Source organism: Balaenoptera musculus, chromosome 17 (assembly GCF_009873245.2).
Source record: "Balaenoptera musculus isolate JJ_BM4_2016_0621 chromosome 17, mBalMus1.pri.v3, whole genome shotgun sequence".
Taxonomy (NCBI): Eukaryota; Metazoa; Chordata; class Mammalia; order Artiodactyla; family Balaenopteridae; genus Balaenoptera; species Balaenoptera musculus.
Genome location: NC_045801.1, coordinates 36,389,883 through 36,877,469, shown reverse-complemented (window position 1 = coordinate 36,877,469; position 487,587 = coordinate 36,389,883). Strand labels below are relative to the sequence as shown.

The following is a 487,587-nucleotide window of genomic DNA, read 5'->3' as shown; positions in this document are numbered from 1 at the left end:
TTCAGGAAAATTGGCATCTTAGAAATATTGAATGTTCCATTCCATGAAAATATAACGCATCTCCATTTATTTAGACTTAATTTTTATTAGCAATGTTTTGCAGTTTTCAATGTACAAGTCTTGCACTTCCTTTGATAAATGGAACATTTAAGTATTTGATTTGTTTTGGTGCTATTGTGAATAGAATGTGTTCATTGTGATCGCTTTTGGTTTCTTTATTGCTAGTATAGGGAAATACAACTGGTTTTGTACATTGATCATGAATTTTGCAACCTTGCTGAACTCATGTATTAGCTATAGTTTTTGTGGATTCCTTAGAATTTTCTACACATAGAATGATGCCATCTACAAATAAAGACAATTTTACTTCTTCCTTTCCAATCTGAATGTATCTTCTTTTTCTTGCCTGATTATACTGGCTAGAATCTCTAGCACAATGATAAAGAGAAGTGGAAAGACTGGAAACTTTTGTCATGGTTCCAATCATAGGGGGAAAGATTTTAGTCTTTCCCCATTAAGTATAATACTAGCTGTATTTCTTTAGTAGATGTTCTTTATTACTTTGAAGAAGTTCCCTTTTATTCCTAATTTGTTGAGAGTTTTTTAGAATGGATGTAGGATTATCCCAAATGTTTTTTGTCTATTGATCATGTGGTTTTTGTCCTTTATTAGTACAGTAAATGATTTTGGATTTTAAACAAATCTTGTATCCAATTTGTTTTTGAGCTTCTTAGATGTGTAGATTAGTGTTTTCTATTAACCGGGGGATTTTTTTGGCCATTATTTCTTTTTTTTTCTTTCTTCTTCTCCTTTTTTTTTTTAATACAGCAGGTCCTTATTAGTCATCAATTTTACACACATCAGTGTATACATGTCAAACCCAATCTCCCAATTCATCACACCCCCAATCCCACCCGCCCACAGCTTTCCCCCCTTGGTGTCCATACGTTTGTTCTCTACATCTGTGTCTCAACTTCTGCCCTGCAAACCGGTTCATCTGTACCATTTTTCTAGGTTCCACATATATGCGTTAACATATGATATTTGTTTTTCTCTTTCTGACTTACTTCACTCTGTATGACAGTCTCTAGATCCATCCATGTCTCAACAAATGACCCAGTTTCATTCCTTTTTAAGGCTGCGTAATATTCCATTGTATATATGTACCACATCTTCTTTATTCATTCGTCTGTCGATGGGCATTTAGGTTGCTTCCATGACCTGGCTATTGTAAATAGTGCTGCAATGAATATTGGAGGGCATGTGTCTTTTTGAATTATAGCTTTCTCTGGGTATATGCCCAGTAGTGGGATTGCTGGATCATATGGTAATTCTATTTTTACTTTTTTAAGGAACCTCCATACTGTTCTCTACAGTGGCTGTATCAGTTTACACTCCCACCAACACTGCAAGAGGGGTCCCTTTAATCCACACCCACTCCAGAATTTGTTGTTTGTAGATTTTCTGATGAAGCCCATTCTAACTGGTGTGAGGTGATACCTCATTGTAGTTGTGATTTGCATTTCTCTAATAATTAGTGATGTTGAGCAGCTTTTCATGTGCTTCTTGGCCATCTGTATGTCTTCTTTGGGGAAATGTCTATTTAGGTCTTCTGCCCATTTTTGGATTGGGTTGTTTGTTTTTCTACTATTGAGCTGCATGAGCTGTTCATATATTTTGGAGATTAATCCTTTGTCCGTTGAATTGTTTGCAAATATTTTCTCCCATTCTGAGGGTTATCTTTTCGTCTTGTTTATGGTTTCCTTTGCTGTGCAAAAGCTTTTAAGTTTCATTAGGTCCCATTTGTTTATTTTTGTTTTTATTTCCATTACTCTAGGAGGTGGATCAAAAAATACATTGCTGTGATTTATGTCAGAGTGTTCTTCCTATGTTTTCCTCTAAGAGTTTTATAGTGTCTGGTCTTACATTTAGATCTCTAATCCATTTTGAGTTCATTTTTGTGTATGGTGTTAGGGAGTGTTCTAATTTCATTCTTTTACATGTAGCTGTCCAGTTTTCCTAGCACCACTTATTGAAAAGACTGTCTTTACTCCATTGTATATCCTTGCCTCCTTTGTCATAGATTAGTTGACCAGAGGTGCGTGGGTTTACCTCTGGGATTTCTATCTTGTTCCATTGATCTATGCTTCTGTTTTTGTGCAAGTACCATATTGTCTTGATTACTGTAGCTTTGTAGTATAGTCTGAAGTCACGGAGTCTGATTCCTCCAGCTCCGTTTTTTTCCCTCAAGACTGCTTTGGCTATTCAGGGTCTTTTGTGTCTCCATACAAATTTTAAGATTTTTCGTTGTAGTTCCGTAAAAAATGCCATTGGTAATTTGATAGGGATTGCATTGAATCTGTAGATTGCTTTCGGTAGTATAGTCATTTTCACAATACTGATTCTTCCAATCCAAGAACATGGTATATCTCTCCATCTGTTGGTATCATCTTTAATTTCTTTCATCAGTGTCTTATAGTTTTCTGCATACAGGGGTTTTGTCTCCCGGGTAGGTTTATTCCTAGGTATTTTATTCTTTTTGATGCAGTGGTAAGTGGGAGTGTTTCCTTAATTTCTCTTTCAGATTTTTCGTTAGTGTATAGGAATGCAAGAGATTTCTGTGCATTTATTTTGTATCATGCAACTTTACCAAATTCATTGATTAGCTCTAGTAGTTTTCTGGTGGCATTTTTAGGATTCTCTATGTATAGTATCATGTCATCTGCAAACAGTGACAGTTTTACTTCTTCTTTTCCAATTTGTATTCCTTTTATTTCTTTTTCTTCTCTGATTGCTGTGGCTAGGACTTTCAAAACTATGTTGAATAATAGTGGTAAGAGTGGACATCCTTGTCTTGTTCCTGATCTTAGAGGATATGCTTTCAGTTTTTCACCATTGAGAATGATGTTTGCTGTGGGTTTGTCGTATATGGCCTTTATTATGTTGAGGTAGGTTCCCTCTATGCCCACTTTCTGGAGAGTTTTTATCATAAATCGGTGTTGAATTTTGTCAAAAGCTTTTTCTGCATCTATTGAGATGATCATATGGTTTTTATTTTTCAATTTGTTAATATGGTGTATCACATTGATTGATTTGCATATATTGAAGAATCCTTGCATCCTTGGGATAAATCCCACTTGATCATGGTGTATGATCCTTTTAATGTGTTGTTGGATTCTGTTTGCTAGTACTTTGTTGAGGATTTTTGCATCTATATTCACCAGTGATATTGGTCTGTAATTTTCTTTTCCTGTAGTATCTTTGTCTGGTTTTGCTATCAGGGTGATGGTGGCCTCATAGAATGAGTTTGAGAGTCTTCCTTCCTCTGCAATATTATGGACGAGTTTGAGAAGGATGGGTGTTAGCTCTTCTCTAAATGTTTGATAGAATTCATCTGTGAAGCCATCTGGTCCTGGACTTTTGTTTGTTGGAAGATGTTCAATCACAGTTTCACTTTCATTACTTGTGACTGGTCTGTTCATATTTTCTATTTCTTCCTGGTTCAGTCTTGGAAGGTTATACCTTTCTAAGAATGTGTCTATTTCTTCCAGGTTGTCCATTTTATTGGCATAGAGTTGCTTGTAGTGGTCTCTTAGGATGCTTTGTATTTCTGCAGTGTCTGTTGTAACTTCTACTTTTTCATTTCTAAGTTTAATTTGAGTCCTCTCCCTCTTTTTCTTGATAAGTCTGGCTAATGGTTTGTCAATTTTGTTTGTCTTCTCAAAGAATCAGCTTTTGGTTTATTGGTCTTTGCTATTGTTTTTTTGTTCCTATTTCATTTATTTCTACTCTGATCTTTATGATTTCTTTCCTTCTGCTAACTTTGGGCTTTATTTGTTCTTCTTTCTCTAGTTCCTTTAGGTGTAAGGTTAGATTGTTTACTTGAGTTTTCTCTTGTTTCTTGAGGTAGGCTTGTATAGCTATACACTTCCCTCTTAGAACTGCTTTTGCTGCATCCCATAGGTTTTGGATCATCGTGTTTTCATTGTCATTTGTCTCTAGGTATTTCTTGATTTCCTCTTTGATTTCTTCAGTGATCTCCTGGTTATTTAGTAACGTATTGTTTATCCTCCATGTGTATGTGTTTTTTACGTTTTTTTTCCCACTAATTGATTTCTAATCTCAAAGTGTTGTTTGCGGTCCGAAAAGATGCTTGATATGATTCCAATTTTCTTAAATTTACTGGTGCTTGATTTTTAACACAAGATGTGATCTATCCTGGAGAATGTTCTGTACGCACTTGAGAAGAAAGTGCAATCGGACAGCAGAGGCAAGAAGAACTACCATCCTGCAGCCTGTGGTACAAACACCACATTCACAGAAAGATAGACAAGATGAAAAGGCAGAGGGCTACATACCAGATGAAGGAACAAGAAAACCCCCCAGAAAAACAACTAAATGAAGTGGAGATAGGCAACCTTCCAGAAAAAGAATTCAGAATAATGATAGTGAAGATGATCCATGACATCGGAAAAACAATGGAGGCAAAGATCGAGAAGATGCAAGAAACGTTTAAAAAAGACCTAGAAGAATTAAAGTACAAACAAACAGAGATGAACAATACAATAACTGAAATGAAAACTACACTAGAAGGCATCAATAGCAGAATAAATCAGGCAGAAGAACGGATAAGTGACCTAGAAGACAGAATGCTGGAATTCACTGCTGCAGAACAGACTAAAGAGAAAAGAATGAAAAGAAATGAAGACAGCCTAAGAGACCTCTGGGACAATGTTAAATGCAACAACATTCACATTATAGGGGTCCCAGTAGGAGAAGAGAGACAGAAAGGACCAGAGAAAATATTTGAAGAGATTATAGTCAAAAACGTCCCTAACATGGGAAAGGAAATAGCCACCCAAGTCCAGGAAGTGCAGAGAGTCCCACACAGGATAAACCCAAGGAGAAACACTCCAGGACACATAGTAATCAAATTGGCAAAAATTAAAGAAAAAGAAAAATTATTGAAAGCAGTGAGGGAAAAACGACAAATAACATACAAGGGAACTCCCATAAGGTTAACAGCTGATTTCTCAGGAGAAACTCTACAAGCCAGAAGGGAGTGGCAGCATATACTTAAAGTGATGAAAGGGAAGAACCTACAACCAAGATTACTCTACCCGGCAAGGATCTCATTCAGATTCGATGGAGAAATCAAAAGCTTTACAGACAAGCAAAAGCTAACAGAATTCAGCACCACCAAATCAGCTCTACAACAAATGCTAAAGGAACTTCTCTAAGTGGGAAACACAAGAGAAGAAAAGGACCTACAAAAACAAACCCCCCAAAATTAAGAAAATGGTCATAGGAAGATACATATCGATAATTACCTTAAACGTGAGTGGATTAAGTGCTCCAACCAAAAGACACAGGCTTGCTGAATGGATACAAAAACAAGACCCATATATATGCTGTCTACAAGAGACCCACTTCAGACCTAGGGAAACATACAGACTGAAAGTGAGGGGATGGAAAAAAATATTCCATGCAAATGGAAATCAAAAGAAAGCTGGAGTAGCAATTCTCATATCAGATAAAATAGACTTTAAAATAAAGAATGTTACAAGAGACAAGGATGGACACTACATAATGATCAAGGGATTGATCCTAGAAGAAGGTATAACAATTATAAATATATATGCATCCAACATAGGAGCACCTCAATACATAAGGCAACTGTTAACAGCTATAAAAGAGGAAATCGACAGTAACACAATAATAGTGGGGGACTTTAACACCTCACTTACACCAATGGACAGATCATCCAAAATGAAAATAAATAAGGAAACAGAAGCTTTAAATGACACAATAGACCAGATAGATTTAATTGATATTTATAAGACATTCTATCCAAAAACAACAGATTACACTTTCTTCTCAAGTGTGCACGGAACATTCTCCAGCATAGATCACATCTTGGCTCACAAATCAAGCCTCAGTAAGTTTAAGAAAACTGAAATCATATCAAGCATCTTTTCTGACCACAATGCTATGAGGTTAGAAATGATTTACAAGGGAAAAAACGTAAAAAACACAAACACAGGGAGGCTAAACAATACGTTACTAAATAACCAAGAGATCACTGAAGAAATCAAAGAGGAAATCAAAAAATACCTAGAGACAAATGACAATGAAAACACGACGAACCTAAACCTATGGGATGCAGCAAAAGCAGTTCTAAGAGGGAAGTTTATAGCTGTACAAACCTACCACAAGAAGCAAGGAAAATCTCAAATAAAGAATCTAACCTTACACCTAAAGGAACTAGAGAAGGAAGAAGAAACAAAGCCCAAAGTTAGCAGAAGGAAAGAAATCATAAAGATCAGAGTAGAAATAAATGAAATAGGAACAAAAAAACAATAGCAAAGACCAATAAACCAAAAGCTGATTCGTTGAGAAGACAAACAAAATTGATAAACCATTAGCCAGACTCATCAAGGAAAAGAGGGAGAGGACTCAAATTAAACTTAGAAATGAAAAAGTAGAAGTTACAATAGACACTGCAGAAATACAAAGCATCCTAAGAGACCACTACAAGCAACTCTATGCCAATAAAATGGACAACCTGGAAGAAATAGACACATTCTTAGAAAGGTATAACCTTCCAAGACTGAACCAGGAAGAAATAGAAAATATGAACAGACCAGTCACAAGTAATGAAAGTGAAACTGTGATTGAACATCTTCCAACAAACAAAAGTCCAGGACCAGATGGCTTCACAGATGAATTCTATCAAACATTTAGAGAAGAGCTAACACCCATCCTTCTCAAACTCGTCCATAATATTGCAGAGGAAGGAAGACTCTCAAACTCATTCTATGAGGCCACCATCACCCTGATAGCAAAACCAGACAAAGATACTACAGGAAAAGAAAATTACAGACCAATATCACTGGTGAATATAGATGCAAAAATCCTCAACAAAGTACTAGCAAACAGAATCCAACAACACATTAAAAGGATCATACACCATGATCAAGTGGGATTTATCCCAAGGATGCAAGGATTCTTCAATATATGCAAATCAATCAATGTGATACACCAGATTAACAAATTAAAAAGAAAAACTATATGATCATCTCAATAGATGCAGAAAAAGCTTTTGACAAAATTCAACACTGATTTATGATAAAAAAAACTCTCCAGAAAGCGGGCATAGTGGGAACCTACCTCAACATAATAAAGGCCATATACGACAAACCCACAGCAAACATCATTCTCAATGGTGAAAAACTGAAAGCATATCCTCTAAGATCAGGAACAAGACAAGGATGTCCACTCTTACCACTATTATTCAACATAGTTTTGAAAGTCCTAGCCACAGCAATCAGAGAAGAAAAAGATATAAAAGGAATACAAATTGGAAAAGAAGAAGTAAAAGTGTTACTGTTTGCAGATGACATGATACTATACATGGAGAATCCTAAAAATGCCACCAGAAAACTACTAGAGCTAATCAATGAATTTGGTAATGTTGCAGAATACAAAATTAATGCACAGAAATGTCTTGCATTCCTATACACTGAAGATGAAAAATCTGAAAGAGAAATTATGGAAACACTCCCATTTACCATTGCAACAAAAAGAATAAAATACCTAGGAATAAACCTACGTACGGAGACAAAAGACCTGTATGCAGAAAAGTATAAGAAACTGATGAAAGAAATTGAAGATGATACCAACAGATGGAGAGATATACCATGTTCTTGGATTGGAAGAATCAGTATTGTGAAAATGACTATACTACCGAAAGCAATCTACAGATTCAATGCAATCCCTATCAAATTACCAATGGCATTTTTTACGGAACGAGAACAAATCATCTTAAAATTTGTATGGAGACACAAAAGACCCCGAATAGCCAAAGTAGTCTTGAAGGAAAAAAACGGAGCTGGAGGAATCAGACTCCCTGACTTCAGAGTATACTACAAAGCTACAGTAATCGACAATGTGGTACTGGCACAAAAACAGAAACATAGATCAATGGAATAAGATAGAAAGCCCAGAGATAAACCTACGCACCTATGGTCAACTAATCTATGACAACGGAGCCCAAGATATACAATGGAGAAAAGACAGTGTCTTCAATAAGTGGTGCTGGGAAAACTGGACAGCTACATGTAAACGAATGAAATTAGAACACTCCCTAACACTATACACAAAAATAAACTAAAAATGGATTAGACCTAAATGTAAGACCAGACACTATAAAACTCTTAGAGGAAAACATAGGAAGAACACTCTTTGACATAAATCACAGCAATGTATTTTTTGATCCACCTCCTAGAGTAATGGAAATAAAAACAAAAATAAACAAATGGGACCTAATGAAACTTGAAAGCTTTTGCACAGCAAAGGAAACCATAAAGAAGACGAAAAGACAACCATCAGAATGGGAGAAAATATTTGCAAACGAATTATCAGAGAAAGGATTAATCTCCAAAATATATAAACAGCTCATGCAGCTCAATATTAAAGAAACAAACAACCCAATCCAAACATAGGCAGAAGACCTAAATAGACATTTCTCCAAAGAAGACGTAGAGATGGCCAAGAAGCACATGAAAAGATGCTCAACATCACTAATTATTAGAGAAATGCAAATCAAAACTACAATGAGATATCACCTCACACCAGTTAGAATGGGCATCATCAGAAAATCTAGAAACAATAAATGCTGGAGAGGGTGTGGAGATAAGGGAGCCCTCTTGCATTGTTGGTGGGAATATAAATTGATACTGTCACTATGGAGAACAGTATGGAGGTTCCTTAAAAAAGTAAAAATAGAATTACTATATGATCCAGCAAACCCACTACTGGGCACATACCCAGAGAAAACCATAATTCAAAAGGACACATGCACCCCAATGTTCATTGCAGCACTATTTACAATAGCCAGGTCATGGAAGCAACCTAAATGCCCATTGACAGACGAATGGATAAAGAAGTTGTGGTACATATATACAATGAAATATTACTCAGCCATAAAAAGGAACGAAATCGAGTCATTTTTTGAGACGTGAATGGATCTAGAGACTGTCATACAGAGTGAAGTAAGTCAGAAAGAGAAAAACAAATATCGTATATTAACGCATGTATGTGGAACCTAGAAAAACGGTACAGATGAACCGGTTTGCAGGGCTGAAGTTGAGACACAGATGTAGAGAACAAACGTATGGACACCAAGGGGGGAAAACCGCGGTGGGGTGGGGATGGTTGTGTGCTGAATTGGGCAATTGGGAATGACATGTATACACTGATGTGTATAAAACTGATGACTAATAAGAACCGGCAGTACAAAAAAACATACAAACAAAAAAACAACTACTACTAAACTTTCTTTGGGTTATTTGTATGGAAATATGTTAATATAAATGTTTCAGACATTACATGAAATTTCTAAAAATGTTATATGTTCTGGTACAATGTTATAAGTCATAATTCTAGTTATTACTTTAAAATGTATATCTCAGAAATAACTAAAAAAAAAAAAAGAAGAAAGTGTAATCTGCTGTTTTTCGATGGAATGTCCTATAAATATCAATTAAATCTATCTGGTCTATTGTGTCATTTAAAGCTTATGTTTCCTCATTAATTTTCTGTTTGGATGATCTGTCCATTGGTGTAAGTGAGGTGTTCAAGTCCCCCACTATTGTGTTACTGTCGATTTCCTCTTTTATAGCTGTTAGCAGATGCCTTATGTATTGAGGTGCTCCTATGTTGGGTGCATATATATTTATAATTGTTATATCTTCTTGGATTGATCCCTTGATCATTATGTAGTATCCTTCTTTGTCTCTTGTAAAATTCTTTATTTTAAAGTCTATTTTTTCTAATATGAGTATTGCTACTCCAGCTTTCTTTTGATTTCCATTTGCATGGAATATCTTTTTCCATCCCCTCACTTTCAGTCTGTATGTGTCCCTAGGTCTGAAGTGGGTCTCTTGTAGACAGCATATATATGGGTCTTGTTTTTGTATCCATTCAGCAAGCCTTTTTCTTTTGGTTGGAGCATTTTATCCATTCACGTTTAAGGTAATTATTGATATCTATGTTCCTATGACCTTTTTCGTAATTGTTCTGGGTTTGTTTTTTTAGGTGCTTTTCTTCTCTTGTTTTTCCCACTTAGAGAAGTTCCTTTAGCATTTGTTGTAGAGCTGGTTTGGTGGTGCTGAATTCTCTTAGCTTTTGCTTGTCTGTAAAGCTTTTGATTTCTCCATCGAATCTGAATGAGATCCTTGCTGGGTAGAGTAATCTTGGTTGTAGGTTCTTCCCTTTCATCACTTTAAGTATATCATGCCACTCCCTTCTGGCTTGTAGAGTTTCTGCTGAGAAATCAGCTGTTAACCTTATGGGAGTTCCCTTGTATGTTTTATAGTAATCTTTTCTTTAAAATTTATTTATTTTTATATTTATTTTTGGCTGTGTTGGGTCTTCGTTTCTGTGCGAGGGCTTTCTCCAGTTGCGGCAAGCGGGGGCCACTCTTCATTGCAGTGCGCGGGCCTCTTCTGTATCGCGGCCTCTCTTGTTGCGGAGCACAGGCTCCAGACGCGCAGGCTCAATAGTTGTGGCTCACAGGCCTAGTTGCTCCGCGGCATGTGGGATCCTCCCAGACCAGGGCTCAAACCCATGTCCCCTGCATTAGCAGGCAGATTCTCAACCACTGCACCACCAGGGAAGCCACCCTTGTATGTTATTTATCGTTTTTCCCTTGCTGCTTTCAATAATTTTTCTTTTTCTTTAATTTTTACCAATTTGATTACTATGTGTGGCAGCGTGTTTCTCCTTGGGTTTATCCTGTATGGGACTCCCTGCGCTTCCTGGACTTGGGTGGCTATTTCCTTTCCCATGTTAGGGAAGTTTTAAATTATAATCTCTTCAAATATTTTCTCGGGTCCTTTCTGTCTCTCTTCTCCTTCTGGGACCCCTATAATGCGAATGTTGTTGCATTTAATGTTGTCCCAGAGGTCTCTTAGGCTGTCTTCATTTCTTTTCATTCTTTTTTCTTTATTCTGTTCCGCAGCAGTGAATTCCACCATTCTCTCTTCCAGGTCACTTATCCGTTCTTCTGCCTCAGTTATTCTGCTCTTGATTCCTTCTAGTGTAGTTTTCATTTCAGTTATTGTACTGTTCTTCTCTGTTGGTTTGTTCCTTAATTCTTCTAGGTCTTTTTTAAGCATGTCTTTCATCTTCTCAATCTTTGCCTCCATTGTTTTCCTGAGGTCCTGCATCATCTTCACTATCATTATTCTGAATTCTTTTTCTGGAAGGTTGCTTATCTCCACTTCATTTAGTTGTTTTTCTGGGGTTTTATCTTTTTCCTTCATCTGGTACATAGCCCTTTGCCTTTTCATCTTGTCTATCTTTCTGTGAATGTGGTTTTTGTTCCACAGGCTGCAGGATTGTTGTTCCTCTTGCTTCTGCTGTCTGCTCTCTGGTGGATGAGGCTATCTAAGGGGCTTGTGCAATTTTCCTGATGGGAGGGACTGGTGGTGGATAGAGGTGGCTGTTGCTCTGGTGGGCAGAGCTCAGTAAAACTTTAATCCGCTTGTCTGCTGATGGGTGGGAATGTGTTCCCTCCTTGTTGGTTGTTTGGCCTGAGGCGACCCACCACGAGCCTACCCGGGCTCTTTGGTGGGGCTAATGGTGGACTCTGGGAGGGCTCGTGCCAAGGAGTACTTCCCAGAGCTTCTGCTGCCAGTGTCCTTGTCATCACAGTGAGGCACAGCCATCCCCCGCCTCTGCAGGAGACCCTCCAACACTAGCAGGTAGGTCTGGTTCAGTCTCTCCTGGGGTCACTGCTCCTTCCCCTGCGTCCCAATGTGCACACTACTTTGTGTGCATCCTCCAAGAGTGGAGTCTCTGTTTCCCCCAGTCCTGTCAAAGTCCTGCAATCAGATCCCGCTAGCCTTCAAAGTCTGATTCTCTAGGAATTCCTCCTCCCATTGCTGGACCCCCAGGTTCAGAAGCCTGAGGTGGGGCTCAGAACCTTCACTTCAGTGGGTGGACTTCTGTGGTATAAGTGTTCTCCAGTTTGTAAGTCACCCACCCTGCAGTTATGGGATTTGATTTTATTGTGATTGCACCCCCCTCCTACCATCTCATTGTGGCTTCTCCTTTGTCTTTGCATGTGGGGTATGTTTTTTGGTGAGTTCCAGTGTCTTCCTGTTGATGATTGTTCAGCAGTTAGTTGTGATTCTGATGTTCTCGCAAGAGGGAGTGAGAGCACGTCCTTCTACTCTGCCATCTTGAACCAATCTCCTCAGTAGGAAAACTTTAAATGGTAATTGATGAATTTCTCAAGGCTCAGTGTAGAATAGCTTGAGAGTTAGAAATCCAAGGGGGCCCTTAGCTTCCATACCCTCCTCCCTGCCCCTCCACCACATTCTTGAATTTTACTTACAGGAGCTCCACCAGGTTCTCATTGTAAAGATCAGAGAAAAATCCCCTCCTGCTTCTGGTATGGGGAAGGATGGAGGAACCATACTGGAATACACCCAGAGTTCTCTGGTCTTCCTAACAAGGCCAGCCCTCAAGGGAAACTATTCTGCCACAGCCTAACAGACTGTGGTTTTTCCATAGCCTAACTGACATGGGAGAAGGGAAATACCCAACTCAGGCTCACTAACGGACTGAGATCTACTCAGGGGACTATAAAACACTTTTTCTCTCACATTCTACTACCACATTAATAGTGCTCCTGTATAATAACAGGGATTACAGATAAAAGAACTGCAAGCCTCAGACCCTATGAAGGAATCTCTAGGAAAACCCAAAACAACAGAGGAGATAAAAAATAAGGACATAGAAGAAATTTCAGCCATTAACACCACAGCTATAGCAAACATTAAATACAGCCTAACTCCTAGCCAGAAAAACATAAAACCTCACACACTAAGTGCCCATATGCCTCAGTTCCTTTTACCTGATGCATCATATGTTACTTTCAACAAAATGTTACAAAGCATGCTAAAAGGCAAAAAAAACACAGTCTGAAGAGACAAAAAGTAAGCATCAGAATCAGACTCAGATATGGCAGAAATTTTGGAATTGTCAGACCAGAAATTTATAATGACTATGATTAATATGCTAACAGATCTAATAAAAAAGTGAACAATATGTAAGAACATCTGAGTAATGTAAGCAGAGAGATGGAAATTCAAACAGAGAATCAAAAGGAAATGCTAGTCATTGAAAACACTGAAACAGAAATGAAGAACGCTTTGGATGGGTTCATCAATAGACTAGATACAGCTGTGGGAAGAATCAGTGAGCTTGAAAAGAGGTCAGTAGAAAATTCCAAAACTGAAATGCAAAGAGGAAAAAAGCAATGAAAAAGACAGAATAGAATATCCAAGAACTATGGGACAATTACAAAAGGTGCAACATATATGTAATAGAAATAGCGGAAGAAAAAAAAGAAAGGAACAGAGGAAGTATTTGAAGTAATAATGACAGAATTTTCCAAAATTTATGACAGACATGAAACTACTGATCCAGAAAGCTCAGAGATCACAAGCAGGACATATACTAAAAAATCTACACCTAGACATATCGCATTTGAATTGTGGAAAATCAAAGATGAAGAGAAAATCTTGAAAGAAGCCGAGGGATAAGAAAAGAATTACATTTGCCTTCTCTTCAGAAAACATGCAAGCAAGAAGAGAGTGAAGTATTTGAAGGGTTGAAAGAAAAAAACCCACTAACCTAGAATTCTTTATCTGGTGAAATTATCCTTCAAAAGTAAAGGAGAAATAAAGATGTTCTAAGGCAAACAACAGACCTTCCTTGAAAGAAATTTTAAAAGAAGTTCTTCAGAGAGAAGGAAAATGGTATGTTAGAAACTCAGATCTACACAAAGAAGGAAAGACCATTAGAGAAGGAATAAATGAAGGTAAAATAATACCTTTTATTTTTCTTATTCTTTATTGACCTAGGAGAATAAATGAAGGTAAAATAATACCTTTTATTTTTCTTATTCTTTATTGACCTAGGAGAAAACAGTTTGCTCAAAATAATAACAGCAATAATGCATTCAGTGATTATAGCTTATGGATAAGTGAATTCATTGACAGCAATATGATAAGGGACAGGAGGGAGAAACTGGAAAATTCTGTTAAAACGTACTTGTATTACCCATGAAGCAGCAGAGTATTATTTGAAAGTGGATTTTTATTAGCTGTAAATGTATATTGCAAACTCTAGGTCAACCAACAAGAAAATTTTAAAAAGAAGTATAACTGATACGCTAAGAGAGAAAATGGAATCACATAAAATGCTCAGTTAAAGTCAAAAGAAGGCAGAAAAGGAATGGAATTAAAAAAAAAAAACAAGGGCAATGAATGGCAAAGAGATACAAACTTCTTGGCCAATATGGGGTATAGAGGAGTATGGGAGCAGAGGAAACTACAGGGTTCCAATGCTTTAAAAAAAGTGTCCAAAAAACCACTGCTTTAGAAGAAAAATGATCTTTGAAGTGTGCCTCCTGATGCTTCCCCCCTTTACAATGTCTAACTCTTTAGAGAATTAGGAATGGTAGTTCCTATTTTGAATATACTTTCTGGGATCATAATAAGGTGAAAGTCTAAGGCTTCCAACCTGCTAAGCCAGGTCACAGTCCTTGGAGCTTCTGAGTCCTGAGGCCAACAGATGGTGAAGGTTCATCCTCCCAGATCATTTATTTCAGATTCTCCTTTCCCTCCAGGAAAGAGGATAGGAGGATGTATGTCTGGGTTCTCTCTGCTATAAGTGTAACTCCAGTTAATAAGAGGGCTTTTGCCTTTTAAAGGTCTTCTCTTGCTACCCTAACAGTTTATCTCAAAGAGTGGTCTGTGGAATGCCCGTATCACAAAGACAACTAGGATGTCCATTAAAGAGGGAGATTCCTGGGTTCTGCTCAAGAACTACTGAATCAGACTCTCAGAGAGTGAGCCCAGGAATCGGCATTGCTAGCAAATGTTACGGTGAGTCTTATGCACACTAAAGTCTGAGAACCACTGCTTTAATACACGGTTTCTTTAGAGTGGGATAGGGATAGGGATAAGGTGGGGAAGGCTCTTCCCTCTATGTTTTGGGTCAATTTATTGCTAGGAATATTAGTCCCCTAACCACTTGCCGAATATATCTGCTAACCAAGTACAGCTAACCCTTGAACAACACTGAGGGTAGGGGTACTGAACCCTTCACAAAGTTGAAAATCTGTGTATAACTTATAGTAGGCCCCTGTATCCACAGTTCCTCTGTATGTGCAGTTCTGCATCTGTGGATTCAACCAACCACAGATCTTGTAGTAATGTAATGTTTACTATTGAAAAATATCTGCGTATAAGTGGATCTGTGCAGTTCAAACCTGTGTCGTGCAAGGGTCAACCGTATAGTGAGTGCTCAAGGAATATTTGTTGAAAGACTACTTGAGGAGCAAAACATAGTTCCTTAACGTGGGCGATAAGCAAAACATTTTGATTCTTCTAACCTAGATAGAAGTCATTTTATCCTAAATAAGTTAAAAATTTTTTTATAGTCTTGTATGTCGTGTGTACAGAAGAGACTTCGTTTTCAAACTGTGGAAGTAAAACAAGCTAAACTTTATTTAGATGATAGGCTTGCTCTAAAGCAGACCGTCAAAAACTCACTTGAGCTTCCATGTTAGTTAAATTTGGTTTAAAGAATTCCTGCAAAAAAAAAAAAAAAGAAGAAGAAGAAGAAATGATTGAAACATAAGCTGCTAGAGAAAATTTAAATCCCAACCAACAAAAACAGAAACGTACAGAGTTGTAAGAAGGATCAAAAAAGTTAACAAATGTGTCAGCACACCCTAAATGTTGGAGGGACTGTGAGGTTGGTCTAAGGGGTGGGGGAACTGACAGAGGGCACAGTGGGTAGGATAAATCAGAAGAGAAAAGAGATGAGCAGGCTAAGAGCATAAAGGCCTGCTCGTCAAACCCTCCCAAGAACCAGAAAACTAAGGATTTTCAGAAACAAAAATCTAAGCTACAAGACGGAAGATAAGAGAAAAGGGGCTTTTACTGGGTTCTTTAAGTATTAGGTCAATGGGTTACACACATTACATTATACTAGTATACTACTTTGTAAGGGCATTGTTAAACTCTAATGCTAGTATCAAAACTGTATAATCACATCAGTATCTGTATGAGAGAAGGACCCCAGCTTGATTTTCAGTTCTTTATTTTCAGTTCCTTCTTATATTCCCATCTTGGGAAAGTGGAACTTAGACAAATTCAGCTTGGGAAACCTTGGGATACTGAGCCCACTCTTCCATAAATGTTCTTTGTGGAAGAGAAGACTAGATAAGGAGTAGACAGAAGGAATAAATTATCATTCCCCAGGGGTCTTCCTATTCAGGAGACTGTGCCATTCAGAAGGGAGGCAAGGTGCTCCTAGCCATCAATTTGCTACTGGACAGTGTAAGTGTATGTGTGTGTGTTTTATGTGTGCACTGTGCAGGTGTGCATGTGCATTAGTGTGTGAGTCAGAGGGACATGGATGGGACTGATCAATTCAGTCTATGACTTATCTTGTACCTATCAGCAGCAGCGTATACACTTCCATGAGTGCTGTCACTCTGGAAGTATAATGTAGTGTTGGGTATATGTCATAGTCTTTCCTCCTCAGCAGAGGAGAAAAAAACAGAGACAGACGGAACACACACACACTCTGAAATTCTCCTAACTTGGGGGTCAGAGCAGTTGGGAAGGAATCAGTCCTCATCCCTTCCTACCCTCTCCAGATGGCCAGGTGAGAGGTAGAGTTCTAACAATAAGGAAGAAAGAACTGAAGACAGACTATCACATGAAACTCACTCTGGATGTTGTGGGAAGATATGGTCTTTTTCAAAGACATAGCGGAAGCAGTAGACTTGAAATTTGTAAAAGATGGTGTGGCTGCACAAAAATAAGAGAAATAAGGGAAACAGTGAAGTAATCATTAACAAAGTCCGTTAATATTAATCTGTAATAGAAGATAACAAAGCAACCCTGTAAGCAAAAAGCAAAAATTACCTGCAAACAACTTTGTTTCTAGTTCTTCTTGAATTTTAAGAAGAATCCTTTCCTGTTCTAAGGCTTCTATGTACTTTGAGTAGCACCAGGTTGGCTAAAAAAACAATTTTCAAAATTAATTTTGGAAATATTTGCCCCAGGAAATAAACTGAAGGTAAGATAGTATCAGCTCCCTCATTTAAACCGTTTACTCTAGAAGAACACATATAAAGTAACATGCACATTTCAAAAATTTATATGAATTTTCACAAACAGAACTTACTGATTTAAACTTTTAACTGGGTACCAAAAATTATTATGGATCTACATTTATGTAGATACATTTATGATGAAGTAAAGGGATTTTTCTATAGCCTTGACCTAAATTTTTAATAATTTAATTTTTCTTCTAGTTTTATTGAGATGTAATTGACATATAGCACTGTTTAAGTTAAAGGTGTACAACAATAATGATTTGACTTACACACATCATGAAATGATCACAAGAGGTTTGGAAAACACCTATCATCTCACATAGACATAACATTAAAGAAATAGAAAAAAGAATTTTTTCCTTATGATGAGAAGTCTTAGGATTTACTCTCTTAACAGCTTTCATTTGTAACATACAGCAGTGTTCATTATTTTTATCATGTTGTACATTACCTACTTAGTACTTATTTATCTTATAACTGAAAATTTGTACTTTAGATTACGTTCATCTAATTCACCCTCCCTCCACTCTCCACCTCTGGTAGCCACAAATCTGATCTCTTTTTCTATGAGTTTGTTTGTTTTGGAAGTATAATTGACCTACAACACCACGCTAGTTCCTGGTGCACAACACAGTGATTCGATATTTCTATACGTTAAAAATGATCACCATGATAAGTCTAGTTGTCGTCTGTCACAATAAAGATATTACATAATTATTGACTATATTCCCACACTATACATTTCATACCTCTGACTCATTTATTTTGTAACTGAAAGTTTGTACCTCTCACTACCACTTACGTATTTCTCTCCTCCTACCAATACCCTCCCCTCTGGCACCTGTTTGTTATCTGTGTCTAAGACTCGGTTTCTGTTTGGTTCCGTTTGTTCATTTGTCTATCTCTGACTTATTTCACTTAGCATAATACCCTATAGGTCCATCATGTTATCACAAATGGCAGGATTTCATTCTTTTTTATGGCTGAGTAATATTCCGGTGTGTGTGTGTGTGTGTGTGTGTGTGTGTGTGTGTGTGTGTGTGTACCACTTCTTCTTTATCCATTCATATATTGATTGGCACTTAGGTTGCTTCCATATCTTGGCTACTGTAAATAGTCTTGCAATGAACATAGGGGTGAATGTATCTTTTAGAATCAGTGTTTTTGTTTTCTTCACAAATACTCAGTAGTGGAACTGCTGGATCTTATGGTAGTTCTAGTTTTAAGTTTTTGAGGACTCTCTGTACTGTTTTCCATAGTGGTTACACCAATTTACATTCCCACCAACAGTGTACAAGTGTTACATTTTCTCCACATCATTGCCAAAACTTATTTGTTGTTTCTTGTTTTGTTTTATTTTTATTTTTATTTACTTATTTTTTAACATCTTTATTGGAGTATAATTGCTTTACAATGGTGTGTTAGTTTCTGCTGTATAACAAAGTGAATCAGCTATATGTATACATATATCCCCATATCTCCTCCCACTTGCGTCTCCCTCCCACCCTCCCTATCCCACCCCTCTAGGGGGACACAAAGCACCTAGCTAATATCCCTGTGCTATGCAGCTGCTTCCCACTAGCTAACTATTTTACATTTGGTAGTGTATATATGTCCATGCCACTCTCTCACTTCGTCCCAGCTTACCCTTCCCCCTCTCCATGTCCTCAAGTCCATTCTCTATTTCTGCGTCTTTATTCCTGTCCTGACCCTAGGTTCTTCAGAACCATTTTTTTTCTTTTCTTTTTTTTTTTAGAATCCATATATATGTGTTAACATATGGTATTTGTATTTCTCATTCTGACTTACTTCCCTCTGTATGACAGTCTCTCGGTCCATCCAACTCACTGCAAATAACTCAATTTCGTTTCGTTTTATGGCTGAGCAATATTCCATTGTATATATGTGCCACATCTTCTTTATCCATTTATTTGTCGATGGACACTTAGGTTGTTTCCACGTCCTGGCTATTGTAAATAGTGCTGCAATGAACATTGTGGTACATGACTCTTTTTGAATTATGGTTTTCTCAGGGTATATGCCCAGTACTGGGATTGCTGCGTTGTATGGTAGTTCTATTTTTAGTTTTTTAAGGAAACTCCATACTGTTCTCCATAGTGGCTGTATCAATTTACATTCCCACCAACAGTGCAAGAGGGTTCCCTTTTCTCCACACCTTCTCCAGCATTTATTGTTTGTAGATTTTTTGATGATGGCCATTCTGCCTGATGTGAGGTGATATCTCATTGTAGTTCTGATTTGCATTTCTCTAATGATTAGTGATGTTGAGCATCCTGTCATGTGTTTGTTGGCAATCTGTATATCTTCTTTGGAGAAATGTTGATTTAGGCCTTCTGCCCATTTTTGGATTGGGTTGGTTTTTTTTTTTTGATATTGAGCTGCGTGAGCTGCTTGTATATTTTGGAGATTAATCCTTTGTCAGTTGCTTGGTTTGCAAATGTTTTCTCCCATTCTGAGGGTTGTCTTTTCATCTTGTTCATGGTTTCCTTTGCTGTGCAAAAGCTTTTAAGTTTCATTAGGTCCCACTTGTTTATTTTTGGTTTTATTTCCATTTCTCTAGGAGGTGGGTCAAAAAGGATCTTGGTGTGATTTATATCATAGAGTGTTCTGCCTATGTTTTCCTCTAAGAGTTTTATAGTGTCTGGCCCTACATTTAGGTCTTCAATCCATTTTGAGTTTATTTTTGTGTATGGTGTTAGGGAGTGTTCTAATATTCTTTTACACTTAGGTGTCCAGTGTTCCCAGTACCACTTACTGAAGAAGCTGTCTTTTCTCCATTGTATATTCTTGCTTCCTTCATCAAAGATAAGGTGACCATATGTGCTTGGGTTTATCTCTGGGCTTTCCATCCTGTTCCATTGATCTATATTTCTGTTTTTGTGCCAGTACCATACTGTCTTGATTACTGTAGCTTTGTAGTAAAGTCTGAAGTCAAGGAGCCTGATTCCTCCAGCTCCGTTTTTCTTTCTCAAGATTGCTTTGGCTATTCGGGGACTTTTGTGTTTCCATACAAATTGTGAACTTTTTTGTTCTAGTTCTGTGAAAAATGCCATTGGTAGTTTGATAAGGATTGCATTGAATCTGTAGATTGTTTGGGTAGTATAGTCATCTTCACAATGTTAGTTCTTCCAATCCAAGAACATGGTATATCTCTCCATCTGTTTCTATCATCTTTAATTTCTTTCATCAATGTCTTATAGTTTTCTGCATACAGGTCTTTGTCTCCTTACGTAGGATTACTCCTAGGTATTTTATTCTTTTTGTTGCAATGGTAAATGGGAGTGTTTACTTAATTTCTCTTTCAGATTTTTCATCATTAGTGTATAGGAATTCAAGAGATTTCTGTGCATTAATTTTGTATCCTGCTACTTTACCAAATTCATTGATTAGCTCTAGTAGTTTTCTGATGGCATCTTTAGGATTCTCTATGTATAGTATCTTGTCATCTGCAAACAAGTGTCAGTTTTACTTCTTCTTTTCTAATTTGTATTCCTTTTATTTCTTTTTCTTCTCTGATTGCTGTGGCTAAAACTTCCAAATCTATGTTGAATAACAGTGGCAAAAGTGGGCAACCTTATCTTATTCCTGATCTCAGTGGAAATAGTTTCAATTATTCACCATTGAGAATGATGCTGGCTCTTGGTTTGTCATATATGGCCTTTATTATGTTGAGGTAAGTTCCCTCTACGCCTACTTTCTGGATGGTTTTTTATCATAAATGGGTGCTGAATTTTCTCTAAAGCTTTTTCTGCATCTATTGAGATGATCATATGGTTTTCATCCTTCAGTTTGCTAATATGGTGCATCACATTGATTGATTTGTGTATATTGATGAATCCTTGCATTTCTGGGATAAACCCTGCTCGATCATGGTGTATGATCCCTTTAATGTGCTGTTGGATTCTCTTTGCTAGTATTTTGTTGAGGATTTTTGCATCTATGTTCATCAGTGATATTGGCCTGTAGTTTTCTTTCTTTGTGACATCTTTGTCTGGTTTTGGTATCAGGGTGATGGTGACCTAATAGAATGAGTTTCAGAGTATTCCTCCCTCTGCTATATTTTGAAAGAGTTTGAGAAGGAGAGGTGTTAGCGCTTCAGTAAATGTTTGATAGAATTCGCCTGTGAAGCCATCTGGTCCTGGGTTTTTGTTTGTTGGAAGATTTTTAATCACAGTTTCAATTTCAGTGCTTGTGATTGGTCTGTTTATATTTTCTATTTCTTCCTGGTTCAGTCTCAGAAGGCTGTGCTTTCTAAGAATTTGTCCATTTCTTCCAGGTTGTCCATTTTATTGGCATATAGTTGCTTGTAGTAATCTCTCATGATCCTTTGTATTTCTGCAGTGTCAGTTGTTACTTCTTTTTCATTTCTAATTCTATTGATTTGAGTCTTCTCCCTTTTTTTCTCGATGAGTCTGGCTAATGGTTTATCAATTTTGTTTATCTTCTCAAAGAACCAGCTTTTAGTTTTATTGATCTTTGCTATTTTTTCCTTCATTTTTCATTTATTTCTGACATGACCTTTATGGTTTCTTTCCTTCTGCAAACTTTGGGGGGTTTTTGTTCTTCTTTCTCTAATCGCTTTAGGTGTAAGGTTAGGTTGTTTATTTGAAATGTTTCTTGTTTCTTAAGGTAGGATTGTATAGCTATAAACTTCCCTCTTAGAACTGCTTTTGCTGCATCCCATAGGTTTTGGGTCGTTGTGGTTTCATTGTCATTTGTTTCTAGGTATTTTTTGATTTCCTCTTTGATTTCTTCAGTGATCTCTTGGTTATTTAGTAGTGTATAGTTTAGCCTCCATGTGTTTGTATTTTTTTACAGATTTTTTCCTGTAATTGATATCTAGTCTCATAGCTTTGTGGACGGAAAAGATACTTGATATGATTTCAATTTTCTTAAATTTACCAAGGCTTGATTTGTGACCCAAGATATCTATCCTGGAGAATGTCCCATGAGCACTTGGGAAAAACAGTGTATTCTGTTGTTTTTGGATGGAATGTCCTATGAATATCAATTAAGCCCCTCTTGTTTAATGTATCATTTAAAGTTTGTGTTTCCTTATTTATTTTCATTTTGGATGATCTGTCCATTGGTGAAAGTGGGGTGTTAAAGTCCTCTACTATGATTGTGTTACTGTCGATTTCCCCTTTTATGGCTGTTAGCATTTGTCTTATGTATTGAGGTGCTCCTATGTTGGGTGCATAAATATTTACAATTGTTATATCTTTTTCTTGGATTGATCCCGTGATCATTATGCAGTGTCCTTCTTTTCTCTTATAATAATCTTTATTTTAAAGTCGATTTTGTCTGATATGAGTATTGCCACTCTGCTTTCTTTTGATTTCCATTTGCATGGGATATCTTTCTCCATCCCCTCACTTTCAGTCTGTATGTGTCCCTAGGTCTGAGGTGGGTCTCTTGTAGACAGCATATATACGGGTCTTGTTTTTGTATCCATTCAGGCAGTCTATGTCTTTTGGTTGGAGCATTTAATCCATTTACATTTAAGGTAGTTATCGATATGTATGTTCCTATTACCATTTTCTAAATTGTTTTGGGTTTGTTATTGTAGGTCTTATCCTTTTCTTGTGTTTCCTGCCTAGAGAAGTTCCTTTAGCATTTGTTGTAAAGGTGGTTTGGTGGTGCTGAATTCTCTTAGCTTTTCCTTGTCTGTAAAGGTTTTGGTTTTCCGTCAAATCTGAATGAGATTCTTGGTGGGTAGAGTAACCTTGGTTGTAGGTTTTTCCCCTTCATCACTTTAAATATGTCCTGCCACTCCCTTCTGACTTGCAGAGTTTCTGCTGAAAGATCAGCTGTTAACCTTATGGGGATTCCCTTGTATGTTATTTGTTGCTTTTTCCTTGCTCCTTTTAATATTTTTTCTTTGTATATAATTTTTGATAGTTTGATTAATATGTGTTTTGGCTTGTTTCTCCTTGGATTTATCCTGTATGGGATTCTTTGTGCTTCCTGGAGTTGATTGACTATTTCCTATTCCATATTAGGGAAGTTTTCATCTATAATCTCTTCGAATATTTTTTTTTCTTCTTCTGGGACCCCTATAATTAGAATGTTGGTGCCTTTAATGTTGTCCCAGAGGTCTCTGAGGCTGTCCTCAATTCTTTTCATTCTTTTTTCTTTATTCTGCTCTGCGGTAGTTATTTCCACTATTTTATCTTCCAGGTCATTTATTCATTCTTCTGTCTCAGTTATTCAGCTATTGATTCCTTCTAGAGAATTTTAAATTTCATTTATTGTGTTGTTCATCATTGTTTGTTTGCTCTTTAGTTCTTCTAGGTCCTTGTTAAATGTTTCTTGTATTTTCTCCACTCTATTTCCAAGATTTTGGATCATCTTTACTATCATTACTCTGAATTCTTTTTCAGGTGGACTGCCTATATCCTCTTCATTTGTTTGGTCTGGTGGGTTTTTACCCTGCTCCTTTGTCTGCTGTGTATTTCTTTGTCTTTTCATTTTGCTTAACTTACTGTGTTTGGTGCCTCCTTTTCGCAGGCTGCAGATTCGTAGTTCCCGTTATTTTTGGTGTCTGCCCCCAGGGGTAAGGTCGGTTCAGTGGGCTCTGTAGGCTTCCTGGTGGAGGGGACTGGTGCCTGTGTTCTGGTGGATGAGGCTGGATCTTGTCTTTCTTGTGGGCAGGACCGCGTCCGGTGGTGTGTTTTGGGGTGTCTGTGAACTTATTATGATTTTAGGCAGCCTCTCTGCTAATGGGTGGGGTTGTGTTCCTGTCTTGCTAGTTGTTTGGCATAGGGTGTCCAGCACTATAGCTTGCTAGTTGTTGACTGGAGCTGGGTCTTAGCATTGAGATGGAGATCTCTGTGAAAGCTTTCACCGTTTGATATTATGTGGGGCTGGGAGGTCTCTGGTGGACCAATATCCTGAACTCGGCTCTCCCACTTCAGAGGCTCAGGCCTGACACCCGGCTGGAGAACAAAGACCCTGTCAGCCACTCGGCTCAGAAGTAAAGGGAGAAAAAAAAAGAAAGAAAGAAACGAAAAAATATAATAAAATAAACAATGTTATTAAAATAAAAATTTTTTTTAAATTATTAAAAATTAAAAATTAATTAAGAAAAAGCAGGAAGAGAACAACCAAACCAAAAAACAAATCCACCAATGATAACAAGCACTAAAAACTATACCAACAAAAAAAGGACAGACAGACCTGTAAGACAAATGGTAAAAGCAAACCTATATAGACAAAATCGTACAAAGAAACATGCACATACATACTCGCAAAAAGAGAAAAAGGAAAAAATATATATATAAAAATAAAAAAGGAAGAGAGCAACCAAATTAATAAACACATCTACCAATGATAATAAGCTCTAAATACTAAACTAAAGTAAACATAAAACCAGAAACAAATTAGATGCAGAAAGCAAACCCCAAGTCTACAGTTGCTCCCAAAGTCAACCGCCTCAATTTTGGGATGATTCGTTGTCCATTCAGGTATTCCACAGATGCAGGGTACATCAAGTTGATTGTGGAGATTTAATCCGCTGCTCCTGAGGCTGCTGCGAGAGATTTCCCTTTCTCTTCTTTGTTCGCACAGCTCCTGGGGTTCACCTTTAGAGTTGGCCCCGGCTCTGCGTGTTGGTCGCCTGAGGGTGTCTATTCCCCACCCAGACAGGACGGGGTTAAAGGACCGGCTGATTAGGGGGCTCTGGCTCACTCAGGCCGGGGGGAGGGAAGGTACGGAATGTGGGGCGAGCCTGTGGTGGCAGAGGCCGGTGTGATGCTGCAACAGCCTGAGGCATGCCATGTGTTGTCCCAGGGAAGTTGTCCCTGGATCACGGGACACTGGCAGTGGCGGGCTCCACAGGTTCCTGGGAGGGGTGGTGTGGATAGTGACCTGCGCTTGCACACAGGCTTCTTGGTGGCTGCAGTAGCAGCCTTAGTGTTTCATGCCCGTCTCTGGTCTGTGCTGATAGCCGTGGCTCATGCCCGTCTCTGGAGATTGTTTAGGCAGTGCTCTGAATCCCCTCTCTTCACGCACTCCGAAACAATGGTCCCTTGCCCCTGAAGCAGTTCCAGCCTTTTTCCTGTACTCCCTCCCGGCTAGCTGTGGTGCACTAGCCCCCTTCAGGCAGTGTTCACACAGTCAACCCCAGTCCTCTCTCTGGGGTCTGACCTCTGAAGCCCGAGCCTCAGCTCCCAGCCCCCACGTGCCCCAGCAAGTGAGCAGACAAGCCTCTCAGGCTGGTGAGTGCTGATTGGCACCAATCCTCTGTGCGGGAATCTCTCCGCTTTGCCCTCTGCACCCCTGTTGCTGCACTCTCCTCGTGGCTCTGAAGCTGTCCCTCCACCCATCCCTGTCTGCCAGTGAAGGGGCTTCCTACTGTGTGGAAACTTTTCCTCCTTCACAGCTCCCTCCCAGAGGAGCAGGTCCTGTCCTTATTCTTTTCTCTGTGTTTTTCCTTTTCTCTTTTGCCCTACCCAGGTACCTGGGGAGTTTCTTGCCTTTTGGGAAGTCTGTGGTCTTCTGCCAGCGTTCAGTAGGTGTTATGTAGGAGTTGTTCCACATGTAGATGTATTTTTGATGTATTTGTGGGAAGGAAGGTGATCTCCACGTCTAACTCCTCTGCCATATTGAAGGTCCCTCATTGTGACTTAGATTTGCATTTTCCAATGGTTAGTGATGTTGAGCATCTTTTCATGTGCCTGTTGGCCACCTGTATGTGTTCTTTGAAAAAATGTCTATTCAGGACCTCTGTCCCATTTTTTTTTAAATTTATTTATTTATCTATGGCTGTGTTGGGTCTTCGTTTCTGTGCGAGGGCTTTCTCTAGTTGCGGCAAGTGGGGGCCACTCTTCATCGCGGTGCACGGGCCTCTCACTATCGCGGCCTCTCTTGTTGCGGAGCACAGGCTCCAGACGCGCAGGCTCAGCAATTGTGGCTCACAGGCCCAGTTGCTCCACGGCATGTGGGATCTTCCCAGACCAGGGCTCGAACCCGTGTGCCCTGCACTGGCAGGCAGATTCTCAACCATAGCACCACCAGGGAAGCCCCCTCTGTCCCATTTTTTACTTGGGTTTTTTGCTTTTTCAATATAGAGTTGTATGAGTTCTTTGTATAGTTTGGATATTAACCCTTTGGATATATTGTTTGCACATATCTTCTCCAATTCAGTGGGTGACGTTTTTGTTTTGTTGATAGTTTCCCTCACTGTGGAAAAGCTTTTTAGTTTGATGTACTGCCATTTGTTTATTTTTGCTTTTGTTTCCTTTGCCTAAGGAGACATATCCAAAAATTTTACTAAGACAGGGGGTAGACCTCAGTGGTAGAGCATTTGACTGCAAAAATTTTACTAAGACAGATGTCAAAGAATGTACTGCTTATGTTTTCTTCTAGAAGTTTTATGGTTTCAGGTCTTATATTTAAGCCTTTAATCTATTTTGAGATTATTTATGTATATGGTGTGAGAAAGTGGTCCAGTTCGATTCTTTTGCATGTAGCTGTTCAGTTTTCCCAACAACATTTAAAAAAAATATTTATTTATTTATTGATTTAGGCTGCACCGGGTCTTAGTTGCAGCATGCAAACTCTTAGTTGTGGCATGCGAACTCTTAGTTGTGGCATGCATGAGGGATCTAGTTCCCCAAAGAGGGATTGAACGTGGGCCCCCTGCATTGGGAGCAGAGTCTTACCCACTGGACCACCAGGGAAGTCCCAGCACAATTTGCTGAAGAGGCTGTCTTTTCCACATTACATATTTTTGCCTCCTTTGTTATAGATTAATTGCCCATATCAGTGTGGAATCATTTCTGGGCTCTTTATTTGGTTCCATTAATATACGTGTCTGATTTTGTGCCAGTACCATACTGTTTTGAAAACTGTAGCTTTGCAGTATAGTTTGAAATGAGGGATGTGTGATATCTCCTGTTTTTGTTCTTTCTTAAAAGTGTTTTGGCTATTCGAGGTCTTCTGTGTTTCTCACAAATTTTAGAATTATTTGTTCTATTTCTGTGATGAATGCCATTGGTATTTTGAGAAGCATTGCACTGAATCTGTAGATTGCCTGGGTATGTGGTCATTTTAACAATATTAATTCTTTCAATCCATGAGCACAGTATATCTTTCCATCTGTTTGTGTCATCTTCAATTACTTTCACAGGTACCTTGTAGTTTTCTGAGTACTGATCTTTTATCTCCTTTGTTAGATTTATTCCGAGATATTTTATTCTTTTGAATGTGACTGTGAATAGGTTTTCATTTCTCTTTCTGGTAGTTTGTTGTTATTGTGCAGAAATGCAACAGATTTCTATAGATTAATTTTGTATCCTGTAACTTTACTGAATTCACTGATGAGTTCTAGTAGTTATTTGGTGGTGTTTATAGGATTTTCTACATATAGTATCATGCCATCTATAAACAGTGACAGTTTTACTTCTTCCTTCCCAATTTGGATTCTATTTAGTTCTTTTTCTTGCCTAATTGTTGTGGCTAGGACTTCCAATACTATATTGAATAAAAGTGACCAGAGTGGGTATATTTGACTTTGTCCTGATCTCAGAGGAAATGCTTTTAGCTTTCCAACACTGAGTATGATATTAGCTGTGCACCTGTTATATATAGCCTTATTATGTTGAGATATGTTCCTTTATACCCACTTTGTTGAGTACTTTTATCGTAAATGTGAATTTTGTTAAAAGCTTTTTCTTCATGTATTGAGATGATTATATGATTTTTACTCTTCAGTTTGTTAATATGGTGTATCACATGGATTGATTTGCAAATACTGAACCATCCTTGTATCAGTGCGGTAAATGCCACATGATCATGGTGTAAGATCCTTTTAATGTATTGTTGAATTTGGTTTCCTAATATTTTGTTGAGGATTTTCACAGCTATGCTCATCAGTAATATTGGCCTGTAATATTTTCATGTGTGATATCTTTGTCCAGTTTTGGTATCAGGGTGATGCTGGCCTCATAGATTGAGTTGGGAAGCATTCCTTCCTCTGCAATTTTTTGAAATGGTTTGAGAAGGATAGGTGTTAACTGTTCTCTAAATGTTTGATAGAATTTAAATGTGAAACCATCTGGTCCTGGAACTTTTTTTTTTTTTAACATCTTTATTGGAGTATAATTGCTTTACAATGGTGTGTTACTTTCTGCTTTATAACAAAGTGAATCAGTTATACATATACATGTGTTCCCATATCTCTTCCCTCTTGCATCTCCCTCCCTCCCGCCCTCCCTATCCCACACCTCTAGGTGGTCACAAAGCACAGAGCTGATCTCCCTGTGCTATGCGGTTGCTTCCCACTAGCTATCTATTTTACATTTGGTAGTGTATATATGTCCATGCCACTCTCTCTCTTTGTCACATCTTACCCTTCCCCCTCATATCCTCAAGTCCATTCTCTAGTAGGTCTGTGTCTTTATTCTCATCTTGCCACTAGGTTCTTCATGACCTTTTTTTTTTCCCTTAGATTCCATATATATGTGTTAGCATACTGTATTTGTTTTTCTCTTTCTGACTTACTTCACTCTGTATGACAGACTCTAACTCCATCTACCTCACTACAAATAACTCCATTTCCTTTCTTTTTATGGCTGAGTAATATTCCATTGTATATATGTGCCACATCTTCTTTATCCGTTCATCCGATGATGGACACTTAGGTTGCTTCCATGTCCTGGCTATTGTAAATAGAGCTGCAATGAACATCTTGGTACATGACTCTTTTTGAATTATGGTTTTCTCAGGGTATATGCCCAGTAGTGGGATCGCTGGGTCATATGGTAGTTCTATTTTTAGTTTTTTAAGGAACCTCCATACTGTTCTCCATAGTGGCTGTATCAATTTACATTCCCACCAACAGTGCAAGAGGGTTCCCTTTTCTCCACACCCTCTCCAGCATTTATTGTTTCTAGATTTTTTGATGATGGCCATTCTGACTGGTGTGAGATGATATCTCATTGTAGTTTTGATTTGCATTTCTCTAATGATTAATGATGTTGAGCATTCTTTCATGTGTTTGTTGGCAATCTGTATATCTTCTTTGTAGAAATGTCGATTTAGGTCTTCTGCCCATTTTTGGATTGGGTTGTTTGTTTTTTTGTTATTGAGCTGCATGAGCTGCTTGTAAATCTTGGAGATTAATCCTTTGTCAGTTGCTTCATTTGCAAATATTTTCTCCCATTCTGAGGGTTGTCTTTTGGTCTTGTTTATGGTTTCCTTTGCTGTGCAAAAGCTTTTAAGTTTCATTAGGTCCCATTTGGTCCTGGAACTGTTTGATTACTGAATCAACTTCTTTACTGTTAATTGGCCTATTCATATTTCCTATTTCTTTCTGATTCGGTCTTGAGAGATTGTACATTTCTAGGAATTTGTCCATTTCATGTGGGTTGTCCATTTTAATGACATATAATTGTTTGTAGTAATCTCTTATACTCCTTTGTATTTCTATGGTGCCAATGTAACTTCTCCTTTTTCATTTCTGATTTTATTGATACGAGCCCTTTCTCATTTTTTCTTGGTGAGTCTTGCTAAAGGTTTATCAATTTTGTTTATCTTTTCAAAAACCAGCATTTGGTTTCATTGATCTTTTATTTACTTTTTTGGTCTCTATCTTATTTATTTCCTCTCTGATCTTTATTATTTCCTTCCTTCTGTGACTTTGGGCTTCATTTGTTCTTCTTTATCTAATTCTGTTACATGATAGGTTAGGTTGTTTATTCGAGATTTTTCTTCTTTCTTGAGGAAGGCCTATATGGCTATAAACTTCCCTCTTAGAATTGCTTTTGCTGCATCCCGTATAGTTTTTAAAAATTGAAGTATAGCTGATTTACAATGCTGTGTTAATTTCTGCTGTACAGCAAAGTGATTCAGTTATATATATATATTATACATATACACACATACATACAATCTTTTAAATATTGTTTTCCAATATGGCTTATTACAAGATATTGAACATAGTTCCCTGTGCTATACAGTAGGACCTTATTGCTTATCCATTCTATATATACTAGTTTGCATTTGCTAGCCCCAAACTTCCACTCCATTCCTCCCCCACCCCCCCTTCCTTGGCAACCACAAGTCTGTTCTCTATGTCTGTGAGTCTGTTTCTCTTTTGTAGATAAGTTCATTTGTGTCATATTTTAGATTCCACACATAAGTGATATCATATGGTATTTGTCTTTCTTCTTCTGACTTACTTCACTTAGTATCATAATCTCTAGGTCTATCCATGTTGCTGCAAATAGCATTATTTCATTCTTTTTTATGGCTGAGTAGTATTACATTGTATATATGTACCACATCTTCTTTACTCAACTGTTGATGGACATTTAGGTTGTTTCCAGGTATTGGCTATTGTAAATAGTACTGCTATGAACATAGAGGTGCATGTATCTTTTTGAATTATTGTCTGCATATATGCCCAGAGGTGGGATTGCTGGATCACATGGCAACTCTATTTTTAGTTTTTTGAGGAAACCCCATACTGTTTTCCATAGTGGTTGTACCAATTTACATTCCCCCCAACAGTGTAGGAGGGTTCCCTTTTCTCCACACCCTCTCCAGCATTTGTTATTTGTAGATTTTTTTAAATGATGGCCATTCTGACTCGTGCGAGGTGGTACCTCATTGCAGTTTTGATTTGCATTTCTCTAATAATTAGAGATGTTGAGCATCTTTTCATGTGCCTGTTGGCCATCTGTATGTCTTCTTTGGAGAAATGTCTGTTTAGGTTTTCTGCCCATTTTTCAATTGGGTTGTTTGTTTTTTTGTTGTTGAGTTGTATGAGCTGTTTGTATATTTTAGAAGTTAAGCCTTTGTTGGTTGCATCATTTGCAAATATTTTCTCCCATTCCATAGGTTGTCTTTTCCTTTTGTTTGTGGTTTCCTTTGCCATACAAAAGCTTGTCAGTTTGATTCACTCCAATTTGTTTATTTTTGCTTTTATTTCTATTGTCTTGGGAGACTGACCTAAGAAAACATTGCTATGATTTATGTCAGAGAATGTTTTGCCTATGATCTCTTCTAGGAGTTTTATGGTTTCTTGTGTTTAAGTCTTTAAGCCATTTTGACTTTATTTTTGTGTATGGTGTGAGGGTGTGTTCTAACTTCATTGGTTCACATGTGACTGTCCAACTTTCCCAACAGCACCTGCTGAAGAGACTGTCTTTTTCCCATTGTATATCCTTGCCTCCTTTGTCAAAGATTAATTGACCATAGGTGTGTGGGTTTATTTCTGAGCTCTCTATTCTGTTCCATCCATCCATATGTCTGTTTTTGTGCCAATACCACGCTGTTTTGATTAATGTGTCTTTGCATCCCATACAGTTTTGAGTGTTGCATTTCCATTTTCATTTATCTGGAGGTATTTTCTAGTTTCCTCTTTGATTTCTTCATTGACCCATTGGTTTTTTAGTAGATTGTTGTTTAGTAGATTGTTGTTTAGTCTCGTTTCATAACATTTGTTGGAGAAAATGCTTGATATAATTTCTATCCTCTTAAATTTGTTGAGACTTGTTTTGTGGCCTAACGTGTGATCTATCCTTGAGAATGTTCCATGTGTGCTCAAAAAGAATGTGTATTCTACTGTTTTAGGATGTAATGTCCTGTAGATATCTATTAAGTCCAACTGGTCTATTGTGTTATTTAAGACCACTTATGCCATACTGATTTTCTTTCTGGATGATCCGTCCATTGATGTAAGTGGACTACTCCTACTATTATTATATTATTGTCAATTTCTCCCTTTAGGTCTGTTAATATTTGCTTTATATATTTAGGTGCTCCTGTATTGGGTGCATATATGTTAACGCATATACTGTTCTCTTCTTGTATTGATTCTTTTATCATTATATAATGCTCTTTCTTTTGTTATAGTCTTTATTTTAAAGTTTATTTTGTCTGAGTATTGTTACTGGAAATTTGTCATTTCCATTTGCATGAAATTTCTTTTTCCATACCCTCACTTTCAATCTGTGTGTCTTGAGCTCTGATATGAACCTCTTGTAAGCAACATGTAGCTGGATTTTTTTGAATCCAATCAGCCACCCTATGACTTTTCATTGGAGTATCTAGTCCATTGACATTTAAAGTGATTATTGATAAGTATGTACTTATTTTGTTACTTGTTTTCTGATTGTTTCTGTAGTTCTTATCTTTTCATTTCTTCTTCTTTTAGTTTATTCTCTTGTGGTTTGATGATTTTCTTTAGTGGTATGCTTGTGTTCCTTTCTCTCCAATTTCTGTGTATCAATTGTGGGTTTTTGATTTGTGGTTTTAATGGGGTTCATATATGTTGATGTAAAACTATATCTATTTGTTTTAAACTGATAGTCATTTAAGTTCAAACATATTCTAAAAGCTCTACATTTTTTACTCCTCTCCCCCACGTTTTGTGTTTTTGATTTCATATTTAACATCTTCATGATTATCCCGTTTATTTAGTTATAGGTGATTTTACAAGTTTTGTCTTCATACTAGCTTATTTAGGTGGTTGATCCACAGCCATTACTATATATTTGACTTTATTAGTGGGATTTTTCCTTTTCTATAAACTCTTCTTGTTGTAGCCTTTTATTTCCTCTTAGAGAAGACCCTTAAACACTCCTTTTAGGGCCAGTTTCGTATTGAGAAACTCTTTCAGTTTTTGTTTGTTTGGTAAGTTCTTTATCTCTCCTTCAGTTCTGAATGATAAACTTTCCGGGCAGATTATCCCAGGTTGTAGGTGTTTCCCTTTCAGCACTTTAAATATATCATGTATTTCCCTTTTGGCCAGCAAACTTCCTGCAGAAAAATTAGTTGATTGCCTTATGGGGTTGTATGTGACGTTTTTTTCTCTTGCTGCCTTTAAAATTTTCTCCTTATCGTTAACTTTTGCCAATTTAATTATGATGTCTTGGTGTGGGTCTCTTGGGGTTCATCTTGTTTGGGACCCTCTGTGTTTCCTATATCTGTATATCTATTTCATTCTTCAGGTTTGGGAAATTTTGAGCCATAATTTCATGAAACACATTTTCAATCCCTCTCTTCTCGTTTTGGGACCCATATAATGTGAATGTTAGTACACTTGATGTTGTCTTAGAGGTCCCTTAAACTGTCCTCATTTAAAAATTGTGGTTTTCTTTTTCTTGTTCTTATTGGGTGATTTTCATTTTTCTCTCTTCCAGGTCACTTATGCATTCTTTTGTATCACATAGTCTCCTGTTAATCACTTCTAGTGTGTTTTTCATTTTAGGCACTGTATTCTTCAGCTCTGACTGGTCCTTTTTTACATTTTCTAGTCCCTTGTTAAAATGTTCACTGTGTTTTCCATTATTTTCACAAGTTCAGTGAACATTCTTATTACTAATGCTATAAACTCTCTAGGTGGTAAATTATTTATCTGTTTCATTTTTTTTTCAGAGTTTTTTCTTGTTCTTTCATTTGAGACAAATTCCTCTGTCTTCTCATTTTAACTTTTTTATATCTCTATGAAATTAGGTGAAACAGTTTACCTATCCTGGTCTTGAAGGTGTGTCCTTTTATGGGAGTGTCCCTCTGCAGTCATCATGTGCCCAGTGGTTTGGTGGGAGAGCTGGATATGAAGTGAGCACAGGTCACGTCTTCCCCCAGGTTGCTGTGGCAGTTATCACCTTTGTGGACTGCAGCCAGCACCAGGTATAAGCAAGGGCCTCTCCTATGCTCAGTGTCCATCACCACCCTATCAGGGGTGGGGGTGGGTCCAAAGTTGCTGGAGCAGAAGCACTGAGGATCAGGTCTGAGCTGGTTCCTTTCCCTCTAAGTGTGCACTCTCCTCCCTCCTGACAATGGCACCTTCACCTTAGAGGGAAAGAGCACCAAACAAAGAGGGGCCAGAGCAGGTTCCTAGTGCAGGCTGGGGCATGTGCTGGGATGGCCATGGGAAACTGGCCAGAGCCCTGGGTAGTTTCAATCTGCTTCCTCCACCTTGTTTTGTGAGTAAGCAAGCATGAGTGGAGTCTAGGTTTCTTACAGCCCTCCAGTAAGTCCTGCTGGTTTTCAAACCAGCTAAGGGGACTTGTCTTCCTGATGTTGGGTCTCAGAGCTGGGGTTCCCAATATGTACGTTGAACCCCTTACTCCCCAGGGAGGATCTCTGAGCCCATGATATCCCCCTCCTCTTCTGTGTCTCCTTCTAGGGGTGCAGGTCCTGACCTGATAGCTTCCCCTCACTTCCTACCTGACTCTGTAGATCTTTTCTTACAGCCTTGGTTGTAGAACTGTCTTTCTGCAAATCTAGTTTGTTCTCACAAGTAGATGTATTTTTGATGTGTTCGTGGGGGACCTGAGTTCAGCATCCTCCTACTCTGCCATCTTGATCTCCCAATCAAAAGTAATTTTTGATTGGTATGTTTTTATTGCCATTGTATTATTTGTTTTGGGGTTGTTTTGTAGTTAATTTTCTTTCCTTTCTTCTTTTGTTCTCTTCCCTTTTTATTTTATGACTACCTTAATGTTATGTTTATATTTCTTTTTCTCTTTGAGTGTGTACCTGTTATAGATTTTTGGTTTGTGGTTACCATGAAGTTTATATATAGCAATCTCTCTCTATATATGTTTATCTTATGTTGCTGATCTCTTAAGATCAAATGCATTTTAATGACCCTTCATTTTTTACTGCTCCCTCCAAATTTACTAGTTATGACTCCATATTTTACATCATTTTGTTTTTTGTATCCCTTAACTACATATTGTGGCTATAGATGATTTTATGACTTTTATTTTTTAACTTTCCTACTAGCTTTATAAGTGGTTAATACACTACCTTTACTATATATTTGCCTTTAACAATGGTATTTTTCCTTTTGTAATTTTCACATTTCTAGCTGTGGCCTTTTCTTTTCCATGTAGAGGAGTCCCTTTAACATTTCTCGTAAGGTTGGTTTCGTGGTGCTAAACTCTTTTAACTTTTGCTTTTCTGTAAAACTTTTGATATCTCCTTCAAATCTGAATGAAAGCCTTGTTGGGTAGGTTGTAGGTTTTCCCTTTCATCACTTTAAATATATCATGCCATTCCCATCTGGCCTGTAGAGTTGCTGCTGAAAAGTCAGCTGATAGCCTAATGCGAGTTCACTTGTACATAACTTGTTGCTTTTTCCTTGATGCTTTTAATAGTCTCTTTTTATGTTTAATTTTTGCCATTTTATTTTATTTTATTTTATTTTATTTTAGGTAAGAAGTGGGTTTATTTAGAGAGAAACACACTCCACAGACAGAATGTGGGCCATCTCAGAAGGTGAGAGTGGCCTTGGGAGAAACACATTCCACAGACAGAGCGCAAGCCATCTCAGAAGGTGGGAAAGGCCTAATTTTTGCCATTTTAAATAGAATGTGTCTTGTTACAGTCCTCTTTGATTTGATCCTGTTTGGGACTCTCTGTGCTTCCCAGACCTGGATGTCTGTTTCCTTTCCCAGGTTGGGAAATTTTCAGCTATTATGTGTTCAAATAAGTTCTCCACCCCTTTCTCTCTCTTTCTTCTCCTTCTGGGACCCCTATAATGTGAATGTTAGTGTGGTTGATGTTGTCCCAGAAGTTTCTTAAACTGTCCTCATTAACACATTTTTTTTCTTTTTTCTTTTCCACTTCAGTGATTTCCACTATTCTGTCTTTCAGTTCACTGATCTGTTCCTCTGTATCATTTTGTTGATTTCTTCTAGAGTATTTTTAATTTCAGTTATTGCATTCTTCAGCTCTGTTTGGTTCATCTTTATATTTTCTAACTCTGTTAAAAACTTCTAACTCTGTTCATCCATTCTTCTCCCAAGTTCTTTGAGCATCTTCATGATCATTATCTTAAACTCTTTATTGAGTAGATTGCTTATCTCCACTAGTTCTTCTTCTGGAGTTTTATCTTATTCCTCTGTTTGGAACATATTTCTTTGTCACCTCATTTTGCCTATTCAGTTTTATTTCTATGCATTTTGTAGGTTGGTTATGTTTCCTGATATTAGAGAAGTGGTCTTATGTAGGAAACATACTATGGGGTCAGAAGTGCACTCCTGTCTGGTCACCAGACCTATATGATTTAGGGATGCTCTCTCTGTGGACTGCCTGGGTCCTTCCGTTGTGGCAGGCTGACTGCTACAGGTGTGCTGGTAGGTGTGGCTGGCCCCGTCTGGTTGGTTGCCAGGACCTGCCTTGTGTAGGGGCTGTCAGCCACTGGTAGGGGGGCTAGGTCCTGGCACAGCTGGCTGCAAGGTCAGGGAAGTCTTGGTCTTGGTCCACCAGTTGGCAGGACTGGGTCATGAGACTGGTTTTGGAGCTAATGTAGGCTTGCTGATTGGTGGGGCTATGACCCAGGGCATCCCAGGATGGTGCTGGTCTACCAGTTGGTGGGTTAGGTCTTACAGCTGGCTGTGGGGCTGCTGTGGTCTTGGGGCTGTCTAGGCCCTTGATGTAAATTTTTAAACTCCCTGGCCCTAGGTTGGTGGGGCAGGGATGTGAGTGTTTTCGTGTACTATTTCTCAGTGAATCAATGTTGAAAAAGTTTTATAGCTTTCTTGACAGCTATTCAGTCACATTTATACATTCAATTTGACTATGAATTTAGGTGCTTAGGAAAGATCCAAGTTTTTTTGGGGGGGGGTAGTTATGCTTTTGGATCAATTACCATTCTTCAGTGTGCAAAATCTACCTGAAACAGATGCATATACAGAGCAGCCACACTTGCAAAATCATAGTGTATTATTATTTTACCAATTACTAGAGTAATTCAACATGTGTACCTTAATAGCAATAATAATAATAATAATTTATATTTATAAAATGCTTTTGGTTTCCAAAAGCTTTTTAGTTTCTTACAAAAGTCTTGAGATATATGACAGGATATCACCATCATCATCATCATCATCATCATCATCATCATCATCATCATTCCTTTCTCTCTCTTTCTCTTTAACAGATAAGGAAACAGGCTCAAAGGAGAAGTGATTTTTTTTTAGGCTTCAAAGTAATACTGACTTGTAAGTGACAGAGTAAAAATTAGAAGCCTAGTATCTCTAATTCCACATCTCCTCCCTTTATTTTTACACAGTGTTTCTGAAACTTAATGCTAGTTGTTTGCTAATAAATGTACTTCCAAATGGCATTATTAGGTATCACACACTTTTAGACATGTCTTTTTCAATATATGGTTCCACAAAATTGGACATTTCTCTTAATAATAGCTTTGTAGTCTATTGGTTATCTTAGCTGGGTAGCCGAACACATTTGACATTCTCAAGTATCAAAAAGATTGTTTCTTAAGCTAGTATTATCCTATGATACAAACAATTTCAATACCAGTCTTTAAAAATGGACATAAACTTATGAAATTACTGGGACATAATATTAATGTATGTTATACATGTAAGTATAAACATAAAAACTCTACATGTGGGCTTCCCTGGTGGCGCAGTGGTTGAGAATCTGCCTGCCAATGCAGGGGACACGGGTTCGAGCCCTGGCCTGGGAAGATCCCACATGCCGCGGAGCAACTGGGCCCATGAGCCACAATTACTGAGCCTGCGCGTCTGGAGCCTGTGCTCCGCAACAAGAGAGGCCACGATAGTGAGGGGCCCACGCACCGCGATGAGGAGTGGCCCCCGCTTGCCACAACTAGAGAAAGCCCTCGCACAGAAACGAAGACCCAACACAGCCATAAAAAAAAACTCTACATGTATTAGTTGATGATGATGTATTAGTCAATTTTATGACCACTTTAAAGATTTAAAAAACTGAAACTAGAATGTGACATGCTTTCTTTTCTTGACCCAAGAAGATATCAACCTATATATATTCTCTTATTCTATATCATTATCTCTTTTCCAATAAGATAGTTATTTCAACTTCTGCCACTAAAATCTTCTTCATATGTATCAAGAAATCATTTCCCCTGATTATGTTGTCCAGGATCAGCTGAAATTTTAATGTTCTCTGAAGGCTAAGAAAATTCTCTTCCAATCTCTCTTGGTGATATAATTTTAGCCTCATTTTCAAACAAACACAACTTTACTACTATAAAATGACTCAGTTATTGCATTCTGCTATCCAGTGCTCTACAGAAGAAGTGATATCTTTCCTGCTTACCTGTCGGCCGTATGCTTGCAGGCCTAAACCTGGGTCACTGATTAAAGTGGCTGTTTTGATAGCAGATCCTGAAGTACTTGGATATTGTTTGATTCCATCCTGTAATTATATTAAATTAAATTATTCCAAAAAAGGGGTAACACTATATTAACATAATCTTACAGTTCAGAAGTCATAACATTATATGAAAAAATATTTTGTGGTAAGCACCACACCACAAGGTTTCATCAAGTCAATGTCATGAATATGACATATTCTATTGTTATGATCTTTAATTTCTTTCATACTAATATAAAAATATTAAAAAATAAATGAGAGAAATTACAAAGTAGAATGTAATCATCACCCCCAAATTCTGGCTTCCAAGAAAAACCACTACAAACATTTTCATGAACATCCATCCAAACTTCTCAGTAGACAAATGCTTAGATATAATCTATAACTTGGATGTTGATTTTTTATTACCTAAATTTCATATAAATGGAATCACACTATACAAGCTCTTTTAAAATCTGCTTTTTCATGAAAAATATCATGAAAACATTTCTCTGAATAAAGAAAGAACAGGAATATAAGGGCAGGGTCTTTGTATCATTCACCAAGTATGCCTACTGCAGAACACAGAGTATATACTTAAATATTTGTTGGATGATGGAATGCATAAATTACAACATCATTTTCACTGGATGAATGGTCTTTTTAAAAAATTTTATTTATTTAATTTTATTTTTGGCTGTGTTGGGTCTTCATTGCTGCGCACGGGCTTTCTCCAGTTGCAGCGAGCGGGGGCTACTCTTCCTTGCTGTGCGCGGGCTTTTCATTGCGGTGGCTTCTCTTGTTGCGGAGCACGGGCTCTAGGCACGCGAGCTTCAGTAGTTGTGGCACGTGGGCTCAGTAGTTGTGGCTCTCGGGCTCTAGAGCGCAGGCTCAGTAGTTGTGGCACACGGGCTTAGTTGCTCCACAGCATGTGGGATCTTCCCGGACCAGGGCTTGAACCAGTGTCCCCTGCATTGGCAGGTGGATTCTTAAGCACTGTGCCACCAGAGAAGCCCTGAATGGTCTTATACACTCAAATATTTGTTGAATGATTAAAGAATAAACTACATTATCAGTTCAACAGGTGAATAATATTCTAGTAAAGGAATGTACCATAGATGATTTAACCAATACCTGAAATTTAAGTCATTTAAAATTTTTACTATTATAAACAATGCTGTATACAAACATCTTTCTGCTTTTTAAAAATTCTCTCCTTTAGAATAAATGTTTAGAAGTCTATCTGCCGGATTAAAAAGAATGAACATTTTAAACAATAAAAGTTGTCAAACTGCCCTTCAGAAACAAAGCACCATTTTACACTTTCTCCAATAACGCATGAATTTGCAGGCCTCTTCCTCATACCCTCAACCAACACTGGATATTTTCTTCTTTGCCAGTCTGCATGTCTTTGGTTACTAGTGAGGTTGAACACCTTTTAATGCTTTTAATCATTTGTATTTCTTTTGAGAATTGCCTGTTGATGCCCTTTGCCCTATTTTTTTGTTAAGAGTATTTATGATTTATTTTTATAACATATCATACACTTTATGTTTTCCCAATTTGTCTTTTAACCTTGTTTTTTGCCATTTAAAATGTAAAAATTTTTATCAATCCTTTGTTAATGAATTTGCCACTGTTCATTTTAAGTACTTGATATTAAACTACATGAAAGTTTTCCATGAGATTGTTTCTCCTGTCATAACTTTCTTCAGATTACCTAGTTTCATTTGATTCCTTTATAAGAATGAGAAATGAAGGATATAATTGATATTAGTATTTTTATTATAAAGAAGGCCAATTACTGCTACAATATTAAAAAGATAATAACTAACATTTACTGTATGACATGTATTATTCCTCACATACTATATTTAATTCTACCCTGTGATGTGAGTTCTATTACTATTTCCATTTTCCTGAAAAAAAAAAATGAGGTTTTGGGAAGTGAAGTGGTTTCCCTGAGATATTAGAACTGATCAATGATAAGGCTAGGATTCAAAACCAGGCAGTCTGACTCTAGAAACTGCACTCCTAATCACTATACTATATTGTCTCAGATCAAATGATACCTTACAATTGTATAGTGAAATACCTTACATGTTCTTTTATTCATATCATTTCAATGAATCCCTTTCAAATCATATGAGATTAATATTATCACCATTAGTTGATAGATGAATTTGAGGTTGAGGGTTACGAGTCATGCCCATGGTTACCTAGGGAAATCCAATGTTTTTCATAGTGAGTGATTTTTTTCAGAGGATACATTTTTTTTTAAAATTAATTAATTAATTTATTTTTTGGGCTGTGTTGGGTCTTCGATTCTGTGCGAGGGCTTTCTCTAGTTGCGGCAAGCGGGGGTCACTCTTCATCGCGGTGCGTGGGCCTCTCACTGTCGCGGCCTCTCCCGTTGCAGAGCACAGGCTCCAGATGCGCAGGCTCAGTAGTTGTGGCTCACGGGATTTAGTTGCTCCGCGGCATGTGGGATCTTCCCAGGCCAGGGCTCGAACCCGTGTCCCCTGCATTGGCAGGCAGATTCTCAACCACTGCGCCACCAGGGAAGCCCAGAGGATACATTCTTACATTACAAAAAAAATTTATGAGTTTCCCATATTCACTTTTTCCAACATTTCCTCATACGTCTTCATTGACAATGAAATCCTGGAACAAATGCCGACTCTACTGGTCTTCCTTAGCTTACACTTTCCGTGTTAAAATAATTGCATGTGCGAAATTTGTAGTTACTAATAAGTGATGGCAATATGTTTATTGTGTAAAATAAGAATATTCAAAAGTAGAATTCCTATGTTTTCTTTAGGATTATTCACCCTACAAAAGGAATGCCAATATTTGTACCTAACCCCGTTAGCAGTTACCAGTTGACAGATATGGACAGATCAGAAGATCACTTAAGGACATTTGCATTTCCATAACTGAAGTATAATATGGACGATATAAACATACATTCTGGATTTTCTGGAGAAGCAGCAATTGCAGATTTTCTCTACCCTCATCACACTGTATGTTTCAACTTTTGTTTCAGACAATATGTTTACCATATATGTAAGCAAACTGAAAATACCTGGGATGACACTTAGAGAGCTGTGAAGTTCTTTATAAGTGTTTAGGATACAGTAAGAGATCTTTATATCCTCCTTACTTCTATATTCTTTATTCAATAAGTATATATTTAGAACCATTTGTTAAAATCCTACTATTTAAGACTAACTCAAATTTACCTTTTCTTTGAGATCATTTACCTTTCCCCCACAAATAATTAATTCCTCATTTTCTGGGATTTCAGTTTTTGTTTATATTCTTTTCAGTTAAGTGTATGTGTGTATCTATCTATCCTTACACTATATATAAATTATATTCATATCCCTAGCATATGTAGTAGGGATCAATATGAATAGATGATCAATAAAACTCTATGTAGTGGATGATCAGTAAAAGTCTGGTGAAAGAAGGAAGAAAAGGATGAGGAGGGGAGGCTGTTTTGAGAGACTATTTAGGCCACATTAGTAGAAAATGCAGCAGACTCACGTGAGACTCATCTGATTGGTGAAGTTATTCATGTGCCACAGGTGGAATCAGAAAAGAGCTCCAAGCATACATGTTAGACAACATTCTATTTTTTCTCCCTATATCAACCCTTCAAATATATTTCCTTCCTGAGCCTACCAACTTAGGATCACATTCATGCAGCTCAGTCAGACATGGACTTGCCTCAAGGGACTGGAGAAGGTAAATGAGAGGATTTTTATTTAGTGAACTCTGTTTTTAGTCAGATTACATAGATTGGGCCAGATGCATAGTTGGTTTGAGGGGGAAATCAGCTTTTGTATTATTTGATCTATCATTTATCGCCTAAACCACTGGAAGGGAAATAATTGCAGAAATTGTTAAAATAAATAATCCAAAAATAATTATATTTAAGTTTAATAACATTTCATTTCCATACATGGGATAGATATGTGTATATATTGGCTCCATGGTTAAATAACTCACAATACATCAACAAAAATATGTGAAGCCACATTGTGAAGAACTGATTCAGTAGAAGCAAGATTTTGCAGACACCTCTTCCTATTTTCTTGCTCTTATGTCTTCCCTGATTCTCATTCCCTGAGGGTACTGGAAATACCCTCAACCTCCAGATGATAGAATACATCAACCAAAGATAAGCTTCTGAAAATGTGATAATTTTTTTGTAGCATCATTCATATGAAAATGTTATTATATATTAAATACTTATAAAAACATTTATAACACTCACATAAGATATGAATAACAACAATACCACCAAAGCTTAAGAAATGCAGTATCACCAGTACCTCTGTTCCCCTTTGTGTCACTCTCCAATCCCATCATCTATCTCCACCCAACCCATGAAGGTAACCGCTATGCTGAATTTTGTATGTTTATCATTCCTTTTTCTTTTCAAACTTTGGGTTTATTTATTTATTTATTTATTTATTTATTTATTTATTTATTTATTTAATTTATTTATTTATGGCTGTGTTGGGTCTTCGTTTCTGTGCGAGGGCTTTCTCTAGTTGCGGCAAGTGGGGGCCACTCTTTTTTTTTTTTTTTAATTTTTATTTATTATTTATTTATTATGTTTATTTTTGGCTGTGTTGGGTCTTCGTTTCTGTGTGAGGGCTTTCTCCAGTTGCGGCGAGTGGGGGCCACTCTTCATCGCGGTGCGCGGGCCTGTCACTATCGCGGCCTCTCTTGTTGCGGAGCAGAGGCTCCAGACGCTCAGGCTCAGTAGTTGTGGCTCACGGGCCCAGTTGCTCCGCGGCATGTGGGATCTTCCCAGACCAGGGCTCGAACCCGTGTCCCCTGCATTGGCAGGCAGATTCTCAACCACTGCGCCACCAGGGAAGCCCGGGGGGGCCACTCTTCATCGTGGTGCATGGGCCTCTCATTATCGCAGCCTCTCTTGTTGCGGAGCACAGGCTCCAGACGTGCAGGCTCAGTAATTGTGGCTCACAGGCCTAGTTGCTCTGCGGCATGTGGGATCTTCCCAGACCAGGGCTCGAACCCGTGTCCCCTGCATTGGCAGGCAGATTCTCAACCACTGTGCCACCAGGGAAGCCCCCTTTTTCTTATTTATAGTGTCCCACATTTGTATTGATTAGTTTTATACGAATTTTAACTTTATATAAGCAGAATTGACTGGTTCTATTCATTTGCAACTTTTTCACTCAACATTATACTCCTGCTATATATCTATGGTTATTATTGTGGTTATAGTTAATTTGTTTTCCATCACAGCACTGTGTTCTACTACATGAATTTGTTTTTCCAATCTCCTGTTAATAGACATTTGAATAGCTTCTGATTTTTTGCTATAGAAAGCATGGGTGCTATAAACCATGTGCATGTCTCCTGATATTTGTGTCCATGAATTATTCTAGGATATATCTCCTGATATTTGTGTCCATGAATTATTCAAGTAGATTTGATAAGTTGAAGGCTAAGTGCATCTTTTAATTTACTGGATAAAGTCAAATTGTTTTCTAAAGTGACTATCAATGTACACTCCCATCCACAGTGTATAAGAGTTCTGACTGCTCCCTATTATTGGTGGTTGATGAAAATATAAGACATTTCAAAATGAGCAGAAAATGGCAGGTTATATGCATATAAAACCATTACAAGAATAAAACAGAAAATGAGAACTCCAATATTTTAGCTGATGACACGACTCTCCAAGAAATCTAATCATGAATCAGAGGAAAACTCTAACATAGGAGCCCAAAGTGGATAAAATATCCCTACACAAACATTTTCATATATGAAATACTCCAAATCATAAATGCAGAAACTCAGAACACCGAATAGCCAAAGCAATCTTTTTTTTTGGACTTTATTTATTTTTAATATATTTATTATTTTTGGCTGAGTTGGGTCTTCATTGCTGTGCGCAGGCTTTCTCTACTTGCAGCAAGTGGTGGCTACTCTTCGTTGCGGTGCATGGGCTTCTCATTGCAGTGGCTTCTCTTGTTGCGGAGCACGGGCTCTAGGCATGCGGGCTTTCAGTAGTTGCGGCTCGTGGGCTTCAGTAGTTGTGGCTCGTGGGCTCTAGAGTGCAGGCTCAGTAGTTGTGGCACACAGGCTTAGCTGCTCTGCGGCATGTGGGATCTTCCCGGACCAGAGCTCAAATCCGTGTCCCCTGCACTGGCAGGTGGATTCTTAACCACCACGCCAGCAGGGAGGCCCCCAAAGCAATCTTGAGAAAGAAAAATGGAGCTGGAGGAATCAGGCTCCCTAACTTCAGGCTATACTACAAAGCTACAGTAATCAAGACAGTATGGTACTGGCACAAAAACAGAAATACAGATCAACAGAACAGGATAGAAAGCCCAGAGATAAACCCATGCACATATGGTCACCTTATCTTTGATAAAGGAGGCAAGAATATACAATGGAGAAAAGACAGCCTCTTCAATAAGTGGTGCTGGGAAAACTGGACAGTTTCATGTGAAAGAATGAAATTAGAACACTCTCTAACACCACACACAAAAATAAACTCAAAATGGATGAAAGACCTAAATGTAAGGCCAGACACTATAAAACTCTTAGAGGAAAACATAGGCAGAACATTCTATGACATAAATCAGAGCAAGATCCTTTTTGATCCACCTCCTAGAGAAATGGAAATAAAACCAAAAATAAACAAATGGGACCTAATGAAACTTAAAAGCTTTTGCACAGCAAAGGAAACCATAAACAGGATGAAAAGACAACCCTCAGAATGGGAGAAAATATTTGCAAATGAAGCAACTGACAAAGGATTAGTCTCCAGAATTTACAAGCAGCTTATGCAGCTCAATATCAAAAAAACCAAACAACCCAATCCAAAAATGGGCAGAAGACCTAAATAGACATTTCTCCAAAGAAGATAATACAGATTGCCAACAAACACATGAAAGGATGTTCAACATCACTAATCCTTAGAGAAATGCAAATCAAAACTACAATGAGGTATCACCTCACAAGGGTCAGAATGGCCATCATCAAAAAATCTACAAACAATAAATGCTGGAGAGGGTGTGGAGAAAAGGGAACCCTCTTGCACTGTTGGTGGGAATGTAAATTGATACAGCCACTATGGAGAACAGTATGGAGGTTCCTTAGAAAACTAAAAGTAGAACTACCATACGACGCAGCAATCCCACTACTGGGCATATACCCTGAGAAAACCATAATTCAAAGAGTCATGTACCACAGTGTTCATTGCAGCTCTATTTACAATAGCCAGGACATGGAAGCAACCTAAGTGTTGATCAACAGATGAATGGATAAAGAAGATGTGGCACATATATACAATGGAATATTACTCAGCCATAAAAAGAAACGAAATTGAGTTACTTGTAGTTAGGTGGATGGACCTAGAGTCTGTCATACAGAGTGAAGTAAGTCAGAAAGAGAAAAACAAATACCATATGCTAAACATATATATGGAATCTAATTAAAGAAAAAAAAAGGGTTCTGAAGGACCTAGGGGCAGGACAGGAATAAAGATGCAGAAGTAGAGAATGGACTTGAGGACACTGGGAGGGGTAAGCTGGGATGAAGTAAGAGAGTGGCATTGACATATATACACTACCAAATGTAAAATAGATAGCTAGTGGGAAGCAGCCACATAGCACAGGGAGATCAGCTCGGTCTTTTGTGACCACCTAGAGGGGTGGGATAGGGAGGGTGGGAGGGAGACACAAGAGGGAGGCGGTATGGGGATATATGTTTATGTATAGCTGATTCGCTTTGTTATAAAGCAGAAATTAACACACCATTGTAAAGCAATATACTCCAATAAAGATGTTAAAAAAAAAGAAACTCAGAACAGAAACATAAAGAAATTTTAAAAGGCAGTGTAAAATGACAGTTTACTGAGCTTAAAAAAAGACTGTAAAAAATAAAAATCTCTCAGAAATGAAGCTATAAGGTACCCAAGCGTTCACGAATATCGATCATAAAGGAAGTGTATATATACATATATACACACATATATATAATATGAATATAAATTCACCTCTTCCAAAGTTGGCAAAAGATATAAACATACAGACTCAAGAACTTGAGTAACGCTCAAACAGAATCAACCCCAAGAAATCTGCACAAGACACATCATAATCAAAATTCTGAAAACTAAAGACAAAGAAAAGAATCTTGAAAGCAGTAAGTGAGAAACAATACCTTACTTACAGGGAAAAAAGAAAGAAGAAAATAATAAATCTTGGAACATCAAAAAGGAAGAAAAATAGCAAGAGCAAAAGTAAGGGTAAATACAGTAGACTTTTCACCTTGAGTTTCCTGATTTACGTTTGATGGTTGAAGCAAAAATTATACAATTGTCTGATGTGGTTCTCAATATATGTTGAGAAATATTTAGGATAATTATAAACAGGTGAGGGGAAAGAGACTTAAAGGGAGGTAGTTTCTAGACTCAAACTGGTAAAATGTCAACACCAATAGACTGCAATAAGTTATGCATGTATAATGTGATATTTAAAGCAACCACTGAAACATCCAAACAGAGATACAGCAAAATGAAATTCTAAGAAATGTTCAAGTAAATCCACAGGAATGCAAGACAAAGGAAACAGAAAAAAAGAAACAGGGAACAAATAAAACAAAAAATAAAATGGCAGATTTCAGAACTAACATATCAATAATTACATTAAAGATACACAGACTAAATACACCAATTAATAAACAGAGATTCGTAGAGTAGACTAAAAACAAAAATCAAACACCACCACGACCCAACTATATGCTGTTTACAGGAAACTTAATTAAAATATAATGATGTAGGCAGTAAAGTAAAGGAATGGAAAAATATACCATGTGAAAATCAAGAGAACAAGATGGTTCTGTAGCTTGGGAGAAGTTTGGCAGTTCCTCAAAAGGAGCCATCAATTCAATTTCTAGGTCCCAAGAAAAATTAAAACATGTCTATACTTAAGGTTGTACAGGATGTTCATAGCAGCATTATTAATAATAGCCAAAAAGTACATTAACTGATGAATGGATAAGCAAGCTGTAGTACAGCCATATAGTGTAATATTAGTCGGCCATAAGAAGAATAAAGTAGTGAAACATGCTACAAAATGGATGAACCTTGAAAATATCATGCTAAGTGAAAGAAGCCAGCCATAAAAGACCACATGCTATATGATTTAATTTACATGAAATGTCCAGATATAGAAAGTAGATTAGTGGCTTCCAGAGGCTGAGAGGGAAGGAGTAAAGGGGAGTGACTGCTAATGGGTACAGAGTTTCTTTTTGAGGTGATGAAAATGTTCTAAAATTAAGTAGTAGTGATGGTTGCACAACTCTGTAAATATACTAAAACCACAAAATTGTACACTTTAACAGTGTGAATTTTATGGTATGTGAATTAAATTTCAATAAAGCTATTATTAAATAAAAGCACTCAAATAAAAGAATAAGAAGAAGGAGGAGAAGGAGGAGAAGAAGAAGGCAAGAGTGACTACATTAGCATTTTATTGTAATAGCCCAAAACAGGAACCAACTCAAATGTCCTCTAATGAGTGAATGGTTAAAATGTGGTACAATGTACCACAGAGCACTACCCAGCAATTAAAGAGGATGAACTATGGATATACACAACAACGTGGATGGATCTCAAGGGTATTTATGTAGAGTGAAAACTGCCAGTCTCAAAGAGTCACATATTGTATGATTCTATTTATATAACATTCTCAAAACGACAAAATTTTCTAAATGGGGAACAGATTCATGGCTAACAGACATTATAATGGGTAACTGGATGGATATGACTTATAGTCATGAGGGACATCTTTGTGGTGCATCTTGAATATAGTGTTGGTTACTTGAATCTACACATGTGACAAAATGGCATAGAACTATACACACACCTTGTATCAATATCAATTTCCTGATTTTACTATTGTATATAGTTAATGTAAGGTGTAGCCACTGGGGAAAACTGGGTGATGGGTACATGGGACTTCTCTACTATCTTTGCAACTTCCTGTGAATGTTAATTATTTCAAAATAAAAATTTTTCTAAAATATAATTTGGAATTTGAAATTTAAAAATATAATAGCAATAGCATTATTTTGAACATGAAATACTTTGGAATAAATTTCACAAAATATACTCAAGACCTGTCATTGAAAATGACAAATCATCGATGAGAGAAATGAAAGAATAACTAAACAGAGATAAACTGTGTTCATGGAGTAGAAGACACAGTATTGTTATGACATCAATTCTCAAACTGACCTATAGGTTCATTACAATCCTGATCAAAATATCCGAATAGTTAACATGTGAAAAGTTGTTCCACCTTACTAATAATTAGGTGAACGTAAATAAATGCATCAGCATGATGACATACCACTTGTCATCAACAGACTGACAAAAATTTCAAAGTCTGAACAAACCAAATGGGGAGAAGTAGGAATATAGATTGACACACGCTCATACTCTCTTACTCAGCCATTCCAAAAACATTTTTATACATGTGAATATGAAGACGTTTACAGGAATGTTGTCTGCAGTGCTGTTTGTAATGGTAAAAATTGAAAAAAATCCAACAATAAAGAAATAGGGACTTCCCTGGTGGTGCAGTGGTTAAGAATCCTCCTGCCAATGCTGGGGACACGGGTTTGATCCCTGGTCCAGTAAGATCCCACATGCCGCGGAGCAACTAAGTCTGTGTGCCACAACTACTGAGCCTGCGTTCGAAAGCCCGCGAGCCACAACTACTGAAGTCCTCGCGCCTAGAGCCCATGCTCGGCAACAAGAGAAGCCACCGCAATGAGAAGCCCGCGCACAGCAAGGAAGAGTAGCCCCCACTCACCACAACTAGAGAAAGGCCGTATGCAGCAATGAAGACCCAACGCAGCCAAAACTTAAAAAAAAAAAAAAAAGAAAGTTAAATAAAAATAGCATATTTATTCATATGATGGAAATGCAGCAATTAAACTGATTAAATGAGATCTAAGTAGAGCAGTGTGGGTAGAATTAAAAGACAAAATTGAATTTAAAATGCAAGATGTAGAAAGCACAATATGTGCTATGGAATGAATTGTGTCTCCCCAAATTCATATGTTGATGTCCTAACTTCCACTGTGTCTGTATCATGAGATAGGGTCTTTAAGAGGTACTTAAGGTTAAATGAGGTCATAAGGGTAGGGTCCTAATCCAAAGGAATTGTGGCTTTATAAGAAGAGGAAGAGAGAGAGAACTCTTTTTCTCCCCAACTTGTGAGGACACAACAAGAAGGTGGCCATTTTCAAGCCAGGAGGAGAGGTCTCACCAAGAATCGTATTAGCTGGCACCTTGATCTGGGACTTCTAGTCTCCAGAACTATGAGGAAATTAATTTCTGTTGTTTAAGCCATCCAGTCTCTGATATTTTGCTATGGTAGCCTGAGAAGACTAATAAAATATGGTACCATTACGTAAGTTAAAATACATACAAAATAGTCCTCTGGATTGTTTATGAATCCATATACCCATATAAAACACTATCTTAAAAAGGAGCTGGGAGAACATACCCCAAACTTAATGGTTGCTCTTGGAGATGGAGAGGGTAATAGAACTCAGGGCTGGAGTTAAGAGAGTTTACTGTTCTGCAGTATTTCACTTCTTAAGGAAAAATGAAAAGCAAATGAGGAAAATGTTAACTGTTTATTTTGACCTGTGCAAATATGGGTGTTATAATTATATTACTTTTATATCTTTAGATTATCTTTTAAATTTTTTTAAAAAAACAGAATAGGGATAAACTTACAAATAAGATGAAATACATTACTTGTTATCCCTTTTCAAGTCAAGGAAAATAGGTAAATATAAAGATAGAGGAATTGATAAATGAATGGACAGACTAAAAGACAAATAGGCAGGCTGGACAATTTATGACTTATATTTGTAAATTTCACAGTCAATATATCATTCTCTAATTTTAATATTGAAAATGCTGCTCCCAGTACATAATATTTTTTCATTCATTCATTCATTCCCATATTTATTTGGTAAACAATAACTTATAATTGAGCATGTGCTGGATAGTGGTAGAAGTGTTTAATAAGACAGATGGTATAATTGAGGATCTCAGTCCAGTGAGAAAGACAGATGCAAAAACTTATTCACAAGACAATATAAAGTGTTCTCCAAGAGAGGTACATAGAAGAGATGACATTTGAGATAAATTTTTTAAAATTCAAAAACAAGTCTGAAACCTCTGAATGAAGGCTTTAAAAACCACTAAAATCTGTATTCTATAACTTCTCTGTATTTTTGCTCAGCCCAAATTCTTCTACATGTATCACATAACTTTTAAAAGTCTGATTAAACCCAAAATGATTCTTGTCTCACCTTTGCAAGTTTTTCGTCTTCTGTGACTACCAATTTTTTTTTCTGCTTACTATATTCTTGTCTTCTCTCCAAAACACTCAAAATTTTTTCATCAGTTAAGTTCTTCCTAAACTCACAAAACTGAGGCCAAAATTTAAACAGAACTCCAAAAATTGTCATCTGTATATAAAACAAAGTATGTCTCAGATTACAGTTTTATACAAATGTACCAATTTAAACTCTAATTCACCATAATAATGGATTAACTATTCTATTCTTTAATATACAGCATGTTTCCTCCAACTTATTGTCTCCAGACATCTTGGTATAGTTTAGTTCAGCACATGCTTATCATCAATGTTTTTTTACTACCAATGAGAAGTCTTTCTTTTAAAAAAAACATACTCTTAAATACAGTTAAAAGTCACTTTATGCTTTATGTTTCCCTATCCAGTTGATTGTATTAATAAAGAATCCATTAGGTCTTTTAAAATAAGAAATTTATGTTTTCTTTGAAAACATATACCAGTTGATCTGCCATACACTCTGCTGTTTTATGCAAGTATTCCAAATATTCAGTTCATCAAGGGGAACTCCTCTCCGGTCCCCTTTCCTTTCTTTTAGAGAAAGGAAATACCATTTTGCCTCTGGAAAAGCTCTTAAACAAAGCTGCAGATCTAAGAATAAATCTTGAGTAACTTTTAAATGATATAATCTCTCTTTTATGTGAGAGCAAGAAAAGTAACATTTAAAAAGCAGAGTGGTATCCTGCACAAATGCTTTCTTAGGACACTCTACATTAAGTGATTAATTGTGATATTTATAGAGATAAGAATTGTTGCTCAAATTCCCATGCCAAGTTTTTCCATTAGTTCCAGAGGCATACATTACTTCCAAGAAGGTAGGACTTGCCACATCAGATCAAGTCCAACGTTTTGTTGCTGGGAATGGCCTATACCTAATGCCCTGGAGAAAAATGAACTATCCCATTAGGCTCTAAGCCAACTCTTCAGGGGGAAAGTGGAATTTTTAAAAAGTAAATGCTGCAGTGATCAACAGCGTCCTGAATTGATATATTTCATGACTCCTCGTTTCTGTACATGAGTATCATTAGTAAAACTATTTACTCCCTTTACAATACTATCTTGTCATTGAATGCTATAGCCTCTTGGGATTGTGAACACAAAAGCTAAACATACTTTATTTGATGAAGTGCAGGCTTTTAAAAAATTTTCATTTACATTTATCTGTCATGCATTTAATTAAGTAATCCCCTTCTCCAAAGTTAAACGATCATGGTAGTTTTTATATGCACTTTTTAAACTTAAATACTCCTCCTCCACCTCTATTTACCAACTATTGACCCTACTTCTCAGTTACCCCTCCAAAACCTAAGTCATTCCCAGCTCTCAAATATATTTATTTTCATCTAGAAGGCTTTCCAGTAAAAGTCACCCTATTAGGACACAATTTTTCAAGGTAGACATAAAATTGCTCTATTTCTAGAAGTTGCAATTAAGGTTAATAACATACATGTTATTCATGAAAATTGTCCTATGCCTCCAAAACCTTAAAAGATAACCAAACTGTGGGTAAGTAAATGTTTTAATAAATACAGAGCTACTTTGCTCACTGCCAGCAGATGGGCAATGCTCTAGTATGAGTGAGAAGGGCCAGTGAAAATATGGCTGGGTGATGAAAACTTTCAAGCTATTAGGAATGCAGGTGGGGGACAGGCAGACGCTATAGTGCAGGGGTCCCCAATCCCCGGGCCACGGACAGGACTGCACAGCAGGAGGTGAGCGGTGGGTGAGCCAGCAAAGCTTCATCTGTATTTACAGCCGCTCCCCATCATTCACAGCACTGCTTGAGCTCCGCCTACTGTCAGATCAGCTGCGTCATTAGATTCTCAAAGGAGCGTGAACCTTACTGTGAACTGCACATGTGAGGGATCTAGGTTGCGTGCTCTTTATGAGAATCTAATGCCTGATGATCTGAGGTGAAGCTTAGGCGGTGATGCTAGCACCGGGGAGCGGCTGCAAATACAGATTATCATTAGCAGAGAGGTTAGACTGCACAGAGACCATAATAAATCAACTGCTTGCAGATTCATATCGAAACCCTATCAGTGAGTGGCAAGTGAAAACAAGCTCAGGGCTCCCACTGATTCTGCACTATAGTGAGTTGTATAATTATTTCATTATATATTACAATGTAATAATAATAGAAATAAATTGCACAATAAATGTAATGCGCTTGAATCATCCCAAAACCATCCACCCACACTCCCGCCCCCAGTCCGTGGAAAAACTGTCTTCCACGAAACCGGTCCCTGGTGCCAAAAAGGTTGGGGACCACTGCTATAGTGAAATAAATACTAAAACAGGCAATTTTTATACTTACTATTCAGCCCTTTTGCTCAACTTTGCTCTCATGTCCAGTTTGATCTATTCCTGTCATGATCCATCTATTCTCACATCATTCATTCATATGTTCAAAAATGTTACTGAGTGTCTATTCTATGCCAGGCACTCAGGCCGCAAAGGCAAATAAGAAACATTCCCTACGCCCAAAGACCTTACAGTCCGATGGGAAAGTGAGGCATGAGAATAGCCATTTTCAGTTCTGTGTGATAAGTGTTCTGACAGGGACAAATACAAGATATCATAGAAGCATAAGAGAGAGAAGATGATACTGTAAAAAGCTCTGGAAGCAAGAAAGTAAGCCCTCTTTATGGAAGTACAAATATTTCAGTAAGACTGGGAGACAGATGGCAGGGAGTGGGAAGACATGTGGTTAGAGAAATATGTAGTAAGGAGCTTGGTCTTCATTCTGAAGACAATGGGGAGTAATTGAAATTGAAAGCAGAGAAATGACATGATCAAATATACTTTTGAAAAGATGGATCTGTCTGCAGTGAGTTAAATGGTTTTGAGAGAGCCTAGAGGCAGGGAATTCTGGTAATCAATGTGAGACATTGCAGATGTGAACTGAGGTAGCAGCATGGAGTTGGAGAAAAGTAGATAGAATAACAGATAAGAAGGAGACAAATGGATACATATAAGTGACTGAAGATCCCCAAAGGTAAGGAATGAAGGATAGGGAAGACATGAAGATGGCAACCAGATCTCTGACTTGTATACCTGGGTAGGAGATATGCCATTCTCTGAGCTTCCTTACAGAAAACAGAAACAACAGATTTGGTGAGGTGAGGCCCCTAAATATTCTCTTGTGTTCTGATACTCCAAAGTCCATATTTAAGATATGTTTGGGACTTTGATTTGGGAAATCAGGTAGGAGGCATAAACTAGAGGACTCCAATAAAGTTCACTGGCTGTAATCCCTGGACAGTGCGGTGGAACCAACCTACGTAAGCAGCTCCAGACATTCACCATCAGACTTGAGGCTAGATGGTCTCCTGGCTATCAGGAGACCTAGGCTAGGCTAAGTGATCTTTTCATTAACAGATGCTACAATTCTGACACCATGTTTTTTCTATTTCTCTCTAGCACATCCTCAATCATTCTTCTTTATTTTTACCTATTTCAATGCATAATTGGATGGTGAGTCTACTTTCAGTTCCTTTTAGGACTTAGAACACAGCTGGCTTGCAAATGAATATTAAGGAATAATGGTCTTTTTCCATGCTCAAGGGCAATCATACCCTAAATCTCTGTTTCATATCACTTAAATAGTGACATGGCCTTCCCTATTACCCCTATTATAATTTATTTTTCTTAATCATTTTTCAGGAACATCACTAAAAGGCTTTTCAAAATGCAAATAAATTATGTTCAGCAACTCACTGTTTTCTATTATTTGTCTTAAAAAGAAGTAACTTGAGCAGGTTAACAGCCATGATTTTCCTTTCATGAGCTTGTGTACTTTATGTTGGTTGGGTACTTAAATCTCCTCTCACTTATTTTATGAGCTATGTGAATATTCCAACCTTTAAAAATACACAAATCTTGGGACACACATACTTTACACATTTTTGTGGTAGCAGATATTTTAAAAGGAAATATGAATGGTGGGAAAGGAAGGAGGAATTAGCTGGAGTTTTATAAGTTAGAAATAAAATGATAACCATGCAAAGTCAAAGTACAGAATTTAAATAATTGTATTTGCTGTATATTATCATCAACAAAATAGTAAGTTACTAGTTTCTATGTTCTGTGGCATACGCAACATTTTTTAAATTAAACAGAATAAATCCCAGGATTAGGAGGATTAGAGCTTTGCCAAATACGAATAATGCAAAAACTTTTAAAGAATATCTAGATTGTTAATCTATTTTAAAGTATGCTTACTACATGCCCTGATTTCTTACCTGTGCCTCTCTAAATACATATGGTCCCAACTCCTTTCTGTGTTCAATAATCTTCTGGGCTTGCTCTAATGGAATGTCAATTTGTAAAGCTGGTGGAATACTGGAATTAATAAAGCAGTTGATAATAGTCATGATCTTCTTGTGGATGAGGGACTCATCACAATGAGAATGGCACAAGTCCTAAACAAGGAGGAAAGATAGAACAATATATGATTAATACATTAATAGAATACTTTATAGAATGTGTCAATATGTCTGTCAGTTAATATATATATATTTTAATTTCAGATCAAGAGGTTACTGGGACATGTTCAAGACTATCTTAAAAAATCATAGCTTTTATTTCTCTTGGGTTTGAAGAACCTAAGAAATTTTTTTCTTTTTTGCTCCTAGCCTGTGTCTTCATATCTATGTGTGTCTCATGGATAGCATCTAGTTCCATGTTTTTCCCACCCATTCTGTCAATCTCTGCCTTTTAAAGGAACCTAAGACTTTGATGCACATACTTTACATAAATACGGGTTTCATTTAATCCTGATTCTTTCTTCTCCTGGCAAAGGAGCAGCTTTAGTGTCTACTTTGACTCATTTAACAAATTCATATTAAGTTCCTGCTACATGCCAGACACTGAGCTGAGCCCCAAGACACAGCACCTGTCCTTTAAAGCCTCAATGTCTACTGGCATCATAAATATCAGATCAGAAATTAATGAAAAAGAAATGAAGGGAACAATAGCAAAGATCAATAAAACTAAAAGCTGGTTCTTTGAGAAGATAAACAAAATTGATAAACCATTAGCCAGACTCATTAAGAAAAAAGGGAGAAGACTCAAATCAATAGAATTAGAAATGAAAAAGGAGAAGTAACAACTGACACTGCAGAAATACAAAGGATCATGAGAGATTACTACAAGCAACTATATGCCAATAAAATGGACAACCTGGAAGAAATGGACAAATTCTTAGAAAAGCACAACCTTCCGAGACTGAACCAGGAAGAAATAGAAAATATGAACAGACCAATCACAAGCACTGAAATTGAAACTGTGATTAAAAATCTTCCAACAAACAAAAGCCCAGTACCAGATGGCTTCACAGGTGAATTCTATCAAACATTTAGAGAAGAGCTAACACCTATCCTTCTCAAACTCTTCCAAAATATAGCAGAGGGAGGAAAACTCCCAAACTCATTCTAGGAGGCCCCTATCACCCTGATACCAAAACCAGACAAAAGATGTCACAAAAAAAGAAAACTACAGGCCAATATCACTGATGAACATAGATGCAAAAATCCTCAACAAAATACCAGCAAACAGAACCCAACAGCACATTAAAAGGATCATACACTATGATCAAGTGGGGTTTATCCCAGGAACGCAAGGATTCTTCAATATACACAAATCAATCAACGTGATACACCGTATCAACAAATTGAAGGATAAAAACCATATGACAATCTCAATAGATGCAGAAAAAGCTTTTGACAAAATTCAACACCCATTTATGATAAAAACCCTCCAGAAAGTAGGCATAGAGGGAACCCACCTCAACATAATAAAGGCCATATATGACAAACCCACGGCCAACATTGTTCTCAATGGTGAAAAACTGAAACCATTTCCTCTAAGATCAGGAACAAGACAAGGTTGCCCACTCTCACCACTATTATTCAACACAGTTTTGGAAGTTTTAGCCACAGCAATCAGAGAAGAAAAAGAAATAAAAGGAATCCAAATCAGAAAAGAAGAAGTAAAGCTGTCACTGTTTGCAGATGACATACTATATATAGAGAATCCTAAAGATGCTACCAGAAAGCTACTAGAGCTACTCAATGAATTTGGTAAAGTAGCAGGATACAAAATTAATGCACAGAAATCTCTTGCATTCCTATACACTAATGATGAAAAATCTGAAAGAGAAATTAAGGAAACACTCCCAATTACCATTACAACAAAAAGAATAAAATAGCTGGAATAAACCTACCTAAGGAGACAAAAGACCTGCATGCACAAAACTATAAGACACTGATGAAAGAAATTAAAGACGATACAAACAGATGGAGAGGTATACCATGTTCTCGGATTGGAAGAACCAACATTGTGAAAATGACCCAAAGCAATCTACAGATTCCAAAAAATCCCTATCAAACTACCAATGGCATTTTTCAAAGAACTAGAACAAAAAATTTCACAATTTGTATGGAAACACAAAAGACCCCGAATAGCCAAAGCATCTTGAGAAAGAAAAACGGAGCTGGAGGAATCAGGCTCCTTGACTTCAGACTTTACTACAAAGCTACAGTAATCAAGACACTACGGTACTGGCACAAAAACAGAAATATAGATCAATGGAACAGGATGGAAAGCCCAGGGATAAACCCAAGCACATATGGTCACCTTATCTTTGATGAAGGAAGCAAGAATATACAATGGAGAAAAGACAGCTTCTTCAGTAAGTGGTACTCGGAAAACTGGACAGCTAAGTGTAAAAGAATATTAGAACACTCCCTAACACCATACACAAAAATAAACTCAAAATGGATTGAAGACCTAAATGTAAGGCTAGACACTATAAAACTCTTAGAGGAAAACATAGGCAGAACACTCTATGACATAAATCACACCAAGATCCTTTTTGACCCACCTCCTAGAGAAATGGAAATAAAACCAAAAATAAACAAGTGGTACCTAATGAAACTTAAAAGCTTTTGCACAGCAAAGGAAACCATGAACAAGATGAAAAGACAACCCTCAAAATGGGAGAAAATATTTGCAAATGAAGCAACTGACAAAGGATTAGTCTCCAAAATACATAAACAGCTCATGCAGTTCAATGTCAAAAAAACAAAGAACCCAATCCAAAAATGGGCAGAAGACCTAAATAAACATTTCTCCAAAGAAGATATACAAATTGCCAACAAACACATGAAAGGATGTTCAACATCACTAATCATTAGAGAAATGCAAATCAAAACTACAATGAGGTATCACCTCACACCAGTCAGAATGGCCATCGTCAAAAAGTCTACAAACAATAAAAGCTGGAGAGGGTGTGGAGAAAAGGGAACCCTCTTGCACTGTTGGTGGGAATGTAAATTGATACAGCCACTATGAAGAACAGTATGGAGGTTCCTTAAAAAACTAAAAATAGAACTACCATACGACGCAGCAATCCCACTACTGGGCATATACCCTGAGAAAACCATAATTCAAAAAGAGTCATGTACCACAATGTTCATTGCAGCTCTATTTACAACAGCCAGGACATGGAAGCAACCTAAGTGTCCATCGACAGATGAATGGTTAAAGAAGATGTGACACATATATACAATGGAATATTACTCAGCCATAAAAAGAAACGAAATTGAGTTACATGTAGTGAGGTGGATGGACCTAGAGTCTGTCATACAGAGTGAAGTAAGTCAGAAAGAGAAAAACAAATACCGTATGCTAACACATATATATGGAATGTAAAAAAAAAGTGGTTCTGACAAACCTAGGGGCAGGACAGGAATAAAGATGCAGACGTAGAGAATGGACTTGAGGACATGGGGAGGGGGATTGGTAAGCTGGGATGAAGTGAGAGAGTAGCAATGACATATATACAAGACCAAATGTAAAATGGATGGCTAGTGGGAAGAAGCAGCATCGCACAGCGAGATCAGCTCGGTGTTTTGTGACCACCTAGAGGTGTGGGATAGGGAGGGTGGGAGGGAGACTCAAGAGGGAGGGCATATGGGGATATATGTATACATATAGCTGATTCACTTTGTTATACAGCAGAAACTAACATACCATTGTAAAGCAATTATACTCCAATAAAGATGTTCAGAAAAATATCTACTGCAAGTGAAGCATGAAAAATGTTTTTCCAATCTGAGATAGTTAATAAGTGGCATGATAAAGGTATAAACAGGGCCCTAGGAGAGCACTGAGAATAGGCACCTTACTCAACTTACAGGTGGATGCAAAAGCTTTTTCTACATAACTGTTTCTACAGCAAGGTGATTTAGGCTCAAAAAGGCTAGCAACACAAGCGGGAATGCTGGTGGTTACAGGTGTATTATTATGCATCTCTTAGGAGCTATATTTTTTCAGATAACCTATTACATTATCATCTTTATAGCTAAAGAATTTAAAAACAGTAATTGTACATTAAAAAGACCCAGTTTTATGTCACAGATGTAAGGCTATCACTTTTTAAAATAAAGAGGTAGCTTAGCTTGAATTATGACATTTTTTATCAAAGACATTGTTCTCTAAATCCCTAGAAAGCACACAGATTTGGAAACTTGTAATTCTAGGCCAGAAATAAGCCAACATTTATTAAGTAGTTACTATATGACAGGCATCGTAATAACTATCTTACAGACAGTATTAAAGAAAGAAAGTTTCTAGTGCTTGCCATATAAAACTTTACATATATAAATTTGGCATTGTTATATGTGAAAAATCTTGATATAAATGTTACACTGAGATAACAGCATTTTTTACTCAATTTAGTATTCCCTCTGAAAATGCCTATTTATAACACATATGTTTGGTATGTTACCAAAAACTAAATTTTTTGCCATTACTAGGGAAATGATCATATATTTGGTAAGCCTGGCTTATTATTATGGAATATAAGGATTATGAAATAAAAACAAATTTGTGAAATTATATGGTTTTAACTTTGAGAGTATATAGATAGAATTTAGATAGAATCAGGATTGGTATTTTTCCTAGTTGTTCTGCCCTATTATACCTGTAGCAGAGTTCACTTTTACCTATCGTTAAGGCCTATGTGTTAAGCACATAGTTGACCCTTGAACAACGTGGGGGTTAGGGGCACCAACCCTGCCTCGCAGTTGGAAATCCACGTATAACTTTACAGTTGGCCGTCTGCATCTGTAGTTCCACATCCTTGGATTCAACCAACAGTGGATTGTGAAGTACTGTAGTCTGAATTTACTGAAAAAAATTCAGGTATAAGCGGACCTTGCAGTTCAAACCTGTGTTGTTCAAGGGTCAACTGTACTGTCCTCTAGTAAACTTTCTGTGTCTCCCCCAGTCCAGGAGATGGACATCCTAGGTACTTCCATTTTACCCTGTGCTTCTCCCACCACTACACTAATCACACTCTTATAATCATCTTATCTATCACTTGTCTGTCCCTCCCCTAACACTGTAAGCCCTGACAGGAAAGACTGTTTTGATCACAGTTGTATCCTCAGGATTTAGCCTGGCCCTTGATAGGTGCTGAAAAAGTATTTCTTGGATGTATATTTCCTTCAGGTCTTTTCTCTGTGGGGATGGACACACACACACACACACACACACACACACACACACACACACACACTTTATATTAAATCATACTGCTTTCTAGTAGCTAGGTTTTAAAAAAATCAGTAAGATGATTATCTTTTCTCATTGATTAATCTCCTAGAGCATAATTTTTAATGGCTGCAGAGTATTCTACTGTATAGATGTATCATAATTAAAATAACCCATGTCCTGTTGTTGTACATCAGGGTTCTTTCCAATTTTTCACAATTCAGAATAATGTTTGACTAAGATCAGTGTAGCCATCTTTTAAATATTACTACAGTCATCACTGGGAGGGAGCATAACTTAGTGATTAAGGGCACAAATTTTAGCAATAGAATGTCTTGGTTCAAATTCCAGCTCTACTACTTAATTAGCTGAAGGATGTCAGAAGTTTCTTAACTTTTCTGTGCCTTAGCTTCTTCATCTGTAAAATGGTGAGAATTAACAGCTTTGACCTAGGATTCTTATAAAGAATAAAGTCGTTATTACATGAAAAGCATTAAGGAAATATCTGACAGATGTAAACACTTAATATGAGTAAGCCATAGAAAAGTGAGCACAGTAAGACTTGCTAGGTGGAATGCTTTCCCCCTGGCAAACTTCTTCAAGACCCAATTCAAGTATCATCACTTCTTTTTTATTTATTTATTTTTAATTAATTAATTTATTTATTTATTTTTGGCTGTTTGGGTCTTCGTTGCTGCGCGTGGGCTTTCTCTAGTTGCAGCGAGCAGGGGCTTCTCTTGTTGCGGAGCACGGGCTCTAGGCACGTGGGCTTTAGGAGTTGTGGCACATGGGCTCAGTAGTTGTGGCTCACGGGCTCTAGAGTGCAGGCTCAGTAGTTGTGGTGCACGGGCTTAACTGCTCCGCGGCATGTGGGATCTTCCCGGACCAGGGCTCAGGCCCGTTTCCCCTGTACTGGCAGGCGGATTCTTAACCACTGCGCCACCAGGGAAGTCCCACTTCTTTTTTATTAAAGTTTTGTTGGAGTATAGTTGATTTACAATGTTGTGTTAGTTTCTGCTGTACAGCGAAGTGAATCAGTTATGCATATACACATAACCACTCTTTTTCAGATTCTTTTCCCATATAGGTCATTACAGAGTATTGAGTAGAGTTCCCTATAAGTATCATCACTTCTGTTGAGATCTCCCTGAGCTACCACCGTCCCTGAATCATTTTCCCCTCTGTGCCCAAATTATAACTAGTTAGAACAGGGATCATAATCAATGTTATTTCATGATATTTTGTTTTCATGGATGAGTCCCTCCTTGAAGGAGGGCAGTGTAGTTTATCCATTTTTTTTATTCCTACAATCTAGCATAATAGTTGGCACATTAGTGATTTAGTAAATGCTTACTGAATAAACAAATTCACCCTTAAAGCATGATTTTTAATAACTACCTAGTATTATATGTCCTCTGTTCTATACCACAGAAAAGATACTTAAATGAAGACCAAGGGAAGTCTTGAAGGAGAAACAGTCACAAAGTTAAGGGTTGACTATGTATGAGTCTATGTTTTCTTAAATGCTTATTTTGCACAGTTTATCTCATTACCTCTTATCCTAGCAGGGTTGGACTTACTCATGTTCATTTTAGCTTAAAGACTGTTCTGCTCACTCATAATAATTTCCTGTTATGGAAAACAGACTCTACCTCCTTTTTAATTTTCAAAAAAATTATCTTAATATTACTTATCTTGTGATAGATTTTTAAAAAACTTATCTCAAAATCCTTTTTTTTTTTTTCCTGAGGAAATTTCTATGTTAACAAAGGTACAAAAACTGGTGATAACAGAAAAGGGTAGAAAACAGTTTCATGGAATGCTGGAGAAAGTCTGGAAATAAGATTGTATTGAGCAACTACTAACTATATAGAATAAATATGCTGCAGAGTATTAGTACTGCATAATATTATACATACGTAGATTGTAGGCCAATTGAAAGCATTATCCTCTTAAATTCCAGCTTTATTTTTACTCCCTATTTTTATAATGGGATTAAATAGGCTGCTTGCAAGGAAATGAGCCTGCTAACCCTGGGAGCAGGGATGCCTACTCTTAGGTATTTCTAGACAACATTCCTGTATTCAAGTCTAGATTACACAACCTAGGAAGTCCTTTCCTCCTCTTCAGTGCAGAGATTCTATATGATTCCATCAAACACTTAAACCTGACAATAAACTGCTTTTGCACCTAATAACTTGTTCTTTCATTTATTTATTTTGTTAAGAATTTGGCCATTCTAATAGTAAAGCCTCTCTCATCTCTGTTGGTTTATTTATCTGTAATCCACTATCTCTTATTACTATTGCTGCAAATATGGTTAGGAGGAATTCTTGTAAACAGGTCTTGGTTAAAGTACTGAATATGAATATCTTCAGCAAAAATGTGTATAGTACATTTATAGATAAGCAATATGCAAAAATATAGTTAAAACTTTTCAGGAAGATTCTTGTTAGATCATAATATACGTGAAACCTTGAAAAACCTAATACTATCATTTCAGGGTTAACTCTTACTTTTCACTGTATAATAATAAATGTTTCTAACACAGAACAATAGATACCTCAATATTTACACATTGGTATGAAAACATCGAAGTTGGGATATCTTATATAAATCTTGCCCAAAAAGTTAGGAAACTGATATGTTAATGCATCTCCTCCTTAAAAAGAGGTGCTTTTCTCCAGCTTCTAATACAATACCTTATATTTTTGTACTTCTTGCCAAAAGAGCACCCCATTTTCCAATAAATCTCCTTTTAGAGCCACAAACCGTTGAAACTGCCTTGCGGTAATTGGATTCAATAATGCTTTACGGAAAGCAATGATTTCACAAGATGACGATATCCACTTACTCTCCACAGGCTGTCCAAATCAGAGAATACAGAAAATTAGCTGTGTTCCAGAAGTTAATAATAAAGTCATTTATTAGGCTAAAAATTACCAACTTCTATCTCCTTTATTTTTGTCTGTTGAAATTTATGGCATGGATAAATAGAATTTGGCAGCTTTCCCCCTCTGTTCTCCCTTTTGTCTCTTTTGTATTTTTATGGCATCAGTTTCTTAAGAGGTGGAGAGAAAAAGAAATGATTGGATGACTTAGAACATATGACTACATTAAGAATGTTAACAATCATTACAGTTTGGGACTATGGTTAAAAACTACACTTTGGTGTACAGTATGAGTTCTGTGCTTAAACAGAACAAAGTAATCATAATGTTATAATTATATATATTATATGTTATATATTAATATATAACTTTCCTGCCTTTTAAAAAGTAAAAACAGTTGAACATTTAAGATATTTTTCAAAAATTTTAGAAAAAATTACCAATTAATCTTATTAATTTAAATAGGAAATTTACTGTGGAGCTTCACTATAATTCTATCCTAGAAAGATCATGTTTTTTTTTTTTTTTTTTGGCCACACTGTGCCGCTTGTGGGATTTTAGTTTCCTAACCAGGGATCGAACCTGGGCCACAGCAGTGAAAGTGCTGAGTCCTAACCACTGGACCGCCACGGAATTCCCGAAAGATCATGTTTTTAGGTGAGACATCTTTATATTATTTTAATAATAAATTACTATTAATAATTAATAACCAGAGGAAATAATTATCAGTGTATATTTTTAATAATAAACTTTCTCTGACCCAGGATTTACTTTATGCAACAAAAAAGCCATGTTGTTTTACTAATGCTTAAAGGTATTACTTATTTTATCTTCACAATTCTGAAGTATATGATGTCTACTTTTTTTACCTTGACCATTTTAGATCACATATTCATCCTCCTTTAGACTCTCAGATTTAAAAAAATAATAGATTTTATAGAATTTACTGAATAGATTTTTTTTCATTTGGTAAATTTATTGAAGTGCCCCAAATCTGAGTTTAGCCTACAACCATGCAAGGAAGCATCACTTTAAAGGCAATATTTTAGATGAACTTAGGAATTATAGTAACAATCAATGACAAATATCCATTGCACATGATAAATATCCATTACTGACAATGCATAAAATAAGTTTCTTGAAACAAATCATATGTGACCAACAATAAAAGTGTTTTAAGAGAGTTATGTAAAAAAGTCTATGGGAATGCAAAGGAAGGAGTAACTAATTCTGCCTGGAGGAGTAAGAGCTTTACAGAGAAGGGCTTTGAGGATGACATCTGAGTTGGAAACTGAAAAGCGAAGGCAACTCCAGGCAGTCTAGACGAATGGTGGTGCCTTTACCCCAGATAAAGTGAATAGATGTCTATCACTATTTTAGTGAGGCACATGTGGTGTTCCAAGGACAAAAAGTTAAGACCATCACCAGATGGTCCATATTAAAATTATAGCCCTATAAATAGGAACAACTATGTATTAGACTGGGATGTTTATTTAAAACCCACTCAACAAATAATGTTTTAAGACCTGCTTCTTAAGATACTAAAACTTAGTAATTTAACTAAAACCCATAATTTAACTAAACAGAAAATAACATAATATATAATGTACGATAATATGACATATAAGCCCATTCTATTTAGTATTTTTAAAAAATACATAGCAAAGGACAAATATAAGAACAGTTTGTTTCCTTTCAAGAGGAAAATACAGGAAAAAAGCATCCTAACAGATACATACGCTCCTCTAACAGTCGAATAGATTTTTATCTTTGTTAGGTTGTAGGGGGTCACCTGGGTCTAGTTTGACATTTTATCAAGACCTATAGAAGGACGAATACACATACATTTGTAGGCTCAAAAAGAAGACTGTGTTTATCATGCTTGTTAAGAAGCAAAATAGGCAATTTCTAGGAAGGTATCATATTGTAGTGGTTTAAATAATCACCAAAATGATAGCTATCTTAATTCTTTTAAAGTTAAAATGTAATTCTAAATAAAGAGGATAATATAAGATAATTTAAGTTGCTGATTTTGCTGCATACTCCTCATTCTTTTTGTGTAATCCACTCCCAATAATAAATAAACTACCATATGCTGGAATGATCAGCCTGTCTCAATAAATTCATCACAAGCAAAACAACTAAAAATACACATTTAAAGTCCAATCGCACACTTCTAGGGTCGAGCAGGTCAAGGAACTCTTTAAGAAGAGGGCTCTAGTACAATCACACTTTCCTGCCGATTCCATCAGCCAATTAAGAACAGTGTCAGCATCTGGTGGCTTAGAAAGCATTATCTACAATGAGGGTCTCTGTACAAGAAGAGGAAGAAAAACAATACTCTGACAGTGGAACTTACAAGAGGAAGAACATAACAAATATTACTTGCCTTCCAGACTCCAATTTTCCTTTCACGCTTCTGTAGTAAAAGCTCTTCAGCTATGTCTTTCATCTGTACCTAGAAGCAAACCAATGATTTTATCCGAGTTATTCAGAATGTCTACAGTATTAAAATCATTTACTGATTTAACAGCTTTAAAAAATGAGGTGAAGGTCAGTGTGAATAAGAGAAAGAACAGGAGGAAGAGGATAAGACTTAGAAACGGAAGCCCTGTCCAGTTCCCCGGGCAAGTCACTCAAATTCTCTTAGCAGTCTCCTCATCTGCAAAATGCAGATAATAGTACCTGAGTGTATTGCCCCAAAGGTAGACAACAGTTTCACTTGGGCCCCATAGAAACTGAAGCTGGAAGGATAATTAGGACTCCCCACATTTTTGTGTATTCTCTAGCCACAACTAACTTGAGAAGAGTACAAAAGTTACTCAACACAGGGAGGTAATACAGTAGATACTTCTTGAGGTTATTGCCTATTCAAAATATTTTCCCTTTTTTGGGAACCACTCCTGCCAAGTCTGTGCTATGTGACTCTACCTCCCTGTCTATAGCAGGTAGATCCAGGAGCTGACCCAGACAGACAGGGACTAGAATCACTGCTGCTGAGTCTTTTGGTAGCCACAGCCTGGAGAAAAGATCTGAGAATTCTTCTTGCTGGGTTCTCAGGGCTGTCCTGGCCCCTGGCCTTTGTAAAGCTTGGGTGTCAACTCTTCCCCTAAATGCGTGAGATGCTCCAGCATCATTTTATTAAAAATTCTTGATCTTCCTTCCCTTTTGTCTTTGGCTTAAGGTTGCCAGAATCAGTGAATATTGTTGGCCACCCAAAGAATTGCTAAGTTAGGAAGGAGCTGTAAATTACAATAAAATTATTGTGGTAAACATAGTGAGAAAACACGGTAAACAATATTAATGAGCCAAATATCTTTTTACTTGGCTTTAGATAGACAATTAGAGTTAGCCTGAAGAAAGGAAATGAGGAAATCTGAGTTGTCCCAAAGCTTACTTCCAGGAACTTTTTGCCTAAAACAAGTCAGGTCTTCTTCCCCATACTATAAGTTCTATGTTCCCAGTTGTACTGTGTTTTCCATAACTTAAGGTGCTAAGAAGACTAAGGATATTTCCAGATAAGTAAGACTCAAAGTGTTTGATAAATTAAATATGGAGGGCAGCTTTTCTACATTCTTCCTGATCAATACTAATGGCATGTGCTTTGCACACTGAAGTCCAAAATTACATGCTCTCTACTCCTTGTGTTCTTTTTGTAAAGATCAGGTTTGCCTGTTTTTAGGTGTGATAATGACTTTAAAATTATTGAAGCAATACATGCTTCTTATAAAATAAAAACTAAACAAAGCAAAACAACAACAACAAAAACCCTACTTTACAAAGTAAAAGTCCTTCACACTCCCCATACCCATTCCCAGGAGGCAGATCTTTTCTTTGATCTTTGTTCATAAACATAAATATAGATAGACAGAGAGGAGAAAGAGAAATGCATAAATAGACAGACATCGAGATATAAGTACATATAACAGGATTATCTTCTATGTATTGTTCTGCATCCTGCTTGTTTCACTCAATAAATAACATCTTTCATTATCAGTATATGTGGAAATCTCATTTTTATAATCTCATTTTATATGGAAAACTGCATAGTTTTCCATAGTATGGAATTCTTATTCATTTAACTATTCCCCTTTGTACATCCTTGCCCATTTATATGAAGACTCAATAATAATAATGTAAAAAATAATAACTATATTAATAGACAGTATGTGAGTGTTTGCTGTGTACCAGGCACCACGCTAAGAAACTACACATATATCATTTCATTTCCTCTTCATAACAATCTTATGAAGCTATTACTCTTACTAACTCTATTTCTTTTCCAAATGAGAAAACTAAGGTTATAAAACTTAGTGTTGTACAATTAATATGTGGCAGTGTTGAGATTAAAACTTGGGAAGTCTGACTTCCTGCTCTTAACCACTATGCCATAGCAATACAATGGCTGAGTCAACAGGCTTTCACATTTGAGGCTTTGAGAGGTGCTGTCCGTTGCTATCCCAAGATTATACTAATTTACATACCTTTATCTTTTGACGTGCTGCAAACTGTTCACTTGCAAGAAACAATGGCAACCACACATTTTCTAGCCTATTTAGGACATGCTTCTGAATTTCAATTAGAACAGCTGCATCAAGCTGCTCATGGAGAATCTTTCCCCAGCCACCACTTAAATGCATTATCTAAGAAAATAAAAATGAAACAGAAACAACAAACTTCTGTTTAGGTAAAGAAATGCTAATCGTCATTCATTTATTCATTCACCCCAAGACTATTTGCTGAGCACCTGATGGGTGCCAGAATTTTCATTTTCTGTAAAATAGCTCCTGGCTTTACTGTGTATAGTAAAGACAGATAACTCCCCTAACATCAAACAGAGAATTGTGGTTTATGTGATGGTTGTTTTAGATGTATGATTTTGCTTATGATAATATATTTCAAAGAACACAGGGATTTCTATCCTGTGTGACAACTGCAATGCCATTTTTTTCTCCATGGCTACAGTTTCTTCGACTGTAAAATAAGGGCATTAGACTTTTAGTTTTCTAAGTTCTCTTCTAGGTCTAATATTCTAGGAATCTCTGATTCTACTCAAATGGACTTGTTTGAGAAGGCATTTTCTTTTGTGTCTGAGAAAAATAAGGCATTAATTAGTTAAGAAACAACCTTGACTCAGACATTATAAATATGCATATTACCAATAAACATTGGGTTGGAGATGGTGGAATGATGGTGGTGGTAGCAATGTAGGGCTGTTCCAACAACTTCAAAGAAGAAAACAGAGATAGCAGGAAGTAGAAAAAGGCCAGGTTATACAGACAATAGTCTCTGACTTGCACAAGTAGCCCTTTTATAAGACAATTTCTCTGTGGCCAAAATCTTCCTTCTATATAATTACTGGCTTCCACGATACTAATGGCCATAAAAAATTAATTAATTAAAAAACAATACTAATGGCCAATCCTACTATAAATCATCCTGTTTCTGTCTATATACCACTCAAAATTGTGAGTTTTTTGTACACAGAAAAAAACTGGGCTCCTCGTTGGAGCCTTAGCTCTCCTTTGATTAATAAGATTACTTAATCCTAATAATAATATTGTTTTATATATAAAAAGAGACTCTCTTAGCCATCCTTTAATAATATTAATCAAATAACATTAACAATAATATGGTTCTATATAAAAATAAGAAGAAAGAGAATAAGAGAAAAGACTACTTTGCTAATCAAACTGCAATTGGCCACACAACTAGGATTAGAACTAGCATGGTCTATATAAAACATAAGGTGATGCAGAAATCCTTAAGTATAAAATATGTAAATAAAAATAAAAGGGGGCTTCCCTGGTGGTGCAGTGTTGAGAATCTGCTTGCCAATGCAGGGGACAACGGGTTTCGAGCCCTGGTCTGGGAAGATCCCACATGCCGCGGAGCAACTAGGCCCGTGAGCCACAACTACTGAGCCTGCGCGTCTGGAGCCTGTGCTCCGCAACAAGAGAGGCCGCGACAGTGAGAGGCCCGCGCACCGCGATGTAGAGTGGCCCCCGCTCGCCGCAAATAGAGAAAGCCCTCCCACAGAAATGAAGACCCAACACAGCCAAAAAATAAAAAAAATTAATAAATTAATAAAAAAAATAAAAAATAAATAAAAGTAAAGACAAAGATGAGGAAGAAGGGTCATTTGGAAAACTCCTCTGTAGTAAGTACAATCATTTGCTATGACAGCAATGGGTGACTTTTTCCACTGAATTTTTAATTCTCAGCAAGTTTTACTATGGAAGGTTCACACAGTAGCATCAGATACCATGAAACCTCACACAATGTAGCACAAGCCAAACAGAAAACAAATGCTTTCCATGTGTTTATTTCATACTTATGCTTATTGAGATACTCCCAGCCACTTTTGCTAATACATCCCAGATTTGTATCTCAGGGAACTAGTGGCAAGACATTTTTGTTAAGGTTGCTTAATTCTAGAATTTCTTCTCCCTCTTACTCCCAAGGACTTTTGTTTATTTCTCCCCCAAGATCTAGATTTTTAATTTGGTATGCCCTACTTGTGAATAGCTCTGAATTTTTCTTTAATTTACTGAATTAATCTGAGATTTGTATTTTACAAATGTATGCCATTAGGGTACACATCCTTTTAAACTACGAAAATAAAGAAATCAAATGCTACACATTTGATCTAGCAAACTTCTAGTATTAGCAAACTTCAGGTTAAATAAATTATAACACTTAATTTTATATTTCAAAGGCATTAAAATTGAGCCATATCTCATGTGATCAGTTACATGAACACTCAAAACCACCGCTGAATCCCAGTCTGACATTTTTGCTGTAAGTAATGACACCATCTAGTTATTAATAAGTTGTGATTAAAGCCATATGATCTTGGCTCAACAAAATGGAAAATCTTTGTTCCTGGTCAATAAAAATTGTTTTGGGAGACAGTACAATGGCAAACAGGATTTTTCAAAGATCAGTTATGTTTGGAGTAATTTCAAGTAAGAGAAGAACAGAAAAGGGGTAGAGATGGGGCTTAATGGCTGGTAATGGCTGTTTTCTGCTTTTGAAAGGTGCAAGGACTTTGTCCTCCTTGTTTACCACTTATCCTGAGCACCTAGAACAGCGTCTGGCATATCACAGGCACCCATATTTGCTGAATGAATGGGTGAGTGGATGAATGAAAGTTATTTTTATTCCATAAATTACTTTAAAAATAACACAGTTTTAATAATATATAATACTTGAGTGAATTTTAAGGCATCTGTAGAGGGACTTCCCTGGTGGTCCAGTGGTTAAAACTCCACGCTCCCAATGCAGGGGGCCAGGGTTCGACCCCTGGTCAGGGAACTACAGCCCACATGCTGCAACTAGGAGTTTGCATGGCTCAACTAAAGATCCCACATGCCGCAACTAAAGACCCCACATGCCGCAACTGAGACTCGGTGCAGCCAAATAAATAAATAAATAAATAATTTAAATTATGGAAAAAAATAAGTAAACAAAGGAAGGCAGCCTTTATTTAAAAAAAAGACATTTGTAGATAATTATGAATACCTAATAAAAAGATATCAAAAGTGTCTAACATATAAGTCATAAAAGCAAAAGAAAAAAAGAAGACGTTCAGATTGTTGGCAAAAAGAAATTACTCGTTTTCATACTTAAATGTAGAAAATATGTCTCCATGTTGATACCTGGTCCTGTTGATATAGAGAAGCTGGACTGTTGGGTCCAAAGAAATATTTTTTATTAAAGTACTTGTTTTTAATGTACATAGATTTTGCCTCCCTTTGCTTTCGATCTCTGTAAGTTATTCTTCGGAACTGTTCAATGTCTGTCCAGCACATAAGGTCCATGCTAAAATGAAAAAGTACAGCCCTTCTTATTTATTTCTTTCAATTCTATTAAACACCAAACAAGTTGCTGTTTTGACAGAATTTAGAAAGTGCTGTATTGAGTAGTTAGTACAACCGATTAAACCACGGAACTAATGAGTACAATATTATTAATATTATTATTAATATTGTCTTATCCTGGCTAAATATATGAATGAATACAAGGAGTGCTGGGATCAGAGAAGAATCTACCACCATACTGGTAGGGTCTCAGAGTTCTTCCATTAATGATGAACTAGTATTATCAATTTCAAATATGGAAAAATTTCCACCTATTGCATGTCTATTTGGCAACCTGCTAAATTTGGAATAATTATCATCACAAAGAAGGGAAACTATATATGTGAAACTTGGCTCCCAGGTCTAACCAGTTTTTGTTAACTTGGGAGAAAATTATTGGAAACAATATGATTAATACTTCAGTTTATATTAGATAAATGTGTCATAAGGTACCAAGATTCTATGCAAAACTATAATGTTTCATTTATGTATTAACTAATGAAAATCACAAAATAGTACAGTAATTTCAATAGCTTAGTGAAATATAAAAGAGACATTCTCAGAAAGAGTCATTAGAGTACCTGTTTAGAAAAATGCAAAAGAAAGAAACATCAGAATAGGCAAAAATAAAACGTACTGGTGTTTTAATTTAGCCAATGGTAAAAGTATCAACAAATATTGTTTGACCACTTAAAATAACATTTTGGAGGCTGCTATTATCAAAATGCAATTCCCAACAAAAAGTTATCCATACAGGTTTCATTAATTTTTACTGAAATGGGTAAAATCTAGCACCAAACCATTTTTATCATATGTTGAATCAAAACAAGTATCTTAAAGAAATAGCAGTTTAGAAAAATATTTTAAGAGAGAAATAAATTTTAAAATGGTTATGTTCCTTACCTTGAAGAATGAGCCTCAAGAAACTGATGGAAATGTTCAAACTCCAGTTTGTTGTTAAGCAGATCATTAAAATTAAAATGCCTATATTCTGCAGGAACATTATTCCAGTATTCTGTTTGTTTAGAGACATGAGGAAGTACTGAAATACCAGATCCAATTTCACAAGTAGTGTCCTAATGAAATAATACTTTTCATAAAAATCTCTTAAATATAACAAATTATTTTCCAAATTTAAAGAGAAACTGAAATAAAAATTAACTATTAGGCCAATGGCATTTATCAGCCCAATGGTAGAACTGGGTAAAGAATCTAGAATCTGGTTCTAACTCACATCAAATTCTGTTCTGTTCCTTTCCATTCCATTCCCTTCTTTTCAGGAACATTAGTAAATATTTACTATACACTTGCTCATAAAATATTAATTTTATTATTTTTGTTGGTACAGAAGTAATATGTCTTTTGTAATAAAAAGAAAACAAAAAGCATACATTGTACTACCATTCAGAGATAACCACCACAAACATTTTTATGTGTATCCTTTTAGTCTTTTTTGTACACACATGTGGTTTATTACAAATGGAAATAGGACTATACAACTATGTATGGTTTTGTAACTTGGTTCTTTTTCTTAACGATATATCATGAACATAAAACATTAGTTTGTGTATAAAAGTTTTTTATGTTATAGAGTAGTACAAGATACTTTAGATGTAATCTCCTTCATATAACAGTTAATTGTCAGGTATTTTTAACACCTCTGATGTTTTGCGAACAGTTTACAAGTCCTTCAGGGCAAAGAGCTAGAGAGGCTTATTCTTCAGAAATCCTTCCTATGTAACTCCCTATATAATTAATTCACCTCCCTATTTGTTTTTGAAAAGCATCAGACCATGAGATAAACTACCTATATTTAAAAAAATCAATTTTTGATAGGTATAAGTATTATGAATAGTATTATAAATTAAAAAAAATTTTAAAGATACAACTTTATGAATTTTTATGTATCCTTTCCAGATATTAATAGAATTTCAAATAAAGAATTTCTGTGTTTATAAGGCAGTAACATGAAGGTTACATTTAAAAAATAGCTTTACTGTTTGTGTAAAACTTTATTGCAAAAGAATAAAGATTTCAGATAGGTACAAAGTAGAAAATTAAAAAATCACCTGAAACCTTACCACTCAGAGCTAACTTTTTAATATTTTGATGAACATTTTTCCAGATAGCCCTCTTTGCATATATGTATACACCTAGGAATGCATGTATAATTTTAGGTGAATAGGATTACACGATACCAGTGTTTTTGTTCCCCACATTTTTATATAATAATATGTCGGGGGCATTTTCCATGTCAACAAGTATGAATCTAAACTGTCATTTTTATGTAGATACGCACATTTAATCTTATGGCCTTATGGATCTATCATGGTTTACGTAGCCAATCACAAATTTGCAAATTTATAAATCAAAATTAACACTTTAATATCCTAGTCAATCCTATGATCTTTTTATTGACTCTGTTAAAGCCTTTCCATATTTTTTCTTTATTATTTTGCTTATTGCTGTCACACAACACTTCCTTTTCTGTTTGGAAAACTCAATTTAATTCTTTTGTGACTTGACAACAAATAGCGCTGCTGCCATACAGAAAATAACCAGTAACATTCAAAGGAATATAATGTGGCTTGAAGGCTCTTAGCTAAGGCAAACGTGTATCTTGGCTCCCTATGCTACTTCATCTGCTTTATTTTTCTGGCTTTGTTGTTAAATGTGTCAATAAAATGTGACACCTGTCAAATGCAGCATGTTGGGCAAAGAAGCAGCAGAAAATGAAACTGCCTGTCCCCTACTTTATCAATACATGATTTCCTCAATATAGGATCCCTACTCCCTCCCCCGCTCCCCCCCAATATATGCAGTGATAATCCTTCCTAGGTTAAAATCTGTGTTTTTCTAAGTAGAGAGTTTCTTACCTCAGCTTTCTTGGAAACTGTCTCTTTATGCAAAGCCTGTAGCTTTCTGAAGTACGTGGAATCTAGCTGTCGAGTTTCCTCCACCAGCTCCACCTATAATAACACAATAATAAAGTTTGTAACATCAAAACAATGTGCATTATGAAAAAGTAGGGAAGGAATGCACCATTTGCCAATAACAGTGGGCTAAAAAATAAATACACTTGACAATAAAGTAAGTTAGTTTGGAGGCAGAAGCAGGAAGACCCACATAGTGAAAAACATTAGCTACAGCAAAGTCAGGCTTCAAATGATAAAAAATGTATACATTTCTATGTAATGATATAATGCCACCAAAGATCATTCCTCCTTTCTGGACACCCCATGTGAACCAGCAGACAATGCAAACATGTTGCGTGGATCACTTTTCCATCTTCTATTCTTTATAACAGGATAATAGTCATGAAGATAGGCACTGTTAGCTTTAGGGACCAAATAATCCACAGTAGAACAAAAAAATGACTGGACTCTATTGTTATCAGTCTGTGAGCAAAGGTTTTACTGCTATAGCAAGAGAGGGGAGAGTCAATCATCAAAGTAAACCTCACAGTAGGACTTAGCCTTCAGAGTGCGTATTGCACTGCTTCATACAGTCAGGAGAACAAGATCATTTTCCATTTCTCTATTGAGAAAAATCAGTTTGTCCGACTGAGAACTCCTGTATTTAATAATTCATTTTGGTTAAATCTTCTTGTTTATCCCGTTTGGGAAAGAGTCTACATAATCCAGTCAGCTGGACTTTTAGAGGAGTCCTCTGGGCTGAACTTAAGAAGTTTATAGAATTAAGAGAAATTTATTTTTCCTCTTATTAAAAAGAGTGTATAATTTGTCCCAGGCATTTCATAAGAATCACTGATAATGCTAAAACTTCTTGGTTTAGGGAAGTCAGTTATAATTCTGAATCTGTTTTGTCATCCTAGGACCATATCTTATATCCATTTTCCTCTGTACCATATACTGTATTTAAAATCATGACTGGGGACTTCCCTGGCTGTCCAGTGCTTAGTACTCTGCGCTTTCACTGCGGGGGCATGGGTTCGATCCCTGGTTGGGTAACTAAGGTCCCGCAAGCTGCGAGGCGTGGCCAAAAAAAATTTAATTAGTTTAAAAAGTAATAAAATCATGACTGGAGAGAATTTTTCTTTTCTTAAAAAAAAAATTATTTATTTATTTGGCTGCATCAGGTCTTAGTTGCGGCACGCAGGATATCTGCTGCCACATGTGGGATCTTCATTGTGGCATGCGGGATCTAGTTCCCTGACGGGATGGAACCTGGGCCCCCTGCACTGGGAGCACAGTGTCTTAACCACTGGACCACCAGGGAAGTCCCTGGAGAGAATTTTTTTTTAATTTCATATAATATCCCAATTTTCCTAGTGTAAAATAAGTATTTTTGTAGTAGAAAGGATACAAATGCTAATTTTTCAGGACAAAACGAAATCAGGACTGAAAAATTCATTAGTTTGGTCAATGAATTTAGTGAGCCGTAGAGTTGTGTTGGTCACTATCCAATAAGGTGACTCTATCCGAGGTGCTTGGTATTAATTTCATCTTAATTACCTCACCCATCCTTTCTGGGCGAAGACATGACCAAGAAGTTGTTCAGGAGATCTGAATGAAGAAGAGCAATACAGAGACAGCAGGGATCCATCTGAAATGACCTCATGTACAGGGTACATGCATTAACTTAATATTAAAAATACCCACAAATGGTTTTAATTTGTGATTCAAAATAAACATTTAAAGAAATTTCCTGCACCCATCAATAAGAATAGTGAAAATATTCAAGCACTGAGACTTAAAATGACCTCTTTTGGAATGAAAAAAGATGTGTTGATACTTTTATCAAATCAAGCAGTCTGACCTGATGAACATCTGAGGGTGCTTTAAGTCAGAGAATGTGCTTTCCACAGTATATATGAAACGTTTATATTTTCCATGGGTGTAATATTTACTGTAATTCATCCAGAATAAAAATAAACAGCCTCCTTCCATTAATCAAAATTAAAGTCACTGCTGAGAAATGGCAAGAAGTGACAAAGCCAGTATATTATCATGGCATATTTTATTGGTTCACAGGAAACCAAAACTCAGATTTTTCTCTGCTGACATATTTGTAGACAGACTTAAAAATGACATCAATTTTAGCCTTTTGTTAGGACACAACAGGGAAACTGGCAAAAACTAAGTTAATAAATACTTTCCCTGCCCCAATTTTGTGTCTGCCCAAATCTTAACTCTGAGTCCCTGGCCCACATGAAATCTTTTCCAGCTTTTCTCTCTTGTGAGTTAACAATGTTGGCCATCATCAGTTTTGGAGTAAACCTGAATTGTTCACACACAATTCATCAGTGCCACAATACCTTTCTGTAAGCAACTTGGTCTGATTTTGCCATCTTTGCCCAAGGCTCAAGAAGGAGGAGAAGGATATATTCTTCTGCTGTGTCGAAAAGGTCTTCAAATGGCGGCTGTATTTTCATATAAATTTCTTTCTTCTTTTCCTGTTGGAGTCCAATGTCAAGAGTGGCTGAAGGAGCAATGTATGTGGCAAAAAGATGCTAAGGGAGAAGGGGGAGAAAGGAGAGGATATTGGAAGAAACCATAATGGTTAGTAGATTCCTCAGCAAAGCCATTTTTAAAAAGTTAAGAGAAGGCAAACAAGCTCAAGTGATTTTTTTTCTTGAAAAGATGTGTAAAACTACTTAAGACAAAGCAATGTGTTTATTCAAAACCTTTGCTTTTCATTTTCTTTTCCTATTTCTTTGTTGGTTATTAGTCAACTAGTCACTGGATCTTGTATAAGTGTACGTGATTTGGGTATTCCATTTTTTCTCAGATTACTACTACGTATTATTATGATTGATTCCAGGTTATACGTCTCTTTTCCTTATGTTCATGACATTTCTAACATATTTGTGTTACTTTCCAAAGTGGTTTGAAATGCCCTTTTGGGAAAAAGAGGCAAGAATTCACCAGGGCTGAAAACTGACTATCAATCTAGAGACCCAACAGACTACCTCCCCTACCCAACTGAGTTCCAGAGTTCTTAAATGTCTCCATCTGGTGTCCAATGCTGTGGAAGAGATACAAGAAGGAAATAAGAGTGGATGGAAAGATGTACATGGAACTTCTAGCTTCCTAGACAAAGCTGCATAAATGTCTCTTCCATTCTACTCATTTGTCTTGTCTCTCAATAACAGCTATTTAAATCTGAGAAGCAATTTAATAACATTTAATTTTTAAAATGTTACATACTGGATATGTCATGCCTTGCACATCACATTTAACTGAAGTTTTTGTTATTGCTTCATACTTAAAATTAATGAATTTTATGGCATGTAAATTAAACCTCAATAAAGCTGTTAAAAATAAAAATTAAAAAAAGAAAGACTATTGGTGATTTCTCCCAAAAGCGACACACTCCTCCGTTTTAAAGATTATCTGATTTCTGTCATAATTTTTTCTTCATTCTGTTCTATTTACATCACTATATCAAAATAAATAGTTATCTAAAAAAAAGAATCTCTAATTAATTGCATTTTATTTCAATTTTATTTTTATACTTAGACTTTGGAACTGATAATGCCTAGATTCGACCCAGGCGATAAGATAGATAGGTAGACGGATAGATAGATATTTGTACCAAATACCGAATAATAGTCCTATGTAAAATAATCTTTTAAAAGTTTTAAAGGGTTCACATTAATAACATAAGCATTTACTGTGTATCCACTACATCTTAGACACTTGGATAGGTGCTACGTATGTAAAGATTAATGAATGCCTGCCCTGAAGGAGCCATTTGGTGTGATATAGAGATGAAAACCAGTGGTTACAACACAGTATGCTAAGTATTACAATAAAGGTATGTATTGAAAATAAGATCTTCAATAATTGTCTTTCTTTTTAAGCTCACCTCCATTAATCACCTTTTAAACTTTACACTCAGATACGCATTTTTCTGTAATTCCCTAAACCTTGATGTTTTGCCATTCTATACCATTGCACATATTGTTCCTTCAATCTTGTATATATGCCCTACCCCATGCACCTTGTCTGCCTGATAAACTCTGATTTATTCTTAAAAACCAATATGGATTTCTCCTCTTCTCGGAGCCCTTCACTCATACCCTCCTCCCAAGATCATGCTTTTTACTACTACACTTATCACACTATAATGCAATCATGTATTTATGTGTCTTCTCTTCTAGAACAAGGATCTTGAGGGCAAATAATGCAGCTTAGTCCTCTCTGATTCTCCAACTCCTAAAAACTGTTTTGGTAGAGAGTAGATGTTATAAATGTTTATTGATTTGTACTGAATCCACAGAAAAGACTCATTTTTGTCTTGGAATGGGGAAGGAAAAGGTTCAGAAACTCTTCCAAGAGAAAGATAAGCTTCTTCCTTAGTCTTTAGTCTGAATCTTTAAAGATGAGTTGGAGTAAGTCAGACAAGAGAGGGGAGTTGATGAGAAGGATAGTCCAAGAAGAAGGAAAACATGGCCCAAGGCATGGAGGCCTAAGGGGGTTTTATAACCTATAGAGAGAGTCTAGGCTCCAAGTAGATAACACTGGCTAAAGGAAAGAGGTAGAATAAGAAAGGAGGATATAAAGGGAGGAAGGCTCCAGAGCATGGATATGATCTGTTTTCCTTTGGTAAGGAATTTGAATTTTTACCTGAAGATATAAAATGGGGAATCTCTGAGGAGTGACATCTTTAGATATGAATTTTAGAAATAAATCACTGTGGCATCATATGGAAGAAACGGTTTGAGCAGATCAAGATTTGAGGCGGTTTGGAAGTTATTTTAATAGCCAGACAAAAAATTACAGGCCACCCTCATCTCTTGTTTGCTTTTTTGCAATAGCCTCCTAACTGGTCTTCTCAGGTTCTTCTTTGCTTCTTCATGGTCTTTTTTTTTTTTTAAACCACAGCAAACAGAGAAATTCTTTTGTGTATTACTCCTCCATTCAAACTCTCCAGTGACTTCCCATCTCACACAGAATAATAGCCAAAGTCCTTATAATTACCTATAATTGGAGTATTTGGACGTTTCTCAGCACTGAGAGGACAAGGATTATAGTTCAGGACCTGCCAGCAGGGAAGCCCCTATAAACCCCAGGCTCTCAAAACACTCTAAGAGCAGGGGTGGACCTGATACAGACTCTTGCCTTGAGTCTTTAAAGGGCCAAAAGAAAATAACTGCTAACCTATAATTCTATACCTGGTAAAAAAAATACTCTTCTAAAATAAAAAGGAAATAAAGATGTCATAAGTCAATAAACAAAACCAGAATTCATCACCAGCAGACCTACACTAAATTAATTAATTAATTAAAGGGAAGCCCTAGACAAAAGCAGGATGGAATATAGAACAATATAAAGCATAAATATGTAGGGAAATATCAATACATATTGATTGTAAAATATAATAATAATGAATAAGGTCAGAGGAAATCGTAAAAGAGCCTAAGAAAAAGAAGTCAGAATTGAAGGTTCAGATTTAAAGTGCAGTTGAAATGACCAACCATGAGGCCCATTATAGGTAGAAAAGCACATGAGGTTACAGTCAGGGTAGTAATACAATAACAAGCAGGGCAGAGTATCAAAGAAGTAGAAGTGAAGATAAAGGAGAAGCCCATGTAGCATAGTTAAAAGGAAGGACTATAAAGTTCAGTGTATAATAGGCACTCAATAAATATTTGCTAAATGAATGAATGGAAGATAGTGGCCTAATCTGAAATTACGATCTGAAAGGGAAATTTCAGAGTTCAAAAATTTTAAGCTGGAGTAGTTCCAAATTATGATGAATTCTGATATATGGCCATCCCTATAGCTAACTTAGGAGAAATGGAGATAAAAGACATTGGAATTGGGTAAATTAAGAAACACTCTAGCACATATGTTATAAGGATTATTAGTTTGGGTATTGAAAAAGCTTCAAGGTGATAAAAAAGAAAAAGTAGGGAGAAATTTCATGAGTCATGTATTGAAATTTTCTAGGAAGATAAAGAGAACTGAAAAGGTCTTTAGATAACATTAGTGAGGTTAAGGAGGGGGGAAAGGAGCAGATGGAGCAGACTCCAGCATTTCTGAAGCTATTAAAAGATGAGTCCTGAACAGCAGCAAAGAACATCTCTTTCTTCCTAAGGGTTGTGAAATACGGGAGAAGGGGCGTATTTAAAAGCCATTCTAGATGTTCTATTTAATTAGATAATCTGCAAGTCTGGAAAGTCCCTTCCCTAAAATATAGGTACATAGTCTGCTGGATTTAATAGTCCAAAGTGAACCATACTCTTACCACATGATTCTAAAATATTTTAAATGAAATTTGCTTCAGACACACATGGCAATTTTTCCTAACCTTGGGAGTTATTTAGAAGAATGACCTAAATCTAACCTGTTTAACAAGCTAAGATTGTATCAGATTAAAATCTACTCTTAAACATTTTCTAAACTGCAAGTTTTAAAAAGTGCACTAATTAAAATAGTGTCTATACTAAGGTAAATTAAGAAACTAAAAACTAACATGATCAAATTAACAACATTAAAAAATGTCTCTAGAATTTGTTTCAGTAATTTCAAATTTACCCCAAAGGAAAGTAAATTTGACCCCCCAAATCACTTAAAATCAGTTCCTATTTAGCAAAAAAGAAAAGAAAAGAAAAAAAAATCAGTATTCAGGTATTATTGGGGCAGGAATATCCTCTAATGGCAAAATAAAGCAACTGTTTTATCACTGAGTCAGCTACATTCAAAACTGTAGTTTAAGGAGACTTGGTGTGCCACATACCAAACTCTTTGTATAGACATCAAGGTGATTCCTTTGATTTAAAAGCATAACAGTGAAGAGGGTAAAGTACAAAAGAAGCTGAAATGGTGACTAGAATAACAGTGATAGAAGTGACTGTCAGCTTCTGGTGGACACCCAAATCTATTCCTTTCCTTTCGACTCCCAGTCTTGCCTTCACTCCCTCATGTCTTTTAAAATCTACTGCTACCCACAGTCTTATGAGACCCTAGATGCCATTTATATACTCCATCATACCTTCTGGAATTTTGCTTTATGATTTTCTTCAGAATGACCTTCACTTCACTTTACCATTTACTATATTAATAGCACAGCTTTCTCGCTCTGACCATTACTCTTCATCTTTTTGTACCTCTCACCAAGCTTTGCTTTACTTTCAGCACAATCTGCGGTTTCTTCCTGTCCTCTAAATAAATCATGCACCACCTACTTTGTCTTACTTTCTCACACAATTTGGACTGAAAACTGCCCATCATTTCAACTACACTCTTAAAACATCCTTAATTCCTCCCACCTCAATCTGCTACCTTGTTGAGGCCAAATTCTGGGTCACCTTAATCATTCGTTCATTTTTCCAATTCTATACTCAAGCTCCCAATAAAAGCTATGATAGTTGGTTCAATTATAAATACTCTTTAAAATACAAACAACGACAAAAAAACAAAAAACAAAAAAAACCCCACCTCAGCTGTGATCACAAAACTTGGCAAGATTTTGCTTATTTCTAAACTTTGCCATGCTCCTTAGAGCTCCCAACTGTACCCTTATGCTTCTCCACATTCAGTGGACTTTATCTTCCACTCAACTGGGAGAAACCACTGGTGTGGATGCCCTCAACTGTCCCCTCAAGAGCTTTCTTCTAAATCTTTCTCTTTCTCTGATGTTTCAAAATTTTCCTTCCCAAGGCTAAATGATTCATGCATGCTGTTGACTCCATTTCCCCAGAAACGTGCAACACCAATTACACCCTTAATCCACCTTTCCTTTGATTTCATCTCCTTTCTAATGCTTCAAAGGTGTTCTAACAAAGCATCTCTCCTATTCTAATTGTCACCATTTTGTCCACAAACTATCACCCTTTCTCTCTTTCCCTTCCCAACAAATCTTCATACTCACTTTTCTATCATTCCTCAATCTATTGCAATCTGGTTCTCATGCCAAAGAAGCTGATGTCGCAGATTACTAAGAACCACGTAATTGCCAATTCAATGGTTTCTCTCCTTAATCTTCATCCTACTTGATTCCTTACGCAGCTTTTTTTGTTTTGTTTTGCTTTTAATTCTTGGCTGCGTTGGGTCTTCATTGCTGCGTGCAGGCCTTCTCTAGTTGTGGTGAGCAGGGGCTACTCTTTGTTGAGGTGCACGGGCTTCTCATTGCGGTGGCTTCTCTTGTTGTGGAGCACGGGCTCTAGGCATGGGGCTTCAGCAGTTGCAGTACGTGGGCTCAGTAGTTGTGGTACACGGGCCCTAGAGCGTGTGGGTTTCAGTAGTTGTGGCACATGGGCTCAGTAGTTGTGGCTCGCGGGCTCTAGAGCGCAGGCTCGGTAGTTGTGGCGCATCGGCTTAGTTGCTCCACAGCATGTGGGATCTTCCCGGACCAGGGCTCGAACCCATGTCCCCTACATTGGCAGGCGGATTCTTAACCACTGCACCACCAGGGAAGTCCCCTTACGCAGCTTTAACACTGTTGACTCTCTCTTCTGCCTTCAACACTTTCTCCTGATTCGCTGCCTATTTCCATTCTTAGGCTCCTTTGTTGATTCCTCTTCCTCCATATCCTCCCCTTAAAGGAAGGCATTCATTAAAGTTCTATGTTCAACTATATTTTCTTCTTAATTCATACTCTTTCAGTTTCACACACATGCCAGGCACTCTCTCACAAGACTTTCACAGTATGTGCTCTATGCCCTCTCTATACTCCACCCTCCTCCTCTTTTCCCCTTTGCTGGGCTTCTATTCATCCTAAAGGACTGAGTCTTCCTTGACTCCTGAAGTCTGGCTTAGGTATCTTTCTTATGTGTGCCCACAGGACCCTGTATTTGTATGTTTCTCCCACTGGACTATAAACTCTATGAAGACAGATTTGGTCTACTTTGTTTATTACTGTATCCCTAGCATCTAGCATAATGATACATTTAGAATGAATGAATGGATGAAGGAATGAATTAAAGACTTCATCCATTCTCAGAGACTTAACAATCAACTATATGTGGAAGAAACACAAATATACACAGCTTTAGACCTGATTTCCTTCCTGAACTGAAAATCTTTGCTTCTAGCTGCCTACTTATTATAGCTACATGGATAGCCTATGGACCCTCCAACTCAATGACTCAGTAATATAACACATTATCTTTTCCTTTTCCAGTTTTCATACGATTCACAGCACAGTCTTTGACTCTTCCTCACTTTCCTTCTTCCTCAAATGCAAGTCCTGTGAATTTAACTCTCTACAATAAAACAAGAAAAAACTGACAAATATAAAAATATGAGGAGGAAATAAGGGGCAGCAGTTCCATCCCAACAAAAACCATAATAAAACACAGTTTTCTCTCCAAGCTAGATCAGACCCTTTCCAGGCTACTCCCTACTTCCTGACCTCACACTCTTACTGTGCTCTATAAAGTCACAGGGCTCCATGTACACTTTTTGCTGTTGTTCGACTATTTTGTTCCAGTTTTTTTTTTTTGTTCCAGTTTTATTGAGATATAATTGACATATAGCACTGTAAAAGTTTAAGGTGTACAGCATAATGATTTGACTTACATACATCATGAAATAATTACCACAACAAGTTAACATCCGTCATCTCATATAGAAACAAAAAGAAAAGACAAAGAATTTTTTCCTTGTGATGAGAGCTATTAGGATCTACTCTCAACTTTCATATATACCATATAGCAATGCTAACTATAGTCATCATGTTGTACATTACATCCCTCGTACTTATTTATCTCGTAACTGGAAGTTTGTACTTTTTGACCACCTTCATCCAATTTTCCCTCCCCACACCGCCCACCTCTGGTAACCACAAATCTGATCTCTTTTTCTCTGAGTCTGTTTTTTTCCACAAATGATTTAACTGCATATCCCATAACCTCAAGGAGCTACAATTAGGGTAGCCATGTGACTTCATTCTGGTTTAAGCCTACCATCCTGGCATAATTATTAATATTTCCCCCTTTATTTTTGAAAGAATCCTGGTTTAGATGATAAATTATATGGTCTCTCTATATTTAACTGCCACCAGTTAGACAAAATGAAAGTTTCTCTAAAACAAGACACCTGGAAGTGCTCGACACATATTTAAAGCTAAAAATAAAGGAAAGAAAGGCAGAGGAACTCCTTTCTAAGGAACACACATTTGTCTAATTTGAAATCATATGAATTGAATACCTGATATCAAAAGCCAAAAATCCCAAAGCAGGAATATTTTATTTAGAACTTGGATTGAAGTTTCACAGACTTCCCTGTTAAGAATAAATGTTCTAAATCAAAATCTTAAAAGAAATTTTAAAATATTTCCTCTCTCTGATTGTACCTAAATGTAGGTATTTGTTCGCCCTCCGACTTTTTTTTTTTTTTTTTGCTTTCTCGAAGCCAGTTTATCAGAACATTGTTCGTTATCACCTAAGTAACTTCTCTTTGTTCAAATATCAACCCCCGCTATGATAACTAGCATAATCCTTAAGAGTAATATACTCCCCTCGCCTTCTTGACTCTTTACCAGTTTTATTATAAAATCACAGAACTGGAAGCATTAGAAAGGGTCTTGAAAGCCCACGTTGTGCGCATTTACTGGCTTCCTTTGAGGCTTGGTCTCTGGTCTCTCCCTCTTCCTCCCCTCTCCAGGAGGGTGGGGACAAAGGTGGTTACAGGGGTAAGGAGGAGAAAACTGATTTACCAATCCTTAATTAGGCCACACAGTAAAATTATAGTATATTCAACTTAATTTTGCCATTACATCTGAGAATGTCTTTCTAATATGTGATTCTAATAATCCAGAGATCATCTTTAAGTGGATAACTGACCAACTGACTATATATAACAAACATAAGGGATGTAATCATATATATGAAACAAAATTAAAAAGCTAAACAACACATTTAAGATCTATATAAAGATGGTGAAAATCATTTGCACGTTGATGTAAATTGACTTTATAATGAAACATAAAGATTATGCTTTATTATAGCTAAGTAATATAGTCTAATCACAGGTTAGAAACATCATTTAAGTATCCTGCATCATTTGCTTTCTTATTGGCCACCCAGTTCTTCCTTTTCAGCCACTGACTAAATAACAATGTAGCTAATGTTGGAGGGGACAATGCTCCCTTCATATCCTAGTCAGCTACTCAGATTCACATTAAAGTGGAGATTCACTCACAAACAGCTGTGGCCGACATGATTCCAGTTTAAACATTAACCTATGATTCTTTAACAACCCAGCAGGGAAGTTTCTGAGAAGGGATACAAGCCTGTCTGTGATCAGACTGCCTGGCACTACACTCAGCATGGCTCTCTCTAAACCCCATCTCTCCTGGAGACACTCAAAGGTTATGTAAGCAGGAAATGCACGATGGGCGGCTTGCCCGGCCCTGCTCTATACCTGTGCCTGTGACTCACTTTCTTGGCATCTGTATCAGATATGCAAATAAAAAGCCATGCCTCCCCCTGAAACATCTCTTACAGTCTTGAAATGCTGGGAGTTAATTTTCTTGTTTAGCTAAACCCTCAAGACTATGAAGAAAAAAAGGTGTAGGATAGATACCTTGGAGACAGGAGGAAGAATGGAACTGGAAAGTGGAATGGAGAAACAAACTGGGAGAAATGAAGACAGAGAGAGAGAGAGAGATTTTGATAAACATTTGCCTTCTAAAGGACAGTAAGATGACAAACAACATTTAATTTAAATTATTTTTAATACACATGACCTTGTTGGAATTATAGGAAAAAATACAAAAATGTGTCTGCTTGCCTTTCAAGGAAATCTCAGATGCTTCATTACTTAGAGCTAATATCCTGAACACAACAACTGTATTGCACTACATAGGAGACGGCTCAAATTAAAATATGATACTTCCCATTGCAATTTATATTTTTTCCAATGCTAAGATACTTTCCATGCAAGGTTTCAGCATTGCCACTTAATAGCTTTCAAATTCACTTTGAAAGTGTATGTGATGAGCATATTCTTGGATGAAAGTGGATACCAATCTCCTTTCAAATATATCATAATGCATTCCAGGCTTGGCTTTCCGACATTTTATTGATTTTCATAGACCCTGAAATGTATTGATGTTTTCTTACTGCATCATAAAGTCTAGATGAACATACCTGAGGAAGGAGAATTTGGGGTTTATTGAGTTTATTCTTGTTTTTAACAGTGTAAAAAGCAAAAAAATAGTGAAATAGCCTCCAAAACTTTCTGTGCTATTTGGGTTTCTCTTTGTACCAAGGACTAAATGATGCCAGCTATGGGGTTAGATTCCAATTATCATGCTGTAGAAGCACCCAACGAAGTACTTTCGCTGTGCCAAAGGTGAGCACAGTCTTTGGGAAAGCATCTTTTCCATAAGTAGGGGCCATTTGATGAGCTGCAGCTTGATACTCATCTGTGTTCCAACGAAAATAAGAACAATTTCTGTGTAGCCTTAAAAGGCAAAGTCAAGAATAACACCAAATGCTGTAGCACATGTGTTGATCTGCTATGTTACATTTCAGCTGTTAGTTATGTTAATGGAACAGTTTCACATAATTTGTCTTGATGTATTTATTTTAATGATCATGTGTATGTATCTTTCTATGATTGCCTGGTAACACTGATTGCATGATGTTCTGCTGTCACCTCCAGGCCAACTGCAGAACTGTATGACGTAAAATGAGTCCCTCAGTAAACTAGGTACGAGATGTGTAAAAACCTATATGCTGTGAGATCTTAATACCGGATTACAGGACAACTAGCAGAGCATATCACCAGGTTAATAAAACTGGGGACATTTAAAAAGAAGATTTTCAAAATAACTTATTAAAGTATTCCAGAGATTAGGAGAAAACATTCATGCTTCAGCATTTGGTGTCTTTAGCAAATCCTTTTTTCTTAGACCCATTACTCCACTGCAATAGTAAAAGAAGTAACTCTAATCATGTAAGGCTACACAAAGATATGTATCTTTCACCATCTTCTAGTAACTGTCCAACATGCCCACCAAGAGCGTAGAGGAAATATAAAGCTGTCTGCTGTTGCTATTTCCTTCTACTTATTGGGAGGTAGCATTAGGGTCCTGCCAGATGGACTGACAGGGTAGTATCAACAAAGACCTCGCTGGCCCCTGAGAAGAAGAAATATCCCATAAAACCCATGACACTATTTCATACACTCGAAAGATAAAAGACGAAAACAACTTTGGCTACTGAAATATACAAAGATTTTTCTTAAACTCCTTTTATTTTCAGTTTATACTAAACAAACTGTGCAGGCTCTGGAGATTCTGGAGCAAAGATAATATGCTTTCTTTGGTAGGTACAAGCGAGGAGTTCATTGGCAGTCTCTAAAGGGTAGAGGAAAAATTTGAAGGTGGAGGGTCAGGATCTCCAGCGATAACATTAGAGAAATATAAGATTGAGAGGATCAGACTGATCCTTTACCCTTGTCATTATCTCTTCCTCCACTGTAAACTGAAGCCAGCTTACAAGAGCTAATTCACGAATTTTCAGGAACTTGGTGAGTGGGTTGTTAAATTCAGTCACTATCAAAAATTATATAAACTTATGGGCTTCCCTGGTGGCGCAGTGGTTGAGAATCTGCCTGCCAATGCAGGGGACACGGGTTCGAGCCCTGGTCTGGGAAGATCCCACATGCCACGGAGCGGCTGGGCCCGTGAGCCACAACTACTGAGCCTGTGCGTCTGGAGCCTGTGCTCCGCAACAAGAGAGGCCGCGATGGTGAGAGGCCCGCGCACCGCGATGAAGAGTGGCCCCCGCTTGCCGCAACTAGAGAAAGCCCTCGCACAGAAACGAAGACTCAACACAGTCATAAATAAATAAATAAATAAATAAATAAAAGAACGTGAATTTCTTAAAAAAATAAAAATAAAAAATTATATAAACTTACAATTAAGCAAATTATATCAAAAACAAAGATGATGAATACTCAAAACCGATTACATCCTAATGATTTTACTGTTTTACGACTGTCCATGCTCTTGAGCTTATTTACCTCTATTCTATCTGTCTGGTGGAAATACTGCATAATGGTGGGCTGCTGCGCCTCTCCTCTCAACTCTGTGCTCAGTAACGCCACGTTGGCAGCTTGTAATCGTCCACGGTGAGAGTATTTACACCCAGAGATCAGCAAAAGCTACAAATCAGGGCTGTTTATCCACCGCCCAGAGAGGTGGTTATTAAACATTTATCATCATACCACTGAGTATAAGGCAAAGATAATTCTCTTTTCCTGTCATGATTACCAAAGAAAGAGAAATAAAGTAGGAAAAAAGCAAATGACACCAACTAATTCATATACTCACTGGAGGCAAAGCCACATACCAGAATAAACTAATTCGGGCCAGAATATGCCAGTTTATAACACAGTTTACTTCAATACTGTTTAACTGGCATCCATTTTTAAAAATACGGCTACAGTAAAGTTCTTTTTAATAGTTAAAGTCAAACTACAGGAGCAGGGCAAGTAAGTTTTTCTTTAAAATTGTTTGTTTACATCCTGAATAGTCTTTATTTGGAAAAGGGCAAAGTTAAACTTCAAATGTTAAATTTAACTTCAGTCGGATTAGGAAACCAGAAGAAGTAAGAGTTTAGTTGGGAAAAGCTTGCTAACTTGTTCTCATGAGAAAGTATAAGGAGAAGCTACGAAGGAGAAACATTAAAGCATCATGAGAAATAAAACTAACTGGTACTAATGGATCTTGATGCAGTGTCTGGACCCCAAAGAGACCAAAATCACTTCACTGATAATCTTGAACACAGCAGAGCAGATGTCCACTACGCTGTAACAACAACAACAAAAACATATTACTGTACTTGAAGGCAAATAGCAAGTAACGTGGGATCTTCTCAACTGAGCTCAATAATTCCATCCTTGGAGTTCATATAAAAAAATGAAATGAAACTGTGCTCCAAAGAGCTAAGGCAAAGAGTCCCTAGAGGAGTTTACAAAAGGAATGTAAATGCCCTGATATGGGATACTTTCAGAAATCACAAAATATTTACTTCAGCAAAAAGAGAAGTCTGTTTTCATAACTTCACAGCTCTAGCAGACATAGAACATCATTATCTGAGTTCATATGAGGAAGAAGAAAAATAATGAGCAAGTTCAAGCAATCCAATGTTGTTGTTTTTTTCTGCAAAAGGAGGAAAAAATGATGATTTTTAACGACCTCTCATACCCCACAAGGAACTCAAAAACTTTACTGAGGAGCTATGCCGAGAGGGAATAAATTACAGATGGAGCTTTCCACAAATGGATTTTCATGTGAAGGACCTTGGGGTTTTTCAAGTAGGAATCTTAAAGATGGGATCTAGAGATTGCAACATCCTGATACTGAGAGGCAAACTACTGCAGAGATCAACACAAGATGGAGTTGCACAAAAAAGATAATGTGATGACAATCAAACAGAGAATTTCTGGCCATTACTCAGATTCTACTAAGCAGAATTCAGTGCAAAAGAGAACCTAAGAAAATGCCAATAGGATAAAAGAGTAAAACAAACTTGAATCATTTTGGACAGAATGAAAAATCAAAAGGGAAAACAACATGTTAAGTAAAGCCAAAAACAAACCACAAACTGAAGGGACAAAACAGACTAGGCTTAAGACTGACTCGGGCCATTGCTTAAGGTATTTTAAGCAAAAATCAACTCAGTATATGATGGAATAAAATTTTTTAAAAAAAGAGTTATTATTAAGCAGTTTAGGCAACCTAAGCAAAAAACAAGGATTTTATTTTTATAATTTTTGGATTCAATTTAAAAAACATTTTAACAGACAAAAGCAAACTATATATTTAAACTAATGGAATTATTTAACCTCTAATAAAAATAATTCCTTGAAAATCAGTGAACAAAGAATAATTCAGTAAGAAAAGCATGACTATATTAACATTTTGGGCCTAAAAAACCTGCCTCACAGAGAAGCTAACCCAGGCCAACAAAGCACAAGAAATTGATACTAAAACCAGGGCGTTGAAGAATTACTTTACAATGAGAAAATCAACCACCAAACAGATGGGATATTTACATTCACCAGCATGGCACCTTGGAAAGCAAGCTCAAATGTAGCAGGTTGCTTGGAGTCAAAATAAGGGAAGTTAACTATGATCCTATGAATGTTCTTTCCTTCCGGATCTATCAGGCTGCCCAGCTGCTCACAGGAGCAGCTGGCTGAGGATAGCGCTTCAAGGGCATGGTCAAGGACTGCCTCTGCAACACCTCTCTTTCTGGATGCTGCTGCTGATCAATGCCTCTTCTTGCCCAGAACACTCTTTTTTTTAGATGTACTGGCATGTTCATTAGAAGTCTTGAGGCCTGTGAAGCCATTCCGTCTCTAGACAACTGCTCATATCCATTCTGAATTATTACACACTGATTTCATAGTTTAAGTTTCAGAAAACAACCTTACTTTTAAGTTCCTTGAGTGAGGTGGGAGGAGACAGGGAGATTTCACTGTTGCTCCAGTGAAGCTTGTAAAGGGCTCCTTACTAAGAGCAATCTTGGACTATAAACACAGTATGTCTGGAAAGACAGAATTTTGATCATTGTTGAAGCTGGGTGACGGTATATGGGGGCTCATGAAGCTATTTTATTTAAAATTTTTTTAACAATTAAAAGCACCCAGCTGGCAGTCATTTATAAATAATCAATTATTATCTATAATTAGGCTTACAATATGTTGCTAAGAATATAAGCATGCCAATGAGTTCATTCAGTCATTCAAAAAATATTACAACACTTTTTATGTGCCAGCTCCAGTTCTGAATATATGAGGTAAACAAAGCAGACTGTCTTCTTGGAACTTATAGTCCAGTGGGGGAAACTATTAAGGGTGAAATTTGATATTCAATGTTCATAAAGATATTTTAAGATACCAAAGTGAAAAATTAAACAAGGTGATAAACAGATACTCCTTTTTTTCTAGAGACAATTAATCAGAAAGCAATGACTTAGAAGTTAAGACTACAGAGTCTGCAGTCAGAATACTTGGTTCTAATTCCAAGCTCGCTAATTGCTAAATGGAAAGTATTGCCTTAGGTAATTACTCAACTTCTCTAAGTCTCAGTTTCCTAATCTGTAAAATGGAGAGGACACCAATATCTGCCTCTTAGAATTGTCAAGAATTAAATAAAATTATCCATGTAAAGTGATTTCCACAGAACCTGACAGATAGTAAACATTAAATAAAGGTCAGGTATAATGATAATTATGGTTTAGAGAAGTTCAGGTGTTGATTTTTCTGGAAACAAAAGGATTAAAAAAGGATCTCTTTTGGTCCAGAATCCTATAATATTCAAAATCTTAGGACTGAACATGGGTAGCTGGTATGAACATCAGGAACAGGGAAAACGAATGAATAACTGTAAGCCAGAGAGCTGGCTGCTACATGTGTTCTTCCTTAGTCCAGTTCACCAGCAAGTGCCACAAAATGGGATGCAGGACAAGAACCCTGTGGATTCCGTGCTCAGTGATTCATAGTGTTCGACAGTCCAAGCCCAATTGGTACTTGAGACACCATCTCTCAGTTAACAAAAATAAATAATGTAACAAAGCCTGAATAATAACAGGCCTGATACTCAGAAACAACCTAATTATGAAGATTCTGAAATTTACCATTAAGCTATAAAGAGGTACATGATTTTCCACATTTAATCATCACCCCAACCTGACCCCTCACCCATGCCCATTCATCTTTTAGGAAACACAGCTTGATTCTTAATACTACTGCTGTATGAAGAAATAATGATCTTTGTTAGTGCACCTGAAAATACACCATCAGCCTAGAGAAGGAGCATTTAGCTCATACCACTTTAATGAAAATGTCAGGACCACCCTGAAGTATTTAAGTCCTGTAAATGCCAAGTAAAGAGAGGAGCTAAACAATTAACGTAATGGATGACAGCAAGCAAAGAAAAAGCTAAGCTGATTATCAAAAAAATCTTCAACACTGCCCCTCTTATGCCATAAAATTTTTTTAAAGGAATTTGTGGTTAACACCCAACGTTTTGGTTACCTAAAATTAGCTCAGACTTCATTGGAAAACATTGTCAGGACAATGCAAATTTCATAGAGAAAGAGCTACATGGTCTCTTCTTTCTCAATCTTTCTAGGACTCTCTGGAAAAGGAGGCAAAAAAAAGAGCATACTCTTTTTTTTATTTAATTTAATTAAATTAATTTATTTATTTATGGCTGTGTTGGGTCTTCGTTTCTGTGCGAGGGCTTTCTCTAGTTGCGGCAAGTGGGGGCCACTCTTCATCGCGATGCGTGGGCATTTCACTATCGCGGCCTCTCTTGTTGCGGAGCACAGGCTCCAGATGCGCAGGCTCAGCAATTGTGGCTCACGGGCCTAGTCGCTCCACGGCATGTGGGATCTTCCCAGACCAGGGCTCGAACCCGTGTCCCCTGCATTGGCAGGCAGATTCTCAACCACTGCGCCACAAGGGAAGCCCAAGAGCATATTCTTGAACTTTGATAGTATTTAGGTGGTAGCACCTGTATGTGCTTTGTTCCTCAAAGTGCTTCCAGCATGGATCAGAGCCTCATGTACTAGATGTTTGATAAATGTTTGTGGAAATATCTGCAACATTTTTAGGCAAGGGCAAATGTGCTTGTAACTGCTGGTCTAAGTGCTACCCAGGTTATGTTTATTTCCTGTTTCTACAGTAATAGAAAATGGAGCAGGAGCAAAGGGGCCAAATACATCGACATTACTGTAGAACCCTGAGGTAGGGCACAACTTGGAATGAACTTCATTTGGATCCACACTGTGCCTAAGATCACCTAATGGAAAATTTAAATGATTTGGGGCCAGAGAGGTTGAGAAGGACAGCAATAAAACATTGTTGAATGAATACATAAATGAATTCTACATTATTATTATATCACAACTTACAGCTTCCTAAAAACACCAAGAGATGGTATAGGCCTGATGACATTAATTGACTTGGTTTTTTAGTTTCCTTTCTCTCTTGTGAAATTTTGCAGATGTAAGAGTAAATCCTATCAAGCCTCACTAAATTTAAGAAAACTGAAATCATATCAAGCATCTATTCCGAACATAACGCTATGAGATTAGAAATAAATTACAGGGAAAAAAACATAAAAAACACAAACACATGGAGCCTAAACAATACGTTACTAAATAACCAAGAGATCACTGAAGAAATCAAAGATGAAATCAAGAAATACCTAGAGACAAATGACAATAAAACACGATGATCCAAAACCTATGGGATGCAGCAAAAGCAGTTCTAAGAGGGAAGTTTATAGCTATACAAGCCTACCTCAAGAAACAAGAAAAATCTCAAGTAAACAATCTAACCTTACACCTAAAGGAACTAGAGAAGGAAGAACAAACAAAACCCAAAGTTAGCAGAAGGAAAGAAATCATAAAGATCAGAGCAGACATAAGTGAAATAGAAACAAAGAAAACAATAGCAAAGATCAATAAAACTAAAAGCTGGTTCTTTGAGAAGATAAACAAAATTGATAAACCATTAGCCAGACTCATCAAGAAAAAGAGGGAGAGGACTCAAATCAATAAAATTAGAAATGAAAAAGGAGAAGTTACAACAGACACTGCAGAAATACAAAGCATCCTAAGAGACTACTACAAGCAACTGTATGCCAATAAAATGGACAACCTGGAAGAAATGGACAGATTCTTAGAAAGGTATAACCTTCCAAGACTGAACCAGGAAGAAATAGAAAATATGAACAGACCAATCACAAGTAATGAAGTTGAAACTGTGACTAAAAATCTTCCAACAAACAAAAGTCCAGTACCAGATGGCTTCGCAGGTGAATTCTATCAAACATTTAGAGAACACCTAACACCCATCCTTCTCAAACTCTTCCAAAAAATTGCAGAGGAAGGAACACTCCGAAACTCATTCTATGAGGCCACCATCACCCTGATACCAAAACCAGACAAAGATAATACAAAGAAAGAAAATTACAGACCAATATCACTGATGAATATAGATGTAAAAATCCTCAACAAAATACTAGCAAACAGAATCCAACAACACATTAAAAGGATCATACACCATGATCAAGTGGGGTTTATCCCAGGAATTCAAGGATTCTTCAATATATGCAAAGCAATCCATGTGATACCTCATATTAACAAATTGAAGAATAAAAACCATATGATCATCTCAATAGAAGCAGAAAAAGCTTTTGACAAAATTCAACACCGATTTAAGATAAAAACTCTCCAGAAAGTGGGCATAGAGGGAACCTACCTCAACATGATAAAGGCCATATACAACAAACCCACAGCAAACACCATTCTCAGTGGTGAAAAACTGAAAGCCTTTCCTCTAAGATCAGGAACAAGACAAGGATGTGGAAGTCCTAGCCACAGCAATCAGAGAGGAAAAAGAAATAAAAGGAATACAAATTGGAAAAGAAGTAAAACTGTCACTGTTTGCAGATGACATGGTACTACACATAGAGAATCCTAAAGATGCCACCAGAAAACTACTAGAGCTAATCAATGAATTTGGTAAAGTTGCAGGATACAAAATTAATGCACAGAAATCTCTTGCATTCCTATACACTAACAGAAAGAGAAATTAAGGAAACAATCCCATCCACCATTGCAACAAAAAGAATAAAATACCTAGGAATAAGCCTAACTAAGGAGGTGAAAGACTCAGAAGACTATAAGATACTGATGAAAGAAATCAAAGATGACACAAACAGATGGAGAGATATACCATGTTTTTGGATTGGAAGAATCAATATTGTGAAAATGACTATACTACCCAAAGCAATCTACAGATTCAATGCAATTCCTATGAAATTACCAATGGCATGTTTTATAGAACCAGAACAAAAAATCTTAAAATTTGTATGGAGACACAAATGACCCCGAAGAGCCAAAGCAATCTTGAGGGAGAAAAACGGAGCTGGAGGAGTCAGACTCCCTGACTTCAGACTATACTACAAAGCTACAGTAATCAAGACAATATGGTACTGGCACAAAAACAGAAATATAAATCAATGGAACAGGATAGAAAGCCCAGAGATAAACTCACGCACCTATGGTCAACTAATCTATGACAAAGGAGGCAAGAATATACAAGGGAGAAAAGACAGTCTCTTCAATAAGTGGTGCTGGGAAAACTGGACAGCTACATGTAAAAGAATGAAATTAGAACACTCCCTAACACCATACACAAAAATAAACTCAAAGTGGATTAAAGACCTAAATGTAAGACCAGACACTATAAAACTCTTAGAGGAAAACACTCTTTGACATAAATCACAGCAAGATCTTTTTTGACCCACCTCCCAGAGTAATGGAAATAAAAACAAAAATAAACAAATGGGACCTAATGAAACTTAAAAGCTTTTGCACAGCAAAGGAAACTCTAAACAAGACAAAAAGACAACCCTCAGAATGGGAGAAAATATTTCCAAACGAATCAACAGACAAAGGATTAATGCCTGATATACATAAACAGCTCATGCAGCTCAATATTAAAAAGCAAACAACACAGTCAAAAAATGGGCAGAAGACCTAAATAGTCATCTCTCCAAAGAAGACATACAGATGACCATGAGGCACATGAAAAGCTGCTCAACATCACTAATTATTAGAGAAATGTAAATCAAAACTACAATGAGGTATCACCTCACACCAGTTAGAATGGGCATCATCAGAAAATCTACAAACAACAAATGCTGGAGAGGGTGTGGAGAAAAGGGAACCCTCTTGCAGTGTTGGTGGGAATGTAAATTGATACAGCCACTATGGAGAACAGTATGGAGGTTCCTTAAAAAACTAAAAATAGGGCTTCTCTGGTGGCGCAGTGGTTGAGAGTCTGCCTGCCAGTGCAGGGGACACGGGTTCGAGCCCTGGTCTGGGAAGATCCCACATGCCACGGAGCGGCTAAGTCCATGTGCCACAGCTACTGAGCCTGCGCGTCTGGAGTCTGTGCTCCGTAACAAGAGAGGCTGCGGCCTGCGCACCGCGATGAGGAGTGGCCCCCGCTTGCTGCAGCTGGAGAAAGCCCTCGCACAGAAACGAAGACCCAGCGCAGCCAAAAATAAATAAATAAATAAATAGTGAAATTCTAGAAGAGAATAGCTGACAATGCTAAATACACATACACATACTGCTATTTAAATAAATAAATAAAAAGAAAACTAAAAATAGAACTACCATATAACCCAGCAATCCCACTACTGGGCATATACCCTGAGAAAACTGTAATTCAAAAAGAGACATGTACCACAATGTTCATTGCAGCACTATTTACAATAGCCAGGTCATGGAAGCAACCTAAATGCCCATTGACAGACGAATGGATAAAGAAGATGTGGTATATACATATACAATGGAACATCACTCAGCCATAAAAAGGAATGAAATTGGGTCATTTGTAGAGACATGGATGGACATAGACTGTCATACAGAGTGAAGTAAATCCGAAAGAGAAAAACAGATATCGTATATTAACACATATATGTGGAATCTAGAAAAACGGTACAGATGAACCCGTTTGCAAGGCAGAAATAGAGACACTGATGTAGAGAACAAACGTATGGACACTAAGCGGGGAAAGCGGGGCGGGGGGGGCAGTTGGTGGTGGGATGAATTGGGAGATTTGGATTGACGTATATACACTAATATGTATAAAATAGATAAGTAATAAGAACCTGCTGTATAAATAAAATAAAGTAAAATAAAATTCCAAAAAAAAAATAGAGTAAACCCTTAGAGATCCTGGGCAAATAGGGGTAATCACTTACACTGACTTATTTGCCATGGGACCCATCAACTGATTTCTTTGTAGGGATATAGATGCACAGGAGTCGCTCACTAGAGCATTAGGTCAGAATATTTACAAGCTGTCAAATTACTGGGTGGAGATGTCAGGAATGGGACTTCCAAATGTCAAGATTTCATCTAGCTAAGATTAAAGACCTAAATCTCAAATGTAAAAGATTTGAGATTTAGTCTAAAGTTGTTGAGATGAATAAAACTGGACGGTATAATATTTTTGTTTGAAGAGTTGTCACCCAGAAGACAGAGATTTATTTTGTATTGCTTCACAGAGCAGGAATAAGACCAAAGGAGAAAAGTTTTTGGCTCAAAAAATGGAAAAAAAAAAAAAAAAAAAAAAAATAGATCTCTCCCTTCTACAGGTATTTGAAAAGAAGTTGATTTAAAAAAAAAAAAAAACGATAACCAACTTTTATCTGCCAGTAAAGGAAGAACTTATTTAATTTCCAGTTAAGATGCTATTATCTGGTTTTATTTTAAATGTGACTGAAGTACCTCCATAATTCTCTCTCTCCCCCACTAGAAAGTGAGCTCTTTAAGCCAAGAACTTTCTCCTAATTATCTTTGCATTCACAGAACATTACTTGGCACATACCAGGCTCTCTGTGAATGTTAATTAAGAAGTGAGTAACAAAATATTATAAAATATAGCTTAAAAGGTTGTAATTATATGAAGCATATTTTGATTTAAGTGGTATTTTTAATCTCAGAATAAGTTATAGTATTGGTTGAATGAATAGCTGTTGGTTTAGGAGTTGCTGCTCTTCTATCCTATTTTCTTCAAATTCCTATCTTCTTTCTCCATTAACCAGGCAATTGATAGAACCTTAAGTATTGACTCTAATAATAATAATACCTACTTATTTCATAGAGTGCCCTACATTAAACTACAAAATATTCCACCTACATTATCTTATGCAGACTTTACAAAGTCCTCTGAGGTAGACGTGATGAACTTTTATACGTAGAGCAGAGAAGGCAAAGTACAGCACTGAAGTAGGTTTTGCACCTCAAGTTTGAGCTTAAGTTTGTTCTCAGCTACGAAACCTTGGCAAAGTTAACATTTCAGAGATCTAGATTCTTTTTTATCTATAAAAAATAGGATAAAAATACCTCCCATTCTTACTATGGGTATTAAATTAGAAAATATATGACTGCTTCTTGCAGAGACACCCTTTTTTGGTACGTTGGCAGGCTAGATTACTTGTACCTTTTTCTCTATAAACTGCCTAGAAGTACTGGATAAAGTATAACTAATATCCTTTTAAATGCATAGCTGTGGTAGTAAGGAAAATTACCATGGGTAAAAATTAAGGAGTGTACTGAAAACCAGGGTGCTAAGCATGAGCTGATGATGACACTACCATGGGGTGAATCAAGGATGTGGGTTATAAGAGCCACAGGGTACAGGAGATAAGGCCTTGGACCCTCACAAAGTGAAAATGTAACACTGAGACCCATACGTACACCATGGTCCTTGAAGGGGTACACACAAAGTGAAACATAGAGTGGGAAAAAATGTACATATATACACCTACCAAACCTAGGACACAAAAAAGAAGCTTGCTTGTCTTGGCTTCTACTCTATGTAAGAGAAAAATATCTCCTGAGGATGCACTATCATGAGTTTACCATCATTTGGGTGTGTTTTTCAAGATTACACTTGGCAAATGAGGAAACCCCAAGATGACAAATTAGCATTAAAAATGTGCCTAACAGAAGCACCACAGATAAAAAATTCACTATAAGAGCTCATAATTCAAAATTACAAAGCACACAAGGAAAGAATCCACCATGTCAGCAGAAATAATAAATAGCAGAATTAGTTCTCCCAAGAACTACAAATCATGGAATTATTGGATACTGTAGCAGCCAGACTCTAGGGTGGCACCCATGAACACTGTCTCCTAGTGTTCATTCCCTTTCATAACCTTCTCCCTCTAAGTGTGGGCATAACGTATGGCTTGCTTCTAACCAACAGAATACAGCAACAGTGATGAGATTTATGTGACTACGTGTACATGATTATGTTACATAAGATGGTAATGCCAGTCTTACTAAGAAACTCCCTCCCTTGCTGGTTTTGGAGAAGCAAGCTGCCATGTTGTGAGCTACCATGTGGAGAGGGCCACATGGCAGAGAGCTGAAGTGGCTGCTAGCTGACAGCTAACAAAAAATGAGTTCTTATTCTGGTGGCCTGCAAGGAACTGAATGCTGCTAACAACCAGGTGAGCACTGAAGCAGACTGTTTTCCAGGTGAGACCCAGATGAGAAACCAGCCCTGGTCAATATCCTGATTTACAGCCTTGTGGAGGACCCAGCAAAGCTGTGCCCAGACTCCTTATCCGTATAAACTGTGAGGTAATAAAGGTGTGTTGTTTAAGCTACAAAGTTATGATAATACCCTTGTGTAGGAATAGATACCTAACACAGCTACAGACTATAAAATATGTTTAAAATGCTTAGAGACATAAAAGGAGAACTAAAAACATGAAGAAAAATAAGACAAAAAGATAAATCACCAAGAAGATTTAAAAAACACAAGTAGAATGTCTAATAATAAAAAAAAGTAATTCCTTAAATGATTTAACTCAATGGATGTGTTAAACAGCAGATTGAAATCTGCTGAAGAAACAAAATATGAACTGGAAAACAGATCAAACAAACTGATCTTGTTCAGTTTTAAAACATATAACACAGATATTACAAGATGGAGAAACTTGAGAGATTAAGAGAGATATGGGATAGACTGAAAAGCACCAACATTGACCAGAGAATCCAGAAAAGAGAAGTAGAAAGACTGAAAGAACTAATGGCTGAGAATTTTCCAGAATTGATGAAAGACATGACTCCTCAGATTCTAGAAGCAACTTAGACCCAAGAAAGATAACTGTAGTAAACACATTGAGGTGACATACAGAACCCCAAAGTCAAAGGGAAGATTGTAAAAGGAATGAGAAAAAACATCCTCCCTCAAGGGAGCAACAGCAGACTCTTCAACAATAGCAATGGAAACCAGAAGACAGTAGAATAATATCTGCAAAGTGCTGAGAGAAAATTGTCCACCTAGAATTCTATATTCAACTGAATGATCAATGAGAGAATAAAATACACATTTTCAGACAAAAAAAATCTGATTTTTACCACTAGTAAATCCTAATGAAAAATCAAACCCAAAGGAAGGAATGTGATGCAAAAACCAATGGTAAGCAAGAAATTTGTGCGTGATATGTATAGCTGATTCACTTTGTTATAAAGCAGAAACTAACACACCACTGTAAAGCAGTTATACTCCAATAAAGATGTTAAATAAATAAATCTACACAGCATTGATGGTAATAAAAAAAATAGTTAAGACTACTTACTGGGTATAAAACAAAATTAATATATACATATTCTGAATCATTTTGCTGTACACCCAAAACATTGTAAATAAACTATACTTCAATTAAAAAATGTGTTACCCTGATGTTCAATTCAATAAGCCAAAAATCTCACACTGCTGCAAGAATATCTTTATATTAAATAGCACTCTGTGGTAAAAGTGCTGTGGATTTACCTAGTAATCCTCTTATTCCTCACTTCCATTTCATTCTTATCTACCCTCTCTACTCATTAATTCCTACATTCTCCACATAATTTTTCTCCTAGGCTCTAATTTATACTCTTCTTTTCTCTCTTCCTCCTTCCCACTGATTTTTTATTTTGAACATGTTTGTGTATACATATGTGTAAACATGTATAATACTTATGCATGTATAATACATTTACTAATTTTTTAAAAATCTCAATGTATATGCTTTGGAGAGTGGTAAATTCTAAATGTGTAGTTTTTGTTGGGATACAGTTTGAAAGATTTCTACAAAGATGGAAGAACTTACAAAAGACTGTGGTACCCAGATCCACTTCATTCTATTGTAATGGTCTATCACTGAAGCAAGTATGTAATGTTAAAAAAACAGTAGGACTATCGGCAGAAATCCTGGTTCCAAATCTTGGCAGTGATAGATGGTCCACTGGCAAGTTGTTGCGAGGATCAAAGACTGTATCTCTGCACTCTGGTGGTGTTTCTCTTCCTCCTTGCCAAGACCATTTCATTTGGTTTCTAACTGAACGATTCCATCTGGAAGCTGTGCAATGAAACCTTCAGGATGTGCCCAAGACTGTCGTTCAAACTCTTGGACCACAGTTAGTCATGCTAAATCACTATCACTGACCTCCCATCTACTCTGACTACAGATATTTCTGCAATACTTCTTGAGGTAGTAAAACTTCAAGGTATGTAATGTGTCGATCAGCATACAGAAAAGCACGTAAGTCTTTTGTAATCAACTCTTGGTCTCCTACCACGCAGCTCATCAGATGTATAAAAACAAAATAAAAATCAAGTTAATGGCAACTTTAACACAGTGCCAGCTGATTATATTCTGCCATTGGCTTGATCAATCCAAAGATCTGTATTGTACATGTACCCTTGAAGGAAGTTATACAGCATTTCTATTATAAAGAAACCAATGGTATTTCATATTGTGAAACAAATCTATAGGATCATGGTATTAGAAGCAATTCTTATATCTGGAGGCAGAAATCTTGGATAATTAAAACCTAAACCAATTTAGACAATTGCTCCATTAACCAAAAAATAAAATAACCACGGATGCAAAAAGCAAGCAAGTCAAAAAGATTACATGATTTGCTCTTTTTATTTCCCCCAGTTAAACTAAAACCAATGTCTCCATCACTCCCCTCCCCCCATACTGTTTTGACTCTTCAAAAGAGAAGCTAGGGAAGGATAAAAAGCTTATAGGCCTCGATAACCCCAAAACAGAATATCTCAGAATAACCAAAACGTGAGTGTATCCTGTTTCACAATCATTTATAGCTAGTTGAATACCATTACAAAGAATTAACATCTGCCAAGCTCAAACAGAATTTCCACTTTTACAAGTGTATGGAAGTATTGTGATTACAACAGCAACAAAAAAACCTACTTAACTGAGTGAGCTGCTGAAGATTTTTAGAGGAGTAAGCCTTGCAGTGGTGAAAACATAATAAAAATAATGGTGGCACTTTAGCAGTCAGAGACAATAGGTTAGGGAAAGAAGGATAAGTAGAGAATTACAGGTAAAGGATTAACAAGCAGAAGAGCCAACTGTGTGGTCTCAGAAAATGGTACTGGCAAATTAGAGATACAGTTTCATGATTTCATGGAGCCAGATCTGGGTTCTGTAGGAACCGAAGCCCTAATTCTCATGGTTAAAAAGTACAAAGCTCTGTCAGCTGATTTATAAAACATAGTTATTAATGCCAAAGTCAGGGTGGTGGAGGTAACAGCAAACACCCGGCAGTACTCTCTGATGTCCTGAATAAGATAATAAACAATATGACGAAGCTAATCTCCTCAGCATTGCTCGAGGAAAGGTCCCCTGGAATGGGGTTATTTCAGATTTATATAAGAACCACTTAAGTGGTCAACAGATATAGAAGTGATTAGCAGTTTTCTAGGCTTGATGACCTCTCTCCATAAAAGATTAGGAGAGCCTAAGAATAAAAACTGAAAAGGTAAGTTAGCTTGAGTCATAATTCTATTCCCTTTCCTTCTCCCCTCAAAAAATGGCTACTCTCTCTTTCTCTTTGCAGAGAATCCTCTGTTCTTCATCCTCTATTTTGCTTTGGAGAGGTCTTAAGATGTTCTTTCCTCCAACTCTGAGTATCTGTCTTGCACAGCAGTAGCACAGAAGGTCAGGTGATGACACAAGGCCTATGCCACACGGAATCAGTCAACATTCTTTCCCCATCTTTAGACAGGCCAACAGCCTAAGTATCTCCAACAGCTGATTGCTGCAGGAAGCTCAGAGAACATCTTTGGTCAATGCCCCTGCTCCCAATCACTTCAATGATTCATTACAAGTCCTCTCTCAGGGTTCTCTTTTAAATTACTCACAACCAAACTAAAAAGGCATAAATTAGAAAAAAAGATAAGATGTCCTTTGTTGGAAAACAATTAATCGGCAGCAAAGAGAAAATAAGGCATACCAAATAAAATAGATAAAAATGAGAACCCACAAATCAGATTATAAAACAATATTCTGCTGACATTTAAATAAAGTAATTCAATGGCAACAATTTACCTGCTGCCTTTTTGCCCACACTCCCAGATTTCTCTTGTTTGAGGTTGGACACAACTTTTCATTTCTGTGTACTTAGTGCTTCACATTGAACCAACATTATTTACTACTTACTTGAGCTTGCTTGCATACTTTAAAAGGGTGAATTGTTTCTTGGTAGAAAAGCTGATGATAAGCTTGTAGGTCAAACCAAAAGTACGCACTGTTCTTCCACAACTGCAGACGGAAAAAGTACATAAATTACTACCACCCAATTATTAAAGCTCTACAAAGCTCTGATTTCAAATAAAAATAATTGTTTAGCTCCTCGGTGTTACTATAAATCAGGTTCAATTTAAGGTGGTTTTATCTTGTATCACAAACTGGCAACATACAAATTATTTATTGGTATTGTCACTGGATCATTATATTTTTGCATATATGTTTCTCACATAATTGGTCATCAAAATAGTAAGTGTTCTAGTTAATAATTAAAAAGTAATCACGCTATCTCTGGCATGAAACCAAAATCTGAAGGTATTTGGATATATATGGGCAAATGTGTGTTATACCAGAAGCAAACACTACTCTAATAATTGAGCTAGTGAAATACTTTTCATTTGAGCAAAATAAAGACTGTTTGTGACAACTAAAAAACAAGCAAACAAAAAACCTAGAAATAAGTTTGTCACTATTCATTGCAACTGTCATTGTTAGACTTATTAAAAATAAAAAGTAAAGGATTGATAGAAATCAGCACTGAAGTTAATATACATTACACTGAAACAAAGTTATATGAAAGTAATCTATTGTTAATAATGCAAGTCAATTCTTGTCTATCTGTATTTTACTTTTCTTTGTAATTTTAGTAGGAAAATGAACCAAAGAGAATTATAATTAAGATATTTAAAATTTTACTAAATATTTAGCATGAGATTTCTTACCAGAGGAGATGGGAATTTTAACATCAAATATGACTACTTGAGCATTAAATTATTTCAATCTCTCATTTTAAATGAAATAAAAGTATAAAATTAGATTTAAAATAATTATCTTCACCTTGTTCCCTGAGTTCTCACAGAATTTAGTAAAGAAGAATCCAGCTCTATTTTCTACATACAAAGATTGCAACAAATTTTCCATGTGAAATCCTCCCAAGGCACCATCTGCCATGGTTTTAATCTAGATAACAAAACAGAAGTACATTATCCACCCAGAAACATTGTTATTTTTTTATGGCATTGTACAACAACAGCGTTTCATAAATTCTACCAAGCTGTCATTTCCCCACTGGACTATTTTATTTTATTTTTGTACCATATATGTAATTAATGCAGTATGTTTGCATCTGCCTGTCGCACAAGATTCATTTATGGAGCCAACTATAGCAGCAGAGTTCATTCTATTATAAACCAATCTGATTTCAAACTTAATATTAAACTGACTTCCCAACCTCAACTATTTTCACATTTCAGGCACCGTGACACCATTTTAGGAGTCTTCCAAATCTCTGTTGGTGGCCTCTTTCCTACGTATTTACTGTTATTTTAGCCTTGAACTGCTGCTATAATAGCTACAAGAGTTATAAAAAGAAATATCTTCAAGGCCTCTCAGTGATGCTCATTAACTTTCCTTATGGGGTCCCTCTTCGGACAGTCTCACTCCATACAGGTCACGGCCTTCAGAGTGTAAATGGCAGTATAAGTTCTCATAAAACTTTGCTATTTATGGGCTTCTCTGCCAACAGTGCTGGCAAGCCTAACACCGTTTCTGAAACACAGAGAGCTGGCTATTTCTCCAAGCACAAGAGTAACTCTAGAATAAGAAAGGGCGTCCACTATTCACATGAGTTCTTTGCTATTTGTTGTGTGGAATTCAGACTTCTTCTTTGTAATCTTAAGATAACTGTGGAATGGACGATTTAGGGTTTAAGTCAGGTTCTTGCTATCTCTGTTATAGTGTCTCTCTGCCTCTCCCTTTATCCCCCTACTAAACAAATTCTGAGGTAAAAATTTAATGTTTTTATGATGTTTAACCATTAGCATTCCAAAGCTAAAAAATCATTATTTGGGTAGGAAATAATACTAAATAGAAGAAAAGGAGAACTGTTTGCTTAGAATAAAATAAATAGTCCAAAATTATATGTAAATGTTCAGCCTATACTAGGACTACGAAGGTTTCTACCTAAAGTATAATTGCTAAAGAATGTGAAATTTTCATTTAGAACTGGTGTATTAAATCCACATTATCAAGGTAACCACACACTGGAAATACTCTGCTTTATAAAAGTTCTAAACATATTTCCAAAACATAACATCGAATATTATGTTTTATAAAATGTTAAAAATTTAATACAAATCCTAGAGGGTTTTATTTTGTGTCTGAGGTGTGACCATACCAAAACAAGAACATAGCTGTTTTTGAAAACAGTAATCAACAGAGTATACAGCAACATGGTACTACAAAAGGAAATAGAAAGTTTTTGCATAAAAATCCTTTTGCAAGGAAAAAATAATTTTTTTGTTCAGTAAAGAAAAAAGTCATTATGGTAAATCAATAAAAATTCTCTAAATTCAGGGGACATTGAATAGGTTAAATGAGGAATCAAATTACTCAGTTCTCAAAATACTTACCACAGGTTCTTCTGTATAAGTATATCTTCTACCCAGCTGGGGCTTCAGACATTCAGAAATGTCAGTAAAAGATGTTAAACGAATAACTTTGCTGCTTTCTGACATGTGCCTTGACCTAAATTATAGGGATGAGAACTAATTGATCAACAAATATTTTGAGCACCTTTGGTATACATTTACCGAATCTTAGGCGTGCTCCTAAGCATTGTGAGAGAATTAGAAAAAAAAGTATCAGCATCAAGTCCAGCCCTCAAGAGGCAGTTGAGAAAATGAGGTACAGTCATACATAAAGACAACTCTCAATAAAATAACTGCTGGTTGAATGAATTCGTGAACATATCACAGATGCCAAGTGTCTGGGACGGATAATAAAACTATGGGCGTGTAAGAATGAGAAGTCCCTTGGAGGTATATTAGTAATTAAAGAAATGAGCTTTTTCCTGAATAATGGGTGGAAGATAAATTCTGTGTGTGTGTGTGGGGGGGGGGTGTTTAGAGGGCTTCTTCAGATGGGGAGAAGAGTGAACAATGTATGAAGGTAAGTAGGCAAAGTCTTGTTTAAAATGCAGCAAGTTAACCAATTTTCTTAGGTCAAGAGAACACTAACAGCTAAACTACATACCAAACATTGTGCCAAATATAATTCATATGATCATATTTAATCCTCACAACAGGTGGGATTCACAAGGGTTTATATGTGGTAGTTTGAGATGAGATGATGGAAGACTCTGGAGTTAGACTAATAACTTTCGACATCATCTTTCTATATTTTCTCATCCAGCTCCCTCTCCCATAGACCACTGCAATTATTCCAAACTTCATTTTCCAGCTCCATAACACACGCCTGTCCCAACTCACCAGCCTTCCTCCACTCCAATCCACCAGCAGATTACTCTGCAGGTTCTTCTCAGACAAAATGTAGGTACAACATGTTTCAGTTTCCCCTGCGCCATGTAGCAGACACTATTAATTGACTGGCTAACTCAACACCCATTTCTGACAACATGATTCTATCACCAGCATCACTAAAATACTAAAAAAGCTGAATATTCACTTATCAAGACTCCAGGTAGGCAGGGGTTGTCATGTAACACAGTTATGATTGAGATATAAAATGAAGTCTGCTAGGGAGCTTCTATGAAAGCCTGCTTTCCTGACTACAGGGAGAGAATTAATGGATATTGCCCCTCCTCCTTCTTTATGATTTGAAAGCCTGATGTCAGGCGCTGTAACACCACTGACTATAAAGGAATGGCCGAGAGCATTACAAAGACTTAGGCCACAATACTCCTGATCTGGTGAACCAATACTGGCAGTTGCCTACATTCAGATTTCTTGTTCTGTGAAAAAAATAATTCCATTTGTCTAGGCCATTGTTAGTCAACTTTTCTGTTATTTGCAGCTGAAAGCATTTCAAATTTATCTATCAACAAATATATTCACCTACACCCATCCTTACGTCCTTCCATCCTGTCTCAGGAAGAAGTGTCCTATTTCCTGTCCAAGGTAGCCTCATTGCCTTGGTTACTGAACCCTTCCCTCTCTTCTCCTTTGAAGGGAAAGGTACAGAGAGTAGATGGGTGGTTACCAGGGGTTGGGGGAGGGAAGAGTGAGGAGTGATTGTTAATGAGATGGAGCTTCTTTTTTGGGTGATGAGTTGTTTTGGAATTATATAGTGGTGATGGTTTTACAACTTCGTGAATATACTAAAAGTCACTGAATCGTATACCTGAACATGATTAAAATAGTGAATTTTATGATAGGTAAATTTTATCTCAATAAAGAAGAATAAAAGTGAAGTAATAAATCCTTAAACAAATAATTATCCACCAGCAGACTCCACACCAAAGTTAACACCAAAGGGTATTTCTTCAGGCTGAAGGAAAATAACTCCGTTTGAAATAAAGAACAATGAAAAGGGTAAATAGGTGGGCAAATCTAAACGAATTTTTAAAATATACTGTATTAAATAAGTACAATATTATTGAGGGTATTTTGAGTTCTCAAGCTTGAGAAATATTACTGAGCAGGGAAAAGAATTGAAGGGCAATCTCAGAGACGTCTTTTGATTGTACAGCTCATGAGAAGCTAGAGATCATAACTACCACATCTTTAAAATTACCAATCTTAGGCGTTCTACAATTAATTAGAGTATGCATGGGAAATACAACCCTCTAATATCTATCCCTGAAATATAATAACTCATGTAAAAAAATAAAAGTATTAGTTTTCAATTTCTATTTAATTTTTATATTCTTCAAAAATCTTACCATTGCAGTTCCAGCCCTGATCCGGGAAGATCCCACATGCCGCGGAGCAACTAAGCCCGTGCACCACAACTACTGAGCCTGAGCTCTGGAGCCCGGGAGCCACAACTACTGAGCCCGCGCACCACAACTACTGAAGCCTGCGCGCCTAGAGCCCGTGCTCCGCAAGAAGAGAAGCCACCGCAGTGAGAAGCCCGCGCACCGCAATGAAGAGTAGCCCCCGCTCGTCCCAACTAGAGGAAAGCCCGCGTGCAGCAACAAAGACCCAACGCAGCCAAAAATAAAAAAGTTAAAAAAAAAAAAAAAATCTTACCATTGCAGAAAAGCACTTGGGACACAAAAAGTTGCACCTACCCTTTCTTAATCACATCATCCTTAGAAGAAACTGGATTCAAAGACTCACTCTTCCAAGGTTTTTGAATTGCTGTTTTTACTCTAGGTGGTTTCTTGGGAGATTTAGAAAGTTGTGATAATCTGGATTCTTCTTTCTAAAAAGCAGTAAGATAATGAACAAAGTGAAAAATGGGCAAAATGGGGAAAAAAGGACAGCGAATAAAGCATAGCTCTCCAAAAATACCTCAAAATTGTTTTGATCATTAGAGGATTTCTTTCCTCACTCTACCACTTACTATGCTATGTTTGAGAAGGAGAATATTTTTTATTCTCCTTCTCAAACTCCGACTTTCATGCAACCAGCAGGCTGAAATCCCTATACCTATTTAGAGTATTAAAAAAACAAGGCCAAAGGCTTTACATTATTATGAAAAAAGACTCTTTCCTGGAGGAAGAACTTTGTAAAAACTTTATTCTGTAACTGAATAAGTTTTAGTGCTCTGTGTGTGTATGTGTATGTGTGTGTGGTGGGGTAGGGAATGCAGGTAGCAGGGCGGGAAAAGATGTGTGGACACCACTGGTCCATAAGAGACTTATATCTTAACAGAACTATTTCCTTCCATTTTTGGACATTTTATTTTCATGGGTATTCTTCTCATTCTTAAATGTTCTTTATGGTAAAAGTTAATTATTTAAATCTAGAGCATGAGATGCTACATACATGAATCAAAAAAATACAAACACCTAAATGTCCAAAGAGAGGAGAAAGAAACAATTATATATACTTATACATGTATTTATATATATATTATATATAAATGTAACATTATATAATACTTAAAAGTAAGGATTATGAAAATTATGGAAAAATACTGATGAAGATGTTAAAAGAAATTACCAGAATCGAAAAATATAAGTATATTACAATTAAAAATTCACAAAAAGCCTAAGAGAAAATAGGTTAATAGTTGTCTACAAGTTGGTGAGATCAGAGTGATTTGTCTCTTCAGTTTCCAAATTTACAGTAGTTTTATTATTTTTATAATTTGAAAAAGAAACAAACTTTTCTTATATGTCAACTTCAATTAGAATGTAATATGTGCTGCTGGAGAGCAAGAAATTTATTTGTGATGCTTTATTATCCAGAACAAACAATAAAATCTTATATACACTCTAGGTGCCTAACAGCTACTAATATTTTTTTAAGAATTCTCTAAACAAAATTAATTACTTAAGTATGTTTCACTTATAACATTCTAGGTATCAGGGCTCACATCCGTTTTAGTAATTTGGAACAAAGCATGACATTAACCAATACTCACTAAATGAGTGGGACCACAGGGGACTGGGCTTATGAAAAGTGTATCATACAGAAGTGGCAAATTCATAGACACAAAGTAGAATGGTGGTTACCAGGGGATGCAGGAGGGGTTGGTTAATGGGTATATAGTTTCAAATTTGCAAGGTAAAATAGTTCTGAAGATCTGTTTCACAGCAATGCAAATATACTTACTACCTCAGTGTACACTTGAAAATGGTTAAGACGGTAAATTTTGTTATGTGCTTTTTACCACAATAAAAAAGTTTTCTTAATATAAAAAAATTTTTTAAGTGTATTATACTTAAAATGAGAGGATGGCCTAAATTAGAATTTTTGAGCTTTCTGGCTTGGGAGAAAGCAAGAAAAGTAGCCAGAAAGAAACTGATAGAGAAAAAACTGACAAAAGGGCACAGTAGAATTGGGGGGTGGGTTAAGGAGCTGCTCTATATCATGATTGTGATGGTAGCTACACAATGTATATATTTGTCAAAAATTACAGAACAGTACACTAAAAAGGGTGAATTTTACTCTACATAAATGATATCTCAACTTTTAAAACAGGAAAAATAAAGAAAATAGAATCGAGTTCCATTCCTTACACTGTTTTCTGCGGGGGAAACAGAATGAGATGAGAATTAGTTATCCAACTAGAAAACACCGATGACCACATATAGTGATGGTACTCAGAAAGCCAAATGTTATCAGATGATGTGCTCCCTACACCACACCTCTAAGATTTGTATTAACTTGGTGACTGGGTCACAAAGCCACATGAGCTAACAAGGAAGCTCAGATTTATCAGCAGAGTGGCATACAAAAAGGCCACAAGTGCAAAGGAGGTCAGAAAAATGTCTAAACAATGGATAAGAAACCATTAGTTCACTACAGTGACACTAACTCAAAGTGTGGTCCCCAGACCAGCAGCAAAAACATCACGTGGGAGGGAGCCTGTTAGATATGCAAATCCTTGGGCCCCATCCCAGACCAACTGAATATTGATCTTTAGGTGCAGCCCTGAAGTCTCTATTCTGACTCAGGTGACTCACGCATGTTGAAGCTTGAGAACCAGCAGCCTGTAGCAATGCTTTGCCTACGCATCACCTAGGAATCTTATTAAAATGTAGGTTCTAAAATGTGATTCTAATGTTCAGGCAGGATGAGAACTTCAATTCTAAGCCAACCTCCTGATTTTACAGTGACTCTCACCCAGTCTATATCAATTAAATCAGACTCTCTGAAGGTGGGACCCAGGCACCAGTATGTTTAAAAGGTCTCTATGTGATTCTAGTATGTATATAGGATTAAGAAACCACTAACAGAAAAACTGTAAGGTATTTCCAGCTCTAAAGCACTACTTGTAGAAGCAGAATTTTAAAAACTGTAATTATACATCTTCCTGACTTTTAAAAATAAGATATCCTGATCATAAAGTAATCTTTTTTTTTGAAGGGCTTGTGTGTGACTATGGCCAATAACACTTAACATTCTGTGACACCTTTAAAGCTAGAAAGATTAATAAGGCTCCTTACTTCTGAAATGCAGGTGTTAGCTACATTTATTATATCTCTATGCCAAAGCATATAGGATTATTTACTTCTTCTCTGTAAAGTTGGTTAACTTTTCTTCTCTTTGTGGACTTTCCCCCCCATCTTTTGTACTATCTTATTCTTCCCCATTGTGAAAAAATGCTCACTATTTCTAATTTTGCTGTTGCTACTTTTCACTCATTTGTTCAGTTTATATTTATTAAGCGCCAGGCACTGTTCTAGGCACTGAGGAAAAGCAGTTAACAAAGAAAAATCCCTTATATTCTAGCAGGAGCGGAAAGACAATAAACATAAATCACGTGGTCTTAAGTACAATAAAGCTCCGATAGTGAGGGAGGGTATCTGTGCTGTCCCACACAAGTGTGCTTACATGGAAGAGTCAAGGATAGCCTCTCTGATTAAGGGATATCTGAGCAGACACCAAAGTGAGTGAGGGGCAACATATCCGGAGGAAGGGTGCTGCAAGTGAAGGGAAGAGCAAGTGCAACCCTCCCAGGTTTTTGCTTGGTGTGTTCCAAGAACAGCAAAGAGGCCAGTGTGGAGTGGTGTAAGCTAGAGAAGAATGCTAGGAAATAAGGTCAGGAAGTTAGCAGGGGTGTGAACAGCTGTGTAAAGACTTTGGCTTGTATTCTGAGTGAGAGAGGAGGCCACTAGAGAGTTCTGAGCAAGTGAGTACATGATCATGCATCTTTAGAAGATCACATTGGCTGATTGGTGGAGAACAAACCATAGGTTTTCTTATTTCCTAATTGTTGCAGAATGTACATTAACAACAACAACAAAAGGTTTATGATGAAACTTAAGTACTAGTGTACAAAACCCAAGCATGGATATTTTATTACAAACTTAAGAGATCAAAGTATCGATGTACATTCTACCTGCATCTCAGGTATCTGTGGAATGCAAGATTTAGGTCTTAATGGCAAGAGGGTTGCCATTTGTGGAAAAGGGTCGACATCCTTCCTTGGTTTCTCTTGACGAAGGTGCCAGAATTTCAGTTCAGCACTAGCATGTTTTGTTGAGGGTGAATGAGTAACACAGAATCTTGGTGCCCTAGTTGGAGGAAAAACAAATTTAAGATTAAACTAGACAATAAGCCTCAAAAATCAAGAGGCTACCAAATGTATAATATCTGTGCTCACAATTATCAGTCTTGCCACATCCCTTTTCTAATAATTTCTTCTTTTTCTGCTGCCTAGCTCCTCCCTCCAATGTTATTCTATGATATATCAACTGCCTGAAATCACATTCACTTATACAATATAAAGAGGCAATATACACGAAGAAAAAATAATTAATAAAATTGCATTCAAATTATTATCTGCTTGATAAGAAAAAGAAACCTATATATCTATTTGATGAAGGAATTTTAAAAAAATAATTTACAGTTTCTAGTAAAACAAAAATAAAATGTACCTGTGATCTGTTTTAAAGCAGTTTACAATTTATCTATAATACCAAATAAAAACTAGTGGATGAAATTAACATTTAAAAATATATAAACATTTTTATAATGCTGAAGTATACTACTAAAGTGGATTATGAATCATATGATCTATTTTCAAGCCTTAAATTTAAAGGTAAGAATTAATTTTATAACAATTTAGATAATAAATGAAAGACCTACACTACTGCCAGAAATTTAGGAAAAAGAATGTTTGGCACAATATCAAGGCCCCACTTAACTGGATGGATATTCCCATACTCAGTCTGTGGGCTAACTCTATATTGCCTATGGGGTTAACTCCAGCAGTCAGGGCCTGTTGTTAATTACTTCTTGGACTAGGTTTTCCCCCTGGTGCCACGGCCCAAAGACTAATTCCCACTTCATATTTCAGGTCCTGGTAGAAAATTGCCTCCCTTTAAAAACAGGAAGATGGTAGATACTTTCCTGATGTAAACACAGGTTAGGAGTGGAAGAGAACCCAAAGTCCATAATTAGTTTAGGATCAGAAAGCACCCTGTAAAGATCTGGGTGGTCATTTTACACCATATTTCAAAACCTTTACTTGCAGACTTGGAAATATCTAAAATTACCTCTTATTTTCATGCCAATTAGTAAGTGGGCATATTTACAAGACCCTTATCAAATAAATCATACATGTGCTGGACAGGAAATCTGGGTATATCAATTTTCTAATTCCCATCATTACAGTATATTCACATGACCCCATTTTAATCTTGCATTCTTATTTAATTCATTGCTTTAAGTTTTTATTAGCCACTACGTGAATTCATCAAATATTGTGGACTACATTTCACAGTCAATCCTAAACAGGTATTGTATTCTTTTTCACGCTTCCATCATACAGGTTCTCATGTACATTGATTGTACACCTCAATCTGAAGCTCTAGAGAGCGGGAGAAGGTATTTGCCACGCAGTCCACCAAAGGAACTGCATCCAATATATGTGTGTGTAAACACGTATATATATGTACATACATGTGTGTGTATGTGAATGTATGTATATCTATCTATATCTATTTATCTATCCATCTATCTATGTATCTCGCAATAGAAAAATGGGCAAGGAAGATAAACAGGCAATTCATGAAAGTTGAAATCCAAATGACCACTCAATATTGAAAAGGTTATCAACCTCACCAATAATCAGGGAAATGTAAGTGAAAAAGCACAAAACACCAATGACATACCAAATACATAGGCAAAAATTTAAGAATCTGACAATATTAAATGTTACCATGGATTTGTAGCAATGGATACTCTCATATTCTGGTTGGTGGGAATGCAAATTGGTACAACTACTTTGGAAAAATGGATATGTGTACAGCATTGCTTGTAATTGTGAAAAGAGAAAATGACACAAATTTTTTAAAACAATAAATAAATTATGGTATATTCATGCACTGGAATACCATATACAACAGTGAAAATTAAAACTCTTAAATACAGTTACAGTCAAATCTTACAAATATATTGTTGATAGAAGACGCAAAGAAGGCATACAACATGATTCCATTTTTATAAAGTTGTAGAATAGGCAGATAAAAATACACGCTTAGGGATTTATTTGCATACATGGTTGGTAAAACTACAAAGAAAAGCAAGGCGATAATCACGAAAGTCAAGATACTGGTTACCCCCAAGTGGGAGTAAGGATGGCATGATCAGGAAGGCAACTTCAGGGGTCTCGGTAATGCTTTATTTCCCAAGCAACATGGTGGTGACATGAATGTTTGTCTGTGTTTAGGTTTGAATTTTAAAGAATATACAGGATTTAGCTAGATCAAGAAAAAAGGTTAAGAAAGAATTCTGGGAAAATGGCAAAGTCAGCAATACTGTTTTTCTACCTCTCAGAATCCCTTCATAAAAACAGACAGCACAGCTAGATGGCAAAACCAAAAACTCACAGACGACATTTAGAACAAAATGTTAATGTGACACGGTATCCCCACAAACCCCAATATACAGGCAGGTGGGTACAAAAGATCAGCCGTAAGACCTGCAAGACATTGGTGTGTCGGTGAGAAGAAGAAGGAAGTGCCTGATGGACCTGAGAACGGAAGAGCACCAAAAGAGCCAGAAAAGCACAGCAGGCCTGTTTGAGGTTAGCAGCTGAGCCTGGAAGGGCTTTTGCCCTCTCCAACACTGAGTGAGTACACACAAATTCAATCACATTTCTACTTACCAACAAAGAACAACTGGAAAGCCCAAATAACAAAATGTATGAACTATGGTACATGCAACAATTGGGATGCATTATGCTTCAGTGGCATTATGCTGACCAACAGAAGTTAATACTGTATAATTATATGACATTCTAAAAAGACAAAACTATAGTGACAAAGAACAGATCAGTGGCTGCCAGGGGTTGGGAGTGGAGGAAGAGTCTAATGACAAAAGGGTGGTGTGAGAGTTTAAGATGATAGAATTGTTTGTTTGTTTGTACACTGATTGTCATGGTGGTTATGTGAATCTATACAGTTTGCTTTCACTGTATATTAATGGAAAACATAGAAAAGAAGGAAAGAGGAAAAACAGTCTTTTCAATAAATGAGGATGAGCAACTGGATATCCATAAGCAAGAAAAAAAACAAACCAAAACTGAACCTTGACCTAAACCTCACACTACATGTAAAAAATAACTCAAAATGGGCCATGGACTTAAATGTAAAACATAAAATTATAAGGTTTTTAGGAAAAACATAGGAGAAAATCTTCAGAATATAGCACTAGGCAAAGAGTTCTCAGGTTTGACACCACAGGTATAATCCATAAAAGGAAGGCCTCATCAGAATTCAAAAATTTTGCTCTATAAAAGACATTTTTTTTGGTTTTTCAGATACGGTTACATTTATTCTTAATAGTAGGTGTATTTGACATAGGAAAGTTTGCATTAGTTGAATAAACTTGGCTCAAGAGGATAACTGCCTCTACTCTAATGAAACATTTGTAGTAACAATTAAGTGGAACCCTTCATTTAGAGAGTCCTCCAATATATTCCCCTCCCCCTCCCAGGGAAAATCCCACACATGTTTAATTTCAGATTTTCCCTTGCAAGTTGTTTTCTTTCTTGTCTGCATGGTCTTCTGTTGTTTGATTTGTCCTGTTTTTTTCAGTGAATTAGTCTTCATAATTAGTATGGTAACATGAGTTTGTGAAAGCTGCATTTTCCATTTGCACCTCTAATTCCAGTTCATCACCACAGGATTCACTCTGTTCTCTTCTATATTTGTAACTCTCTTCCACATTGATGAGAATTCTGGTTCCCATTATCCACAATATTTTTACTTGTTTGCTTAATCTAGATGACTGGCTTACTATAAAAGGATATAACTCAGAAATAGCCAGATGGAAGAGAAGCATAGGGCAAGGGATGTGGGTGCACCTCTACATGTTCACCCATCCAGAAGGTATGAAAGACCTTTTTAAGAAGACTTCAGAAAGCTTGTCTTTAAGAAGACAAGCTAAAGACTGGAAGAAAATATTTGCAAACTATATATCTGACTAATGGCTACTATCTAGAATATAAAAATAACTCTAAAACTCAATAATAAGAAAGAACACAATCAGAAAATGTACAAAACACACAGATATGTCAATGAAGTGTATATGCAAATGACAAATAAGCATATAAAAGACATTCAGCATCATTAACAACGGGAGAGTTTCAAAGTAAAACTACAATGAGATATCACTACACACTTATAAAAATAAGTAAATAAGTATTTACTGGCTAAAATAGAAAACTGTGGCAACATCAAACAATTGCAAGGATGCAGAAAAACTGGATCATTCATACACTGCTGGTGGGAATGTAAAAGGGTACATCAACCCTGGAAAATAGTTTGGCAGTTTCTACTGAAACTAAAAACAGACTATATGACCCACTAATCTCACTCTAGGACATTTATCCCAGAGAAAGGAAGACTTACGTTCATGCAGAAACCTGTACATCAATGTTCATAGCAGCTTTATTAGTAATATCGAAAGACTGGAAACAACCCTAATGTCCTTCAATTAGTGAATGAATGTATAACATCTGTACAACAGAATACTACTCAGCAATGAAAAAGAACAAAACAACTTGGATGGATATCAAAGGAATTATGCTGAATGAAAAAACCAATCCCCGAAGATTACATATTGTATTATTTCATTTATATAACAGATTAGTAGTTTCTAGGAATTATGAGAAAGAGGGAAGGAAAGAGGTAGGTATGGTTATAAGAGAGCAGTACAAAGGGAGGCATGTGGTAATGTAACTGCTCTGTATCTTGACTGTAACAGCAAATGCATGTGATAAAACTATATAGAACTAACTATACACAGAGAAATAAATGCTTGTAAAGCTGGCAAAACATGAAAAAAGATTGGAGAGTTACATCAATGTAAATTTCCTCATTGCAATATTGCACTGCAGTTATGCAAGATGTTACCATTGGAAGAAACTGGGTGAGGTATACAGAATCTCTGTATTATTTCTTACAGCTGCATATGAGTCTACAGTTCTCTTAAAACAAAAAGTTAAATTTAAAAAAGGAAAGCTTCTACTGTATTAGTAATGATTTTTTAAGTTGGGTGGTGTGTACACAGGTGCCTATTATAGTATAATTTACACCTTTCTGCATTTCTTAAATATTTAAGAATAGAAGTTTATAGAGAAAGAGAAAAACAACATTCTCTCTATATATGGAAAAATAAAAAGTTTACAAGTAATCTGGAATACCTAGATGGGAGATAATGCCAGAGACATAGGCAGGGACAAATCATGATAATCTCAGGGTACATGCCCAGTAGTGGGACTGCTGGGTCATATGGTAGTTCTATTTTAGTTTTTAAGGAACCTCATACTGTTCTCCATAGTGGCTGTATCAATTTACATTCCCACCAACAGTGCAAGAGGGTTCTCTTTTCTCCAAACCCTCTCCAGCATTTATTGTTTGTAGATTTTTTGATGATGGCCATTCTGACTGGTGTGAGATGATACCTCATTGTAGTTTTGCTTTGCATTTCTCTAATGATTAGTGATGTTGAGCATTCTTTCATGTGTTTGTTGGCAATCTGTACATCTTCTTTGGAGAAATGTCGATTTAGGTCTTCTGCCCATTTTTGGATTGGATTGTTTGTTTTTTTGATATTGAGCTGCATGAGCTGCTTGTAAATTTTGGAGACTAATTCTTTATCAGTTGCTTCATTTGCAAATACTTTCTCCCATTCTGAGGGTTGCCTTTTCATCTTGTTTATGGTTTCCTTTGTTGTGCAAAAGCTTTTAAGTTTCATTAGGTCCTATTTGTTTATTTTTGTTTTTATTTCCATTTCTCTAGGAGCTGGGTCAAAAAGGATCTTGCTGTGATTTATGTCATAGAGTGTTCTGCTTATGTTTTCGTCTAAGAGTTTGATAGTGTCTGGCCTTACATTTAGGTCTTTAATCCATTTTGAGTTTATTTTTGTGTATGGTGTTAGGGAGTGTTCTAATTTTATTCTTTTATAGGTAGCTGTCCAGTTTTCCCAGCACCACTTATTGAAGAGGCTGTCTTTTCTCCATTGTATATTCTTGCCTCCTTTATCAAAAATAAGGTGACCATATGTGCGTGGATTTATCTCTGGGCTTTCTATCCTGTTCCATTGATCTATATTTCTGTTTTTGTGCCAGTACCATACTGTCTTGATTACTGTAGCTTTGTAGTATAGTCTAAAGTCAGGGAGCCTGATTCCTCCAGTTCCGTTTCTTTTTTTTTTTTTTTTTTTTATTTTTATGGCTGTGTTGGGTCTTCGTTTCTGTGTGAGGGCTTCCTCCAATTGTGGCAAGCGGGGGCCACTCTTCATCGCGGTGCACGGGCCTCTCACCATCGCGGCCTCCCTTGTTGCGGAGCACAGGCTCCAGATGCGCAGGCTCAGTAATTGTGGCTCACGGGCCCAGCCGCTCCGCGGCATGTGGGATCTCCCCAGACCAGGGCTCGAACCCGTGTCCCCTGCATTGGCAGGCAGATTCCCAACCACTGCGCCACCAGGGAAGCCCCAGTTCCGTTTTTCTTTCTCAAGATTGCTATGGCTATTCGGGGTCTTTTGTGTTTCCATACAAATTGTGAAATTTTTTGTTCCAGTTCTGTGAAAAATGCCATTGGTAGTTTGACAGGGATTGCACTGAATCTGTAGATTGCTTTGGGTAGTATAGTCATTTTCACAATGTTGATTCTTCCAATCCAAGAACATGGTATATCTCTCCATCTATTTGTATCATCTTTAATTTCTTTCATCAGTGTCTTATAATTTTGTGCATACAGGTCTTTTGTCTCCTTAGGTAGGTTTATTCCTTCAAAAAGAGTCATGTACCACAATGTTCATTGCAGCTCTATTTACAATAGCCAGGACTTGGAAGCAACCTAAGTGTCCATCAACAGATGAATGGATAAAGAAGATGTGGCACAGATATACAATGGAATATTACTCAGCCATAAAAAGAAACGAAATTGAGTTATTTGTAGCGAGGTGGATGGACCTAGAGTCTGTCATACAGAGTGAAGTAAGTCAGAAAGAGAAAAACAAATACTGTATGCTAACACATACATATGGAATCTAAAAAAAAAAAAAAAGTTCATGAAGAACCTAAGGGCAAGACGGGAATAAAGACACAGATCACTAGAGAATGGACTTGAGGACACGAGGAGGGGGAAGGGTAAGCTGGGACAAAGTGAGAGAGTGGCATGGACATATATACACTACCAAATGTAAAACCGATAGCTAGTGGGAAGCAGCTGCATAGCACAGAGAGATCAGCTCGGTGCTTTGTGACCACCTGGAGGGGTGGGATAGGGAGGGTGGGAGGGAGGGAGACGCAAGAGGGAAGAGATATGGGGATATAAGTATATGTATAACTGATTCACTTTGTTATAAAGCAGAAACTAACATACCATTGTAAAGCAATTATACTCCAATAAAGATGTTAAGAAAAAAAAGGGGGGGATGTGATTGAGCTAATGAAATAAACACATATCGTTGAAAAAAAAATCATGATAATCTTATTTGTTAACTTAAGGAATTTGAACCTTACACTGAAAGCCTTGGGGTAACTAGTTAAAGACTTAAAGCAGAGAAGTAACATGATCAGATCCATCACAGCCACACTGGACAGCTCACTGATCCTCAGAAGGCACACATTTTCTCCACTAGGTCCATTCTCTTTCTCTTGTTTAGAGTCCCTCGAGTCGCAGGTGAAATATTACCTCTTCTCTGTATCCTGTGCATTCACCACACTTTCTTTTATTACACTCATTTTATATGTATGTTCCTCCCACTAGACTAGGATCACTAGACTTGACTGTGTTTTACCCTTGTATCCTTAGCACAACACTTGGCCCATAGAAAGTGCTCATGGAATGTTTATTGAGACAAATCTAACTCAAGCTACATGTACACATGCGCACACATGCACACACACACACACACACACACACATCAATTTCATGAGGTCCTGAGCGTAAAAAGGTCAGGGGTAGAAGGATATGCTCACAAAGTTCAAACGGAGCTTAAGTACTGTCTAGTCTTATTACGGATTTAAAGTCCCTCAAATATCAAAATTATCTAAAGGATAGGTACTTTAGAGAAGGCCAAAGATATAATAATCTTGCCATTTAAAATTTCCATAAATGTTACAGCCTTAAGACAAAAAAGTATAACTTGCAACTAGCTTAAGAAAAGTGAGGGCTTCCCTGGTGGCGCAGTGGTTGAGAGTCTGCCTGCCAATGCAGGGGACACGGGTTCGAGCCCTGGTCTGGGAAGATCCCACATGCCACGGAGCAGCTGGGCCCGTGAGCCGCAATTGCTGAGCCTGCGCGTCTGGAGCCTGTGCTCCGCAACAAGAGAGGCCGCAATAGTGAGAGGCCCGCGCACCGCGATGAAGAGTGGCCTCCGCTTGCCACAACTAGAGAAAGCCCTCGCACAGAAATGAAGACCTAACACAGCCATAAATAAATAAATTAATTAATTAAAAAAAAAAAAAAGTGAAAGCAAATAACTTTGATTCATATTATTTTTTCTTACCAATAAAGAAGTAAGGGTTTTACAACCTCAGTCTGAATATTTTTTAAGTGTTCTTCATTCCACTGAGATCCATCTAGCAGTTTAAATTTTGATAAGATTTCTGCAGAAAGGTAGCAGTCTCCACTGCTCACTAGATAGCATTTTTTCATCTTCTCAATATGTCTGAAATAAAACACATACACAAACATACACACACATTGACACAATATTCAACTAGCCAAATATTTTCACTTCCAAAATGTTTCAGGCAAGTAATGAACTATCTTAAAACCAAAAGTGAGTTACAGGGAGATAAAAATATTTCTCACAGATATGGGAATGGGAAGGGTATTTTTGGTAGGCCAAACAATGGCCTTACAAAGATGTCCATATCCTAATCTCCAGAACCTAAGAATGTTACCTTACATGACAGAAGGCACTATGAAGATGTGATTAGGATTTTGAGGAGATCATCCTGGCTTATCTAGTTGGTGCTAATGTAATCTTAACAGTCCTTCTAAGATGGAGGCAGGAGGGTAATAGTCATAGAGAAAAGAAGTGAGGATAGAAGCAGCGGTCAGAGAGGAGAAAAGATGTCATGCTGCCGGCTTTGGAGATGGAGGAAGGGGGCATAAGCCCAGGAAAGTAGGTGGCCTCAGAAGCTGGAAAAGGCAAGGAAATGGATTTTCCCCTAGAGTGCTCAGAAGGAATGCAGCCCTGCATACCCATTTTAGATTTCTAACCTTTTAACTGTAAGAGAATTAATTCGTGTTGATTTAAGCCACTTAGTTTGTGGTAATTTATTATAGCAACAATAGGAACTAATACAGTATTAATTCTGAAGAATCTATGTAGGTTGCTTGCATATCCCTTCCCTAACATGTCTTGGCAAGTGGTAGTGTCCTTCTACCCTGGGATCAATCAGGTCATGCTTCATAATTAACCATTTGGAATCCCTGCTCTTATAACTGTGTACAACAATGACGTTATGATCATTATGATCAACAACAGTGGCATTATGATCTGAATGCCACTGAGATAACTGGAATAATCCAGTCACTAGTACTTACTCAGTCAAACCTTTAATGGGAACTGCGGTCTGCTATAGCTGATCTGCTTCAGAGTTCAGAGCAGATCAGGAAAACACAAGATAAGGACTTTCCTAAAGCAGGGTCCTCTTAAGGTTCTTAAGACTTATAGTGACCTAAAACATATGGAGCGGCCAAAGACCTGTGCCCCATCAGACTTTTAAGAGGCTCTCTAGAGGATAGCCCGCATCATATCTAGCAGCTATCACATTCAGATATGAATGTCTAAGTGGCACCTGACTAAAGACCATAGAATTTGTTAACTGAGCAGGCTGCTAGGAACAGCCAGCCCCTTACGCTGGCATAAGGTATCTTTTACGTAAATCAATATTATTATAATAAAATAAATCTTATTATTATTCATTCCTCTAAAAGTATAAATTACATTTAAATATTTATTTCAGGCTTTCTGCCGGTGCTTAGATGACCCAAACTAATATTCTATAATTTGGTTTTAAAACTGTTTTGAAAAATAAAAAAGTAGAAATACCTTTGATGTCTTCCACGATCCTTAAGAACTTTTAACCTCTCAATATCCATCCAGAGCCACCAATATCTCTCCCCTAATGTACCTTTTATAAATTTCTTAAATCTTTCAAACTCCTTCCTATTGCCAATGTCATAAGTTTTGTGAGAAATACACCAATTAGCCCTGCTTTCTAGTCCAACGCTCTCAGTTTTTGAAACTGCTTGTGCTAACATGTCTTCTGACTTTTCCTTTAGCGTTTCACTCAGCAAAACATTCTTGCCAGAGGTAGTCCCCAAACACTCATCTAATACCACTTCTGTTACATTTCTGAAATTTATATAATCTGGGCTTTCTCTAAGTGGTGCTCCAAGTATTTGATGAATTGCCACTCTCAAAATAAAGTTTATATAAGATCTTAAAAACTCTTCACATGTTGAGAAATGCAATGTCAGGCTTTCATCAACATCCTGTTGCTTTTCAAGGTATGTCCTCAGAAGAGCTTGAGAAGGAGTGTCTTGTAGAGATACAGGCCCATCTTCTTCAAATTTGGAAATTAACCTAGTGGTTGTAGATGGGCCCTTTTCCGTCCTGGGGTGAACTCCATCATCAAAGATAAAACTCTCTGCATTAAATCATAAAAGGCTATTAGATCAGATATGAATGTAAAAGTTTTCTTTTAATTATTAACTAGATGTTATAGAGCTAGGATGGCAAATGGGTTTATCATCGGTAGTGACTGCAGGGACCAGTGTCATGAGGAGTCTAAGGCTACATTTGGGATCAGTAGAGAAAAAAACTGCCAACAAGGATTAGCCATGTCTTCCCTGGACATGAAAGGGGATATTGGTGGCAGATGAATTAAATTTTTGATATCCTTAATAAAGAGGATCTTCAAAAAGACATTATACACTTTTAAAATGTAATATTCCAGGCTGAAAATGTCAACATACAAAGGCCAAATCTATTAAAGAATTAGAATGTGTACATCAAACAACTGTATGTACTTTAATATTTCATGTGGTATGGTAAAATAAAATTAGCTGCCATAGGTGATGAGATGATAGATGAACAGACCAGAACTGGAGTCATACTAGCAATTTTAAAAATTCACTATTTTATCAGAAAGATTCAATTACTACTATACTTACAACCTATCATTAAAATTACAAAATTGCATAAGGCCCTGGTGAAGACTTACAAATACAAATGGATTGCTTTTACACTTTTTCTAAAGATATAGTCTAGCCCCTATTCTTCTGTCTTTCAGAGATCAGTGAAATATCTGATATCAGTGCTTTATTTCACATGGCAAATCTACCCCTTGCAAAGCCGTGGATCAGGAAAACCCTGATCCATGTGTCCCACTCCCAGTTTTCTCAGTAATAGATTTCAAGTCTCAATGAACTGGAAATGTTTCATTACAATTTTAATTTAAAATAAATATACTAAACTTCCCCAAAATTGAGATTAGACTTTTGTAAACCTGTGAAAGGATACTGGGTATACACTCAACCACACAGACTTGGAGGTAAAGTGCAAGCCTGGCACTTCTGCTCACTGCCTTCCTGCTATCCTTTCTCTTCCTGCTTACTAACGTCACTCTCCAATTTTCTACTTTACTATTTGGGGAAAATAGCAAGAAGTCTATAAATTCAGCAATTTCCAGTTAGGAAGATGATTTCCCCTTTACCTAGATTTGGGTTCAATCCTAGAGAATCCAGACTTATCACCTCCAGAGGTTGCTTATACTTTTCAAAGGAATTATGTAAGAATTGTTAGTGAATTGCTGAGTTCCCCTCCTGAATCACATTGCAAGATTTTTTTTCCCTCTAGCAACATCATATTTAATTACTCCCACTTCTGGAAGGTTCCCTTTATTTATGAAAAGTTTGTATCACCCACAAAAGTTCCCCACAGTAGAAATTTATCTGCTTTTCAAGGTGAGAAACAGTCTGAACTTAAAAACAGAAGGAAAACTCAAGTTCCATAAATCACTATTTACTTTGGGGAGAAGAGAAAGGTTGCACCCACTTCATTTCAAAGGCTTAATAATAAGAATTTGTAAACTGTGACAGGAAATAATGACAAGACAAATATTTATTGACTGTCCATTAGGTACGAAGCACTAAGCATTTTCTATACATTCAGTATGTATGCATCATTAGTCTAATCTTACAGATGACAAAAGCAAAGCTCCCAGAAGTGGAATTATTTGCAGAAGTCACAAACTAATAAGTATCAGAGTTGGGTTCTAAATCCATCCTCTTTTCACTATATCAGGTTGTCTCTTGAAAAACAGTAGAAAGTGGTGTTCCAGGGGAGATAATTTTTTCTCCCCACCCACTAAGTGTTGTACTGTAAGTTTAGAATAACAACAGAAGATGTAAAAAGGAGTTCTGAGGTCATTCTTGTCCTTTTCTGCTTACCAGAAACAGATGAAATAACTGGTGATCCAATTTTGTTGTGGAATACACAAGAAGGTAATGAAAAGGTTGACACTGTTTGCTGATTTTGTTTTGCTAATGCAAACCAATCTTTTGTTTGAGTATAGGAGGCCTAGGAAGAAAGGAGCACAATTGTTTAACATAAGATTAGCAGTATTCTTCCAGTCATGAATCTGGACAAGTCATTATGATAATATTCATTTGCATAGTGCAATATGTAAAGGAAAAATTATGCCGTGAAAGAAAAGAATGTTGTACACAGAAAAACTCATTAACTGAGAATAATGGTAAGGAAATTTCAATTCAGATTATTTTCATATTAGATGATCAAAGGAAAGAAATGAGCTCACTACCCATCAAATTCTTCACTCTTCCACCAGAAGCATGCAATCCTACTTCCTGGATTCACTACAAATTCACACCATCTAACTTTTAACTTGGCAGTCACCAGCGGCTCATCAGTCTTTGGATGCATCTTTTGCCAGCTACTCCCATTCACAACTTTCCCAATTATTTCATGCCCCCAATTCTGTCTGGCCTGGCTCAGTGTTTTTAACAACTCCTCCCTAATATGACAAAAACTTAACTCTCAGTAGCACTGGAAACCTCTCCATGCTCAAATTCCCCTTTACCTTAGATTCAGTTTTCACAACTTTGCTTGGATTGGATGCTTCCTGAAGGCTGATTCCTGACTCACCTGCCCCTGGATGGTGCCTTCAATGTTTCCTTTCTTTTATGTACTCCTGAGCCAGCTGACCCAATTCTCAACCTGACACACAGCTTCTAGAACCCCAGTCCTAAGAAACTCCATCTCAGATTTCCTGGGAAGATTCTTCTTCCTGCTTCTCTTAGTCATGTCCTCACCTACTCTTCTAGGATAATCCAGCTTGTTCAACAGAAGCAGAAAAGGGAGTGTCCAGCATTACTCTCATCTCTCCTTTCTCCAACCTGGTTGGCCCTTAGCCTAAGGAACACTCACAGAGGAGGCAAGGCTCAAATGGAATAGAATTGTTCCCTGACTATTATGCAGAATTAGCAGGGTAAGTCAGGCCACACAATAAGACCAAAAGCAAGAGAAAGAAATATCAGGTGCCATCGGTGTACTCACTGCCCCTCTTAGAAGTAAGGTTTCCTTGGTAGATAAAAGCTTTGAATCTAATTGCCTTTTGTTTCCTCTTTTCCTTCCTCTAAAACCAAGTCATTTATTACTAATTATATGTTCATTCAACATATTTATTGAATGACTACTCTATTTCAAGTAGTATCCTAAGCACTGAGAAGAGACCAAAATAATTAAGGAACTTTCAAGGAATAGAGAGAGACCAACATACAAGAGTCCTTGCTATTTCAACTGCACAAAAAAGAAGAGAGAGTAGAAGATAGGGGAGAAAGAAGTAGTTAGCCAGACATAAAAGCAGTTAACTATACTTTATACTCTTAAAAGATGGGTTAATTGTTTGTGTTTAGATGGTATAACTGAAGACTCAAAGAAATATTACCAATTATATGGATTAATCCCTATCTATAGTCATGGTTTAGTGATTTAAGGGCCCAAAGAAAACTGAATCCTCAAAGTTTAAAGGCTATTAAAAAAATATGTAGTTCAAGTATTACTCAAGTTGACAGAAATGAGCTTTTTCCATCACAGAAAATAGTAAAAGTAAACTAGCTTGGATTTTTATTCTCTTATATTTGATTAAATTTACCTGTAAGGAATCAGAACTTATTCCCCTAGATTGATTCTTTCCTTTGTACGTTTATTGACCCCTACTATCGGTATATTTTTTGACATCCCTAACATTATTATAACATATGGGTTAACATAAAAAATAAATACCTAAAAATAAATATAAGAGAAAAGAAAAATGTGCCTTCAGTACATCCCTGAGCATTATTCAGAGGGAATAATGGGACTGGCATAATTTTTTAACATTTTTGCCAAATATTGCTGATAGAACTGTCAAACTACGAAATTAAATAGGAGCTTACACATGAAAAAAATGTTCACATAAGATAGGATAAGGATATCCATTCCAACAGAGATGGCAAATAGTTTTCCTCTTGTATGACATCTTTGATCACTTGGAAGTGCCTGCCTAGAATGCTGTGTTGAAAAAGAATTTGGAGCCAAGTCCTAGCTCAGCAGGAAAATTGCCATAATTGATTAGCAATCTCCGTCATGAATGCAAACTAGGAGAACAGCAACACATGGGTAACATATTTGCAATTCCTGGTTTTGTAAAGAACTGTGTATTAGAAATGTGTTCCCAGAGAAAAGATATGATAAATAGAGGCTAAAGAGAAGCAGAATACGTGATCCCAAAATATGCCATGGCACTGTGGATTATTGTGAGCTGAAGGAGATCACGACCCAGAAGACTCAAGAAAAACACTTACCTCTCCTTTAACTACCTAAAAGAATTTACATAGGGGACCTGGCTCAGAGACAGCCAGTACCAGAGATAACTTTTATCTGAATGACCGACCTATGTATATGGCAGGTAAACATCTAATTACCAAACATCTGGTCTTCTTATAGTCCTGTGAATTACCCTACTCCACTTTGAAGCCCCAGGCCCCTACCACATTCCTTAGCTCAGGATGGCATATATGCCTCAACTGCCCAACTTGCTCTTGGGTCTTATATTCTTATAGGGGTCCCGTACATACTAAATTAATTTGTTTTTTTCCTGTTACCCTGTCTTATGTCATTTTTTTTTTTAATAGACCAGGCAAAGAACTTAGAAGGGTAGAAGGAAAATTTTTCCGCCCTGGCAAAGGCAAAGATCAAACAACAGTTTTCACTAAACTGTGATTCCCCAAAAGGACATTTGATTCTAGGTTAGATCTCTTCAAACGTACCGATACCACCCAACATTCTCCAATTGTGAAGGGCAAATTTATCTGATAACAGCTAAACAGTTATGCATTTTATTACTCAAGAATAATCTTGACAATAGGGAAGAGAAGGCCCAATTTATTGTTGTTTTGTACAAAAATTACAGATTCCAAATAATAAAAAATTTGGAATGAACAATGAAACCCTTGCTTCCCAGGTGACATTGGGGATGTTCTTCAATTTTGCATTTTTCCTTTGTACACATGAGGATAATAATTCTAATTACATTTCAGATGAAAGAGTGTAGGGCAAATAAGTCAGCATAAATCCAAAAGAATATTTGCTAAATCTACTTTAGAAGTATTTGAAATCATTTTCCTATTCAAGTGGTACAAATGAAATTCATATCCCTAAAATGAGAAGTTTCACTGAAGCGGCAAGACACAAAGAAACACTCACACTTTTACCTCGCCAAGAGAAATGTAGAACTTTTTCATAATTATAGCATCATCTTCTTCAACAGGAGGAGGTGGTGGAGTGGTTGGTTTTTTCAGGACCCAGGGAGAAAAATCTGCACCTAAGGTGATATTCATGCCTGATTCACTCCATCTTACTTGTGAAACCAATCTGGCTAACCTGCATTTCAGAAATCATACAAACTAGAAATAAGTTTCAAATATGGTAGAATTCAGGAAAAAAAAAAAACCTAAAATTTTGTTTTATGTATTCAAATCAATCTCCCGTCCTAACTCTGCAGGATGATTCTCTTAGGATCTGCTAAAATTAATGGCTTATTCATAGAATTACTAATTAATAATTATTCTGTTTTAATTTATTTTATTTTTATTTAAAAAAACAGTTGTTCTAAGCAAAAGTCAAATTTTAGTAAAACTTCAGAATGTTTAGGTACTTCAACTTTAGAAGTCAGGGAGCACAAAAGAAAAACATGGCCCTGCACTACAACATTCTGTCTTTTTTATGACACTCATATTCATTTTTTAACACCCTGAACATAAATACCTTTACAGAAGTAGAAAAAAATTTTAAATATAATGATCAAAGAAGCAGAATTGAAATACATTTATTAGGTACTGTTTCTACAAAATCTCTTTGCAAAAGTTAAGTGATTTTTACCAATGTTCTATCTTATACTATATAGCAAGTGGAATATAAACTCAAATGAGTTTAAAGGTATACGATTTTATTAAGAAAGTACAGAAAAATTATTTTTGGTGAAAAAAATCATTTAAAAATATGTATATTGATGGGATTACAATACCTGTATTCAAAGTAGCAATCACTTTCCAGAAATGCTGGAAGTCTTTCTTTTTTGACCCAGTGAATACCTTGTTCACGATTGAGACACTATTAGAGGACAAGTGAAAAAGAAAAAGTGTGTCAAAGAAATTCACCATTCAGGATAATGATGGCCTAATCACTAGAGCAATATTACCTCTAGCTCTTACAGGGAGGCCTGCCTGTACCTTCTATTTGGACAGGAGAGAGTAAGAACCCTGAGTCACAAGTACTTCTTCAATTCTCTCAACAACCCTATATCAACTATTATCTACGTTTTACGGATTAACAAGCTGAATCCAGAAAATTAAGTAACTTACTGAAAGAGTGACAAAAAATTCAGTCTCAGTATTTTCACAGTCATAAAATGGGTTAAAAATAATCACAAACAGAAAAAGAACTAACCAGAAAACTTGGTAAGACTGCTAGAGTAACTGCAAGCCCTTTGTCCTTCCAATTTTAGGAAATTATGTTAAATATTTAACATCACCAGGCATGATCATCGAGGATACCAAGGTTAACAAGAAAGAGAAGGCCCTTCCTTTAAGGAGTTTGCAGATAATTCAATAAGCAATAATAACAGAGTGCTGTAAGCACCAGAAGTTCAGGATTCTGTGGGAGGCCACATGGGCACGAAAACCAGCAAAGGTTTCCCACAGAACATGACTAGGGGGGCGGGGGCACAGAGTCAACATGGAGGAATAGGAGGATGTGGAGTTCGCCTCTCCCCACAAGTACATCAAGAATACATCTACTGGGCTTCCCTGGTGGCGCAGTGGTTGAGAATCTGCCTGCTAATGCAGGGGACACGGGTTCGCGCCCTGGTCTGGGAAGATCCCACATGCCGTGGAGCAACTAGGCCCGTGAGCCACAACTACTGAGCCTGCGCGTCTGGAGCCTGTGCTCCGCAACAAGAGAGGCCACAATAGTGAGAGGCCCGCGCACCGCGATGAAGAGTAGCCCCCGCTTGCCGCAACTACAGGAAGCCCTAGCACAAAAACGAAGACCCAACATAGCAATCAATCAATCAATAAATAAATCTTAAAAAAAAAAAAAAAAAAAAGAATACATCTACAAATGGAACAATTCTCACAGAGCACCTGCTGAACACTAGCAGAGGACCTTGGACACCTAAAAGGGCAAGAAAAATCCTCACGCAACCGGGTAGGACTTAAGAAAGAAAAAAAGAAGAGGAAACAGGACGGGACCTGCACCCCTGCAGGGGAGCTGAAAGAGAGGAGAGGTTCCCACACTCAGGGAAGCCCTCTCACCGGTGGGGAGACCAGCTGGGACAGAGAGGGAGCTTCAGGGGCTCGGAGGAGAGGGCAGCAAGCAGTCTGTGGCAGACAGGACAGAGTAAGACCTACACGGATGGTCCAGCTGGTCCGTGCCGCAGCCCTGAGCTCCCCAGACCGAGTCCTGTGTCTGCTGGGACGGAGCGGGGCTGCATGCTGGAACATGGGGTTTGGAGAGTGGACTCAGGAAGGGGACAGCTGTTGGCTGTGAAGGGACAGCCTGAAGGGACGGGAGTAAGGAGCTTCACGATTGGGAATGTTCGTGGAAGAAGCCCAGGCCGCCATAGAAGCGGAGTGCCATTGTTGAGTGGCACGCAAGGGGTGAGGCCACCATTGCAGCCCCCTTCCCCATGCACTGGCCCCTGCCTCGGGGGGCACTAGTATGGTCACCTGCCTGAGCAGGCTCGCATGCCCCACCCGTCGCCGCCTCCACCCCCGCCCACCTGGGTGGCTGCATGTGCTCTGGGACAGCCTGAAGAGCAGATGCCAGTGAGAGGAACACATACAGAGGTGGGGCTGAAACCACAGCTGAGCCCCAAGGGCAATGCAACTAAGGAAGAAGAGCTGAAATCTCTCCTCGAGGCTGCAGGAACCACGGATTTACACCCCCGCTGTCGGCATTGTAAACTCAGCAACTGAGGAACGTCCAAATGGACGAGGGCTCCCGTAGCTGAGACGGGTCTAGCTTTAGCAGCTGTGGGCTTTGTGGGCACGTACACACGGGGATTGGACCAGGCCAGAATCTGAGCTGCCTCCACAGCTACCACAGTGGGTCCAGGTACACGACTACTGCAGTCCTGGGATATGACTTCAGTGGATCTGCACTGGTGGCCTGGTGAAAACAACGCCTGAGAGATGCTGGGGCCAATTGCCGGCATACCCACGGTTAAGGGGGCGCTGAGAGCAGTTCCAACAACAGTGTAATTTGTGAGCCAACACAATGGGTGAAAAGTGACACAATAGAGTTCACTCACAGGTGAACAGCTCCAGAGAAGGAAAACTCAGTGGCTTCTCTCCCAGTGGGAGTGCTCCAATCTCACCTACTGCAGATTAGAAACACAGCTCAGAAACAGATCTGAGGGTCTCTACTACAACAAGTAGGGAGCAGACCCTGCCCCTGACAGGGAATTAACGACCACAGAGCAAAGAGGAGGCTGCGCTCAATATCCAGTGCAGGCTTAGGTCACCACAACATCAGTCACACCTCCTATCAAGGGATAACGGCCAGCATACACTGAGGAAAGAGGTAGCAGACATCCATACTAAAAACAGCCCTTGCACCAAAAAATATTAAACACACAGAGACTACATAGGGACATTCCCACATAAAAATAGACCTTCAAGACAGTCTCACGGTCAGGCATTAGGAGGAAGAACCCCTGAGTGCAGGAGCTCCACAGGGCTGGAAGAAACAGACACTCTACTCTTGGAGGGTGCACACAAGACCTCGTGTGCGCTGGGACCGAGCACAAAGCAATACCTCCATAGGAATCACAGCTAGACCTGACTAGGGTCTGAGAGGGTTTCCTGGGGAGGCAGGGATTGGCTGTAACTCACTGTCGGGGCAGGGGCACTGGTGGCGGAGGTGGGGTTTTGTGGGCACCAGAGAATACTGGACCCCAGAGAATACTGATCAGTGTGAGCTCTCCTGGAGGTCCCTATTTTGCACTAAGACCTGGCCACACCCAACAGCCTACAGGCTGCAGAGCTGGAATGCTTCAGACCAAACAACCAGCAGGACAGGAACACAGCCCCACCCATCAGCAGACAGGCTGCCTAAAGTCATACTGAGCTCATAGCTACCTAAAACACACTCCTTGTCACAACCCTGCCCATCAGATGGACAAGGCCCAGCTCTACTCACCAGAGGGCAACACCAGTCCCTCCCACCAGGAAGCCTGCATAAGCCCCTGGACCAACCTCATCCACCAGGGGGCAGACACCAGAAGCAATAAGAACTATGGTCCTGCAGCCTGTGGAAAGGAGACCACAAACACAGAAAGTTCAACAAAATGAGATGACAGAGAAATATGTTGCAAAAAAAGGAACAAGATAAAACCCCACAAGAACAACTAAATGAAGAGGAGATAGGCAATCTACCTGAAAAAGAATTCACAGTAATGATAGTAAAGATGATCCAAGATCTCAGAAAAAGAATGGAAGCACAGATCTAGAAGACACAAGAAATGTTTAACAAGGAGCTAGAAGATATAAAGAACAAACAAACAGATGAACAATACAATAACTAAAATGACAAAGCACACTAGAAGGAATCAGTAGCAGAGTAACTGAGGCAAATGAACGAATAAGTGAGCTGGAACACAGAGTGGTGGAAATCACTGCCACAGAACAGAATAAAGAAAAAAGAATGAAAAGAAATGAGGACAGTCTCAGAGACCTCTGGGACAACATTAAATGCACCAACATTCATTTTATATGGTACCAGAAGGAGAAGAGAAAGAAAAAGGACCTGAGGAAATTTTTGAAGATATTATAGCCAAAAGTTTCCCTAACATGAGAAAGGAAACACTCAAGTCCAGAAAGTGCAGAGAGTCCCATACAGGATGAACCCAAGGAGGAAAATGCCGAGACACATATTAATGAAACTGACAAAAATTAAAGACAAAGAAAAAATATAAAGAGCAACAAGGAAAAAGCAACAAGTAACATACAAGGGAATCTCCATGAGGTTATCAGCTGATTTTTAAGCCAGAAACTCTGCAGGCCAGAAGGGAGTGGCACAATATATTTCAAGTGATGAAAGGGAAAAACCTACAACAAAGAATACTCTACCCAGCAAGCTTCTCTTTCAGATTCAACAAAAAAAAAAAAAAAAAAAAAGCTTTACAGACAAGCAAAAGCTAAGAGAATTCAGCACCACCAAACAAGCTTTACAACAAATGCTAAAGGAACTTCTCTAGGTGGGAAAGAGACCAGCAACTTAAAACAACCTTGTACCTATATAGACTGCTATATCAAAACCTCATGGGAACAGCAAACCCCAAAACTGCAATAGATACACAAACAAAAAAGAAAAGGCAACCCAAACACAATACCAAAGATAGTCATCAAATCACAAGAGAAGAGAACAAAAGAGGAAGGGAAGAAAAAAGACCTACAAGAACAAATCCAAAACAATTAAGAAAATGTCAATAGGAACATACATATCAATAATTATCTTAAATGTAAATGGATTAAATGCTCCAAACAAAAGATACAGACTGGCTGAATGGATACAAAACAAGACCCATATATATGCTGTCTACAAGAAACCCATTTCAGATCTAGGGACACAAACAGACGGAAAGTGAGGGGATAGAAAAAGGTATCCCATGCAAATGGAAACTGAACACTAAGGGATTAGAAATCAATTACAGGAAAAAAAAAACTTTAAAAAACACAAACATGTAGAGACTAAATAATATGTTACTAAACAACCAATGGATCACCAAAGAAATAAAAAATACCTAGAGACAAATGACAATGAAAACACAATGATCCAAAACCTATGGGATGCAGCAAAAGCAGTTCTAAGAGGGAAGTGTATAGCTATACAAGCCTACCTCAAGAAACAAGAAAAACCTAAAAAAAAAAAAAGCCTAACCTTACACCTAAAGCAACTAGAGAAAGAGAACAAATAAAACCCAAAGTTAGCAGAAGGAAAGAAATCATAAAGATAAGAGCAGAAATAAATGAAATAGAGACAAAGAAAACAATAGATAAGATCAATGAAACTACAAGCTGGTTCTTTGAAAAGATAAACAAATTGATAAACCTTTAGCCAAACTCATCAAGAAAAAAAAGGAAGATGGCTCAAATCAATAAAATTAGAAATGAACAAGGAGAAGCTATAACTGACATCACAGAAATACAAAGGATCATAAGAGTCTACTAAAAGCAACTATATGCCAATAAAATGGACAGCCTAGAAGAAATGGACAAATTCTTAGAAAGGTACAACCCTCCAAGACTGAACCAGGAGGAAATAGAAAATATGAACAGACCAATTGCAAGTACTGAAATTGAAATGGTAATTTAAAAACTTCCAACACACAGAGGTCCAGGACTAGATGTCTTCACAGGGGAATTCTATCAAACATTTAGAGAAGAGTTAACACCTATCCTTCTGAAACTCTTCCAAAAAATTGCAGAGGAAGGAACACTCCCAAGGTCATCTATGAGGCCACCATCACCCTGATACCAAAACCAGACAAAGATACAACAATAAGAGAAGATTACAGGCCAATATCACTGATGAACATTGACACAAAAGTCCTCAACAAAATACTAGCAAACCAAATCCAACAACACATTAAAAGGATCATACACCATGATCAAGTGGAATTTATCCCAGGGATGCAAGGATTCTTCAATATATGTAAATCAGTCAATGTGATATACCACATTAACAAACTGAAGAATAAAAACCATACGAGCATCTCAATAGATTCAGAAAAAGCTTTTGACAAAATTCAACACCCATTTATGACAAAAACTCTCCAGAAAATGGGCATAGAAAGAACCTACCTCAACATAATAAGGGCCATATACAACAAACCCACAGTAAACATCATTCTCAATGGTGAAAAACTGAAAGCATCTCCTCTAAGACCAGGAACAAGACAAGGATGTCCACTCTCACCACTTTTATTCAACATAGTTTTGGAAGTCCTGGCCATGGCAATCAGGGAAGAAAAAGAAATTAAAGGAATCCAAATTCGAAAAGAAGTAAAACTGTCACTGTTTGCAGATGACATGATGCTATACATAGAAAATCCTAAAGATGCTACCAGACAACAGCTAGAGCTCATCAATGAATTTGGTAAGTTTCAGGATACAAAATTAATGTGCAGAAACCGCTTGCATTCCTGTACACTAACAACGAAAGATCAGAAAGAGAAATTAAGCAAACAATCCCATTCACCACTGCAACAAAAAGAATAAAATACCTAGGAATAAACCTACGTAAGGAGGTAAAAGACTCAGAAGGACTATAAGACACTGATGAAGAAATCAAAGATGACACAAATAGATGGAGAGATATACCATGTTCTTGGATTGGAAGAATCAATATTATCAAAATGACTATACTACCCAAAGCAATCTACAGATTCAATGCAATCCCTATCAAACTACCAAAGGCATTTTTTCACAGAACTAGAACAAAAAATTTTAAAATTTGTATGGAAACAACAAAAGACCCCAGAGAGCCAAAGCAATCTTGAAAAAGAAAAAAGGAGCTGGAGAACTCAAGTTCCCTGACTTGAGACTATACTATAAAGCTACAGTAATCAAAACAGTATGGTACTGGCACAAAAACTGAAATATAGATCAATGGAACAGGATAGAAAGTCCAGAGATAAACCCACACACCTATGGTCAACTAATCTATGACAAAGTAGGCAAGAATACACAAGGGAGAAAAGACAGTCTCTTCAATAAGTGATGCTGGGAAAACTGGACAGCCACATGTAAAAGAATGAAATTAGAACACTCCCTAACACCACACACAAAAATAAACTCAAAATGGATTAAAGACCTAAATGTAAGGCTGGATACTATAAAACTCTTAGAGGAAAACATAGAACACTCCCTGACATAAATTGCAGAAATATCTTTTTGGATCCACCTCCTAGAGTAATGAAAATAAAAACAAAAATAAACAAATGAACGTAATTAAACTTAAAAGCGTTGCACAGCCAAGAAAAACCATAAATGAGACGAAAAAGACAACCAACAGAGTGGAGAAAATATTTGCAACCTAAGTGACCGACACGGCATTAACCTCCAGAATATACAAACAGCTCACGCAGCTCAATACAAAAACAAACATCCCAGTCAAAAAAATGGGGAGGACATCTAAATAGAAATTTCTCCAAAAAAGACATACAGATGGCCAAAAAAGCACATGAAAAGATGCTGAACATCACTAATTATCAGAGAAATGCAAATCAAAACTACAGTGAGGTATCACCTCACACTGGTCAGAATAGCCATCAACAAAACATCTACAAACAGTAAATGCTGGGGAGGGTGTGGAGAAAAGGGAACCCTTCTACACTGTTGGTGGGAATGAAAATTGGTACAGTCACTATGGAGAACAGTATGGAGTTTCCTTAACAAACTAAAATTAGAGCTACCATACTATCCAGTAATCCCACTCCTGGGCATAAACCCTGAGAAGACCATAATTCAAAAAGATACATGCATCCCAATGTTCACTGCAGCATTATTTACAATATCCAGGACTGGAAGCAACCTAAATGCCCATTGACTGAAGAAGAGATAAAGAAGATGTGGTACATATATGCAATGGAATATTACTCAGCCATTAAAAAAGAATGAAACAATGCCATTTGCAGCCACATGTATGGACCTAGAGATTGTCATACTGAGTGAAGTAAGTCAGACAGAGAAGGACAAACATCATATCACTTATATGTGGAATCTAAAAAAATGGTACAAATGAACTTATTTACAAAACCGAAATAGAGTCATAGACGTAGAAACAGTCTTAGGGTTATGGGGGGAAGGGGGAAAGGATAAACTGAGAGATTGGGATTGACATATACACACTACTATTATATATAAAATAGATAACTAATAAGGACCTACTGCATAGCACAGGGAACTCTACTCAATACTCTGTAATGACCTATATGGGAAAAGAATTTGAAAAAGAATACTTGTATATGTATAACTGAATTACTTTGCTGTACACCTGAAACTAACACAACATTGTTAATCAACTATACTCCAATAAAAATTTTTAAAAACTATAATTGACTGGAAGCATGATTAGCTAGGTTGAAGAGGGAAGCAGGAAAGAAATAAAGATAAGTTTAGTTTAATAAATCACAGGGTAAGATTTGAGAGATGGAGGGAGGAAGGCTGGAGAAGTAGGCAGGGCCCTGATTATGAGTAGTCTTTTAAATAACATTATGGAGTTTAGATTTTACCTTGAGGTTGTGAGGGCCATATGAATTTACGGAAGAGTTACTAAGTTGCTATTCATCCTAAGACATTTATACACTATTGTTTCTATTTTGTCTTATATTCACTTTTCCCAGAATTCTAATCAATGCCAGTACCTTGGACACTAAACAAATGCTAATAATAAGTAAAACAACCAATAAAGTACGCATTTCAGTGAGGCAAATGTGTCTGCACTATGTGGCTTCCACTGACTGTCTGCTAAAGCAAAAATTTTGCTGTGATATTAACGTCAGAGTCAACGCAGACCACTGCTATCTCCTTTGAGGAAATCGCAGGCTCACACAGCAGTGCTGCCACCATCTGAGAAGCTAATGTTCTTGAGGGTGCACCTGTGCTCAGCAATGCTGACATGTGGCACCAAGTCATTAGGCTCCCCAGGACTGGAAAACTGAGCAAACAATGGTTTCCTCCTGTTTAGCCAAAAACACCCACTTGCCTTCACCAAAGACTATCTTCTGGGTACTGAAAGAATAGAGGAAACTTTGGAAACAGCCAGCACCTGAACAGTAGCATCTTGTTGACTGTCTCACTGCTTATCAGTGAGATCTGAAGGATATTTGCATCTTGAGTAAGAAGGATTCCACATATGCTACACACTGACAACCAACCACACAGGAGTCTTGAATTCTCATGAGCAATGCATTCAAGGTATCACAGAAAGATACCAGACCGCACATAAAAATCGACATAAACACTTGAGGAATTCTACAAGGCTGTGGAACTAGTCAGTTCATACAAAATCAGTTTGCATAATATTTACCTAATGAACAGTTCACCTATAACTCTTCCCCTTTTGTATGTTTTGCATCTATTTGATCTAAAAATTAAGTGAAAAGTATAAAACAATAAAATCAAAATTGAAGAAAAGTCTTTAGTCAAACTGCTAAAAAATCCTTTCAAGGTGTTTTTAAGTAACTAAAATATAATGACCAAAGAGATACAAAACAACCCTGCCAACCATAGAAGGATAAATTAATAAATACTATAAGAAACACAAAAATAATTTACCTAAAATAAAATTATTTAATCCTTAAAACTAAAAAAAATGTTAAGAAAGAAAAACAGATAACCAAAAGGTTAGGGGAAACTGGCTGTCGGTAAATCATTCTAGAACTACTTCCAATTAGCCATACACAAGCTCTTTAAACTGTCACCAGGATTAGATTAATAAAAATTATATTTAGATGTACGAGCAACTAAATAAAGCATGGCTATCTGCCAATGGACTAGATTTTCTGTCTAGTCATTTACTGAGGTATAAATTACATAGAGTAAAATCCATCCTTTTTAGTACACAGTGCTACAAGTTTTGACAATTACATACAGTCATGTAACCATGACTACAGTCAAGATGTAGAATAGTTCCAACAGCTCCAAACTTCCTCATGACACTTTGCAGTCAATGACTCCCTCTAACCCCAGGCCCTGGCAACCACTGACAGGTTCTCTATATAGTTTTGCCTTTCCCAGAATGTCATATAAATGGAATCAATATAGTATGTAGCCTTTGATTCTGGCTTCTTTCATTTAGCATAATGCATTTGAGATTGATCTATGTTCTTCCATGGATCACTAGTCCATTCCTCTTCATTGCTGAGTAGTACTCCACTGTACTGATGAACCACATTTTATTTATCCATTCCCAGTAAGGAAATTTGGGTTGTTTCTAGCTTTTGGTGATTATAATAAAACAACTAGAGACATTCACATACAGGTTTTTATGTGAACATAACTATTTCTCTTGGGTTAATATATAGGAATAAGATAGGTAGTATGGTATATGTTTAACTTAGGAAGAACTGCCAAACTGTTTTCCAAAATGTAATTTGCATCAACAATGTAAGAATTCTAGATGCTCTGCATCCTGGCTAGCATTTTGTATTGTCAATATTTATTTGTTGTTTATTTTGTACATCATAACAGGTGTGTAGAAATAGTTCATTGTGATGTGTGTATGTGCGAACACTTTTTTTTAATAACAGCTTTGAGATATAGCTTATGTTTCACACAACTCATCCATTTAAAGTATAAGCCAATGATTTTAGTATATTCAGAAACCATCACCACAAATTTAGAACATTTTCATCACCCTCTCCAAAAAACCCATACCCATTAGCAATCACTCTCCATTCATTCCAACTCCTCCACCTCACCTCCCAATGTTGAATGCACTTCTCTTATGACTAAAGATGTTGAGCATCTTTCATATGTGTATTGGTAATTTTTACATCTTCTTTGGAGAAATATCTATTCAGATCCTTTGTCCATTTTTAAATTGGGTTGTCTCTCTATTGTTGAGTTGTAAGAGCTCTTTACACAGTCTAGATACACAGTCCTTATCAGATATATGACTGGCAAATATTTTCTCCCATTCCGTGAGTTGTCTTTTCACTTTCTTTAGACCATAAACGTTTTAAATTTTTATTTATCTATTTTTTTCTTTTATTGTTTATGCTTTTAGTGTGATATCTAAAATATCAATGCCTATTGATCATGAAGACACATGTAATCATGAAGATTTACATTTGTGTTTTCTTCTAAAACATGCTTCATTATTAGTATTTTTTGCATTGCTAGATTCAGTTTGCTTTTTTTGAACTTTTTTGTGTCTATGTTCATGAGGGATATTAGTTTGTAAGCTCTTCTTTTCTTTGAAATTTCTTTATCTAGTGTTGGTATAAGGATAATGCTGGCATCATAAAATGAGTTGGAAATTGATCCCTCTTCTTTTGTTTTTTTTGGAAGAGTTTTCATAAATTTAGTATTACTTCATCTCTAAAGGTTTGACAGAATTCACCAGTGAAGTCATCTGGACCTAGAGTTTTCTTCGTGGGAATCTTCTTCCCCCTAGACTTATTTTTTTGGAGCAGTTTTAGGTTTACAACAAAATTGAGAAGATAAAGATTTCCTATGTATCTCCTGCATCCACACATGCAGAGCCTCCCCCTTTATCAACATCACTCACAGAATGGTACATTTTTTACCAAGAATGAACCTACATTGACACATCATAATCACCCAAAATCCATTGTTTACCTTAGGGTTCCCTCTTGGTGTTGTACATTCTATGGGTTTGGACACAGGTATAATGATATATATCTATCAGTGTAATATCATACAGAGTATTTTCACTACCCTAAAAATCCTCTATGCTCTGCCTATTCACCTCTGGCCCCTGGAACCCCTAGTAATCACTAATCATTTTTATTTTTTTTTTAATATTTTGACGTGCTTGATTTTATTCTGTATTTTTTTTTGAATTTTATTTTATTTATTTTTTTATACAGCAGGTTCTTATTAGTTATCCATTTTATACAAAACCACTAATCTTTTCATTGTCTACATAGATGTGCCTTTTCCAGAATATTATATAGTTGGAATCATACAGTATGTAGCCTTTTTCAAATTGGCTTCTTTCACTTAGAAATATGTATTTAAGGTCCCTCCATGTATTTTTTGTGGATTGAAAGCTCATTTCTTCTTACCACTCTATAATATCCCATTGTCTGGATGAACACAGTTTAGTTATCCACTCATCTAATGAAGGGCATCTTAGTTGCTTCCAAGTTTTGACAATTATGAATAAAGCTACTATAAACATCCATATGCAGGTTTCTGTGTGGGCATATATTTTCAACTCTTTTGGGTAAATAACCAGGGAGTATGATTGCTGAAATGTATGCTAAGAGTATGTTAGTTTTGTAAGAAACCATCAAAATGTCCTCCAAAGTGGCTGTACCACTTTTGCATTTCCACCAGCAATGTATGTGATTTCCTGTTGCTCCACATCTTAACATTTGGTGTTGTCAGTGTTCTGGATTTTGGCCATTCTAATAGGTGTGTACTAGTATCTTACTGTTGTTTTAATTTGCATTTTCCTGATGACATAGAATGTGGACCATCTTTTATATACTTACTTGCCATTTCTATATCTTCTTTGGCCCATTATAAAATCAGGTTGTTTGTTTTCTTATTGTTAGTTTGGATAACAGTCCTCTATCAGATGTGTCTTTTGCTAATATTTTCTTCAAGTCTTTGGCTAGTCTTTTAATTTTCTCGATAATGTCTTATGCAGAGCAGAAATTTTTAAATTTAATGCAATTCAGCTTAACAATGATTTCTTTCATGGATCATGTCTCTGATATTGTATCTAAAAAGTCACCTTACCAAAGGTTATCTAGGTTTTCTGCTGTATTATCATCTAGCAGTTTTATAGTTTTGTGTTTTGCATTTAGGACTATGATCTACTTTGAGTTAATTTCTGTGAAGGGTGTCAAGTCTGTGTCTAGGTTCATTTCTTTTGCATTGGATATCCAGTTGTTGCTGCACCATTTGTTGAAAGGAGTGCTTTTTGAAATAAACCTGCTTTCACTTAAAAATAAAAAGACTGTTTTGCTCCACTGTATTAACTTTGCTCCTTTGTCAAAGATCAGTTGACTATATTTACGGGAGTCTGTTTTGGGGCTCTCTATTCTGTTCCATTGATCTATTTGTGTTTTCTTTCACTGATACCACACTGTATAGGTTAGTGTAACTTTACAGTAAGTCTTGAAGTAGGGTTAGCATCAGTCCTCCAACTCTTTTGGCTCCCTACAAAAAATTTAGAATCAGTTTGTTAATATCCATTAAAAAATTTGCTGGGATTTTAATTGAGATTGCATTGAATCTATAAATCAAGTTGGGAAAAACTGATATCTTGACAATATCAAGTCTTTCAATCCATGAACATGGAATATCTCTATTTGGTTCCTTAATTTCATTCATCAGAGTTTTATAGTTTTCCTCATATAGATCTTGTACATATTTTGTTAGATTTATACCTAAGTATTTCATTTTGGGGGATGCTAGTGGTATTATGTTTATTATTATGGTAAACGGTATTATTATGATAAATGGTATTGTGGTTTTATTTTAAAATTCCACTTGTTCATTGTTAGTATATAGGAAAGCAATTGTCATTTGTATGTTAACCTTGTATACTGCAATGTTGCTATAATTGCTTATTAGTTCCAGGAGTTTTTCCTTTCAGATTTTCTATATAGATGATCATGTCATCTGTGAACAAAGACAGTTTTATGTCTTTCTTCTCAATCTGTATAACTTGTATTTCCTTTTCTTGCCTTACTGCATTAGCAAGGACTTCCATTACAATGTTGAAAAGGATTGGTGGGAGGAGACATCCTTGCCTTGTGCCTGATCTTAGTGAGAAAACTTGAGTTTCTCACCATTAAGTATGATGTAGGAAGATTTTAAACTATGAATCCAATTTCTTTAATAGATTTAGAACTATTCAGATTACATATATCCTTTTGAGTAAGCACTGGTAATTTGTATCTTTCAAGGAATATGTCTGTTTCATTTAATTACTGAGTTTATGGACATAAAGCTGTTTGTATTCCCTTATCTTCCTTTGAATGTCTGTAGTATCCATACTGCTGTCCCCTCTTTCATTTGAGATACTGATCAGTTATTTCTTCTCATATTTTTTCCTCATCATTCTGGCTAAAAGTTTATCAATTTCATTGATTTTTTTTTTCAAAGAACTAGCCTTTATTTTCATTGATTTTCTCTCTTGTCTTTCTGTTTTCCATTTAACTGATTATGTCATTTACTTATTTAATTTGGGCTTAATTTTCTATTTCTAGTTTCCTAAGGTAGAAGCTTAGATCATTGATTTGTGATCTTTAGTCTTTTCTAACATAAGCACTTAATGCTATAAATTTATCTCTAAAGAATTATTTAGTTGCATCCCACAAATTTTATGTTGCATTTTAATTTTTGATCAATTCCCCATAATTTCTAAATTCCCTTGGGACTTACTCTTTGAGCTATGGGCTATTTAAAAGTCTGTTGTTTAATTACATATTTGGGGATTTTCCAGGTGTCTTTCTGTTACTGACTTATAGCTTAATTTTGTTATGGTCAGAGAACTAATTTTGCACAGTTTCAAATCTTTCAAATTTGTTGAAATTTGTATTACAGCCCAGAATTGGTCTATTTTGGTAAATATTCCAAGTGTACTTGAAAAAGACTGTGTACTCTGCAGTTGTGAGGTGAATTATTCTAGAAACATCAATTAGATTGACTGGATTCCTAATGTTGTTCAGATTTCCTATATCCTTACTGATCTTCTGTCTTTTTTTTATTGGATTACTGGGAGAACAGTGTTTAAGTCTTTAACTATAACTACGGATTGTCTATTTCTCTTTTCAGTGCTATCAGCTTTTATTTCATGTATTCTGAAGCTCTTTTGTAAGGTGCATAATTATGGGTTGTTCTGCTTTCTTGGTGAATTGATCCCTTTATCACTATGTGATGTCTCTTTATATCCACAGCAAGATTCCTTGTTCTGAAGTCTACTTTGATATTAATACAGTCACTCCAGCTTTCTTTAAATTAGTAATTATATGGTATAGCTTTTTCCATTCTTTTACTTTCAACAAAATTTTGTATTATATTTAAGGTGATGTTCGTAAAGACAGAAAATATTGGTGGGTCTTTTTTTTAACCCATCTGAATCTGACTCTTAACTGGGGTGTGTAAGTCATTTAAATTTAATGTAATTATTCATGTATATTATTAAGCTGCTGCTAATTACTGATGTGGTTTGCTCAAAATCTACCATCTTGTTTTCTGCTTGTTCCGTATATCCTTTATTTCTTTTTTCCTCATTTTCTGCCTGTTTTTGGTTTGAGTACTTTCTTATTCCTTTTTGTCTCCACTATTATTATATGATTTATACCTCTTTAAAATATTTTAAAATTGTTGTCCTATTGTTTACAATATGTATATTTAATGAATCACAGTCTACCTCAAATATATGGAGTAAGATCACCTTTCAGATCTTTTTGACAGACTGTGTCAAAATACATAACTCAAGTTAAGAAGCTCCTTGTACACAGATATCGAATCATTATGTTGTACACCTGAAACTAATATAATGTTATATGTCAACTGTACCTCAATAAAAAAATAAGAAGCTCCTAATAAACAGTTTTTAACAGTAAAGAAGTAGGTTATAAAGACTTCCATGAAATAAAAAATTTCTGTTCACTGAAGAAAGTGAATAAACCAATAAATATCACTGTCCCAACTAGGGAAAAAAGTTTTTAACTAAATGTTTATACAGTGCTATACTGTCCATAATAGATTTCCTTGTTTTAAATTCAAAACAATGCTGTAACATAGTTGTTATTACTATTTTTACTTTTGTATTTATAAACATTATTTATAAATACTGTTATTAATATTAATACATTTAATTTGATGAAAGTAAACAAGAAACACAGAAATATATCTGAATTCAGTAAAAGAAGAATTGAAGACCTTCCAGGCTGAAGAAGAGCTATGTTTTAAGTATTAGAGATACGTTAGCTTAAAATGTCCATCAGACATTTTAAATCAAGAGAAAACAGTATTGTTAAACATTATTATTTTCATTTGATTCACACAACAAACCTAAGTAGTAGGTATTGAAGGCATCATTTGACAGATGAGGAAAATGAGGCTCATCAAAATGACCTGTATAGGGGACTTCCCTGGTGGCGCAGTGGTTGAGAGTCTGCCTGCCAATGCAGGGGACATGGGTTCGAGCCCTGGTCTGGGAAGATCCCACATGCCGCAGAGCAGCTAGGCCCGTGAGCCACAACTACTGAGCCTGCGCGTCTGGAGCCTGTGCTCCGCAACAAGAGAGGCCGCAATAGTGAGAGCCCCGCGCACCGCGATGAAGAGTGGCCCCCGCTTGCCGCAGCTAGAGAAAGCCCTCGCACAGAAAACGAAGATCTAACACAGTCAAAAATAAATAAATTAATTAAAAAAAAAAAATGACCTGTATAACAGCACAGTGCTAGTAAGGTGAAGAGCCAGTATTAGAACCCAAATCTTTTTATATCATGCTAGGGAGACGAAACTCAGAAGCTGAGAGAATTTAACGCCAGGAAGTCAGAGCCACACAATGTAATTTCAAGATCAGAAATCTCAACCCCGTGCAGTGCAACCTGGGAATACTCAACCTGCACCCACTCCAGCTACAGTTATCTTGCCAGAGCAGCCCTAGCAAGGCATGCCTTGGGAAACCCTGGAATAGGTCTACTCCAACTCCAACCATCCTACCAAGGCAGCCCCAATGCTGTATGCCCTGGGGACACCCCCCATCCCAGTCCACATCCTCTCCAGCTCCAGCTGGCATTCCAAAGCTGCCTAGCACAAGCACCTTACACAAGGAATACTCCTACACAAGGCCACATCTTCAAAATCAGGAGAGGTAGCTGTTTTGCATAATTCACAGAATCAAATACAGAAAGTCACTGAAGCAAGATGGCGGAATAGAAGGACGTGCACTCACTCCCTCTTGCGAGAACACAGAATCACAACTAGCTGCTGAACAATCATCGACAGGAAGACACTGGAACTCACCAAAAAAGATACCCCACATCCAAAGACAAAGGAGAAGCCACAACGAGATGGTAGGAAGGGAGCAATCACAGTAAAATCAACTCTCATAACTGCTGGGTGGGTGACACACAGACTGGAGAACACTAATCCCACAGAAGTCCACCCACTGGAGTGAAGGTTCTGAGCCTCACGTCAGGCTTCTGAACCTGGGGTTCCGGCAACAGAAGGAGGAATTCCTAGAGAATCAGACTTTGAAGGCTAGCGGGATTTGACTACAGGACTTCGACAGGACCGGGAGAAACAGGGACTCCACTCTTGGAGGGCACACACAAAGTAGTGTGTGCATCGGGACCCAGGGGAAGGAGCAGTGACCCCAGGGGAGACTGAACCAGACCGACCTACTAGTGTTGGAGGGTCTCCTGCAGAGGCGGGGGGTGGCTGTGGCTCACTGTGAGGACAAGGAAACTGGCAGCAGAAGTTCTGGGAAGTACTCCTTGGCGTGAGCTCTCCCAGAGTCTGCCATTAGCCCCACCAAAGAGCCCAGGTAGGTTCCAGTGTTGGGTTGCCTCAGGCCAAACAACCAACAGGGAGGGAATGCAGCCCCACCCATCAGCAGTCAAGCAGATTAAAGTTTTACTGAGCTCTGCCCACCAGAGCAACACCCAGCTCTACCCACCATCAGTCCTCCCCCATCAGGAAACTTGCACAAGGCTCTTAGATAGCCTCATCCACCAGAGGGCAGACAGCAAAAGCAAGAAGAACTACAATCCTGCAGCCTGGGGAACAAAAACCACATTCAGAGAAACATAGAAGGATGAAAAGGCAGAGGGCTATGTACCACATGAAGGAACAAGATAAAACTCCAGAAAAACAACTGAATGAAGTGGAGATAGGCAACCTTCCAGAAAAAGAATTCAGAATAATGATAGTGAAGATGATCCAGGACCTCGGAATAAGAATGGAGGCAAAGATCGAGAAGATGCAAAAAATGTTTAACAAAGAACTAGAAGAATTAAAGAACGAACAAACAGAGATGACCAATACAATAACTGAAATGAAAACTACACTAGAAGGAATCAATAGCAGAATAACTGAGGCAGAAGAACGGATAGGTGACCTGGAAGAGAGAATGGTGGAATTCACTGCTGCAGAACAGACTAAAGAGAAAAGAATGAAAAGAAATGAAGACAGCCTAAGAGACCTCTGGGACAACATTAAATGCAACAACATTCATATTATAGGGGTCCCAGAAGGAGAAGAGAGAGAGAAAGGACCCGAGAAAATATTTGAAGAGATTATAGTTGAAAACTTCCCTAACATGGGAAAGGAAATAGCCACCCAAGTCCAGGAAGCGCAGCGAGTCCCATACAGGATAAACCCAAGGAGAAACACGCAGAGACACATAGTAAGCAAATTGGAAAAAATTAAAGACAAAGAAAAATTATTGAAAGCAGCGAGGGAAAAACGACAAATAATGTACAAGGGAACTCCCATAAGGTTAAGAGCTGATTTCTCAGCAGAAACTCTACAAGCCAGAAGGGAGTGGCATGATATACTTAAAGTGATGAAAGGGAAGAACCTACAACCAAGATTACTCTACCCAGCAAGGATCTCATTCAGATTCGATGGAGAAATCAAAAGCTTTACAGACAAGCAAAAGCTAACAGAATTCAGCACCACCAAATCAGCTCTACAACAAATGCTAAAGGAACTTCTCTAAGTGGGAAACACAAGAGAAGAAAAGGACCTACAAAAACAAACCCCCCAAAATTAAGAAAATGGTCATAGGAACATACATATCGATAATTACCTTAAACGTGAGTGGATTAAGTGCTCCAACCAAAAGACACAGGCTTGCTGAATGGATACAAAAACAAGACCCATATATATGCTGTCTACAAGAGACCCACTTCAGACCTAGGGACACATACAGACTGAAAGTGAGGGGATGGAAAAAAATATTCCATGCAAATGGAAATCAAAAGAAAGCTGGAGTAGCAATACTCATATCAGATAAAATAAACTTTAAAATAAAGAATGTTACAAGAGACAAGGAAGGACACTACATAATGATCAAGGGATTGATCCTAGAAGAAGATATAACAATTATAAATATATATGCATCCAACATAGGAGCACCTCAATACATAAGGCAACTGTTAACAGCTATAAAAGAGGAAATCGACAGTAACACAATAATAGTGGGGGACTTTAACACCTCACTTACACCAATGGACAGATCATCCAAAATGAAAATAAATAAGGAAACAGAAGCTTTAAATGACACAAGAGACCAGATAGACTTAATTGATATTTATAGGACATTCCATCCAAAAAGAGATTACACTTTTTTCTCAAGTGCACACGGAACATTCTCCAGGATAGATCATATCTTGGGTCACAAATCAAGCCTCAGTAAATTTAAGAAAATTGAAATCATATCAAGCATCTTTTCTGACCACAAGCAACACTATGAGATTAGAAATCAATTACAGGAAAAAAAACGTAAAAAACAAAAACACATGGAGGCTAAACAATACATTACTAAATAACCAAGAGATCACTGAAGAAATCAAAGAGGAAATCAAAAAATACCTAGAGACAAATGACAATGAAAACACAACGATCCAAAACCTATGGGATGCAGCAAAGGCAGTTCTAAGAGGGAAGTTTATAGCTATACAAGCCTACCTCAAGAAAGAAGAAAAATCTCAAATAAACAATCTAACCTTACACCTAAAGGAACTAGGGAAGGAAGAACAACAAAATCCAAAGTTAGCAGAAAGAAAGAAATCAAAAAGATCAGAGCAGAAATAAATGAAATAGAAACAAAGAAAACAATATAGCAAAGATTAATAAAACTAAAAGCTGGTTCTTTGAGAAGATAAACAAAATTGATAAACCATTAGCCAGACTCATCAAGAAAAAGAGGGAGAGGACTCAAATCAATAAAATTCGAAATGGAAAAGGAGAAGTTACAACAGTCACTGCAGAAATACAAAGCATCCTAAGAGACTACTACAAGCAACTCTGCCAATAAAATGGACAACCTGGAAGAAATGGACAAATTCTTAGAAAGGTATAACCTTCCAAGACTGAAGCAGGAAGAAATAGAAAATATGGACAAACCAAACACAAGTAATGAATTTGAAACTGTGATTAAAAATCTTCCAACAAACCAAAGTCCAGGACCAGATGGCTTCACAGATGAATTCTATCAAACATTTAGAGAAGAGCTAACACCCATCCTTCTCAAACTCGTCCATAATATTGCAGAGGAAGGAAGACTCTCAAACTCATTTTATGAGGCCACCATCACCCTGATAGCAAAACCAGACAAAGATACTACAGGAAAAGAAAATTACAGACCAATATCACTGATGAATATAGATGCAAAAATCCTCAACAAAATACTAGCAAACAGAATCCAACAACACATTAAAAGGATCATACACCATGATCAAGTGGGATTTATCCCAGGGATGCAAGGATTCTTCAATATATGCAAATCAATCAATGTGACACACCATATTAACAAATTGAAGAAGAAAAACCATATGATCACCTCAATAGATGCAGAAAAAGCTTTTGACAAAATTCAACACCCATTTATGATAAAAACTCTCCAGAAAGTGGGCATAGAGGGAACCTACCTCAACATAATAAAGGCCATATATGACAAACCCACAGCAAACATCATTCTCAATGGTGAAAAACTGAAAGCATTTCCTCTAAGATCAGGAACGAGACAAGGATGTCCACTCTTACCACTATTATTCAACATAGTTTTGGAAGTCCTAGCCACAGCAATCAGAGAAGAAAAAGAAATACAAGGAATACAAATTGGAAAAGAACCAGTAAAACTGTCACTGTTTGCAGATGACATGATACTATACATAGAGAATCCTAAAGATGCCACCAGAAAACTACTAGAGCTAATCAATGAATTTGGTAAAGTAGCAGGAGACAAAATTAATGCACAGAAATCTCTTGTATTCCTTTACACTAATGATGAATAATCTGAAAGAGAAATTAAGGAAACACTCCCATTTACCATGGTGACAAAAAGAATAAAATACCCACGAATAAACCTACCTAGGGAGACAAAAGAACTGTATGCAGAGAACTATAAGACACTGATGAAAGAAATTAATGATGATACCAACAGACGGAGAGATATACCATGTTCTTGGATTGGAAGAGCCAATATTGTGAAAATGACTATACTACCCAAAGCAATCTACAGATTCAATGCAATCCCTATCAAATTACCAATGGCATTTTTTACAGAACTAGCACAAAAATATCTTAAAATTTGTATGGAGACACAAAAGACCCCGAATAGCCAAAGCAGTCTTGAGGGAAAAAAACGGAGCTGGAGGAATCAGACTCCCTGACTTTAGACTATACTACAATGCTACAGTAATCAAGACAATATGGTACTGGAACAAAAACAGAAACACAGATCAATGGAACAAGATAGAAAGCCCACAGATAAACTCACACACTTATGGTCAACTAGTCTATGACAAAGGAGGCAAGGATATACAATGGAGAAAAGACAGTCTCTTCAATAAGTGGTGCTGGGAAAACTGGACAGCTACATGTAAAAGAATGAAATTAGAACACTCCCTAACACCATACAGAAAAATAAACTCAAAATGGATTAGTGACCTAAATGTAAAACCAGACACTACAAAACTCTTAGAGGAAAACATAGGAAGAACACTCTTTGACATACATTACAGCAAGATCTTTTTAGATCCACCTCCTAAAGTAATGGAAATAAAAACAAAGATAAACAAATGGGACCTAATGAAACTTCAAAGCTTTTGCACAGCAAAGGAAACCATAAACAAGACGAAAAGATAACCCTCAGTATGGGAAAAAATATTTGCAAACGAATCAACAAAGGATTAATCTCCAAAATATATAAACAGCTCATGCAGCTCAATATTAAAAAAACAAACAACCCAATCCTAAAATGGCCAGAAGACCTAAATAGACATTTCTCCAAAGAAGACATACAGATGGCCAAGAAGCACATGAAAAGCTGCTCAACATCACTAATTGTTAGAGAAATGCAAATCACAACTACAATGAGGTATCACCTCACACCAATTAGAATGGGCATCTTCAGAAAATCTACAAACAACATATGCTGGATAGGGTGTGGAGAAAAGGGAACCCTCTTGCACTGTTGGTGGGAATGTAAATTGATACAGCCACTATGGAGAACAGTATGGAGGTTCCTTAAAAAACTAAAAATAGAATTACCATATGATCCAGCAATCCCACTACTGGGCATATACCCAGAGAAAAGTATAATTCAGAAAATACACATGAACCCCAATGTTCATTGCAGCACTATTTACAATAGGCAGGTCATGGAAGCAACCTAAATGCCCATCGACAGATGAATGGATAAAGAAGATGTGGTATATATATACAATGGAATATTACTCAGCCATAAAAAGGAATGAAATTGGGTCATTTGTTGAGACGTGGATGGATCTAGAGACTGTCATACAGAGTGAAGTAAGTCAGAACGAGAAAACAAAATATTGTATATTAACACATATATGTTGAACCTAGAAAAATGGTACAGATGGACCGGTTGCAGGGCAGAAACTGAGACACAGATGTAGAGAACAAACGTATGGAAACCAAGGGGGGAAAGCAGCGGGGTGGTGGTGGTGGTGTGATGAATTGGGCGATTGCGATTGACATGTATACACTGATGTGTATAAAACTGATGACTAATAAGAAACTGCTGTATAAAAAAATAAATAAAATTCAAAAAAAAATACAGAACGTCAAACAGAGGAGACAGAGGAATATGTTCCAAAAAAGGGAACAAGCTAAAACTCCAGGAAAAAAAAAAGCGCTTAACGAAATGGAGATAAGAAAGGTACCTGATAAATAGTTCAAAGTAATAATAATAAAGGTGCTCACTAAACTTGGAAGAAGAATGGAGAAATACAGTGAGAACTTCAACAGAGTTAGAAAATATAAGAAAGAACCAATCAGAGCTGAAGTATACAATAACTGAAATGAACAATACACTAGAGGGGATTGATAGCAAAATAAATGATATGGAAGAAGAGATCAGCAATCTGGAAGACAGAATAGTGGATATCACCCAATCAGAAGAGAAAAAAAGTGTTTTTTTTTTTAAATGAGGATAGTTTATGGGACCTCTGAGACAACATCAGGCATACTAAAATTTGTAGATGACTCAGAAGGAAGAGAGAGAGAGAAAGGGGCAAAAACTTATTTGAAGAAATAATGTCTGAAATCTTCCCTAACCTGGAGAAGGACATAGATATCCAGAACCAGGAAGCACAGAGAGTCCCAAAGAAGAAGAACCCAAAGAGATTCACACCAAAACATATCATAATTAAAATGGCAAAATTAAAGATAAAGGAAGAATTTTAAAGGCAGCAAGAGAAAAATAACTAGTCACATACAAGGGAACTTCCATAAGACTACAAGCTTATTTTTCAGCAGTACCTTTTCAGGACAGAAGAGAGTGGCATAATATATTAAAGGGCTGAAAAATAAAAACTTACAACCATGAATGCTGTACTTGGCAAGATTATCGTTCAGAATTAAAGGAGAGATAAAGAGTTTCTAAGAGAAGCAAAAGATAAAGGAGTTCATCATTTCTAAACCACCCTTACGAGAAATGTTAAAGGATCTTCTTTAAGTGGAAAAGAAAAGGCCATAAATAGAAATAAGAAAATACTTGAAAGAAAAAAATTACACTGGTAAAGGCAAAAATTATATATAGTAAAGGCAATATCAGCTACTTAAAAAGCTAGTATGATGCCTAAAAGACAAAAGTAGTAAAATCAACTATAACTACAATAAAATAAAAAGGTGTAAAACATGATGTCAAAAACATAAAACATGGTGGAGTAGTAACAATGTGATGCTTTTAGAATGCATTTGAACTTAAGCAACTATCAACTTAAAATAAACTGCCATGTATATATAGGTTATATTCATGAACCTCACGGGAATCACAAACAAAAACCTATGATATATACACAAAAAATAAAGATAAAAGGACCCAAGCATAACACCAAAGAAAGCCATCAAGTCACAAAGGAAGAGAGCAACAGAGAAGAAAGGAACAAAGAAGAACTACAAAAAGAACCAGAAAAAAATTAATAAGTATATACCTATCAATAATGACTTTAAATGTAAATAGACTACATGCTCCAATCAAAAGACATGGGGTGGCTGAATGGATAAAAAAACAAGACCCATCTATGTGCTGCCTACAAGAGATTCACTTCAGATCTAAAGACACACACAGATGGAAAGTTAAAGGATGGAAAAGATATTCCATACAAATGGAAACCAAAAGAAAGTTGGGATAACAATACTCATATCAGATAAAATAGACTTTATTTTTTTAAATCTGGCCAGAACCTTTATTATTTCAGAAATAAGCATCCTATGTAACTTGAAGTGGTTAGAATAGTTATTTATGGATTATTGTAATAAATATTTGTCAAAACACCAACTACCTCAATAATCATACACTTATTTCATTCATAAGAACTTCCAAAAATAACTCTTCCGTATCAAAAAATTTACAAATGGCACAAGAGAGTTAAATAATGGTCTGTGGAGGAGAGAAGAAAAATTCTGCTAGGGGAAACTCTAATGAAGCGTTTTCTCCATTACATTTTTGATTGATATAGTTGATCAAAGAAGCCTCACTTTGCCTTCCTTTTTTTAGTGATTCCTCTGAGAGGGAATGCAAGAAATCAAATCTGAGGGGAAAAACTGTTTTCATAATCTCAAGTGTAAACCACAAACAGGCTTCTCTGATAAAAGCTTTAAAGCCTGAAGAGATGAGAAAGGCAAGCATGTATTCTTTTAAACATTTCAATAAATTTGTAAAAACATTCAGCAACTATGCACATGTTGTTTGTACACTTAAAAATGCAACAATTTTCATGCTTTGAATATTTTTTCCTGAGTGTTTTAAGGATATTTTGTTCTAGACGATTCAAAAGTAAGGCTTACACACACACACATAATATATATAACAGGAATTCTCCATATGATTAGCACTGTGGACTCTCCTCTAACAGTGTCAAACAATGAAAAGCCAAATATGACCACATCTATACTATAAGGAGAGCCTGGAGAATCACCTATGTCTTTGTTTTCTGCTCAACACTTCTGACAAGTTCAGCAGATGTACAGCCATGACTTGTTTCCAAACATCCAGACCCCTTCACTGGCTCACTGCAATTACACGACTGTTAAGTTCTAAGTATTTGAAGAAAGACTGCAGGTGTCCCTTTACTTCTCTCTGGTCCCTTTACCAAACCCCTACATCGCTTATGACATTACTTGTTAATATTCCACATTCCAAATGAAAAATGCAGGTACACAAGTTTGCTAAATTTCACTTAACCAAATAAATTTAATAATAGATAAAATACTTAAATTCCTGCAACACAAAACTTGGTTTTCACATTCATTAGAACATTTTAGAATTACTCAAACATGAGAATTGAAAATGTGTGTGCTATTTGGAAGAGAACTACTGAATTTATTCTCCAAAAGAAAAAGCAGACCTGAAGCATCACGTTACTGGAACACTTGAAACATGTTGACAAGTTCTTATCTTCTAAATTTCCATGAAAGCTGCTTGCACAAACTATTTAAAGAATATCTGCCCCTATTAGACAAGCCAGATATCTGATGTATTAAGGAAGTCAGAAGCTGAGTCACTTCACTTCTTTCTGTTGCCTCCAGTTGCTAGAATACTGGCAACTTGCATAAATATGTTTAAAATGTCCATGTAGATTCCCAGCATCGAATCGATGGGATCATATTTTTTAACTCCATACACTGGTACTACTTCTGCATGCTTGATTACTTTCTGTGTATCATACAGGAGAAACGTGCTGAAAAGAACTAATCCACCATAAATTGCCACTGAGTACAGAGTGGCACCAGCCACAGTGGTAGGTGGAAGAAACATAGATCCTAGTGAGGACACAAAGACGACACCCAGGCCCACACCCAGGGGTGCTGCCATGTTCAAAAACTTCTCATTGGGCACACACATGGCCATGGTGGAGAGGCCTCCCACAATGCCAGCTGTGTACCATACAGCTCTGACAAGAGGCCCCCCTAATATCATCAGAAGAGCCACCACTGCACCCATCACACCAGAATGTAGTAACCAAGCAAGATGCTTTGGGCCTGGGCTCCGTACCAGCATTCCAGCTTCAATCATGCGTGCAAAGGTTGCACCAGTTGTCACCCAACAGCCTCTCATCATGAAGTTCATGAGAGCAGGAGTTCTGCTCACTGCCAGGGCAGACAAAGCTGTTATGCCAATACTTCCTGCTAAGTACATATAGGTGGAATGAATTCTATCCTGCACATACTGAGGCCAAATTACAGCTTTTTCAATAGCTCCAATCTCATTAGACAATGGCATTCCCAAGCCATAGGAGCACAAAGCTCCAAGACCAACTGCAGCAATAAACCATCTTTCCATCTGATCAATTTAAAATATTTTTTCCAATGATTGTTCCAAAGCTGTCTCCTTGAGCTCTTGGCTAGTTTTCCCATGCCAAATTCCAATTCTTGTCTTGGTGGCGTATTCCCTGCTGGGTGTTAAGAGCCACTGATTCTTTGTGATGGAATTCTTCACAGTAGGGGAGGCCTTGGTGAAACCTTGGTGGAAAACCCTGGAAGGTAGTTTCTGGAGACACACAAGTCTTGTGGCCAGCATGGTGGTGCACCAGGTTTACCAAGCAGATCTGAAATGCTCAGTCCCTGGTCACCTCAAGCATGCAGTTCCCCTACTGGGCCGGCGAAACACAGCCACGCACATCTCCCGCCTCCTCCGCCCACCTCTTACTGACTGCGCATGCCTAAAATAGACTTTAAAACAAACAATGTAACAAAAGACAAAGGAAGGCATTACATAATGATAAAAAGGTCAATCCAAGAAAAGGATATAACATTCATAAATATTTAAGCACCAACATAGGAGCATCTAAGTATATAAAGCAAATATTAACACACACAAAGGGAGAAGTAGACAGTAACACAATAATAGTAGGGGACTTTTGTGACCAACATACATCAACAGACAGATCATGCAGACAGAAAATCAGTAAGAAAACATTGGCTTTAAATGACACAGTAGACCTGATACACCTAATAGACAGATACAGAACATTCCACCCAAAAATTTCATAATACACATTTTTTTTTTCAAGTACACATGGAACATTACTCAGGATAGCTCACATGTTAAGCCACAAAACAAGTCTCAATAAATTTAAGAAGACTGAAATCATATCAATCATCTTTTCTGACCACAATGGTATGAAACTAGACATCAAGTACAAGAAGAAAACTGGAAAAGACACAAACATGGAGAGACCAAATAACATGCTACTAAACCACCAATGGATCGGTGAAGAAATCAAAGAGGAAATAAAAAATATCCTGAAACAAATGAAAATGAAAACACAGCTTTCCAAAGTCTATGGGACACAGTAAAAGCAGTTCTAAGAGGGAAGTTCATGGTGATACAGGCCTTCCTCAAGAAATAAGAAAAATCTCAAATAAGCAATGTATCTTTACAGCTAAAGGAACTAGAAAAAGAAGAAAAATGATGCCCAAAGTTAGTACAAGGAAGAAAATAATAAATATCAGAGCAGGAATACATGAAATAGAGACTTAAAAAAAAGAAAAGATCAATGAAGAGCTAGTTCTTTGAAAAGATAAACAAAATTGATAAACCTTTACCCAGACTCATCAAGAAATAAGAGAGATCCCAAATAAATAAAATCAGAAATGAAAGAGAAGTTACAACAAATATCACAGAAATACAAAGAATCATAAGAGACTAGTACAAACAATTATTTGTCAATAAACTGGACAACCTAGAAGAGATGGATAAATTCCTAAAAACATACAATCTTCTAAGACTCCATCATGAAGAAATAGAAAATCTTAACAGACAAATTACCAATAATGAAATTGAATTAGTAATAAAAAAAAAAAACACCTCCCAACAAACAAAAGTCCAACACCAGAAGGCTTCACAGGGGAATTCTACCAAACATTTTAAAAAGAGTTAACACCTATCCTTCTCAAACTATTACAAAAAATTGAAGAGGAAGGAACACTTCCAAACTCATCCAACAAGGCCAGCATTACCCTGATACCAAAATCAAAGACACTACAAAAAAAGGAAAAGAAAATTACAGGCCAATATAGCTGATGAACAAAGATGCAAAAATCCCCAGTAAAACATAGAGGGTAAATTCAATAACACATTAAAAGAATCATAAATCAGATGAAGTGGGATTTATCCCAGGGATGCAAGGATGGTTCAATATCGACAAATAAATGTGATATACCATATTAACAAATGAATAAAAATCATATGATCATCTCAATAGATGCAGAAAAAGCATTTGACAAAATTCAACATCCATTTATGATAAAAAAAAGAAACTCTCAACAAAGTGGGCACAGAGGGAACATACCTTAACATAATAAAGGCCATATGACAAACCCACAGCTAACATCATACTCAATGGTGAAATTTTTCCTCTAAGATCAGGAACAAGACAAGGATACCCACTCTTGCCACTTTTATTCAACATAATATTGGAACTCCTAGCCACAGCAACCAGACAAGAAAAAGAAATAAAAGACATCCAAACTGGAAAAAAAGAAGTAAAATGGTCACTATTTGCAGATGACATGATACTATATATAGAAGACCCTAAAGACTCTGCCAAAAATTATTAGAACAAATAAATTCAGTAAAGTTGCAGGGTACAAAATTAATATACAGAAATATGTTGCATTTCTATACTCTAATAATGAACTACCAGAAAGAAAAATTAAGTAAACAATCACATTTATAACTGCATCAAAAAGAATAAAATACATAGGAATAAATTTAACTAAGGAGGTGAAAGACCTGTACTCTGAAAACTATAAGATATTGATGAAAGAAATTAAAGATGAACAAATAAATGGAAAGATATACCATGCTTGTGGATGGGAAGAATTAATATTGTTAACATGTGCATACTACCCAAAGCATTCTATAGATTCAAAGTAATCCCTAGCAAAACACCCATGGCACTTTCCCCAGAACTAGAATAATCCTATAATTTGTATGAAACCACAAAAGACCCCAAATATCGAAAGCAATCTTAAGAAAGAAGAACAGGGCTTCCCTGGTGGTGCAGTGGTTGAGAATCCGCCTGTCAGTGCAGGGGACATGGGTTCGATCCCTGGTCCAGGAAGATCCCGCATGCCGCGGAGCAACTAAGCCTGTGTGCCACAACTACTGAGCCTGCGCTCTAGAGCCCGCGAGCCACAACTACTGAGCCCACGTGCCACAACTACTGAAGGCCGCGTGCCTAGAGCTCATGCTCCGCAACAAGAGAAGCCACCAGAATGAAAAGCCCGCAAACCGCAACAAAGAGTAGCCCCCACTCGACACAACCAGAGAAAAACCCGCACGCAGCAATGAAGACCCAATGCAACCAGAAAAAATAAATAAATAAATAAAATAATAAAATAAATAAATTAAAAAAAAAAAGAATAACAAAGCAGGAGGTATTACGTTCCCTGATTTCAAACTATACTACAAAGCTACAGTAATCCAAACAGGATGGTATTGTCACAAAAACAAACATATAGATCAATGGAACAGAATAGGGAGCCCAGAAATAAACCCATACTTATGTGGTCAATTAATCTATGACAAAGGAGGCAAGACTATACCATGGGGAAAAGACAGTCTCTTCAATAAATGGTGTTGAGAAAACTGGACAACTATATGCAAAAGAATGAAACTAGACCACTTTCTTACACCATATACAAAAATAAACTCAAAATGGATTAAGGACTTAAATGTAAGACCCAAAAGCATAAAACTCATAAAAGAAAACATAGGCAATATGCTCTCTGAAACTGGTCTTAGCAATATATTTTTTTTTTGGATCTGTCACCTCAGGCAAGGGCAGCAAAAGCAAAAGTAAACAAATGGGACTACATCAAACTGAAAAGTTTTGCACAGCAAAAGAAACCATCAACAAAGCAAAAAGGCAACTTACTGAATGAGAGAAGATATCTGCAAATGATACATCTGATAATGGATTAATATCCAAATTATATGAAGAACTCATACAACTCAACAACAACAACAAAAAAATCCAATTGAAAAAATTGGCTAAGGACCTTAATAGACATTTTTCCAGAGAAGACATACAGATGTCCAACAGGCACATGAAAAGATGCTCAAGATCACTAACTGGATGGGAAATGCAAATCAAAACCACAACGAGATATCACCTCACACCTGTCAGAACAGCTATTATCAAAAAAGACAACAAATAAAGTGTTGGCGAGGATGTGGAGAAAAAGGAACTATCGTGCACTGTAAATTGGTACAACCACTATGGAAAACAGGATGGAGTTTCCTCAAAGAATTAAAACTAGAACTACCATATGATCCAGCAATTCCACCTCTAGGGGCTGGGGAATGGGCAAAATAGGTAAAGGGAATTAAGCGGTACAAACTTCCAATTATAAAATAAGTCTCAGGGATGCAAAGTATAGCATAGGGAACATACTTAATAATATTGTAATAACTTTGCATAGTGACAGATGGTAACTAGACTTATTGTGGTTTTCATTTCACAATGTATAAAAATATCAAATCACTGTGTTGTACACCTGAAACTAATATAATAATTAAAAGACAGAAATCTCAATTCCCAAATGCTTGATAGGATAGAACTCAAATGAAATAAATTCACTGCACAGGCATAACTTGTTTTATTGTGCTTTGCTTTATTGTGCCTCATGGATACTGTGTTTTTTACAAACTGAAGGTTAGTGGCATCCCTGTGGCAGGCGAGTCTATCAGCACCATTCTTCCCACAGTATTTGCTCACTTCAGGTCTCTGTGTCACATTTTGGTAATTCTTGCAATATTTCAAACATTTTCATTATTATTACATTTGTTATGGTGATCTGTGATCAGTTATCTTTGATGTTACTACTATGACTTGCTGAAGGCTCAGATGATGGTTAGTGTTTTTTATCGAGAAAGAATTTTTTAAATTAAGGTATGTACATTGTTTTTTTAAGACACAATGCTATGGTACACTTAATAGACTACAAAGTAGTGTAAACATAATTTTTATATGCACTGGGAAACCAAAATAATTGTATGACTTGCTTTATCATGATATTCACTTTGTTGTGGTGGTCTGGAGTCAAACGTGCAATATCTCCAAGGTATGCCTGTATACCCACACTTTCTAGAATGCATCCAAACTGTAAAGCATACATACATTTATACTGCCCCAAATTAAACTTATTTTCTAAATATTCAAAGTAAATTACATGAACCTTCTCATATTGATAATCAAATATCAACAAACTGCCAGACTAAACTGGCCATTTGATATGAATAAGATGATACAGTAACTAACAAATACTTTGTGCAAATACAATAAAATTTAATAGATACAGTTACACTTCAGAAAGGGAAGCCCAAGGAACCTGGTGTTAATCTCACTTAACGCTTTATCTATCTAGCAAGATATAAACTCAAATATACTTTCTTACCATGATATTGTAGTTGACATTAATGGTCTCATCTTCATAAGGGGCATTCACTTGAACAGGTTTAACATCACTCTTTCCTTTTCTTACAACATCATAGATGGGATTTCGAGGTTGCTGGTTTAAGAGAATTTTTTTCAGTTGCTTTTCCAGAAGCTGTGGAGCATTGTTAACTACTTCAAAAACTCCATAGTCCACATTAAATCTAATTGCCTCTGAAAAGGTCTGCAAAATAAATTTGTGGAAATACGTCTTACAATTTTAAAAACCAGAAACTCACTGTCTCCAAGAAGACTTGATACTTAATGTATGCATATATACTTACACAAAGTTTTGTATTCTTAATCATTACCTCTTTCCTTTTAGAAGCTTAGAAATCTCTTGACTACAGGTAAGGGAACCCACTGAATCCTTCTTTTCCAAATGTACTTAAGCCATGAGATAAGTGTCAGGATATATTATGGCAGAAATTCCTTTTGCATAAACCTCTTATCTCTGTGCTTCTTTGGTACTGGAAAGAAATACACACCTGGTCTCTATGAAGCAATGTTATTCTCTTAGAAGGGGGTGGATTACTAGGGAAGAATGAGTAAAGTAAGAAGAAATAACACTCCTGTTGTCTCTTTCATCCCCAGGAGCCATGAAAGCTAAGTCTCCCTTGCCCAAAAGGAGAAAATTAAGTACAATGTGTTCTTCATTTAAGACTATTTCAACACCGTTCCATTCACTGTGACCAAAAAAAGGAGAGAGAGTGAAAGACAATATTTCTGAGCTTTTCTCAGTAATTACTAAATGCTGCCAACTTTTATTTCAAGTCAGTCAGTTAATATACAACAGTCAGGAGTCTTGAGTTTGAATACCAGCTTGCCAGTAAGTAGCTCTGTGACTTTGGGTAAATCACTAACATGTTTGGGGCCTCTATCTCCATAGCAAGTATATGGTGGATTGGCTGTGTCTTTTCTCATTTTGCCCTCCAAGTTCAGAATCAGGTCCCTTTTCCAGAATATTAATTTATTTTAGGATTCCTTCAGCAAACTGCATACTCATGTGGATTAATTTATATATATTTAGCCAGGTAGTAGAAGACATTAAGCCCTTCCCCTTGGATCAGTAAGGGTACTAGGGAGAGCATCAATTCTTCCAAGTTTTACTAACAGATTGCTAGATATGCTAGATATACTATAGTTAAAATTTAATAAATGGCAGGATGTTACAAAACTGGAGTTAGAAATATATGTGTATATGTATAAATACCTATTATGTGTTTGTGTGTGTATGTGGGTATATATATATATATATATACACACATATATTTTTTAGTAAAGACTCATCCTACAGTAAGATGGCGTCTTAGGAAGATCCTGAATATGCCTCCTCCAATGGACACACTGAGTCCACAGCTACATATGGAACAATTTCCTCATAAAGAAGCCAAAAGGCTGGCTGAGTGATGACTACACACTGGGCAAACAAGATGCAAACCACATCAAACAGGTAGGAGAAGCTGGGATACAACCTCGTCATAAACCCCACCCCTGGTGCAGTGACCCTGCGAGGCAACTCGAAACCCAGAGCTTCTCCATGAGTAGCAAAGGGTTCGAACCCCACATCAGGCATCCCAACTTTAAAGACCTGCGTGTGAGAGACGAGCCCCTGATTTTGAAAATCAACAGGGCTCACATCCCAAGACATGAACTGAGATGTGAGACAAGGGAAAGGGGTCCTACAGTCAGCACATAAGGTGAAATCATATTTAGTCAAAACTATCCCTTGAAATCCTTGAAAACACTTAGTATCGTGTTATTCTATCTTTCAAGAAGTTTATCACAGTCAATTTTTCCTCTGACATTGAAATGTGTCACTACTTTATTTAGGGACCAGATAAAGTGGTGGGCTTGTGTTTAAAGCTCATGTTATACAAAAATATGTATGTTTACCACGAGAATCACCCTCAGCATGAGAAGATGACTACACTAAGAGGCAAGAGGGAGAAGAGCCACTGAGAGAGTGGCAGATTCTCATCTTCCATCTCACACGCTCTCTAGGATGTTCACAGACTGGTCTATGTGTGTTTGTGGACTGGTAAACAGTCACCCTCACTCTTTAAATCACCCTCACTCACTCTGCAGAGCACGAATAATTCATTTTGAGTAATAACCCGTGTATAAGGCAAGTCCACTTTAACCCACAGTAACTACAATAGAAGTATATACAAACTAGAGTGATGGCACAGAAGGATTTGTTAACTATCTTTAGGAAATTAAGGAAGTTGTATAGAGAAAGCTGAGTCTGGAAGAATAAACAGGCAGTCTCAACAGCCAGATGAGGGAGAGAAGGGAATTCAGCAAAAGAAATAGCAAGTGTATCGAGATACATGCACCAACAATAGACAAGGAGCACCAGACAACAGGGCGCTTTTGAGGACCTGGAAGCAGTTTGACGGTGCTGAAGCTTAATATTCGAGGGGAGAATAACGAGATGGAAGCCTGGAGAGAAAGGCAGAGGACAAGTTCACCAAGGACTTGCTATTTATGCCATAACTCTCAACTTACTCTCTCAAATCAGTGACTCTCAGAGGGTGTCCCTGGACCAGCTGCATCAGCATCACCTAGGAACCTGTTAGAAATGCAGATTCTTGGGCCTCACCCCATAATCAGAAACTGTGAGGGTGGGTCCCAGTAGTCTGTGTTTAACAAGCCCTCAGGTGATTCTGATGCATGCTCAAGTTTGAGAATCATTGCTTTAGAATGATGGGGAGCCACTGCAGAGTTTTTAGCTGGGGGGAGACAGAATCCAGGTTAAGCAAACTTCAAAGCCCACATTCTGTTTCCTACTTCATGCTGACTTTCATGCGTGTTCACATACATGGAGGGGCTGGCCATCTATGGTCTATACCATCTATGGTCTATAGGAGAAAGAACCCTGGGCTTTATTCTCCCAAGTCCTGTTGTCTGCTTAAGAAGAATCTCTCTCACACGTCATGTCCTCTTGTTTTTACCGTTTCTAAGCTCATCTACAAAATTCCTCAAATTAGTTTAGTACGTGACAATAAAAGACACGTAAAGTGGGGGAGACAGAAATGAACGATGGAGGAAGACTTTCCCGCAGAAAGCTGAGTAGGCTGATTTAGAGAACACTCAGCTTTTAATCATATGATAGGAAAAATCTTCAGTTTGAGCCTCAAACCCAATCCTCTGCAAGCTGTTACAGACTGCTCTTTCCCTTACTTAATTTTCTTATTTCAAGGGTATCATTTTCCAAATGTTCTAAAACGAATTGACCTGAAGGTGGTGAAAGCTAACTTTGTAGTACCAGTCATCCATGTGCGAAAAATATTTTCACAGAAAAAGCAAGTGCATGAAAATATTTTTACCACAATAAATTGCTGGTTCCACATTTCTTTGAAAAGAGGAGGAAAAAAAAACCTGTGAATAATTAGTGATGTGCTTTAACTGCCAGCCCAGCACCACTGAAACTTACCGGGTGCCAAATTATTTAGCTGAACAGTATTTAAATTAAAAACTAATGACTAGGTTAATTTAATACACGTTCATCTCTGCTCCAACTCTGTCTCTACTAATTGAGTTCCAAAGCTATATTTTAAACATGCATCTTAGTCAGTGAATGAGAAACATCTGACAACTTGAATATAACAAGTCAGTTACCAATAACAACTTCTTTTAATCTAAGCTTTATTGTCATTTTAGATGCTTAACCATAAACTATTTACTGGACATATTCACCAGTGGGATGGAAGGAATAATGTGCCACATAAAATGCAGAGAAAATATCATTAGTTAATAAAATGAGTTACATTAGGTAATTTGAGTGCTTTATGTTTGAGCTACAAGGCTTATCAAAACACCCATAGGAACAAATGCTGAACTAAGCAGTACTACCTAGGGCTCCAACAACACCTTTAAAAATCAGTCTCTGAGTATTTAAATCTTGGCAGGGGAAGACCCAAGTCCTTCATCCCCACTTCATCCCACCCATTCCCCAAATCCATACTCTCTCTCCTTCTCTCTCGCTCTCCCCTTACCCAACAATCTAACATATAACTCCTTCATAAAGCTGCAAGAAATTATAATAGTTTACAGATCTTAAAAAAGTGTGGAGAATCATTCCAAAAAGAGAAGTTATGGTAAAATTCCAAAGGCACATAGCTAAGCATGGTCTGGCAAACACATGACATACCTATCCTTGCAAGGAGGGCAGAGAATAGGCCACCCCTTCAGCTTCTGCAAACCATAAATGTCACAAACATTCTAAACCACCCACAGAGGACCAACCTAAATCTGTATGTGGGCTCATCTACTCAATCCCACAACAGTCACTGAGCATAATACACACAAAGCGAAACCAAAAGGGAAAAAAAGTGTTTTCACACTATAGCACAGAAGAAAATTTAATAAGCAAACACTTGTCCATAAAGAGTCGACAGTAAAAAAAAAAAAAAAACCTCCCAGACACCAAATGAAAACAATATCTAAAAGTGAACCTGGCACCAGAACAAACGGAATGAAGTTATGAAAGCTAGGATTTGGAAAGTGCCATAATCATTTATAATAGCAGCAACTGTCCTGGATTCCCCTCATCAAAAACTAACACGGAGGCAGGCTACCAGCCATCAATTTCTGGATCTCACAATGTGTCCCAAGGGTGTAATGGTGTAATGGAAAGAAATGATGTAGGAGACAGAAAGCCTGATTCCTAGGCCCATTTGTGCCACAATCCAGTTATGGGACCTTGGGCATTGCACTACATATGTGAAGGAAATCTCAGAAATCTAGACGACTTAAGAGCTCTTTTAGAGAGAGAATGTTATAACATGTATCTACACTCTTGGGCTTAGGTTGTTGGGCCTTTTTTCTGGAGGGTGCAGGTGGTAGAGAAGCGGAGGCAGATTAGAAGGTTTACTTATTTATTTCAAGGATCTTACGTGGAAGACGTAAAAATAAAAAGAAAATCGTCCTCAAGAAGTTTAGGGAGACACAGAAGAAAGGGACCTATCCTGGCCCCAGGAAATTTACGGTGTAACTCCTGAGATTAAGAAATACACGGTTAGAGGAGAAGAAATTAATCAAATTTTCTTTGGCTGAAAAAGTCTAATCTCCCACCCAGTACCTATATCCCCTATAAAATATTGCCCCAAATGATTACCTATACCTGAATATCTTCAATCACAGGGAGTTTAGTTCTGCACAAGCCAGCCATTCTATTGTTAGAAAACAATCTTTAAACATTTTTCTTCTAGTGAGTGAAAATCAATTTCCTCATAAATGCTGGCCCTGGTTCTGCCCTCTAGCTTCACAGAATATGTTAACCCTTCTTCCTCAATCAGATCTTCAAATACTTGGAAAGAGCTCTTCATTACAACACTTCTACCCATTCCCAAGCCAGGTTCAACACCGACTCGTCTTTCAACCCTCACTCATCTGACATGGTTTCCAGAGCATCCATTAACTGAGTCTTCCTGAGTCTGGTTTGGCAGAGCAACTCTTAACATACAGCACCAAGAATGCAACACAATATTCCACATGCGGTCTGACAATTCAATCCGATTCAAAAAACCATTTACTGAGCGCCTGCTATGCTTCAGACTAATATTTTTCTTGATCTTAACTACATTTCTATTAATGCACCCTAAAAACACATTAGCTTTGTTTGTTTTAGCCCATTTCAGACTACCATGACAAAAATGAGACCAGATTCTGTTATCCAAACTATTAGTTTATCCCTCTGCTGCCATGTCTATAGTCACTACAGTGCAGTAAGACAAGTTCTTGAGCCATGTGGACCTGAGTGGACCCTGTCACTTACTAGCTGAGTGACCTTAAGCTGGAAAAACACTGGTTCACTTGCAATGTTTCATCCAAGTCTCCGATAAAAAATAATTTTTAAACATCAAAGCCAATGACAGATTTGCATGGGACAGACTATTCTCTAGAATGACAATGATCCATCAATCCAATTAAAGAGTGACCACTCCTCATGTTTCAGGAATGGATGACAAGATGGGCTAGTTAGTGAAGGGAAAGGAAAGAGAAGCACTAATTCTGTGCCAGGCACTTAATGCACGTTACCTCGTTTCATAACAATCTTGTAAGATAGTTGTATTGTTTTGGTAGAGAAAGGAATCGAAGAATTAGGTAATTAAGGAACGTGTCTAAGATCACATGAGTAATGAGTGGAGGGGCTGAGCGCAAACAGTTCTGCCTGCCCCCCCTTCCTAGCCACTGCACTGGGAGATGAGCACAGGAAGAGCACGTGTGGTTAAGGTGAGGGAGGGTGATTGCGGGAAGCAGGAAAGAGCGCACAGGGTGACATAAGAAGTACGAAGCTAGAGGCAAAGCTAGAAAGGCTCTACTGAGGCCATGTTGCAAAGAGTCCATATTAAGGAATTTGGATTTCAATCTGTCGTCTGTTAAGAGTCAACCCCGGGCTTCCCTGGTGGCGCAGTGGTTGAGAATCCGTTTGCCAATGCAGGGGACACGGGTTCGTGCCCCGATCCGGGAGGATCCCACATGCCACGGAGAGGCTAGGCCCATGAGCCACAACTACTGAGCCTGCGCGTCTGGAGCCTGTGCCCCGCAACAAGAGAGGCCGCGATAGTGAGAGGCCTGCGCACCGCGATGAAGAGTGGCCCCCGCTCGCCGCAACTGGAGAAAACCCTCGCACAGAAACGAAGACCCAACACAGCCAAAAATAAATAAATAAATTTATTAAAAAAAAAAAAAAAAAGAGTCAACCCCTTCTAGCTGTGATTAGTGAAGTCTTTCAAATATTTGAGAACGAATTTCACAGATCATGATAGGGCTTTGCAGACAAATACAGCATAATAAGTGGAGCATGTGCTTCGTGTATTGTTTTAGACACGGTTGGGAGGGAAGGCTTCCTGAACAGAAGTGATATAAATCAGAGAGAAAGTGATACAGATATCTCAGGGAAGAGCCCTCCAGGCTGAAAGGCCCTTTGGCATATTCATGTTTGAGAAACATAAAGAAGGCCAAGTTTTCCAGTTAGGCTGGAAAAGAATTAACAAGGGGAAGAGGCTTAGGAAATAAAGACCAAGAGATGGCAAGAGCCAGGTCATAGAGAATTTTCGATTTTATTCTTAGTGTAATGAGAAGCCACTAGACAAAGTTCTGAGTAGGAAGTAACATGGTTCAATTTATTATCATTATTATTATTTACTGAAATCCTAATACATTAAATTTATTGTTCCCTAAAGTGCCAGTTCATAACTATCCAAAAAAAAGAGAGAGAGATTAGTTTGGCTCACTAATTCTCAGTAAACCCATGCTGGCTTCTAATTCTTAGCTAAGTGCTCATAAACCAAACATTACTAATCTGTTCTAGAATCTTGCTAGGAACTTGGTTTGAGAATCCATTATTCCTTCTCCTCCCTGCCCCCAAATTCTTTTTGAAAACCTGTGACATTTCCCCTCCTCCCATTTTATGGCATGAAGCATGGGTAGTTAGTAAGTAGATTGTGTGGTACCAAATGTAAATGCAAAGGAACGAGAGGAAGAGAAACAGAGACAGAAAGAGAGAGAGAGAGAGACATAGAGACAGAGAATGTAAACGCAGAAGAATTTGGAGAGACAGAAAAGAGAGAGAAGTGGCCCAGGTGGGCTGCATGGGACATATGAAGGGGCGAAACTGCTGGGGAGGGATGAAAAACATTATTGCAGAGACAGAGTTCAACAGAAACCACACTCAGTCAATTCAACTAAAGCCTTGAAGCAAATGTACAAAAAAAGGTCACGTCTATTCTAACTGGATGGCAGGACTTCAGCCGAGTTTTTCTTACGTTTGAAGTTAATTTTCTATACTATTGTTACATTTCTTCTAGAATTAAAAAATATTTTTAAAAAGAAAGTTAGGCAGGGGGATTTATTTTCTAAAGCAAGTAAAAGTCAAGATAATCATAAATCTTGAGACAATGAAATGTAAATCTTGAGAAACTGAAATTAGACCCAATATAAAGATTCTTCTTTTTAAAACTTCACAAAAATGTACTTTTTTTGGAGGAAGAATGGAGAATGCAGAGCCTAGAGGAAAGACTACATAATCCAGAAGAGCAAAATTCCGACAACTTTGTGACTCTGCTGGGTTTTTTATAATATACAATTAGACAAAGAAAGTTCAAGAGTCAGACCACAGAAGAATCTCCAGGGGTGTCCTGTAATGTGGCTCAAGCCTGATGCTGGAAGGCGAGAGCGTGGCTTGGTGTCTCAACCTGACCCCCATAATGGTTCCAAACACCTAGCATGCCAGGTGGAGGAGAAATCGCAAATTCTTTTTGGAAAAAAGGAAACAAAACAAACTTGCATGCATAGATACATACATATACACAAAAGCTAATCTAGGCAAAAAAATACATCTAATACGTTCCCTTCAAAAATCATTTTCAGTGGTTGGGATTTAAGAGATTACTCATTTTAGGGTCCAGTCGCTTTAAAATTATTTGTGACTTTTTGTATTTCAAATTTTGCCTAGTAAGTATTTGAATGAAAAAAGTTTCCATAACAATAATAAAAACCATTTCTTATCTAACTTTCTTTCATCTGACATTCCTGATGAACTTTATTTCTATACAACAGTATAAGTGTTTTTAATGCATCCCCATTTCACTTTTCCTAAATCCCTCAATACTTACTCTACCAGTCACTGTTGTCTAAGACCAAAAATCTCTTATTTGGCATCTACCTATGCTACAGCAACAACAGTGTCTCGAGTCTTATTTACTATCGACATAAAACACTAGTTTCCTTAAACACAAATTCCACTTTAATATCTGTCCAAGAGGATGACAATAATTGCCTAGAGGCAAGAAATTTAGTTTCTTAAATTTTTTTATATTCTCTCCTCATCACCTCAGTTTAAAGTGTAAAATGATACCCAAATACAACTGTATCCAATTCTGTATAGAATGCTTTTGATTGTTCGAAAAATCCCAGGTTTCTTTTTTTCTTTTATTTATTTACTTTTATTGTAGTATAACTGACCCAGCTTCTTCAATAAGAATAATTCCTAAATATGATTCAAACCCAAATGATTAACTCCATAAAAAGGCAAAATTTTATCTAAATGCTTTAATTAGTATTTAAAAAAATATTATCCCTGATAAATTTGTCTCACAAGATAATCCAGTGTTTACAATATTTTGCTTTGATAATATATTCCACAGAACATAATAATACACTCACTGGAAGGCTTAGGAATTCATTAAAGTAGTCCACAAGGAAATCATCTGTTGCCAAAGAATCTTCCTGCAAAAATACAGAAACAATATTATGCTTACACTAAAATGTCTTAAAACATGCCAATATTATTCTCTAATTCTGATACCAACAGATTATAATGTAGATCTTCAAATTATTTTCAGTCAGTCAAGAGTGAACCCTCACTATAAATAGAACACAGTGTTACAATCTCTGGAAGGAAGAAATAAGAAAATAGAATGGAGCATCCTCTTAAAAGGCCTTGCCACTGTACTTAGCTGGAAAACAGAGCACATGAGAAATATAGCACGATGCTCAAAGAAACGTCAACAAGTACAAAATACTACACACAGTAAATTTCCCATGGACTTATTAAATATACTTATTTCATAAGAATAAAGGCAGAGTCAATAAAGACAGAACCAGTGTTTGGGGTTAAGATGAAATTCAGAATTTCAGAATTTCATGAATTGTCTAAAAGAAGTGATAAACTAAGTGAAGAAAATATTCCACTGCCTCCCCCTTAGAATGAGACAGTTTTAGTAATCTGGGTCCTGCGTAACTTTTGCATGAAGAAACTTTGACAATGCATGTGTTCTAAGAATAAGGATTGTATACATTTTTTTTCCATAACTATCTCATCCACCAACATAGTCACTTTTAAAGTTGGCAAATTGGAAAGCCACTGCCAATAACAAAGTCTCTCTTCCAAATAAAATACCTTATTTTATTAGTAATTGTTTCCATTGTGTCAAAAGCACATCATCACATACCCTGTTGTATAGTACGTGTGTTTATTTTGTTATTCATAATTATATTTCAGTTTCACAAATCTAACATGAAAGTTGACAATACGACACAATGCTATTATTTCCATATGGCTGATTATTTTCTTCTTATACGGGCCAACTTTTAAAAATTTGTTGAAGTATAGTGTGAAAGTATAAGGAAGATATTATAGTATATTAACACCTACTTTGGAAAACAGATTTTCAGGGTAATTTCTTTAAGTAATTGCAGTATCAGAATAGAGTTATGAACAATCACTTATAGGATTTATATCAAAGAACTTAGTAAAAATATGAACTGGTTAGAACAACTAAGGATTTAGTTTACTAAAAATCTCAGCTGATTAAAACAACAACAATATCAAACTCAGGATCTCACAAACATACTACCCTCATAGTGGTACTTTAGTAATACATGCTCAAAAAAATTCTGATTGGCACAGGTCAAATACAGCAGAACAAGGCAGATAACATTTGGTGTTAATCATCTTTCGAATTTCACCTTTCAGAGTTACTTTAATTTTCATTTAGCAAACTAATAAATAATTCAATAAATATTTTTAGGATTTCCTGGGTAAATTTCCTAGGTAAAGGCATTGTACTACAATAAGGGTGGCCAAATTTTACACTACTGGGCTCATGATCAAAAATCCACAGATGGGAAAGTTGAGTATTTTAAATTAGTAACTGTAATGGAGTACAGTCCCTGTTAGTTTTTCTAAAAGAGCCATTTCGTTTTTAATTTTTAGCAATAAAACAAAATGAGTATTTCATAAATCCTCATAGACCTAAATGTCACCTAGAATTTGGTCAGTCACATTGCCAGAAATTTCTACAGAATCCTCAGATTCATATATTCATTTCCAGATGCCTCACACTTCTAAGACTCTAATCAATGCTTTCCAAGCCACCTGTGATGAAGTACCTGTTTTGTTTTCTTTTCTCCCTAATCGACTTCAGACAGATAACTTTTGTAAAATACAATAAGAATGAATTATTAGAAAGTGAAATAAAAATATACATAATACAAGCCCAACATTTGTATTATTAAATTCCATACTCTGTCAAATTACTGTAAGGTTTCTAAACATTTACTCTCAATTTCTGAACTCATCTCCGGATAGATGGACAGGAGTTCTCAGGCAGTACCAGCCCACACACCTGACTCCAGCAGCACTGCCCTGACCCTTGGTAAGCAATGTGCTCTCAGCTCCCTCAGGTCCCCCTGAGGCACCACACGAGAGGGCATTCCCTGGGTGTTCAGTCACATCCTCAGTTTGCACTTACAACCATGGACGTTATTATTCAAATACATCAAAATCTGTATTTCTTTTCTGAAACTGTATCTTAATTTCTACCAATATTAAACGTAAGTGTTTCTGCTGATATCAGGGCAGTTAGTTCCCCAATGGAAATAAGTGTAGCCTTCAAGTGCCATCTGCTCAATCCTCTTGTCACACGTTAATGGGAAGTCCTGCACCTCTCTAAATAATTGAGCATATTTTCCCACTGCAGTTTCTAGTTCACTGTGTTCTGATATCTTGTCACATCAGTAACAAAGTCCTGTGAACCTATGAGGATCTGATAAACCCTTTATTCTCCAAACGCTTTAGTTTAAAAAAAAATTTTTTTAAGGCCTTGATCTGGAGAAGCAGCTCAGTTACTCGCAATAAATTTCCACAATCCAGTCACAATGAACTAAGTCTCCATATTCAGGTTTAATAGCTTCCAAATAACCAATAAACTGGTGATGGTTAGTGGTACAATCAAGAAGAAAATTGAGTTACAATCAATTCCTCCATTACATCATTCCATGAACCTGGCTGCAAAATTTGCAACACAGATTCTCTGCAGAATGATGCAATGGAAGGCAGGAACATTTTTTCAGAATTGAATGCACTCTTGAAACCTGTTTTTTCATGTATTACAGGTGTGCCATCTGTGAAAGTGAAGTCAGCTTTTCCATTTTTAGTCCAAACTTCTCAAATTTCTTCCTGACAGAGGGTTAAACAAAATAGTTTATATGTGCTTGCTAATTCTAATAGGTAAAAAATTTTATTGCTTCAAAAATCATTTTGCTGGACTCTCAAATGAGATAAACTACAACTTCTTCACAACTCTAAAAGATGCAAGATATACAGAGACCTTCTAAACAAGGAAGAGGAAATGAGATAAATACAGACAAAAACCATAGTCCAAGAAAGAATACAATACATGCCATAAGAAAATTACAACATAAAACGTTTCCTCCCAAAGGAGGGAAAGATATTATTTGGTAGGGGGAATCAGAAAAGAATCAAGTGGGGAAAATGGCATTTGAATTATATTTCAAATAACTTCAAATTCTATATTTAGAAGTATACACGAGAGGCAATAATGCAGAGTAAAGAGAGAAATGCATGAGGAAAGAGAGGTTGGAAAGCAAAACATAGTAAAGGTAATCAGTTAGCTAATGGCACAACTAGAAAAATAATCCAAGTTTCCAACTTCCTTTTAAGCCATTCACACATTAGCCAAAGCCATTCATCTAATTTCCAATGCAGAATCCTAAACTGACACACTTTAGACTGGGAATGCTATCATCGATCAGGAGATAGGTATAATTTTGGAAATAAGGTCTAAGCCTATCAGGATGGACCTATTTTTACTTCTTCTTCCTAAAGTACATATAAATTCTTTCTTTTCTCCTTTCTAAACAGGCCAGTCACTAGACCAGAGCCTCCCACCCGGTATGGCCATGACACGTGGTGGTGTGCAGACAATGGAATTCAACGGGTCAAGTGAAAGTGGACCTCTTCAGACCTCAAGGCTACCAGGCACAGTCAGGGATGGCTGGTGCTCCCAGGATGGTGACCTCTGGTTGTGAGCAAACTTGTTTGGGACTCCTCAGATCCAACTCCTTTCCCTGGAGTCAGCGATTTATCAGCCACATCCCACACACAGACACTGAGCATAGCCAAAGAGCTGCTCAAGCCCCTGGACATGGATTTATTAGCTAGCTGCAGAGCATACCACTGTGCTACGAAGCTGCTGGAGGAGTTTCTGTTTGAGATGTCCAAGAAGACAGTTCACAGCCAAAAGGTGCTAACAGCTTGAAGGAAAGGGGGAGGGGAGACCCTGGAAGGATGATGGCCCCAAATCTGGCCTTCACATACAACAGATATTTCTGTCTGCTGGCAACTGATGGATCCTTGTAGTAGTATACCAGCTAGATACAAGGCAATCACTTGAAAAATATATGCATATACTGCAGTATAGAGTTTCATCATTATTTTGAAATAACTGAAACATTTTATTGACTTCTATTTCCTAAGAATTTTTAACATTATATTTGTCATGAAAAGAGGGAGTACTGTTAAATTTAAAATTTAATTTCAACTCCTGCAGTTTTGAATGGTTGTAAAAAAGTCTAAAAAATGTTAATACCTATTAGGAGATACAGTTTCTCACCAAGAGAGACTATACAAGAATATTAAAAGATCAACACTGAAAGTCTTGATTAGAAATTACATACAGTCATCTCAAGCATAAAACCTAATATTAAAAAGTTATGCACCTCAGGGGACTGCCCTGGTGGTCCAGTGGTTAAGAATCTGCCTTCCAATGCAGGGGACGTGGGTTCGAGCCCTGGTCAGGGAATTAAGATCCCACATGCTGAGGGGCAACTAAGCCCGTGTGCCACAACTAGAGAGCCCCACGTGCCACAACGACAGAGCCCAAGCAGTCTGGAGCCCACGTGCCACAACTAGAGAGAAGCCCATGCACCACAACTAGAGAGAAGCCCATGCACCACAACTAGAGAGAGGCCTGTGCGCTGCAACGAAGACCCCGTGCACCACAATGAAGAGCCTGTGTGCCACAACGAAGAGCCCATGTGCCAAAACGAAATGATCCCACGTGCCGCAACTAAGACCTGATGTAGCCAAAAATAAATAAATACATTTTTTAAAAAAAAGTTATGTGCATCAAAAAAGGAAATTAAGAAAATAATTCATTTCAGTAGCAGAGAAAAGAATAACAACCAAGGAGGCAAAGACTTGTACACTGAACTAAAAAATTGCTCAAAGAAATTAGAGAAGATATAAATAAATGGAAAGACATGCCATGTTCATGCACTGAAAGACCATATTGCTAAGTTGACAATACTACCCAAAGCAATCTACAGATTTAATGCACTGTCCATCAAAATCCCAATGCCTTTTTTTTTTTTTTTTTTTTTAAATGAAAAACCCATCCTAAAATTCACAATGAATTTCAAGGGACTGCAAACATCCAAAATAATATTGAAAAAGAACAAAAACTGAAGGATTCATATATCCTGATTTCAATACTTACTACAAAACTACAGTTATCAAAATAAAGTGGTACTGGCATAAAGACAGACATACAGACCACTGGAATAGAAAAGAGTCCAGAAATAAATCCTCTCATATACGGTCAAATAATTTTCAACAAGGGTGCCATGACAATTCAGTGGAGAAAGGACATTCTTTTCAACAAATGGTGCTAGGAAAACTGGATAGCCACATGCCAAAGAATGAAGTTGGACCTTTCCCTTATACCATATACAAAAATTAACTCAAAATGGATCAAAAACCTAAACATAAGGGCTAAAACTATCAAATACTTAGAAGAAAACATAAGGATAAACCTTCATGACCTTGGATTTGGCAATGGATTCTTAAATATGACATCTAAAGCATGAGCAAAAACTAAATAAATAAATGGGACTTCATGAAAATTTAAAACTTTTGAATCAAAGGACTCTACTAGGAAAGTAAAAAGACAAACTACAGAATGTGAGAAAATATTTGCAAATCATATAGCTGATAAGGGTTTAATATCCAGAATATATAAAGAACTAAACTAGAAAAAGATAAAAAACCCCAAATTTTTTAACGGGAAAAGGACTTGAATAGACATTTCTCCAAAGAAGATATACAAATGGTCAATAAGCACATGAAAAGATACTCAACAACAATAGCAACAAGAGAATGCAAATCAAAACCACAACAAGATATCACTTCACATCTACTAGGATGGTGACGATTTTTTTTAAAAATGAAAATAACAAGTGCTGGTGAGAATGTGGAGAAATTGGAACTCTTGTGCATTGCTGACAGGAATGTGAAATGGTACAGCCATCATTCCTCAAAAAGTTAAACATATAATTACCATTTAATCCAGCAATCTACTTCTGGGTATAAGAACTGAAAGCAGGGTCTCATACAGATATCTGTACACCTGTGTTCCTAGCACCATTATTCACAACAGTCAAAAGGTGGAAATAACCCAAATGCCCACTGATGTGTGAAAGGATAAACAAAATACGGTATGTATATATAATGGAATATTACTCAGCCTTAAAAAGGAATGAAATTCTGATACATGCAATGACATGGATGATCCTTGAAAATGTCAGGCTAAATGACGTAAGCCATACACAGAAGGACAAATATTATATTATTCCACTTATATGAGTTACCTAGACTAGGTAAATCCATAAAGACAGAAAGTAGAATAATGGTAACTGGAGGCTAGAGGAGGGGTAATGGGAAGTTATTGTTTAAAGGGTACAGAGTTTCAGTTAGGGATGATGAAAAAGTTCTAGAGATGGATAGCGGTGATGGTTGCACAATGTGAATGTGCTTAATGCCATTGAAATCATACACTTAAAAATGGTTAAAATGTTAAGTTTAATCTTATGTATATTTTACCACAATAAAAAATTATGTACACGCCAGAATCATGCAACAACATGGAGAATCTCAAAAACATTATGCTGAGCAAGAGTAATTTTACGCAAAAGAAAACTAACTGTATGATTCCATTTATATGAATTTGAATCTATAATCCAATGGTGAAAAAATAGGACAGTGGTCTTTAGGGAATGGAGGAAGAATCAACTGGAAGGAGGCGTGAAAGGACTTTCTAAGATTATGGAAATGTTCTATATTTGATGGAGGTTTGGATTACACCGGTGTATACATTTGTCAAAATTTGTCAAATGGGACTCAAAAGTTTTCCATTTCACTGTGCATAAATTTTACCTCAACATAAGGACCATAAACTAATATTGAACACTAGTTTATGATATAAAATGCTGAAATGTTTAGGGTGATCTGTATCATATCAATGTCTGCAGCTTATACTCTGAAATGCATAAAAAAAATAAAATGGATTGATGGACAAATGGTGGGATGGACAGAAGGACAGAAACATGAAAAAGCAAATGTAGCAAAATGCTAATAACTGTGAAACCTTGGTGATGGGTATATAGGTATTCACCATACAGTTCTTTTAACTCTCTTATATGTTTAAATTTTTTCATTAAAAAAATGTTGGGATGGGGGTACTTATGTACACGGAAACAGTATCATGTTTCTCTGCACCTATGGACAGCCTTCTTAGCCTCCTGTGTACTAAATGACAGATCCCAAATCATTATCATCACATCTAGAATCAGTCCCTGGTTATCTGACAATCTTCTGACCACTACCCTGCGATCCCATGCACTAATGGTCAGACCCCTGGGACCTCTGCTTCACCCTTCTGCCCATAACATGCCAAACCTCATCTTCCTACCTCTCCGTATCACCATTACAGTATAGATCAATCTTCCTAACAACACCACAATCAATACAAGAGTTCCACCTGTCTCCCAATCCCCCATCCTTTTCTAACACACAACAAATGGCTTATGATGAATGCAATTTAGTTCCTGCCCAGCTGTCTAGCCTCATCTCATACTACCATGCTGCAGTCATAGCAATTTTTTTAATAGTTCTGCACCTTGGCACATGCTGATTATTCTACTTGGAAAATCTTTTCTCCTCTTATTTACCCATCTATCCTTTTTTCTTCTCCAAAAGAAGAGAAGAAATGTGATGTTTCCCCTATGATATGTTTACCCTATCATAACTTTTAATACTTCAGACTATAATTGTCTGTTTAGATATCTCACTCTCTGGACTGTGAATTTCTGGAGGAAAAAGACTGTTTCTTACTCACTTTGAAAATTCCCAATGCTAAAAGAATCTGAAAAAGAATATATATGTATAACTGAATCACTTTGCTGTACTCCCGAAACTGACATATCATTATAAATAAACTATACTTCAATAAAAAAAAATCCCAATGCTTCAGATAATAGATGCTTACACTTTTGTTGAGTGAATGCTTGAATGATTATACTGAGGACATGAAACCTAAAGAGAAGAGACTGATAACCTAAGAAAGACTCTAATAAAGCAACATCAATAAAATAAAAAGCAGAGATGTTGCCAAAAAAGAAAAACAAAGACAACACAAGGGGAAACAAACTTCACAAAGTGGCTTGTTGAAAGTATATCTTGCATAGATCCAAGGCACTTTGGAAACTTAAGAGCCAAAAGCCCATTTATCAGATCCTCACGGGATCGCAAAATTGTATATTGTATTATGAATATAGTTTATGAAGGAAGGAGAAAATAAGAGTGGCTCAAGCAATGAAGAACAAAAGTATGGATCTCCTTTGATACCAAGGGTTATCATCACATATTACAATCAGCATCTACCCCGCGGTACTTTTCCATTTGGTTTCTGTTCTCACGCTCTCTCCTGGAGGAAATTCTCAAAGGCCTGGAGAAGGTAAAGGAAGCTCTCAATTCCCTTTTTATCCAATCACACTGTCTAATTATACCTACTTGGCTTCAGTCAATTCATTTGGTGAAATACCCTAAGGCTTTCTCCCTGTACAGAAGTTCTTACAATCTGATATCCTAATTTAAAAGAGAGTATCTCACACTCTTTATCACCTTTTCTCCCATGCCACACCTTACCTACGGATAGAAAGCTTCTCTAAATGTGCTTTTGGTTTAAACCTCAAAATTCACACTTAAATATAAACTGTGTGTCCTCATTGTTTCATATTAAAGGCCACCTCGCCAATCAGAAGGTATACAACTTTTGGGAATAGCGACGGACAGTGTGTGTCCCCAGTAGTGCCTAATACAATGAGAAGTGCAAGTTGTTGCTTAATAATATACTTGTTGACTATCATATTGATGGAACTTCTAACGCACTTTCTGCAGTTCCAAAAAGCATTAGAGAATTTGATTCCAACCAGAGAACTGGACTCCACAGAGATGGAAGGATTCCAAACAGCCTACACTTTCCAAAGGACCTCTAGGACCAGTCTCAGTTTCCAAATGACTTGTTGGAAACACTTCTCGCACCTCGCTCTGCACCCTCTTAAAAGAAAGTGAGCAGGGAAGCAGGATGGTACCTCCATCCACCTGCCCCTGCCCTCCACCACTTCCACATAACGCCACCTAGCGTGTCAACCAAGTGTGCTCTCACAGTTCATTCAACCAACTGATGTGCAGTCAGCCATATTTACAATCTGAAAAGACAAATACCAGTTGGTCATTAATGTTCATATAATTAGACAGTCTTGTTCATGAGGACTGGAACATATGGTTTTTTTTGCATATTACATTAGAATAATGAGAATATCCTCATGCTTGGGAAATGCTCTGTGTTTATAATAAATTCATTCACCCTATACAAATAACAGAATATGAATTTAAACAGACTAAAGATTAACTAAAAATAAATACCATTTTTAACAAGTAAAATACAGAAAATACTGCTTGAAACTACAGTCTCAATTTTATGGTATAAATAAAGAGCATCTGCTTTTTTAAAAAAACTTTTCTTTTTTAAATGGCATCTGCTTTTAAAGTTGAAACTGAGTTTTATATATCAGAAATCCTTCAACAAAATAGATCATTATACTACAAAATTTTTACTCTACAAAGACTATTTTTGAAGCATGACATATCTATCTGCATAGTTTCAATTTTTAAGGCACAATAAAAAAATATTATTTTGAATTTAAAGAGTCAAGTACTTAAGTCTTTAATACTAATTTATTTTCTATTTTAAAGTCAAAAACAATTTTAGGGGTCACTCTAAAATTTAAACTTTTCTCAATGTATACCTAACACATAATCAAATCTCAATGTATCATAAAGCGGTCTGAACTCTACTATTCTTGCTATGACAGATTTATACTTCAATTTTTATGGAATATGAAAAAGAGTATGGGATTGAGGGAAGTAATGAAGAGAAGCATTCACTTTATCACTTTTATTATTTGAATTATTTACAGGAATGTATTTATACATTGCTTATATAATTAAAAATATACCCCTAAAGGAACTAATGAGAAAACTGGATATGTAAGTTTTTTGTATATATTTTCCCTGAGAAAACTATCAAAGACCAAAGTTAATAAAGACACTAAAGTAGAAAAAATGCTACTTAAAAATGCTAAAATAGAAAATATAGAATATATATCAAATGAAGCTTTGCAAAAAATTGTAAGTGAAGCAATTACACTAATTTATTAATCATCTAATAACATATTCTGGGAATTGTGCTATTAACTATAGGGAATATTAAGGTGTACTGAGTCACAACACTAACCCTCCAGGAGTTCACAATTTTGTTAAGAAATTGCAAAATTTACAAACAAAAAGTTAAAATATATACAAGGCAATGTGTCCCTGACAACAAATGATTTATTCTAAATGTTATTCTCTCATTTGAAGACGTAGGGTTAAAATATTTTGCAGACATACTTAACAGCACTGTAGTTTTTAGATCACTGGTTGAGAAAATGAAATAAGCAAAAAGTTCCTATGACTATGGAAGCACTTTATATTAGAACAGGACTCTGCTGCCAGTAATGGAAAACCAAGATAACGCTATTTAAATAACACAAAAGTTTATTTCTCTCATGTAATTATAAGCAGTTCAGAACTGGCATACTGGCTTCCCAACATATCAGGAACCCAGGCTCCTTTGATCTTGTGACTCCGCCATCCTCAAGATGCCACTTCTATCTCAGAATCCAAGACGGCTGCTTCAGCTCCAGGATCACATCCTCATTTCAGCCAGCAGGAAACAAGACGAAGGGCATGTTCTCTCCCTTTACATTTATCTGAGTATTACAGTCAGAATGACACAGGTTCTAATTGTGGCCTGACCAGTTACTAGCTGTGTGACCCAGGGGTGAGTTATTTAATCTCTGTAAACATCAGCTTTTCAGAAGTATGACACAACACTTCTGCTTACATTCCATTGTAAGCAGAATTTGGTTACATTTAGCTGCAAGGGAGGCTAGAAAATGTTGTAATTATTTTGGAGAGTAATATGTCTGGCATGTATTATGGAAAATGGTAGAATGGATTTTGGGAAACCAGAGATCTCTGTCACACAATTTCTTCTAAAAATATTAATGAGAAAAAAATACTTTTATACTTTTGAAAAACAGAGATAAATATTATGTGCAAGACATATGAATTAATTAACCTATAGATAATGCTTGGTGAGCATATGAATTTGAGGATCTGGTCACAAACTGGTCACAACTGAAAGCTGCACAGGGCTCAAAGGCAATCTGGATGATTTTAGGTTGGAAAGGTTTCACGGAGGAGATGAGCTGAACCTTGAAGCATGTGCAAGACTGTGAAATGGATGTGGAAGGGCAACTGAGACAAAACTCAACAGCAAAGGCAAGGAAGCAAGCAGGGCAGTTTGGCTGGAGCAGAGGGCATGTGGAAGTACTTTATAAACCTAAAATGGTATGAACATTGTCTTTATCACATAGAAAGTATCGGAAGGTAAGGTTTAAAGAAGGCTGAAACGTTGTAGAAAAGATTTTGAATGCTAAAGGGAGGCTTTTGACATTGTGGCTCTGCCAGTTACTAGATGTGTGGCCCCAAGCCAAGTTAGTTAGCCTCTGTGAACACTGACTTCCTCACCTGTGAAATGTGGGTGTTAATAACCACCTAATAGAGTTGTTTTGAGGTTAAATATTAACATGCAGCCAGCATTCAGTAAATAGTAGGATTAATAAAGCTCTGAGTAATTGAGTAACATGGTAATTTTTTAAAGAGTTAACAGCAATCTGATAGCCAAGGTAGGACTGATGGGAGAAGGAAAATTATAAAGGCAGAGCAAAGCCATAGCAAGTAATCCAGCAGAGCTGAAGCACAGGAGTCTGCTCTTTAAGCCTTAGGCAAAGGAAAATTGAAGTTGGCAGAGGGAATATTGGAGGCAGTGATATCAGGGAGGACTACTGCCAAAGTCCATGCTCAGGGATGAGGGCCTGAATAAGACAGCGCTGAGGATGGAGAAAAAGATCTGGCTATGAAAGGAACCTGCTAAATGACCGCAAGTGGGAGGTGAAGAAAAGGGAAGAAAGGTTCTGATGTGGGTGACTGAACGGCCAGTGGCACCATTAACCAAAATAAGAAAAAGAGGAAGCAAGACAGAATGGGGTGGGGTGATTAATTCAGTTTAGACTACTGAAGTGATGCAGGGACATCCAGATGATGTTAAGTGTCCAATAACCCAATAGATACAGAGTTCTAGCATCATAAGAGGTGTGTGGGCTGGAGATGTGTAGATTTGGGAGTCCTGTGAAATAAGAGTAGCTGAAGCCATAGGAGGAGAAGAGGAGTCCTCCCAGAGAATCCTGAAGAAGGTCAACACTTTCATGGGTAAGAAAAAAAGAGAAGCCAGAAAGGGGGACATAAAAATGAGAGATGGGATAACTGGGAGACAGTGGTACAAAGAAACCAAGAGAAAGTGTAGTGGCTAGTAGAATCTTCAAGATGTTATGAGTTCCCATAAGTTGGGAAAAGACCTGGAGAGGTTAGCAGACAGCTCAAAGGGTAATGTCGCTGGGTGCTTGTCAGAGTTTGTGCTGGAGTTGTATGGGAAAGGGTTATCTCCAGAAATGCTTACCTACCTCCTGCTGATGTGAAGAACAGTTCAGGAAGCAGATTAAAGAAATTTGCCACTACACAGAGAGATGCCAAGGCAACAGGAAGATGGTTGGAGTTTCTGACACACTCTTTGTGCCTCTAGTTTGGTCTCCCTCTCTCAGTGGTGGACCAAAGGTCTGGAAGGGTGAAAGTGGAAAGTACTAGCAAATGAAGCTAGCAGAGAGCCTCCATTCTCATAGCCCCTACTAGACTGTGAACTTTTGGAGACTTATCCTCAGCATCTAGCACTGCACTGTGAATGTAGAGGCGCTCACGTTTGTTGAATAAAACGTCAAAAGCAAATAAGATAATTGACCAACAAGAGAAATAAGTGCTGTAGGACATAAGCAAATAATCTAGAGAAGTGGTTAGAACTGCTGGAATCAAACCTTAGTAGGAATGAGGCTCTACGGCCTCCTAGCTAATGTATAACCTTGGGCAAGTTCCTTAAATACACTGTGGGAACCACAGCAGAGCCCACCACCCTAGATATAGCACTCACCTAAATGACAACAATTACAATGTACTTGGCCAAGTACTTATTATTACTCAACTCTCCAGAAGTCTGACCTGAGAACATATTTAGCGCATTTTTAAAGGAATTATAACCGTAAATAGACCACTTATTATCAATCAATGCCACCTACCAATGTTTACTGTAACCAGGAACTGCACAGCCCCATCACAACAAAACCATGGAGATGAAGTCTACCACTCATGGAGTCATTAACAAGTTCAGCAAAATTAAATGAGGCCATTTATGTAAAAGAACTTTAAAAATGAATAGCATCCACCATAAAAGTCAGTTGGCCCCTTCTTAAAAATGTACCTGTTAAAAAATAAGCAATTCTTGTACTCAGCACCCTCGTTATGAAACGGAAGCCTCTATTATACTCATTTGGCAAAAAGAAGAAAAGAAACAGCTTTTTTTTTAATGATCTATGATTTGCTATTTTTAAAAAAAGCCAAGAAAAAAAAAAGTAGCCCTCTAAATTGTACTTACAAATCCTTCTTCTGTAATAGTTGGTGGCTCTGAAACAAGATAAAATATTACATTATCTCACTCAAATCTGATTTCCTTTTAAAGTAAATGAAATAATTTGAGACAGCACTTAGCCCTGCTGCTTTATACGTGGGCAAGCTCAGTAAAACTCTTGGCCCTCTGTTCATTCTCTGCACATGGACTGAATTTTAAGTTAGAATTCAAGGTGGAAGTGGGGAGGAAAGGCCTCTGGAATTCAGCTTGGTCACTAATTGACTGTGACCCCGGAGTTAACCTTGATAGACGGAGGCCTCCATTACTCCCGCTGCAAAACGGAGAACTAAGCAAGATAAAATAGGACGGGGCCAACGAAGCACTGGGAAAGGGGTGAGGGGTTAAATTCCTTACAAAATGCGGTGAGAGAACTCTGGAGCCAGTGCTACGGGACGCGCGGGAACCCAGAGGCGGTGCGCAGTGGGGCCGCCCCGCGGGCGAGAGCAGCGGGCCGCGCGCCCCGGCCCCGACACCTACCCCGGCCGCCCCACCTACCGGCGGTGAGCCGCCTCTCGGGCATGCCGCCGCCGCTGCCCGCGCCCCCGGCACGCGTGCGGGCCGTCAGGCCCCGGGAACGGATGCCGACGCGGAGCGGCGCGCGGCCCCGGACTGCGCCGGCCGCTGTGGCCCCGCCCGGCCCGAGTTGCTATGGAACTGAGACAATGCGGGCGTCGAGCAGCGGGCAGTCACGCGCCTTTCGGGCTGCCCGGGCCGAGGAAGGTACGCCGTCCGCCCCAGCCCGTCCTCCTTCGGGCCAGGGGCCGGCCCCGCCGCCAACGGCTGCGGGACGGCGCGCGCCGAGCAGTGGGCAGTCACGCGCCTTTCGGGCCCCCCACGGACCGAGGAAGGTACGCCGTCCGTCCCAGCCCGTCCCCCTTCGGGTCAGGGGCCGGCCCCGCCGCCAACGGCTGTGGAACGACGCGCGCCCAGACCCCGGCGCTGCCACCGCTAGGGCCCTGGAGACGCATCGCCCTTAGAGCCCGAACTAGCTGGGGTCTCGTTACTGTGGTGACTGCGGCTCAGGCCTGTTCTCCCCCCACAAGCTCCGCCCACACCGTCCACAGTAAGAAAAGACCGGCTCCGAGCAGGTGCGGGGATGGAGGCCTCTCTGGCTCGTCCTGAGAAGACGAGGAAGGAAGGGAAGAGTTTTCTAGGTACCGAAGGAGGGCGAGTACTCGCCACACACAGCTCTTGAGCGCGTTCAGTTATATGAATGCCTGTATAAAAAGTTAAATATTCACGTGCTTTAGGAACCAGACCGTCCTCACACTTTTCCTCCAATCGGTTAGGGCAGCCAAATTCTCAAGATAGCTAAGATTTTAAAATTATCGAAGGAATCATGAAGAGGGGACAATATACTGAGGTTGCCCATAGTGTATGTTCCCGGAAAAGTTATGATAGAGGAGTTTAAGTGAAGAGTGAAATTTGAAAAAAGAAAAACAATACCTCTAATTAGGGAAAAGTGAGCGTTTCTAGCAACGTCGTGGCTAACTCAAAGTTCCAGCCCAGAGCTCTCCCCCTGAACCTGAGAACCCTAAATCCAATTTCTACCCGTGGTAGCTCTTCCTGGATGCTTCCAAATCAAAATGTCCAAAGGGAAATTCACAATTTTTCCCATTTCTTATTTTCAAATTTCATCTTCTTACATAAATCCCATATTCAGTAAGCGATACCTTCTTCCACCAAGTGACTCAAGCCAGAAACATCATATTCACTCAAGCACTAGGTCCTGCCAATTCTACCTTGAAGTATTTCTGGAACCTTCTCTCCTTTCCCACTAACAACCAGAGTCCTAGCACAGGCTGCCATTTGGACTGTTGTAAAAAACTTCCTAACTTGTCCCTCGGTCGTTGCTTCCAGTAGAGTTCCCCTTAAGTCCATTCTCCATGCTGAAAGCAAAATTATCCAAATGCAAATGTGACCTACTTGAAACCCTCAGTGGCTCCACATTTGCCTCCTAGGGCCTGCAGGTGTGTGAGTGCTTAAGCAAACAAGGAGTAAGACAAGGGGTGCTGGTACTGCAAGAAACCCTAACACCTGCTTAGTTATATTTATTTCCTCTTCAGCAGTACATAGGCAAAGACAAAAAAATAAAGCAATAAACCACTACCTTGGCCAAACAGAATCAGCGGGCCAAATGAAGTCAAGGGAGACTAGTGAGGAGAACAGGAAGGGGATGGGTGAGGGAACAAATCAACAATGGCTTTGTCGGCCCTCATACGGACTCTGGCTTTCATTCTGAGTGAAACACCAACTACAGGAGTTTGAACAAAGAAGTACCACGATTTTACTTTTATTTGAAAATGATTGTTCTGGGTGCTGTATAGCGAATGCAGATGGGCCAGGTAGTAGCAGGCAAGAGCGGGTGGCTCAGAGCAGGGGAGTAGCAGGTTTGAGTAACAGGTTTGAGAGGGACTCAAATCCCGCATATATTTAAAGGTAGGGCCAAGATGATTCCCTGACAAAGTGGATGTTGGAATGAAAGTAGTTGAGAATAATTCCAAGGTTTTTGCCATGAGCAGCCAGGAGGATGGAGTTGCAATCATTGGAGATGGAGAAAGCTGTGAGAGGAACACAGGTAGGAGAGAGGTTAAGAAGCCTATTAGCCATGCAAAGCAAAGATTTTGAGTTTGCAGTTGATATAGAAGCCTGGAATTTGGGAGATATAAATTTGAGAGTCGACAAACGGGCTTTTCAGGCATTTGCTTGCACCGTTTTTCTGTCACCAGGGAAGCCCTTCTGGCCTTTCTTTATCAGGCTAAATTTTCTCATTCTTCAATACTCAGCTTGGATGTCATCTCCAGAATACCTTCATGTGAGCTCCTTTCATTGACCTCTCCTCTTGCTCCTATGTAGTTAGTACAAACTCATGTCTTAAAGGGATACCCTCTACTCTCAGTGCCACTCACCAGACAGTAAACTCCTGGGGGTGAAGGAGATTCATGTTCTTTTAACAACCCCCCACCCAGCACCCACGACTGAGTGCCACTGCTCAGTACATATTTGTTGAAACATCTTCTCTCCATTGCAGTCATTCTGCCCTGCTCACAGACAAGATACGTTAATTCCTGTTTTAGGTAGCCATACTGATGAGAAGACAATAATTTGTTTTCACATTAAGTGTGGCTAACACTTACTGCATATGCTGTGGGCCTCTAACAATAACCATAACCATGTGAGATTGATATTATCCTCAACAATTTAAGAAACTGAGACTTGGACTTATAAAATTTGCTCAAAGACAAGCAAAGCCTGAAAGTGTTGAAACCACCAACTCATCCAGGCCTGTCTCATCCAAAGCCTTTTTTCTAACAACCAGGCTAGGCAGCTTTTCTCGCTAAAAATAATCTCATTTAGAGATTTTAAAAAACAGCGTAAGAATCATAAAGGCAGTTACTTGAACCCAAATGCTTAGATAAGAAGCTATTCTAATGTTTTGATGATTTTTTTTGGTAACAGTTTTATTGAGATGGAATTCACATGTCATAAAATTCACCTATTTAAACTGTATGATTCAGTGGGTTTTAGTATATTCAGAGTTGTGCAACCATCACCACAATCAGTTTTAGAACATTTTCATCACCTCAAAGAAACCTCATACTCTTAGCTGTCACCCCTATTATCCCGTCCCCACCCAAACCCTATGCACCCACTAATCTACCTTCTGTCTCTATATATTTGCCTATTCTGGAATCACACCACATGTTGGTCTTTTGTGACTGGTTTCTTTCACTTAGCATAATGTTTTTAAGATTCATCCATGTTGTGGCATGAATCAGTTCTTCATTCCTTTTTGTTGCTGAATAATATTCAATTGTATGGCTATGCCACAATTTGTCCATTCATCAGTTGATAGTCATTTGGATTGTTTCTACTTTTTAGCTATTATGAATAATGCTGCTATGAGCATTTGTGTACAGGTTTTTGTGTGGACATGTTTTCATTTCTCTTGGATATATACCTAGGAGTGGAATTGCTAGGTAATGTGGTAATTCTATGTTTGTTTGGCAGCCCTGTTTAATTTTTAGGGAACTACAAGACTATTTTCCAAATTGGCTGTACCATCTTATATTGCCACCAGCAGTGGATGAGGGTTCTGATTTTACCACAGCTTCTCTCACACTTGTTATCATCTGTCTTTTTGATTCTAGCCATCCTACTGGGTGTGAAGTGGTATCTCTTTGTGGTTTTGATTTGTATTTCCCTGATGACTGTATTTTACTTACTTTTAACACATTTTATTATGTCTCTGCCCCCCAAACTAGCTAGTATTTCCAAAAAGGCCTTTTTTTTTTTTTACTACTAGTCTATACCATTGTTGAAAACCTAGGCAGTTCAAAACCACGTTTGTAATAAGACCTATATCTACATAAATGGAATTAAGTTTTTGTTTATTCTCTTCTGATTCTGGACATATTATTAGAGAATTTGAAGGATGTATTTGGGATAGACTTACTAAAACATAGACTTTGTAGTACACCTGAAGTCAATTGGGGGGAATCTTGGAGAGCATCTCAGACAGTCTCTCTGCAAAATAGCTAAAACTGTGATGAAACTGTGGAACAGGACAGAAGTGATATCATGTAAAGGTGCTGTAGACAAAGAAAAATGATCAGGTCTCCAAATATGAATCCTAAACCAAAAGTCACAAGGGCTGATCTGAATTGCAAGGATTAATTTGCATTAGGGCTACTCTTTGTAGCCTGCTCAGGGTGAGAAGCTACAGGGATTTATCCAACAATTCTCACAGGTACTGCTGGAGAGACTGGAGTGTATGTGTATATATCTCCTTGACAGTCAAGAGCAGATTTTTCAGGCATCCTACCTGTTCAGTGATTTCAACTTATTGGTCGTTCCTTGGGTTTGGTGTGGTAGGGTCAAACTTAAGCCTAGTTCCAAACCTTTCTAAATGTGAACAGGAATAGCATCAACAGGATGAAATTCATATTACCATTGTGATTTTAATTTTTGATAGTAATGGGATATTTAATAGAAAGTCTGACTGTACAAATGGACAATGGCCAGACCATATATGACAAGAGAACTTTAATAACCTCTGTAGCAACCAGCCTGGGAAGCCAAGCCACAACTTCTGCAGCAATAAGCCCTAAATGGTCAGGACTTCATCAATAACTGCCAGTTTCTCTCATTTTTGCCCTCACTTCCAACTCAGGACCAACCAGAGAAAACCAAATATGCTTCCCTAACTAGTAACATAGGATTCTAGATAGCCCACTTCCAGCTTCCCCTGCTAACAAACTCCAATCAGAGCACACCTGAAGTTCTCCCCTTTTTTCACTATACAGCTTTCCCACTCTCTTGCCTGCCTTTGAGCCACTGCCACATGCAAATGATGGTGGCTGACTCCTTTGCTAAAACAAGCTCTGAATAAATAGCCTTTGCTTGTTCTCATTTGGGTTCTTTTCACTTATTTCCACATAGCTAAACTATATCCTTAATTTTTACATGAATCATTTTTATTCATGAATAAATGAATCAAAATGACAGGATAATGCAGTAGAATGTTTTTCCTAGGAGCTGGATGGCAACTCAACATCTGATGATATACAATACCATCCCCCATTCCAATCCCTAAAATAAGTGCAGTTGTGGCAGTTATAACGTTTACATATTGTTTCTTTACATTTTCTTTTTGATAATCACTGATTCTTTCCTTTCTGTGAAATTACATATCAATACTGGATAACACCTACATACACTCCGTATCACATTTAACTAGAAAACAGCATTCTTTTTTTAATTTTTTCACTTAACAGTTCATAATTTTTTCAAGAAGGAACATAATTAGTTTAATACATTCATTAGGCAATTTCTTAACTTATTCAAGATAACTACCCTCTGGACCTGCTGGTTTAGATTTATTCTAATTGTCAATATATTCCATTACATTACTTTGTTTCTTTCACAAACTGATGAAATAATTCAATTTTTTAACGCTTCCCTAAAGTTTTAAAACTCTAATATTGCTCTAGGGTTTTGTAATTTTTACAAATAGAGAATACATTATTTTTTCTTTTTCTCCTCCTTTTTTTTCTCCCCTCCTCTACTTTTTTTAAAAAAATGAATTTGAGCCCTAAGGGATTTTTTGACCTGTGTGGGTCTCTCCTGCAGGCCCAGCACCTAGAACAAAACCTGCCATGATATAGTAAATTCTCAATAAATGTGTGTTAAATTAGTGAATTATATTTAATGAAGAAATAAAGATTTTATTATTGGAAGTTATAAAATAAAACAACAATAAGATACCACTACAAACCTTTTCAAAAGGTCAAAATCCAAACACTGACAACACCAAACGCTGGTGGGGATGTGGACCAACAGGAACTAACCACAACATTGCTGGTGAGATGGCAGAATGTTACAGCCACTTTGGAAGACAGTTTGGTGGTTTCTTATAAAAGGAAACATACTCTTACCATATAATCCAACAGTTGTGCTCCTTGGTATTTACCCAAAGGAGTTGAAAACTTATGTCCACACAAGAACCTTCACATGGATGTTTATAGCAGCTTTATTCATAATTGGCAAAACTTGGAAGCAACTAAGATGCCCTTCGGTAGATAGATAAACTCTGGTACATGCAGACAATGGAATATTACTCAGTGCTAAAAAGAAATGAGCTATCAAGCCACAAAAAAACATGGAAGTACCTTAAATGCATATTACTAAGTAAAAAGCCAATCTGAAAAAGGTTACATACTGTATGATTCCAACTACATGACATTCTGGAAAAGGGAAAACTATGGAGACAGTAAAAAGATCAGTGGTTGCCAGAGGTTAGTGGAGAGAGAGGTGAATGGGCAGAGCACGGAGGATTTTTAGGGCAGTGGCACTACTCTGTATGATATTATAATGGTGGATACAAGTCATTATACATTTGTCCAAACTCATAGAATGTATACCACCAAGAGTGAACCCTACCTAAGGTAAACTATGGACTTTGGGTGATTATAATGGTATATGTAGATTCATCAGTTACGGCAAATGTACCGCTCTGGTGGGGATGTTGATAATGGGGTGGCTATGCAAGTGTGGGGACAGGGAGTCTATGGGAAATCTCTGTAACTTCCTCTTAATTTTGCTGTGAACCTAAAACTGCTCTAAAAAAGTCTTTTTTAAAAAGTTATAAAGAACATTAGTAGATTGGTCAAAATAAAAGATCTCTTAATTTTAAAAAATTGAAGTATAGTTAATTTACAGTATTGTATTAGTTTCAGGTGTACAGCAAAGTGATTCAGTTATACATTTATGTGTATATATATACTTTTTATTCTTTTCCATTATAGTTTATTACAAGACACTGAATATAGCTCCCTGTGCTATACAGTAAATCCTTGTTGTTTATCTATCTTATATATGGTAGTGTGCATCCCATACTCCCAATTTATCCCTCCCCCCCTTCCCCTTTGGTAACCAAAAGTTTGTTTTCTATGTCTGTGAGTCTGTTTCTGTTTTGTAAATAAGTTCATTTGTACTATTTTTTAGATTCCACATATCATATAATACTTGTCTTTGTCTGACTTGCTTCACTTAGTATGATCATCTCTAGGTCCATCCATGTTGCTGCAAATGGCATTATTTCATTCTTTTTTATGGCTGAGTAATATTCCATTGCGTGTGTGTGTGTGTGTGTGTGTGTGTGTGTGTGTGTGTGTGTGTGTATACCACATATTCTTTATACATTCATCTGTTGATGGATACTAGGTTGCTTCCATGTTTTGGCTATTGTAAATAGTGCCACTATGAACATTGGGGTGCATTATCTTTTCAAACTAGAGCTTTCATCTTTTCTGGATATATGCCCAGGAGTGGGATTGCTGGAAGATCTTAATTTTTGATCTGCCAGTCAGGCATCAGTGATCAGGAAAAATAAAATGTCCATTAGCTTGAATTTCCTATCTCCTTACCTGAAGCCAAGCCAACAGCAAGTGATTCTCTAATAATCAGGGAGCAGGAGAACCAAAGTTTTGCTGCCATAGGAGAGGGATACTACTCAGGTTAGTATGAGCAGGCAGAAAGCCAAGTCTAAATATCTGGAGTCAAAGAGCCATCATTTTAACCTCAGCCCTAAATTCACTAGTGGGGATGAACACAATTTTAAACTCTTCTAAGCCTTATCTGAAAGGGGGGAAAAAAGCAAATAATGGTACCACTCTCATAGCATTGCTCTTAATATAATGAGATAGTGTCTGTAATATACATCGTTCACTTCCTGGCCAAATTAAAAATTAGCCACCAACAATAAAGATCTATAAATATTTTAAACTGAGATCACTGTCTCAGGATTCCACAGCCCATTTAGTCAACATTTACTGTGTCTCTGATTATACTAGTAGACTCTAGAGCACTAGAGAGTGGTAAGAAAGAACAGCCCCTGCCCTTGGCACATTTACACTCCTCATGAAACAATTCAAAAGTACTTACAAAGTAACTTGAAAATGAGTGCAGATTATCCTCTGTATCAGTACAAAAGGAGAGAGGCAGCAGTGTACATTTCCCTGGCAGCAGAGAATAAGGGAAAAAGAGGCCTTTCATGACAGCAGTCTTGACAACCCCTCGTTTTCAACAATGACACAGAGCTCCCACTCTCTGCGCCCCAGGGCACCCAGGGCACCCCATGTATACCTAACCCAGGCTAGGCATAGGGGAGGTGGCAGGGAAGACTTTTGGCAAGCAGTGAACTTCTATTCAGTGCTAAGGGACTAGACTAAGTACTGGGGACTCAGACACAGGTCAGAGGACTTCACTGGCTAACAAAGAAAGCATAAAAGTTCTGATAAATGCTGTGAGAACACAGATACAAAGGGTCTCCAGAGAGTGATATAACCAGCCAGGGAGTGGGGGGAAGGTGATCAGCCCTGGTGTCCACTGAGCAGAGTTTTAAAGGCAAACAGGAGTGAGGCAGAGGGGAAGAGAGAGAATGACAATCCGAGGAGAAAGCAGCATTGCCATGGGAGAGGGATACTGGTTAGAGGGCTGGAGCAAAGAGAGTATGAAAGGGGCAGTGGCTCAGTTTTAACCCTCCCAAAAGCAAACAACTATATTCGAAGTACTCTAGCATATCAGCTTAAAGAGTAAACTGAGATTTCGATAAATTTATTTGATATCAGCTGAAAAAGAAAACAGATTTGGGTAAAATTTATCTTATATGGTAACCAATTATTATTAATTCATCAATTCAATTAAGATTTTAAACAAATGAGAGACACACTCAAGATGTGTACTTCAATAAGATCACCCAGATCATAATTGTTTTGTTCTTAACCCATGACATTATTATTATTAAAATATTTATTTTAAACATTTAAGATCATTCAGCTCTTCTCAGGTGACACCCAAATAAGCTTCAGGTCATTAATATTTACAAAAACACATGAAAACATTCAAGAAATAAAATTACATTCAGTTAATCTAAGATTAACAAGTTCTGGGGATCTAATGTACAGCATGGTGATTATAGCTAATAATACTGTATTATATACTTGAAAGTTGCTAAGAGGGACTTCCCTGGTGGCTCAGTGGTTAATTATCCACCTGCCAATGCAGGGGACATGGGTTCGAGCCCTGGTCCGGGAAGATCCCACATGCCGCGGAGCAACTAAGTCCGTGCGCCACAACTACTGAGCCTGCACTCTAGATCTCATGAGCCACAACTACCGAGCCTGCATGCCACAACTACTGAAGCCCATGCACCAAGAGCCCGTGCTCCACAACAAGAGAAGCCACCGCAATGAGAAGCCCACGCATGGCAACAAAGAGTAGCCCCCGCTCGCCGCAACTAGAGAAAGCCTGTGTGCAGCAACGAAGACCCAACACAGCCAAAAATAAAACATTAATTAATTAATTTTTTTAAAAAAAGAAAGTTGCTAAGAGAGTAAAATCTTAAATGTTCTCACCAACAAAAAAAGAAATAGTAATTATGTGATGGGATGGAGATGTTAGCTAAGAGTATGGTGGTAATCATTTTGCAATATATAAGTGTATCAAAATAACATGTACAACTTAAACTTACAGGATGTTATATGTCAATTCTATCCCAATAAAGCTGGAGAAAAAAAAGAAATAAAATATTTTTTTCCTTTAAAATAAGTACTATAGGGCTTCCCTGGTGGTGCAGTGGTTAAGAACCCACCTGACGGGCTTCCCTGGTGGCGCAGTGGTTGAGAATCTGCCTGCCAATGCAGGGGACACGGGTTCCAGCCCTGGTCTGGGAAGATCCCACATGCCGCGGAGCAACTGGGCCCGTGAGCCACGATTACCGAGCCTGCGCATCTGGAGCCTGTGCTCTGCAACAAGAGAGGCCGCGATAGTGAGAGGCCCGTGCACCGCAATGAAGAGTGGCCCCCGCTTGCCACAACTAGAGAAAGCCCTCGCACAGAAACGAAGACCCAACACAGCCATAGATAAATAAATTTATTAATTAAAAAAAAAAAAAGTGTTACTTAAAAAAAAAAAAAGAACCCACCTGACAATGCAGGGGACACAGGTTTGAGCCCTGGTCTGGGAAGATCCCACATGCCACGGAGCAACTAAGCCCATGCGCCACAACTACTGAGCCTGCACTCTAGGGCCCATGAGCCACAACTACTGAGCCCACGTGCCACAACTACTGAAGCCCGCGCGCCTAGAGCCCATGCTCCGCAACAAGAGAAGCCACTGCAATGAGAAGCCCATGCACCACAACGAAGAGTCGCCCCCACTCGTTGCAACTAAAGAAAGCCTGAAAAAAAATAATAAAAAATAAAAAGTAAAGAAAGCCTGCGTGCAGCAACGAAGACCTGACGCAGCCAAAAATAAATAAATAATTTTTTTTAAAGTACTATATTTTGAACATATATTTCCCTCTCTTGAATACCAACACACACAAAAATTAAATATCTTTGCCACCCTAGCACATAAAAATTGGAATGTATTGTTTACTTTCTGCATGTAGTAATATACCACTTAATCATAAAGTGATGCATATTTCAACTCTAAAGGCCAAAATCCTCTGCCCTTAAACACCTAACATGTGTGTATGTATATACACATCCATGCGTGCATATCTTAATTCTCATTCATCATAACTATTATATTATATATCATGTGATAATCACTATTAATTTAGCAATTCAATTAATACTTGCAACATCTATCATGCACAAGACATTCTGCTAAAAGAGGCAGAGAGGTGAATAAAACAATTCTGCTTTTAAGGAACTTGCTAATGGTGGAAAACAAGAATTTAATACAAATAAAACATGCCATAAATACCATAAGAAAGGTATGAATAAACACTATATTCAAAGAAGGTAAGAATTTTGTCTTGTTGGAGAGATCAGAAAATGCTTCATGGGCGCCCTGAACCAAGATGGCGGAGTAGAAGTACGTGCTCTCACTCCCTCTTGCAAGAACACCAGAATCACAACTAGCTGCTGGACAATCATCGACAGGAAGACACTGGAACTCACCAAAAAAGATACCCCACATCCAAAAACAAAGGAGAGCCACAATGAGATGGAAGGAGGGGGGCAATCACAGTAAAATCAAATCCAATAGCTGCTGGGTGGGTGACTCACAGACTGGAGAACACTTATACCACAGAAGTCCACCCACTGGAGTGAAGGTTCTGAGCCCCACGTCAGGCTTCCCAACCTGGGGGTCTGGCAACGGGAGGAGGAATTCCTAGAGAATCAGACTTTGAAGGCTAGTGGGATTTGATTGCAGGACTTCGACAGGACTGGGGGAAACAAAGACTCCACTCTTGGAGGGCACACACAAAGTAGTGTGTGCATCGCAACTCAGGGGAAGGAGCAGTGACCCCAGGGGAGACTGAACCAGACCGACCTACTAGTGTTGGAGGGTCTCCTGCAGAGGTGGGGGGTGGCTGTGGCTCACCGTGGGGACAAGGACACTGGCAGCAGAAGTTCTGGGAAGTACTCCTTGGTGTAAGCCCTCCCAGAGTCTGCCATTAGCCCCACCAAAGAGCCCAGGTAGGTTCCAGTGTTGGGTTGCCTCAGGCCAAACAACCAACAGGCAGGGAACCCAGCCCCACCCATCAGCAGTCAAGTGGATTAAAGTATTACTGAGCTCTGCCCACCAGAGCAACAGTCAGCTCTACCCACCACCAGTCCCTCCCATCAGGAAACTTGCACAAGCCTCTTACATAGCCTCATCCACCAGAGGGCAGACAGCAGAAGCAAGAACTACAATCCTGCAGCCTGTGGAACAAAAACCACATTCACAGAAAGATAGAAAGGATGAAAAGGCAGAGGGCTATGTACCAGATGAAGGAACAAGATAAAACCCCAGAAAAACAACTAAATGAAGTGGAGATAGGCAACCTTCCAGAAAAAGAATTCAGAATAATGATAGTGAAGATGATCCAGGACCTTGGAATAAGAATGGAGGCAAAGATCGAGAAGATGCAAGAAATATTTAACAAAGACCTAGAAGAATTAAAGAACAAACAAACAGAGATGAAGAATACAATAACCGAAATGAAAACTACACTAGAAGGAATCAATAGCAGAATAACTGAGGCAGAAAAACGGATAAGTGACCTGGAAGAGAGAATGGTGGAATTCACTGCTGCGGAACAGAATAAAGAAAAAAGAATGAAAACAAATGAAGATAGCCTAAGAGACCTCTGGGACAATATTAAACACAACAACATATGCATTACAGGGGTCCCAGAAGCAGAAGAGAGAGAGAAAGGACCCGAGAAAATATTTGAAGAGATTATAGTTGAAAACTTCCCTAACATGGGAAAGGAAATAGCCACCCAAGTCCAGGAAGCGCAGGGAGTCCCATACAGGATAAACCCAAGGAGAAACACGCTGCCACACATAGTAATCAAATTGGTAAAAATTAAAGAAAAAGAAAAATTATTGAAAGCAGCAAGGGAAAAGCGATAAATAACATACAAGAGTGGCTTCCCTGGTGGTGCAGTGGTTGAGAATCTGCCTGCTAATGCAGGGGACATGGGTTTGAGCCCTGGTCTGGGAGGATCCCACATGCCGCGGAGCAACTAGGCCTGTGAGCCACAACTATTGAGCCTGCGCGTCTGGAGCCTGTGCTCCGCAACAAGAGAGGCCGCGATACAGAAGAGGCCCGCGCACTGCAATGAAGAGTGGCCCCCGCTTGCCGCAACTGGAGAAAGCCCTCGCACAGAAACGAAGACCCAACACAGCCAAAAATAAATATAAAAATAAATAAATTTTAAAGAAAAGATTACTATAAAACATACAAGGGAACTCCCATAAGGTTAACAGCTGATTTCTCAGCAGAAACTCTACAAGCCAGAAGGGAGTGGCATGATATACTTAAAGTGATGAAAGGGAAGAACCTACAACCAAGATTACTCTACCCGGCAAGGATCTCATTCAGATTCGATGGAGAAATCAAAAGCTTTACAGACAAGCAAAAGCTAAGAGAATTCAGCACCACCAAACCAGCTCTACAACAAATGCTAAAGGAACTTCTCTAAGTGGGAAACACAAGAGAAGCAAAGGACCTACAAAAACAAACCCAAAACAATTAAGAAAATGGTCATAGGAACATACATATCGATAATTACCTTAAACGTGAATGGATTAAATGCTCCAACCAAAAGACACAGACTTGCTAAATGGATACAAAAACAAGGTCCATATATAGGCTGTCTAATGAAAGAGACCCACTTTAGACCTAGGGACACATACAGACTGAAAGTGAGGGGACGGAAAAAGATATTCCATGCAAATGGAAATCAAAAGAAAGCTGGAGTAGCAATATTCATATCAGATAAAATAGACTTTAAAATAAAGAATGTTACAAGAGACAAGGAAGGACACTACATAATGATCAAGGCATCAATCCAAGAAGAAGATATAACAACTATAAATATATATGCACCCAACATAGGAGCACCTCAATACATAAGGCAACTGCTAACAGCTATAAAAGAGGAAATTGACAGTAACACAATAATAGTGGGGGACTTTAACACCTCACTTACACCAATGGATAGATCATCAAAACAGAAAATTAATAAGGAAAGAGAAGCTTTAAATGACACAATAGACCAGATAGATTTAATTGATATTTATAGGACATTCCATCCAAAAACAGCAGATTACACTTTCTTCTCAAGTGTGCATGGAACATTCTCCAGGATAGATCACGTCTTGGGTCACAAATCAAGCCTCAGTAAATTTAAGAAAATTGAAATCATATCAAGCATCTTTTCTGACCACAACACTATGAGATTAGAGATCAATTACAGGGAAAAAAGGTAAAAAACACAAATACATGCAGGCTAAATAATACATTATTAAATAACCAAGAGATCACTGAAGAAATCAAAGAGAAAATCAAAAAATACCTAGAGACAAATGACAATGAAAACACGACGATCCAAAACCTATGGGAGGCAGCAAAAGCAGTTCTAAGAGGGAAGTTTATAGCTATACAAGCCTACCTCAAGAAACAAGAAAAATCTCAGATAAACAATCAAACTTTACACCTAAAGGAACTAGAGAAAGAAGAACAAACAAAACCCAAAGTTAGCAGAAGGAAAGAAATCATAAAGATCAGAGCAGAAATAAATGAAATAGAAACAAAGAGAACAATAGCAAAGATCAATAAAACTAAAAGCTGGTTCTTTGAGAAGATAAACAAAATTGATAAACCATTAGCCAGACTCATCAAGAAAAAGAGGGAGAGGATTCAAATCAATAAAATTAGAAGTGAAAAAGGAGAAGTTACAACAGACACTTCAGAAATACAAAGCATCCTAAGAGACAAGCAACTCTATGCCAATAAAATGGACAACCTGGAAGAAATGGACAGATTCCTAGAAAGGTATAACCTTCCAAGACTGAAGCAGGAAAAAATAGAAAATATGAACAGACCAATCACAAGTAATGAAGTTGAAACTGTGATTAAAAATCTTCCAACAAACAAAAGTCCAGGACCAGATGGCTTCATAGGTGAATTCTATCAAACATTTAGAGAACAGCTAACAGCCATCCTTCTCAAACTCTTCCAAAAAATTGCAGAGGAAGGAACACTCCCAAACTCATTCTATGAGGCCACCATCACCCTGATACCAAAACCAGACAAAGATGCTACAAAAAAAGAAAATTACAGACCAATATCACTGATGAATATAGATGCAAAAATCCTCAACAAAATACTAGCAAACAGAATCCAACAACACATTAAAAGGATCATACACCATGATCAAGTGGGATTTATCCTAGGGATGCAAGGATTCTTCAATATATGCAAATCAATCAATGTGACACACCGTATTAACAAATTGAAGAAGAAAAACCATATGATCATCTCAATAGATGCAGAAAAAGCTTTTGACAAAATTCAACACCGATTTAAGATAAAAACTCTCCAGAAAGTGGGCATAGAGGGAACCTACCTCAACATAATAAAGGCCATATACGACAAACCCACAGCAAACATCATTCTCAATGGTGAAAACTGAAAGCATTTCCTCTAAGATCAGGAACAAGACAAGGATGTCCACTCTCACCACTATTATTCGACATAGTTTTGGAAGTCCTAGCCACGGCAATCAGAGAAGAAAAAGAAATAAAAGGAATACAAATTGGAAAAGAAGAAGTAAAACTGTCACTGTTTGCAGATGACGTGATACTATACATAGAGAATCCTAAAGATGCCACCAGAAAACTACTAGAACTAATCAATGAACTTGGTAAAGTTGCAGGAGACAAAATTAATGCACAGAAATCTCTTGCATTCCTATACACTAATGATGCAAAATCCGAAAGAGAAGTTAAGGAAACACTCCAATTTACCACTGCAACAAAAAGAATAAAATACCTAGGAATAAACCTACCTAGGGAGACCAAAGACATGTATGCAGAAAACTATAAGACACTGATGAAAGAAATTAAAGATGATACCAACAGATGGAGAGATATACCATGTTCTTCCAATATTGACTGGAAGAATCAATATTGTGAAAATGACTATACTCCCCAAAGTAATCTACAAACTCAATGCAATCCCTGTCAAATTACCAATGGCATTTCTTACAGAACTAGAACAAAAAATCTTAAAATTTGTATGGAGACCCAAAAGACCCCGAATAGCCAAAGCAGTCTTGAGGGAAAAAAACGGAGGTGGAGGAATCAGACTCCCTGACTTCAGAGTATAATACAAAGCTACAGTAATCAAGACAATATGGTACTGGCACAAAAACAGAAACATAGATCAATGGGACAAGATTGAAAGCCCAGAGGTAAACCCATGCACCTATGGTCAACTAATCTATCACAAAGGAGGCAAGGATATACAATGGAGTAAAGACAGTCTCTTCAATAAGTGGTGCTGGGAAAACTGGACAGCTACATGTAAAAGAATGAAATTAGAACACTCCCTAACACCATACACAAAAATAAACTCAAAATGGATTAAAGACCGGACACTATAAAACTCTTAGAGGAAAACGTAGGAAGAACACTCTTTGACATAAATCACAGCAAGATCTTTTTTGATCCACGTCCTAGAGTAATGGAAATAAAAACAAAGATAAACAAATGGGACCTAATGAAACTTCAAAGATTTTGCACAGCAAAGGAAACCATAAACAAGACGAAAAGTCAACCCTCAGAATGGGAGAAAATATTTGCAAACAAATCAACAGACAAAGGATTAATCTCCAAAATATATAAACAGCTCATGCAGCTCAATATTAAAAAAACAACCCAATCCAAAAATGGGCAGAAGACCTAAATAGACATTTCTCCAAAGAAGACATACAGATGGCCAAGAAGCACATGAAAAGCTGCTCAAGATCACTAATTATTAGAGAAATGCAAATCAAAACTACAATGAGGTATCACCTCACACCAGTTAGAATGGGCATCATCAGAAAATCTACAAACAACAAATGCTGGAGAGGGTGTGGAGAAAACGGAACCCTCTTGCACTGTTGGTGGGAATGTAAATTGATACAGCCACTATGGAGAACAGTATGGAGGCTGCTTTAAAAACTAGGGGGCTCCCCTGGTGGCGCAGTGGTTGAGAATCTGCCTGCCAATGCAGGGGACACGGGTTCGAGCCCTGGTCTGGGAAGATCCCACATGCCGTGGAGCAACTAGGCCCGTGAGCCACAACTAATGAGCCTGCGCGTCTGGAGCCTGTGCTCCGCAATGAGAGGCCGCGACAGTGAGAGGTCCGCGCACCATGATGAAGACTGGCCCCTGCTTGCCACAACTAGAGAAAGCCCTCGCACAGAAACGAAGACCCAACACAGCCAAAAATTAATTAATTAATTAATTAATTTTAAAAATAAACAAAAAAACTAAAAATTGAATTACCATATGACCCAGCAATCCCACTACTGGGCATATACCCAGAGAAAACCGTAATTCAAAAAGACACATACACCCCAATGTTCATTGCAGCGCTATTTACAATAGCCAGGTCATGAAAGCAACCTAAATGCCCATCGACAGACAACTGGATAAAGAAGATGTGGTACATATATACAATGGAATATTACTCAGCCATAAAAAGGAACGAAATTGGGTCATTTGTTGAGACGTGGATGGATCTAGAGACTGTCATACAGAGTGAAGTAAGTCAGAAGAGAAAAACAAATATCGTATATTAACGCATGTATGTGGAACCTAGAGAAATGGTACAGATGAACCGGTTTGCAGGGCAGAAATTGAGACACAGATGTAGAGAACAAACGTATGGACACCAAGGGGGGAAAGTGGTGGGGGGTGGGGGTTGGGGTGTGCTGAATTGGGCGATTGGGATTGACATGTATACACTGATGTGTATAAAATGGATGACTAATAAGAACCTGCTGTATAAAAAATAAAATTAAATTAAATTTAAAAATTAAAAAAAAAAGAAAACAAAGACTAAAAGCTCAGTAACAACCTATTTGTCCATCAGGAGGGGTTTGGGTTCTATTATGGTACAACCACAGGCAGCTAGTGAAAAGAATGAGGCAGCTCTGTATCAGTGATAGATAAGGAAAAGAGATAAGGAAAATGTAAGGTGCAGACCAATGTCACCACCCACAGTGAGTGGGTTTCTTATTTGTTTGGTTTAAGAGATATGGGGATATATGTATATGTATAGCTGATTCACTTTGTTAGAAAGCAGAAACTAACACACCACTGTAAACCAATTATACAAGACGTTAAAAAAAAAAAGAAAATGATTCATGGAAAGAAACTAAGGATTACCTGGATTTGATGGGATTTACAGTGGCAAGAGAGAGAGGAAGCAGGAGAAAGCACAGGAGAAGTTTAGAAAACAGTAAGGAGTCTGGTTTGGCTGGAACAAAATGTACAGTGGAATAGTGGGAGAGATTGCTAGAAGGTTAGGACCATTAGGAGATCCTAAATTCTGCCACATCTTTAATAGGAAGCAACGTAATTGGAGCCATATTTTAGTACAAATAACCTGGCAATGGACACTTAGGACAGAGTCAAATGGGGAGAAAGTAGAAGCAAAGAGACCTGTTAGGAGGCACTGAGCAGAATCTAGGCAGGATGTGATTGGGACCTGAACCAGCACCATCTTTCTGCAGAAATGAGAATTCCAGAGGGAAAAAATTGGTAGCATGCCATCACTAGTCATGATCAGCACTCACCTCCATGTTTCTACTGCTCCTTCCACTCCTCTGGCTCCACAGTCTGTGATGAAGGAGCCAGCATGGCAGAGCCATTGGGCCAGGGAACACAGATGGCCAAGTTACAGACCCAGCCGCCAACAAGGTGTTCTGCTAAAGTCATCCCGGAAAACAGTACACTCTTGCAAGTCAGCTCAAGTATTTCAATTACCAACTCTTAGTAATAACTATTACCAAAATTTATTCTATATACCCTTTAAAAATTAAGTCAAGGAACATTTCCCCTATCTGGCAATGTCACACCACATCAATATCAAATATATAAAAGCGAAATTTACTTTTTTTGAAGGGTAGCCAAAATCACCATAAATGAGTCTTTGGTGCCCCCTTGTGGAATGTTTAGTGTGAGCTTTGAAATATTTACCCTCCTCCACACAGAAACAATAATGGGTATTTCCTTCTTTTAATATATTATACTATTTTTAAGAGACACAATTTAAAATAAATCCATATAAGTAACTTAATGCAAACCAGGAACATAAGAGATCAAATGTAGAAATGTTCAGTAAGTTTCCGAGTCATAAATTTTTGACGGTTTTGCTTTGTGTCATAAATTAAGGAAAGGTAATCAAAAAACTTAGCTTTACGCAGTGCTACATAAGTATCAAAAATGTTTTCTCAGTAGTACCTTTACCATTAAATTATTGATAAGAATTCCATAAGACCTTATTAAGCCTTTTAAATAGCTGGAATAGATTTTAAAATCTATTATTTTCACCCATAGAAATGTTATAATAAAATGATCAGATAGCTCTTAAAGTGTTGTTTCACTTTATATGACTTATCACAAGTTTATCACCATTTTTTTCCAAACTAGGGGGTCAAAATAAAAAAATATCCATCATTCCTGGAATCAAGTAGAAGTCAAATAGAAAGAATATTCTTGCCCACTTGCTAGCAAGGCTGCAAGGGAGGCACACAATAGGGGGAAACAACAGAGAGACTGTTATCCTAAATCAGTAGAACGTAAAGAATGTATTGGTTTTCCCCAGAATTAATACTAGTTCTTTTCCTAATGTCTTCATTAAGAAGTGAAACAGAAGAATAAAGTGCCAAATTTAATCATCCGTCTTGTTTTGGAATCTTCTTGGGAACTGAGTAGTCCCATCAAGAAATGATCAGTGAGCTTCTTCTTATTACTTACTCTCACCCAATAATCAGAACCTATAAGAATGTAGTCATTACTGGAATGTGGTAATACTTATTCTTGTCTTCATGCCTTGTATCTTTAGATTACACAGACCTTGGGATGGAAGCAGTGGCCTTCTTCTGGAACTGAGCTCTCAAGATAATTGTATTCATGCAATTCATTTAGTTTATCAAATGAGATAGTTGTTTAAGCCACATGAGCTAAGGAACTACTCTATTCAGGCAGAATTGTTCTAACTTAGAATTTTTTTTCCTGGTATACCAAAAGATTTATCTTAAATGGCAAAACAGTCTTCCATTAAAGACATGGTAATTATATGCATCTTGAATTTATCAACAAGGGTTCTGCAAAGAGTTTTGTCACATACAAGTGGCAGACCACCTCTGCTAGAATCCTGGCTCCCCACACTTGCTATCTGTGTGACTTTAGATTATTTAACCTGATTCTTGGTTTCCTGATATAAAAAAGGAATGATAGTAACTGCATTATAGAGTCGCTTTGAGGAATAAATGAGTTAACTCATGTAAAGGACTTAAAACATTGCCTAGACATAGCAAATGCTCAATTAATGGTTTGTTGAATTTTTTTTCAAACCAGACATTTTTCACAAGCAGGTTAGAGGTTGACTTTACAGTTTCATTCAGCATAGTGTTAATGATATCAAGATCATATGCTCTATCCCCACAAATGTTATTTCACTTTATTGTATTCACATACAGCCAAACGTGTAGTAACACTGATTGGTGTTAACAGGGTAATTTCACAATACATCATTTCTTTTAACTTCCCTTATTTATAGTTAAAGAAATATACTCAGAATCAATAAGTGACTTGCATAAGGGCACAGCTAGTAAGTAGTTCAGGATACCAACCCAGGCTTTTTGATTCCTGGCCTAGTATTCCTTGCATTACACCCTAACTAGTCATAGAAAAATCAGCTAAAAGAATGAGTAGACCAAACAAATCTATTGATTAGATTACATGTTTAAAATCAATTTAAGAAATCATTTAGATTCTACTTTTTTTGGTAATCAAGCATTAATCAATGAAATCAAGCATTAAAAATTAACAAATTATTAGGATAGCATTTTAATGGTTTACTTGGATAAAAAGTTAACACTGGTAGCACTAAAGAAAATCCATTCATTCAATAAATATTTACTGAGCACCTGCTACTTGCCTGGTACCAGGCTAAGTGTTAGGGATACAATGGTATTTAAATCAAATATGACAGGCCTTCACAGAGCTTACAGTCTCATGGGGAAAGAAAATTAAAGAAACAAGTTAAACAAAGTGAACTAAGTGCCACGACAGAGGAAACACAGGACGCTATTGGAACATATGGCCAGGGTAGCTGCACCAGCCAGTTACTATAATACATAATAATTTACAGCAATTAGGATAATGATGATTATTTTCTGAATAGCTGGAGACTTTCATAAAGTTATTCATGAATATGGATGGAATGTGTTAATACTTATTCTTGTCTTCATGCCTTGTATCTTTAGATTACACAGACCTATGATTTTCCATAGGTAGACCTATGATTTTCCATATGATTTTCTTCCAGTTAACCTACCTACCTCTTGACCTCACCGCAAATGTAAAACCTACCAATAAGAAGCTTGGACTTAGCTTCACTCATTACCTTTTGAATTTCTACTCTGATCTTTTGTCTTCAGAAAGTTTTATTTTTATTATAAACTCATTTAAATATGTGGTATTAAGTCCTTACACTATTTCACTCATATTGACTTTATTACAATACTCATCCCGATTTAAAGCCAGAACATTTTTTTTTTTTAATTGAACTTCCATCGTTTAACAGTTCCTTCAGTAGAGAGGAACACATGTAGATTACTGATTTCTAAAACTAAATGTGGTAAAATCTTCTTTTTCACCACCAGAGTGAAATAAAATACGACATTCTTAATGGACTGAGTAACCATAAGATGACAAATGTGACACACTGAGAGGGCAATGTGATTGCAATACATAAAACAATAACAAAGTGCCTCCTCATAGACCAGAGATAGGATTCCAGATTTCTACGTTGCACTACTGACAATTTCATGTGTAACAAGGGTAAAAGAAACTTACGTGTGACTTATGGGTGTTTATTACCTAAGACTCTCATGGTGAATAACCACATATATCTAATAATTTACTTTTTACATCTTCTTAGCTATCAATATTAAGTAAATTTTATTTAACCAGAAGTCTGCCCAAATATGACACTCACTAAATTAAGAGAAAGATTGAGATTATAGAGTAAATTCAATAGAACTTCTGAAAACATTTTATTTATATTTCATTTCAGTCAAATATTCAAAGATTTTGAAATCTATAAGGGCATCTATCTCAAGTTCAGAATTTTTAATACTATTTGGAAAACTATTTTTGAAAAGTAATCAAAGAACATTTCAACACATAGTGATGAAATGCACAATTTTTAAATGTTACATGAAACAGTTAAATACATATATATAACACTGAAAATTCTTTATTTAAAAACACTAAATTATTAAAATGAGTAAAAATGACATCGTAAAATAAGATTTTTTCAACGCTCACTACTTTAAAGAAAACATACAATGACATGGATCACAATATATACAAAGTAGGAAATAAATCATCATCTGTCATTGATGGGAAGACTTGCATGCTTTCAAAATATTCATAATTTTAAGTCAAACAAAATGTTGCTTAGAGGGAATGCTTCTCTTATATGTGAAGTCTCTTTAGAGGCGTTTTAAATTCCGCTTACTCTGGGCACTTCCTGGAAGAGCATCTTTTCTATTCCTTGGCTTTGCTGCTCCTCTACTACATTCTTCAGACCCATGATAATCACACAAACATAACACACAAAAGTCAAAACCACAGGCTGTGCTGCTACACAGTCCCCTTTTCTTATAAGGCTGGTACTTAGCAGGGGACTGGCACCTTGGGCAAGGTTTTAATGCTTCATCAATAAAAAGTGTTTTGGCAACCTGCAGTAAAAGCACACAAACTAAATCTTCCATTTTCGCATAGAGAATTGCTTTATTTCAAACTCTGTAAATATTTACTTCTAATAACTTATGATAAATACTCACCTTAACATATTCTTCCTGTTTACTACTTAAGTGAGTAACAGAAGAACTCGCTATAGGTGTCAAAACTTCTCCCCAAGGAGAAAATGTTGAAACTTGTTCTTTCTGAAAACCTGGTGTCCTAGCCTGTGCTTGCACAGATCTTAAAGCTGATCGATTTAAAAGATGGAGCCGAGTGGCAGCATCATCAACATTTAATATAGCCCCCTGTGGTAAAAGACAAGAGGGGTCAACACTGTAATATCAAAAGTTCCAGGACAGCTTTCTGATGCACATGTATTTAAATGTTTGGAAGTGGTTTTACACTACTGGAATTTTCTCCCTAAACGTTTCCTTTCTAGAAAAAAGGAAAAAAACAAACAAACAAACAAAAAAACAAACCCTCTCATCTAGCATTTAAAAGTCAAAGAAAAAGAAAAAGAAAAAATTAAGACCATAAATGCTAGCTTTAAGTTTGCATGCTTGGTTATTTTTCTGTTTAGAGCATGGGTTTGCAAACTTTTCCTGAAAAGGACCAGACAGTTGCAAGCTACTTAATTGTTGTTTTAGCAAACACAGCTATGGAGATATGTAAATGAAAAAGCAGGGCTGTGTTCCAATAAAACTTACTTTAAAAACACAGGTGATGGACAGGATTTGGCCCACAGATCAGAGTTTACCAAGTCCCCTTTGAGGCCAAGGTGTAAGAGGAGATGAATCAAAGCGGGACATCATGGAATTCTTTGAAGGTTTCTTACCTTAGCCACATGTCAGCAAAATAATGGGCCTGGTTAGACCATGAAACCCAATTTGTTTGGCTGGTTTTTACAAATACCAGATACTTGCAATACTTGATTAATTTTTACACTTGAGTTTTAAACAGCTTTGATATTTTAAAAGGAGAAAAAAATGTCTCTTATTTGAACTGGATTTCCACATTACTCAAATATTTAGCCAAGAAATATTTTCAATGAATAATCCTTATAGCCTTCTATTTTGTTAAGGTTGGGAATGAGAAAAAATAGTAAGTTGTTTTTTTTTTTTAACAAATTGGCATTCATAACCAATTATCAAAATAAAATGTACTACAGGTGAATTTCCTCAAGTGTCCAACTATAATTGTGTTTCCTCTCCCTTGATAGTCTCCTTTTGCCAGAGTTGGCTCCTAAATGGGGAGAGTTAAAAACATGAGAAATGACAGTAGGATAAGTATAGGAATGAAGTTAGCTGGCCATGAAAACTTATGCCATTAACAGTTTAACAACATATGCATAAGTGTAATGGATGAATATTGGTTTTCAGAAATTAGAATGAATACAATTGAACTTATTCAAGGACTCAATACATCTCTTTATGTTACACTTTATAAATGATTTGCAGCCTAAGCTAGAAGTGTATGACACAAGAGCATACTAAAAGAAGACACCCATTGGATTTCGATGCAGTTGGCAAACACAGTGATGCTGCATGCACCAAAAAATGAATAGAGATTTGTTGTTGAAGCAAATTTCATCCACAGAAGTCATTCATTCACTTAACAAATATTCATAAAACATCTACTAGGTGCCAAGTGAATAAAACAGTCTAATCTCTGCCCTCTTGGAGCTTAAAATGTGTGCTACTATCTCTGAACAGTATAAGGTCAAGTAGTCAACAAAGGCATGCATTCGTGAGCACCAACATTTTTCAAAATATAGTCACCATCACGTTACCAGAAAATATTTAAATGTGACAGGGGAGTCATCTTACTGATGTTCATTTCCATGATTATAAGAGAACAGTGAAGACTACAGTAAATTAAGAAATTCAATGGAAAAAGTGTGATATTCTGATTTTAATGGTCATTCTCACTGCTGCAAAGCAAACAGATTAAATAGAGATCCTATCACACGTAGCTGGTGTGTGCCTTTTAATTTTTACATATAAAGGGCTTTCAGTGACACTATACAAGTATGAGGAAAACCACCAAACAACTTTGTTTTATAATTTTTCTGTTTTGGTTAATGATATACATTAGGATAGTTCAGGTAGAAAGCAACCAGTCCATTTCAGAATAGGAGGGCAAAAGGCATCTGGAAGGACGTCTCTGAGGAAAAGAGAGAACAGGTAGAATACCTGATATATTCAGAGTTAGAGGAGATTTCCAGTTCTGGTGGATAACAGGAGATGAGTCAGGGATCTGTATAGAGAAACACTAAGCAAAAAAAAAAAGAAGAAGAAAAGAAAGAAAGAAACTGGGCAATTATTAACTCTGAGGAAAAAAGTTATAAGAAAAAAGGTATAACAGGTATAATCATATTGTACTACATGTTACAGCTGTCAAAAAGTCATAAGAATCTCAACGCAGTCTTAATAATGTCAGCACCTAATTCTAATTCGCTCCCAAACGATGGTGTAGCTACATTCATAAGATAGGAGAAAGGACTTCAGAGGGAGAGGTGGGTAGATAGGTAGTGGTGAGAGGTTAGAGAACTAACCTAGTCCCTCTATAGAAAAAAACAAAAGAAGAAATAGCAGTAAAGGCATGCCATTCAGAAATATGGAGGTAAATATCAAAAAGAACAACTAAAAAGTGATTGCCTCGATGGGGCAAGAATCAAGAGTAGGAAAGGATCAAGAATCAAGAGTAGGAAGGGCAGGAGAATATGTGCTTTTTTATAAGCCTTAAAGTGCAATTTGATGCTTTAAACCATATACTTGTGTCTACTGAAAAAAAAATTAAAGCAAATCAGAATAAAGGAAAAAACTCAAGTAAGGAAAAAAGTATAGTCCTTTAAGAAACCAAGTTAAAAAAAAAAAATGGTGGCTAGGATATGAGGGTAGAATGCTTTATCTAGAATTACCCAAAGGCTTACCAATACAACAACATGTTTCTTCCACATAGGATGTAAAGAGTACATGGAGCTGTAAGTTTAATATTAATGGGTACTTGCTTAAAAATGTGTTTTTGGTCTGTCCTTAGCATGTAGGGAGCCACTCTGAAACGATATGTTAAGAAGGAAATTTATATCTTCAGTATTATAAGCTCCCAGAGCCAGCAGCTGCAGCAGTAGCCAAGAGCCGTGAGTCAGTCGTGAAGGATTATCATAGGTGAGAAGGTAAAACGTTTCTTCAAATAAAATAGAAAGTCAATACTTTAGTTAATAGCAGTCCCTAATATTTCCTTGGAATGAGAAACCCCCCAATCTGTATCTAGGTGTTCATATTAGTTTATGCCATGCTTCATATCAGTTATTATATTTAGCCAAATTATAAATTTACTTATGTTATTAAACACTTTTTACTAGAATAAGAATAAGAAAGTTAATTCTCAGAGTTTCTTTTGGTATTGATGCCTAAGAAAGGTCTAAAAGTTGAATATACAGTAAATATGGGTGCCAGAGTCATCAGATGCCTGTTATACAAAGTAGTATCCCCAGGAAGAATTAATCAGCTTCTGTAAAACTTTTCTTGTAACTTCAAAGCTGGACCTCAAATCTTCAAGAGAGCACAAGTTTATGATGTTTTACACGTACTAATCTGCCATGCTCACTCACCTCCAGGCCTTCATATATGCTATTCCCTCTGCTGAAACACCTTCCCTATCTAACTCATTATTCAGCTCTCAGCTGAGATGCATTTTTTCCTCCTCTTGGTCCCCACTCCTTTTAAATGTTCAACAGAGAGAACTCTGGGCTTCCTCTAACACACCTGTACTGTAATCACCTGTTTATACCAGTATCACCCACAGGGTATGAGCGCCAAGAAAGCAAGGGATCATGTCACAAATGTTCACCATTGTAATCTGAGCAACTGCATGTAGTATCTGCTCAAAAGACTGGATGGGAAAATGCTATAAGGATGTCTAGCTATGAATAGGGTCCAGCATATCCTATTCAAATGGTATTCAAATACTGCTAACAGCATACACACTTAACAACAAAACCCAGTAAGATGTTCTTGATGTCAGTTAGTCTACTCCACTGATGCACTGGGTAGAGACGGAGTTTGGGAAAAATAAAGAGTTTATGAGTACATGAGTTCCCTGGTGGCCTAGTGGTTAGGATTCCAGGCTTTCACTGCCATGGCCCAGGCTCAATCCCTGAGATTCCACAAGCCACACGGCATGGCCAAAAACAAAAAAAAAAAGAGTTTATGGGTCAATGTTGGTAAATGGAAAGGTTAAAAGATAGCAAGATAGCAGGAAAACCAAATGAGGTTGTCCAGCCATATGGGATTATTAGATATTTATACAAATCCATTTTAGAATAGTATTATATACATTACCTCAGAATCTGTTTTCAATTGTGTGATATGAAATTTCCTCCTCTGATTTGCTTTTTTATCTTGAATAATAATTTCACGCCAATTTCTGCTCACTTTCCAAACACTGTAACAGAAAGATCAGTCCTTATATTGTATATATTCCACAGAATTAATATTTTTCACACATGACAATAAGAAAAATTCATTTTAAAGATTTTGGATAGTTTATTTAAAGCTAAAATTTTACATTAAAAATATGACTTGATCTGCATAGTTGTGAAAGAATACCTATTAAAATATGCCAGCATCATATTGACAGATTACTATCTCATAGATGGTTAAGGAAAAAACAAAGTTTCATGTAAACCCAAATGAGTCCACTGTGAGACTAATTAAGAGGATTTAACTTAAACATGACACTAAGATTAAAAATTTGGAACATGACATGCAGCAAATGATTATCAACTGTAGTGCAAGAGATTCTATAAATTTCTCCTATTATTGTATTTAACAAATTTCTGTCACTTTGATTAAATAAACACAAAAGCAATCAATCCTTTATTGGAAGTACTAAGTGCCAAATACAGTTGATCCCTGAACAACATGGGTTTGAATTCTGTGGATCCACTTACAGGTGGATTTTTTCAATAGTAAATACTACACAGACTCTGGTTGGTTGAATCCAGGGATGCCGAACTGCAGATATGGAGGAAACTCAGATATGGAGAGCTGACTATAAATTATATAAAGATTTTAGACTGCATGGCAGAGGGTCAGCGCCCCTAATCTCTGGCTGTTCAAGGGTCAGCTGTAATAAACATTATTATGGGTAGTACTACAAAGTTCCTATTTTATAAACCAAAGTTTATGAGACTAAAGCAGCTAAAGAAAAACACAATTTATGTCTAGTGATTGCTTATTTATCAATAACTTTGACTATATTAATTATTAAAGAAAAGCTAATCTTGCAGCTGTTAATATGGTCTTTTTTATTACTTTAACTTAACAAATCACTCAAAGTGAATGAGGTCAGGAGAAGGTTATGGAGGGCCCCAGGTTATAGTTGTCAACACTACTATTCTTCCAGTTACCATGGCCACTTCAATTGCCATTGCCTCTCCTTAAGCCGATACATGTGTCTTATATCAGACAGATGGAGAGATATAGGCAGAAAGTCACTCATTAACGGGGAAGAAATGAAATACACATTTGGGTATTTGCCTCAGCTATTTCAACTGACCATAATTTCTCATATTACCAAGAATAAGCACTGCCAAGATTATACATGCACTCTGCAATACAAATACCATAAATCTAGAGGGATGGCAGCAAAGGCAATTATTGAAATATGACTGAATATCATTTGTTCCTACAAGCGAGCACCCAAAAGAGTCACCCAAGTTTTAATTTTAACTGGTCTGTATCCAAATACCCCAGCATATAAAAATAAAATTCCTATATCGCAGCCATCTCCTTATTTTTTTAAACAAATAATTTATCTCATTTGAACATTTTTAAAAGGCACATGTATGTAGGTCATTAATCTGCTTATCATCCTATTTGGGTTACACCAAAGACATTCCTGATCAAGGCTATTCTGAAAGGACTTAAACCTTAATAAGAGTTTTGGGGAAATATGGGCTTAGAAATCAGAGGGCTCAGCTGTAGACCTGGATCTGTTTCTGTCTCCTTGAGTGACCATTGGCAGGTCACTTCTCTGGAGCTCAGTTTTCTCACCTGCAAAATACATGATAGGACTAGACATTTCAGAAGACTTCCAGCTATGAGATTCTACAATTCTCTACAATAGCCTATACTTAATTTATGGCGAAAAGGTGAAGAAGGGTTTTAATAGAAGCAGGGGCCATAAAAGAGTAAGGATTCTATGAACCCAACTCTTCACATATACCTATGGAAAAAGAGGCTCACTAACTCTCTTGCATGTCCTCCCCCAACCATGATCTTGCAAAAATCCTGTTCCACATGGCTTCCCTACTTCCTGGTCACGGCATTCCCAAGGGGCTTGTCTTCTGATAGCCCTGCACTTTGCAAAATTGCCAGTATAAACACAGTTTCTCTTTAGTCTTGTAACTCTAGTTCCTACCCTCAATACTCCTATATATGTGACTTAGTTTCTCTTTACTTATGAAGCAACATTCAATATACTGAAATTTCTGTGAAATTTCTGAGACACTGAAGAATTTCACTAAACCACCTTTGATAAAATATAAAGTAATCAAGATAGAGATGATAAAACAAAATTTTTAAAAAGTACTCAACTAACAGAAAAGCTTTCCAACTTAAAAAAAAGTGATAAAAGGCAGTTTTATTTCAGAAAAAAAAAAAATTCTTACCTGCATAGGCTTTCTGCAGCCAAGGAATCTAAAACCATAGCAAGAACATGCTTTAAATTTCTGTATTTTAATTCTGTTAAGATGTCCAGTTTTTCTATACCCATTTTCTTGCCAATCAGTCCGGCAAGTACACGCTGTAGTACAGCTATTTTCCCCCCGTCCCTTTCTTCTAACAATTCACGTGCACCGCTTTGCTGGAATCTTTTCCTTTTGCTTTTCATAAAGAGCTCATGCACTAACTGCAAGGCTGGGGTCTTTGATAAATTCTTAAAGCTTAAACTCAAATCCCCACTCTTATTGTCACTGCTTGGCTGACTCTCTGAGATGTCTGAAGTGGCCACTGGTGTTGATTCAGAGACAGAGAGGTTGGGCTGCTTTTCTTCTTCTGTCTCAGATTGTGAGCCTTGCTCCCTAAGGGTGGACAATCTTCTTAATCTTCCAAGACGCCTTGATCTTTTTACCGTGTCCCTGACTTTGAGAGTTCCCTTATGTTTCTGAAGCAGTTCTTGGAAAGAGCCCTCTTGGTCAGCGAGGGAATCTTCTGATTTATCCAAGCAAAGTGAGTTAAAACCACTGTCTTCAGGTGTTGAAATATTGCGTCTCACTTCACCTAAAGGAGAAAGCCTTTGACTTGCATTAAATTTAACATTTGCTACAAGATTACTTATTGGAGTCACAAATATGTCCTCATCTGTTCCACAAGTTGTTCCACTGACCGAAGAGCCCAGAAGTTCAGGATATGTATTCTCATCATTAATACATAGACTGCTGTCGCTAAAGTCATGTGTGATAGAGTCTTTAAAACTACTGCCTTGAATTGGAGATATACATTCAACTTCAAATAGGCTACAGTTATCTTTGGAATCATCAACTGTGGACGTCTTCTGTTGAGAAAAATTAAGTCTCAATTTTTGACTGCTGGAAGTCGCTTCTTCTGTTTTCAAAGTGCTAGTAACTAAAGAACTAAAATTATTTTGCCTTGGGAAACCTAAAGCACTGCTTGGAATATTTTTTTCTAAATTGGGAACTTGGCTTGTACTACATTCAAGAGAACTATTTTGTGATTCCAAGTCCCCCTTTAGAAGAGAGAAAGATACGTCCAATCTTCTACGCAGTAAAAATTTTTTTCCACTGACTTTAGGAGTTTCACAAAGGTCTGGGGTTTTATCCTTTTCCTTCCTGGGGAAGACAAATCTCTTTCTTTGAGTGGGAGACTCTAAACTATGTGTTAAGGCCAGACTTGAAGTTTCAGGATGTTCATGGATTAATGTTGAGCCTCTTTCTTTCTTTCCAAATGATTCTTTATCTGTATTATCAAAGCTGCACGATTTTAACAGCTCACTGTAGCCACTATCTTGAAATGAAGACGTGGAACAAAAGTCTCCAAAGCTGGACGACTTGACATTGACAATAGGAGAGTCCACCTCATTTCCTGCTCCAGTGCCAGCTTGACCTGAATGCCTTTCTGACATCTTCAAAATCTCTGTTTCTACAAAGTGAAAACGAATTTTATTCTTCCTTTGAAATGAACAGTCTGGCAGCTTACACCAAAATACATTACTTGTTATGAGCACAAATAATAATGGAAAATTGTATGGCAATAAAAAAGTTACTTTAAAAAACAAATCTACTCTACACTATACTCATGTGTATCTTATTTAAAACAATGTTTTAACATCATGAAGACCAAAATTTCCAGGAAGTAAATATTCACAGATTACCTGACTAAGCATAGTCTAGGCACCATGCACAAATATTTTCTTGAACTACACTTGAGAAAAAAAAAAATCTCATGGCATCATTTTTAGATGATTTTATTACTTTATGACTTTTACAGCGCTAAAGTACATTATTGTAGTTTTAATATTCTAGCTTATTTGTGCTGACCTATATTTAGTCAGTTGGATATTTCCTTTTGAGGTTTTGTGATGTAAATAAAGCTACTTAAAAAAAAACTATATGCTGATTTTTAAACATGTCTTTGGGAAATGTGTCAAGTAAGTGCTGCCACTAGACTAAACTGCAATATGGCTAAACAACTCTAGGATAATGTCATTTATACTTGTAACACAGGCCTGTCTCAGAAACTCAGTCCTCCTCATCATTCACAAGGTCTAAATTCCCAGACTTTCACCTTTGCAAAGACTCTTTGGCTCACTAATAAATTACTAACACATTCTTGAGTTAGCGAAAATGAACCCCTGCCCCACAGATACATGGCCATCTAAAACCTGGCAAGTTATACTCATTCAGGCTTCATCTTCTAAATATTTTCTATCTGGGGGACACCCACCCTTTATAATATTCTTGAAATTGCAAATAAAGAATTCAAGTACATTCATTAAAGAAGAAATGTGATTCAGTAATTATATTTGTAAGGAATGACACTAGGAAATACTTTACTCTTTTTTTTTTTTAAGGAAACACTTTACTCTTTCACCTTTTCAACGCTATCATTGCATTCCTTCTTTATGGAAACTTGAATTACATCTTAGCTCAAAGTATAAGAAGAAAAGATAAGAAAGTTATCATAGCATGTATTTCTGCAGACTATTCAAGGGACACTAAGAAAATTGTCATTCGTTCAAAGTTTTCTCCAGACCAAGTACACGATTCTTTTCTATTAAAAAGATCTTGGGAAGATATATTTTAGTTGAGTATAATGGGAAAGTAATTTATTTATGCTTAAGTTACATCAGTTAAATATGTAAATGAATGAGCTTAAAAAAAAATTGCTACAATAACCACAAAACTAAATAGTTTCTTTACGGTGTAATGATCATTAGGAGATCATTGTTACTGGGCAAAGTATCTAGGTGTTTTTCAGTCTTTAAAACCTATATTCCGTTTTGGTAAATCTCACACATGTTCTCTTCTGATTTAGATTCCCTCAGATTGTGACAATCACTGCTCTCTTCTGTACATGCTTACCAGCCAAACTTATCAAACTTTGCTTTCTATAATTCATATTATATTTTAAAACAATTTTGTTTTCAAAATATTAAGTTAATAAGATAGAGTGTGTTTTCAAATTACACTTCCATCCACGAATATTTCCCCCTCTCTGAGAATCACTCTATTAAGTAACAGTTTTCACTCATATCATTTGGTAAAGTTAGGTCCGAGCCTTTTTTTAAAGTTACAACAAATGTAACTATTCTGCTACTTCACCACTAGGTGTCTCACCATGCTAGAATTTGGGAATCTGAGAGGCAAATTGTTAGAAACAAAAGTAGGGGTGCAGAGATCATCCTCTCCCTGCTAAAAACCATAAACTGGTTGCTTTAAACATACAAAAAACTTCCTAATTTTTTCTGTTCATCTACATATTTGAAGTTGCTTCCACCGTGCTTTCTCTGATGTCATCATTTTTTTTCATCTTTCATCATTTTCAACCCAAGACATTGGTCTCAAACAAAATGTGGTTATTCAAACTTTAAATTTAAAATTATTTATGCAAAATCGTGGAATGCCTGTTGACTTGTTCAATTTTACTGATTCAACAGTTCACTGATGAATCAAACAAGCCTCTTCAATATTCGTTTTTTAAAACCAGACTCCTGATGAGGATTGAGAACACTTATCTCTATAGCGCTCTTAAAAAAAAAAAAAAAAAAAACACTGATTAACTCAATGAAGTACTTACAATATGATAACAAATTAGAACCAAATTTCCTTCATTTGTTAAAGTGTAAAATCTTACCATCAGTAAAGCTTGAGTTCTTAGACGTCAACGTTATGTAGGCTTCCAAAAAAGGAAATTTCTCACTTTGCCTTTAAAATTCGTACCAAAGTAATACCACTTAAAGAGAAAATTTTAATTTGAACAATTCATTGAAACGTGCAGTAGCACGATACCGGCTAAAATTTGGATACGTGAAGTACATGCTACAGGGATTAGTTCTAACACTTGAAAAGGCCTAAATCATTTTGAATTTCCTCCAGCTTTCCGGACAACAGTAATTTTAATATCTTTGTTTTCTCCAGCTAGCCTTGGAACGGAGGAAACTTCCTAAATTGGGATTTCTGAGATGCAGTGTAAGCTGCAGCGCGGTCATCTCCTCCCCCAGGAGCAGTCGGCGGGTGGGTGGTTAACGGTCTCCGCAAGGCGTCAACTGGGCCTCTCGTCCCTCCGCGGACCCTCCCCAGGCCAGGCTGTCGGAGGGAGGCCCGGCCTGGCCACAGGGCCCAGGAAGCCACCGACGGGCTGAGGGTGGGTGGGCGTCCCCTGGAGCAGAGCGAGGGGAAAGTGAACGGCGTCAGGGCGCCTCTCAAGTCCCGGAACCCGGGAAGCAGAGCGAGAGCGGGCGCGGGGCCGGGGACGCCCGGAGGCCGGCCAGCCCGCACACACCTGGCGTCCCCCGCTCCTGCCCACCTGGAGACCCGGGGCGGCCGCCCCCCCGGGGTCGACGGGCGGGCGAGGACCGAGGCGGCTGCCGCTGGAGCACGGGGGAGGAGCCGCGGCCTCGCCTCCAGCCACGCCAAGCTATGGCAACCCCCACGCCAGGTTCGCGTGGGGCCGCCGCGTTTCCCTCCTTCGGTTTGAACGGCCCGCCCTGAGTAACCGCTGCGCGCCGCCCCGCGCCGCCCCTTCCTCTCGCTCCGCGGCGCCCCCGCCGGCGGCCCCGCGACCCGCAGGCGCCCGGCCCAGCCTCCTCCCGAGGAAGTCTGTACGCGCTTTCCCATCCCTCCATACCCACACCCCTCCGAGGCTCCGTGAGGGCTTCCTAATTTGATAGGCTCTTCCCCTCCCCATTTTAACTTTGGGGAACACCGTATAGAAAGGTTAATAGGTCCTACAGTGGGATGCTATTAAAAATAATGTAGGAAAACATTCACTTGCAAATGTTTCCGGAGATGAAATCAAGCGTGAAAAGCAGGTTACCAACCGAATGACTCATTTTAGGTTAGAAGTACAGCTATACACAGGATAAGGTCTGAAAGGTTTGACTAACTTGGTTACAGCATCTCTAGACATCATTATGCTTGTTTATTTAGGCATCTAAAAAGGGATGTTTTATGTGCCAGGCTCCATCCTTGTGCTCTTGGCAACTTCTTCCTAATCTCTTTTTTCCGGCTTATTTTCCTCTGCTTACTGTCTAAATGGGCGTCCTACCCAACATTTTTCTTACTTTACCATTCTGTGCTTACATAATTCTCATTCAGAGTTAAAAGCATTACTTTAAAGCCAGTAACAGCCACTGCTACCACTCTCCTCCAACAGAACATTTCTCCATCCGGATGCCCCACAGTTATCCTAAATGCCATATATCCAAAATCAAACTCACTAACAATGATTAAGTTCTGACTATGTGCCAATTATTGGGCTAGGTACTGGGAATTCAAAGATGGAATGGTGCAGTTACTGCCCTGAAGGGCTCACTGGTGTAAGTGCTATAGTAGAGGAATGGTAGTAACACAAAAGAAAAGGGATCAACTAAATCTACAGCGGAAGAGTGGGCAGAGCTACCTTTATATAGACTGTGATATGAGGTGGATTTTGAAGGAAGGGTAGCATCTTTAAAGACAGATAACAGGTGATTCTAAACTTGAAACAAAATGTACCAGCAGGAAAACTGAAACAGTTGGGCACATTAGAGAAACTACAAATAATTTGTTACAGCTGGAAACTAAGACTGGTTTGAGGAAAGGGCAAAGAAAATTCTTGACAAGGGGAAGAAGCCAAGCCGTGGAGAGTTTTGGATGCACGTTAAGAGTCTGAAGTTTATCCTACGCACGAGCTTTCTCTAGTTGCAGTGAGCGGGGGCTACTTTTCGTTGCAGTGCACAGGCTTCTCATTGTGGTGGCTTCTCTTGTTGCAGAGCACAGGCTCTAGACACGCGGGCTTCAGTAGTTGTGGCACGCGTGCTCAGTAGTTGTGGCTCGTGGGCTCTAGAGTGCAGACCCAGTAGTTGTGGCACACGGGCTTAGCTGCTCTGCAACATGTGGGATCTCCCCGGACCAGGGCTCGAACCCCTGTCCCCCATTGGCAAGCGGATTCTTAACCGCTGTGCCCCCAGGGAAGTCCCAGGCAATGTAGGACATTTTAGAAGGACCACTCTGGTGGCAGAATGGAAGACAGAAGGAAGAGAGGTGAGGGTGGCTTAGGAAGCTACTGCATTACTCTGGAAGATAATGGGGGTGGAGAAGAACCTACACCTGCTTCAGTTGGCAGATTCAACTGCGTGCAGCAGTGGGTGAGGAGCAAAGAGTACAGGTTTGGGAGAAAATAAGATGAATTTAGTGCGAGGTTGTTACGTTTGTGGTACCCGTAGGACTTAAGGTAAGGAATTGGTGAACTACACATTCTTCAAGATGGCACCTCCCTGAAGCCTCCCTCACACGTTTGGATAGAGTGAGTAGTGTCCTTTCTAGGTCCTCAAACCAGTCTCTATTACAATCAAGCCTCTATTTTGCCACTCCCTGCCCAGCACTTGCAATCTTCCTCTCCTGAATTTTCTCCATATAATTTATCACCTTATAAAATACCGTATTATTTACTTACTTTGTGTAAGGTCTGCTCCCCACTCCACTGTAATGTAAACAGGGCAGGGGATTTTGCCTATGGTTAAATAAAAGCCACACGACCCCAAAACACCATTAAACATTGCCCTTTTCTCTTTCTCTAGTAATTCTTTAGATATTTTGTTACAACTGAAGAGTAAAAGAATGTATTATAACTCTCTTCTATTCACTTAAAGAATAATTTTACACCCCTCCCCACCCAAAAAATGGCAAAAAGACACCTAGTTACATGTAGCTTGCCCTAGCTTTACTCATATACCGCAAGTTTAAGCCACTGAGCTATATTTTCCTATTCTTTACACATCACAGTCTTTGGCCTTTTCCCTTCCCTTTCTGGATTGGGTGTAATCTCATTACTGACCTCAGAATTCTAAAACCCATATGTTTTCCACAGGCCTAACGCTTCTTTTGGAGACCATACAGGAAAACATAATGAAAGAGTTTTCCATCACCATGATATTCAAGCTATGCAGGTATACTTAAATGAGTATGATCAAGAAAAAGGAAAACACGTATTCAGGGGAAAAAATAGCAACTTGTATCTCCATAACCATATTATTGCAATGTAAGCATTTAAAAACACTAGTATCCAAGTTGGCAAAACAAATGCCCTCATTAAGAGAGAGCAATGCGATGATGTCTGGCACATAGCAAATGCTCAAGAAAAGTTAGCTGTCACCATTGATAACAGCTTCCACAGACCATGCTCCAAAATGATCCTAAAATTACTGGTTCCTGCTGACAGGAAAGATAATGTTGCATTGGGAACTAGCCTTGACATGAACTCTTGTTGAAATTCTGGATCTCCTTGCTATAACTTGTCTTTACCCTAACCCTCTGTAGGGTCCCAGGACCCATTTGTATTCTACATGTGTTGATCCATTCTGATCTCCACAAACTGTGTTATGTGCCAGCATCATCTTGATAACCTCAAGCTGCATAGTCAGAACCCAGGTCAGTTTGCAATGATTAAAGTTACACTTTCTGGATCACTCCATAATCTTTCTCTTATCATGACAATGGTTTTACCTAATATTTCTTGAGTGAAGCTAATTTTGACTGTTCTATTGGATTACCTCTTCCCTTTGGCTAAGAGGAGGGGCATTTTGTAAGAGAGCTGATGATCAAAATATTTATGTTCTATCTTAGCCTATCTGTGGAGAAAGAAGCAGGACGGTCCACTGTGTTTCCTGGAAATTTAAAAATCGGCAGCTAGGAAGACTGAGAAAATCGAGTTAAATCTCTCAGGCTGGTCTGTAGAGGTGCAACCAGTTGGAATTCCTCCTGGAAGTGAAAGGTGAGGCTCAAGGTTCTCAAGTTGCTGGATGGAAGACCGAAAAGCAGTATAGCCTGCTTAATAAAAACCAAAGTAGTGCATGTTGGGGAGAAAGAAACCTGCTTCTCAGATTAACTAAAATAGTTATTAACAACTGGTTATTCTCTAAATTTTAATAACTTCATTTTCTTCTCCCTCTTGATATAAGTAAAATACCTGCTGTGAAAGAAGCAAACGAATGCAAATGTTGTGACCCCAACAGTTACTAGTCTCACTAAAATTTTGATCTTTGAAAGAACACGCCTCCACTGGGCAAGTCGTTTTGTTCTTCTGGGGAGGAATGAATACATGGGATGAAAGGAGGGTCGATGGACAGCTACCACTACCTAAATCCCGTAGCTTTAAGTGGGAGTAATTGACGTAGCTGCCCGCAAGCCCACCTGTGCTTTAAAACGAGTAAAAGGAGGGGGTTACAGGGATGACGGGAGCCTAGAAGAGAAAGGGGCAAAAAGCAAAAACGAAATTATGCGAAGGATAGGGGCGGCTGCTCCACTGCCCCAGCACAGGTATCAAACGACTTGAAATGCATAATCTGAAAAGTGCTTTTCTACGTGGAAATGAGCGGTGGAGCCGATTCTTCTACGTTCCTCGGAGTAACGGTCAGCCTAGGATTCCACGAGCACTTCACTTGGGTTTCTCTTCTAACCCTCTGCCCTCCTGGAAAACTGTTACTTTCTACCGACTTCATATGTCAGAGAAACAAACCTCCTTCGACTTGAGAAGCTTCTAAAACGCTTTACTTCCCTGAAAAATGAAAACAGGTGAGGCCGAAACAAGCACTTTTGTCCAGAGTCTAAAACACAAAAAAAGAACCAGCTTCACCACCTGCGCTTAATCCGGCTTTCTCGGCCACACCTGGGGCGGAAGGGGCGGAGACTCCGCTTGCGTCATAAGCCAGCGCCGGAAGTTGGCTGCGATACCCCGGCGAGTCGGAATCTGCTCGGAAAGGCAGAGAAGTTTCTCCGTGTTACGTGGGTAAGGAATTGGCGGATTGGGGGGTGGGTATTTGGGCCAAAACTGGAAAGACGCTAGGGGCTAAACAGGTTTGGTGTGGGGTTAGAGTCGGGAGAGGCTGGGGATAGAGTCTATGCTGTTAGTCCTTTGCCTCTTTAGCTGTTGGGTTGTCTGTTTAGCTGTTGGCTTTTTAGCCGTTGGGAGTTATTTCTTTGTTCTTCCCTTATCTTCGGTTCTCATGTTCTCCTGTTGAGGGATTCAGTTTTTTGGCAATCTCTTGCTAAAGTTTGGAAGAATGGAACTTGTGTTAAATGAAGACGTGAGCTTTGCAGTTAGATCTAAATCTCTGACTCTTAACAGGTGAATAATCCTGCCCAAATTAACTTCCTTAAACCCCAGTTCCTTCATCTGTAAAATAAGAGTAATACCTCCTAGAATTGTTGTAAAGATTAAATAGCATGCATAATTGAAATGACATATGTAAAGTGTTTATTACTGTGTCCAGTTTGGGGGTAAATGCACAATACGTTGTGTTTTTGTTTCGACCCACCTATAGGATTTGGAAAAAGTACAGATTAGGAATTGGGACCTTTTTAGCTTTTTCCTAGAAAAATGAGGCCTGGTTAGATTTGTGAGGAGCCCATTTGAGATATTAAATATTTGAGTCTGTGATTTCAGGGACAACAATGGACACCCAGAAGGACGTTCAACCCCCAAAGCAGCAGCCAATGATATATATCTGTGGAGGTAAGAGTAACACTCACAAAAGTAAGAGTATTTCACCTTTTTAAAAAATTATTGCATTTATCTTTGGCTTAACTGAGTCATTCATCTGTAAAGTTAGAAAGCAGAACAACTTTAGCAATCTTAAAAAAAATCCTCTTATTAAGATTTCATTTTCTTTCCTAGGAAAAATGCATTGCCCGCCACTCTTTTATTCTTTCTCCCTTAATATATTGGTAATGGCAACATACCCTTGAGATTGAGTATACTGTATTTTAGTGCTTTGGGTGAAAAGTATGGTTAAGATAATTTGCTTGTCTGTAATATTTCTCTTTTAGGCATTGAATAAACGTGTTTTGTTTCTAGAATGTCACACAGAAAATGAAATAAAATCAAGGGATCCAATCCGTTGCAGAGAATGTGGATACAGAATAATGTACAAGAAAAGGACTAAAAGACGTATCCTTCTAACTAAGCTTTCTGAATATGAGATAAGAGGAAGTGAAAAATAATGCATGGTTTGATAGTCAAAGACTAATTTCTGGTAAAAATGGTAACAACTTGGATTACTTACCAAAAAAGCAAAAGGCGTGATTAGCATTTTCATGGACCAGTACTCCAGTGTATAGACATATACTAAATAATCTAAATACTAGTTGATTCTGGCTTTCATAAGTGTATTTTTTCAGGGATTCTGTATATAAGTACTCATTCTTGAGCTTCAGTTTATGGGCAAACTAAATGATACAAGGATAAATACAAATACTGAGTTTGTATGCTACCTAATGGAATAAGTGAGGCTTACAAATTAGGTGGAAGACTGAGAGTAAATTGTTATGTAATAACTACCAGTGTTTTTTAGATCACTAAATTATCACTTTTAACACTGCTTTAGTATGTCTTGGTGCGTTGGTCTTTTGTATCATGGGGGGGGCTAATAATTAAAATAGTTTATTTTTTTGGTTCATTTCTAATTATCATAGTAAATAGTGAACTTCATTCTTTTGTGCATTTTAGATTAAATAACTAGCTTATTGCAAAGAGAAAGTGACTTGGAAGTATTAAATTTTTAATATAATTTTAAAGTACTTTTTTTGTCCTTAACTCAGTTTTTGTATAGTGGTGGTTTTTGATGCTCGATGAAACATGAAATTCAGAGGAATGTCTTCATTTGGATTTGGATTTGCTATTAATGTTGTCGTATAGCTTTTGATTAGTGTACTTTATGAATATAACTATATACACATGATTTCATTTTAAAAACCATATTGTATTTAGGTATCTATTAATAGCTTATATAAAGATATTTTTGTTCAGTTACATGGTTTGTACTTTAATTTTATCGTATATGTAATCTGACACACAATGAAGGTTAAAAGTGCTTCCCCAAACTACACTTTAATCAAAACCTAGAATCATCTGGGGCCCTTGTTAAAAATGAAGTTTGCTAGGGCCCTCTAAAGGTCTGATTAAGTAAGTTCCTAGGAAACCACTGTTTTACATCACCAATTGTTTGTAAACTCTCCAGCCTCATTTTGTATAGAGTATACCAATGCACTTACTGTCAGTGTGCATACCTCATTTTGAGTTATAATTTTCATTTGTTAACTTGGCATAGGCCTTTCTGTATTTGTATATAATGCTTGACTGTTTTTTAAATCTTCAGCAAGGGAAAAGAAAGTTTAATGGTTGCTTTCTCTAAGGCAAAATCAACCCCAAGTAAAGTGGATGAAGCAGACTATTAAGGCAGGTGCAGTTTCCCAGGTGTAATCATTCATTAAGGTAAAAAACTCTGCTTCCAGGATATAGAAAAAATAGGAGTTGGTTTACACTGAATTGGATGAATGTCTAAAGCTTTTGCCTTGATCTTAGGGATATGGATGCTCAGATACTCCATCTGTTCCAGGATTCGATTAGATATATTTCAACTTTGTTAATAGCTTTGTGTGTCTCGCACATTCAAAGTATTAACTGTGCAACTGTGCCGTTTAAAAAAGAAAACAAAACATTGTTTCTACTACCATCCTCAAATATTAAGTTCTGTAAATTTATTATGTGCTATACAAAGTACTACCATACTCAAGATTTTTAAAGAGTGCTTCCTTGGTCCAGGTTTTCCTGGACTGTGGCTTTCATAATTTTGTAATTCTGCCATGTTCCTTCTTGAGCTTGTCCTTTTTGTACAAGAGTCCCAATAAATATCTCTTTACGACAGGCTTCTAAACCATAACTCATTGGGTAATGTTGCTCTTAACTATTCTAATTTCATCATAGGTCCTTTGTGTATCAGTAGTTTAATTGAATACTGTTATTTGGTTAACTAGACAGTGGTTTAATGGGAAAAGTATTATCACTGGAACTCAAGACCATCGTTTCAGTCAGTTACCTCTTCGTGTCCCCATCATCTATAAAATGGAAGTAATTTTACTTCTTGCGTACCTGGACAGTTTTAAGAAAAGGTAAAATAGGTATAAAATTGCTTTTAAAAGATCCTTTTGAATAGTGCTCTATAAATATAAAAATCAGTAAATCTGAGCTTGAAGCTAATACATAACTTGTCCCCTACTAAACTGCTTACCAATGACTGTAGACACGCAGGTCCATGAAAAATATCAATACATGGAAATTGGTTCAAATCCAGCGCTGCTACTCAATTACTGGCCAGTTTATTTCTTTTGACTTCAGCTTGTCAAAGTCAAGGAATTAATGATAGTTCAGTGCTTTTAGACTCTGAAGCTATCTTCAGAGATTGAAGTTAATGGCATTCAAAACTAGTAGATGAAATCATAAATGACTAATTTTAAGAAAATTAAAATATCACATAAAATGAGAAAGTGTAAACTGAGAACACGTAAAAACAAGTTGCCTCCTTACATGTACAAATACATGCACATCCATCCACCCTCCACCCTCCACCCTCCACCCTCCACCCTCCACCCTCCACCCTCCACCCTCCACCCTCCACCCTCCACCCTCCACCCTCCACCCTCCACCCTCCACCCTCCACCCTCCACCCTCCACCCTCCACCCTCTGCCCAGACTTAAAAGATTACTGGGTCTGTTCTGTGGGAACGGACAATATAGGGACGGGATGGTGGGAAGCCAGTTAGGGGCCACCTGTAAAAGTTCAGGCTAAGAGTAATGGTGGCTGGGCCAGGGTAGGCGTAGAGGGAGTGAGAAGTAGCTGGTTGTGAGATATGTTTTGAAGTTGAATAGGACTTACTTGTGAATTGGTTAGTACTTAGGAGCACAATAAACAATATGGACTTCGGCAAAAGGCTTTGGGTCTGTATTCCCAGAGTGTCCCTTGTTCGATGCCAGTGACTACCAAGATTCACTTTCCTTATTTGTAAAATGGGCAAATGGGCATGAAATAATAGCACCTATGTCAAAGGTTTGCTGCAAGATAAAATTAAATACTCCATAAAATCTCTTAATCTAATAAATGTTAACTGTTAACACCATTACAGAAAGTATTAGCATTTTCTGCACAGGTGCTTGTATCAGCCTTAGGATTAGTCTCAGTTACCGGTCTTGCTGTTTTCCATACTCTTTAGCTTGCTCATTGTAGAGTCCTAATCACTGGACCACCAGGGAATGCCCAGCTTGCTCATTGTAAAATAGAAATTGCACAGCACTGTCTTGCTGAAAATTCTTAGTAGCTTCCCATTTTGATAAAACAAAAACTATTGGGAATAGTATATTTGGGAATAGTATAGACTCCTTTCCTGCCTCTGTCACCACTTCAACCCACCTCTCAATCTTGGTTTTAAGGAGATGTTTGCAGTTCCTTAAGCAGATAACGGACCTTTTTGCCTGTGCTCCTGCTTTTCTCTCTGCCTGAAATGACCTGTCTTGTGTTCTTCACCAGTGTCAGAATGTCATCTAGTTTTCTGTATTATTGTGGAGAAGTCCAAAACTATTCTTCCTAACGCTTTGTATGTGACCTGTTTTCGCTCTAGAAACTTAGAACTTTCTTTGCTGGTGTCCTGAAATTTTGCAGTTTGTGCCTTGGTATGGGTCTGTTTTCCTTCCCTGTTTTGGTCACTTGGTGGGTGCTTTCAGTCTGGAAACTCAAGCTCTTCAATTCTGGAAAATTTTCTTGAATTGATAACTTCCTACCCTCAGTATTCTCTTCTCTCTAGATCTTTTAAATCTAATATTAGACCTAACTTTTTCATCTTTTTCGATTTCCTTTTTTTTCTTTATCTGCTCTGTGAAAGATTTCTTCAACTTTACTTTCTAATCCATCTATTAATTATTGGACGCAATGTCTTTATGAAGATGATAGTGGTAATTTTCATTTGCCTGCATAGTCCATTTCCTTTGAGTTAGTTTCTATCCTGCTTGTTTATTCAGCATAATTGTATATGTACATAATTATAACCAGAAAAAAAAAGTGCGTGAAAAGAAAATTACAGGGCACGTGGAATTGCAACTGTTCTTATTTCTCGGCTAACGTTCTTCTGTCCGGGTGAAGCTGGGTCTGCAAGGCCAATCAGCCGGATGGCAAACCGGAGACTAGCCAGTCATCACGCAGAGGCTCTAATCCCCGCCCCCGGCGGTCAGCCGCAAGCCCTCGGGTGCCGGAGTGGGGGGGAGTGGGGCGGGGCGACACGCCCCTCACTGGGTACGAGCCGCGCGGCTGGTGAAGTGTGTGGCTGCGGCCTCCGCAAGGCTTGGGGTCTGAACCAGGTGAGTATCTGCCGGCCAGGAGTAAACTATGTCTCTCCATCGCAATCCCTTCTTCCGGGAGCCAGGGTGAAAGACGGACCCGGAGGAGTAAATGCACCGTCGGACTGCAGTTGGAGGGATGAACAACCTTGTCGGCCGGGGAAACAACCTGGGGGCCTTCTGCTTCTCGGGGCTGACGGTGGCGGATGTTGGGGCAGAGCGGCAACGCGGAGGTGGTGGTGCGGCGGGGAGGTTCCCGGGCTCTGGCGGCGGCCACCGGTCCTTGTGAATAAAGCAGGGGAATGGGGAGCAGTTTCGTAGAGTCCTAAAGTGCCCCTTGACCGTTGCGGGTTGGCTGTAGAGCTCTCGGATCTCAGGCAGTCCCTGACTCGCGCTGTACATAGAAACCGTTGCTACGGCTGGAGGATGCCGTTTCCTTTCGCTCTCCGGCTGTAGGTGGCGCCCAGCCCTGTGGATGCTGGAAAGAACGTGCCTAGGTGGAAGAAAACCATTTTTCGTGTTAACTAGACCATTGCAGTTTGCGCTGGAGGTATTACTGATAAACTGATTAGGAAATATGGGAAATGGATGTGGATTAGGATGGTGGAGAAGAAATTAACGCCAATTAGGACCAAAGTTTTTTCTAATCAGAGACAAAGAAATTGCAAGCAGATATGGAAGAGTTCTAAATAGAGCAAACAAAGTATTGTATGACTTGTTTTTTGGAGTTTGAGAGTTAACGTTTAGTGGTCTTGAGAATGTCTCTCCTACCCCCACCCCAAGTGGTAGTTTTCAAAGAGGATTCTCAGAAACGTTGAAACAGTGTTCAGAATAAAATTCGCTTGATTAGATAAGAGGTGTCTTTATCATTTCAAATGTTTTTCACCATATTTTATTCAAATCATAAAATCTCAGGGGTTTCAAGATTCCTTTAATTCGAGCGAATCTATTTTAATCCCATTAGATGCTTAAGTCACTCCCATCAAAGATCCTCCAGCTCTTTGGAAAAATTCTCCTAAAGACAACTCATTCTATTCTGGGCAGCATCAATAATTTTAAAGTTCTTCACTGGCTTTCATGTGACCTCCACCCCGAAGGCTATCCTTGTGATGGGAGACATTCATCATACTGGGCCCCCGCTAGCATGGTGTGAAAGCCATATTCTCACTTCTCAGCTGGATCTCATTCGAAAGCTGGCAAACTGTCATCTATATTCTATACCCAAGCCAAAGCCAGCAGGAATACGGAGAAACTGACAGAGCATCCTCTTTCTCTGCAGAGATCTGATATATGACCAGACTCCCAGAGGGCAGGCATGCTGAAGGGAATACTGCTAATGAATTAGACCCATTGCTACTTGTTTTAAAATTTATCACCCAGTGTGTTTTAGTGCAGTGTTTTTTTTTAAAAATACTTTGACAATAACTCATAATATATTTTTCTTTGCAACATTTATGTACACAACATTCGTGTGTGCATTTATATACACATATATTTATAATTTTTTTATATAGACATGAAATAAAATTTTCTATAAAACAGTATTTAATGGTATGTGTCAGGTAGTCTGATTTTATTGCTGTTCTATCTCATAAAACAATGCTGATTGCAGCTCACGAAATTGATTTCTTGGGTTGCCACCTGCAATTTGAAAAGCACGATTAAATATGATGGTTAAGTATGTGAGCTCTGTAGTGGCCTACTGAGATTCAACTCTTCAGTTCACTACTTAAGAGTTATATGACCTTGAGCAGTTTATATACTTGAAACGTCACCTTTCTCATCTGTAAAAAGGGAGTAATTATTAATATATTTCATGAAAGTGGTTTTGAAGATTGAAATAATTCATGGCATATAGAAATTTAGCTCCATAAATGTTGACTATTATTACTGCTCTCTACTTAAAATCTACTTGATATAGTAGTTGAAGGATTAAATGAAGTAATAATATAAGTAAAGTACATTAAGAACTACGTATTTGTTGCTGTTATTGTCACCATCATTAGCAGCATATCAATAGAGTGAAACTGTCCAGGGCCGTCTTATTCCCAATTCAGTTGAATTTAGCAGGTATTTTTTAAGGGGTATAAGACAGTATTTACTATGTTAGACCTGAAGCTCTTGAGATGAATGAGGTAAGATCTCTCGTGATCTAGAAGGGAAGACAAAGAAACAGAATTTGGATATGTGCTATGTGATATGAGAGAGGTATGTACAGAGTGCCTTTAGAACACAGCTTTGGCAGCTGTTCATTATGGGAGTGGGCAACTGAGAATGTAAGGAGGCAAGGAATAAGGAAGAGGGTGATATTAAGGAGAGTTACAGAAAAGATGTTATTTATGTTTGTGCTGAATCACGAAAGGATGGTTGGGATATTAACAGCTAAAGTAGAAGATACCAAAATCAACATTAAAAGATATCTTAAAAAGCAGTTTGAGCACTAAAGAGGATCAGAATAATCCACCCCCAAGTAGACCACTTTGACATGAAGATTATTTTGAGCTGAAGGCAATTAGGAAACAGCAGACACAGGAAGAACTCTCGGCCTTCCCCTTTTTTGCCAAAAAACAGGGCATAAATTTCCCTTTATGAAGGTGTTCCCTCCTCTCCTTTCTCATACCAAGATGAAGAGAACAACACTTATCACAGTAGATGGACAATCAGCACTGAGGTGAGTCTGCATAAACAAACCTTATTAAAATAACCCTTATCTGCCATTAGTTTCTTCCATAGATTTACCTTCTAGAAACCAAAACCCCTTTTCCTTTGTCTAATCATTTCTACACAATTTATCACCCTTTGTTAAAATGGTATATAGTTCCCCAGGCCTAACAGTTTCTTTGAGTTTTCACTTTTCTGTGAAGCCCCAGGAGTATATAAAATGAACCTTTTCTCCCGTTAATATCTTTTGTCAGTTTAATTTACAGCCCTCAGGTGCTGAACCCAAATGGATACAAGAAAAAAATGTTTTCCTCTATAGCACCAAAACCTGCTCTGTTGTTGTATTTCAATTTTGCTTAAGTGAAGATTAAGTAAAATAATCCATCTGTGGTATATAGTAATTTATTTATTTATTTATTTATTTATTTATTTATTTTTTAAACTTTGGGTATTTATTTATGTATTTATTTATGGCTGTGTTGGGTCTTCGTTTCTGTGCGAGGGCTTTCTCTAATTGTGGCAAGTGGGGGCCACTCTTCATTGCGGTGCGCGGGCCTCTCACTGTCGCAGCCTCTCGTTGCGGAGCACAGGCTCCAGATGTGCAGGCTCAGTAGTTGTGGCTCACGGGCCCAGTTGCTCTGCGGCATGTGGGATCCTCCCAGACCAGGGCTCGAACCCGTGCGCCCTGCATTGGCAGGCGGATTCTCAACCACTGCGCCACCAGGGAAGCCCCCAGTAATTTATTTTTATCTATTTATTTATTTAGCTATTTTTGGCTGCGTTGGGTCTTCGTTGCTGTGCACGGGCTTTCTCTAGTTGCAGCGAGTGGGGGCTACTCTTCGTTGCGGTGCACAGGCTTCTCATCGCAGTGGCTTCTCTTTGTTGCAGAGCACAGGCTCAGGTGCACGGGCTTCAGTAGTTGTAGCACGCAGACTCAGTAGTTGTGGCTCATGGGCTCTAGAGCGGAAGCTCAGCAGTTGTGGCTCATGGGCTTAGTTGGTCTGTGGCATATGGGGTCTTCTTGGACTAGGGCTCGAACCCATGTCTCCTGCATTGGCAGGCGGGTTCTTAACCACCACACCACCAGGGAAGTCCGTATATTGTAATTTAGCCCCATGAATGTTAACTGTTCTTATCAGGGAGAATTTACAATGTGTAGCTTCCTCCTTAGAAGAAATACTCCATCTCCTTTTCTATAGAAATGAAAAATAAATATTACAGAAGTACCTAGATGGTTACTACTATCCAAATTGAGTATTAATGTATTTTTAGATTCATAACTATTTTCCTACACTATATTTCAGCCATGACTGCCAAAGATTATCCGTCATTGTGGGGCTTTGGAACAACAAAAACATTTAAAATACCTGTTGAACATTTGGATTTCAAGTATATTGAAAAATGTTCAGACGTTAAACACTTGGAAAAAATTCTTTGTGTGCTCAGGTAAGCGTTTAAAAATCATATCATGTTTCAGTTTGCCAATTTTAATTATATTGTTGACTTCTAAAATTCTAAGCTACATTAGAAATTTTGGAGCAGATTTTCCAATATTGAAATTGTTGTTTTTGTCCATGTTAGGTTCCAAAATAGTGGTTTTGATCCTGTGGTTAGTTTGGCGGGTTCTGGCTAGATCTACTTCCAGCACAAGACTTAGGCTAATTAGTATCCAAGAGGGCATTTTTCTTGCTTCCTGGCACTTTCTAGGAACCGGTAAAGCAGCCGTTAGGAGGCACCTGCTTATGCTGATAAAGTGCTTTGGCACTCTCCCACTTCACACTATCTGCCAGCAAAGGTGGGTGACTCACTGGGAGCCGTTGCATGGGGGATGGGGTGGCGGGGGAGAAAGTAGGACCAGAAGTCAGGGAATCAAAGCCTTTTCTGGGTAAGAGCCCTGTGGCTGTGATTGTCAAACTTTAATATTTGCCAAACATGGTGGTTAGAAAATGCAAATTTGAGGGCACCACTCCTGGAGATTCTGCTTCAGGAAATCAGGAGTGGAGCCCAGGAACATGTGTTTTTAACAAGCACACTGGCTGATCAACATGCGGGTGGCCAAGGGAACTCTACAAGAAACATTGCCCTGTGGCCTACCAACCTTTGCCAACTGTTTGGGGTTTCTTGAGGGTTTTGCATTTGGAGGGTAGCCTCATTATTGCAGAAGCACTTGTGAGCACAAACTGCCCATTTCCGGGACATCAATAGTATTCCTTTTGCTCAGCAGTGGTTCTCTCTTTTCTTTCCTCTGATGCCCTTCCTTACTGCTGTGTCCTTCCTTTTTCTTTCTCATCACCTTTAGCCTCCTGTCCTTCCTAAGCATCCCTGCGTGTCCCCAGCCAGTGTTGATGTAATAGCCTCATCATATCATTGTTTTCCCTCTTGTTTTTCTCAACGTCTAAGAACGTTTTCATTTTTATTTGATTAAAGACTAAAAGAAAGGGGCTTCCCTGGTGGCGCAGTGGTTGAGAATCTGCCTGCCAATGCAGGGGACACGGGTTCGAGCCCTGGTCTGGGAGGATCCCACATGCCGCGGAGCAACTGGACCCGTGAGCCACAACTACTGAGCCTGCGCGTCTGGAGCCTGTGCTCCGCAACGAGAGAGGCCGCGATAGTGAGAGGCCCGCGCACCGCGATGAAGAGTGGCCCCCGCTCGCCGCAACTAGAGAAAGCCCTTGCACAGAAACGAAGACCCAACACAGCCATAAATAAATAAATAAATAAAATTAAAAAAAAAAAAAAAAAAAAAGACTAAAAGAAAATGTGAAGTTTATGGGATGAAAGAGTTTGAAAGACATTTTATGAATAGCCTAATTAAATTGTATTGACTTGGGATTATTTTTTAAATTTAATTTGAAAATGGGATTTATTTTTATTTTTCTAAAAATTTAGAAGTAAGCAGATTCACAAGAAACGAGGAAAAGATTGATTTTCCTTAAAAAAAAAAAAAAAAGCAAAAAAGAACACATGTCTCTGTTTAACTCTCTGAGGAAGGAATTCTGTTCCTTGAGTGGTTGAATTTAGAGGTGTGTTGTTCTAAACTGTTCCTCTGCCATTTTCTTCCTATCCCTTTGGGGGGGAAAAAAAAAAGAGCCAGAACAGTAACTCCTCATTGGAAAATAAGTCCAAAGTCTCATTCTTTGCCTGTCTCTAATAATGAATTTCCATTTATAAGTTTAAAATTACCTTATGTACAAAATGAACATATGTGTGTTAAAGAGGAGAGAAAATGTTATCTATTCAACTTTTAAAGCGTGTGATGGAAATTGATGTCTTTGGAGCTCCTTTTTTTCCCCCTTCATCTCAGCACTCCATAGATGAGCATGTGAAAGTGGAGGTTGCTCTAATTGAGGACGGTGAGGGGGAAGGCAGCAGCTCAGCCTTCATCCTCGTTCGGGGCAGACCGTGAGATCTCTGTGGAACCCCTGGGCTCCATGGAACCCAGCTTGCAAACCACTGGTCTATATGATCTCTAAGTGAAGTGGTAACTCTAAAATTCTGAATTTTTTAAAAGGTCTGGTGAGGAAGGATATTATCCTGAACTTACTGAATTTTGTGAAAAGCGCCTTTCAGGCTTGGCTCCTGGAAGTAGAGCTTTGAGGAGAGAGAAACCTGCAGCGACAGCAGCCAGTTTCACAGCAGAAGAATGGGAAAAAATTGATGGTGATATAAAGGTATAGAGTAACATCACTTTTTGTGGCATTGTCATGGATATATATCTACTTTACTTATCTGAAATCCTAGGCTTCCTTTTTTGTCAGTAAAGGGCTTTTAGTGGTAATTACTTAGGTGGTACTGGTTGCTTCTTACACCTAGGAGAATATTGTGAATGTGTGTGTGTCTCTGTGTGTGTATGTCTGTGGATTTGTTGGTGGGGGGTGGGGAGGGCATGCTCATGTATTTTATTTTTTGTTTTTTATTTATTTTTAAAATAAATTTATTTATTTATTTATTTTTGGCTGAGTTGGATCTTTGTTGCTGCGTGTGGGCTTTCTCTAGTTGCAGTGAGCTGGGGCTACTCTTCGTTGTGGTGTGTGAGCTTCTCATTGCAGTGGCTTCTCTTGTTGCAGATCACGGGCTCTAGGCGCACAGGCTTAAGTAGTTGTGGCACGTGGGCTCTAGAGCACAGGCTCAGTAGTTGTGGCGCACGGGCTTAGTTGCTCCACGGCATGTGGGATCTTCCCGGACCAGCGCTCCAACCCGTGTCCCCTGCATTGGCAGGCGGATCCTTAACCACTGTGCCACCAGGGAAGCCCTGCACATGTATTTTAAATGACTGAATAATATCCCACCCTATGAAAGGAACATAATTCAGTCAGCATCTATAAATAGTGTTATGTTTGTTCATAATTTTTTTGTACCATCCTGGTTGTTTCCTAGGGATAAATTATTAGAATTCAAGTTACTTGATCAAAGGATCTAAATATTTTTAAGGCTGTTGAAACACATTTCTATGTTCTCAGGAAGTTGTACCTTTGTACTCTCCCACCAGCAGTGTGTAAGAATGCTCACTTCAGGTACTCTTCGCTGGAAACTGTAATCATTTTTTACATTTTAAAGTCAATTAAATAGTTAAAAATGATAGTACGTAGTGTATTGTTTGTTTACTAGTAGCGTTAAATTTTTAAAAATCTGTCACTTGAATTTCTTCTTTTCTTAATGACCTGTTTGTGTCTTTACTGATTTCTTTTAATCAGCTTTATTGTTATTATTTACATTCAATAAAAATTAGCTATTTTATAAAACAAACAAATGTATGCAACAAGGCAGAAACAGTCTCACAGACATAGAGAACAAAATAGTGGTTACCAGTGGGGAGAGGGAGGAAGAAGGGGCAGGATAGGGGTAAGGGATTAAGAGATACAAACTACTGTGTATAAAATAAATAAGCAACAAGGGTGTACAGCACAGGGAAACAGAGCCATTCTTTTGTAATAACGTTAAATGGAATATAATCTATAAAAATATTTAATCACTATGTTGTATACCTGAAACTAACATAATAGTGTATATTAACTATACTTCAATTTTTAAAAAATTAGCTATTTTATGGTAATTTCACTGAGTTTTGACAAATTGCATTTGCTGTGGAATATTTCCATTATCCCTAAAAGTTTTGTTTTGCCCCTTTGCAGTCAGTGCTGACTCCACCCCCTGGCTCCTGGCAACCGCTGAAATGCTTTCTATCATTATAGATTTGCCTTTTCTAGACTTTCATATAAATATAATTATATAGTATATCTTATTTCATGTCTGGCTTCTTTCACTTAGCATGATGCTTTTGAGATTCATCTACGTTGTTGCATGTGTCCACAGTTCATTCCTTTTAATTGCTGAGTAGTAGTGAATTGTATGGATATCTCACAGTTTAACCATTTACCCATTGATGAACAAATGCTAAAATGTTTTCCAAAGTGGCATCAGTCCTGCCAATAATGGATAAAAGTTCCAGTTGCTCTACATTGTGGTCCATGCTTAGTATTGTCAGTTTTGTTAATTTTAGCTATTCTCTTAGGTATATAGTGGTATCTCATTGTGGTTTTCATTTGCATTTCTCTAATAACTAATGATGTTGAATGTCTTTTCATGTACTTATTTGTCATCCATATATCTTCTTTTGTAGAGTGTCTTTAAATCCTTTGCCCATTAAAAAAAATTAGATTTTTTGTGTTCTTATTGAGTTGTAAAATACATGTCTTTCATGTATTTTACACACAAAGATACATCTTTGCAAATATTTTCTGATATTGTGTGGCTTGCCTTTTCATTTTTTTAACAGTACCTTTGAAAGAGCAAAAGTTTTTACTTTTGATGAAACTGATTTTTCTTTTTATAGTTTGTGCTTTTGTGTTCTATTAAGAAATCTTTGTCTAATTCAAGATCCCTAAATTTTCTCCTATGATTCTTCTAGAAGGTTTATAGTTTTAGCTCTTAAATACACGTCTGAGATCTGTTTCATTTTTTAGACACACACACAAATATATACATACACACACATACATATATTTGTACATACTAACATGGATATCCAAAAGTTCAAGTGTCATTTAATTAAAGATTATCCTTTCCTCATTGAAATTCTTGGTACCATTGTCAAAAATCAACTGCCCATATATGTGTAAGTCTATTTCTGAACTCTCTCTATTCTGTTCATCAATCTAAATGTCTGTCTTTACACCAGTACTCCATTGTCTTGATTACAGTAAGTCTATTTTTTAATTTTAGTTTTATCAATATATTGGAGTATAGTTGATTTACAGTGTTGTGTTAGTTTCAGGTGTACAGCAAAGTGATTCAGTTATACATTTTTATATATATCTATTCTTTTTCAGATTCTTTTCCCATATATGCAGTCAGTCTTGAAATCAGATAGTGCAAGTCCTCCAACTCTGTTCTTCATTTACAGAGTTGTTTTGGGTGTTCCAGGTCCTTTGCTTGCCAATTTCTACAAAATAGCTTGCTTGTATTTGAGTTGGGATTGTGTTGAATTTGTGGATCAATTTTGGAAGAATTGATATCTTAACAATATTGAGATTTCTGATCCATGAACATGTATTTTTTCTGTTCATATAGGTCTTTAATGAAGCAGTGTCTCATAGTTTTCAGTGTATACTTCTTGCTTATTTTTAATGAAATTTATTTCTAAGTATCTAATATATTTTATGCTACTGTAAAAGTTAATGTTTTTTAAATTAAATTTTTTTGCTCATTCTAAGTCACTTCAGTTATGAAATTTTATTGGTTTATATAAAATTTATCATGTTAACCATTTAAAAAAAAATTTTTTTTTATTTTTGCTGTGTTGGGTCTTCGTTTCTGTGCAAGGGCTTTCTCTAGTTGCGGCGAGCGGGGGCCACTCTTCATCACGGTGCGCGGGCCTCTCACTGTTGCGGCCTCTCTTGTTGCGGAGCACAGGCTCCAGACACGCAGGCTCAGTAGTTGTGGCTCACGGGCCCAGTTGCTCCGCGGCATGTGGGATCTTCCCGGACCAGGGCTCGAACCCGTGTCCCTTGCATTGGCAGGCAGATTCTCAACCACTGCGCCACCAGGGAAGCCCCATCTTAACCATTTTTAAGTGTACAGTTCATTAGTGTTAAGTATATTCATATTGTTGTGCAACCAATCTCAAAAACTTTTTCATCTTCCAAAACTGAAGTTCTCTACCCATTAAATAACAACTCTCCATCCCACCCCCACCACCAGCCCCTGGCAACCACCATTCTACTTTCTTTTTTATTTATTTTTTGATCTGTTTACATTCTTTTTTATTTTTTATTTTTATTTTTTTATTGAAGTATAGTTGATTTACAATGTTGTGTCAGTGTCAGGTGTACAGCACAGTGATTCAGTTATACATACGTATATATCTATTTTTTTTCAGATTCTTCTCCCTTATAGGTTATTATAAAATATTGAGTAGAGTTCCCTGTGCTACACAGTAGGTCCTTGTTGATTATCTATTTTATATATAGTAGTGTATATATATTAATCCCAAACTCCTAATTTATCCCTCCCCCCCCGCCCCACCTTTCCCTTTTGGCAACCATAAGTTTGTTTTCTATGTCTGTGGGCCTATTTCTGTTTTGTTTATAAGTTCATTTGTATCATTTTTTTTTCTTTTGGATTCCATATATGAACAATATCATATGATGTTTGTCTTTCTCTGTCTGGCTTTTCAGTTAGTATGATCATCTCTAGTCCATCCATGTTGCTGCAAGTGGCATCATTTCATTCTTTTTTATGGCTGAGTAATATTCCACTGAATAAATATACCACATCTTCCTTATCCATTCACCTGTTGATAGACATTTAGGTTGCTTGCATGTCTTGGCTATTGTAAACAGTGCTGCAATGAACATTGGGGTGCATATATCTTTTCCAATTACGGTTTTATCCAGATGTATGCTCAGGAGTGGGATTGCAGTATCATATGGTAACTCTATTTTTAGTTTTATAAGGAACCTCTATACTGTTCTCCGTAGTGGCTGCACCAATTTACATTCCCACCAACAGTGTAGGAGAGTTCCTTTTTCTCCACACCCTCTCCAACATTTATTATTTGTAGACTTTTTGACGATGGCCATTCTGACCAATGTGAGGTGATACTTCATTGTAGTTTTGATTTGCATTTCTCTACTAATTAGTGATGTTGAGCATCTTTTCATGTGCCTTTTGGCTATCTGTATGTCTTCTTTGGAGAAATGTCTATTTAGATCTTCTGCCCATTTTTTTGATTGGTTTTTTTTAATATATATATTGAACTGTATTAGCTGTTCGTATATTTTAGAGATTAATCTTTTGTCATTTGCATCATTTGCAAATATTTTCTCCTATTCTGTAGGTTGTCTTTTCGTTTTGTTTGTGGTTTCCTTTGCTGTGCAAAAGCTTTTTAGTTTAATTAGGTACCATTTGTTTATTTTTGTCTTTATTTCCATTATTCTAGGAGATGGATCTAAAAAGATATTGCTGCAATTTATGTCAAAGAGTGTTCTGCCTATGTTTTCTTCTAGGAGCTTTAAAGTATCCAGTCTTACATTTAGGTCTTTAATCCATTTTTAATTTATTTTTGTATGTGGTGTTAGAGAATGTTCTAATTTCATTCTTTTACATGTAGCTGTCCAGTTTTCCCAGCACAACTTATTGAAGAGTCTTTTCTCCATTGTTTATTCTTGCCTCCTTTGTCATAGATTGACCATAGATGTGTGGGTTTATTTCTTGGCTCTCTATCCTGTTTCATTGATCTATATTTCTGTTTTTTGTGCCAGTACCATACTGTATTGATTATTGTAGCTTTATACTATAGTCTGAAGTCAGGAAGCCCGATTCCTCCGGCTTCATTTTTCTTTCTCGAGATTGCTTTTGGCTCTTTCGGGTCTTTTGTGTTTCCATACAAATGTAAAAATTTTTTGTTCTAGTTCTGTGAAAAATGCCATTGGTAATTTGATAGGGATTGCATTGAATCTGTAAATTGCCTTGGGTAATATAGTCATTTTGACAATATTGGTTCTTCTAATCCAAGAACATGGTATATCTTTCCATCTCTTTGTGTCGTCATCGATTTCTTTCATCAGCGTCTTATAGATTTTGGAGTACAGATCTTTTGCCTCCTTGGGTAGGTTTATTCCTAGGTATTTTATTCTTTTTTATGTGAGGATAAATGGGATTGTTTCCTTAATTTCTCTTTCTGGTCTTTTGTTGTTAATGTATAGAAATGCAACAGATTTCTGTGTATTAATTTTGTATCCTGCGACTTTACCAAATTCATCGATGAGCTTTAATAGTTTTCTGGTAGCATCTTTAGGATCTTCTATGTATAATAAGTATCATGTCATCTGCAAATTGTGACAGTTTAACAACTTCTTTTCCAATTTGGATGCCTTTTATTTCTTTTTCTTCTCTGATTGCTGTGGCCAGGACTTCCAAAACTATGTTGAATAAAAGTGGCGAGATTGGACATCCTTGTCTTGTTCCTGATCTTAGAGGAAATGCTTTCAGCTGTTCACCGTTGAGTATGATGTTAGCTGTGAGTTTGTCATTTATGGCCTTTGTTATGTTGAGGTATGTTCCCTCTTTGCCCGTTTTCTGGAGAGTTTTTATCATAAATGGATGTTGAATTTTATCAAAAGCTTTTTCTGCATCTATTGACCATTCTACTTTCTGTTTCTTTGAGTTTGGCTAACCTAGATACCTCATATCAGTGGAATTTTAATTTCAATTTCTACTTGTACATTGCAAACTTATAGTTATCTAAAATTGGCCTTTCTGTATTGACTGTGTATCCTGTGTCTTGTTTAATTCAAACTAACACATTCGTTCTAGTAGATTTTTTTGTAGATTCCTTGGATTTTCTTTATGGAAGATTATGTCATCTGTGAATATTGAAAGATTTTCTTCTTTTCCAGACTGGCTACCTTTTATTCCTTTTACTTGCCTTATTCCATTGGCGTGGACCTCTAGTACAATGTTGAAATGAGAGCAGATATCTTTGTCTTGTTCCCCATCTTAGGGGAAATCATTTAGCCTTTCATTATGTTACTTATAGATTTGTATAGTTCTCCTTTATCAGGTTGAGGAAGTTCCCTTCTGTTCCATGTTTGATGGGTGGAGAATTTTTATCATGAATGGATATTAAATTTTGTGAAATGCTTTTCCTGCATTTATTGAGATGAACATATGGTTTTCTTAGTAGTCTGTTAATAAGGTAATTTATGTACACTGTTTTTGAGTGTTATAGTAACCTTACATTCCAGGATAAACCCTACTCATCATGATGTATCTTTTTTATATGGATTGGATTGCTAAAATTGTGTTAAGGACTTTTTGTGTCTATGGATCATGAGAGATATTGGTCTGTAGTTTTCTTGTAATGTCGTTGTCTGATTTTTGTATCAGGGTACTGTTGACCTCAGAATGAGTTGGAAAGTATTCTCTATTCTTCTGTTTCCTAGAAAAGCTTGTGTATAATTGATATTATTTCTTCCTTAAATGTTTTCTAGAATTTACCATTGATGCCATCTGGGCCTCAAGTTTTCTTTATTGATAAGGTTTTAACTATTAATTCAGTTTCTTTAGTAGACTCAGGGCTATTCAGGTTATATTCAGAGCTTTCTCTCTGTCCAGCTCTCTCCTCTCAGAAATCTTACCTCCTTAATTCTTGCAGTCTTGGTCTCCCCAGTCTGACCTCCGTTCTTCTAAATTCATTGAGACCTAAGACTGTTTTCTTTCCCTATGCTGTAGCCTGGAAACACTAGGCAGTCAGTTTGGAGCAAATGTAGGGTTTACCTCATTTGTTTCCCTTCTTTCAAGAATTATTGTCCTGTGCTACCTATTGTCCAGTGTCTGAAACTATTGTTTCATATATTTTATCATGTTTTCTAAAGTTTAGGCAGGAGGGTAAATCTAGTCCCTGTTACTTTGTCAGAGCCAGAAGCCCCTTTATTGACTTTTCTATTGATATGTTTCTTATTTATTTGTAAGAGTTCTTTCCTACATATTTTAATTTTCCCCTCAATTTGTTATTTGCCTTGTAAGTTTTGTGTGTGCTGTTTATTCATTTATTTATTTTTATGTAACCACACCTCTTGATTTTATCCTTTATGATCTTTACATTTGTTTTATACTTAGGAAAACTCTGTCTCCACCAGATACATATTTACCTGTATTGTCTCATAGTTCCTTTGTGGTTTCATTTTGCTTAAGAAATATATATTTTTTAAAACAGACTCTGGAAAAACAACTTTTTTTGGTTTTACTTTATTTTATTCAGCGTATTTTTTCTGAGGTAAATCATACACTTGAAAACAATTTTGAGGTATGTGTATTCTCTAACTCAGAATGCTAATTTTTAAAAACTTTCAGCTTTCTCATTTTGTCATTTTATTGACTTGAGTTTGAAAATTTGGTAATTAATCTACAGGTTAAAATAGCAGTTCTTGTCCAGCGTTCTTTGGCTTTATTTTCTGAGGGGTAAACAGCTGTTTTAATTGCAGGGCCTGCTTTCCCCCCAGCTGTGTGTTCTTTCTCAGTCAATTCTTAAGTTAGTTTCCTTCTCATCTTCCTTCCTTCATACTTTTCTTGCCACTTCTCCTTCGTTCCCAGTTTTCTCTCTCTCCCTTTCCTCCTCTATAATCCTTCCTCTCTCTTTTTACCTTTCTTCCCTTGTTTTTCTTTTTCTCTTCCTGTTTCTCCTGTTTGCCTCCTTTTCATCCTCCCCGCCTCCTATATGGGTAGGACAGTTAATATAGTTTATCCTAGCCCCTATTTGAAGAGTGTCTGACAAATATTAGACCCTCACTATATATCTGCTGAATAATAAATAATAGAATTTCACAGATAATAAGGAAATATCTTACTCAATTTTTCTGGCCTCTGTGACGATTCAGTTTAATAAACATTATTGTGAACCTAGTATATGCCAGACAATGTGCTAGGTTTTTTTGTGTTTTTTGTTTGTTTGTTTTAAGTACTTCAACTTTTCTTGTATCTAAGTTAAGTTTTTCAGAGAATTTGTTTATTTTATCTAACTTGCAAAGTTATTGGTATAAATTTGTCTAAAACATCCCCTTGTCATTTTTTTAATATCTGTAGAATTATTAGTGATGTACCTCTTTTATACCTGATACTGGTAATTTGTATTTTTTCCTTTCACTTTCTTTTGACTAGTCTTGCTGAGGGTTTGTCAGTTGTATTAATTTATTTCCAAAAAAACTAGTTTTGAATGTTGATTTTCTTTATTTTTCTATTTTCTGTTTTACAGATTCCTACTCTTATTTTTTAATATTTTTATTTCCTTCTACCTACTTTGGCTTTAATGTGTTTTCTCTCTCTTTATTAGTTTTTTAAGGTAGAAGCTTAAATAATTGGATCTTAAGCCTTTCTTCTTGTTTAAAGTTGTATATTTCCCTCTAATACTTTATCTGAATCCTACAAATTATATGTCATGTTTTCTTTATCACTTAGTTCAAATTATTTTCCAATTTCCCATCTGATTTCCTTTTTTAACCCATGATCTCTTTATAAGTGTATTGTTTAATTTCCAATTACTTGGGGATAATCTAAATACTTATTATTACTGAATTCTAATTTAGGTCTGTTGTGGTCAGATACCATACTTTGTATAATTTCACCCCTATCAAATTTATTGAGACTTTTTTTGGCCTATGTTCCATGTGCTCTTGAAAATAACATAGAAGTCTTTAATATTGATTAGGTCAAGTTGGTTAATGTTTACATCTGCTATAACATTACTGATTCTCTTTTTGTCCACTTTTTCCCTGTGTCCATCCTACTGTTAATCAAATAGATTCATTTTGGATACTGAGTTTTTCATTTTCAGGATTTCCATTAAATCTTTTTAAAGTTTCCTTTCTTCTCCCAAAGTTCTCAATTGTTCATGCATGTTGTCCACCCTTCTCACATATTTACTGTAGCTGTTTTTAAGTCCCTATTTGTTACTTCCAACATCCATCCACTCTATGTGTCTGCTTCTATTGACTGTGGGTAATGTTTTTCTGCTTCTTTGTCTTTCTTGTTATTTGTATATTTTATACTGACCACTGTATATAAAAAAAATCAGTGGAATCTGAAGTAATTAATATTTACCTACAGAAACGAGCATGTTCCTTCTGTCAAACTGCTAGAGTTGGAGACTGGGTCAATCTAATCTGTATGTTAAGTTGCAGCTGACATGCTAAGGTTCTTGAGATTAAGACATAGGCTCTGCCCTCAAGGAACTTACAGTGTGGTAAGAGGGACAAACAGTAAATAGAGGATTTAAAATCTCTATGCTAAACACAGAGGAGGAACACTTTTAGCCCAACCAGGAAGTTCAGAGAAAGCTTGCTGGAAGGGATGATGTAAAAGATCTTGTAAGATAAATAAAGTAGGAAGGGCAACAATGAATATACTGAACAATACTGAACTGTACACTTAAAAATAGTTAAGATGATACATTTTATGTTATTGTGTATTTTCCTACAATTGAAAAAAAACGAGAGAGTAAGAAGGGCATTTCAGGTGGGGAAAATGGCATGATCAAATTGTCACCTAAAAATTGACCCACAGTAAACTATGATGATGTACAGTCCTTTCTAATGCCTGGTTAATTATTTCAAACTGTATATTTACCTTCTTTTTTCCTCTCTTCTTCTCAGAGTTGGGTATCAGAAATTAAAAAAGAAGATGATAAAATACACTTTCAAGAAACTGAAACATTTCCAGCAATGGAAGATAATTTGCCTCCAGTTCGTGGTTCAAACAGCCATCTTCACGTTGCCAAGGTAGGCCTTTTTGGTGTGGGGTGTGGGTGGTAGGGGGAGAAAGTTGTTGTTTATTAAGAACATTATCTTGGTTTAATCAGTGTAGCTGAAGTGTGATGTCCTGTAGGCAGCTGGGGATTTTTTTCAGGTGATCGTGTGTTATCACCTTCTGGAGTAGGCCTCACCTGGATATCAAAATGAAACAGTATTTTCATTTGAAGACTTGCATCTTGGGTTTACTGCCTTCCTCATTGTTTCTTTTGCTGTTCTGTCTCTTCTACTCTGACAATTTTTGATGAGTACTTATGATCCAATTCAGTGTGTAAGAGTTTCAGGGAGTAATTTCATGTATCCAATAGAGGTATAGAGGGAGTAGTTTGTTACACAATTAAGTATGGATTTAAAGCGTAAAACAGATGGATTAATCTGTTTAATTAACCCATTAAACATGGATATCAAGCAGTTATAGATGTCATTTCTCTGTTTAGTGCATTTCTCCCCCCATCTCCAGCCCCTCGTTTTTATTTCTCTGAGATTGGTCCCTATTTTGCCATGCAGATCTCTCCTTGGTAACCCATGGCTTCCATAGAGAAGGGGCCTGTTGGAGTTCCAGGTTCACTTAACTTCAAGTTAAAATTGAGCTTCTTGGCATCCACCTGACCCTGATATTAAAGAACCCAACCCTTGGGGCTTCCCTGGTGGCGCGGTGGTTGAGAATCTGCCTGCCAATGCAGGGGACACGGGTTCGAGCCCTGGTCTGGGAAGATCCCACATGCCGCGGAGCAACTAGGCCCGTGAGCCACAATTACTGAGCCTGCGCGTCTGGAGCCTGTGCTCCGCAGCAAGAGAGGCCGCGATAGTGAGAGGCCCACGCACCGCGATGAAGAGTGGCCCCCACTTGCCACAACTAGAGAAAGCCCTCGCACAGAAACGAAGACCCAACACAGCCATAAATAAATAAATAAAATTAAAAGTATGTGTCACATTAAAAAAAAAAAATTTAAAAAACAAAACAAAACAAAACAAAAAAACCCAACCCTTGTCTCCAGTGGGCTTTCGCTTGGATCACACATTCCATTCCCTCTGCCCTCCTTTTTTTTTTTTTCCTATTATTCCTATCATCTTTAAGAGGATGTTTACCTAAGTCTCTTCATTTTGGGTTGAGTCATTCTTGTTTTTCTCATCTCTTCTTTGAGTCCCCAGTTTTATTAGAAAAACATATATAGCCTTTTCATCACTCTGCTCCTTGGTAATTTACCTTCCTGGGTCTTTTTACTTCTCATTAGGAATTACTCAGGTAACTGAGGTACAAAGTAAGTAAGTATAGGAAGGATACCACTGTCTGTAATCAATGAATTCGTATTTATTGAACACTCATTATGTGTTAAGTCTGTGTCCTGAAACTGTAACAACAAAAAACATTTGGTCTCTGTCCTCAAAGAGCTTATAGTCCAGTAGGGATAGACAGACTAGTGGTACAGTGGTTCTCAAAGTATGACCCGTGGACGCTGGTTGTCCCAGAGATCCTTCTAGGGGATCCAGAAAGTCAATGTTATTTTCAAAAATAATGCTGATGCTTTTGTCTCTTTCACTGGGTTGACATTTGCACTGAGGGTAAAACTGCTGGTGCCTTACCATGAATCAAGGCAGTGGCACCAACTGGACTAGCGGTCATTGTTTTCTCCACTGCTGTGCACTCATAGTAAAACATTCCAATTTAACTTAAAAGTGTCTTTGATGAAACAATAAAACCTTTTTTGTCATTAAATCTTGAATCTTGAGGACACATCTTTTTAACATTCTGTGTGTACCAAATGTAAAATAGCTAGCTAGTGGGAAGCAGCCGCATAGCACAGGGAGATCAGCTCTGTGCTGTGTGACCACCTAGAGGGGTGGGATAGGGAGGGTGGGAGGGAGACACAAGAGGGAGGAGATATGGGGATATATGTTTATGTATAGCTGATTCACTTTGTTATACAGCAGAAACTAACACGCCATTGTAAAGCAATTATACTCCAATAAAGATGTTAAAAAAATATTCTGTGTGACAAAATGAGGAGTACACAGAAGGCACTTCACTGTGAAATGAAATATGATGGTTATCATAAGAAAAAGCACTTGTGTGATTGACTGCCAGCTGAATTAGCAACTTTTTCCTGGAACAATTTTTACTTGAAGAAATGACTGACAGACAAGCTATAGTTATTCAGAGTTGAGTTTTTGGCAGACATTTTCTTGGAAATAGTGAAATGGTCTATCACTTCAAAGAAATCAATGAACAGTATTTGTTGCCAGTGCTAAAATCTGAGCTTTCAGGTAGAATTCAGAGTATTTCATATTCTTAGGGGCTCTCAAATACCTACTTGTGACAAAAAAATTTCCCCTTAAGGGAGACACTTAATGACTTTTATGATGAGCTCCATGAGGATTTTTTTTTTTACTTTTAAACAATTGAGATATAGTTGATGTACAATATTATACAAATTACAGGTGTTATAACAGTGATTCACAGTTTTTAAAGGTTATACTCCATCTATGGTTATTATAAAATATTGGCCATATTAGCTGTGTTGTACAGTATATCCTTGTAGCTAATTTATTTTATACATAATACTTTGTACCTCTTAATCTCCTACTCCTGTTTTGCCCCTCCCCCTCCCCTCTCCCCATTGGTAACCACTAGTTTGTTCTCTGTATCTGTGAGTCTGTTTCCTTTTTGTTATATTCACTAGTTTGTTTTATTTTTTAGATTCCACATATAAGTGATATCATATAGTATTTGTCTTTCTCTGTCTGACTTATTTCACCTAGCATAATACCCTCCAAGTCCATCCATGTTGTTGCAAATGGCAAAATTTCATTCTTTTTTATGTTTGTATACACTACTTCTCCTTTATCCATTCATCTGTTGATAGACACTTAAGTTGCTTCCACATCTTGGCAATTGTAAATAATGCTGCTGTGTACATTGGGGTGCATGTATCTCTTTGAATTAGTGTTTGTATTTTATTCAAATATATACCCTGGAGTGGAATTGCTGGATCATAGGGTAGTTCTATTTTTAGTTTTTTGAGAAACCACCATACTGTTTTCCACAGTGGATGCACCAACAATGTACAAGGGTTCCCTTTTCTTCACATCCTCTCTAATATTTGTTATTTGTGGTCTTTTTGATGATAGCCATTCTGACAGGTGTGAGGTGATATCTCGTGGTTTTAATTTGCATTTCCCTGATGATTAGTAATGTTGAGTATCTTTGCATGTGCCTGTTGGTGAACTCCATGAGGATTTTAACAGATATGATTTTTAATTGTATAATGAAATGTAGGAATATTTGGAAGATCTGTGTAACTCCTAATGACCAGTGTACAATGATACAAAATCGTGCTTGTATAAATGACCCATTCAAATGGTTTCAAATTATGACTTTTAAGAAACCATTTAAGAAACTATTTGTGAACTGTTGTTTGCTTTCCTCCCATTCCCTTCAAGGTGCTTGCAGTGGACATGTGACCTGGGTTGAGCCACTTAATAGCACCAAGCTAGTGCTTGGTCAGTGATGGGCCCATAACGCAAGCTAGCCAATCAGAGTCCTTCCCTGGGATTTCTCTAATTAAAGATGGAGAGAAGAGTCACTCTCCTTTTCCTTTCTGATTGGGAGGCCTGTCAGGTTATAATCCCAGACTGTGTGTGGCCACATTTCCAACTACATAGAAAAAGCAAGCAGACAGCAGGGAAAACAAAATCAGGGAGAGAGAAGCAGAGACTTCTGGGGGAGAGAAGGAGAAAAGGGGAGAGAGGGAGAGCTGTAGAAAGAGGGTATATGAATCCTTTATCCAGCAATACCCCTGCCCTTTCATCAGTTTGGTTACATAAGCCAATAATTTATTCTTTTTAACTAAAATTAGTTCAAGTTGGGTGCCTGTCATTGCAAGCAAAACAGCTCTGTCTAACATAGCAAAGTAGTTATTCTTATTTCTTCAATGCCTCGGTTTTAAAAGAATGAATGATAGTTTAATACTTTATTATTATAAGAAAAATCAATAATAATCACATTTCACACATATAAGTTTTAAAATTTTATATATGTACTTAAAGTCCTGCCCATCACTCTCATAATTAACTACAAATTTAAAATCACTTTTTAACCTGCTCTATATTATTATGTTAAAAAAATTATAATACTGGAGTTGTTGTAACTTCAAGGGTACCTATTTTTCTTACCCATTCAATTTGTGTACCTTAATCCAGTACTACACATTTAAAGGAAAATCTGCTAATCTTATATTAAATATCTCATAAAATATAATTTTTTCTTTCAGGAAAAAAATTCTAAAAGTAGACCAGCTAAAAAGAAAATTCCGAGGGACTATGCAGAGTGGGATAAGTATGTTTTATATTTCTTTATATAAACATTCTCTACCATAAAATACTGTAATAAATTCTTTATTGTTTTAAACCTGAACATATCAAATATCAAGTTATGTCAGTAGAGTACTAAGAGTATTTGGATTAAGCACTCTTGATTTTGTTTTTTCATTAAATAAAAAACTACTGCATCCTTTTATTTATAAGAGTAACTAAAAATAGCTAATGTAATACTTATACCCATCCAAAATAAAAAATAACAAATTTTTAAATTAAGAGAAATTGGTTACAATTTTAATACCAAAGTTCCACACAGTTTAGGTCTGATTAATATTTAAGTCCTCACTAAATTCCATGTTTTCTAGGAAAGAATAGAGGTGACTTCTAATACAAACCTATCATATATTTTTGGAATATTATTTCTAAAGGCACAGTGATACAAATACAAGAATATCAATAATAAATTTTACTCTCTTGTTTGTATTGAGCTTTTTTTTCTAGTTTTATTATTTTTTCATTTAAGATTTGACGTGGAAAAGGAATGTGCGAAAATTGATGAAGATTACAAAGAAAAAACTATAGTAAACAACAAGTTGCATTTGTCTAAAATTGAGACAAGACTAGATACAGCAGGTAATTGGGGGAAAATAAGAATAATTTAGTAGTCTCTAAATTTTTTGAAATATAATAAAAGCTGTTGACCCAAAGACATTCTCTTTAAGTGCTGCAGATTTCCATGAAAAGTTTATGGATTTTCTCCTAGAGCTTACACCTCTAACAAATTCCATTCTATCCTTTAACTTCTTAATTTTATGAGTAAGAGTTACGATATTTAAATTTAGTATGACTTAAAAATATATATATAAACCTATTTTTTTACTGTAATTCATTTTTCATTCCCTTTTTCAAATCTTCTTTTTCCTCCAAATCCCTCAAATTTTTTTCTTTTTGCCTCAAAACAAAAAGATGGAGGAGGTTGTTTTCACTTGAAGTCCACAGGTGTATAGTACCATTAAAGTAAAACAAAACAATTATTCAAAAAATCTAAACCTTCAAAAATTCTGAATAATTAAAAAAAGAAAAGAAATATCTCTAAACTTAGGAAACTTGTATCTTCTTTTATTTGTTTTATAATTTTCTGCTTCTGTTAAAATAAGCATTCTTGGATTTAAATTTGTTAAAATTATACTAAGTTATATTTTTACTTATAGCAGATAACATTTATTTCTAGGTCTAACTGAGAAGGAAAAGGATTTTCTTGCTACTCATGAAAAGGAGAAAGGAAATGAAGCTTTTAACTCAGGAGATTATGAAGAGGCTGTGATGTATTATACTCGGTGAGCAGATTTTCGTTGTGGTTTAAACTTGCCATTTATTTATTTATTTATGTTTTAATTTATTTATTTTATTTTTTTGGCTGTGTTGGGTCCTCATTGCTGCGCGCGGGCTTTCTCTAGTTGTGGCAAGTGGGGCCTACTCTTCGTTGGGGCGCATGGGCTTCTCATTGCAGTGGCTTCTCTTGTTGTGGAGCACGGGCTCTAGGCACACGGGCTTCAGTAGTTGTGGCACATGGGCTCAGTAGTTGTGGCTTGTGGGCTCTAGAGAGCAGGCTCAGTAGTTGTGGCGCACAGGTTTAGTTGCTCCGCAGCATGTGGGATCTTCCCGGACCAGGGCTCGAACCCATGTCCCCTGCATTGGCAGGCGGATTCTTAACCGCTGTGCCATCAGGAAAGCCCAAAAATTGCCATTTAAAAAAATGATAATGTTTAAATTTAATTGTTGAAATGATGTAAATAAGCTAAATAATCAGTGTCAGAACCACTTAAGATATTGTACTTGTGATTTATCATAAATTCATTTGTGTTTGCTTTGTTTTTTCAATAATTTCCTTAAACCTCCAAGCTCCCACTTCATCCCCACTTTTGACAGAGGTTCTAACTTTACTGTTTTACAGAGAAAATAGAAGCTGTCTGAATGGAACTCGACAGAAAGTTCATATAGCTTAGAGGTTAAGAACTCAGGTTCTGTAGTCAGACTGCCTGGATCCTAGTACTTATGGTGCTACCTCCCGCCACAGGGCCTTTGCTTATGCTGGGTCCTCCATCTAGAATACTCTCCCTTCTTCTCATGATTTAGTTAATTCTGACTTATTCTTCAGATCTCAGCCCATGTCTCACTTCTTTGGGGAAGTCTGCCTTTACTTTTCAGACTAGGTTAAACCTCTACCCTACTCAGTTTAACCCCACCCCCCATTTACATACCCATATAGTAATCTTAACTCTACTTTGTTGGAGGTACAATTCAAGTGTGTGTGATTTGGCACTAACTGGACTGTAAGCTCTGTAAGAGCAAAGCCCACTTGTCATTTTTTTAATATCATTGTATCCCTAATACCCAGCAGAGTACCTGGTTCATAGTAGATATTCATTGTATGCTTGCATGAACTTATGAAGCTCTTACAGTCTATGAAAAGTAAACTAATTTCCTGAAATATTGTTAGAGACAAACTGTGCTTATACAACCACTAATGCTTTCTCAGAGCTAAACTCTGTACAATCTTGCTTCCACATTTGGAAAGAAAAGGTTTTTTTTAATGTTGTTGGTGTCTGTAAAGAAGTTTGCTCAACTGTTTAAGTGAACATACAAAGTAAAGAGGATATTGAGGTATCATTCAGTACAGCCTCCCCTGTTCAGGCAGGTGGATGTCAGCTCTGGTATTGTTATTTGTCTTCTTGTAGATTTCCACCAGTGGAGAATCTCTTGCCTATTACAGGGAACAAACTTTTTCTTGTCTTTCTCTTTGAAGAAATCATAGAGGTGAAAAATTAAAGCAGCATATTGTAATGGTTAAGGGAACTCAAATTGCCACTTTTCTGACCTTGGGTAGATTCTTCAACTCTCTTACCTCAGTCTTCTCAATGCGATGAGACTATAACAGTGCCTACCTCAGAGCAGCTGTGAGGATTAAATAAAACAACATGCTGAAAGGCAGGGTAACATGATGGTAAAGAGAACAGGTGCTGGAGTAGACAGCTGGGATTTAAATCCTGACTCTACCATTTCCAAGCTTGTGGCCTTGGGCATGTTACTTAACCTTTCCGTTACATCTATTTTCTCATCTGTAAAATCGTAAGAGCAGTAATGCCTCCTCCGTGGATTATAATGAGGATTAAATGAGTTGACTGTTTAGTGCCTGGCATGTGGGAAGTACTCAGTGTCAGGTACTCGTGTTATTTATTCTTACATGTATTGTCCATGTTTGGTCTCTACCCAACTGTGTAATTTCTTTATATTCATCTTTAATGATCTTAGTAAATTGACACTTTTTGTGACTTTCCCATTTTTTTTTCTGGATTTAGAAAATTTAGTGCACCGATACCCTTATGTTTCCTATATCTAGGAATACATTATTTTACAGCATTCCAAATCAGTTTTTAAAGCAACAGCCAGGTAGGTTTTAAATTCTTCTTTTCATTAATTATTTTGCATTCATACCCTTAATGTACCAAAATTTACTCTCTTAAGGTCTGTATTCCTCAATTACTACTACTCTCTTCTGTTTCCTTCAATTAAATTCCTTTGATAAAATTATGATCATTTCCTTAGATTTAAATTTACTTTTAGATTACAGACTAATTTGTATCTGTTAACACAATAACAACTTAATAAAGGATATTAGTTGTGGTTGATTGCTCCTTTTTTTTTGTACTAGAAACTTGTCCCTAAAGAGTAAAAAAAAAATGTATTTGATATTTGATGTTAACTAAACTGGGTTTTTAAGAGATCTGTGAGTATTTAAGTGATCATGTCACTTCTAAAGCCAGAGTCAACGTTAAATCTCTTAACTGGATATTTAAGCATCTGTCCAAACATTGATTTAATATGTTTATAGAATTGTATGTTATTATTTTTGATGATGCAAGCCATATTCGTTTGCTAGAGCTGCCATATAAACCGTTACAGACTGAGTGGCTTAAACAACAGAAAAGTATTCTCTCACAGCTCTGGAGGTCAGAAGTCTGAGATCAAGGTGTCTGTAGGGTTGGTTTCTTCTGATGCCTCTCTCCTTGGCTTGTAGATGGCCATCTTCTCTCTGTGTCTTCAAGTGAGCTTTCCTCTGTGCATGTCTGTGTCCTAATCTCGTCTTCTTATAGTGACACCAGTCATATTGGATTAGGGAACACCCTCATGACCTCACTTTAACTTAATTATCTCTTTAAAGACTATCTCCAAGTATAGTTACATTCTGAGGTGCTGGGGGTTAGGACTTCAACATATGAATTTGGGGGGACACAATTGCACCCGTAACACGAGCTGTGATTGTTTTACTTACAACTTTAGATGAGTTTCTCTATCTTATGTTTTCCTGCCGTCTGCTTGTTGCCATTAAATGTCTCTTTTACAGGAGCATATCAGTGCTTCCCACGGTAGCAGCCTATAACAATCGCGCTCAAGCGGAACTCAAATTACAGAACTGGAACAGTGCTTTTCAGGATTGTGAAAAGGTCTTGGAGTTAGAACCCGGGAACTTGAAGGGTAAAAGTGTTCATAGAATACCTTTAAATTTGCAACAGGATCTGTTAAAGACCATTTGTAGACACTTATATTTACACTAAAAATATTTCAAATGAACTCAAATTTCTATATGTGAATCATTACCTTCCTCAAGTTACTTTTAATTTCAAGTTTAACTTGGAATTTAAGTTCCTAATTATTTGAATTGAAGTAGCTAATAATCCCAGATGATTGATTGAATAAAGTATACATGTGTTTTTTTTTAATTAATTAATTAATTAATTTTATTTATTTATTTTTGGCTGTGTTGGGTCTTCGTTTCTGTGCGAGGGCTTTCTCTAGTTGTGGCAAGCGGGGGCCACTCTTCATTGCGGTGCGCGGGCCTCTCACTATCTCGGCCTCTCTTGTTGCAGAGCACAGGCTCCAGACGCGCAGGCTCAGTAGTTGTGGCTCACGGGCCTAGTTGCTCCGTGGCATGTGGGATCTTCCCAGACCAGGGCTCCAACCCGTGTCCCCTGCATTGCCAAGCAGATTCTCAACCACTGCGCCACCAGGGAAGCCCCTGTACATGTGTTTTAAAAGAAATATCTCACGCTTGCATTTGAATTGTGGTTTGTGGTTTTTTTTTTTTCTTTCAATTTTTTTTATTGTGGTAAAATTGACATAACATAAAATTTACCATCTTAATCATTTTTAAGTGAATAGTTCAGTGGTATTAAGTACATTCATATTGTTGTGCAGTCATCACTACCATCCATCTCCAGAACTTTTTAAATCTGAAAGTGCACCCATTAAACAGCAACTCTGTATTTCTCCACCCACCCCAGCCTCTGGCAACCACCAGTCTACTTTCTGTCTCTATGATTTTATTATTTTAGGTACATCATATGAATGAAATCATACAGTATTTATCTTTTTGTGACTGGCTTATTGAATTGTATCTTTTTATTCAAAAATAAATTTAAGTATAATTTAATATAGATTTAAAAATATTTATTAATATAATACAATAAGTCCACACCAGAGCTCTAGAACTTTCTACCAGCTGCTTTGTGGGCTTTTCCACCTAGATGTCCATAGACATTTTAAATTAAATGTGTCTAAAACTGACTACATCTTTCCACCAACACCTGTCCTCTGTTCTGATTTCCTGTCTCAGTGACTGCACCACCTTGCTGTGGTCCAAGCCTGAAGTATGCAAGTCAGACTCCACTCTCCTTTTCTGTTATCAGGGAGTCATTCCAAAAGGAAGTGGCATAAATTATAACAGACTCATTCTATTTCTTTAAACACTTACGGATTCAGATAAATATAACCACTTAATTTTTCTTCACATGCCTACAAACGTGGGTGGGCAGAAACCATGGTTGTGCTGAGGGTGGATCCCGGTGCATCAGACCGACTGTCATCATAATAGATTGCTCTCCTTTCCCCAGTAGAGTTCTCCTGTGCCTGTATGTTGTCTCTATCACAGAGTACCGGTGGGCTCCCAGCTTTAGGCAGGTGCCTGGTAAAGGTTTTACGATCTCCTGATGGGCCCACACCATCACTGTGCCAGGCCCTGTGCCATGTAGTACATGCATTAACTCCATTAATTTTCACAACTGCTCAGTAAATGTGCAGGCACTGTTATTAGCACACTCATTTTACAAAAGGACACTGAGGCATAGAGAGATTGAACAACTCACCTAAGATCACACTGCTAGTAAGTGACAGAGCCAGGACTCAACACTGGATGAGACATCAGGAGCCCACATTCAACCACTGTGCTACTCTTCTGCCAGTAGAATGGCCTTCTGTTTTCATTCTTCCTTGATTGAATAATTCCTTAAGCACCAGAATCTTCACTATTTAAAAAAAAATTTGACAGAGCCACATCTAGTAATCACTATGGCCATAAAGCATTGAAGTCTTAGGTTTTCTTAAGTGGATAAATATCTTCCACTTCAAAACTTTATTTTTTACTCAAAAAATAATTGTTCTGAATGCAATGTGGTATTTGATTACATCCTGGAACAGAAGAAGGACATTAGTGGAGAAATTGGTGAAATCCAAAGAAAGCCTGTAGTTTAGTTAACAGTATTGTACCAATGTTATTTTCTTAGTTTTGGCAAAAATACCATAGTTATGTAAGATGTTAGCATTAGGGAAAGCTGGGTGAAGGTATATGAGAACTATCTGTATTAGCTTTGCAACTTTCTGTAAATCTAAAGTATTTTCCAAAGTAAAAAGTTTTAAAAAATGGTAATTGTTATATCATGATTATTTCTTTATGGACAATCCCTTCTGAAATCTGAGTAGTAATAGTAAAAGCTAAACTTGTACTTATGCTACAATTTTGATTACACTTATGATAAAATGATTTATCCTCTAGACTTTCGTGGCTTTTTCTAGGACTAAAATCAAACTAGTGAAATTTATGTTTTAAAATAGCATATTGGGACTTCCCTGGCAGTCCAGTGGTTAAGACTTCGCCTTCCAATGCAGGGGGTGTGGGTTCGATGCCTGGTCGGGAAGCTAAGATCCTACATGCCTGTGGCTAAAAAACCAAAACATAAAACAGAAGCAGTATTGTAACAAATTCAATAAAGACTTTAAAAATGGTCCACATAAAAAAAAAAAATCTAAAAAAAAATAAAATAGTGTATTAAAATAAATCAGATATAAATATCTCACTTTTCAGAATTACCAAGACTGATTCTTTTCAAAATCATGTCTAACTACACAAAATTCTCTCATTATATAATTAATAACAATCGGACTAGGAAGGCATTCATTTCAGTATTAAAAAATGATAAAATTAGATATTGTAACCTACCAAAAAAAAAAACAAAACCCTGATACAAATTGCTAAAGTATTTAATTTCTGAACCTAGCTGACTTAATCACCAGGATTCCTTCAGTTCCCTGTGCTATAGAGATTTCACTAACAACCCATATTCTGGGTCAGGTGCTGGTCAGTAATGTACTAAATTTAAAGGAAGGGTTTTCTAAGTTTTCATAAAGTGGAAATAATAGTACTGATGATTATAAGGAGGAACATGTTACTATTTAGTGAAGACCTTCCCAGTGTTGTAGCACAGCATGGTGCCTCTGAGGGGTGAGGTACTGAGTCTCTCAGCCCTTGGAGCAGCTGGTAGGGACTAGAGCGGCCAGAGGGCCAGGTTGTTGGAAGTTGGTGTAGTTGGCACAATTGCATTCTAAACTGTTCTGTGCTACATATATTCTTACACTTGAAAGGTGTGTTATAATCATAATGCCATATGTTAAAGTATGTCTTTTATTTTGGTAAATTTTCAGCTCTTCTGCGCCGTGCCACTACGTATAAACATCAAAACAAGCTCCAGGAAGCTATAAAAGATTTGAATAAAGTACTGGCTGTTGAACCTGATAATGAGTTGGCCAAAGTAAGTATAGAAAGTGATAACTCACCTAATTCTATAGTTTGCTATTTCTGTATTTATGTTAAAATGATATCAGTCTTGCTGGAAAAGTGATGTTGAGGATTAGGACACAGATTTAAGAAGTAGGTACGAGGAGCTTCAAGATGGCGGAAGAGTAAGACGTGGAGATCACCTTCCTTCCCACAAATACATCAGAAATACATCTACATGTGGAACAACTCCTACAGAACACCTATTGAAAGCTGGCAGAAGAACCCACACCTCCCAAAAGGCAAGAAACTCCCCACGTACCTGGGTAGGGCAAAAGAGAAAAGAAAAAGCGGAGACAAAAGAATAGGGATGGGACCTGCACCATTGGGAGGGAGCTGTAAAGGAGGAAAGGTTTCCACACACTAGGAAGTCCCTTCACAGGTGGAGACTGCGGGTCGTGGAGGGGGGAAGCTTCGGGGCCACGGAGGAGAGCGCAGCAACAGGTGTGCGGAGGGCAAAGCGGAGAGATTCCCACACAGAGGATCGGTGCTGACCAGCACTCACCAGCCCAAGAGGCTTGTCTGCTCACTGGCCGGGGCAGGTGGGAGCTGGGAGCTGAGGCTCAGGCTTTGGAGGTCGGATCCCAGGGAGAGGACTGGAATTGGCTGCGTGAACACAGCCTGAAGTGGGCTAGTGCGCCACAGCTAGGCCTGTGCCTCTGAGGTGGGAGAGCTGAGTTCAGGACATTGGTCCACCACAGACCTCCCAGCTCCATGTAATATCAAACAGCAAAAATCTCCCAGAGATCTCCATCTCAATGCCAAGACCCAGCTCCACTCAACGACCAGCAAGCAACAGTGCTGGACACCCTATGCCAAACAAGTAGCAAGGCAGGAACACAACCCCACCCATTAGCAGAGAGGCTGCCTAAAATCATAATAAGGTCACAGACACTCCAAAACACACCACCAGACACAGACCTGCCCACCAGTAAGATAAGATCCAGCCTCATCCACCAGAACACAGGCACTAGTCCAATCCACTGGGAAGCCTGCACAACCCACTCAGCCAGCCATATCCACTGGGGGCAGACACCAGAAACAATGGGAACTACGAACTGCAGCCTGCGAAAAGGAGACCCCAAACACAGTAAGTTAAGCAAAATGAGAAGATAGAGAAACACACAGCAGATGAAGGAGCAAGGTAAAAACCCACCAGACCAAACAAATGAAGAGGAAATAGGCAGTCTACCTGAAAAAGAATTCAGAATAATGATAGTAAAGATGATCCAAAATCTTGGAAATAGAATGGAGAAAATACAAGAAACGTTTAACAAGCACCTAGAAGAACTAAAGAGCAAACAAACAATGATGAACAACACAATAAATGAAATTAAAAATTCTCTAGAAGGAATCAATAGCAGAATAACTGAGGCAGAAGAACAGATAAGTGACCTGGAAGATAAAATAGTGGAAATAACTACTGCAGAGCAGAATAAAGAAAAAAGAATGAAAAGAATTGAGGACAGTCTCAGAGACCTCTGGGACAACATTAAATGCACCAACATTCGAATTATACAGGTCCCAGAAGAAGAAGAGAAAAACAAAGGGTCTGAGAAAATCTTTGAAGAGATTATAGTTGAAAACTTCTCTAAGATGGGAAAGCAAATAGTCAATCAAGTCCAGGGAGTGCAGACAGTCCCATACAGGATAAATCCAAGGAGAAACACACCAAGACACATATTAATCAAACTATCAAAAATTAAATACAAAGAAAAAATATTAAAAGCAGCAAGGGAAAAACAACAAATAACCTACAAGGGAATCCCCATAAGGTTAACATCTGATCTTTCAGCAGAAACTCTGCAAGCCAGAAGGGAGTGGCAGGACATATTTAAAGTGATGAAAGGGAAAAACCTACACCCAAGATTACCCAGCAAGGATCTCATTCAGATTCGACGGAGAAATTAAAACCTTCACAGACAAGCAAAACCTAAGAGAATTCAGCACCACCAAACCAGCTTTACAGAAAATGCTCAAGGAACTTCTCTAGGCAGGAAACACAGGAGAAGGAAAAGACCTACAATAACAAACCCCAAACAATTAAGAAAATGGTAATAGGAACATACATATCGATAATTACCTTAAATGTAAATGGATTAAGTGCTCCAACCAAAAGACATAGACTGGCTGAATGCATACAAAAACAAGACCTGTACATATGCTGTCTACAAGAGACCCACTTCAGACCTAGGGACACATACAGACTGAAAGAGGATGGAAAAAGATATTCCATGCAAATGGAAATCAAAAGAAAGCTGGAGTAGCAATTCTCATATCAGAAAAAATAGACTTTAAAATAAAGACTATTACAAGAGACAAAGAAGGACACTACATAATGATCAAGGGCTCAATCCAAGAAGAAGATATAACAATTGTAAATATTTATACACCCAATATAGGAGCACCTCAATACATAAGGCAAATGCTAACAGCCATAAAAGGGGAAACTGACAGTAACACAATCATAGTAGGGGACTTTAACACCCCACTTTCACCAATGGACAGATCATCCAAAATGAAACTAAATAAGGAAACACAAGCTTTAAATGATACATTAAACAAGATGGACTTAATTGATATTTATAAGACATTCCATCCAAAAACAAGAGAATAAACTTTCTTCTCAAGTGCTCATGGAACATTCCCCAGGATAGATCATATCTTGGGTCACAAATCAAGCCTTGGTAAATTTAAGAAAATTGAAATCATATCAAGTATCTTTTCCGACCACAATGCTATGAGACTAGATGTTAATTACAGGAAAAAATTTGTAAAAAATACAAACACATGGAGGCTAAACAATACACTACTTAACAGCCAAGAGATCACAGAAGAAATCAAAGAGGAAATCAAAAAGTACCTAGAAACAAATGACAAGGAAAACACAACGCCCCAAAACCTATGGGATGCAGCAAGAGCAGTTCTTAGAGGGAAGTTTATAGCAATACAGTCCTACCTTAAGAAACAAGAAACATCTCGAATAAAAAATCTAACCTTACACCTAAAGCGATTAGACAAAGAAGAACAAAAAAACCCCAAAGTTAGCAGAAGGAAAGAAATCATAAAGATCAGATCAGAAATAAATGAAAAACAAATGAAGGAAACAATAGCAAAAATCAATAAAACTAAAAGCTGGTTCTTTGAGAAGATAGACAAAATTGATAAACCATTAGCCAGACTCATCAAGAAAAAAAGGGAGAAGACTCAAATCAATAGAATTAGAAATGAAAAAGAAGTAACAACTGACACTGCAGAAATACAAAGGATCATGAGAGATTACTACAAGCAATTCTATGCCAATAAAATGGACAACCTGGAAGAAATGGACAAATTCTTAGAAAAGCACAACCTTCTGAGACTGAACCAGGAAGAAATAGAAAATATAAACAGACCAATCACAAGTACTGAAATTGAAACTGTGATTAAAAATCTTCCAACAAAGAAAAGCCCAGGACCACATGGCTTCACAGGAAAATTCTATCACACATTTATAGAAGAGCTAACACCTCTCCTTCTCAAACTCTTCCAAAATATAGCAGAGGGAGGAACACTCCCAAACTCATTCTATGAGGCCACCATCACCCAGATACCAAAACCAGACAAAGATGTCACAAAGAAAGAAAACTACAGGCCAATATCACTGATGAACATAGATGCAAAAATCCTCAACAAAATACTAGCAAACAGAAACCAATAGCACATTAAAAGGATCATACACCATGATCAAGTGGGGTTTATCCCAGGAATGCAAGGATCCTTCAATATATGCAAATTAATCAATGTGATACACCATATTAACAAATTGAAGAATAAAAACCATATGATCATCTCAATAGATGCAGAAAAATCTTTAGACAAAATTCAACACTCATTTATGATAAAAACCCTCCAGAAAGTAGGCATAGAGGGAACTTACCTCAACATAATAAAGGCCATATATGACAAACCCACAGCCAACATCGTCCTCAATAGTGAAAAACGGAAACCATTTCCACTAAGATCAGGAACAAGACAAGGTTCCCCACTCTCACCACTATTACTCAACATAGTTTTGGAAGTTTTAGCCACAGCAATCAGAGAAGAAAAAGAAATAAAAGGAATCCAAATCAGAAAAGAAGAAGTAAAGCTGTCACTGTTTGCAGATGACATGATACTATCCATAGAGAATCCTAAAGATGCTAGTAGAAAACTACTAGAGCTAATCAATGAATTTGGTAAAGTAGCAGAATACAAAATTAATGCACAGAAATCTCATGCATTGCTATACACTAATGATGAAAAATCTGAAAGAGAAATTAAGGAAACACTCCCATTTACCATTGCAACAAAAAGAATAAAATACCTAGAAATAAACCTACCTAAGGAGGCAAAAGACTTGTATGCAGAAGACTATAAGACACTGATGAAAGAAATTAAAGATGATACAAACAGATGGAGAGATATACCATGTTCTTGGATTGTAAGAATGAACATTGTGAAAATGACTCTACTACCCAAAGCAATCTACAGATTCAATGCAATCCCTATCAAACTACCACTGGCATTTTTCACAGAACTAGAACTAAAAATTGCAGAATTTGTATGGAAACACAAAAGACCCCATATAGCCAAAGCAATCTTGAATGGAGCTGGAGGAATCAGGCTCCCTGACTTCAGACTGTACTACAACGCTACAGTAATCAAGACAGTATGGTACTGGCACAAAAACAGAAATATAGATCCATGGAACAGGATAGAAAGCCCAGAGATAAACCCACACACATATGGTCACCTTATTTTTGATAAAGGAGGCAAGAATATACTATGGAGAAAAGACAGCCTCTTCAATAAGTGGTGCTGGGAAAACTGGACAGCTACATGTAAAAGAATGAAATTAGAACACTCCCTAACACCATACACAAAAATAAACCTAAAATGGATTAAGGACCTAAATGTAAGGCTAGACACTATAAAACTCCTAGAGGAAAACATAGGCAGAACACTCTATGACATAAATCACAGCAAGATCCTTTTTGACCCACCTCCTAGACAAATGGAAATAAAAACAAAAATTAACAAATGGGGCCTAATGAAAATTAAAAGCTTTTGCACAGCAAAGGAAACCATAAACAGGACGAAAAGACAACCCTCAGAATGGGAGAAAATGTTTGCAAATGAAGCAACTGACACAGATTAATCTCCAAAATTTACAAGCAGCTCATGCAGCTCAGTATCAAAAAAACAAACAACCCAATCCAAAAATGGGCAGAAGACCTAAATAGACATTTCTCCAAAGAAGATATACAGGTTGCCAACAAACACATGAAAGAATGCTCAATATAATTAATCATTAGAGAAATGCGAATCAAAACTACAATGAGATATCATCTCACACCAGTCAGAATGTCCATCATCAAAAAATCTACAAACAATAAATGCTGGAGAGGGTGTGGAGAAAAGGGAACCCTCTTGCACTGTTGTTGGGAATGTAAATTGATACATCCACTATGGAGAACAGTATGGAGGTTCCTTAAAAAACTAAAAATAGAACTATCATATGACACAGCAATCCCACTACTGGGCATATACCCTGAGAAAACCATAATTCAAAAAGAGTCATGTATGACAATATTCATTGCAGCTCCATTTACAATAGCGAGGACATGGAAGCAACCTAAGTGTCCATCGACAGATGAATGGATAAAGAAGATGTGGCCCATATATACAATGGAATATTACTCAGCCATAAAAAGAAATGAAATTGAGTTATTTGTAGTGAGGTGGATGGACCTAGAGTCTGTCATACAGAGTGAAGTAAGTCAGAAAGAGAAAAACAAATACAGTATGCTAACAGATATATATGGAATCTAAAAAAAAAAAAAAAGGCATGAAGAACCTTGGGGCAGGACGGGAATAAAGATGTAGACCTTCTAGAGAATGGACTTGAGGATACGGGGAGGGGGAAGGGGAAGCTGGGACAAAGTGAGAGAGTGGCATGGACATATATACTCTACCAAATGTAAAACCGATAGCTAGTGGGAAGCAGCTGCATAGCACAGGGAGATCAGCTCGGTGCTTTGTGACCACCTAGAGGGGTGGGATAGGGAGGGTGGGAGGGAGACGCAAGAGGGAAGAGATATGCGGATATATTTATATGTGTAGCTGATTCACTGTGTTATAAAGCAGAAACTAACACACCATTGTAAAGCAATTATACTCCAATAAAGATGTTAAAAAAAAAAAAAGAGGTACATCTCAGACACTCCCAGTGTTAACATCTATTTGAAGTGGAAGAAAGTAGGCTCTTAAATTGTCCAAAATCATAAACCTACTCCTGAAGGGCAAATAATTTTCTCTTTCCTGAAGCTTTGTAGGCAATTCTTTTCTTTGAGCCAAGTTCAATTTATTATGCAAATGGTGTAGAACTTTCCTAGGTAGGATTAAGCATGAGCTTGATGGCTATAAAAGAGTGTTCATTTCTCAATTTGCATGGTAAGCATAGCATCCCTGACAGTAAACTGACTCAGATATACACTTAGGGGATCTGTATTCAAGCCTAAAGAGTAGAGGTAAGTGTCAAGAGCTGTGAAGGGCCTGAGAGTTTACCGTACATGAAAATTAGCAAGGTTGCCTAGAGGAATATACAAGACTCCTGGGTCAGGCACAAAAGACTTTGCTACTCATGGCATGGCAAGCTGATGAGCTTCAAGCTCATGTCCGTTACCCTGGCCCCCAAGTTCCGTGGGGGCGGCAGAAGGCCCAGATAGGTGCTTCACACTTGGTGGGTTTGTGTCACAGCTGAGGAATCCCAAATTCAGAAAATCCAACACCCATATTTTATAATGGGATACAAGCAAATCTGCCAAACCTCTGTGCCAGAGGGAAACGTTATTTTGCTGGAAAGCAAACGAACCTTCTCTCCTCTGAAGGGAAATATTCTCTGTTTCCCAGGGCTGTTCTCAGTACAGACATCCTTAAAAAGATAATCTAGGTCCCTTTCTCCAAGTGCAGACACAGCAGGAAGACAGCTGTCTGTGAACCAGAAAGCAGGCCCTCACCAGAAACCAAATCTGCTAGCACCTTAAACTTGGACTTCCTAGCCTTCAGAACTGAGAAATAAATTCCTGTTGTTATAAATCAAAAAAAAAAAGAAAAAAAAGTCTAGAACAAGGGTGGTTTAGTTCCTCTGCTTACATTATATTCAGAAATATGGGAAACCCATGGAGAACTGTCTTCGACCAATAAGTTGTCACTGTTTCCACATACCTTTCAGGTTATCTAACTCTCTCTGAGAGGCAGCTGATGTCCCTACTGTATCAGCTGCATTTATCAAGTCAGCATTTCAGTGGATTAGGTTTAGGGTGCAGCTTAGGAACACATCTTGACACCATAGTATTTCCTTTTTATAATGGTATGTTCATTAAAAAGTTAGCATTATAATATTCTAAAAGAAAAAAATTGAAACAAGGAAAACCACCTTTAATTTTACTATCCAACGTAAGTTCATGTTTACATATTAACTTCAGACCTTAACCAAATGCATTTTTACCTTAACCATATGTAAAGATTAACTCAAAGTGGATTATATACCTTAATATAAAACTTGAAGTATGAAAGTTCTAGAAGAAAACATAAGAGAAAATCTTTATGACCTTGGATGAGACAAATATTCCTTAGGTATGACACAGAGGCATAATCCATAAAAAGTTGATAATTGGGCTTCATCAAAATTAAAAAGTTTTTATTTATTCTATCAGAAGAATAAAAAGACAAGCCATAGACTGGGGGAAAATATTTGCAAATCATGTATCCAACAAAGGACTGTATCCTGAATATATACAGAACTCTAAAAACTCAATAATAAGAAAACAAACAGGTTGATGAAAAATAAGCAAGATATTTGATCAGACACATCACCAAAAGAGTTATGTGAATGGAAAATAAGCACATGAAAAGATGCTCAATGTCATTAGTCACTAGAGAAACATAAATTAAAACCACAAGAGATACCACTACAAACCTGTTAGACAGCTAAAATGAAAATGATTGACCATACCAAGTGTTGGTGGGCATGTGGGAGAACTGAAACTTTTGGGAATATAAAATGATCCCACTGCTTTGGAATACAGGTAAAAAGTTAAACAAAACAATCATACGCCTACCGCATGACCCAGTCATTCCACTCCGAGTATTCACCAAGAAAAATACAAGCATAGGTCCATACAAAGATTTAAACACGAATGTTTATAATGGCTTCATTTGTAATTGCCAAAAACTGAAAACAGCCCAAAATGTCCATCAATAGGTGAATGGATAAACAAATCGTTTTATAAGCATATAATAGAATACTACTGAATGATAAAAGGGAATGAACTAATAGGTTCATAAGACGACATGGATAAATTTCAAAATAATTATGCTAAGTGAAAGAAGCCAGACAAAAAGAGTACATGTAGTATGATTCTACTTATATAAAAAACTAGAAAATGCAAACTAATCTATCGTAACAGAAAGAACAGTGGTTGCAGGGATGAGCAAAAGAGAAGCATAACAAAAAGATAGGAAGAAACGTTTTGTGAATGATGGATATGTTTATTATTACGTCAAAATCTATTAAAACTTGTGCTCTTTAAGTATGTGCAGTTTATGTCAATTATACCTCAGTAAGGTGTTAAACATGAGGAAGGAAGCAAAATGGTTTGATATATTTTTTAAAATTTCTAGTTGGCATAAAATATTAAAGAACTTTCAACATGACTCTTAAAAAACATGTATAGTATGGTTTAATTTGTATAAAACTGGACATCTCTGTGTGTGTATATGCATACAAATACATCTAGGAAGATGATCAGAATGTCGATAGTTTATCTGAGTGGCAGGATTTCAGATGATTTTCTTCATCCTTCTTTTATACTTGTTATGCTTTAAGTTTTTTACAGCGGACATGTATAGTTCTAATCAGAAAAAGCAGTGAAGTTGTTTGAAAAGAAAAATAAAGACCACCATAAGAAGCTTTATCTTAGTTATCTTTATTCACTTTTTAATATCTTCATATTCTTACCTGCAAGAATGGTTATTTTTTTTAACTAAAGGAAAAATTTTTCTTTAATGTGGCGATTATGTTTCAGAAAACCTTGTTAGAGGTTGAAAGAGATCTGAAAAATTCTGAACCTGCATCTGAGACTCAAACCAAAGGGAAAAGGATGGTTATTCAGGAAGTAGAAAACTCAGAAGATGAAAATGAAAAGGACAGTGGAAGAAAACATGAAGATGGCATTGGAGATAAGAGTAAGACATCTTTTCTCTTTGGTTTATGCAAAAAAAACCCCCTATCTTCTTATATGATGAGCTGGCTCAAATTTTCTATTTGTACAGAAATTCTTAGTCTACCAAATTTTTCTAGCCTTTACCTTGTAAGTCCACAAGCAGGTTTTTCCTTCATCTTTTTCTTAATACAGCTCATTTCTTTTTCTTTTCTTTTCTTATTGCGGTATAATTGACTTATAACATTATGTTAGTTTCAGGTGTACAACATAATGATTCAGTATTTGTATATATTGTGAAATTATCACCACGATAAGTCTGGTTAAAATCTTTTTCTTAATACAATCTCCCAAACCCATTTTTCTTCATAATCTGACATCTTTTCTAGTGCTCAATTTAATTCCTGATTATCACCTTTAAACACAAATGGCTGCCTTTGTGACACCAACCATTTGCAAGTTAACCTTATGTCCATCTCTTAGATGATTGTTTTATATATAGCTACTTGGTCAAACAAATATGTTGGCTTCAAAGGGGTTGTTTGCCTAAACATTAATGCACTGTTGGAATGCCCTGTAACTATGCGTGCCTCTCAAAGAAATTTTTAAAAAATATGCAATTTCACTTTTGATGTAATTTAAAAAAAAAGAATCTAGACTATATAAAGTTTAATCTTCATAATATAAGACAATGAAAATTACATCAACTTTAAGGGGAAAAAAATCTGCCTTTTCATTTGACCAGGGGGGAAAAGTTTTTCTTTTTTCTTGAGAGCTCCTGAGCAGCTGAGGGGGAAATGTCAGCTTTGAAAATCATTCACTGGTAAAAATCAACTTTAAGTAATTTGACAGAATATTTTAATTTAGAGAAATATAAAATGTTCAAGTCATTCAACTTTAAAGAAAGAACAAGGAGTATAAGTTTTTATTTTTTCGTGGCAAAATATATAGTGTAAAATATATACATCAGCTTAAAATATGATCAGTTAAGCTAGGATAAAGACAAAAGCACAGAAAGGAAGGGGGAGAGAGATGAGGAGGCAGAGTAGAGCACCCAAGAAAGATGGAAAAGAAAGTGAGAGCATCAAAAGGATAAAAAGGAGAATTTAAGGTAAGCAGCTTTTCAAGGATTGAGGCTCACCTTTTTTTCTTCAATTTATTTATTTATTTATTTATTTTTGTCTGTGTTGGGTCTTCGTTGCTGCGGCAACGGGCTTTCTTTAGTTGCGGCAAGCGGGGGCTCCTCTTTGTTGCGGTGCGTGGGCTTCTCATTGCGTCGGCTTCTCTTGTTGCCAAGCACGGGCTCTAGGCGCGTGGGCTTCAGTAGTTGTGGCACGTGGGCTCAGTAATTGTGGCTCACGGGCTCAGTAATTGTGGCTCACGGGCTCCAGAGTGCAGGCTCAGTAGTTGCAGTGCACGGGCTTAGCTGCTCCACGGCATATGGGATCTTCCCGGACTAGGGATTGAACCCGGGTCCCCTGCGTTGGCAGGCAGATTCTTAACCACTGCGCCACCTAGGGAAGTCCCGATTGAGGCTCACCTTTAAGCAAGTTCTGGGAGCAAATGTTTTTCTTATGTTTATATTTAGCTTCAGATAATTAGCCAAGCATCTTACAATTAAAGGAAATCATTTAAAATCTTACCTGGAACAAGATATAATATAAACTGTATCAATTGCTACTATTTTAAAATTATTTTTTAAAATTTACATATAGTAAAAATGGACTTTTTGGTATACAGTTCTAACACGTGTATAATTTCATGTAACAACCACCACCGTCAGGATCCAGAACAATTTTATCACAAATTGTTGGCTAAAAGGAAAGCAAAAAAGAACACCTCCTTTTAGCCAAACCCTTCCCTCACCCCAAGCCTTGGTAGCCGTTGATCTATTCTCTGTTCCTGTAGTTTCACCTTTTCCAGAATGTCATATAAATGGAATCAGAGAGTATATAACCTTTTGAGACTAGCTTCCTTCACTTAGCATAATGTCACTGAGATTCATTCATGTAGTTGCATGTATCTTTGATTTATTCTTTTTTATTACTGAGTAATACACCATTATATGGATATACTGCAGCTTGTTTATCCTTTCATTTGTTCAAGGACATTTGGGTTTTTTCCAGTATTTGGTATTTATGAATAGAGCTGCTATTAATATTCATGCACAGGTTTTTGGGTGAACATACGTTTTCATTTCTCTGGGGTAAATACCAAGAGTGGGACTGCTGGGTCATATGGCAAGTGTATGTTTAACTTTATAAAAAATCTCCAGACTGTTTTTCCAGAATGGCGGTACCATTTTTCATTCCCATTAGCAACACGGGAGAGTTCTAGCTGCTTCACATTCTTGCCAGCATTTGGTATTTTATTTAAAATATTTTTTTAGCCATTTTATTAGGTGTGTAGTGGTTTCTCACTGTGGTTTTAATTTGCATTTTACTAATGGCTAGTGATGTTGAACATTTTTTCATGTGCTTATTTGCCATGTCTATATCACTTCTGGTAAAGTATCTGTTGAAATTATTCCACCAGTTTTTAAAGTTGGGTTGTTGCTTTCTTACTGTTGAATTTTGAGAGTTCTTTTTATATTTTTGATACAAGTCCTTTGTTAGATATGAGATCTGCAAATATTTTTTCCCTATTTGTAGCTTTTTTTCCCCTCATTCTTTTATCAGTGTCTTTCACAGAAAAAAAGGGTGTTAGTTTGGTTAGAGTCCAGTTTATCAAAATTTTTTAATGGACTGGTGATTTGGTGTCATATCTTAATGCTTTGACTAAGCTAAAATCATGAGGATTTTCTCCTATGTTTTCCTTTAAAAGTTCCATAGTTTTATGTTTTACACTTATGTACCATTCTGAGTTAATTTTTTTATTGAGATATAATTGACATATAACATTCTGTTAGTTTCATGGGTACAACATGATTCAATAGTCATATATATTGTGAAGTAATCGCCACAATAAGTCTAGTTAACAACCATCACCATACACAGTTAAAAAATTTTTTTTCTTGTGATGAGAACTTTTAGGATCTCTTTTAGAAACTTTCAAATATATAATAGAGTATTATTAACTCTAGTCACTATGCTGTACATTACATCCCCATGACTTACTTATTTTATAACTGGAAGTTTGTGCCTTTTGACTCCCTTCACCCATTGCACACGTGTGCACATGTACACACACACACACAGAAACACACACACACAGATACACCTCTGGCAACTATCAATCTGTTCTCTATGAGCTCAGTTTGGTTTTTCTTTTTAGATTCCACATATAAATGAGATCATATGGTGTTTATCTTTCTCTGTCTGACTTATTTCACTTAGCCATACTGAGTTAATTTTTCTATGAAGTGTGAGGATTAGATTGAGTTTCACTTTTTTGCATATGGATGTCCAATTGTTCCAAAGCCATTTGATGAAAACTATCCTTATACCTTTGAACTGCCTTTGCACCTTTGTAAGAAAAAATCAATTGGCCATATTTGTGTAGCCAATAGAATCTAACTCTGGGTTCAGTTCTTTTCCACTGATCTATGTGTCTGTCCCTTTGTCAATACCACACTGTCTTGAGTGCTGTAGTTTTACAGTAAGTCTTAAAATCAGGTAGTGTGATTCCTAAAGCTTTATTTTTCTTCTTCAAAATAGTTTGGCTATTCTAGTTCCTTTGCCTTTCACATAGTTTTAAAATCAGGGTTTTTTCAATTATATTTTATTTTTCACAGGCTGCATTTCTCCTATTTCTCTTAATATTCAGGTATATTCCTTTATTACATAAAATCACTTAACAGTCACATACATTTGATGACTATTTTACCACAAGCCTGTTTGTTATATTACTAAAATCTATATTTCTACTCACTGCAAAACACAAGGAATTTCCCACTGTATATCACTATAGTATATAGTAGAGTATAATTGGACAGCAAATATGAGGTAGTTAAATCAGTTCTTTTTGATTGGAACTGCATTGAATTTATAGATCAATTTAGGGAAGAAATGACATTGTAACTATATGGATTTTTCCAGTCCATGAACATGGTATATCTCTCCACTTATTTAGGTCTTCTTTGATTTATTTCATTAGTGTTTTTTAAGTTTTCAGCACACAGATACTGCACATACTTTGACAAATTTATACTTAAGTATTTAAATTTTTTGGAGCTATTGTAAAGAATGTTTTTTTAATTTCAGAAAATTGAAAATTGAATTGTTCATTGCTAGAATATAAAAATATCATTTATTTTAAAAAATATGTTGACCTTGTATCTTGCAGTCTTGCTAACTCACTGATAAGTTCCAGGATGCTTTTTGTAGACTCCTTGGAATTTTTTTCATAGACAATTACATGGTCTGCACATAAGAACAGTTTTATTTCTTTGATTTCCAATCTATACGTCTTTTCTTTCTCTTTCTTACTTTATTGCACTGGCTAAGGGCTATGGTGTTGAATAAAAATGGTGAGAGTGAACATCCATGAGCTTTGTTCTTAATCTTAGAGGGCAAGCATTCAGTCTTCCATCATTAAGTTTTCTGTTAACTGTGGGTTTTTGAGAGATGGGCTTCATCAAATTAAGGAAGTAACTTTCTATTTCTACATGACTGCGACTTTTTATCTCAAATTGATGTGAACTTTTCAAATACTTTTTCTGCAGCAATTGATTTGATCATGTGGTTTTTCTTCTGTAATCTGTTAGTATATTGGATTATGTTGATTGATTTTCAAAAGTTGAGCTAGCCTTGAATTCTTGGGATAAACCCCATCGATCATCATGTATTATTCTTTTCATATATTACTGGATTTTGTCTGTTATTATCTTGTTGAGGATTTTTGCGTCTATATTCATGAGAGAAATTGGACTATAGTTTTTCTTTTTTTTTGTACTGTACATGTCTGGTTTTGGTATCAGGGTAATGGCAACGTCAGAAAAGTTGGGAGCTGGGATGTGCTTCCACCACTTCTATTTTCTGGAAGAGATTGTGTAGAATTGATATTACTTCTTTAAAAATTTGGTAGAATTTGCCAGTGAAATCATCTGGGCCTGGAGGTTCTTTTGTGAAAGATTTAAAATTACAAATTTAATTTCTTTAATAGACATACAACAGTTTAGGTTATCTGTTTTTTTCTTGGGTGAATCCTGAGTTTAGTAGTTTCAAGAAATTGGTCCATTTCATCCAGATTGTTGAATTTATAAGCACAGTTCATAGTACTCCCTTATTATAGCTTTAATGTCTGATTGATCTGTAGTGATATCCTCTCTTCCTGATAGTGGCGATTTGTGTTTTCTCTCTTTTTTGTTTGTCATTCTGGTTTGAGGTTTATCAATGTTATTGATTTTTTCAAATGTTTCATTGAATTTTCTCTGCTTTTTTTTTTTTTTAACATCTTTATGGAGTATAATTGCTTTACAATGGTGTGTTAGTTTCTGCTTTATAACACAGTGAATCAGCTATACACATACATATATCTGCATATCTCTTCCCTCTTGCGTCTCCCTCACACCCTCCCTAGCCCACCCCTCTAGGTGGTCACAAAGCACCAAGTTGATCTCCCTGTGCTATGCAGCTGCTTCCCACTAGCTATTGATTTTATATTTGGTAGTGTATATATGTCCATGCCACTCTCTCACTTTGTCCCAGCTTACCCTTCCCCCACCCCCATGTCCTCAAATCCATTCTCTAGTAGGGCTGCGTCTTTATTCCTGTCCTGCCACTAGGTTCTTAATAACCTTTTTTTTTTTATATTCCATATATATGTGTTAGCATACGGTATTTGTTTTTCTCTTTCTGACTTACTTCACTCTATATGACAGACTCTAGGTCCATCCACCTCACTACAAATAACTCAATTTTGTTTCTTTTTATGACTGAGTAATATTCCATTGTATATATGTGCCACATCTTCTTTATCCATTCATCTGTCGATGGACACTTAGGTTGCTTCCATGTCCTGGCTATTGTAAATAGAGCTGCAATGAACATTGTCATACATGACTCTTTTTGAATTATGGTTTTCTTAGGGTATACGCCCAGTAGTGGGATTGCTGGCTCGTATGGTAGTTCTATTTTTAGTTTTTTAAGGAACCTCCATACTGTTCTCCATAGTGGCTGTATCAATTTACATTCCCAACAACAGTGCAAGAAGGTTCCCTTTTCTCCACACCCTCTCCAGCATTTATTGTTTGTAGATTTTTCGATGATGGCTATTCTGACTGGTGTGAGGTGATACGATACCTCATTGTAGTTTTGATTTGCATTTCTCTAATGATTAATAATATTGAGCATTCTTTCATGTGTTTGTTAGAAATCTGTATATCTTCTTTGGAGAAATGTCTATCTAGGTCTTCCGCCCATTTTTGGATTGGGTTGTTTGTTTTTTTGATATTGAGCTGCATGAGCTGCTTGTAAATTTTGGAGATTAATCCTTTGTCAGTTGCTTCATTTGCAAATATTTTCTCCCATTCTGAGGGTTGTCTTTTCCTCTTGTTTATGTTTTCCTTTGCTGTGCAAAAGCTTTTAATCTTCATTAGGCCCCATCTGTTTATTTTTGTTTTTATTTCCATTTGTCTAGGAGGTGGGTCAAAAAGGATCTTGCTGTGATTTATGTCATAGAGTGTTCTGCCTGTGTTTTCCTCTAAGAGTTTTATAGTGTCTGGCCTTACATTTAGGTCTTTAATCCATTTTGAGTTTATTTTTGTGTATGGTGTTAGGGAGTGTTCTAATTTCATTTTTTTTTTTTACGTGTAGCTGTCCAGTTTCCCAGCACCACTTATTGAAGAGGCTATCTTTTCTCCTTTGTATATTCTTCCTCCATTATGAAAGATAAGGTGACCATATGTGCGTGGGTTTATCTCTGGGCTTTCTATCCTGTTCCATGGATCTATATTTCTGTTTTTGTGTCAGTACCATACTGTCTTGATTACTGTAGCTTTGTAGTATAGTCTGAAGTCCAGGAGCCTGATTCCTCCAGCTCTGTTTTTCTTTCTCAAAATTGCTTTGGCTATTTGGGGTCTTTTGTGTTTCCATACAAATTCTGCAATTTTTTGTTCTGTTTCTCTGAAAAATGCCAGTGGTAGTTTGATAGGGATTGCATTGAATCTGTAGATTGCTTTGGTAGTATAGTCATTTTCACAATGTTGATTCTTCCAATCCAAGAATATGGTATATCTCTCCATATATTTGTATCATATTTAATTTCTTTCATGAGTGTGTTATAGTTTTCTGCATACAGGTCTTTTGTCTCCTTAAGTAGGTTTATTCCTAGGTATTTTATTCTCTTGTTGCCATGGCAAATGGGAGTGTTTCCTTAATTTCTCTTTCAGATTTTTCATCATTAGTGTATAGGAATGCAAGAGATTTCTGTGCATTAATTTTGTATCCTGCTACTTTACCAAATTCATCGATTAGCTCTAGCAGTTTTCTGGTAGCATCTTTAGGATTCTCTATGGATAGTATCATGTCATCTGCAAACAGTGACAGCTTTACTTCTTCTTTTCCAATTTGTATTCCTTTAATTTCTTTTTCTTCTCTGATTGCCGTGGCTAAAACTTCCAAAACTATGTTGAATAATAGTGGTGAGAGTGGGCAACCTTGTCTTGTTCCTGATCTTAGTGGAAACGGTTTCAGTTTTTCACCATTGAGGACGACGTTGGCTCTGGGTTTGTCATGTATGGCCTTTATTATGTTGAGATAAGTTCCCTCTATGCCTACTTTCTGGAGGGTTTTTATCATAAATGAGTGTTGAATTTTGTCGAAAGCTTTTTCTGCATCTATTGAGATGATCACATGGTTTTTCTCCTTCAATTTGTTAATATGGTGTATCACATTGATTGATTTACGTATATAGAAGAATCCTTGCATTCCTGGGATAACCCCACTTGATCATGGTGTATGATCCTTTTAATGTGCTGTTGGATTCTGTTTGCTAGTATTTTGTTGAGGATTTTTGCATCTATGTTCGTCAGTGATATTGGCCTGTAGTTTTCTTTCTTTGTGACATCTTTGTCTGGTTTTGGTTACAGGGTGATGGTGGCTTCATAGAATGAGTTGGGGAGTGTTCCTCCCTCTGCTATATTTTGGAAGAGTTTGAGAAGGATAGGTGTTAGCTCTTCTCTAAATGTTTTGTAGAATTTTCCTGTGAAGCCATGTGGTCCTGGGCTTTGTTTGTTGGAAGATTTTTAATCACAGTTTCAATTTCAGTGCTTGTGATTGGTCTGTTTTTATTTTCTATTTCTTCCTGGTTCAGTCTCAGAAGGTTGTGCTTTTCTAAGAATTTGTCCAGTTTTTCCAGGTTGTCCATTTTATTGGCATATAGTTGCTTGTAGTAATCTCTCATGATCCTTTGTATTTCTGCAGTGTCAGTGGTTACTTCTCCTTTTTCATTTCTAATTCTATTGATTTGAGTCTTCTCCCTTATTTTCTAGATGAGTCTGGCTAATGGTTTATCAATTTTGTTTATCTTCTCAAAGAACCAGCTTTTAGTTTTATTGATCTTTGCTATAGTTTCCTTCATTTCTTTTTCATTTATTTCTGATCTGATCTTTATGATTTCTTTCCTTCTGCTAACTTTGGGGTTTTTATGTTCTTCTTCCTCTAATCGCTTTAGGTGTAAAGTTAGGTTCATTTGAGATGTTCCTTGTTTCTTAAGGTAGTATTGTATTGCTATAAACTTCCCTCTTAGTACTGATTTTGCTGCCTCCCATAGGTTTAGTTTTGTCGTGTTTTCATTGTCATTTGTTTCTAGGTATTTTTTGATTTCCTCTTTGATTTCTTCAGTGATCTCTTGGTTATTAAGTAGTGTATTGTTTAGCCCCCATGTGTTTGTATTTTTTACATATTTTTTCCTGTAATTGATATCTAGTCTCATAGCGTTGTGGTCGGAAAAGATATTTGATACGATTTCAATTTTCTTAAATTTACCAAAGCTTGATTTGTGACCCAAGATATGATCTATCCTGGAGAATGTTCCATGAGCACTTGAGAAGAAAGTGTATTCTGTTGTTTTTGGATGGAATGTCCTATAAATATCAATTAAGTCCACCTTGTTTAATGTATCATTTAAAGCTTGTGTTTCTTTATTTAGTTTCATTTTGGATGATCTGTCCATTGGTGAAAGAGGGGTGATAAAGTCCCCTACTATGATTGTCTTACTGTCAGTTTCCCCTTTTATGGCTGTTAGCATTTGCCTTATGTATTGAGGTGCTCCTATATTGGGTGCATAAATATTTACAATTGTTATATCTTCTTCTTGGCTTGAGCCCTTGATCATTATGTAGTGTCCTTCTTTGTCTCTGGTAATAGTCTTTATTTTAAAGTCCATTTTGTCTGATATGAGAATTGCTACTCCAGCTTACTTTTGATTTCCATTTGCATGGAATATCTTTTTCCATCCCCTTTCAGTCTGTATGTGTCCCTAGGTCTGAAGTGGGTCTCTTGTAGACAACATATGTATAGGTCTTGTTTTTGTATGCATTCAGCCAGTCTATGTCTTTTGGTTGGAGCATTTAATCCATTTACATTTAAGGTAATTATCGATATGTATGTTCCTATTACCATTTTCTGAATTTTTGTGTTTGTTATTATAGGTCTTTCCTTTCTCCTGTGTTTCCTGCCTAGAGAAGTTCCTTGAGCATTTGTTGTAAAGCTCGTTTGGTGGTGCTGAATTCTCTTAGCTTTTGTTTGTCTGCAAAGATTTTAATTTCTCCATTAAATGTGAATGAGATCCTTGCTGGGTAGAGTAATCTTGACTGTAGGTTTTTCCCTTTCATCACTTTAAATATGTCCTGTCACTGCCTTCTGGCTTGAAGAGTTTCTGCTGAAAGATCAGCAGTTAACCTTATGGGGATTTCCTTGTATGTTATTTTTTGCTTTTAATATTTTTCCTTTGTATTTAATTTTTGATAGTTTGATTAATATGTGTCCTGGCGTGTTTCTCCTTGGATTTAGCCTGTATGGGATTCTCTGCACTCCCTGGACTTGATTAACTTTTCCTTTCCCATGTTAGGGAAGTTTTCAACTATAATGTCTTCAAATATTTTCTCAGTCGTTTTCTTTTTCTCTTGTTCTTCTGGGACCCCTATAATTCGATTGTTGGTGTGTTTAATGTTGTCCCAGAGGTCTCTGCGACTGTCCTTAATTCTTTTCATTCTTTTTTCTTTATTCTGCTCTGAAGTAGTTATTTCCACTCTTTTATCTTCCATGTAACTTATCCATTCTTCTGCCTCCGTTGTTCTGCTATTGATTCCTTCTAGAGAATTTTTAATTTCATTTATTGTTTTGTTCATCATTGTTTGTTTGCTCTTTAGTTCTTTTAGGTCCTTGTTAAACGTTTCTTGTATTTTCTCCATTCTATTTCCAATATTTTGGATCATCTTTAGTATCATTACTCTGAATTCTTTTTCAGGTAGACTGCCTATTTCTTCTTCATTTGTTTGGTCTGGTGGGTTTTTACCTCGCTCCTTCATCTGCTGTGTGTTTCTCTGTCTTCTCATTTTGCTTAACTTACTGTGTTTGAGGTCTCCTTTTCGCAGGTTGCCGGTTCGTAATTCCCATTGTTTTTGGTGTCTGCCCTCAGTGGCTAAGGTTGGTTCAGTGGGTTGTGTAGGCTTCCTGGTGGAGGGGACTGGTGCCTGTGTTCTGGTGGATGAGGCTGGATCTTGTCTTTCTAGTGGGCAGCTCCACATCTGGTGGTGTGTTTTGGGGTGTCTGTGACCTTATTATGATTTTAGGCAGCCTTTCTGCTAGTGGGTGCGGTTGTGTTCCATCTTGGCATAGGGTGTACAGCACTGGAGTTTGCTGGTCGTTGAGTGGAGCTGGGTCTTGGCGCTGAGATGGAGATCTCTGGGTGATTTTTGCTGTTTGATATTACACGGAGCTGGGAGGTCTCTGGTGGACCAATGTCCTGAACTCAGCTCTCCCACCTCAGAGGCACAGGCCTGACACATGGCCAGAGCACCAAGATCTTCTCATCCACACGGCTCAGGATAAAAGGGAGAATAAAGGAAAGAAAAAAATAAAATAAAATAAAGTAAAATAAAATAAAGTTGTTAAAATAAAAAATAATTATTAAAAATAAAAAACAATTAAAAAGTTAAAAAAGAAAAAAAAGAAGCAAAGAAAGAAAGAAGAGAGCAACCAAACCAGAAAACAAATCCACCAATGATAAGAAGCGCTAAAAACCATAGTTAAAAAAAAAAAAGGGCAGTCAGAACCCTAGGACAAATGGTAAAAGCAAAGCTGTACAGACAAAATTACACACAGAAGCATACACATACAAACTCACAAAAAGAGAAAAAGGAAAAGTATATATATATTGTTGCTCCCAAAGTCCACTGCCTCAGTTTGGGATGATTTTTTTGTCTTTTCAGGTATTCCACAGATGCAGGGTACATCAAGTTGATTGTGTAGATTTAATCCGCTGCTCCTGAGGCTGCTGGGAGAGATTTCCCTTTCTCTTCTTTGTTCGCACAGCTCCAGGGGTTCAGCTTTGGATTTGGCTCCGCCTCTCCATGTAGGTCGCCTGAGGGCACCTGTTCTTCGCTCAGACAGGACGGGGTTAAAGGAGCAGCTGATTAGGGGGCTCTGGCTCACTCAGGCCAGGGGAACGGAGGGGTACGGAATGCGGGGCGAGCCTGCAGCGGCAGAGGCCGGCATGACGTTGCAACAGCCTGAGTCATGCTGTGTGTTCCCCTGGGGAAGTTGTCCCTGGATCACGGGACCCTGGCAGTGGTGGGCTGCACAGGCTCCTGGGAGGGGAGGTGTGGATAGTGACCTGTGTTTGCACACAAGCTTCTTGGTGGCTGCAGCAGCAGCCTTAGCGTCTCATGCCTGTCTCTGGGGTCCGCGCTGATAGCCGCAGCTCACACCCGTCTCTGGAGCTTGTTTTGGCGGTGCTCTGAATCACCTCTCCTTATGCACCGTGAAACAACAAGGCAAGAAAAAGTCTCTTGCCTCTTCGGCAGCTCCAGACTTTTCCCCCCGGACTCCCGGCTAGTTGTGGGGCACTAGCCCCCTTCAGGCTGTGTTCACGCAGCCAACCCCAGTCCCCTCCCTGGGATCCGACCTCCAAAGCCCGAGCCTCAGCTCCCAGCCCCCACCTGTCCCGGTGGGTGAGCAGACAAGCCTCCTCAGGCTAGTGAGTGCTGGTCGGCACTGATCCTCTGTGCGGGAATCTCTCCCCTTTGCCCTCCGCACCCATTGCTGCACTCTCCTCCGTGGCTCCGAAGCTCCCCCTCTCCACCACCCGCAGTCTCCGCCAACGAAGGGGCTTCCTAGTGTGTGGAACTTTTCCTCCTTCACAGCTCCCTCCCACTGGTGCAGGTCCCATCCCTATTTTTTGTCTCTGCTTTTTCTTTTTTCTTTTGCCCTACCCAGGTACGTGGGGGAGTTCCTTGCCTTTTGGGAGGTCTGAGGTCTTCTGCCAGCGTTCAGTAGTTGTTCTGTAGGAGTTGTTCCACATGTAGATGTATTTCTGATGTATTTGTGGGGAGGAAGGTGATCTCTACGTCTTACTCTTTCACCATCTTGAAGGTCTCCTCCCTTCTCTGCTTTTTTATCTTTTTCAGTTTCATTGATTTCTGCTCTTTATCATTTCCTTCTTTTTGTTTGTTATGGGTTTATTTTTCTCCTCTTTCTCTAAGATAGTTTCTCAAATGGAAGCTTAGAAAGTTGATTTGAAACTTTTTTCCCTAATATAAGCATTTGATGCTATGCTTTCTTCTAAGTGTGGCATTAGCTGCATCCCATACATTTTGATATGTTGTATTCTCACTGTCATTCAATTGGAAATATTTTCTAATTTCCTTCAAGGCTCCCTCTTTGACCCATATGGCATATTTAATTTCCTAATTTTTGAGACATCAGTAATCTTTCTGTTATTGATTTAAAGTTTACCTCCGTGTTATACAGTAGAAACTAACACACCATTGTAAAGCAGTTATACTCCAATAAAGATGTTAAAATTTTTTTTTAAATAAAAAAATTTTTAAAAGAATGGAAATAAAAAAAATAAAAATAAGAAAACATAAAGTTTACCTTTGTTAAGGTCAGAGAATACACTTTGTGTTACATTATTACTTTCAAATTTGTTGAGGCTTTTTTTATGACATAGGATATATTATTTCTTGATGAATATTCCATGTACACTTGAAAAGAATGTTATTCTGCTGTTTTTTGGTGGCGTGTTTTATAAATGTCAATTAAATTAATTGGTTGATGGTGCTGCTTAGTTAGTTCTTTATCCTTGCTGATTTTGTTTACTTGTTATATTCCTTACTTTTATATTCCTTATTGAGGAGTATTGTTGTCTACAGTTGTGGATTTGTCCATTTCTCTTTTTAGTTCTACCAGTTTTTGCTTCATGTGTTTTGAGGCTCTGTTGTTAGAAATATTCACGTTTAGGATTTCTGTGACTTGTTGGTCAGTTGATCCTTTTATCATTATATAATGTTTCTCTATCTTTGGTAATTTTACTTGCTTTTAAGTCTGCTTTGTCTGACAGTAATATAGCTATTTCAGCTCTCTTTGGATTAATATTTTCACAGTGTATATTTTCCTAGGCTTTTACTTTAACCTACCTATATAATTAAGGTGGTTTTCTATTAGGCAGTAAATAGTTGGGTCTTGTTTTTAATCTTACTAACTCTTGTCTTATAACTGGTATATGTACACCAGTTACAATTAATGATGTTTGTAGTAGGTCTAACATTGTATTATTTGTTTTTCTGTTTCTTCCCTCTGTTTTTTGTTCAACTTTTTTTCTTTTATACCTTCTTTTGGGTTACTTAAATATTGTTTAGTTTTACATTTTAATATATTGATTGTGTTTTTTACTATATATCTTTGTACATTATTTTAGTGGCCCCACTAGGAATTTATATATACATACTTAACTTTCCACATTTTACTTAGAATTAATATTTTACCACTTCCAGTGGAATGTAGGAAAAAAAAAATCTTACCACTAAATCAGTCCCTTTATCCCCTGTCTTTATGTTGTAGTTATCATATGTGTTATATCTACATTCATTGGAAACCCCATTAGACAATGTTATGCTTTCTGCTTTCAACCTCTCTACATTTTTTAAAGAATTTAAGAGGAGAAAAAAACAGTCTTTTATTTACTCAGATATTTATCATTTCTATTGTTCTTCCTTCATTCCTAATGGTACAAGTTTCTTCCTGCTATCATTTCCTTTACATATGAAGTATTTCCTTTAGCATTTCTTTTAAAGAATGTCTGCTAGAGATGAATTCTCTTAGTTTTCCTTCACTGAGGATGTCTTTATTTCACCTTCATTTCTGAAGGATATTTTTGCAGGATATAGAATTATGGTTTGACAGTTCTTTCTTTCAGTGTTTTAAACATTTTGCCCTGCTGCCTTCTATCCTTCATGATTCTGATGAGAAATCCATTGTTATTCAAATTGTTGTTCCCCTATATTTGATGCATTGTTTTTCTCTGGATGCTTTCAAGACTTTTTCCTTTGTTTTTATTTTTTAGCAGTTTGATTATGGTATGTCTTGATGTGCATTTCTTTGAATTTATCCTTTTGGGGTATGCTGAGATTCTTGAATCTATAAGTTCATGTCATTGCCACATTTGTGAAGTTGTCTGCCCTAATTTCTTCAAATTTTTTTCTGGACAACACTATTTTTCCTTTCCTACTGGGACTATTATGACACAATTGTTAGACCATTTGGTATTTTGGTATTGTTCTACAAGACTTTGAGGCTCTGTTCTTTTTTTCCCCCAGTTATTTTTCCTGTCTCTTGTTAAGAGTGAAAAATTTCTCTTGATCTATATATTCAAGTTCACTGACCTTTTCCTCTCATCTCAATTGTATTATTATAGCCATTTGGTGAATTTTTTTATCTTGGTTATTGTATTTTTCCATTGTAATGTTTTCATTTGGTTCTTTATTTTGAAATCTTCTATTTTTCAGCAAAACTTTTTAATCTTTCTATTCATTTTAAGAGTGTTTGCCTTTATTTCTTGGAGCATGGTTAGTATTGACACTTTAAAGTCTTCGTTTGAGAATTCATAACATCTGGTTATCCAGGGTTTAGTATTACTTAATTGCCCTTTTCTTTGCCACATGTTGAGATTTTCTTTCTTCTTCACTTGTAAGGAATTTTGTACTGTATATTAGCAATTTTTAATATTATTATATGTGATTTTCAGTTTTGTTTAAATCTGATGGGGAACTTTTATTTTAAAGCAGTTGATCAATCTGGTTAGTTTTGGGTAACAGTTATCCTACCTGACTTCCATGGACTATGGTTCTAATGTCAGTTTAGTTTCAAAACCTTTGCAGCACTATTTGGATCTGTCCTACCCCAGGACCAACTGGGGCCTGGGTAATGGTTTCCCCTGGAATTCACTTCTCAAAGTTTTTGGTAGGATGTTTAAGGTCAAATTTATGCATATGGATCACCTGGTGGGTAAGCTCATTTCAGTTACAATTTTATGCAATTATTTTCTTAAGTTCCCTCCTCTTAGTGATTCTTCCCTACTCTTTTGGGATCCCAGAGGTTTTCCTTCCTCTTCCTTTGGCTAGAAAGCCACACTTTAATTCTACTGTACACTTCCCATGACTATGTGCCTCCAGTACTGAGCAGCAAGAGGACAGAAAGAGAAAAAAAAAGCAATGGGGATATCTTTGGGACCACAGTTTCTCTGACCAGAGATAAGAGTTCCTCTCCCTCAAAGTCTTAGCTATCTACTTGGTTGCTACTGCCACTGCAGCTGCTGAAGGACTGCCTGGGAGCTGGGATTGGAGAGAAAGGAAAAACAAAACAAACACACAAAAAGAAATAGGGAATTTCCCCATAGGGGCCAACTATCTTTTTTTTTTTTTCTTAAGATAAATAATAAAGGGGATCTCCTAAAGCTCTTTTTCTCCATACCCAGTGCACAGTTTTGGGTTTTAAACTGACTTTAACCCAGGCTAGGAGATATCAGAGGAAAGAAAAATGAGAAACTCACTGCTGTTTGGGGGGTATTTCCAATTCTAGTTCCTTTCCCCAATCAGCCTGCTACCATTTACTTTTCAGTGTCCTCATATAACTGCTCCATGAATTCTGTCCCAGGTTTTTAGTTGTATTCAGTGTGAGAGACAGGGTGGATTATGTTTACTCCATCTTGACAGCAATTGCTCTTCTCATTACTTTTTTTTTTTTTTAAACAATTAGCACACTTGGAAGAACTGTGAAAGTGCTTTACTTATATTATTTCACTTAATCCTCAAGGAAGCTATAATTATCCATACTTTTATAGATTAGGAAACAGAAGCTTAGAAAGGTTATTTGCCACATTTGCACAGGTTATAAGTCATATGGTTAGGATGTGGCCCCAAATCTGTGAGATTCCAAAGTCTATCTCTTAAACATGGTTATTAGATACCAACTAAGGAAGTACAGGTTCTATAAAACCCAGGCTGAATATCACTGGGCTACACTGTCAAAGAAACAGATATAATTTGGTGTTTATCCACTCTTGTGCTGACACTGTACTAAGAACTCTTACCAGAGGTTGAACGTATGTTGAGAAACAAGTGGGTTAATGACTAATATGATCATTTTTGATTAAAGAATGGGCAGAGGAACTCAATAGACATTTTTCCAGAGAAGACATTTATATGGCCAACAGGTACATGAAAAGGTGCTCAACATCACTAATCATCAGGGAAATGCAAAGCAAAACCACAGTGAGATATCACCTCACACCTATTTGAATGGCCATCAACAAGAAGACAAGAGATCACAAGTGTCAGCAAGGATATGGAGAAAAGGGAACTCTTGTACACTATTGGTGGGAATATAACCACTATGGAAAACGTATGGAGGTTCCTCAAAAAATTAAAAAGTAGAACTACCATATGATCCAGCCATCCCACTTCTGGGTATATGTCCAAAAGAAATGAAATCACTATCTCGAAGAGATATCCATTGTTCATTGCAGCATTATTCTCAATAACCAAGATATGGAAACATCTAAGTGTCCACCAAAGGATGAATAAGTAAAGAAAGTGTGATAAAACACACACACAACACACACACACACACGAATATTATTCAGCCATAATAAAGAAGAAAATCCTGCCATTTGTGACAACATGGAGGGAACTTGAGGGTATTGTACTAAGTGAAATAAGTCAGACAGAGAAAGACAAATACTGTATGATCCCTCTTATGGTGTGGAATCTTAAAAAAGCCAAATTCATAATAATAGAGAGTAGAATGGTGGTTTCCAGGGGCTGAGGGGTTGAAGGTATTGGGGAGAAGTTGGTCAAAGGGAATAAACTTACAGTTATAAGATGAATAAGTTCTGGGGATTCGGTATAGCATGATGACTATAGTTAACAATACTGTATTATATACTTGAAAGGTGCTAAGAGAGTAGATCTTAAATATTTTTATTACAAAAATAATAGTAGTTCTGTGATGGATGTATTAAGTAACCTTATTGTGGTAATCATTCTGCAGTATGTATGTGTATCAAATCACCATGTTGTACAACTTAAACAATGTTATGTGTCAGCTGCCTCTCAATAAACATACTAAAATGCCCTCTTCACAAATAGAGATGAACAGCAAAGGGCTAATCAAAAATTAGTAATACATATGGTTCCATGATTAAAAATCTGAGTTAGGATTACTGTAGTGTAATATCACTTAACAGATTGATATGTTTCTCTCTGAATTAGGTGGTTATCCCTAAGGTAAGTCCCATAGGGAAGCAATATTCCCATTCAGATTTCCAAGCAGACAGAGCTTTAAAAGAACCATTTCTGATCCTGTCATTCATGCCCGCCTCCCCATAATTATTTTGTAGATTAGGGAATATATAAAAGTATGCAAGATTCAGAAAACAAAAATGTCTTGATTAGGAAGGATATAAATTTTAAGACCAGTTAGTTCCCTTTTATCAGAAGCAAATCAAGATTAGGTAGGTTAAATGGCTGGAAGCCCAGAAGTAGTGCTTTTAAGATGAAGTAAGAACAATGGGACTATATTATGTTCATTTTTACCAAGTTCCATTGTTAGATAATATGTAAAAAGAGGTCCTGGAGCCTTGGACAAGACAGGAGAAACCCAAGTCACTTTTAGGAAAATAATGTGAAAGCCCAGAGGGAGGTTATCAAACTGGAATCTTTGCCTGTGGTTCCCCTCCCACCACGTTCCAAGAAAGAATTCTTAGTCATTATGGGGTATGATGCAGGGAGCCCTGAAGACCATGGGAAAATGCAGCAATTAGGGTGTTCTATCCTCGGCTGATAATGCTGCTCCCCCACGGGCTCCACCTGGGTGGGCCAGGCCCAGTTCATCCAGACTGAGGTGCAACATAACCAATGGGTTTAATTTAATAGCTGACAGTTACTGAGCACCTACTCTATCAGGTACTGAGATAAGACAATTGATAGGCTTTCTTCACCTGTCCTTTTGAGGACTGCTATGAAGAAATACCTGTCCTCGCCAGGCCGATTGGATCTGGGATTTGAGTTTATGGGCTTTCTCGGAAACTTCCCTATTTGTGTTTTCCTTCCCTAGTAGAGAATATTTAGAAGTGGCCGTCAGAGGAAAGTAAGGCTCTAGACTCCCTTGTAGTGTTGTTGCTTATTCTCCACTTAAAAATGAAATATAAGAAAATTAAACAGTCATTGACAAACAGAAGAATAAAATGTAAATATTTCTCTTGTCCTAGAATTGGTGGGATCAGGAGGGTGGAAGGGTGGGGATTTCAAAGAGTTAAAACAACAGACAAAATCATAAGGAGAAAGACGAATTATTTTGATTATGTAAAAATTAAAAACTTGTATAAGACAGATGCCATAAAAAAAATAAAAGGCAAATGACAAATTAGTAAAATGGCAAAGGGTTAATGACCTTAAATATGAAAAGCTTTTATAAAACCACAAGACCAAGTTAAAGAGCCTAGTACCAAAATGAACAAAGCATAGGAACAGAGAAATCACTAATGAAGAAATTAAATGATCAATACATTTTTGTATTGCTAATAAAAAGATGAAAGTTAAATATAGATTTTTTTTTTCTCCCATCAAATTGACCAAGATGGAAAAAAAAAAGTATTCTTTGTTGTCAAGGGTAAGGTAAAATAAGCATTCTTTTTAAAAACTTGAGATATAATTCATATATCATAAAATTCATCCTTTACAAATTCAGTAGATTTTAGTATACTTACAAGGTTGTACAATCATCACGACTGTCTAATTCCAGAACATTTTTATCATCACAAAAAGAAATCCCATTCCCATTAGCAGTCACTCCCATCTCCCTTTCCCCTGGCAACTACTAATCCACTTTCTGTCTCTACGGATTTGCTTATTCTGAATATCTCATGTAAATGGAATCATACAAGATGTGGCCTTTTGTGTCTGGCTTCTCTCACTCAGCATAATGTTTTCAAGGTTTATCCATGTTGAAGTGTTGAAGTATGTATCAGTACTTCGTTCTTTTTTTTTTTTTCTTCCAGTTTTATTAATATATAACTGACATTAGCACTGTATAAAGTTTAAGGCATACAGCATAATGATTTTCCTCACATACATCATGAAATGATTATCACAGTAAGTTTAGAAAGCATCCATCATCTCATATAGATGCAACATTTTTAAAATAGAAAAAAAAATTTTTTCCTTATGATGAGAACTCTTAGGATTTATTCTCTCAACAACTTTCATATATAAAAGTGTTAATTATGTTTATCATGTTGTACATTACATCCCTAGTACTTATTTATCTTATAACTGGAAATTTGTACCTTTTGACTGCCTTCATCCATTTCCCCCTCCCCTCATTCCCCACCTCTGGTAACCACAAATCTGATCTTTTTTTCTATGAGCTTGTTTATTTGGTTTCGAAGTATAATTGACTGACAACATGTTAGTTCCTGCTAAACAACTTAGTGATTTTGTATTTCTATACATTTCAAAATGATCACCACAGTAAGTCTAGCTATGATCTGTCACCATATGAAGATATTACATAATTATTGACTATATTCTCCATACTGTACATTTCATACCTGTGACTCATTTATTTTTGCAGGTGCAAGTTTTTACTTCTTAATCTCCCTCAGCTTTTTCTCTCTTTCCCTCAGCCCCTTCCCCTCAGCCCCTTCCCCTCCAGCAACCATCTGTTTGTTCTCTGTATCTATGACTCTGTTTCTGTTTTATGTTTGTTCATTTGTTTAGTTTTTACATTCCACATATAAGTGAAATCATACAGTATTTGTTTTTCTCTGTCTGACTTATTTCACTAAGCATAATACCCTCTACATCTATCCTGTTGTCACAAATGGCAAGATTTCATTCTTTTTTATGGCTGAGTAATATTCTATTATATATTTTATGTATATTTATTTATATATGTATGCTACATCTTCTTTATCCATTCATCTATTAGTGGGCACTTAGGTTGCTTCCGTATTTTGGCTATTGTAAATAATGCTGCAATGAACATAGAGGTCTGTATATCTTTTCTAATTAGTGTTTTTGTTTTCTTCAGATAAATACCCAGGAGTGGAATTGTTGGATTGTATGGTAGTTCTGTTTTTAATTTTTTGAGGAATCTCCATACTGTTTTCCATACTGGCTGTACCAATTCACATTCCCACCAAGAGTGTACAAGGGTTACACTTACTCTACGTCCTCACTAACACTTATTATTTGTTGTCTTTTTGATAACAGCCATTCTGCAAGGTGTGAGGTGATAGCTCATTGTCTTTTTAATCTCTGATGATTAACGATTTTGAGCATCTTTTCATGTGCCTGTTGGCCATCTGTGTGTCTTTTTCGGAAAAATGTTTATTCAGATCCTATGCCCATTTTTTAACTGGGTTGTTTGGGTTTTTTTGCTATGAGTTATATGAGTTGTTTGGATATTTTGAATACTAACTCATCGGATATATTGTTTACAAATATCTTCTCCCATTCAGTAGGTGGCCTTTTCATTTTTTCATAGTTTCCTTTGCTGTGCAAAAGCTTTTTAGTTTGATGTAGTCCCATTTGTTTGTTTTTACTTTTGTTTCCCTTGTCTGAGGAGACATATCCAAAAAAAATATTACTAAGACCAATGTCTTAGTACCTCACTCCTTTTTATGGAAAAACAATATTCTTGCATTGATAATATCACATTTTCTTTTTTCATTAATCAGTTGATGGACATTTGGGTTGTTTCCACTTTTTGGCTATTATGAATAATGCTTTTGTGAACATTCATGTACAAGTATTTTTGTTTGTGTCTATGCATGTACATATGTTTTTAACTTTGGGGGGTATATACTTAAGAGCGGAATACTGGGTTATATGGTAACTCTATGTTTAACTTCTAGAGGAACTGCAAGACTGTTTTCCAAAGTGTTTACACCATTTTATATTCTTACCAGCAATATATAAGGATTCCAATTCCTCCACATTCTTGCAAACACTTGTTATGTTTTGCCTCTTTGAGTATAACCATCCTAATGGGTGTAAAGTGGTAACTCCTTATGGTTTTGATTTGGATTTCTCTAATGACTTATTATGTTGACCGTTTTCCATGTGCCTATTAGCCGTTTGTATATCTTCTTTGGAGAAATGTTTATTCAAGTCCTTTGCCCATTTTAAAATTAGGCTGTCTTTTTATTGTTGCATTGTAACTGTTATTTATGTATTCTGGACATTAGACCCTTATCAGATACTTGATTTGAACATAATTTCTCCCATTCTGTGGGGTTTTTAACTTTCTTGATAATATCCTCTGATGCACAAAAGTTTTTAATTTTGATGAAGTCCAATTTATCTACTTTTGTTACTTATACCTTTGGTGTCATATATAAAAATCCACTGTTAGGACTTCCCTGGTGGTTCAGTGGTTAAGACTCCGTGCTCCCAATGCAGGGGGCATGGGTTCGATCCCTGGTCAGGGAACTAAGATCTCGCATGCCACGTGGTGTGGCCAAAAAAAAAAAAAAAAAATCCACTGTTAAATCCAAGGTCATGTAGATTTACTCCTATGTTTTCTTCTAAGAGTGTTGGGTTTTAGCTCTTATATTTATGTCATTGATTTATTTTGATTAGTTGAGGTAGGAAGGAGTCCAACTTAGCTTTGATTTTTTTGTTTTTGTTTTTGTTGTTGTTTTTTGACATGTAGAAATCTAGTTGTCCTAACACCATTTGTTAAAGAAACTATTCTTTCCTCATTGAATGGACTTGGCACCTTTGTCAAAAATCAGTTGGCCATATCCACACACTTATGGTCAATTAATCTACAACAAAGGAGGCAAGAATATATAATGGAGAAAAGACAGTCTCTTCAATAAGCGGTACTGGGAAAACTAGACAGCTCCATGTAAAAGAATGAAATTAGAATATTTTCTAACACCATATACAAAAATAAACTCAAAATGGATTAAAGACCTAAATGTAAGACCAGGAACCATAAAACTCCTGAAGAAAATATAGGCAAAACATCCTTTCACATAAGTTGTAGCAATATTTTTTTGGATCTGTCTCCTAAGGCAAAGGAAACAAAAGCGAAAATAAACAAATGGGACCTAATTAAACTAAAAAGCTTTTGCACAGCAAAGGAAACCACCAACAAAACAAAAAGACAACCTACTGAATGGCAGAAGATATTTGCAAATGATAAGATCGATAAGGGGTTAATATCCAACATATACAAACAGCTCCAACAACCCATGTCAAAACAAACAACTTGATTAAAAACTGGGCAGAAGATCTGAATAGACATTTTTCCAAAGGAGATATACAAATGGCCAACAGGCACATGAAAAGATGACCAACATCATTAATCATCAGAGAAATGCAAATCAAAACCACAATGAGATATCACCTCACATCTTTCAGAATGGCTATCACCAAAAAGACCGCAAAGAGCAAATGTTGGCAAGGATGTGGAGAAAATGTAACCCTTGTGCACTGTTGGTGGGACTGTAAATTGGTATAGCCACTGTGGAAAATGGTATGGGGGTTTCTCAAAAAACTAAAAATAGAACTACCATATGATCCAGCAATTCCATTCCAGGGTATATATTCAAATAAAATGAAAACAAATACCGTATGCTAACAGATATATATGGAATCTAAAAAAAAATGGTTCTGAAGAACCTAGGGGCAGGACAGGAATAAAGATGCAGATGTAGAGAATGGACTTGAGGACATGGGGAGGGGGAAGGGTAAGCTGGAATGAAGTGAGAGAGTGGCATGGACATATATACACTACCAAATGTAAAATAGATAGCTAGTGGGAAGCAGCTGCATAGCACAGGGAGATCAGCTCGGTGCTTTGTGACCACCTAGAGGGGTGGGATAGGGAGGGTGGGAGAGAGACACAAGAGGGAGGAGATATGGGGATATATGTATATGTATAGCTGATTCACTTTGTTATACAGCAGAAACTAACACACTATTGTAAAGCAATTATACTCCAATAAAGATGTTAAAAAAAAAAAAAAAGAAAACACTAATTCGAAAAGATATATGCACCCCAGTGTTCATAGCAGCATTATTTACAATAGCTAGGATATGGAAACAACTGGTGTCCATCAACAGATGAATGGATAAAGAAAATGTCACACACACACACACACACACACACATTGGACTACTACTCAGTCTTAAAAAAAGAGTGAAATTTTGCCATTTGCAACAACATGGATGGAGTTGGAGGGTATTATGCCTAGTGAAATAAGTCAGAGAAATACTATATGATAAAACTTATATGTGGAATTTAAAAAATAAAATAAAATAGTGGATATAACAAAAAAGAAACAGACTTACAGACATAGAGAACAAACCAGAGGGGAGAGGAAAGCAGGGAGGGACAAGGTAGGAGTATTGGATTAAGTGGTACAAAGTACTATGTATAAAATAAATAAGCTACAAGGGTATGTTATACAGCACAGGGAATATAGCCAATATTTTATAATAACTATAAATGGAATATAACCTTTAAAAATTGTGAATCACTATTTTGTACACCTAAAACTTATATAATATTGTAAATCAACTATACCTCAAAAAAAAAATAATAAAGATGTATTAAAACAAACAAACAAAAAAACCACCTAACTGACTGACATGGTCCAAAGCTGTGGTTTTTAGAGGTTTCATTGATTTGCATTTGATAAAAATTCAAACATATTTTACCCTAAAAAAAAAAATCACGTGGCCATAGATGTATGGGTTTATTTCTGGACTCTCTATTTCATTGGTTTATATGTCTATCCTTATGTCGTACCACACTGTTTTGATTACTGTAGCTTTCCATAAGTTTTGAAATCTGAAGTGTAAGTCCTTTGATTTTGTTCTCTTTTTCAAGATTGTTTTGGCTATTCTAGGCCCCTTGAAAGTCCACATGAATTTGAGGATCAGCTTTTCCATTTCTTCCCAAAAAGCTGTGGAGTTTTGATAGGGATTATGTTGAATCTGTAGACTGCTTTGTATAGTATTAATATTTTAACAACATTAAGTCTTCCTATCCATGATCAAGAGATGTTTTTCCATTTATTTAATTTCTTTCAGCAATATTTATTATACAAGTCTTTTGCTGCCTTGGTTAAATTTATTCCTAAATATTTTATTCCTTTGGATGCTATTGTAAATGGAATTATTTTTGTAATTTCCTTTCAGGATTTTTCATTGCTAATTTATAGAAACAACTGATTTTTCATGTTGATCTTGTACCCTGAAATCACTGAATTTGCTTATTAGCTCTAGTAGTTGTTTGTGTGTGTGTGTATTCTTTGGGAATATATGTACATTTATATATATATATAGGTATATATAGATAGATAATCTGTATATAATCATGTCATCTATGACATAATCATGTCATCTCTGTAGATAATCATGTCATCTATGAATAGAGATAGTTTTACTTTTTTCTTTCCAATATATATGTCTTTTATTTCTTTTTCTTGTCTAATTGATCAGGCTACAACTTCCAGTACAATGTTGAGTAGCTGCAGTGAAAACAGAATCTTTGTCTTGTTCCTGAGCTTCAGGGGAAAGCTTTCAGGATTTCACTATTGAGTATGATGTTAGCTGTTTTTCATAAAAGTACTTCATCATGTTGAGAAATTTTACTTCTCTTCTTAGTTTTCTGAGTGTTTTTATCATGAAAGGGTGTTGGATTTTGTCAAGTTCCTTTTCAGTGTCAGTTATGACGGTGTCAGTTTTTCCCCTTGTCCTTTAATGTCATGTGTTGCATAGATTGATTTTCTACTGTTGAACTACTCTTCCATTCCTGATATAAATCCCACTTGGTCATGATGTATAATCCTTTTAACAGTTTGCTAGTATTTCATTGAGGATTTTTGTATCTACCAGCTACCCAAACCACCCCACCCCAGGGTACTGAAGTCTTTGTGGTCTTTAGATCTAATGATTTTCTTTAGTCCTTATGCAGTCAAAACTCTTGCCCATTCCTTCCTTTGATATTAGTTACTGTTGACTCCTTTCTCCCTGAAATACTCTTTCTTCTTGGTTTCTGAGGCAGTACACCCTCCTGTTTTCTCTCTCATTTCTAGGTACTCCTCCATCTCCACTGGAGATTCTCATCATCCTTTAAGTGTTTTATTTCTTAGGGATCCTTTGAAAGATCTCGGTGACTCCATTCACACTCAAACTTCAGTGATCCTTTTTATGCCAGCAACCCCAAGTCAGTGTCTCTGGATAAGGCCTCCTCTGATCTACATTTGGAGCCACCTCCTGAACAACTCCTCTGGAATGTCCCACAGGTAGTTAAATACCCAACAGGACTCACAGGTCTTTCATGTTCAGGCCTCTGCTTACCTTTGCAGGGAAATGTTAAGGGGCATTTCAGTCTTAAGGAAAGAGGTACAGCATTCATTTCATTTGAATCTCAGTTATGTTGGTTTCTAGCTCTTCATACTTGAGAGAATTCCTTAGCTTCTTCCTTGTGTTTCTCTTGCTTCATTTGTAATGTGGGGACAATACTTGGTATGAAGATTAATGATAATGAAAAATGATAATGTATGTAAAGGTCTTGACCCATATTAAGTTCTAAATAAATGGCAGCTATTTAGTAATAGTATTGGTCAGACATAAAAGGGAATAGAAAATAATACTAGCTGTCCATCGTTTCTACTGACACTGACTTAAGCTTCCATCCATTTTTATGCTGGGTGGGACTTGAGCAGCAGATACCAGATGAAGAGTACTGGAGCCTTCCTCTGGGTCCAGTCTGGGGATTTATCACTATAATAAGATCATCTTTTTATTGTTAAGCCCCTTTTGGTTAGTGATCCAAAATTGGATGTTATTCTGCTGTATAGAAAACTGTATTTATTAATTAGTGTGTTTTTATACTCATTGCTTGCCTTAAGGTGATCATCCATCCACTGATTTTTATTTAAGTACTAGTGGTTTTCTACTTCCTCTGTTTTTGTGCTTCAAATTCTGGCTTTACCATTCATGAAACAGAATGGGAAATAGATTCATTAAAAATCAGATTAGAATTTGTTACAAGAGAAAGCTGGGAAGTCTCTGCATTTAGTGCTTTGAAATGATGAATTGCTTTGTTTTAAATATTAAGACACCCATCAATGAAATATTTATGCATCATTTGCCTATTTAAATATCAATTCAATAATCAATTATTAAAGCTCTGATAAGTACCTGAAATCTTTCAATCAACATAAAAGGAATTTTTAAATTTGAATAAGGTATTGTACTGGAAATTTTACTGTCTTTTTAAGGTTCACTTTAAAAACTAGGTGCCTGTTTTATGTGAGTTCTTTGCTAAAATCATTTTTAAATGGCTTAGAAATCGCTTGGATTTTTTTTTTTTTTTCAAATTATCTTCTCCCAGTCCCTTAACATAAGGAAAGGGTGCCCTAACTTTGGGTGCAATTATTATATTCAAGTTTTAGTAACTTCATTCATTCACTTCTAAACTGTAAATGGAAGAAAAGTACATATTTTGTAAGACCTACCTCGACACGTATGCTTTGATGAATGGAATGATTTTGAAATGCCGGTTTTCACGTACCAAGCTCTTCAGCGTTTGAAGAGTTAAATCCGGGGTTGGCTTCCGTCCCTAGCCCGGGAAGTCACTAGGGCTCGGAGCGCGGCCTCCGCTGTTAACTCTCTGGGCAGACCGGCCCCCCAAAGGCGCCGGAACCGCCGGATTCCGCCCGAGGGGCGGGCCCACTCTGCCCGGCTTCTCCCGCGACCCCGCCCCTGCGCCGGCACCGCCGCGGCCTCCCTGGTAGTTGCTCGCGATGATGCAAATGCTCACTTCCCGCATCCACTCCCCACAGAGGCCGCGGAGCCGGCGCCAGCCGGGCGCGCCGCCGAGCCGCGCGCCATGGGCAACATCCAGAAGAAGCTGACGGGCAAGAGCGAGGGCGGCCGGCGGCCGGAGACGGGCGCGCCGCGGCGGGGCCGGGCGCCGGAGGCCGGCGCGGACAAGCGGGACCGGCCGCGGGCCCCGGCGACGGCGGGCGGTGCCAGTGGGCACCCGGGCGGCGGGCGGGGCGCCGGGGACCCCGCGGCCAGCGCGCCCCCTGGGCCCGGCGCGTCCCCCGGACCTGGCGCGCCGCCGCCGACGGCGCCCGCCGTCCAGGTCGGCCCCGCCGGCCTGAAGAGCCAGGGCAACGAGCTCTTTAAAAACGGGCAGTTCGCCGAGGCGGCTCTCAGGTACTCGGCGGCGATCGCGCAGCTGGAGCCTGCAGGTGAGTGAGCTGCGCCCGCGGGGTCCCTGGCCCCTCGGGCTGCGGCTCGCGGGACCTGAAGGGGCCACCGCGGGAGAGGCGCGGGCCACCTCCCGAATGACAGGCGCTCGCCCTGTAGGTTCCTTCCCAGTAACCGAGGGCAGGGCGGGAGCGACTCCACCTTCGGGAGCTGTACCTTGGAACGCGTAGCGTGTGCCCGGGCCGGGCACGGTTGCAGCGGTCCCTTACGGGCTTGGCCTCTGTGGCCACTGCGGGCACAGGGAGGTCCTCGGAGCTGCATTAGCAGCGGGGTGTAGGACTGCAGTGCCGCGGGAGACCTCAGTCGTCTGGTGAACTGTGATTTCGCTAATGGATTTTAACTGTATTTAATTAACTGTGATTTTAGGAAGTGGAAGTGCAGATGATCTAAGTATCTTATATTCAAATAGAGCAGCATGTTATCTAAAAGACGGAAACTGCAGTGGCTGCATTCAAGATTGTAACAGGTAAACTGCCCGTTTTCAGCTTTGTCAGGAGATTATCATTTCACTGTGATGAATGCAGTATTTAATATAGTAAATTTTCTGCATAAGAGTCTAATTTCTTAAGACATTTAAGATGTGTTAATTGGTTAATACATAGAACTCGTAAATCCTTTCACATATATGAAGACAATTATAGAAGATTGTGCAAACTTTTTTCACTTCCACTGCTATCACCTTAATTCATACCCTTTTTCACATCAATCCCAGAGTACTGGAGAAGCCTTCTAACTAGTCTCTCTGCTTCCTCTAATCCACTGTGGCATCAGAATAGCTTTTCCGGAAGCATTATTTTGTGCAGACTGTTTCAGCGGGTGTTCAGTGGCTCAGTATGGTCTTCTAGATAATTATAACCTCCTCTGTCACCACACTGCCCCCCGAAAAAGCTTTCTGCTCCCATTTGGTCCATATCTATAATGCCCTCTGCACATCTTTGCTTTTCAGAAATCCTTCCTCTTCAGCTTCCCCATCCTCTCTGCTTTCCTCGTCACCTCAGGCTCCCTGGTCATCTGCATGGCTGTAATGCTTGCACTGTCACTCTCACACCTGTAGGTACTTATGTCATCCACTGCATTGGATTTTAAGCTCCCTGAGGTCAAGAAGCATGTATTATAGTGTTGCATCCCTCAAGCACATTAGTCACCCATGGTACTCAACAAGTTACTTGCTGAGATGGATGAATATATTTACATGAATAAAAAGTATCGTTTTACCATTAAATAATAAGCCTGCTTCAGGAGCCCTTTGGAAGGAAGCTACTATTAGTGCATCTAAAACATAAGAAGCCATATGTACTGGTTTAACCTTCACAGTTTTGGTTTACTCCGGTAGTCTGGTATAATTGTTAATATCACCCCCTTTCACTCTCAGAAGCCCTAGTTTGGACAATAGCATATGTGGACACCTTGATTATAAGGTAAACAATTTTTTTTTCCATTGATAGTATCAGTTTATTGATATGGATAAAATCTTGCTGGTATCTGTGCCTGCAGTTTAAAAAGAAGGCCGTGAGCTGCTTGGATTTTTTGCCAATTTTACATATTAAGATTTAAAATCAGTAGTATTTATATTCACTTTGGTCTGACTCTAGACCCCACCTACTGCTGTGCTTGCTCACACTAGCTAATTGTTACGTTTTCAGGATCTTGTGAGTTGGTTGAAGTCAAGTTGGTAGTTGGAATCTGCCATGGTTGGAGGACTACTAATACCATGAAAATTGGCAAATACCCCAAATCTGGACCTTTTTCTCAGGAGAGCCAGTTGTTAAACATTTACCGCTGCCCATAACTAACAACAGACCACGTGTATTTGCAGATTATCAGGCACGTTGTGACTTGCAGCTAAGAACCTTTCAGTTCAAGTGTGTGATGGTAATACATTACCCTTCAGACTTGTCTTAGGTCTTCCTTCAGTGAGTGAGTTCAGGACTCTAGTTAAAAACAGCGGACTCACTTTATCCTTAAGTGAGAGAGAGTAAGGTGGCAGACATTTTCTTGCTAAAATGTGTTTCAGTGTAGACCCAGGAGGAAGTCACAGAGGAGACTCTGGGGTCAGGAGTGGGGGCGGGCGCTAGAATGGAGGTTTGCCCTGGAGGAGAGCGGGAGATTGCCTGCAGGGGAGGGAGGGAGGTGGGTGGTGGTTTAGGTAAGGTGTCCTTAGTTAAGAGCTGTGTTCTAGGCCGAGGAATCTGGCTCTGCTGGTCAGTACTGACCTTTCTAGAAACCGACTTACTTAGATGTTTTCTTTGATACCTGGTGTATGAGTCTTAACATAAGGGCATGGGGTGATTTTACTCCAAAGCAGCGATTCTCAAACTCATTTCAGTGCCAGGGAAACCATGATTTACTTATGCGAACATGTTGAAATATGGCTGTATTTAAATCTGTATAAACTAGGAACCAATTATTAGCAGAAGGATGACTGTTTTCACCTCAAAAAGATTACATACATTTTAAAGGGAGCCTATTTTTTAGTTTTTCAGTTAATTATCTTTGCTCCTGTTGGAGAGTTGTTTCCTGTTGCAGGAGCGCTTATTACAAAACAAGTGGTAGCAGGATTCAAACAGCGAAAAAGAAAAACTCCCCGGGGCAAAGTTTAAAATAAGGGAGAGGGGGAACCTATGAAATAACTTTGTATGCATTTTTGGGGAAAAGTCTTTGATTTTAAGTGTCTACACTCCTGGGGCCTACTCCGAAGCACTTCCCTTGAGCTCTTTCCCAGGGGCTTATGGAGAGCAGCTGTTGGGAGCCTGAGGCGTGTTTGAGGAGCTCAGTGGCTGCAGGCCCTGCCCTCTCCTCACCTCAGCATCTCCAGGTTTCTAGGTTAGGCTTCCAGGTGAAGCATGAAACAGGGTTATGACACCTAAGAAAAGTTTAAAACCAAATGATTTTAAACAACAAAACAATTTCTAGAAATAATTCTAGAATTTCTAGAATTATTTCTAGAAATTTCTAGAAATTCTAGAATTATTTCTAGAAATTACTTATCATTCTTATAATTGCTTATCAGCTAAAAGAAAAATCTTCACTGTTCCCATCTGTCAGAGAATCTTTTTGGGTTATCTAAACCACATCAAAAATCTTTCACTGACTTTCCATTGAGGGTATTCTGACAGAATCAAGACGAATGAATGTTGCCTAGTAATCCTCTGCTTTTTCTCATCTTTGCTCCTCGCAGACGGACTTGAAATTAGAAGACGATTTAAGAGTCTTAACTGTGTTAACTTGAATAGTTAAACTTTTGTAAACCCTGGTTTAAAAGTTCTCTGTGTGTGTTTGCTTTTATGAATGGATGTGCTTTTTTTTTTTCTTTTTTTCTTCTAGTGGAATTCCCACTTAAAAGCTCACATTCATTTTCAGGATTGTGGTTAAAGAGAAAACACCTTGCATTTACTTGGCTGGGCAATGCTAAAAATTAAACGCATCATCTCATTCAGTTTTAGATTCCACGCCTACCTCAGGTCAATCTTGTGGATAAATAGCACCTTGGGTGCTGGAAGTCTTTGGTAAAATGGGGGTAGTCTTGTGTTTGTGACCTATATTTATAATCACTGTTTGTGTAGTTAATATCCCCTAAGCATTTAACTAAGGTAGATTTAAGGCAGTGGTACAGATGCCCAGAAACCTGTTTTCTAGTGTTTGAGTGTTTTTAATAGACTTTAATTTTATTTTTAAAATAATTTTTACTGGTTACAAGAGTAACACATACCTATTATAGAAAAAAATCTTAAAACCCAGCACAACGCAAAGGAGATCATTAAAATCATCCCCAATCCTAACACCTAGGCAGAGCAAAATTGGTTATTTTTCAAAGAAATGAAGCTAATTAGGTTTAATGACATTTCTAGAACAAATTCTATGGTACGCAGCTGAGGAACACACCCACACATGCAGTTGAGTATCTGTACAATGTAGAGCAGTGGTCCCCAACCTCTTGGGCACCAGGGACCAGTTTCGCGGACGACAGTTTTCCTTGGGTTGGGGGGGATGGTTCAGGAAGTCACGTGAGGGACTGGGAGGTGGGGAGCGGCAGGTGAAGCTTCGCTCGCTCACCCGCCGCTCACCTCCTGCTGTGCAGCCTGGTTCCTAACAGGCCGTGGACCGGTACCGGTCCGTGGCCCAGGGGTTGGGGACCCCTGAATGGCAGATGACTCCAAGTTCCTTTATCTGTGGTGCTCTTGTTTCCGTTCGTGGTAGAAAGAGTGTAGGCCCTGCAGGTTCATTTGGGAGGGGTTTGCCGAGTCCCTCCAGTGGCCTGGCAGTGATCTAGACACTGGGATACAGTGGTGATCAGCTCCCGCAACGCCCTTGCTTTCCTGTAGCTTAAATTCAGAAGAACGGGCACGTGGGCAGACGGCTCCCTGTGTCTCTCCGTTTCCTCACCTGCAACATGAACATATTACTATTTACCTTGCAGGCTTGCTGTGACATTAGGTGAGAATGTCTGCAGAGACTAGCACCGGCAGATGTTGTCGGAGCTTCCTCCTTCCAGATCACCGTAGACAGGAATAGACAGCAGATCTCTAGGACTGTTGGGGAGAAAGTCAAGAAGCCCTCACTCGTGCTTTTCCTGAAGCAAGTTAAATGTCTGATATATAAACTGCTCATGCATAAGAATTACCAAAAGAGCAAACCTTTATCCCCACTGCGGACAGTCTGGCACAGAGATTTGTTAGTGGATTATTAGCTCTTCATAGGATCTCTGCACGGAGTACTTCTTTACAGTTTCAGTTGATTTTGTTAAAACTAAGAGTACAATAGTTTTCATTCATAAATACAATCCTTTGATTGTATGCTTTATTTCAGAGTATACCCTTAAGTAGTGAGGTAGCATTAAGCAGTTACTTCAGACAAAACCAAGGAACATAACCTTGAAATACATCTCTAGTGATATTGGAAATGCTTCATAGACTAAAAAGTGCAAGGTGAAAATTCATGACTTACAAGAAATCATTGGATACTTACTCCCTTGATTTCCTCGGGTCTATGTTTGAAGCCCTTTGGCAGCAAGTAAATCATAGTCAACTGTATTAAGTTTTGGAGAGCTGATTTTCAAAATGCAGTGTAGGTTTTGTGGTTCTGTGCTAAGTGCCTTATTAAATACATAGGTGCAAATAAAAATTTTCCTTTTAATCTGTCAATAACAAGAACCTGTTGAAAGCCTACTCTGTGCCTGGTGCCATGATGGGCTCTGCTAGTACACAGGGGAGTGGGAGGGAGGGCACCGCCTGCTGTCAGGGAGTTCAGTCTCACTGGGGGAAAGAGTAAATGCCAAAGGGCTTCAATACTGGTTTAAAAGAAAGGAAGTAACCACAGATTTGATTGCTCTGCTACTCTGGGTTTGCCTTTCTGGTATGTTGCCAGATCCGCAAGGTAAAATATCAGATATGTATGTGAGAGTCCAGTCCTATCGGATACATTCAGTTAGTGTAAGTTAGGGAGTAATTTTCAAAACAAATGACAGTGTAATATTTCTGTCTCCTTTAGGGCTCTGGAACTTCATCCATTCTCAATCAAGCCTCTTCTTCGACGAGCAATGGCCTATGAAACTTTAGAGCAGTATCAGAAAGCTTATGTGGATTATAAAACAGTGTTGCAAATAGACTGCGGAATCCAGATAGCAAATGACAGTGTTAACAGGTAACCTAATCAGAGGCAGCCGCCTGAGGTCTAGTTGTTTTCTAATGGAATGAGATTTTATTTTCCTCCCCTCCTTCAAGAACGATATCAAAGTGTAGACGTGTTCTTTGTTACTGGCATTACATGAATGATTGCCTTCTTTCATTCCTTCAAAACCAAATGGTTTTGATGGATGTCTTCATGAGCCTGCTAGATATTTGTGTTATATACCCTTTAAATAGACACTCATCTAGGATGAGTATTAACTTAAAATGGTAAAATAGCAAAGAATTTGGTTCTAATTTATATTATGACCTATTTACCCCCTGGGTGAGAATGAGAAGGTAAGAATTTCCAGACTTCATAAATTGCTTTCAGGTGAACTTTGAAAATTACTACTTGGATAACGTTTCTAGTTATGTATAATATTTTCTGACCCCATTTGTCCAAAGTATAATTTCTTCCAAGTATGTGTACATTACACTGAGCCTCGTGTTGGTCTAGTGTACCATGCCCCACTCCCCACAAAAAGACAGAAAGGGGAAAAAAAAATGACATAGTCTCTGTCTTTAAGCAAACTAGAACATAGCTAGGGGGAACAACTTAACATAAGACAGATTCTCCCCAAGTGTGAACATTAGTGAGGTGGGGATCACAGAGAGGTCAGGCTGCCTTTGTCTGTGTGGGCCGCAGTTGTTGGAGAGGTGAAGGGCGTTGAGAGACCACGAGGGGACCTTGAACAAAGCTATGGAAAACGAGAATGGCAGGTTTCGGATTAATTCTTTTTTTAAGATCCTGCCTTACCTCCCCACCTGGTCCCACTGCACTTTGGAGCAAAACTCTTGGAAAGATCTGTGTGGAGAGTGGGCAGCCGTTCCTTGGTGCTTCTACCATGTGGTCGCTCAGGACCTGTCTGGTCCCAGCCTGTCTGGAAGTAAAGGGTAGATATTGGTTATGGGATCTGAGTGGGACCAGATGGAACTGTGGGCATTCACAGCTTGGTCTCCATCCTGTAGAATCAGGCATGTCACTGAGAGCTCTCCAAGCCTTTTCTCCCACTGCACAGCTGCCTTGCTGCACGTCATCTGCTGCCTCCTCATATGTGTCTGAAGGCTCTTCCCCCTTTTTGTCTGGTTAATTCCTTCTTGTCCTGAAGAAGAGGACTTTCCCTGATCCACCATCTCCCCAGCACACGTGCCCTTCAGGCTCCTCTCCTACCACCTGTGCCTTCTTTCCATATTGTTTGTAAATTCTCTGCCTTCTCTTTTTGTAAAGTTCTTTTTCTCTTATTCTTCTAGGAGTTCCTGGAGGTCGGGGTTGTGTTTTACCCGTCTCTGTAGTTGCGGTACTTTGTACAGTAGGCATCCTCAGTAAAATTGTGTGGAATGAATGCATTCTCCAACAGACAGAGCGTGGCTCACCCCATGCTGTGGAATTCTGCTCTTAATTTGCCCATCCTCTGTCTGGGAGTCTCCGAGATGGTTGGGGAAAGTAGGATCTTCTCCTAGGGTTAGGGGTTCTTGTGAAACAAAGAAGTATCTGACAGAGAGACAAGGGGCCTGTTGAGGAGGTGTTTTAGGAAATCTGGTTCATAATGATAGGCTGAATGGTCTGAAGGGAGGAATTTATGTCTGAGAGACTGTGGTCATTCACATTTCTGAACCTTCTGCATTATACTTCGTTAAAAAATTGAAGTAAAATTCACATAACAAGTAAATTAACTATTTTAAGGTGTACAATTTAGTGGCCTTTAGTACACTCACAGTGTTGTGCAGCCATCACCTTTAACTAGTTCCAAAATATTTCATCCCCAAAGGGAAACTCTGTCCCCATTAAGCAGTCACTCCTCATTCTCCCTTTCCAAGCACCTGGTCTGCTGTCTCTATGGATTTACTCTTTCTGGATAGTTCATATAAATAGAATCATACGATATGTACCTTTGGTGTCTGGCTTATTTCACTTAGCATAATGTTTTCAAGGTTGGTCCGCCGTGTGGCATGTGTGTTGACGTCATTTCTTTTTATGACTGAATAATATTCTGTCGTATGGATGTATCACATTGTGTTTATCCATTCATCCGTTGATGGACCTTTCAGCTGTTTCCACCATTTGGCTGTTGTGAATAGTGCTGCTATGAACATTCACGTGCAAGGTTTTGTTTGCATACCTGTTTTCAGTTCCTTTTGGCGTACACCTAGGCATGGAATTGCTGGGTCATATGGTAATTCTGTTTAGCTTTTTGAGGATTGTATTGTAATTTTTATATGTACTCAAGAAGGTTCTTTTACACAAGTTGACTTTTAAGACTCATTCATTTTTTTAAATCGAATGGCTCTTGCTGATACATCGTTTGATAAGAATATGAGGAGGCTTTGTCTGGTTTTGCCATATATATCTTCTATAAAATATCCATTTAGAAAATTTCACTATTCCTTTTCATGAATCCCATATTTACGCTTGCTTTGCCACCTAAGCCACAGAAGCTTTTTTTTTTTTTTAATTTAAACATCTGTGCTTATTTTGTATGTGTCTTCCATTAACCATATCCCTCTCCAGGAATCTTATGTGTTACATTTCCCTGCATATACTTATTTATTCCCAGGCAACACATCATCTCTTTTCAGCTGCTTCTTCCTTACCTCTCTGCTCGTAATACAAGTTTTGCTTGAAAATTCTTTTTTTCTAAAATTTTCTTTCTTTTTCTTCTGCTATTGTGGGTGGTTATACATTTATTTTTTCAAATTTATTTTTTACACTAAAATATATGAGATGTGGTTATCATAACCAAAGATCACTATTGAAATTTCGGTTTATGAAATTGTAGGGAAAGTATATGTATTACGTTTGCCTCTATATAAATATAAAATTTTTTTCACACAAAAAGTACTACTGAGCTAACTAATTTGAATGCATTCTACTAATTACCAGTAACTTTCTCAGTCTTGGGGACCACCTTTTTAAAATTATTTATTTATTTTTAACATCTTTATTAGAGTATAATTGCTTTACAACGGTGTGTTAGTTTCTGCTTTATAACAAAGTGAATCAGCTATACATATACATATATCCCCGTATCTCCTCCCTCTTGAGTCTCCCTCCCTCCCACCCTCCCTATCCCACCCCCTGGGTGGTCACAAAGCACCGAGCTGATCTCCCTGTGCTATACGGCTGCTTCCCACTAGCTATTTTACATTTGGTAGTGTATATATGTCCATGCCACTCTCTCACTTCGTCCCAGCTTTCCCTTCTCTCTCCTCGTGTCCTCAAGTCCATTCTCTGCGTCTGCGTCTTTATTCCTGTCCTGCCCCCAGGTTCTTCAGAACCTTTTTTTGTTTTTAAATTTAGATTCCATATATATGTGTTAGCATACAGTATTTGTTTTCCTCTTTCTGACTTACTTCACTCTGTATGACAGACTCTAGGTCCATCCACCTCACTACAAATAACTCCATTTCGTTTCTTTTTATGGCTGAGTAATATTCCATTGTATATATGTGCCACATCTTCTTTATCCATTCATCTGTCGATGGACATTTAGGTTGCTTCCATGTCCTGGCTATTGTAAATAGAGCTGCAGTGAACATTGTGGTACATGACTCTTTTTGAATTACGGTTTTCTCTGGGTATATGCCCAGTAGTGGGATTGCTGGGTCATATGGTAGTTCTATTTTTAGTTTTTTAAGGAACCTCCATACTGTTCTCCATAGTGGCTGTATCAATTTACATTCCCACCAACAGTGCAAGAGAGTTCCCTTTTCTCCAAACCCTCTCCAGCATTTATTGTTTGTAGATTTTTTGATGATGGCCATTCCGACTGGTGTGAGATGATACCTCATTGTAGTTTTGATTTGCATTTCTCTAATGATTAGTGATGTTGAGCATCCTTTCATGTGTTTGTTGGCAATCTGTATATCTTCTTTGGAGAAATGTCTGTTTATTTTTTTTATTTTTGTTTTTATTTCCAATTCTCTAGGAGGTGGGTCAGAAAGGATCTTGCTGTGATTTATGTCATAGAGTGTTCTGCCTATGTTTTCCTCTAAGAGTTTTATAGTGCCTGGTCTTACATTTAGGTCTTTAATCCATTTTGAGTTTATTTTTGTATATGGTGTTAGGGAGTGTTCTAATTTCATTCTTTTACATGTAGCTGTCCAGTTTTCCCAGAACCACTTATTAAAGAGGCTGTCTTTTCTCCATTGTATATTCTTGCCTCCTTTATCAAAAATAAGGTGACATAGGTGTGTGGGTTATCTCTGGGTTTTCTATTCTGTTCCATTGATCTGTATTTCTGTTTTTGTGACAGTACCATGCTGTCTTTGATTACTGTAGCTTTGTGGTATAGTCTGAAGTCCAGGAGCCTGATTCCTCCAGCTCTGTTTTTCTTTCTCAAGATTGCTTTGGCTATTCGGGGTCTTTTGTGTTTCCATACAAATTGTGCAATTTTTTGTCCTAGTGCTGTGAAAAATCACATTGGTAGTTTGATAGGGATTGCATTGAATCTGTAGATTGCTTTGGGTAGTATAGTCATTTTCACAATGTTGATTCTTCCAATCCAAGAACACAGTATATCTCTCCATCTGTTTGTATCATTAATTTCTTTCATCAGTGTCTTATAGTCGTCTGCATACAAGTCTTTTGTCTCCTTAGGTAGGTTTATTTCTAGGTATTTTATTCTTTTTGTTGCAGTGGTAAATGCGAGTGTTTCCTTAATTTCTCTTTCAGATTTTTCATCATTAGTGTATAGCAATGCATGAGATTTCTGTGCATTAATTTTGTATTCTGCTACTTTACCAAATTCATTGATTAGCTCTAGTAGTTTTCTACTAGCATCTTTAGGATTCTCTATGGATAGTATCATGTCATCTGCAAACAGTGACAGCTTTACTTCTTCTTTTCTGATTTGGATTCCTTTTATTTCTTTTTCTTCTCTGATTGCTGTGGCTAAAACTTCCAAAACTATGTTGAATAACAGTGGTAAGAGTGGGCAACCTTGTCTTGTTCCTGATCTTAGTGGAAATGGTTTCCATTTTTCACCATTGAGGACGATGTTGGCTGTGGGTTTGTCATATATGGCCTTTATTATGTTGAGGTAAGTTCCGTCTATGCCTACTTTCTGGAGGATTTTTACCATAAATGGGTGTTGAATTTTGTTGAAAGCTTTTTCTGCATCTCTTGAGATGATCATATGGTTTTTATTCTTCAATTTGTTAATATGGTTTATCACATTGTTTGATTTGTGTATATTGAAGAATCCTTGCATTCCTGGGATAAACCCCACTTGATCATGGTGTATGATCCTTTTAATGTGCTGTTGGATTCTGTTTGCTAGTATTTTGTTGAGGATTTTTGCATCTATGTTCATCAGTGATATTGGCCTGTAGTTTTCTTTCTTTGTGACATCTTTGTCTGGTTTTGGTATCAGGGTGATGGTGGCCTCGTAGAATGAGTTTGGGAGTGATCCTCCCTCTGCTATATTTTGGCAGAGTTTGAGAAGGATAGGTGTTAGCTCTACTCGAAATGTTTGATAGAATTCGCCTGTGAAGCCATCTGATCCTGGGCTTTTGTTTGTTGGAAGATTTTTAATCACAGTCTCAATTTCAGTGCTTGTGATTGGTCTGTTTATATCTTCTGTTTCTTCCTGGTTCAGTCTCAGAGGGTTGTGCTTTTCTAAGAAATTGTCCATTTCTTCCAGTTTGTCCATTTTATTGGCATAGAGCTGCTTGTAGTAATCTCTCATGATCCTTTGTATTTCTGCAGTGTCAGTTGTTACTTCTCCTTTTTCACTTCTAATTCTATTGATTTGAGTCTTCTCCCTTTTTCTCTTGATGAGTCTGGCTAATGGTTTAACAATTTTGCTTATCTTCTCAAAGAACCAGCTTTTTGTTTTATTGATCTTTGCTATTGTTTCCTTCATTTCTTTTTCATTTATTTTTGATCTGATCTTTATGATTTCTTTCCTTCTGCTAACTTTGTGGGGGTTTTTGTTCTTCTTTCTCTAATTGCTTTAGGTGTAAGGTTAGGTTGTTGGAGATGTTTCTTGAAGTAGGATTGTATTGCTATAAACTTCCCTCTAAGAACTGCTTTTGCTGTATCCCATAGGTTTTGGGGCATCGTGTTTTCATTGTCATTTGTTTCTAGGTACTTGTTGGTTTCCTCTTTGATTTCTTCTGTGATCTCTTGGTTGTTAAGTAGTGTATTGTTTAGCCTCCATGTGTTTGTATTTTTTACAGATTTTTTCCTGTAATCGATATCTAGTCTCATAGCATTGTGGTCGGAAAAGATACTTGATACGATTTTAATTTTCTTAAATTTTCCAAGGTTTGATTTGTGACCCAAGATATGATCTATCCTGGAGAATGTTCCATGAGCACTTGAGAAGAAAGTGTATTCTGTTGTTTTTGGATGGAATGTCCTATAAATATCAATTAAGTCCATCTTGTTTAATGTATCATTTAAAGCTTGTGTTTCCTTATTTAGTTTCATTTTGGATGATCTGTGCATTGGTGAAAGTGGGGTGTTAAAGTCCCCTACTATGATTGTGTTACTGTCGGTTTCCCCTTTTATGGCTGTTAGCATTTGCCTTATGTATTGAGGTGCTCCTATGTTGGGTGCATAAATATTTACAATTGTTATATCTTCTTCTTGGATTGCGCCCTTGATCATTATGTGGTGTCCTTCTTTGTCTCTTGTAATAGTCTTTATTTTAAAGTCTATTTTGTCTGATATGAGAATTGCTACTCCAGTTTTCTTTGGATTTCCATTTGCATGGAATATCTTTTTCCATCCCCTTTCAGTCTGTATGTGTCCCTAGGTCTGAAGTGGGTCTCCTGTAGACAGCATATATATGGGTCTGTTTCGGTATCCATTCAGCCAGTCTATGTCTTTTGGTTGGAGCATTTAATCCACTTACATTTAAGGTAGTTATCGATATGTATGTTCCTATTACCATTTTCTTAATTGTTTGGGGTTTGTTATTGTAGGTCTTTTCCTTCTCTTGTGTTGCCTGCCTAGAGAAGTTCCTTTAGTATTTGTTGTAAAGGTGGTTTGGTGGTGCTGAATTCTCTTAGGTTTTGCTTGTCTGTAAAGGTTTTAATTTCTCCGTCGAATCTGAATGAGATCCTTGCTGGGTAGAGTAATCTTGGTTGTAGGTTTTTCCCTTTCATCACTTTAGATATGTCCTGCCACTCTCTTCTGGCTTGCAGAGTTTCTGCTGAAAGATCAGCTGTTAACCTTATGGGTAGTCCCTTGTATGTTATTTGTTGTTTTTCCCTTGTTGCTTTTAATATTTTTTTCTTTGTATTTAATTTTTGATAGTTTGATTAATGTGTGTCTTGGCGTGTTTCTCCTTGGATTTATCCTGTATGGGACTCTCTGCACTTCCTGGACTTGACTATTTCCTTTCCCATATTAGGGAAGTTTTCAACTATAATCTCTTCAAATATTTTCCCAGTCCCTTTCTTTTTCTCTTCCTCTTCTGGGACCCCTATAATTCGAATGTTGGTGCATTTAATGTTGTCCCAGAGGTCTCTGAGACTGTCCTCAATTCTTTTCATTCTTTTTCCTTTATTCTGCTCTGCGGTAGTTATTTCCACCATTTTATCTTCCAGGTCACTTATCCGTTCTTCTGCCTCAGTTATTCTGCTATTGATTCCTTCTAGAGAATTTTTAATTTCATTTATTGTGTTGTTCATCATTGTTTGTTTGCTCTTTAGTTCTTCTAAGTCCTTGTTAAACGTTTCTTGTATTTTCTCCATTCTATTTCCAAGATTTTGGATCATCTTTACTATCATTACTCTGAATTCTTTTTCAGATAGACTGCCTATTTCCTCTTCATTTGTTTGGTCTGGTGGGTTTTTACCTTGCTCCTTCATCTGCTGTGTGTTTCTCTGTCTTCTCATTTTGCTTAACTTATTGTGTTTGGGGTCTCCTTTTTGCGGGCTGCAGGTTCGTAGTTCCTGTTGTTTTTGGTGTCTGCCCCCAGTGGCTATGGTTGGCTCAGTGGGTTGTGTAGGCTTCCCTGTGGAGGGGACTAGTGCCTGTGTTCTGGTGGATGAGGCTGGATCTTGTCTTTCTGGTGGGTAGGAACCACCTTTTTTTTAAACCAGATTTTTCCCAAAGACATAATTCAGTTTTGTTTTAAAATCTAAGTATGATATTTTGTAACTTTAAAGTGATGAGAAAGTGATAATCAGGGATGTTATCTCAATATTATGATAGCCATTAGCAAATGTCATTAATACAAGGGCCCTCGTAGTAGAGTCCAATATCCTATTCTTTCATCTTTATGCATATGAAAACAAAAAGAGTAGATAATTTTAGAGATGGAAAAAAACACAAGGTAAAGAGTATCTTAACCACAGGTTTCAGGAAGAAGCACTATTCCATGTAACTGCTACTCCTCATCAGTTTTAGCAGCCAGTGTTATAAACCTGTCTTTCGTATACACTTTGGGCATAGAAATTCCAAAGTACTGCTGATTATTCTCAAGAGTAATACATTATCAATTTAGTAATTATATGAAATGTTATGTAGGGGATATTTCTTCTAGGCCTCCTAAATTTTAGTTTTATACTTCACTTTTTTAAAAATTAAAATTTTATTGCATATATGTTAAAAAAATTTTTAAACTAATTAGAAATGTCTTAATTTTTTCTTGTGATGCGAAAAGGATCTAACGTTACATAGTTTGGGGCAATTTTTAAGAGTCCTTTTTAAGACTGTTTATGTGGACAGCAAATAGCTTGATTGTGTGCTTTCTACAGGGAAGTACAGAAATGCATAGCATTTGTAAATTTTACTCTTGATATGACCTCCAGTAATATAGAAAGCAAATTGCATGCTCAACAGAGAAAACTGATTTTCTTTTTAGGATAACAAAAATTTTAATGGCCCTGGATGGACCAAGCTGGCGGGAGAAGCTGTCACCCATTCCTGCTGTGCCCACTTCTGCACAATTGCGAGCTTGGCGGCCTGTGGCAGAGACGCCCCCAGACCAAGTGGGAGATTCCTGCAGCCATCACCAACCGGGCATCACAGGTAGGGGAAGCCTACACTTATTTCTTCTGAGGGTTATCGTGAGCTGTGCATATATTTTCACAGTAAAGCAGAAGGTAAGTGCATGAAATCAGGCATCTGCTATGGGTTTAAGTTAAGACCCTGTTCTCCCTCTTTCTAACTGCAGAGTCTTAAGAAGTTGCTGCACACCTCCAGTGTTTGAGTGTATATGAAAGGGGGAAATATGAGTAACTGTCTCATGGAGTTATTCTCAGGAATAAATGGAGAGATGCATATGAAATACTTAACACATGTGCTGACTGTGTAAGCTTATAGTAGCCTCTTAATAAATGTTAAGTCAGCATTATTATTAAAAATAAGAAAAAAGAATTGAGTAGCATATAGTTCTCTATACACCTTGTATGTGGCAAGGCTAGTTTAATGAGATTGATGTTTTGGAAATAATAAAGCAAAATAAAGCCCTACAACAAATAGAAAGCTACTGACAGCTGAGCAGAATCACCCTGGCTACTGTGATGAGATTCAGTTATAGAAAGCCAAGGAAGGAAGAGATAGGGGCATTAAGAAACTACCATAATAATCCAGTCAAAAGATAAGGGTGGCTTGAATAAAGAGGGTAGTAGAAGAGGTAGTGAGAATTATTAGATTCTAGTTACAATTTAAAGGTAGAGCTGACTAGTTGGATGTGGGAGAAGAGCTACAGATAATTTCAGGGTTTTTGTCTTGAGAAAGTAGAAGGATGGAAGTGCCATTTATTAGATGGGAAAACCGCAGAAAAATTAGATTTGGAACAATCAAGAACTCAGTTTTGGACACATCAAGTTCAGAAAACCTACTAGACATTCAAAAGAACTTAGAGTTTGAGAGGGGAGGGAGGTTGTATTGACATATAAACTTGGAAGCAGGCAGGTTATAAATGATATTTCAAGTTATGAGGTTAGATGAGATCACCAAAGTTTTACAAAGTATAATTGAGAGATCTAAAGATCAAGTCTTAGGGAATGCCATCATTTATTATAAGAACTTCTATGTACTTCCATATGAATTTTATAAATCTCACCATACAGAAATTCTAGAATGTCAAAGATGCAAGGCTTTAATTTAAAACATCGTTTGGTTGTTTACATTTAAGGTTGGGGATGGGGCTATATAACATCTGACTTTGGTTTTACAAAGCCCAGAGGGAGTAGGAACAAAAATTGTTACTCTGTAGTAGCACCTTTCTCCCATCCTGTGGAGTTTGTTTTGGGGAACATGCCCAGGAAGATCTCTATTAAGTAACAACAAGAAAGTATACATTTTTTTCAGGCTGTGCCGCCATGCCAAGGGAAGGGGCCAGAGCCTCACAAATCATGAAATGACTGACATAAGTTGGGGTCACATGGATCCTTGTAATTTAATCCCAATTTTCTTATAAAATAAACTATAGGTTTTCAACAACAACAACAAAAAAGCCCTACAACATATATCTAGCAGCAGTACCTCCTTCTGCCTTGTATCGTAGTTGTTCACATCCATACCTACATCCCCACAGTGCTTTCCTCAGAACTTTGTGCAGAGTGTTTAATAAACGTGGCTTCGCACTTGCCTTCTGCTTGAAAGCTGGCTGAGGCTCTATTTCTCCTGCCTGCTTAGGAACCCCATGTGTGCCTGTGTTGTGCTTCATCTTGCAGACACACTGAGCCGTGATGTCCCAATGGCTCACCCTTTTCATTGCCTAGAAAGAAGATGCAGGGAACTTCTGCCAAGGCTTTTAGATGGTTCAGCAGTCCTGGGAAAAACATGGAGATCTCTAGCTTCTAGAATCCATTATTAATGGGGCCTGGCACAAAGCATTTGCTCAATAAAGGGTAGCTATTCATTACTAATAACGTGCATATACTAACCATACTATAGATATGCGATAGTGAATCATAAGCACAAGAATAATCAGCTCTTTCTGTTCATATTTGTGTACTAATTATTAGTGAGACTGGATACCAAAGACTTAAAAACAGTGTAGGAAGAAGAGCTTGAGGAAAGTTTTTCAGCAAATTGGAAGAAAAAAAATCCTCTGTAATATTCTGTTTTAGAGCTTAGATATACCAAGATTTATGGGGACTGTCATTTGGCGACATAGTGTGAGTTCTTTTGAAACATGAAACATTAGGCAGAGATACTCTGTAATTTGAAATAAAGGATGAAAAGTTAATATGTCATGCCATTTGTGCAGAGGGACAAATAAGATTATTTTTTACATTCCAAGTTTATACTATAAATTCAGTACATCTATCAAGATTTTTAGATCACAGAATTTAAAGGCATATTTTAAAATTTGTTATGCAATTTTATTTTATATCAAGATACTCCATAGAGTGCAGTTATTACATAGATTTAAAACTTTAAATTTTAACATTTTATGTATGTTAGAAAACTTTGGTTGCAAGTAACAGAAAATCTGTTGACTTATAACTGTAAGGAATAGTTTTGGCTCAAGTAACTGAAAGGGCCCAGACAGGCTCTAATATCAGGCACAACTTGTCAGGGCTCAGGCTCTGGCCAGAAATAATAGAACTGTAGCAGTTTTAGACTTCACGTCTGCACATATCAATGTCCAAAGAGAGAGAGACACCATTGCTTTTGGTGGCATTAATTTAAGAATGAGGAGATATGTTGCCCCAGAGACCCAGCTTTTTTAGCCTGTTACTCTGTTGGCTGAGCTCTGTTGGTATTTATTCTAATGGGTCATGTGCCCATTGCTGAACCACTCCCTGTAATGAAGAAATGCCATGCCATGAGTTCCTGATCAGTGGGGCTTCCCTTGGACACATGGGCTGAGTAGGAGAAGAGTGATAGCTGAATGAATGCTGAGGTACCCTTAGGAAGAAGGAAATGGATCCTGAGTGAGGAGTCAGCCATGCTCACTGCAAGATAATAGGCAATAGTAATAGTTGGGACTCTGATTGCAGATAACAGAAAACCCAACCATTAATGTCTTAAGCAAAAGTGGTTATCGGCACCCCTTGTGGAAAAGTCCACAGGTAAGGATAGCTGCAGGGATGGCTGGATTCGGCACTCAGAGGTTATTCTTTAGCTGTCTGTCTTGGCCTCTCTCTTGCTCTGTTGGCCCCATTCTCAGACAGATTCTCCCCTTGCATCGCACGATGGCAAAATAGCTCCTCCTTTTATCCTCATGTTCCACGGGAAAGAGCAAGAATTACCTTACCAGAAGCTGCCACTAAAATCTTATTGTAGCTCATTGGCTCTCATAGGTCCATTCCTGACCAATTAGATTGTTGTGGCCAAGGGAACATAGTGTGCTGGTTAGTAAAACAAAGATTACTCCAAAAGGTAGGGCTGGGGTGGGATTTGCTTTACTTAAACCTTAGGAGCAGAGAGCTGAGGAGGTGTGATTCCAAGGAAGCTTGGACTGTTGGAAGATGTCTAATTCAGGCTTTAATGGGTTTGTTTGTTCACTTTTCATGAAATAGTTACTACACCAAACACTAGATATTTCTATCTCCAGCAGAGAAAAGAAGGCGTGCCAATATGGATAAAAGGATAGAATCACTTGTATTTTATTTTCTGATTTGAAAAAATAGTGTCATAATTGTATAATCATTTTTACTTATAGCCAATTTATCTTTTTAATTTGTATACAACGTTTTGTTCCATTTAGACTTTAGCTCTGTATGGTTTGTGGTCACTTAATTTACAGTACACTTAAAGTTTTGTAAAGGTGCTTATATGAATACTTGCTCTTTTTTGTGTGTGTCCCATAGATGAAAAAATGTTTAAAACCCTTAAAGAAGAAGGAAATCAATGTGTAAAGGACAAAAACTATAAAGATGCCCTTAGTAAATACAGTGAATGCTTAAAGATTAACAACAAGGAATGTGCCATTTATACAAACAGGCAAGTTCTTTGTAACTTTCTATATTTCTTATGTGAATATTTTTGATGAAAAAATTATAGATAATTGCCAAAGTTTATTCCCATGATTCTGAGACTCTATATAGCAAATTGTTTTAAGTGAGTGTTTTTTAAAGAGGTGGGGCTATCGGAGAGATTGAAAACATGCTGTGTCTTCGAGCTGGGAGGTCTGACGTGGGCTGCGTTAGGTTCCCGCTTGGCCATCGCTGCCTTGGCTGGTGCTGCTTTGACTCTCCCTGGCGTGTGGCCTCGCCGCGGCTCGTGAGGAGGCCTCAGTGCGGTCCTCCAGAGTGGGAGCAGGAATCAGTTACCTTTCAAACTAGCGTCTTAGGTGCCCCTTTTCTCTTGAAGTGCTAAGGGAAGGGCCCGGCATCTTCTAATGTGTAGTAGGAATGGGCAGATTTTTCCAGAATGCTGCTCAGGTGCCATGTTTAACACATTATGGTAAAAAAGATAGTTACCTAGAATATGGTGATTTGGGGATTTTTAGGGAGTAGATAGAGTCTGCGGTGACAAGGAAGAATAAGGTATGGTTCCTAAATAGGGGCTCAGCATGGGTTCTCCTAGCCATTTCAGAAAAAATTTTTAAGCTTAATCTCTCACTGCTTTGTTTTTGTACATGTTTTCCTCTTTTGGCAACCTTTTTTGTGAAAAATTCCGTCACTGAACCCAACAGGTGTTTTTCTACCTTTCTCCTGTTCGGCCTCAGTGGTCTTGGGCATCAATGGCCGCTCAGTTTTTCCTGGAGACCACCTCCCCGCTCGGCTGCGGTGCAGACGGCTCACTTGCCTGGCTCTCCCCTTCTCACTTCTCTTTTTCCTTTCCCTGCTGTTCTCGGGCTTCTAAAGGCATAGATCCCTTGTCTGCTCGAATGTCCTCTGGGCCATTTAATCCTCTCCCCAGCTCCATTTACCACCTTCCAATTATGTCCCCCAAATCTCTGTGTCTGAGCCCCGGACCTGAGCGCCTCCCTCCCTCCTGCGCTCATGGTGGGTTATCATCCCTGACCCACGCCTCCCTCTCCAGGCTGTCAGCAGCTCAGATGTCCTACCTTCTAAATTCCTCTTGGGCGTGAGCCTTTCTGTCCACCCTCACCGTCAGCCCCTGCTCCGGCCGACACCGGCTCTCCCTAGACGTCTGCAGTGCCCTCCCAGGTGTCCCTGCACAGTCTTGTTCCCTCTGATTCTCCATGCTGCAGCCGGAGCGATCATCCTAAAACATGGTGAACGGATCAGCCTCTGCTTAAAAACCCACCACTGGACTACCATTAACCTTGGGATAAAGCTCAGCCTCCTGCCGGGACCTTTCTGATCTGGCCTCCCACTCTCCCAGCCTCATCACCACCATAGCGCTCTTTTCTTAGTCCATCAAGACACCGTGTTCTCTGTCACTGTAGGACTTTGCACGTGCTGTGCCCTCCCTGCATATTAAATCTCAGCCCAGTGCCTTCGCATTGGATAATTATCACTGTGTACTCTGGGCTTCAACTTAAACGTCACTTCTTCTGGGAAGTCTTCCCTGACTACTCCTCCCCTTGCTTCAGCTCCACCAAATGTGATGAGAGTCTCAGCTCTGTGCTACCAGAGCATCCTCTACAGATTTTACTGTGTTTGCTTCTTTTGACTGTCTCTTCCCCTAGACTGCAGCCTCCTTGAGGGCCGGGACTGTTTTGATTGCAGTTGTATCCCCAGGGTCCTAATTGCAAGTATTGCAAGAAAATGCCATAATTGGAGGAAAATGTTAGGTTTCAATTGCAGCAGCTGTGGTATAGAAACGGACTTATTTAGCTATTTTCTGATTTCTGTTAGTTGTCCAAGTTTATAGATATGTTGTTTTGACTTTCGTAATGCTGAGTTCCATTACATACCAGAGCCCTCTGTTACCTGAAGCTGGGCCAGTTTGAAGAGGCAAAGCAGGACTGTGACCAGGCGCTTCAGATGGACCTCGGCAATGTGAAAGCGTGCTACAGACGAGCTCTTGCTCACAAAGGACTCAAGGTGAGGAAATCTTTGTTTTAATATATACATGTCAGCTCTGAACAGATCATGTGGTTTTCATGAACATGAATTGTGGGCTTAAGGAATGGCAGTGACATTATCCTGGGATTTAATCCCAGTTCTGTACTCAGCAGTCCCAAAACCTTGGAAGATGCCTCAGATTTCCCTGAACTATAATGTGGAGCTAGATAATTTCTAAGATTCCTTCCAGCTCAAAAATGATGATTTATTTCCTGATTTTCTAAGGAGTGTTGTTAGTTATAATAGGTCCACTTTAAAGGACAGGAAGGTTTGTTACTGAATTACTGAAGGCCACCAGCAACGCCACTGAATTCCTCTAGCAGGAGACTGGGGTTGTCTGTATGGTGGGAGGGAGGTATCAGAACTGAAGGTGTGTTCACGCCACGGACGTTGGTAGAGACATGGCAGAGTCTGGGAAGTTCGTTGTGATTTGGGCCTTAAACTGGCCAGTGGTCAGAGTGAGGCTATAGGATGGCATTCTTCTCTAAGAAAACCACACCATTATTTTCAAGGAAAGTATTGTATAATTACATTTTTCTTTATGATGATTCTTCTACGTGGAAAACTTGAGTGAATGTTCACATTTGTAGAAAATAACATGACAAGGAAAAATCAGAACATACTGGGAAATGGCATTTCCTGAAATGGTATTTTTAAAGAATCAAGTTGATTAAGGTTTAATACAATGAAATTCACACATTGTCAGTGTACAGGTCATTGACTTTTTTTTTTCCTCTTTAAAGTTTTTTTTAATTGAGATATAATTGACATTTTATATCAGTATCAGGTGTACAACATAGTGATTTGGTATTTGTATATACTGTGAAATGACCATAGTGTGTCTAGTTCACCACACATAGTTACAAATTTTTTTTTGTGACGAGAACTTTTAAGATTTGTTGTCTTAGAGACTCTCCAATATACAATACACGATTACTATCTCGAATCACCATGCTGTTTACATCTCCATGACTTACTTATTTTATAACTGGAATTTTGTACCTTTTAAGGGTCTTCAACCATTCCCACCCATCCTCCACACCCCAGCTCCCACCTTGCCTCTGGCAACCACCAATCTGTTCTCTGTTTCTGTGAGTTCAGGTGGTGGGTTTTTTTCTTGGTGGTGGTTTTTTTTTTGTTTTTTTGGATTCCACATGTAAGTGAGATCATAAGGTAATTGTCTTTCTCTGTATGACTAATTTTACTTAGCATGACGCCTTCAAAGTCCATCATGTTGTCACAAATGGCAGAACTTCCTTCTTTTTTATGGCTGAATAATATTCCATTGTGTAGATATACCACATTTTCTTTATCTGTTCATTCACTGATGGACACTTAGGTTGCTACTGTAAATAATGCTGCAGTGAGCATGGGAGTATCTTTTCAAGTTAGTGTTCTCGTTTTCTTTGGATAAATACAGGTTCCTGTCTCAGGTGGCTGAGCAGTACAGTGTGATAAGGGAGGGTGTACAGCAGGAGGGAGAGATTTGAGGGAGGAGTGTTGACCTTATTGAGTTTGGTGTATAGCACACAGATGAACAGGCAAGTGAACAGGCAAGTGAAGAGGTGCGTAGGGCGAGGTCCAGAAATGTCCCGCGCGCAGGAGCTTCTGTCCCCGTGGAACTGGGGTGCGTCACCCTCCCAGCATGTGGATGCCCCACTCACCACCAGCCCAGCAGCTCCACTGTATCCAGTATTCACAGTGTGTTCACTGTATTCCCAGGGCCCAGGCGACCTGACCACTCCCCTCCCCTTTTTTTTGTTAGCAACATACTCATTTGTAAACCTCACGTAAAGATTTCCTAGGTGGTGTGTGGCACCATGAATTAAAAGAGGCTTCTTGAAAATTTATTCAACTGTTTTTGAACTTAATGGATTTGGGTCCGTGAGGTACTCATGATCTGCATGACTCATGAGTTTATATATGTCCAGACCCTTAGAACAGGTTTATCCCATACTGGCTGCCTGACTCTTTGAACTTGTTTACTTTATTCAAAGTCAGAAGTTGTACCTAATGAAAGACCGGAATTTTATACTTCCTTGGAATGAATTCTAGAAATTGTATTATGATGCAGAAAGATAATCCCAATTTTTTTTTTTTAAAGATGTTTTCTGGCTTTATTTATTTATTTATTTATTTTTGGCTGTGTTGGGGCTTCGTTTCTGTGCGAGGGCTTTCTCTAGTTGCGGCGAGCGGGGGCCACTCTTCATCGCGGTGTGCGGGCCTCTCACTATCGCGGCCTCTCTTGTTGCGGAGCACAGGCTCCAGACGCGCAGGCTCAGTAGTTGTGGCTCACGGGTCTAGTTGCTCCGCGGCATGTGGGATCTTCCCAGACCAGGGCTCAAACCCGTGTCCCCTGCATTAGCAGGCCGATTCTCAACCACTGTGCCACCAGGGAAGCCTGATAATCCCAATTTTTAGTAATGCTATCCCGCTAGAGTATGAGGCTGGCAGCTTGTTTTCCTGGTTTGATTTTTTTATAACTTGATCTGTATACCCTGTAGTTTGAGTTATGTGCCAAGTGAATTTACTTGCAGGATCTTCAAAGGCTACCACTGCTTATAAAACGCATCAGAACTCACACCTGGATCGGCTTCCTCTGTGTGACTGGTGAGGAAGTGGCACAGGGGCTCACAGGGAGCTGGGGCCCTGCCTGTGCTTTCTCAGATATTTTGTTTGTTTTCTAGCTTGCTTTATTTTATTTTTATTTTTTCTGTGTGCCAGGTTTGAAAAATATAGGGCTTTCCTTAATGTTCAGCTGTTCTTCATAAGAAAAGATAATTGAACATTTTACTTTTACTTACAATTTATATCTTCTATCGAGTGCCACTCACGTGCTAGGCTTTGGGAGCATAGAGGTGGTAAGACATAGTGCCTGCCTTAGGGAATTCACAGCCAACCGGGGATGCTATCAGGCCAAAAGTATCAAAAAGAGTAATATCGTCTAAAATAAATGCTGTTATTGGAGTTTAAGCACATTTATTAATAGTAAATGTTATCCTAAACACATGTGATTATACTTTACCTTTTTTTTTTTGTTGAGGCCTAATAAGGTCATTAGCAACCTTTAACGTCCTCCTTTTTGCTGGAGCCGCACTTTTCTCTCTGTGTGAGCTCTGCTCTGCCCCTCACTCTGTGTGGCTGGCTTCCCTTCAGGTCTTGTGTTCTCTGACACACGTGTCAAAGGAGACTCCTTCCCCTCGTTTGCGTCCGTCTCCATCCTTGCTTCTCTTAATTGCATAAATGACAGTGCACGCTTACTTTATTTATTCATTTGTTCACTTGTTTTCTTATTGTTTCCCCTCATAAGACGTAAGCTTCCACGAGGGCCGGGGCCCCGGCTGTCCTTTCCCCTACGGTGTCCTAGCCCCTGGCCCATGGAGGGGCCGGATCTGGTCTGACACTGTGGTTACCCGGCAGCCTGGCCCCTCCTCTGCCACCGCCTCCCTGCTCCATGGCCGTCCATGCTCCTCCTGCTGTCGGGCCCTCTCTTCACACTTGCCTGCCTCTGTTTAACATTTATAAAAGTGTATTTCTTGCTTTCTTAGGTTTCTTCCAACCAGACAGATTGGTCTTTAGGCACAGACTTCACTTGAATGGATGAAAAAGTAGTCATGTCAACTCCTTGCTGGTGGCCTTCTATTTCCAAGGCTGCAGCTCACAAATATCCATTTTCAGGCCTCTCACTTGAGCTCCACCACTGTCTTATCATTCACCTTCTGCTCATTGCTGCCTTCATCGTCTCAAAGATTATCTTTCTATGCCTCAGTTTCCTCATCTTTAAATGGGGACAGTAACAGTTAGTATTTATAGGGCTATTGTGGGACTAAAATAAGAATACTTGCAAAATGCTGAGACGGGTAAGAGTTAGCTATTATTACTTCCTCAACTTGCCCCGCTGCCCCCCCTTCTTGCCTTTTGGTATGATTCCATGCCTGGAACACCTAGGATGGAAACACAGTGTCATTTGTTTTTTGTAGCAGGTTTTCCAACTGCGCTGTTGTGACACAGTGCTGTGTGGAGATTGTTGTTAATAGCGCTGATGTACTACATTTTGTAAATAATTTACCTTTTTAAAAAATAAGTTAGAGCGGGTTTAAGGTTATCCCTTTTAAACACATCACTCTTGCTCTAGTATGTTGCTGGCTGGAGTGGGAAGGGCCGCGGCATTACAGCTCGTCCCCCGGGAGTGTCACATAAGCCCCAGCTTATTTTACCTGTGCTTCAGCGTCCGGTGCATGCTGTTATTATATGTCATGAATCCTTGAGAGGTTACACGTCATTGGAATTCCTGGCCTCCTCACAGAATTAATTTTGGCTTAATCAAAACACGAGTCTAGTCTGTAGTTCTAGAACGTGGCTTGTCACAGCACACTGTGATTCTGTGGTGTCCGTCTCTGCCAGCAGATTCTGTGCAGTGTCTGGTTAAGCGTAGATCCCTTCTCCTTCCCCTCAACCTCTCCAGTGTATTGCCTGACTGTTTATGGAGGAATAAAGGTTGACTCCAGGCTGTTTTGAGCAGTAGACAACTCGAAGGGTGTTACAGAACAGGGCATCATGATAACAGCTAACACTGGCCCAGCTCTTTCTAAGGCTAAGCCACTCCCACGTTATTTTATTAATGCGCTGATTACTCGGCACAACCTCGTGAAAACTAGAGTAGAGAATCTCTTCTCATCCTTACTCTAAAGATGAGAGAACTGAAGCTCAGAAAGGTTAAGTGGGATCTCGCTCAAGCTTTCATTGCTAGTAGGTGCTGATGTGAGGCCGTTCACTCTTTCATCTATTCATTCAGCAGACCACAAATGCCCGTGTGTGCCAGGGACTATGAAAGCTGTGGTGATACAGAACTTAACTTGCCTTCTAACCCCAGATTCTGTGCTCACTCTTCTGTAGAGGATGGCCACTGTGTCGTGGGCTACAATATTTTAGCCCAAGACTTACCTCATAGGCCTAACTTTACTACTGCGGTACTAATGGAACCCACCGCACACGCTCTGTGTACTCGTCTCACCAATTTCACTCCCACCGGGGCTCATCTGTGCCCCTTCTCCTTCTATGTATGAAAATTATTTTCTCTGCCTTCCTGCTTTCAGAATTATCAGAAAAGTTTAAACGATCTCCATAAAGTTCTCCTACTAGACCCAAATATTATTGAGGCAAAAATGGAACTGGAAGAGGTCACCAGAATCCTGAATGTTCAGGATAATGCAGCATCATTCAACAAAGAAAAGGAGAGAAGGAAAATTGAGATTCAAGAGGTATGTATATTTGATTATCTCTGAAAGTACTCTTTTGGAGATCCTATACTCATATGGGATTCTGAGGTCATATTCCTATGACTTTTAAAAATTTCGTGTTTTTATTCTGATGATCAATGAAGACATTTTAACAAATTATAATGACAAGATTTTTCTTTTGTTGTGATAATTAGCCATTGCATTTCCCAACTTGGGTCCAAGGACCCTTGGGTGTCTGCATTCTTCCTTTCTGTGCTCCCCTCCCCCTGTACCACCTGGCCTGTGGTTTTATTGCTTCCACTCCAGGTTGCCCTGCGAGCCTGTGGCCACTGAACTTTGCTTCCTGGTCGACCCAGAGAACCCTACAGGACTGATTCAGTTTCAGCGGTCCTGCACGCCACACCCCATAGAGGGTTCCTGATTGATTTAGACTTTTTTTTAGTAAACTTGTAAACAAGACCGGCCTCATCAGGGGTCCTGGACTACCCTAGAATCAAACCTACCTTTGTGATTTCAGACAACTGGATGCCTTGTGCTGTAGCCTTTTGTTTTGCCTTTAGTGAGGAATGTCAGCTCTTGGATTCCTGTGTCAGCTACCTATCATCTTACATTTCTACTAAGAGTTAAAGGCTAATATGTGAAAGAAGCTAGGGAGTTTTTTCCCTCTAAGGAGGGAAGGAAAAAGCTGTTTTAAGAGAATTGAAAAATGTAAGTTGACTTCTCTATCAAATGTAACGAAACAAGTAAATGTAAAATTTATCATGAAGAAGAGGTATAAGGTTGTTACAGGTCTTCTTTTATACAGCAGCTTTTACTTGTGGAAAATTATAAAATTTCACTGTCACATTCTCAATGTCAAAAATTTTTTTTAAACTTTAAAAAAGAATGCTTTTATGAATGGATACTTATACTTTAAAACTTCTCTTCCTAAAAAAAAGTAGATTTTATGATTATTACAAGTTATATATTTTTCACTTAGAACTTGACTAAACCACAGTCCACCTGTGTTTTTCAGTTCCTTCCCGTTTTAATAAAGGTAACTTACCTTTATGGGGTGGGTGCAGTGGCCGTTGTGTCACAGTGTAATTTGTCTCCCCCTGAAGGTGAATGAGGGCCATAAAGAGGAGCCTGAAAGGACCTCGGAGGACGTCTCCACTGACTCCCGTGCTTCTGAGAAGGGGGACACAAGCAACGGGCCACGAGAATTCTATGAGAAACTACCAATCCCCAAGCCTAACAATGCCTACGAATTTGGCCAGGTTATAAACGCCGTCAGTACTAGGAAAGATAAAGAAGCCTGTGCACACCTGTTAGCCATCACTGAACCGAAAGACTTGCCAGTGTTGTTGAGTAACAAACTTGAAGGGGATACATTCCTGCTCCTCATCCAGTCTCTGAAAAATAATCTTATTGATAAAGATCCTTCTTTGGTATATCAGCATCTTTTATATCTGAGTAAAGCAGAAAGGTTTAAGGTAAGTGGCAAACTATGTTCATGGAGATAGATTTTTTTTAGTGTTTTTATAACAACTTTAAAATGTCAGTTTGTATGCTAATATAATTTTTCTCCTTCTTTCAGATGATGTTGACACTGATTAGCAAGGGCCAAAAGGAGCAGATTAAACAGCTCTTTGATGACCTCTCAGACACACCAAACAAACATTTTACTTTAGAAGATGTGCAGGCCCTCAAAAGGCAGTATGAGCTTTAAATAAAGATTATTGTTAGATTTCTTCCATGCATGTATGTGTTCCAGTAATGCTAATGAGATGGTATTGTAATAGAGTTGCATGGATAAAAACCTGGCTTAGAAAAGATCCCTTGGTCTGGACTATAAAATATTTTACTTATTTTTATACATAGAACACATATATTCTACAATCTGCTTTTTATTAGTTGTAAATATTTTCTTATGTACCAGAGCTAACATCTTTATATTTAATAATAAGTATATCTGGAACTTGTTAAGATGCATTTTAATTTATATTATACATTTTCTTTTAATAACTTACTTGTTAAAATTTTGAGTTAAATTACACTTCTTTGGGCTATGAAGGAGTCCTGTTAAGTTTGATAGAAATGTATTTCTTTACAGTTCATTTTTAAAAGTGGAAATCATTAATGGTGATTATTACATCACTTTTATTTCCTGCTAAGATATATATAAATCCCATTTTATACTACTTGTGGATTACAGGCCTCTAAGATGAAATGTAACACTTAAGTCTATAATATGAAATGATTATTAAATAAATTGTGATTATTAATTTAGAGCTATAAGAGGAACTTATTTTTTTCTAATATGGAAGCATTGCCTAATAATTAAGAACAAAAATTGCCTGAAATTCTGCTCCTTTTTACTAGATTTTTAAAGGCAAGTTTCCCTTATGTGTTGCTTACATAAGCAATAAAGAAACAACCACTATATAAAAGCAACTAAGCCTGCATTTCTATTTGAATTGTCACTCCCACATTTCCCCCAAACATTTTGAGTGACTTCTCCCTCTTTGTTTCCCCCCTCCTTTAAGCATGATCATATTTATTCCCTTAGTGCAAAAGGGAAAATGAAGAACTCTTTATATTGAGAGCTCCCTTGTTAACTGGGTCAGGGTAAAGGTATTTCTTACGATAAAACCTTCAGGTCTCTATCAATCAGTGTGCTGTCATTTATTCCTGTAGTCTTTGGTCAGGTTTCTTTTTCTGAAGCATTTTCTTGTTCTTTAGAAGAGCAGAGGAAAGATGACTATCACATTCGTTATTTCCATATCCATTATTATCTAATATTTAATAATTAAAGAATATTTAAAGTATTGTGGGTAAATGGTTTCAAACTGTGCCATTTTTTAAAAAAACTATTCTTTCCTAAGCTCATAAATGAAAATCTGCTGTGATGGGTATTTAACTCTAGTCTTCAAGCAAACGAACAAAACAGTTTTCTCCTTTTGAATGATACTAAGTTTTTGTGCAAGTACATGAGGGAGTGTGTTAGTAACTTTACAGTAGAAACAACATGAAAAGGAAACGTTCTCTTTTGTTGACAGTTACATACCCAGTACTAGCTGCACGGGGCAGCCTCTCCCGTGGAGGAGGTGGGAAGCAGTGAGCAAGTGCCGGGCTGTCCCAACTGTTGGGTCACACCTGGAGAAACTTGTTTCTCCCCAGCCAGAGTCCTGAGGGGGGACCTCCATGACTGAAGGAAGGGAAGAGAAAGTGAAGGAAGCAGATAAGAATATCAAGGGCATTAAAGGAGCACAGTTCCTGCAGACAGCTTCAGGACTTCAGCAGGAAGTCTGCCCACAAGCCTCTGGGAGTACCCTACTTAGGGATCTCCCCACTGGGTCCGTGGGCATCCCCAACACCCCAAGTGCTAAACCCACACCTCCTGCCATTCTGTGGCCAGATCCTTCTGCATGCTCCTGAGTGCTGCAGCAGTGAGAGCAGGCGCAGTAGTTGGAGTATTCTCAGAAGGATGGACCAGAGTCTGTGGGTAAGGGAGAAATTGCAACTGAAGCTATAACACTACCTTCTGGGAAGAAAAAGAGAGGTTTCCAGCAGCCAGTCTGGTGAGTTCTAAGAATAAGGAGAAACATAAAAGGTTAAGAAGAATTCTGCCACAAGGCAGAACAAGAAGAGTGGAGCAGGTCTATCCATTCAGAAACCGAGGAAACCCCTCATATAGCAACACCAATGATTAGTATCCCAACTGAAGGCAACCAGTAAAGATTTAAGGAGGTGTCTGCTACTTCAAATGCAAAAACAGCAACACAAAAATACAAGGAACATGAAAATCAAGAAATTATGTCACCTCCAAAAGATACCAATAATTCTCCAACAATCAAGCTCAAGCCACAGAATACTCTGATGTAGCTGATAAAGAGTTCATAATAGCTGTTCTGAAGAAACTCAGTGAGCTACAAGAAAACTCAGAAAGACAGCTTAATGACAATAGGAAGGAAAATACGTGAACAAAATTAACTCTTTACCAAAAAAATCACAAAAAAGAACTAAACAGGAATTCTGGAGCTGAAGAAGTCAATGAATGAGATGAAGAATGCACTGGAGAGCCTCTGCAGTAGCACAGAGCAGATGGAAGACAGAATAAATGACTTAGGGGATGAGAATTCTGAAATAAATCAGAATAAAAAAGAGCAAAGAAAGCATGCATGCTCTATGGGACTTGAGACAGCAAATATCAATACTAGAAGAATTGGGGATCCAGAGGGAGAAGGGGACAGAAAGTTTACTTAAAGAAATATTAGCTGAAAACTTCCCAAATCTGGGGAGACTTGGACATCCAAATTCACAAAGCTAATAGATCACCCTATTATCTGTGAAAATACCTTCTCCAAGACACATTGTAATGAAACTACCAAAAATCAAAGATAAAGAATTCTAAAGGCAGCCAGGGGGAAAAAAAAGTGTAACCTACAAAGGTACATCCATTGGGCTATCATCAGGTTTCTCACCAAAACCCCTGCAGGCTAGGAGAGAGTGGGATTACATATTCAGAGCATTGAAAGATTAAAAACTCCCAGCCAAGAATATTCTATCTAGCAAAGTTATTCTTCAGATATGAAGGAAAAATACTTTCTCAAGACAAACAAAAGCTGAGGGAGTTTATCACCATTAGACCTGCCTTACAAGAAATGTTGAAAGGAGTTCTTCAAGCTGACATGAAAAGAGGCTCATCAGTGACATGAAAACACCTTTATACCTGTAAAGGTGAAAAATACGTGCTCAAATTTAGAAAATTCTAATTCTATAATAAGATGGTGTATTACCCACTCAATTATAGATAAAGGTTAAAGAAAAGAGTATTAAAAGTAACTATAGCTACTATAATTTGTTAAATACACAACATAAAAAGATAGATTGTGACATCAAAAATGTAAAGGGTTGGGTAGTGAAGGGAGGAGTCTTCATTGGTGAATGAAGATGCTGTCAGTGTAAAATGGACTGTTTCATCTATGAGCTGTTTTAGCTAAGCTTCATGGTAACCACGAAGCGAAAGTCTAGAGCAGATTCATGAAAGATTTCAAAAAGGGAAAACAGCATATCACCATGGAAAATCACCAGTTTACCAAGATGAAACAAAAGGAAAAAGAAACATCAGGAAAAAACAGAAACAGACGGGAAAGAAACAATGGAAATAGAAACCAGAAAGCAATCAATAAGATGGCAATAGTAAGTCCTTACATATCAATAATTACTCTGAATGTATGGATTGAATTCAACAGTTAAAAGGCACAGAGTGGCTGGATTGATTAAAAAACGAGACCCAACTACATGTTTCCTTCAAGAGACTCACTTCAGCTTTAAAGACACACAGGCTCAAAATGAAGGGATGGAAGAAGATATTCCATGCAAGTGGAAACCACAAAAAGTGGGGATAACCATACTAATATCAGACAAAATAGACCTTAAGCCAAAAACAATAACAAGAAGCAAAGAAAGTCATTATGTAATGATAAAGGGGGTCAGTAAGCAAGAATTTATAACAATCATAAAGATGTACAGGCTTAAAGTAGGAACACCTAAATATATGACTAAGTGGGATTTATCCTTGGGATACAAGAATGGTTCAACACATGTGAGTTAATAAATCTTATATACCATATTTATAGAATGAAAGAAATAAATCACATGATCATCTCAATAGATGCAGAAAAAAGCATATAGCAAAATGCAACATCCTTTCATGATAAAAACCTGCAACAGACTGGATATGGAAGAAACATACCTCAACATAATATAGGCCATACATGACAAGCCCACAGCAAACATACTCAAGAGTGAAAAATGGAAAGCTTTTCCTCTAAGGAACAAGACAAGGATGCACACTCTCACCATTCTTATTCAATACTAGTATCAGAAGTTCTCACTAGAACAATTAGGCAAGACAATGAAAGAAAAGGCATCCAAATAGGAAAGGAAGAAGTAAAATTTTCATTATTTGCAGATAGAGGATATGATTTTATATACAGTCAGCCCTCTGTATCCATGGCTTGAATTCTGGCGTTGATTGAATCTACAGATTTAGAATCCATGAGAGGTTGATATAAGGGACTTGTGCATCTGTGAATTTTGGTATTGGTGGGGATTCCAGAAACCAGTCCCCAGGGACGACCGTATAGAAAATCCCAAAGTCTCAACCAAAAAAACTGTTAGAACTAATCAACAAATTTAGTAAATTTGCAGGATACAAAATCATCATACAGAGATCAGTTGCATTTCTGTACACTAACAATGAAACACCTGAAAAATAAAACTATCCCACTCAAAATAGCATCAAAAGCAAAATACCATGAATAAATTTAATCAAGGAAGTGAAGGATCTGTACAACGAAAACTACAAGACTTTGTTTAAAGAAATCAAAGATGATGGGCTTCCCTGGTGGTGCAGTGGTTGAGAACCCACCTGCAGGGGACACGGGTTCAAGCCCTGGTCCGGGAAGATCCCACATGCCATGGAGCAACTAAGCCCATGTGCCACAACTACTGAGTCTGCACTCTAGAGGCCGCGAGCCACAACTACTGAGCCTAGAGCCCATGTTCCGCAACGAGAGGCCACCGCAATAAGAAGCCCGCGCACCGCAACGAAGAGTAGCCCCTGCTCGCCGCAACTAAAGAAAACCTGCGCACAGCAACAGAGACCCAACAGAGCCAAAAATTAATTAATTAATTAATTTTAAAAAAAAGGAAATCAAAGATGACTCAAACAAATGGAAAGATACCCCACACTCATGAATTGGAAGAATTAATATTGTTAAAATGTCCGTATTACCCAAAGCCATCTGTAGATTCAGTGCAATCCCTATCAAAATTCAAATGGCATTTTTCACAGAAATAGAAAAAGAAATCTTAAAAATTTGTATGGAGCCACAAAAGACCCCCTATAACCAAAGCAATTATGAGAGAGAAGAGCAAAGCTGGAGGCATCACACTTTCTGACTTCAAACTATACAATAAACCACAGTAATTAAAACAGTATGGTACTGGCATAAAAATAGACACATAGACCAATGGAACAGAATAGAGACCCCAGAATTAAACCTCCACATATATGCCAACTAATATTAGACAAGGGAACCATAAACACCCAATGGGGAAAGGGTAGTCTCTTCAACAAATGGTATTGGGAAAACTGCGTAAACAAATGCAGAAAAAAGAAATTAGACTCCTCTTATACCACTCAGAAAAATTAACTAAAAATAGATCAAGGACTTATAAGACCTGATACTTTAAAGTGCCCATCAACTGATGAATGGATAAAGAAGATATGGAATATATATACTCAAAGGAATATTATTCAGCTATGAGAATGAAGGAAATCCTGTCATTTGTGACAACATGGATGGACCTTGAGGGTATTATACTAAGTGACATAAGTCAGAGACAAATACTGTGTGATACCACCTATATGTGGAATCTTAAAGCTGAATTCATAAAAACAGTGTAAAATGGTGCATATCAGGGGGTTAGGGGTGGGGGAATAGAAGAGATGTTTAAGGGTCCAAACTAACAACTAGTAGATAAATAAGTCCTGGAGATCTAACAGCATAGTGATTATAGATAATAATACTGTATTATAAACATCAAACTTGCTAAGAGACTAGACCTTAATTAGTCCCACCACAAAGAAGAAATGATAATTATGTGATGTGATAAAGGTGCTAGCTAGCAGTACAACGGCAATCATATTGTAGTATATAAATGTATCACGTAACATGTAGTACACCTTAAACTTATACAATGTTATATGTCAAATATATTTCAATGTAAAAAAAATTGCAGGTGATATTTTCTTTTAGCTTCTCTTTGTGCCAGGCACTGCGCCTAGTTTATCATACATTGTCTAGTTTAATCCTAATAACAACTCTGTTACAGATGAGGAAACCATGGCACAGAGAAAATTTAAGTTAAATTAAATCCTTATGAATTAACAAGGATTACAAATGCAGCAAATGGTCAGTCCAAGATTCAAACCTGGGCAGTCTTTCTTTTGAACTCATATGTACTGTGCTGTGTAATGGAAAATTTTAAATATATGAATGGAATAATGAGTAAGGTGCCTGGCCTTTAAGAGTTACAGCTTAGTAGAGGCAATGGATATGTAAATTACCAACTTTGGTACCCCAATAGAGGTATTTAGAGTGATTACGCAGAGCAAGAGGAGTGCCCAGCCCTGCCGTGAGAAGGTTAGGAAAGGTTTCAAGGAGTTAATGTTGCAGCTTGAGTTTGCCATTTGGATGAGAGAAAAGGATGTGCCAGGCAGAGGAGATAGGAGACACAAAGGCATCAAGATGCATAGTGATGGTGTGTGTTGAATGAAAGGGTGAAATAACTGGACCTGTTTGGGGAACTGCATTTCATCTTAGTACTAGTGGAGCATAAGCTTTGTGTGATAAAGCCTTAAGGAATTATAATTGGATAAAGCAGATAGCTGCATGCTGCACATGAAATGGTAGCGATATCAGAGTTTTAATTATACAAATAGTTCTTTTCCTAGTCAGGCATTACCACTCTTAACCAGTACCTGGTTTTCTTCCCCTTCTGGGCATACCCAAAACGGTACTTTTCAGCCTCTTTGTGATTGGTTGGAGCCACGTGACCTCTTCTGCCAATAGAGTAGAGCAGGGGTCCCCAACCTCCGAGCCGCAGACCCGTGCTGGTCCGCGCCTGGTAGGAACCAGGCTGCACAGCAGGAGGTGAGCGGCGGGCGAGCGAGTGAGGCTTCACTGCCGCTCCCCATCGATCCGGGTCACTCACGCTCAGCACGCCTGGACCATCCTCTCTGTTCGCTCACGATACCGCCGACCCCCCCCCCGCCCCACCCCCGTCGGTGGAAAAACTGTCTTCCACGAAACGGGTCCCTGGTGCCAAAAAGGTTGGGGACCGCTGGGGTAGAGGTAAAAGCTGTCCGTCACTTCTGGGCCAGAGTATGCACGAGCTGGCACAGAGCCCTCACGCTCAGCCTTTTCCCTCGCTGCAGTGACTGAGAAGGCCTCATGTTCCAGTTAGTGGGTCACAAGATGATGACCCCTCCAGCAGCCTGGTGCTTTGAGTGTGGGTCTGAAGCAGAGGCCTGCTAATCTGCCCTGGACAGCGAGCATAAACAAGAAAGAAGCTTTTTTGTGTTGAGCCACTGAGATTTTGGATTGTTTGTAATTATATCCAAAGACTTAACCTCTCACAGTCTGTTTCTGTATCTCTTCTCCCTTAAGTCCTTAAATCTTTCATGAGTTCCTGGCCTGTAAAGCCAACTTCAAATGGTTCATCTCCACCTGGATGTCTCATTACTACAAATGTAATATCCTCCAAACTAAACTCTGTTCCCTCAAACTTAGGCTTCACTTGTTTGGTGAAAGTTACCAGCATTCATACACTGGCCTCGGCCAGGAACTTTGGCTTCATCCTAGACTTTCCTTGCTCTCTCAAACTCCACATCCAAATACTTCATCCAGGCAACTTGTTTCATTACCCAGTATGGCGCACTCAGTCAACACTGACTGCTTTCAGGGCTTCCCTGGTGGCACAGTGGTTAAGAATCCGCCCGCCAATGCAGGGGACACTGGTTCGAGCCCTGGTCCGGGAAGATCCCACATGCCGCGGAGCAACTAAGCCCGTGCACCGCAACTATTGAACCCGCGTGCCACAACTACTGAAGCCCATGAGCCTAGAGCCCGTGCTCCACAACAAGAGAAGCCACCACAATGAGAAGCCGGCACCACAACGAAGAGTAGCCCCCGCTCGCCACAACCAGAGAAAGCCCGTGCACAGCAACAAAGACCCAACACAGCCATAAATAAAATAAATAACTTAAAAAAACAAAACAAAAAAACATTGACTGCTTTTGCACGGAATGTTTCCCTGCTCCCAATGCTCTTCTCTCTTCCCTCTTCCCTCCAAATGACATTCTTAGTCATCTTTTAAAATCCAGTTCAAATGGATTTTAAAATCCAGAGGCTTTTCCTCACCTCCCTTGGCTGAGTTAGATGATCTGTCTTTGTTTCCTCATGGTGCCATGTGCACAGCTCTATCAATCATAGCTCTAAGCACTGCTGCGGTGTTCTGAGTTGACTTGTCTATGACAGAAAATGTCTGGTTTAGTTCTGTTCCCTATCTTGATGAGCAAAATGTCTGACACAGTAGAGACTCAATAAATCTTCACTGAATGAATGAGAAGCATTGCTAACTTTATCATTATATGTTAGGGTACATATATTAAAGTATTTCAGCAGAATGTTTGCACTTGTTATATCTGATGGGTTGCTGTAAATTATGCAGCCAGAAGTAGAAAAGTCTCAAAGTAATTCTCTATTAGAGTGAGGGTGATTTATCATCAAAGTTTAAACTCATGCCTTAGGGACCTTTTTAAGCAGTTTCTAGACTAGGAGTGAAGGACAAAATAGTAAAACAGAAAAGGAGAGAAAAAAAAAAAAAACACAGGCTCTGAAAACTACACATGACAATATACCTGAGCAAATCATAATCATTAAGTTTGCATATTTTTAAATGATTAGTAGATACCGTCTCACTGACAATCATGTTTGTTGTGGAATAACCTATGAAAATACCTTTTAAGCTATACACTACACAAGAGACCATCATTATTTCTGGTTCATGGACAATATGAAAGCTCCCTCTGTATAGAACCTGAGTCTAGGATTCTACGTCTCCTAACCATGGCCCATCAGTTAATGTCCAGCCTCTGCAGTCATTACCACATGATCCCATGGTCCACTGCCCTGGCTACCCTCAGCCTCCTGACCTTAGCAGAAATAACTGAGGCCATCCCATATGACTGCTCCAATCAGCTTCCCTTCCTCTTGGCTTATGACCAAATTTTCCCTGCTCCTTCTCTCTCCCAGAAAGCAGTATTCCTCTCCTTTCTAATGCTGATCCTTGATCCCACCTGCAAGAATAACACCTCTTTTGCATCTGCAATATGTCCATTTCTATTACTGCCCCCCCCCTCAGCCTACAAACTGACTCAACTCTTCCCACCTAAAGAAGAGTCCCTCTTTCAACATCCAAGCTTCCATCCTTTTCTACACCATCATGTCTTCAAAAATAGATAATTTTCTCCATTTTCCCCACCTCCCAAATTTCCTTTTTTGAAAGAAATTTGGCTTCTACCTCCTATCACTACTGAAACTGCTCTCAACAACCTGGATCAAATCCAGAAGCCTTTTCTTAGTCATAGAATTGTGTTATACCCTTGTAGCCTAAAGAAATTTTTTAGAGATAGTCTCACCTAAAGCTAATCCCTTTATTTATACTGAAGCCCAAATAAGAACACAGCAGAATATTGTATAGTATGAAATGCTGAGAAGTGCTGACTGGGTTGGTTTTGCCCTTTTGCTGAGATTTGTGGGCAAAGGAGGTGAAACTGGAAGGTGAAGAAGCAAAGCTTTAAGGGCAGCTATAATACCGAATCTAAACTGGCTATTATACTTCTGAATTGCTCAGAATGAGCGCTAATCTATTTAGGCATATTCAGAGAGTACCTCCTTCATGAGCAAGATCTCAAAATGCAAAGGGCTGTACACACTGACACTGCAAAGTGGTGAATATTTTGAGAATCTGATGTTTGTCAGGAAAGCTTCAAAAACATGGAGCTTTAAGTTTAGCCTGTTCATTTCTACTTCTTATGCATCTTGGTGAAAATTCCCTTCATGTGACCAATTTGTGGTGCCTCGCTGTTAGGGATGGTGGACTCTTCACTAAAGGCCTTCTCAGAAGGAAGTAAAAGGTTTGATGTTATGTTGTGTGCAAAGAGATTAATCATGAGTTATAGCAAAACTTACATTAGAGTGAGTTCAAAGGTAGTTTATTATACTTGCTTTTCTATTATTTCATGGGTTTGCTATCTAGAAACAGGGTGAAGCAAAGCGGGTTCATTAGGAATTTGTTTTACTCTCCTATTAGCCAGTTGGCACCACCCAGACCAAAAGAACCCCTGAGGACTGATGTGGAAGTCATGGGCTGCTAACCCTCTCAATTCCCCACACAAGAGACGTCTGTTAGCGCGAACTCTGTCTCCAGAATACAATGCATTTCGTCAAGTTTATCGGTTTTGATACCTTTTGCCAAAAATCAAATAAAAGAGATGGTTGAAGGTTAATTAATAATAAAGATCAGTGAAAAAGCAGCAGGAGACAGAGCTGCCCCTTCTTTCTTTTCTGGGAAACTGCTTTAGAGCATAGACTTTGGCATTAGATAAACCTGGAATTAAATCCCAACTCAGGATTTAATTGATACTCAGGAGCTGTATAACCTTGAAGACTTTAGATTCCTCATCTGCAAAATGAGGAGGGATACCTTCCTACCACTCAGGGTTGTAGGATTATGTCGTTCTTGTAAAATGCCTGGTGTTACTTCATAAGTTCCTTATCTTACCTTCTATGTATAGAACTCCTTTCTTCCCATAAGTATAATGATCTCATCTATATTGTTAGAAAAGGATAATAAAGCTATTTTCAAATATTAGGGACACCTTTATATTTACTTACTGGGTAAGTCACACACATTAAGACCACGCCAATAGAAATGGGATAGCCAGAGAAGTGGTCTGGTGCCATCTCCTGGAAATCAGTCATGTCACAACAGCCAAGAGATTACTCCACATGTTGAGTTTAACAACCTATTTGTAATAGCATGTGTCTTTTCCAACCTGTCACTGTTTTGAGAGTGAGCCAACACAGACGTATATTCAGAGTCTGGCATAGGTTGGTAGGTGCTTAGCGAATGTTGAATGAATGAATCTAAAGAACACTGCCCTAAAAGTTGCCCTGGTTTCCAAAATTCAGATTAGAGAAGTTCCTGTTACTGAGAACTTTACAGTGACACTCTAAATATTTCTCAAACAGTAGTTCTTGGAATATTTGCATCAGAATCACTTGGAAATCTTAGAGTCCAGGGGTTGGGAATCTAAATTTTAAAATATTTCTTGTGATTCTGAGGCAAGTTGGAATATACACCCACTGTCCTAGAAGCTGAGTGTGTAATAACTAATTAATATCTGAGTTGCATAAGCATCTAAGTGAACTAAACTATTTATGACCCTCTGAATAAAGTATTGTAGAGAATCAAGAAAAAGGTAGCTCCTGCTTTTAATGAGCTTATGACTAATTTGGAAGAAACGGAAAATAAAACCAAGTTCAAGAGACTCTAGTAGGGAAAAAAAAAGCATCAATAAAATGTTCAAGTGTCAAAGTTATTAAAAGGGCCAAAGTTAATCAAGAACATTTTCAGGAAGAGGTAAAATCTAAGCCATGTTTTTAAATTGACTTGGGTTGATGAGAAGAAAGAGCTCGGTCTGATTGAATTACTTTACTGTAGAATTTCCAGTGTCACAGTGCACTGGAAACTTAGTTTGAAACTCTGCCACTGTCGGCATGCTTCACTGCGTAGCGGTCAGAAACCAGTCAGGATACTTACAAACCAAACTTGGTTTTCTATTTTTCTTATATGTGAACTATATCTCAATTTTTAAAATTGAGGGGAAAAAAAGCAAACCATCCAATTCAGACAACAACTTAGGGTCAAATTCCAATCATTCCAAACAGGTCACCCCTTTAAGTGTGTCACCCCTTTAAGCATGGTCACCCCTTTAATTTATCAGAAGGAATAAAAGCTATGGATGAGTGAAAGACTAAATACTTCCATGCTACAATGGGAAACGAGGATGTCTACTCTAAACCATTCCCATTTAATGCTGTATTGGAGGCTGAAGCTGGTAAAAGAAGGAAAAAAAGAAAAGTTACTAAAGGCTTCCAGACTGGAAAGGAAGAAATAAATCTGTCTTTATTTGTAGACATGATCATCTGTGTAGAAGAATCCTAGAGAATCTGCCAAAAAATTATTAGAATTAATAAATGACTTAGAAGTTTGTAGGATTTCCAGATCAATCTACAAAAATTGTATTGCTATACAGGTAACCTTGGAGATATTGCAGGTTTATTGTGAATATCACAATAAAGTGAGTCATATGAATTTTTGGGTTTCCCAGTGCATATGGAAGTTACATTTACACTCTACTGTAGTCTATTAGGTATGCAGTAGCATTATGTCTAAAAAATTGTATGGACCCTAATTAAAAAATACTTCATTGCTAAAAAATGCTAACCATCATCTGCCACAAAACTTCAGTTTATAAAAACACCATATCTTCAAAGTGCAATAAAACAAGGTATGTCTGTATACTATTAATGAAAAATCAGAAATTGAGATTTTTTAAAAAAATCTACAAAAATACTGTTTTTGAAAACTACAAAACACTGTTTAAAGAAATTTAAAAAACTAAATGGATAGATACAATGTATTCATGGATCAGATGAGTCAATATCATTAAGATACTAATTTTCCCCCAACTGATCTATAGATTCAATTGAATCACAATAAAAATCCCAGCAGGCTTTTTTGTAGAAATCTAGAAATTCCAGTATAAAAACAGTATTCAGATCACAGGGAAAGGATAGATTACATAACAGTGTCATCACAAACACTTTCTAAACGGAAGAAAATAAGATTGAACCTCCATATCATATACTAGACATAAATTCAATACAGATTAAAGCAAAGGTAAAAAATTAAATAACAATCTCTCAAGAAACCTAGGAGACTACCATTTAGGAGCAGTGGAGATCTTAACCACGATTAGAGGCCTGAAATATACCATTAGACACATTTGAAAAACAGAGCTTTCATATGGCAAAAAATATATATATATGAGTAAAGAGTGTATGGGGAGCCTCTGAATTATCTTTGCAACTTTTCTTTAAGTTTAAAAATATTCTAGGGCTTCCCTGGTGGCGCAGTGGTTAAGAATCTGCCTGCCAATGCAGGGGACACGAGTTCGAGCCCTGGTCCGGGAAGATCCCACATGCCGCGGAACAACTAAGCCCGTGTGCCTCAACTACTGAGCCTGTGCTCTGGAGCCTGCGAGCCAAAACTACTGAGCCCACGTGCCACAACTACTGAAGCCCGCACACCTAGAGCCTGTGCTCCGCAACAAGAGAAGCCACCGCAGTGAGAAGCCTGCACATCGCAATGAAAGAGTAGCCCCCTAAAGCAGAAACTAACACACCATTGTAAAGCAATTATACTCCAATAAAGATGTTAAAAAAAAAAAGAGTAGCCCCTGCTCGCCACAACTAGAGAAAGCCCACACACAGCAACGAAGACACACAGCGGCCAAAAAAAAAAAAATTTTAAATAAAGTTGAAGAAAAAAATGCACAGCAAGAAGTTAAAGTCAATAATCAAACACTAGATTTAGAGAAAAATATAATAAAAATATAACTTAATAGTAATAGATATACTATATAGCTATTACGATAGCTATAATATATAATAAAGATATCTTTTAAACTGACAAGGAGAAAACAACTCAAAAAATATAGGCAAAAAATATTAAAGTCAATTTAGAGAACAGCAAATCAAATACCATCATTTCCCTTCCCCCATAAAAAAGAAAACCATAGACATTCACTCATAGGGATATGAAAAATCAAGTAGTAGGTATTACTTTATACCAAACAGCCTTGCAAAAACTATAAAGCTCCTAATATCTATTGTTGGTGGAATACAGGAGAAAGAGGACTCGTGTATTGTTAGTGGAATTGGAAATTGTGACAACCTTTTTGGGAAGGCAATCTGATAATCTTATTAAAATTAAAAATACATATACTTTTCAACGTAGCTATTTGATTTCCATGAATCCATCTCCCATACTCCAAAGTACCGGACGACAAGGACTCATGTATGAGGATGTTTCTTGCAGTGTTTGTAGAGAGGAAAACAAAACAAAAGAGACACAAAGTGAATACCCATGAACACGCAGTCATCAAAACGAATGAACTGGAGCTGTGTCACGTGACTTGGACTGACTTCTGAGATACTGAGAAAATTGCGACCATAATCAATACATATACGCACTGTGTAAGATTATAGGAATGTAGACAAAGCTATGCTATTACACATACTTGGTCATTTGCAGTGGTTATGGGGGAAGGTACTGTGGGAAGAAGGATAGAGAAGAGAAAGGGGGAGCAAAGAGAAAAGAGAAAGGAAAAAGGGGGAAGGGGAAAGAAAGTCTTTTGTGCAAGTTTTCCTCAACTGTAAAATGGGGATAATGAGTACCTCCTTCACAGGATTGTTGTAAAGAGTAAATAAGAATATTTTAAAAGTACAATAAAAGAAAGTCTTTTCTTTTATTTAAACTCTTAGTACTTGTCTCTAAAACATCAGTTTGCACATTACCTCTAAAGCAACGATGATTTCTTTATTTAGCTGAACATATTACATTTTCCTTATATAGAAAAAAAAGCCCCCGGCAACAAAAGTAAAATGCCTTGGCTATACCAACCCTGAAAAAAGATGTTCCAGTGGCTGTCATACATCCTAGAATGTTTATGAATTAACCTATGTGGCATAAAACCTTGTTAAAAGTTTCAGCCACTGTCTTGTTTCAAAACTTACTCTAGTGGACAATGTAATGAAGTGATTGGTCACCAACTCTGAGGCCTTGGTCCACAAATATTCTCATGTCTTTGCTCAGTTGTTCTGTCCCATCATAGCAAGCTTAACCTCAATTCCCTCTCCGTAGATGAAGTACTTAGTAAGCACACACATAGGAAAAAGTAAAGGAAAGATACAGTTCTTGCCCCCGAGAGCCTACAGTTTCTTTCTTTTTAAGGTTTCTGGTTTCCTAGTATCCTGAATTCCGAATTTGGAGGCACCTGGTACACATGGGGTTGTGAAATATCTAAGTTTTACCTCCTTCATGCAGGCCAAAAGGTAGCAGAAAAGGTGTTCCAACATTATTAGGCAAAAAGCTGCAAAGAAAAACAATAAAAGCAGGACTATGTCAGCACCAGACAACCAGCAAATTGCCACACTCTAGGATTAGCAAACTCTGTGACCACAGAGGAAAGAGCTTACCACGCCTTGCTGCTCCTATTATGTAAATGAAAAGGAACTGCTTACTAACCCTGAAAATGTGGACCTCCGTGGTATTAAAAAAAAAAAACAATTCAGAAGGTCCAGACAGCCTTAATAACAATTTCTACCAAACATTCAAGGAAGACATAATTCCGGTCTTACATACTCTGATATTGAAGTTTATCCCAGGAGGTTAGTTTTAACATTTGAAGTAACAAATTCACTATGTTAACACATTAAAGGAATAAATCACAAATACATGATAGATGACCCTCCCCGCAAAATAGCAGCCAATAAAATTCAGCATATTTCCCAAGGTAAACATTCTTGGCAAACTGTTAGAAAAGAATTTAATAATTTTGATAAAGGGTATCTACAAATATATCTACAAATATAACTGAAATGTAAATATCATAATTAATGGTTGAAATGTTGAAAGGGTTCCCTTTGAGACTAACGAGTTAACAATGCCCCCAAAACCACTGCTATTCAGCATTATGCACTTGAAGTCCTAGCCAGTCCAAATGGGCCAGAAAAAGAAATATATGATGTGGCGATCAAAGAGGAAGATTTGAATCCCTGTTCTGCCACTAACCAGCAATGTAATTCTGGGCAAAATGCTAACTCTGTATCTCAGTTTCCTCAACTGTAAAATGGGGATAATGAGTACCTCCTTCACAGGATTGTTGTAAAGAGTAAATAAGAATATTTTAAAAGTACATAGAAAGTGTTTGACACTACAAAGCACTGTAAAAGTGTTTGTTAAATAAAAAAATAATTATTCACAGATGATGACTGTGTATAGACAAATCTCAAAGAATCTAGAGATAAACTCTTGGAATTAAGAGTACTGTTCCCTAGATGCAAAATCATTACATAAAAATTAGCCACATTTCTATATACTAACAAACAGAAAATGATACCTAAAAAATCAAGTACCCGGGAATAAAATTTAAGAAAAGATGTGAAAGATCTCTAGAGGAATAATTATAGGTTCAATGCAATCCCAACCGTAATGCAACGAGGTTATTCTAAAATGTTTATGGAAATGTAAAGTGCTAATAACAGTCAAGACGCTCTCCAAGAAAAACAAGGTGGCCAACATATTTCTAGATATCAAACAAATTCCAAGACTGATGTCTAACTCGTCCATTAACTCACCTGGGGGAAGATCTCTTTCTGGAATGTTCATCCAATAGGTATGTCTTCATAGTTCCTCCCTCATTTCCTTTAGATCTTTGTACCAATGTCACCTAAGAAGACATCTTTCCAGTTTGCCCTGTATAAAACAGCACTACCCAATACTTCTGGTCACTTTCCCCCCCATCCCATATTTTCATAGCATCCATTATCTGACATTATTTTAAGGTATGTGTATATGTTTACTATTTATGTCACTCTCTTGACTATAAGCTTGCTGAAACCAGAGAATCTGTTTATTTGGTACAATGCTGTATCTCCAGATTTACTCTCTTTGTTGAATGAATAAATAAATAAATTGGCAGAAATCACAAAGATTCTCACTGGCATAGGAAATGTAGCAATTAAATTACAACTAAACTTATAAACTGCAAACTCTCCTTCACTATTCATATATTAAATGATGGCTACCAAAATGCTATAACTCTCCCCAGGTTTAGAATACTATTTTGGGCATCCAGAAACAACCAGTATGTAAATACTGGCTTTAAGCAATGATATCTCATACTTAATTAAGGGAAATAAATGAAACAAGCCCATTAAAAGAGCCATATAAAATGTAGCTGAAAATCTTAATTGACTCTAAAATTGGCAAAATGATATAAGGAGTAGGAGTTTAGGTGTTTTGCTCATGTTATGTATGAATTAATAGCTCTGATGGTTTTCAACATATATTTTATCCTTTGGTGATCAAAGTTTATTTTTTAACTTTTTAATTGAAATATAGTTGACATACAATATTATGTTAGGTTCAGGTGTACTATGTAGTGATTTGACATTTACATACATTACAAAATGATCGTTATGATAAATCTAGTAACCCTTTGTCTCCAAAGTTATTACAATATTATTGACCATATTCTTTAGGATGTATATTACATCCCTGGGGCTCATTTATTTTATAACTGGAAGTTTGTATCTTTTAATCCTCATCACTTCACTTATTTTGCCCACAGCACCCTACTTCCCCCGAATCTGGCAACCACCCATTTGTTCTCTTTATCTATGAGTCTGTTTTCATTTTGCTTTTTTAGATCCCACATATAAGTGAGATCATATGGTATTTGTCTTTGACTTACCTCACTTAGCATAATGCCCTATACATCCATCCATGTTGCTGCAAATGGCACAGTTTCATTCTTTTTTATGGTTAATAGTCACATGGAAAAACCCGAACGAACTTTTTGGCCAAACTTATATATATGTGTGTGTGTGTGTGTATACACACATACACACCTTCTCTATCCATTCACCTACTGATGGGCACTTAGACTGCTTCCATATCTTGCCTATTGTAAATAATGCTGCTATGAAGATAGCAGTGCATGTATCTTTTCAAATTAGTGTTTTTGTTTCTTCAGAAAAATACCCAGAAGTGGAATTGCTGGATCATTTGGTAATTCCACTTTCAGGCTCTTGAGGGGCTTCCATACTGTTCTCCATAGTGGCCGTACCAAATTACATTCCTACCAACAGCGCAGGATGGTCCCCTTTTCTCCACATCCTCGCCAATACTTGTTATTTGTTTTTGTTGTCTTTTTGATTACAGTCATTGTGACAGATGTGAGGGGCTATCTCACTGTGGTTTTGATTGGCATTTCCCTAATGATAGTGATGTTGAGCATCTTTTCATGTGCCTGTTGGCCATCTGTATGTCTTTTCTGGAAAAACGTCTATTCAGGTCCTCTGCCCATTTTTTTAACGGAATTTCTTTTTGATATTCAGTTGTATGAGTTCTTTATATATTTTGGATATTAACCTCTTATCACACATATCATTTGCAAATGTCTCCTTCCACTCAGTAGGCTGCCTTTTCACTTGATAGATGGTTTCCTTTGCTGTGCAAAAGCGAGTGGGTCTAGGACTGGGCTCCTTTCGAATTTCTCCCTCTGCACTGGGACCCGGAGCATGTGAGATTTTGCATGTGCCCTCTAAGAGCACAGTCTCTCTATCCTATAGCCCTCCAGCTCTCAAACGTAAGCTCTGCTTTTTAGAATCAGCCTGTTTTTAAAAAGCCCTATTTTCAAAACCAGATGTCCTGGGGGCTCATCTTTCGGTGCAGAACTCCTGGGCTAGCAGCCCAACATGGGGCTCAGACCCCTCACTCCTTGGGCAGGACCTCTGTGCTTGTGATATTCCTCCCATTTGTGGGTCACTGACCTGGGGGTGTGAGTCCTGACTATACCGAGTCTCCACCCCTCCTACGCATCTGTTGTGGCCTCTTCTTTTTATCTTTAGCTGTGGAAAATCTTTTCTGCTAGTCTTCGGGTCGTTTTCATAGATAATTACTCTGTAAATCGTTGTAATTTTGGTGTGCCCGTGGGAGGAGGTGAGTTTAGAGTCTTCCTTCTCCATCATCATGGGGAAGCTCTCCAAAATTTGTATTTAACTAGACAATATGCTATGGAAAATCTTACATATTTACAAATTAACCCAATTTCTGGTGAAAATAAGTTAAGAAAGATGAATTGTATAAATTTAACATAAAAAGCTTACTAATTCAGTGCTCTGAAGCTGGAAATTTGTACATTTAAGAGAATTCAGTTAAACTGGTAGCCCACACAATGAACAGTAGGGTATATGATCACTATCTGTGTATTCTTTCTCTCACTACTATGCGATTTTCCCCATAGGCCTTAAAGAAAGCAAAGTGTAAAGGGCTTTTAAAAGATTTTGATGTGTTAAGGCCTGTCTTGAACTGTGGAGTATTCTCTTATGCTATGGTAGCCCAAGGTTGAGCTCCAGAGGAATCTGGTTAGGTCCTTAATTAATCCAAGTTTGAAGGAACTTCTGAAGTCAGTTGAAAGGATTAGACCATTTTTAAAGTGAGACTGAGGTAGTACTGGTTGGGGTACAACCAGGAGAGGGATGGGGTGCACTGAACGCACAGGCCTCCTAACTCGGCACCGCCTTTGCTGTATTCCTCCCAAGATCATTTGCTTTCCGTTTACTCTTTAGCTTTTTACAGAAATGTCAAGAAGGCAGTCAACATATTCATACATATTATTTTCATGAAGTATTAACTATGTAACAGGAAAACAGAAAAACCATCTATGTATTTTATAGAGGCTATGAGAATAGAAAGCGTTTCATTACAATTATTAGCTTGAATTTAAATGGCTCTAGTTTCATAATCTAATGTTGCCAGAGTAGAATCTCTTAAAACAGTCTTTTAAGACCTTTTTACTTTTTTTTTTTTATAATCTTTGTTTTTATTTTACGAATTTATTTATTTATTTATTTTTGGCTGCGTTGGGTCTTCGTTGCTGCACACGGGCTTTCTCTAGTTGCGGCGAGCGGGGGCTACTCTTCATTGTGGTGCGCAGGCTTCTCATTGCAGTGGCTTCTCTTGTTGCAGAGCATAGGCTCTAGGTGCATGGGCTCAGTAGTTGTGGCATGCGGGCTCAGTAGTTGTAGCTCACGGGCTCTAGAGTGCAGGCTCAGTAGTTGTGGTGCACGGGCTTAGTTGCTCCGCGGCATGTGGGATCTTCCTGGACAAGGGCTCAAACCCGCGTCCCCTGCATTGGCAGGCGGATTCTTAACCACTGTGCCACTAGGGAAACCCTACTTTTCTTTTAAGATGAGGATTTATAACGCTTATCTCTTCACAATTTAAATGATAGATCTATTTACTTTTCAACCAACATACTTTAAAAAAATGAATTTATGTTGATGAATAAAGCAGCTTCTTTCTGGAGGAAAGGCAGGTATTCGACATGAAGAAAGGATAGTTTCTAACACTGTTTGTTGAGAAGTTCAGCAGATGCTTCCCTCTAGGCTGAGACTAGAATGCAGAATCCTCTCAGTGGCTTGCAATATTTACGAATTTGCCACATGGCAAATGAATATTCCTGTTCTTATAAAAATGTCAGTGCACAAACCATAAGGCAGCGATACATTAGTATTTACATTTATTTCATGTATGCAGTTTACACACTCACTATTGAACAAAATTGGAATGCAGACAAATATACAAATACCATAATAAGCATTATCAAATAAAATAACTGGCACTAGTGTTATAAGCATATTAATGGGCCTGGTGAGAAAAATGATGAAAGAAGACTGCAGCCCATGGCATTTTTCTTTTTATCAAAAGAAAAAGCTCTGTAGCACCATAATGGTAATACTTAAAAGAAACACATAAGATGGAATATTTTAACTGCCATCACTGAGGTTAGCCTGTTTTATTTAAGTGAATTATACTGGAAGTTAACAGTATAGGCAATATTTTGGCCAACTTCTGTTTATGTCAGCTGAACGTCTTCCATAAACAAAAGCAAAGGAAAATAAAGCCAGCCATATACAGACCCCTCCTTAGTACTTGGTACAAACTCTGCACCGTGCTTTGATTTCATGATTGGAGAAGATATACATGTGCTAAAAACTGAGGTTATGTAAAGTTATTCACTAAAGCCTGAGTGTGTCTTTGGTAGGCTAATACTTTTTCAGCATTGTTATTGTTAATCATATTTATGTTTCTCTATCCTGTATTTTTCTACATAATCCAAGGTGGCTAGAGAGGACATTATGGAAAACAATACAGCAAAACCCTCAAACAAGTAGGCCCTTAAAATCTACTCTATTCTGAAGGCACCAAGAATTAGTGGGGTGCAAACTTCCCCTTAGTGAAAGGTGACTTTTTTGTAATACTTATAAACTAATGGAATTTTATTTTGCAGTTTTATATATTTTATTTGGTGCTGTCAGTATACTTAATTACCTACTTTTACACTTTTCTTCTAAGATGGCAACAATATACAATATATATAGGGGACCAGGTATTTCTATTTCAAAGTTGTGCAAAAACTGCCACAATCTTGCTCAAAGTGTCTAAGTATCCAAATGGTAGCAAATGGGCTGCATTAAGCTGTATATATCCACACTGCATATGAAGAAAAAAATGAAATTTATGCCCAGTTATGAATAGAAATGTTACAAAGTGTATCATATACTGAGAGTAACCTGCAAGGTTCTTTAAACAGTATCTTTTAGTGGTTTCAATAAAATGTCACTAACCACTTAGCCCTAAGCCTCAAGTTCTCTTCATAAGAATGCTGTAGAACTGCATTAGTATTTTATATTGATTATAAATTAAGCCAAATTTCTATCTAAATACACAAGTATGTGCTTCAAGCAATGTTTTGTGGCAAACACACAAAACATAATTCTCTTAAGAATTACTGTCCTTACAATAATGCACTTTTAAAGCCTTCATTTCATAGTTTGGTAATTAAGATCCACATGAAACACAATGCTTTGCTGAACACAGAAAATGTATCTGCATTATGATTATGTAACCCAGCGTTTGCTGGCAACTTGAAACTTAAAATAGTCACGTGTAGTTCAGCCAGCTCCAAACAAGGTTTTTCAAGTGGTAATTATTTTGCAGCATTTATAGGTCTATATATCAGTCTGAATTGCAACTTTTAATTCCATTGTCTGATGTGAGTGGTTGTTATTTGCTTCTTTTAGTGCACTGCCAAAATATAAATCAATATTGGTTTTTATTCCACTGTTACCATGTTCTTCAGCAATATGATTCAACTGCGGAACTTCTGAACATGAAGCAGTTTTAGTAAGCACAGAAATGCTACATTGATGGGGGGAATTTTCCAGACGGTCGTTTTCTACCTCAGGAAGAACGTTAACAGTAGCAAAGCGGGTGTGATAATCAGTGGAACCATGACTACAAGAAGTTTTCATGCTTTCTAGGTCAGAACAACTAAATTCAGAAAAATGACTAGAGTGGGAATCTGCTACAGAAGGCATACTGTCACTGAGGGATGGCGCCTCAAATTCACTTGAGTTCGTGCTCTGCTGTTCTAACAACTGGGCATCCATGTCCTCTCTGGTCTCGTTTATCTTCATGTTACTCTTTTTCCTCAATTTACCACTTTTTGATTTCTTTCCTGCTGCTGCTTCTTTGGACCACTTGGTGGCACTGGATTTACCTTCAGGCAAGCCACTGGACGAACCCCCAGGATGACTTCGGGTGGCACTGCCATCCTCCACACTGCTGCTTCCACTGTTGTGCCTGAATTTGGATGGCTTTGACTCGATATCTACCTGAACCTCCATACTGTTGCCTTCTCTGGAACATAAGAGTAACACATATAAATTTCTGACTTCCTCTTTTTAAAAAGAAAAATGCAAATGACAGCAAAGGGGGAGAGGTTTCTGTGTGAAAACTTCAAAGACTATATAAAAGCTATTAGAACAAATTAATGCAGGATACATTCTACTAATAGAAAAAAGTTGCTTGAAATAAGAGGACTATCTTTAAAATAATACTTCAATTTAAAATAAATAAAACAGAAGCAACTACACTCATTGCTTATGCTATTCCAGGTACTATGCTACCTTCTCCATTTTTTTTTCAGAACAGTTGTATTGAGATATAATTTGCATATCATAAAATTCACCTGTTTAAAGTGCACAATTCAGTGGTTTATAGTATATTCACAGAGTTTGCAACCATCACCACTATTGAACTTCAGAACATTTTCATCATCCCCAAAAGAAACCCATTAGCAGCCAGTTCCCATTCTTCCCTCCCCCCAAACCCCAGCAACCACTAACCTACTTTCTGTCTCTATGGATCTGCCTATTCTGGACATCTCACCACTTTCTTTTTGCAGAGAACCTAATAGTAGATAACCATTATTCACAATAATTTTGCCTAATGATAGGGATAATTCTTTACAAATTAATTTTAAAAATACTTCTGACTTGATAACAATTTTTTCCTTACTTGTCCAATGGGATGTAGGAATTCAGAATGGATCCTGCCATTGCCTTGGTGCTGGCATTATCACTAACTGTTCCCAAACTGACTGTGCCAGATTCTCCACTTAGACTGTACCGTTCTTTCTGTACATCTGCTTGTACTTCCAATCTTAAAGAGAGGGGTATTAGAAAAAGAAAATTACATATAATATCAACACTACTATAATACAAGAATGTATCTTTAAATAATTTAGTAACAAGAAGCTATTTTAGAAACAACTATAAACATTATTTTTTTAAGTTTCCTTTTATTTGATTATTCAAATTCTACTGCAGCACATTGAACAGTACCAGCCAACCAGATAAAATGGTAAAATTAGCTGTTTGCCAAGTAAGGTAATAACAGAGTAATACAAAAAGAACATAAAGGATTTTAACTTAAACATGCTCCAATATTCTTACTTATGATGTGGTGCTTTGCTCGCCACGCTTCAGTGCAAAACACCAAATCGGAATACATTAAAAACCATCCTACCTGACAAATCAGTGACTCAAAAAATCCTGGGCATCTATGTATTAAAAATGGTTCCAAATTTAACACCTGACTCTTTAAAAAAGACATAATAGGGACGTCCCTGGTGGCGCAGTGGTTAAGAATCTGCCTGCCAACACAGGGGATACGGGTTTGAGCCCTGGTCCGGGAAGATCCCATATGCCGCAGAACAACTAAGCCCGTGCACCGCAACTACTGAGCCTGTGTTCTAGAGCCTGCGAGCCACAACTATTGAAGCCCGTGCACCTAGAGCCTGTGAGCTGCAACAAGAGAAGCCACCGCAGCGAGAAGACCATGCACTACAACAAAGAGTAGCCCCCACTCGCCGCAACTAGAGAAAGCCCGCCCGCAGCAGCAGACCCAATGCAGCCAAAAATAAATAAATAAATTTATCAAAAAAAGAGACATAATATACACCACTATAACTTAAGAGTTTGTGTTTAAAAGCACACTACCTAAAAATAAGATAAATATAACTGATTTATCTTTTAATTCATGTACTCTCCCCTACGTTTAGAAAAACCCCCAAAGCTAATAAACAGAAGTAAAGAAAAGTAAATTAAAGAGGAAACAAGAGAAGATAAAAATGCTTCAACTTATCCTACTTATCTACATGGCTTTGGGTAAAAGACTTCGCGAGAATTAAATAACCATTGATACATAGAAGGACCCAGGCAGACTCTCTTGGCCTCAGTTCGTGCATTTCCGGATATCCTGACTCCACCTGCTCCCCCAGGCTTCAGCCAGTGTCTCATTTCCTAACAGCTGTGGCCACCTCCAGAGGTAAGGTCCAAGCTTAATCACTGCCTTTACAGTATTCACCGAAGCAGCTCCAGCACTGTCTCATAACATAAAATCTGACAAGTGCAGTGAAAAAAATGGCATAACGTTATCCCTTAGACTGGGTTTTTACCTCATCAAATCTCCTTCCTCACTGTGTACCACTAAATTTCAGTTTTTGAAACCTTACTGTTTTCAACCCTGACACAGTAGGATTTTTGTCATCATCTTGCTCTGTGTTCAAAGCTCTCCTCATCTATAATAATTACTAATTTGTAGTTAAGGCAAAACCCAAACCAAACCAAACCAAGCACAGTCTTCTTACCTGTGAAAGCAGTTTACCATGGCACTTCCTGACAGACTCCCCGTGATGCTGGTCCCAGCGAGTGCCGTGGTGCTGGCCGTTTCACTCAGGTTGTCCCGGACGGCGCCCAGCCGATCCATGTGGCTTCCACTTGCACTCAAACTGCCCGTCAAACCACCGACACTTCCCTCCCCTAGGCTAGGGTTGTGTCTTGCTTCTGCTACTGAAGTTGTGTCTAAATGCAAATATGTCAAAGAAATTAAATAAGTGTGATTATTGATTTCCCTCTCCATAAAGTCTGCCACGATTTCAGATAGGACATATTTTCATATTAAGTATAAAACATACACAGGAATAGAAAAGGTGTCTGGAGTTGGGGACACATAACATAACCGTGGGATAAGAGTAAACGGAAATATCTCGCAGGGTAAAGTTGGATTAAGGACGCCCTCAGTTTTAAATGGTCACTACAGGCATACCTTGGAGATAGGTATTGTGGGTTTGGTTCCAGACCATGGCAATAAAGCAAATATCACAATAAAGTGAGTCACATGAATTTCTGGGTTTCCCAGTGCATATAAAAGTTATGTTTACACTATACTAAAGTGTGCAATAGCATTAGGTCTAAAAAAAATGTACATACAGTGATTAAAAAATACTTTATTGCTAAAAAAAAATGCTAACCATCATCTGACAACTCAGGGTTGCCACAAGCCTTCAATCTGCAAAAAATGTAATTAGCTGCAAAGTGCAATAAAATGAAGTATGCCTGTACTTTACAAGAAAATTGAGAAGATTTAGGGATTCTATAAAGAACCTGACGGTTGAAGAATTTAGCTGACTTTGAGAAAATTATGTGACAGTTTTCAAAAAGGGTGTCATTTAAAGAGCTCAGTATTCTCTAGGTCAATAAGAATGGGCCAAAAGTTGACTTCTTGATATATTCCACAGTTCTGACTGTCTACAAGCTATTTCAAGATCTGATACCACTATATTCCAATCTTACAGTACTTTTCACAGGCTTTATATTGGAGGATTTATTTATTTGCTCCAATATTTGAGTTCCTATTATATAACCCAACTCTGTTTCTAAGTACTGGGGACACAGTGGATCAAAGAGACGAACAACCTGCCCTCAAAAAGCTTACATTCTAGCTGGGGAGAGCAATAAATAAAATTATATGGTGATAAATGCTATGAGAAAAAATAAAGCAGAGTAAAGGGGAGTGAGAGTGATGAGGAGTGCGGGTGCGGGTGCGTGTGTGCACACGCAAGCGCCTGTGTACTGTTTTATACAGTATGATCAGAGAAGGCCTCTCTGATAAGTAACACCTGTAGAGACTCAAAGGCAGTGAAGAGGTGAGCCATGAAATTATCTGGGGGAAGAGTATCCCAGGCAGAGGAAACTGCAAGTTTAAAAGCCTATAAGTGGAAGTATATTTGGCATCCTCAACATTAAGGACAGGTGGTACAAGGGAAGGGTTCAGAGATGTAGCTCAGGAAAGACCAGAGGGGGACTTATGGGCCATGGTAGGGACTGTGGATTCCATCCCCCTGCCCCCGGTACAGTTAGAAGCATTGGGAGAATTCTGAACACAAGTTAGATCTAACTTATGTTTTAGAAATGTCATTATGTGGAATGGTGAGTGGAAGCTGAAAGCTGATGGATCACTTAAGAGGCTATTACTATAACCCAGGATAAAAGGGAGTAGCTTGGACTAGTGGAATAGCAGTAGAGATGGCGAGAAATGGTGGAATTATGGCTAAATACTGAAGGAAGCAGCAGAACTTGCTGACGGATCAGACGTAGGGTAACAAGGGAGAAGGGAGAGTCATCATCAGCAAAGGTTCTGGCACAGCAACAGCAAGAATGAAGAGGCTACTTAACAAGGGAAGGATGACTGAGAGGACAACAGGTTTTAGAGTGAAGAGTCTGGTTACAGAGAAGTTAAGCTTGGAATTCTTGTTAGACGTTCCAGTGCAGCTTAGGTAGAAGAGTTAGATGTACAAATTGAAGTTTAGAGGACAGTTCTAGCCTAAACATAAACTGAAGAGTGGTTTGTCTATATATTATTTAACAGAGGAGATTACCTAGGGAGTGAGTGTAGATAAAGAAGAGAAATCTGAGAACTGAGAGCCCTGGGAAACTCCAAAATTTAGAGGTTAGGAGAGGAAAATGAACCAGCAAAGAAAACTGAGAAGGAGTGGCCAGGAGATATGATGAGATGAGAAGTGGTTATCCAGAAAACAAGTACAGAAAATGTTTTAAGAAGGAGGGCATGCTCTACCATGTCAGGTGTACTGTTACAGTAAGGTGAAAATCAAGAATTGACCACTATATTTGGTAACATGGAGGTGAATGGTGACTCTGCTTTGGTGGAGTGGTAGAGAGGAAATTTTGGAATGGAAGGGACCAAAATCTGATTGGAGTGAGTTCAAGAGAGAACGGGAGGTAAGGAAGAGAACATTATCTTTGCACATATGCCTGATTACAGGCAAACCTCAGTTTATTGTGCTTCAAAGATACTGTGTTGGGACTTCCCTGGTGGCGCAGTAGTTAAGAATCCATCTGCCAATGCAGGGGACATGGATTCGAGCCCTGGTCCGGGAAGAGCCCACACGCCGTGGAGCAACTAAGCCTGCGCGCCAGAACTACTGAAGCCCGCGCGCCTAGAGCCCGTGCTCCGCAACAAGAGAAGCCACAGCAGTGGGAAGCCCCTGCACCACAACGAAGAATAGCCCCTGCTCGCTGCAATTAGACAAAGCCCGCGCGCAGCAACGAAGACCCAATGCAGCCAAAAATAAATTAATTAATTAATTTAAAAGAAAAAAAAGAAAAAAAGATACTGTGTTTTGTTTTTTAAACAAGTGAAAGGTTTGTGACAACCCTGCTTTAAGCAAGTCTATCAGCGCCATTTTCCCAACATCATTTGCTCACTTTGCGTCTCTGTGTCACATTTTGGTAATTCTTGGAATATTGCAAAGTTTTTCATTATTATTATATTTGTTATGGCAATCTGTGATCAGTGATCTTTCATGTTACTGTTGTCATTGTTTTGGGGTGCCATGAACTGCACCCATATATGACAGCTAACTTAATTGATAAATGTGTATGTGTTCTGACCACTCCACCAATGGGCTGTTCCCCCATCTCTCTCCCTTCTCCTCAGGCCTCCCTATTCCCTAAGACACAACAATATTAAAATTAGGCCAATTAATAACCCTACAATGGCCTCTTAAATGTTTAAGTGAAAAGAAGAATTGCACATCTCTCACTTTAAATCAAAAGGTAGAAATGATTAAGCTTAGTGAGGAAGGTACATTGAAAGCCAGGGCAGGCTGAAAGGCTAGGCCTTTTGTGCCATTTAGCCAAGCTGTGAACGCAAAGGAAAAAGTCTTGAAAGAAATTAAAAGTCCTACTCCAGTGAACACGTGAATGATAAGAAAGCAAAACAGCCTATTGCTGATATGGAGAAAGCTGTAGTAGTTTGGATAGAAGATCAAAACAGCCACAACATTCCCTCAAGCCAAAGCCTAATCCAGAACAAGGCCCTAACTGTCTTTAATTCTACAAAGGCTGAGAGAGGTGAGGACACTGCAGAAGAAAAGTTTGAAGCTAGCAGAGTTGGTTCATGAGCTTTAAGGAGAGAAGCCATCTCCGTAACGTAAAAGTACAAGGTGAAGCAGCAAGTGCTGATGTGGAAGCTGCAGCAAGTTATCCAGAAGATCTAGTTAAGATGCTTAACGAAGGTGGCTACACTAAATAATAGATTTTTAATACAGATGAAACACCTTATATTGGAAGAAGATGCTGTCCAGGACTCTCATAGCTAGAGAGGAGAAGTCAATGCCTGGCTTTGAAGCTTCAAAGGACAGGCTGACCCTCTTATCAGGGGCCAGTGCAGCTGGTGACTTGAAGTTGAAGCCAATGCTCATTTACCGTTCCAAAAATCCTAGGGCCCTTAGGAATTAGGCTAAATCTACTCTGCTTGTGCTCTATAAATGGAACAACAAATCCTGGATGACAGCACATCTATTTACAACATAGCTTACTGAATATTTTAAGCCCACTATTGAGACCTACTGCTCAGAAAAAAAAAGATTCCTTTCAAAATATTACTGGTTCATTGACAATGCACCCGGTGACCCAAGAGCTCTGATGGAGATGTAGGACAAGATTAATGTTTTCATGCCTGCAAACACAACACCCATTCTGCAGCCCACAGATCAAGAAGTCATTTCAAATTTCAAGTCTTATGATTTAATAAGTACATTCTGTAAGGCTATAGCTGCCACAGACAATGAGTCCTCTGATGAATCTGGACAAAGTAAACTGAAAACCTTCTGGAAAGGATACACCATTCTAGATGCCATTAAGTACATTCACAGATTCATGGGAAGTGGTCAAAATATCAACATTAACAGGAGTTGGAAAGAAGCTGATTCCAACTGTCATGGATGACTGAGGGGTTCAAGACTTCAGTGGAGAAGGTAACTACAGATGTGGTGGAAAGAGCAAGAGAACTAGAAGTGCAGCCTGAAGATGTGACTGAACTGCTGCAATCTCATGATAAAACTTTCATGAATGAGTAGCTGCTTCTGATGGATAAGCAAAGAAAGTGGTTTCTTGAGATAGAATCTACTCCTGTCGAAGACGCTATGAAGACTTGAAATGACAACAAAGGATGTAGAATATTACATAAATTTAGTTGATAAAGCAGTGGCAGGACTTGAGAGGACTGACTCCAATTTTGAAAGAAGTTCTACTGTGGGTAAAATGCTACCAAACTGCATTGCATGCGAAATCATTCATGAAAGGAAGAGCCAATTGATATGGCAAACTTCACTGTTGTCGTATTTTAAGAAATTCCCACAGCCACCCCAGCCTTCAGTAACCACCACCCTGATCAGTCAGCAGCCACCAACATCTGGTGTACTCTAGCCACCTCCACTGGGAGAAAGATTATGATTTGCTGAAGGCTCACATGATGATTAAAATTTTTTAGCAATAAAGTATTTTTAAATTAAGGTAGATGCTTAATATACAGCAGTGTAAACATAACTTTTATATGCAGTGGGAAACCCAAAAATTCATGTCTTGCTTTATTGTGATATTTGCTTTATTGCGGTGGTCTGGAACCGAACCTACAACATCTCCAAGGTATGCCTGTACTTCCCTAGGACAATTTCTTTAATGAGAACTGTGGGAATTTCTTTAACAAGAACACGCACATTTTAAAAAGCTTATTAACTTGTACTCCTAATGGTAGTCTATGCGGGCCTTTGTATGTTCCAGTTTTTGTTATAATTCCTATTTCTTTGAATAACATTAGGTTAAAGATATTTTCTACTCATTGGGCATCTGCATTTCTTCTTTTATGAACTGCAGTTCTCTTCTGTCCTTTTATTACTGACTTGTAACATTTTACACAAAATTAAAGATTAAAAGTCTAGAATTTCTAAGACATTACATTTCCATCGGAGGTTATAGGTACCCAGAACCATTCCACCCTCTTTCATCCATTCACCTTTCCTCAGCAGCTCATTTCTCTGATGTACTTCTGGGTGAATACTATTAGGGCTAGTAAGAGAGCAATGGGAATTCTGACTTGCATGTTACCTATAGCCTTACACTATTACTACTAGTAAGTACATTTTCTTCCTTTGCTGAAAGGACTTACCTACAGCTGTGTTTGTCCCACCAACATTTATATCATTTTCATCATCAAATTCAATCCTGACTCCTTTTCCATTGCCTGCTGAGACTCCACAACCTCCGCTTCGACAGAGAGAAATCGGAACAACACCATAGACATAAGCTAACATAATAGGAACACCAATACCTAAAGAGGAATTAAATTGGTCATTACAAACCAAAAAATAAATTACAGAAACACACATTTCAGAAAGTCTTTTCAAGAGAAGGTGTACAGGAGAAAAGTGTTAGGGTGCTGCAACTCTTGCCAAAAGCGGATTTACCCAACTATTAAAGGATGCAAGCAGATTCAAAGCTTCTAGCCTCAGGTGACACATATGAGGTTAAAAAAAAGATGTAAATCTTTTTTCTTTTTCAGTGCCAGGGCTCTAAACGGTATTTTGGTGGGGAGGAAGGGATATTAACCACTAATAATTTACCAACTATCCCTAAGGCTAGGCTCTTGAGTTTATATTACTTTTAACCAATACAGTTACAGAATGAGAGGCTTTCTGTAGGCTCAAACTGTCCCTAAATAAATAAAAAAAAGTAACTCTTCAACAATATAATGCTCTGTTTTTCAAAATTCTTCCACAAAACTTTAATTCTATAAAATTTGAGGTAATTAGAATTTTTAAGCATTTCTTACCTACAGTTACTGCAGCTACAACTGGAGATACGATTACAGACAATGTTACACCACCTGCTATGGCCAAATTCCGTTTGTGCTTTGAAACATCCTTGCCTTCATATCGATTGTGAATCTTGAATTAAAAAGAAAAATGGGGGTGATGGGTTAAATAAAAAAAATATTACATATTTAATTTAAATGAAACAGACCTACATTTGTTAGAAGTTTAAAGTGATTTACCTTATAATTTCATAGTTAAGTGTCCAAATTCAAGGTAAACATATTATTGTTCTTAAACCCTATTCTTACACATAATTTGCTCCTTATTAATAATCTGGTTACATAAGACAGTGATTTAATAGATTTTACTCTGTGTTTAAACAATCTTGAGTAAAAGTAGTCCTTATAATCTTATTCAAGAACAGTATAAATCATGTTTTGAGCAAAGAAGAAGGAATTAAGAACATTATTTTCAGCATAGTTATGAGTTGGATGTTTGATCAATAGGATTACTTCTAAGAAATGTATCATTGCACAGATTTCTAAATAAGCATCCCTAATTAGTAAATATTGGCTCCTAGGAGAGGTTTACACAGTCTTTAAAAAAAAAAGCAATATGTATAGCTGATTCACTTTGTTATAAAGCAGAAACTAACACACCATTGTAAAGCAATTATACTCCAATAAAGATGTTAAAAAAAATAAAAAATAAAAAAAAAACAAAAAAAAACCTGACCTTAAAAGGCAGTACTAATAAGCAAACATCACTAAATAGAATCAATTTTTTTCTCAGATCCCTTTTTATGAAGAACAATGTTATCAAATGACTCAGGATCCTGGGCTCTCATTTATAGCTCAAAGTAAGGGTACAGAGAGAAAAAAAGAACAAATAGTGTTGCTAGAGGACAGGAGTTAGATCTACTTGGCATCTTTGCAGAGTACAGGTGTTGTTAATAAACAGAACTTAATATCACCATGAAAGTTACTTGTGAGATATTATATGAACTTCAGGAAATAGCTCAGTATCTTTGTTCTTGTGATTTTCAAGGGTTAAAGCTAATAAAGTACATTTCCCCCTGTTTCAAGACAGATTCAAAACAGCCTCAAAAGTGTACAGGTAGTCTCTAAAGTAAAATACTTGACTTAAAAACAATATTACAGATGAGGCAATAATAAAGTAATCTATCATTATTATGTGGTTATTTTGAAGGCTGTAAAGTACAATGAATCTTATGGGATGTATTAAACAGTGAAAAAGCTGGGATGGGGAGGTGGGCAAAACATGCATGGGACAAGGAACATTTCTATTTCCTAGTCAGAACTCTGTTTCCCAGAACTGACTATATGTTCCAGGGAATAGGTCTCTACACTTCCTAAATAGTCCATACAGGCAGAGATGGCAGACCTTCCCAAAGTACCTTTCATTATCCTTCAGTACTCTAGCTAATACCTGTTCCTCGCCACCCCCATTCCTACAAAACTCAGCACTGAAGCAGAAAAAAGCCAAAGCTACAAACTGATGGAGCAGACTGCAAAGGCAGGCTGCCAGGAGAGTCTTCCAGAAAATTCTGCATCCTCAAGCACCAATGTTCAATTACAGTGATCATATCATCCCACTACTTCTGGTTCAACTTAATTTTTTCTGTTTTACTATTTTGTGCCACATTTTCTATTTGTTATTGTAAAGAAAGGCTCAGCTTTTAGGTACGTTATCAATTTAATAGGTTTTCCTGGGCTGGTTTATAACCCTACACACCCCAGAGAACACTGTTTCAATGGAAAACTAATTCATCAACTTGCAACCATTTGAGTACAGGTTTGAAAAAAGGAGACTTGTTACTGCACCTAAGACTGAACAATGAGGTAAATAATCTCTCCTCTATAAATTATTTGTAGGTGTATGCAGTACAACAGTCTTTCTTTCCCTTCTACTTCTAAGTATCTGAATAGTTTTGTTTTCGGCAAAACCCTGCTTTGGACAACTTATGAAAAATTATTATAATCAGTATTATGTTTGGGACTTTAAACAATTACCTTCTGAAATAAACATTTGGCCCATAAATATCTGTTTGTCCTCAGTCTCAAGCTAATTAAAAAAAACAGTATGTACTGTTATTTCTGATTATAAAATTAATATGTGTTGAACATAAAAAAACATGGCTGTCGTATGAAAGAGGATCAGCCTTGTCTTGAGTCCTGAAAGTCAGAACTAGAATTAAATGAAACAATTAAAAGGGAAATGGATTCTGACTCAACATAAGAATCTTCTAACACTTATAGCTCCCTGGCAACAGAATGGGCTGCCTCATGAGTTGGTGGTTTCCCCATCACTGAAGTGCCCAAATGGATAGCTTGAAATTTATCAGGGATCTTATATAAAGAATTTGTGCATCTGGGTTTAAATCCCAGCTCTGCTTCCTCCTGTGTAACTAAAGATAAATTACATAAATTTTCCTAAACTTCAATATTCTAACATATAAATTGCTGTGAGGTTAAAATGAGTCGAAGTATATAAAATATCTACCACACAGTTAGAACTCAACAAATGTTAGTTCCCCTTTTTAAAATTCCTATACTTTGTTCTGCTTGGGTACAGGGTTGGGATTAGATAATTTCTGAGGTTACTTCTCAATTCTGATATTCTACTAATTTAGGCAGCAGCAGACTTCTTAGCCACTTTGTAAATTATCCCTTTAATCTTTCAAAAAATAATTATTTGCTTAGCCAATGAAGTATAATCCATCACTCAGGCCAGTGGCAAGTATTGGGTGTTCGGACTTTCACAAAATTGTTGTAATCTACAAAATAGTTTATTTACTAATAGCAGTAACCTGAAGAAAAAAAAACTTTGAATTGAAGTTGGAAATAATTCAGGAACTGGCTAATTATTCTTTGCCTGAGGGCATATGTTATTTCTCTATTAACCTTATAGACCTGACTTCACAAGGACATACCCATGAGAAAAAATGTCAGGTGTGGATTCTTTAATATTTTATATGTAAAGTTTATAATGCAAATTACTGAAGTTTTCAGATTCAGATAATTTTAAAGCAAGTCTACTTTTTATGCATACATATAAGCTTGCCAAACACTGAAAATTTATTACCTTATGAAAAAACAGTAACTGTTTTACACTTAAGATACTAAAAATGACCTTTGTCTTTCAAAACAAATAAACAAATAAAAGACAAAACAAACACAAAGCAAAACCATCAATCCTAAATCTAAAGATTTAAAATAAGATAATAAATTAACAAGGAATCAAGCATTTTACCTTACGGCCCACATATACAGGAATGCCAATAATCATGGCAGGGATAGCAATGCCAGCTATTAAAGCAATTCCTACGGGAGCACCAACAAGTGTTCCCAGCTGCCACAATATTTTCTTCTTTCGGCTCCAGGGTTTCTTCCCCCAAAAAGTACATCCTGATGGACTAAAGGAAAAAATTACAATGTAAAGTAACTGTTGCAAAACATCACAGTACCAATTTACTGCAATACATTCAGCAATGACTATAAAAGAATTCTCCAATTTAGGAATGAGGGTTTTTTCCCCTTTCTTTGAATTCTGAGTTTACTAAAAGCTAAAAAATCAAGGTAAGAACCACCATAAATTACATTAAAAGGATACTGATAACTGGGATTCAGGTTAAACATTTATCCTTAGTCCTCCATTAGCCTCAACACCTTAGGTTAGTTTTTGAAGAGTAAATTCATGCAAAATATGCTTACTTTATCCCTGTTTTAGGCACATAATTATCTGATTATATCATAAACTCACTGTGGTCTAAATGAGGAAATTTATATATGAGAAAATTAAATGGAAATATTTATGACCTACCATAATTACATGGGGTATTAAATGCTAACTTTCTATTTTAACAAAAAACAAAGCCGGGAATTCCCTGTCAGTCCAGTGGTTAGGACTTGGCGCTTTCACTGTCGGGCCCAGGTTCAATTCCTGGTCGGGGAAACTAATATTCCACAAGCTGCATGGTGCAGCCAAAAAACAGACAAACAAAACAAAGCCAAACAAAAAAAGAAGAAATTTCTGTTTCCTATTTTTGACTAGTTATTAATCTCAAATGACTGGCACAATAATTGGGTCCCTGTTAAATTTATGTAGCTAGAATAAAATAGATCTCTTCAAGTATCATATAAATTCCAAGCTTAAAAATACTAAGGATAATGCTTTTTTCAAAAAAAAGTCTTTTTGTCTTACAACATAAAATTATATTTAGATATAAATAGCCCCTTCTATAAGCTTACCTTAGATAATGTAAATCCGAGATTTCTTTCATACACAACCAACAAAACTCACAACCACAGACAGCACATGTCATGTGATTACAGCTCCCATCATTCATCTTTATTATATAAGCAGCACACCGTGGACATGGTTTTATATCATCAGCTATTAGGAAAATAGACATGTTTAGTATACAAGACTGGTCTAAAAATAACAATTTCTAGTAGATAATCAATTATAGCACTGCCAAAATATCTTAACATGTATAGTTTGTTAACCGATAGCTTTAGCCTGCTAATTTTAGCATATAAAGCACTTTTTTTTTCCCTTCCAAGGAAAGGAACATATTTTACATTAAATTTTCAAACTGTAAACATTTTTCCAACAGTAGCAGAACAATGAGAATAAAGAATAACAAAATAATAAAAAGAGAAATGAGAACCAAGGGCAGCTCTAGGCAAACCAGGAACTATATAAAGTTTGTCTTTGTCCCTACCCCACAGCTATCTTCAATGAGCAGCACTTCAAGTTCCAGGACTTTTCTAACCATCACCACTTAAATAAAATGTAGATATTCTGTATACTATTCCTTTAGTGAATGAATACTAACAGGAAGTGACAATTCGAGAGTAACCTGAAGCACTACATAAAAAAAGCACTATGAGTTTACATCTCTCTTCTAGGTAACATCAACTATAGGCACTGTAAAAATAATACAGGTATCTGTAGAAAAGCAGCCTTTTTCTCGTATTTTAATTCATACAATAGACAGATGGGCCTTGCAAAGAATCAGAACTCAGATAAAAGGGAGGAGGCAAGAGGTTAAGTAAGGGTTGTATGGTTATAAACACTTAATGGAAAATAGTTTCAGAATTAAAGCAACCATTTGTTGGTTATGCTCATGACCGTTTTTAATTAGTTAACTTTGTCCATTTTATTCATTTATTCAAATGCTGTGGTATGCTTCGTGTATAGTAATATGGTTACAATGCACAAAGATGCCAAGTTACAATCAAGTGGTACATAACTTCAGGAACCGCTAACACAGAATAAGAGTTATCTCAAATTATGCAACTATTTTGAACTTTGGCATCTATCTAAATAGCAACCAGTAATTATTTACTGTTACTAGTAATCAGCTGTATTTTCGAACTACATATAAGACAGTTAAGAAAAGATATGTATAGTGCAAGCCACTGAATTCAAGTATTTGTTCCAATTTCTTACATGATAAGCATTAAGCTATATTCTATTTTCCTTTCTACAAGTTTTATGGTCAAATTTTACCTGTGCTTTATCAGTGAATTCAGGTTTCCTTAGTGCTTCATTTAGGGCCAAAGCTGTTTTTTAACTTAAGAACTGGTCGATGCTCACAATTACTGTTTTAACGATTCAAACAATTTTGAGCAAACTGACAATTCTATGCAGCCAGACCAAAACACATAATTACTAGAATATAAAAATTTAAAAATCCATAAGTCATGATTTAAATGATCCAAAGAACACAAAGTCTGCATGAAAATGTTTTTAACACTGGGCATGAATGAAAAAAAGTTGGCTTTTATAGCTAATATAATAGCTAGTACATTAAATTAAAGAAATGCTAATACTAACTGCTTAAGTGGCATATTAATTGATAAACTTCCTCATTTCAGAGTATTCTCAAATAGTAAATATCCCAATTAGAGGTGAGAGTAAAAAGACTCAGGCTTTGGCTCTGACATATGCAATCTTCAGAACAAACTGACAGGTGATATTCCCATTCATTTTCATGGTTCTAAAAACACAAAAAAGCCTTTTAATATGCTAAGATTACATGTTAGAGAATTAACACCATAAGCAATCTAATGGTATGTGTCTCTTTATATATTTGTACTTGCATGCTTTCACTCTCTGTATACTTGTTTGTCTACAAAAAGCTGTTTTGTCTGCTTTGTCTCGTTTCTGGAACAACAAACTGGAAAAAAAAATTTTTACTGTGCACATTAGATAATGTGTTTCTCTCAAAATTGTCTCAAAATGCAAAAATCCTAAATAAAATTGTTTTAATGATTAGATGGTCAAATGATGCCCCACTCCCCAAGCAACAATTAATCCACAGCTCCTCTATACAAAAAAAAAAAAAAAAAAAAGGTTTTCCATTTCTATTTAAAGTGTTTGGCAAAGCTTTTGTCTTTTTAAATTACTATATTTCTATTTGTTGTTAAATTATGTGCCATTGTCATATTAAGAAAAAAACACTGGGTTACCAAATATTATGTTCTCAAAACTTGTTTTGAAACTCCCCTGCCCCTGCCACATTGCCTATAAAGACTTACAACAAAATGTTAACAGTGATTATCTTTAGGGGTGGTAGTAATAGGGGATAGAGGTAGGTGGGGAGCTGAGCCAATTAAATATATTTTCATAAAGACAAAAATGAAAAATATGTGTTTCATTTAAAATGCAGTAACTCAAAGTGTGTAAACTCCCTGGTAGCTATAAGAGTCTCATGTAGATGCAATACTGTCAGAGTTTAAAGACAAATATAATCATAATAGAAATTATTTAATGTACCATATAATTAAGCATACTTATTTAACTTCAGGTAACTGATTAGAAAGAAACAGCCAACCAATTATTATTATTATACCAAGCAATTATTATTAAAAGTGCAGACTATTTTTTAATGTATCATGATAATGAGAGACCAAAAAATACCACGATATCTAGAACAACAGGAATTAATAAAACTATTTCAGATGGTAGTTCCCTTTCCTCTTGTCTTTCCACAAGTCAGTGAAAAGCCAAGTTCAAGGTTTTAATTTTTTTATAGATTACATCAAGGAAACTACCACTGAACTTTTGTTCTGAGAGCTTTGATTTTTGGAACACTGTAGGTGAAAATGCATGTACCTTATATTTTCAGAACAATGAGATAAGATTTTTAAATCAACATGGAAAAATTCCAAATGAAGTTTATTTTTTAAAATAATCACCTTGGGAGGGAGGCTATTCCAACAATGCTACTATTTAACTCAAATCATTTGGAAGTTTTTCTTTCATAATTACTTTCAAAGCTACTTTATATATATATAAAGTCACACTCATGATCATATAAGCACATCTTACTTTGGATCCACACCAAACCAGTGATTCAACTTGGTATGTTACTCTAGGTGTTAAACTTTGCTGCAAAGGAACTTTTGGTTATCCCCAGAAATCAAACTCACATTAAAGGGATAATTTTAAGTGAATGTATAAGGGTTATGACCAGTAAGGCATTCCAGGATAGCACTGCTAAATAAACATAAAATCTCCCACGAAGATTATGAGGAAGACCAACATTCATTGGGATGACTAAATCATGATGTTTACTTTAAAATTAATAACAAAAGTCATCTCTTAGTCATTTCTTTTCTTTTTCTTTTTTTCTTTAATGATGGCTCAGATATATGCAAATCTCTAGCAGGGGACTGTGGTTTCTCTAAGTTTCCCTATCTCATATATCCAGAGCACTTACTATGAGCCAGGAAATGTTTCAACCTTATGGACTTAAGTATTATTAGTATCTTTATCTTATAGATGAGGCAAGTAACTTGCTCAGGGTCACACAGAGAATAAGTGAAGAAGCTGGAATTCGAATCCAGACGATGATGCCAGAGTCCATTCTCCTACTCTATATGTCTGTGTGTCCTGTAAGCGATAAATATCCATCCCCACTTAGAGAAGAGGGATATCATTTCCAAGGGGACCACTTAATAGCTATAGCTGACTCTACAGAGGACAGTTTAGGTATACTCAGGTCCTCTCTGAATTGCTTCTGAACCAATACCTACAGATTATTATTAATACCTTTGGAGTTCTACCCCAAATCTTTAGGAAAGGAAATAAAACAAGTCAATCAGTGAACAAGCAAGAAAATCCATGTCCATTGTATAAAATATTAAGTGTTGAATTTAAAGTTTATTTAATTTTAAATTCAACTTTAAATATTAAGACTTTTCTTTTCTAGTAGCATAAAGTACATGACTATTTTAATACACTGCTGGTAGGAATGTAAATTATTTTCTTGATAAATTTCTGTATTTTCCAAGTTTTTTCCTTTTATAATCAATGAAAAAAGTTAATATTTTTCTAAAAATGACTGAAGTTCCAATAAACAGTGAAAATTCTATGAATGTGAAATATTAGTTTTTTTGAATTTTTATTCAAAGAACATTAAGATGGTCAGACTTTTTAAAAATTTTTTAAGATTTATGAGATGTATATGTTTGCTCATGTATAGATCTCCAAGTAATTTTTAAATTCCTAGCCAAAGACACAAAGTTCTTAGTGTACTCCTCACTAAGGTATGATTCTGAATCCCTGATCCTGGAATTGGTAATATCTGTAAATAAAAATTGTAGTTCACAAAACATGTAATTGAAAAGGATTCCAAAAATAAATACTGTTTTAAATTTGTAACTGGGTGATAGTTATACAATGAGAAATAATCTCTAAGGGTAATATATTCAAAATTATATTTTTTTAAAAATAGTTGCTAAGCTTTGCATAAAACACCTTTATAAACATCAGTTTCAGACCATCTTCAGCTATCAGTTATATAAATCATCACTGATACTTCCTTTCTTCCTTTTTTTTTGGACAATAAAATCTTTCCAACTCAATACCACTTTCTTCTACAGAAAGAATGAGTGCTTCTGGGACAGAAATGCTAACACGTAAAACACTTTTGAAAACTGAAAGGACACAGGGACTGAATATTGCATTTTTAAATTAAAATAACTGGTGTTCTATGTGTCAAATATTTACTAGAAGAAGTTGGATGTAAATACCTGCTGCTCCAGACTCTTGACTATAACTAATGGACGAAGAACGTATAGTTCTCAGACGTAAACTCTGGGCTCTCTCCTGTCGAGCAGCATCACAGGTCTGATTGGGGTGCCAAATCTGTTTACAGTGGTAGCAAAACTCTGTTCCACAGCCTTCTCGCCCACAAGTTAATTTTGGACAGCTAGCACATCCAAATGCTATCACAGCATACCTTTAAAGAACAAGAAAAAAGATTTAAAATGTGATGTAAAGTAAGAGATACTCATTAAGTAAAAATACTATCCAATTGAAATGCTATTCCTGAAAAAGTTTTCTATTTATGCATGAGCTAACAGTCATAAACCCTAAAACTATCTATCTCATCAATATAAAAATGGGGAAAAAATAAACAGTTCACAAATGAAGACATATAAATGCCTAAAAAAATTATTAAAGTTTAATTTTCAACTTTTAACTTTCAACTTTTAACTAGGACACCAAACTGTATATATAGCCTAGTCCTAAAATTCTATTAAGTTAGTATTATATGCACATAGAAAAGACTAAAAAGAAATATACCAAAAGTCTTAACAGTAGTTTCCCTGGTATTAGGGTTTTTTCTTCTTTATATACTTACACATTTCTAATTTTTACAACTACTTGTTAATGCTAAAATCAGAAAGATAAAAAAATTACCTATTTAAAATTATAATGACTATGGATCAGCTATACCTATCAGTTAATGGCAAATGAGGCCAATTCATACATTTTGTGAATATCTTGTATTTATGCATAAATTCTCATATTTTTGTTTTTAAGATGCATGGCAGAAGTTGTCTTTGGTGCCAATCTCCTAATAAAAGGTACACAAACTTTAATTTCTCCATCAGGAAATTTGTTATTTTGCTTCAGATAAAAGACTGAGAACAGCAGATTTGTGACTAATATCTATTTTCTGAGTTAATATTTTTGGCACTTTAAGAATTTCTGACTTAAAATAAATTCTGGGCACTCTTAGACATTTATCCCAGAGAAATGAAAACTTATGTTCACACAAAAGCCTGTATACAAATGTTTACAGCAGCTTTATTTGTAATAGCCCCCAAACTGGAAACAGCCCAGATGTCCTTCTTCAACAGGTAAATGGTTAAACAAATTATGATGCATATATACCATGGGATACTACTCAACAACAAAAAGGAACTACTGATACACTTAAGAACTTGGATGAATCTCTGGGGTATTATGCTGAGTGAAAAAAGTCAGTCTCAAAAAGTTACATACTTTATGATTCTATTTATGTAACATTTTCGAAATGACAAATTTTAGAAATGGAAAACAGATCAGTGGTGGCCAGCAGTTAGGAATGGGGTGGGGTCAAGGAGCAGGCAGGAGCGAGGTGGATGTATTTAAAAAGAGCAATATGAGGGATATTTGTTGTGACGGAATTGTTCAGTACCTTGACTATGGTGGTGGATATGGATACACAAACCTACAGGTGATAAAATGGTATATAACTAAATACACACACAAAAATAAGTACAAGTAAAACTGGGGAAGTCTGAATAAGATAGGCAGATTGTATCAATATCGATATCCTAGTTGTGATATTGCTTTATAGCCTTGCAAAATGGTACCACTGAGGAAAACTGTTTGAAGGATATACAGAATATCTCTGTATTATTTCTTACAACTACACATAAATCTACAATCATCTCAATAAAACTTTCAATTAAAAAAGTCTAGTGTTTGAAAGAGAAACAAACAAGTCATCTATGCATAAGAGGCTTTTGTAAATATCAAACATTTTGCCTAGAAATTTAGGGGAGTTTTTCAGGGCTCCTCTTCTTACTGGAATAAAATTTAAATAATAGTTGTAACAGAGATTTTTATTGAATTTCAAGATAATCTATTAAATTATGCAAAATGTTAGGAGTAAGGAAGTTTCTCCAATTTTGTACCTCTTGCTTCCTTAGTTTCTCACCCTTTAAACTTAAACTTTACATATGAAATTCCAATTTATTTTTGATAGGCCATTTTCCAATTACCATTGTCTATCATAAATATGTTCAAACACGACTGAATTAAAGGCAATTTAAATCAACACAGGGTAATCTAGGAAAGTTCCATTTCCCTGACGGCTAATTAATTGCAGTCTCAATAAAAAGAAAACAATTTTTGAAAGACTCTTTATTTTCTCCCGAGTTATAATCTAAAGCAGTCTTTATAATAGTAGTAATTTCAGTGAAAAGGAAATGGCATTCTCTTCTAAACCTCTTCTCTATCCTACTTCTTCTTGAAAAAAGGAGGGAAGGCAAGAGACAGAACGGGGAAACCCGTGTGTGTGTAGGGGACTATGTTAAGACCAACTATTTTTTTAAGCCAGTCACAATTTATAAAAGCAGAAGAAAAGTTTAGACTACCAAACTCCACTTCTACCACTTATTACCTGTATAATTTTATGTAAGTTACGCAATCTCCCTACAACTAAGTTTTCCCAAACATAAAAGAGGGATTCACTAAAGTTTGGCTTAGCCTCAGTATTCAGCCCAAAACAGCTTCAGCTTTGGCCTTGACCTTTAGAAGGCCAAATAAGCAAATGACTGCTTCAATGACATTTCTAGTACCTCTGCATTTATGCTTGATTAATGACCATTATCATTTCTCCATCTATGTAAATAATGTATGTCATTTAAACTGAATATTAATATCTGAATATTCATTTTAAAATAAACACCGATAGCCTTTCTAGACATAACAAAGTAAAAATCTTACTGCTTTATATGGTGAAATCTTACTGGACAACTGAAGTATAAATGTACACCGTGCTGCAAGAATAAAATGCAGTAATTCTTAGTGATGATTGTGAAAGCCAAATTTAGACACAAGCTTAAGAACTTTCAAATAATTAAATAGGGAAACAGATTTACAGTAAATATGAACATCGAGATTGCTTTAACTAGATAAATCTAGGAAGAAAATATCCTTTCTGAGAAAACAAATATTTATAAAAATATATGAGGTAGATTAGCAGAAATTGGGCTATATCGCAATTCTAACCTTTGTAGAGGCTGTTCAGTGTACTAGCATATCACTAAGCAAAACTTTTAAGAACTGACTTAATTTCTAGTTAGTGATTTAGGCTATCTAGAGATAGCCTTTCAAGAAAAAGCCCTTTTAGGGAATTCTTCACATCTTGACAAGAAGAATTAAAAGCAGAATGTCAATTTTGCCATTTCAAAATTTCACAAGTTCCAAAATCTGGCAAAATACCCATAAAAACATGAAGGGTTATGGCGAAATAACTGAGGACTCATATTTTCTTCTCAATAATCAAATTTCCAAAGAGCTTTATAAACTGCTTTAAGATGAAAATTACTTAAAGCTTTGAGTCTAGAGACTTAAGCTTGTTGAAAATGACTGCTTATAGATATCTATTTAGAATTTTAAAAATATGCAGTGTAATTACCGTGTGTGTGTGTGTGTGTGTGTGTGTGTGTGTGTGTGTGTGTGTGTGTAGGGAGGGAGGGAGGGAGAGAAAGAGGAGAGAGAAAGAGAGAGGAGAGAGAGGTGGGGGAAAGGAAAAGAGAGAATTAGTTTACAGCACATCATATGTACTCAAATGTTAGAGATAAAGTACATCAAACTTGTTTTATGCTACTCTGCAGTATTTTTTTAAATAGAAAAGCTAGATGTCCTACCCCAGAGCTAAACATTTAAGTCCCATTCAATCTAAGCAAATTCCAAAGAAAAACAGGATTATCTTTAACAATACTAACCAAATATTTTCATGACTGTGAATTTTGATAACTATAAAAGTTAGGGTATTTTGTCTAGAACTTTTTTCTTATTCTAACAATTATTGAGAGTTTACTATGTAAGTGTTCCGTTTTCACACACATTCAATCCTAGTAACTGTGTTAAGCACATTCTATTATATAATATATCGAGCAATTAAATGTACCTAGCATTCACATATTTTGATAACAGAATGTCAGGACTCTTGAAGATGATTTTCATTGTGTGGGAACCAAACTTATTTTCCACTGGAGAACAGCTCTCAAATTATAATGGAAGCAAATGGTAAAACTAAATTAAATACAAAATATTTGCTTTAAAGAAAAATTTCAATGCTCTAATGCATTAGGTATTATTTGAGAAAATAACAGGCTCAGCAGGTGGTCACAGAAATAACTGAATAATACTAGTTAACTAACTAAACATCTGTGGCTTAAACTGTACACAAATCTTGGTTCAGAAGATAGTTCCATTTCCTTCTATGATCCCTTATTTAACTCAGGTCTTACTTTCTGTTTCTATTTTTCAGCTGAAGATCTCTAGTTACTTGAAATGTTCAAACCTTCCTACTTAGCAGCAGTGGAGGGATAGGAAGAAAGTGGGAAAGACAGAAAGGGACTGAAACAGGGCAGTTTTTCCAGAAATATTTTCTATTTGTTGGATTGTTAATAGGTGAAACATACTAAGAAAGAACTCAGTGGTCAAGTTAGGGACATGCTAAGCAAAATTACTTTTCTGTTTGTGTTTTTACTATAGGATTTGCTAAAATAATTTTTAACATACCAATAATGTACATATATAGTAAACATTATTTTCCAAATTTATTTGACCATGACATCTATTTCCTGGGAGTGTTTCACAGTACTAGAGTTCCACAAATTAGCATTGAGGAAGTAGGAATACCAACTAGGGTCGTATACTCTGCCTAGAGCAAATTCCTCATGAAGGAACAAGTAAGAAAAACAAACTATACCAAACATGAAATGGAATCCTAAGAAAGATATAATAGTCTCAATAACATTTTTAATTAAAAAATGAGAAAAAAGAAAAGAAAGATTATCCAGGGGTCCAAGATAACTTTTCCCCCAAAGCACAAAGCTTTAACACAACCTTTAAAGAACAAAGAAAATATAATCAGAAATACCAAAATTACTTGATCCAGTTAAGGGGAAAAGTCAAGTTTTATATTCAAATCAATAGGCTCATGATTCCATTAGCAAGAAGTTACTATTATTCCGTGGAAAAGGAGTGACTTAATTAATATATTTGAGAGACGGTCTAGACAAAGTGAGGCTCATCTCCTGGTTCCCCCTTTCAGGATCTGCTTTCCTAGAGAGGATGCTTTCTGTTCTGCTTTCCAGTACATGCTGTAGGGGAGGGGAGGTCTACGGTTGTAGAGAACCGCCCAGATTATTTGCAGAAGTCTGTCTAATTTCAGGTGGGGTGTTAGGCCATTTGGGATGCATATCTAAACCTAACTTCTTTAGCTAATTAGTAAGAGAAAGCTGATATGTCTCCTGTGTCTTATGTATCAACTCGGTTCTTGTTTTCTCAGACACATGTACTTGTTTCCGTGGGAGAAAATCAAAGTTGGACCTGTTCTCTGTTCTAAAAGGTTAACCTACAAAAGCATTTCCAGCATGTCAAAAGACAGGCAAGTTATGGCTAAAACCCTTCTTTGGAGGATGGGAATGAGAGTCATATAGATAGAATAAAATTCTAAAAATACATGTTCCTTAGTTCCTAAGCCTATGGTGCCACTCCATTATGAACAGTATCCATTATGAACAGTATCTTCCACCAGAGTAAGTTATTATTTAGAGCCATTTAAATGTCAGTAAATCAGCTCAAAGCCTAACAAACCTGATTATAGTTGAGCACATTGCTTAAAAATGGTTTGTTAACTGTTCCTAAGACATACGATTTACATTAATGGCATATATTCAGATTTGTTCATTCAGCAACTCTTTATTGAGCATGCGGTTAACCTGTGGTTATAAAGAAAAAATACTTTTTATTTTTATTTTTACTCTTGAGGGGCTCACAGACATTAAATCATTAACTATATTCTAGTATAATAAATGTTCCTGCATATTCAAAGCTCCCCAGTAAAGTCAGAAGCACTCACATGAGATGACATGGATAATGTGTGCTAGTAGAAGGGTACTCTTAGCCAACTGAAACAAGTGATGACAGAAACCAAAATGCCAGTTTTTTGCTATCTGCCTAGACAATGTACAAACTAAGCCTCCTAGGCAGAGGTAATAGATATTTTTATCCAAGACAGGTCTTATGCTTCCCCTCCTACATGTCCCTCACTGTAATTCTTTTCCTCAGCCGTGGCCAGATTTTTCTCTGAACCTGTATAGACTGGCATGTTCTAGAAGCAGTCCACATAACTCCACACTGGTTAAATCACAGCTCACAGGTTTGGCCTCCTAGACCCCTTCGCAAGAGGGGTTTTCAGAAATACATACTGTCCTTTAAACAAGCTTAATCTGCCCTGGCCCTCAGAAGAGTGGAAAGACTATTAGGTCAGAAACCCTCAGAAGTCTCAAATAGAAACCAGGTCAGGTTTTCTTTCTACTCTGAGCTAAGGGCAATATTTCTCAGTGTGTTAAACTACATGTTTAAGTAAAATTGGTGTCAGATACAGAAAATGGTCATTTTGGTAAGTATCAAAAGCAAGAGAAAAACATAATTTCACATTTAGCATTTCTGGAAAAAAGTCTTTCAAGTGTGTTGTACAATGAAAGGGATTAAAATACTACACGCATGCCTGTGGCCCTAGTATGTACTACTGGCTATGCATTGCTATGAATAACTGTCAAACAGATATTTACCAGTATCCCCTGTGCCATATTTCAGTAATAAATGGAGTTAAGAAATTTCTCTCTGTGAATCCAAAGATTTTAATAAGTTGCAAGAGGGCAGAGATTTTCATCTTTTGTTAGTTATTAAAAATCCCCAGTACCTGGCACATGGGTGCAGTAAATATTTGAAGAACTGTCTGATTTAAAAAAATAAAAACAAAACTTCAGAAATGGAGATGAGGAATGATAAATAAGAACTATAAAAGGCTTACTGTGTGCTAGGAATTATGCTAGCAATAACATTAAAAAGCTTCTCAATCCTTAAAACATGATAGGATAGAGACTCAAAATCAGGTCTGTCCACACTCATGCTAAGTACAATTGTAATTTGTAATGAGGTCTTATGCAGTATTCTATGTTTTCAAAGCATATGTATAAATTTTGTCACAGGGTGATCTTTTCCACATAACACAACCATAAAACCTGTAACGTAATCAAGTATATAAAATATGCTCTAACTAATCTAGTGAGCCAGCATAAATTGAATACAAATGAAAATACATAAAGTAATTAATCTCCGTGACATGTTTTCTTTGTCCTTTGTGCGTAAGACTACTAACAACCACCAAAACCAAAAATTAATTTATAGCCAAATTAATCAAGACTAATTCTCTGTTAAACTTATATAACAATCAAGTGGTTTTCATAATAAAGGAATCTATTAAAGTAGGTGTTTCTATTATTCTAAGATTATTTTATACTTGAGTTAACATTCATGTCTTCCTCTCCAAAATACTTAGAATACCTAAGCCATATTATTTTTTAACAATGATGTCTCAATAAGAAGAAAATGTGCAAAATACCTAAGAGTATGAGATTATGAAAAAAATTTAAATTTACTGAGAAATGTCATATATACCAAAGGATTTATAAAGAATAATAAAATGAATACCCCCTGAATCTACCACAAAAGTTAAGAACAGTATCAGTAGGGTGATCATATAATTCACAACCTGACTGGAACACCTGAAAAAGAAAGGTAATGCTATTAAAATTTACACCAGTACAATAAGCATGAATTGGAACTATCTTGGGCAAACCAGAACCTATGGTTACCTTGTTTATCTGTGGCTTTAGAAGTTCCTTGATTGCCCCTTTGAAGCTCACATCCCTTCTTCTTCCTCACAAGAGGTTAACCATGAAACTAAATGCATTTATCCATTTTACTGTTAATGAACTTTTTTGTTCGTTTCTTTGCTATTATGAACATTCTTAAACATGTCTCTTAACTAGATGTCTCCTGGCACACAAGTAAAGAGTTTCTCTGAGGCATTTAACTAGAAGTGGATCTTCTAAGTTACAGGGTAAATGTGTGTTCAATTTTACTAAATAATATAGCAGTAAGTGAGCTAATCAATCTATATTTTCTTTTAGTTTAATTTTTTCCTTTTATTTATATAACTTACCTCTGTAATTTGTTTTGATTTTGTTTTATTATATGTGGTGACAATCTAATTTTTTCCCCTCAAATAGCTAATTTTCACAATTCTTTTATGGTGAATAATCAATCCTTTCCCAGTTGGTTTGGCATTCTTCCCCCCAAATCAAGTTCTTTTTCTGTTTTTTTAATAAATTTATTTATTTTTGGCTGCACTGGGTCTTCTCTGCTGCATGAGGGCTTTTCTCTAGTTGTGGCGAGCGGAGGCTACTCTTCGTTGCAGTGCGTGGGCTTCTCATTGGGGTGGCTTCTCTTTGTTGCAGAGCACGGGCTCTAGGCGCACAGGCTTCAGCAGCTGTGGCACGCGGGCTCTAGAGCGCAGGCTCAGTAGTTGTGGCGCACGGGCTTAGCTGCTCCGCGGCCTGTGGGATCTCCCTGGGCCAGGGATTGAACCCGTGTTGCCTGCACTGGCAGGCGATTCTTAACCACTGCGCCACCAGGGAAGTCCCCAAATCAAGTTCTTATACAAGTGAGAATCTATGTCAGCCCTATCTATTGTGTTCTATTAGCTTGATAGTGTTGATATTGTCCACTATGATGACATGATCCATCAACCCAGCACAAGAGAACATACCTATTTAGTGACCAGAAAGCTTGTGCTCCTGGATTTACTCTCTCAGTCTCCCCTGGTCACAGGTTCTGACACGAAAGCCTCCTTTTAATTTGTTCCATCATCTTCACACATTTTCTTTTAAAGCTATTAAATGCTTAAAGGAACTTGTGAAACACCTCTTATCCAGGGGTTCCATGAAAGACAGTTAGAAAATCACACTTTGTCCAGATGAAATGCAAAATACTTCTGTTTGAACTCTTGCTATAGGGATACTTGCTATAATGACTTGCAAAAGGCTTTTTTTTTTTAAACCTAAAATTTGTAATCAACTTGAAATCTACTCTAATGAATGTGCACACCTGCCCTAGTGAAAATATTCTGCAGGGGTCCACGGGATCAAGAGTGATACAATCGTACCTAAGCTCTTCTTCTCTAGTTCAAATTATTTAAAGGCACTGTTCATTATCCCTATTTTCTTCCCATCTTTTTCTTGAGAATTTAACCCTTCACAGGTCCAGAGTTTGCTTCTACCATACACCTGGAAGCACAGCCAACCTTAGCCCAGTTTAGATAGTATCTTTAATATATTATTTTTTAATTTATGTTACAGTACAAGCATCCTGCAGTATAGGAGATCATAATACAAATGTGATACTGAACAGTACCTCCGAGTCCTTCACACAACTAATGAATTCATAAAATGTTAAATAATTAGATAATCTAATATTTTTAATGCTTTATGTTTCACAGAAATCTCTGGTGGACAGTCAAGTGCTAGTGATACCTGGGAAAACTGGTGGAATCTGCACAGGCTAGAAACATACTATTACCTTTCTCATTTAAAATTATGGAATTCATAGACTAAATACAATCTGAAAATTTGCTGCTCAATAAGTTTTTAATAATGGATTTGATCAGACAGAGTCCTGAAATTGTCATTTGATAAATTAAACTCACATTTCAGCCTTGTCTCTGATTATACCCAGATAATCTTGGAAGTTCTGGGTTTTCCCAAACTCTTATTTATAATCTCTGGCTTACTAATGGTATGCTAAACTCATCCAGGGTTTATGGCTTTCCTTATTCGTGAAAAGCATATGACTATTTTTTTCTAGTTCTGACAACCATACATGGTAAATACTCTATTAACAGGAGCTGCTGTTAACATAATAACCAAATATACAAGCAAAATTATTTTACTTTAAATATTGGGAAAATGGTATTTGTAATTCAAAAACTTGAGGCAAATGAAGTATTACATAACCTCTAGATCTTGTGTCTCAAGAACACATCAACACATGAACACATCATACTGTGGCACGCATTAAGGTGCCTTTCAAAAGGGTCATTTAAGTTTATACGCGTGACTCCCCCACCAAAAGCAAACAAACAAAATGTCTGATCATTTCATCTATTATAACAAAATAAAAATTCTCCAAATGGATGGGGAAAATCAATAGGACTAGATCCTGCACTCTACCATCTCATCCTTTTCTTCTGAAAACAGTCTTAAGTGAATATATGATGCAAAGACAATATAAAAATGAGTAAGACAAGATTCCTGCCTTTAATATCTAACATTGTCCCTGACACATGGTACATACTCAACATATTTTTGTCTACTGAATGAATTACCTGGCATGTTAAGATTTTTCTTTTGAGTAACAGTCAGCAAATTCTTATTTTATCCACAGAGAAAAAAATTAACTCAAGAAAAATCAAACAAAATCTTCTTACCCACAGTCTGGAGCTGGACACCACCTACAATCAGGATCTGCAACGAGCCACCGTCTAAGCATAAATTCTTCATATTTTTCCATCAAGACATCATCACTTAATATCAAGCGAATATCGTGGGGATTAAACCGTTCAGTACATTCTGGGCAACTGATATTAACCCTACTTTCAGAAATTTCTATCCTTAGGTATTGTCGTAAGCAATCCACACAAGATCTATGATGACAAGTCATTATCTCAGGAAATCTGTCTTTAGAATGCCGTAAAAGGCACAAGGGGCACTCTATAAAGTCTCCAACTTGTTTGCTGATAGAAGTTAATCCATTGTCAGAGGAGGTATTTGTAGAGAAAATGGAGTTCTTATCAGTACACATTTCAGAATGTATACTTTCAATACTCGCAATTCCATCCACCCCGCCATTTAGCTCCCTTGATTTACGTTTGTTATCCTTTTTCCTCCGAAACAGAGAGCCTATTGAAATTCTTCTTTTTTTGGGTGCCTTTTTGACCGAAGGCAAGCTCACAGATGAAGCAGAAGACTGAAGATCTCGATCTGAACCCATTTGCCGATGTAAACTCATGTCTAAAATGCTCATTAGAATTGAGTCAGGGTCTGTGGTTACACACAGCCCTTCATTATATTTAGAGATAAAACCTGTTTCTTGTTCTTGCATTCAGATTAAGTCATGATGTAAGAAAATCCTATTCGGTTCCTTCAGAGAATTCTTGAAAGAGTTCAATTTATGGTAGACTTATCACAGACGTTCTGAAAAACAAAAGAAAACAAAAACACCAAGATTATTTAATTGCATGTTTCTTAATAAACTTACAAACTCTCTATGAAACTTCAAACAAGTATGTTCTTTAACCATTAGTTTTTGGTTTTGATTTTTTTAAATAAGGCCAGTTTATTGAGTAGTCTACAAGAGAATATAAAACCAATGTTGATATAACAAAGATATTACTTAAGCTTAAGAGTCTAGATTTGAGCTGACCTTATTCTTAAAATCTTGTACAAAACTTTTGATTTTTATCACACTCAAACCTCAATGATTCCCACTGCCTTTAGGAGTTTAAAAAAAATTGACAATAAAATGGACATGCAAATACAAATGGCTAAGTAGAGCTTACACAATTGTGAAGAACAAAGTGTGTGTGTGGTGGGGGGGCCGGGGGATGCTCTTACACTGCCAGATATAATGACTCATTATAAAGTTACAATAATTAGGAAGACAGTGTGGTACATCACAAAGATGGATACAAAGACCAGTGGAACAGAACACAGTCCAGGAAAAAAGTCCCACATACACACACGGATACTTGACTTGTTGCCAAAAGTGACACTGCTGAGCATTAGCAATGGCCTCGTCAAAAACAAAACAAAAACAACATAGTACTGTTTTACTGGTTACCATCTGAGAAGAGAAAAGGAACTTAACCTATAGCTAACCCCCTGCATAAAAATCAATTGATGGTTCATAGATCTAAATGTGAAAAGTAAAATCATAACGCTTCTAGGAGTTGATAGAAGAGAATATTTCAACGAAAAGATTTCTTAAACAAAACATACTAAAGTACTTACCATAAAATGAAAGATTGTTAAATTGGACTACGATAAAATGAAGAGACAGTATTAAGGGAGTGGAAGAAGACATTTGCCACATAAAACTAATAAAGGACCAGTATCCAGAATATGGAAAGAATACTTAGACGTCAACAAGACAAAGCAGACAATATAATAGAAAAATGGGTGAGGGACATAACAGGCACTTCACAAAAGAATATGAAAAAGTGTTCAACATCATTTGTTGTACACATTAAAGCCACACTGAGAGACCACTACACACCCAGCAAAATGGCTAAAATTCCAACTGACATTTCCAAATGTTAGCAAAGATGTGGACTGCTGGTAGGAGTTTGGAAAACTACTTTGGAAAACTGTTTAACAGTAGCTACCAAATTTGGACACATGGATACTCTATTACCCAATTTATACTCCTAGATATGAATGCATGAGAAATGAATGCATACATGCACCAAAACATCTACATAACAACATTCACAGCAACACTAGTTATAATAAGCCCAAACACTGGTCACAACCCATATTTCCATCAATGGTAGAATGGATAAACAAGTTGTGGTATATTCATTCCACATTCTGGTATATTCTGGTATACCAGAAAGCAATGAAAATGAACAAAATACTGTTACTCATAAAACAAGAATGAATCTCTCATAAAAGGACATGTACTGTATAATTCCATTTAAATAAAGTTCAAAAACAGGCAGAGCTAATCTATGTTGTTGTAAGTCAGTACTGTAGCTACCTTTTGAGGAGAGGCACAAAGGAAGAGGCACATGTATAGTGGTTACAAAGGTATGCTCACTTTGTGATAAATCACTGACCCACAGACTCATGATTAATGCATTTTTCTTGGTGACTGTTATAACACGATTAAAGGTCAAAAAAAAAAAACAAGCTCCCTGAGGTGATATCCACACATATTTCACTCAGGCAAACTTTACTCATGTCTATCAGTTTATATTTCCCCATCATCTGCAGCATATTCCCTTAATTCTGAGGGAAATATAGAGTGTGATGGTAAATGAACTAAAATTTTCTGCACATTTTCTTCTTTATAGTTATTATATTCTCTTGCATCTCAAAATGCTTTTTGTACAACAGGGTTCAATAAATGTATCAATGAACAGAACTGTAGAGGGAATCTATCTTGGGGATTCTGTCCTAAGAATTTATCATTTAAAACATTAAACCAGTGGTATTTAATGAATATCAGCTGGAGAATTTTTCAAAACACACTTTTAGAAATTTGATACCCATATAATTAATTATCCAAAAAAGAACCTAGTAAGAGTGAATGGAGGTGCTATTAATATTTAAACTAGGATAACAGGGGCAAACTAGAACATACGGTCATCCCACTTAGGAAGCCTTTCTAAAACATACTGCAAATAAACAAATAGGCATCAAAGGAAAAGAAACAAATTTGAATACTAAAAAATTTAATATTTTTATATGGTAAAAAATACTATAAAGTAGGATGACGTGATAAATTAGTAAAACATGTATAACAATGAACAAATTTCCTTAGTATACAAACAGCTTTTACACATTAGTAAGAAAGAGATGTACAACCTAGTAGTAAAATAAGCAAGGATATAAGGAGGAAGTTTGGAGAAAAAGAATTACAAAAATTAGGAAGATAGGAAACAGTGTTCAACAACACTAAAGAAATGAAAATTCAAACATCAGATATACCATCTTTGTACACATTAGACTGACAAAGGTTGAAAGGGTTGGTGAACGTGTATTGAAAGAAGCACCTCACATATTGTTGGGAGGACTGCAAATCGGCACAACTCTGGGGAACCATTTGGCACTATCTATCAAACTTCAAAATGGAACTGTTCTTTGACCAGCAATCCTACATGTAAAATTTATCCTTCAGAAAATATGACACAAGTGTGCAAAGAAATATTGTGCAAGGAAACTCACTGCAGCCTAGCTGATAGAAGCAAACAAAACAAAACAAGGCAAACAAGCCCCACACAAAACCTGGAAATAACTTGTGTCCCACAGGGAACTGGTAAAAATAAAGGAACCAACCACAATTTACGTGTAATGATACGGAAAAGATCTCACTACATAATACTGAGTGAACAATAATAACTGCAAAATAGTATGTATAGTATGAACCCATTTGTGGAAAAAAACGCACCCACAGAGGTTTATATGTACCTACACCATTTCTGGAAAAATGTTAAACCATTAACAATGGCTACCTTGGGGAGAATAATCTTTAGTATTCACTTTCTGCTTTCTGCATAGTTTACAATTGTATCATGAGCATCTATTGCATACAGTTTTTTAAAAAACCAGCTAATTGAACCCCACAAACAAAAAACATATTCCACTCTAGAGCTGGGTAGCTGGGTAGGATGTGGTCCAGAACTTGTATATTTTGAAAATGTTCCTCAGTAATTTAGTTGCACACGCTGGTCAAGAACCACTAATTCTAAAGAGAGTCTGCTAAACACTTTCACTTAAAAACAGAATTCTATAGGCTTGGCCTCCAAAACAAGGCTCCTTGTTTTTCATTAGTTTAGGTACTAAAAATAAAAGTGCCATTAAAAAGAAAAAAACAACCTCAGTTTATAGTCATTTTCAGCCTATGGGGCTATAGTGAGGTAGTACTTAAAAACCTATGTATAGAGATAAGAGAGACATTAATAAAAAACCACATAAATTAATGACTATCCTGTAGAAAAAATCCACAAAAGGTGTCTAAAAGCATGTGACCCAACAGTATTGGGAATGCCTCAATCAAGGGGACTTTGGCTTAATTTCAGAGTTAAAGTCTAAGCCTAGCATGTGCTAAACCCTGAGGTTACCACCACAAACAAGATAGACATGGGTCTCTATACTCAATGCGATATGTCTGGAGAAGAAATATATATCACAAAACCAATAGTTATAAACTTATATACATTAAATTTGTCTCTGTTACTACAATTCTTGAAAACAGCTGAGCCCATTTTCACCAGATTTGGAGTCTTTCAGACATTATGACAAGCTATAGGCTATTACAGAATTCATCTTAAAAAGAAAGGAAGCCATCTTGCAAGCCACCTACAAGATTAATAAGAGGCGCTGCATAACAGCAGATTCAAAAGATATAGTCAATATTTCACCCCAACACCCCAAAGTGTGGACATATTCGTCCCTCCTTCCCCTCCTCTCAGTGATTTACAATATACAAGTTTTAGCAATATAAAGTTTACTCTAACTTTGCAGATGGGAAATCAGAGACTCAGAGTATTAAGTAAAGAACTAAACCTAATTATTTTAGTGGTATATGAAATTAAGATTATATGGTTCACCCATAACAAAGAGTTTTTAATCAAACTGTTTATTTGCATAAACATTTAGAAATTAGTAAACTAACTTGGATTTCTGAGACTATACCCTTAACCACCAAAAAAACAAAAAAAGCACTACAGAAATTCTGCCAATTTGAACAGATGACAAAAATGTGTGAAATTATAAAAAAAAAAACTTTCACTGATTTAGAAACTTATTTTTAGAAAAAGCTAATTTTATTCTCCAATGAAAAATAAAAATCTATTATTTGCATCATTTAATATAGTATTCTTTTTGAACTCAACTTTTTAAAGTAAACTATCAACTGTATCAATCTGTCATACTATTGTTATGTTCTGCCTCAGAAATGCACACACCATTAAGACAAAAATATTATTTGAGTTCTAAAACAAAAAGCTGGGTTGCTGGTTGGAAAAAGAAGGGAAAATACGTTGTATATAATAATACCACTACACAGTAGAGTTTTAAAGTGCTTTTAAAGCACTTTTGATTTAAACTTCATTGCCCTATGGAATGGGTATTATTATCCTTATTTGATAGATGAGAAAAGTGAAGTGCAGAGAGGGTAAATATTGCACAGTTAGGAAATAACAGGGTTTAGGGTCAAATTCAGGTCTTCTGATATCTCGGCCTCAGTACCATCATCTGTCTGCAGTTGCCTTCATGAAACAACTCCAGTCACTATCGGTATATCAAAAATTGTCTCAGAAAACAAAAGACAATTATATTTTACATATCATCTAGGGCTGGTCTTAACTATCCCTCAATTCCATGCCTTATTCAAGCCATTCCCCCATCTGAAATGCCACTCCCTTTTCTCTCCTCCTAACTAAACTGTACTCACATTTTATAACTCAGATAAGAAATTTTTACTGTGTTCACTTGTTTTTCTGCCCTGATTACCGTCAATGTTTTAATAAGGTTTTCAATGTAGAACTTGAATATTTGTGATTTCTTTAGTACCACACACAGCCAAGATGGTGTCATGAACATAGACACTGTGAATAAATACCAAATGAGTATTTCTTAAAATGACACAATGTCACTGAAGTGATGCTACTGTTTCATAAGCACAAGAAAAAATCTTGTTATTTCACTGTCATGCCTCCTAGGCATATACATGCTCTACTTTTTTTTTTTTTTTTTTTTTAAATGTTGTGGACTGTCACGTACAGGGAAGTGTAGATTGTAGGAAAGCTCAGTGTTGTGTTTTTTAAAATTTTATTTATTTATTTATTTATTTATGGCTGTGTTGGGTCTTCGTTTCTGTGCGAGGGCTTTCTGTAGTTGCAGCAAGCGGGGGCCACTCTTCACTGCGGTGCACGGGCCTCTCACTATCGCGGCCTCTCTTGTTGCGAAGCACAGGCTCCAGACGCGCAGGCTCAGTAATTGTGGCTCACGGGCCCAGTTGCTCTGCAGCATGTGGGATCTTCCCAGACCAGGGCTCGAACCCGTGTCCCCTGCATTGGCAGGCAGACTCTGAACCACTACGCCACCCGGGAAGCCCCATGCTCTACTTTTTAAAACGTCCAATTAGCTCACACCAAGTTTACAAAGACAAATATGAGGTCTACTGGATCAAATGCAAAATAAATTATGTATTAAAAACCTAGAGTAGTTTACATCATTTCAGAGCAGGAAGAGATGATGAGAGGCAGTAAATGTACTTAATGATATAATTTGAAATGTATACAACTCCTAATAATCCCCAACTTTGGGTATTCTTTAAACTGATTTACTATCACAAGGATTTGTCGAAGTACAACACATCGATAACATGAAGAAAATCAGTGGGGGAAAAAGATAACTGAGGTTGGCCTCCATGATGTTATGGCTGTTGGCTTAGTGGGTATACCTTTCCCCTCTAAATAAAAGTATAGATCTGTAATTGCAGATGCTAGAAGAGCTTAGTGAAACAGAAAAGGAGAGTAAAATACAAGTAGACCCCATATTATGTATTTTCAACCAAGTATCTAAAATCATATAGGAGGCAATTCTCTTAACACCAATGTCACAAGAAATTCCAATCACTTGCTAATTAAAATATGAGAAATGGCTCTCTTTTCCCCTCTTTCCCAGTCTAGCACAACTCCAACAAGTAACGAAGACTCTCTGCCAATTGCTGCTACACACTTTCATCCCCCTGAAGAAACTGGTTGAAAAATTAGTTTTTATCGCTGGCAAAGGAGCCCCACCTCCTGACCTTTTTATGTACTTAAATTGAAGACTACCACCTGAGATTGGTATGAAGGACAAAGATCTGAACCTGCTTACCTAACCTTCTCTAGCCCACAGTGTTTATACCTCTTTAAAGTCAAGATCTCTTTGATTCTAACTTTTTTGTACCTCTTGAGGAATATGTGAGGAATTAAGAAATAGGAATAGCCCACAACAAAGGTATTTCTACCACGTGTCAAAGCTTTAAGGACCAAAGATGTAGTAGAAGTGCTGATAACTTCGTACTGACGCATCAAAAAATACATCTAATTTGGCAGCACGCTATTTTTTATTCTTCGTAAAAATTATGGAAGTTGACCATTCCAGGTGAAGCACCTAATAAACAATTACAATACTGTTTGACGTGAAAATGTGTTGCAGATTTTAAATGCTCAACTTATAAACACAGGATAGATAAAAACAGTTAGAAAGCTCAGATCCATAAAAATAGTAGCCCATGTTTGAAAAGCTGTATGTATCAGTCAGGGTCCTAGCAAAAAAACAAAGCAGTTTCAAAGAGATAACTGAAGGGCTCATTTACAAAGGTGTGGGTAGGGTTAAAGGAACCAACAGGGATGGCAAAGTACTCAGGAAACCACTGCCAGCCTTCTGAAAGAAGGAGCAGGGAGAGAGCTGTCCAATGGCAACTGGAAGAATAAATACCCAGCTTCTCTCTTCTCTGGATCTCCAATATCCACCAATGCCTCACACTGGCTAAATCCAACGAGAAACCAACAAAGGAGCCCAAGTGAGGCAGTCCTTAGACTAGGCCAACCTCCTCTGGGGCACAGAGAAAGTCAAGGAAGGATGAGGAGTGGATCTGGAGGGGCAAATAAAAAACACCCAGTCTGGATGTATAAAGAAGAGAATTTGGGAGTCAAGACCTGGTCAGCCACTGTTAGTTATAAAATCTCAGATTATGTCCGTTCCTGAGTCTGTGATCTCCACTACAAAATATGGATGATACCACTTACTTCAAATAGATGTTATGAGAAGAAAGTGAAATTGGCACATGCTAAAACCTGGCACTATGCTAAATGTTAGCTGAAGTGAAATGTAAGACAAGCTTTGTATCTCTAGTACCTAATACAACTTGTAACTTATTGTAGGTGCCTAATAAACACTGGATAAATAAATTATGATGCAGAACACACATAAGTAGAAGTGAGGAACTGAGGATTCTGTTCATATCTTTGCTTTTGGCTTGTTATTGCTGTAAGATTCTCTTTAAGTGATACAACCTTACCACATCCAGCTTTTTAAACTGTGAAAAGAATCTTTACCCCACAAGTGCTACAGCAGCGGTCCCCAAGCTTTTTGGCACCAGGAATTGGTTTCGTGGAAGACAATTTTTCCATGGACCGGGGTAGGGAAACGGTTTCGGGATGATTCAAGTGCATTACATTTATTGTGCACTTTATTTCTATTATTATTACATTGTAATATATAATGAAATAATTATACAACTCACCATAATGCAGAATCAGTGGGAGCCCTGAGCTTGTTTTCACTTGCCACTCACTGATAGGGTTTTGATATGAGTCCGCAAGCAATTGATTATGGTCTCTGTGCAGTCAAACCTCTCTGCTAATGATAATCTGTATTTGCAGCTGCTCCCCAGCGTTAGCATCACATTCTCAGCTCCACCTCAGATCATCAGGCACTAGATTCTCATAAGGAGCGCACAACCTAGATCCCTCGAATGTGCAGCTCAAAGTAGGGTGTGCGCTCCTATGAGAATCTAATGTCGCCACTGACCTGACAGGAGGTGGAGCTCAGGCGGTAGTGCAAGCGATGGGGAGCGGCTGTAAATACAGATGAAGGTTCACTTGCTCACCTGCCACTCACCTCCTGCTGTGCTGCCACGGCAGTGGTCCATGGGTTGGGGGTGTTGGGGACCCTTGTGCTACAGGATAAATAAGACATGTTGAATATCTTGACATTATACAACTTCAAGAATTACAGATTTAAAATATTCAACCAATAAACATCTCCTAACTACAAACGTTTTAGTAGCATCTACTAACCACCCACATGCCTGTGTGATTTAAGACTCATGAAAGGGTATTTTGGAGATAGAAGGCTAGGCAAAATAAAGTTTATAGACAATAAAGAAATTAATTTACCAAGAGAAAATCCCATTATACTCTTGAATATCTGTTTTTGCCTCTGTTATTCAGCTAAAATTAGGTTTCTTCTGTTACTTCTCACAAAGGTAGAAAGACGGAGAAAATCCAGTAATTTTGCGTTGATAAATGCTAAGTATAAGAGCAAAGAGTACCTACGGTTTCTGATTTCAATTTCTTTTACTGATGTCTGACACCCAGATGTTCAGCACCTCTAAAACATGAATGTAATAAAAGTAGAATGCAAAAACACTTAATAGCACTGTTGAAGAGAACGGAAAGAGGACTAAATATAAAGTTGTTTTTGTTTGTTTGAAGTGAGGAGGGAATAGGTACAGAGATTCCCAGCACAGTTTCTACTGATAATTAATTCTGGTCACTAGTGAAGCCTGAGCTATCTCATACTCAAGTGAGAATAAAGAACATAAAGAAATGAGACTTTCTATTTTAGATGCTACTAAAATACTATTTTATATTACAAAAGCATAACAGGCCATTAAACTTTTTCAGCCATATATACTTATGTTGAGAGGTTGAGAGAAGATGAGGAATAAAGAAAAAATTTTAATGACTATATATTTGGTATTATATGTGGTTCTCAAATGTTTCCAAGTCACATTTCATTTTCTGTGAACTAACCACATGTTCACATCCTGCTGTTGGTATAAGGCCTTTTATGTAAAGGAACTTTGTTATTATGTGTCAAATAAATTAAAAAAAAAACTGTATGGCAATTTTCCAATGTAGGAATTTAAAATTTTGTGTGTGTGTGTGTGTTCAAATTCACATATCTTTCTCTTTATGACCTTTGGATTCTATATCTGTCTTGGAACACCTTGCTCACTCCAAGATTATATTTTTAAAATTTGCTCATGTTTCTTTCTGGTATTTCTATGCTTTGTTTGTTTATTGCTTACATGTTTCATCCATTTCAATTTATTTTCATGTTAGGACTAAGTAGAGATCAAAATTTGAGTTCTTCTAAATGGCTAGCTAGTTATCTCAACACCAATTATTGAATAATGATCTCCTTTCTACCTACCTCTGACCTAATTTGGTAGGCTACTTCTTGGTGTATGAATTTCTTGCTACCTAGGTGGTATGGACTTCCAAAATATGTTCTTGAAATAAACTACCGAACTGTTTTGTTCCAATTTATGCTCCCACCAACTGGAAAGGTGCTTACTTCCCTGAATTCTCATCAACACCCTATATCATTTCAATAGCTTTTTCTAAGTGGCAAAAAAAAGTAAGTACTTTCATTTCCATTTCTTTGATTACTAAACAAATTGAATGTTTGTTCACGCTTACAGCCCTCTTTATTTTTTCAGTGATTTATCTGTTCATATTTTTTGCCCATTTTAACACTGGAACATTAATGGTCCTCTTTGACTTTAAACCTTTCATATTTACTTCCTCCTAATATTTGCCCTTGAATTTTGTGATTTTTGAAGAGGTTTAAGATGTTTATTTAGTCACATCTACCAAGTTCTTCTTTCATTGCTTTATATGCTTACAAAGTATTTTCTGAGGATAAAATCTATTTTTAGACATATTTACCATTTCTGGTACTGTTCATTCCTTCTTGTGGATCCAAGTTTCATCTGATGTCTGATGTCATTTCCCTCCAGCCTGAACAACTTCCTTAAGCATTTCTTGGTGTTGCAGGTTTCCTAGCAATGAATTCTCTCAAGTTTTGTTTATTTGAAAAATGTCCTTATTTCACCTTCATTTTCATGGATATTTTGTTCCGAATATAGAATTCCAGGTTGATAGCTTTATCCTTTCAGAACTTTAAATAGGTCATTCCACTGTCTTCTGGTCTCCAATCATTTCTGATTAAGTCATCCTTCATTGATATTTTAATTCCTCTGTAGTAATGTGGGGGTTTTTCCCCTTTGGCTACATTAACATTTTCTTTCCATCTTTGACATGCAGCAGTTTGATTAAGATATGCCTAGATGTGGTTTTCCTTTTATTTATCCTACTTGGGGTTCAATGAACATATTTTTTACCCTACTGTCTGTCTATGTCTGTCTCTTATCTCTCTTTCTGCTATTCACATGTTAGTTTAATACTGTCCCATTGGCCATCAAGGCTCTGTTCATTTTTTGTAATCTTTTTTATCCATTCTTTGGATGGCAAATTTTGTTGATCTAGCTTCAAGTTCATCAACTTTTTCCTCTTCCTTCTCCAATCTGCTGTTAAATCCATTCAGTAAAATCTTTATTTCAGATATTGTACTTTTCAGTTCTAGACTATCTCTTCTTCTTTATAGTTTCTATTTCTCTGTTGAAATTCCCCATCTATTCAGTCATCATGATCATGCATCTCCCTTTAGGTCACTGAATATATTACAGTTGCTTTAAAGTCTGCTAATTCTGCTAATTTTAGGGTCAGCTACCATTTTGGGGTGGATGGTCTTGACATTAAATCACATTATCCTGATTCTTCACATGTCTAGTAGTTGTCTATTATAAACTGGATTTTGTGGATGTTAAGCAGTAGAGACTTTTACAGCTTCTTATCTGCTTCTAAGAGTGAGGATTTTTATCATACCTAGCAGTTAAATCACTGGCTAATAAAGTCAAAACTGTGGAGGCTGGTTTTATGTTTTAGAATGGGTCTCTGGGCACAAATGTTTAAAACCCCTTAATTTGGTGGGAATGAAACACCAAATTGTCTCCCCTGCAGAGAGTAGCAGGTGAACTCTCTAGTCAGCTTTTTCAGCCTAACTGCTATTATTTTCCATTGAGCTCTTTGGAATCTTTCTGCAGAGTTCAGGGGTCACCTAGGTATTTCAGGGGAGTTTTTTCATAGATTTTGGGGCTATCCTACTACAACTCCCTCCTTTCTGGGATTTATCCACTTAATTTCCAGCCATTCTGGCAGTCCCAAATTCCATCCCTTGATACCTTAGGCCAGTAAGACTTTAGTTTTCTGCTTGATTTTCAGCTGCCCTGTGCTGCATGAACTTTTCCTCAAGAGGAAAGCTGTATACACTTTGGGGGAAAAACATCTGGCAGTTTTCCAAAGGAGACCTTTACCAAAGGATCTGAGATACAGTATTCTTGAATCTGTATACGATGCTGTCATAGGAAATTTTAGCTTAAGCATGCATTAATTCATTATTCTTTATAATCATTAATTTATTTACTCTTTCAACAAATATGTTCAGTGCCTATCATGTGCCAAATACTCTTCTAGGTGGTAGACATATAAGAGTGAACAAGAGAGACAAGGCCCTTGTTCTGTGGAACTTTCATTCTAGTGCATCCTAACCAAGCACTGAATAAAGACATTTCAGACTATGTCTTCCCCAAATAGTAATATTACTGACTTGGCAAGGATATAAATTATAATAAAGTGATTCCCTTTTTTCATAAGCATAATTTTGAAAAAAAAAAGACTTGATTTTATATTTGAGCATATATGATAGTCCCATAATCTGAACAAATATTTATCAATATCCCATTTAAAGCTTTTTTTCTAAAAGACTATACGTATGTGCTTCTGACAGCACTCTATTTTTCACAGTGACAATAGTTTTCTAGCATAATAAATAGCAGACAATTTAAGTTGTACAAAGACGAATCACTAGTTATCTGACCAAATGATCTAGTATAGAGAAAATTAATTTAGCTCACTGTGCATAACTTCAGAAACAAATATGGTAAGTAAACAGTGGGGGATATCCTTGAAACTTAATTCACTTTTTGGGCCTTGCTCTTCCTCTAGTGTTAAATAAAGTTCCAAAGGCACTGAAAAAAGGAAATATTTATCTTCCATAGCATTTACTACATAGAGTTGCAAACAACATATCAAATTTAAATATGCCTAGGTATAATTTGGTAGTAGTTGATTACCAAAAAACAGAATTAATTATCATAAGCCTTCCTTTGATCAGACTACAACTAGAAGTGATGTACTAGAAATGATGTATCTGCACACAAGCTAATTTTGGCCCCAAATAAACAGACCTTTGTACATCTGAACAAGAAGTTCATTAACAGAAATTTGAGGCATTAAATTACTTGGATTTTCATATACAGCTTTGTCTGAACAGTGATAAATCACTAAAGTTCATTATAATGAAGTTTGATATTGCTCAAAAAGGTTATTTATATGTTTAAAGTTATTTTAAGTTATGTCATTCATCTTGTCAATGTCAAATGTGAAAACGTCATATTTTCTTCTAATAAATCTATTCCCCAATATAGCTGGAAATTCAGCTACAGCAGCAGTGCAGGCTCTGGGCATAATTCTTGCTGTCCAAATATTAAGGAGACAGACTCTCCTTATAAATCTTATAAAAACTCTGACTCATTAAACATCTCTTGATACAGTCTGTTAAAGTAAAAATATAATAGGCACGATAATAAATTTTTGGAGAAGGATAAAAATGCTTAAAAATAGCAGCTAATGCATGGATAGGCTTCAGAGAAATCCATGAAATTTCTAAAACTGTATACTAAATTGTGAATATAGGTATATTCTAGAGATAGAATCCATAGCTTTCAAGAGATTCTCCAAGGAGTCTAAAGTATAACAAACTGTTAACTGCTACTGCTGAGATGGCAGAATTTAATTTGCCAGTAAGTTACCATCAGTTTCTGTAAATTGTGTCTGTTCTCACTAATTTACATTATTAGTACAATATTCATAATTATTAGCTCAGTTAGAACATACTTCTATTCCTTTAAGATTTGAAGTTGCAGTTCCTTCCAAAAAAGTTTGGGGGAACATAAAAAACAACGTTCATCCCTAAACAAATGTCTCAGATTCAGAATGCAAGAATAAATATAAGGTATGTAGATAGCCTAGAATAACCCATCACATGTTTAAAAAACAAAATCTAACAAGCAAAGGCTACCTGTTGTATATTCAAAGGACAATTGAGTATAAATATAAAGATATTATAAAGCAATAATGTCATCTTCACTTAAAATGGCAATTACCACTGAAAAACTTTTTTTTAAGTTTATCATTCCTCATAAGGTAAGTCAATAACAATATTCCTATTTAAAATGTAACAGGTACAAAAAAGTAAAATGTTTGATGCCCAATGAGAAAGAATCAGCAACGGTGCTAGAAATACAACCGAAAAGCCTTTTAATTACTGGAATGTCTCCTCAGAAACATGAGCCTATTATATGCAGATCTAAGAAATCTGGGTTCTATAGATAGCTACCAAGTGGTTTTGTGGCTTTAGTTCAGCAATAACCTCTCTGTATCATCTGTGGCAGAGATGATGTTTTATACTCACCTGTTTCATTTTCCTTCCATTTGCAGCTAGATGCAACCATGTGTCCAGTCCTGGCCAGTGCAATGTGAGTACAATGATGTACGCCCTTTCCAGGACTAGTCCCTAAGTCATCCTTTCAATCATCCTTTGAGCTCTCTCTCTTCCCTCACTAGCTGGCTGAATATAGTAATTTTAGTGATTGACTCCAAGTAGGCCTCTGGGGACAGCTGAGTCACAAGATGGAAGGAATTGGAATACCTGAGTCATCCACACGGTTCTCTGTGTGAGTGAGAAATTAACTTTTATAGTGTTCCGCCTGAGATTTTGGGGTTGTCTGTTTCAGACACAACTATCTTACCCAAGATAAGGTAAAATGAGGGAATAACTTATGAGTAGCTTGGACGGGAAATTTTTAAAATACTATACAAATATGGGGTAATGATAGCATCTTTTTATTCAGACAGTAAAGCACAGACTTTGGAGTCACAAAGTTTGGGTTCAAGTTCAGATTCTGACACTTATTAGCTAGCTGTGTGACACTGCGTTAAATTACTAAGACAGTTTACTCAACTGTAAAATAGGAATAATGAATAACCTACAGTCCACAAGATTATTACTAGGATTAAATAAAATATATAAAGAATCCAGCATGCGTATGACATATTAATCACTTAACAAATATTAGCTATAACTATTACAAATATCTGAGGAGATGGCACAAATGTAACTGAACCATTTACTGGATAAAACTGTTTAAAAAGAGATTATCATGCTTAAGGTTAGAAATAAAATGAAACAAACTGTTGGCTCTGAAATTGCTTGTCTAATGTCATCAGAATAGTTAGCCATTTTCAAGTTTGGAATACATCATTATAGTACACGAAGTTCTCCAACATAAATATAGTTTTCACCCTTGTTATGTTTATACAGCTACAAACCTATGACAAGTGGTCTAATATTAAAAGTGGAGTAAATAATTGCAACTTAACTACTTTTATATATGGGGGAGGTGGAGGTAACTCAACAGAGCATTAACATAGGCACATATCAGTTTCCAGCAAGTTTTTTGGAAAGTGAATGCTTATCAAGACTCAAATATACTACCTTGAGCTCTATCCTTAACATAATTTCTATGATCGCCTAGAAACATAAACTAAAAGTTCAGAATAAACTATTCCCATATGCCACAAAGCCTCCCCAAAGAGATAGTTCTTAAACAGCTCCACAAGCATACACCTGTTACATTTATCTGTTTAAGCCTATTCTTGATTGGGAGGTAGAATAGAATGGTACTATGTGGTTTTAATAATACTCATTACAAATAATACTCATTACTCAATCCATTACAAAAATAAGCTGCTGCAGAAAGAAAAAGCATTATTCATTCCATTTTCCAATTAAAAAAAAAAGATTTAAAACATTCTGACTAGCTCATTCCAGGCACTCTTTGTTCAGAAGGGCAAACAATACACCAATAGGGAGAAGGTAGGAAAAGCATAGTGCAAAACGATGGGTATGATAAAGAGGGCCCAGAGACATGAAAAAGTTTTTAAATAGGTTTAAAAAAGATATCCAGCTGTCAAAAAAATGTTTTTGAACTGGTTAAAATACTCATTGCTATATATCAACAGAAGGGAAATATTAACCTAGTCTGATATTAGTCAAGTCTGTCTACTTTTTGAATTTCAACTTCCTTATTAGAAAGCTAAAGTGATTGGATGAGGTAATGTCTAAGGCCCCTTAGTTCTAAAAGACTATGATTCTAATATACAAATATACAGACAGCTGTAATACATAGCATACTCTAGGGTTAAAAGTGGACAATTAATATTTCTTTCTGTTCTTTTAAAAATATCTCCAAATTCACTACAGTGTTGGTATACTCTTTGGTCTTAGTAAAGCCAGTGGAATGAGTATTATCTTTGCAAACTGAATTTTACCAGTTTCATCACTAATCTGAATAATTCTACTATTTGGACAATTACAAATACTAAGTGTTTGGGCTAATTTTGTCCTAACCATTTTTTCTGGAAGTTGTTTTTTGTTTGTTTGTTTTTTAATAAAAAGTATTGATAACAGCAGTATCCTGCCTCTCCAATTTTGGAAGTTCATTTGTCTCTTTCTCCTAAAGAACATGAGGGGTGGGGGAAGCGGAAACCTCTGGTTAGGGTAAATCACTGTGTGTGCGTGTGCATGTGCGTGTGCGTGTGTGTTTGTGTATGCTTAATTTTATGACGTATGTACATAACTAGGTAGAGCACAGGCTGGAAGAGCTATTTGATTATAAGTTCTAAAGGCTATTTTTAAAACTTTCTTCAAATTATAAAGTAATTCTCAGAAGGAACAATATCTCTTGGGAAACAAGAGGCACAATAAGCAACATGTGTCTATTTTCCTTTGGATACACAGCATTCATAGAGCTTCTCTCTAAACACGTCCCCCGAAAATAAAATCAAAACTGAAATACAAATATTTCTTAATTTTATAGGGGAAGAAAACAAGTGAGGGAGTATTTTCTAAAGAAAGCAGAAGAATCCAGGTAAGAATTACACAACAGGTAAACAATCATAAAGGTTTTTCATTGTTATGGCTGTCTCATTAAGAATTCAAAAGAAACAAGATAGATTTAACTATAATTATAAAACATACTATTAAATTAGATGTATTAGATATTTAACTATAGGAAGCATCAACCTAAAGACCAATTTAAAAAATCAGCAATCAAGAGACAGAGGGGATCTCAGATAAGTCATGGAGATACAAAAAATGAAAAGGATACAAACCTGGAACTGTTTCACAAATACTAGTCATGCACAGGTGCATCTGCTAGCTAGATACCCATTTGCTTTTCTCAGAACACTGCATCAACTTTATTTGGCTGTGGAACCTATCCTTCTAGTGACACTAATGTTCCAACCTAACCTTACATTTTATAAGTGAGAAAACTGTATTCTAGAGCTACTCAGTCAAATGTATCATCACTAGCCATATGAAACTATTTAAGTTTAAATTAATTAAAATTAAAAAAAACTAAACTCCAGTTCCTCAGTTACACTAGTCACATTTCAAATACTCTATAGCCATATGTGGCCACTGGCTACCATACTGGACGGTGCAGGTCTAGAATGTTTCCATCACTGCAGAAAGTTCTATTGGATAGTGCTGGTCTGGAGGTTATTTGATTTATCCATGCAGCTAATGTGGCAGAGCCAAAGTCTCAGTCCTCTTTCTACACTACTTTACTTCCTCCACATGACCTTCATTAATCACCTGGTTTCTGAATTATCACGTTGGCCTTTTGTTAAGTTCTGCTTACAAACATCCATTTGCTTCCCACAGGTAAACTTTAAACTTTGCATGGCATTCCGCAATCTTACCTTAGTCTCTCACCATTCTCCTACATAAAAACACACTCTAGCCAACTGGTCTAATTGTTAAATATATTAACAAAACATAGTTTCACCTCCATGACGTTTCCTATGTCTTTGTCTCTGCCTGAATACTCTTTTCCACCTTCTCTGCTCTGCTTATTTAAAGTCCTACTCTTCTTTCAAGGCCCAACACCTACCTTATTTCCACAAATCATTCTAGGTCAGTAATTACAGATAAACTACTAAAAATTGTTTCATACTTTTATATAGAAGTTTACAATTTTCTAAATACTTCACCTAAATATTTTACTGTGATTCTTTGCTAGAATGTGGGAAAAAAGTTAAGCAGAGTAAAGGTAATCAAGAGCGTGTGTATGTGTGGTGCTGATTACAATTTTTTAAAGGGTGATCAGAGCTTACTGAAAAGATGACATTTAAACTAAGACTTGAAGGGAGTTAGCCATGAAGAAATCTGGGGAAAGAGCATCCAAGGCAAAGGCAACAGCCACTGCAAAGGCCTTAAGGTAGGAATGTGCCTGGTATGTTCAAGGAATAGCCTAGAGGCCAGAATGCGGCCAGAGGGAAATGAGCAAGACAAAGAATATACCAGACAGGTCAGAATGTTATGGGACCAGGTTGTGTATGGCTTTACAGACCACTGTAAGAACTTTGGCTTTTATCCTACGCGAGATGGGAAAACTTAGGGGGCTTCTAAACAGAGACAGTTTAGAATCTGAATAATTTAAAAGGATAATTCTAGTGTTAAGAATAGAACGGGGGGGCTTCCCTGGTGGCGCAGTGGTTCAGAGTCTGCCTGCCAATGCAGGGGACACGGGTTCGAGCCCTGGTCTGGGAAGATCCCACATGCTGCAGCGCAGCTGGGCCCGTGAGCCACAATTACTGAGCCTGCGCGTCTGGAGCCTGTGCTCCGCAACAAGAGAGGCCGCGATAGTGAGAGGCCCGCACACCGCGATGAAGAGTGGCCCCCGCTCGCCACAACTAGAGAAAGCCCTCGCACAGAGACGAAGACCCAACACAGACATAAATAAATAAATAAATAAACTACATTCCTTTAAAAAAAAAAAAAGAATAGAATGGGAAGGAAGAAGTAAGGACAGTAACATGGAGAACAGTTTAAAGGCTACTGCAGTACTCTAGGAGAGAGATGATGATGGGCATAAGGATATGTTTTGAAACTAGAACTGACAGAACTTCCTGATGGATTCCAAGAGGATTTTGGCCTGATTAAGCAGAAGGCTGAAACTGCCATCCACTGAAATGGAGAAGGCTGTGTAAAGAACAAGTTTAGGGAGGAGCTGAGAGCAGGGGTTCATTTAAAGACATTCAAGAGATGCCTTTAAATCTTAGGTGAGAATGTACAGCCAAATACCCACATGACAGGCATGGAGTTCAGGAAAAAAATCTGGCCTAGAGATAAAATTTTGGGAAGAGTTGTTATACGAATGGTGGGTAAAATCACAAGCATGGATGAAGTTCCCAGAGGAATAAATAAAGAAGGATAAGGACTGAGCCCTGTGGCATTCCAACTTTAAGATATAGGGTAGAAGAGGAGGCTCCAGTAAAGGAGACAGGGAAGGTGGAAGGAATCACACCCTCATGAGACAAAACCTCTTGGTCTATCCCATCAGTATTACACTTGCCCCCTCCCTAAATATAAACTGTATCTTAAGAAGGACCTGAGAGACAATAACAATGTATCTTACATGATATAAGCTATTTCTTAGGCCTGTTCAGACTTGTGGGTATTAAGACACTTCCTCTGATACTTCTCAGAATGGATAAGAATTCTAAAGGAAGGGCTGTCTGGTCTCTGAGAGTCACAATGCATGATACAAAACAGAAGTAAGCACAGATCTTTTTACTTTTGACTGTATATTAGTTTCCTGTTAACAAATTACCACAAAGTGGGTGATTTCAGACAACAGAAATTTATTTTCTCACAGTTCTGGAGGGTAAAAGCCTCAAATCCAGCAGCGTTACGATCCCTTTGGGGTTGCACAGGAGAATCTGTTCTTTGCTTCTTCCAGCTTCTGGTGATTACAAGCATTCCTTGGCTCGTGGCCACATCACTCCAGTCTCTGCCTCCACGCCTCACATTGCCTCCACCTCTTCTGTGCATCTTCTCCTCTTCTGTCTATCTGTAATTTCCCTCTGCTTTTCCCTTATACGGACAACCTGCCATTGAATTTTGGACCCCTCAGATAACTTGGGATGATCTCCTCATCTCAAGATTCTTAATTACATCTGCAAAGACTCTTTTTTCAAATAAGGTATCATTCACAGGATCCAGAGATTAGTATGTGAACATCTTTTTGAGGGCCACCACACAATCTACTACATGACTCCAGAAATTTTTGCTAAGGTCATCAGTAAAGTGTGTTATGTTTATGCAAAAAGCCAAAGGATGTTCATCTATAATTTTTTAGAAGTTACTATTATTATTATTTTTAATGAAAGGACATGGCTATAAGGAGATACCTATTTGATTTGGCTATGTATTTGATTTAGCTATGTTTGGCTATGTGTAACTGCTTAGCAGGTAACCACTGTAACCCCTGGTTTGGATAAAAGAATCAGTTACTGTGCTATATAGTACATATCCTGTACTATAGGATGTGATGACAGACTTTTCTAAACGGTTGCTTTATTTTCCCCACTTAAATGCACTTAATCAGCCCCCACCCTCTCTTTCCAAAGGACCTTATTTCATGATTTTGATTTAAGGATGCCTATGTAAGAAGTGTTGGTTATTCATGCAAACAAAAACTGAAGGATAGGGGCTTCCCTGGTGGTGCAGTGGTTGAGAATCTGCCTGCCAATGCAGGGGACACGGGTTCGAGCCCTGGTCCGGGAAGATCCCACATGCCGCGGAGCAACTGGGCCCGTGAGCCACAACTACTGAGCCTGCGCGTCTGGAGCCTCTGCTCCGCAACAAGAGAGGCCGCGATAGTGAGAGGCCCGTGCACCGCGATGAAGAGTGGCCCCCCCTTGCCACAACTAGAGAAAGCCCTAACACAGAAACGAAGACCCAACACAGCCAAAAATAAAAATAATAAATAAATAATAAATAAAAAATTAAAAAAAAAAAACACTGAAGGATAAATTAGTTAAGGCAATATTTAAATAGATAGATCAGAGGTTTAAAATCTGGTTCTGGAGCAGACCTAGTCAACTCTCCTGACTCAATACGTTACAAGAGCATCTTGTTATTGATTCATTCATTGTAACTTATTCCAGTGTGGGAGGTAACAGGACCTCAGCACCAGTAGTCTCATGGGTACTTTTTCCTTCTGTTTTTATACTGAGATTTGCTATGACAAGTTACTAATAATTTAAAAATCTATTTTGTAACAGTCTTGTCTGAGTAGTTAAGAGTGTTTCAAAGACATAATTTATACTAATCAAATGAAACAGATGATAGCACATTCTCCCTCATTTTACAGACAGGGAAAGAGAGTGAGGCAGAGCCATTTTGGGAAAGTTGTACAAACGAAAGAAGTCAGGTATCCTGACTTTCAATTCAACTCAGTAATTCCAATTCAATGACATATGTGCTTCTGTATTTGGACTCAAAAGACATGTTAGAAAGAGACTATCAAAAAAGACAAAAGAGGGCTTCCCTGGTGGCGCAGTGGTTGAGTGTCTGCCTGCCGATGCAGGAGACACGGGTTCGAGCCCTGGTCTGGGAGGATCCCACATGCCGCGGAGCAACTGGGCCCGTGAGCCACAGCTGCTGAGCCTGCGCGTCTGGAGCCTGTGCTCCGCAACGGAAGAGGCCGCAACAGTGAGAGGCCCGCGCACCGCGATGAGGAGTGGCTCCCGCTCGCCGCAACTGGAGAAAGCCCTCGCACAGAAACGAAGACCCGGGCTTCCCTGGTGGCGCAGTGGTTGAGGGTCTGCCTGCTAATGCAGGGGACACGGGTTGGAGCCCTGGTCTGGGAAGGTCCCGCATGCCGCGGAGCAACTAGGCCCGTGAGCCACAACTACTGAGCCTGCGCGTCTGGAGCCTGTGCTCCGCAACAAGAGAGGCCGCGATAGTGAGAGGCCCGCGCATTGCGATGAAGAGTGGTCCCCGCTTGCCGCAACTAGAGAAAGCCCTCGCACAGAAACGAAGATCCAACACAGCCAAAAGTAAATAAATAAATAAATTAAATTTAAAAAAAAAAAAAAAAAAAAAAAAAAAAAGAAACGAAGACCCAACACAGCCAAAAATAAAAAAAAAAAAAAAAAAAAAAGACAAAAGAATTTCTGTGGAAAGGAAAAAACATTTCATACAAAATACTCCTAGAGCTGTGCTGTCCGGTGTAACCACATGGTGGATCCAAGACTTGGTATGAATAAAAGAATGTAAAGTCATTCACTAATACATGCTGAGACAATAATGTTTTGTCTATGTTGCGTTAAATAAAATATATTATGAAAATTAATTTCACCTGTTTCTTTTTACTTTTTAATGTGGCTAACAGGACATCTTAAATTAATTTATGACTTACATTATATTTCTATTAGATAGCCCTGCTATAGAAAGAGTTATGAAATAGTTACATTACAATACATACTTTATTCAGTTAGCAAATACTTATCCAACACCTATCATCGTCAGGCCTTATGCTAAGTGCTGAGACCTTAAGAGTGAACAAAGATAATGGTCCCTGGCATCATACAGTTTACATTATCTCCTACACTTCTACTGCACGTTTCATATGTATTATTTCATATGCATAAGAATAACTTAGAATACTTCACCATTTGGGGAGCAAATGCCAATACCTGACTTAGAAATCACAAAATATAAATCATCAGTAGATTTATAGTAATGGCCATCTATTTTTGTGATACATTAGTTATATTATTATGCTATATACGATTTATCTGGAAGCCTAACACTATCTCACTCCCTATAGCTTCTCCTGGTTTCTTGTTCCTTCCCTCTAACTAGTTTGCTCCCTCCTACGGCTCATCTCTACCAGAAGTCTCTACAACTGGCAACCTTGCTTGCTATTCACATTACAGCAGGGCTGTTTATACTTTCAGGGGTCTCCAGAGGAGGACAGAGATCGAAAATGTTAAGTGTACATAATTTTAAGGGGCTAAGTTCAGTTTTTTGAACCCAAGACTGAGTTTTGAAGTTTCTTTTCGGCTTAAACAAACTAGGGTGATTTCTGAGGATTTTGCTTCAAAATTCAACGCACAAATTTATTTGAGGGTTAAAACAACTCCTTATTAGTTTTATCCTACTGAGGATTTCACAGAAGAAAACTCTACTCGGGGAGGGGGAAGGGGAAGCTGGGACGAAGTGAGAGAGTGGCATGGACATATATACACTACCAGATGTAAAACAGATGGCTAGTGGGAAGCAGCCGCATAGCACAGGGAGATCAGCTCGGTGCTTTGTGACCACCTAGAGTGGTGGGATAGGGAGGGTGGGAGGGAGATGCAAGAGGGAGGGGATATGGGGATATATGTATACATACAGCTGATTCACTTTGTTGTACAGCAGAAACTAACACACCATTGTAAAGCAATTTACTCCAATAAAGATGTTAAAAAAAAAAATGCTGGTATACTCACACACAAAAAAGGAAACTCTACCAAGCAGGACTTCAAAAACAAATTAACAAGTTTCTCAAGTAAATGTAATTTACTTGAAATGTAAACAAATGTAAAATGAAATGTAAACAAATTTCTCAAGTAAATGACTTTTAAAAGAAAGTAGTAGGTAACATCAATAGAACAAGAATGTATAATGTTTTTTAAGCTAATATCTTAGCTTTCAAGAAAATGTCACCAATAAACAAATTAATTGTTCAGGTTTTACTGACAGCTACAAAGACAGCAATACAAGCAAAAACTACTTTATCAAAAGGGGCTAATTTTTCTCAGTTTAACACAGAAAGTATTACTGACATATGACAGCTATTGAGAAATGAACGAAGTATCCAAGTTTTAAACAACCAAAATGATTTCACTGCCTTTTTTCTACCCTCATCTGAAATACAGATGTGTTTAGCAAAGGAACAGTATCCCACAGTCTTTAGCTGTGCAGGTGTGGTTATATATATAGTTGTTGCAAGGTTATACAAAGCTAACAAAAGCTGGTACCTCATGACTTAAAAATTAAAAAGCCAAAGAAAAATAATAATTACTCCTGACTGGAGAAAAAAAATCACCTAAGGAAAATTTAGCTGATCTCCATAAGTAATCAGATTAACATTTTGCTTAAAAAAAGATCAAACCAAAACCTTTAAGCTAAAGTACTTCATATACGACCATGGGTCCTTTCAGACCATCATTAAACTACTAGTGCTAGTTTGCCAAACACAATGCCAATACAATCAAATATAAATTTAGAAATTCAACCTTTTTTTGGCCTTCAGCCCAAAATGGCCTAATTTTTACATGGGCCTTAAATGATAAAAGGTCATAAAGCTTAGCACGAAACCAGCCTGCATTTGACAATCAACTGTCACCTGTTAGAAGCATCAGAAAAACAAATAACAATTCTCTAAGATTTCCTTTATAACCTGAGTAGGGAAGAAATATAAAGAGGCAATTCAGATATAAATGCAACAAAATTTATCCCTAGCTTACTCTCTGCCCAGCACCTGACCAGGGATTTTGACGTGTTATCACAAATATTTGTCTTCCTTCTCTTCCTTGAAAAATTCAGAAAACTACGTTTTTCAGTCCTCAGCGTCCTCCAGATTGGGGGGATGGGGGTGGGGCGGTGTGGGCAGGGATGATTAGAAACCAAAGAATTTCTGTGATAAATCTAAGGAAGTGTTAAGGATAAAACCAGAACCTGCCATAATATACAAGAGATTCTTTCAAATGATAAAAGAGTTTGTTTTAAATTACCTATATTGAATTCCATCTAACAACCCTGTGAGAATAATATCTTTCAATCTGATCCCATTGAAGAGAGGCAACCCCAAGTGTCTTAATTCACAACTGCAAAAATATGACCTTACGACTTCCTCTATTTCAAATGTGTGAAGTGCATTTATTTTCCACTAAAATGCTGAAGTAGCTTTAAAAACAGACAATAATCTTAGTATCTTTCATATGTTAGGTAGAAAAAAAAGTTTCATTTAATCAAGTAAAAAGGCACCCAAAATTCTACAAATCACCACCAAAATTTTAAAAATTCCAATATTGGTCTGAAGACAGTAAAATGGACCATTCCTTATATAAACTCTAATGATCAACTGAGGCGTCATTCAAATGAAACAACAATATTTCAAGTAGCTACTATCTGGAGCCTAACAATTGAGTTGTGTTTCAACTCCTAAAATAACGCTACAGTTTTAAAAGTTAATCTTACTGGAATCCTCCTGGAAGTCACAGATATTGAAAACCTACACTAACATTAGTTGCCAAATGTAATTTTTTTCCTCAGAAAGACACCTTGTGGTGACATTAAAATAGTTTCTGAGGACACATGAAATTTAAATTTCAGTTACACTGTATACAATAATAGAAAGGGGAATAAAACTAACTATAAGAATAAAAAGGGTTTTTGTTGTTGTTGTTGCATAATGTGGTTTAGGTCCCAAGACTTAATTCTAGATCTTTACCATGGAATTGCACGTAGCAAGCAAAGAACATTTGAAAATAAGCGTCAACAATAGATCATCGCCATTTTCTAAATAGAAGTATTTACATTTTGATTCAGTTCTGACAGTTGGGTGTTAAGGAAGCATAAACAAGCCAATATGGTAATAACAGCTTGACTTATAAAGATGCTCATTAAGATGGTTAATGGCAAAACCGAAAATGAAACTTGGGCATACCGTCAGACTTCACATAACAAAAAGGGTCAAGGAATTAGGTTAAAATAAAAAATACATATGTATAAATAAAAAGACAGCCATGTTCCTACCAAAAAAAAAAAAGAAGAAAGAAAAGTGGAATGCTAAGGAAAAATCACAAACATTTTAAGGCAACCGATCAGAGAAAAGAATTGCTTTATTCCTCCACCGTTTACTAACATTTAATAATAGCGTTTGCAGCCAACACCTGGGTTTGAAAACTGCAGAGGCATTTAAATGCTGTTCTTTCCAACGTCCACCCAACAGGACGTTCCGCAACATTTTGAATAGTAAATATTAACCAGAATAAAACATCGTTCGTATATTTCTACCTTCAAGAGCTAATGGGAAAAAATTAAGACCTTTCTTTCTCCCATATGTAGCCTTAACCATTCTCTCCCCTCTTTTATTTACTGCCCTTTGTCGCGAGGTTAATGAACCCTGAACTTATTTCCCTTCTTCCCATTAATGAAAAGGGTGGGGGGTGGGGGGAAGGGCAACGGCAGAGGGGAAGCCAAATGATAGGAAAAAGTGGAAATTAAAAACAGTGGCATTACTCGCTGGATGAAGACTGAGAACTCCCTGAAGGTTTAGCGTGAGGAAGACAACCCTGCAGGACCCCTCTTAAGACATACTTCACCCCAGACCACACCATTTTTCGTCTGTTTAATTTCTGCTTTTGCAGGGGGTGGCAGTCCCCCGGATGAACGTTCCCCAGTGCCTGCCTCTCTTTTCCCCGAGGCCTCCAGCCACAGGGGGTGGGGGGCGCTGGCCCCGGCTCCGAATTTGCAGCGAGGCCCGGAAATCGGTCCCGTTAGAGCCGATTTCACCCATCAGGAATGCGCTCCGCCCCCGCCACCTCCCCGCCGCGGCCGCCCTCCGCGTCGCCTGCTCCAGGGGCCGGGGAAGTGCAGGAGGGGAGCGCCGCCTCCGCCCGTCACAACACCGCCGGGTCGGCCGCCCTCGCCCCAGACTGCTCGGGCCAGGAGGACACGGCTCGGGGCGTATGCCACGCCTCGCCTCCGCCCGCGCGGCCGAGGGGACGCCAGCGCCGGGGCCAAGCCGGGGACGCGGAACCAGCCCGAGGCCTGACCCCCGGGCCGCCCCGGCCCCGCGCCGAGCACGAGCAGGGGCTCCTTTCCCGTGGGATTTCCGAATCCATTTCCGTCCCGGGGAGGGGCGCAAGGGTAGCAGCCGAAGCGCCCCGTGTCGGAAACTGGAGCCGCCCCTGCCCTCTGGCTCCTGGGCGCAGCTTCCCCCAGTACCCACCAGTACCTTCAACTCCTCGGGGCGACGCAGGGCGCAGGGCTGCGGGCGAGCAGGCCCATCTCCTGGCGGCGGCAGCAGCCAAAGGAAGTACGGAGGAGGGTTCCTCAGACCCGCCAAGGCGCCTCTCAGCTGGGGCGGGGGGAACGGAGAGGAGGGGTCCAGACGGCCGCTTTCCCGAACTCCTCCTCCGCAGTTCTGTCTTGACTGCTGTTCCCGGGAACCAGCGCCGCAACTGCCATTCTCCCCCTCCCGCAGCCCCCGCTGTCTCCGCCCCCTCCTCCCACTCCTTCCTCCCGCCCCCGGCCCGCCCCTGCGCACCGCCCACGTGCCTTGCGTCATGGCGTCACGCCCACCCGGCCCGTCGCGGGCGGCTCTGGGACGCGGCTGTTCGCTCGCTCGTGTTCGCCCCGCGCACGCCCGGGAGCTCCCCGCCAGCGACTCGGGCGGCCGGGGGTGTGGCCCCTCCCGCCTGTCTCCCCGCCCGGGGCTGTCAGCGGCCCTTCCTGCCCATCATCCAGCAAGACTTCCCCGAAGCGGGCCGGGCTGTGGGGCAGGTGTCTCCTCCAAGGACGGGTGGGAGCGGCTGGAGGTGTAGGGAGATGCTGGACTTGCGGAGCCCGGCTTTCGGCGTTTCGCACGCCATTATTCATTCCTTTGTGTTCTCACGGTTCACCTGCTAGATTGGCAGCCCCAGGGAGAGCAGGGCCGTGGTGCTGCAGCGAGTTTCTAACCTCTCCGGGAGGAAATGTCCTTCCCTCAGGGTGGCGGCGCCCCGCCGCCCCCTTCTTTTAATGGACCTTAGTTTTCCGCAGGGGCTGCTAGGAGCAGCCCTTAGCCACAGTTGAACACCTTGCGTGAGGGTTCGGAGAATATCTTCCAGTCACCTCTTTTTTTCCCACTTGATATCACAGAGTCCCTTAAGAATTCAGAATTCATATTTCAGTTATGTTTGATACCTTCTGAATTACTTTAATCCACTTTATCCGTTCCACCCCCTCATATCCTTGAAGCCAGCCATACCCCCTTTGAATTTTTTAACCTACACATGACTGGGTATCAGTTCATCTTCGTTGAATAAACACATTCAGTCCATTCCTTCCTAGTTGATTTCAAGATTTAGTCACTCTTTGGAATACTGAGAAACAGGAATGTTATAGATGCTGGACAGAATGTCCTTTCGCCATCTGTTACTTAACTAAATATATCCCCCTATCAATCCTTGTTTTAGTGTATCTAATTTAAATTAGAAACAAACCAAGGAGCCATGGTCTTTCAGAGGGTACTTGGTATCTTTGGTAACGCAGTAAATATTTACCAATTAGAAAACTAAACAAGGTTTCTAAGCAGTTTAGGTCTAAGTATATTTGACCACAACTCTTAAAGGAAGTAATGATGGATATATTCATTTTCATTTATCGGAAGTTTTAAGGCTGTTATATATTCCTTTAAATGCTATTTGGAGGCTGCCAGCAATTTAATCAGTGGGATACTTTAAGCCTACAGGTAGTACAAGAATAGTAAGTTAAATGGATTTATAGAATGGTACCCATCCATAATATAATCCTTCCTGTAAATATATCAACATGTTGAACAACATTTCAGAACAGATGGGGCATTGTCTTGGAAGGGAGTTTTGAGGAAAGAGTCTGCAGAGTGGGAATGGTCTTGTACTCTGTCATAATTTCCGGAGATGCCTTTTCCTGTCATCTTAAAAACTAGAGGGATTTCCTGTTCTTCACTAGGGCAACGTAAATCTATTAAAGAAATAGCTATTGAACATCTCCACTCAAATCCCCACAGGCACTTCAAACTTAGCCTGTCCAAGACATAATTTGTTGTCTTTTTCTCAAAACTTGCCTCTCTCTTTTACCCAGGCCCAAGCCAGAAATCTAGGATTCTTCCTAGGCACCCTCCTTTTGATCAGTTCCAGTTTGTAGTTAACCACCAAGTCCTGCTTACTGCATGTCCTAAACACCCCTGCACTCACTCTCCTCTATATCCCCCTTCTGCCTTTGGGGCAGTGGTTTCAGCTTGGGCTGCATGTTAGAATCTCCTCTGGAGCTTTAAGAAATATCCTGACGCCCAGGCTGCATCCACCAATTAAATCAGGAGCGCTGAGGATGCTGTTCAGGCGTCAGTATTTTTAAAAACTCCCCAGGTGATTCCAATGCAGAGCCAAGGTTGAAAACCACTGGAGGGCCTCATTATTTCTCACTGGATTACTGCAAAAGCATAATAATTGGCCCCAGGTGCCTTCATTTTCGGCGGCATTCTCCCTGCTTTCCCTACTCTCTTTTAATTCTTTCAATATCAATTCAATAAATATTTATTGGGTGCCTAGTTCGGGCAGAGAGTTTTGCTGTTATTGAAACTGGGAATACAGCAATGAAAAAGACAGGCCTTGTTTCTGCTCTCATAGAACATATATTCTGGGGCGCAGAGTTGGGGAAGGCAGAGTAAATAACAACAGAGACATAAACAAAAAGAAATAAATTTACCAGAGTAACGTATAGAAACCAGGGAGCCTGTTACTTCAGTTTGGTGTCTCAAACTAAAGTCCACTCCTCGGACATTTGAGCTGGGTTCTATTAGGTTGGCCAAAAAGTGCCTTCGGTTTTTTTTTTTTTTCTTTTCGGTTTTTAAGTTTAAAAAAAAAAAAGACATTTTTCATTTTCACCAAGAACTTTATTGAACAACGTATTCACCCTTTTGTTCCACTACCTTCTGCCATTTTTCAGGCAACTTCATAATTCCGTCTTCCCAAAACATATTATCTTTTTGAGCAAAGAACTGTTCCAGGTGCCTTTTACAGTCTTCCAGGGAATTGAAATTTTTTCCATTAAGAGAATTTTGTAAAGACCTAAATAAGTGGAAATCCAAAGGTGCAATGCCTGGTGAATACAGCAGATGAATCAGAACTTCCCAGCCAAGCTGTAACAGTTTTTGCCTGGTCATCAAAGAAACATGTGCCCTTGCCTTATCCTGATGGAAGATTATGCGTTTTCTGTTGACTAATTCTGGATGCTTTTCATTGAGTGCTGCTTTCAGTTGGTCTAATTGGGAGCAGTAATTGTTGGAATTAATCATTTGGTTTTCTGGAAGGAGCTCATAATAGAGGACTCCCTTCCAATCCCACCATATACACAACATCACCTTCTTTGGATGAAGACCGGCCTTTGGCTTGGTTGGTGTGGTTCATTTTGCTCGCCCCACAATCTCTTTCATTCCACTTTATTGTACAGCATCCACTTTTCATCGCCCATCACAATTTGTTTTAAAAAGGGAATGTTTTCATTACTTTTAAGTAGAGGATTGCATGCGGAAATACTGTCAAGAAGGTTTTTTTTGCTTAACTTATGTGGAACCCAGATGTCAAAGCGATGAACATAACCAAGCTGGTGCAAATGATTTTCAGTGCCTGATTTGGTTATTTTGAGTATGTCAGCTATCTCCCACATGTATAACATTGATTGTTCTCAACCAGTGCCCCGATTTGATTGCTGTGACCTTCAACTGGCCTACCCGACCGTAGAGCATCGTCTAGCAAATCTCCAGCACGAAACTTCGCAAACCACTTTTGACACGTTTGACCAGTCACGGCACCTTCTTCATACACTGCACAAATCTTTTTGTGCATTTCAGTTGCGTTTTTACCTTTCTTGAAATACTAGCGCATAATATGCCGAAAATGTTGCTTTTTTCTTCCATCTTCAATATTAAAATGGCTACACAAAAATTCACCAATTTTGATGTCTTCTTTTTAAATGCATGCTGATATGACAGCTGTCACATACAATCTAACAAAATTGTTTCAAATGAAGTTAAAGACAACTAAGTGCTACTAGAGCCATCTTATGGAAAAAACCAAATGAACCTTTTGGCCAACCCAATACAAGATAAGAAGGAGGCAAACAAGTTACGGGGTGGGGAAGGCAGAGGAAACAGCAGATGCAAAGTTTCTAGCAAGACAAACTTGCCAAGTTCAAGGCAACTAGAGGCTGAAGCATGGTGAGTAAGAGGGAATATGATGTAGGTTTAGAGAGGTAAGAGGCAGCCAGATTATTTAAGACCTTTTAAGGTCATGATAAGAATTCTAAATGGTTGGGATGATGTGCGATGAGAAACAATAGATTTTTAAGTGGAGTGACACCCAATTTACCTTTGAAAAGGATCACTCTAATTGTTTTGTGGATCAGATTGTAACAGAGCAAGAATAGAAACAGGGAGAGCAGTTAGGAGGCTACTACAAGAATCCAGGAAAGAAATCATAGTTCTTTGGACCAAAGTGGTGACAAAAGAGGATGGTCTTGGTATTTGTTTTAGAGGAAGAATTGATAAGACTTGCTTGGAATGGGGTAAAAGTAGGGAGTAAGAGAAAGAGAGCAATGGGGTTACAATAATAGCTACTCTTTATTGAATACATATTATATGACAGGCACTGTTTTAAGTGCTTTATAAGTATTAGGCCATTTAATTATGAGTCCCAAAAGGTAGGTGCTATTATTATCCTATTAACAAATGAGGATCTGAGGCTTGAGAGGTTGTCATCTGCACAAAGTTACATAGCTGGTAAGTGGCAGAGCTGGGATTTGGACCACGCAGGCTGTCTGGCTCCAGAGCTCCTACCCTTCTCCCATCCCTACACCAGCCCCCTCCACTGGTGACAGTCAAAGTGAAAATTTCTTCAACCACACAAAGCTGCTTGCAGTACCACAAATCCTCTCTCCTTTCTCCCTTCCTGTCCTTCTTTTCTCTCTCTCTCACACATGAGCATCTTCTTTTCTTTGCACATGCCATCGACTCTGCCTAGAGCGCCCCCTCCCCTCTCTCTGTCTAGCTCAATTTATCAACCTTCGTTGGCCCTTACAGGCTAAGCTGAGCCCATCTTCTCTGGCTCCACAGCAATCCTGTGCCTATCTCTGTAATTTTCTGTGTAAAGCACTTCATTATTTTTGTAGGTCTTTTCCACTAAATTTTGAAGTCAAGTAGCTTAATCCTGACACATAAGGAAGAGAAGAAGGAAGCAATCAAAGATGCCTAGCCATGCACATGTGGCATGCCTTCCCTGGGCAATGAGAGACACAAATATGGTAAAGTATTGTCCCTGCTTTCAAGAAGTTTGTAAATTTGGCAAGGAAACAGACACATAGAAAATCACTCTAATACAAGGGCCAAAAGTGTGATAAAAACATGTAGGAGCACTGGACAGGATATTGGAAGCAAGAAGCTCAGCCTTAGGGTCGTTTCATTGGAAAATATGCAACCAGGAAGGGGAGCTTGGGGTTTCTTTTTTTCACCATCATCATTTAACACGGTTTGGGGAGGCAGTCTTGGGACCTCATCCAGGAAGACTTGGGAGATTCTCAGTTGCCACAATTGGTTCACTGGAATGTGCTACTTCCTAACTGCTCACTCTTAACTGTCCTTTTGTGATTAAATATATTGATTCCCAAATTGGTCCAGTTCCCTTCCTGGCAGGTCATAGAAATGTCTTCTTAGCCAGTTCCCTCCTTTTTCTCATCTATGAGGTTTCAGAGCCTGGGTTCTAGCTGCGGGACCTTGGGAAATTTACCGAACTTCTATGACCCACAACGTGGGGCCCAGCGTGTAAGACTGTGAAGGTTGTGGCCTGCATTACCACAAGGGTGCCGCAGACAGAGACCACACTGTGTACAGTGCCCCTTGGGTGTACTCAACATGCCCCACCATCAAATGGGGGTGAAAATAATACCTGCCCCATTGGGTTGTTCTCAGGGCTAAATGAGTAAATGCAGATACAACACTTAGGCTTGGCATGTAGCAAATCATCAGTAAATGTTAGCTACTATTTCTAGGTAAAGGGAAACTCACTAGAGTGGGAGATATTCCAGCTAGGATTTTATTAATTAATTAATTTGTTTATTTTTGGCTGTGTTGGGTCTTCGTTTGTGTGCAAGGGCTTTCTCTATGCGGCAAGCGGGGGCCACTCTTCATCGCGGTGCGCGGGCCTCTCACTATCGCGGCCTCTCTTGTTGCGGAGCACAGGCTCCAGACACGCAGGCTCAGTAGTTGTGGCTCACGGGCCTAGTTGCTCCACGGCATGTGGGATCTTCCCAGACCAGGGCTCGAACCCGTGTCCCCTGCATTGGCAGGCGGATTCTCAACCACTGCACCACCAGGGAAGCCCCCAGCTAGGATTTTAAAGAATGGGGTCGTCTGTGTCCCGGCTTGGGTGGTTCTCTTAATTGTTAGGACCATATAGAGAATCTGGAGAGGAGAGACCTTTTCTCTTCCAAATTGAGAACCTAGGCCTCTCAATGGAAAACTTCAGGTAGCTGAACGCTGAGCGGCTCTGATCCACCTATCCCACTGCTCTGACCTTGCACAGGGGAACTGGCCTCCCCAAAGCCCACCCAAGGTACTCTTCCTTGTAGGAAGGTTAGACTCCCTGTAGGGCTATTTAATAAGCCTTTAGGGTGGTATTTCTCAAAGCATAGGCTAGAAGCATCATTGCTAGAATCACCTGGGGTGCTTACTAAGATAGATTCCTTTGTAATTCATATCACATGTTTGAGAACTATAGCTTAAGTGCTTCAGCCATTATGACAAAATCCCAACTTCAAGCAGTTTTCTTCCATTAGATCTCTTGATGGGCCCTTCAGAAAGAAGTGTATCTTTTTCCTCTTCATGGTATCCATTCAATTACCTAAAATTTGATTCGTTCTCCCTCTTACCCATTTTCCAGAAGTGATATCTCCTTTAACCTTTGCTTGTTGGAGACTGGATCCTCAGGGCACCATTGCCTGTTGCTTACTCCAGTCTTTCTTGATTACCTTCCTTCTTTGGCTGACTCATGAGCAAGCCAACCCCATGCTGGTGACCTGGGCCAGAAACCCCCAGAGTCCCCTATAACTAGAGCTGGTTAGACTCACTCCAGGTTGGACAGAATGAGTTCGGCTGACTAGGTCCACAGTGGTGGGCTGCAATGGGAGCAGGATGTCACTGGGTGAGGAACAAGGACTTAGTGTAATCGTATGTCCCAGGTGGCTCAGGACACACCTGGCTTATACCTGTGTGTGGGCTTAATTAATAGTACCACCTTTCTTTTTTTTTGGGCCATGCTGCGGGACATGCAGGATCTTAGTTCCTCAACCAGGGATCGAACTCGTGCCCCCTGCCGTGGAAGCGTGGAGTCTTAACCACTGGACCACCAGGGAAGTCCCAATAGTACCACTTTTCACTTTCAAAGGGGCCTGGGTTAGACAATAAATTATATGGTCATCCTGGTAATGAGCTTCATGTCAAGACCAACAGTTGCAATGCCATAGCCCCTGGATTGTGCCTATACTACCCCCTTCCTACCTTCCCAGCCTCCAATACCATACCGTGGTTCCTTTCTTCCCTCTGATTTCTTAATGAACTTACTTTGGTATCATACTTTGGGCCTACATTAAAGGATTTATAAGAAAGCACCATGAAATTTGTTGCTATATTTACTCTCTCTAACAATATCTGGAAAATGTTTTTCTTTAGTTTTAGCACCTGGTATAGTTGTGTTTCCCTTGTGTATTATCCCCATTTGTTTTGTCTTCTGGATACTCAGTTGTGGGACTGACAGTATTTTCCTTGGCTGCGAGGAAGCTTACAGCCATGTACGAGGCATCCTTCCGGCCTGTGTATAATATTGAACAGGATGCACTTTACATACTTAACTCACTTCTGACTTAAATCCTCTGCTTCCATGTCTTCACTGAATTCAGATTTAATTTTTCTGGTGTTATTCATATCTATCTCTATCTATCTATCTATCTACCTATCTAGCTATCTATCTAATCTGTAACCCAGCTTTTATGCTATTAGAAACAAGGCAGGTATAAAAAATATATATGAACACGTGCCCACAAACAAACTGGTACTGATTGCTAGTTATATAACTGAAAGAGATTATTTTTAAATGTACACAAGGAATACTTTTCTCACTTACAAAATATAATGTTAACAAATAAATAGCACTTTAAGTAATGCTGGGTATAGCATTCTTCAACTACATTATTGTCTAAAAAGTGAAAATATTCCAAACAAAAGAAAACAAACAAGAGATTAGATTAATTTTCAAGCTGAAATATTTTTAGCTATGACCCAGAACCTTATACCAAATCATGTAATGAAGAACGCTCACTACCGAAACCACATGGCCTAGTTAGATAGCAATCAGGAGTGTTTACCTTCACAGTGAAATCCTGTGCTGCTGGAGATGAAGAAAGGGAAAGGAAGAGGGGTGGCCAGGGAGTCAGATTTGGGGATGTACAGTCCAGGTAATAATGATGACCCACGAAGAGGAGTCTTTTGCCAGAAGCGTGTGGCCCATAACAGTCCCCAGACAACTGTTCTTTCTGTTGGCCTTGACAAGATTGCAGGGGTCTTGGGGGCTGGCTCCTTGCAGTTTGCAGCTCATATAAAACCACAAAATTTACCTTGATGAAATTACTGAAGAATACATTTTATAACTAGTTTAGTTTGGAGGTTGCACTGAATTTATAAGACTCAAAGCTAGCTGTTCTATGGATGGTATACTGAGTTACTTTATGAATAAATCGGGCAAGTTAAATCTGCTTCAGAAAAGTTTTACCCCAAAATTATGGAGATAATGCTCTGTATAGTGATCCCTGCCCTTTTCCAGCGTGAATATACCTATTTGTCTTTCTTAAGATGGAATTATTTTTAAAATATAAAAAATTTTCAGAAAATAAAGTAGCAGACTCATGTAGCTCTTGACAGAAAAAATGTTAACATATTCTCATATTTGTATTATTTTCTAAAGCAAAAGAAATGAGACGTAGAGTTGAAGCCTACTTTGTACCTTCCCCCCATCCTATTCCTTTCCTCCCAAGGTAACTGTTATCCTGAAAGTTCTACCTTTCTGGCTCACATTTTTATCCTTTTACTATAAAAATGTATATTTCCAAATAACATATTCTGTTGTTTTATGTTCCAAACATCGGTTTTACTAAATGATATTATATTTTTTACATAAATGATATTATAAATTCATATCATTCTATAGTCTTTTTTTCCCTACACAACATTGTTTTCAAGATCTATCCATGTTGATACATGAAAATCTAGTTTATTCATTTTAACTGCTATATAAATGAGCATTCTTATACATATCTCTTTTTGTATAATGGGAGAGTTTCTCTGGGGTATATACATAGAAGCAGAATTACTAAAGATACTCTTTTAAAAGTTTAAAAATACTATAACCCATCTTGTGGCCCCCCTCCACTTTGATTATACTTGTAGGTATTAATATTCAGTGGGTGAAAAAATACATGTGTGCACTTGGATTCTCAGAGCCCTTCCAATAAAAGGTCTAAAATTACTAGTACAGGCAGATAAATGCTCATAGATCAAGGTTCCATTATATCTGTTTCATCTTTATAATGAGGGTAATAAAAATATCTCCCTCTTAGAGTTTCTGGTAGTATTAGATGAAATAATAAAGGTAAAGTATTTAGCACTGTACCTGGCACTTAGTAATAGCTCAGTAAATATTAGCTGTTATCAATAGTATTATTTTAAGATGAGTGGATATTGGATTCAGTGGCTTTTATTTGAAGATAGTCTGTCATAGGAAAATAGAATTGTAAGGAAGGAAGAAAATGTTATTCCTCCCTGTAATACCATTTTGGGAAGTTTTATCTCTATGTTTTTCTTTTCCTTTCAAATCGTGTTTAGTATTTTTGGCAGAATCTCAGCACTGAAACAGTAAGAAGATACAAAACATTTAAGCAGGGAGAAAACACTGGGGAGAGACAACTAAGTCCGAACGAAGCCCTACTGGGAGTGGACAGCTGTTCTGCAGGTGCCATCTTTCACCCTTTTCTGCCATCCATGCTGTTCAATGGAATTGTCACTTTAGCTCCATGTATACTAGCCAGGAAACTCATCAGCAATTACCAAAAACAATTCTGTTTCTAGTATGGTTCCAATTTTAAAAATCCCATCTACCTTTGCCAGGGGAATCCCATCAGAAATGTGTTAGGAGAGGACATATTTAAACAGTTATTTCCTAGCAAATGTGGCTGGAATCCAAAATGGCTAACTGAAAAGTCTATGCGATATAAAAAGATGGACGAGAGATGACATGTCATACCTTGACTGCATCAACTGACATTTAGGGCTAGAGGGGAGAATTTAACTTTGTTAACTTGTTGAAATTCATACTTGGGAGTTTGCAAAAAAAAATAAAAAAACACAAGTTTGGAGCTAAAATGACTGTGCCAAGCCAACATTCCTGTCCATGATCAAAGAGAATAAGATTTGAAACCAGTTGGATAACTGAGCGAGGGAGAAAAATATCTGAAGTCTCAGGGCCAGAGATCTGTATTCAATCTCAAATTGTTTCTAGGGGTTTTATATCCTGTGATAAAAGCAAAAATTTTAAACAATATATCTCAAGGACATGAGGGGGAAACTAAACAATTGCTACAGTGCTGTGATTTTGAGATGGCTTTGTTCAAATAAAAATTCCCACACACTAAAGTTGTATGATAATTCATTTTTTACCAAGAACAGGAGGGTGCCCAATCCAGATTTTGTACAATGTTGGTTCCATACATCACATGAGCTCTTTTAAATTATCTTCTCTGTGATTCAGCATTGAATAGAGGAAAAATAATTTAGTAGCAAGCACTTTGGGATTTAGAAAGAATACTTGAGACATACTATTTTTAGAAGCATAAATCTGCAACACAATCAAATACAAGGACTTGTATGACTAAAGTAGATGGTCAGTTGCAAAGAGGTATTTCTTTTGTTTCCACCTCAATATTTTACTGATTTATAGACCCAACAGGAAAACAAGTGTAGAGTTTTTGCTTTCCTTTTAAAGGAACAATGGATTCCCCTGAAACACTGAAACATTCAAAACTTTCCTAAGTTTTGAAGACTTAGGATATCTGGAGGAGAGTGGAAGTTCCTTTCATTCTCTTCTCCCACCTCACTCCCATCTGACAATGAGTCACTGTTTCTCTTAATTAGGCTTCTAATGTACCTTTGCACTGATACTTCACAAGTGAAGAATTTCCAACCTGAGAATCCTAAGTATATGAGTACATGTATTTGCAAAAGAAACGACATGAACAAAATTAAAAGAAGCTTATAAAAAAAAAAAAGAAACTTATAATAACATTTCAAGAAGAGATGATAAGAAAATTAATTCCAAAGATTCACCTTTTAAATAGAAAATCCTAGAAGGGAAAATATTGATATGTTTGATACTGAAGGCAGAGAGCTTAAACAGCTGACGGGTTTTAGCAAAGGGTTTGACGTTGGGGCCTTCCAAAGAGGCAAATACAAAGTAATTCTGGATTTTGACTTTCTATATGGTACCTGCCAATTTGTCCCTCTGTTTGACCTGGCTAGTGCCACAGTCTTTGATCCTGGTGAAACTGTGTCATTTCTAGGCCCTTTCCTTGCAGTAACTGGGCTCTGGACAAGGAATTTGGTTCTGGTTCTCTGTCCGCAGCAATTCCAAATCTCCAGCCTGTCCCCAGCCTGTCCCCTGGGTCTTCAAGCCCAGTATTTACCAGATCTTGGCTCCATCCTACCACACAGAAGATACAGCAGAACTCAACTAACTGACAGATTTTCCAGTCATTGCTATCAACCCCAATATTGCAGAAAATATCTGGGGATCTTTATGATGGAATGTGTATTTGTGAATAGTATTATACATACACCCCCAAATACTTATATAGATTTATAGACACAAAAAATCTGAGTAGCTCATAATTTTAATAGACATAACACATGTCAATCATGTCTTCTTTCTTTTTCTCCTCCCTTTTTTATTCATTTAATTAACACACTGGGCTACAAGAATCTGGGCTCTAAGACACAATTCATGTCTGAATATTCACAGAATTTAGAGTAAAAATTTGAGCTGGATGCTCAGCCTGTTACAAAGCTATATGCTACACTGGTGTTTTAAAGGGGCTCTTTGTCTAAAGCACTCAGAAGTATTTGTAATCTTGTGACCTTGGCAATCTATTGTTGCTTTCAGTCTGTCCCCACCCTTGACCCCATTTCCAGCCTGAACTTCAGCACTCTCGCAGGCATACTAGACCCTCTTATCCTTTTTCCATTCCGCTCTCTTGGTCACGCCAGTTCCCATCTGTCTGCATTTCTGTTCTTGCTTCTGAATTTCAGAGAAATGCTGATTCAATTTAAATGCATACCACCTAACCTCAGATTAGCAACCTCATTATTCATTTCTGGTTGATTCCTAACATAGCCATTCCCAGCATGTCCCACTCTTCTAAGTCCCTAATGCCCACACTCTTTCATTCATTTTATTCAACGAAAACTAATTGAGAATCAACAATGTGCCATGCACTGTGCTAAGTAGTGGGGTAATACGGTAGGGGACAAAACAGATCCTGTCCCTGCCCTAACAGATCTTACAGTCTAGTGAGGGAAAAAGGTAGCTTCCTGCCCTTATTGCTTTACTGGAAACATCCAGGCCTTTAGGGAACCATCAACCCTCTCGTCTTCCCTTTCTCTATGTCATCTCTCTCTGTCTCTTACTCAAGTCTTTCTTATTTTTCCTCCTGTCTCAGAAGACGAGCCAATCTTACATCCTTTCCCATGAGTCCTTGAATTCATTCCCTTCTTCCCTCTTCTAAGACCTTACTCCCGATCATTCTCATTATTTTTTATTCTGAAATAAATGATATTTCTCTTAAATCCTTTAAACAGTCTGTATTAAACACAAAGCTGTACTTTGATGAAAAAACACTGAGTACATTTGCTAATATCTTCAAATTCAGGATTGGCAGAGTTTCTTTGAATGCTATCTTGTGTTTTTTTCCTTTTGAAATTTGTGTTCTGTCCCAAAACAATCAGCATAGGAGCCAGGGGATTGACATTCTTGGATCTGGTCTAAACATTCTGGTGAACAGTTCCTCGGCAGATATGTCAGCATTACTTCTTTTTAAATGATTTTATTTGGATTGCCTTCCAGGTACTTTCTATTTTGCTCTGAAAAAGTCACACACATCTAAGCTTGGTTTTTCAGTTTTAATCTTAGACTGGTTAGCAAATATAAAGAAATATTATTTTAATTTTCTGACCTACTAATTTTGGATTGGTAAGGAAGATTGTTCCAGTATCTAGGAACTAGAAAATTTCCTGTTAGATTTAGTAATTACTTCTTATAACCTATTTACTGCATTGATTCATGAAAACCTCTCTCCTATAGGTGATGTCATCCATTACTTTATTGTGGTCATAACCTAGAAAATCCCGAGTGTATGGTCTCTCAATTCCAGTGTCTTATTTTTCAGAAAGAAGGTGTTCGAAAGTTCCCCTTAGGAAAACATCTGGTTCCTCTTTTTAAAGTAGTACGAAAAGGGCATCACACAAAACAAGTTTGGAAAGGTGATGAGAGCATCACTGATGGTTTTGCTTTACCATTGCTCTTCAAGCCAGCATTTCTTCTTCAGGGACACAGAATATGTGAGCCAGAAGCACAAATATATCATCTCTTTATTGCTGTTGATACAATCTGACAATGAGCTACTATAGAGATGTGTGGGAAAACTGAGAACTAAATCCTAGCAAACAGGTAGGCCCTTCAAATGTTTGAGGTGTGAATCCTATACTGTAGTGAGAGTCTGAGACCTAAGTCCTTCTGCTTTAAGGGTGACTGCACTGGGTCTTGAATGCATGCATTACAGGAGACAGGATGAAAGGGCAGCTGGTATCTACCCCTGGCACAATGTACCCACCCCTTCTTTGGGTCAGAGAAGAGGTTCCACTTTTGACCACACCCTCAGTGTCACAGTTGCACATTTTCTTTAGTTATCATAATTGGCACTTTCCCAGAGCCTCAAGTACTTAGCACCTCCTGGTGCAGAAGCAGGCTCAAGCTGATAGGAGGGTGGTATTGAGGCTGAGAGAGCAGTGGAGATGAATTAAAGCAAACATGGAGATGAATTAAAGCAAACGTGGAGATGAATTAAAGCAAATGTGGAGATGAATTAAAGCAGTGGAGATGAATTAAACCTCTCCCTGATAGAGGCAAGCTAGCCTCTATCAGGGAGAGGTCAGCAGTCAAAATCATCAAGTCCAAGGAGCAAGGTGAATGCTAGTTCACTTTGGAGGGTCTATATGCAAAGGGTCTAGTCTGGGGGGCCTGGGGTGATGTGTAGGAAAAGGCTTCTAGATATTAGCTTTGTAAGAAAATAAGTGGTGTGCAAATCTTAGATCAAGGAGGCCTTTCCAAATTCTGGGGGCAGATGTATCGTTCCTTGAAAAGTGTCTTCTATGAACCAGATGAGGGATTCATAACGGAATCAGGACCTTAGATGACACAGCAAAAGTAAAGCGGGCTTTAGTTCCAGTAAGGACTGGGGCAGGGTGGGGGGACATCTAGGAACCTGGGACTCTGGTCGAACGAAGACTCATCAGACAGTTTGGCTACAGGGTGATGGTTAGTTAGGCCTCTGACAACTCTGCTTTAAAGCACAGGCCAGGTGTGACTAATTCTAAATCTTTCTGGAGCTGACCTGGCTGCTACTGTTTCATTGGCCACGGGTGTCGGGGAGGGGACAGCTTATAGGCACCGGTGTCTGCTCATCTAGAACAGCTGGCACAAAGCTGACTGACCTGAAACACAGGTCAAAGCTCATCAACTGTTACACACACACAAACAAGCTATGGGCTAGAAAGGCTGCCCACTTATTAGTGGTGCAACATATGACCAAGGCATCAGCAAAGAATAGAAACCAGATTATCAGATTATTTAGGAATCAGGCATGAGAACTGACTCACGCATAAGCCAAAGATGAGTTGGGTTAACGGAATGCCAGAGGGTTCTTCTTTTGCAGCAAGGTCTATAGGCCTTATACCACCCGGTTATAAAGAATCACATTTTGGCAGGGAAGTAACAGGGTGGAGTCTGAAAGAAACAACAAGAAGAGACTGAAAAGAAAAAATTAGGAAGTTCCATTCTTCTGGCTCAAAAAAATACCACTTGCATAGTTACAAAACCTGACTTGGCAACCATTCATGAGAAAAAAGACCTGGGGATTTTATTGGTAACAAGCTCAAAATGGGAGAGTTTGTGCAGTGTTGCAAAAAAAAGCCAATGAAATCTTAAGTTGCATTAGCAAAGTATAGTGTCCAGATAAAGGGAGGCGATAAAGATAAAGATAAAGATATAGAGAGACACATATAAATCAGTGTGAATCCAGAGAAAGACAATTAGGCTGTAGAAAAAGCTGGAAACCACGTTGCCTGATATGTGGTCAAAAGAACTGGTTGTGCTTGGCCGAAAGAGAAAAGACTGGGGAAGGAATGTAAGTGTCTTCCAACTCTTAAAGGATCGTCTGATGAAAAGAGTAGCCTTGAGGTTTGTTAACCCAGAGGGCAAACTGAGAACTAGATTTCAGCTCAATGAAAAGCAGACATTTTAAAGAATCAAACCTGTATGACGATGAAATTAAATACTTTCCGAAATCATGAGCTGTCCATTATAAATATGTTCAAATAGAGTCCGAATGGTCCTGTAAAGGAGCCTAATTCATGTGTGGAGGCTCGCAGAAAAGAAGTAAGGGAGCTGCATTAGGTGGCCTCCATGATCCTTCCCACCCCTATGAGTCCATAATTATTTTCTACCACCAGTGTTTCCATCTGAACACCATCACTTCCCATGTCTTCCAGAGTTTGCTCCAACAATTTCTCCCACCATCTCTAGCATCTTGACTTTTTCTCCCTCCAAATATTCTTTCCAATTTTTATTATTAAAGAACGGAACAATATTCATTTGATCTTTTGTTTTTGCTTAGAGTGGAGTGCTATTACTGTTTTTACTTGTTCAGCACTTTGTGTTTGGAAACAGCACCCTGATTTCTTTGGAGGACTACCCCTCCCTCACTCTTGGGTCATAAGATTAGAGTGGTGTTAACCCTTTAGCGGTGATCATATGACACTTGCCTGGTCTTCTAGCAGTTTGAACAGGATTATTTCAGGGATGGGCATGTGATTCAAGTTGTCCAGTATCATTTCTAAGATTTTACTAGAACTGTTAGGAACTACTGGGACCACTTACTGGTTAATTATAAAACTGGAGTTGTCAGAAGCCAGCACGTGTAAAGAGTCTACAAGAGAATAAATCCAGCACAGAAAAGTGGGTGTGCGGGGTGGAGAAAGAGAAAGAATATCCTAACTGATACTCTCAAATCTCTCGACTTTCCAGTTACACAAGCCAATATAGTCCCTCTTTGGTTTAGATCTGTTTCTTGAAGCCAAAGTAGTCTGAACAATACGTCTGGGCTTTCAGTTTCTTTCTGACTTCTGTCATTCATTCTTCTCACTCCATTGCATCCTGTCTAGGGCCCGTCACAATGGGCCCCGCCCACCTCTCCAGCTTCCTCTCCACAGCTTTGACATTGCTGTAGACAACAGCACTGGTACAGAAGGAGCAGGCTGGCACTGAGCCACTCCTTCTGAAGTCTGATACCCTTGCAACATTTTTGCAAGGTATCTTCTTTACACTCCTAAATGCCTCTGTCTCTGACTCTTCCTTTCACATTGACCTGTTTCTTTCTATGGCGGCTTCATCTTTCTGTTCTTTAGATTAGAATCCTGGAAGTCATCTAAGACGTGTTTATTAAACACCTCCCATCTGGGCTAGATGCTGGTGATTCAACAGGGAAGTCAACGTTGACAGCCACTGCAAACTTGGGCTTACAGTCCAGGGTAGAATGCTAATAATACAGCTTTCTCCAAATCACAACTTGGAGAGAATCCAAGCAGCTGCCTTTTTGAACCTTGGCTTTACACAATGTAGAAAAGCCATACTCTTAACAGTCACATTTTCCCATTGTAGATATATGACACAAAATTCAAAAGGAATGTAAGGATAGAGCGAAAATTCTCTTTGTTAACCTCTGCCCTTCGGTTCCCACAATGCCCCTCTCCCACGCAACTATTATTGTCAGTGTCTCAAGTATCAATGCAAAACAAGTTTGTACACATACAGCAAATGAATATCTATCCTCCCCACCCTCACCCCTTTTACAGAGTGGTAGTCTTTGCACCTTACTTTTTTTTCAATAAAATACCTTGGAGAAATGCTATATCAGTACCCACAAAGGCACACTGTTCTTTTTAATGGATGCATAATATTCAACTGTACAGATACACCATGTATTACTTAAATAATCTTCTATTGACGTATCTTAGGTTGTTTCCAATATTATGCTCCTATAAACCAATTTGCAATGATTATCTGGGTTATATAGTATTTTGTGCAAATTGTGAATTATCTGTAGGATAAATTCCAAAAGTAGAATTGTTGGGTCAAAGGATATGTCTACTTTCCACATTGATATCTATTATCCCCACAAGTGATCACATAAATTAACAGTATATCAACCGTGGATGAGTGCCTGTTTTCCAACATCTTCCTTGAGAAAGTCTGTTATTAAACATTTTGGTCTTTGCAAATCTAAGTGAAAATGCTATCTCATTTTCATTTTAACTCACATATTTTATTGTGAGTGAGGATGAGTATCAGTTTGTGTTTAAAATCCACTTGTATTTCCTTTTCTAGAACTATTTGTCATGTCCTTTGCCCATTTTTCTATTAGATTGTTGACCTGTTGATTGGTGTAAGCTCTTTGTATTTTTTGGAAAGCAGACTTTTTTCTGCCATATGTGTTGCAATTTTTTTCTAGATTGCTATCTGACCTTTCATTTTGTTTATTTATTTATTTTTTTGCTTTCTCTTGTTTATTTTGGCCAAGAACTTTGAATCTTCTCTCTTTTTCATCCTCAGTATATTACTAATTCTAAAATTTGTTTCTTCTTACTATTTCTAGTTGGGAAAAGAGAATGGACAAATCATTCATATAAGTAGTTAATAGGCACATAAAAAGTTCAACCTCACAAATTAAAAAAATACAAATTAGATTTCATTTTTTTACTCTAGCAAATTAGGAAAGATAATTAGAGTGAAAACAGCATTGCTATACTCTGTTGGCAGGAGTGCAAGTTAGTTCAATACTTTGAAATGCAAATTCTCAATAAGTAGCAAGAGCTTTAAATTAAAAATTTTTTTTTATTCAGTAATGGCATATCTAGGAATTTATCTTATGGATATAACCACCAAGATGGGCACATTTAATGTATAGAGATATACTTCTACTCAGCACTGTTGTTTTTTTTTTAAATTTTATAAATTTATTTATTTATTTATTTTTGGCTGCGTTGGGTCTTTGTTGCTGCGCATGGGTTTTCTCTAGTTGCGGCTAGCGGGGGGCTACTCTTCATTACGGTGCGTGGGCTTCTCATTGCGGTAGCTTCCCTTGTTGAGGAGCACGGGCTCTAGGTGCACGGGCTTCTGTAGTTGTGGCTCGTGGGCTCTTGAGAGCAGGCTCAGTAGTTGTGGCGCACGGGCTTAGGTGCTCCGCGGCATGTGGGATCTTCCCGGACCAGGGCTCGAACCCGTGTCTCCTGCATTGGCAGGCGGATTCTTAACCACTGCGCCACCAGGGAAGTCCTCAGCACTATTTTAACAGGGGAAGAAATGAGAGAAATTTGAAATCTATTGTCCTACAAATAAATCACAGTTCATCCATACCAATAGAGACAACACAGCTAATGTAATAATAAAGTTTAAAGCTATTAAGGATGTAGAAAAATTCTCACACATATTATATTAAAGATGGGATACAAAATTGCTTAGACAGTGAGATCACAACCACATAAAAATATATGAAAAACTGGAAAAAATATGTCAAAGCAGTGGTTACTTGTATTTAGAGAGATTATGCATTTTTCTCCTTTTTACTTTTCTGTGATTTCTCAAATTTTATAATGTGCATATATTATATAATCTGATAAAAATCAAAATAAGCACATACAAAAGGAATGTACAGCTATTTCTAGGATTTACTCTTCATCTGTTTCTATGATAACCAATAGGCCTTCAGGGTTTTCTTTTCCACACTGGGATTATTGAAACAATCAATATTACTCAGTCTTGCTATCTCTGGTCTCCTCCAATATTCTGTTAGATTACTCAAAAACACTGCCTATTATTACTGAAAACCCCAGGACAGCATTCCTATTTCATGACATTTAAATTACTCAGGCTAATACACCAGTCCTCTATAATTTGGCCCCAGTCTACTTCAATCATCCAAGTGCATTTCCTACTACTCCCCAGGAATATCCTGCATCCTCGACAGAGTGGTCTCGTCACTGTTTGTGCCACCCCACGCCCTTTCTTTGTTCATTCCGTTCACTCTTCTTGTAACTGCCTTCCCCAGGCTCCCTTTGTGCCCAGATCTGATTCATCCTCAGGAGGTTCTTGTCTCCTCCATGTTGACCTTCACCTCACCCTTGGCTGAACTCTCAGAGCACGTCCCTTCAATCACAGCCACAAAGTAATGCTTCGCAGTTCTGCGACCATTTCTTGTGTGCTAATATTGACTCCCCAACTGTTCTGAAAGCTCTGTGAAGGCAGGCAACGCTGATCACAATCTTCTCGTCTCCTCCCACTTGGTTTCTACCCAGTGCTGAGCAGAGGGTAAGGCCTGGCCAACTCCTGAGGTGGCTGCAATGTTGAGCAAGCAGGTTCTTGGGCAAGGTCTTCTTTTCTCCTTTCCTCTGTTCTTGCCCGGAAGCCTCTCTTCTGAGGAGGGCCTGCCCAGTGGCAGAAGAAAATTAGAAGAAGCCCTAGTGCGGTTCCAACCCTGGCTACACATTCTAAGCATTTGGGGAGCTTTAAAAATGTGGCTGCTTGCAGGGAACTCTGCTCAGTACTCTGTAATGACCTATATGGAAAAGGAATCTAAAAAAGAGTGGATATATGCATATGCATAACTGATTCACTTTGCTGTACAGCAGAAACTAACACAACATTGTAAATCAATTATACTCCAATAAAAATTAATTTTAAAAAATATTGTTGCTTGCCCTCTCCCATCCCCTGTCCTACCCCTGAGGTTTAGAATTTAATTGGCCTAAAGTGGGACCAGCAGTGATATGTTTTCTAAAGCTCCCTCACTGATTCTAATCATTTCATTGAGTGCTACTTCTTTCGGGTCTCAGCCCTTCTGGCGTGCACCCATTCCAGCACTTTCCTGTCTTATTTCCAGGCAGGAAGTCAACCTAGAACTGGCCAGAGACGCCAAAGAGACTGACTTTAGATAAATCCTTTGGCATCAGCTATAGCCTTTGTTGTTTTTCAAAGGTGTTTACTTTTGAATTGACAGCTATCCACGTAGGGGCCCGCTCTGAAGGTTGCCTTGTCAGGGTTGCCTTTCAGTCTAGGCACCAAGATAAGCTAATGGATAGACAGACCAGCACTAAGGTTAAAATAAACTCAGATCCCCCCCAAACAAAACACTGTTGTTATAGAGTATAGCAAGTCAACTGAAGCAGTTTGTTTCATGTGGAAATACAATACATAATTTGTGTGACAGAGCTAGAACAAAATGTTAAAGAGACTATATATGTACAAAGAGGAAAATCTCGACAGTTATCAACCATTATAAAAATCCTACTAATGTATTAGTACATAACTCCCTTATTTATATAATAATAAAACAATGGCAGCAATAATAATAATTAATTTTTAGCACTAACTATGCACCAGGTACCCATTCTAAAGGTTTTATTTGGAATATTTAGTTTAATCTGACAACTCTACAAGATAGGTACTATTATTATCCTCATTTTATAGATGAGGCAGTTGAGGAAATGAATTACTAAAGATTTTGCTAGCTGGTAAGTGGCAGAGCCAGGATTAGAACACTTTCCGAGCTTCTGTTCTTAACTTTGTAGGACTAATTCCTATTTCAATGGAAAATGAAGTTTTTTTGGTTGTTGTTGTTGTTTTTGTTTTGTTTTTACCATCCAAGGTTTCTCAAATATCTGAATACACATTAAATACCTTCCATTATTTTTACTTTCATGATTTTCAAAATTCTTCCAAAGCGTGCTATACACATCACTGTTTCCTTAGACAGAGAGCACTGAACACAATTTAACCTTCTCTTAAAGACTCCATGTTAGGATCATGGACTTTGAGGAGGCTAGATGGAACCTGATTCTCTCAGTCTTTTTAAGGTTTTGCAGAGTTAGGTCCCTCACACTTCGCTGGGCTGGACAATTACTGCAGACACCTTTCCCTCAGCCCCAACTAAAGGTACCTGCGCTGCTCATGGGCCCTGCTGAGGTGTCAGCCCCAGACAACTGTGTTCTGTTCTCCGCCGGCCCTGCAGTTCCTCAGCCACACCTGATAACACAGAGTGGACTCCTGTCCTCAAGCAGCCATGCTCTAGGCTGGCCAGCAGCCTACAACACGGACCAGTGGAAAAAGTTTAGCCACAGCTGGGCGGTGTGGTTCGGATTCTCCCTTTGGGGAATTTGAGCTGGGAATTACTGGTGAACAGTGGGAGCTAAAAACATGTACACAGAGAGCCAATGGGGTAGAATAAGCCAAAGTTATGAGGAAGCAAGTCTGATGCTAAGCACAAGCTGTGAGGTAGAAAAGAGGTAGAGAGCAGGAATCACAGACTCCGATACCTTCAGCTGCGGGGCGGGCTATGCAAATGAGAGAAGGGGGCGTGGCGAAGGTAGCCGGGCTTGGCAAAGATTCGGGTGACGGCCAAGTTCATGCCCCACCCTAAGACTTTGGAATTCTAAACGTGAAGGCACCACACCGGCCAAACAGAATGAGTCTGCAAGTTGCAATAGGTCAAGAGCTGGCAGTTTATAAATTCCAAAGAGGGGTTGAGGAAGTGGGTCAGGGGAGACAGAGAAGACGCAAGACACTGCTAAGCGCGGCCAGAGGGGAGAGCTGAGGCCGTAAATAACTGATCACTGAGGTGACGATGTGCGATGTTGAAGTCCTGGGGTAACCTTGGATTCTCGATGGCGTCCTGGTCCCAGTCTTCCTGAGGTCTGGCGCTGCTACAGCGCCTGGTCTTCCAGAGGCTTGGTGATTTGGCCGTTGGTGGTTCCCACGAGGCCCTGAGGGGTTGAGATCCTTGTTTTCTTCATTCCTTACAACTCCTTCCCCTAATATTAGATGTAACTTGAGCTGTTCCTCAGAACTAGAAAAGCCTGACGAAAACACTCTACATGGCCCCAGATTGCTCCTTTTTTCCCCGGTTGGAATTATTGTTCTCCTATTTACAGTTTTTCTATTTCCTCCTTTGCTGCAGTGTGCTACCTTCTACTAGCCATTCTCTCTTCGTTATTAAGGCTACTCATAGAGTGAGACATGAGATCTGGAAGCTTGGTGGAATTAAAACAAATTTAAAGTAAACAGGTAATTAAAGAAGGGTGCATTTTATAGTATGTGAATTATATCTTAATAAAGCTGTTATAAGAAATTAAATAAGCAATGAAAGACTTTTAGTGTCACGTGAACTTTAGCAGATAGTATTTTCGAAATGTAATTTGACTGTTCAGATGCCTTTCTTGTTTACTTTTGGCTCTAGTCCAATCAGTGAATGGCTTATTAAAGTATCCCTTGAGGGCTTCCCTGGTGGCGCAGTGGTTGAGAATCTGCCTGCCAATGCAGAGAACACGGGTTCGAGCCCTGGTCTGGGAAGATCCCACATGCCGCGGAGCAACTGGGCCCGTGAGCCACAATTACTGAGCCTGCACGTCTGGAGCCTGTGCTGTGCAACAAGAGAGGCCGCGATAGTGAGAGGCCCGCGCACCGCGATGAAGAGCGGCCCCCGCTTGCCACAACTAGAGAAAGCCCTCGCACAGAAACGAAGACCCAACACAGCCATTAAAAAAAAAAAAAAAAAGTTACTTAAAGTATCCCTTGATTCTCAGGAACCAAAACACACTGGAGACTGCACAAGGAAAGGAAAGGAGACTTATATTAAGACATTATTCAGAACCCAACTGAAGGAAGTATTCATGGTCAGAGAACTTCTCTCTCATTCTCTTTCTTTCCCTTTCTCCTTCTAGCTACTTGGTTCCCTAATCTCTCTTTGTCCTGTTTCACATCTGCTCCACCTTCCTCTCTGCAGATTAGTTATTCTGCTTCTCTGTAGAGTTTTCAGTTTCTTTTCCTTCATAACACTGGCTTTGGGCTGCCATGCTGTCGATTTTGGCAATGCATGGCCTTGCATCATGACCTTGCGTCTTCAATGCCAGCACCCTCCAATTCAGCCTTCCTGTCTCTGAAAATATGATTGACTCAGTTTGGGCCAAGTATCTGTCCCTGGTCAAATTAGCTGGTAAGAGAGCAGGGCAGGGCCCTCCTCTTTACAGAATGCTCTTCTAGCCTGCAGGCAACAGGCTCTGAGGAGACTTTGGCAGGGGGAAAATGACTGGCATTTCAGCCAGAGTGAAATTTCTATATTTCTGAACTCTGATAGGTGATGTGTTATTACATACTTATGTTTCCTCTTCTTTGTTATTCTCCATTCAGTGCTTAGAGTCTTGCTAACAATAAACAAATTGTTGATGATATTTCCTTCACCATCTGGAGTTAGACGATCTAGCCTAGTCAAAAGTCACCATCTTGGTTTTCTTTCATGCATAAATACAAAATATATTAAAGGCAATTCTTCCCCTCAATGCTTGCCTGTCATCTCTCAGGATCCTATTACTGGATTATCTTTGTAAAACTTTAGTTCATGTTAAACCAAACATAAGGAAAATTTAATTTTTAACAACGTAGCTAAGAGTTGTTGATGTTTCTGTGAAAAAACACTTTAAACTCCACATCGCATCTACATGGAGATGCTTTCCTGAACCAAAAGTTGTCACAAATGTCGGGGTGATTTGACAATTTGTCTAAAATCACTACTTTTGAAATCATGTTTCCTTCTTTTCAACAAAAGTATGAAATGATTACAAGTCAATCATGGGTGGAAGAGTTTATTATTAGTTTTTCAAAAGATGCCAAGTGTTGGAGGAAATTTTTCTCCCTGGCCAAGACAAGAACAGTTTCATTTTAAAAACAATCAAATGCAAATTAAATGTTCCTCCATTTTTAGTCTAGCATTTGAATGATACTAAACAGTTTTCAAGCATTTTCTTATGCATGATTGAACTTAATACTCAAAACAACATTCTGAGGGTGGTAGTATCATTTTGTAGCTGGGAAACAGGCTCAGGGAGGTTACAGGACTTGTCTAAAGTCACAGTGCTATGTGCTCCAGATACAGACTGGTCATTTTACTCTAAATCTTGTGGGTTTTGAATGGCACTTTGCTGTCCCTTTATTTTGTCCCTAAGAATTTGGGGGGTGGGGGGCCACGGGGTGGCATCAGTTAAGTGCTGTATCTAAGTGTTTCAAAATCCACAAATTCTCAGTATAATCCAGATTTGTTTTTCTAACTCCAAGGCCCATGCACTTGATGACATAACAAAACTACCACCTAATTATTTGTGATAAATGGAAAGTGATAGTCTGGGGGTTACCACTTAAGACAATGTTTGATCCTGTCCCTCACAGTTGAAATCACATATGCTATTTCATTCAGTGAATCCCTTTCTAACCCTTTCTAATTTTGTCAGAGATGTAACCCTAATTCTTGAGATTAAAATAAAATGTAAATCTCTAACGAAACCATTCTTGGAAGGACTAACTCTCAGTGCTATCCCAAGAGCAAATTAGTCCCCTAAGTGAGACTGTGATTGTGTGGTTAGGATGCTAGTCTACTTAAAAGAAGAAAGGTTTTAAAGGAGATACATGCATTTGCTATTTATATTTAAATTGATCCTACTAACTACCCAAAGTGTTATTCGATCATTAGAGTAGGCAAAGCTTAGAAAACCCTCCTTAGCAGTTCAAGTTACTCTAGGTATAGGAAAATAACACAACTATTTGGCTTTTAAAAATAGTCCCTGATTCACATTTTTCATGAATTTAGATTTGTTTTTCCTTCTACTAAGTCTAAAATGAGCAAGATTTTGTGGTGTTAATTATTATACAAAAGGCAGACATTAGATTGGAATTTAGGTCCTCTGTGTGCACGATTCACTAAATCTTGTTTCTTAATATTACATTTGGTGCTTATAACAGGATTCTCAAGACTGTGCCAAGCAGAGGAATTCTAATAGTTCTTATGGTCTAAAGTACACAATCAAGAAATAATCCACATGGAATAAAATACTAAGAAACTGCCAATACATCAGTTATTTCGATTTCTAATTCTTACTTCTTTATGTTGACTGTATTCCTAATCTCTTTGCTTAAAGGTACTTAGGATCACTTTGGGAAGAAAAATCATCCAGACATTTAGGAAACATTTTAGGGGAAAGGAAAGCAAGTGCAACTGATAGAAAGGAATGAAGATGTGAGGGTTGCAGTTCAGAACAGAGAGGAAAAGTTCGAGCTAAACATAGGGAAACGGCAGCATTAGACTTCTGTTAAGGGTAAAAGAAGGTGGGTGTTAGGAAGAAATGAGAAAAGTTATTTAAAGAAGCCCACAAAAAAAAAAAAAAGAAGCCCACAAGATTTGAGAACTACGAATATAAAGAGACGTAGATAGTCCCCTTTTCATATATGAGTTTGTGAAAATGTGAATTAGAGTAAAATGTGTGAAAGCTAAATAATAGAATTATATATTTTAAGGGAGGATTTTATTCCTGTGTGTGTGTACAAAGATTACAAAGATGTAATCTTTGATAATATGGTTCTAGCACTTTACTCATATTCTCAATTTTGCATTTTTCCATCACAACTGGATAAAAATTAATCAGTTGAAGTCTAAAAAGCATCTGAGGAGGCTGAAGGTTTGCTCCTTTCTGACTGTCATGGTTGTATTAAATTTATAAGACCAATGCTTCTTATTCCTATTATCAACACTTTTATCTATATTCTATACTCTTTTAATAAAGGCAAAATGCAGTAAACTATTCAAATATTTGTCCAAACAGTGTGAGGCAGACTGTTGCCTACCAGCCAACTTCCCTCTCTGACCTTAAATAATCATTTGTTAGCTGGAACACAAAGAATCCAAGTTCAGCACATGGAGGAAACTTAGGATGCTAGCCTACTTAAAAGGCTAGTATATCTAATACTATATACATAGTATATATACAATATCTAATATATGACGGTGGATTGAAGTCAAGAAAGTCAAGTACATGGAAGGCCTAATGTTGAAATCATTTCTTCAGAAATATTTGCAATGTATTTGGATGTATATTAGTAAGAAAGACAAGAGATTAGATAGAAGGAGGATTTTTTTTTTTTAAGTAAAGGGAAAAGACAGTAGAAATTTAGCTATCCTGAAAAGGCAAATGTTTTAGTAAAGGTTCAAAGGATTTTGTGCATTTTGGTCATAATCTCCATCGGGCTAAGTGCCTTGGACTTGGAAAGTCCTGAGTGACCCTGGGCAAGTTCTTTCCCTTCAATGGGCTTCATTTTCCACACCTGACAAATGGGAAAATTATTCCTTACTGTACTGATGTAAAGATCTCTAGGTAAAATACACGAAGCGCTAATGCAGTGACTGTCACTTAGGTACTTAAGAAATGGTAGCAAGCTTTTGTTAGATGGGTATTCTAAAGGATAACGACTTCTGATGATCACAGACTGCTCTTTACTGTTATCATAGTTAGCAGAAAGCTACTCCAGCTGGCATTAGGGAGGAAAGCTACACCAACAGCCGCAGCTATCACTCCATGGTTTGTTTAGGTCTCCCAAGCCTGGTTTAGGGGTAGTGTTTTACAAAGACAGGAATCCTATGGTAATAATTTCAGAACACTTTCCCTTCACCACTTTCCCTTCACCACCCTCTGAAATGGTTCTTGAATTCATCCTCTTCCTTTCCTTCCTACTGCCATTGCCCATATTTACGCTCATGTTCTTTAGCTACAACCATGGCAAAATCTTCTAAGTAATCCCCTTCACTAATTTCTTCCCCCTACACCTGGCCTCTAGTCACATCCTTATAAAACATTTATAGTAATCACTTGCCTCTTAAGAACCAGTGGTAGCTCCCCCTTGCTTACAGAAGAAAGTCCGTCCTCTCTGCTGTTTTATGCAGCCTTCCACAGTGAGGCCCCAGCCCACCTCTGAAGCCCTATCACCGTACACCCAAGCCTCTAAAACCCTATCCTACCACCACCAGCAAAGTGAGATGTTTCAAGAGTACATCCTATACTTTATAACTTCTGAATCTTCGCTTTTTCTGTTTTCTTAGTCTGGAATGTCCTTTTCATGGGGGAAATTCCAATCATCTTTCAAGGTTCAGCTCAAACCTTATATCCTCCAATTAGTACATCAAGCTGAAATTAGTTCCTTTTTTCACGGCTCCTATCATGTACCATTTTTAAGTCCTATAGTATGCTATATATTGTGATTATGAATTTCTGTTTTCCTTCTAGACAGTAAGCTCCTAAGGGCAGAGAATTTTCTTATTCATTTTTGTAAAATGTTTTTCCTGGAAACCACTGAAAATGAGCACTTTAATGCTCCCCTTCCATTTTAATAAAATTCTTCTTGGTAAGTGACCAAAGACCTCTAACGGCCAAACTCAGTGGAGGCACTTCAGTTTTATCTCATTTGAACTCTTATGATATTTGAACTGTTCATGCCATTCTCCCTTCAACCTCTTTATTCCCTTGATTTTGGAAGCACCACTCTGTCCTGATGTTTGATTTTTTCACAGGTTTCTACACTGGGTCCTTTACTATTCAGTAATTTTCAGTATTCTTCAGGGCCCTAATCCTTAACCCTTCTCTCTTCTTACTCCATGCTCTACCTAGGAAGCTGCCCATACTTTTCAAAGGTTCAACTACTAAGTATGTATCTAGCTAGAAGCTTTTGTTCATCTGTAAGAGAGATCCCCCAAAATAGTGGCTTAAACAAGATAGAAGTCTGGACGTAGGCAGTCCAGGGCTGGTTGGAAGTTTCACGGTGTCAACAGGGACCCAAGTTTCTTTTCTTTGAGGATGTTATGGCATCCTCAAAATCCTCAAAATCCTGTTTGAGGATTTTATTTGCAAGATACAAGGTGGTCTAAGTTGACTGACAGACCTCCAGCTCTCATGTTTGTGTTATACGCAGCAGGAAGGAGGAGGGAGGGAGATAAACACCTGCCACCCCCTCACCCCAGACCCCTGTGCTTTTAAGGAGACTTCCCGGAAGTCCCACAGAACAGTTCTATGAGAATTTAGTCACAAAACCACAACTATATATCATATATATATTTCATATACATATATACAGATTTCAGGTAACACTATGTCTAGTTAAAAAAGGAGTTTCGGGAAAAATGACCATTTTGCAACCAACATGCTAAAAATTGATCTGGACAAGAATCATCAGAGAATGCTCAATCGGACTTCCCTGGTGGCGCAGTGGTTAAGAATCCACCTGCCAATACAGGGGACATGGGTTTGAGCCCTCGTCGGGGAAGATCCCACATGCCGCGGAGCAACTAAGCCTGTGCGCCACAACTACTGAGCCTGCGTGCCACAACTACTGAAGCTCGCGCGCCTCGAGCCTGTGCTCCACAGCAAGAGAAGCCACCGCAATGAGAAGCCTGTGCACCACAATGAAGAGTAGCCCCCGCTCGCCGCAACTAGAGAAAGCCCGTGCACAGCAATGAAGACCCAACGCAGCCAAAAATAAATTAATTAATTAATTAAAAAAAAAAAAAAGAGACTGCTCAATCCAGGGAGGGACGTTTGCTGCAGAGCTGAACATTTATATGGTAATAAAGTATTTCCCCACGGATTGCTTATTGGTCAAAAAGGGAAACAGTAACTGTACAATGGAGCAACAAGACAACAACCTGACTGGGTGATCAAGATGAATACAACCAATGAGGAGCAGGCAGACATCATGTGGCCTCCAGATGTGACCCTGTGAAGGACATGACATTGCATATGTGGTATTCCAGCTGGAAATGCATAGCCTGAATCGCATCATGAGCAAACACCAGACAAACCAAAACTAAGGAACGGTCCATAAAAGAACTGACCTGTACTTTTTAATAATGTCAGTGTCATGAAAGATAATGGAAAACTGATGAATGTTTCCCAATTAAAGGAAACTAAAGAGACAGCAACCAAATACAATACGTGATCCTGGACTGGATCTTGGACTGGAGGAAAGCAAGATGCTCTAAAGGGCATTATTGAGACATTTGACTAAACTGGTAGAGATACTTCAGAGAGAAAAAGGACAAGACCTGATGACTAGTCTTGAATCTGTTTTCTCCTTTCTATTCCCAGAGTCACTGTCATAGTTCAGTTTCTCAGCATTTCTCCCCTCAGCCTATTTCTAGAATCTTCCAAGTAATATCACAAAGTCCAATGTCTTTCCCTTCCAATCTGTCCTCCATATTGTCACCAGAGTGATTTTTTTTAAAGCACAAATCTGATTATGCCAAATTCCCTGCCTTAGTCCATTTGGACTGCTATAACAAAAATGCTATAAACTTGATGGCTTTTAAGCAACAAACATTTATATCTCATCGTTCTAGAGGCTGGGAAGTCTAAGATCATAGCGCTGGCAGATTTGGTGTCTGGTAAGAGCTTATTGTCTCATTAAGGGCTGCCTTTTCCCTGTAATCTTACATGGAGGAAGGGGCAAGGGTGCTTTCTTAGCTTCTTTTATAAGGGCGATAATCCCGTTTATGAGGACTCAAACCACATGGCCTAATCATCTTCCAAAGTCTCCACCTCCTAATACCATCCTGTTGGGGGTTGGGATTTCAACACATGGATTTGGAGAGGGCACAATGATTCAATCCATAGCACTCTTAATTAGAAATCATCTGTGCGGGACTTCCCTGGTGGCACAGCGGTTAAGAATCCGCCTGCCAATGCAGAGGACACGGGTTCGAGCCCTGGTCCGGGAAGATCCCACATGCCACGGAACAACTAAGCCCCCACGCCGCAACTACTGAGCCTGCGCTCTAGAGCCCGCGAGCCACAACTACTGAGCCCACACGCCACAACTACTGAAGCCCGTGTGCCTAGAGCCCGTGCTCCGCAACAAGAGAAGCCACTGCAATGAGCAGCCTGTGCACCTCAATTAAGAGCAGCCCCCGCTCGCCACAACTGGAGAAAGCCTGCGAGCAGCAACGAAGACCCAACGCAGCCAAAAATAAATTAATTAATTAAAAAAAAATCATCTGTGGTCTAATCCTAGACATTTAAGATCCTTCTCTACATGGATTCAGAGTTCCTTATGGGGCATTTCCCTCCTGCACTCCCATCTCAAATGGTTCCAGTTCTTGAATGTTCCCTCCACCTTTCGTAGTCATGACACAATGCCCAGGATGACATAATGAGGACAAGAAGGGGATGTAGCAAGCCAGTAAAATAGGGAGTTATTTTAAAGCTTTTACCTAATTTGAAATATAGGCTGGACTACCATGTGAAATGACTCCATTAAAATTTTTTAAAGGAGTTAATTTTTCAGAGAAATAAGTAAGTGTCTACTGTTTATGCCAACTCAAAGGAAAGGGCAAATGAAGATGGGCTTGTTGGCTGACTTCCACCCTAAAATTTCCTGTGAGGCTATTAAATGCAGCCAGCTAAGGATCTCATTATCTTAGTCAGAATTATTCTATCAACAGCCCTTTTTCTCTGTCACAGCTGGTGCTGAGAGCCATATGTCATAAAACTTCTGTACTCCCAAAGTTTAGAAGCTTTGCTGAAACGAAAATATATCACTGTTGTTGAATCAAGTGACCTATGGAGTTCCCAAAAGAATTGCCCTTTATATTTTATAGTTATACAGTGAAAACTCATGATTTTTCTTACCCATGTGGCTTTTCTCCCATTTCCCATCTGTTTACTCCCTATAATTTTTCCAAAATATTATTCCATCAATCTGTTCAATAAAAAAAGATTGCTTGCCTCACTTGCTCTCAGGAATAAGAAAGCATCGCCGGAATTGCATTTAGTGATGAGTTGATATAATTCTTTTTCTCTGGACTTATCAAATAAGATTACCAGCAAACAAATACCCGTCTAGAATTCAATACAGAAGATCCAGCTATTATATATTAATATCTATTCCATAGATCTATATCTATACCCAAGCTCGCATTTTAAGGCATTAGTTTTAACCGTTGTCAAGCATTCCCTTAAAAGTCAAGTCTGTATTAATATAATGAACAGTGAGAGAGGATTGGGAGTATAATTGTGAATTGCTTGAGTTAAGATTATTCATTCTGCACCATGTATTCTGTCAAGTGGAATTTTAATTTGTGACCAAACACCATGTTCATTTCCATAAAGGAGAGGTGGTCTATAGAGCTCCTGATAGCTTTGTATTTCAAAGGCATGCTGCTACATCATTTTATACCTAATCTATGAATTTGGCATGTCTATTTCTAGTTTGCTCTGTGAATTTAAAAAGTTACTTACCTTGTATTCTTGGAGTAAGTGAAGTAATATATTATTTGTGACAGCAACAACTTCTAAGCTATGGATCCATTTAATATAAGTTATTATACTTAGACTCCAAAATCATCCAAGATTTACAATTAGATTCCAGGAAATTGATGGAGAAAATCTGAGTTACTCTGCTGATTCATCAATGTCGATGTAAGTTTCCAAAGCATTGCCAAAAATCTTACATGTTTAACACTCCTAAATACAATAGATTAGTGATCACTCTTTTAAAAGAGCAGATAATAACTTCTTTACCCATCTCACAGGCTTGTGAGAATCTTATAAAGAAAAATAAAGTGTTATTCTACTATTAATTACTATTATTAAAAATAACAAGTTTCTTAAGTTGCAGATATGATCAGAGAAACATAACTCTTGAGAAACCACCTAATATTATTTTCTGATAAAAAGTAGACAGAGGAAGAGTAAGTTCCACAGCCTGGTCTCATTATTTATTGCCTGTGAAATCAACAGAGCTTGGAAACCTGTCTTGGGGTGAGCCTTCTAGGGCCTGGACTTGACCTGGATCATGCCTCCCCCTTTGCCTATTGAAAATATCTATGGTAGTATCTTTTACTAAAACCTTATTTTTCCCATTCTTTAAAACAGTCAACAACCACAACACACTCATCGTGGGGTGGGGTAGAGTCCTACGTCCAGGAAGGCTGGCATTCATTCTGATTGATCAGAACTTGTCTTAGACACCCTATGAGGTAGACGCAATTTATTATTACCATCATTATCATCATCACCATCATCATCCCTATTTGAAAATTAGGGAATTGAGAGGTTAAATAATATTCCCAAGGTCATATAGCTAATAAGTGCTAGAGCCAGTATTTGTATTCGGACAGTCTGTCTCCAGGATCTGTGCTCTTAACCTTGACACTACTGACAAGTAGCTGACTGCAAGGGCCTGTGGAAAAGAGTCATATCCAGGACGTGCAGGGGAATCAGATGCATGGAGAGGGTACAAAGAGGAGATGGAAGAATCCCAGAGGTAACTCTGTCTGCCCTACCCCTAGAAAAGGCCTGGATGGAATATCTGTAACTAAATATTATACATTCAAGGAGCGTTTGAACTGGATGGGAACTTGAGAAAACAGATGGATGCCTTCCTTTTACAGATGAAGAAAATGCAGTACCAGAGAGTTTGCATGAGGTACCTAGGGAGACATAGCTCATTAACTCAATTAATCATTCATTTAGTCAAATACCATGCTAGGTGCCCAAGAAATAAAGATAGCAGGTCACGTTGCCTGCCTTTGAGAAAGTTATATTGTAGTCAGAAAACCAGGTATGGTAAACCAAAATTATGAAACAGCAAAAAATACTGTAAAAGAGACTGAGCAAAGTATATAAGAACCCAGAGACTTTCCCTGGGGGTGTCCTTGAATGCTTCCCAGAGGAAGTAGCACTTGAGCTGAGTCTTGAAAGATGAGTAGGAGTTTCCCAGATGGAGAATGAAATGAAGGCCATTTCATGCAGTCCAGCTGATTGGTGGTAAAGTGCAAACTGAAACTCCCATATCCTCACTCAGTCCAGCCCTCATCCTTCCATACCACCAGGTAAAGAAATCCCCAGCCTTGGGAAGCATTCTTGACAGGACTGTTCTATAGATCACAGGAGAATATAAGCCAGGAAAATACACAAAATCGGTGGTAACTTTGAAAACTTTAAATCATTTCTTCTCTCCTAATCCAAGGGTTTCACATCTCTTACTACTGACTTCCTTATACCTTGCAGCTATATGTAAATTACATGTAGAGGATATTTTAATGTATCTGCTTTCTCCCTATTTCAAAATGGCAGAGATAATTTACCATACAGCTTTCTCAAATTACTCTTAGGATTTTTTGCTTAAAGAATTCATGAGGAAAATTGTTTTATTACTATTGCTATGCTTCATATATGATGGTGAGAGTAACCACTAGTTTTCAATTCCAATCTCTGTTTGGCAAACCATTTACTAACACTTCCGTCTAAGAATGATCATGTATCTTGTTTTCTGCTTAGGATCCTAATTCTCTTACAAGAGTAAGACTGGCCCTGGCTTTTGGGATTCAGTCTTCCTGATCTTGAGTGTTTGCAAAAATTTATGTAAAATCCATAGACTTTGTTATTTTTTAATTAAATGACATTTTTCTTCCAAGTTTTTTTTCCCATCAAATTTAAATAGTAACTACATTGGTTAACTGTGCTCAGATTATATGTGTTAAGGTTAGGTGCTGAACAAGGGCTCCTGGAAAGAGGGGCAATTGGGAGTAAAGTCCAGCTTGAGCCTTGTCAGGCTCAAGAAATGAAGACTTTTCCTGACTGGCACATAGGTGCCTACTGGGCTAGCAGACTTTTTGGTTATTCAAACATAGATTTGGTCTTCTGTGAGAAATTAGGAGGACTTAGAATCCCCAGTCAACTTTGCCCTTTTAGAAAGATTATCACTCATGGTTGAGTTCTAATTACACCATTAGATTAGCTTTGACCACATGATAGACCAGGACTTGAATTCAGTCTGACTCTAGAACCCTTGCTTATATCCATCAAGTTGTGTTGATGCCACTGTGCAACTCTGCCTCTAATAAAAAGTGTCAAGTCACATCACAGCATTGGTGCCTGAAGTTCCTGTGCCTGCAGGCTGTCAATCCCCAATACCCTCTCACCCCAAGGCCCCACCAAGTAAAGAACCCTCCTTCCCTGGCTATTTTGGGCAATTTGCTAAGGTAGGGGAAGAGGCATGGAAGTGCTCACACACTTGTTGGTTGGCAGAGTCCAGCCTTTTCCTTCTCTTCTGTTCCTGTTCCCTTCATCAATGCTTACTGTCTGGGAAGGTGCTTGAAGGGGTCTCATTATTGCCACAGGCAATGGTGTCCTTCCAAAGAGGGTTATAATAAGTAGCAAATATTTATATAGCACTCACCATGTTCCAGGTCCTGTTCTAAGGGCTTGACACATAAAACTCCTTTGATCCTTTAAACAGCCCTGTGAGGCAGATACTATATTATCCCTCCATTTTATAGATGAGAAAACTAAGACACAGAAAGATTAAGTAACTTGCCCAATAAGGTAATAATGAAGCTAGTCTGATGGCAGTGCCCATCGACTTAAGCCCACTGCTTGTACTAATGTCTCAAGACACACTCCTGATGCTTCTAACAGTTGAGGTAAAAGAAAGGCTCTGGATTCCTTTCAGGAGTGATAAGAAGGGCCTGCTCCCAACTGGGGCTACACTCAGTCCTCTCAACTCTAGGGCATCATATGTGCTCAGATTCTCTCAAGCCCTTTAATGTGAACAGCTCCTTGGTTTTCTCGAGTAAATGCTTCCTAAAGAATATTCATGTTTTCATAAGCACAGGCAATGATTTACCTGCACTTAAGGGTCAGTTTCCTACAGAGAAAACTTTTTTTTTTTTAAATTGGGGTATAGTTGTTTTACAATGTTGAGTTAGTTTCTACTGTACAGCAAAGTGAATCAGCCATATGTATACACATATCCCCTCTTTTCTGGATTTCCTTCCCATTTAGGTCACCACAGAGCACTAAGCAGAGTTCCCTGTGCTATACAGCAGGTTCTCATTAGTTATCTGTTTTATACATATTAGTGTATATATGTCAATCCCAATCTCTCAATTCATCCCACTCCCCCTTTCCCCCCTTGGTGTCCATATGTTTGTTCCCTATGTCTGTGTCTCTATTTCTACCTTGCATACGGGTTCATCTGTACCATTTTTCTAGATTCCACACATATGCGTTAATATACTATATTTGTTTTTCTCTTTCTGACTTACTTCACTTTGTATGACTGTCTCTAGGTCCATCCACGTCTCTACAAATGACCCAGTTTTGTTCCTTTTTGTGGCTGAGTAATATTCCTTTGTATATATGTACCACATCTTTATCCATTCGTCTGCCAATAGACATGTAGGTTGCTTCCATGCATGACCTGGCTATTGTAAATAGTGCTGCAATGAACATTGGGGTGCATGTGTCTTTTTGAATTATGGTTTTCTCTGGATATATGCCCAGTAGTGGGATCGCTGGGTCATATGGTAGCTCTATTTTTAGTTTTTTAAGGAAACTCCATACTGTTCTCCATAGTGGCTGTATCAATTTACACTCCCACCAACAGTGCAAGAGGGTTCCCTTTCCTCCACACCCTCTCCAGCATTTATTTTTTGTAGATTTCTTGGTGATGGCCATTCTGACCGGTGTGAGGTGATTCCTCATTGTAGTTTTGATTTGCATTTCTCTAATAATTGATGATGTTGAGCATCTTTTCATGTGTCTCTTGGTCACTACAGAGGAAACTTGGAAGCAGACACAAGTCTGTAACGACGCAGCTTCCTACTGCACACAAGTTATTTTATGCTTGTTTATTCATATTTTTCCCCCAGCAAATAATTAGTGAGCAGCTGCTCTGTATTCACTGATATGGTGATAAGTCAAACAGTCCAGATTCTTGTCTTTATGAAAGTCATGTTTTTTAAACAGCAGTTTAGATCCTTGGGGTCATGTCTCAACCATTTCCATGTGAGAAGAGGTTCTACACTCCCCATTTGAGTAATTAAATGGCCCCATGGCCGGTTTCATGTGGCTGCACCCTGTGCAATTCCACAGGGGCCCATGCTTAGAAGGGGTGTTTGTTTTAATGCTTTGCTGTCACCATTTTGGAATTTTTACAAATTTATGAACAAGGGTCTTGCATTTTCACCTTGCCCTGGGCCCTACACATTTATATAGCTGGTCCTGACTGGCCCTTATAGATGTCCTTGCTCATAAGACTGAAAACTGCTTGCAGTCTTGAAATGGCTATTTTTCCATTCACATTTCAGAAATCTCTGGGCCAAGTTTTTAATCAAAAATCAGACTCAATGTCCCAAAATGATGGCCATTGGGTTCCTTCCCTATCTCATTCCAAGAATCATTGTGCCTTTGTTGTACATCACTTGGCTCCTGTAACTCTGAAAACAAAGATCGGTTGAAGACTTGAACTTGCACTGGGGTACTGACTAACAAGAAAATAAGGTTAAACTCAAGGAATCGCACCTCACCCCAAACCATTGACTTGATCCCTTTTTGGCTCCCCACTTGCAATCCATTTACTTTTTCTTCCTCCCATGTCTTAGATAGTGACAAGAGGAGTGAGCTGTTTGCCTTTGGATACCACATGGGGCCAAGGGGATGTGGCAGAACTGGAAATAGGAATCCCTATTGACCCTGCTTTTGGCTAGACTGTGATGTAGGCACTTGGACTCTAGAGCCTTCCATGACCCTTATTCCCCTTCAGTGTCCAAGACCCATTTGCTCTTTTCCCTTTTCTTAAAACTTGCCCTGTGGGAAAGTGGAAAAGAGATACAATCAACTACTTGTTATCAAAATGCAAATGACTGATAAGACTTGATGTGTATCTCTTCTCATGATATTTCAATTTTAACTTAGTGCAAAACCCATTTGATTACACTCAAGGCTGAAGAGCTGATAGGAGAATTCGAGTTCAGTCAGGAGGGCCTTGGGGCTGTGTGGGGAAGAATGCAGAGGAGATGAGAGAGGAAGAGAGGAGAAATCTTTCCCCTGCTCCTGACTCTCATTCAGGAGTAGTCCTGAAAGATCATCCCTGCCTCGAATAAAATGGAATTGTCCTGTGCTTTCGAATACAGAGGCTGTAGGCCAGTAGAAAAAGGTAAACTGAAAACCAGGTCATAGACCTCAGAGCCCAAAGAAATAAGTAAAAGTTTCCAATGGTAACTGGGGCATAAACACCTTTGTGAATTAGAATGGAAGGAGATTCGTCCTGCTGGTGCCCCAGTTAACACGCTTGTAATTGTCTGTTCTGACTCAGACTGTTCTCAAAGTGGAAGCAAGTCTATCCACAGACCTTTCTTTTTCCTGATTGTCCGTCTTCCTTACCTATGAGCCTCCTTTGTTGCTGGCAGATAAATTATGTCTCAATGTTGCTGTTGATCTTTTGGCAGCTATGCCCGCAATTTAAATAAAAAACTAGCACAAAGGAGTTGACTATGAGGGACCAATAGTCTAAGAATATACATTAGAGAGACAGGGCTCTTCAGTTAATTCAACAGAGTCAGCTTGCTGGAGAAAGCTCCTGGGAGCAAATGAATTGGATTACCGTGACATTTTTTGCCACGATTTTGTTGTGTAAGTTTAGGCAAAGTGCAACTGTAATGAGAGACTCTAAAAAAGAGGGGGCAAATGTCAGGGGGCTGAATTTATTCACTGAGCTTGGAGAGCTCCTCTGGGGGAAGAGAGGAAGCAGCTGGAGGGAGAGAAGGAAGCAGTAGGCAGTGGAGTACTAGAGTTGATTTGGGGGCCAAACTTCCTCCTTCAAGAGGAGTAAAGCGGGGTGCACAGGACCAAATAGCATGGCTGTGAGAAGAAGCCTGACCCCAGTTCAGGCCGAGTGGTAAGGGGCGGCCTGGACTTCTCATGAAGAATGGTGTGGCTTCCTAAGGGACAGGTGTTGGGGATGGGTGTCAGGGATGAGTGGCACAGAGATGGGATTGCCTCATCTATTGGACACATTGTTTAGTAATCAAACGAGGCCAAAAGTTATATGTTTTACCTTTTAGGGTTATAAAAGAGAGGCAAATGTGAAAATATGGATAGCATCAAAAGACAGACTCAAAACGACCCTATCAAGCCCTCACATTTTCTTTCGGGGCATCTGAGGTTCTAGTTCCTGCGTGGAACTACAGGCGTGTTCCTTCTCTCTGGGGCAGAAGGCAGGAGTTTGATGGCAACAGGGACACCTAGAAGGTGTTCCGGGAATGCAGCAGAGCAAATGGACGGGTTGGATATGGAAGAAAAAAAAAGAAATGCTTCACTGGGGTTGGCATGTTCACTAGGCAGGGTCATTGGGGTGGGCATGAATATTTGGGGGGATACTGGTTCCCTAGACACCTAGGAGTAAAATAGACCCCATCTGTAAGACCTTGACATCTGGAGCCCCACTTTGAAGCAGGGGGTCCATTTGGGTCGGGCAGAAGTTTACAAAGTTGGAAAACCCATGCCATGAATATTTTGGGGGAAACTGTATCATCCCCAATCCGCTGATCTGAAAACCACCTATTATATAACCTTTTACTCCATCTTTTTACTCCCAATCAGAATAATAAATTCAAATCTTCCTCCTAAGATAATATATAAAAAATGCTTAGCAGATATTTGTTACTTAGAAAAATTTTTCAGAAATTCAAAAGCCAGTATGTAATTAAACCACAAATCAAAACTTGCACTCCCCCCTCTTGTCAATAAGGAAAGCCCACTGGGGAGGAGAGAGATGCAGAACTCTGACCATAGTTCTTCAGTAGTTGTGGCACACGGGCTTAATTGCTCCACAGCATGTGGCATCTTCCTGGACCAGGGCTTGAACCTGTGTCCCCGGCATTGGCAGACGGATTCTTAACCACTGCACCACCAGGGAAGTCCCCAAAGCACCCTCTTATACAGTCCCTATTTCATGCTCCCAAGAAGCTTCTGAAGACAGGTACCAGCATTTCCGTCTTACAGATAAGGACGCTAAACCTCCAAAAACTTGTGGCTTGCCCAGGATGTCACAGCTGATTTGTGGCAGCCCTGGGACTCAAAGCCTGTCACCTTGTCCCTGTATTGTAAGACATCACTTTAATTCACAGATAATGAGCAGTATTTTAAACAACAAACTAGGATTCTGGACCTCAGGGTTCCTGTTTTTGGCCAAAGTTGAATGGGATATGTGGTTACTTATTGGGGATAAATAGTCCATGTTTGTTTTGGTGAGGAGGATGGGGGAGGGAGAAGGATGGGTCAAAGGTCGGCTGGATCAGCGTGGCTCAGAAATGTGAGACAAAGGGCATTTACTTTCTCTTACTGTGAAGAGTAGCGAGAATAGCTGCTGTTGCCAGCATCAGTCTCTTAGTAGGTTAACTAGAATTTATTGAGTATCAGTTGCATGCCAGAGTCCAGAGTGCTACAAAGATCCAGCCAGCCCCCATCTACCAACAGGACGGAGAGGGAGACAGAGTTATCCTATAAATATACACGTCCACTAGTTAGTTGCAAAATTGCTTAGAAGAAATGTCACTTAAAGGTTGTTTTTGCAATGTCTGGCACATAGTTTTTGTTCTAAATGAGTGGATGTTGGTTGAACAAAATTATCAAATGAATGAATGAGAAAGATAATGAAAAATTCCTGGAATTAAGTGAGTTCAGTGGTGAGGTGAAGAAGAAAAAGCATAGAAGGTGTATGTGTGTATGTGTTGCAGGTGGTGATGGGGAGGTTGGGTTTAGTAGAAAGAAGACGATTTCTCCAGGGATCTGGGCAGCTTGGAGAAAGACTCAGCGGTGGTGGAGTATAGAACAGATGTTGGAAGGCATCATAAAGGCATCTTGATGGAGATGAAGCCTGGGGTTTTGGATAAGAGAGACATGGAAGAAAGCAATGGAAGAAAGCAATGGAAGAAGCTCAATCAGTAAGTAGCTCGTTGCCACATTTTCTTCTTTCCCACATCTCTGAGAGAAGCTCCCAGGCATACTGCTTACATTTGTAATGGGAATTCTAATACAGGCACACATCCAAGCCAACTAGCCTGCTCTTCTGATGCAGTTTTTAACTCCACCCCACTGTCCTAGTATCCTGTGAAACCTTGACACAGGGTGAGAGTGATAATATGCTTTTGTATGTAGGAAACTTTTAGGGTAAACAGCACCACCAGTTTCTGAAAAGACTATACTTCGTGCAGCCTGTAAGGCACAAAACATTAGGTTTGTGAATGTTAGTTAGTCAAGCAGGACCCTTGAGCTTAATTTTAAAACAAAAGATCAAAGAAATGTCACCTTTATTATAAAGCATGAACTGTTACTACCTTATCCTTTTGTGTTCTGTTTAACAGATGTATGCCTTTTATTTTGTGAAGACAAAAAATAAATTCTATTGAAATCTTCCCTCATTTCTCATATAGACTTCAATTTTCTCCACCAAAATAACTTAACAGAAATAGAAACAAAAGAAAAAGGTATTTTTTTTATGTGACATAGAAATTCTAATGGCAGTTATACATCAAAGTGGTTATTGAAGATATTTATATTTTATCTTGATGTCAAACCACTTTGTTTAGACTACTAAAGAAAATGTTTATGGGATGTGTAATATATGGCCTTCTCTAATTGCATCATTTTTCTTCTTGATAAAAATTTAAATGGGCATACAGCAGAATAACAAACATCTATTGGACTTGGAAGGAAAGTGATTTTGTCTATGATGACTTGCTCTACTTTATAACCTTTCATATTTTATCAAACCAGGTTTGACTGTAGGCTGATTCTTCTTGATTATATTATTTAGTTCTGCCAAAATATACAGCTATTTAGAGTGCAATAATACGTTCCTCTTATACCATAGTTCTTTGCTAGAATATCTAGTAGTATTTGAATTGGGTTCCAAATAATTGTGTTCTAGTAAGGGACTCCATACATTCAAGAAAGCAGTATGGCATAGTATAGTGCTTAAGAACATAAGCAGTGAATTGGTTAAGAAATAGGACTCTGAATTTAGATGGCCTGAGTTCAGATCCCAATTCTGCCATTTACTATTGTGTGATCTTAGGCAAGCCACAGTTTCTTTATCTGTGGGGTGCTTATCTTATAGGTTATTGTAATAGATGAGTATTTCTAAGAGAATACTTAGAAAAATTCTGGTCCTTAATAAGCACTCAGTACATATAAACTGTTATTGAAAAGCCTAGTTTTACTTAAATGTGGAAGATCTACCACTTATGAGTCTCTGAACTTTTTTTAGTAACATCTTGATTGAGATATAATTCATTACTATAATTCATGTACCGTAAAATTCACCCTTTTTCTCATTTGGTGATGTATCTGCAGGAAACTCTATTCATCATTGTCTTTACATATTTGGGCAGCTTTAAGCATAACTTTGTCTTCAGGGAAGGAGAGAGTAATCTCAGTGGTATTATGAAGAAGCTTCCCTGTTGACTAAGAAAAGGATAATGCTTTGCTGATTTTAAAATGCTTTATAAGAATTTTTCCCCTCTGGTTTTATGTTATGGGTATTTTACATTTCAAAATTTAATACGTGGGTACTATGGAATGCTATGGTTATATTGTATATGATTAGTACTGTTGCTGGGAGGATATAACTGAAATTAAGCAATGGGGAATTTTTCCTGAATTATTCAAAAATAAATAGCCAGTTTGTAAAAATAACCTGATTTTTTCCAATAAATTTCTTGCCTCTAAATTAGGGGTTAGCCTACAGAGAGATTTACCTTTCCATGTCCATGTAAACTGTCTCCTGAGCATTTCAAACATTTAAACTTTAGAATTTATACATTTGAAGTATTTCAAATGTCAGTCATCTTTTTGATGGTTCAGGAGAAAATGCTGATGCTGTCTTTTTTTTTTTTTGGTGAAAAAAAGAACCATCCAAAATTTATTCTCCAACAGACAGACAGCATCAGCAGGTAAAAACTACAGGGGTTTCTCCGTAGATCATACATTCACAAGGCACTATTAGCTTAACAAGTGAGAAAGCCTCTGGTGTATTTTCTGTAACAATATCCACTTCACAGTGTAAACAGGTCCTATTATTGTGTTCACTTACAATTCCAGAAGGAAAAGCACAACTTGACAAAACAAAAAAAAATTTTTTTGGATCCTAAAATCAGGTGCAATTACCAAGAGACAGACTTGAGAACAGTCACAACCCACTTTTCCACATAGAGGGGCAAAGACTTCACCCAGAAATGTGGGTCTTTCTTTTCCCTTCCTTGTTAAATCCTCAAGAGTAACGCTTCATTGTCTGCTTAATATCACATGTACAAAAGGGGGATTAAGAAAAAAAGAATCACAACAACATCTTGAACTTCCAGCTGTTCCCACGAATACATCAACTATTAGGTTTACGACAGGGCCTAGGAACATTTCAGCGGTCATCAAATAAGAAAATAGAGACTATAGCTACAAAAATAACACATGAATGACGTAGATAAATTAAAGCTTTCACACCTAAGACTTGCCTGTTCCAACTTGGTAGCCTTATGCAATACTCAGGAAAAAAAAAAAAATCTTCATAATTACTTGGCATAAGTCACAATCAAGGAACTTCTGGTACAAATTAGTATAAGAAGTTATTAGTATATAAGAAGAAAACACACCCTTCTGGTGAGCTTGTTTCTTCAAGAACGGATACCCAGCTCTTCAGAGTAGGCACCGGTGAACTAAATTAAGTCACCTGAGATTCCCTGCTCAGGTGCTCACCTCTCCTGGTTTTAGGAAGAAGAAGGGCATCTGGAAAGCATAGGGAGGACCTTGGCACTCTTGGGGCTCCAACTGAACTGCATTTAAATAAGCAGCAACACACATGTTGACTCTCTAAGGACTAAAATCTGTCCACTTGAGGGCATTCTACTTAAGGTTCCAAGGTTGAAGAAAAATTTGGAATTCTACAAACTTGGTCTAAAAAAAAAAAAAGTACATTCAAAAAAGAAGAGAAAAATGGGTGTAGGGTTGGGAGAATACAAAACAGGTCCCTAAACAGACGACAGACCTTGTCCATTTACCCGCATACAGTCACCGCAGAAGTAAGTATACAGTACCCACCCACCCACCCCGCCAACCCCCAAACAGGCAAAACAGTTGTCTTCTCCATGGTGGTTCAACACCTTCCAACCTGAAATAGGTGACAGTCTTTGGAAACAGTTACTCTAGGTTGTACAAAGGTTTTATGTACATAGTTTGTTGCAAGTAACAAAAGTACTCTGCAAGACACGCTTCTTTCCAAAATTAAAAAAAAAATACTAGTCTGTATTTGTTTTAGTATGATTATTTTTTCTTTGTTGTTTGATTGCTTTTGCAAAGCAGCATAGCAACATTGTGATTGTAGGATGTGCCTGAGGTTGTGGTCACAACTCAAAACATTATTTGCGCATCAGGAAGAAAACTGGAGGAGATGGGGGTCTTTAAGAAAAACAAGCAAAAAAGGTACAGTTCTAGAGAGGTCACTGCACTGCTCCTTCGACGTGCACTCTCCTGTAGCTTAGCTGGCGGCCATCTTGTTTTCCTCCAGGAAGTGAGGGAACTGGTATTTGGGGACGCTGTCGGCAGCTCCCGGCTTCTCCACCCCGGCACTCATGGCTGACTGGGAGCCATCCATCTTGGAGGTAGCGGTGTTATTCACCACGGAGCTGGCCCCCAGTGACACCGGGAGGGTGGGAATGCCACCACTCTGGATCACAGAGATTTCGTTGGTCTTCATGGCCAGACCACCACTGAGCATGGTGGTGTACTGGTCCACACAACAGGGTCCACAGTCACTGAAGGGGCCAGGATTTCCTTGGGAAATATCTCGGGGACCCTCTTTCCGTCCGTTCCTAATAGAGCCATGGTGTTCTTGATGGCCAGCTTCCTGCCACAGCGTGCTGAGCTATTGTTGGCCCCATGCGTCATATACTGGACCTTCAAGTTGCCTTTGGTGGTAGAAGCTCGCCCACAAATGTTACACACGAAAGGCTTCTCCCCAGTGTGAGTCTGCTCATGAATCTGAAGTGCGCTCGCAGATGAGAAGTTCTTCCCGCACCCTGTGCAGCCGTGCTGCTTGTCTTGTCTTCGGGGTTGGACTGCTAACAAGGGTGTCATACCTGGGGACATGGCCGTGGGACGAACAAATGCACCAGGAACTTCAACTTTAACATAGGTGGGCTGGGCTCAGATAAATGTCGGTGGGCCACTGCTCCGCCCTTCCATCTCAGTGCGGCTGTTCTCCGAGCTGTCCACTTTGCCACCAGCATCAGGAGACTTGGACTTGACACTCTCCGCTTGGCTATTGGCTGGGGAGACTGCCTGGAAGGATGTGGTCTCCAGGGCATCTGGACTTCGGCTCGGATACTCCTGGTCCCCCATTACTGAGGAGGAAGGGTCGTTGGTCAAGCCATCGCTCTCCACTGAACCATTTTCTTGGCTGCTCTGTCACTGCAGGACAAGACCAGTGAGACCCGCCTTCCCCGGGGCATCTAGAGAAGCCACCGAGGCCAGCCCTAGAGTAGGTGATGCCGAGTGGATGCTGGGAAGGGGCATGGGGACCTTCGAGGAGCTTCCAGGGGCCTCCTGGGAGCAAACTTCATCTACATTGATACTCTCGACATCATCATGACAGACAATGCTTGTACTGCCATTTTCACCGACCATCATTGGCTCGGGACACATAAAGTCACAGGGATTCTCTGGCAGAAGCGTGTTGGGAATCTGACCGCCCATGTGCATCCGAATATGCTGCTGCAGCATGACCGCGTTGGTAAACTTCTTCTGGCAGATGGGGGCATGAATGCTGCGTCTTTATGGACGTGTTGGTCCAGTGCACCCCAAGGTGTGTCTTCAGGTTGCCTTTGGTGGAGAAGGCTCGACCACAGATCTTACACTGGAACGGCCTCTCCCCGGTGTGGGTGCAGTAATGCATCATGAGGGAACTTTGGCAGCTTAAGACACGGTGGCATATGAGACATTCGTTGGGGTCAGTGGTAGTCTTGTCGATGTTCTCCACCAGCTGCTGCAATTTCAGGGTCTCTGACCCCGGCTCGGGTGTCCCACTCCCTTGGAAGCCACCAACCCTCGGGGAATTATGGTTTAGCCCCACCCCAGGTAGGATGGATCCATCCTCACTTTCCGGAGAAGGCTTGGGCTGCAGGTCATTGGGCAACGGGCCACCCATGAGGTCCTTGGTGTTAGTCCCCGAAGAGAGATTCTGAGGTAGCACTACATTGGGGGTCCCCGTCGCAAGGACGGGCTCTCCTTAGAGGATTCATCTACGGAGACAGGGCCAGAGAGCACGTAGGGAAGGCCACTGTCATCTTGTCATGGAACTCGGCAAACAGCTGGGGGTTTGCCTTCACCTGGGGATGCTGATGAAAGTGCACCATGAGGTTGCCCTTGGTGGTGAACCGGTGGCCGCAGACAGAGCACACGAAGAGTCTCTCTCCGGTGTGGGAGTGGAGGTGGATCTGCAAGGAGCTAACAGTCCCCAAAACCTTGCTACAGTACTTACACTTGTGCTTGTAGAGGACCTCGTCCTTGGGTTTGACATCTACCGGGGAGACACTCAGTGGCTTCCTTTCCCTTTCTTGGACGGGTCTAATGCCACCGCGGAGAAGGGGCTCTGGACGAGCACAGAGCCTGGGGCCTGAGGTAGTAACGCCCCCCGAGGGGCGCGACAGGACGTTGGGGAGCACCTGGGTCCCATCTGGCTTCAGGGCGAAGGGCGTCAGCCCCGGGGACAGAGAGCTGGCAGCGGAAGGGATGCTGGTGTGAGGTAGCTTGGCTGGTTTCAAGGTGTCCAGGGGGCAAACCCGGGCTTCCCGTTTTCCGGCTGAGCAGAGCCACAGCCGCCGAAGCCTGCTGGGACACGTGGCCGCCCAGCGTCTTCAGGGAGTTGGCTCCGGCCACGCCGCTGGAGTGGAGGGCGTGGGAGGCCCACAGGTTCACCTGCACGCAGATCTGCTCCGCGAGCTGGATCTGCTGCTGCTGCAGACACAGGATCTGCTCGAGGACCCAGGGGCTGCTGCTGGCGCTGGGCAGCGGGGCTGGGGGCGCGTCCGCGCTCCGCCGGTTCACGGCCACCTTGGTGCCCTGTAGTGCTTGACGCGTGACATTGGTGTTGGCCACTTTGCCTTTGGGTAAATAGCTTATGTCCTGGGATGTGGGTGGCAGGGCGGCCTCTGTCTTGAAGTATATGACGGACTCTGCCCCCGGCTTCTCCTTCGTGTCCCCTGAGCTGCCACCGTCCTCTCTGTGACCGTCCTTCCTGCTTGGGCTGGATTCTCCCCTGAAGTCTCCAGAAGGGAATGCAGCCCTGCCAACACCTTGATTTTAGCACTGGGACCCCTTTTGTACTGCTGACCTCCAGAACTGTAAGATAAATTTGTATCCTGTAAGCCACTAAGTTTGTGGTAATGTTACAGCACCAAATAGAAAGCTATTACAAAACCGCATCTAGATTCCAGGAGATGTTTTGCAAGACTGATGGCCCTTTTACTTTACTTCCTCACCGCCTCTCCCTCCCTGATTCTATAAAAGAAACTGGCATCCAGAGCCAGATAAGATGGTTTTTCAGAGACACTAGTCTGCCATCTTCTCAGTCTGCTGGATTTCCAAATAAAGTCGTATTCCTTTGCCTCAACACCTCGTCTCTGATTCATTAGCCTGTCGTCCAGCGAGCAGAGCGAGCTTGGACTCAGTAACAAATTTGGCTTAGCCAGCCAGGAGCCTTGCTGCTCATGGCTAGCCGGCCCCGCTCAGGGAATATTGGGGCAGGGCCCTAGCAGCTGCCAGGACCATTGTCCTGAGGATCTTCCCTTCAAAGTTCCCTTGAAGCGGCACCAGCTACCCCAGCACATGGCAGTTGAGGCAAGGAACTGACAAACTTCCATTTGGGGAACTTCGGTTCCATCTGGGGCTACAAGTCGACGGACTTGATTCGATTCTGGAGGGTAAGTCACTCTGGCATGCACGCTAGGAACATATTTCCCCCTCAGTCTGGGTTTTTCCTTTATGGGAAGGCCAATCTGGTGGGGGTACCCTGCTGGAGGGGGGAATTGTTGTTGGACTCTACCTGATTCTGGGAACCGGTTCACTGGGAACTAGTTCGTTGGTTTTGTAGGGTAAGTCTACCCGATCTGGGAACTGGTTCGTTGGTCTTGTCTTGGTTTTGTCTTGGTTTTGTGTGCATCAGTGCTAGAATTTGTGCCTTTTGTGTTGGAATTTGTCTGCGTCTTTTCTGTCTTGGTGTTATCAAACTTGTAAAAGTGGAAAATATCTATCCTGAAGGAGAGCCCTTTGGGGAATATATTAGATAAATGGGCAAAACATACCCGTGAGCCTATGACTAAGAAAGACATGATGTATTATTGTAATAGGGTGTGGACCCAATATATGTTAGGATCAGAAGAACGATGGCTCCTGAATGGCTCACTCAATTATTACACAATCTCGCAGCTAGAAATGTTCTGCAAAAGAGCAGGGAAGGACTTCCCTGGTGGCGCAATGGTTAAGAATCCGCCTGCCAATGCAGGGGACATGGGTTCAAGCCCTGGTTCGGGAAGATCCCACATGCCGCAGAGCAACTAAGCCTGTGCGCCACAACTACTGAGCCCGCGTGCCACAACTACTGAAGCCCGCGCACCTAGAGCCTGTGCTCCGCAACAAGACAAGCCACCGTGATGAGAAGCCCGCGCACCACAATGAAGACCCAACACACCCCAAAATAAATAAATATATAAATTTATTTAAAAAAAAAAGAGCAGGGAAAAGAGATGAGATTCCATATGTAGGAGCATTTATGCTATATTGCATCAGGAGGAAAAGGAGTCAGAGGGCTGCCACCTTATGGGCAGGGGTCTGAAAGGAAACCCAAGGGGAAACCTGTTCTACAAGTGAATAGAAAAAAATGAGAGTGGGGACATGTTATTTCAAAACTGAAACCCCCCTCCAGCCTATCCAGCTCCCCCAATGGCCGAGCTGGCTGCACTGGCAGTTGTTCCAACTCCCCCCTCCCATGCCGCCAACATATTCACTGCCTCCCGTTTCCCCTACCCAAGGGGATCAAATAGAACTTTCTATGGTAACCTCCGGGGCACAGGGACCTGGTTTAGTATCACCATCTAAGACCAGACAGGGCACCCAATTTGGACCGGGAGCCACTTATGCAGAAGGGCAATTTCCCTTGCCCCAATATCTTGTAAGAGGCCAGCAGACTTCCTTGCACTTGAGGTATCTGATTCTGATTTCCCCACAGGGGCCTGGGTAACATTGACAGTGGGGAACAAATTGATTGATTTTCTAATAAATATGGGAGATCTTAAGAGGCTTGTAAATACTAAACAAAGGGGAAACAAAGTCATCCTAGGAGAAACTTGCCTGTATCTTTGAGATACAAATGTCCTATCTGGTCTTCTCAAGAACACTTACCTCTGCCATCTTTTTAAAATGCAAATTTTGAAAAAGCGGGTACAGTAATTTAGAACTTGACTTGTTTTCCATAAATATTAGTAGAAAGGGTTTAGCCATCTAGACAAGTGAGCTTGATTTGTTCCATCTGCCAGAAAACCAACTTTAATCCAACCTCTTTTGTAAACTGATGGGTTTTACATTGCTGTACCTGACTCAGGGATGAAATTTTGAAATGAGAACTATGATGTCTCTCTGTTTGTTTGTCTATTTATATGTGTTTGTGTCTTTGGATAACATTGCTGAGGTTAATCTGTAAATGATCTCTATTTAATTGGCTTAAAGAAAAGTAAGCGCTTACAAACCAAACAATTCTAAATACAAGAGAAATTAAGCTAAATGAGTTTCAGGTTCATGTGAACTGGGAAATACATAGTATTAAATTAATATCTGGTATTAAGTTTGTTGATCTAATTAATATAGACATGTCTTTAGAGCCATCAACATTAAGTATAGTACTTTCACTGCACCTAGGTTTAATGAAAGTTAAATGAAATATTGTTATATCTGTTGCAAATTTGTCAGCAAGAAAAATAACTTGATATGATGAAACTTTAAATATAAATGAGATAAGAGCTTTTAGGTAAACCATAAGAATAATTATGTTCTAAAAGTCATCTAAAATAGTTTCTCCAGATTTTGGTAACTATTACTTGCCTCTTGGTTGTCACTGGAAATTAAGGTTTTTAAGAATCAGGGATTCTAATTTAAATATATAATTAAAGCTACTGAAAATAATAAGACATTAAAAAAAAAACAAAACACCGAATCCAGCAACAGACATAAGAATCATACACCATGATCAAGTTGGATCCATTCCAGGGTCACAAGGATGTTCAATATATGCAAATCAAGCAATGTGATACACCACATTAACAAAAGAAAAGACAAAAGCCACATGATCATCTCAATAAACGCAGAAAAAGCATTTGATAAAATTCAACATCCATTCATGATAAAAACTCTCACCAAAGTGGGTACAGAGGGAACATATCTAAACAAAATAAAAATCATTTATGACTAACCACAGCCAACATAATACTCAATGGTGAAAAGATGAAAGCCTTCCTGCTAAACTCAGGAACAAGACAAGGATTCCCACTCTCACCACTTCTATTCAACATGGTATTAGAAGTCCTAGCCACAGCAATCAGACAAGAAAAAGAAATAAAAGGTATCCAAATTGGAAGGGTAGAGGTAAAACTGTCACTATTTGTAGATGACATGATACTCTATATAGAAAACCCTAGAGACTCCACACAAAAACTATTAGAACTAATAAATGAATTCATCAAGGTAGCAGGATACAAGACTAATATACAGAAATTTGTTGCATTTCTTACAATTATACTAAAATGAAATAACAAAAAAAATAGTAAAAAACATTTAAAATTGCATCAAAGCAAACAAACAACAACAACAGCAACAAAAAAAACTAGGAATAAACTTAACCAAAGAGTTAACTATAAAACTGAAAACTATATGCTGAAAACCATAAAACATTGATAAAGGAAACTGAAGATGACTCAAAGAAATGGAAAGATATCCCATGCTCTTAGATTGGAAGAATTAATATTGTTAAAATGGCCATACTATCCAAAGCAATCTACAGATATAATGCAATCCCTATCAAAATACCCATGATATTTTTCACAGAACTAGAACAAATAATTCTAAAATTTATATGGAAGCACAAAAGACCCAGAATTGCCAAAGCAATCCTGAGGAAAAAGAACAAAGCTGGAGGCATAACCCTCCCAGACTTCAGACAATACCACAAAGCTACAGTAATTAAAACAGCATGATGGGACTTCCCTGGTGGTCCAGTGGTTAAGAATCCATCTTGCAACGCAGGGGACACCCGTTTGATCCCTGGTCACAGAACTAAGATCCCACATGCTGCAGGGCAACTAAGCCAGGGTGCCACAACTACTGAGCTCATGTGCCACAACTAGAGAGAAGGTTGTGCACCGCAATGAAGAGCCCACACATCGCAACAAAAGATCCCACGTGCCACAACTAAGACCTGATGCAGCCAAAAAATAAATTAAAAAAAAAACACTTTAAGAAAAAAAAACCAGCCTGGTACTGGCACAAAAACAGACATATAGGTCAATGGAACAGAATAGAGAGCCCAGAAATAAACCCACACACCTATGGTCAATTAATTTACAACAAAGGAGACAAGAATATACAGTGGAGAAAAGACAGTCTCTTCAGCAAGTGGTATTGGGAAAGCTGGACAGCTACATGTTATTCAATGAAATTAGAGCACTCCCTCATACCATTTAAAAAAATAAACTCAAAATGGTTTAAAGACCTAAATATGACATGACATCATAAAACTCCTAGAAGAGAAAATAGGCAAAACGTTCTCAGACATAAACTGTAGCAATATTTCCTTAGATCAGCCTCCCAAGGCAAAAGAAATAAAAGCAAAAATAAGCAAATGGGACCTAATCAAACTTAAAAGCTTTTGCACAGCAAAGGAAACAATCACCAAAATGAAAAGACAACCTACGGAATGGGAGAAAATATTTGCAAATGATGCAATGCAACTGACAAGAAGTTAATATCCAATATATACCATCAGTTCATACAATTCAATATCAAAAAAACCAAACAACCCAATCAAAAAATGGGCAGAAGACCTAAACAGACATTTCGCCAAAGAAGACATACAGATGGCCAACAGGCACAGGAAAAGATGCTCAACATTGCTAATTATTAGAAAAATGCAAATCAATACCACAATGAAGTATCATCTCACACTGGTCAGAAAGGCTATCTTCAAAAAGTCTACAAATAATAAATGCTGGAGAGGGTCTAGAGAAAAGGGAACCTTAGTATACTGTCAGTGGAAATGTAAATTCGTGCAGCTGCTATGGAAAACAGTATGAAAGTTCCTTAAAAACTAAGAATACAGTTATCATATGATCTAGCAATCCCACTCCTGGGCATATATCTGGAAAAGATGAAAACTCTAATCTGAAAAGATACATGCACTCCAGTGTTCATAGCAGCACTACTTATAATAACCAAGACATGGAAACAACTCAAGTGCCTATCAACAGACAATTGGTTTATGAAGATTACATATATATATGTATATATATGTATATATATGTGTATATATATATATATATATATATATATATATATGATACACACACACACAATGTAATATTACTCGGCCATAAAAAAGAATGAAATATTGCCATTTGCAGCAACATGGATGGATCTAGAGGATATCATACTAACTGAAGTAAGTCAGACAGAGAAAAACAAATATTATATGATATTACTTACATGCAGAATCTAAAAAAGAATACAAGTGAATCTATATACAAAACAGAAACAGACTCACAAACATAGAAAACAAACTTATGGTTACCAGAGGGGAAAGGGAGTGGGGAGGGATAAATTAGGAGTATGGGATTAACAGATACAAACTACTATACATGAGATAGATAAGCAAAAAGGGTTTTACTGTATAGCTCAGGGAACTATATTCAATACCTTGTAATAACCTATAATGGAAAATAATCTGAAAAAAAAGTGTGTATATAACTAAATCACTTTGCTGTAACCTGAAATTAACACAGTATCAACTATACTTCAATTTAAAAAGTGGGGGGGGGGGCGGGGAGGATAGAAAGCTAATACAAGTTATAAATGCTCAAACTATTGTACTGAGTAGTCCAGTTTTCCCCATTGGGTACTATTCTAGCCGTTTGAATGTGAAGCAGAGAATTGGTTTTCTGTATCTTGCAAGGCTTGCTTATAAATCTACATGAGGACCACAGCTGGCAATCCTTTTGTTATTTGTTACTTCACCTGTCCAAATCCAGTGAATTAAGAACCTTTTTTCCAGCGTCTGATGCTGTTTTTAACATTAGCAAATCTGTACAAGCTGCGCAAGGACATTGAATATTAAATTCTTTTAAATTTCTTTGCCAAGTTTCACTTAGTTCATGATGATTATATTCTCCAGGGATGTTTCTCAGTCTCTTCTGTTAACATGGAGGATGTCATGTCATCTATTGGTGAAAGAGAACCGCTCTTTGTTCTTTTTCTCAGTAAAGCTCCTCCCCTACTGCCATCACGAGGTACTAATGGGTGCTCAGCCTCCTCATGGTTACTGGTCCTGGCACCACTGTTTGGCTCAGAGATGGCCAATAAGCCAGCTCTTCCCCGGTACTTCTGAACCTGGGGCCTGAGAGCAAGTGTTTCAATCTCTCTGATGGTGAAGCAGTGAAATACTGGGGATAGAAACAACTAGTGTCTCAGCTGAAAGAATAAAGCTGAATAGAGGAGCAGGGAAAAGTGAGAGAGCAAGAGAGGAAAACCTCACAGTCTGAGTTCTTGGCACCTCTTATACTTGAGGCACAGCTTAATCGAAGACCTTCCCAAAGTTTATTTATATGAGCAAATAAATTTTTTTGTTTGGATTTGGTTTGGTTTTTGCCTAGCTTAGTTTGAGTTGGTTGGGTTTCAGTCAACTGGATCTTAGTCTGCAAGGAAAAGGATCCTGATGAGTACTGACAGGGGTCTATAAACTCAAGTTTTCATTGATCTTGCTTCTAACCATGAGTTAGGGGTTTCCAGATCTGCTAAAAATGCCACCAAATAATTATCACTATTACACATTCTTTGGACAATTTTCAAAGTCCTTTCACAAGTCAATTTTATTCTGGTATCTTGTTTTCAGTAATTTTCAAAGAATGTTTTATAGAACCATGTTTACTGAAAGTGATTTATTAAAAATAAGGTTATAAGGATAAAAGTTGGGAAATGTTGAACACTATTCTCTGGAGAGTCACAATACAGATGATCATATTAAAGTCTCTGAGAAGTGTTGCATTAAATAAAACTGATCAGATAGTTTACAAAAATAACTAATGGATTTTAAATGTATGAAAAAAAGTTCAAGTCCACTTATAAGTAAACACAAATTTTAAAACTATCACTATTTAAACCAGATTGGCAAATAAAGAAAATTATGTTACTAAACTGTTTTGGGTAGGATATGAGGAAACAGGAATTTGCATGCATTGTTGAAGGCAATGTAACTTGCTATATTATCTTTGGAGGACGACTGACAATATTTATGATAAAAATACACACAAACTTTGACTCCCCCCTTCTGCTTACAGAATATTATCTTATAGATATGCTTCTGCAATTGCATGAGAATATTCATTTCAGATTTTTTTTTCTAATAAAAGACTTGAAATAACCTAAACGACCACTATATTGCACTGGTTATATAAATTATGAATCATCCATATAGTGGAATAGTATGTGCCCATTAAAAAGAATAATATAGATCTAAACCAAGATTTCAGCAGCACCATTGCTGTTCTGGGCTAGATAATTCTTTACTGTAGGAGATTGTTCTGTGCATTGTAGGATATTCAGCAGCATCCCTGAACTCTACCCACTAGTTGCCTGTGGTACCCACACCCCCCAAGATGTGACAATCAAAGATGTATCTAACATCACCCCCAGTTGAAAACTACTGATCCAAGTGAACCAATATTTCCCCCGAGATATATTAAGTGAACAAAGAGAGATGCAGAAGTGTGTTTAGTGTGCTACCACTTATGTAAGCTATTTACCTATATCTAGCTATATATTGATTAAATAAGATGCTTATAAATGTGTACAATGATTCTGGAAGAACAAGAAACTGGTACAATTCTTGATTTTGTGAAGAACTGGGGGACAGAAGGTGAAGTGAGAAGAAATCTTACTTTTCATTTTATGCGCTTTTCTACTGTTTGAATTTTTATCATGTGTTGAATATATATGCATTACTTTTCAAAGGAGCCTAGAAACTGGTTTAACTTTGTTTAACCCAACAGCTCCTAAATTATATAATTCCATGATTTTCCCCACTGAACAACACGCAGAATGTACTTTAGGAAACATTTCCTTGGTTCCCTTTCATTGTATCATTTTTGAGGATCCAATAGTTTTCTTATTTGAGTCTAGGAAGTTACTAGTTTTAGAAGGTTTTGATCTGAGAAGTACAGAGAAGCCCATTTGACAAACTTGACTTAAGCAGAACCACTGTAATTGAGTTCAGTTATGCCAAAAGGCTAAACGTTTATTAGTCTTGCCTGCTTTCCAAAACCCTGCTGATGCAAATTAAGCTGTTCTTTCCATACAGCATTCACTTTTAGCTGGCCTAAAAAATTTTCCCTCCTCTGTTTCTTATAAACATGGTTTCCAGTTGTTCTGTGGTGATGCTCCAGTACTTGCTTGAATCCTTGCTAAACTCTGCTGTTTAAGATTGAACATGGTACTTTCTTATTAGAGTAAACATTTACTAAGGGTATAGTAGGTGTCTAGTACCATAAAAGGCACTTTGCAAACACTGTCTCTGTTACAACAACCTTGCAAATGTGATATTATTGTTCCCATTTTTCTGATGAGGAAGCTGAGGTTCCAAAAGTCACTTGCCCAAGGTTACTCAGCTTCCACGCGATGGGATTCAAACCCACCTCTTTCACCCTCGAGAAAGCCTGCACTCTTTCTGCTGAATTCTGATTCCTTACCCTATTCTGCTATCACAGGTCTTCTGTTTCCTCAACAATTATTTTTCTGCTACTTTAAATTTCATCTCAAGCAAGATTTTTCCAATTCTTCAAGGACTGTGCTAAAGGCAGTCAGAGGTTGGTAAAAATGCTACTTCTGTATCCCATAACAAAGCCTGTGTTGTCAAGAGTCAAGTCTTATCCCCTGTCATCTGTTATATTTTGAAACAAATTTGTAAGAAACCACCCCCCCACACCCCACCCCTGGTCTGAGCCTATTATTATTTTAATCTCTGCTGAAGAGATACAACTGCCCAAACTGATTAAATTAAAATGCAATTTAGATTCAGAAAGTTGCATGTCTAAAGGAATAAAATGTACAGTTTCCATAAATGAGTTCCTAAGATTCTAGCTGTCCAAGGTACATTTGGGTGTCTGCAGCTATTTGCAAACTGAATTGTCTTTGTTCCCCAAGATAGGGATGATTTATTCATCTCTGCATTAACCAATCTCGACCAAATATTCATTGCCCACCCAAAGCTGTGTAACTTTTCAAAGGATTGAGATACAAATGCCTTTTGTTCAGCCACAAAGGACATCAACTGAGCCTAATGTTAATAGTTTCCTCATGCAGTTACATTTAACAAGATACACAGTCCATTAGGCTCTTGTTTAAGGCCTTGGTCATAAAATGAAAAATTTTCAGCACTTAGTTTGGCAGAATTTCTGGCTCTTGAGGTCCCTGAGGCAACCTGTTAAAAATCAGTAATGACTAACGAGATCATTTTCATCGTTTTTCTTTTAAATTCACTGTATCAGGCCTTTCCTTTAGTAGTTTTCAGCTATTTTAGTGCTCTTTTTAGATTGCATAGTGTTTTCCAAAGTATTTTCAGGAGGAAGCTAGTCCCCAAAAGTGTTCTGCAGTAGAAGAGTTTCATAGTTAAATAAGTTGGGGAAATGCTGCATTCTATAGACCTTTTTTGGATAGCTGCAATATGCATAAGCAAAATAAAGGCTCTGAGAGGTGCTATAATAAAGAAATGTGTTTAATTTGTTTTAACCTAATTTCTCTGAAATTTGTTGAACCAGAGATGACCCCTCTTCTCCCTCTCTCTCTAACACCCATTAAATCTCACAGTGAATTTATTTACCTTTGGAAAACACTGACATTGGTTACTGCAAGGTCAAGGGGACAGTTTACTCCTTTAACCCTTTCCGTAGCGAGACAAATGGGAAGTTTGGAGGATGCAAATTCACGGAAACTCCAGACTTCAAGTGAGACTCAGGGCAGGGCGCCTGATGTGTAGGCATTTGCTAAATGTTCACTGAATGAATAATTCCTTCCGTGGAAAAATGAACTTTATTTTTTTAGATCAGCTTTAGATTGACAGAAAAGTTGTGAAGCTAACGCATAGAGTCCCCATATACCCTGCACAAGGTTTTCTCCTGTATTAGCATCTTCTGTTATTGTGGTAGATTTGTCACAATCAATCAACACTGATATGTGATTAACCAAAGTTCATACTTTAATCGGATTTCTTTCGTTTCTACCCAGTATCCTGTTTCTGTGCCAGGACCCCATCCATGACACTAATACATTTAGTCGTCATGGCTTCTTAGGCTCCTCCTGGCTGTGACAGTTTCTCAGACTAGCTTGTTTTTTTGTCACCTTGACAGTCTGCAGGAGTACTGATTAGAATGGTTCCTTTTAATTTTCCTCTTCCCCTTTTGCTATTTAATTGGTGGACATCAACCATTGGGGGTGCCCTTTACAGTTTTTGCATAAACCTGTGAACAAACTCTTCCAAATGGGAGATGAAGGACCCCTGGATTGGGAGAGCCAGGAGCACAAGCGAATGCTGAACGAACCAGGGTGTGGAGAGCATTGCAGCTGGTGTACCATTCTTGTTTGTACCACCTTTTTTTGTTTGTTTTGTTTTATAATTTTTATTGGGGTCGAGTTGATTTAAAATGTTGTGTTAGCTTTAGGTGCATAGCAAAATGAATCTGTTATACATATACATATATCCACTCTTTTTTAGATTCTTTTCCCATATAGGCCATTACACAGTATTGAGTAGAGTTTCCTGTGCTATACAGTAGGCTCTTCTTAGTTATCTATTTTATATATAGTAGTGTGTATTTGTCAATCCCAATCTTCCAGTTACCCGCCGGTAACCATAAGTTTATCTTCAACATCTGTGGTTCTATTTCTGTTTTGTAGATAAGTTCACTTGTAGCCTTTTTTTAGATTCCACATATAAGTGATGTCATATGATATTTGTCTTTCTCTATCTGACTTACTTCATTCAGTATGACAATCTCTAGGTCCATCCATGTTCTTGCAAATGGCATTATTTCGTTTTTTTATGGCTGAGTAATATTCCATTGTATATATGTACCACATCTTCTTTATCCATTCCTCTGCTGATGGACATTTAGGTTTCTTCCATGTCCTGGCTATTGTCAATAGTGCTGCAAGGAACATTGGGGTGCATGCATCTTTTTGCTTGCACTGCTTTGCTTTTTGCTTTTCTGCTTTCTCCTTTTTTATCTTCTTTTGTTACTAGCAGGTGCCTTGGAGGTAAGGAAATGAGATTTTTCAGCTTTTCACATCCCTCAGTGAGTCCTCTTTAGTTTACAGATCTCATCTGTATCAAGTGCATACTCGGAAAAAACAAAGCCCACTGGGACTCGACTTTGGCAAACACTTGTGCGCCTGTGGTCTTCATCTCTGGTCTTCATCTTAAAAAGGAGAAATGCTTTGCTGGGCTTATTCTGGTATTTTAACCATCCCTATGCCTGTGCCTAGAAATCTTGCTATGAGGTCCCTAGGCTCCAAGGATAAAAGCAGATCTTCTCTGGTGTTACCATCACTGGGGTTTTTCTTTCTTTCAAAAAAATAAGATTTATGCTAATCAAGTGAATGTGTATACTTCTTAATTTCTATTTTTAAAAATAATATCCTCGTCTTTTTTCCATGTAGGCTTTCCCTGTTGATTATTATAGTCTTTTAACATTAAGGTTTTACCACTGAAATTGCTGCTTGTTTCTTCGTAAGGGATTCAGTGACTTCTCGTAGAGAGACCTGACTCCTCAGCTCATGTGCTGGAACAGGCAAATTTTGCCAGGAGTTTTGAGTTCACCTCTGTCAACCGGTCAGTTCCTCAGTTGGGTAAATACTAGATTGTTTCAACAACATTTGCTCAGTTAATCATCTTCTCTAACTGGTGTTACTGCTTGTTTGGAACAAATTTCTTTATGACTTTGCTTAGTCTTCTCACTGTCTCCCTCTTTCCCTTTCTTTGTCTTCCTCATTTACTTCCACCTTGTTTTCTCCACTCTGCGCTGAGCTCAGGTGTGATTACGTCCAATAAAAATCAAAGTGTGAAGAATGGTGTGCACTCTGTAAAGTTCTCAGGGAGTATTTGCAGTTTGTTAATCAGAAAGGATTTCTGAACTGAGGCTGTTTTGGGGGATGGGGTGAGGCGGGGGAAAGGCAAGAGGTTTGGTCAGGTATTTCTGCTGCTATTTGCTTATGCTAGATACGGGTAAACTTTTTTTGCGAAGGGCCAGACAGGAAATATTTTAGGCTTTAGGGGCCATACAGTCTTTGTTGCAACTGCTCAGCTCTGCCGTTGTAACAGGAAAGCAGCTGTAGACAATACGTAAGCAAATGAGCATGACTGAGTTCAATAAAACTTTATTTATGAACACTGAAGTTTGAATTTTATGTGATTTTCATTTGTCACGAAATGGTATTCTTTTAAAAAATGTTTTCAGCTATTTAAAAATGTAAAAACCTGGGCTTCCTTGGTGGCACAGTGGTTAAGAATCCGCCTGCCAATGCAGGGGACACGGGTTCGAGCCCTGGTCCGGGAAGATCCCATACGCCATGGAGCAACTAAGCCCATGTGCCACATCTACTGAGCCTGTGCTCTAGAGCCTGTGTGCCACAACTACTGAGCCCGCGAGCCGCAACTACTGAAGCCCACGCGCCTAGAACCTGTGCTCCATAACAAGAGAAGCCACCGCAATGAGAAGCCCACGCACCGCAACAAAGACCCAACACAGCCAAAAATAAATAAATAAATAAATTATAAAAACAAAAAAAATTTTTTAAAAAATGTAAAAACCTTTGTTATCTTGTGGCCCAAAACAGGGGGAGGGATAAATTTGGCCTGCAGACTCTAATTTGCCATCCCCTGGCTTATGTCAAGATTCCAAGATCCCCCTTATACCAGTCAACTAACAACCAACCAGAAACCAATCAACCACCAAATAAACAACAAACAAACCATGCAGCAGGGTTAAAGGAGGTAAGGGAAGGTGTCTTGTAGAGGATCAAGCCATCTGAGTTGATAAGGGGGAGGGTGGTCCACGCAGAGCGACTGAGCTGTGCCTGATGCCCTGTGCCTGCTAAAGCTCGAGGACAGGGCTAGCCAGGGCCACTCATGCAGTGACATTGGCACCTCTCGGGCAGGTCCACATTAAAGTCAGCTACCATTTATACAGTGCTCACTCACCGGGCGCCGGCAACTCTGCTTGAAACTTCTGATGGACTCCTCACTTTCTTGTGCAGTAGGTGTGGTTGTCCCTCTATGAGGGACACAGAGCTGCTGAACACCTTGCCAACGTCAAACAGCTGGTGACAGAACCAGGATCTGAACCCTGGCTGGTTGACCCACAGCCTCCTTCCGTCCCCCACTCCATGCAGCCTCTTCTAGGAAAGATCGCAGAAAATCAAGGCAGTTATTGTGTCCACAACCTCATCCTGCTGGAGTTCCCAAAAGCAAGCTTTATCATGCCAAATAGGAGACAGCTTGTAAAAACTCGTCAGTATCTGTTAGGATCAGCAAAGGCTCTGAACTGCTGACTTCCTTCATCTGCCACTTTAAGGGAAGAGGCAAAGAGATATAATGGGAAAGAACACCTGAGCTTGACTCCTGGCTCAGCTGTTTACTACCTGTGTGATTTACTTAGCTCCCTTAGCCCCAGTTTTCTTATCTGAAAGGTGGGGAATAAGAGAAACTGCCTAGCAGACTCATAAGAATTTAAAGAGACAGTGCATGCAAACCACTGGCATAGTGCTTGTCACAAAGTAGGCACTAACTCAAGGCTGCTACCCTTCAAGCAGTCATTGCTCATTCATTCTATAAACATCTATTGAGTGGCTGCTGTGTGCTGGGCACCCGGTAAGCATTGGGATAAACACATGAGTCAGACAGTTCCTGCCTCCAAGGAGCTGACAGTTGGTAGAGTGACAGGCACATAAACAAATAAGTTTGACCACATGCCACAGGAATACGTGGGGCCAGAGTGAGAGCACATATGAAGGAGTGGGTATTTCTAAGTGAACAGGTGAAGGGACACAGAATAGGCTTCAAAGAGGAGGTAGCCGAGTTTATATCCAGGCAACTCAAGCTAGCTGGTCCTGTGCAATTCCTGTGGCTGACCTCTCACCAACATAAATCTTGTCTCATGGAAAAGACGAAAAAACAACCCACTTTTCCCAAAAGCATTTTAAAAATCTATGCAAATTTTGGAAAGCAAAACAGGAAGTCAAATTATAGGCAAGGAAAACACTCCTTCCTTCGCAAGTCTCTTTGCTTGGAAGTTTCCTGCCAGGATGTTGACCAGAGAGAGAAACAGCCTGACTAAGAATCATTTGTTCCTCAGGAGTTTCTTTAAAAAGAAGCTGATTTCTTTCTTTATTTTCACATTCTCTGTGGCCTTGGGAAACACCTTCTACAAAAATAGAACTATCCAAAAGAGATTAGGGAGAAACGACTCCTTTCGGGTTTAAACTGTCCATATATGACAGTGGCATTACTGCCTTCGAGTCTGCAGAGTTTTTATATAAAACACATTACAGCGGGAGAGGGCTGGGACAGGCTGCCTGAGTTTGGGTTCTGGCTCCACCATTAAATAGTTATGTGACCTTGGGGCTGTTGGGAGAGATAAATAAGATACCTATAAGGTGATGACCAGGCCACCTGGCCCAAGAAATGTTAACATTTAGTTAACATTTTGTTTCCCTTAGAATCCATCTATTACAGCCCATGAGGCTAAGCATGGTCTGTTCCACCTTCCCCGTGTGGTTCTGTGCTCCTGGTCACTGTGTCCTCTTCTTGGTTCAACACACGACATCCTCCCCCACTGAGTCTTCTCACCGCTGTGCCTTTACCGTGACCAGGTCTCACCTCCCTGCTTCATCTATCTGACTGTTATTCATCCTCTGCATCTCAGGTCAAACAACTTGCTCAAGGAAAACCTCCCTGACCTCCCAGCCTAGGTTAGGTGCCCTGGTGAATGTGCCCATACGTCTGGGAAGTTTTCCATTGTGATGATGTCACACTTGCAGTTACTTGTTCACGTCCAATTTCAAACTAGAATGTAAGCTACGAGAGGCTGCTGCCTCCAGGCATCTAGCTTGGTACCTGGAGTGTAATTATATTCTATAGATACCCATTGACTGGGCAGTAGGTAAGCAGGTATTATTATCCCTCTCACACAGGAAGAAACCAAGAAGCCAGAGAGTATAAGAGCAGACTCATGATCACACAGCTAGGGGTCTCAGGAGCCAGGACTTGAATCCTGGCCTTCTGTCTTGAAACACAGTGGTGCTTCCAGGAAAAAGCCCCAGTGACTGAGTTTAGAGTACTTGGACTCTCATTCATCTACTCTATAAATGTGCAGAAATGTCAAAAACCTACTATCATGCCACAGAAATATTGGGGAGCTGGGCCTCTCTTTCGATGAAAACCCTCTCTTTTCAGTCCCAAGCAGGGTCCTTTCTCAACCCTTTCCTTCTTACTGATAACACAAGTCCCAAGGATGTCTTCTGCTTACCTCTTCTTCCCAGGGTTCCGGCAACTCTTCACTGTGAGCCCCTTTCTTTGCTTAGTTTGAGTTTCAGAATAGTGTAGAGGCATGCATCCCACCCTTCAGTTTCATCCTCTGCTGTGATTGTGAAACAAGCACACAATCTCATTTTTATTTTTAAAGGTTTTTACTGCTTGGTGGAAATAAAGTCACATGCATACATATACACATATACCTAAAGACAAACACTGGGGAGGCAAAAAATCTTCAAGAAATCTCAAAAGTCTCCAGTAGTAATTGTCCCTGACTTTCATCTTTCCTGTCAGTTCTCATTTGAGGGGACTGTCCTGGATGCCCCCATCCCCATCCACGTGCTCATGTGGCTGATGGGGGAAGGCCAGGATCAGGCATGGTGCCCTAAGTTCACAGAGGAAGGCTTTGTAATGAAACTCAAAATAGGAAAGAAGAGAGACATTTAAAAAGTATAATAAAGACCTAGTGGGTGCTAATTGCAGAGATTAACCAGAAGATGATGTCTTTAGGGAGTGCCACCAGTGAAGAGGGGACCACGTGTGGAGATGGCCTAGCTAGAGAAGTAGTAACACTGACTCCTCGGTGGATTTCCTTCTCCCCAGAGGAGAGCTACAGATACTTCCTCCAGATCAAAGACAAGGAGGAAAGCCCAGGAGTTGTGGGGGAATGGGAGGAATCAAAGCAAAGGAAATACAACCTTTCACAGATGTATATTTTCATAGTTTTCTTCCCATCCTCTTGTCTTAGATTTCCTTGGGACAACTGGTATACCCTATTCCATCACTTCTTTCTTTCTTTTTTTCCCTGATGGTGGACCTTCTTCTACTTACCAGGTTGTCATGCAAGATACCCAGATAATCCTGTTAGGGTGAAACAATAGGAGCCAATCAATTGGTTTAAGTGTTCTAGACCCAAGTTTCATTTTGTTTCAAAGCAACAAGCAAGGGACTCCCCTGAGGTCCAGTGGTTAAGACCCTACGCTCCCAATGCAGGGGGTCCGGGTTCGACCCGTCAGGGAACTAGATCCCGCATGCTGCAACTAAGAGCCCACATGCCACAGCTAAAAGATCCTGCATGCCGCAACAAAGATCCCACAAGAGGCAACGAAGATCCCGCGTGCCGGCAAGCCAAGACCCAGCACAGCCAAATAAATAAATATTAAAAAAAAACTTATTAAAAAAAAAAAAGCAACAAGCAAGTCCCTTCCCTCCCAAATCTCACCTGCAGCATATAGGAAAAGTCACATTAGGCATTTCTGACGCAAAATTGTCAGGGGGCCCGGGTTCGATCTCTGGTCGGGAACTAGATCCTGCATGCACGCGACAACTAGGAGTTTGCATGTCACAGCTAAGGAGCCCACGAGCCGCAACTAAGGAGCCCACGTACTGCAAGTAAGGAGGCTGCTTGCTGCAACTAAGACCCAGCACAACCAAATAAATAAATAAATATCTTGAAAAATTTGTTGGAGTAAGGAAAGAGGAATGAGAGGTAGATTCTTTCCCCTGACAGACATTCATCTGAATGTCTTCTGTAGGCTTGAACAGTAGGGTCATGTGGTGTAGCCCCCGTCCCTGAAAAACATGGCAATTCCTAGGAAATGTTCTATCCATGTGAACCAATGATTGAAGGAGTGTTAAGTATATAAAAAGAAAGGGGGAAGCTATGTGCCCTTCCTGTCAAGAGCAGAAACCATGCCTTAATCTTCTTTATATCCCCACAGCATAGTGTAGGGCTTGGCATGAGAGAGTGTGTCAATAAAGGTCTGTTGAACAGAAGAAAACTTTGGAAATGAGGAGAGCTGAGAGCTGTGATTTGATGCAGGTTGAATGACTGCTGGGAATGGCCTTTAGGAACAGAAGAGGAAGAAGAAAAGATTAGGGGAGCTGACTGGAGGTGTGTGTTCACAAAAGGGGAAAGCGAGTTTTGGGAAATTTATGTGAGCAGGAAATTAGGGGAGGATCATGACTTCCAATACCCAGGGCTGTATGTAGTGTAGTCTGGCCTGATTGTGTGGACGTGACCTGACCCAGATAGTAGGACCTTATTCCTCAGTGACAGAATAGATGAGGCAAAGGACTGTTGGTTGGGCTGGACAGAGGATGTAATTAAGAAGTAAACCTGGTATCAGCTATAAAATTGGAACTGCAAAAAGCTCTATCAAAGTAATTTAAGTAATGAGACTATGTACTTCTGGGGATGTTCAATCACTGAGTATGTTTTAATCAGATAAGACACCAACAAAGAAGGATACCAAGGAGAATGATGGAGAAAGCTATGTTAGGAAACAGTGTGGTCTTTGGAAAAGAAAGTCTTCGACAAATTGTGAAGACAATGAAATGAAGGAGGAGGGAAGATAAAGAATATTTTTAACAGGGTGAGTGAGAGAAAAAAGAACAGAATTTTATTTTTTATATTACTGAGGATTAGTTTGACTTCAAGTAACAGAAAATCCCCCAAAGAGAGGCTTATACAAAATATGAGATTATTTCTGTCTCCTGTGATGGTCCAGTTAGGCGACCCAGGGCTGGTGTGGAAAGTGCTTCAAAGTCCTCAAGGCCCCGGCCCCCTCGGCTGCCCACTCTGTCATCCCTAAGAGTGGTCAGCCTCTTCATGGCCCAGGATGGCTGGGTCCTGGCAGAGGGGCTGGAGAAAAGATGTAAAAGAGCAGACACTGGGTGTCTTGTAAGGAAAATCCCCAGGCGCTGCCGCATGATACTTCTGTCCCCATCTCATCAGTCAGAACTTAGCAACAGGGCCACATCTAACAAGGGAAGCTGGGACATAAGGTGTGGTGTCTGAGAACCCATATCCACAGCTGAAAAACAAGGGATTCTGTTACTGAAGGAGATTTTTAAAAATGGATATGGGGCTTCTCTTGTTTTCTCTGCCACAGTGTCATAAAAAATATTTTTTAAAAAAAGCATGGCTAAGAGGTTGTATCTTCATAATAGCTGAAAATTATTCTCCAGATCTTAATGAAAAGAATTTTTAAAGTGAAGATTCCATCCTAGAATCTCATCTTAAAGTTGATTAGCCTTGAGACATAATAATCCCCTCACTTGCAGATAACACTGGATTTTACTCCACGGCCAAGGCTGTCTAAAGCAGTGAGAGCGTTGGTTTGTCCAGGTCTTTATGACTCTGGCTTACTAACTCTTTCTCAGAGTCGTTTTTAAAAGGAAAATAAATCCATTATCATCATTACATTGTTCAATTCAGTGAACTGTAAACCAACAATGTGAGCCTCATGGAAACCCTGTCCGCGCTCAGAAACACAGCTTTGCAGTAATTGCCACACTGCGTTCCTTTGGCTCTGAGCTCCAGTAGCCAGCTCCCTTGGTTTACTTTGTATTGTAGCCCATCCTAGTGCATCTCTCCCCTCTGCTGTCCACCCTGCCCACCAATGCCTGAAGAATCTTCCGAGGGCATTGCTGACAACATGGAACTGTGCTTACCATGTAACTAACATATGGCGCTCCAGTACCCACTACCTTAAAACAACTTCTTCGCCTGGCCTCCCAGATCCATCAAAATCTTACTCACCCTACTAATCCAACCAGAGTTTCCTCTGAAATGTTGCTATTATACCTGGTATTTGGGGGAAGATGTTAAAGGTATTTTGTGCTTTCATCCACCATTCTATGACCTTTGCCTCTTGTTGTTACCACTAGGTGATTAGTGGTCCGCTCACTTAAGTAATATAATGGGCTCTGTGGTTTAAACAACATCGGTTTTCCAACGGGAATGTTAAGAACCCCAGAGAAGTAACATACCTATGTTTAAATGCATTAAAAATAGATTTATAATGGTAAACATATATTAATTATTAACATGAAAAAGTAAGCCAATGTACCAACTAGAAAAAGAATTGAAAAAAAATTTAAGTACAAGCAAATCATTCTATCTTTTTTCTTCTTGTGGTAAGAACACTTAATATGAGATCTACCCTCTTCACAAATTTTTAAGTGTACAAAACAGTATTGCTAACCATAGGCACAGTATTGTGAAGCACGTGTCTAGAACTTTCTTGCATGACTGAAACTTCATAGCAGTTGGTCAGCAACTCCCCTTTCCCCACCCCCCGGCCCCTGGCAACCACCATTCTCCTCTCTGCTTCTAGGAGTTTGACTACCTTAGATATCTTTCTTTGAAAGAAACCAGTTTGTTTAAGTGTTGTTGGTTCTGCTTTTTAGAAAATGCCTATCATTCTCTCTCTTTCCTCTCCTTTACTCCTATCGATTACCTATTTAAGTGCGAGAGATCTGTGAGCAAAAGGGACTACTAATATCTACTCTAATTAATATTCAGTTTATTAAAGTTGAACACTTTATTTTACCTTTTTTAAGTCTTCAAACTTAACCTATAAATCTAACTTACAAATTCTTTTTGTAAATACAGTGATTTATGTAAAAATGAGACTGACTGCTCTTTTTGTTATTTGATTAGTGTTCAATTAACTTATATATTTAAAAAGATTAAATTTCCTCAATTGACCACATTTACACATGTAATTAAGTTTCCTAAAATATTTTTTAACTACCCTTACAAATTTAATATATTTGATTTTCTGAAATATTTCAAATGCCTGATGGGGCAACACAAACCCCAGCAAGTAAAATCTTTCTACATCTCAATTAACTCTTACAAATCTAATAAAACTAACTTATACCTGTCGTAAATTGGGTTCTCTTAAACATTCAAACACTATTTAGGAACATGTTCAATTATTTTACAACTTTCAAATGAGAATCACAAATGGAGTACCAATTTATCATTTCAAAATAAAATCACAAGGCTAATTGGTTAGATTCTCTTAAACATTTCAAACTCCTTAAATAACACACACAGACTTAACTCGTAAAACTTAACACGGAAGTAATAATACTACAAGTTTGATTGGCTTCACCATCTGCATATTTTTTCTACGTCTTTTCCATGGAAGTAAAGTCACTTTAACCAGCCAAGGGGAGCAGGAAGACAATTCAGGCAGGATGGAGTTATTTAGAACTGCCATACAGATTCTCAGTAAGACATACAAGACTAGGATTATTTTCCTGGATGATCCCATCTGAGCAACGGGTTAACACACTGAGCTGCTTTTCATACTTGGATTGGTCTGTCTACTGTGTCACCAGAGGGGGAGTGTGCCATGCATCCCAGAGTGTCTTTCAAATTTCACCCTTATCCTAATTTTATAATAGCCTCTTTCACTTTTTAACACATGATTTGGGTAGATAGAATTCTGCAGTCCCCCTTGGGGTGTAGCCTATCTTTTCACCAAGTGATTAGATTTAATTGAATTTTCCATCCCTCTTCAGTTTATAGAACTCTTTGTATCTTTTACTTCATTATCTGTTTCATTGTGGCAGAGACTGGCTGGGTCCTCACCTCACCTGTTTCCTCTTCTTCTTGGGCACAGAGCCAGACTTCATTTCACAGCTTCTCTGGCAGCTAGGTGTAGCCATGGGGCTGATTTTCGGCCAATGAAATATGAGTAGCCTGCCTCATTAAACCTCCCCAGGCTCCATCATCCAGGATCTTTCCTCTTCTGCAGGCTTGATGCTGACTGAGCAGCAGGGCCATCATGGAAGCTATGTATTAAAGATGGTAGAGCCATGAGTTGCAAGGGCTCTGGATTGGAAAAGGGGTTATCTCACTCAAGGTCGCCTGGTGAATCAGTGGCAAAGCTCCAACTAGACACAAGGTCTCATGAGTCCCAGGCTGGTCTCTTCTTCAAGTTAAGCTGCATCCATTTTGGACTTGATCTGAGTGAAAAATAAACTTCAATCATGATGCTAAAGCAATTATGTATTTTTGGAACTGTTTGTTATGTTAATTTAAATGCCCACTAACCTTTGTTTATTGTCATTAGAGTGAAAAATCCTTAAAGCTGGTGATAGTGATGAATCAAATTCATATAATGTTAGTTAACACTGCACGTCCTGAGTCAATGGGAAACATAAGTGGAGGTGTTGGGCGTATGATTGGCCAGAGTCATTCTTGCCCTTTACATCAAAACCTGACCTAACTCATTTTTTTTCAAATAGAAACTAACACTGTGAGACTTGTGCACCATTTTGGATACCTTTTTTAAAAACATCCAATAAAACAAAAATCAGCAGCCCATTGACAATTAAATCAGCTACAATTCATGAGATAAAAATAAACCTATTGCTCAGCTATAAATATTCTCAGTTCTATGATCAGACAGAAGAATTTCTCCAAGGGCCTTGATAAACAGGAAACTATGTGATACAATGGAGAATATCCTTGACAGACAAAACAATATATCAGCTACTCAGAGTCTCTTAAACAGACCAGATGCACATATTCAAGGCATTAAATTGAAAAAGATTTAAAATAGAGATTTTTTTTTCTTCTAAGAAATAAAAATTTAAAGGTATAGTACTGTAACAAAGTTCAATAATAAGGCTCCCATTCTTTTTTTTTTTTTGCCTCTGGTTACTTCACACTCTGCTTTTGGCATTTGAGGTTGCTAAAGGTTATGGATTTCTGAAAGTATTGTCTTCATGCACAAACAAGCCTGTAGTCAGACAGCTTTGTGCTTACAGACCAGTCACAGTTTCCCTCTTTGGTTCTACACCAACTGGTTCTGCCATGTGTGGGTTGCAACTGCCTCAGGAAACACTTTAATCTAAATGGAGCAACACACATTAGATTTGAAAATAAAACTACACATGAATGTATTTGTTTCAAAATTGATTTTGTAAATCTCCCCCCACCACATGCAAAAAATTAAAACTTAAACCTCTCTATGAGAAGAACCTGCAGGGACAATAAAAACAGACTTTAGTACTGAAATCCACAGGAGAGAGAAAAAGAGGCAAATGATGGATATTTAGGAAGAAGTGTTAGAATAAATATTAGTAAAGCAGAGGATGGGTATGTAATGAAGTTCTTTCCATAAATTGTACCAGTGATCAGTGCATTCAAGTAGCAAAAATCTGACTAAAAGTGATTTCAACAAACAGGGTTTACATTTCTCTAAACACACAAAGGGTAGAAGTAGGCAGTTAATGAGGTTGATTCATCAGCTCGGTGGTGTGATGCATGCTAATATCTCTGCAGTTCTCTTGGCCTTTCTTTATCCTAACAAGATGAGGGCCCCCAAAGTCTGCTGTAGCTCCAGGCATTATACCACTTTCAAGGAAGGAAGAAAAGGAGAAGTGGGTCACAATGAAAATACTTTCCTCTTTTATCAGAAAAGCAAAAGCTTTCTCCATGTAACTGTGTCAAATGGACTTTCCTAGCTACGGAGGCTGAGAAAGTGAACACGTAATGATTGGAGATGGGCAAGAGGAGATGGGAAGGGCCCACAGGTGGGTCAGCCAAACAACAGGTGCTGTAAGAGTGGATGGCTTGTAGTACTCACGCCTTCTTGATCTTCTCACAATGCATTCCTGAAGTCAAATAATTCTACACGACATGCTTTTCTCAGTTCATGTGAGACACATGAGTAGGACTTCATGCTTTAGAGAAAAATAATGCTGAACTTTCCCATTTTGTCCTGCTATCAAGTAGTGACTTCCCCCAGCTCATCTTCCTCCCTATCTCAAACATTCAAATACTCATAATGAAATCCTACCTAAACTTCCTAAGAAAACACACCAAATTATCCATGAACATGGCGGAGGAAAGACTTCCTGGTTTCTGAAACGTTTCACCTATTCCAAGGAAGAACTTTGAAAATCGGCTAGCAAAGGAATTTCTAGAAAGTAACAAATGTAAAAAAGACAATCACCAAATCCAAAAATTCTGAATGCCCAATATAACCTATTAAAAGAGATTTGAACATTAAAAAATAAAGCCAAATTCCCCTTTTATACTATGATAGATGATAAATCCACCTGGAATGGATCCAATGGTACTACTGCTTTCCCAGTTATAGAACCTTCACATTTGGGGGATATTTTATAATACAAGGAAAGCATAGCAAATTCCTGCTGAAAAAGAGCGAATGGCAGCCCAGCCTCCCCCCCGCCTTACCCCTACCCCCAACCCACCCCAAGCTCTGAAACAAGGCAGTGAATGTTATTTAGCTGTGGTTTAAATAGGGCTGGTTTACCTCTGATTCCAGCTATGTATTCAGCTGGGTATGCTGCTAGGTGAACTGTGCTTGAGAAGAATTGGCTCAGTAATCCTGGGCTATGTTCAGGTACCATTAGGCACAATGTCTAGCAGGATTTTCCTCTGTGATATCTTATTATATTTAAGCAAGGGAATTAATTACAGGGCAGCACTTGCCTGATTGCACCTCTGAGTTACATTACTGCTAAAGACTGGACAAGGTGGTCAGAATATCCTGGCTGAATTTGAAAGCATGCTTCCTGTTATGAGGCCTCTCCAGCTGAATAGAAGAAAGAGTGTGTACAAAGAGGGAGAAAATTAAGTCCACATGGCGAGTTGCATGCAATGAAATTGCCTGCTAGAAAAGGGCTGCATGCTCCCCAGATCAGATACGTCTAAGTTCTTCCTCCAGGAAAATATCTTCAGAGGGAAAGACTCTTACTCTTTTTTCAGTCTAGAATCCGCTATAGAAAGCCCATAGAGAGCTCTGGGAGTTCCCTGGTGGTCCAGTGGTTAAGACATTGTGCTTCCACTGCAGGGGGCACAGGTTCAATCCCCGGTAGGGGAATTAAGATCCCACATGCTGCAGGGTGCAGCCAATAAATAAATAAATAAATAAATAAATAATCCAATGTCTAATTGTTTAAAAAAAATTCCATAAATATAGCTAATAAGATGGAATGAAGCACTGATACATGCTACCATATGAGTAAACCTTGAAAATATCACACTGAAGTGATAGAAGCCAGACATAAAAGGTCATATGATTCCATTTACATGAAATGTCCAGAATAGGCAAATCCATAGAGACAGAAAGTAGATTAGTGTTTACCAGGGCCTGGAGGAAATGGAGAATGAAGAGTAATTGCTAATAGGTACAGGGTTTCTTTTTGGGGTGATGGAAATGTTCTGGAATTAGAAAGCAGTGGTAGCTGCCAACATAGTGACTATACTAAAAACCATGGAAGCATACACTTTAAAATGATGAATTGCATGTTATGTGACATATACCTCACTTTTTTAAAAAGCCCACTTATGGGAGGAAGTAATTGAAAAAAATAAATGATGAGGGACTCCCCTGGTGGCACAGTGGTTAAGAATCCGCCTGCCAGTGCAGGGGACACGGGTTTGAGCCCTGGTCCGGGAAGATCCCACATGCCGTGGAGCAACTAAGCCCATGCACCACAACTACTGAGCCCGCGGGCCATGACTACTGAAGCCCACACACCTAGAGGCCGTGCTCCGCAACAAGAGAAGCCACCGCAATGAGAAGCCCGCACACCGCAACGAAGAGTAACCCCCGCTCGCCGCAACTAGAGAAAGCCCGCGCGCAGCAACGAAGACCCAGTGCAGCCATAAATAAATAAATAAATAAATAAAATTTATTTAAAAAAATAAATAAGGACTATACTAATGCACACATAAGATGGAATAGTGCATATTTTGGGATGTTGAACATTGTGGTAGAAAAAGCAGTGGGCTGAAAATCAGGAACCTAGTAACTCTAAAGTCACTTAACCTCTCTGGGCCTCAATTTTCTGGTCCTCACACAGCATGCAGACAGCCCTGGCAGAGATCCTACTACCTTCAAGGTGCTCCTCAAAGTGGGAGTGGCTTGACCCTGCCTTTCCTGAACCCAGTTCTTTGGGGTCAAGTGCTTTTGGGAGCCAGACAGCCTCCTTCCTTCTCTCACAGCTTCCACCTCCTTCCCTCAAGTCAGTCCAATTCTGTGCCTCTGACCAGGGTAGCAAATCTGAGGCCAGAGTTCAGGCACAAGATCCATGTACAAGTTTTTAAACATTTTGAATGACAGTGAGTCCCCTACATTTGAACCTTCAAGTTGTGAACTTTCAAAGATGCAAACGTGCGTTCCATCAACGTCATGCATGAGTGAAATTGCAGCTTGCCCTCCATCTCCTATTGCTGACGATCCTTCAGCTCTACCATCTCCCACCTCCTCTCCCTCCTCCAGTCGGTAACTCTTCTTGCCTGTTCACTCGATGCCAGCCCCTCTATGCCAGCTGTTGTACTGTACTACTGTACTTTTCAAGGTACTGTACTATAAGATTAAAAATGTTTTATTTCTTGTGTTTGTTTTTTATGTATTATTTGTGTGAAAAGTATTATAAACCTATTACAGTACTGTACTATATAGCCAATTGTGTTAGTTGGGTACCTAGGCTAACTTTGTTGGACTTAACAAACAAGTTGGACTTACGAACGCACTCAGAGAACGGAACTCGTTCATATGTAGGGGACTTACTGTATCTATGTCTTTAATTTCTTTTAGCAATGTTCTGTAGTTTTCATTGTGCAAGTCTTTCACCTGCTTGGTTAAGTTAATTCCTAAATATTTTATTCTTTTTGATGTTATTTTAAATGAATTGTTTTAAATTGTTTATGTTTCCTTTTCAGATTGTTCATGGTTCATGTACAGAAATGCAACTGATTTTTATGTGTTGATTTTGTATCCTGCTACTTTGCTAAATTCATTTATTAGTTACAACAATTTTTTTGTGTGGAATCTTTAGGGTTTTCTACATGTAAGATATCAACTGTGAACAGAGATAATTTTACTTCTTCCTTTCCATTTTGGATGCGTTTTTTACTTCTTCTTGCCTAATTGCTCTGGCTAGAACTTCCAGTACTATGCTGAATAGAAGCAGTGAAAGGGAACATCCTTGCCTTGTCCCTGATCTTAGAGGAAAATCTTTCATTTTACCAATAAGTATGATATTTGCTGTGGCTTTTTCATATATAGCTTGTATTATATTGAGGTAGTTTCTTTCTATTCCTAATTTGTTGAAATGCAAGGGTAGTTCAAGATAAGGAAAAAAACCACATGATCATCCCAATTGATGCAGAAAAAAGCTGTTTACAAATTCAACACACTTTCATGATAAAAAGTACTTTGGAACTCTGGAGTCTGTTGAATTTTGCCAACTAAGATCATTAAAAAGCACTACTGTCTACTATTATCATTATTTTATAAATTTCTTTATTTCCTGCCACCAAAAAAATATGTCATTTGGGATGGGCATATTCTTATTCATTCATTCAACAGGTATTTATTGACTACCTACTATGCGCCAGGCACTGTGCTAGATGCTGAGAATACAATGGTGAATGAATAAGATGGATATGATTTCTGCCCTCTTAGAACATCAATCTAGTGCAAAATATGAGCCTGTTTAAAAAAATCACATGAAGCAAACAAATTTATAAGATAATATCAAGCCATTTAAGTGCCGTAATGGAAATAACCGAGTACAGAGAGTAGACTTAGCAATACACCATTGCTGGGGAAGCAAGTCAGTGAAATGGATGAGGAATGGAGTTGGTGGATACACAAGTATCTCTTATTATGTTCTGTGCTCTTCTATATGTTTCAAATATTTCATGGTTAGGTAAACTTTAAACAATTAAAGTAAAAGAAAGAGGTATTCTATACCTCTTTATTTTCCCCTTTTTCTTTTTAATCCCAAACTCAAATTATGCAACACTTTAGAAATCTATTGTGTGAGCGTTGATTTCCAACTCTACACACACATCAGAATCACCTGGAACCCTTGTTAAAAATACAGATTCCTCTAAACTTATTGTGGTCATCATTTCGTGATGTATGTGAGTCATATAATTATACTGTACACCTTAAGCATATACAGTGATGTATGTAAATTTTATCTCAATAAAACTGGAAGAAAAAAAGACTATAACTAATAGAAAATTTAAAAAAAACACACACACACAAATAGATTCCACAGATTTCCATCTCCAGAGATTCAGATTCAGTAGGATTGGGGAAGGGCTCAGGAATCTATTTTTGATAAACACCCTGATGATTCTGATGCAACCATGTAGGATTCTTATTTGGGAAGCACTGGCTCAAAGCAAGGAGTATTGGTTGTGTGCCTAGAAAGATGCACGTATTTTAAAAAGAACTTGCGGGCTTACCTGGTGGCGCAGTGGTTGGGAGTCTGCCTGCTAATGCAGGGGGCACGGGTTCGGGCCCTGGTCTGGGAGGATCCCACATGCCGCGGAGCGACTAGGCCCACGAGCCACAGCTGCTGAGCCTGCGCGTCTGGAGCCTGTGCTCCGCAACAAGAGAGGCCGCGATAGTGAGAGGCCCGCGCACCGCGATGAAGAGTGGCCCCCGCTCGCCACAACTAGAGAAAGCCCTCGCACAGAAACGAAGACCCAACACAGCCAAAACTAAATAAATAAATAAATAAATAATAAAATAAAAACAAAAAGAACTTGCTATTTAAGAGAAGACAGAAAGATAATTTTTGTAAAGAAAAGAACTCTTTGTAACATGAATAAAAACCAATCAGTTCTATGCATCCAAATATGTATACATTGTATTTCCTTCAAAGAGGGCACATGTATAAAGAAGTTGTCTAGGAGCATTTTTCCAACAGAGAAAGTTGGCCCCTTCTGCCTATCCATTATTTTCATCTTAAACACCAATTTGGATGTGTTAAAGTGAAGCTTTAGTTAGTAACTTTGGTTAGGTCACAAGCTCATCTCTGGATGTATCAATGAGCTGTGTTTTTTCTCTGGCCATGACCAGCCCATGTGCCCTACAGAGACCAACCCCTTGTAAGCCTCTCTCTGATGGTGGTGTCATAGCGTCCTGTCTGCTGGGTCTTTTAGGTATTACCTCTCTGGGCTCCAGCAATACTCACCCTCTTCTCCCACCCCCAGCCCCTCTGCCCAAGCAGGAGAACCCTAGAGAAGCTTCCAAAGGACTTTGTCAACGTTTGGCAGATAAAGATGATAAATGTCAGCCAGGACTACAACATCTCCTGTAAACTCAAACTTTAAATCATTGTGCTATTTCAACACTGTCACTTGCTGTGGGTTTTTTTTTTTCTGATTAGTGTTTTTCCATTGCATTTTCTTCCCTCTTCCTTGTGTGTAACCAGGAAGCTGAGCAGGGCAGCCTGTGAGGAAGGCCGGCCTCCTGCTTGAGTGCTCTTGGTGAGGAAAGCCCTGTTCCCAAGTTTCTGAGTGCTTTGGGGCCCCTAAAGCATAACCCATCTGAGAATGATTTCCAGGTAACTGAGCTAGCAGATGCTGCCCAGCTCAGGAAAGAAGGCTGCCCTGGGCTTTGTCACTTTGTTGAGAGGCAGCTGTACATTTGCTGGCCCTTCCTGTCTGGTGCAGGAGGGAAGGAAGGAGCAACTGTTCTCTTTCCTTCCAACTGCATTGAAACCCATGACACACGGGGCTTTCTCCCAAGGTCCAGAGTGACTCAATTTCAGGTGTCAAACATATTTCCCAACGCTGCCTATTAATTTTAATGAGTTAGACAAATGATGATGCAGAGGAGAATAATTTTCTAATCAATAAAATTGATTAGCAATGTAATGGTCTAGACTATAATGTAGGTGTTTATCAATTAGCTCCTGAAGTGAGCCAGGATCACTAATGGTGTTTGATATAATGCTGGAGCAGACACACCTGCATTTGATGCTTTCCAGTTGGGTCTCTTACCTATGTACACTTGAGCAATTTTCTGAGCCTCAATGTCTTTATCTATCAATATAAAATGGAAATAATAATACCTGCCTTTTAAATTTGCTATAAAGATTAAATAAAACATTATATAAAAGCACCTAACATGGAGTCTGGCACCTATTGGGTATTCAATATATAATAACACACATACGATACCTGTAGACTTAGCGCTATATATATATATCACTTTATTTAATCTTCTCAAAAACTCTGTGAGGCAGGTAGTATTATGATCCCCCATTTTACAGATGAGAAAACAAAGGCACAAAGAAGTTAAAGAAGCTTGCCCAAAGTTGGCAGCCCGAAGTGGTAGTCAGAACTTGAACCCAAGCTGTCTGGCCTGGGACTTTGTGCTTTCAACCGTTTACACTAGTGCTCTTCTAATACATGTTTTCTTTCTAACCTTCACCCCTGCCCAAGTAACTACAAAATGCAAATTTTTAGGCCCTTTCAGGATACAAAAAGGAGATGCTGGCTTAGGGAGCATGGCTTTTCTCTCACATTATCTATAAACCCAATAATATGTCACAGAGTCTCTTGGGCAGAACAGGGATACCAAGAATTAGCAGTTATTCTGGCCAGTGTGTATCTTGTTAAGTCACATGGCCAAGGTCAAGAAGATGCGTTTTCCTGTTCTGGGGCTTCAGATTGCTCATGTACCTTCCCCTTCCCCTCCTCCATCTCTATTTCAGGCAGTCATCTTGCAAAAACATATTCTTTAGTCATAAAAGATATATGATTGGAGTGCATGGATGAATGCATTCAGATTCATCACTACTAGAAACATCTTTATGGGCAGAGAATACCATTGTTATAGAAAAATATGGGCTTCTCTTTCACAACTCCCCAACTCTGCTCACAAAGAGGGATTTCAGAAAAATCTCTTCTGCCCACATTGTCTTCTGGTTCCCTGTGTGTGTGTGTGTGTGTGTGTGTGTGTGTGTGTTTCTGTGCCTACCCTTCTATCCTAATTTTTGTTTAAGGGATTTGGCATTTATGTGTATGATTTATGAATTACTAAAGAAAACTCTGGCACTTCTTCCAGGGCTACTTAGTAACTATTAGAATCAAGTGGTGTTAAAACAAGAAAGGATTTAGGAATTCAAAGATAGCACATCTGAGTATCCTGGCCTGTTTCCAAAATTATGTCTAGTGCAAACTTCCTCTCTCATAAAATATCATTATAGTGTATTATCCTAATAAAGATCCACTCTGGGAAGGGCGCTGAAACAAGGCATGCCAAAATTTGGCAAGGCCGAATCTTTATCAGGCAACTATAAACTTCTAAAATTTTATTGTGAAAAATAATCCCACAGCCTGTGTAAAATAATAACAAACATGCAGTCCTCATAACAACTGGTTAATGTCTAAGCATTTTGAGATTTTGAGTGTTGCATGGAAAGGAAAGTGAGTCTAACGGAAAATTCTGATTAATGCCAATTTTGAGTCTAATAAAGTTCCTTTGTTAGCTGCCTAAATTATTAAAACTTACCCTATGAGCCCTTGTTTCTGAAAAAAATTTTTCTTCCTATTTACACTCATACAAGGACATCTTAAAATTGCTGACTCTTAACCTCTGCTTCTCAAAGTCTTTTAACCCGTCAAGTCTTGGTTTTCTAGGCTGTGTTGCTGTGCCTGTCCTAACTCACTGTTGGCTTTTTAAGTTGTATCATGGTAGGCTTTACTCTTCACCATTATGATGGGACTGCTGTTTCTAAGTGCTCAAACCCATCTTCTCTGATATTATTGGGAATGATTCCATTGCTTCAAAACACTTTTGCTGATCTGATGCCCAAAATGAATTGCCATAAATTCTCTTAGAAGTGGAAAATAAAAGAATACATTTTTTTTCCTTTAAATCACATTTGTGATTTTTCAGAGAACATCTTCCCAGTAAATGATTAAGTAGGCTTCACTTACAAAGGGATTCTCCAGTCAAGTGTAAATTTCAGCTAGGCCTCATCATCCAAACATTTGAGTTCACCAACCTATTTCTTCATTTTTATTTATTTATTTTTTTAAAAAATTTATTTATTTTTTATTTATTTATTTTTTTAAACATCTTTATTGGAGTATAATTGCTTTACAATGGTGTGTTAGTTTCTGCTGTATAACAAAGTGAATCAGCTATACATGTACATATATCCCCATATCCCCTCCCTCTTGCATCTCCCTCCCACTCTCCATATCCCACCCCTCTAGGTGGTCACAAAGCACCAAGCTGATCTCCCTGTGCTATGCGGCTGCTTCCCACTAGCTATCTATTTTACATTTGGTAGTGTATATATGTCCATGTCATTCTCTCACTTCGTCCTAGCTTACCCTTCTCCCTCCCCGTGTCCTCAAGTCTATTATCTATGTCTGTGGCTTTACTCCTGTCCTGCCCATGGGTTCTTCAGAACCATTTTTTTTTTTAGATTCCATATATATGTGTTAGCATATGGTATTTGTTATTCTCCTTCTGACTTACTTCACTCTGTATGACAGTCTCTAGGTCCATCCACCTCACTACAAATAACTCAATTTCGTTTCTTTTTATGGCTGAGTAATATTCCATTGTATATATGTGCCACATCTTCTTTATCCATTCATCTGCCGATGGACACTTAGGTTGCTTCCATGTCCTGGCTATTGTAAATAGAGCTGCAATGAATATTGTGGTACATGACTCTTTTTGAATTACGGTTTTCTCAGGGTATATGCCCAGTAGTGGGATTGCTGGGTCGTATGGTACTTCTATTTTTAGTTTTCTGAGGAACCTCCATACTGCTCTCCATAGTGGCTGTATCAGTTTACATTCCCACCATATTTCTTCATTTTTAGACTTGGGAATGAAGACAAACTTTTCTCTTGTATCCTTAGAACTAGAGCTCAAAAACTATCCTCTCTTGATCCTAATTCTTGATGACATGGTGAGGTGTGGTGTCGGGGAGACCAAGACAAAATAGCTTCTAAGTGGTCCAAAAGACATGTCTGGACTAAACTGTTCTTATTGGGACGCATCACTGGGAGCCAATGAGATTTACTTACATCGCAGAGGAAACTCATTATCTCTCCTGCTACGTGCAGAAAACAAAATCCTCTGAGCAAGGTCCTGGGAGATTGTGTTACTTATGAATAAAATATACTTTCTTTAGTACAGAAAGTCCATGCTATGTACTTTAGCTGCCTTTTAGAGGACTTCCCGGTTCTTGGCTTACAGACCTCACAGGATGGTTGTTATCAGTTCCACGAGTCACTGTGAAGGTGTCTTACCCAGTGTCCAGTGTATAGAAGAAGCACCAAAATATCAATTCCCCTCCCCACACTCTTCCATCTGAACAAATGAGGTGGTACTGTGTGTGGAGTCCAGGTAGAATGATGCTAGCAAAAGGGTTAACTTGGCTTATTAAGGCCCATGCTTGCATTTGCTGTAGCACTCAACAGCGGTATCACATGCTCTTGAAGTTTGCAACAGAGGCAAAAGCCCAGCCAAGGTTTAGTGTCTGTTCCCAAACCTATAGTAGCCTTGTCATGTTCAAAACTGTAGTATTCCCATATGCCTCTGCCTCTCTCTCCCACCCAGGATGAGCACAGGTGGGGAAGCAGAATTCTGGGATGTGTCCACTTCATCCCCCAGCTAACTGTGAGGGATGCTTGGGCAGCCTTGTTGAGACATCAGCGCCTCCCTCTTCACTTCCAAGTTCTCAGCCCTGAGAACTGGAGATGCCTCCAGTTCAGGATCCATGAGGAGGAAGTGGGAGGGACAGAGCTGCTGTGGTGGGGAGCCTGGTGGTCATGCCACAGACCCCCCAGGAATGCTCACTGTGTGCTGTGCGCTGGGCTACAGGCTTTACTGACCTTATCTCAAGACATTCTTTTAAAAACCCTGTGAGTGTGGAAGGTAGGGTCAGTCCCCTGAGACTCAGAAAGAGTTAGCAAATCTTTTCACTGCCATATGGCAAGTAAATGGCAGAAACAGGTTCAAGTCCATACTGGCTGATTCCAGAAGTCAACACTCTTAAGAACTCAATGACTAGAGGAACCTGGAAGCGCCATGTGAAAGATTCCCCAGGTTTTCCCTTTGCTATACTCTTGGCCGTAGTCTTAGCTTACATCTATCAATGTACTCTGCATGTTATGTTTCTATTATTTGTTCATGTTGCATCTCAAAACCATCTTATTGATCTTGATAAACCAGAATCTAGGTACATACCAGAGTTATTTGGACAGCTTTATACAATTTTGTTTTTCCTTTGAGTTAGATAACTAGGCTGGAAGACAAAATCATGCAGCCCTTTTCCTGTCCCACTGAGGTGCTGAGCAAGAATGACATTCAAGGTCCTGTCTAGACAGCTGGAAAGGAAACCTCCCAGGCCCTGCCTGCACTTCGGGGTCATTGTCCCAAGCAACTTTCAGCAACAGCCTAGTGGAAGAAGAGAAATAGACCAAAGTGCCAGCGATGGCCATCCCCTTGATAATAAGTATGTTTTATAGTCAATTAAGCATAAGCATTTATACAAATAAAATTTTAAAAGATTAAGTTATTGATTTGGGGTCCTGTCATTTTCTGCTGGTTCCATCCTAGTTAGTGGGAGTGCTGAAAATTTTATCAATGTTTCCTAAGTTGTCTCTGCAATTGAAGTGAAGTAGAAGGCTGAAAGGTTCCCTGAGTTCCTGAAAGATAGAGGCTAAGAAAGTTTTCTAGGAAATTCAATAAACAGTCTAGGTTTGAGAGCTTGAGCTCTCTAGAGAGCAAACTCTATGCTGGTTATGGCATTACAGCCATATCACACTCAACACACACACATTTTTTTTTCCTACTGTAAGAGTAATACCTGTTTTGGGACCTCCCTGGTGGTCCAGGGGCTAAGACTCCATGCTCCCAATGCAGGGGGCCTGGGTTCGATCCCTGGTCTGGGAGCTAGATCCTTCATGCCGCAACTAAGATTTCGCATGCCGCAACGAAAGATCCCGCATGCCGCAACTGAGACCCGGTGCAGCCAAATAAATAAATAAATACTAAAACAAAAAGAGTAGTACCGTTTTTTGTAGACATTTTGGAAAATACAAGGATGGAGGAAGAAAACAGATCATATAGATTTTTACCATCCTGAGAAAGACAGTTACTGATTGGGGAATTTCCTTCCAGTCTTAACACATATATTATAACCAAATACGGATCATACTGTAGACATTGCTGGGTAGCCAGATTACACAATATTTAAAGGATGCTGCTCTGGGTGACTAAAACTCATCTTTAGTAGACATAATACAGATGTGGTGTGGCACTAGCTGGGGCGCTCCATCCTTGGGAGTTTGGACAAAGGGAAGGGAAAGCTTAAGTAACCAGTCAAGGGCTTTAATTCCAGCCTAAACAAGAGCTTTCCTGGGTGACTTCACGGCTGTAGAGTAAACCAAGCTCCCTGACAATGATTTCGAGGCTACTGCCAAAAAGGACAGGAGCTGACCCAACAAAGCATACAGAATTCCTGGGTATATATAATGACAAACATTTTAGCTAATACTGATCCATTGGAAAATCAGATTCCTTCCTGCCAGGTGCTCTGATGAAGGCTATTCAGAGAGCCACAGCTAATCATTCAACACAGAGGGCTGTGTTGAGAAAAATTAAAGGCTATGTGGTTTGGAACTTGTCTATAAAATGCATGTTGTTGACAATGGTTTCTCCCCATAGGCTACAGAAGTAAATTTGTACAAAGAAGTGGCTGGACTAATTTATTAAGTGCAAGATTGGAAGCCAGAAGCTTAAATCAGGCCTCTGCTGCTGACATAGTATACAGTTCTCACATCGTCATTTCTCAGTCTCTTTTCCAGAGAAACTTTCAGGGTTGACAAAGTGATCAATTGTGGTGGCTTGGCTTTGGGAGGGTAAAGTTTTGGGGTTCGGTCTCTTATTGCATGAGTTCCTCAAGGCTATTTCCAGATGGCATGTGGTTTTGAACTAACACAGGATGAAGTTCATGGCAGAGGATTATGGAGGTGGTTTTGGCCAAGGCATAAGTCATAAGACTGTGAAGGCTCAGCTCAGCAATGCTCAGCTTTCTGGAACCTTTCTCTGAGAAATGTGTTATCTCAGAGATGAAGTGTGTAAACAAAAAGGCCTTCATAGCACCAGCCCCAAAGCAGTTCCTATAAGCAAGGGAGAGGGATTTTCTGCAGCCCTGCCAATTCCTGCAGATACTTGCCAGTAGAGACCTCAGATTCTCCTTTTCCATGAGGGCACGAAGCAATGCCCACAAATGAGCAAGGAAAAGCATCTGCTCTGAGCCAGCGTTTCAATCTGTTATAGAGGATGGAAAATGTGCTTGAGGCTTGGAGTTGGGGAAATGTGTTTTTGTTCACTCAGCTCCCATTATAACCACATCTGTTATCAGGAGGGCGGGCTGTGTTAGTATTAATAGCATGACTTTCTCAAGCCTGGAGCTCTCCTCTGTGATCTTTTGGCTGAGAGCATCAAACTGAGAAGGCTGAGAAAAGCCACCTCACTGTGCTGGGGAAATGGCCCCTTGAATCCTTCTGGAAGGCCTGACTCTGGGCCTAAGCTAATTTATATTTTCTCCATTTAAGAACCTAATCTAAAAGTGAATCAGAATAAAGAGCTGCTCTGTCTTTCGTTTCTGGCTTCTCAGACATGCTACCAAGTTTGGTCAGTTCAAAATGTCCCAATTTTCCCCATTCCCTCTCCACAGACGGGCTTAAGTTTTCTCTGACATTTCCTCAACTAGTATTCTGTGGCCAAATGGTTGGCAATAATAGGATTATCCAGTGTCAGAGCTGGAAGTGACTTCAGGGATCCTCCAGACCAGTAGCTCTCAGACTCTACTCTTTGGAGGAGGTGACTCTCGGATCACCAGGGGAGGGGAACATGAAAAGGAACCAAGAATGCACCCCAACACACAACACACATATAACACACACACACACACACACACACACACACACACATACCCCTCCACTGAGAGCCATCTTCCAAATAATACTCTATTTGAACAAAGAGTGATATGGCTAGAGATTGAAACTCCCAATAAATTCTACCCCCTAATTTTACTTGTTAAGAAATAAATTCCAGAACTTACCTGGTGGTCCAGTGGTTAAGAATCCACCTTCCAATGCTGGGGATGTGGGTTTGATCCCTGCTTGGGGAACCAAGATCTCACATGCCATGGGGCAACTAAGCCTGTGTGCCACAACTACTGAGCCCACGTGCCACAACTAGAGAGCCCACACACCGCAACAAAGAGCCTGCACACTGCAACGAAGATCCCACATGCTGCAACTAAGACCCAAAGCAGCCAAATAAATAAATTAATTAATTTAAAAAAAAAAAGAAAGAAATTCCTAGGGAAGTTAATTGACTTACCTAATTGGTTACTTTGTGACAAAGCCAAGATTAGAACGCAAGTGTTCTTATTGGCTTTCATTCTTTCACTCATTCGTTCATTCATTCATTCACAAATGCTTTCTGTTCTAGGCATTGGACTAATTGTTATATCCAAAAAGACTTATTAAACAATTTAAATGTCACATGTATTTGAAAAAAATTATTTTCCATGAATTTGAGCACTAGGTTACATAATAACTTATCTTTCAGTGACTTAGTTAAACTAAGTCTTTCCTTATTAAATATCACATTTCTTCTGACTGCCCTGAGGAATTTGTGGTAAAGTCATATTACCATTTAAAATATGTGGAATATATTAACATTTGCAAATTCTGTTCATTTTAAAAGCATCTTTGTAGTTTATGTTAGTGGGGTCATAGTTGGCATATATTCAACTATATAATACACTCTGTATTAGGTTTCTTTCAATGAAGGCAGGATTTTCAAAATGAACCATTTTTCATGAATATGCTTTGTATAGTCATAATATGCTGTGTATAGCTTGGTCAGTACACTAAGCACATTATTTTACAATTATCTATTTATGTGTTTGTTTCTCCCCAGCAAAATATGAGCTGCTTGAGGGCATTACAGCATTCTAAGCCATTTGCCCTTGCAAACGGATACACAGAAAACCATCTGATAGATCATGTCTCTCCAGGTCATTAGACATCCTGAAAGCCTTTTCTACCTGTAATGGTATGTGATAATGAAGTTGTATCTCTGAGATTCAGCCACACTCTTTGTATTAGTCTATGTAATGAAGTACCACTGGCTGGGTGGCCTACACAGCAGACATTTATTTTCTCATAGTTGTAAGAAAAGACTAGAATTCCATGATCAAGGTGCCAGAAAATTCGGTTTCTGGTGAGAACTCCCTTCTTGGCTTTAGACAGTTACTTTCTTGCTGTGTACTGGTGGTAGGGATGAGTGTCGGTGGGAGGAAGCTCTCTGGTGTCTCTTCTTAAAAGGACACTAATCCTATCAGATGATGGCCCACCCTTAGACCTCATTTAACTCCTTATGACCTCATTTAACTTTCAGTACTTCCTTAGGGGTCCATCTCCAAATACAGCCACTTGGGGGTCAGGGCTTCAACATATGAATTTGGAGGGGACATAGAAATTCCGTCCATAACCTTCTTAAACTGTCTCATGTGTTGCCTCAAATATGACAAATTGGGAAGTAATTGGAAAGAGGGGCCAGAGAATGAAGCTCCTCAACTCTAGGAAGCAGCTGATGATAGTAGTTTGATGGCACTGCTGTTTAAAAGGGGGAGACCTGCCTCCCCGCACTGCCACAGTCTTGCCCCTGTCTTCTCTCTCTCCAGGCCTCCATAAGCTTTGCAGAACTCAAAGAGCACTGCCCAGCGCACAATCTAATTTCAAGTGAGTGGAGAGTATGCACTGTTTGCCTTCCCCGTATCCATTTCCCCTTCTTCAGCAGCAACTTTTAGGTCCCCCGATAGCCTTCTCTTGGTCCGTGAGTCTGGGTGGATGTGCCACTCCAGCTCTGAGGCCAGCAGCTGGTCCCAGCCCCTGCCAATCAGTGTATCTCATTTCCTTGGCCACAAAGATTGAGTTAGTAGTTGACATGTGATCTAAGCTGATCTAATTGGAATGACTCTGAAAATCTTTTGGAAAAACAACTTTTCTCTTTTTACCAACTCTGAACCTTAAGAATATGAGTCTGGAGAATTCCCTGGTGGCTCAGTGGTTAAGAATCCACCTGCCAATGCAGTGGACATGGGCTCGAGCCCTAGTCCGGGAAGATCCCACATGCCGCAGAGCAACTAAGCCCGTGCGCCATGACTACTGAGCCTGCGAGCCCCAACTGCTGAGCCTGTGTGCCACAACTAATGAAGCCCACGTGCCTAGAGCCCATGCTCCACAACAAGAGAAGCCACCACAATGAGAAGCCCATGCACCACAACAAAGAGTAGCCCCCGCTCGACCCAACTAGAGAAAGCCCGCGTGCAGCAACGAAAACCCAACGCAGCCAAAAATAAATTTATTAAGAAAAAAAAAAAAAAACAGAATATGAGTCTGGAAAACCACAGCTATCTTGTCACCACAAGGTCAAACCCTTATCCGAGAATGTAGCCAACCTGGGGGAGGCTGACCTGGACAGCAGAGAAAGAGCAAGTCATGTTTTTGGTGATGTCATTTAGGCCCCCTGTGTCAGGCTGTGCTGAAGCCAGCCCAGCCTTTGGATGCCTCAGTTTGCTAAGTCAGTAAGTTCCAGACCGCTATTGTTGGTGTTGCATGACTTATAACCGGGGGTACCAGATAAAATATAGGACATCCACTTAAACTTGAAATTAAAATAAACAAAAGACAATTTTAAATTTATGAGCATGTTCCAAATTTTGCATGGGACATACTTATACTAAAAAATTATTTGTTGTTTATCCGAAACCGACATTTAACTGGACAGCCTGTATTTTTATTTGCTAAATCTGGCAATCCTACTTGTGACTAAAATGTATTAGTGATGGGTGGTGAAACACTGTGTTCACAGAGAGGATCTGAAACCTCTGTTGTTTTGGTGAATGGGCGACAGGCATCCCTGGCTGGGCCTAGATGTTACAGATAAAGTCTGAGGATGCTGCTACCAATCTTGTTTCCAAAACAGGTGTCACATGTTGGTGTTAACAAGGCTGACACGGGTGGGTGAGTGGCAAGAAGACAGGGGTCTGAGCTGAGCCAAAGATTATCAACCATCAGGAAAGCCCAGACCTAGACATAACACAGAAATAAAGGTCAAGAGGAAATGCAGTTGAGACACATCAAAAACACATATGGTTCACTTTGTATTCAACAGTACAGGCAAGGAAGTGGGAGAGGGAGGAAGAAGAGAAAGAGAAAGAAAATAACAATCGAAATAATGTGGATGCTGAGGGTGGTCCCGAAGAGAGTTTAGGGGGTGACTGAGTGACCAAGTCCCTCAGCTGGCCTCTCACGGTGACAGCATCTCCCCGCTGAGTGTCATTCAAGGGTCTCCACTCTGACAGGGCTGATGGCCAAGATGTTTAACAGCTGGGACTCCAGACTGGTGTGTACGGTTTCTGGTGAGAACTCCCTTCTTCGCTTTAGACAGGCTTTAGACAATTTTCTGCTGATTGTCAGCTCTGCTCTGTTCGAGCAATTTCCCCTTGACACATTGACATTAGCCCTTAACTTCTGCATAAGCGATCACCCTTTAGAAGGTGAGAAATGAGGCGAGCAAGCAGAAGCCAGGCACCTACAATTACCAGAGGTCATAGAACACAGAGGCACGAGAGGGGTGGGAAGGTCAGTTATCAACATGCTTTGCAGTGCTGTGGTCTCCTTGTGTTTCCCCTCCCTGTCATACCCTGAGTCTCCCTCTAAGGGAGTTGCTGGGAGTCCCGGGCCCTCCCCTTTGCTTGCCTACTCTTGCCCTCCAGAGAGTCCCCAGCCCCAGCCTTCATTCCCGAGTAACTTTGGCCCTCTCCTGGAATCAGGAGGTCTCCTTCCCTCTCGAGTCTAGCCCTTCAAGGGCCAAAACTCACCATCAGGTTTGATAAACTCTTCCGTGTCAGTTATGGATTTCCCAGACCCAAAACCTTTCCAAACCTCAATGTCATGCCCCATAGGAAAAAAAAAAAAAATCAATCTCACTCTTCAAAAATAAACTGAGAACTTGCAAAAAACCAAACCAAAAAACCCCACAAAACTGCGCTATTTATGCCTAAAGTACAACCAACCGTTGTATAGATCTGCTGTGGCCCGCCCACCATTAAAGGGCAGAGGGTGGAAAGCACTGACCTGTGACGATGACGTGGTGAGTGCGGCCGGCAGGTCATGGAGGCTCAGGCAGCAGAGGGAGGGGTCGGATCACCAAACACTAGTGCAGGGCTGAGGGGCAGTGAGGCGACTCCACTAAGCTGTGTTTCACCCAGGTATTAGGGATGCATAGACCAAAAAAGATCAGGGAACACGTTTGAATTTAAAATAACAAGGCAAAAATATTTCATATATTTGTTGCGTAACGCGAATATCACTGGACCTCCCTAGCCTGCGGGTACCCAAGAGGCCACGGTAACATTAGAATTTGAACGTTACTAGGCTTGGAGAGGGTGCCGGGAGGTGAGAGGGTCTCGGCTACATCGAGCCAGTCTTCCAAGGATATACTGTTTCTGGAGCATTAGTGGATATTAATGTCAGACTACAGTGAAGTACCAGTACTGAGCAAGGGCTCCCGTAGCAAGGGCCTGATAGGGTTACCCAAGATGCCGATGTTACTGCATCTTCAGCAGTGGCCTCCCCCTCCTCTAGCTTTAACAGGCACAGGGCACTATTCCTGGAGCACCTCCTTCACCTGCTATCTCTACCCCTTCACACCCGGCTCAGGCAGCCTTCTCCGAAGTATTGTCCCGGCTACGTTTTCAGGGCCCATGTGACAAGGAGGCGTGTTGGCGGGGGGATGCATAAGGCTTCCTGAGGAAGTAAGGAGCAGCCCTACATGTCATACCCACCCGTGTCCACTACCACTGTCCCTCCCAAACCCATCCACCCATATCACACTTTAGAAATTCTTTAGGGCTAACGAAACTCACTTTGTTTCAGGTGTAAATACTTCCTGAGTTGAAGGTTAAGTCTAGTGACCATTTTTCATACCTTTCTTTCATTTGCCTTCATCACACCTTAGCTAAGCACAGAGGAGGGAGACAGAGAATGGAGAAGACGAGGAGGAGGACGGGGGTGGGGAGGAGGAGGAGGAGGAGGAGGAAGAAGGAGCACAGGAGGAAAGGAGAGTCAAGGGCTGGGGAGCAGCTCTGCACCCACGTGACTTAGACCCACTTCTTTCCCTTCCACCTCTAGCCTGTCTCCATTTAGGATGAATTCTGGGAAAAATCCCTATTCACAGGGCCTCTACCTAATGGCAAACTACATGAAAATAATGTTCCTCTGTGGTGTGAGGTTTGGTCCCAGCTTTTGTCACCAGCTCTGTTTTTGGTTTCTGGACTACAGTTGTCTCCTCCTCCCCCCCGCCGCCCCCAAGTCCAATCTCTCACACACTCTTTTCTCTCCGAAGCCTCTATTGCCAAGGCAACACGATTCCTCCTGAAGCCTTCCAGCCACGGCCCACGGAGGGCCCCTCCCCCGCAGACTGCTCTCCTTCCCGTGAGTCCCTTGTTTGGTGCATCCTGGTCTGGGTGGGCGCACCACTTGCCCCACCACGGTCAAGGGGAACTCTTTACCCTTCCACATAGTGCTGTCCTTCTTCTGTGAAGCCAGAAGTCAAATGGCTCCTCTTTCTCTGAACTCCTCTCCCAGAAAAGAACCCACGTGACAAACGCAATAACGAGCATGGCAAACTTTCGGTTTATGTTCAAAGAGGAGAGGAGGAGAGAATTTAGGTCCTACAATTCCAGAATCAACGACTTGAAATCCACCCTGGATATTTCTGTTCTCCCAAGTTTATTTTCAGTGCTTCCCTCTCCTCTCCCCAACCTAACCCTCCCTCCTCAATCTTCCCCCTCCCTGTCCCCCACCATACAAGCAGTTCAGTCTTGTCCCAGCTCCCGTTTTACAATGGTTCATCAACCCTCAGGGCAATGCTCCAGAAGACAGAAGTTCTGCCTGTTCTATTTCAGCTCCATCAGACAGCAGTGACTGGTTAAAAGTGCAGGTCTGGACCCAGATTGCAGGTCAAGACCTAGCTTAGATACTTTGTAAATGTGAGAATTTAGGCAACCTACTTAACTTCTCTGTTTCCTCATCTGTAACATGAGGATAATAGTATCTACATAGAGCATTGTTATGAGGATCAAGAGGGATAATATATAAAACTTAGACCCTGGCACACTGTAAATGCCACACCTGGTAATATAGTTCTTACTTTAACGATTTACTCTTGGGAGTTGGCTTATCAACCACTGTTGATAAGTGGGATCTAACCTCTACCCCAAGCACACTCCTTCTAAGGATGGTCAATGCTCTCAACCAGAGGGTTTATGATGAATGAAATATTCTTCATCGAAATACCTTTAAGCCAACCCTCATTCATTCATTCATTCATTCATTGAATCAATTAATGGCCACCTCGAAGTCCTTCACCATACATTAAATCACACTGCTTCATTCCAGTTTCTCCATACGGCCTCCCTGTATCCTTTTAGTCCACCCCCAAATCAGTTTGAGCAACGGCCGTGGTTCCTGGCTCTCCCTGTGTTCCCTCCTGTCAAATGATTATGGCATCAGCACATCACAAAAGCACATTTACAATTTTAGAAGAATCTACAGGAACATAGGGCAATACAAGCCACAATAAACTGTGGAGCTGAATTTTTCTAAAGATAGCTATTAACCGTTGCCTCAAAGCCCCGTTATAGTTGTAGGATTTCATCAGGCTTTTATGTTCCCATGGTAACCAATGTACATGCAAAGCTTATAAACATATATTAAGAGGGCCTGTGAGTGGAAAACATGCAGTGCTGAGAGTTGGAAGAACCAGGTCTAACCCCAGCTCTGCAGCTCATCAGCTGGGAGGTCTGGGAAGCTATTTGTAACTGTCTGAGCCAGTGTTTCAGACTCCATCAGTGTTTCTCAAAGTATGTGCCTCAGGTCACCTACATCAAAATCAATGGTTATACTTTTTTAAAGTGCATATTCTTGGGCCCCTTCCAGAACTACTGAATCTGAATCTCTGGGGGTGGGGACCAAGAATCCCATTGCTAACCAGATTTCCATGTGGTTCTTAAACACACTGAAATCTGAGAATCATGGGACTCTACAGTCCCCCTCCAACATGTTATAGTTCCTTGCTTATTCATGCAGGCCAGAATTTGATTGCTTTGGACCCAAAGAATCATTGCAGAAGTCCCTGAACAACATCAGGCAGGCAGAATACACTCTTCAGAATACTGTTTCATTACCACGTATTCACCCAGCACTTCCTATGGATCAAGCACTATTCTTGGGACACATCATTCAAAAGAGAGAAAAATACCTGTCCTCATAGAGCCTACATTCTAGCGTGTGGGAGCAGAGGCAATAAATAAACTATTAGTAAATGTAAAAATAGGTGAATTATATAGCATGATAGATGGGGATGAGTGTGGTGGGAAAAAAATAGAGCAAGGTAAGGGGGTCAGGATGGAGAGGTGTTAAAATTTCTCCTAAATTATATGTAGCCACAGAAATCAACTTACATATTTATTACAAGTCTGACCGGTGAGCCCAGCTGCACCTTGAAGGGAATGTAGTGGATGCTCTTGGTGTCCCACCCAGATCCCCTTTAGGGCCTGTGCACCCCCCTCTTCCTCACCGCCCCCCCTAACTCTTCCACGCCCTGTCAACGACTCAGTGACTATTGATGGCCCCTTGCCTCAAGGTGGGGTCAACTTGGTGGTATAACTTGTGCTCCCTG

The 487,587-nt window shown here is 38.2% G+C and overlaps 5 protein-coding genes and 2 pseudogenes across 6 annotated transcripts; 2 read left to right on the top strand and 5 right to left on the bottom strand.

Moving 5' to 3' along the window:
• Positions 1 to 15,599: 15,599 nt before the first annotated feature.
• On the bottom strand, positions 15,600 to 212,495 carry RGS22 (regulator of G protein signaling 22). Its single transcript, XM_036830350.1, has 27 exons — positions 212,407 to 212,495; positions 210,074 to 210,176; positions 169,250 to 169,312; positions 160,038 to 160,259; positions 128,675 to 128,760; positions 127,863 to 128,031; positions 124,539 to 124,668; positions 122,134 to 122,734; positions 120,577 to 120,738; positions 111,950 to 112,124; positions 108,225 to 108,358; positions 105,604 to 105,718; positions 104,030 to 104,152; positions 103,106 to 103,207; positions 76,386 to 76,580; positions 73,984 to 74,076; positions 72,011 to 72,183; positions 70,907 to 71,069; positions 67,730 to 67,888; positions 65,635 to 65,703; positions 63,057 to 63,218; positions 55,038 to 55,217; positions 50,729 to 50,887; positions 38,303 to 38,401; positions 17,019 to 17,112; positions 16,821 to 16,901; positions 15,600 to 15,671 (listed from the first exon to the last, which is right to left on the bottom strand). The coding sequence occupies exons 1-27, from the start codon at positions 212,442 to 212,444 to the stop codon at positions 15,661 to 15,663; spliced, it is 3,861 nt and encodes a 1,286-aa protein (XP_036686245.1). The 5' UTR covers positions 212,445 to 212,495; the 3' UTR covers positions 15,600 to 15,660.
• LOC118883466 lies at positions 154,138 to 155,151 on the bottom strand (annotated as a pseudogene).
• FBXO43 (F-box protein 43) lies at positions 212,459 to 213,878 on the bottom strand. Its single transcript, XM_036830067.1, has 2 exons — positions 212,507 to 213,878; positions 212,459 to 212,466 (listed from the first exon to the last, which is right to left on the bottom strand). The coding sequence occupies exons 1-2, from the start codon at positions 213,876 to 213,878 to the stop codon at positions 212,459 to 212,461; spliced, it is 1,380 nt and encodes a 459-aa protein (XP_036685962.1).
• A 7,288-nt stretch (positions 213,879 to 221,166) lies between these two features.
• POLR2K (RNA polymerase II, I and III subunit K) lies at positions 221,167 to 224,168 on the top strand. Of its 2 annotated transcripts, none has more exons than XM_036831042.1 (4): positions 221,167 to 221,242; positions 221,900 to 221,968; positions 222,311 to 222,403; positions 223,065 to 224,168. In XM_036831042.1, exons 2-4 carry the CDS (start codon positions 221,908 to 221,910, stop codon positions 223,085 to 223,087), a joined length of 177 nt encoding a protein of 58 aa, XP_036686937.1. In that variant the 5' UTR covers positions 221,167 to 221,242; positions 221,900 to 221,907; the 3' UTR covers positions 223,088 to 224,168. The 2 variants fall into 2 exon arrangements, with proteins under 2 accessions (XP_036686937.1, XP_036686938.1); XM_036831043.1 differs by lacking the exon at positions 221,167 to 221,242 and adding an exon at positions 221,308 to 221,581.
• A 2,407-nt stretch (positions 224,169 to 226,575) lies between these two features.
• SPAG1 (sperm associated antigen 1) lies at positions 226,576 to 320,908 on the top strand. The gene is made up of 20 exons (XM_036830754.1): positions 226,576 to 226,639; positions 230,584 to 230,725; positions 232,791 to 232,950; positions 242,929 to 243,054; positions 247,356 to 247,420; positions 247,925 to 248,034; positions 248,633 to 248,738; positions 251,807 to 251,937; positions 255,217 to 255,323; positions 264,460 to 264,619; positions 291,910 to 292,139; positions 292,215 to 292,323; positions 292,709 to 292,808; positions 297,830 to 297,982; positions 306,828 to 306,994; positions 310,735 to 310,867; positions 312,756 to 312,882; positions 318,000 to 318,164; positions 319,247 to 319,618; positions 319,723 to 320,908. The coding sequence occupies exons 2-20, from the start codon at positions 230,586 to 230,588 to the stop codon at positions 319,852 to 319,854; spliced, it is 2,793 nt and encodes a 930-aa protein (XP_036686649.1). The 5' UTR covers positions 226,576 to 226,639; positions 230,584 to 230,585; the 3' UTR covers positions 319,855 to 320,908.
• Positions 320,909 to 340,183: 19,275 nt separating this feature from the next.
• RNF19A (ring finger protein 19A, RBR E3 ubiquitin protein ligase) lies at positions 340,184 to 397,674 on the bottom strand. Its single transcript, XM_036830575.1, has 10 exons — positions 397,399 to 397,674; positions 370,427 to 371,192; positions 360,051 to 360,259; positions 355,254 to 355,398; positions 354,256 to 354,418; positions 351,000 to 351,114; positions 350,337 to 350,498; positions 344,677 to 344,890; positions 343,044 to 343,187; positions 340,184 to 342,383 (listed from the first exon to the last, which is right to left on the bottom strand). The coding sequence occupies exons 2-10, from the start codon at positions 371,098 to 371,100 to the stop codon at positions 341,693 to 341,695; spliced, it is 2,517 nt and encodes an 838-aa protein (XP_036686470.1). The 5' UTR covers positions 371,101 to 371,192; positions 397,399 to 397,674; the 3' UTR covers positions 340,184 to 341,692.
• Positions 397,675 to 440,839: 43,165 nt separating this feature from the next.
• Positions 440,840 to 464,662, bottom strand: LOC118883333 (annotated as a pseudogene).
• Between the last annotated feature and the right edge of the window lie 22,925 nt (positions 464,663 to 487,587).

Coding starts and splice junctions, on each gene's coding strand:
- RGS22 (XM_036830350.1), bottom strand. CDS start 212,444: ATGGTTTTAGATTCCTTGGCTGCAGAAAGCCTATGCAG. Junction 104,153..105,603: donor CTTATACAGAAGAACCTGTG/GTAAGTATTTTG, acceptor TTTGTTATCTAG/ATTAAAACCATGGCAGATGG. Junction 76,581..103,105: donor AAGTATGCAAGCAAGCTCAA/GTAAGTAGTAAA, acceptor CTTCTCCCTTAG/CATCTTTTTGCCACATACAT.
- FBXO43 (XM_036830067.1), bottom strand. CDS start 213,878: ATGTCAGAAAGGCATTCAGGTCAAGCTGGCACTGGAGCAGGAAATGAG.
- POLR2K (XM_036831042.1), top strand. CDS start 221,908: ATGGACACCCAGAAGGACGTTCAACCCCCAAAGCAGCAGCCAATGATA. Junction 221,969..222,310: donor AATGATATATATCTGTGGAG/GTAAGAGTAACA, acceptor TTTTGTTTCTAG/AATGTCACACAGAAAATGAA. Junction 222,404..223,064: donor CAAGAAAAGGACTAAAAGAC/GTATCCTTCTAA, acceptor GTTTTTGTATAG/TGGTGGTTTTTGATGCTCGA.
- SPAG1 (XM_036830754.1), top strand. CDS start 230,586: ATGACTGCCAAAGATTATCCGTCATTGTGGGGCTTTGGAACAACAAAA. Junction 247,421..247,924: donor GACTATGCAGAGTGGGATAA/GTATGTTTTATA, acceptor TTTTCATTTAAG/ATTTGACGTGGAAAAGGAAT. Junction 248,739..251,806: donor GCTGTGATGTATTATACTCG/GTGAGCAGATTT, acceptor TCTCTTTTACAG/GAGCATATCAGTGCTTCCCA.
- RNF19A (XM_036830575.1), bottom strand. CDS start 371,100: ATGCAAGAACAAGAAACAGGTTTTATCTCTAAATATAATGAAGGGCTG. Junction 360,260..370,426: donor TGTCCAGCTCCAGACTGTGG/GTAAGAAGATTT, acceptor TGTTCTTTAAAG/GTATGCTGTGATAGCATTTG. Junction 351,115..354,255: donor CTGTATATGTGGGCCGTAAG/GTAAAATGCTTG, acceptor TTTTAATTCAAG/ATTCACAATCGATATGAAGG.